The sequence below is a fragment of the Drosophila biarmipes genome, chromosome 2L, assembly GCF_025231255.1.
Source record: "Drosophila biarmipes strain raj3 chromosome 2L, RU_DBia_V1.1, whole genome shotgun sequence".
Lineage (NCBI taxonomy): Eukaryota > Metazoa > Arthropoda > Insecta > Diptera > Drosophilidae > Drosophila > Drosophila biarmipes.
In genome coordinates, this window is record NC_066612.1 from 23,118,182 (window position 1) to 23,683,231 (window position 565,050).

At 39.0% G+C, this 565,050-nt stretch overlaps 20 protein-coding genes, 4 long non-coding RNA genes, 3 other non-coding genes and 1 pseudogene across 43 annotated transcripts; 16 read left to right on the plus strand and 12 right to left on the minus strand.

The window, feature by feature from the left end:
- The first annotated feature begins 1,017 nt into the window (after window positions 1-1,017).
- Window positions 1,018-28,220, plus strand: LOC108036752 (uncharacterized). Of its 8 annotated transcripts, none has more exons than XM_017113075.3 (10): window positions 1,018-1,266; window positions 9,444-10,163; window positions 23,281-23,387; window positions 23,445-23,559; window positions 23,664-24,009; window positions 24,077-24,291; window positions 25,808-25,966; window positions 26,024-26,391; window positions 26,458-27,365; window positions 27,509-28,220. In XM_017113075.3, the coding sequence occupies exons 2-10, from the start codon at window positions 9,634-9,636 to the stop codon at window positions 27,662-27,664; spliced, it is 2,904 nt and encodes a 967-aa protein (XP_016968564.1). In that variant the 5' UTR covers window positions 1,018-1,266; window positions 9,444-9,633; the 3' UTR covers window positions 27,665-28,220. The 8 variants fall into 8 exon arrangements, with proteins under 8 accessions (XP_016968564.1, XP_016968567.1, XP_016968562.1 ...); XM_017113077.3 differs by lacking the exon at window positions 1,018-1,266 and adding an exon at window positions 8,972-9,017; XM_044094567.2 differs by lacking the exons at window positions 1,018-1,266; window positions 9,444-10,163 and adding exons at window positions 22,252-22,277; window positions 22,341-22,538.
- A 1,201-nt stretch (window positions 28,221-29,421) lies between these two features.
- On the plus strand, window positions 29,422-58,705 carry LOC108036756 (transcription factor HNF-4 homolog). 8 transcript variants are annotated; one of them, XM_017113086.2, is made up of 8 exons: window positions 29,422-29,557; window positions 35,649-35,815; window positions 53,568-54,009; window positions 56,205-56,701; window positions 56,763-56,900; window positions 56,962-57,198; window positions 57,269-57,925; window positions 58,117-58,705. In XM_017113086.2, the coding sequence occupies exons 2-8, from the start codon at window positions 35,722-35,724 to the stop codon at window positions 58,161-58,163; spliced, it is 2,112 nt and encodes a 703-aa protein (XP_016968575.1). In that variant the 5' UTR covers window positions 29,422-29,557; window positions 35,649-35,721; the 3' UTR covers window positions 58,164-58,705. The 8 variants fall into 8 exon arrangements, with proteins under 8 accessions (XP_016968575.1, XP_016968573.1, XP_016968574.1 ...); XM_017113084.3 differs by lacking the exon at window positions 29,422-29,557 and adding an exon at window positions 29,623-30,450; XM_017113085.3 differs by lacking the exon at window positions 29,422-29,557 and adding an exon at window positions 30,584-30,601.
- Window positions 30,676-33,079, minus strand: LOC108036758 (catalase). Of its 2 annotated transcripts, XR_007763577.1 has the most exons (3): window positions 32,145-33,079; window positions 31,072-31,939; window positions 30,676-30,996 (listed from the first exon to the last, which is right to left on the minus strand). XR_007763577.1 is itself a non-coding variant. In XM_017113087.3 (2 exons), exons 1-2 carry the CDS (start codon window positions 32,982-32,984, stop codon window positions 31,259-31,261), a joined length of 1,521 nt encoding a protein of 506 aa, XP_016968576.1. In that variant the 5' UTR covers window positions 32,985-33,079; the 3' UTR covers window positions 30,676-31,258. The 2 variants fall into 2 exon arrangements, 1 of the variants encoding a protein (XP_016968576.1); XM_017113087.3 differs by having other exon boundaries at window positions 30,676-31,939.
- A 1,577-nt stretch (window positions 58,706-60,282) lies between the features above and the next one.
- Window positions 60,283-61,106, minus strand: LOC108036708 (trafficking protein particle complex subunit 4). Its single transcript, XM_017113005.3, has 2 exons — window positions 60,855-61,106; window positions 60,283-60,794 (listed from the first exon to the last, which is right to left on the minus strand). The coding sequence occupies exons 1-2, from the start codon at window positions 61,027-61,029 to the stop codon at window positions 60,310-60,312; spliced, it is 660 nt and encodes a 219-aa protein (XP_016968494.1). The 5' UTR covers window positions 61,030-61,106; the 3' UTR covers window positions 60,283-60,309.
- Window positions 61,107-61,627: 521 nt separating this feature from the next.
- Window positions 61,628-62,457, plus strand: LOC108036798 (probable cGMP 3',5'-cyclic phosphodiesterase subunit delta). Its single transcript, XM_017113145.3, has one exon. The coding sequence runs from the start codon at window positions 61,806-61,808 to the stop codon at window positions 62,259-62,261; it is 456 nt and encodes a 151-aa protein (XP_016968634.1). The 5' UTR covers window positions 61,628-61,805; the 3' UTR covers window positions 62,262-62,457.
- A 454-nt stretch (window positions 62,458-62,911) lies between these two features.
- LOC108036797 (glutactin) lies at window positions 62,912-66,507 on the plus strand. Its single transcript, XM_017113144.3, has 5 exons — window positions 62,912-63,594; window positions 64,075-64,230; window positions 64,337-65,033; window positions 65,460-65,656; window positions 65,817-66,507. The coding sequence occupies exons 1-5, from the start codon at window positions 63,250-63,252 to the stop codon at window positions 66,438-66,440; spliced, it is 2,019 nt and encodes a 672-aa protein (XP_016968633.1). The 5' UTR covers window positions 62,912-63,249; the 3' UTR covers window positions 66,441-66,507.
- Trnad-guc (transfer RNA aspartic acid (anticodon GUC)) lies at window positions 63,794-63,865 on the minus strand. The gene has a single exon. It is a non-coding gene; the product is annotated as a tRNA-Asp (tRNA).
- Window positions 66,508-68,708: 2,201 nt separating the features above from the next.
- On the plus strand, window positions 68,709-73,837 carry LOC108036774 (glutactin). Its single transcript, XM_017113113.3, has 4 exons — window positions 68,709-68,939; window positions 71,003-71,674; window positions 71,837-72,202; window positions 73,235-73,837. The coding sequence occupies exons 1-4, from the start codon at window positions 68,709-68,711 to the stop codon at window positions 73,835-73,837; spliced, it is 1,872 nt and encodes a 623-aa protein (XP_016968602.1).
- Window positions 73,838-73,860: 23 nt separating this feature from the next.
- On the minus strand, window positions 73,861-82,610 carry LOC108036773 (glutactin). The gene is made up of 2 exons (XM_017113112.3): window positions 81,410-82,610; window positions 73,861-76,161 (listed from the first exon to the last, which is right to left on the minus strand). Exons 1-2 carry the CDS (start codon window positions 82,575-82,577, stop codon window positions 74,075-74,077), a joined length of 3,255 nt encoding a protein of 1,084 aa, XP_016968601.1. The 5' UTR covers window positions 82,578-82,610; the 3' UTR covers window positions 73,861-74,074.
- A 1,594-nt stretch (window positions 82,611-84,204) lies between these two features.
- On the minus strand, window positions 84,205-254,263 carry LOC108036724 (semaphorin-1A). Its single transcript, XM_017113023.3, is given in 21 exon segments — window positions 84,205-90,245; window positions 90,751-90,823; window positions 93,032-93,085; window positions 93,146-93,416; window positions 94,355-94,562; window positions 95,520-95,648; window positions 95,720-95,862; window positions 96,676-96,787; window positions 96,852-96,995; window positions 97,077-97,159; window positions 101,075-101,220; window positions 101,645-101,725; window positions 101,800-101,921; window positions 102,351-102,492; window positions 102,710-102,798; window positions 103,616-103,720; window positions 119,471-119,666; window positions 123,660-123,768; window positions 132,949-133,045; window positions 219,931-220,451; window positions 253,306-254,263. Coding segments are annotated over 20 exon segments (3,408 nt in total). The 5' UTR covers window positions 220,178-220,451; window positions 253,306-254,263; the 3' UTR covers window positions 84,205-89,388.
- LOC108036726 (bomanin Short 3) lies at window positions 176,635-177,024 on the plus strand. The gene is made up of 2 exons (XM_017113025.2): window positions 176,635-176,734; window positions 176,798-177,024. The coding sequence occupies exons 1-2, from the start codon at window positions 176,683-176,685 to the stop codon at window positions 176,869-176,871; spliced, it is 126 nt and encodes a 41-aa protein (XP_016968514.1). The 5' UTR covers window positions 176,635-176,682; the 3' UTR covers window positions 176,872-177,024.
- LOC108036728 (uncharacterized) lies at window positions 228,399-229,585 on the plus strand. Its single transcript, XR_001768857.3, has 3 exons — window positions 228,399-228,517; window positions 229,123-229,181; window positions 229,297-229,585. It is a non-coding gene; the product is annotated as an uncharacterized LOC108036728 (long non-coding RNA).
- Window positions 254,146-254,776, plus strand: LOC127010782 (uncharacterized). Its single transcript, XR_007763580.1, has 2 exons — window positions 254,146-254,286; window positions 254,328-254,776. It is a non-coding gene; the product is annotated as an uncharacterized LOC127010782 (long non-coding RNA).
- A 7,402-nt stretch (window positions 254,777-262,178) lies between these two features.
- Trnad-guc (transfer RNA aspartic acid (anticodon GUC)) lies at window positions 262,179-262,250 on the minus strand. The gene has a single exon. It is a non-coding gene; the product is annotated as a tRNA-Asp (tRNA).
- Window positions 262,251-262,357: 107 nt separating this feature from the next.
- On the plus strand, window positions 262,358-262,429 carry Trnad-guc (transfer RNA aspartic acid (anticodon GUC)). The gene has a single exon. It is a non-coding gene; the product is annotated as a tRNA-Asp (tRNA).
- Window positions 262,430-262,606: 177 nt separating this feature from the next.
- On the minus strand, window positions 262,607-269,947 carry LOC108036725 (uncharacterized). The gene is made up of 5 exons (XM_017113024.3): window positions 269,546-269,947; window positions 269,367-269,428; window positions 268,721-268,898; window positions 268,375-268,607; window positions 262,607-263,538 (listed from the first exon to the last, which is right to left on the minus strand). The coding sequence occupies exons 1-5, from the start codon at window positions 269,563-269,565 to the stop codon at window positions 262,778-262,780; spliced, it is 1,254 nt and encodes a 417-aa protein (XP_016968513.3). The 5' UTR covers window positions 269,566-269,947; the 3' UTR covers window positions 262,607-262,777.
- Window positions 269,948-271,134: 1,187 nt separating this feature from the next.
- LOC122818797 (uncharacterized) lies at window positions 271,135-279,425 on the minus strand. The gene is made up of 4 exons (XR_007763578.1): window positions 279,131-279,425; window positions 274,513-274,948; window positions 272,210-272,275; window positions 271,135-272,145 (listed from the first exon to the last, which is right to left on the minus strand). It is a non-coding gene; the product is annotated as an uncharacterized LOC122818797 (long non-coding RNA).
- Window positions 279,426-281,788: 2,363 nt separating this feature from the next.
- On the plus strand, window positions 281,789-282,242 carry LOC108036788 (anaphase-promoting complex subunit 11). The gene has a single exon (XM_017113133.2). The coding sequence runs from the start codon at window positions 281,985-281,987 to the stop codon at window positions 282,240-282,242; it is 258 nt and encodes an 85-aa protein (XP_016968622.1). The 5' UTR covers window positions 281,789-281,984.
- Window positions 282,243-282,319: 77 nt separating this feature from the next.
- LOC108036786 (uncharacterized) lies at window positions 282,320-284,370 on the plus strand. The gene has a single exon (XM_017113132.3). It carries the CDS (start codon window positions 282,320-282,322, stop codon window positions 283,364-283,366), a length of 1,047 nt encoding a protein of 348 aa, XP_016968621.1. The 3' UTR covers window positions 283,367-284,370.
- A 1,623-nt stretch (window positions 284,371-285,993) lies between these two features.
- LOC108036770 (angiotensin-converting enzyme-related protein) lies at window positions 285,994-288,640 on the minus strand. The gene is made up of 4 exons (XM_017113110.3): window positions 288,438-288,640; window positions 287,798-288,362; window positions 286,260-287,501; window positions 285,994-286,177 (listed from the first exon to the last, which is right to left on the minus strand). Exons 1-4 carry the CDS (start codon window positions 288,483-288,485, stop codon window positions 286,140-286,142), a joined length of 1,893 nt encoding a protein of 630 aa, XP_016968599.1. The 5' UTR covers window positions 288,486-288,640; the 3' UTR covers window positions 285,994-286,139.
- Window positions 288,641-294,267: 5,627 nt separating this feature from the next.
- Window positions 294,268-296,023, minus strand: LOC108036771 (adenylyltransferase and sulfurtransferase MOCS3). Of its 2 annotated transcripts, none has more exons than XM_017113111.3 (2): window positions 295,916-296,023; window positions 294,268-295,860 (listed from the first exon to the last, which is right to left on the minus strand). In XM_017113111.3, exon 2 carries the CDS (start codon window positions 295,795-295,797, stop codon window positions 294,463-294,465), a length of 1,335 nt encoding a protein of 444 aa, XP_016968600.1. In that variant the 5' UTR covers window positions 295,798-295,860; window positions 295,916-296,023; the 3' UTR covers window positions 294,268-294,462. The 2 variants fall into 2 exon arrangements, with proteins under 2 accessions (XP_016968600.1, XP_050741657.1); XM_050885700.1 differs by having other exon boundaries at window positions 294,268-295,853; window positions 295,916-295,982.
- Window positions 296,024-343,869: 47,846 nt separating this feature from the next.
- Window positions 343,870-374,330, minus strand: LOC122818791 (uncharacterized). Its single transcript, XR_007763579.1, has 6 exons — window positions 374,142-374,330; window positions 367,392-367,526; window positions 345,607-345,967; window positions 345,316-345,514; window positions 344,774-345,226; window positions 343,870-344,623 (listed from the first exon to the last, which is right to left on the minus strand). It is a non-coding gene; the product is annotated as an uncharacterized LOC122818791 (long non-coding RNA).
- Window positions 374,331-389,852: 15,522 nt separating this feature from the next.
- Window positions 389,853-397,158, minus strand: LOC127010656 (uncharacterized; annotated as a pseudogene).
- A 128,968-nt stretch (window positions 397,159-526,126) lies between these two features.
- LOC127010654 (histone H3-like) lies at window positions 526,127-526,922 on the plus strand. The gene has a single exon (XM_050885035.1). The coding sequence runs from the start codon at window positions 526,194-526,196 to the stop codon at window positions 526,602-526,604; it is 411 nt and encodes a 136-aa protein (XP_050740992.1). The 5' UTR covers window positions 526,127-526,193; the 3' UTR covers window positions 526,605-526,922.
- Window positions 526,923-531,279: 4,357 nt separating this feature from the next.
- Window positions 531,280-532,075, plus strand: LOC127010653 (histone H3-like). The gene has a single exon (XM_050885027.1). It carries the CDS (start codon window positions 531,347-531,349, stop codon window positions 531,755-531,757), a length of 411 nt encoding a protein of 136 aa, XP_050740984.1. The 5' UTR covers window positions 531,280-531,346; the 3' UTR covers window positions 531,758-532,075.
- Window positions 532,076-536,439: 4,364 nt separating this feature from the next.
- Window positions 536,440-542,135, plus strand: LOC127010658 (uncharacterized). The gene is given in 2 exon segments (XM_050885051.1): window positions 536,440-536,917; window positions 541,653-542,135. Coding segments are annotated over 2 exon segments (828 nt in total). The 5' UTR covers window positions 536,440-536,506; the 3' UTR covers window positions 542,070-542,135.
- A 4,522-nt stretch (window positions 542,136-546,657) lies between these two features.
- LOC127010659 (uncharacterized) lies at window positions 546,658-552,321 on the plus strand. Its single transcript, XM_050885052.1, is given in 2 exon segments — window positions 546,658-547,135; window positions 551,839-552,321. Coding segments are annotated over 2 exon segments (828 nt in total). The 5' UTR covers window positions 546,658-546,724; the 3' UTR covers window positions 552,256-552,321.
- Window positions 552,322-556,897: 4,576 nt separating this feature from the next.
- Window positions 556,898-562,508, plus strand: LOC122818061 (uncharacterized). The gene is given in 2 exon segments (XM_050885053.1): window positions 556,898-557,375; window positions 562,077-562,508. Coding segments are annotated over 2 exon segments (828 nt in total). The 5' UTR covers window positions 556,898-556,964; the 3' UTR covers window positions 562,494-562,508.
- The last annotated feature ends 2,542 nt before the right edge of the window (window positions 562,509-565,050 follow it).

A 565,050-nucleotide genomic window follows, 5' to 3' on the forward strand; every position in this document is an offset into this window, starting at 1 on the left:
ATCGAAATAACTCGATAAGCCTGGTATTTTTTCTGGTATTTCCCTAGCTTATCTGTGCTCGCTCGCTACTAAGGATGTGAGCACTAGGCTTTGAAATCAAATACTTGTAATTGTAACAAGTCATTTTCCGACAGCCGGTTTAATAAAAGTTTAAGAGGACTGCCTTGAAGAATATCATAAACCTGCTACTGTTTGTCAATGCTACGGTGCAGGTTTTGCAGGTATTGCGTTATTGCAGGTATTCCCTTCACAGCAAATACGGAAAGTGTTGGTCAGGGAATGGCACCCAATTGCCCTTGAATTTAGCATTTGCTTAAAAACATTGTGGGAATTCTTGTTTTCAAGTCCTTCCACACGTACTAGGGATCAATAACAAATTTGACTTCGATACCTTACTTAGCTTACCTAGTTTTTGAAATGTCGAATAGTCTGCCGAAAGTTATGTATTCTTCGGATGTGATTAATAAGTAGCATTCTTTTTTACTTGAAAGCATTGTTTACTTCAGCTCGTATAAGAAACGCATTTGCCAAGGGAAACCCCACGGCGTTGCCCACGAAAAATCGGAAGCACACAAAAATACCACCACCGCCAACGCGGGTTGCGTCCTTGCTAAATTATAGCAGGGCTGGCAACCACGGATTGCCTGCGCCATTGCGTAGAATACATACATCTTACATGCAAAAACGAAATATAAAAAATGCAGGGGACGACCCAAGCCCAGTGCAGATGAAAAGTGTGCGCCTTATTCCATTTTTAGGGAAGGGAAGGGAACATCAACTGATGTTTTCATTAATGTAATCTGTTAATTTAAAGCATTATTCCTGGTCATCTCGTTCTGCACACTAGCAGCATCCTAGGGCACATGCTGCTCCGACTCCCAATATGCCAACGAATTGCCAGGAACCTCGCTGTTGCAGCAGCACCCTCTGTCTGAGCAGACCATCAATACAAACATCGATTAATCGGTGGCAAACATCGATGCTGTTCCACCACTAGGTGTAAAAAAAACGAAGCCGAAGAGAATGCAACAGAGAAATTCTCGTAAACAGTTGGATGTTTAAGATGTGACAAAAGCAATTGAAATGTTTGCTAAATTATAAACCCAAAGTTGTTCTTTTATTCCCTAACACGCGTCAAGTGAAGCGGTTGCACAAGAGTCGAAGAGACAGGAAAAGGGGCAAAACAATGGAGCCGCGTGAAAATTGATTAAACAAAGCAACGGAGAGACAGCGCAAAATGCACAAAATGGTTAAACTATTCCTCAGGTAATTTTATACACAACAATGACAAGATTGCTCTTGTGCTCTCAGTGTTGTTGTTTCGTTCTGGGCTCTCTTTGCGCATTTATTATTATGAATGACGTAAGCGCGTCTCTCCGGTACCCCTACAAAGGCAGTAACAACAACTAGTTTTGTAGCTTTTGCAAAGGAAAATAACAGAATCGTTTCTTCATACAGCGTGTGTGAGCTCCCTCTGCACGCACACGCACACAAGTAAAAACGTGCTAGCTGCGTTAAGAGATATAAGAGAGCGGAACTCAGACTCTTTACAATATTATATCTTTTTTTGGTCAATGACCTAAGCTTTTTGGTCCGTTAGCTGGATTCGTTTCGTTTTTCGCCTATTTCCGCGCGTTTGCCATGCGCGAGTTAAAAATTATAGTTTATTTTCCTAAGTTTGCTTCACCTTGCGGAGGTGTGAATCAATTGTTAAATTTTGGATCCATTTGGATTGTGCTTGGAGATAAGCTGAACAGGACCTAACGGTCGCAGCCCTTACTTATCTTGGCAGTACTTGCGTCAAAGCTGAATTAATCTAGAAGTTTACTTCGGCTAGCTACCGTAGTATTTGTTTAAAAAGTACACGAGAATAGTATTATATGCATATATTTCAAAGAATATTGCAATAACAAACTAAAAGAGTACAAGAGGACATACAGCTGGCGCCAAAAAGCAAGGAAACTGTCGATTTTTGCGAGTAGGGTAACATATCGAGCAACCAAAACAAAGGTTGCCATGCCTGCAATGCGTACTGTTTTTACAACTGAGGTAAATTTATCGGAGAAGTAGTAAATTTAAGTTTAATTTTTACTAAAAAAACGAATTACGGAAATATTAACACAATGTTTTATTTTGATTTACTGTTTGCTAAAACCAAATATAAGGGTGTTTGCATTATTTTGACGTTAATTATTTGAGTTTGTGTTTAATACACTGTTGTACCTTTGCATAAACAAAAGATAAGCAGTTACGCAGCACTTACTTGTAACAACCAGGAAGCCAAGAAGGAAATTTGAAATGTACTTTCAAATGTCTCGTATACATTCGTATACACATATATGTATAAAATAAGTAATCGCGACATTTTGGCTAGGTAAACCAAAGGCATCCGTACTGAAGGTCGTTTTTGTTTGCAAGCGATAAACTTTTTTTGACTTAAGAGCAAATATCACAAATGGTAACTCGAATGCTTCCCAGTGTTTGCGATTTGAATTATCTGTAGCCTTTTGTTATCCAACCATTTCCTTATCTGGGCTTGGCTGTCAATGCGTGTGTCTGTGATGGTAGCTTGATTGAATTGTTGTCCGTATGTTAGCTCCAAAAACGATCGACTGAGGCTTATCAGAAGCGGAATCATAAACAAAAGTGAATACGGTTAAAGCGGAAAGACAGAGTTGATAAAGGGTCAACTTTTTATGTAGAGTAATGCGTTTGCTAAATATAAATACGTAGTGAAGAACAGGCGCAACACTTTATAAATATGCATATAACACAATATAAAGTATATGCGGACGTTGAAACAGAAGCCATTTTATTTCTAGTTGAATTCGTACTTCTGGTGTATTAGAAAAAAGTTGTATACCGAAATAGGAGCGAATAATTCGTATAATTTTCCCAATCATCATCAACGCAGCATGCAACGCAGTGAGGGACGTTGCCGATCCCAAAAGTATGTACATATTCTTATCGGCATCACTAGTCGATCTAGCTGTCCTGTCCGTTTTTTACGCTAACAAGTCTGTCAGTTTTAAGGATATCGGTATGAAAACTTCACAAAAGTTTAATTTTTATTGCGAATCGGACCACCATATTCTGTACCGCGCTTAGAAATGATCAAATACTTTTTTAGAATTACAAAAAATTATTATTTTGGTGCTCTTTGACATATTAGCTTCTACTCTTTAAAAAAAATTAGATGACTTTCTCATATGTAGCTGCCATAAGTAATATCAAAAATAGTTTTCGGTGAGGATAGACAGCCGCTAATTGATTACCTTTTTTTGTATAATATAAATTATTATTATTTCTATAATTAGTTTTTGTTTTACTAAAAAGCTCTGTGCATGCTCAATTATATTATCATGGCACAATTTCCTCAATTGTAAAAAGAATGTTGATTTTTGGAATTTTCAGTTTTCAAATAAAATAAATAAAACTATTAAACTTTCGTGGCCAATAAATATGAGCTAGCGCTGTGCATTTTTGTGACGCAAGAGATTTTTCCTAAAAACGTCTGCCAAATGTCAATGTGATCCCATAAGGATCCTCATCCTGACTCATATATTGATATTAATGACTTTTTTTGGGGGTACCTATGCAAATTCAAAGTTATCTGACTGAGACGTCTGCATAAATGCACCCAAAAGTGCAATTTCCCCTCCACAGCTTTCAATGAATGAGAGTAAATGTCAGTATTGGCGGGTAGTGCGCTCACTGTTCAGTTTATACACGGTTCAGTGAGTTATTAGTTTTTTTTAATGATTTCAGTCAGAAGTTTGCAGGGCAGTGAAGGAGACGTTTCCGACCCCAAGGAATACATATATTCTTGATCAGCGTCACTAGACGAGTCGATCTAGCAATGTCCGCCCGTCCGTTTCTACGCAAACTACAGGGTTGCCCATATTCGACGGACCCATGTTTTTTTTTTTTAAATCAAAGAAAAAAATAAAAATTTGGCGGTTGGCAATCTTAATCATTTAATTTGTTCCAAGTAGATTTGTTTACATCAATTTTTGAATATGATATCTTTCAAATGGCCGCCTCTGGCGTTGATGGCGTATTGTGCCCTTTTTGCAGCATTTTCCATCATTTTCGCCAACATTTCGGCCGGAATAGCGGCTATTTCTTCACGAATGTTGTCCTTGAGCTCTTCTAGGGTGCTTGGCTTGTTAACGTAAACCTTTGACTTCAAATATCCCCACAAGAAGAAGTCAGGCGGCGTCAAATCGGGCGAACGCGGTGGCCTGTCCAAATAGCCACTTTTCGACATCAAACGGCCCGGAAACAATTTCTTCCGAAAATCGATTGTTGCCACTTGTGTGCGGTGGAGCGCCGTCTTGTTGAAACCAGAACTGCCTCATACGCTTTCGACGAATAATTGGCATCTCAAAATTGGTCATCATGTCGCGATAACGCTCCTGGTTGATGGTAGCAGCATGGCCATTTTCATTTTGGAAGAAAAACGGCCCAATGACCGTTTTCGAACTAATGCCGCACCAAACTGTGACTTTTTCGTCGTGAAGAGGCACTTCTTGAATCTTCTCAGGATTTTCAGTGGCGTAAATACGGCAATTTTGCTTAATTACGGTCCCATTCAATGTGAAATGGGGTTCATCGGACATGATAATTTTGTTCCAAAATTGATCGTCATCTTCGGCCATTTCGATGACTCTTTGCGCCGATTCCAATCGACGAGGCTTGTTCGTAAGCAACAATCTTTGCGTCAATTGAATTTTGTACGGGAACAAATGCAAATCAACGCGAAAAATCCGTTGTAAAGTGGACCGAGCCATGCCCAACTGCTGAGAACGGCGTTTTTGGGATGTTCTTGGGGACATCTCAACACTGGCTCGTACGGCAGCGATATTCTCGTCCGATCGCCTTGGTCGACTTTTATTTGGCCTCTTCGGATTAGAAAGAGCCTCACCAGTCGTAAATTTTTCGTATAAACGCTTAATGGTGTTCTTAGAAGGCGCACTTTTCACATTTTTTAATTTTTTAAAAGCACGTTGAGTTTTCACAATTGACTTGTTCTGTTGAATGTAAATTTCAACTATTTAAGGGCGCTCGCGTGGAGTGTTTTGTTCCATGGTAAAAATCTGCTTGGAATGACGCTTCAAACGCGGTATGTCATTAAGCGATCTGACATCTCTTTCAAAAGTTATGGCGTCGTCAGATGGGTCCGTCGAATATGGGCAACCCTGTAGTATCTCAGTTGCAGGTAGTATATTAGTCGGAACCAGCCGGATCGGACAACTATAACTTATAGCTCCCATAAGAACTATCGGGGAAAAAAATTTAAAAAAAATATATATCTTTGGTGTTTTTTGACATATAATCCCTTACGCTTGGAAATAACATTTTATAATTGGTTTTGAATTTCGAATTAAATTTTGTCAAAATCGGACGACTATATCATATAGCTGTCACAGTAACGATCAGAAAATTGGTAAGAAAATAATATGAAACAAATTATAGCTTTGGTGCTTTTTAACATATAACCTTCTAAGCTGGGAAATAACAATTTTTCATTAGTTACGAATTTAAAATAAAATTTTATCAAAATCGGGCGACTATATCATGTAGCTGTCACAGGAACAATCAGAAAATTGGTGGAAAAATAATATGAAACAAATTATAGCTTTAGGGCTTTTTGACATAATATCTTATAATATTGGGAATATAATTTTGAATTCAATTTAATCAAAATCGCACTACTCTATCACTAAAGTCAGCAACAATCCTTTAAAATTTCACATGGTGTTACTACATTTGAATATTTCTTATAACTGCAAGGGTATACAAACGCCGTGTCCTTTTCCGTAGAAGCAGTTTGATAACTTGGTTGGCTACTAAAATCTGAAGGAACTCAAGTAAACGAGACATCTAATGGAACTTATTTTTGGAAAATACAACTTTCACTCGCAATAAAACTCAGTGAATACACCAAAATGTTGTACACTGCTCTTTAAATGAGAGCAGTCTAGTATGCAGGCTTCTTTTACAAATATATGTACCTAAGGGCCGGTTCTCGAATGCCGACTAACATTTAGCGAACAGAAAAAGTCCGTCCTAAGCGATTTCGGCTTTCTTGAGCTTTAATGTGAGAGTTAACTTTGACAGGGACCAGACTCTCTGTTAAGTCTTTTTCGACTCGATAAACTGAGGTGAAATTTTCCAATATTATCCATAACAAAGCCTTAACAGTTAATACAATAATCAAAGCTAACCATGTATTGCCACTTTATAGCTTCATTTTGTGACGTTCAGATAAGTCGAGAGTCGGGAGTCGAGAAAACCGATTTGCTTCTACGACCACTTTATAAGGTCTGCAAATTGTTCGGGTACATAGCTATCAGGGATATATCATTTTTATTTATTTAAAATAAGTTCGATTTATAATTCTAATTCTGTAAAGTGTTTTACAATAATTTAAACATACATTTAATATTTTGGACCAATTTCACCTTTACTGTTTTAGGTGTTCAGGTATTTATTTTCAACGCAATTCACAATTGTGGGATAACTAAATAATATTTTTTTATGTGCTTCGTGTAATCCGCGATTATCCGTAACCGAAAATTACATGTTTTCACCTTGTTTCAACCCACGGCGAATTAATTAGGCTTAGATGGATTTATGACCACTATATAACCCGAGATAACCCGAATGGCATCATAGCGAAATGCTCTTAAAAGGCGCGTCTATGACAACATCTTCGGTAATGCCGTGCAAATTCGAGTATTTTTGGCCAGCACAGGGGAACAATAATAACAAAAAGAAACCGAAATCGAACAAGAAAGGAAATTAACTTCGGCAAGCCGAAGTTTGTATACCCTTGCAGTTATAAGAAATAATGAACTTTAGTAACACCATGTGACATTTTTATATATTTTTTTCGTGTTTTCCGAAATTCACAACCAAATAAAAAATGTTATTTGAAATTAAAAACCAATTAAAAAATGTTATTCCCAAGCTTAGGACGTTACATGTTAAAAAACACCAAAGATATAATTTTTTTTAAATTTTTTCCCCATTAGTTCCTATGGCAGCTATAAGATATAGTTGTCCGATCCGGCTGGTTCCGACTTATATAGTACCTGCAATAGAAAGAAGATTTTTGGAAAAGTTTCAGCCCAATAGCTTTAAAACTGAGAGACTAGTTTGCGTAGAAACGGACGGACGGACAGACGGACAGACGGACATGGCTAGATCGACTCGTCTAGTGACGCTGATCAAGAATATATATACTTTGTGAGGTCGGAAACGTCTCCTTCACTGCGTTGCAAACTTCTGACTGAAATCAGTAAACACTCTGCAAGGGTATAAAAATGAAACAAACGTATTGGACATGTGCGCAAATCTTTTTGAACTTTCGCAATCGAAGCAAAACCAAGCAAGTGCCAAGAGCAAACTCTGACGTACATTATAATTTTTAGCAACGCCCTCTTTTTTCTAAAACTTTTTTTGAAAGATTTTGTACACCTTTTTAATATTTCGTACACCTACACGCGCTCCTAATCCCATTGCGGATTTTACATTAACCTGGTATCCCTTAAGACCTTTTATTGCCAAAGGAAGTGGGATTCCCATTATTAGTCACAATACTTTTGCTTCAGTACAATCTATGTCCACATTGTTTCGACCATGAGTAAGCGCAATAATTAGAAATTGGGAGCACATCGGTTTTAACAAGTCAAATTAGTCACTCGAGTGTACAGTCCGTTTGAGAAATCGTAAGGTTTTTAGCAAACTAATCGTTCCTTACCAAAGATGTATGAAAATATGGTATCCGAACCTAACCAAATTGATCTACTTTGCCCTGGAACTAATGTATGGTAATACAGTACAGATAGCAAAGCCACAGGAAGTCAAATACGCAAACGCCAAAAATAAAAAGAAGAAAGAGTCCGGTTTCCAAAATAATTGTCACATTTCTAAAGCTGTGGCTAAAATCTAAGATATGATAGTTCTAATAAAAAAATAAGGAAACACAAATACCTCTGTAGATAGGATAGATTAGGCCTTTTGGCTTTGAAAGGCTTGTGTACCACTTTATTCAAGCACAAAAATAAGGAAGAAAGCCAATGTCCAGTGCCTCGACCATCCGATATCGCTATAGAGAGCGGAGAGAAGAGGACAAGGGATGGAGATGTACAGGCAGCGAGATTGTAAAGCCCCACCAAAAAACGTTTTTTAGGCCAATCGATAGGTACTGACAAGAACAATCCATTTCAGTTAGGCTTTTTTTGCTCACACATGAGCAAAATTCAAGGATTTGGGCGTCAGAGTGGGAGAGGCATGTTTCAGTTCTATCCAGAGACGCACCCCATATCTGTTAGATACTTTTTACTAGAAGTGTAACTAATAGTACATTTACTATTATAAATTGGCTAGGCAAACCCAATTACTGGCACTTCATTTGGTGTAATCGATTTGGGTAGACTTTTTGCGCCGCGTGAGTTTGTTTTTTTTCCCCGGCCAAAACATTGTTGGACAATCGAGAGCTGCCCACGCGCAAGGTGAGTTTGGGGGATTCTTCCTACACGCAATAAAATCGTCATCAATATGCCCCTGTGTAGGTGTCAAGCTGACGCTATTTAGTGTGAAAAAACCCCTCACTAGTTGGTGCTTAGGTCAAATACTACGAAAGCCGATATACGGGGTCTTATAGGGCGTTTTAACCAATATACTCGTGAGACTTACTTGGGATCAAATCGATCCCAAGATTGGCTCTGATTTTTTCGGGTGTACTTCAGTGCGGTGCTGGTCAAGCTTTCGCCTTTTGATTGATAGATGTTTGCTTTCAGCGTGTGCTGAGCAGGAAGAGAGCGTTTCTCTTCGGCATTGTCTCTCGCTCGGCCTCTCAGACTCGGGGCGCTCTCCTCTCTTCGCAGAGGCGATCGGGGCTCGAAGTACTCGTGTGGACCGCAGGCTAGCGCCCCATTCGCTTGCGTTCATTCGCCGCGTCAACAACGTTGCGTATACGCCCCGTCGGCCGCGTTGCATGAGTGTTGGTGAGCGTCGCCTGCGTGTGTGCTCGTGTGAGGGCGCCGTTGAGTTCTCTTGAAGTACACGAATATTGTTTAGCCGACTTCCGTTCGACTGCCTATAAACCGCGCCTGTGCGCCGCATAAAATCATTTCTAAATTTATACGCACACTCGCCCGCGCCCTCTCGCCCGGAAGATCGTTTGATTTGTGCAGGGCGTAATGCCTCAAGATGTATGTTCTTGCATAAATATTCGCCAAAGAGCAGCCACCCGCAGCAGCAAGCAAAGGGAAAACAAAACGTCCGGACCTGTTTTGGCCAGACGAAAGTCGCCGTAGGAACTCACACAGACGCCTAGCAAACGCTGGTGCTGCATTTGAATTACATTTATTGTTTGCTTTTTCTTTCTATATGAGTTTTGAACATTGTTTATTTTCACATAAATTCTTCAGTGGAAAGTGAAAGCGGCGTCGCACCATCGTCGTGAAATGTGGTTGCCGGCGAGTCGACTGCGCGGAACGGACAAGTTATGCTGATGGCCAAGACATTTCGCGAAAAAACAGACTGTCGAATGCAAAAGCACGGGCGATATTCGAACGCTAAGCCTTGAACCAAGGGCTCCCAACACGAGGTCTACGCAAAATGCGCGTGCAACATCGCTATGCCAGAAATCCAGCCAGTACCAGTAATAACAGCTCGGTAAACCACGGGGGCAGCAGCACCGGAATCACCATTAAGCGGGCCAAGAAGCCAAGTGGCCAGAACACTACCGCACTGCGCTCTGCCAAGCAGTCGGTCCCCAGCCCCAAGCCAGCCACCACGATGCCGCCCGCAACCCCCCTCAGTCGGCACCACCGCCTAATGGTGGACAAGGAGACGGAACCGGAGTGCGACAAGGAGTCCGAGCCACTGTCCAGGGCGTCGTCGAGCCCGGGCCAGGGCGACGGAGTCGAGGAGTCCACTACGACCACCACTTCGGTGGAGCTGCGGTCCTCGGCCAGCTCGCATTACAGAGCGTACACCACCATCCGGAGCAACTCGACGTCGGCGATCCTCCATGAGGCCGTCCTGCCCCCCCTCACCCCCGCCGGAGTGCTGTACGCGCGCCCACGCACCCTCAACGTCCACAATGTCTGCCAGACGCCCGCGCAGATCACGCAAATGTTTTTTGGGTATGTTTTCCGTTTGCTTTCCTAAGTTCGGCTCGGGGCTTACTAACTGACTAACACACTTACTAACGAGCAACTAACTGTGTGAAAGTTCCAACTACGAAGGTGTACGCCTTCCTTCCATTGAAATAAGAAACGTGGTTTGTATTCATTTACGAAGTGCACTTCCATCACCAATAATGTAAGCCTCGATAGTAAGCAAGAATTTGCATTAAACTAGTAAACGCCATCCCTTGCAAGGTAAAGTGTTGATTTATGCTGTGGGTAAATATTTAGACGGGAGGAGAAACTAAAGGTCAAGGATACAAACAAAATTTTGTTTCGCTGTTTGCCCATTCATCATTCTCATCCATTGCTGACTAATTGAGGGGTCGAGCTGCCTGCACTTGCGCAAGGCCACCAAGAAGGCAATCCATCGGCATAAATATTATTGGCAGTTCAATAAGCTTACGGTCTGGGGCGATGCAGAGAAACCACGGCTAAGGCACAGGAAAACTTCAGGGAACAGTTTTTAGATTCGCTCTCCACCCGAGGCATTTGAACGCATTCCTCTTTCATGAACCAAGACACTAAGCCAGTTGGTTTCGCGTTTTAGGGTATTCACATTTTAGCCATTGTCCGGTAGGTTCAATACGCCGTTGGCAGAGATTTATGGGCGTCACGACCTGCCACGCCCCTTTGCCTGTGGGAACTGCGTTCCGTCCCGTTTGGCGCGCTCGTTCTTGAGAGATTTTGTCATCGTTATTTTAGACTGATGTATTTATATTTATATTGCGCGAGAAAAGCGCGAAAGCAGAGAACGAACAATATTCAATTAAATAAATTACCACCTCTCCCCGGAATTGTTTGGTCTCCGTGGCTGTCACTGTGTGAAAATTCATTGAACTTGATCTCTGTGCACTGCCTTGCGTTTTGTTTGCTTATTTTCGTTGTCTCCGTACACAGCAGCGCGTGTGTTGCACGTACTTAGTTGTTTTCTTTTCATCAATTGGAATTGGAAGTGGAATTCGAACTAATAACAGAGCGTTAAAATGCCAGGCGCGCTGCAAACACGATCTCGCCAGCACCGAGGATCCAGTGCGATTGCTGCTATCGGGTACATGCTGTAGATTGGATATTTGTCTCAATTTGCATATAATAAAGTCGTAAATAAGGCAGCAAACTGTCACTTTTATAACGTTTTTATTGAGCACATTGCCTCCAGCACTGGAAGTTTTAATAATTGGCATAGTGACGAACAAGCGATGCCCTGCAGGTGTAATATTGAAAATAGAGATAGAACTGGTTTTCATTTTGGAGATAGTTTTGCAACTTTTCAGTAAATTGCGGCTATCCTAAGGGCATCATTGTCTCCCACAATCCCACAGGCTTTGTTTTATTTGGAGACCGGTTATTTCGTTGCCCGCCAGGTAGTCGTCAAAATCGAGTCGAAGGAAAATAAAGAAAACTAGATCCTGCCACAAATTCGTCCCGAAGAACCGCACCCAGGCCCATCGAGTTACCTGCGGGGTGTGAGCAAAGTTCGATTCGGCGGATGCCTGGCTATGTGGCTATCGCCCTGCCGCTTCCCACCGTCTTCGTGGCCAATGATGTTATGGCTGAAACCTAATTTTAGCCATGATCTATTGTAGACTGACCTTCTTCGTGACACACTCAATTTACAGATCACTGTGTGCGACACACGTGCTGTCGATTTGCAGAGTATTGCACTGAAGGCTTGGCCATTTTTCGCCCCATTGAGATGGATAAAAAAGCGTCGACTAATTCCGACTCATAAATCATGGACCGCCGCGTTCATGAACGACTTTATGTGGTCGCAGAAAAATTCAATTAAAAGAGCTGCACGCTCTGGCTTTGCTTTTATTTCGCCTTAATTTAATATTATTGTTGCAACCATAATTCAGGCACTGACCGGGCAAAAGTCTCCATGATGAGTTTATCAAGGCACTTCAATTCAGCCAAATGCCGCATTCTTTGTCAATTATTCTAGTAGCATTATTTGTCTTGTTTAGGTGCCTTCTCCTTTATTGTTTTGTTATTTCGCTGGACGTGAAGTGCATTTATCATTTTTTCTTCATATACACATATATAAGTCTATTTCTTTGCTTTATTTATGACTTGACCAATATTAAACACAAATGGCAAAAGCCATTTATTCGGTAACATGTAAATAAAAAATATTAAATCAAAGTTATCCCCATTTCCGGTTGCTTGACAATATTTTCCATTTATGAGGAATGATAGTTTCTGTATTTTTAGAAATGTTTTAACTGTTTGCGCCCTAATCACTAACAATAAAAACGCATGTGACCGGGCTAAATCTCCAGTCAAGGGTTTTTCTTAGAATTAATGACACAGCTTACTATTATGTCATAAACAAGTTGCGAGGGAAGATTTTTTGTGTAGAGATGTTTTTAAAACTAACTAACGTTTTTAGTTATTTCTTACGTATTATATTTAATATCAGAAACTCTTAATCGAGCAGATGTATCTCTTTAACACTTTTCTGCAGAGCCATTCATCACAATTGCAATCGACGTAAGGTAAAAAATGCCGCCAATAGAAATCGGGAGAAGTCAATTAGGAAACTACCCTCACACCCAATTCTCACTCAATTCTCATTGCGGAACTGCGGCACGTTGGCAAATAAATAGCAATAAACGTGCTGGGAAGTGCATTTACAGGCTAAGCCAATGCTGGCATTAATTATTCAGTCGACATAATTAAGAAACGTGCTGTAAACAATTAATTGCAACTGAAAGACTGCAGAGAGCAGTGAGCTGTAAACACATCCAGTGCCAAACATAAATATCCCGTAGCTCTGAGCTAATCGCTTAAAAATAACAAGAAACTGGGCGGCAGAATGCAGATTGCAGATGGGTGAAATCAGAGACTAGTGCAGGCCGTCCCCTCCTAGAAGTCCGCAATGTAACAAAGTCTGAAAGGGTCGACAACCACGTTTTCCCTATTGATTTCCCGGTAATGCCAGAAGGGGATAGATGTAAGACCCATATCAAAACCATTGATGACACCATCAAAAGACTTTGTAGGCATTTCCTAAAGCCAAGTTTTCATTTATTTTGCTTGGCGGCGACCCAAGTGATGTGGCCACCCCTAAAGTGTTGTGTCTGACGCAGCCAACGAGCTGCATCAGCTTATGATGATCTTGGCTAAAGATCATTCACTTAGCACTTGCGGTATTTTCACGGTCAAACGAGCGGAGTTTGACTAGTTTCAGTGCCATGCCCCGGCCATTTTAAATTTCGATTTGCAAACTAAAAAGCACTTGAGCAAATTTTCTTTTGTTATGGTTTACGTACGCTTATTTACTCGGTTTGCAGTCGATATGTTTACGCGGGCATGTTCTAAAAATAGTATGCACCATCCAATGTCAAAAGTGTGCATTTTTGAGGGCCATTTAACTGGGGCCACTTCATAATTTATAAATCAAACACAACAAACAGCTAAAACGCAAAGAAAACACTTTGAAAAGCAAAAATATTTTGTAGAAATATATAGTCAAAAGCCTTCAAGTCTTAAGAGACCACAAAGAGGTAAGATGAAACGGCAAACAGGGTTCAACTTTTATACCGTTCTCGTAGAGTCAAAGGAAATATTGTTTTTGGAGAAAAGTATGTAATCGAAAAGGTTCTCCGATCACGAAAAGCATATATACTTTTGATCAGAGGGTTGAGTCCGTATAGCCATGTCTGTCTGCCCGAGTGAACGCTGTGATCTCGGAAATTATTAGGCTAGATGTTTGAGATTTAAGATATGTATGTTTCTTAGCTCCCTACGCTAGAAAAAAATGATAACTGATACATATATTGTTTTCTTCAAAACCTATGATTGACCCAAAAAAGTTTTCGCGCCCACTAACACCCACAAAGTTTAAATCTGTCTGCCGCCCACATAACTATATATTGGAATCGTGGGTAGTTGGCGCTTACAATCTCGCTTTGCTGCTTGACTATCTCTATCTCCCCTTTTTCTCCCTTTAGCAGACAGAGGGTATCTGATAGTCGATGGCGTTCTTCCTTGCTTAGAATTTAATTTTATGGCTTGGTTTCATTTTGTGTGGCTTAAATGTTTCAATTATAAATGAGATAGAATCAACTTTAAAACGGCTTCGTTGCATGTTTAGGACAATACATTTACAAGTACCTTACCAAGCAAGCTGATCAGAAGCATCTATTTTCGAAAGTAGTGTTTTAAATTTGCCCCTCGAACTGACTCACATTTCCCAACATTTGCCTTTTGTACTCACTTGTCATATGAACACAGATGTGTCTTTGCGCAAAAACCAATTTGTGTACTCGGTACCCTGGGTTTGTGTGCTTTTATCGACTCGATCTGGGCTATCGGTTCTTTGTTAGTCGACCGAAATATGTAACCTATTTATTTTTTAAATGTTGACCTCATACGCACTGTGCTCAAGTGGGAGTAAATCGATAGCGACTAAATGTGTCGATGACAACTTCATTCGGCGCAGCATGTGGACGGCTGATTGACACACTGACTGATTGAGGGACTGATGGGCTGACGAACTGACAGGGTGACAGTACGCAGCCTTTGCGGGGCTTTTGTTCTAGGCCGACACAGAGAGCCACGATGGTCGTCGGGTGTCGGCCCTATCTCGATACTTTCAATCAGAAAACGATAATTCATGACATCACCGTCGTCACCATCATCATTATTGCCATCGGCAACCGTCCGTAACAGTTTGCTCCCCAAGTTCCCCTTTCCGCTTGAGTGGCACGCTTAATTAGTAATTTAACACAATATTAAATAAATGTGGGTCCTCTGGCCCGCCGCCCCTACCCCGCGTTGTAATTCCTATTAATATAATCCACTCTGACTTTTGTTTCTTCATGACATCAAAAGTTCGTGAGCTCGGGCGGGCAATTTTCTCATAATGGGATTTTCATCGAGCGCTAAGTAAAGTTGCAGTCTGTAGGAGCGATTTAAAAGCTAAACTGAACGAAATGGAAGGCGGCAGCAAGAAGCATTTCACACGAAGAAAAGCAAATCAGTTGCCCATTTGTTCGTCCAATGAGCAGTCGTGTCGCCTGCATCTCGGCTTTATACTCGAACTTTAAAAACTTAAGTTTGTGGTGTGTAACACTACTCGCGGATATCGGATTTACCTCAAACCCATTGGAAGAAACATCGGTGTAAATAATATTTTCAAGCGAAAGCTCCTCGACATCATTTATTTTTGGTACACTTTATTTTTATTACTTAATGCCTTTTTGTGCAAAAGAAAATATACGCCTCCCTTGAACTCTGGGTACACAATTGTTTACCTCAGGGTATCCACATGTTTGTAAAGCGGAGAACCACAACTTTATCCGGAAATTGTGTACTTCAACAAAAAAGGAAGCTCTTGCAGCCCTTGCAGCTTAAATTGAGATAGCATTCCGAGCATTTCTATGGGAACTTTGAAGCGTTGATATGATGATAGCTTTGAAATTGAAAAACCATTTTGCGCAGAAATGGAAGAGGGACATGGCTAGATCGATTCGTTAATGATGCTGATCAAAAATAAATATAAGTAATGCGATCGGAGTCTTTCTTACTGTATTGCAATCTTCTTATGTAAGGGTATAAGAACAGTAACACGCTTGATAAAACCCTTTTGAGCAATTTAATTTATTTTAAAACAAGAAAGGAAGTTAACTTCGGCAAACCGAAGTTTGCATACCCTTGCAGTTATAAGAAATAATCAACTTTAGTAAATAAATTGTTTCCCGATCGTTCCTATGACAGCTATATAATATAGTCTTCCGATTTTAATAAAATTTATTTCGAAATTCAGAACAAATAAAAAATGCTATTTCCAAGCTTAGAAGGTTATATGTTAAAAAACACCGAAGATAACATTTTTTCATATTATTTTACCATTAATTTTCCGATCGTTCATATGGCAGCTATATGATATAGTCGTCAAATTTTGATAAGCTTTATTTCAAAATTCAAAACTAATCAAAAAATTTTATTTCCAAGCTTAGAAGGTACTATGTTAAAAAAGACCGAAGATATATTTTTTTTAAATTTTTTCCCCGATAGTTCTTATGGGAGCTATAAGATATAGTTGTCCCATCCGGCAGGTTCCGACTTATATACTACCTGCAATAGGAAGAAGACTTTTGAGAAAGTGTCAGCCCGATGACTTTAAACTGAGAGACTAGTTTGCGTAGAAGCGGACGGCCAGGCGGACGGACGCACAGATGGACATGGCTAGATCGACTCGTCTAGTGACGCTGATCAAGAATATATATACTTTATGGGGTCGGAAACGTCTCCTTCACTGCGTTGCAAACTTCTGACTGAAATCATTATACCCTCTGCAAGGGTTTAAAAATATATTTACTCTTACCCAAAATACACCCAGCAAAGCTTCTTGGTTTGATAAAACTTGCAACATATATTTTTTTTTTTTTTCTTAAAAAAATGTTTATGCTGAAAATGTAAAATCTTGTTATTGTTGAGTTATCACTCTTTTTATATTGCTAGTAAATATTTTTACCAGGGAAAGCCGAGCTCTAAATTTTCCTTGTTTCTTGGCGTATATACATGTTCTTTTTCTGGAGCATGATCGAATCTCGATCATTCGCCAGCCTGAATCGCTTTCCGTGCACACCGATCGACTGTTCTGAACGACTCCTCTCTGTTCAGCCATCAGAAGTTGCTTTTAGATTAGATTAGATGCCAGCCCGATAGTGAAAATCACATTGTACTCTCCAGAAATTCAAAAAGATTGGAAATCACACAGTTAGTTTAGCCAATACAGGGCAATACGTTTTTCGTCTGGCCTCCAACCATTTGGACGGAATTCCAGCCGATCACCGCGAAGTGTTTACTAAGGTAAACAAATTGCTCGCCAGTGATATCATGGCGCTCTACAAATAGGGTATTCAATCGAATAAATAATAAATAAATGCAAACATGGGGAGAGGGCGAAAAAAATATATAAATACGAAACACGAATGGTGAAGTGTGAAGCTATAAAAATAAACGTTGATGTCACAAGCCGAGCAGACGAGCAGAATAAAGCGAAAATGAAGGGTTATAGGACAACGACTCTGGACAAGAAAAGATATGAGGAGTACAACTTAAAAACTAAACAGATTCTTATACTCACGATGACGCTTTATCTTCTTCTGCAGGCGATGGTCTAACTGATTGCCCAGTCTCTTTAAATAGTCGCTGGTCAACAGAGGTAAAAACGTAGGCGAAAATCGTCAGAACCCGACAAAAACGACTCCTTTTAAAAACAGAAACCGCAGAATAATTAGACTTCTAAACTATTCTAGGATAATCCATAAAGAATAATGTACTTAATGGCAAACAATTTTTTTATTTTTTATGGCAGGGTTCTTAGTGGTTATTTGTAAAGGAAAAACGAATATTATGTAAACCACAAACAATATTTTGATCACTTTTATAGTTTCTTTGTTCAGCCATCCCAAAAAAGGTAAATGTAAGCTTACATTACTTTCCGTTAGTTTAAAAACCTTTCCTTCTTCCAACATTCGTATCTTTGGGCGATTGCCATCCCAACAAATTTGCACTGCCTACTCAAACACAATTAATTGTCCAAAAACCGGAACATCGGTGTAACTTATTTGGCGAACTTCAAGGAAGCAGGCGATAAAATTCCATACCCAATTATTATACCATTTTTCTTGACCAGGTCAGTGGTATAAGGCGTCTGATTTATTGACATGAGTTCTCTTGGTGATGCGGCGGTATCATTAGCGATAAATGTCAGTGAGCACGGATTTAGATAAACAGCGGAACATCTGCAGAAAGTTCAAAAGACTCTGCGATGACGCCAGGTAGTTCATTGATAAAGAAGCTACCAGATAACAGCAGATAACGCTTATTAAATAGATGAGATATGTATTGCAAAGATTGCTTTGGACTCGCATTGGCCGGCCCACCAAAAACAGCTGTTTGCTCTCTCTTTGCCATGTCTCTTCTTTGAGTGGCGCTCTTTGTTTGGATTTTTACTCTGGTGAGTAAGCGTCATTTTTATTATTAGTTATGACCTCATCATCGATTATTGCCGGGCGAAATGTGCCAGTGGTGGTGGTGCCTGTGTGATTGTATTGAAACGAGTCGTCGTCGAGCAAGCTGCACCTAACCCCCGCCCACCCCTCGGCTACCGACGCCCTCTCTTTCTCTGCCATCTCGCTCTACCTGTTACCAACAGAGAGGCAGAGAGCTAGTGTGTGTTGGTGTGCTTGTTAGGTCGCCAAGTCTTGTGCAAACATACACTGCAAAAAATGTACTACTTCGGCCTGCCACAAAATAAAATTCTTTTTGGACTCTTTAAGATCGGAAGCACTCCAAATTTTTCATGCTTCATGGATTTAACTTGTTGTATTAATCGCGAAGGCATTGTCCGATCTTGACATAACTTTTGTTTGTGAAGTTAAGTTCTTTGACTGAAAATAAGAAAATAAGTGCTGAAAAATGTATTCGTACTAAGCAATTAAAAACTGATAGATTACCAATTACCATTACCATATTTGGTTTTTAACGCTATAACCAAATACAGTGTTTAAGGAAGGCGATACAAAGTTGACTGTTAACTAATAGTTTTTTGTTGATTATTCTTTTCGTACATCAAATTGTTTGAGTGTACTATGGAACACACCTCTCTTTAAAAATGTCTCCAACTTTTCATAGATATCTGCTGATTAATCCGCGAGATCTTGACATGTGTTCTATTAACAAGTACGCAAATATTTTGCGCTTGATTTAGCTGTTAAATGCAAATACATATACGATTAGTCACTATAGTTTTTGTTGCCTTTTGCCATTACTGAGACATCGTAACAACTCTTCCTCGTTTATTTTACAAACTACCAAATGCAGGTAACGTGGGTATTATTGTTTTTTTCTGCCACTAGCAGCACTTAATCTTCCTTTCTCACTCACCGAGTTCAATGTACACTTTGTCACATTGTTCAATTGTGTTCGAAAATTGTTTATTACTCATGTATGAGGCACTTGACGAGAAGCGTGGGTCAATGAAATCATTTTCACAAATGCATTTCTTAATAGGTATCTGTAAGATCGAACATTGACCGCTACGTCATTCAGCTTGGGCCCAGGGCAACATTTTTGCAAGCGATGTGTTTGGAAAAGTCTATTTAATATTTGCGGAAATGGCGACTGACTGGAAAAAGTGGATTTCAAAAATCCTCCTATACTTCTTTTGCATTAAAGAAATCACTCGAAGTTTCATTGCAATATTTATATTATTTATAAAAATTTTATATAATATTCGGGGTGTATTTTTATTACACATTTTAAAAACGTTACAAATTTGTTTTCAAGTGTTTTTATATTATCTTGGTATATATTATACGTATATACATAATTTGGCAAAGTCTGTTCGTTTTTTATTTAATATGTTTATATATTTTATATAATATATAATTTGGATAAGAAAGGTTGGTTGAATAAAATAGGTATAGGCACTGTCGAATTTTTAAGCTAATAAGTACGTCAATAAATATTAATATAAAATTAACGTAGACAATTTTACACTTCAAAACTGATTGGCTTTTCTATAGAGCACTTCTAAAAGATTTAGGTCCGTTAATAAAATTACGCATAATTCATTCAAAATGTCATTCATAAACTGCAGTATATTTACAAAACAAATATATATAGAAAATTAATCAGCCATGATTAATTGCGCTGCTAGATGAATCACGGCTCTGGAAAGTGAACACAAACGAGGATTTTATTTAAGCAGTTTGGATTGGTAATCGACAGATAGGCTAGTTATAGATGGCGTTGTCTTGGTTCAAGTAGAATGTTATAATGCTATCTTCCCCACGTAGGCCATGTAGTAGAAGTGAGATAGGGTTTCCTACCTCGACCTTATCTGTTTCCTTTTGTTAATGGGTCAGTACGAATTTCCGGTAGCCCGGCGGCCCTCTTATAATCTTTTCGACAATTTTGCGTACCTTTTCTTCTGGCCCCTTCTCTTCCCTTAGCTGAAAATACATTGTTTATTTGTTATTCAACTCGGTTGGTCAGCATAAAAATGAGAACGCCAAACTTGTTTACCACTAAATTTCGTCGCAGTTTTAGGAGCTCATCACGCCGTGTTCTAAGAATCCATCTGGTTCCACAATTTCATCACAAAAGCTTGTGAATCACCCGAATATAACCTGTAACCTGTCTATCTTTGGATAGAATTACACAATTTTTCTTCTTCCTTTGAATAATGTCAATTTCAGTTGGCTTTACCATCTTTTCAAACGTTGAATAAAAACGCAGAGGTTTTACAGAGGTATTATCTTTTTTAGAAAAAATGTTTCACTTTATTGCAAAACGGTGTTAAAAGTGATGCGATGGGTACCAAAGAAATAACTTTGATGGTCCTATTAGCTGTTTAGGTTTTATTACAGATAAAATTAAAAAATGTCAGTAGGCTTTCTAAAATATGCCGTCACTTTATCGAATCGAAAAAGACCTCACAGGTAGTCTGAGCTCCTTTCAAAGTTATCTCTCATATTGGGGCTCGGGAAAGCCAAAATCGTTTAGCAGACTTTTAGAAATTGAATATTTAAAACTGGTCCTATAAGCGCATTCCAGTTTATGGTCAACACGAGTATCTGTCAGTTTTATTGGAGTTGCACTTCCTCGTGTGCCATATATGCTTCACATCTTCCGGAAATATTTCAACAGCCAAATTTGATTATTGACTGGCGGCCGTTCCTCTTTCTCTTTATGGATCGGAAATCGCTGGTTCTCTTCTGTTGTGGTAAACAAAGCATGAGTTCTGCGGCTGCTGCGTCTGTGTGCCATGAAAATTCCAAAAACACGAAAGCTTGGCAAATATGCCTCAACTTCACCCACACAGAGGGGCAGAGGCGAACAGAGGCAGAAGCTGGCCAAAAATAGAAGGCCAGACCAGATCAAAATATAACGAACAGAGAGGCCGGGCCAAATTTAGTGAATGATGTGAGGATGTGGGCGTGCCTAGTCGGTTGATGCAGTCATGTAATTGGCATCTAGACGAGTTTGGCCGCCGCCTGCACTTGGTCTTGTGTTGTCTCCTAGCCAAACGGTCTGCGTTGTCAGATATTGGGAGCATTTTGAGATGTTTTGGGAAAATAAGCAGCTTAGAATATAAAGGTAACTGCTTTAAACAACGTTAAAGTAAATCTAATTCAATTTGTCCGGTTATACTATGTATATTCGACGAAAGTATGTAACACGCAGAAGGAAGCGGTTCGGACTCCTTGAAGTGTATATATTCTTGAATCACTAGCCGAGTCGATCTAGCCAAGTCCGTCTGTCCGTATAAACTATAAAACTTAAAACGATCAAATGTACTGTAACATACATTTTCTCGAATACAATATACCCTTTTACTCTACGCGTAATGGGTATAAAAATCGCGCTGAACGCTTTTCTAAAGGAAAATACTAATTAGCATATTAGTAGCTAAATAAATTGTACTGTAATTTCGGATATCACCTTTTTTTTTTTAGATATTTTCTAGTTTTTCAGATATGATTAAAAGAACCTCATCTATCTTGTATTCATTGGAAGAAGCACTGATTATTCAACTAAAATAATTATATATATATAATAGTAAATTTAGGAATAGGAATTTTTAATAAAAAAAAGGTAACGAAACAAAATTCATTTACATATGAATTTTTTTTTGTGATTTTTGTATGGATTGAAGCACAGCTTTTTAATTGCTTTTATGACTTATATTTGTCACTTGATTTGACGTCATTTCCCAGAATACTGCATGTTTTTCTCTCTCTATCATTGATAAGCCATCCATTAAATACTGCCCAGCTCAAAACCAAATGTATTAAAATCTTGATCAGTCTCTATTCTGAATAGCATGTGTTAAAAGCGTAAAAAAATACGTATTTAAAGCAATTTACGCATAATATTACAATATTTTGTCTTTTCTGTGTGCTGTGCAAATTGTCAACGACGCAAAATATATATTAATAAATATAAGGAATATATTGCAGATGAATGGTATTCGCGCTTTCCATTACAAGCTCAAACCAAGTGAAATAAATAAGGACAAAAAATTTTACGAAATAAAATGGAAATAAAGTAACTGCGACGCAAAATTCTGTTCTGTTTTGTTCACATATATGATAAATATTATCCATATAGCTACTCGCCATCCCGTTCCGATTTGTTTTCCTCCCATTGTGGCTGGCATACGCTACGTATACGCGACATTCACATTTCCATTGCAAAAACAATGAAATTTTCAATGGCTTTGCTGCTTCTGCTGGCGTCATCATCGGCGGTTTCTTGTCGAGAGCCCGAAGACACAGAAGGAGCTGGCGCAGCTGCCTCAGAAATCTCGTAATAGTTTTACATTATAATATTTTTTAGATTTGTTTCTGCATTGCTTTTTCCTTTCCCCCTTCCATGACTTAAATTGGTGGCTTTAAAACATGTGTATGCCGAGAAACGTGACTGGCGTACTATTCTGATTTAAAGTGATTTCTATACATGTATACTTTATAAAGCTCAGAATATGTTCAGTAAATACGTCCCTGGACGTGTTCATTGCTGTAATCCCTCTATATAAGGATGCAAGTTATTGAAGTATCTTCCGGCTTGATGCATTTGGACCTTTTGTATAGTAATAAATTAACAGCAGCAGTGCCTTGCCGGTTTGTAAATAAATTCAAGAACGTAATGATCAATTTTGACAAACGCTGCTTTAAAATTTATAAAGTTTGCCAATTACTTGATTAATGTATATAATATTTTGTATGTATTATAAAATTAAGAATAGTCGTGTTAACGGCACAACGTGATCAATTAAATCAAGCAGTTTTTAACTTTATGCAATTGTGATTATTCAGTCTTTTTTGGAACACCTACGTATACTATATATTTTTTAAGAAAATTTACAATAATTTGAATTTAGTTATATGCTTAACAAATTTATTTAGTAGCCAATAAATTGATAAATTCTGTAAAAGGCCCATAAAGCGATCAATAAAGGATTACTTCAGGGCAGTTCTATTTTAAATCATCAACAAAGATACAATTTTTTAGCTCCCCGCTTACCTTTTTCCTCCTTTGGCTCTTACAGAGAAGTTCTGAATGCATGGCGAGCAAAGGCCAGGTGCAATGTGGTGCCCGACGAGCGAACACAGGAACTCTTCCACGAGCTAAGCTTCCATCCTAGCCAAAAGCAGAGTAAGTTACGAAAATAGTTATGTTCTCTTGATATCTATTTTATTTATTTTGTTACAGTTAGTGAAATGCTGCAGACTGCCAAGAAAGTGGCCCGAAAGGGAGGAAGTGGTCAGGCGAATGGCTTGACCTTCGGTCAGTTTTGTGTTCTAGCCGCGGATCTGAAACGCTTCAGGTAAGCTTTGAGAAAAAAATATATAATACAATGGTTTTATAAATATATATATATATAAATTGTATAACATAATATGTTTATCCTTGTTAATTTCTGATCCTTAGAGCTTCAACAATTTCGAATCAATCGTCCTACTGCGACTATCAGACTCTGTCCTCGGGTCTACTGCTCCCGGAACATGATGATCCTGCCATCACCTCCAAGCAACACCTGCAGTCCCCAGTTGCGACCACCACGTCACCTGCCTACAGCACCAAAAAGCCGGATAGCCATGGAACCGAATTAAGGAGTACCAAGTCCTTCAGCAGTGTGGATGATACCAAAAAAAAGAAGAATGCCAGCAATGAGCCCGTTGAGGTGTTCCTCGGCGGTTCTTGTAATCCAACCACCTGGAGAGCCGACGTTGCCATTCCAGCCCTCAAGGAGCTGGGAATTTCATTTTACAATCCAGTGAGTATGCCCTAGATCATACGATTTGTAAGAACCCTACTCAATTTCCGATTTCCCCGACCAACAGCAAGTATCCGATTGGACGCCCGATCTTATCGAGCTCGAGCATCGAGCTAAGGAAAAGGCCCGTGTATTATTCTTCGTTATGGATTCGGAAACACGCGCATCTGCTGGTGCCATCGAGGCGGCACACATAGCGGGTCAAAACTGCAAGCAGCTGGTGTTGGTTTTGCATCCGTATAAACCAAATCAGAAGATCCTTAATGAGCCTATTTCACAGCAGTAAGTACTGATTTATGTAAAGCATCAAGTTTTGCCATTCCTCATTGTTGATAGCCTAAAAAATAATTATTTAATTATTTTTCTGACCGGTTCTTTGAAACCGGTTAAATCAAAATTCCTAAAAATACAAAAAAGGCATCCCCAATAGTATAAGATAATATGTCAAAAAACACCGAAGTTATAATTTGTTTCACATTTTTTTCCAACCAATTATTCGATAGTTTCTATGGCAGCTATATAATATGGTAGTTATATTTTAATACAATCAAATTCAAAATTGAGAACTAATTAAAAAATGCTATTTCCAAGCGTAAAAAAATTATATTTTTTAAATTTGTGTTTCCGATTATTCCTATGGGACATATATATATATAACTATAAGATGTAGTTGTCTAATCTCGCTGGTTCCGACTTGTATATAAAAAAAGACGACTTTTGGGAAAGTTTCACCCCGGTAGCTTCAAAACTGAGAGACCAGTTTGCATAGAAACGGACGCACATACGGACATGGCTAGATTGACTCGGTTATATATACTTTATGGGGTCGGAAACGTCTCCTTCACTGCGTTGCAAACTTTAGACTGACATGATAATACCCTCTGCAAGGGTATAAAAAAGAATTGGAAAAAAACGTTCCGGTATTTGAAAAGATACATAAAATGTTAAGCATCTATCTGTTTAGTTGTGCACCTTGTTTCTTTGTTTTACCAATCAACATTTTACAAAGTTCATAAACTAAAAACTAATACATTCAAAAAGCAAACCGAAATCAACGGCTGGTTTCTTTTGAAATTTTCATATACTGCGTTTATACGATCATTTCACGCTTTCAGCCGACACCATTTCGTGAATTCGACAACACATGAAAGTTGACTATGATTTCAGCCTGAAAGCGTGAATTTGTGGTGCGCAACCAACTTAACGCTATGCAGACCAGGTGGCAACGCTCTTTGGCTCTTGCATTAGTGCCCAAAAAGCACTCAGTAACTTTGAAAATTAATTTTTCGGTTCTTATTTGACGATTGTAAATGAAGAATTTGTTGTTAATCCACCGCATTGTTTGGTTTGTTTACATTTTGTAAAGTGTGACCAGACTAAATACCAAATTTTACACGTGTGGCATCTCTACCGAAAGCAAATAACGAAATGACATGTGTCGTATAAACAGGGGTTATTTCTATATCACGCTTTTAAGAAATCGTGATTCCTGTCGTATAAACATAGTAATAGTAACAGACTCCAAATTATATCACCTTAAAAAATTATGTGTATTCCTGTAATTTAATACGTGCCCCACAATGCCTCCAATGTTTGTTGTTCAGTACGAGCAGAAGATGTGTCTCTTTTACCTGAAAGTAATTTGCCGAACTTAAATACGAGTATATGTAAATCAAATTTTGTGTCAGTATTCACGTGAAATGACTCAAGTAGCTTTACCTATTTGTGTAACGTTACCAATAAGAACTATTTATGATTATTAACTTTTAAAATTAAAATCTTCGTCGTTTCACCCTAGAGAATACCTCGATTTGAATCGCAACCAGCTGATACTTAAGGAGCTGGTCTCCCGTCGCGGTCTGCCCGTATTGGATAACATACCATTGGGTCTGCAGCGCACCAAGGATATCCTATCTGGCATCAGAGATCCACCGTCCAAAATATCTTCTATTTTAGAGTAAGTACGCCAGACTTAAAAGCCAATCGAATATATTAAGCAACATCTCCCTTTTAGTACCGTTCGCGGCGCCTTTGATCGCGTAAACCCGCAAAACGATCTGCTCACTGTGGAACAGTGCAAACGAGCTCTCTTATTTCTAGGCTATGCTCAGAGTTTAGTTAATTTAGACAATTTAACTAAGATCATAATCAACCAACGCGAATCGCTGAAATTGCTCCAAACGCACAGCACAGTAGCGGTGGATGTCGATGCTGGCAATTGTAGCCAGACCACCCTGCCTAGCCAGGAGCTCATTGACTTCGATCTGTTCTGTGTGATCTCGGCGTATCTGTCCGTCCTACAGCAGGAGATCCACGAAAGCGGATGCATTTCGCCCATTAAGGGCACCAATGTGCCGCCACCGCAGGTTTACTTCACCAATGGTTGGTATTTGCCCTGTGGTCCATTAATAATTAATTAATCAATTTTGTTTACCTTTGCTTATTCAGCTCCAGATGTGGATATTTACTACTCGGCCAGCAAGAATATTTCGCGCACGTCGAGCAACGCCAGTGTTCCGTCCAACAGCAGCAGTGGAATCGGTCCCGACTTGGAACGACATACTCTCTTTGAGCAACTGAGTCGCAGTAGGGACAGTGGAACTTCCTCTCCCCAGCCCACTGCATCGAGCAGTTTGGGTAAAAGCCTCCGACCACAGATCATGCTGAATGTGGAGTCTATCGAGACGACCGAGATAATCACCACAAAAACGGTAGAGACCAAGGCGAACACGTTGACTACATCCGTGGTTGTGCCTGCCGAAGAGGAGGAGAGTGACTCCAATGATTCAGTCTTCTCCAGTAGCAGTTCAATAGCTAGTGCCGGCGATGCGCTCTGCTGTGGTGGTGGTTTGGATATCCGGGATGTCTACCTAGGCGGAAGTTGTGTCCTCCGCACCAAATGGCGTCAAGATTTGGCTGTCCCCTATCTACAGTCCAAGAGTGTTAGTTTTCACACCCCGGCGCTGCATGAGAGTATCCAGCAGATGATTCAAAATCAGGATCAGGATGGTGCCACTCAGCAGCAAACAGCGCCACCGCAAGAACAGCTGCAGCATCAGAGGTCTTTTGTGCGCACTCGCAGAAAGTGCAAAGGGAATCAGTTGCAGCTGGTGGAGCAGGAGGAGCTGACGGTGGCAGAGGAGTCGCTCAGCTGGTCCTTGCCGCCGGTCGCCGTCCGCCAGAGCCTGTACAACCCATCGCTCCTGGACTCCAGTCGAGTCCTGCTCTTCGTAATCAGCAACGAGACCCGTTCCCTGGCACCCATGACCCTGGCCGCCCATTGCATTGGTCTTATGTACAACGTTGTTCTGGCGGTTCAGATGCTGCCCGAGGACTGTGTACTAGGTGGTGAAAAGGTATGTTATTAATAATTCATTTATAGTTCTTTTCAAAGGTGCAGCAGAATGTTAAAAAGTATTGCACACTCAGGGCGGTCTCTTCCACCATGAAAATGGTTAAACCAGATTTATCTGAATAGCTACTGGGTTCCCTCTTTCAGCTGACTGTAGCGGCCATCAAGGACTATAATCGCGGACGGTCGTACCTGATCGACCTGGCCAAAAGGCAAGGCGTGCCCGTTTTCACCGACATTCGGGCCGCCCTCGAGTGCACCGTGGCCAAGGTGAAGGCGTACAACAATCGCGACCGCTGCTAAATCGTACCTGTATTCAAGTTCCAGCTCGTGACAATTTAAGCTTATGTCTAAATCTAAGGCCTAGTGCAATTTACGTTCTATTTTTACACCCTCACTAACCCAAGTGGTGTCTTATCGTATTTTGAGAACACTCTTCTATCTAGTTAAAGCTATACGTAATGTTATATACTATTAAACATAAAATGAGTGTGAAACCACTAAAATGTCGTCGCCCAGAGAGCGCATTTCATAATCTTAGGGAGAAAGTCATGCAATCAGCTCCCCTTTACATTTTCAATAAGCCTTTTGCTTTATGCTAATTTATTATTTATTTAACACCACACTAGTGGTACATGTACTAATTTAAATGTAAATATTCGAACATGTACAATTCTGAGTGCATATATGTATGTACAATGCAAAATTAACTAAAACATACATATTCTATGATCATAGTAAGCAAAATATAAAATAATTAATTACCATATAAAAACCCCAATTATATATATGTATATCCATAGTGACACACTGTACCAGCGGGCAAAAAATATCTCAATAAAACAATTTTTCTAACATATGTATGATCTTCCGATTTGTTTGGTTTTTATTATGCTTAGAAAATATGAAGGTAAATTTTTTAAAAAGGTAAACTTGCATTGGACTACTTTAACAAGACGTATCTTTAAATTTCTAAATGATAATACATTTCAGGACTGAAGACCAGGAAATGTATATTTCAGTATTTATAATTTTTTAGAATATCTAAAAATCAACTGTCTAAACGAAAGTAAATTTTAAAAATAATATCTTTGGTGTATTTCTGAATTTCGTAGTTGATTTGACTATATCATATAGCCTTCATAGGTAAGATCGGAAAATTAATGGGATAATATGAAACTAATTTTATCTTCGGTGTTTTTTGACATATTATCTTATAAAATTGGGAATACCAAATTTTATATTTTTAAGAATTTGTCAAAGCTGTCAAAAAAATGGTCGGATTTTTTTTAAATGGATAATGGTTTGTTTTCAATTTAACTGAAATCAAAAAATTAAAAATCCAAAATTGTACATTGGGAAGTTTGGCGAGTCGAAGTTAATATCCTTTCTTGTTTTTAATGACTTTAATCAAACCGTTTCCCGTGACCTTTTTATACTGGATGCTAGAGTAAAAGTATGTAGATTCTAGGTGGCGCTTTACAATATCGCTTTGTTGCTTATATATCTAAATCCCTATTTTAAGTTTACAAAAAATGTGTTTTAAAGCTATCGTGTCTGCCGATTTCCGAAACACAGTTATGAGAAATGCGATGCTTGACCATCTTAAAAAACCCGTATATCCTAAGTTAAATTACGAATTTTGGGATCTAGCGTTATTAAAACAAAACGATTTTATTTTTAAAAGCTTCTTAACGACATCATATGAATATATCATATATCAAATTTAGATATTCTAAACTTATGGTTCCCAACAACCTTGAAATGCATGGAAACTGTTCATCTTAGATATGACTTTTTAATTTTTTACATTTGAAAGTTTTTATATGCAATTTTTTAGTATCCGTAAGTATCTCGGTAACCAAAGTCGTATTCAAAAAATGCTTGCTGAAACGTGAATTTGAATTTCGAGCCATCCTAAAAGCTTTTTAAGATGTCTAAAAGATGCTGAAAGCAATGCCACCGGACAGTCGCATTCTGGGACTTACTGGCAACGCTCTTCCGCGATCGCCAAAGGTTGACGTGATAGACGTCACACACACAAACACACGTACAATTGCACTCTCACTCTCTGCGAATCGCGTTGTTGCTATTTTTGCGTGGCTCCGCTTCAAACTCCGTCAATCAGAATATTAGCAACAAAATGTGATATTATCGCGTCGTGTTTTGCACACGCGTTTCCCACTTTATTCAACGGTGTGTATGCTTGTTGCTTTTATTTTTACTTTGTATCTTTTCGTTCGATTTAGCGATTTGATTTCAGTCGCCAGTCGTCAATCGGTGCGCCGGGTTCTCTTCTCCTCTCCAATCGGAACGTGGGTGTGCGTGTGTGAGAGAGAGCGGGTTCAATCAACTGCAGTTTGCAAGTCGAGCACATTCCACACCGCCCCCAGAATACCCCTTGAGAAACGCTACATTTATGCAATTAATGCACATTAAACTCATAAAATAAGAGGAATTTTTTTGCAAAAACAACTACGTAACGGCTGCGTTCTAGTGAGTGTGAGTGAGAAGAGAGGCGACAGAGCAGGCGGAGAGAGTGGGCCAGGCAGTGAGCGCGATAAGTGAGAGGCGCAAGAGCGCTTTGTAACGGAACTCAGAAGCCGTAGTTGAATTCCAGTGACGTTGGAAGAAACAACTGCAAAAGGCAAAAACAAAGACAGTGCTTATAGGCTGTATATTCCGCTTTGATATAAGTGAATATGCAGTGCGGGTAGTTACACAACTGGCTGGCAGTCACTCGTTAAAAACGCCCGAGATGAATTTCGCAGTGGCGGCAACAAGTGCAGAAATAATAAAACCCAAAGCCCAACAAAATCCCCCAAAGGCGGAGCAGTGTCTCGTAGTGCCGAAAAGAAAACAAAAATAAATGTGAATAAGAAAGAAGAGGCGTTAATTATAACGAGCCGCGGAATCGCGTAAGGAAATCAACAAGTGTGTGTCTGCCTTTCCCCATTCGCTTTCATTCATGCGGTCAACTCAACAACTACAGAAACCAAAGCAGTCGCTGATAGAAGCCCTGCGCAAGCAACAACAAAGGCCAGTTCGGCAAAGATAGTAACATCCAAATCGCCTGGCATCGGGCTTAAGTAAGTTTGTTGTGTTCTCAGATACTGCCTCCAAGTTGCCCAACCAGTTGCCAGCACTCACATCTGCCGCCGACTATTGGCCAACCATTCGAGTCGGGACAGGCTTTTCGGTTTTGTCTCGGGGTGCATAGCACAGTGCGGTACGTGTAAGGTACGTGTAAGGGTACATTTGCCTGAGAAAGAACAAATCTAATAAAAAGGCCCAAAAGGCCGCTGCACCGTCAATCCATTTGGACAAATCTATTCATTTGTAAACGCATTGAAAACACACAAACCGCTAGGTTCAAGGACGAGCTGGGGCGACTTCAATCCAGTAGAGAAACGCCCGGGCACGAGTGGCTGGCTAATGGCAGATTTCTGTGGGCGAATGAGGTTTCCGAAAGGGCATTATCATCCGGGTTGAAAATCACCGCCTTCAGATCTGTTGGGTAACCAGACCCTATGATTACTTGCTAGCAGCTAGGGCTAACCCCAACCTTGTGCCAGGGAACCCTCAAGACATACGAAGTGGCTGCATGATGATCTTAAAACTATGTAGGTTAGGAACTGAAAGCCAAAGTTATATAAGAGCATTTGAAAGTGGTAGCCCTGTTCCACCATTATACTCAGAAGACTTCGTACCTTCTAACTTTTTACTTCTCAATACTCGGGAGAAACCGAATTCTTCAGAATGTAGACCTAATTCCATCTTGACACCGCTTACGAATTTGTAAGTTCTGAGGTAGGGACCGACCACATTGCAACAGACTTGAAAAATGTTTCGAAAATCTTAGAGGCCACTGAACCACTAAAAAGTTCTGTGACAACCCTAGAACTTGGATATTCTGGCCGTGTTCAGGGCCTCCGTCATCAACCGTCCGAAATCGGAGTGTACCATGGTGAATAGTTTCACTGCCCGTTCCTGGAGGAACTGACTGGCCTCGGTAAGGTGTTCGGACAGATTGCGGACCAGTCGCTTCCGGCCGCAATTGTCCAGGGTGTAGGTCCAAAAGTCGGTCACCTGGCTGAAGTTGTCCTCCGTATCACCGCTCATAAATCGGTAGACATCCCCGGTCAGAGGGCAGCAGGTTTGCAGGCCCAACGCCCGGGGACTTTCCTTCGGGCCGCAGAAGGAGTTGGGGAAGTAGTTGGGGGCCCCGTTTTGATTGTCAGTCACCGTCATTTGACCATCCCGCTGGAAGTTCCTCACGTTCACTCTGTAGGGGCAGTTCACCGGGATCTGCATGTAGTTAACGCCCATGCGGTGGCGCTGCGAGTCCCCGTAGGCAAAGAGACGGCCCTGGAGCATCTTGTCCGGCGAGGGCTCGACCCCCGGAACCATGTGGGCCGGGCTGAAGGCCAGCTGCTCCACCTCCGTGAAGTAGTTGGTGGGGTTGCGATCGAGGACCAGCTTTCCGACGGGCAGAAGGGGAAAATCCTTTTGGGGCCACACTTTCGTCACATCGAAAGGGTTGAAACGACATTTTTTGGCCTCCTCGTTGAGCATTACCTGTTGGTTAGGTTTAGGGGAGTCTAATTAGCTAGAATGGAAAATATTGAAAATTTAAAGCTAAGACTTGGAGGATACTGTATATTTTCGAGCCGTCACTTCCAGCAAAAAGCTACGTAAGTGCTAATTGTAATTGTGAAGTAACCATAACCATTCAACGACATTTGAGGGTCACGGTTGTCCTTCTTGTTGGTCATATTCCTACCTGAATGTACATGGACCAGCTGGGATAGTTGCCCTTCTTTATGGAGTTATATAGATCTCTGATGGCGTAATCCGGATCGTGGGACATTAGCTCCTCGCATCGTCGGCTGTCCAGGTTTTTGACACCCTGATCCGTCTTGAAGTGGAATTTAACGTACTGCGTTTCCCCGGTCGCATTGATCATGCGATAGGTGTGAACTCCATAGCCGTGCAAGTGGCGATATCCGTCGGGCGTTCCCCGATCGCTAAAGTACATAAGCAGAGCATGCAGTGTTTCCGGACGTAGTGTCATGAAATCCCAGAACATATCAGGATCCCTTAAATGGGTCTGTGGATTGCGTTTTTGGGCGTGGATCAAGCTGGGGAACAGCGAGGGATCCCTCACATAGTACACGGGCATGTTGCAACCCACAATATCCCAGATACCGTCGTCAGTATAGAATTTGACCGCAAAACCACGTTGCTCGCGGACGGTATCCGCTGAACCCTGTTCTCCACAGGCAACGGAAAATCGCATAGCGATGGCACATCGTTTCTTAACCTTATCGAAAATTGTGGCTGCACAGAACTTGGAAATGTCGTGGGTGCACTCGAAATAGCCAAAGGCCCCCGCTCCCTTGGCATAGGCCACCCTCTCGGGAATCCGTTCGGAATCGAAGTGCATTAGCTCGTCGAGAAACTGAAAGTCCTGAAGTAAGGCTGGACCCCTTGGTCCCACCGTCTGTATGGCATCCTTTACGCCAACCGGTGATCCACTGGAGGTCGTGATCTCCTTTTGCACCTCGGAGTCATTATTCTTGTAGTCAATCAATTGATTTGTGGCCGGATCGCGTGAACACATTTTTAAATTTTGTAGTGAAAAAAAAAGTTGTAATACTTCTCACAATTGATTTGAACAGCGAACGAGGATGTTGTGAGTCTAGAAACGAACCAAAATTGAAGTCTAATTCTAGGTAGACCAGAAAAGGTGTCAAATACCCAATCAACATTTATATAGTTTAAAAAAATAAAATTTATTGTATGCAGACACTTTAAAAAAGCGCACGCTTATTCATTAATTCTATTCTTGTGACGCTATGATTGCTATATTATACTATTTATATATACTAATATATTTTGTTATGATGCTTTTCGTTTTGTATATATTGAGAGAGGAGAATTGCACAGTAGAACAATAAAGAACGCTATCATCGACAGCTGTTTCCGAGATTGCACCCCACCTAACGTCTAATTCTCTAATTAATGGTAGAATTTGACAATTTTTTGTGACCCTTATCAAGGATATATACACTTTATAGGGTGGGAACAGCTTCCTTTTACATTTTACATATACATGCGTTTATGCATAACGCTTATTAATACTGTAACTCGTTTCTTATTAGGATCAAACTGTTGTAAGGACCATATATGGGCCGTTCTTTTACAAACCAAACGAATTACGAGAAAATAATTTAATTTTTCACGTTTTTGATTTTCTTGAAACTTATTTTACGTAAACTTTCCGATAAATAAGTAAACATGTGTATCAGGATTTGGCCGAATAATTATTTAGCTTCCTAGAACTCTATTAAATTTGCATTTTACATTTAAAAGGCATTTTTTTGTGAATCACTTTTTTTTAATTTAGATGTCGTTTATTACCTACAATCGGTTTTTATACCCTTGCACAGGTCATTACGATCTTAGTCAGAAGTTTGCAACACAGAGAAGAAGAAGACGTTTATTAGTATATATGTAAGTCGGAACCTAAGTTCTGACTCACGAGAAGTATACGTTCTTGGTTGCTAAGGATAATGATGGAGACATTCTCCGAGATTTTTCGATTAGCTGGCCAATATACTTAGGCTGACATACATTTTTCAGTCTTAAACATTTTAAGCTGCCCTACTATAACGTATGTAGTCGGTTATTATTAAATTGTATTAAATGGTGCTTAATAATATTTAATATGTAATTAATATTAATATATTGTGAAAAAGAATAATACGCTGATGCAAATCATGTAAATGTGATTGAGAATTGGCAGCGAAAGTTTGTGTAATTATTTCACAACACGTGTTTACTTTGCGTGTAGTACTTATTGCAATTTCAAACTTTGCGATTATATAATAAGATATATTTCAGATGGTAAGCATAATATAATACTGTAATTACTTTTCTCAGGTTCTAGCTCCGGTTTATTGACAAAAAATACCGGTATGGTCGAAGGATTGTGTTTTGAAAGAAGCTGTTCGCGTGGCGATTACGTTACACATGTATCACTTGGAGAATTTTGTACAACTCCCCTTCATTTAAGTCTACTCAATAGGGCATCTGTAAGAATGAAATAAATGTCGATATAAATATTTTGTAATATTTAAAACATTAAAAAAAGTGCATTAAAATATTATAAAATAAAATAAGAAATGGAATCATTGCTTGTTTTTCCAAGAAGAAAGTATTATTGAATTCAGGCGCGCTTCTTACAGAAATCAAGCAAAAATGAACCTTGACGATCGTTTTCAAGGGTCATTTTTGCTTGATTTCAGTATTTTAAAAATTGTTTTTCAATCAAGATCACTTTCGTTTGGTTTCAGTGACAACGCGCCATGAGACTAAGGAGAAGGTTTTTTCGGTGTAGGTTTATCAGCTCAGCCCGAAGAGATATATATATTGTTGAGGCAGCCGAAGCGCTTGGTGTGGGTTCAGGGAATTTGATTTTTGGCGCCGTTTGAAACGGTTCGCGACCGTCACGAGGGTTCAAAGGTGGCAACTTGGCAATGCATCCGAGGGGGTCTGCGTCAGCAGCACCACGATAAGCGATAAGGAAGAAAATTCAAGGGAGATACGGGAGAAGCAGGGCGAGAGAACCCGTAGAGCCCATGGGGCTTATCGGCTGTTCTGAAACTCGAGCTAAAATCGCAATAAGTCGGGCGCAAACAACAAATTCACACAATGGTAAATGGCCAGAAGACACAATTGATGTCTGATAGTCAGAAACTCTGTTTTGAACGTTATCGGCAGTCGGTGAATTTTTTGCTCTGGTTTTTATATGGCCGCTAGGAGTGTTGTTATCTAGCCCTGGGTCAGTCAAAGAAGCATTGATGAATTTTATTTCAAGTATTTTTCGTTTTTTCGTGTCACCCCTTTTAGAGAGTGAAGATATTTGATTGGGGGAGTGTACACTTTGCTATGGAAGTCCCACAAGCACTATCCCCTTGTTCAGGTGCGTATGTCGCATTGCCGATATGGGAACGTAAAAAAGTGACTCCTCCTCCCTACCAAAAAATCCGATAGGGGCCATGTTATGTGAAGCGTTTTGTTGTCAGACACTCGAGTTGACGCAGACGTTGTGAGCACAAACGACAAATACAATATACTTATATTTTTGTAGATTTACAGGTGATCCTACTGTTCGATTAGCGAGCCATCACTTAAAACTTTATGTGTTCACCAGGCGATCTGTGGGCTTAGCCAGCAATAGATTGGTATACGACTTCTTATCGATTGCTTTTCCCTCTTACAGTTACCGGATATTATTTTACCTCTATGTGATTGGATCTCTTCGGCCGACCTGTAATAAAAATAGATCACTTAACATGAAGCATCCACAGGACCTAAGCGTTACGGACGGCCAGCAGCTACTGAAGGTGAACAAGGTGGAAAAAATGGATCAGGAGCTCCACGATGCCGGTATGTTTATAATTATTTTTAGATTCGAATTCCTTTATGGGTTAGAAAACGTCAGCATATTTTATGTTTTCGAGGTGTAATCGGTGGAAATGACTATTTGTGATTCTGAAGTCTGAAAGAACCACTTTCCTACATTTTTAAAAACCCAACAAAAGTATTCTGCTTTTAATTTTTATGGTTGCGATATTTTAATGACTTTTAAGCAGCCAGATCTACATATTTGTCTAGAACGATATGGACAATGTTTATTTGAACACTTGCCACGTGTGGCAGCAAAACACTGGCCAAATCTCTTAGGCAGTTGGAAGTATAATAAATAGAGCGAAATGGCCTTGATAAGACCGCCTTTTAACCGATAAGCCTGCAATCATTATTAAAGCTTACAGTTTGGTTATTGATCAGAAAAAGGAAGGCAGCCCCTGCCGCTTGCTGCAACCGCCTACGATGAATTCAAAGTTATAGTTGAGCCGGGAGCCAGATGGAAACGGAAGGCTAGGAATACGGCTATGAAAACAAAGGAAACACGCAAAAATGTAAGCGGTGTGAAACGTAATTGCAATGTTTAACTTAACCCCAAAGGGTTAAATATGCGCAATGGGAAGCCCACGGCGCGACTAAGTACACCCAGCAAACCCAGCTTTCAAGCCCCGTCTCATACTTGTTGAATATTTATAGAGACGATCAGCCTGACTGTCTAAAGCTTAGGCTGAGGCGTTGAATGGGGCTTGTGTCACCTTAGCCGATGTGCATTAACTTATTTCTGTACCTCTTTATGTCTCCTGTGAATCCGTTGTATTATGCATGGGAGAGGTTCAGGGGCCCAGGGCGCTATGTATTAAATGGCGTACATAGAGGCCCGAGGACCGACATACCAGCGACTCTCACACCCTGCTGATATGATATGGGGTTATCGCCCAGACGCAACCTCCATTGATTTGCATTCGCCTTCGGCTCGGTTTCGCGAACCTCCGTTGTTGCGGCTTTTATTTTGTTCTGGTCCGCTTTTGTTTTGGGTCGAGCGGCGTAATTAAAAAGACTGATTTCGCTATCTAAGATGGTAAAGTCGCATTGGCGACAAACTAACAAAAATAACCCACATTCATATTTTTTCTACTTCTTCGATATCCGCTTCAGACATTCATTTATCTTCAGATAACTCAAGAACCTTGCGTCACAAACGATAAAAAGAACCCATATGTCACTTTGCTTGAGGTCTAGAACTGTTTCGTAACTGTCAATCATATATGCCTTCATAGATATACATAAGAATAAATTTAAACTGAGCGATAATCCATATTGCTTATGCCCTCTTCAATGATGGTCATAAGCATTGCTTGGAACAGGGTTTCGCCAGATGCTTTTACTTATTAATTGTGTGAAATGTTGGATTGCATCAATATATTTAATATTCTTTGCTTTTTTTGTAAGATAATACAATTTATGGGTAATGCAACTACGATCATAAAAATAGTTGCCTAGCGTTACTTCCAGTTCTTCATAAATAGGACTCTGTACACATAGTACACTTGAGGTCGTGTATATAAGTATTTGGGGTAAATGAATTTTAGTCTCTTCGGCAGTGTCAAATTAGTACTAAGCTACGCATTTTCATGTTACATTTATTGCTGACCACGGCAGTAAGTGTATCTTTAAAACCCCAGTCATTTTACACCCAGGGGGCGAGGAAAAAGCTTTTTAGTCGAGTACCTGACTACTAGTAGTCTTTAGTGAACCCATTCCCGAGACTCGCTCCTTACACAATCCACTTGGCCGGACTATTCTCACACTTGAGCTAATTTTCCAATTAGTTTGAGCTGCGGGCCGCTTTATTCAATTGCGATTCTCATTATATCTTATTTTTTAACGCAGGAGAATCGCGACGCCGAGTATCCCACAGATACAGGAAAGCGAGCAAAGCACTCAGCCATGTGGACACATTTCACTTAAAGTTGTCGCCGCTAAATGAAGTGTAAATAGTAAATTGCAGTCAAACATTACGAATACCATAATCGTCATTATTGCGATCGTCATCACCGCATTGCATTCATATGTGCAGTCAGCCAACAGCGAGTGATCATGATCACGAAGGCAATGACGAACAGCACATGCAAATCACATGTGTATCCCATGGATACGGAGAGCTCGGGTTATTCTTCGGTGGGTTGTCTCTATAAAATTGTATGCAAATAAAATAATAAATATTGCACAGAAGTCATTTAGCGAAGCACCAGAAGATCGAGCGAAGACATCCAAGAAAGTACCAGCTTGGCTTGGCTAATTTTCATAATTCCCTGGAAATGGCAAGCCACCAAGGGTCGCCACATGTGGCCGGGAAAAGCGACAGCCATCAGCTCGAACATGACGTGCATTTTTTTCAATTATATCTCCTTTTCTGTTGCTTTCCACTCTTGCTGCTGTTTTTCTCCTACAAACATAAATACATTGTTTTCATCACCACCACACCCCAGCAAATATATCTCTTGGATAGCAACAGCTGGAGTTGCTGGATTCGAATTCGGATTCCCGATTGTGGGGACAACATTTGTGTGTGAGGCTGTGATTCATTCGTATTGGATCGAATAAAATAAGTTGAGCGCTTTTTTCAAACCAAAACATATGCGTCATTTCCTGATTGCACGGTTTACAAAGAGTCACACAGATTACAAATGGGTTTTCGTAAACATATTTTGTAATTGCACTCAAAGCCATCTCATAACCAAATTTTTAGGCATCATTTAGATCCATCTCTTGGTGAGGGAATTTGAGCACAGGGCTTAGCAGGAACTAAATCAGATCCAGATCATTACCCAAGGTATAGTTTTAAATTATAATCGCCATAATCGCTCTAAAATAGTACACTAAATTTTAGCAAAGGTGATGCAGACGATGTTTTACGATGACGCCAATCGGGCAGTGTTTGAAATGGAATGGAATGGAGCAAAGTGCACCATGAGTGGGCAACTAGGGCTAGCGTAGTGCTCCGTTTCGTCAGAGAAATTCCGCCGTATAAAGTACGGCTAACGACGTCCAGCTGACTGCGATTGTGAATGCGATGGTGTCGTATGACTGCAAATTGTATTCAATTGAATCAGAAGTATCAATCAGCGCCGAGGCCCAAAGCAACCGAAAACAAAACAAAACAATGTAAGATTGCTGTCACCGGTTTTCCACCCATAATCACTGAAAACTCGGAATTTTCCGACGGGTTTACATAATGTCACTGATAAACGACCGAGAAGCAAGTGCCCTGAACGGCTTAGCTTTCGGCACTTACTTATCGACTCAGCGAATACGACTATATCATCAGAAACAAAAACGACCTATTATATTCTTTCTATTATTTCTATAGAGGGGCCTCTATCAGCATCGCTTTCCGATGCTGTCTGCGGCGATGAGACTGCAGCTCCGGTTTTGATAAGCAACCATGAAGATAGCACCGACTGTTTGCCGAGTTAAAAATGAAGTGATCTACAAACAGAGAAATACTTTCGCACAGGGGTAAAAAGCTTTTTAAGTTTATAGCCACAAATAGGCTTTAATCAATTTTGCTAGCACTGTGAACGGCAGTCCACGTAGTGTCAAACGCACACCAGGGGAGAGTGCTATTTCTTGCAGAAGAATTGAAAAGCTGATGTGGTGGTCCGAACGGAGCGAATGATACACTAATCGAAAGGCAAAAAGCAAAAATTAAGAAGAAACGAAGAATGTGTAAAACCGGGACCGGATTAAAAGTTACTCCAATAACAATATTTTGGGGGACTTTCTTATGAATCTCTTTTTACTCCCGTTCCTAGTACTATAATAGGGTATACCAGATTTGTCAGAAAAGATGCAAAAGGTAGAAGGAAGCGTTTCGCACCCTCTAAAGTGTGAAGTGAAATAGCGATTAGGTGGCGCTTAACAATATCGCTTTCCTGCTTGCATATCACCGTTTCCCTTTTGCTTCATTCAGCTGAGTAATGGGTATCTGACAGTCAAGGCACTCGGCTATTGCGTTCTTCCTTGTTAGTTTTAGCGTCTTTGGGAATTTATATGTATTCAGTAGCTCGAGGTAGAAAACTTTTGTTCTTATGTACGATAAAACCTTTTAGCGGGGACTAAAAAAAAAGAAAACAAAAAATAATAATAATGAAATAAACACAATATGCTCATAAAATTGACCAAATAAAATATATTTAAACCTTTAGCAAACATTTTTTGAAACCATTTGTTTTTTGTCAAACTATGTAGCCCATGGCACTTTTAAACTTTTCATCCATAACACTTCTTGCCTTAGAAATTACGGTTTGAGCGATAAAAAGTGCAATCCGTGTTCCTTCAGTATGAAAAACGTAGGCTTACATACTTTACTGCCTAAAATTATGCAGAACTAAGTTGATAGGAGAAATTCGTATAAGATATTTACATCCTTGCAGAGGGTAAAATGATTTCAGCCACGTTTCCGATTCCATAAAGTATATATATATTCTTGATAAGCATCACTAGACGAGTCGATCTAGCCATGACCTTCTGTCCGTCCGTTTCTATGCAAACTAGTCTTTCAATTTTAAAGTACAGCGCTGAAACTTTCCGAAAAATGTATTCTTTTTTTTGCAGGTAGAATACCTGCAACCAGCCGGATCGAACAACTATATCTTATAGCTCTTACCGGAATAATCGGGAAAAAATTTTAAAAATTATTTTTTGGCGTTTTGTAACATATTACATCCTACTCTTAGAAATTCAATTTTTTAATTAATTCTTAGTTTTAAAATACATTTTTTCAAAATCGGACGACTATATCATATAGCTGCCATAAGAACGATAAGAAAATTGGTGGGAAAATAATATTAATCTAATTAAAGCTTCAAGGCTTGGGAGATATTATCTTATACTATTGGGAATGTCAATATTCTATTTTTAAACAAATTAAATTACATTTAATAAAAATCCGCAGAAAGAAAAGAAAGTTGTTTAACTCCCATTTTATTATGGATGTTTAAAATAAAAAATTTGAAATCAAGCGAAAACACCTCTTATCAGGAAAGGGATCGTGACGATCGCATAACCAACAAAAAAGTTCTGATATTAAATATATTTGAACATTCGACTTAATAATTACCCTTTCTAAAAAGTATTTTTGCAAGACGTTTTAATATAAATTACATCTTTTACTGATAGGATATAATTTCGATTGTACTGTATGTCAAGCTACGGAGCGAAGCATTTTATTGTGTTCGTCAAATTTCTTTTTTCTTTTTTTTTATATTTCGAAGCGATTTTAGTAGTAGATTAGTTATAGGCTACTTGGTCTCTTTCCTTTTTCGTGCATGCAAGCCCCTTTTACTTATGAAACTTTTTTTTTGAGTGTGTTATTAGTGTTTCACAAATGAAATAACGTTAACGTCATTGTGTGAAGCACGGAGTTGCAGTTTTTTTTATTAAATCGACAATGGTAATGTAATAGTAATATGGTATTTAATATAACTTATTTATAGTTTATTGAGCTCCGAATGGTCTTTGCCATCTTTCTTGATCAACGAGATAATTTCCGCCATTTAAGACCCTTGTTCGGAGAGCCGAACTTTCGGTAATCTTCGAATCTGTTGAAAATAAGCAGTATAAAACTATTTACTTAATGAAAGCTCAAAACACATAGCCCCAAACACGTAAACCGAGATATGGACACATAATATGTGCCATTAAACAATTTGAATTATATACTCGGTCACATTGCACTTGTGTGGGTGAAATCCGTTTAATCTAGTCTGATAAGACCGGTCGTAGCAGCGCCGTCGCTCTTCTGCGCATGCCCCAGAATCGAGCGATCGAATGCGATCCAAGCCGAACCGAGCGATCCGACCCGAACTGTTAACAATTTTGCCAAGACGGTTGCAATAATAATATTAATCACAGTGCCAACAACAACAGTCTGAACAGCTAGAATAGCCACTGCCGTAGTAATAATATTTATTAAAGTTTTTGACGTTGGGCTCGGTCAGCTCCGAGCCAGCCGAGCGATCCAAAGCTTTCGTTGTCGCTTCGTCGGGGCCGTCGGCTTCTATATCTACAACAAATAATATTAAGACAGTTAGTACGTGTTGAGAACATTATTTGAGGTTTAGTCAGTGTTTTGCACTAGGCGGTAATAATACAGTCAGCCGAGAGGGGCCGCAGGCTCACACCCCTTTACCTACACGAAAATCAAGCCGGCTTGAAAAATACTACTTGTCACTGAAAAAATCACCTGTGTACCTGTGCGGATAAAATAAAGGATTTTCCGCAAAAGGACTGTGATATTTTAACAAACTCACCTGCCGTCGTACTCGTTTTTATTTTTTATCGTAATCGTATGTAAATATATATATTGTATCAACCCGATTGCCGACGGTTCGGTTCGCTTCGGCTTTCAGCGGTGCTGTGTTTTCCATCGCTCCTTAACTTTCATCGCTTCAGCTATTTTCTGTTTTAATTTGTTTAAATATTTAACTTTACTTAAGTGTCTCTCTGGCCCCTCACCTTAGCTGGCTTCAAAAAATACAGCAAAAAAGCAATAGACTTATGTGCAAAAAAATGTACACCAACAATAACAACAAAGTCGGCAGCAGGGACAAAGGCATCAACCGTTTGTAAAAACTCAATTTGTCAAAGAGTGTGAGGGATTTTCAAATATTTACCCGATTTTGCCACTATCCCAGCCCCTCTTCTCCGGTTTTTATAAGAAAGTACCAGGAACTAGGTATTTGTCCACCCGCTTTTTAAAAACCCATTGCTACCAACCGGATCGGTTTTGAAAAATATATTATTTAAAAACGTGAACTATCAGCAGAGATTAACGCAATCTAAATGTATGCCTCAATGTTGCCCAGCTTGTTAAATATGAAAACGGAGAATCTGACTAACTCAAGCTATGACGATGCTTTTCTTCTGGAAGAAAATCTTCTGCACATTATGGGTGAGTAGTAAATCGACAAGAGGATAATTAATTTAAATAATATTAAAGGTAATGCAAGTCTTATTACTGTACATTTTTAAAATTAAAATAAATCGTTTTAGGCAGCATGTCTAAAATGAAATTTAGCTTTGTTTTGGCATCAACACTTTTGCTAGGTTCCTCTGTTGATTAATATAATAATATAATCAAATTAAAACGATTTTGACCTTTTGCTATTATCAGAATTGAAAAATATAACAACTATTTTAACAGAAATAAATAAGATATTATCAGCTGATATTGTATCCGTTTAAAGGTAATTGTTTGCAATGGTTTACAAAATAATATTTGAAACTGCCCAACAAAGGAAGATGGTAGAGTTAAACTCCTGATCACGGAAAAAAGTTTACAATATTTTAAAAGGTTCTTTTTAAGCCCCTTAGAGTAAAAGGGTATACTAGTATGTACTAGGTGTAATAAAGCGCTTTCGACCGCATAAAGTATATATATTCTTGATCCGGATCATCCGAATAGCCAAGTCTCTCCTTCCGTTTGTCCGTATGAACGTTGTGACCTCAAAAACTATAAGAGCTAGACTAGCTAGGACTAGATTCCTGATAGACCCAAACAGTTTAAATATTCTACATTTTTACTTTTACACATTCAGTGCTCCTTACCTTTAGCGATATATAGCTCTTGTCTGTAGCTTAGCTATGGGCTGGACAAATCTATATATTTTCCGCTATACGGGATCATAAGTATTCTATTTTTCTTAAATGAATTAGAAAGTCCTTAAACATTTAAGTACATTTCAGTGGGTATCTTCTTGCTCGGACTGGCCGCATTGGCAATATGTTTTGTTACCAAAGTTAAACTCTTCTGCGCTTAACTGCTTCTATGACAACATCGCACGCAACACAAAGGCAAAATCATGCGACACAATTCTTTCAGATCATTCCTCACTAAGAGCCCACCGATTTGCGATTTGTGGAACTAAACAAGCATGTGCACTGTAATTCGTTGCTCGATCCCGATACCGCCTTTATCTGGTACCAGATAAGTAGCTCCATCATGTACGAGCCATTCATAGGGGGTAGAGGATTTATCGCGGCATTCTGCTCTCATTATCACACAAAGCAGTACCATAAACTTTATTGCAATGCTTATCAGCGATTATGATTCTCTGCCCGTGTGCATCAAGGCGATAAGATTTTAAAAACAGGCAAGAAAAAGAGAAATTCACCCTAAGCCACAGGCAAATATAATTTCCATTTAAGTGGGAATTTAGGAATACTCTCTTTAAAGCGAACACGATCACTGCCGAGTCGATCTAGCCATGTCCGTCCGTCCGAATGAACGCTGAGTTCTCAAAAACTATAAAAGCAAGATGGGATGCAGATTCCTGGGCTTACCGCGCAGAGTCTCATCGATACCTATAAACCGCCCACAAACCGCACAAAACTGTGGCGGACCCATTTTTCATGCTAGACATTTTTTTTTACCAAAATGTATTGCCTTATAAATACCTATCGATCGACTTGAAAAATTTTGCAACGCCCACTATAACGCCCACAAATTTCGAATTAACTTTAATAAAAATCGGAATCAATAGCTGTCAAAGAAACGGTCAGAGAAATAATGAAATTATTATACCCGATAATCGTAGAGTAAAAGAGCCCACAATCCGTGAAAATCTGTAGCGCATACAGTTTTCAGTATAGTTTACAGTCTTCATTTTTATATGATAGAACAAAAATTTCAACCAAATTTTTTTTGCCTCGCCCACTCTAACGCCCACTAACCGCCCGAAACTGTGGTGGCCACAGCTTTCAGGCTAGAAATTTTTTTTTGCTAAAATGTATTTATCTCATTAAAACCTTTCGATTCACCTAAAAAAATTTGCCACCCCCACTCTAACGCCCCCGAACGGCTAAAACGCTTAAAACTGTCTGCCACCCACATAACAAAAACCAAAATAGACGGTAGGTGGCGCTTTAGACTATTTCTTTGCTACTTATATGTATATCTTCGTTTTATTTTTCTCCCTCAAGCTGAGTAACGGGTATCTGATAGTCGAGGCACTCGTATATAACGTTCTTCCTTGTTTTGTTTGAATATCACTGAAGCTAGCAACGATTCTTAAAAACTTAACATGTGTAATATGTTACATGTCACTAACTTGGAAAATTTCCTATAGTTGGAAGGGCATACAAACTTCGGCTTTCCGAAGTAAACTCCCTTTGTCGTTTTTTTGGTTTTTAACTTATTTGTTTGTAACCTATCAAAAGCGATGAGCAGTAGGCAACCTCAACAAATGCTGTGATCACAAGAAAAACAAATTTGACACTAGTACAGGAGCTATTTGTATTTAATTTCTTGCAATTATTCCTTATTGAACTAATCACTAGTTCTTTGATGGCAGTGATTTAACCGGAAATACTAGACTTGTTATGTGTGTACAAAGTATATGCATATGTAAGAGAGAAGGCCACTCGAGATGTATATCTACTAAATCCCGTGTTGAAAAGCTGAAATTGAGTGCAGACACTTAACAAAAGATAAGCTAAACATCGGATTGTTTATTTTGGCTACTAAAAAAATATTCAAGAGTGTTAAATAATTTTTTTTTGCATAGTACCTTCTAGATTATAATCCATGACACTTTGAAGTGAGCCACACATTAATATTTATTGTAGAAGCTGCCCTTTTATTCGTAATTTCTCCATCCGGGAGAACTAAAAACGAAATGCTGGCTTGGTACAATTGTCGAAATCAGTTATTTAATGATATTAATTTTTTGGGGTAGGTTACGTTCACAGCACAATTTTTGTTGGGTCATGCTGACCAGCTGCATTATCCGTTTAATACTTAACACACCATACCAAATGTGCTAATATAAACTTCGTTTGGGGATTTTTAATCACTGCTTTCACACGCTCTCAGTCACCGATAGAGTCACCGTGACTTGCAGTCAGCTTACCGCTGGAATAGATTAATAGAATGCTGAATTCTCGGCAACTGCCACTTCTTAGAATAGGGAATAGGGCAAAAAGGAAGATTGTCTTTTGTATATGACAAATGCAAAATGAGAAAGTGATCAAATAAAAGACGCTTAAGTTTAAGCTTGGGGTGAACTATAAAGCGTTGGCGCAGTCAAGTTTTAAATGTCATGATACGCGGTTCAAGGCGAGGATTGTTTTAATTGCTGTCGGCTATTTGCTATTTGGAGATACAAATGTATCTGAAACACGTTAGCGCCCAATTAAGAGGCCAGACGGACACGGCGACCATAACAAACATAGTTAATGGAAATTACACTTGACTCGATTCTGAGTACCAGTCGAGAAGTTTTACTTTCAGCAGCAGGCCTGGAGCTACATTTACGGAGATACTATAGTTTTAGCTGACGTTTTGCTATTTGATTGGTCCGCGTGCTGCTTGCCGCTTTGCCTTTTGGTTAATAACAATTTAATTGAGACGTTTTAAGTATTTTAATTATAGACAATATGGGCGCAATTATTAGTCATAAAACTAATGAAAATACCAATAAAAAAGTAAAAACGAGATGCCGTCTCTTTTAGCGAATCTGAGAACCAGGTTAAAAACTCAGGCTAGAAACTCTCTTCGGTTTTTCAATTGCGAACTTAGCCCAACGTAAACCTATGATCGCATTCGGTTAGCTGGAAAATCCACTAAATGATGACTCTGATTATATTTTCCGCGCAAATATGACCAAAGTATTTCACAACCGCATGGGAGGTTTTCCAGTTTTTATAATCCACTTCCTAAATCCACTTCCACTTCCTACTTTTAAAAAATAAAGAGGTACACAAGAATAACAATGTAGAACATTACTTCTTTTTACATTTTTCAAGTGGGATTTTCAGTTCGATATATTTTTTATGAAACGTTATTAAAATTTAAATGTATTCTATCGTATGGATCGTAGCAAGAATTTGTGGGATATACATTAATTAACCAATATTAGCACTTTATTGACAAATCCAACCGGCTTTGTAGATTTTCGCACAAACAATGAAACTTGGATATTTTCAATGTCCATAGTGAACATCCGCGGGGAGTCCAGCTCCAGTTAATGGCGAAGGAGTCGTTCCCCAAGTTCGCGGTTGGGTGTGAATGCAGTCATATAGAGATCACCACGGGCATTCCTGGAGATGATCTCAACGTTTGAGTTGATGTTAATATTTGCAGTGATTTCACAACCGTTTCCAACTCCAAGTGCTTATTCCATACAAACTCTGATTTTCAATTTCGCCCCTGTGTTTCCCATTATGATACAATGCAAATGTTGGGTTTTCGGCTTTCCGGTTAAGCCCATTCGATATTTATGGTCGGTTGTTTGTCGAATACGGAATTTAATTGCACTTTGCTAATCTTAGAAACAACCTTTTCACAGTTGGGTTAAAATCATTAGCTAAAATTACAGGAGTATCCGAAGAAAATCACTGTAGGCTTAACTTTTCCCTCTAACTACAAGTGCAATTAAGACGCGTAGAAAACTTAAATCTTGCAAGTTCAAGGATCTTTCGAAAACCCGACAATTATACTAATGTCATAGAACAAACAACCTTCAAAGTTGCATAATTTCTGGGCGTTGTCATGAGTTCAGATCGTGGGTGGGTGCATGCAGCTGCGCATGGTACTGATAATACCGTATAGGTACCCTTCCTAAAGGTTCGTTTTCTGAGACAGGTTTCAACCTTGCAGTTAGAAAAATTTTTTGCTGCGCCCATTTAACGCATGATTATTTAAAATTCGTTTTAAAATATTATTGTCCAAAAACAATTTTTTTTAATTTTATAGACATACAAATTTATAAATCTATGCAAATTTATAAAGCTTTTGAAAATCTCTAAAAGCAACGCAAAATACCGAAGCTTTAAAATATTGTGGGCAAACATTAGAAAATAAATATTCATCATACAAATGATATAAGGCTGCATTTTAAGTTTGGGCAATCTGGAACTGTTCATAAGAGTTTTATCATAACATTTAACATGAACTTATTCTTTAATATTTCTTTAACAAATCAAAGATTACAATTTTAATAAAAAATTGTCAGATTGCTAAATAAAAATCATACCCCCGAGCACAAACAAGTAAATTTTAGAGCCCCTGGCAACTTGCGCCATGCCCATTTTATTTTTTTTCGTGCCAATCAAAAAATATTTATGTTTTAAGGGACAAACATTTTTAAGTTAAATCCAAAACAATTTGGGGAAAGAAGGGTCGAAACATTTTAGAAACTAAAACGCTTCGTACAAATTTGAAAACAGACAGATTTTAGGAGTTTCGTACCAAATCGACCATAACGTTAAACCTCACTAGCGTCTACGTTTTCTGTTGTTCTAACGGTACTTTCTGCTGAACAAGGGGTATCTTATAGTCGATGCTGTCAACTAGTGAGTTCTTCAAATGGTTAATGATATATTAAATAAAGTACATTTCGGTATAAAAGAAAAAAATAACAACAACGAAACATATTCGATATAAATCCAATACCACATAAATGATATTTAATACATAATCTGAATATTAAAATACCCCCTATATCTTTAGGTTTCATTTCTGAACAAATGATTAGAAGATCGCCCGATTTGCTTTTGTCTTTTTTTTTAAAGCAGAGAATTGGAATATCAACAAAGTTCCGTTCACGACTCGCTGATTCACTTTAATTTTCCCTACCTTCGATTTATTCACAATTTCTGCTAATTGCTCTTGTCGCATGTGGACACCGTGTGTGCAGCTATTGTATAGGATTCGGTTTTGATTTGCAGTGTTTTCATTTCCCTTGCCTCTTTCAAATTGATCATACGCCAAGTGTGCTATCAGCGGCGGTCGGGAGCTTCGCTGCCATTAGGCACGTTATTGAGTCTCTGCCGCGGCGCAGAGACGACGATAAGAGTCTATATAAAGCTCGATTGGGGGCTATAAATGTGAGTGCGGCCAGATGGGGTTAAGGGGCTTTCAAATTATACACATATGTGGGCTAATGCTAGTCGTTCGCATTGCCGGTGAAACAAAACAATAATTACGGTCTTGCTAAATCGCTCTGCTCTATCGTGAATATTCTATTATAAGATGATTATTAGCAGCAAACTGTATATTCTCTATTCCTAGCCAAATCTCTAAAAAAAAATAGGTCCAAAAATGTTATGATAAAACCCATAATTTGTCACCTCGCCTTCTATGTGTCCGACAAAATACCGCCATAAATGTATAAAAATGAATTACTGATTGCTGGCGGGACGACGAAAGCGGTAGAATTTGCTCTGTTATGCTTTGATTATTTTGTACATTTACAATCCGTAATGTTAGAAATGTTGATGTTTTTATGCCCTTGCAGAGGGTATAGTGATTTCAGTTAGAAGTTTTCAACGCAGTGAAGAAGACGTTTCCGACCCCATAAAGATATACTCGTATATTCTTGATGAGCGTCACTGACGAGTCGATCTAGACATGTCCGTCTGTCCGTCCGATCTACGCAAACTAGTCTCTCAGTTTTAAAGCTATCGGGCTAAAACTTTCCCAAAAGTCTTTTTTCTATTGCAGGAAGTGTATAAGTCGGAACCAGCCGTGTCGGACAACTATATCTTATAGCTCCCATAGGAACTATCAGGGGAAAAAATTAAAAAAAAATTATATCTTTGGTGTTTTTTAACATTCAAATACAAATTTTTAATTATTCTTAATACGAAAATTAATTTTATGAAAATCGAACGACTATATCATTTAGCTGTCATAGGAAAGAACATAAAATTGGTGGGAAAATACTATGAAACAAATTATAGCTTCCGTGTTTTTTGACATATCATCCTATAATATTGGGAATATAATTTTTTTATATTTTTAAGATTTTCGAATTAAAATTAATAATTAATCGGACGGCTCTAACATAAAGCTGACAAAGAAACGTTCAGAGAAACAATTAAATAATTTTTTTAATATAACTGAATCTAATAACTATTCTTAAAAATTTTAACGTTGATTTTTTCTTATAACTGCAAGGGTATACAAACGTCGGGTTGCAGGAGCTAACTTTTTTCTTGTTTAACTGTATTCTTGTGTGACTAAAAACTAACTATTGCATGGCAAAAGGTCTTGTGCATATAAAAGCCGTCGGAAATGTAATTTAATCGACATTATTCAAATGATTCCTATTTTTCAGAATACTACTTAAGTTTATATAATTGACTTTTTTCAAACGTATAAAACAAATACAAAAGTTCCTATCCAATTCGTGTTCGCCAAAATATTCGTTTGGGAATGTAAATATTTATATACACAACATATTATATATTATTATTATTCTATTAGGAATCCGTTTTTAAAAGAAATAAGAAGGTACGGGACAGACTAATTAAATTATTCGTCGTTTTAAGTTTGTGAATGGTTTTGTCTACTGTGCTTGTAGCTTTATATTTGTGAACAAGAGTGCTATAAATATATGCTCCAAAACACTATGAGAAATAGAAGAATGTGATGTGCCGCAGATGTGCCGGTCAACACAAAAATTATCATTGAGGCGCGAAATGTATCTTTGTCGAAACCGCCCACTGCATATATTTATTTATAAAAACCGTTTTTCGTCGATTTTGGGGGCTCGCCGTACACCGCTCGCAGAAGTGGATTCGATTAAAAAAGTTTATTGAAAGACATTAATAGTCAAGAAACTGCGCTGGTTATTTAGGATTCTCAGGCCGCCACACTGTTTTTAGATTCTTATCAGGATCGGGGATCGAAGCCATGTATATGCCTTTGATTGCTGCTCGGCTCTTTCGTTTTATCAGGAACCATTATTTATTTTCCCAGCACCACGCATAGAAAGTATGTACTTCAAGTAATATTTTTGGCGAATCAAGAGTCTGAAATTTTCTAATCTCAGATTACGGGTAGCCCACTTCAGCAGGGGGCATCAGAAGCGCCAACAACAAATTTCAGTACTAACGATGACGCAGCTAAAAAAGTGAACTCTAACGATGACTTGACTAAAACATATATAAAACTTACACCGGGGCCTGTTTTCGCACCCGGGGAGTGTGCGAGCGAAACGCAGGTAGTGAGCGACAGGGATGGCGAGTGTGGGGCGAGAAAGTTTTATGCGCGAAATGATAGCAAACGAGTATTTTGCTTTTTGTGTACCCTTTTTAAGCGTTGGTGTTTCAGTGTATTTTGTTTTTCTTTGCCTTTGGACAGCAACAACATTGCCTGTGATAAAACAACAGAGCACACCCATACACAGAGAGATAAGAACTTTTGGCAACTTTATTATCAGCGCTGGTTTTTTACTTAAACTTCTCTTGGTCGAGTGCCTGCTCTTACTTCGAGTTGGATTTTCAAGCGGTGAGGATATACATTTGTTGGGTGTACGATCGTTGATCGGAATTGTCGCAGTGCCGTGATCAACTGTCTGAGAATCCGTAAGTCTATTAAAATTGTAAATGTTTGCCAGTCAATTAACTCAGAGAGAACCCCCGGGAGACGAAAACTTATAGGCTAAATGGTGGAAATCTTTGCAAGCAAACTCATCTCGACGCCTTGAGATAATCGCATTACCCGTCTGCTGTAATAGCGTTTGGTTAAATGCAATGCAAAGCGAGTTGTGTCTACAAAATGTGTATCTCCAATTTTGTAATGAACAACGTGCATGTTTATCCCTTAGTTACATGGGCGGGCCAGGTGTTTATATCAATTGTGTGTCCATGATGGCTTGGCTAGCTTAATTGGCATATAGTTCTGAACAGGTACACAAGCTAAAAAATATTGCTGAAAATGAAATGATCTGTCTGCCTATATCCAGGAAGCGCTCCGAGCAGTGTAGTCAGAAAAGGATTGTAATCCTTTTTCTAATTTACTAGAGGACAAACTGTTCCCACAAGTGTCCGTTACATTAACGCGTGTGTCCCACTGTATGAGCACTTTCATTGTGTTTGTTAAAGTCACTGCTATCTGCCGACTTTCCTCATCCGCGCCTCACTAGTATTTCTAGTTTCCCTCTTTCCCCGTCTCCCCAAGTGATTTTCTCATACCGATGTCCAAATTAAAGCCGGCTTTTTTCTACACACTTTATTTATTTATTTGTTTACTCGTTTGGCCGCAGTCGTAGTTGTTCCTGCTTTTTACCAAATGGATTTCTGACTCTGCGGCGGCTTGCCGTTGTGTGCGTGAGAGCCCCAAGTTGTCTTTTGGGCCCTCTCTCTGTCCCTCAAAGAGAGGGAGCACGATATGCAAACACAGTTGGATTGAACCAAGCGCCGATTAACACACACGTTGAAAACGCACAGTGGAAATCAACTCTGATAGCCCACTACAAAAACAAAAGCCGGCTAATCAGGTGTCTGAAATGGCATTTTATAATTTTTGAACACTACAACCCAACAGATTCCACCTCAGAATGCAAGTCGAAATTTGGCTCAAGAACTAAAAGTAGGTTGCTAACATTGTTAGTTTTACCCACTGTGCGTTGCCGGAGAGAGAGCGAGAGAGGTGCACAGACACCACGACACGCGGCTGAAAAGTTTCGAGTCGTGTTTTTCATTAATCAGTTGCATTAAAATGGTGCGCAAGTCCGGTAGAGTTAAAATTTCTAGTCGCGATCGCGTCGCCACCGGCAACGTTCTGCTGCGTGGCAAAGTGGGCAGTGGGCGGGTCGCTGGTGCAGCGGCAGAGGCAGCGGCAGCGGGACGACGTCGGCGCAGGCGCGACAGCAGCGCCAGCCGCACTGCCTCCAGTGACGGTGCGTTGTTCTTGTCACTAATGTGGTTGTCACTTCGTTTGATGCGCGATCTCATCTGTTCTTGAATCTCTAAAGTACCTTAAATTACTTGCTCTATAGGAGCAATAACTCTCTAAACCCACTTTCCACAAACTCGACCTATCCATGTCCGTCTGTCTGTTTTCGCAAACTAGTCCTTCAGATTTGCAGCTATCGGGACGAAGCCTTCCCAAAGCCGCTTTCTATTGCACGTGGTATGAAGATACATATGTAGTACAAACTACATATATACTGTAGCTCCCATATGAATGATCGAAACCATGAAAAAAAGCAGCAGTTTTCATACCCATGCAGGTTATGCCCGTTGTAAAAATGAAAACTTCGGTGTTTTTTGACATGATAAGTTAAACTTTTTAGGAAAATCATTCTATTAATACTTCCCAATTTCGAATAAAGTTAAAAAAATCGGATGCCTATCATCTAATATATATACGGTTAATAAGTTAACGGTTATGAATTCAAGTAAAACATTATCTTAATATTTCTGTATATACCCTGCTCCCACGGGAACAATCTGCAAGGGTGTAGAAACTTCGCCTTGCCGAATTAAGCTATTATACTGTTTATTCTCTTCCGCTTCGATCGCGATGTATTTCAAAAGCGTATCTAGTAAATATAAATCTGCAGAGGGGCATTCGAACAACGTTAAAACTGTGCGTGTGCCCAGCATCAAGGCTCCAAAAACGGTGATATCAGCATGACGGGACATTCAATGCGAATTATTTTACGTTTTAGGCTTTGGTAATTTTTACAACAATCAATGCGCTCAACAATCCAGACATTGTGGTCCTATGTTGTGAAAATGCACGTTCGATATCACTCTACTTAAACATACATCCAGACTAGTGATCTGTTTTTGAATTCATGTTGCTTAATGCTCTTGGTTAAACCACTGCAGCGGTCATCAAACAAATCTCTAAAACTTTATTTACCTTATAAAAAATGTTGTCAGAAGCAATGATGTTTTTTTCTTTAAGTAGTAGTAGGGAATCCTCTTAGGTCCTCTGATCCCCCTATTGACCTCGCTTACCTCGCGCTTTCAGAGTCGGAGAGCCACATAATGCACGCGGATGCCCTGGCCGCTGGCTACCCGGCTGCCTCCCAGCCTCATAGTCCGATCGGCCACGCCCTCAGCCCCAATGGCGTAGGGCTGGGATTGAGCAACAGCAGCAACCAAAGCAGTGAGAACTTTGCGCTCTGCAACGGAAACGGAAATGGCAATACGGGCAGCGTAGGAGCCGGAAGTGCCAGCAGTGGCAGCAACAACAACAACAGCATGTTCTCGCCCAACAACAACCTCGGCGGAAGCGGAAGTGCCAGCGTTAGCAGTCAGCAGCAATTGCAGCAGCAACACCAGCAATCGCCGACGGTTTGCGCCATTTGTGGGGATCGGGCGACGGGGAAACACTACGGCGCCTCGAGCTGCGACGGCTGTAAAGGATTCTTCAGGCGGAGTGTGAGAAAGAACCACCAGTATACGTGCAGGTACGAAAAAAATATACCACAATTTATTTTGCTAATTATTTTGCTAATAACGCAACATAAATCAAGGAAGACACTATAGTCGGGTGCCTCGACTATCAGATACCTGATATTCAGCAAAATAGAGATATATAAGCAACAGAGCGGTATTGTAAAGCGCCATCTATGAGGGCGGCAGTCTGATTTACGCGTTCTGGCCATTTGGGGGCGTTAGAGTGGGCGTGAAAAACTTTTTATAGGTCATTAAAAGGTCATGAAAAATATGACCGGCACAGTTTTGGGCGGTTTGTGGGTGTGGTAAAATGTTTTTTGGCTCAAACGATAAGTATTGGCGACACCATACAATTCAGTTAAAATTTTGTTTCTAGCATAAAAGCTGCAGGCTCTACAGTCTTTCGCGAAAAACTAACTTGCGCTGCGCAGGAAGGCCAGGAATCTGCATGCAAGTCTGACTCCTTTAGCTTTTGTACTTTCCGAGATCTCAGCGTTCATACGGACAGATAAACGGACGGAAATGGCTAGATAGACTCGTCTTGTGATACTGATCATGAATATATACACTTTATGGGACCGGAAACGCTTCCTTCTGCCTGTTACATATTTTCCAACGGATCTAGTATACCATTTTCCTCTACGAGTAACGGGTGTAACAAGCAAGCTCGCTATAGTCAAGAACCTTGACAACATCCCCGATGGGGATATGCAAGTAGCAAAGCGAGATCGTAAAGCGCCACCTAGCTGCGTTTAAGATTCTAGACTTATAGGGGTTTGTGTTTGCCATGCCCACCATAACGCCCGCAGACGGCAAAAACACTTAAGTCTATTTGACACATTACCATACATTATATTAGCGTAGGTAGGTGGCGCTTTACAATGTCGCTTCTCTGATTGTATATCTATATCTCATTTTTTTACCTTATGGGGTCAGCTACGCTTTCTTCCTAAAATACGAGGTGTATTCAAAAACAAAGGTGACTTTTCAAATTTCGGGGGCAACATATTTTCGACTATCGATTTTTTGTTTTGTTATGTTGGTACACTCTTCCCTAACATCTGTACCAAGTTTCAATTGAATCCCCTTTTTTGTTTAGTCTTTACGCCGAGTTGTTTTGCGTGCTCAGCGATTTTTTGCTATCGAAAAATATGGATCAAAGGATTTGGATAAAATTTTGTGTAAAAAATAAAATTAAGTGCTCCGAAACACTTAAAATGTTGACAGTGGCATACGGTGAAACTGTTCTGAGTAAAAAAATTGTTTACAAGTGGTACAAACTTTTCAAAGACGGCCGGGAAGATGCCAATGACAAACCTCGCTCTGGACGCCCAAGCACGTCAACAACTGATGAAAACGTTTAAGCAGTGAAAAAAATTGTTTTGGAAAATCGTCGAATCACTATCAGAGAAGTTGCTGAAGATGTCGGTATATGAAATTTTTTCAAACGTTTTGGGCGTGTGAAAGCGAAGCGAAAGCACGCCAAGTTCGATCAAATGTCAAAGTTTTGATCACTGTATTCTTCGATTACCATGGCGTGGTGCATCAGGAGTTCTTACCATATGGTCGTACGGTCAATAAACAGTATTATCTGGAAGTTATGCGCCGTTTGCGAGAAGCAATACGAAAGAAACTTCCAGAGTTGTGGAAAAACAATTCATGGCTTTTGCATTAAGATAATGCCCCTGCTCACTCATCTTTGCTTGTGAGAGATTTTTTGGCCAAAAACAACACCACAATAATGCCCAGACACTGTATTCACCGGATTTGTCCCCATGTGACTTTTTCTTGTTCCCAAAACTATAGACCCCTATGAAAGGACGGAGATTTGCAACGATTGAAGAGATAAAGACTGCATCGCTGGAAGAGCTCAAGGCCATACCGAAAAGTGCTTATGGGAAGTGCTTTGAGGATTGGAAAAACCGTTGGCATAAGTGTATTGTATCTGAGGGGGATTACTTTGAAGGGGACAACATTAATATTGATAAATAAATTAATAGTTTTTCTTGAAAATACAAAGTCACCTTACTTTTTGAACACAATTAATACAATTTTACCCCACCTACACATCGATCAAATACCTCTAAAATAAGCTTAATATTTTAAATTATCTTTTTAGTTTTGTGGGATAGTAAATAGTTTAGTGGGTTTCACACCCTCACCCTCAATAATGTACCCTTTAATGAAATCGAATTTCACTTGTCAGATTTTCGCGCAACTGTGTGGTGGATAAGGACAAGCGGAACCAGTGCCGCTACTGCCGGCTGAGGAAGTGCTTCAAGGCGGGCATGAAGAAGGAGGCTGTTCAGAACGAGCGGGACCGGATCAGCTGCCGGCGGACCTCGAACGACGACCCGGATCCGGGAAATGGGCTGTCGGTGATCTCATTGGTCAAGGCGGAGAATGAATCGCGCCAGTCAAAGGCAGGCGCTGCCATGGAGCCGAACATAAACGAGGATCTCTCCACGAAGCAGTTTGCCAGCATCAACGACGTCTGCGAGTCGATGAAGCAGCAGCTGCTGACCCTGGTGGAATGGGCGAAACAGATCCCGGCCTTCAACGAGTTGCAGCTTGACGACCAGGTAGCCTTGCTGCGAGCTCACGCAGGTGAGCACCTGCTCCTCGGTCTGTCGCGTCGCTCAATGCACCTCAAGGATGTCCTGCTGCTGAGCAACAATTGCGTTATTACCAGGCACTGTCCAGGTAATGTTCAAGGATCTGGTCTTGCGCCTTAATCTTTGTAACTATTTATTTTCCCTTGCAGACCCCCTAGTGTCACCCAATCTGGATATCTCAAGAATTGGCGCCCGCATCATTGACGAACTAGTGACGGTGATGAAGGATGTGGGCATCGACGAAACTGAATTCGCCTGTATCAAGGCCCTAGTCTTCTTTGATCCCAGTGAGTTTTCTCCGTGTTAACCATGAATATATTAAATATTTTATTAATTTAACCTCTGTAGATGCCAAAGGCCTAAATGAACCACACCGCATTAAATCGCTTCGGCATCAGATACTCAATAATCTCGAGGACTACATATCGGATAGGCAATACGAGTCACGCGGTCGGTTTGGCGAGATCCTGCTCATTTTGCCGGTTCTTCAGTCTATCACTTGGCAGATGATCGAGCAGATTCAGTTTGCCAAGATCTTTGGTGTGGCCCACATCGATTCACTACTTCAGGAAATGTTGCTGGGAGGTGCGTATATAGAAAAACGTTGATGTATTCGGTACAATAATTGATTTAATACTTATTTGTGGTTTCACAGGAGAGTTGGCCGACAATCCTCTGCCGCTGTCGCCGCCCAATCAGTCGAATGACTATCACAGCCCGACCCACCCAGGCAACATGGAGGGTAGCAGTCAGGTGAACTCCTCCCTAGCCTCGATGGCCACAACTGGTGGCCCAGGCTCGCATTCTTTGGAACTGGAGGTACAGCACATCCAGGCCTTGATCGAGGCGAACAGTGCTGAAGATTCCTTCCGAGCCTACACGGCCAATACGACAGCATCTGCTGCAGCCGTCTCGTCCACATCCTCTGCGCCCGCATCCGTCGCCCCGGCCGCTATCTCGCCTCCGCTCAACAGCCCCAAGTCACAACAGCAACACCAGCAACCAGCAACGCACCAGCAACCGCAGGAGAGCTCCTACATGGATATGCCCATCAAACAGTACAATAGCAGTCGGTCCGGACCACTGGCCTCGCAGCACAGTCCCCAGCGAATGCACCCCTACCAAAGACCAATAAACTCACCGGTCGAAGTGTCAGGCGGTGTGGGTGGCTTGGCTCTGCGCAATCCGGCCGACATCACGCTCAACGAGTACAACCGAAGCGAGGGCAGTAGTGCTGAGGAACTTCTGCGGCGCACTCCTCTGAAGATTCGTCCTTCTGAGCTCTTATCCGCATCTGGTGGCTTTGCAATGGGTAAGTAGTGTAGGGAAATCCAAAACCTTAAATTAGGTTTAGAATCGATGACTGTAATATTAAATATTATCGGGTAATAAGTACTTAAGAAAAGTCTAAACATCTTTAATTAATATTACAAACTGTCCATCGTTTATATGTAAGAGAACTTTTCCAAACGTAGTAAAATGTATGTGTTGTATCTATTTCAGAACCCTGTAGAATGACGTTAAAGCAGGAGCCAGAGACTGGTTACTGAAAATATAATAATCGGTACAATGTGCAGTTTGCGAAAGGACACCCATTAAGCACATGCCCCACACACATACAGGCCCTCTTTTGTACTCCCCCACCAGGTTCTATATAAGGAAGAAATCGAAAGTGAGGAACTTACTTAATTGTTATGCCTTGAATCATTTTGATACTTTTTATTAGTTTTTAAGTAGGTATCTTGGAAATTGTTGCTTAATTTTTAAATGTTAAACACAGTTAAAATCAATCTTGGGAGTCATATTATGCTCAAGACGTTTATTATATAGAACCATATATTACTATACACCATCTATAAGTTTGTTGGTTATTTGGTTATCTTATATTTGTGGGCGAATCACAAAGCATTCATATAGGCCATGCAATATATTGTTTTAGGTTAGGGTGTTGTTTAGATTATGCGCTGAAAGTGTAATATATATTTAATGCTAAGCAAAGAACTATTTTTATATGAGTATGTATAATATACAAACTATTTCTAGGATGGCTGAATGAATAAAAATCAAAAAGCAAATTGGAGATTGCAAATTATTTCCTACTGGTGCTTTAATTTTTTATGGTAGTAATAGCAAATTTAATTAGACGATTGGCACGCCGGTAGATATTGACAAATTATGGCCCGATTTCTTGAGGCCCTGACCAAGTGTCTGAAAGCTAGCTGTCTGTTAAAGTTGTCAAAAACGCAAATCGCGTTTCTTTACTCCTTTAATTTTTCAAAACGGGAAAGAGTGTTGTTACTCAGAAAAAAGCTATTTTCCATATTATATATTTCCATCTGCTGAACGCACATGATTACTAATCATGATGGAAAAATTCATGCATCTTGATCAAAACAAAGGAGCGTAAGTATAGTACCTTTTGTGATACATGATACATTGTATCGATAAGGGAAGTGTCGATAAGAATTAATAAAATTATAAGTGAATTACCACGTAGTAAGTTAAACCATTTACAACTGATTTGGGTTCCTTGATTTTCACGTGTCAACAATGGCTGTGCGCAAATGTGCTCCATTTCTTGGACCGATTTAAGAAAAACATTTTAATTGCATTGTGGAGTTTTCCAAGTAAAACGTTTTTATACCCTTGCAGATGGTATAATAATTTCAGTCAGAAGTTTGCAACGCAGTGAAGGAGACGTTTCCGACCCCATAATATATATATATATATATATATATATATATATATATATATATTCTTGATCAGCGTCACAGGACAAGTCAATCTAGCCATGTCCGTCCGTTTCTACGCAAACTAGTCTCTCAGTTTTAAAGCTATGGGGCTGAAACTTACCCAAAAGTCTTCTTTCTATTGCAGGTAGTATATAAGTCAGAACCAGCCGGATCGGACAACTATATCTTATAGCTTCCATAGGAACTATCGGGGAAAAAATTAAAATATATATATATATAAAAAATAAAATATATATATATATATATCTTTGGTGTTTTTTAACATATACCTTTCTGAGCTTGCATTTAACATTTTAAATTGGTTCTGAATTTCGATTTAAATTTTATCAAAATCGGACGACTATATCATATAGCCCCCATAAGGACAATCGGAAAATTAGTGGTAAAATAATATTGGAAAATTATATCTTCGGTGTTTTTTAACTTATAACCTCCTACGCTTGGAAATAACATTTTTTATTTGGTTTTGAATTTTGAATCAAATTTTATTAAAATCGGACGACTATATCATATAGCTGTCATAGGAACGATCGGATAATTGGTGGGAAATAATATAAAACAAATTATAGCTTTGGGGCTTTTTGACATATTATATTTTAATATTGGGAATATAAATTTTTATATTTTTAAAAATTTCGAATTCAATTTAATGAAATGATTAATTTTTATAACTGCAAGGGTATACAAACTTCGGCTTGCCGAAGTTAACTTCATTTCTTGTTTTTCTTTTATATCGATAGGTATCATAAGCGTTCAGCAGAACGAACTTGATCACTGATTACTAAATCATTCTAGTAAAGGGTAATGCCCATTGGGTATTATTATTTAATTTTCAACCCTTGAAAAGCTGTACAATTAAATTGCAAATAACGTTTAGCATCTGATAAGGCTCGCCCCCCTAACAAAAAAATCTTAGTAACAGAGTGTAAAGAACACTTAACATTTATTTATCGATATTACTAATGCCCGTTTTCTCGACCTGGGCGAGGAGCTCCTGGAGCTTATTGTCGAAAAGTTCGCATCGGATGGGCATCTCTAGCGAGTAGAATGGATTTTTTAGGACGTAGTCTGAGTACAGCTCGTAAACCTTTCGCAGCAGGAGGTCAATGCCATTAAGACCCGTTTCCGAGATGACAATGAACTTAATGCCAGTCAGCGTTTGGAAGCAGTGCAGCGTAAAGGTGTCGGCCTCCAAAAGCTCTATGCCGGAACTCTTGGGCTCCGGACTCAGTTGGCTCGCAATGGCGAACAGTGGATAGAACATGCTGGCGAGAAAGATCTTCTCGTTGGTGGTCATTTTGGGCCTGCTGAATTTTAAGTTAATAGGATAGTTCTCTGGTGCTTCCAGTGTCGTCCTCACATCGCGTCCATCATCCAGGACCACCCCATTAACGGCTATCCCGTTCACCGCGACCAGGACATGACCCACTAGACAGAGGGTTTTAAATTATCAGTTGAGCATAAAACGCAATTCCGAGACACTCCTACCGTTTATTCCATCCTTTCTGTTGAACGACACCGACACCTTTTTAGAGTCGTAGTCAAGCACCAGGTCCAGTGGGTATGTGAAGGTCTTCTCGTGCTCGATGCGTGGGACATTGTTGTCCAGGTTGAATATCAGGCCGCCCGATTTACTAACTATATAGACACCATAAATAATCATGGCTAACTTTGCGTGTTTTAGGAATGTTTATCTTTCTCAGCCAGCTGTTTGCTTCGGATCCAGTTCCAGTTCTCGTTCCCCAGATATGGTGCACTCAATACCGTGTTCCAACAGTGCCCATACGTGTGGTACAGTTGGGATTTTTAACATATGTTCGTTGGCTGAAGAAACCGCGGTATTAAGATTAATTAAGAAAATGCTAGAAAAAATACCTCCTGAATGAACTTGCATGAGCTAGCGAGCTCGTTTAAAAAACCAAGAAACGCCAAACACTAAAATCATCTAAGCTGATAAAAAATACAGAATAAAAAAACTGAGATATTGAATCGATCACAACAAAGCGAATCTGCAGAATCTCCAATCTCCGCCGTGCTCTCCGTTCCAACTCCGCTGCCATCCCGGCTCAAAACTCCCAAGGCCAATGTGGGCTCATTCGAAAAGTTTGCTTCAATTTTTCGCGGCTTGACAGTAAGGCCAGCTATATGAATTGCGTTGAACTTTAAAGTCTTCGGTCACATTATAAATAACTCGATTTTTCGACTAACATAAGGAACCAGTACAACTATCGAATTCTGGACAAATTAAACTGGTTCAAGCACGGAACCGGAGTAGTGGCCAAAAATCCGTGGTGAACTGGTTCTCAAGCGAACAGCTGGTCGGTATTAGGATTAAAAATAAACATAATTGATTTTCTGCCCGAAAGTATACGTAAACGCGTAGGCGCTCCCACCTGGTAGTGCACCCGATTGACCGACTTCCAATACTCACGGACAGCGATGGGTTCCGACGACCACAGTGCCGGGGAAAGTATCCAGAAGGGATTCCAGATCAACTATATGATTCTGCGGGACGCGGACAGTGGAAAGATTATTTGGCAGGAGAACAAGGACTTCTCGGCACCGGATCTGGAGCACGAAGCCCGGGTGCCTGTAAAGATACTGGATATGCGAGCTGTTTCCCGGGAGATCAACTTCAGCACCATTGAGCCCATGGAGAACTTCCGTCTCGACCAGAAGGTGCTCTTCAAGGGCCGCATAATGGAGGAGTGGTTCTTCGAAATGGGATTTGTGGGCTCCAATACCACCAACACCTGGCAGTCGACAATCGAGGCAGCACCCGAGTCCCAGATGATGCCCGCCAAGGTACTGAACGGCAATGTGACGATCCAAACCAGTTTCTATGACAACGAGACACTCATCACCAAGTCGGTTGTGCGCCTGTACTACATTTAGGCGGCTGTGAGTCATCTGCCCGCGTCCAGGTGTTCTCCCATCTGTTCACGCCTTCTGGATCTTCTATATACTTCTGCATTTCTATGCAATTGTTTGCGCGTCTTTGAACTAGTTGTAGTCTAATGCATTTTATCTAATTTTACATTTATCACATTAATTTATTAATAAACATATTATCAATTGTAATGCGCATAAATCAAGGAATGTGTTAGCACGAACGCAACTAGGCATGCTTATGAACAAACATTTGCAGAATGTCACAGGTGGATTAAAAATAGACACAACGCATTGGGTCATTTAAGAATATATGTTTCATAGATCTCTGTACCACTTGTAATCAATTCATAAGTCTAAATTCTGTTAAAGTGTGGTAAATATTTTAACGCAGAAAAAATTAGGGAAAAGTGATATCTAGAACTACCTACCGAAAAAGTACTTCAATCTGTCAAAGTTGTGTTAGATATAGCTTAGCCGTACGCCATTTGCCAGGAAATATAACAAAAATGATACAGGACATTTTACAATTATCTTTTTTTTTTAACAAAAACTTAAAGCGAATAAAATAGGCAAGCCAAAGAGTCTTTGGGAATCATTTTAGACTAGAAGCGCTTAACATTCTACACCTACTCATCTCATATATGCCCAATCATAGCAGTCAATCATAGAACAGGTTGTGTCCGGCTCTCTTTTACTTTCATGCCAATGATCATAATCCCATCCAGATCGCAGGCTTGTCTTTCGCCTTACATAGCTAAGGTTCGCATTTAGATTCGATGAATATTCAACGATTGGAATCGCAAAAAGCCGCGTTCAAGTTAAGAGGACAGAGTGCTGACTTGACCCCATTTGCTTTAAAAAAGTTCTCGTGCCCGGTCAAGAGTCACTCGAATATGCCGAGAAAGTCTTCTTGGTGGGGAAAGATTTCGGCTAGCCAACAGTTCGATTCCATCTGGCAAAACCAGCAGATTGAAATATAGCTACACGTAAAATGACTCGGTTTAGTGGAGTTTTACTGCTCCTGGCAATCGTCCTTTTAGCCATTATTGTGGCCGATGCCCTGGCGGAAAAGAGCACTAACAGACAGAAGCAGCTGAGTCCCGGTGTGGGAAAGCAAGGCTTGGGCAACCGCAGGAACAAGCGTCCTAAGCCCCAACAAGGCCAGAAACTGAAACCCAACAAGCAACAGGTGCAGAAATCCCAAGATCCCAAGGTTTTCACAGCAACGGTTCCCGCTTTGGGAAGGCTCCGAGGGCGAACGCTCACCACCGATTGGACTGGAAAGAAGATAATACAGTTCTTAGACATACCGTACGGAAAAGCGGAACGATTTAAGGTTAGTACATATAATAAACAGGTTATAGAATATTATTATATTATTCTCGGATCTTCGATAAGCAAGTGATGGTCTTGATTGGTAGTATAAGACAGATAATGTATAAATAAATATATAAAAAACCATGTTGCTTTCTATGTAGAAAGCAAGATTATGCAAAAAATATATTATTTTATTTGTTAAAAAGTGCGTTCAAACTCTCCCCGACGGGGAATTGAACCCCGGTCTCCCGCGTGACAGGCGGGGATACTAACCACTATACTATCGAGGATGGTGTGCGACGCTGGTCAAATGACGTTTAGGAAGCTCGCGCAGACTAAACTAAACTTTCTAAAATTAAAAACCTATAAATAGAAAAGTGGAATGTTAGTACATATATTGGCGCTGCCTGGGCAGGACTGATTGAATGCGAATAGTTCATTTTACAAAATATAGGCTTTGCTTAACACTATATCATTTGTTTAAACCTGTTCCCTGCAGCCAGCTGAACCAGCACCATCTTGGAGGGGTGTTCTTCCCGCCCACCGACCGCACGCCGGCTGTCCGTCCATTCAGGATCTGATCGCGTTCGCTAAGCTGGAAGAAAACGGCTTCGATGTGGAGGACTGTCTGCGGCTAACAGTAAACACCAAGGCGGTATGCAAATATACTTGTAACTTTTAACAATTATATTCAAAAGTAAACAGAGGCACTGAACAATCGATTTTAAATGAATCTAACGCAAGTCCTATTCTCTCTGCAGATGGAGGGCCAGTCCTCGCCGGTAATGGTGTACATCCACGGCGACTTCTTCTACGACGGAGACTCCGTGGAGGCGGCTCCAGGATATTTGCTGGAGCACGATGTCGTCCTAGTGTCCATCCGTTATCGCCTTGGTCCTTTTGGCTTCCTGTCCACGCTGACCGACGAGATGCCCGGCAATGCGGCGGTCACCGACATTATCCTGGCACTCAAGTGGGTTCAGCAGCACATTGCATCCTTCGGCGGCGATCCACAGCGAGTGACGCTCTTTGGCCAAGTGGGGGGCGCCGCGCTAGTCAACGTACTCACCCTGAGTCCGGCCGTTCCGGCAGGCCTCTTCCACCGCGTAATCTATCAGTCGGGAACGGCTCTGTCGCCCGCATTTATTACGGACGCGCCCCTGGGCTCCACCAAGGCCATCGGAAGGATTGCTGGTTGCAAACAGCCCGCCAAGGTAGATCAGCTCAACAAGTGCCTGACCCGCCTGAATGCCACCATGCTCCTGGCCGCCTTCAGTGTCCACGGCGAGGATCAGCCGTCGCTGACGGGTGGAGCGTACGGCGGAGTGCAGCTCGTAATTGGAGGTCCGTCTGGCATTCTGCCGGAACACCCTGGTCGCCTGCTGGCCGCCGAGAAGTTCCAGGCATATCCCACAATTGGGGGAAGCGTCAAGCACGGCGGCACCTTCATGCTCAGAGGTATGTTACGGGAAGGAAAGACTTTCATAACACAAAAAGGTGGATATGCGACTCCAAGAAACCTCTAGAAAAAAATGGGTTTGAATTGCCCATAGAGCCCGAATGGGTATTTTGTAAGTCTAAAAGAAGAAATGTTGCCAAAGGGCCAGGCCGGAAACAGAAGGTGGTAAAATTTTAAATACGAAAACAGGGGTTAAATATATAGTTTTAGGTTAAATATAGGTATATCATCTATATATATTCTGAGCAAATATTTATTTAACCGATACATTCTATAAGAGTTAAAAAACCCAAGTAATATATACAATGTCTCTTCACCTCGCTTCCAAGTTTTCAAATTTTATTTAAATCTGAATAATTTAGTATTAATGTTCGAACCTACAATGCGAAAGTACAAAAAGAGATTTTTGTTATTTTTCATTGCAGACATTTTTGCTGATATCTTTAACGAGACGATTCTGGATGACAAAATGACCGCTCGACAGTACATCGATACCATTATCGAACATGCCAATGGAGCGGATCCCACTGGATCGTGGAGGGAGTTTTCCGACGAGGAGATATTTACTGATGCTGATGTGAAGGACGGCAGCTTTAAGCGGCTGACCCCTGGTCTGATTGATGTAAGTGATATGCATTATTGGTTGCAACTCTTTTATGTCAATTAATAGCGGATCTCCCTTTCTTTAGCTTAGAAAGTTTTTTATTTATCTGACCTTTCCTTAGTGTCTTGGAAATGGGTTACCTTTTATTATTTATTAATCGACTAAGTTTCCCATCCAGCTTTGCAGTACGATTTCTCTAAAGAATCCAGTGTTGCTGGTCCTGCAGGCCAACGCAAAGAAGTTACCCAACAGTACATATTTGTACAGCTTTGACTACGAGGGTGAACAGAATCGCTATGCCACAGGTGAGAACGAGGCAAGCTTCGTGCCCTTTGACATGGGTGTTTCGCTCACGGACGACAACCTGTACCTGTTCCCCTGGCCTCGATTCCTGTCGCTCAACTCGAACCGCGATCTCAAGGTGGCCCGGCGCCTGGTGGCTTTGTGGACGTCCTTTGCAACAACGGGGGTTCCACAAGCACCCGGTCTGCCCACCTGGCCGACGATGAGCGACGAGACTGGGCCCTACCTGAGGATCGGCCGCACCGTCAGTTTCGGAGAAAATTACCTGGACGAGTACCGCATTGCCGTGGAGGAGGTGAAACAAGGATACAGCCTTGTCAACGAGGACTATTACGATCTGGAATCGGCTCTTTTGGCAACCAGCAAGCAAGGCCAGTGGTCCGGCTTTAACGAGGAGGATGAACAAGATGATGTCGAAGGCGAGAGGGCTGCTAATGAGGCTCGAGGTCAGAACTTGGTCTTCATTGCCAGGAAGTCTATGCACGCCCAGAAGCAGTAAAACCCCCCTCAGACCCAACTTTCGCTTTTACTTTGCTTGAAGAAGAGTCCTAATAAATTTGTTTGATCAACATAATCGTTTTTTTTATTTTACACACCCGTATCTAAAGTAACTGGTGAACAATCGCAAATGGCTATTTAAAGCACATTTAGGGTTCCACAAATTACAAATATTGAATCATTAATAATATCACCACAATAGTTAGAGATAAAAATATGCGTAAGATATGGGTATCAAAGAAATGGTTCATTACCGCAGGTATTTTTTATAAGTACCTGTTCCTGATGTAACTGTGAAATAGAGATCTAGAGCGGCGAATCTGCTTTGATATAAGATCGTACTCAAAGAATAATTTAGAGAATTGGCTTTCTTCATCGGCCCATAAATCATAGTTTGGCTATTCATGAGCCAGTTGAACAAAAGTCGGTCCTCGAGAAGCACTTAATTTAGATTTCATTAAGACGCTTAATGAAGGTTAAATGAAGTGTGACAACTCATTAGCGAAACCCAAATTGGCAGACATTGACGAGAAAAATAATCGTTTGTCTTTGATTAATATATTACTGTTAATAATAAGTTACAGAGAAGCTCACCCGAACAATTTTCTTCACAGTAGTCTGAAGTAACTAAATTATTATGTAAAATAATATATATACAAAAATATACTATATTAAAGGTGTGTATAGGTTCTTAACAAAAGTCGTCCACTTTCTAGTTTCCTTATATAGTTCCCTAGTTTGTATAAAGCTAAATACCCAAATAATGGAATTCTCTCGTCCGATCAGTGAGAAGCCGATGATCTTTTTTTGCGCCAAAGCGTCGCGAATGCTTTCTCCCTCAGCTCGATATGATGATGATTGATATTATACCTCGTACTGTGAATACCAGTAGCGAGGAGAATTTTTGCAATACATTAGGTTAAATTTAAAATTTAAAACAATTCCCCCATCTGTTTAAAAATTAATTTGGTCTGGCGCTACCCGCACTTTCATCGCCGTGAGAAAGGCAACCAAGATAATTGAGGATGTGTAATATTTGCAGGTAAATATTCACATCAGTCTGAGCGACTAATGACTGAACTATCCGAAAAATCCGAAGTCAGAGTCAGTTTTCGCTTTTTCTTACAGATGAGCAACAGAGCAGCTAAAATCAGAGCAGCGAAATCTGTTCTTGCACAGAGAGAAATCATTATAAGCAATATTTATTAAAAATGTTAATTCTTTTTAGAGAAACTTTAATGTGGTTTAAATTTGTGTTTATTGTGATTTACCAAAGAAATAATCTTTACTTTTGAGTATAGTGAGTTCTAAAAAATTAGTGATAAGTAAAAATGCTTGATTTAAAAAAGCCAAAAAAAGAAACTAGTTTTGGCAAAGCCAAAATTGTAGCATTGTACGTACAGAGCTTTTCGATTTTCAGAAATGTGTTTACAATAATTGTCCGATCGTTCTTTTAGCAACTAGATGCTAAATAAGTCATATATTTTTATTTTTATTTAAAATTTGGTAATATTAAAATATTGATGTTATGTAAAAAAATCCAAAAGAAAAAATTTTTACAAGAAAAAAACAAGAAAGGAAGTGAACTTCGGCAAGCCGACGTTTGTATACCCTTGCAGTTATAAGAAATAATCAACTTTAGTAAATAATTTTTATACCCTTACAGAGGGTGTAATGATTTCAGTCAGAAGTTTGCAACGCAGGAGACGTTTCCGACACCATAAAGTATATATATTCTTGATCAGCGTCACAAGACGAGTCGATCTAGCCATGTCCGTCTGAAACGTTTCATTCACTGCGTTGCAAACTTCTGACTGAAATCATTATACCTTCTGCAACGGTATAAAAACTATAGGATAAAGCTGTCCGTCGGACAGTGTCCGACCTGGCTCGTTTCGACTTATAGACTACCTGTTATAGAAATAAAATTTTTCGGAAGGAAGGTTTGCGTTGCAACCTTCTGAAATCATTGTAAAACATAAACAAATTAAACTCTGATAATTGTTGTGAGACTATTTGATAAATATGTTTAAATTTTTTTGCGTGTATATATTAGCATAAATCTGTAGCTCGAGCCTCGGGGACGCCGAATCATTTGCAGTTTTGTTTTAGCCAGTTTCCGTTTGCGAACTCTTCATTTGGCTTTTTCGGTCAGTCGTGGGGTGAAACTTCGGGTCAGAGCGGACTAAAAGCTAATGGTCCGGGCCAGTCATTGATCAGTTGCGCTCGGCGCGTTAAAGAGAGTTGGTATCTGTGGCATCCTCCGAAAATGGCGCTCGCGAGCTGGCTCATAGTTTCTCTGGTACTTGTAATCCAGCCTGGTGTGGAATCTAGGGTTCCTGGCAGGCAATATGATGAGGAGAAAGACACCATTGTCGAACTGCCCCAATTAGGCAGCATACAGGGAAAGATTCTCGAAACGGCGTGGACAAAACGCGAAGTGTTGCAGTTTGTGGATGTCAGATACGCAGAACCTCCGACAGGACTGAATCGGTTTAAGGTATACAAGTTCTTGGGACCTGAACTAAAAACTGGAGAACAGCTTAAGCAGAATCTCTGAAGTGTGTCAACAGAACAAAAGTGACTAAGCCATATGTTTTATGCAAAAAAAATAAAAGCGTCATTATGCAAAAGAGGGTAAACGCAGAAAAGATTCGCGAAGAATTCCAAATATAAATGTTTAATTTTATTGAATGTCTGGTTTCTCCAGTTTTAAAACTTTCATAATTATGTAAATGTTACTGGTGGCAATAAATAAGCAAACTGAAAAGATTTTAAATAAAAAATGAACGTTTGGAATCTTTCCTGCGGGGAATAAAGCCTCGGAAAAACAGAGATAATAGTTTTAAATATCGAAATCGATCTAAGGGTCTGTCCATCAAAGTGTTTCGATATGCGAAATACATTGTATAAACGTAAAGTTGTCGTTTATTTATCCTAACTTGGAAACAGTAAAGATCCCAAAACGAAACCGCGAAAAAATTACATCTGTCTAGCGCCAACATGCTCAAACATTATTTAAACGTGTTTTTAAACCGGACCATTTATTAAAACGTTATAAAAATAAAATTATAAAAAGACAAGAAAGTAAGTTAACTTAGGAAGCCGCAGTTTGAATACCCTCCCAGTTATAAGAAATAATCTACGTTAAGTGATTATTTCTCTGACCTTTTGTTTTACAGCAATATGTTAAAGTCGTCCGATGTTTTTTATGTATAATAGAAAATTCATAAAAATATAAATATCCAATCCAATATTATAAGATTATATATCAAAAAACACCGAAGGTTTTATATTGTTTTCCCACCAATTTTCGATCGTTCCAATGACAGCTATATGATATAGTCATTCGATTTTTCGATGAAATTAAATTCGAAATTTAGAACTAACTAAAATATGTTATTTCCAAAAATCGGAAAAATACCCGATTGATATAGTCTCCTCAATTTTCGCATATCACTTTTTTCATATTCAAATTTTGGAAAAACCTCTCAGAATGATACGAATTCATATTAATTACAATTGAACAAAAAATGAATATTGATCTCACAAAAACATCAATCTAAAAACCAGTTTAGTATGAAAGAATATCATGTGGACAAGAAAGCATATCAGTTCTTATATTGAAAAATACCAACTTGAATTTGTCATGTTAGAAAATATAAATATAATATGGCAACACAAGGGATCAAAGTTGATATGCTAAAATACCCGATTGATGAACACCTTTGGTATTTTATTTTCTCTGTGTGGAGGTTAAAAAAAACCAAAGAAATAATTAAAAAAGCTTTAATATATAGTTGTCCGATCCGGCTGTTTCCGACTTATTTGTTACCTGGAAAAGATAGAAGACTTTTGGGAAAGTTTCATCCCGATTAGCGCCGCTGAGTAAAGCAGTCGCTTTACTGTTTACATACCTAACTCCGATTCCCTTGCACTGCCTTTAGCTACGTGAAGGTATGAAGGTATCTGACAGTCGAGGCGTTCGACTGGAGCGCTTTCTTCTGTTGGTACAAATATTTTTAAATTACTAGATTCGTCGGAAAGTATGTAACAGGTAGAAGGAAGCGTTTCCGACCCCTTAAAGTATATATATTCTTGATCAGGATCACTAGCCGAGTCTATCTAGCCATTTCCGTCTGTCTGTCTGTCCCTATGAACGCTGGGATCTCGGAAACTATAAGAGCTACAACAGGCAGACTTGGCATGCAGATTCCTGGGCTTCCTGCACAGAGCAAGTTTGTTTCGGGGTGCTATGACCACTTTAACGCCCATAGTCCGGAAAAATCTGTAGCGCCTATAGTTTTTATGATAGGAACAAAATTTGAATTGCGTTTGTTTCATCAATACCTATCGACTTATCTAAAAAAATGTGCCACACAAACGGCTTAAACGCTGTCTGCCGCCCATATAACATCTACAGAAATAGCCGTTAGCTTTTGCTTATATATCTCCATTTCTCTTTTGCTCCCTTAAGCTGAGTAACGGGTATCTGAGTATAGCGTTCCTTGTTTTCAATAGCGATATTAGTTTTTCTGTGATTTTTGATTGTTTATTTAACAGGCTCCTCGGCCCGTCGAGCCTTGGGAGGACGTGATGGATGCCACTGCGGAAAAAATTGGCTGCCCCTCTGTTGTGTCGATGGACTCTCTTCGGAAGCTGGACGACGTTTTGGACGTAGAGGATTGTTTGACCATGACCATCACCACTCCGAATGTGACTTCACGACTCCCAGTTCTTGTTTACATCCACGGCGAGTATTTGTACGAAGGCAGCAACTCGGAGGCGCCGCCGGACTATCTGCTCGAGAAGGATGTGGTTTTGGTCACGCCGCAGTACAGGCTCGGGCCCTTTGGTTTTCTGTCCACAAAGACGGATGAGATTCCCGGAAACGCTGGCTTCCTGGATATTTTCCTCGCCCTGCAGTTCATAAAGCACTTTGTCAAGCATTTTGGAGGAGACCCATCTCGGGTTACGGTAGCTGGACAAGTGGGCGGAGCAGCCATCGCCCATTTGCTTACGCTGTCACCGATGGTGCAGCGCGGCCTATTCAGCCAAGTAATATACCACTCGGGGTCGGCCATAATGCCAATCTTTCTGGAGGAGGATCCGCGCAAGCACGCCCAGGAGATCGCCAAGAAGGCCGACTGTCAGATGGTGACGGTTCGGGACCTAAACACCTGTCTAATGGAGCTAACGGCTCTCGAGCTGCTTACTGCTTTCATGGAGCATGCTGTAAGTAGTAGGTTGCTGAAACACTAAATTGGGATTCTCGTTGTGCTACAAGAATCGTGAAACTGACGCTCGGTTTAATGGATACTTTTTCATTAAACTTTTTAGTTATGCTTTTGAAATAGAAAACGATAACATTGTTTAACTATCAAACCGCCCCTGCAGCTGGAAAAGTCTGACCTCGGCATTGGTCATACAGGCGGTATACAGTTCACCATCGGCGGGCCCAGTGGAGTGCTGCCCAAACATCCTTACGATCTTATGCTGGAGTCGAACTTCTCTTACCCGGCAATGGGGGGCTGTCCGAAAAACGCAGGAACTCGAGTCCTCAACGAGATTGTGGACAATGACTTTGGCGGGAAGATTCCGGACGACGATTACAACACGTACAACTACATAGACCACGTGATCCGCCAGGTGGTGGGCACCGACAAAACGATGCTCCTCACCAGCTTCGTCACACACGATTTCTTTAACCGTCAACTGTTGGAAAACGGAACCTTCGACACACTTATCCCTAGGCTAATCGATGTGAGTAGTTTTCCTAAAGCCCCTTATAGTACTTTTTAATTTTTGGGTATTACTCCGTTAGCCTCAATTAAGAAAGATTACCCAATACCAAACACAATTGTAAACACTTATTCTCCTACTGTCAGAGACCCCCTAGTACGATTCTCAGCATTTACATAGGTATTTAAACAGACTTACGCGTAATACACCCCTTAAATCTTACAAGCCCTTACAGTTCCCAAGATCTTACCGTTTATACGGACAGAGGGACGACAGACTTGCCCAGATGGATATGTGGGGGTTGGAAAAGCTTCTTTCTCCCTACTACATACTTTCCGAGTAGAGGGTATAAACTCCGTTTAAGGGTATTCGGAAAGTATGAAACAGGAAGAAGGAAGGTTTTCCTACCCATACGATATTTTTATTCTTATGTCCGTCTGTCCAGCTGTAAGTGCGTCCGTATGAACGCTGCGATATCGGAAAGTAGAAGCCAAAATTTTGGAATTTGGCATCCAGATTCTTGAGATTCTGCGCGGTCCAAGTTTTTTTTTTAACAAGAGTGCCTAGCCCACAAACGGAAATAACATATTCTAATTTGACATAAATCAATATTTTGAAAAGCTTTAAATTAGATTTGTTAATATTATTTTATACAATATTTATATTTATATAATATTTATTTAAATATTTTTTTTAATATTTATAATACAAATTGTGCGAAGTTAATTGAGATTGCACCCACATGCAGCAAATCAGCTAATACGCCACTAAGCCGCAAGGGGAGCCACTAGTTGATGGTATAGGGTTGGTAGCGCAATGATACGATAGGTGGCATACCTTTATACTCGCTTGCGCACTCATTTTAGCTGAGAAACAAGTATCCAATAGTATATATAGGGTATATTCTTATTGAACAACTACCGCTTAATATGGGTAGAAAATAATAAAATAATGCAAATTTATATGTTTACTGAATAACCACTGCCTAATATGGGTAGTACGTAAACTCATGATGCGAATGTTGTCATGGTTATAACAGGAGTTTCTTTTAAGGTGGCTGGCACTCTTAACCACAAACTGCCCGTTTTGATGGCCCTGAACATGAACAACAAACACAACCCCCACAGAACATTCCTTTACTCGTTCGACTACGAGGGTGAGTTTAATCGCTACAAGGAAATGGACGAGGAGACCAACATGCAGAGTCCCTTCAAGGCGGGGGTTTCGCTGACCGACGAGGCCCTCTACCTGTTCCCCTACCCCGAACACGTGACCCGCCTCAGTCCGCCGGACGTGACCATGGCCCACCGGATGGTAGAGCTCTGGACGAACTTCGTGATTAGTGGCAATCCTTTGGGATCCCACCGCGTCGGACTCTGGCCGCCAATGACCACGCTTTATGGCCCGTACATGAGGATCGACGACACGTTGACTATCGGGGGCGACTACTTCAGTGAGTTCTCGGCCACCGCCAACGACGAGCACAAAGGTCACAGTCTGATCCGGGAGGTATACTATCTGCGAAACCGCAGCCGAAAACGTGCGCAAAGTAAGCGCCGGAAGCAGCTGGTCGCCTCCAGTGCCAGTAAGTCGAAGAAGATCGGCGGTCGCAAGAGACTGGTGAAGCGGCCAAGTCGCAATAAGATACGTTTTTGAGCACTATAGTGATTGATGGAATGTTATTTTTACACAGATTATTTAAAAATTATTTATTCGAAAACGTAAGCGCTTAAAACATTGAATTCGAGAATCGAAAAATTAAACTGCTTATAAAACTCCGCAAGCCAAGCCTTTCAATTCTCAAGAATACACCAGAATATAACGCTGTTGATTTTGAAATTCATATATTTTGAAATTGAAAGATTATGGCCCATAACCTAATGGTATCATCTACTACTGCCTGGAAAAAAGCTTCATGTGCTGGGGACCGATGACAAGGCTTCTCAGCTGCGAAATTTGACGCGGAGGGTTACTTTGCCTCTCTGCCTGGACGCGGTCTTCCTCCTCCTGTTGGGCCCTATTACGTTCGTCTTCCAATCTCTCGGCTTCCTCCTGTTTCTCTCGAAGCCTCGTTTCTGCTTCCACGTAAGCCTCGTAGCTGGGGAAGTCCTCGACCTTGAGCCCTTCCTGTTCAGTTCCTTCTTCATGGGACCGTTCGTATTCCGCTCCTTGATCGTCGCCATGCTTTTGGTCTCTTTCCTGTTCCACCTGGTCCCTTCGCTGTTCCTCGCGTTCCTGCTTCCCGGCATTGTTTACATCGGGATCGTATGTGTCATACGTTGGATAAGCCTGGCGTTCATCTGGAAGACTTTCTTCCGGCCGCTCTTGCCTCTCTTGATGTAACTGTTCTTGCTGCTGTCGTTCGCGCTCTTGCTCCTCTGCGTAGTATCGCTCCGCATTTTTTGCTTCATGGGCTTTAATATACTCCTCATAGCTTGGGTAGTCTTCCGGTCTGTCTTCCGGCTGATAGTCCTGGGTACGCTCTTGCTGCTCCCGCTCCTGTTGCAAATGATATTCCCGCTCTGAGTGTTCCTGCTGCTCTCGACGCAGTTGCTCTTGCCGTTGTTGCTCGCGGTCTTCCTCCTCTTTGTAGTTGTGTGCGGAGTCCAATTCAGATGGGTTTTCATTGTCTTCGTGTTCAAAGTGTTCGTACGAGGGATACGGTTGGCGATCACCTTCCGGAATATTTTCTAGCTGTTGCTCACGTTCTTGTTGCTCGCGTTCCCGTTGCTCGCGATCTCGCTCTTGTTGGTCTTGTACTTTCTGCTCTCGTCGTTGTTGCTCTCGTTCCTGCTGTTCTCGCTGTTGCTGCTCATTGTTGTAAGTGGAATAGCCCCAACTGTTATTATCATCTACTGGTGGGGTATTGGCAGACTGTTGATCTTGTCCTTTTCCCTGACGTTCTCGATGCTCTCGTTCTTGCTGTTCTCGTTCTTGATGTTCTCGTTCTTGCTGCTCTCGTTCTCGCTGCTCTCTTTCTTCCTGTTCTCGTTCTCGCTGCCTTCTTTCTAGCTCCTCACGTTCCCTTTGCTGACGGACTCGCTCTGCCTGCTCCTGCTGCTGACGTTCTCGCTCTTGTTGCTCTCGCTGTTGGCCTTCTCGCCATTGCTGCTGATGGAATGGTACTTCTTCCTGCTGGCGGGACTCCTGCTGAGGGCGGCGCTGCTGCTGCTGACGCCAACGCTGCTCTCTTTCCAGGATAAACTGTTGCTGACGGGCTTCTTGAGCTCTGACGTATTCCGGATCGGCAGGATGCCAAGTCTGTTGCTGGGGCGGTCTAATTTGCCAATTGGCGTATGGGTTAATAGCGTACGGACGGTTGGTAGTTGTTGTGGTAGTCGAGGTTGTGGGAACTGTGGAGTTGATAGCTGGCTTAAATCTAACCAAGCTATTTTCGGGTACGTTGATGCCCTCGCCAAAGTGCTGGTCCAGCTCGAGCGGATTTTGGCGAGAGTTTGTAAAACGCAGGACGGGACCATACTCAGAAGAAGCCTGCGGCCATTCGCCTGGATTTGGATTGGGTACGCCAGTGGCAGCAAAGTTCACCCACATAGTGACCAAGTTGCGGGACAGGGACCTGTCCAAGGGATTCAGGTAACTGGCCTCTGGCGGATAGGGGAAAAGGTATACGCTGTCGTCGCTGAGGGAAGCGTCCACACCAAAGGGAAGAGGATTGGACAAGTGCCCGAACCGGTGGTACTGTCCGCGATAATCAAAAATGTATAGGTAGGCCGGGGTCCAGCGGTTACGAATGGTGTTTATCACGGGTGCACGGTACAGGATGTAGTTGCTTAGCTCCAGCAGACCATTGGCTACTGATTTTAGGCTGGCCGTGAATTGCTGCTCGGGACTGAATATTTCGCGAAGTGCCCACTGCTTCCATTTGGGGTGATCTCTGGAAGGAGCTGTGTGGCGAAGGACTACGTCGATAAAATCACTCACATTGTGGGACTGCAGACGAGCGATCTGATCGTAGATCCCTAAAACAAAAAGCATTAATTTCAGAAAGTGTACGAATACTTAAGTATTAATCTTGAGTTTTTTGTTCCTGGCAAATAAAACTATTGTGTAGTGTATCCTTTTTTAAATAACAAGTTTGAAACTTAGTAAGCAGGCAGTATTGAGGGAAAAGGAAAAGTGACGTACCGCAACGGGTTTTACAGAAGGAAGCTACTAAAAAGAGAAGTGTAGTCTATAGTGTATAGACAGATAAAAATGCGTCAAGATCAATTTGATATGCGCATGATAAGTTTGTATTTTTTCGACAAATATCAATTTTACCATGAATTAATGTCAAATTTATACCAAAAAATGTAATTTTCTCTGTTTTCGAAAATTTCTTGACCTCGAAAAAGAGAGGATAGAGCAATATGGCGGCGTTAATTACGTGAGTGGAAGCCAAATAGACCTATTCGAAAATCGACTTGGCTAACTTCAAACATGTTGTCTCGCTTCCACTTCATGGCTTTTGAACTTAACGCCCTCGGAAAACGTTGTGCGATAGACCAGCTGCTAAGGTGTCTGTCTCTGATGCTGAAGGTCCCAAGTTCAAGTACGTCCCAAGGCAGAGTATGCTTTAAGTGTTTAAGAATAATATCTGAAATGTCCTTATAATTGTTATAAAAAAGTTGCATTTAAATGATTTCAGATTTAAAAAACAACCAGAAAGGACGTTAACTTCGGCAAGCCGAAGTTTGTATACCCTTGCAATTATAAAAAATAATCAATAATTTGATTAAATCGAATTCGAAATTATAAAAATTTATATTCCCAATATTAAAAGATAATATGTCAAAAAGCCCCAAAGCCTTAATTTGTTTCATATTATTTCCCACCAATTATCCGATCGTTCCTATGACAGCTATGTGATTTTAATAAAATTTAATTCGAAATTCAGAACTAATTAAAAAATGTTATTTTCAAGCTTATATACCCTTAATATATTAAAAAACACAAAAGATATAATTTTTATTTCATGTTTTTCTACTAATTTTCCGATCGTTCCTATGCCAGCTACATGATATAGTCGTCCGATTTTGATAAACATTAGTTCGAAATTCAAAACCAAATAAAAAATGTTATTTGCAAGCGTAGGAGGTTATAAATTAAAAAACACGGAAGATATAATTTTTCAATATTATTTACCACTAATTTTCCGATTGTTCTTATGGGAACTATATGATATAGTCGTCCGATTTTGATAAAACTGAATTCGAAATTCAAAACTAATTTAAAAATGTAATATCCAAGCTTAGAAATTTATATGTTAAGAAACACGAAAGATATAATTTTTTTTTAATTTTTTCCCCGATAGTTCCTATGGGAGCTATAAGATATAAGTGTCTGATCCGGCTGGTTCCAACTTATATACTACCTGCAATAGAAAGAAGACTTTTGTAAAAGTTTCAGCCCGATAGCTTTAGAACTGAGAGACTAGTTTGCGTAGAAACGGACGGACAGACGGACATGGCTAGATCGACTCGTCTTGTGACGCTGATCAAGAATATTTATACTTTATGGGGTCGGAAACGTCTTCTTCACTGCGTTGCAAACTTCTGACTGTAATCATTATACCCTCTGCAAGAGTATACAAATAAAAAATAAATTTATCGCGGGGAGGACTCGATATGATGGTCAATTTGATGAAATCAAGTATCAATTCGGCCCTGATATGTCACATATCAATTTGATATGATCTAAATGTTAAAAACGATATTTCGGTAATATCATTTTTACATTAGCGGTATCACTTTTTTCTAGAAAAAAGCTTTGACAAAGCTATTTTGTCACAATCAAGCGTTGGCTCAGGGGGCTAGCGCTTTGTTTTTGATACACAGGCCTGAGAGTTAGAGATTCGAGTCCTCCCCGCGACAAAATTTATTTTTATTTTTTTATTAAATCTGAAATCATTTAAATGCAGCTTTGTTATAACAATAATAAGGCATTTCAGATATTATTCTTAAACACTTAAAGCATACTCTGCCTTGTGACGTACTTGAACCTGTGACCTTCAGCACCAGAGACAGACACCTTAGCAGCTGGGCGTTAAGTTCAAAAGCCATGAAAACCATGTTAGTGCACGCGAGTCAACATGGTTGAAGTTAGCCAAGTCGAGTTTCGAGTAGGTCTATTTCGCTTCCACTCAAGTAATTAACGCCGCCATATTGCTATATCCTCTCTTTTTTGATGTCAAGAAATATTCGAAAAGAAAAAATTCGTGAAAATTAAATTTTTTGGTATCAATTTGACATTAATTAAAATTGATAATTGTCGAAAAAACACAAACTTACCATACGCATATCAAATTGATCTTGACGCATTTTTTTCTGTGTAGGCTGGTACAGTTCTACGGCTAATAAGCCTTAACAAACTTTTAGTCGCTAGTCAGGTTGTACTCTCCGCATAAAATAGAACAATATTTGGGCATAGATTAAAAATCATTTTAAAACACGCAATTGTTTCTTGCCAGCCGACGAAAATAAATCGGGTACCCTTGAAACTAACTCAGATTAGTTGCTCTCAGCATAAGTGGAATGAGATTAAGCTGTACTTACTAGACCGTTCTAATTGCATTGAACCTAATCAGTATGACCCCGACAGCAACAACTTATCACCAACTGCTTCAATTTGACCCATACGTACCAGATCTGTTCATAGATGACAACATTGAAGTCTAATTTAGGATTATATTTAGGATGTATGTGTTCAATTTCAAATAGACGGCAAACGAATATAAGTATTTATTTGAATATTGAAACTTAGAGCTCACTGGGACAAGTCACAAATATATAATTTTAAAGTTTAATACGAATATTTATTTCCATGCAAAGCTATAATTTGTTTCATATTCTTTCCCACCAATTATCCGATCGTTCCTATGACAGCTATATGATATAGTCGTTAGATATTAATAAATTTAATTCGATATTCAAAACCAATTAAAAAATTTTATTTCCAAGCGTATGAGGTTATAAGTTAAAAAACACCGAAGATACAATTTTTCAATATTATTTTACCACTGATTTTCCGATTGTTCCTATGGGAGCTATATGATATAGTCGTCCGATTTTGATCAAATTTAATTCGAAACTCAGAACAAATTTAAAAATGGTATATCTAAGTTTAGAAAGATATATGTTAAAAAACACGAAAGATATAATTTTTTAATTTTTACCCCGAAAGTTCCTATGGGAGCTATAAGATATAGTTGTCCGACCGGCTGGTTCCGACTTATATACTACCTGGAATAGAAAGAAGACTTTTGGGAAAGTTTCAGCCCGATAGCTTTAAAACTGAGAGACTAGCTTGCGTAGAAACGGACGGACAGACGCGCATGGCTAGATGGACATGGAAAAGTCCGACAAAGATTCCAACTACACCACTGACATTATAGGACATTGTTATATATGGTTTTAAAATACTTGTAGCTTTAGAAGTTCACAAGTTACAAGTATACAAAAATTAGCTATTTCGAAAAGTGGTAGAACTAATGTTTCTTATATTGACCTGTTTAACATCATCTAAAATTTACAGGATCCTAAAACATCATTTTGGAACAAACTGACAAACAGCTTTTTTTTCATTTTTAGAAGTCCCCTCAAATCTTGTCTTGCATCTGATTTTGACAGCTGCGTTGTAATTTAAGTGAGATTAATAGCGAGGGTAAACATTCTTATCTGCCCAAGTAGATACAATTTTCGAAAAACGTTGTGCGATAGTCCAGCTAGTAAGGTCTGTCTCTGATGCTAAAGGTCCCAGGTTCAAGTACGCCCCACGGCAAAGTATGCTTAAAGTATTTAAGAATAATATCTAAAATTTCCTTGTAATTGTAATAACAAAGCTACATTTAAATAGTGCCAGATTTCAATCAAAAAATTAAAAATAAATTTGTCACGGGGAGAGGGACTCGAACCACTAACCCTCAGGCCTGTGTATCAAAAACGAAGCGCTAGTCCCCTGAGCCAACGCTTGATTGTGACAAAAAAGCTTTGTCAAAGCTTTTTTCTAGAAAAAGTGATACCGCTAATGTAAAAATGATATTACCGAAATATCGTTTTTAACATTTAGATCATATCAAATTGATATGTGGCATATCAGGGCCGAATTAATATTGGATTTCCTCAAATCGACCATCATATCATATCAATTTTTTTTTCTGTGTATCTGCAATAGAAAGAAGTCTTTTGTGAAAGTTTCAGCACGACAGCTTCAAAACTAAGAGACTAGTTTGCGTAGAAACGGACAGACAGACAGACAGACGGACGGACAGACGGACATGGCTAGATCGACTCGTCTTGTAACGCTGATCAAGAATATATATACATTATGGGGTCGAAAACGTCTCCTTTACTGCGTTGCAAACTTCTGACTGAAATTATTATACCATCTGCAAGGGTATAAAAATGGGTCAGTTTCTATACCATTTTCTCTTGGAGAATAGTCTACGACCCCATAAACCTGACTGACTGTCCGTCTGTCCATCTTTTCGTGTCAAGGCTGTGATCTCGGACAGTATAAGAGATAGAGGTTTGGGATTTCCGTTTCAGATTCCTTATCTTCGCACGCAGCGCAATTTGGTTAGGCGAAGCGACCAAATCTGAGACTCTACAGTTAAAGTGCTTGAAACATATCTTAACTGATATGTATTGTCCTTGCCCACAACCATCAAGAAATGGTACGTTTGATGCAAATATCTCGAAAACTATCACAGATGTATAATTGCTTTGTTCTAGTGCAAGTTTGTTACGCGAACATGCCATGCCCACTCCAACGCCCATAAGCCGACCAAGACTGCGACCACCAGTTTTCATGCTAGAATTGTAACTGAAATGTATTAGTCTTATCAATACCTTTCGACTGCCTTACACAAAGTTAGCCAAGCCCACTGTAACGCCCACAAAGGTCCATTAGATATTGCCGCTCACATAACGATATACTGAAATCGGGTGTAGATGCGATTTAAAGTCTCGCTCAGCTACTTGTATGCCTTCATCTCCCTCTTAGGGCAGTCAATTAAAGCGTTCTTCCTTGTTTTAGGTTTAAAAGGCCTACAAGCTTGGTCGATTGTACGGACACTGGCCGATACGGCAAGGTGCCTCGTTGGAACTAATGCAAAAGTCTGCTTTATGGTGTTGCTGAGAGTGTTAATAAGGATTTACGTGATTAAGGCCTTTTTCGCTCAACAATTATCCCTCTACCATCATTAGACAATAAAACTTGGGTACTTACGCGATATGACGAAGGAGCTGGCGTCTTTGGTGGCACCGAAAATAGTGGGCAGCGCAAGGCTACCGTTCGTGACCATGGAGACTGGGTGGCTGGGCAGGTAGCCCAGGGAGTCGCCGACGACCAGTTTGAAGCCACCCAAGTGGGCGAGGCCTAGCGGCTCGTTCTGCACGAGCAGTTTTTCGAAGGCGGCCACCAATTGGGAGGTGGACAACCGGCTGAGGCAGTCGTAAATGGACGCGAGTCCGTGGGAGGAAAGGTGGAAGGGTGGACAGCGGGCGAGACGTGCGAAAGTGTGCAGGGTTTCAAGGGGTTCCTCGTCAATCAGATAAGGATTCAGGGCGGTACCCGACTGCAGGATCAGCTGCTGGAACAGCTTGTTGGCCCGCCCACTGAGGCTCAAGGCGTGGGCCAATGTGGCGCCACCCGCCTGACCTACCAGGGTCACCTTGTCGGGATTGCCACCAAAGTAGGCCAGATTGCGCTGCAGCCATTCCAGGGCCAAGTGCAGATCGGAGAGGGCCACATTTCCGGGAAGCTCGTCGCTCAGCGCGCTCAGGAAGCCGAAGGGAGCCAGCCGATAGTTAATGGAGACCAAGAGCACATCCTTCTCGAGAACGTAGTCCGGTTGTGCCTCCTCGGAGCCGCCGTCGAAGAGCATTTCACCGTGCACGAAGACCAACACGGGCAGCTGACTGGCGCCATCCGGTGCGTAGATGTCCAATGTGAGGCAGTCGTCGACGTTTTCTCCCCTGGACTCGGAGTCCCTCAGACGGTCTAGCTCCGGGAACTGGGCGCAGTTCGGGCTCTTTTCGGTGGCACTAACCCTTCCCTGGAATCCTATTGGTTGCGCAGCCTGGAAGCGTGCCAAGCCGCCTCCCACTTTTGCGTACCGCAGACCCAGGAAAGCATTCACCGGACGATTAGCAATGGTCTTAAAGTTTTTGATCCCGGAAATGTGTCCGACTTCGGGAACTGTAACAATGGCTTCATGGGGCTGAGAATATTGTGGTTCCGACTGCCAGGGGGCTGGCTTCAGCGGTTCGGGCTGCCACGGGGGCTGCATCCCGGTATCCTCGTCGTAGCTGTCATTATAGTCTGCTGGAGAGCCCCCGAAGAGGGCATAAGTTTGCGCCACACAAAGGGCCAGCACCAGGAGCAACGGCTGCATGCTCGTTGCGTCGCGTTTAAACGAGAACTGATTTTCGAATCAGCTTCGACGACCTGAAAAGCTTTGGGCACTATCTGTAACTAAAGCCTTGGGTCGGCCGATCAGCGACGTTAGCTTGTTACTAAGTTCAACTTAAAACAAGAGAGCCGATACCAACGACTATCAAATACCCCTTACTCATCTAAGGGTAGTTCCAGGAACATCGAGATATACAGTCTGCTAAAATAAGCTTGCCCTGCTTCAGTATCTGAAGACATCCCCTATTAGGAAGGTTTGATAAATTACATTAACAAATTTAGATATTGCCAAAACCAGAAAAAAATGAAGTTCAAAATACTGGATTCCGTAACCAAAACCTTGAAAGATATCTTATGGTAAGAAGTGAAACATTTTTGGGTTCCTTAAACTAATATTGGGATCCCGGATTGGGGTTTTTTGGGCTCCTGTAATTGTATTCCTGGTTGGAACTACTGATAATGGTTGTACTTGTGCTATAAATAAACGCAATAAGTACAACATAAACATCACCAAGCGAACATTTTACGGATCCGCGCCAGCTTCTTCTGTAGATTGGGTTGGTTCAACGGACCTTATCTCATCCGCTTGCCTCCGACCGAGGCCTATCTCGTGGCACAGCTTTTTTTGTTGTCGAAGCGTGTTTCGCCATCTTAAATTGAGCTCACCCTACATAGATGCTATATTTACAAACATGTCTGTATCGCTTGGTACTTCACAAAAAAAAGAAAGGAAGTTAATTTCGGCAAGCCGAAGTTTGTGTACCCTGGCAGTTTTAAGAAATAATCAACGTTAATAACATCATGTTACATTTTTAAGGATTGTTGCCAGCTTCAGTGATATTAAAGAAATGATTTCATTGTTTCTCTGACCGTTTTTTTGACAGCTATATGTTACTCTTCAGATTTGTATTAAATTTAATTTGAAATTTTTAAAAATAAAAAAAATGATATTCCCAATGTTATGAGATAATATTTCAAAAACCACCGAAGCTATAGTTTTTATACCCTTGCAGAGGATATAATGATTTTAGTCAGAAGTTTGCAACGCAGTGAAGGAGACGTTTCCGATCCCATAAAGTATATATATTCTTGATCAGCGTCACAAGACGAGTCGATCTAGCCATGCCCGTTTGTCCGTTCATCCGTTTCTACGCAAGTGGGTCTCTCAGTTTTGAAGCTATCGGACTGAAACTTTCCAAAAAGTCTTATATAAAAATCATATAGCTCCCATAGGAACAATCGGAAAATTAGGGGTAAAATAATATTGAACAAGAAAGGAAGTTAACTTCGGCTTGCCGAAGTAAGCGTCAGAATGGGAACAACCTTGGGCTGCATTCGAAGGTAAAGAGTCAGCTTTCACTCGAGCAGAAGGACATGGCTAGATCGGATCGGCTGGTGATGCTGATCTGAAATATATGTACTTTAGAGGTCGGATACTCTTCCTCCTATCTATTATATACTCTTCTCCGAATGCAATATAACCTTTCACTCTACAAGTTAAGGGTATAAACACGTGATTACCTTTTAGGAATACTGCTCGCCTCATTTAGGAGAGAGAGTATACCATTATAAATAAGCCATCACCATCATTATAAAACGCATTGTACAAGTTCATAATATAATATTTTTCTCTATATTTTCCTTTTTAATTATTTTTCGATTTCATTCCCTCCGTTTTGTTTTTTTTTCTTGTTAAAGTTCAATATTCAATTTCTTGTTTTGTTTCGGCTTGTCCGGTATGTATTTATAATAATGTGTTATAATTAAGAATCGTCATTTCATCTAAATATTTCAGTTATAATAATACAATACAATAATCATTAATAATATGCTGGTTTTCTTTACTCTATTTCTCTTTTCGCCATGCTTGTTAAACTTGTGTGTGACTTTCTTCAAAATGAATTTCGATCCGTTTGGTTTGTCTCGAACCGAATTTGGGTTCGTGTCATTTTCATCAGATTGAGTTTAATTTTTTCGTGTCTGAGATTGGCTTTTTCCTATGACTCGCAGCTTACTGTACTTTCATGTATGGAAATCAGAGTTCTAGGAAAGCTAAAAGCAAGTTTATGCATATATACTTGTGTCTATATATGTATATAAGTGTTTATATATATTATTTCTATGTATTTTAATCTCGATTATGCTGTGGCAGTGGTCGAAAGGAAAACAGCCTCTTTACTCAAATCCAGATTCGAACTTAAAAATAATGTATCAAATTACGTATTTTGTTAGCTGCTTCCCTCCAACTAATTAATCCTTGTGAAGTGAGAAACAAACGCAGAAGTTCCTTAAAGTGGCGCGATTGCGTGTGGTGTACTTATCGGTTTGCCTGCGATTACCCTAGGAACTTCTAACGAAATTTAGGACATACGGAAATCATACGAATGGAAAGTCGTTTACCCAAAAAAGTACATTGATTAATTTGTCACTTAATCAAAGATTCACTGATTTGTTTTTTGCTTTTGTTTTCCTTCGTCTCCTTGGTTTTTGTTTTATATTTTTTGTAGCTCAGTCTTTTTACTAACAATTTTTAGTTGTTCGTGTTGTTTTTATTTTTCTTTTTTATGCCGTAGACCTTCGATTTGCAGTGCTGCTTTAATTTAAGATACCGCATATTTCTCGCGTCAATAGTAAAGAGTTAAAGTATTCATTTGTGAATCGTTTGCTTTGAGCCAAATCCAAAACTTGAGGAAATCCGAAAGGGAGTTCTATATGTAAAGAAGGTTTCTCTCGAGGAATGAGGAAATGAGGGAACCGTTTTGCACGAACCGCTACCAATCCGAACTTCTTTGGGAGATCAGGGTTTATTCTTTCGGTGCCTATAAGCGGAATTAGGGAACTCAATTCATAAAGTTTAGATTGCGTGTTTGTTCATACACTTAAATGGCTTGCTGTTAGCTTTATAGTTGCTTGGAAGTACCGTTTTGTGTCTAACTTTCGTAACTTATAGATTAAGCATTTGTTATACTCTCGGGGTTTTCGATAAGTTCGTTACTGAGTACGATCTTGCGCTACATTTTCAACAATTTAATTTATCCTTACGTATTTGTAACCGCTAAAGAATGGGTAACATACTTGCGGACCGTATGCTCAAGCATCTCTTAAGAACTGTGTGTGGGTGTGATGCCATTTGGGGAAAATTAAATGCTTCCGGCTCATATTGTTTCAGTTAGGGATCTGATGTTGTTTTTTTGATTTGAGGAATATTTATTTGGTTGATGAAGTATTTACAAAGTTTTGCATAATAATATTCATATAGGTAATGCATACGTTAGGCTTGTTGCGTTATAAAATCTTAACATAATTATATAAATTGAATTCGTGAACTCGCTTAACTTTGTTTTGTTTATGGCCTTCAAGTAAGTAAAATGCATCGATTACGTGTCAGTGTGTGTTTGTATTTATTCTATATGTAAGAGAGCTGGCTACTTAGAAATTATACAACCAAACGGAACAGGGTATCGTACAGAGTTATTACGCTTACTCTAAGTCCGCTCAGTAATCTGATTTCCATTATCTGTAATAGTTCGCTTGATTCCACAAAACATAATAATGCAGTTTTTATGTACTGATCAAGATTGTGGTAAATGTCTTAACCTAGTTAGTGGGTATTTATAATGCCTGCTCGCAATATATATCATTTAATCTTTTATAAGTTTTTCATATATTTTTATATTTATTTTATGTAAGAAGCACTTGAATATATATAGTTTTTAATGAAAAATTAAAATTTGGGTGTGTCGTATCTTGGGTTGTTTTTTTTTTTTGGTATTTGGGTTCTTGGTTTCTCTTCTAATTTTAAGTGTTGGCTGTTCTTTATAGTTTTATAGTTGCTAATTAGCAAATACGAATGCGCTCTCTACAATCTGTAGGTAATAATTGTTTTCGTCTTATACGGAGAAAGTTAAAAATCGTTTCCGTTTAGCTTATATTTATCTTTAAAGTTTCTTCAACGACGTCGCTTTATCAACTCTAATTTCTTCTAAAAAAGTGTCTGAGTTGACTTATCTCACAAAGGCATGCCCTTTTTCTGAAAGTTTTAAGAACGTTAGATGACTTTTTGCGCTTGACTCTGTTTTTTTTTATATTACGTGTTTTTAATAAAATATTTTTCTTAAATAAGTTGTTTTTGTGAGTTTATTACATCACTTTGTTCATTTTTTATTTTTTTTTTATTTTTATTTAAAAGCATTTCTAAAGAACCTTTCTTCTAAAGTTTTTAATAAGTGTATGTATATGGGTCATCTATTTTTATGTATGTATAAGTATATATTCATGGATTCTCTGATCTTCTTGTTGCTGATTTATGTTTGTAGGCATGCTTTACTGTAAAACCTTTCAATTGCAACCTGGCTTAATTTACATTTACATGTCCAACTTTGCCTTGTATATATATTGAATAATCGGTAATCGGCTTTCAGTTTGCTTGTATATATGTAAATGGTAAAGTGTATAAAAGTTAATGATCTGGTTCAGTTAATCTTGTGTGTACTTGTATAAGTAGATGACGTAGATCTAGAATTAGTTCAAAACTCTAGTGTATTCCTAGTTTTATCCATCTGCTGCTACTCTATGTGGCTGATTCTTTGCGTTTGTTTTTTGCTTAAACATTTTAAGTGTTTGTATTGCTTTCAAAGTACTCGACACGGGTATCTTAAAGTGGGAAAAAATCAATCAATTTAAAAACAAAGTAAGCATAAACAGACACTACCTTGCTACGTATATTGTTGCGCAATTACATACATACATTAAATTATAAATAAAAAGAAACCCAATAAATAAACTTAACGATAAATAACTTTGAAAAATAATCTTTTTATGGTTTGTGTCTTTGGCTTTTTCAATTTAATCGCATTTCTTCAACTTTGTGTTTTTACGCTCTTGATTTTTCGGTTGTATACATTTTGTCAAAAAGTAAATTTGCATATCAAAAGCACTAAATTGCAGCTTGATAAAGTATATATTAATTAATATATACGCTTGCGTTTGTATTTTTACTTTAAGTCTACTGTCTGTTATGGGGTTTCAGTTTATACATTTGCTTTGATTTAGATATTTCTACGCTTTTTACTCGTTTTGCAACGCAATTTCCAAGTTTGATCGGATGATGATTGATGTTTCTCATACAAAATATTGAGTACCGATTAGCTTAGCCTATTTCTAATATACTCTATTACGTGAACAACATTAGCAATGCCCCTAGTGAAAATATTTTCAAAAGTTTTGTTCTGCTCTCTGGCCCAATCTATAATACAAACCCTATGTGGTTAGGCTAAAGTTTACTTAAATGCTTTCACTAAATTTTGATCGATCACTGCACATGAAATTTGTGTGTCCCTTATCATGCATATTTAGGTATGTTTGTATATATACAAAGAGAGCGAGTTCGGTTCTCAGTACAGAACTATTCTGAATCATTGCAAACAATAACAACTAAACTCATGGTGGGCACATACCCAATTATGGCACATATCGCACATTCTGCTTTCTGTACAGATCGGTTAAATAATGCTTATAGTCCTGTACATAATTTACATTTTTCTACGGCAGACTGAAGCACTGGAGTCTGAAGAACTACTACAGCTTAAGGCTCTGAAACTTAAATTGACAATAGAAAAAGCACTCGATGGATTCGATTATGATAGAAAGCTGCATTGCAGTTGACAGTTACAGTTCCAGATCCAGTTCGGAATGAGTCCCGAATGCGATTCCCTTATACTTCCCCGGTTTTTGACGGCTTAATACTAATTTGTTTGCCTTTCTACTATTTCGGTAATTAATTTGTTTTGTGTAAATCAGTAATAAGCGTTTTGTTTTGTTTCATCATCTTCCGCAACTATTTATGCTTCTCAAATTTATTCTATTTTTACTTTCTCTGGGTTAAATGCAAAAAATCTTGTATGTCGTGTATACTCTATTCGAATAAGATTTGCTTAGATTACGTTACGTCTTGACAATCTTTAGGATTAATATATACAACTGTTCATTTTTTGCAGTGGTAACTAACAATATCATTTATCAGATCCGATTCAGCGTAACTTTCTTGAACCGTGTCTATGTAATCAAAAGGTATATAGTCATAAATATGTATGTTATGCTACGCTCGTGTATACTTAGCAGATCTGGGAATAGAATATGTAAAGGCTATATAACTATAAATCTCGTGTATAACTTCTCTGGCTTTTGTGTGTAAGTAAGTCCCGATCCACTTCCTATCGCTGATGAATGATTTCTTCGATTGCTACTTATCGTATAAGGGAGGGGGAGGGTTGGGGGAGAAGTGAATAAGCCACTTGTGAACTTGTGAAAATTTAAGGTAGTAAATGGTAACTTTTTAGTTAGGGAGATCACAGTTAATAGATTTTTTAATAAACTAAATATTTTTCACAAATAAATCAAACATTTAGTTTACGTCGAATGAATTTTGTTAGTTTCGACCTTATTCTTTTAAAAAAAATAAATTTTTAAAATTAAAAATGCATTAAATTGTAAAAAATCTAAACATTTGCTTAATAGGTGAAAGATTACAATTTATATAATTTACTCTCCTCATTTGAGACTAGCGCAATGTCGGTTACAATTTACTACCTTAATATCAAGCTCTGAATATCCTGCCTAAAAACACGTCTTTTATTAAATTTATAGTTCATTGTTCACTTTTTAGGAAACAGAAACCAGTTCCATTCTAGATAGCACAACTGATAGAACAACTGTCTGAAGATGTCTTAAAAAGTGAAATTGTAGTCTATTCATTTCGTGTGATAGTATTTTTGTTTCTGATCAGTGGCTTATTGCTAGTATATTTCGTTTTCGTCCCAGTCGACTGATTGCAGCACTAGCTTGTCCAGCTCCTTGGAATCGCCGGAGCTGCTGTTGCGCCTGCGCCGCCTCCTCTGGAGGTGTGCCCACTTCCGGTTGAGCTGGGTGGCCATTTGGGGGGCGGCAAACATCGCCGCTGCCGCTGCACTCAGCTTGGTGGGCGTTATGGCGCTGCTGCCGCGGTTGGTGGAGCTTCCCGAGGTCGTTGGCGTGGCTCCGCCTCCGGCAGGACTCATGCTAAACAGCTCCCTGTTGCCGAAGCGAAACCTACGGGGCGGCGGCAAGGGTGGCGAAGCGACCAGGTGAGGTGTGTCGTATGGCGGAGGCGGTGTGATCATGGCCAGCGATGAGGTGTCCTCCATCTCCTCATCCTCATCGTCGTCATCATTGAAATAGAACCTGGCGTTGGACTGGCGTTCGTAAAGCTCGTAGGAAGGCGTCTCCGCCAGCGGCGATTGCGGTTGAACTGGCGTCACCGGCATGGACTTGGCATATGTCCTGCCGACAATCGGACTCTCGGCGAGTGGCTGTGCTGGGGGCGTGGTCGGACCGAGGGGCGGATGCGGGTGCGGGTGCGGATGCGGATGTGGGTGGTGGTGTGGCTGGGTGTGCGTGGACTGCGCCTGGATGAGTGGCATCGATTTGGTGTTGCATATCAATCAATCACGGTAGATATAGCTGCAGTTCTTGGGGCTCTCCTGCGGACTGGGACTGCTGGATGGCGGGGCCGGACTGCTGCTGCTGTTGGACATTACGGGTGAGGAGCCGGAACTGGAGTGCGGCTGCTGTGACTGCTGTTGCTGCTGGGGGCTATTTGAACGGTGTTGAGTTACTGCAAGAGCCGGAAAACACTCGAATTAGTTGCGAAAATCAGACTTGGTTGGGTGCTTGGGCTTGGGTGCATGTTGCATCGATGCTTAGGTCTGGACACACTAATGGAAACGCATATTTCGAGACAACATTGAATCTGCTGCAACATGCACATAAACACTCGCACACACACAGAATCTACGGGTACACGTATCAAACAAAATAGCGATTGTGAAAGGGAAAATTAATACCACATAAAACAGGAAGAACACGTATTTTTTACTTAAGAAATAGTTAAAACAAAACATTTTGATTTTGTGACAGTCCCAAGTATCTAGTCACATATCGATCAGGGCGATTTAGAGAAGAAAGGCCTGCTGACAGAGGGATGGCAGTAGTAGGTCCTTCCAGAGGGAGTATCTGTGTCTGTGTCAGTGTCAGTGTCTGTGTCGGTGTCGGTGTCTGTGGGTGCTGTTGGCCAGTCAAGTCGTTAGTCTAACTTAATGAATCTCAGGTTTTAAACTTACCAATGCCATGACGGGGCGGCTGTCTTCTTGCGCGACCAAGACTTCTGTTTCGTGTGTTTGTGTTGCTTACAGCCTATGGGGTTGAAGTGTTTATCAATTTCTCTTCGTTTATATTCAAAATATTGTTTTGGAGGTTACTCATGTAATTGTTGAAGGAAATAAAACACAAGAAAGTATAAAATGCTAAATTGCTCCAATCTAGGGAAATACGTTCGCAATCAATGTTTGCTCTCAAATGTTGCAAGGCTAGCCAATTTCAAGAGGTATTTTTAAGGTGTGGTTCTATAAACCAACAGGGTTTTAAGTTTGTGTACCGTTTTCTTTTGGATTTCTCAGGTGTTAATGCAAAATCCTTCATTTACTTGTGGTCTGAAATTTTTAGTGGGCAAGCAAAAAAGGAAAATAAACGTGTAGCACATATAGAAAGGAAAGCAAAATAAGTTTGTGTATAATGTGGGTAGCAGTCTAATATTACCGGGTATTTTATATTTGGGTCTTAATTATCAAAAGTAGTTTGCAATGCACACACAGACACGCACTTTAATCCGTTCTTTTCGCGTATTTTACTGTAAGGAGTATGGTTAGGGATTGCGGTTCTTGGCGCCCATGCAGAAGAGATCAAGCGGTTCCAGTGGGTGAGGTTTGGGGAAATATGCTATCAGCAATGGGTAACTCGGGCAGCGTCCCATCCAATCAAGCAAGCACTCACACCCTATTATTCACGCCGAGGTCAAAGAAGGTTGAAGGAAGTGTTGGCGCTGGCGGTTGGCGAAGCGAGGTGGGCGCGGGATGGCTGACTGGCCTGACTGACCGATTGACTGATTGACCGATTGAACGATTAATTGACCGATAACCCTTTTAGCCATTCGAAAGTGTGTAGTGTTGAACCAAAGCAGTGGTGAGTGAAGAGAGAAGGAGATAGCAAGCAACAAAGCTTCTGCAACAGCGACCATACAACTATCAAAAATTAAAACCAAATTTGCAGCGGTGCTCCAAAATTCAAAAATAACTTATGGAAGAGATCGTGATATCGGGAAGATTTTGAAGATTACTTTTTGCCTATGGAATTGCGGTTTAGCTCGTTGTGAAGGGAGCTCCGTATTGCAGCTTTTGAGCAAAATATTTTCCATATTAAATATTACAGCAAACGCAAGCCGGCCAATGAAACGAATCAACAGAAGGTAAAATAAAAATAAAGTAAAAATAAAAGAAATTTATGTCAAACAAATTAACGGAAATGGCTTTAGTTATAAATAAGTATTTACCATATTTTGGGTAATTAGTCCCTGACTGGTTTCAGCCGCCCCACTCCCGTCTCAAAGGTAAACCTAATGTAAAAAGGGGAAGAAGAATAGAGAATAGATAGAGATAGATTTGTTGTGTAGTTTATGGTATGCAAAAGTTAGTATCGATAGAATGAGTTTTCCGCTGAGTTGAAGTTGAGTAAGTAGTGGGAACGGTACTGTACAAAATGCTTCGATAGAGGTGGGGTATATGAAAGCCCTGAAACGATCCAACCCCACTTAATTCGAGCGATTGGTGTATTTCCAGATGTAAATTAGACCCCCAAAACATAAACTATGGAATGGGGTGACTGAAGAATATGGCACCATTGCATGCGTTGGGGGAACTTGGGAATTTTGGGAGTAATAGCATATTAATTATATTAAGACATGTTATTTCGTGGCCACCGAACAAGCGGAAAGCCAGTTTATTTTGGGGAAATACAGCAATGTATTAAAAATGATTGTTTTAGGAGAGTTATCCTTAAAACGAACTCCCGCGGACCACTTTGTCCAGTCCAGGACTTTTATATAACGTAAAATAATAATGATTTATAAGTGGTAAAACAAAATGAAGGCATGCAATGAGTTTACAAATAAATTATATCAGAACAACGACATTATCTACAACGTTAAGAACAACATGTATGAGGGTTATGATTATAATTGTGATGCGAATTTGAGCTATATACTATATACACGACGTGGTGCCAGGAACTCGCGCACACTCCTACATACTAACACAAAGATTGAAAAGGTGAGACTATGAAATACACCAATCGACGATTGTGTAAGGAGAGTTCAATCAAACACAAGCGAGGCACAAAAACTCTCGATGGACGAGCAAGTTAGTAAACTAATGTCAATAAATATCGAACAACATCGATAAGAGCGCAAGGGTTACGGTTAAAGATTAGTTGTAGTACAATAGATAGTCGGGAAATAAAAACAAATCGGACGGCTCGACCAGTTCGTTGCGCAATGGTGGCCCAACTCACCTTCTTGACGCTGCGGGTGGTGGAAAATCCATCTCCGCGCCTATAGTTGTCGCCCTGGAGATAAAAATATATTGTACAGACCGGATTTAGAATCGTGCAGTCCGAAGTACTCACCATCACCTGGTGGGAACGTAGGGTTCCGAAGTTGTCGCGACCGCGATACGATTGCTGGGTATTGTAGCCGTCGGGCTGGAACTGGAAGAGGGTCTCCGAGTTGGGGCCCTGGTGCATCGGGTGCATGGGCGGCTTGCGCAACGTGTTCTTTGGCGAGTGCATCTTGTTTGGCGGCGGCGGCTGGGGTAGAAGCACCGGTTCCGCGTACGTTACCTCCTCCACCTGAGGCAGCAGCTTGGGCTCCTGCTGGATGCGGCAGGACGAAGGGAAGCTGAGGGGGGAAATTCGTTTTAAATACTCTTTGAAAACCTAAAACCAGTCAGAAAACCTTTAGTGCGAGGTAACGGACAAAATTAAGAAAGTCAGCCGTTTCAATAAAAACAAGAAAGTTATTTTTTATTCTCAAAATAGAGCTTCACCTAGAGAAGAACAGCATATGATAACAAAAAAAAAAAAAAAATAAAAGTTGGTTGGTAACCTTTGCTCTTACTTGTTTCACTAGTACCTTTATTAGCCCGATTTTGAAAGAACTTTACTTGAACGGACTATGATAAAAAATAACGAATAATTCGTATAAGGGACACACAATATATATAATATATACTACCTGCAGGGAAAATAACATTTTGAGAAAGCTTTATTCCGATAGTTCTAAAACTGAGACACTGGCTTAAGTAGAAACGGACGGACATAGTCATCGAAAACTAAACAAAAGGTAGCTGAAAACGTGTGATTATATGATTATATCATTGATCATAGAAAAATAAATGAACTCAAATTTATTGCAGTTAAAGTGAAACGAAGTTCAATATTAAGCATAACCTTTTTTCGAAACCATCATTGTTTCCTCATTTTTAAAACCATCGATAGTATCGATAGTGATATCGATAGTTTTATCAACCGTACTCTCCACAAGCCTGGACTGATTTTTAGCTGCCCATGTATTAAGATTTTAATTCGATACATAACGTCTATCCTCACTGCAGAAAACTTATCGTGCTGTTTTGCTGAACGCAAGAGAACGACGATGAAATGCTCATCGCAACATGCGCTTGAGTCGCATTCGACACAAGGCTACAGAACTCCTCAGGAATTTCTATTCGTGGTTTGCGGAATTCCTAACTTGGGGTGATCGGTCATGTAGACAAAACGCACTTCAATATAATCGCTCAAGGACTGGCAGGGGCTTTCAAGAGCTATAGCACTTACCTATTGACATTTTGCCGCTGCTCAAAATATTCGTACTCCGTATCGGGATACGGCAGATTATCGTCCTCGTCCTTATGACATCGGCGACCACAGAAGTATCCTGTAAAGAAGCCCACCAGCAGCGAGAAAATCGAGCCGGCCAAGACGGCCATCACAAGGGTCTCCACCGTGTACTGGGCGTTGATAATATCTGCAGAGATTTGGGGACCTTTGGTTAGTGCGTTATCATAAATAAAGAAGTGGTCATTGCGCATTGATACATTGTGCATTAGGCAAAATATTCAACAAACATTAAAAATCACAACAAATATGTAACCGGTTTTTCGGTTCAGGTGGGTAGGTTTTGTTTCAGTGTGGGGTAGAATGGAGATTGGTCCATTATTGTAACGACATCAATAAACATCCAAACATCGAATTTATAACGCACGGTAAGGTTGATGCACGGTAATCGTTTAAAAATCATAATGAAAAAACGAGAAAAACGTGAGTAAGAACAGTTAGTAAAGTTGAACAACAACGGGGTAACACTTATTTAGATAAAAGTATGTCTAAAAAGTTTAAGAGGGCAAAACTAACAGAGCTGCATCTGGTTAAAGAAATTTATATTTGTTTTCAATCATTTTACCAAATATTTTTTAATGTGGCAGGTAAGATCTTCTGACAATTGCTTACGTTTCCACTAACTGACTGGATAATTCACTTGTAGTCTTTTTGGTGAGGGTTGCTTTGAAATGTATTTATCTTCACAGAGTTTGTCGAAAGTTAAGCAGGTGTCATAACGCCAAGAAGAAATAAAACACTACAGTCGAAGCTTATCTCCATAGGTATAAAACCACAACCATATACATAGCATATAGGGCATCGCAGTATAAGGGGAGTCCGAGTACCGGGTCACCAATAAACTAAAGCTCATAACATCTAATTCGCTTAAAACAAAGTGCAAGGCTGCAGTTGGGGCGGGACTTAGACGGCCTGAAGTGCCAACTTCGGCAGTCGAAGATCAGGGAATCCCGGAGAAAGGAGAAGGTAATTTGCAAGGTAGGCACGCAGAAAGCAAGCAAGGTCGACTGCTGGGTAGGGACAAGCAGGTACGTGCATAATAGAAAGCGATCGAATGCAAAATAAAGATGATAAAAATGTGCAGGAGAGCGTTTCGCTAGGTCACCTTCAAAGTTCTTATCGATGTTGTCGATGATTTCCTGATCCTTGCTCTGGCGTCGCGAGTCCAATAAGTCCATATCATTGCGGAAGCCCTTCTGCTCCCCTGCGTTGGCATCCTTGGAATTGATTTTTCCTGTGCGGGAACGGAAAAGCGTTAGTCTTGGCTTCTGTGGCCAGTCCTGGCTGGCCAATCTTGGCAGTCACCTGAGGGGCAGGCCGCATGCTGGCCGGTGGCCACATTCTGGTAGAAGTAGTTCTCCTCCAGCCATCGGGGCGCTCCGTGGGATCGGCACTTGCCGGCAATTTTGTCCCATGCGCAGTAAGGATCCTGCAATGCGACGCACTCACTGCGGGCATACGAAAAATTGAGGATAAGTTCATGCACAGGGAAAAAGAATCCAAAAATTTATTGACTTCAGGGACCCGAATGCATTGTGTTCGGGGAACAGAAATTACGTAAACTAAATACTGTCATTTTGTTACAATTTGAGTTGGATATAATTAAGAAACATCCGTTAAAAATGTCAGAATATTTGAATATCATTTGGTTCAATTTTATCTAGATATCATTAAGAAGCATCCCTCGAACATTTAAAATGAGTTATCCTTCCGAGTACTTAATTAGCATTTGGTACATTTAAGTTAGATATAATTAAGGAACATCCGTTGAACATTTAAATGTATTTTCTCTTCGAATATTTGAATATCATTTAGTACATTTAAGTAAGATATATTTAAGAAACATCCGTTGAAAATTTAAAATTTATTTTCTTTCAGAATATTTGTATTTCATTTGGTTCAAATTTATCTAGATATAATTAAGAAACATCGGTTGAACGTTGTAATATATTTTCTTTCCCAATATTTGAATATCATTTGGTACATTTAAGTTAGATATAATTAAAAAACATCCGTTGAACATTTGTATTATCTTTCCGAATATTTAAATATCTTATGAACGAGGGAAAGAGGAAAACAAATGTGATCACGGTGTCGGATACACTTATGATTTTCAAGTCGAGTGAAAGCCCCACGATTACACTGCATATTGGAATGTCGTGTGCCTGACAAGTCACAGGGGAGTCCCGCAAATTGTTGCAACATAATAAAAATGCCATTGTCTGGATAGGCGGATGCAAGGACGGTGGCACGACACTTACCTGCAGCTGGTGATTTTGTCATTGTGACAGCGGTGCAATTGAATGGCTACCACCTGGCTGTCCGTCACAATGATTAATTTTCCATCGTCATAGCTGCCATCTTTGGGTTGATCTGCGGATCAAATAGGTAAAATGCAATCGCTCACATAACATTGTTGCCTCGCCGCCCAACTCACCGTATTGCATGGTTCTAACTATCTCCAGATTACGAATGGGCTCACTTCTGGTCAAGACATCGATTTCCTCGATGACCACGGAAGTCACTTTATCCGCGGCATCGGCGGATTCGGCATTGACCGACTTGATTATCTTCCCATGGTCTGTTAAAATGGGAATTGTTATTATAAATCTTGTTTCCAAATCGCATAGACTCGATGCACTATTGTGAGTTTGCTACACACCTGTGCCTACAAAAATAACATCATATGTCTTGCCGCCCGGAGTTTTGATCTGTGCATCTACAGCGATTTGGGTGAAGCGATATCTGCGAAGAAGGACAAGAAATTAGTAGGAGCCTTAAGAACAGCGTCTAAATAAACGTTTTCCATATTTTATCTGCTTCTTAATTGCTTTTTCAGTTCGATTTCAATTACATCTAATTCTTTCATCAACGGCCCTGGTGGCCAGCTCCTAAATGGAGGACATACTGTCAGAGCACTTTTTCCTTGTTTTGCGACATTGTGTTGGCCATTTTTCCTGACAATGGACGAACGTCAGTCATTTCGGTTAAATGTCCACTAACAATAGACGGACGCCGAAATGGTCGCCTCTCTCAGGATGTGAAGCCAAAGGATGTGGCCCGCTGGTTCAATGGCAGGACGGGTTAGTCGAGGACTGGCTAGGCGAACAACTACCACTTCCACTCGACTGCCAACATGAGGGGTATACATACATGCGGCGACGACTGCTGTAGCAGCAACCAACAGTTTGTGTTTTTGTAGGAAAAACATATTTCGAGCATCAACACAAGTAAATGAAATAAAAACGAAAATCTCCCTCTGATTACACCGCACAAACGACGCCCGTCCCCCCAAAACCCGAGCTGTTGCAACATTTGTGGCTGGTCCACGTCCATTGGCTGGCATGCCTTCTGCCTCGATTTAAATGCAAATGCCCGGCAGCCGGGGGGGAAGCTTCCAAATGGGAGCTGGGATCTAGGTTCCATTGCTCTGATTTTTTATTGTTAATTAACTAATCTTGTTTTCGGGACTCCGGTCTGCACGGAGCAACAATTTAGTGGCTCAACATTTGCGCGAATAATTCATTGGAGAAAGTTTTCATTTCAGACAAGTTAAGGATGGAATTTGTAAGGTTTTCATAAATTAAATTTTACCTCACTTTGCTGGCAAGCAAGAAACGTAGTTTCGGCTTCAAAAATGTTGGTATCTATACCCGTTACTCTTAGAGTAAAAGGGTATACTATGTTCGACAGAAAGTATGTAATAGGTAAAAGCAAGCGTTTCTGCCCCATAAAGTATATACATTCTTGATCAGGATCACAAGCCGAGTCGATTTAGCCACGTCCGTCTGTCCGTCCGTCTGTATAAACGCCACGCCCTCTCTAACGCCCACAATCCGCGAAATCTGTAGCGCCTACAGTTTTTATGATAGAAACAAAATGTATTTGTCTCATCAATTCCTATCGACTCACCACTTTAACGCCCACAAATGGCCAGAACGCTTAAATCTGTCTGCCGTCCACATAACATCTACTAAAAAAAAAAGGGTAGGCGGCGCCCTAAAATATCTATTTTCTGCTTATAAACCTTCATTATTGGTTTGCTCCCTTAAGCTGAGTATTTCTATTTGATAGTCGAGGCACTCTACTATAGCGTTCTTCCTTGTTTTAAAATTAATTGGAGCTGAAGGGAATACATAATTAATTACGTTGTAGGGGAGAGTGGGTGAAAGTGATACTACAACATATCCAACAAATTGTCTTGGACAGATTTATTTAATCTGACATTTCTATTCATAAATTCTTCAATTATAAATGTAGTGCATTTTTAGTGCAAACGATTAAAGCCATTAGAACTATCCTTAACCTACTCTCCCCTATTAAGAACATTTTAAATAACGTTTCTCCCATTAAAAAATATATAAACCAAAAGATTACGTGTTAGTTTAAAATACGTATTTAATAGATCCTCTTGATTCGAGTCAAAGTCAAAAGCCTGGCCTTAAAACTTGCAAAAATATTGCCAACTTTTTGTTCCGCTCCGACGAGTTCAAACGGCGACGATGACAGCCAAGACGGCAGGCAAATGGCAGGAACCGGAGGGAAGTTAGTCGTTATTTGTCCACCTCCTGCAGCCCAAGAGCTGACTGCTAAGCTGGTGGTGAAAACGATAAGAGCATGTTGGGGACAATGCTACCTTGGGTCAGGAAGAGGCGGGATATGGTCAGCCAGCTGGCTGAAATCGGTTGAATATGGGACGCTTCCGGTCTGCGTCAGGAAGCAATTTTTAACGTAGCCCAAACTGCCAACTAGCTGGGATATTGAACTTAAGTCGAGACAACAATTCGGGCCCCAAACGATATTATTATAAATTTATGTTTTGGCCAAGTCCCGTAAGTTCTCGAGAATCTTTGTCAACTACCATTTATTTGAATTTTAAAAACCAGAGAACCTTAGGATGTGTTGTTTGTGATTTTTATTTTGAGTGCCCTACTTTAATTAATTTTAACCAATTAGGCTTATTATCATACACCTTGTAGTTAAGGGTAAAGTATAGTTGCTGCCTGAACTGGCTGACGAGAGTACCACTGGAAGAATACTTTTGGGGTGCAGGGAAAAATTATTATTAAACTTTTAAAAATTAAATATTGACTGTTCTCCATTGCGTGGCTAAGTTTAGGACCTAGTTAACAAACTGATTTGTTGACTCTGGACAGTTAACAAAGATTTGAAATATAAAATCCCAATTTAAGGCAGGAGGATATAAATCAAGATAAAGTCATGATGCTGACGAGATGTCGCATGTGAAAAGCTGAGCCAAAAAATTGACATGGAGTAACTTTTGCGCATTTTAATGGCTTTCAAATGAGTGTCCTGGGGTCTTGATTAAATTCCGATGCACGACCAGATCCTCGGGCGGTGCATCCGTTGCTCCAGCCCCCAAAATGCAATGAGTCAGTTGCAGAAAATGGCGGCTCCACTTCACCCACTTCACATTTGTTGTGGTGTGCTCATGTGGCACACAAAAGTTAAGGGTACGTGGATGCGGACATGGAGGGGATGCGGATGCTGGAGCAGGTCCGCAGACTGCTTTGTTGCTACGTGTGCCATATTTCATTCTAATTTATTCAGTTGAGCATACATATTTTCGTTACGGGTTGCCTCCTCGGCGCATCCATGCATTTCCTTCTGGCTGGCTCGCTTCGTTTGCTTCAAACTATCGCACAGGCAACTGCAGCTACCCTACCTGAGTACCCGCACAGTGGCTTTCATCCATAGTTCCCCAAAGGCTTTTTGATATTGAGGCTTTCCACTCTGTAGCTTTTTGGTTGTGAATAATCCGAAAATAGAGATCTAATAGGCTCAATCCAAAGATAAGAGCACGAACTATCGTGGAATATGTAGTTTTCGGATTATTCTTTTTTGAAGCTAATGTACGAGTATAATATATTTTTCATTTAGTATGGTAATGCTTCTTGATTCAAAATAATCCAATTTTACGTTTATAGTTAAGAGGGATAGCAAAATTGAGTAATAAATAATACGGTAGGTATCAATTCATTAATTTGATTTCTTAGGCTTCTCTTTGTTTTTCAACGATTTACGGAAGCAAAATTTTTGGCTTGAACCGGATCAAGTTGGCCCACTGTGCACCACTACCTCTTCGTCGAAAGTGGTGCTCGGTGGCTCGCCTATGATTCAGACTTCTTTAAAGTTTCACCGCTTTGCCAGCTCACATCTTGGCGTATTTTGCCATAATTGTGGCTCAATTACACAGAAAAGTTACCAAATTGAATTTTTAAATTCACCCTTAGGGCAAGAGGGCGAAATCGCTGGCAAATAATTTACGCGAATAACTCACCCGTGCTTGCAGTTCAGGGTGCTTCGGTGTACGGTTATTCACGAACTAGCATCGGTCGAATTTTCATGTATTCGAGGGGTGCTGCCCCCCATTGAAGAGAAATGTATAGCAGTGCGTGATTACAGGACCTCGCATTATGATCGTCCCTCAGTAAACACTTTGACCACTACATGTAAGCCAAATCATTTTTAAACGTATGCTACGCACTTCAACCTCTAAACTAGGCGGATTTGGCCACTTGGCAGACTGTGGAGTTATTTACTGCTCACAGCTTACTGTCACATCTCGCCCACAGGAAACGGAAGTAACAAAGCAACGAAATAACGACCACGTGCATAAGCTGCAGTGCAGATACTCACATTGTGCTCGTCCGGACCAAAATCGGTTGACCAAAAAATGCCGGCACATTCTCGTCCATTAGCGAATGCGTTTTGATGAAGTTCAATGTGGGATCCGGAAGAGCTCTCGAATCGTTGTGACAGGAGCCAGGGCGAGGTTCGGGCACCTAGATAAAAAAGAGGCACAGGCGATTTATAACATTTTAAATGTACGTAAAGTAGACATTTTTTGCAGCAGATGCATGTCAGGGAATTTCAACAAAATTATCGACTTGGCATTCCGATTGACTACTAATAATTCGCCTAAAAAGCCTTTCATTTGCTTAAAAGTTTAATACAGTCTGTCATTAACCCTTTAAAGTTGCAAAACTTCATGCCAAATAAGGACGAAATACAAATCGATGGCGACATGTGCCGTCATGTGCTGGAAATTGGCAGAAGCATTCGAGATGTAAATTTTGTGGCAAGCAAGAAATACATTTTTATGGCAAGTCGGTTAAAAGTCATAAATTTTCCAGGCAACAGATGTGCTAGACTGCGGTCGCAAGGCATTCCTGATTTTGGACCTCAACGCTTAAGGACAGCACTTACCTTGGCATTGTTTACTGGGAGCCAGTTGGAGTTGATGCCGCTTTGCTCCTTGAACTGGCCCTCAAACGTATCGGCTATGTCCTGTGGGTGCGGAAAAGAACGACCAAAATTTAATTTTCCATTTCAGAAAACAATTCAATCGCAGACAAACTTACCTGAAGGGCAAATGCACAAACCGCTGAGCCAGGAATCGAGTTGCTCGGCGTGTTGAAGACTCCGTAGATCAGTTTCGAGCTCATAGAGCCATACTGTCCCTCCACTAAATTGCTGGCCGATTCTAAGTTTGTCAAATAAATACATTTTTTTTTTATTTATGATTACATTTTTGACGGTCCTTAATCTACCATGTAAAACGGTGAGAACAAGTTTTCATTTCTTAGACCACCCTAATCGACATGTTGTTCATAAAAAAGTTGCTGATTGTACCGGGTATTCGGCTAGTCGGTAGCATACACTATAGCGTTCGCACTTCTTAATTTTGCGGTTTCAATTAAAATAAAATTGAAGTTTGACAACCAAATCACATTGCTTCGGACGGTTAATTTAGTTTAAATAAAAACTGGTATGCATATCAGTTAATCGGACGACAACCAACTGTTTACAACTTTAATATTGTAGTGAATGAATTCGAAAACTAATTTTCTGTACATAACAACGACTGTGTTTTCACGCTGCAGATGCATTGCTTTATAGTCTGGAAACTTACGGATCTCGTTAAAGTAGAAGGGATAATCGCCAGGAATGGAGCAGTTGAGTCGGGACTTAAGGAAGGACGTCCAGCGGTTTCGGAATCGATGCGGGCCCCCCTTATCCCATTTGCAGACGCGGGCGACGCGCGAATAAATCGCCTGAAAGGACAATCGAAAGATAGGACATTAATTCTTCTCACCTTGGGGCTAGAAATTGTCTGGACAATCTGTGGAGCATAAATAAGCCCACGGAGAATGCCAAGCATCAGCAGTTATTTTGTGCAACTTTATTCGAGTTTTCCTTGCATTGGATTGCATTCTTTGCTTCGCCTTGAGTTGATTGCGAATCTCGTCTTCCTTTCGTATGTGCACTCACCTTGCCGCAGTTGATGAACTCCACAGCGGTTTCCCGAAAGAAGAAATAGACAAAGTCTCCCTGCGTAAATGAGCTCACGAAGTTCGGCGCTGCGAAAAAACAAGACAATGGTAAAAAGTTCGGTGATCAAATACATTTATGGTTTTCGATATTGTAAATATTTTTATGGCCGTCAATTTCCATGAACTTATGATGTACGCAAGTATTTTATGACATCAGTCAGTAAGGGTGCCTCTAGGTACGCTAACGCACAACATATTTTGGATGTAATGGGTTAATTACTTACAGTACAGTTCTAAATACCAGATTTAACTGAATGAGTGATTTAACAAAATCTTACGGAAATAATATTCAATATTGAGCTCAATTTCCTTACTGCAATATTTACAAAACCTTAATAAATAATACTAATTCAAAATGTAAGTGCGCAATAGCAGAAATTTAAAAAAAATCTTAAAAAATAATAATACAATTAAACAGCTTATGATCATTTCCGCTTTATTGTGTACCTATCCGGCAGACTCCTGCGAAACGTTCAAGAACCTCCCAAGTCGTGCTTTTCAATATCGGTCCTATCGGCTATTTATTATAAATTATGAAGTCTGTCGCACACCTCCGGTGGTAAATGACAATCGAACGTGCTACGTCGGTTCGGACTCAGATTCAGTTAATGGAAGCTGAACATGGCCGAGGCCCTTGAAATATGCAAAAGGCAATCGCGCGCCATCGTAAAGTGACATTCGACAGGACACCATAGACCATCATCGGCTGCGGAGGGAGTGAGGAGCTGGGGCCTAGGACTGGCACTGCGCTTAAGCGGAAGCGCTGTCCTGTCAGGGTCCATGACATTTTCAATTACCACAAGTGGCTACAATCGCACCCAGGAACCTGGAACTGGGAACTTACCGTTGAGACTAAGGCTATCGTACTGCTCGGTCTGCAGGGGTTCTCGGTAGATAATCGGATCGCTCCCACTGAAATCCGCCACGGTCCCGGAGTACAGTTCGTTGTCTGCAAAAAAGAGATAAGAAAAAAATGTAAACACAGAAGAGTAATTAACAATTATTTAAGGAACAATGTTTTCTCGTTCCTTTAAGTGGGCCTTAAGATTAACATTTCAAAGATAGCTCTCAATTGTGTAATTTACGTGCAAAATCAGAATATTTTCAATTCGACTTTCTTCATTAATGTCTAAAAGTGCAATTATTGTTCATCAAAGTATTTATCATTTCACGTTCTTCGGTCAAGTCAACATACGCCCTGTTGGCCGACTTAATGTTAGCGACAAATTCCATTAAGCTAAACGTCATCGTTGGGGGGAAATTTGACATGTCTTCTCGCTTGGCATTGAACTCGCCTGCGGCCACATTGCGAAGATAAATGAGATTTTCTTGTTTTTACTTTGTCGTTTTGATGTTGTTTGTGTAGTCTTTAGCTTTGGACTTCGTCCTGGCATAGCTCCGGCAGCAATAAAATAAAGACAGCCAGTGGAATGAATATGGAAAAACAGAATCAAGCCCGCACAATAGAAGCGGAAATTCCGAGCACCCTCTTATTGTCTGGCCGGAAATGGCTTTGCTTTCTCGGCATCGAAATCTCAGTACCTCCATCCAAACAATTTAGTAGAACAACAATCAGTGCTCCACGCGTTGGTTCTGAGCCCACACACACTTTAATAAATCTATCTTAAATCTGCTTCACTCAGTATACATATATTCTTTTTTTAATCTATATGTTTATACCCTTGCAGATAGAGGGTATACAAATTTCAGTCAGAAGTTTAAAACGGAGGCTTCTCCGACCTTATTACGTAGACGAGTCGATCTAGTCTTGTCTGTCTGTCCGTCTGTAAGCCTCTACGCAAACTAGTTTCTGAGCTTTAAAGTTTTCGGTATAAAACCTTCCTATTGCAGGTCTGAACGAGCTGTTTTTGTCTACTTTGTCTTCATGACAAGTCTGAATCTTCTTCTTCTTTTATAGTTTCCGAGATATTTTTATACGGACCGAAAGACGGTAAGACGTACCTTGTCTTATGTTTGTCGATCCGAGAAGCTAATCTTCCTTGTCCAGTCATTCATCTGTAACGACTCTACCTATTACAATTTAAGTTAAACAAAACCTGTTTGAATAAAAGCTGGATAAAGCTCAGAAATGGTTGAATTTAACAATTGAACAATAATTAATTACATGTTCGTGGTGCATTTTGTATAATACTTTTGTTATCAGAAGATTTGTGTCGTTATTTTAAACGAATATAATTCGGGAGCTTGAACATTGTCAGTTTTGGCCGAGGTTGAGTTCAGTTGCCCTTGTTGTGTCTTCTGGTGGGGTTTTGCGAGGAGTTCTTAATGGTCTTTAGTAGGACATTGCCACAAATGTTGGATCATCAAGCCCAGGAACTGAACCGATTCATATAAGAGCAGGGGCTCGATCAGGTGACAATGTATCGCAAGCTGAGGCGGAAGATCTATGGAACTATGAATGTTCCAAGCCCCCACATACCACAAAAATGTGTGCACATATTGGAGAAGGCGCTACTTCATAGACTACCTCCAAACTGCGACCTGGTCAGAAGCCGAAAGTATTTGCCGCCAAATGGGCGGTCACCTGGCCAGCTTGCAAAGCAATCAGGAGTGGCAAGCACTTGAGGAGATTGTCAACCATAGCGGATTCTTCTGGACAGACATCAATGACGCAAGGACCAAAGGTAAATACCTGTCCGAAACCACCGGCGAGAATGCCAGTTTTTTGAAGTGGGATCACAACGAACCGAATAATTGGATAGGAAATGAACGCTGTGTTCAACTAAAGGCTGTGACTTTCTTAATGAATGACGCCCCTTGCAGTGCGAACTGCAATTTTATCTGTGAACGGTAACAAAATAAAAAAAAACTCAGTTTGGCGTTGGGGTTTGAATTGGTTTCGACATACTCCTTTGATTTATTATTTACAAATACTGTGGGTAAAGGTACCGATGGTATATAGTGGGGGGTGAAACAGTTTTATGCAATTTGTGGGCGTTAGAATGGGCGGGACATGTTCGCGTAACAAACTTGCACTGCAAAGCTGGATAATCTGAATCTAAAATTCCTATTCTCTATCTTTAATAGTTTTGGAATAACAAACTTGCGCTGCAAGCAATCTAAATCTGAAATTTCAACTTAAAACACAGGCTTAATGAGTGATGATCGAAACTTCAATAAATTGGAACTCATTTTTCTATTTTTGGACCGGCTACCCCAAACGGCGGAATGGAAACCCGAATTACATGACGGGAACGCGAGCGGGAAGACATGAGCAGTAGTCGCACGACCAGCTAGAGAGGTGTACATTAATTGAAGAAAAAGCCACATTAAACGCGTCGGCTGCAACAAATTTAATTTCCATCACTATCCCCCAATAACATTCCTATTAGCCACCCATGCATCCCCTCTAATTCGCAGGCAGGCAGTGCTCCATTTAAGAGGCTGTAAGTCACACGATGAGCGAAAAGTGAAAGCAGGGGTAGTACCCAAAAGTCTTTCATTTTGGGGACGGGGTCCTGAAAACGGAATGCCGAAAGGAGGACACGTTGGGCTAACAGGCAATAAAAAAAATAGTAAAAGTGGAGTAAATGGCCAAGGAATCTTGACTCATCTCATTTATTCTTTATATGTTTACTTCAGGAGGAAAAGTCAATTAAATTTCATAAAGCCCAAAAGTGTTAATTTTAAAAAATTATTTAGCCGGGAGCTTTTTTTTATCTATGCAAATGAAAACTGCAGATGGATTTATTTGCCTTTTGTGTAGAAATCAAGGGATATTTGTTACCAGCTTGTGTCAATCAGATACTTAAAATAATGCTAATCTTCCCATTCACAAGTCAACATTGCACTATGGGTAATTTGACCACTTTTTTTGGTCAAAACCCATTTTTTAAAAGTCGTTAGAAATTGTTTTTTTTAATCACAATATATTAAGATAACATCAATCTCAAATGTTACTAACAGACAAATTTAACCGAGCGCACCACTGTTAAGTAATCAGCTGTGAAAGCCAGCCGTTGTTCGAACGTGGTGGTAGCGCTGGTAAAACGCCCTTTTTCCTTAAAACTTAAAAGCTAAAAAAAAGTGTGAAATTGATCAAATTAAGTGCTGTTTTTGAAATGCAGTCCATAAAGAGTGGTTTGTATTATGTGTTTGTGATCGTGATTTTTAGATTTTTATTGTGGTGTCCCTTTAATCTTGTGTAAGTTCTAACCTTAAAAAAACTTAAAACATGTAGTAAATTATAATCTTTAAATAGAGCTACAAAGTGAGTCCAGCTCTAAAACTTTTTTTATGTTGTAGAGTAGTCAATTCTTGTTATACTCAGTTAGTATAAAAGTATACTTATGCGCACTTTCTCTGATATTTAACTTTTTAGGTACCAAACTTACTTTCGGAAACAGCGCGCTGTTTCAAGGAAACTGCAATATTTAATTATATGAGATCGGCTATATGTGGACCTTTTACTAGTCACGAGCCAGAAGTAAAATCATTTATTATAAAATATGCGATTACTGGCTAAAGGCTAAAAGAAACTTAAAGATTCAAGCGATGTCATTCTTCTTGGCTAATCTCCCAAAAACATATATCCATTATACAACGACGTGGCCGATCAGAAAAAGAGTTGTCGGCGCACTGATTTACGATTTAGGTACCACTACAAAACCTTGTTGATCACACGGATGCGAAATCTGGGCACAGATTTCCTAGCGGCATATCTGATTCTAAGCTACGGGTTTAATGGTAGCTCTGGGCAGTCAAACTACAAACAAGAATACTCATCAGAGCAACCCTTCAATAGCGGCTGGAATAGTAACTACAGTAACACCTTTGAGACTTATAGATGTCTCTAGCAAAATATTGTGGAACAACAAGACACCGCAATCCATTCGTTTTTGCCGCCCATTGAAATTAGCTTTTATGAAAGAAAGTAAAGAGTTAATCCTTAATGAAAATGAATATTTAAAGGGGCAGATAGATAATTTAAAGTCATGTAAAATAACTTTAAGTGACGGAAAAATTATTTAGGTAAGGTTCCGTCTATACTTAACGGTTATCGACGGAAAAGTTCTGAAAGCCTTGAGGGGAACTAATTCTTCTTCTTCTTCTTCTAATTCTAACACCCAAGGACTTCCTAAACAATACAAATTTTAAATGCGAAAAGTTCCTCCCAGTAATGAAGAACCTCAATTACGGCTTAAGTCCATTGCACTGCAGGATTCGTCTTTTCGAGTTTGTGTTGCATGTCGGTTACAAGTGCCAAATACGAAAATGGAGGGTTACCAACGATGATGGCAAAAGAGAAGTTGCTTTGAGAAAATGGGTTATTCAAGATGCGTTTTGGAAGCAGTTGTCACTGAGAGTAGATCAACCAAAAGTTGGGCGCTTTGGCAGCACCAATGATGGAAACACCGCCCGCCGAACCTGAAACATTTTCGAAAATAGCTGGAATAGATCTCAGGCTCATTAAAAACCTGGGGACTATTTTTATTTGTCTGTCAAGTCAATTACCAATAGAGGTTACTAAATTTCAAAGCTTCTGCTACCAAACTGCGGATATTATAATAGACGTATATCCTTGGTTACCAATGACAGCAACTGTACACAAAATCCTTGTACACTCGGCCGAAGAAGGTGCCCAGTCCCGAAAGAAGATATACAAATCCGATCGATTGCATCATGCCAGAAAATGTAGCCGGAAATGAAATCTCACAGACGTCTTTCAGAGGGCAATGGATACGTCAGATCCGGTAATTTCAAGCGTCAACCTTAACAGACGATTACAAAAAAAGTTGAACCTTCCAAGTGAGGTTTTAAATAACCGACCACGCCCATTTTAGATACAATGAATAGATTTCAATATTATTAACTTAATTTAAAAAAAAGAGCCCAAAAATGTTGCTTCGTTTTCGAGTTATTAATTAATGCCACAAAAAGTGGTCAAATTACCCATAGTGCATTGGTAAAACAACACTTTAATTCACTAGGCAGTTTCCCACTTAAAATGGGAAACCAACTCCCGAATTTTAAACTTTTGATGTCTTCTAGAACGTGAAAACTTGTTAAATGCGCGTAACGAACAATGAGAGTGCAATTAGCAAAGTGACCAAAGGTTGTCACTATTGCACTTTTATTTGGAAGTCCGTCTTTTGTTGTACCGAATCAGTTTTCTTGGCCTTCGCTAACAAGGTACACAATAGGATAGGGCTTGCCCCAGACGACGACCCATCGACCCGTCGATCTGTCGCAACATCGACAGGACACAAAAAGTTGCAGCTGCCACCTTTGGCCTTCGCTGTCCTCGCTGCATCTAATTGGATTTTGTTTGTGTGTGTTTTTGCCCACGCCTCTTTCTTTTCCGCTCTGCCTTTCTCTTTCTCGTCATTGTTCCATGCAGCGACGTTTGCTTTTATTGTTTGCTTATTATAACGCCAGTTACCTGACGACCCACGTCCAACCGAGCAGTTCTCAGACTCAAAATAAGACTCGGGCTAAGGCTTTGGCAACTTTTCCGCATTGCAGCAATTGCCCGGGCTTAACTCATTTTAAATGACAATCTAGCGTGCAAAAATTTTGCACATTGGCCATGTCTTGTCCCATCCCTTTCGCAAGTTGGCCCTCTCTAGGCGCTTCTCATAAAGTCTTGGTCGCGTCCTCACAGTTTCAAAACGTTTTCGCTGTTTCTGACTTTGGCATAAAGTTCGATAAACTCTTTGAGTGATTTAATCGATTTTCTGGACTAGTCGAGAGAAGCGGAAAATGCTCTTTAGGGCGACGGGAACAAGGCGTAATGAAAGTTCATCGCGTTGAATGCGGCAATTTGCATATTTTTGCATGTTTTATTATGCGGCTGGCATACACACACGAGCACATGCTAATACATAAATTACACTCATTTTCATTGACAGGACGGGCAGGGTAGAGGGTGCACATAACGAGGGCACCGGCAATCGAGCTGGAACAGCCAAAGCTTTATTACCGGAACGTTGTGTTTTAAATATTTTATATTTAGCACATACACTCTGGTCCGAATACACTTATAATTGCCTTGTTCAGGGTCTTAGGACAAACATTGATTTCATACCTTGAATTAAGTTCATTTATGTCTGCGTATGTCGAGTACAAGGTCCCTAGTTAAATAGCCCACTTAAGAGTAATTACCCTCATCCACTTACATTGACATTATGGATATCAATGAATTTGAGCATATACACATAGAGTACATTCGTCAGCTGGGTTGCAATCCGGAAAATTCCTAAATTTGATGGAAATTACCGGAAATCTAAAGTGCTAAAAGATAATATTGTGTACATCAGTGCAAAATTTATCCGAAACTTTAATGTTTACTCGTTACTGGCAAAGTGTATATTTAATTCGGGGCAAATATGTATTAGGTTGAAGTAAGAGTCCCGTCTTTGATCAGCTTCACTAGCTGAGTTGGTCTAACGATATCCATCTTTTTTACTGACCGTTAGTCCTTACGTCCCTATAAACGGTATTTCGGAAATATAGGAGGTAGAGGGTTCGAATTTTGGATTTTGATTCCTTAAATTCGTAAGCAGCGCAATTTTGTAACGAACATGCCACACCCCCTCTGACGCCATCAAACCGCCGAGAACTTAGACTCTTACAGTTTCAGCGCCAGCAAACAAAATTTAACTGAAATGTATTAATATTTTCAATACCTATCGAAAGACCTAAACAAAACAACTCTAATCCTACAAACTTCAAAAAAACGTGGGTTTGAACGCTGATATCTTAGAAACTATCAAGGATAGAAATTTGGGTTTTTTTTAGTTTTAGAATCCTTGGTGTTGCTCGCAGCGCAAGTTTGATAAATTAATAGTTTGCTTCGCCCATTCCAACGCTCATAACGCCTAATTCCGTCTGGCGCCCACATACCCATATATTGAAATCGGGGTTAGACGGTGCTTTATCATTTTTTCAATCTTTACTGCTTGTTTATCTTTTTCTCTCTATAGTTGAGTAATGGGTATATGATAGTCGAGGCACTCGACTACGGTGTTCTTTTCGGATAAGCGATTACCTTGAGAACTGATAATTTATTATTAAAATCGGGGTAGATGGTGCTTAACAATTCTTTCAAGCTTTACTGCATGTTTTGCTCCATTTAGCTGAGTACCGGGTATCTGATTGTCGAGGCACTCGACAAAGGTGTTTCTTCTGATATTGATACTTTATTATTGAAATCCCCCATTAGGGGGAACTTTCTTTTCAAGCACTCGAGGCACTCCACTACGGCAGTTTTTCCAGATAAGCAATTACCTTGAGAACTAATACTTTGTTCTTGGTTTGGGAAACAGTGGACGCAAATATTACTTTCCCAAATTATTTGTTATCCACTTGGCTGTTGGCTTACCATAGGTTACCAATTTGGTTTCTATGTGTAAGCAAGTAGACACGATTCCGTTCGAAATTCGTATCAATAAGGTTGATTACACTTTACGGTTGACCTACTTTAGAAGGCAAGATATCCTCATCCTAAGCTCCAACAGCAGTAACACAATTTATGAGTCAAGGCTATAATTACACTCGTTGGCTGAGGGCCTAGTGAACACACTTTCTTAGAAATTTTTGCGTGTTATCAATTTTGGTTTGTAATTGCACTGCCCTTGTACGCTAATAGAAACGCAGACGTTAGGGAATAACGAGGGGCGGATGGAAAAGTTTTGGCAACATGTGCTCCTTTCTGTAGCAGTTTCACATTTGGTCCAATTTCATTTCTCTCTTTTTGCTTTTTGTTGCTTGCTTTCCATCTTTGTTCGTCTGCTGCTTTATATTCCTAATGTTTTTGTGGATTTTGAAAATGTGGCAATTAGCCTAATTCGCTTTTTATTGAAGCACACCAATTATCAGCTCTTGGTCCCTCCTTGGCCAGATTTGCATTTTCAGATGCATCTGAAGATGCTGCAAATCTGGAATTGCGCTTATAAATATATATGTATATATTTTTTTTAGTCCTGGGACGAATGTAAGGAAATGGTTTCCAGCGATTTTGCATCAAATTCAAATGCAGTATTCTAGAACATCGTAAATGTTCCTCTCTGCTTGTCAAATTTAAAAACTTGCACTAGTTTTCATTTGATTAACGAATTTAATTTAATAATTTGTCAAGCTTGATAACCTTGATCCTATGACTTTACCTTCTAAGGAAGTAACTTTTAATCCTCAAAACTTCCCCGCCCCAGGGAGATTATTTTGGTGATTAGATTTAACATAGAAAAGATGGGCTCTCCTGGTGCTTTTATTTCCAGGACCTAATTGTTTCTTGTACTGTTTTTTTGTCTTAGCACAAACAGAAGAAAAAACAAGAAATGTCCGCGCAGTGTCCGCTAAAAAGGGTCACAAGCTGTGCTTTGCTCCCTTTTTTTATTTTTTGCCAACGTTTTTTAGACTTTTCCGCCATTTGGTTTGTAGTTGGACTTTGTTTTCGAGTACAAATTTTACTGCAGATGCTTTTGCTCGCTTTTTTCAGGAGCACTTCAATTGCCCTTTTTGGGGGTGTGTGTGCTGGCTTCCTTTTATCCTTTGCAGTTGTTAGACGCTCATTTAAACTCTTGGCTCTTAGCAGATTTCATTGTTTTTAATGAAACTGAGAGTTGTTGCTGTCGCTGGTCTTGTTTTTGTTTTTGTTAAGTTGTCGTGCTCATTTTGCATTGCACCCGCACTTTGACCAGGACCCTTTCATCCTGCTTCGGTTTCCAGATAACGCGCCATTGGCCTTCTTCTGGTCATTCGCCTAAGCCAATTTAAGTTGGCTATAATAAATTAGCTCTCCTACTCATTTTAACGAGCCTGGCGAACGGTCCTCACGACCCAAATCATCAGCTAGTACGACCCAAGGAGGAGCACAATGCGAAAAAATGGTTCTTAATTATCAAAACATAAATTGGAGCGATTCAACGATTGGTTTGTTTCTGTTCTTTGGGATTCCACATTTCTCGGCGAAAGAGTGCTTAGATTAACCATTCATAACCATTCATCAGTTTCCTAAACGTAGTTTAGTATACTTTAAGCTATGCTATTGGGTTACTGACAGTTTGTGTGGTTTCAGAAATTTCTCCTTCTATAAAACGTCACTTCAAATAAAGACACTGTTACCATCGAGCCCACAAAAAGTGAATGTCCTCAAAATATACAGATCCTACAACCTAAGCCGACTTTAAATGCTTTAAAGCGGCATAGGAGATGAAAATGCCAACGTGGTGTGAAATTGAAGCGGCTTGTGCGATATGCAAATGCACCTTGGTTGGTGTCGTTTGGCATCTGTGTTCCCGGTTCACAGTCCACGCGATGTCCTGCCGAGTCCTTGACATTTTTCGGTGGCGACAATGGCCGGCTCGCAACACCCCGCCCTTGCTCCTTGGCCCCTGCCCCTGCCTCTTCCCCGATCATTCGTCAGCATTTTAATCGCGTTTGTGCATTTGCTCGGAAAAGTCTAATATTGAACGCAAGTGATGGCAATTTGTACGCTTCGCTGTGCCTGAGAATTTACGGACGTGCAGAGGGAAATTCGAAAGACATGGGGAGGGTTTGACCGGGGAGTGTGCCGAAATTAATATGCGTCGGCTTTTTGGGAAACGGGACTAACTTTGCCAGCAAGGGATTTCCAGCCTTTGGCCACTTTCCTCTTTTACATTCTGGCCGGGAGCAGGGCTGGCTCGAGATTAATGTGGCAAATGCGCAGTTATAAATTATTTATTATTATTATTATTATTTCGCATTGTTTCCCGAGGCGCATGCGAATTGGTAAGACATTTAAGCCATTGTTCAAAAATGGGATGAATTCCGCGTGGTGCCAGTTTCATATTCTGTGCACCGAATTGTCGCCAAGCTGGAGTGTTACCAGAAAATTATTTTGTAAAATACTGAAAAAAAACTTTTAAAAAGTACACTTTGAAATAAGCCACTTAGGTTTCTCTTGCTTAAATCTAAACTTAAAAATCTTTTAAAGCGACTTCAATTTAAAAGCCAGTTGCACTTGCATTTGCTTTATCTCTTACAGCGATTTCACCCCCAATATTATAATGAAATAAGATATTAAAATTACAGAACTCACTTTCATTTAGGGCGTTAAAAATCGAAAAATATACGTGTCCTTTCAATAGTTGGCCATATTTTGGGAGGGTATAATGATTTCAGTCAGAAGTTTGCAACGCAGTGAAGGAGACGTTTCCGACCCCATAAAGTATATATATTCTTGATCAGCGGCACAAGACGAGTCGATCTAGCTATGTCCGTATGTCCGTCCGTTTCTACGCAAACTAGTCTCTCAGTTTTAAAGCTATCGGGCTGAAACTTTTCCAAAAGTCTTCTTTCTATTGCAGGTAGTATATAAATATAAATATAATAAAAAAATTATATCTTTCGTGTTTTTGAACATATACGTTTCTAAGCTTGGGCATACAATTTTTTAATTAGTTCTGAATTTCGAATTAAATTTTATCGAAATCGGACAACTAAATCATATGGCTGCCATAGGAACAATCGGAAAATTAGTGGTAAAATAATATTGAAAAATTATATCTTCGGTTTTTTTTATAACACTTTTTATTGGGTTATGAATTTCGAATTAAATTGTATCAAAATCGGATAAGTATATCATATAGCTGCCATAAGAACGATCGGAAAATGAGTCGAAAAACATGAAATAATATTTGGTCTTTTTTGATGTATAACTTTATAAGCTTAAAATAACTTTTTTAATTAGTTCTGAATTTCGAATTAAATTTTATTAAAATCGGACGACTATATCATATAGCTGTCATAGGGACGATCGGATAATTGGTGGGAAATAATATGAAACAAATTATAGCTATGGGGCTTTTTGACGTATTATCTTATAATATTGGGAATATACATTTTTATATTTTTAAGAATTTCGAATTCAATTTAATAAAATTAATGATTATTTTTTATAACTGCAAGGGTATACAAACTTCGGCTTGCCTGAGATAACTTCCTTTCTTGCTTAAGTAGATCTTACTCCATCAGTGGTGATATCAGACCTTTTGTATGTCTTAATCTGTCTTTTCTAAAATAATTGTCTTGTTAATGTACAAATATTACTTCATTTGTCCATCTTAATGTTTTATGCAACAGATTAAACTACAGCCAGCTTAGCTAATGCGCTTTTCATTTTTTCTGGATTCTCTAAATTGGGACAGTTTTTTCGCCCTTCTCTTTTTTTTTGGGTGTTTAATTTTTTATTGGCAAAGTTTTGTACTGTAGCCAATGTCATGGGGTGACACTGTCAGCGATTGAAATTTATTTCGCATGCACTTTTTAAATCGAACAAAAACAGGTTCCTTCCGCCGTATTGAAGCACCAGAAAAGCGAACAGGATAAGGCGGCTGGGCTGGGTGGCTATATGTCGTTTATTGGTGGAAAAAGCAATTGAAAACTTCATCATGGTTACAACAATATTTTTACAACGAAATTGGCACAAAAATGTGTCCACGAACTTTTTGCGCAAAGCGTTAGAAAACTGCGGCCAAGCGGCGGTAGGAAAATGGTCAGGGGCGGGCAGGGAATGCTTTTGTGCCAGTTACCGACCACGCCCAAGCCAACCCATGACATCAACGCCCTGTCACGAATAAAAACTGAATTGATAACATTTTTCGGCTAGTTCTGCTTTTTCATCGACATTTTTCGACCGTGTTTTTTACTTTTTTTTTGAACAGAAACTTTTCTAGACTTCCTGCCATTGTTGTTGTTATTTAGTGCACCACCATGGTGGGGATTTTTTATGTGATGTCTCTGTCCTGGGCAATTTGTAATCTAAACAACATTGCCCGTCAAACCGGTCCCCAAATCCACGTCGCATATCCCTAAATGCCGGCAGGATGATCGCTGGAAAACTGACAACCATTAAACGACTAAAGACGCAGCTCGCTGGTTATATGTAAAACGTCGATTTAATATTAGCACAGGAAAATCAAAGTAGAATGAGAACAGAGTGGAAGGCACACGGAACCGGTAGGGAAAACAGAACAGACACGGATGGGTGGAGTTAATACCCCGTCGAAGAGTTCTTTGCGTTATACTTAGCTTTTGATCAAGGTCGAAAAATAGTAGTGAAGGATGTTGGAAAGTTGGATTAAGAGCTCAAGTTCGTTTCTGAAGAAACAAAGCCGATTTCGGCTAGGAACGTGCAAACCGACACAATGGCAATTAATTTGTTTAGCCTTGCAGGAAGAATTATAATTTTCATCAAAAACCTGGAACGCAGTAGAGGGGACATTTCAAGCTTGTTCAGTTTTCTTTGACCCTTTCTACACAGAAAAAAAGAAAACCTGCGCTAGACATACTGGATTGAATCATGTTAACAAGTCTTTTCCTTTTATTACATCGCTTTTTCTTCTATTTTTTACGATTTTATGTCCTTAATTTAATTTCTGCCTTATTGCCGAAGATTGCCTTCCTTCTTGATCTTGGTGTAACAGAGAATATGGACATCATTTTATCACGAATAGACTTTCCTATATTGAGTAACTTTTGTTGCTCTGACGAGTTGTGAATAGTTGTATTTTTTTCTCATAAGTTTGTGTGCAAGAGGGCCTTACCTACGTGTGTAATATTTGGTCGCTTTCGCGAACCAAATGACAGCACTATGCTCCCAGTCCAAGTGGAAATCCGATATACCCGCCGGCAAGATGGGAGGAAATGGGTGCAGAAATGGCTGCAAGCAATAAAGAAAATGGCGGCTGACAACAGCTTCAGGTCTGGCTGCTTCTTCTTGGCCAGGATGTGGCAGCTTGTTGGTGATAAACTCTTATGACCCACATTGGCGGGGTGTTGCGGGGTCGTGGGGTCACGGGCCTCGGGAAGGTGGCGAGGTGCCAACACACATGTGAGCATAGGTGTGTGTCGCACGAATACAAACGTGGACTCACACATATGGCCGCAGCTGCATCCGGCGGAAGTTTGTGGCAGCACTTGGTTGTGCCCTCTCATGCCGGTGGACCAATAAGCCCCCACCCACATCCAAGTTGTTCTAAACGTTTATCGATATTATCTATTCCCGACCCACTCCTCCCTGCTCTTGCCAAAGTTTTCGCTGGCTGCAGACAATGAAATGCAAACAAATCACTGCGCGAAAACTTCACAACATGGCGGCAAAGAATGTCGATTTATGGGTGCCAAGTGGAAATATTATCAAAACTATAATTTGCAGTAGGGGAATGTTGGTGCTGGGGGCTCCAAATTATTGCCATATCGGCTGCAGTGCCCAAATGCGCTTGTTCATTGGCAGAGTTTCTGGGTAGTGCACGTTGCGAAAAGTCTATATGCTGTGGAAAAGCTTAGGCAAAATCTTAATTTACTCTTGTAAATAGGAGTAATAGCGGACATAAAGAAAACATTTTGTTCGGTAATGTAAGCAAATGAGGGTCAAAAAACTTTTCTTGACATTGGTCGATATTTACTAGTGTAAAGTGTGCGTTTAAATGTTGTTATGTTGGGCTGCAAAAAGAACAACAGTAGCATACCGTCTTTGACGACTTTGGACTTCAAAATTATTCCTTGGGGCGTTCTCGTGTAAACCTACTTACCCTTTAAATAAGATTGTAAATATGGAAGAATATGACATTTTCTAGCACTAAGCACAACTCCCCACACAATATTGCAGCGTTTCGAATATACAAAATGAAAGTGTATTTATTTAGTAGATCGCATATTAGTGAATATCAGTGCTTGACCCACAATTTTTTAACGGTGGTACTAAGACAAATTGCGCTTAAGAGGCGTACATAGTATTTCGAGATACCTTTCTAGCGACATATAGCAGCTTTAGAAGTTAACATGCTACTGGTGTACAAAATTTAGCTATTTATAGCTGGTGGTAGAAAAAATGTTTCTTATATAGGACTCTTTAACATCGCCTAGAATGTTCAGGACCCTAAAATAATGGTTTGGGACACACTGACAAACAAAATAAAATTTTCATTTTGAGAAGTCCCCCAAAATCTTTTTTTGCGTACTACTTTAGAACGGAGCATTTTGAAAGTTGAGGTATCACTCGACGCGTTTGTCAAGTAAGAATACAACTAGGTGAACAGCGGGGGTGTATATATCCAACGGCCCAACAGATCAAATTTTTCGAATTTTCACTTTTCACTTTCACCACTCTTTCTTCCAAACCAATTGATTATCTTAAAGTCTTGGTGTGCAATCCTTTTGGTTTTGGAAATACCAATTACTGTAGATTTTAATTTCATCGTGTGTATATATTAGTGACTTTCGCACACCCTCCACAGTGACACCTTTACCTTATGATGTAGTTGTCCGATCCCGCTCGTTCCTACTTACATTCTGCAAGGCATATACAATTTATAAGGTCGCAAACGTCTTCTGCCTGCATTTCGAACTACTGACTGAAATCGTAATATCCGGTGCAAGCGTATAACAATTTATAATGCGAACCAGTTGACGAAGTCAAAGCTAAAAACAAGAGTGGAAGTTAACTTCGGTAAGCCGAAGCTTTTATACCCTTGCAGTTGTAAAAAATAATCAATAATTTTATTAAATTGAATTCGAAATTCTTCAAAATATAAAAATTTATATTCCCAATATTAAAAGATAATATGTCAAAAAGCCCCAAAGCTATGATTTGTTTCAATTATTTCCCATCAATTATCCGATCGTTCCTATGACATCTATATGATATAGTTCTCCGATTTTAATAAAATTTAATTCGAAATTCAGAACTAATTATAAAATGTTATTTTTAAGCTAATAAAGTTATACATTAAAAAACACCAAAGATATAATTTTCATTTCATATTTTCCGACTAATTTTCCGATCGTTCCTATGGCAACTATATGATATAGTCATCCGATTTTGATAAAATGTTATTCGAAATACAAAACCCAATTAAAATGTTATTTCCAAGCGTAGGAGATTATATGTTAAAAAACACCGAAGATATGATTTTTTTTTCAATATTATTTTACCACTCATTTTCCGATTGTTCCTATGGGAGCTCTATGATATATTTGTCCCATTTTGATAAAATTTAATTCGAAATTCAGAATTAATTTAAAAATGTTTTTTCTTTTTTTCCCCGATAGTTCCTATGGGAGCTATAAGATAAAAGTATTCCGATCCGGCTGCTTCCGACTTATATACTACCTCCAATAGAAAAAAGACTTTTGGGAAACGGATGGACGGACAGACGGACGGACAGACGGACATGGCTAGATCGCCTCGTCTTGTGACGCTGATCAAGAATATATACACTTTATGGGGACGGAAACGTCTCCTTCACTGCGTTGCAAACTTCTGTTTAAAATCATTATACCCTCTGCAAGGGTATAAAAACCTAAAACCGCAGGCCTTGCATGGTGAAGATAGGGCTTAATTCGACTTATGTATGTGGCAGAGGCAATGACTATGCAAAGAGTCGGCTCAAAGGCACATTACGGAGTTTTCTTTCCTTTTGCGAATGGCAATTACAGGCAGAACAAAAGGGGCAATCCAAGATTAGTGTTTGTGCTTAATCAGTCATAAAACCTATAACCTATCAAAGAAGTACTAAATATTCCGTTCACCTATTTCAGTTTCTCACTGCCTCTTTTCCCGGTTCACAATTCTTGGAGAACTCCTTTGTTATAGATAACTTTTTACTTTACCAACATTGGAAATATAAAATCTTAGAGCTAATTAGTTTTCGTTTTTTGGGTAGGATTACCCAGTGACTATGGGTAAACTTACCAGCCAGCACAGAAGTGGAGTTGTGCCGGGGGTCGTAGGGACACACCGCCTGTCCGTTCTTTGTTGCCTCCAGCGTGTAGTTGTTATCGCTGATCACGTAAGTGTTGCACATGGGGCGGAAGGAGTTGGTGCCGCAGACGAAGAGGCGACCCGGCGATGGCACCACCATGATGCGTATGTAGTTCTGACAGGCCTCCTGAAATCGAATAATTTTGGAATTTTAGCATAACGAATAAAATTTTATCTTTGCTTTATTTGACCCAAGAAAAGAAAGCCAGTCTCGGCAACCCGAGGTTGGTATACGTACCATGGAGTATATCAATAATACCAGAAACAAATGAAAGTCTCATCAAGATAAATATATACCATACGTATGGTTTATCATTATTCTAATTTGTTATTTTGAGTTGAGTAAAGTACACTTATCAAGAGTATAATATGAAAGCAAGGATCTATTTTTTGACTGGATATCTTCAAGGAAACTCTGACATGTATACATTTGTAAAAAGGTTTGCCTAGATACATACTTTTTATTTCGTTAATCGATTCCAGACCCAAAACTTGTTGGGGGTCTACAACTGTTTTGCATAAATGATTCGCAAATTTGTATATTTAAAGCGAAACTAAAGGACTGTGCAGTTAACAACGAATATCACCGGGGTGGTGCACCTGCAACTCAATAAATATTAAAAAGCAAATGCGTAACTTGGTCCCATTTAGAGGAGTCAGAGCGCACTTTTCCATAGTGGTTGCAATTGTTGGCTGACATTTCCGGCGCCATCACCCTCACCAGCCCAGTGTGTCACCATTACAGCCGGATGTTTTTGAACTGCAACATGACAAATCATTTGAAACAGTCCCAGACAGAGTTTTCATCGTACACCTTTCATCAGTCTGTAGCAGTTCCTGTGTGCTTTAAATATTATATATTAGGTTGCTTTGCTACTAGCATTATTTCCTGTATTTTGTCGGAATCAAAACGACAGCATGCCGGATTTTTTAAGGCACTTTAACCATAAATGCGCCTATCAATCGTACCGCTACTCAATGTTTTCTTAAATTTAAAGGCAACTAATGGTCATGCGTTTCTAATTAATAAATACATGAATACAGAAAATTGCACACATTATGGGCCAAAGAGAAACCCGATTACAGTTGAAGGAGAAATATTTCGCTTTAGGGTATGGATGGCTTGCATTCACACAAAGTTAATTTTCCAATTAATTTAGTTTATTGTCCAAAAATATTTAACATGTTCTGTACTTGTTTTGTGTGGCCAAACTGTTCGATCATAAATTAACAAAACAATAACATTAAGTCAGGAGTTGGCTCTAAAGTTTTAGCTTTGATTATTTCTCTTGTAATTAACAGACACAGACGAACAATGCAATCAACTGGGAAATTTATTAATTTGGTTTTGAAATGTAGAGGCAGCCATCGGCCATTTAGTTTTTGCAAGAACAATTTAAGTTAATTCTGTTTGTTTTAAAAATCATTTATTTTGGTCTTTTTGAGTTCCAAGGCTGTTACTCTGGCAAAAAAAGCAAATTATGAATTTCAATTATGTGAAATGAAGATTTGTGAGTGAGAGAAATTTAGAAAACTAATTCAGGGCTCGTTTTGGGTATTTTGGATCTGTCTGTCGTATTTTGATTTTCAAAATATATTACACTTTTCCAAAAAATGTAAGGCCTACATTAAAGCATTTTGCCAGCAGTCATATTTTTTTTTTTTTGGCAATTGGTTTCTTGTAAGGTTTCCATCAATTGCCAAGAACAATGGTTCCATTTTTTATGAACACAAGTTTTGTTTTTGCTCTGCCTTTTAAAATTATTTATTTTTGTATCATAAGTCTCGGTTATATTCCTACTTTTAATAAACTTTATGGGATTTTATTTGCCACGCCCACAAGGCCGAGCTAAAAAGGGTAACCGTGCTATCCGACTTTCCGCAAACCTTTGAACACGACCTCAGTGCAATTGGATTCATTTTAGGCCATCTTATGTGTGCCAACTTACTAGTAAGCCCCAGATGCATTGCGCGATAAAATATTGCAGAAGTTTCGCCGCTCTTGCTCCGACTGATTATCAACTTGATTAACTGGATTTTTTCGCATCCAAATTAGTGGCCAAATGAGGGTTAATTAAAATTGTAAATTTTGAACTTTTCTTTTCATTTATTTTCGCCAGCAAACCATTGCAATTTGTTTATGGGGAGGCAATGCAGCACGCCATGGCTGGAACCCCGAAGAAACATAGGTTCTTTCTTCCATTTTGGTGCCACAAATAACGCGACCCACCCAAGCACAGACATATAGAGGGACCGCACTCAGGTGGAGCCGGCAAGCAAATTGAGTTCAACAAATTACACCTGCTAATGCCCTGGCTCGCCTTACTTTTGTTGCTCCTGCTGGCTGGGCAGAGTACAATTGCTGGCACGACCGGCCAACAAGTGTTGGCTAATTACGTGAGCAAAAAGCCAAACTGGAAGTGTACTCGAGCATGCACAAAAAAGGCGTTTAAAATACCCGAAGCCGGATGGGCCCTTGAGCTGGAAAAATTATATAAGTTTTTTTTAACAAATATCACAGTGGGAAAGCACAAAGTCTTAAAGTTTTTCTACGAAGTCGGAAAATTGGTGTTTATCTTTGAGATGATGAAACATAACCTAAAAAATGACAGAAAATTTACATTTTTTTATATCTAACTACGTCGACCAAAGAGTTTATTCTTGTAAAATTTAATTTACTAATAAAGTAATTGAATGTTAAAGTACTGGTCTTTCTTGTCTGAGGAGTTGAATTTAGCCCAGTTGACCGGAAACCGAAGGCGAAGAAAAACCCCACCAGCAAAAACAATTTGGAAGGCAAAATATTTGCCATTTTCAATAGGCAAAAGTTAGCAGTGGAACTTTGATTTTCTTGCCCCCTCGGACTCAATTTACCCTCCTATGCGCATTTTTTTAATAGGTAAACTGCACTGGGAGTTTTCAATAAATTTTCCTGATTTCTTAGCCACAAGAAGAAAAACAAGGAAGAACGCTATAGTCGAGTGCCTCGACTATCAGATACCCGTTACCCAGCTTAAGGGAACAAAAGGATAATGAAGATATATAAGCAGCAAAGCTATATTTTGGGGCGCCCCCTACCGGCTATTTCAGTAGATGTAATGTGGGCGGCAGACAGATTTAAGCGTTTAAACCGTTTGTGGCCGCTGAATCAAACTTGCGCGGCGAAGGAAGCCCAGTAAACTGCATGCCAATTGGGCTATTCTAGCTTTTATAGTTTTCGAGATCTCGGCGTTCATACGGACAGGCGGACATGGCTAGATCGACTCCGCTTGTGATCCTGATCAAGAATATATATACTTTATGCGGTCGGAAATGCTTCCCTTTGCCTGTTACATACTTTCTGACGAATCTAGTATACCCTTTTACTCTACGAGTAACGGGTATAACAAGAACAGGGCAAGAACAGAAAAATTGCATAAATCAATTTCTCCTTGCGTGGCGTACTTTTTCTTCATAGTTTCCAGCGCGAAAAAAGTTAAGATTGATGGCGAGAAACCGAAAGGCACTTTATTGCTTTGTTTTTCATTTCTGTGGAAACGGAAGCAACAGCCAAAGTTGAAATCGAAATGGAAATAGAAATGGAAATTGCCAGGACATCAGGTCAAAAGTCTAAATGGTCTATAAACAGCAAGACCAAATGCTGAAACTGAAATAAAATGTCTTCTTTGGTTAATAGGTTACACGAAAATAATATTTCACGTTTATGTGATTCACATACTTGAGTTGCCTTGATTACATCAGATTTTTGGGTTTTATATATGTTCAAGATTATACAATTTTATCTTGGAAGGCTTTGTGCAAAAAGCTGTAGTTTTATCCCGCCAAAAAAAATATTTCTACCTGAGTATCGACCCGCGACTCTACCGTTTTACGTTATACGTTATATATACTGTCAATTTTCTGTGTACTCTGCATTTTACTTTTACAGGTTTTATAAAATATTTCAATCAAAAGAGAAATGGCAAAGCGATATTGTAAATATGGTACGGTTGACTGATTTAAGCGTCTGGGCATTTGTGGGCGTTTGAGTAGGCGTGGTAAAATTTTCTTACCTTAATCGTTAGGTATTTATAAGGCTTGTACATTTCAGTTAACTTTTTTTTACGTGTCTAGAACTCACCTCATCCTTGCCCTTGACGAGACACATTTTGGTATCATCCTCTGGCGACGTCCAGACCAAACGCTGCTGCTCGACGAGATCATGTATGCTTAAATTAAAAACCGTATTTCTGCAAAAGAAAAAGAAAGGACATGGAATAAGAAAGGGTCCGTCCCAAGTTGTGGTCGGCAAAGATGTGGAGATTCCCCGCAAATAAAATTTCTACGGTTTCCATTTCATCATCCTTATCACTTGAGTAAGGGCATCTGGCGGTTTCCAGAGAATTAATTAAAAAATTAATTAAAATTCATTTGGACTTTTCGGGGCCCGGCAATCAACACACAGCCTGTGACCAGAGCACCACAAAAAGCCTCTGGTCTATGTTTTGTTTTCCTTTTGACCTTTCAACCTTTTACCCTCCTGTCTGCTTGAATGCGATATTTGTGCAGAAATTCCAAAATTCTCGTTAATAAAATTTTACACACCCCCACCTGCGGTGCATGTTCGTGTGTCCAGTGCGACCCACAAAATGAAGTTGTGACAGGGTGGGCGTGACACATCCCGGAAGCCCGGTGGTAGAGGTGGAGCTGGAATTTCATAAAATCAACTCATTGATTATAGAAACCACAACTTCGTGTCAGTGCGAGTGTGTGTGTCGGTGTGGTTAGTGCACCTTGGCGTGGGCGCACTTTGGTTGCATACTCCATGGCTGCCGCATACGGGAATCAGACATCGCACTTCCCCGAACCAACCGAAAACCTGTAAGCCGCCTCCTTTCGAAACTTTTCAAATTTATCTCAAAAAGAGCGCAAAATTTTACACAAATACGTAGATACCATACTATATTTGTGAGTGAGGCCTCTGTCAAGAAACTAAGTGGACTGTAAACCTACATTTGAATACGAGTATGTTTGGGGGCTAGAAAAGCATATTCGTTTCACTGCTATTTTCCAATGGCCCAGTTTTCATCGTATGCCTAAAACATTGCATAATGCTGGGATGCAGCACTTCCGAACAGTCAGACAGTCTAACAAATTGCGTACCCTGGACAGACGATTTACAAACTGCGGTCGGAGAGGGGAAGGAACAGGACACAGCCTTTGTTTGGCAATTACGCAGCGCGCTTTAATTCTTGCAACGATGAGACTTCAAACGACCGAGCATCATCAGCAACATTAGGACCCCTGCTAAATCAGCGGGTAGCTGTCTGTCACCGCTAGCTGTTTGCAGTACCAATGCAGTCAGATATGCCCAGATACACATAAAATGCGCTGAACCAAATTAGCATGTGAAGGGGACAGCCGCCGCAACGGGTGTATGTTGGTCCCGGACTAGAAGCGGAGGTGATAGGCTAGGGAAATGTAACGACTCCTCTAATAATCTAAATCAAAGCCAGGAGCAGCGCAGATCGGATCGGGTATCACTCATTCCAAAGCCTAGTCGCTCTATACAGCACTTAAAACCATAATGGAGTGCCAACCAAAAAGTATATGCATAGCTGAGACTGTCAAGGTATCCATGCCGCAGCGACATCGTTTTATCGTTTCTGCCGAGACTTAAAGCTATTAAATGAGCTTCGACAGTACTCTTGGACCGAATATTGGAGTAAAACCGTTCTCGCGGCAGTTTGTTGTGCTGCTGTCGCTTGACGGCCTGCAACGCCCACGACACTCAAACACTTTAGCGCGTTGCTTGGCAATCATAGCCGAGCGTACACACAAGGTGCAACGAGCAATGCGAGCGTTGGTGAAAACGCCGCGGAAAGAGGCAAGGCGGGGTGAGAGCAAAGGGAAATTCGAAGTGGAAGAGGGAAATGCGCGACATACGCGTGTGCTCGGGGTGGAGCATTTTAAAGAACGCATTTGGCGTGAAAACCGAGCTCATAAATATTTTCCGCGCGGCGTAGAGTGTTAGTGTTGCAGTGCCAGTCGCCCCAGTTGTTGCATTTGTTGCTGCCCGCCAGCGGTGAACGCAACGATTACGCCAGGATTTCCACTGCTTTGGCTCGCATTATCCTGCGCATGTTGTCCTTGTTATTCTCCCCGTTGCAGTTGCACATTTAGCAATGCTCGTTGTTGCCGCCGCTTTGCAGTCTGTTGTTATGCAGCTTTTGGGAAATGCAAAGGGGAATATGTGCGGGGTGCCTCTGGGAAAACGCTTACATTTTACATTTTAGTGGAATGAAGCCCTGGCGATAATGAGGCGAACGATGCCAACGAGTTCGGAAATTTTAGGGGTTCACGGCATCATTCTAAAAAAAATCGAACTGACTCAGTCAAAACTCAAAGCGTTGCTCGTATTCCAGTCTACTAAACTCCAAGGCCAGGTGCCACTCAATCGGTATCTCAAACTTTTGATTGGGCTAACAAACAAATTAAATTTCAGTCTTCGTTTTAGCCTTTTTAAGTGTCGGAACTAATAAGGGGAGGAAATTTACAAGGGGAGTGCTACCAATAACTAGGCGAATCAGGTAAAACAACATTTTGCACGGTAACCAGGTAAGGGCAGGCTACGGGTTGTGAAATAATTACAGGTGAATATATATATATATATATATATATATATTCAAAATAATCAAAGTCAAACATACTTTAAAATTAAATATCATCAGAGGGCTATGAGCTTGATTTTCTTTCTACTCCCTTTTTAGTTAGTACTTCAAATTTCGGCGAAAAAATGCTTTACTAAAAACAGGGCAACGTTTTCTGTAACAAAAATAAGTTTAAATAAATTTTAAGCCGCCCAAGGACAACCAGTTAGAAAGATAAGCCCGCAGGCAACACCCTTTTCAAGTATTAGCAGAGCGCAATGAGGCAATACGAGATAGAGACCATCAGTAATAAAATAGATTAAAGCACCTCTAAATAGGCGAGGAAGTGCCGAAAAAATCGAAAATAGTAAGACTAGACCAAAATAAACAAAAACTGAGAGAAAAAAACCTATCAATTACTTTCTCACAACTTCACGGGCTTTTATCATGACCTTGGCTGGCCAGACAAGTAGTAAATCCATTTGTTATAAGTAATAACACCGCTAGAATGATTGATTTGATTTGGAAGATTCCATTCTTGGTGTTTTCTTTCTCCCACTCAACAATATTCAACGGCATGTAAGTATTTAGGAATTATGTAAATTATATACGCTTTGACATCCCAAGAAAACAGATTACTTCTGTGTTAAAACCAAAAATAATTGTTGAAAAATGAATTGTCCCTCGTCGGGCTTCATGGAATTGCACTTTCTATGAGAGAGTCCAGCTGGTGTGTACATATAAGACAAAAAACCTTTTTTTTGTTAAAAATTATTTACACAATAAACTAGTGGGGAAATGAACCCCCGATATTCTTCTCCGCAAGTTACATACCCTTTCACCCTGCTTCCTTTGCTTGTTTGGGTGAGTATCAGCAACGAAATCAATGTCTTAAAGTATAAAGTCTTGACAATTATGCTGTGCTGATAAATTGAAATATTCCTACCTAAGAACCCCTTTTAATATTTTCTCCACCCAAGTCTTTTCGAAGCTACTTTTAAAGGTTTCTTTTCCGTAAATCTATTCCCTATCTACACAAAGTTCCTTTGAATGGCCAATTGAGATCGCAAGTTGCAGGACTGAATTCACCAGGAAATGCCGCCAACGCTCAATGTCACACGTCATCGGCGCCCCAAAGGAATGCCCGAGGGCAATCAGAGATAGAAAGAACACTCAACTTCCGGAATGCATTGATCCGTTGATGCCGACTGCTCCGGGGGCGGTTCGGGGCGTGGCACACGGGTTGACATAACGGTAAATGGTTTTTCTGAATAGCTAAGCAAATCAGGCGAACTTCTCATGTTTCTGCGCTCTCGAGGCTTTTCGGGTTGGGTAAAATTTATGTTTGTCGGCGCCATTTGCATGCGCTCGGTGTCTCAATAGCAGCCGTTTCAAAAAGTGGTTGAAGCGCAGCGCAGAAATGGCAAATCCCCACACACCTACATACCCAACTGATACATCACCATTTCTCGTTGAGCTTTTGTCATTTTTCAATGACTTTGTGACTCTGCCAGGGATTCGACTTCGACCTCAACTTTATTCTGCATCAATCGCTGATGCTGACTAAGCCAATTCTGCATTTTGGGTGCCCCTATTTTACACTGAAAATTAAGAACAAATTATTTGAGCAACAGCGTAATTTGAAAAGGTTTCCCTTCCAAAACTCCTTCAGCGTCAAAAAATTAAAGATCAACAATATACATACAACCCTTATATACGCATAATCTCTATTGAAAGGGAAGTTTTGCCGAGGAAGTTCACTCAAGTCAAAGATGGCACCTCACAGTGTTTTTAAGTGCATTTCATAGGCAGGCTCCGGATAGACGGTTTGAATTTCAATGTTATTGAGCAAGGTTTTTCCATACGTTTGCAACCAGCCCAGCCCACACATGCCAAACCAACCTTCCAAACTCCCAAGCGTACCACGTTATATAGTGTGCCCTTCACTCGATGGAGGCAGAAAACGTCGAAACTGTCAAATGCCAAAAACCCCAATGTGAATTGACTGAGCCGAGCTGACCCACAACTTCATATCGTCGCATGTAGTGGCAACCAGCCATCCACCCACCAAACCAATCAGTCGAGTTAAGCAGGTGGTGGCGTTTGACTCTTGCCCTTTGGCCAAGTCAGGTAAGGAGCATTTGTTCCTGGCCACAGGCAACCTTGCCAAGGCGAATTCAATTCATCATTGCGGTCCCTTGCTCCTGAGTAAACTTCGATTCGCAGTCACAACTGGACGTTTTTGCCAGGCCACATACTATATTTAGTGCATTCTAGATCGCTTTCGTTATTACGATCTGGATGTCAAATCTTTAAACAAAAGATGTTCTGCAACGAAGAAATGCGGCTGAGTCAAATTTGGATGTATTCACAGAAGAAGTTTACTATGAGTAAGACTGCGAATAAACAACATTTTTATTTCATCTTTTCGTGGACACATTGAGTTCTCATTTATAGTCTTTTACTTTCCCAAACTACACATGCATGTGAAAGTGGTTTCACTTAATTTACAATTGATCAATATAAAGAATTTCATCTCATTTTGAGTTTTCATTAAACTCGATAGACTGTTGCTCTTTTAGAAACTGCCCGTTTATCCGAAGGCTCAAAACCCAAGGCAAACGGAAATAAATTTTCGGTGCAGAAATGAGTTCAGCGGTTGCACAAACCAAAAACTCATAAAAAATTAAGGACACAGCTGTAAAGATGTGCGTGTTTGTGAGTAAAGGAATTTTCAGACCTGTCCACAAAGAAAAATTGCCTAAAAATTGGATGCTCGAGTAAAAGCAAACAGTGAAGCAAAGGTAGGGAATTATACAAGAACTGAATTGCCCTAAATTAAGGAAAAGGTTTTTAAATTGTATTAAAAGTAAAGATGCTAATTATATTTAATTCGAAAATTTTTACTTAGGAACATTTATTTTTACATCCTTTTGAGTGCCCTGATTTTTATCATTTCTACGCTAGTCCTTAGTTGCTGAAAATTCGAAATACTGTGGGAGTAAAATAAAAAATCTAATTTACAATCCTCCCTATCAAAGTAATCTTCTCCCGAAAAAAAACACATGCCAACGTTTTTTTCAAGCCTCGAAACATGACAAGAGTCCGTTTCTGACGCCTTCTTCAATTTTGCCTTTAGCTTTGTTCCCCGTATTCGGAACACGTGTTTTGAATTCCCAGGAGTGGTCTCTTGAGTTTTGAGAATAGCCAAAAGTAAAAACCTCAATTAATAGTCGTTATTAACAGTTCAGTCGGGTGGATGAAATTCATATCGGAACAAGGAAGGAAGTTAACTTCGGCAAGCCGAAGTTTGTATACCCTTGCAGTTATAAGAAATAATCAACTTTAGGGATTGTTTCTGGCTTCAGTGATATTAAAAACCAATTATTTCTATCTTTTAATATTTAATTTAATATTTAATTCAAAAATTAGAACTAATTAAAAATTGTTATTTCTAAGCGCAGGAGGTTATATGTTACAAAATATCAAAGATATAATTTTTTATATTATTTTACCACTAATTTTCCAAACGTTCCTAAGGTAGCTATATGATATAGTCGTCCGACTTAAAAAAATTATCTCGAAATTCAGAATTAATTAAAAAATGTTATTTCCATGCTTAGAAGGTTATAATTTTAGTTTATTTTTTCCCCCGTTGGTTCCTATAAGAGCTATAAGATACAGTTTTCCGATCCGCCTGTTTCCGACTTTTATACTACCTGCAATAGAAAGAAGACTTTTGGGCAAGTTTCAGCCCGATAGCTGTAGATAGTTTGCGTAGAAACGGACAGACAGACGGACAGACGGACGGACAGACAGATGGCTAGATCTACTCGTCTAGTGACGCTGATCATGTATATTTATACTTTATGGGGTCGGAAACGTCTCCTCCATTGCGTTGCAAACTTCTGATTGAAATCATTATACCCTCTGCAAGGGTATAAAAAGCTCTATTTAAATAAAACATAAAGGGTTCTGGATATCAATGAATTTCCTTCTTTCTGTGAAAGTACATTCGATGCCATTGTGAATGGCACTAGAATGGCACCACGGGGACTCCTGCAGAAGTCCAGGCACTAAACCCATTTTTCGACTGCTTTACAGCAGAAATCGGCTGATAATGCTGCAATTTCACGATTAGTACGAATTCACGAAGTCGCGGATTCAGTTCTTGATGTAGGCTATTTCATCTCCATCCCCATCTGGTGCCTTTCTAATAGTGGAGGTACTCGTTGTTCGATTGTAAATATTTCCATAATGAAACCTTAAAAAAGGAAATAACCACAAGTAATGAGTCTATTATATGAGTTTCATTTCATTATGGCTAGCCTTCATTCCTGTTTATTTTTATTGAGTTGCTATTGCACAATAGGGTTCGAACTAAAATTTTTCTTATACCAACCACTATGCACCTCTCCAATTGCGTTAAAAACGACGTTAAAAGACGAAAGATAGGCTGGGAGAGACAAAGACAGAAAACGCACATATAGAGAGACGGCGAACGAATGAAGGCCCGTAGGGCAACGAAATGGATTTTTTCTTTGTTCGTTTAGCAATTCTATTTCCGCCTTTGTCGCGATTCATTCGGTTGCCTGCCAACCTGACACGGAGGGAATGGAAATGGAACGGAACTGCACGGGCGGAACGAAACGGAACGGGCGGGGCGGCTTGGCATGGAATGCGGCAATGACAGCAGGGAAAACCGTCGGCACATATTTTCTATCTTAATGTGCTAGCCCAATTTTCACGTCGAGCGCATTGCTCAGGAATATTTATAGATGGCAGCGATAGAATCTAAAAGTGAGGGCAACGCTTCACGAACAATTACTGCTGAGTTGCAAAGGTGTCCTGGTTTAGACAACCACTTCTTGACGAGTTCTGTAGATTAAAGTAGCATCTACATAGAGGGATTGAGGTAGGAACCGAAAAATCAACACTGGTACAAGTGACTAAGCACATAAGGGATGAACATTAGTAATCATTACCCTTAACCTACAAGATATTGAAAAATAGTAATTACACGACTTAAGGAAAATGAATTTTAAGGTAAATTCTTCTGAAACGGCTGACATCAGGTGAGGAACAACACAAAAAGCGGTCTTCCTGCTTTGTCACAGCAAAGTAAAGGTACAGCCATGCTCTGGAAAGCGGCCGATCGGGAGTACTGGGGTGCACTTCTCTTGAATAACTTTCCTTTCCACTCTCTCTTTTAAACTCTGTTCCTGGCGTTTCACATGCAAAACGCGTGCCACATTCGCATTTCCGCCTGTCATCCTAGTTTAGTTGGCTCACCCTGCCCACTAAAAAACACCTACCCGTACGCACACGACGAAATCCAAGCCCACGCACCCCAAGCGCACGTGGCGCTTTTCGGCTTTCACCGTCGCCGGAGAGGTTTCCTTTGGTTACATTGACTCCTCCGGAGTCTGATAAGTGGGGATGTGCGTGTGTGAATTCCTCGTCGCAATGCTAGAGTGCAACTTGTTAAAAATCCATTAATCACGTAAGTGGCAACGCTGGCAGCGACATCGCCGGCACACAAATTTGTTCATGCGTGCGAAAAACTGGAAAACCCTTACTCACAGTCCCTATATTAGCGATTTAATTTTCCGGCTTTAGATACTTGGTTATGCCTTCGCATTAACAGCCTTGTTACCTTCATATCGTATTTTATTCTGAGTTCGTCTTTTGTGAAGAGGCTGTGATTTTTGAAAAACGTGAAACTACTGTTATGATCTTTTGTTTGTAAGTCCGTTTAAAATTGAAGCATGGGATTCAAAAGATAAGGAGTGGCAATTTGCCGATGTTTTAAGAACTAACAAGCCAAGGATCGGTTCGCCTTCTGTTGTGGTTCAAAAGAAAAAATGCGAACATTTGAACCTATATGTAGATTTTCTTAAAGCCCTTTCGCAGGGGAATTTTGTGTTAAACAAAGTTAAAGCGAACAAGATACGCAATAGCAATATAAAATTTTGATGCTACATTGCACATTTACAGCTTTATATGTAATTAACAATTATCCTCCGGTGTTTGCTCAAGTAAATTGGAATGCAACGTTATTAATTATTATAATTTAATTTAATAAAATCGGAAAGCCCTGTTCGTAAATGGATTTTATAGAAGAGAGCTGCGTTCTTAAAGTTTGCTTATATGTCAGTGCGATGTCCTTGCGTGGATGCACATGTGGGTATTCCGAAGTGTTTATATGGTGGCGTTGGCTAGGCAAATTATAACAAGCACAATAAATGCGGTACAGTTCAGTATAGTACTAGGTACTAAAGGGTTTCCAGTAAGGGGTTCCCAATTTGGGAACCTTTTAAGTCGTCCGGTGTTATATCTCAAAGAGAAAGTTCTGAAAACTTTAGCACAGTTCCTCATATCTCTGGGCACCTGCTCCAAAACTTTCCGCTTCCCTTCATTCTTTCTGTTTCTCTTGCCAGCGTTGCAAAATCAAAGTTGCCGCGAGAACTAGGTAAGGGTAGGCTTTCTCCCCCGAAAACAACGCCATTTTTGGTCCTGTGAAGCTGTCATGTTTGTACGTATAGGGGAAGTTAACATGCTTGTAAATTCTAGTTGAATTAAATACAATGTCTGCAATAAGTAAATGGATGTTCGCTTTACGTGCGATTTCCATTAATTCCATTAAGATGGAACCCCAAAATAAGCCCTAAAAATGTGAAGCGTTGATAATTAACTAGTCTTTGCCCCATTAGGTAGTCAAAATTGCTAAAATCTTCAGTGCGGCATGTGTCAAATAATATTTGTTAAAAGCTTTTTTACCTGGCACCGATGAGCAGACTGTTGCCATCCTTTGTGACGAGCTTAAAGTGATCCACGACACTTTCGTTACCCACAAACTTCAGTACATCTTCGGGACCTGCAAAGGCAAAAAGAAATTAGGATTATAAATAAAATGCACGCGGCAACGGGGAAAAGAAAAATGACGGGGAGACAGATGAGTTGTCCGGATGGTTTTGGCTCGGCCAGCAAATGCCTAATTAGGCAATTAGGCAGCGTTAAAGGCCACAAAATAAGTGGAGAAGAAAGGAGGAAGGCAGGCGGATAATCTGGCGGGCGCAAAGTAAAAAGCAGCGCAAAAGTTGCAGGGAGGGAAATGGAAAAAGGGCAGGAAAAAAGGCAGCTGCATTAAGAATAGCCCTTTTAGCAACAGCAACATGATCAGCAGCTGCAAGTACATTTTTTGGCGTTTGTTTACTATAGCTATTTGCATCTACTTTTTGCAACCGCTCAGGAAAGTCTTTGTTGCCTGCTACTTGCCACAAAGTGCAACCCGTTCATCTATCTGACCGATAAAAAACCAGTTGCCCCGGGAAATAAGCCGCAAAGTGTACTATGAAGCTCTCGTAAATTATTGAGCTGATAAAATTAAATGATATCAAATTTCGTACATGGTTCACAAAATAAAAGTATTTTCTTTTGTAAGTATATTAACGGGAATACAGTTAGGACCGCGTAAGTCCATGTACATTTCTTAAATTTGAATATTTAAACTTAAATAACAAGTTATAACATATCTAAGGCAAATTAAAGAACAAAAGTTTTAGGGTACTTCCTTTCAATTCTCTTTAACCAATTTTGTAAAGAAAACCATTTTTTTATTTTGCTAGTATTCGGTCAATGATGTTTAAGAAGGTAAAAAATATTTTGTCTTACTAATCTCAACTTTTTTGCTATTTCAGCATGCTTTTAACTTTTAACTGCAAATGCTCGGTCACCACAAAAGAGCAAAAAGCTCTCCTCTTTTTCTCACTCAATGTCCTTTTCAACGCGAAAATGGGAGCCTTGAAGAGGACTGGGGCATGCCACCTGGTTATTGAATGCACATTTGGATGTTTTTCATGTTCGTCCAGTTTTCATTTCAACGAAAAGGCTTAAAACGAATGCTTAAATTAATGGGTAGAATGAATGCTTTTATGCACGAGACAAAAGAGCTTTTTGTTTGCCTGACATTTAACGTGACACGCGAGACATGAACACAACTGTGGGGCGGTGATTCAGGGGCAGGAGAAGTGTGCCAACTACATGAAAAGTTAAAACCTGGACCCGCAACAAAACCCTTCAAATGAAGCGACCATTTTTAATTTTGCTCTGCAATCAAAAGCAACAAAAGCGGAATGCGAAAGGAAACAAAGGCTGAGAAAGTCTGAAGGTATATATAACTGATTAAAACAAGAAGAAAGAACGCTGTAGTCGAGTACCTCGACTATCATATCGGTACTCAGCTAAAGGGAGCAAAAGGGAGATGGAAAAAGCAAAGCAGCAAAGCTTGAAAAGATTGTAAAGCGCCATCTAACCCCGATTTCAATAACAAAGTATCAGTATCAGAAGGAACGCCGTAGTCGAGTGCCTCGCCTATCAGATAGCCAGTACTCAGCTAAAGAGAGGAAGAAGGAGATGGAGAAATCCAAGCAGCAAAGCGTAACCTTAACAGAAAAAAACGAGTCACGATCAATTTGATATGCGCATGGTAAATTTATTTTTTTTTCGACACATATCATTATACCCTTGCAGAGGGTATACTAATTTCAGTCAGAAGTTTGCAACGCAGTGAAGGAGACGTTTCCGACCCCAAAAATATATATATATTCTTGATCAGCGTCACAAGACGAGTCGATCTAGCCATGTCCGTCCGCCTGTGCGTCCGTTTCTACGCAAACTAGTCTCTCAGTTTTAATGCTATCGGGCTTAAAGTGCTAAAGGAGCGATCGGAAAAGTAGTCGGAAAACATAACAAAAAATAAAATTTTTTTAATTAGTTCTGAATTTTGAATTAAATTTTATTAAAATCGGCTTGCCGAAGTTAACTTCCTTTCTTGTTTTCACCATGAAATAATGTCAAATTGATACCAAAAAATTTCATTTCGAAATTCGAATTCTCTCCAAATATTTCTTGTCATCGAAAAAGAAGATATAACAAAATGGCGACGTTTATTACGTAAGTGAATGCGAAACAGACCTATACAAAATTCTACTTGGCCTACTTCAAACACTTTGTCTCGCTTGCATAGCATGGTTTTCATGGCTATTGAACTTAAAGCCCTCGAAAAACGTTGTGCGATAGACCAGCTAATAAGGTCTGTCTCTGATGCTAAAGGTCCCAGGCTCAAGTACGCCCCAAGGCAGAGTATGCTTTAAGTATTTAAGAATAATATCTAAAATTTCCTTATAATTGTAATAACAAAGCTACATTTAAATAGTGCCAGATTTCAATCAAAAAAATAAGAATAAATTTGTCACGGGGAGGGAATCGAACCACTAACCCTCAGGCCTGTATATCAAAAACGAAGCGCTAGCCCTAGCCCTCTGAGCCAATGCTTGGTTTTGAAAAAAGCATTGACAAAACCTTTTTCCTAAAAAAAGTAATAACGGTATAATAAAAAAATGATATTACTGAAATATTGTTTTAAACATTTTCGATCATATCAATTCTTTTCTGTGTAGGCGGCAGAGAGGCTTAAGCGTTTTGGGCATTACAGCGAGCGGGACTTTTTTTTAGGTCATTTAATAGGTATTGAAGAGAGAAATACATTTTAGTTCAAATATTTTTCTAGCACGAAAACTGTGGGCGCCACAGTGTTGGGCGCTTTGTGGGTGCTAGAGTGGGTGGGGTAAGCTTTTTATGGGTCAATCGATTACTATTAACAAGACAAATTTGTTTATTCTATCATGAGAACTGTATGAGCTCCTTACGAAAATAAGGAATCTAAATCTGAAATCTGGAACCCTCTGGCTCATATAGTTTACGAGAACACAGCGTTTAGGCGGACACTCTACAAGAAACGAGTATAAATATTCTATTTATATTATTTAGTTTTGTTAATTTAGTTTTTTGCCAATAAGTTTTCTTATTTAAAATGCATAACAAAATAAGTAACTGGCAAGGCAGCAAGCTCTGTACCCTGTCAGCTAAACACATATCTACCTATTAGAAACTAGTATCTTATAGGAACAGTTTAAACCCTAAATAGTAGTCCGTGTTTTATATTGAAGGAGGTATGAAGATTTCAGTTAGAAGTTGGCAACGCAACTTTGGCTTCCCCAACTTAGTTTCCATTTTTGCTATTTGATACATCTTACTAGGCGCCCAGAAAAACTAGCAGAAAGCTCAAAGTCTTTTCATCAACTTGTTTTTCTCAAATTGCAAGGAATTTGCCTATCGGGGGTGGTAACGGTAAGATATAATATACTTACATTTTACACAAAAATCAGAACAAATACTTTATTAGATTGTGGAAATGTGTCATAGAACTATTGGTTTATTTGGGCGGTTGGCGGGCACCTCTGTCTTCCACATTTCTGACGAAAATAAAAATTTTCTTAGCTAGTTAACCGTTATTTAACTTCGATTTTAACAAAATTTTCGCTTTCCAGTCTTGGTTGCAGCTCCCATCCAGTCTCATTTGTATAATAATGATTTGTCCCTGAAGCTTTTCCTCACACACAAAAGGCCTGTGACAGCCCATCTCATTACTCAAGCTGATGCCCCAGGCACTTTTTGTACTAGGAATCCAAATTTTGCTCAATGCCGCCGCGGGCCTTTTGTCGACCTGGCTAAAAACTTTGTAAGCCCAAAATTGTAAGCTAATATTTGTCTTACCTACATCTGCACACAGTGCCGTTCGCACATGCAGGCACACGTTCATCTGCACAGAGGCCAAAGTGGAAGCGGAAAGGAGCGAGAAATTTCGCAACCAAAAATCTAATATTTGCCTTAACTTTGCAAAAAGCTAACTGAACACTAAAAAACAGAAAGTCCCCATTCCTATTCCTGTTCCCCATGAGCATAGTGTGTATATTTGCACAAAAGACCGGCCGACAGGAAAAGAAAAGGGAGCCCGGTGTCAGACTCTATCACTTTAATCAACTGGACCGCTCTGACTGCTCGAAATTATGCAAATTCTACGGAAAATAAAATAGAATTTCTGTGGAGTCCTTTGTGTTTGACATTGACTTGCGGACGTGACCGTGCAAGGACCAAGCAACTTAACGGTCAGCTTTTTGATGGTGCTTCCCCTCCTCGCCACACCTCCCTCACACCGATCACTGAAAAGTGTCGACCAATGGCTGATTACTAAATATTTTCTCAATGCATTTTCCATTCGCACTTGCGGATTTTCAGAGCAGCTTAGCAGTCCCCTGAGACCTAAATATGTCCACAAGATGACGCGCGATAACAAAGTGACGCAGAAAGGATTCGCAGGTAATAATAAATGCTTTCGGAATGGAATAGTTGATTATCTTTAAAAAAAACTATCGCTACGTAAAAAAGTATGCACAATACCTCAACAAATGTTCTCCAATCTGTTGTTTATAGTTCCCAATTGGGTCCATATATATAATATATTCTATCAACATACTTTCAAACTAGTCGGAAGTCACTTTTTAGAAGGGCAGTTTGAAAAATAAACGTATTTGCTAATTCTTAGAAATTAATCATTTTAAAATTAACTTAATATTTAAAATAAAATTTTATATCTAATTCTTAGAATTTAATCATTTTAAAAAATAAATTAATATTTATAATAAAATTGTAAATTTTTTGGGTTAGATAATTATAAAAATAAATGATTTAACAACAATACATGTTTTCTTATGGTAATCCCTTGAGGGATATTCGATGGTAACTTTATCTAGCACGACACCAACATGAGCCACTTTGCTGATTTATTATTTTCGATGCATTCCTAGAAATGTCATTTATTGACAGAAAGAAAAGATAACAAAAGAAAATATAATTAACAAATATAAAATTCATGACCAGGAAAAAGCATTACGAAAACTAAAATTTGGTAATCGCCAGTTCAAATTTGCATTTAATTGAAATGAACGCCATCGGTCGGCGGAGGGCACATCAAATGGCCAGACCAGACAAGACAGAATGTGACTCTGAATCCGAATCGGAATCCGAAAGGAATCGGACGCCCAAAAGGCATGCGGGATAAGAGCAAATGGTAAAAGCCCGAAATTCGGGAACCCGTCCTGGAGGTTATCCCTCTAGAGGCCCTCGAAATGAAATGACGGGACAGTTCCGCCACACAACTTTCGCATCGCCTTCGAATGCCAGCTTATGGGAGGACTGCCGACATACTCCTTTCACCCCCCTGTCGGCACGATTGCAACGTTCAATTCAAAAAGTTTTTACATTTTTCTCATGTTACTATTTAATTTTTTCACAGCATGCCCCACGAACACCCACCGCAAATCATCGAAAATGATCTTATTTAATATTCTGCACACCCAATGTAAGGGCAAAAGCCTTTCAAACATCCCTCAATCACATTTCATAAGCTCTTTTTTAAACCAAACCAAATTTATTAAACGCATTGGACGACACCCACGACTGAATGCTCGTATTTGCTTGACGCGAGGAAGCCCCATATGCATATTGCCTTGGGGCTAGGGATACTATTTTCTTGTCGTACTGAAATTGTCATTAATATTTCAAATCGTTTGCGTATTACATTCGAACGCATCGTCTATTTGTACATAAAAAACCACATTTAAAAATCAGAGCTCGTAACAAGAATGATGTACATGTTGTGGAATTTGATTGGCTGCAATTAAAATAAATAGAAGCAGAGCCCAAATGAATGTTTTTTCTATTGGCGATCAAAAAATTAAATAAATTATTGAGTAAACTTTATTTTAAGGGTTTTTAACTCCTCAAACATTTATATACTTTAAGGACCTTCATTGAACATTGGGGTTACTTAATTTTAAGGAAAACAAGAAAGGAAGTTAACTTCGGCTAGCCGAAGTTTGTATACCCTTGCAATTATAAAAAATAATTAATAATTTTATTAAATTGAATTCAAAATTCTTGAACACATAAAAATTATAAGATAATATTTCAAAAACCCCCTCAGAATTAATTAAAAAATGTTATTTTTAAGCTTATAGGGTTATATGTTAAAAAACACCAAAGATATAAGTTTTATTTCATGTTTTCCGACTAATTTTCCGATCGTTCCCATGGCAGCTATATGATATAGTCGTCCAATTTTGATAAAATTTAATTCGAAATTCAAAACCAAATAAAAGTGTTATTTCCAAGCGTAAGAGGTTATAAGATAAAAAACACCGAAGATATAATTTTTCAATATTATTTTAACACTAATTTTCCGATTGTTCCTATGGCTATATGATATAGTCATCCGATTTTGATAAAATTTAATTCGTTATATATATATATATGTTAAAAAACACGAAAGATATAATTTTTTTTTAATTTTTTTCCCCGAAAGTTCCTGTGCGAGCTATAAGATATAGTTGTCCGATCCGGCTGGTTCCGACTTATATACTACCTGCAATAGAAAGAAGACTTTTGGGAAAGTTTCAGCCCGATAGCTTCAAAACTGAAAGACTAGTACGCGTAGAAAGGGACGGACAGACGGACGGACAGACGGACGGACAGACGGACGGACAGACGGACGGACAGACGGACGGACAGACAGACGGACATGGCAAGATCGACTCGTCTCGTGACGCTGATCAAGAATATATATATATTTATGGGGTCGGAAACGTCTCCTTCACTGCGTTGCAAACTTCTGACTTAAATTATTTTACCCTCTGCAAGGGTATAAAAAACAATACATATACACGTCGTGCACTTTGTGCTGTAGCATGCGTGCTTCGAGCAAAATGAAATTAATCGGTAGACATTACAGGAAAGGCCGTAAAGGCCTGTAAATTCACTTAGGCCGAAAGAGTAAAGTTGCGTGGGTTGAGCTCCTTCTGCAACCGGCGGTTGCCACGAAATGTGACAGGATATGAACTTCATGCCATTTATGCAGCAATTAACAGCAGACACATGAGGTGCGTGATCCAGAGGACGTGAACCGGCTGCGTAGTCAGCCGTCGGTTTGAAACCTGTTTTAATGATTATTGTATTATATTACACTTATTTACGCACGTTGCACTTTTCCTTCAGATATTCTTTGTGAACTTACTGGACAAGTATGCATTTTTCCGAATCTCCCCGGCGCTGTTGGTGTATTTGTCCCTTAATGACAACAAGTTGTCGCAACAAATTACCAGGTGTTTCCGTAAAGGAAACCCGAGAATCCCAAGTGCGAAGCGACTTTATCTGAGAGTCTCAAATGGGTAAATATAGTCAATTGAAAGAGACGAAATAAAAGTGGAACAGCAGGAGCTTCAAGGCGTGCACCAATGTACACATTTTAAATATTAGTTATATTCAATAAAAATAAACTGTATGTTTTCCAAGTCGATAATAGTTGTGAAATAAATGTAAATAAAAATTAAATATTAAAAAAACTTCAACTTTCCTAAAAGTATGTATAATGGGCAAGTATAGAATACACCTTTGGGAATATGATATCTTATGCTAACAGGATCTAAACGGGTCCAAAGTTCCACACCCCATTCCGCCTTCTAATGTGTTTACTCGCCTAATCCTGGATCTTGGCTCCTGGCAACCAAACTCTCAGCGACATGACTGAGATAAGATGTGCTTTACATGTCCCTAAACAAACACAAAGTGGGAGTGATGAACAATTCCTGTGTGCCATTCAGTCAGGTGCAGGTTACCTTTCTCATACCCACACCCACATCCACTTTCAACTGGGGCATACGACAATGAACACAGTGAGTGCTGTCTTATGGAATGTAGCTTGATAGCTAAGTTGTGCATTAGAGTTATAGCAAATCTTAAAAATATCTCAAATAGCCCCTAAATATATACCGGCTCAGATTTAGGGTCTAAGGAATTTAAAATGGGGTTTTATCTGGTGATGATTGAGTCCCCTCGAGTGTAGCTTACTTTTTTATGTTTATCTACCCAATACCTATGTTAGTCTTCGCGTATTCCAAAGTATAATAAAAACAAATAATAGTTTAAGGGAGAGTAATAATACTGAATAAGTCTCCATCAGTGACCATAAAAAAGTACTTTATTCCTTTCTTAGAAATATTATTATATTTTAGCTGGCGGTTTCAGCTACCAAACAACTGAGTTCCCAGCACTAAAGAGGTCCAGAACCAGGTATGTGCACTGAGTACACGCGTCACTTATTACAGTGACAATGATATGCCGCTTGCACACAAGTATGGGCTCAAGCCGGAGGGGCCCGGGTCCAAGGACTTTGGGCTCTGGGCTCTGAGCCCTGAGCCGCAAACAAATATCGGCGGTGTAGTTGATCACGACTGACTTGGGCACGCACAACAATGACTTGCAGTTGCCCCATAAATCGGCTGCACTTAATGCGGCATGCTGCAGAAGAAGAACACATCAAAGAAATGCTCGGCACGAAATCCAAAATGTCAGAGCGGGCGAAAGGCAGATACAAACATGTATGTGATGCATTTCATGGAGGAAGAAAATTATGAAAACCGCGTGGGTTTCACAGCGATAGGACACGTCCGTTGGGAAAGGTGAGGTACGAGTATAAAATCTACTGAGGAGGACAAACCATTAGATGAGCCAACTTTGTCAGAGCTGAAATAGTTAATGTTTTCAAAACATAAATTATTACTACTACATTTAGACAAATCAATACTTAATTCAGATTAAAAATAGTCTCATTTGGCGTCTTCAGTTAGAAAAATTAGCTCTGGCAATATTTGGGAGATTTATTTCTTGGAAAAGTATCTTTTTTGTATTATCTTCTCTCCTCTCTTTTAAAGATACTTGTGCTGCGGGATAAATGTTTGACAGCTTCAAGTCCCCTACATCGCCAGCACGTGCTGAAGTTGATGTGTATTGCCACATGGCAATACATGACCCATCCTCAGTGGAATCGCCAACTGGTGCTCCGCGGGGATGATGATGAAGCTGATGACGGCGAGGACGAGGATGGGCACTTTGCTCCTGTTTAATGATGCCGTTTGGCTGTCGGTGGGGACATCTGCTCGGCTCATCTGAGCCGTCTCAGTGCCGTGACAGTCTCATGTAGGCTCTGTGCCTGCTGGCTTTTCATCAGTCCGGATCCGGAGCGGGGCACTCTGGAGTCGACGAGTCCCAGGTCTCTTTAGCCACCCGCCCCCCTGCCGACGAGCTGCACAACTGCAGAGCTGATGATCCAATGACCCATAAAACGGACGCTGGCACCGGGCGGAATCAGCTTGGCAGGGCTTTTGTGGTTCACGTGGCACGCGCTCTCTGGCATAACCGTCAACTGCAGTGATGGTAGGGGTAGACATTTTTATTGACCCAGATACTATATGTGGTTTTCAGGTTTTAAGACGTCTTTTTTAGGAAGTGTAACTAAATTAAATGAAAATTACGTGATCCGCTTAGAGCCCTGTACGTTCGATAGAATACATTTAATTTCTCTAAAGGTATTTTGTACAGTTGCACACTTTGCTTACTTTTAATTTTTCAATGAAAGGTCCTATTGAACAAGTTTTTGCCTGCAGAAAGGAATGTGGAGTGCTACACTTGTGCTGCGGAAGAAGATCTAGCATCTGCATGCCAAATATCAGCCTTATAGTTTCCGAGATCGTAGCGTTCACACGCTCAGACAGACAGACGGAGATGGCTATATCGACTCGGCTAGTGATTCTGATCAAGAATATATATACTTTAGAGGGTCGGACACGATTCCTTCTACGTGATACAAACATTCCGACTAGTCTTATCCGGATAGTTTGAACTGGGATCAAAACGTAAGGCTACCTTTCTACCAGAGTAGATTACAATCGCTTAATTTAACTACACTTGTAAATTGTGGAGCAATGCTTGATAATATTATTATACAAAACCTTATAAAAGATGATATGATTCTGCAGATCTTTAAAACCGCCTAACAATCAATGTTCCTGTTAGACTAACACGAAATTATTATTCTCCAAATTTGCCACGATGTACATCTAATTTTTGTCTGCACGAGCCCTTTCGCTATAACAACCTTTATCATTTAATTTGCATTTCAACTTCTATCCCGGTGCTAAAAACTAATATTTTAACTCATTTGCTTCTTAGTTGTGCCTTTTATTTTCATTTGTGTCCCGTCTCTATTTGTTTCCCCGCGAACTCGCATTTTTTGCCCAAATTAATAAAAGGGCCCCGGGCGTAGCAAGCCCGTGCTTGGTGTCGTTGGGCCACTTGTTAGTACTGTTCGAAGTGAATCAACGTCCATATATATATAATAAATAGTCGCCACAAACAAGTTTATTTAAATATATATATTAATCTTTGTTAAACCATACTGGGAACTTAGTTTTGGACTCTGCGGCTTCCAATGCTCATGCATTTGTTCTGCAGCAGACAAAAGAGACAAACAAACCCACAAAAAATGCGTTTGAGCATTCGAATCGTCAATGTCACTTCTGCGTGTTTTTCTGTCTGAGGCAAGTACACAGTTTATATATCCTCTTGTATAATTGCGTGTTGCCGAAGTCCTTGCAAAGAGTTTTCAGCCGGCTCAGCACTTCGCCGGGCTGAATCTTGCGCAGCGCTTTATTTATTTAAACGGAAAGCCGATGAAGCCGAGAGTCCCAAGTGCGGGGTGGGTTGGTAGCAGGTCTCTTGCTTTGAAATCGGCCAAGGAGGCCGGAGCTTTTTAATTTTTCGCTGCTGAAAAGGGAGCCAAGCGAACAGCACACGTACCAGAAGTACAAAAGACATAAAGAGTACAAAAGATATAAAGTAAACCGAAAGTAAAGATAAAAGCGCCACAGGCTCAGCAGAAGTGCAAAGACAATGATAAGAGTAAAGGATAAGGGCGGGCGCAGAAATGTCGAAATGAAAGAGAAAACAGGGAACTGCTGAAGTCGACTAAAAGGCTCTTTCTACTTGTCATGTCTGGGTCGGGACCTCTCAAAGGCAATCATTTTGCCTTGGCATTATCACCTTGGAAACTGGTAAATTAACAAGGAAGAACGCTGTAGTCCTCGACTATCTTATACTTGTTACGGGAGCAAAACGGAAATAGAGATATATAGGCAACAAAGACATATTTTATAGCGCCACTTACCGGCTTTTTCCCTAGATGTTTTGTGGGCGGTAGGACGGTTTAAGAGTTTAAACCGTTTGTGGGTGTTAGAGTGGGCTTGGAAGCCCAAGGATCTGCATACCAAGACATGGCTAGATCGACTCGGCTAGTGATCCTGATCAAGAATATACATACTTTATGGCTTCCTTTTACCTGTTACATACTTCCCGACGAATCTAGTATACCCTTTTACTCTTCGAGTAACGGGTAAAATTATATCTTTTGTGTTTTTTAACATACAACCTCCTGCGCGTGGAAAAATATATTTTAATTAGTTCTAAATTCCGAATTTAATTTGATTAAAATCGGTCATGGGAAACGTGCGAAAATGGGGGAAAAAAATATGAAACAAATTACAGCTTCCGTGTTTTTTGACATATAATTTTATAATATTGGGGTAATATAATTTTTTATATTTTTAAGAAGAAGAATAAATAAAGAAACGGTCAGAGACATAATGACATAATTTAATATCACTGAAGCCAGCAACATTCCTTAAAAATGTCATATAGTGTTACTAACGTTGATTATTTCTTAAAACTGCAAGGGTATACAAAGTTCGACTAGCTGAAGCTAACTCCCTTTCTTGTTTGACATGTTATCTTCTAATATTGGGAACATTATTTTTTTTATTTTCAAGAATTTTGAATTAAATTTAATAAAAATCGGACAACTCTAACTTATAGTTGTAAAAGAATCTGTCAGAAAAATATTAAAAAAATTATTTTAAAAAATCATTAAAAATTTAACATGGTGTTACTAACATTGTATATTTTCTATAGCTGCAAGGGCTTGCCGAAGTTAACTTTTTTCTTGTTAAGAAATAAAATAATAGTGTCAATAAAAAAAAAAAATTAAAATTAAAGGTTTTAATCGAAGTCAATCGAATGACTAGCATGTTTACTTATTTACCAAATAGTATACATAAGAAAAGTTTTGGGCAAATTAAAAATGCGACCCCAATAAAGGTTTGTAAAAAAAACGGGCCATAAAAAAGAAATAATCGTTTTAACGGTATAAGTTTAAAAAGGTGTTGCCCCTGCCATTTCTTTTCTAAAGTAATTTCTCATTTCGGATCTTCTAAGCCCAATAAGTTCAACACAATTCAACTCTTTTTCGTCGATTCAGCTTACGGCGTGCTTTCATTAGTTTGCAGCGATACACATTTTAATAGCACATACTCAGAGCAGTGATTTCCATTTGTCATACCCATTTTTTTTGCCAATTTATTCAATTTACTGATTAGTTTTCAATTGAAGCAACCATTAGGGCTCCATTTGAGTTTGAGTTCTGCAACTGTGTTGCTTGGCGACTGACGTTTAAAAGAATAATCAAATGGTGTTTGGAATTGGAAGCAGAATGGAGTCCTGTACAGAGTCCTGACCTTTGTGCATATTGCCTTTGGTACGCTGCTTGTTCGCTTCCGTTGCAGTTGAATTTCAGGGCTTTCCCCCTAAGGTTTTGTTTTAATTTTTGGGATTTTTTTGCACCACCAATTTTGTGTTATTTTGATTTTTTAAATTCTAGCATGTGTATGTATAGTATGCTATTATGCCCTTCTTTTGTGTTAATTAAGATACTTATCTCCATGTCGAAATTTTCCGTTAGCGGGGTAAAAATTATTTAATTTGGTTAATATTATGTTTTGTTTTTGCAAAAGATTAAGAAAAGATTTGCAAGGTCCACAATGCATAAATTACTTTGTTTGCATCAGATGGAAAAAAAACTTCAATACCTTTTGATCCATTTAGAACTATCCCTTCATACCGAAATTTTTCATTCCCTGGAGGAAACAACAGAGAACGCTATAGTCGAATTCATCTACTATTAGATACCCGTTACTCAGCTATCAGGAGTTCGACATAGTTTTTTGCTTTGTAGCACTATCTTGACTAGGCTAGCGTTCCTGATCACGGATTTAAATTCTTTATGGGCTGTTACAAACCTTTCGACGCATCTAGTATACTCTTTTACTCCACGAGTGGAGGTGATAACAAAGAAGAACGCTATAGTCGAGTGCCTTGACTATCAGATACCCGTTACTCAGCTTATGTGAGCAAATGGGAAATGGATATATAAGCAACAAAGCGATAATTTAGGGCGCCACCTACCGGCTATTTTAGTAGATGTTATGTTGGCGGCAGACAGATTTAAGCGTTTAAACCGTTTGTGGGCGTTAGAGTGGGCGTGGCACATCAGGTCAGTCTTTACGAAATGATGAGACAAACACATTTCAGTTACAATTTTGTTTCTATCATAAAAACTTTAGGCGCTACAGATTTTAGACAATTATAGGCGTTAGAGTGGGCGTGGCACCTCGCTGAAATTTGTGCTGCGCATGAAGCCCAGGAATCTGCATGCCAAGTTTGCCTGTTCTAGCATTTATAGTTTCCGAGATCTCAGCGTCATACGGACAGACAGACGGACACGGCTAGTGATCCTGATCAGAAATATATGTATATACTTTATGGGGTCGGAAACGCTTCCTTCTACGTGTTACATACTTTCCGACGAATATAGTATACCCTTACTCTACGAGTTACGGGTATAAAAATAGTCCTCATTCTTAACTGTAATGTAATATTTTTTGGGTTTGAAACAAGCCAAGCTCATGCTTTCTTTTTGAGTGTGGAAAATACAAATTTGGAAAAAATGCATATTTTAAATGTAATACCTTATTATTATTAGTTTGGGGATATATTGCCCTGGTATTCCTGTTCAACCCTGGATAATATCCTCCCTATTCCAATTTGGGGAAATGTTGTTTCTCGTTTCCGTTCTGTGGTCATCATATTACAGGACCTGTGAAAACTTTTCCGCTCAGCTGCTGTTTTTTCTATTTCTGTTTTTGTTTCATCTGCTACTTTTTTGGATTTCCTCAGATTCGCGTTGTCTGTCCCAAGCAGATACACACCCACACATGTCTTGGGGCAAATTTATTGAAATCGCACAGCAGCCGGGAAGGCAATTTTATTTTGAGGAGAAACTTTGTTAGGGCTCGCCATGTGCTTTAACAAACAGGAAGCAACCAAAATGGCCAGCCAAAACCCTCCCAGACTTATTCAAGTGTCTTTTGGTGGGCACTGAAGAAAGAGAAACAACAACAAACGATGCTAATGTGGGGATTTCTTGCTGTGTTTGCATTTTGTGAATTGTTTTAAGGTTATTACTTTACCCTAATTTCCTTAGTGGAGGGATGCAACTTTAGACGGGTATGCGAAAACGTTTTTTTAAGCAATTTCGAGACCAAACACAAGAAATTTGAATGGAAAATAAATTTCAGGAATGTTACCAAATGAGAATCACAATTTTTGTTAATTATTCTTATTATTATTCTTTTGTAGAACGGTTGAAAAAAAACAGAAACTTATGTTGAACATAACAGTTTATACGCCATCCCTACTGTTATGTACATTATAAAAATTACATTATAGAAATCACTACTTTTGAATATTCGGACACACTTATCTGTTCATCCTTCTCTTTCTGATCGTCGTGTACAAGGGCTGGTTGTGTGCAGAAAACAAGAAATATAAATCACTATATAAAACAACGATCATAAAACATATTCATCTAATAATCGTGTTCTTATTTAAACTGATAAAGGACTGAACAGATAAGCTGTATATTTCAACAGGTTATGGGCCCAGGCCACGTTCGTTTAAGAAATTAAAAGTGCATACAATTTTTTCTTTGATTTCTAAGAATTAGCATAACACGTGCTAATATACGAGGTGTGTTCAAAAAGTAAGGTGACTTTTCAAATTACGCGGGCAACATATTTTCGATTATCGATTTTTTTGTTTTGTTATGTTGGTACACTCTTCCCTAACATCTGTACCAAGTTTCAATTGAATCCCCTTTTTTGTTTAGCTGTGAGAGGCGTAAAGGTAACAAGTTGTTTTGCGTGCTCAGCGATTTTTTGCTATCGAAAAATATGGATCAAAGGATTTGCATAAAAATTTGTGTAAAAAATTAAGTGCCTCGAAACACTTGAAATGTTGACAGTGGCATACGGTGAAACTGTTCTGAGTAAAAAAATGTTTACAAGTGGTACAAACTCTTCCAAGATGGCCGGGAAGATGCCAATGACGAGCCTCGCTCTGGACGCCCAAGCACGTCAACAACTGATGAAAAAGTTCAAGCAGTGAAGAAAATTGTTTTGGAAAATCGTTGAATCACTATCAGAGAAGTTGCTGAAGATGTCGGTATATCGCTTGGCTCGTGCCATGAAATTTTTTCAAACGTTTTGGGCATGAGTCGTGTATTCAGCGAAGTTTGTTCCAAAATTGCTGAATTTTGACCAAAAGAACCGTCGCATGAGCATCGCTCAAGAGCTGTTGGATGACGTCAACGACGATCCAGATTTACTCAAAAGGGTCATAACTGGTGACGAATCATGGGTATATGGTTATGATATCGAAACCAAAGCCCAATCGTCACAATGGAAGAGCCCAGGTGAGCCAAGACCGTCAAAGTTTTGATCACTGTATTCTTCGATTACCATGGCGTGGTGCATCAGGAGTTCTTACCATATGGTCGTACGGTCAATAAACAGTATTATCTGGAAGTTATGCGCCGTTTGCGAGAAGCAATACGAAAGAAACGTCCAGAATTGTGGAAAAACAATTCATTGCTTTTGCATCACGATAATGCCCCTGCTCACTCATCTTTGCTTGTAAGAGATTGTTTGGCCAAAACACAACACCACAATAATGCCTCAACCACCATATTCACCGGATTTGGCCCCATGTGACTTTTTCTTGTTCCCAAAACTAAAGAGACCTATGAAAGGACGGAGATTTGCAACGATTAAAGAGATAAAGACTGCATCGCTGGAAGAGCTCAAGGCTATACCGAAAAGGGTATGGGAAGTGCTTTGAGGATTGGAAAAACCGTTGGCATAAGTGTATTTTATCTGAGGGGGATTACTTTGAAGGGGACAACATTATTGTTGATAAATAAATTAATAGTTTTTCTTGAAAATACAAAGTCACCTTACTTTTTGAACACACCTCGTACATTTATGTACAAAATGGACAAGTCAAAGCGAAACATTAAACCGTTTGACGGCGGGAAATATTCTGTGTGGAAGTTTGGAATTAGAGCACTTCTTGCTGAACAAGTGAAATTACGAACGACTTGGATGAAAATTGGGTAAAGGCAGAGAGGTGTGCTAAAAGAACACTGATAGAACATTTGAGTGAGTCCTTCTTGAGTTTCGCAACAATCAACAACACAGTTCGCGAAATTCTCAGAAGTCTGGATTCTGTGTATGAGCGGAAAAGTCTGACGTCACAGTTATCTGCACGCAAACGCTTGTTGTTGATAAAGTTTAAGAGTGAAATGGCATTAGTTACACATTTTGTGGTTTTTGACGAACTGGTTGGCGATTTGTTGGCCTCCGGTTGTAAATTAGACGAAATGGACAAAATTTTGCACTTGCTGCTTACATTGCCAGCCTCTTATGACGGGCTGATCACAGCTATAGAGAAACTTTCAGAGAAAAATATAACGCTAGCTTTTGTGAAGAGTCGCTTACTAGACCATAAAAATAAAAATGGTAGTAACGATACTAATAAAAAAGTTTTGCAGGCTGAGGCTAAAAATAATTTTAACAATAACTATAAAACAAATTATAAAAACAATAACAAATGTAAGTTAAATGCTAAAAATTATAACAAAAATAATAATACGCAAAAACCATATAATATAAAACAAAAACATAACAGCATAAAGTGCCACCATTGTGGAAAAAAGAGGCTGGAGAGACTGTCATGCTTGACGAAAAAGGCGTAAAATTGACGAAAAATGGAAAAACTATTGCTGAAAACTCTTACGTGCGTACAATGTTCCAGTTATTAAATTTAAAGCATATAAAGTAGATACCAAAAATAAAGATTTATGTAAACTATGGCATGAGAGACTGGGGCATATAAGTAAAGGAAAAATGTTAGAAATAAAAAAAATAATTTATTTAGTGATAATAGCCTCCTTAATAGTGTTAGTTCTACCGACAATATATACGAAGCTTGTTTGAATGGACAATAAGCCAGATTACGATTTAGAAAATTTAAAAATAAAGAGCATATAAATATACCTCTTTTTGTAAATCATTTTGATGTCTGTGGGCCAATACGTATTGATGATAAAAATGACAATGTAATTTTTGTGGATCAATTTACTCATTACTGTGTCACTTACCTAATAAAACATAAGTCGGATGTGCATAACATGTTTAAAGATTTTGTCTTAAAAAGTGAAAACCACTTTAATCTTAAAGTTGTTAATCTTTACATAGACAATGGTAGGGAATATTTATCTAACAATATGCGTGAGTTCTGTGTTTAGAAAGGAATTAGTTACCATTTGACTGTACCATATACTCCACAGTTAAATGGAGTTTCAGAGCTAATGATCAGAACAATAACTGAAAAGGCTCGAGCAATGGTAAATGGTGCAACACTAGACAAATCTTTTTGGGGTGAGGCTGTGTTGACGGCAACATATATTATAAACAGAATTCCAAGTAGGTCACTTGGAGATCGTCCAACAACGCCTTATGAGATGTGGCATAATAGGAAGCCGATTTTAAAATATTTAAAAATGTTTGGTTCGACTGTGTATGTTGTCGACAATAAAATAAGAAAACGTAAATTTGATAAAAAATCGTTTTAAACCATATTTCTTGGGTACGAACCAAATGGCTTTAAATAATGGAATACTGAAAATGATAAATTCATAGTTGCCAGAGACGTAGAAGTAGATAAGACAAATATGGTTAACTCTAGAGTTGCAAAAAACGAAGCCCTGAATGATAGTAAGGACAACAAAAATAATATATTCCCGAAAGAGAGTAAGGAAAGTAACTCCCTGAATGAAATTAATGATTGTGTTGAATATAATGTCCAAAATGAGAGTATGGAATAGATATAATAATAAAAATAATATTGAACTATGGAAATGTTTAAAAAGAGTTTTAAGATATCTTAAAGGAAATATTAATATGAAACTCATTTTTAAGAAAAATTTAAATTATGAAAATATATTTGTTGGCTATGTAGACTCAGACTGGGGTGGAATTCAGAATGACAGAAAAAGTACAACTGGTTATCTTTTTAAAATGTTGAACTCTAATTTAATTTGTTAAATACAAAGAGACAGAATTCAGTAGCAGCTTCATCCACAGAAGCAGAGTATATGGCCTTGTTTGAAGCTGTGAGGGAAACATTATGGCTTAAGTCCCTTTTAGAAAGCATTAATATTGACGTTGATGGTCCAATAAAAATATACGAAGATAACCAGGGTTGTATAAGCATAGCCAGTAATCCCTCTTATCATAAGAGGTCAAAGCATATAAATATTAAATATCATTTTTCCATAGAAAAAATTGAGAATAATGTTATTTCCATCGAGTATATTCCTGCAGAAAATCAGCTGGCGGACATTTTCACGAAACCATTACCATCCGGAAGATTTATGTAATTAGCAGGAAAAATGGGACTACACAAAATGACTAAATTTAACCACAAAAATGGAGAAACTATGAAAACTATTTTACATTTCTTATTTGATTTTTTTTTATTTTAATACTTTAAAAACTATGTTTAACGTACCTAATGAATTGAAAAGACTAAAGTCATGTCTATAGTTATGTAACTGAAGTTCCTTCTACATTTTAATTTAATTGATATTTTAACGTATTGTTAAGACCCTACATATATATATATAATGACCTGGTTGGGTTTTATCCTGGTTTTACCAATCCTCGCAACAAATGCTGGGTCATATTGTAATACCCCACAATACAATTCAGCCACTTTTAATGAAAGAACTAATATATTTTAAACGTATATTTTAAAATAATGTAATTTTTGAGGGGGCGTGTTGAACATACCAGTTTATACGCCTCCCTACTGTTATGTACATTATTTTTATTACATTATAGAAATCCCTATTTTTGAATATTTGGGCACACTTTTCTGTTCATCCTTCTCTTTCTGTTCCTCGTGTACAAGTGGCTGGTTGTGTGCAGAAATATGAATCAATATATAAAACAACGATCATAAAACGTATCCATCTAATAATCGTGTTCTTATTTAAACTGATAAAGGACTGAACAGATAAGCGGTATATTTCAACAACTTAAAACTAATAAAATGAAAAATAAGTGGAGATTTGGAAAACTCGATATGTTGGGGCCGGTAAGGATAAATGCCCGCTGCATTCATCTTGTCCAGATGAAAATTTTTTTTATTTGCCTCTTGTCCCAAACCGTTTTTTTAGGGTCCGTTAAACCGAAGACGATGTTTAAAAACTAGCTAGTTTGGCAAGAAAACTGTACATACTTAACTTATAAACTACTGAGGCTACAGGTCAGTCCTATGTGTCCTTAGAAGTATATATTTAGGTACTTTGTACGCCTTTTATATATTTTATCTAGATAATAGCGTTTGATAATTATTTTTTTTCTAGTTCGATTTCTTTGTTCTTTTCTGATTTGCCAAAAACAGCTTCAACGATTTCAAATACAATTTTAAGGTGTACATTCTTGTAAAAATAACAGTGTCAAAGTTTCTATTCAACAAAATGGGCCACATTTACCAGCTCAGAGAATCTTACACTGATATACATTAATGTACGATCTACTAAATAAATGCTCCTTCTTCAATACCGCTGCAATTCAATATGCCTTTGTTTAGTTGATTGCTATTGATGAAGCGGGTCGAATGTAAAAACTGTAGAATGTGCACTTATTGTGACAAAAGTTGATATCATAAGTTAAGTTTTCTTTGCTATACTATACCTTAAGTAAAATATATGTGTATGCGAAAGCTTTAAGGCCTTAAAGCAGACAAAGCAAAGTGGGCATGGTCGGAAAAAACACATGAGCGGACTACAATAAAGGGGCGTGCGAGCGGGATGGCAAATCAAAGCCAGAAGCGTAGCCAAATGGGGAAACATTGTTTTAAAACAATGAAATACAAGCTGGCGGCGGGTTGGCGCTGAGTAGCCAAGCTGAGCTACAAGCTGCAGGAACCGGCAACACGCAATAAAAGACAAAAGTGGAATATGTGCCACAACGCCGAACAGATGCCGACGACCAACATTCCCTGACCCCCTTTCAGACCCAAAGCCACTCCCCCACGACACCCACTACCCCTGCCTCAACATGCGAGACCACTTGAAACTTTTGCGCCATTGTACTTTCGCCTCCCTCCGCCCATATACTTTTACAGCCGCTTCCATCTGCAGACCTCTAGAATCTCAGTCCATCTAAGCCCAATCATTTCCTCAGGGAAACCAGAGTCCAAGCGCTTTAGCCGTTACGCAGTAGAACTAAAAAATAAGCTTAAACTAGCCGTTTTAGTTTGTCACTTTAAAATATGTTTCATCATAAGCAATTTGTTGGAAATATCTGTTAGGGCTTCAGTATACTTAGTACCAGTAAAAGTATTTAAAGCGAAATATTTTATTTATAGGCGCCAACCCAATCCAGCAGCAGGGTAGACTCGTACAAGCCAAAGCAAAAAACACACTGCTACCGCTACTGCCACTACTGATGGTAAAAAAGTTTAAAAACATAATTGCCGCGCTTCTTTGGCGAACTTTATTAAATGTATAAAGCGGCCAAAAGTTTTGTTCACGTGCTGCCACATTTTTTATCCGCCACTTCAGACTGTGCGAATGGGCATATACATAAGCACTATTGATTAATAGTTTTATGCATTCATGCAGACCCCAGTCATTAATTTTGCATGTTAAATAAAAGAGCACTCAATTATGTGGGTTGCGTTCGAGGCGGGTATTTGAGAAATGAAATATTCATGCACTTTATGCTGGACCTACCGCCAAACAATGCATATTTGATGTGGATTAAATCCTTTTCGGTCTCAGGGCTCAAATATTGATAGCTCCGTCCGGAAAACCTATTTAGACATCCTTGCAAACTCCAACATATTGGTTCTTTTCGGTTCATTTAAGCTCATGCGCTCAATCTCGATTACATGTACTATAATTTATGGCAAGCCTACACCGCTAATATTGGTCCGAATGGGCTCGATGGAAACCCTTCTTTTAAGCCCTTGTTGTTATTGACATTATAGGTTTAAATTTTAGGTAATCATTGCTACATACATACATATTATAAACTCAACTTTTAAATCTCGTTTTTTTATTGGCATATATAATAAAAAACAAGAAAGGAAATTAAGTTCTGCAAGCCGAAGTTTGTATACCCTTGCAGTTATAAGAAATAATCAACTTTATGCCCTTGCAGAGGGTATAATAATTTCAGTCAGAAGTTTGCAACGCAGTGGAGGAGACGTTTCCGACCCCATAAAGTGTATATATTCTTGATCAGCGTCACAAGACGAGTCGATCTATCCATATCCGTCTGGCGGTCAGTTTCTACGCAAACTAGTCTCTCAGCTATCGGGCTGAAACTTTCTTTCTTCTTTCTATTGCAGGTAGTATATAAGTCGGAACCAGCCGGATCGGACAACTATATCTTATAGCTCCAATAGGAACTATCGGGGAAAAAATTAAAAAAAAAAATTATATCTTTCGTTTTTATTAACATACATCTTTATAAGCTCGGATATAACATTTTTAAATTAGATCTGAATTTCGAATTAAATGTTATCAAAATCGGACGACTATATCATATAGCTCCTATAGGAACAATCGGAAAATTAGTCGTAAACTAATATTGTAAATTTCCTACGCTTGGAAATAACATTTTTTATTTGGTTTTGAATTTCGAATTAAATTTTATCAAAATCGGAGGACTATATCATATAGCTGCCATAGGAACTATCGGAAAATTAGTCGAAAAACATGAAATATAAATTATATCTTTTCTGTTTTTTAACATATAAACTTATAAGCTTGAAAATAACATTTTTTAATTAGTTCTGAATTTTGAATTAAATTTTATTAAAATCAGACGACTTATCATATAGCTGTCATAGGAACGATCAGATAATTGGTGGGAAATAATGTGAAACAAATTATAGCTTTGAGGCTTTTTGACATATTATCTTATAATATTGGGAATATAAATTTTTATATTTTTAAGAATTTCGAGTTCAGTTTAATAAAATTATTGATTATTTTTTATAACTGCAAGGGTATACAAACTTCGGCTTGCCGAAGTTAACTTCCTTTCTTGTTTTATTTTATTTTCCCACCAATTTTCCGATTGTTCCTATGACAGCTATATGATATAGTCGTCCGATTTTGATAAAATTTAATTTGAAATTCAGAACTAATTAAAAAATGTTATTTCCAAGCTGAGAAGGTTATATGTCAAAAAGCACCAAAGCTATAATTTGTTATATTTTCCCCTATAGTTCGATCCGGCTGGTTCCGACATATATACTAACTGCAATAGAAAGAAGAAAGAAAGTTTCAGCCCGATAGCTTCAAAACTGAGAGACTAGTTTGCGTAGAAACGGACAGACAGACGGATAGACGGACGGACGGACGAACATGGCTAGATCGACTCGTCTAGTAACGCTAATCAAGAATATATTATACTTTATGGGGTCGGAAACGTCTCCTACCCTGCGTTGCAAACTACTGTCTGAAATCAAGGGTATAAAAATGAAACCCCTTTACAAACTCTTGAAAAATGATAGCGTCAGGCATAGGGTTTTGTAAACGGTGAAAAAACACATGTCACATTGGAATAATAAACTTGCGCTGAGGCAGTGACTTAAAAGCCAGAATGTGAAATCGTATTTCTCTAGCTCTTACATTTTCCAAGTCCTCAGCGCTTATTTGGATAATCCCGGGTTTCCGAGCTTTCTTGCGGCCGTACCTGACTGTATCTCTTCTGGGTAGTTAGTTTATGCGTTCGAACAAGCTTTAACTGTCAAATAATTTTAGGCGGTTACAGAATAATCTATTACCCCACGCAAAACGGTTAAACAAGTGCCTAGCACATTTGCTTGTGAAATAAAAAATATCCGTTGCAGTGAAGGAAAAAGAAAACTTTCAACTAGTAAAAAAAATGAACAGGAAGCCAAACTGCCCAGAAGAGCTGTGGGAAGCATTTTTATTTCCCTTTCATTTTAATAAATTTGCCTTTTGGCAAGAATCTCACGCATTTGTAATTTTGTGAGGATTTTTCATTTCATTTACGTATGGCTCCATTCGAGACCGCAGTTGGTAAAGATTCCTCTATTGTTAATGTTTTTTCTGCTGTACATTTATGCGCAACCACGTTTCAAAAGCAATAAATTTTCCAGCCTTTCTCTGAAGTTGGGGAAACAAAAAACTGAAACAAACGAAACACAACAAGGTCGTGGAAGCTGTGAAAGAAAACTTTGCTCATTTGTGGCCACCGAATATTTTGATTTGCACTTTTATATTCACTCACCAAAGCTGTGGGTAAAATAAAAATGAATAGGTGTTTACACAGCAAGAAAACAAATTTTGATTTGAATTTTTTAATAAGTTGACATGAGCACCTACAACTCATTATTTCGTGTATTTAATTCCATGAAAAACGTTTACTATTTAATGATACAAACAAAATAAAATGCATATAAAAAAAATTAGGAGTATTTCGTTATTTAAAGTTCATGAAGGTACTGTTGTCAACTATCAATAATTATTGATCCAACATACGCGGAAAAAGAAAACAAATTAGTTATTCTCTTTGGTTTGTGAATAAATTTGTATCATTATTTAAAATTGTTGATTTTTATATTCATTATTTTTGAGTATTATAATAAACAGCAAAAGTAATCATTATTCCTGAGTGAAAATAAAAAAAATCAAATGTAATAATTATTTATAATTTTTATTTTTTTGATCAAAACAAAACTATCTTTGAAACCACTGCATTTTTTATATAGACGCATTGATGTCTCTACTGCAGAACTAAATTGTTATATTTGCATCCTTGCAGATAATATTTTTGCTTCAAGCAAAAACTAGGAAAAAATAAATAATTATTTGACACCCTTGTTTTATTGAAAATACTATTTTTTGATGTTTCGACAGATGTTTACTCTGCTGCCTTTCATAACTTGTTTTCATTTTTCCGTTGCCTCCATTCTAAGCAAAGTTTTGTGGACTTTTCGCCAGAGCCAAGAAGCTTGTTATTATAATTTTTTGCCCGGCAATGGCAAAACTTGTAGTAGGAAACAACACTTTACTCTGCTCAACCTTTGGTCCAAGTTCCTTTCGAGTTTTACCATAAAAATTGATTGCGCATTTATTTTGAGGGAGTTTTCGCGTCTTCCTCGACTTATAAACTAAAATTTATTGATACTAACTGAAAAAAGTATTTTTCAAAAATTATTTTGCTTATATGTTTTATAAAAAAACCGTAAAAAATATAAGCAAATGATTTTTTCCTTGATTTTTCCCCTTGCACTTTCTATTATAATACCCGTTCGTCGGAAAGTATGTGACAGGAAAAAGGAAGCGTTTCCGACCCCATAAAATATACATATTCTTGATGAGGATCACTAACCGAGACGATCTAGCCATGTCCGTCTGTCTGTCCTTATGAACGCTGAGATCTTGAAAACTGTAAAAGCTAGAACAGCCAAACTTGGCATACAGATTCCTAAGCTTCCTGCGCAGCGCAGGTTTGTTTCAGCGGGGTGCCAGGCCCTCTCTAACGCCCACAGTCCGTGAAAATCTGTAGCGCCTACAGTTTTTATGATAGAAACTGAAATGTGTTTGTCTTATCAATACCTATTGACTGACCTAAAGGTGGCGCCCTAAAATATCACTTTGCTGCTTATACATCTCCATTTCCCTTTTACTCCCTTAGGCTAAGTTACGGGTATCTGATAGTCGATTTTTTTTCGTCTAGTGATGCTGATTAAGAATATATGTTGTTTCTCCTTCACTACTTTGCAAACTTCTGACTGAAATCCTAATACCCTCTGCAAGGGTATACAAATCAGGCTGCAATTAAAATCAATCAATGAAACCGAACAAAATACAATCATTAAGAACCACGCGAAAGGCATAAACACCGAACTTATTTACCCTAAAGCCGGCTGCTCGTCTTCATCATTACGATACAATAACAATTCGAGTGCGTTTACTTGCAGGATACACGCATACCAACAAGAAATGGTTTTCGGACAGTCATGGTCCACGCAAATTACTTTAGGCGACTTTGATGTCGTCAGCAAATCAATCGATAGAGCAAACGCTCTGTAGAGCGTTATCCGATCTATTTTGGCATCATGAACTTAATAGGATTGCGAAATATTTGGCGAGCCTTTTATGAGTGCCACAGAATTCCGTAAGCTTCAAGACCATTTCGAATTGACGTCTATGGGTCATTGAATTAAATATGGTGACATGAATTAGTGCAAGTCAATACATTCAGGAGTATAGTATGTATGAGCATAGTGATTGAGTCGGGCTGTAAGTCTTCAGATAAATGTAAACGCACAAAATCAATGTCGAGGCTGCTTTTCCACTCCCTTATTTTATATGGCTGCAGTTGCCAGGACTGCGGCGACGCTAATCAGAATTAGTTCCCCCGATATCCATCCGGCAGGCAGTTTGCTGTCACTGCTTAGCTGTCCTTTGTGTCTACCATTTATTTCAGTCATTTTAATTGATTTTGTCGCTTCCCTCGCTCGGAGGTTTCAAACTCCACGGGTTGCCTGCATCCAGCGTACTCTGTTATTTGTACCAATTAATATCCAATATCTGGGTGCTGGCATCATTATTCTGTTTTTCCTTCTCTGCCAACTTTACTTTTTTCCAAATATATGTGTTGCAGATGTTTTTCTTGGTGGCTACATAAAATCTGCTGGTATCAGGGGAGAAAATTTTTAGGAAATGCACGGCCAACTTTAGTAGTGTTGTTAATTGCCAAGGGTGAATTTACGATTCAAAATTAGTAATTTATGTTGTGTTGTTACTCGAATCTTAAAAAATTGTTTTCTAAAAACCCAAATCCTAAGCTTACAACCATTTGTAAAATATAAAAGTTTTTAAGTTAATTGTATCATGTCAAATTTTTTTGTACAGATTTGCATAAAAAAAATTTTTTTAAGTAGAAGTGTTAAGGATGTCCATGCTTGACTGTTTTCTGCTTGGCTCCTGCTTCATGAAGCTGTATTTGACAGACCATTTATCATCCCACTAAAAGTGTATCATTAGAAAAAGTGGCGAGTGCGCATCCAGATCCGACATTGGCGCTGATGTTCTACCCAAAAGAGCAAGGGTAGGACAGGAAAACACAAAAACAAAACAGTCTCAGTTCCTTTTTTAGGTGTATGCCGCGGTATCGATGTTCGCTGACAATAGCAGACTATGACATGCAGCTCGGTTGGCCCGGTTGCTGACGACATCAACAGGGGGCAAGGTGGCAAGCAGATTAATCGTGTTCAGAGTCCGCCGGCAGGAGGGCAAACAGAAGGCGCTGACTTTGTAGGCTTCAGTCATTATTATCATCACTTTGCCACCCGCCGAATATAAGCAAACACCAAGAGTTCAGGAATCTGCTAATGACTTTGAAGATTTACGATTTTGAAATAAATAAAAAACGATGTCAACTATGATGATTTCCTTTGTCAGTTTAAAAAATACATAATTTTATTTTTATTTTATTTCGATTTTTAAATATATTTATATATTTTTATAATTTAATCTGGTTTTATATTTCAACGAATTAATAATTATGTTCGTTTTGTGAAAACACAAGAAACCTGGTTTCGAAGCAGAGGTGGCCGGGTTTTTCTATCCAATAAGTTAAAAACATCACCACTTATTTTAACCCTTTTCACCACAGTTTCAGAACGCGGTCAGCACTGTAATGGTGTGAGGGAAGCCAATCTAATGAGAAACGTGCGCCATGAGTTGCGATAAATGGTTAACTCAGCGGAATTGCTAAAAGTAAGCCATCCATCGCAGGTTCTGCCCCTCAACAGCCAAGGCAGCGGCCAAATACATAATAATCATAAAAATGCAAAGCTCCCTCAGCCCGAGAAATGGCATCGATGATGGATTACGATGTCAACTCGTTGGGGATGGTACTAAAATTGAGCCGGAGGCCTGATGAAAATGTTAATGTCGTTGCCAATCGCTTTGTTAATCCATCGAGGATGGGTTGGCTGATTTCCGATTTCCCAGTCCAGGTCACTCACATGGTGTGCTCGGAAAAAAATTATGACCAGCTTCCCCCTGAATTTCCCGTAACTGCTGGCCAAGTTGCTTTGGATCTCGGAACGGGCAAAAGTTGTCACGCAGTACATACTAATTAATATTGATATTTTCCGATAATGAACTTCGGACGGCGTGGACTTTGAGTTTCTGCTTAGTCAGAGGCATTTGGATAGGCCATAATCGGTATTCTACCCGAAGCTATTTTGCTCTTAGTCAGAGGGAACTGCTAATTGAAATAGAACAGATCGAAATGTCAAAGCGAAACTTGTTTGTAAGAGAGTTAGTGAAGGATGGGAGTGCACGGAGAATTTCAAAAAGTAGTGTACAAATATGGTGAAATTTTAATAGTATCAAAATATATTTAATGACTTTTGGTATTCAATTATATGTTCTATTCTAACTTTCAATGGATGCATCCATCCGGATGGTTCAAATTCGACCATTTTTTTATCAGTGCCCCACTTTGAGTTTCCTTTTTCAAGTTCTCAGAAAAAGACGAGTGACGGGCAAAAAATATTAAACGAAATCAGCAGCGGCACAGCAATGAACAGGGTAAAGCATAACAAATTGCAATTGTTGCATTATTAATTTATATTATGCGCAATTGTTGCAAACACAGCCCAGGTTCTGGCACACACCCCCATCGGCTCACAGATACACAGCCGCACACACACATGGCCGCGGTTCAGGCGGAAAATCGTGGCCCGAAGAGGGGGAAAATCTGAACAGACACAGGCCGCAAGATAAGCAGCATGTGAAGGTTGCTCGACTGAAACCGTAAAAGAAGCACAAACATACAAAAAAGTAACAAAATATTCGCCGAAGAATAACGACAGCAGGAGGAAGCAGAGCCAACCAATTTGCAACCGCTCTCGCAGCCTTTGTTTCTCGTCCGGAAAGGTGAAGGAAAATGTGGCAATAAAAACAACAATTGAACACAGTTATGATTGAAGTGGAAGCAAGCCAGCACAAAGGATGTCGGTAGCCAGGGTGGGAAGTTAAGGGATCTGGGGGCAACCGCCAGCACACCATCACCAACCACCACCAACCCTACCACCAACAGCGCCATCACCACCACCATCAGCACCATAGGTCCATCCCCCGCTGACTCTGGTTGTGCAATTCGTATCGATCGATTTGATGGTCGCCACCGCCAATGACAGACACAGCCTCTTTTAATCGCTCTTGGTACACTATGAAAGGCGGAAAGAACCGAAAAATGTGAGCCTTGGTGGGGAGAAACGGGAGTACCTCTGAATTCAAGGATAACAACGGTTTCGGACGATTTGGAAGCACTTAACCGAAGCTCATTTAACTAACTAAACGTTGTTCTCTTTTTATTATACTCTTATACTTAAAGAAAGGCAAAAATAGGTTTATTTAAGTAGCTGGTGTAAGTCTGCCTTAGTTCAACCAATGCTTTAGGAATTTTAAATCGTTCAAGTCTTGCCCCAAGCATTTCTCGTTATTGAAGGTAAAGAATTTATTTAACACAAAACAAAATATATATCGCAGAAAAGCTATTGATTTAAGATTTTGTGCGATTTTCGCAAATGAAATTGTGTTTGTTGGTATGAATCCCCCTTCGGTTTTACGACCTTTAGAACTCTATAAACTTTATAAAAGGCTCTTTGACCTTTTGAGAAACCAGCTTGTTTAGCCGGAAGTCCAAAAATAGGTAGACCTAAAGGGCTAGTTTCCATACAACTAATACTACAGATACGAGCTAATTGTCGCTGAACACGTAATTTAATATACTATCACTTTGCCTTTAGGGTTATAGCAAAAATTTAATTCTTAACCAAAATTTGCCTAATTTCCCGAAATAGGTTCAAACGAGTTCTCCAACTATATATTATTTACGTATTTCTTTATATTGCGCGTAAAAAGTTCAACCCGTTTCAGTATAAAAAACATTTCATGTTTACCTTGCCCAAAACTATGAAACATTAAATTAATTACGCACAATTTTTATAAAATCTTAAGTAAAAGGAAATCATTTATATAGAAAGTGCGAACGTCACGGTCCCTTAATTTATCCCATTGTTTTTGTTTGATCTAATCAGAGCTCGCCAAAAATGTATACATTTTATAAGCTTTGATTTTTTTTGCAAATCGAAATATACTGAAAAATTAAAACATTATACCTTTGGTTTTAAAAGTAAAAAAAAAAAGCTTTACAAGTAGTGTATCTGATTTGTTTTTGAAACTCCTAGAAAAGAAACAAGCTCAGAATGTTCCAATGTTTATATCAAGAATTTGAGTGTAAGTTCTTGATAGCTCTACTCTGGTTTTATGCTGAGGTAAGCCCCACCTCGATATTATGTCTCATTCTCAGTTGGCTAATTTGGTAACCGGGTTCTTGCGCATTATTTCCAGCTGAGTTCGTCAATTGATTGAACTAATCAAAGTTTCTGCCTGAGTGAAACTTTCTCGCCGTGTAGCCAAGACAGGAAATGGTAACTTTGCCAACAATTATGGTTCGTGCGCCACCCTCGCCGCTCATCCCGTGTGTGTTTGTGATCGATCTAAGCGCTGCTCCATTCACCGCTTTGGGGTTTGAGGGGTGAACGGTGGGCTGAGGCATTGATTTTGTTGTTGCCTCAACACTGTGGAGAAGCCAAGGGGCATCCCAAAGGTGGTTCAGGGACCGAATCTGTTCGTCCTCGGTTTATGGTTTGCGTTGCATTTTCAACTAGCTAGCAGCTCTGCTCGGCAGTCGAATTGCGGTTCACTATTCCAATGAGACATACACACCGCACTTGGGAAAAGTATACATAAAAACGGTGCCGGGCGTCAATGGAATCCTGTTTTGCTCACTCCAAACACTTCTCAAGAGCCGCTAGGTGGCGTTCTCTCTTGTTATTATTTTTATAACACCCTGTATAAGGACCTAAGTTGCTAGAAACAAATCTCTCTTTCACATTTAAGTGTACCCTGCACGTTCGGAATTGACAGTACAAAATTTCCCAGTGTAGTGAATTTCCGTATGTGTTGCCGAAATAATTATTATTGTTGCTTAAGTGGCAGGGGAGGCGTTTCCCAACATTATAACGTTTTGTGGCATTGTGATTAACATTTCGGCCAAGCCCATTGACCAAGTTGTCGACTTAGGACCGACCGGCAAAGTTATTAAACTCATATACATATGCGTCCCGGCATTGATTGGCGCCTGGTGGTGTGCGAGTGCGGCTGACCATGTCTGCGCGAGTGGGAAGGCAAGTGTATATGTAAAGGCGCTTGTGCCTCGCTGTTTGTCCAACGCCTCGTATACGTAATGAATTTGCATGTGCACTTTCAATAAAAATTCATTTCACAATCGCTTCAGTCGAGTGTGTACCGTGCTCGAGTAATTGCATTTTAAAAATTGCTTATTAAGGCAGAAAGACTACGCCCAGTACTCCTAGTAGCTTTCTATTCAACCTCCTTAAGGGCCATTAATTACAGTTTACAGTTGCAATTTCTGATTAGCCCACAATATTTTATTCACGTTAATATCTGCAGATTGCCCAAATTATTCTTGCTCAATTTAATCACATTATAAGTTCTGCAAGGGAGATTGCATCACGTAAGATTGATGATACGAACCTGCAATGAGAAGAAAGGTAACAAAATTATAATATTAATTTCGTGATCGATAATAGTCTAACTTAAGAAGTACTTAGTTACAAATACAGTTGGCTTTAAAATTAATATTCCTTTGAATGAGTGAATAGGAGCACCGACTTATACACGATAAAACTTATTAATATCAACCTCATTTAAAGGTTTCGAATCGAAAGTTATTTAACCACATTTTCGTACGAAACCGTTTTTCTCATTTTCATTTTCATTTTTATTCATTTCGTTTCATTTTTGATGTGCTTTTTTAGTTAGTTGTGTACTATTTTTCCTTCAGAAGAATACTCTATATTTTATTAAAATTGAGAACCTCTCAGCCGAGTGGGAAAAATATGGAAAACCTGAAAAACGAGAGAGGGAGGACGGATCCCATCCGTCAAATCAACGTGAAGTGCGCCGCAAAGTATGCAATTTACAAAAATAACGTGAAATATTCTCGCAACGCATCGTTGGTTGGCTCTCTGAAAATAAAAAACCCGAAACTCCATCCTTAACCCAACTTTAGCTTCGACACGAACTGATTTATAAAGTTTACAAATGCGTGGCAGAAACCTCGTGACTTGACTTGACGGACGGACTCGAGTATTTGGCTGGGTTTGGCTTGAGCTAGCTCAGTTTTTGGGGATTTCGGTTGAAAAACGTTTGCCACTTAACACGTACGCCGCATATTTTGTGCCACACCCTCTCCTTTCAGAGCGAACTGGTCGTCCTGCACTGTGTTTTTACACTCGGAAATTTTTGCTGATTTTGCTGAACGTTTCCAGCAAGCGAAATTTATGCCATGAGTGCAGAAGTTGCACCGCTGACTGCTGGCATGTGCTTTGTTTGTGTGGCTCTGATCCTTGAATAATCAACAACAGCAGCAGTATAGTACACTGCTGAAGCAGCCGGACTAGACTAACAGATAAACACACAAAAATAGGGAGGACCATTGTCAAGGATAGCGCATTGCAAGCAGCATACGTTACTGAAATATTAATGTTTGACTCGCCTGCTCGTCAACTGGAGCCAGAGCATGCGAATATACGAAAAGCGCACAGTCCCATAGATAGTGTGGCATATCACTATCAAAAATTAGATCGAAGCCGGCTTTAGCAGGTGTGGCGATATGACTCGACAGCCACGCCCAATCTAAAGCCCACAAAGCGCAGAAAGAAGTGTTTCTGTCGCCCACATTTTTAGAGCTAGACTCTTCTATCTTGAAGACCACCTCTGCCTCTGCGCCCATTCATCGCATAGATTGTGAGGTCCTGAACATTGAAGAATTTTCTTAAATAAAATTCGTTTTGATTTATCAATACTTATCGCAAATCACAATTCAATTCCTCGTATTTTACCGGAACTTAGGTGCAACTGTTACAATCGCAGCAGTTATTTATATCTTTGTTATTGTTTTTCCAGCATCTGACGCTACTAAGATTTTCCTGTCTGCGTTTGGCCATAGATGTGAAAAACTTGTACGAAGTCGCTTATCTTCCGCAATTTGGCTGGTTGATTTCGGCTTTGCCTTGCTGTGTTCTTGTTGTACTGGCTTCTCTGTGTTTTATAGATGCACCAAAGAAAAGCAAAATATTGTTTATGTTTGCAGGTTATTGTGCTCTTGTCTACACCACTGCATCCCTCTGCTGCCCTGTCCAATTTATCTATCTATGCTGTCGGCTATTTCAATCGGTATTCCGCTTAGTCTCAGTTCTCGTTTAATATGTATTTCATGTTTTAATATTTGACACGGTTGCACAACAGTTGCTCGCAGTATTTCTCAACATTTTTTGTTTCCAGTTGCGCAACCATCGAATTCTTGGCATTTTTAGAAACCAGCAAGCCAACAAAGTTTTTCCATTGCCGTCTGGCGCGAGACCTTCGACCCAACTCGGCCAGCGTTCCCTGCAAGCCTCCGCTAGCAATTGCGATTGAATAAGTTTCCCCCTTTGCTTGCCAAGATTCGGCAAGGAGAAGACGAAGAAGAATTAAAAATAAACAAGAACGGAAGTTAACTTCGGCAAGCCGAAGTTTGTATACCCTTGCACTTATAAAAAATAATGAACTTTAGTAATCAACTTTTGCTATATGATATAGTCGTCTGATTTTGATAAAATTTAATTCGAAATTCAGAACTAATTCAAAAGTGTTATTTCCCAGTGTTGGAAGTTATATGCTAAAAAACACCGAAGATATAATTTTTTCATCTTTCAACATCTTAAGTTTATTTGAAATATAGTTTTTTAGATTAGCCCAAGTTGAAGACCAAGTTTGTGTTTTCTCGTTGAGCTGACCATTTCATTTGGTATACTCATTTCCTTGACGCCACCCTAGTCCGCTTTGGGTCCACCAGCTGTTGACTTCATCTTATAGAAGCTCGGGATTTAAGTGTTATTGTGGGCAATTTGTACTTTCGATTGAGCAACAACATTTGCTTGCGCGTTCAACTGAAGCTTGCAATCCAGACAGTTCAGCCACATCCAAACGCACTCCCATCCCATCACTCAGAAGGCCGAAGTCCCCACATAATGCTAAGAAAACACGGAAAATAGCGCCTGCACACAACAAATAAGAATAATAAAAATCAATGTCAATATAATATTTAAATATATGCATTAAAAAGCACCTTTTTAAACAGGCATTACTTTGTAGTCATCGCAATATCTTGCATCATTTCGGAAAATAAATAAATACGCTTAAATACGCTCTGAAGTTATGTCAAATTGTGAACATAGAAGAAAACCCTTATTATATGTTTTCTTTTCAAGTGTACAAGACCCACACTTTATTTTCTGCAAAGTTCTCCAGACGCTCCGAAAACAAGTTGAATATAAATGATGTTGTGTGAATAGCAGCAGAATAAGAATGAGGGGAAAAGAACGAAGGATAGCAAGGACTCGGGACTAAGAAAGATATCTTCTCTGAATATGTGTATGCGGGTTGTTGTGCTGGTTATTTATTTGTATGCTAAGCTGAAACATTCAAAATATCCAATATAAATCGTTAGCGAACATCAGCCAATAATATACGCTTACAATATAAAATGCTAACAGGCATTTGTAAACTGCCTGAGGTTGAGACTGATACTCGTAGAATGGCCCGTTTTTGAATATAAAGAGCTAAATATGGCCGAATTTCAAGCACATTTGCCTAATAAATTAAATTTATACGGTCTAAATAGTTACCTTTGAGGCAAAGTCTTAAGCCCATACAAACATTGAGTATGTAATCCTGTTTCCCGAATCAAAGCAATATACACATAATGCAATTATCTTTTATGCTTAATGGTAAATGAAAGAGCAACAAAATCGTCCATCCACAGGTACGTTAAATCCCCTTTTGTTCCTTTGGTCGAACAATTCAGGCTTTGTTGGAAAACTGATTTGCCTTATAAATCGCTTACGGCTTTAATTACAAAAGGGCAAATGGAAATCTCAATCAACTCGGCACCACTGAGCTGCAGCAATTTGAACACCAGTTAACATTTTTAGCTTACTTTGAACCTGGCCAACAGGTTGCAAAGCTTGATTAACCAGGCTCACTACATAATTCATGGCACAGAGCTCCCTGATCCTCACCTGTTCGCTGCCCGCCCCTCAATTTCGTTTTTACTTTTCTATGACGATGCTGCACAAATTACACATCTGCACAAAGTTTTGCTACCAAAAACACAAAAAAACAAACCAACCCAATGTATGGAAACTTGAGCACTGTCAGTCGCACATTAATCCGACTCCAATCCAATTTGATTTTTAGAGCAATTTGAAGCCAGGAGGCCATGTCTCGCATTCATCACGGAGTACAACAGCTCTGGCGAATAGTCCTTAGTCCCAGTTTCCTGTCCACTTACACACTTTGCAGCAATCAGATTTCAGTCAGTCAGGAGGCATCGCAGCAAAGGGACGTTTTCGACCGATACTCCGCGGGCTAGTCCCTCAGTTTAAAAGCTATTGGGCAGAAACCTTCTCTTCAGTCTATTTCTACTGCATTCGCAACGAAGTGATCGAACAAGTAAAAGCAAGAAAGGAAGTTAACTTCGGCAAGCCGAAGTTTGTATACCCTTGCAGTTATATGTAATCAATGTTAGTAACACCTCTACACCGGTTTCATGGTATTCGTATCCTGACACTTCCTTCTACCTGTCACATACTTTCCGACGAATCTTGTATGCCCTTTTACTCTACGAGTAACGGGTATAAAAATTATACTCCAATAGTATATGATAAAATGTGAAATACACCGAGGCTATAATTTGTTTCATATTATTTTTCCACCAATTTTCCGATCGCTCCTATGGCAGCTATGGCAGACTGTCTCATGTTTTATTAATTAGATGAGGATAATAATATATCATGGGCATGTTCCGCAAAAACTGGAGAAACGCAAAGACGACTTCCTAGGAATATATAGAATCGAATCAGGATAAGGGGCTTCAAAAGCGAGACCACAGAGCGGTCGAGTAAGCAAAGAAAACAAAAATTTTATGACATTGCGAACCTTTAGCTTGTTCGAAGAAGAAGGGAAAACGGTGCAACAAAAGGAAAATGAGGACAACCTCTGAAAAACGCAAACACAATTATAACAAGTGGCAGTAGGAAAGTCCGTCCTCCCCTTCGACCCTGTTTGAGTGTGTTGACCAACAATGTTGGTCACAACATGTACACACAGGCCATTCCGCTCCGCCGTCTTCGGTCGTCCTTTCACTAACAAGAACTAATATTTGACAGCTGCCTCAGTCCCAAAAAGCAGCCCGAAAAAATGAAGGCAGGGTTCAACGACTTTTGGCTGATTTCGTAAAAGGTCAAACAGTGCTGGAAAAAAATGCTGCAGCAACAAGAGCCAAGTAGCCAGCCTGAAAAAAGGCACACAACGAATTCTTAAAAATGTAAGCAACAAAAAAGAAAGAATAATTTAGCATGCACAACACATGCTGCCGCTGCTCATTTTGCTGGAAACAAAGCGCACTTTGGAGGTCTCGCTTAGGTACCTAGCCAAAAATGATAAAAAATAAAAAGAAAACTCCAAAAAACAATAGGAAAGGGATATATATTTTCGCAAAAAAGCTTGGCGAAAAGCTATATTCAAACCCCTAGAAAAATGCACACAACAATGTTGCATGCCACAACAATGTTGCAGTTACTCTGGTGATTGCAGCTGAATTAGGCTACTGCTTGGGAGTTGTGACAATATGAATAAAATTTAAATAATCTTTTCAAGACTTTAATACACATATTTGTTTAATTGATGCACCTACACAATAATATTCTTTTAAGTAGATCCTTAAAATGCTTTCTGACTCTTGACAGAGGCTTCAAAACTTACAATAAATTCAAAGAAGCATTCGTAAAACTCAGAACCCAACAAGCGCCTTAAATAATTTATTTGTTTTCCCTTCTGATCCCACACATCAGCCACGGCCACATCCAGAAACAACTAACTTAATGAACCATTCAAACATGCCCAAGCAAACCTAACAAAAGCGAATGCTGGTAACCCAAGCGCACATCAAACAATCTCCAAAATTTAAGCGCAGTTTCTGTTATTGTTATTTGAACCCTTTTTAAACCGTACCCACAACCACACCCTCGCACATCAACAAGTACAGTAAAGGCGCCCCTGTCACGACCATTTTAATCAGCAAATGGAAAAAATTATCCCGTGTATGTTTCGTAATAGAATTCTTAAAAACTGTGCAGAAAGGGGGGAGCGTAAATGCTGAATAATTTGAAAATGTATGCAGAGTCCCCCAAATGAGCAGCCATCAGTGTCAGTTGTCCTTCTTATCAATGCTGACACTCGTCCTTGGCGAGAGTTTGAGCTCCTCGAACATCCTTCCCCATTCTCGGAGGCATTTCTTTTGTTGTCGCTCCAATAAAGAATCTAATTTGGAATAAATGAACTAAATATGCTTAACACGCCCGTGCACACACACAAACGTTCCCGTGAGCCACCCCTGCACTCAGAAAAATAGTCCAGAATATAAATAGATAACAAATTATTATATGACGTGTTATAGAACATGTTTTTTTTCGTAAACAGTCTAGTGAAGATCGCACCTACAGCAAACCTAAGTTAAACTTGTGAAGAAAATACATTTTCTAAATTTTTTACATGTAAAACGTTAATGCCGCTTTTGAAGAATTGGTAAAAAGTTTAAAAAAATAGGAACAAAAACACTTTCGGGCATAATCTTTAAACGATAATATTTAGACAATCCTTTTAGGGAAGCGTACAAAGTATTTCACACTACCTTTCTAAAGACATATAGCACAAGCCTGTAGATTTGGTAGTTCACAAGGCACCGATGTACAAAATGTATCTATTTATAGCTTTTTTCGCCAATTTAGCTAGTTTTTCAAAAAGTGGTAGAATTAATGTTTCGTATATTAAGGTGTTTAACATTGTCTAAAATTTGAAGTATCCTCAAACATAATTTTTGGACAAGCTGAAAAACAGAAATGTTTCTTTTCGACACTGCCGTCCACAGTGATAATATGCCAAAAAACACAGAAGCTATATTTTTTTCTTATTATTTTCTTACCAGTTTTCGGATCGTTCCTATGTCAGTTGATTTAATTAAATTCGAAATTCAGAACTAATTATTAAAAGTTATTTCGAAGCGTATTAGGTAACATGTTAAAGAACACCAAATATATCATTAAACAAAATTTTTTTCCGATTATTCCTATGGAAGCTATAAGGTATAGTTGTTCTACCAGGCTGGTCTCGACTTGTCTACTACCTGCGAAAGAAAGAAGACTTCTGGGAAAGTTTCACCCCGATAGCTTTAATACTGAGAGACTAGTTTGCGAAGAAACAGACGGAGAGACGGACAGACAGATTTAGTGCCACGCCCACTCTAACGCCCACAATTCGCGCCCAAATATATAGCACCTACAGTTTTCATGATAGAACCAAAATTTTTACAAAAATGTAATGGTGTTACCCTCACTCTAACGCCCACAAACGATTTAAATTCTTAAATCTGTCTGCCGCTCATGTAACATCTACTGAAAAAGCCTATAGGTGGCGCCTTAAAATATCGTTTTTCTGCTTATAAATCCTTATTATCTGTTTGCTCCCTTAAGCTGAGTAACGGGAATCTGATAGTCGAGGCAGTCGACTATAGCGTTCTTCCTTGTTTTTATTTAAAACGATTATTGATAAGTAGTTCTGATAATAGTTTAAGGACTTAATAGTTTTTTAAATATTACTCCCGTCGTTATTTTTTTTTTACATATTTCACGTCTTTCTTTTTCGACTCCCTCGTTTTAAGTGCTCATTCAAGACTTCCTTTAATAATGGTGCGGTTCATCTGTTGTGGGTTCGGATGACAATTAATTATTTCTTTGAGTGAACCAGGCCGTCCACAATCCTGTGTTGGGAAAAGTCCTTGGGTCGGATCGACTGGTAGGGTTGTTCCTCGTCTGCTTTGCATGGCGCATTAAAAGCTTTTCGTTAGGTTTTCATTTGTTTGCGTACATTTTTTGCTAGCAGTGGAAACAAAAAACACCTAAACGAATTTGCATAGAATTTTAATAAGGCCAGTAAAAAAGTTTGCATTCGTTTTTTTTTTTTGTTGGTCGCATTTATTTCATTATTTTTGTTCGCCAGATTGGCTGGTTTTAATCCTGTGCTCTTTATATGATGTGTCTTGAAAAAAAAATCTAAAAATCTAATTTTGATGCGCAATCAAAGAATTTATATTTGTTTTATTTGCTGCGATGTAAAATTATCATACAAGTTGTGAATCAGAAGCATTCACTACATAATTGCATTCTGACGATAATCGTTTTTGAATCAGAAGGAAGCATGTGTAGCTGAACCTCAGTCCAATAGCCACAGAAATAACAGTAGTCTGGGTAAATCAACAGCAAATCAAGGGCAGCACTTTGTTTAATTTTATAGAACCTTTGCCTTGCAGTTTTGCTCCCGCAACCGATTTCAAATGTATCTTAGAGGGCCCAAAATTGGTTCAGTTTTAAAGAAAGGAAGAACGATATAGTCGATTGTAATGACTATCAGATACCCATTACTCAGCTATAAGCATCTAGTAAGAGTGAGTAAGAAGCACTTGTATTGCATCGTGCATTCCTAAAAGAAATGGTTTTTGTTAAATGATCTATCTTTTAAAAAAGATCGATTGTAGCTGAAAACTTTCGTATAAATTAAAATATAGAAACCATTTTTTTGTAGCTGCTAGAACAAACATTTTTTTTAGTATCAGACAAATCAAAAGTATTCGGAGTGAACAAAACGGACGGTATATACTTTATGGGGTCGGAAACGCTTTCTTTCTGGCTATGGTACTGTTATAATATATAATCAATATAATTTACAATTTTACTCTACTACATTTTACATGTCATATTCTCGGTCCTAACGGATACAACCCCTGAATAATAAAGACGAATCAATCATTTATTTGTGGATGTTGAAATACTTTACACAGCAGATAGATTTTGATACCACACAGAAAGGATCGGGTGTAGCCCGCAGCCACCTACGAAACTTTTATATTTTTCCACTTTTCCAATATTGCCGTTTTCTTTCCATAAAAAACGCTTTTGGATAGAAACTTTTCAATGATGTTTCTTTCTGTGCATTATTTCCAGTCTTACGGATGAGGTTAGCTCGAGTGTAAAGCCAAAAAACTTGTTCTCTGCCGGCAGATGAGCACTACACAAGGTTCCTGTCGCATCGCCACCAGTGGGTCACCTAACAACTGCACCGCTCATCGAAGCCAGCATTCCGGCTAATAGTATTCATTTAGACACTGCAGTGCACATTGACCAAAGAACCAGAAACCACAGACCAAACCATTCACTTCTCGCATTTGTAATTCGCTATTTGGGCTCCCACTTGCACTGTCATATTTCACCAAAAAATGTTTGCCTGCTCAACTAGAATTCATTCTAATAGCCAAGTAAGTCTTGGGTAGTTACTCATAATTTTGCTGTCAATGTGTCATTCCTTTCGTGTCCATCTGCCATTGTATTGAGTGCCCTTATCATAGTTTATGAGTGCATGTGCTACTTTATAGTTGGAAATTTATCTGCAACAACGTCATCCTAATTATAGCCTTGCGGTCAGGATTTTGCAACGCAGTGTTTCTTAACATATACCTTGCTAAGCTTGGATTTAACAATTTTAAATTAGTTCTGAAATTCGAATTAATTTTTATCAAAATCGGACGACTATATCATATAGCTCCCATAGGAACAATCAGAAAATTAGTGGTAAAATAATATTGAAAAATTATATCTTCGGTGATTTTTAACATATATCCTCCTCGCTTGGAAATAACATTTTTTATTTGGATTTGAATTTTGAATTATGGGAAATAATATGAAACAAATTATAGCTTTGGGGCCTTTTGACATATTATCTTATAACAATGGGAATATAAGTTTTTATATTTTTAAGAATTTCGAATTCTATTTAATAAAATTATTGATTATTTTGGATAACTGCAAGGGTATACAAATTTCGGCTTGCCGAAGTTAACTTCATTTCTTGTTTAACATATAACCTCCTATGCTTGGAAATAACATTTTTTAATTGGTTTTGAATTTCGAATTAAATTTTATCAAAATCGGACGACTATATCATATACCTGTCATAGGAACAATCGGAAAATTGGTGGGAAAGAAATAGAAAACAAATGATAGCTTTGGGGCTTTTTGAAATATATTTATGTTTTTTAAGAATTCCGAATTCAATTTAATAAAAATCGGACTAATCTAACATATAGATGTCAAAAAAAGTCTAAAAAAAATAATGAAATTTTTTTTTTTTAATATCACTGAAGTCGTCAACAATCCTTAAAAATTTCACATGGTGTTACTAAAGTTGATTATTTCTTATAACTGCAAGGGTATGCAAACTTCGGCTCGTCGAAGTTAACTTCCTCTCTTGTTTCATTTGATGTCAGTATATTGTAAAGAGAGAAAAATGACATTTAAAAGTAAATAATAAACATTAAAATACCAGTTTCAAATGCCGCGAACTTAACAGCAACCATTTTATGTCATTGAAACTAAACATTGCCAAACTGTGAGCATTATCAACCAGCTTACACTAACTGATATAAGGAATAATTAAAAAAAAACATTTTTGAGGTGCTGTCGCTAGGGGTGTTATGCAAAAACGATTTATCATGAGCTTGGTTACAAAATTCCAGACGCAGTATAAACGTACAACAGATAAGGACTCAGTTGCATGCATAAAATAATATGGCAATATTATAATGGGAATACAACAAGGATCCCGTTTAGGCTACCATTTTTCACGCCAGGATATTGAGCTGCAGTTGTTACAAAAAATAGCTGCCGGCTACCGCTAACCCACCAACGGATTGTTGGCAGTCTTTAGGGTTCAGGGTTCAGGAAGAGTTATAACAAAGTTAGCAAAAATTGCGACATGAAAATGTCATGCGCTTATATTCAATGTAGAGTGTCGAGTAAATGTTTGAAAGAGCCTTTGTCACAATTGAACATTAACAGGGTTGGCTTTCATTTATGAATGGCACATGTGCTCGTAGACTGCCTTCAATTGAGTGGGTGGACTAAAAATGATAGGTTTATAACTTATAATAGAGTTTCGTTCGTGATTTGCATACTTGGCGTGTTCCTAAGCAGATGCCAAGATATGTAGGCCATCTGCCGTGGAGGGTGGCTAGGCCTGCAATTATCAACTGCACTTTGCGGGAGGGCCCGCCGAACCATTTTCCATTAAATTTAATTTACTGCCAAGACACCTCACCTCCAGAATCCTGACAGGTCCTCGTCGAAAGCCGAACGACATCCAAGTCCAAGTCCATGCACAGTAAATTAATTAACTTTATTGTCTGGGGCTGTCCGGTTGGTAATTTGATTAAATTGCTCTAACATGATGTGCATGTCTAAGAACATACATATATTCAGAACGTTATAGATGGGTTTATCAGTTTTAAGAGAGCATTTACATTCTTTGCATTTTTGAGTTAAAGCGCGACCACTTTACTTTGGTGGACTCAAACTAATGGACTCAGGAGCTGTCAAATTAGTTGTAGTCGACAAACACTGATTCGGAGTGCTGTTTCACCGTTCAAAGGTATGCTAAATTCTTATCAGAAATTAACTACTACTACTAACTACTAAAAAGTTTTGGTAAAAACTATTAACGATGAGCTTTTATAAATTAAAACCAATTTACCTTTTTTTTATTGACTCAGTTATTTTCCCTAGGTCGGCAAGGGCATCAGAAACAAATAGTCGGCAACACAAACTTTTCTTATTCAAGTTAAACAATCACAATAATCAAGGTTAGTAAAACCATGTGAAATTTTTAAGGATTGTTGCTAGCTTCAGTGACATAAAAAAAACATATTGTTTCATAATTTTTTCTGACCGCTTCTTTGACAGCTATACGATAGAGCCATCCAATTTTTATTATTTTAAATCGAAATTTTTATAAATATAAAAAAGTGTATTCCCAATAATTTAATATGTCAAGAAAACCAAAAAATTATCATACTATTTTCTTACCAATTTTTCGATCTTTTTTTATGGCAGCTGTATGATATAGTCGTCGGATTTTGATAAATTTTAATTCAAAACTAATTTAAAAATGTTCTTTCCAAGCGTAGGAGGTTATATATAAAAATATAAAAAACACCAAAGATATAATTAAAAAAAATGTTTTCCAAAACTTCCAATAGGATATATAAGATATTGTTAACCGATCCGGCTGGTTCCGACTTATATAAAACCTGCAATAGAAAGAAGGGTTTTCAGAAAGTTTCAGTCCGATAGCTTTAAAACTGAGAGACTAGTTTGCGTAGAAACGGACGGACATAGCTAGATCGACTCGTCTAGTGATGCTGATCAAGTATATACTTCATGGGGTCCGAAACAACTCCTTCACTGTGTTTCAAACTTCTGACTGAAATCATTATACCCTCAGCAAGGGTATAAAAATATGTCAAAATACAAATGGAAGAAAATGCTTGGAGCATGGGTATTGACTTGACAAACACATTTCATTTAAAATTTTGTTTCTATCATAAAAACTGTACGCTCCACAGATTTTCGCAGATTAGAGATTCGCGATAGAGTGGGCGTGGCACCCCAAACAAACTTGCGCTGCGCAGGGAGCCCAGGAATCTGCATGCCAGGTTTGGCTATTCAAGCTTTTATAGTTTCCAAGATCTCAGCGTAAATACGGACAGAAGGACATGGCTAGATCGACTCGACTAGTGATCCTGATTAAGAATGTACATATATACTTAATGGGGTCGGAAGGGCTTCCTTCTACCTGTTTCGAACTTCCCAACGAAGTAGTATAGGAATAGCGGGTATAAATAATAAAATAAATATATTAAGGACATCTAGTTAAACGATTTTTAATTGGAACAATCTGCTCCGTCTAAAAACATATTAAAAAACATTTGATATTAATAGTGACTTAACCTTATATTCAAACACCGTCAATCAAACGCGATTAGAAAAAACGAGTTTTACATTTCTTCAGAAGAGGCATATACAGCCAAGTTAAATTGCAATTAAGTGCAGCTAATTGAACCTGCAATCGAAGATACATACGTAGAACCGAGTCGGTGGGAATTTCACGTTCATCTCAGGGCAACACCGCACGTTAAGTCAATAATATGGTTTTGCCCGGTTCGCAAAAACAAAAACACTGATAGCAGCGATCGAGGCAGATTGGCGAAATATAAAAGCAGACGGCTTCGAGCGGTGAAGGCAAGTTGAGCTTGCACTTTGTTTGTATCTACTTTAAAGATGAAATTCTTTTCGGTTGCCTTCCTGTTCGGTGTTTTGGCTCTCGCCAGCGGTAAATATTTTCTTTATAAAACGGGCTATAACAGGCTAATAATAGTAATTAATTTTAATTTAGCCACCCCTCTGAACCCAGGCAATGTTATTATCAATGGAGATTGTCGGGTCTGCAATGTGCACGGCGGAAAATGAGATAAAAATACGCTATTGGCTGATCAAATGTGCATATAAACAGATCAATAAATAATTTCTTATCAATTTTCGATTGGACTTCTAGAAATATGAATTTCCATGCTAATCTATGTGACTGTTAAAATATAAATTCCGATTTAATCTCTGACCTAATTCCGTATACGAACTCACTTAAATGAACATCGGTCGACGGAACATTAACATATCATTTCATTAATTCCTGGAACTATTTGACGTTATTGCATTTGCATTCAAGGTCCAAATGGTAGGCTGATTTGGCACGGAATGCGGCCTCCGAACGCATTTCATTGATTTGTTGTAAAATTGTTGCTGTTACCGCATTGTTGTCTGTTTTATTGTCTGGATTAAGGAACATAATGTACACTTAATATGCACATTACTATTATGTTAATGCGCCAGTAACATCACACCCCGATTTAAATTTTCATCGGGACCGAATTCGTCTTTTTCCTCTGGTAATTGTATTGGTTGTTGTAATATACCGAATGAATGGCAATGAGTTAAAGAACGCTTTAGTCGTTTCTATTGACTATCAGTTACCCATTACGGTATTACGGCTTTAGAGGAAAACTTTCACTCCAAATGAAGCTTAAGAATCTACATGCCAAAGCCCGAATTTCTAGAATGCCTCACAATAAATGTGTCCATACTAAAGATTGTATGATATAATTAAAATATAAGTTCTTTAAAAGTCCATAACGCTTAAATTGAAGTTAAAAAGAAGTTTTCTGAACATTAATAAATTCCTTTAAATTTTTTCCATTTTAATACACATCGCCCAGTAGCGAATTTTTTCTCCTTTTGCCACAATCATGGTACTCAAGCTAGCCAAGGTGATGGGGGGAATCATCATAGAGGACGTAATAACTTCAGAACCAAAAGAAAACCAATGCGCATAATTTCATTGAATAGCTGTGATGCACTGATATCGAAATTTTACATTTTTGTAAACAATATTTTAGGTTTGGTACTAAAAGATTTTTTACGTGTAAAATTGTTTATACATTCTTTTCAGAAAGTTTTTATGAATTATCGTGTCATGGATTATTCGGTCTGCAAAAGTAAGCCATCTTTAAAAATTAGTTGGACAAGAAAGGCTTTTTTCACAGTGTAGTCTGCGGCAGTGTCGAAGTTAGGATGTTGACTGCATTACATTTTGAGTTTTCGACAGCCAACAAAATGTCAGCATGCTGCGTGGATGAAAGCCGCAGAAAAGCAAAAGGTTGTAGGGCGGAAGGAACAGGACGGGGGATATGGCTTGGCCATCTTAACTTCACTTCCCGCGGAGTGAGTGTGCAAGTGGGGGTGTGCTTTGTCGCATAAACTCGGTCCCTGGGCCTTGGCATCATTTTGGCGATTTTCCTCTGGTTTGTTGCCTTCTATGGCCCGATAATGATGTTGATGATGGGGACGCCCATGTGTTGCATACCTTTTGGCAGCCTGTGAAAACCGAATGGAAAGTATAGTAGCACACCTCAGAGGAAATGGTTCGTACTTTTGGACATGTGTTACAAAGCCTTCATCCCTACTACATTTTTTACTTGGATTCTATTTTTTTTAAGGCCAATAGAGTAGTATAAAGAAAACCGAAAGATCGCCTAGATTATGCTATAGATTTTTTTGTAACAACTCGTCTGTTGTCAAAGAAAAATCGCTAAAAGCGACAGCAGAAAAAGTCAAACCAAAAGTCAAAAAAGAAATATTTAGCAAATACTACCACAACCCTCTCTTTAATCAACCCGTTTTTCTTTTTCACATTGTTCCACTGCTGTTTACCATAAAATGTACAGCACCAAGAAGCATTTGAACCCATATACAGGCAAAACAACCGCAAGCTATTCGTCTACTTCTCTGTGTATAGCCCTCCGATCCACTTTCCTCTTCTTAACTTAGAAAATGCCTTGGCAATATGTATATTAAATTTAATTAGAGCGGCGGGTAAACATAAATATACACAGAACAACGGAGCGACCAGACTTCAAAGGCGCTTGAAACCTTAGCCAGGAAGTAAAAAGAATTTTGAGTGCACTTCCTTTATACCTACAAATAAATAAACACCCATATTTTATGAATTAATACATTAAATTAGTCAAGAAGGGCTTTCTTTTGTATAATCGTAATGTATAATAATAATTAAACAATATAATGTAAATAAGATACGCATAATATACAGAAATAGTTTTTTCTAAAAAGTTTTGTTTTATAAATGTATATTTCCCGACAACTTCATGGTATAGAGTCCGATTTTTACGTTAAAGTTTTGAAAGTTTATTGCGATAGTTTTGCTAAATGACTCATTCGCTTCGGCGCCAACTCCCGACTAAAATCCCAATAGGGGCTGTATATATTTTACTTAACGTATTAGGTTATAGGTAATAGTTCTGAAATTAATACCCAAAAATACCCAAGTGCTGATGGCTTTTGGCTAATTTTGATTAATTAGTACTACATTGGGAGTAAGGGGTTCTACGTTAACTGTCCTGCAGGCCCTTACTCTACACTCATATATACATAGCCAACAATTTGTACTGTGACCCAATTTAAATGGAGTTCGGCCTAAGTTTGGGGGTACTCTGACAGCTTTTTTGCTCATTTTATGCTCTTTGCGGAGTAGCCATGAATGTGACATTAATGAGCTCTCAGCTTATCCCACAGGCAAAAGGATCGGGAGCTCCTGGTCACACAAGCTTTATGGCTATAATTCGTCCTTAAATTCAAAAAGGGAGAGGAAGAGGCACATCCTGAGTATGTTCATAATTAAATTGTTAGTTGGCTAAAGGATGTGGTTCCAAAAATGCCTGTTCATTTGAAGGTTATATAAGGTCGCCTAAACTCCTGATATCAACACATAGGTGGGTCTCGATGGGTTGGATTTAAAAATTACGTTTACAGCCAAATAAAATCCCCTTTTTGTGTGTTGCCATGGCAACCTAGGTTTCCCACTATGTGGTGGTAATTTAAAGTGGCTTTCTAGCCAGCTTCGACGAAAATGGACTCGTGAAGGGTTCGAATTTTCCCTATAATAAATCCTGATTTATAATTTAACTCTAATGTCATTTATCTAAGTACTTTTTTAGAAATAGGTTTTACTTGAAAGTAAATAAGGCGCAAATATAACTTGTTTGCTTTTCTTAATGAAAGCATAGCAGTACATAACAAACCTACACAACTAACTTGAGAAAAATGTTCTTGTTTCTCACAAATTGTTTGTAAATACAAAAAAAGTTGATCATCGGTCATTAATTTCAGTTTTAGTTCAGTTCATTTCAAAACTGTGGTACCTGATGTCTTCACGTAAAAAAAAATTCAATGTTTATGCCGCCCACATAACTATATAATGCAAGAAGCTCCAGAATCTGCCTCACAAATCCAAACATTCAAGGTTTTATTTTTTGTTTTATATGACGCCGGATTTATGTACGCCCCAGCAATTGACATTCCGCCAGGGAGCAGAGCTCTCAGCTCACTCTGAGCACCTAGCAGCTTCTTTGGCCCACGCAAGGACTAGAAGATGACAGAAGCGATCTCTGAACAGGACGTCATGTCTCTCGAGCAGTAAATTTGTTTTTGGTCAATTATTATAAAAATTGTCAATCATCTTTTTCTTATTTATCCATGTTAACTTTTCTCTTTATGCACAAAGTTTTAGAGCCATTAGGTTGGTTTATCTAAATAACTAAAGAATAACCATATTTAAACGATCCAAGGACAAATGCAAAAATGTCAGAATTATTATATGAGCAAGTTATTGCAGCCCCAAATTCTATAATAGTCTTATTGCACAACCTGGACGCCCCCAGACCGGACGATTTGGATTGCCAGATTGAGATTTATTTGCCTTACGGAGTGCATCCCACATTCAAATGCTCGTTTGATTTCAACCCCAAATCTTGCGGGGAAAAGGAGGATGGGTGGCACAAACACCTAAATGTATCTATAATGAGCAGACATGGTACCAGTCGATGCCGCAATTGGGGCGGCATATGCAGTTGCATACACCAGGACGTTACGCAATCAACAAAAATATATTCACGCGACCCCAGTCACACGGTGATTTTATCTAAATCAATTCAATGAATGCAGGCAGCCAGAAATGCAGACTGGCAGAAGAAAGTAACGTCCCGCATGGATTTCTGGCTGATGATGCTGGCAAGCAAACAGAGCTACAAAGTACACAGAACACGAAGCTGGGAGCTGGGAGCTGGGAATTCGGAATACTAGAATACAAAATACAGAACCCTCCAAAGGCAAATACAAAAACAGAGTCAGACTGCGATAAGAGAAACAGAAACTCAAATTAAATTAAAATCTTTCAGTTTCAATTACGAGTTTTTGTGTGCGCCACTCCAGTTCCAGCATACAAAACACAAATTGCATTCAAAATGCATTAAAAGTAATTTGCAGGAAAATTTACATAAAATCCAGGAGGGAGACAGAAAAAGAGAAAGATACTGGGACTGGGACTGCAAAGGCGACAGTACAAAATTATATTGCTATCAATTATAATGGCAATGACAAAACGCAAATGCAACACAAGGTGAAGTTGAAGTAACTTTTCACAGGCCAAACGAAATGTGGGTACCATAAGGGATGATTTAAACAAAAAGGCAGCGAGATGCAGAACAAATGGCAACGTTGCCACGCGCAACAAAAAAACGAAATTCAACAGAGGGACATTGAACGAGAGAAGCGATCATCTGCTTACAAATATAGAAGCAGCAAGCAGTATAATTATTTACATGACGCAGAGAGCCAGAGGTGGCATTGTGAATTCGAGATTACAGTGATTTTTATACCCTTACTCGTAGAACGAAGGGGTAAACTAGATCTGTCCTTCCCTCTCGCACTTCTTCTAGCTAAGCAACGGGTATCTGATGGTCGATGAAAACGACTATATCCGTTTCTCTTGTTCATTTTAACACGGAAGAACGCTATATTCGAATACCTCGACTACCCGATACCCGTCACTCAGCTAAAGGGAGATGGAGGAGCTTCCGAGATCACAGCGCTTATACGGCCAGACGGACATGGGTAGATCGTCTAGTGATCTAGATAGTGTTGCTGATCCAGAATATATATATACGCTTTATTTTACCTGTTACATACTTTACCCAAAACGTTTAATTTTACTCTGGGCGAAAGGGGTAACATCGAAGTCCAGATCCACTCGCTTAGTTTGGCAAAAGCAGAAACTGGCAGGTCCCCTCGGTTCCCTCTGGTCTCGAAGAAAACAAAATAGTTCCGCGCCACATACAATTTTTAAACTCTTTTCTATTAAAATGAAATTATTGTTGGTTTCAACTATATGTGCTATTTGTTGAGAGTTCAAAGCAGAGGGCAATGGAAATATTTCATTCCTCCTGCAATAATAAGTTTTGCAATGTATCACTTAAACATTTTATTCATTTACCATTAATAATTTGACTGCAGTTGACCGAGCTACACAGACTCGCTTCAAAGGTGCAGCCGACTTCCATTGCTGCTGATGCATTTAAGAAGGAGGTAAGGGACTCCCACTACTCCTCATTCCGAGAATCCTTATAGGAGGAGGGTTGACGTTTTGCGTAGGATGAGGGGCAAGCTAAGGGACAGACTGGCGGCAGGGCAGATTGGCAGGCCAGACAGATTGCAGCTGCAAACAGCCGGCGCCTGCACCGCCGCGCCCTCCCAACCCCCTGCTGCTCCCAGCGACTTTGTCTAAGGTGTTGGAATATCCCAGCAATGAAAGCTGTTGTCCCCCCTTCGCCATCGTGGCTGTCCCATTCCCTGTATCAACCCCTCACATTGAATTATTGCATGCCGCATGCCACAAATCAGCCATAAAGTTGTTGTTTCAGTGTGCCACCAAATGGTTGCAAGGCTGCAACCCGCACGAAGAGCTATCACCTTGGATAAATATTGTTAAACTTGTTCAACTGAATTTCGATTGATCTTTAAATTAAATGCGCTTTCTGGTTTATAGTTGGTGTCCGCAGTGGTGGTATAAAAAAGGAGCCAGAGGTAATATTCAATTTTTAATCAAACAAGTTGGAAACAGAGGCAACATCGCTTTGCCAAATCGGTCATGATGTATACACATCCCTGCTAGCTTCATCCTAGGCAAAACCAAAATTCAACTCAGCACAACCAAACAAAAGTTCTTTAACTTTTTGTATCAGCATCCTCTAGTTCGTGGATATTGAAGGTATATTCGGCACATTAAAATGTGATTGAAAGAAGTAATTTAATAGTTTAACATCTGCAACAGTTTTGGTTATAAATTCGACAACTACTAATTTGAATTGTTGAAATTGTTATCTAAACAAAACTACTCGATAGAGCGTCCGATAGCCGATATTATAGTCTTTGGTACTTTCTTTTTTTGCTAAGTAATATGCATTTCGTTTTGGCATGTGCCGCAAACACTCCAAATGCATTTGCCATTCCTAGATTTTGCTCTTCCCTTATTTATGTTTGCTTGAGTATCGTTTTATTGAAATCCAGCATGGTGGTGCTTTTTGGGCGGGGTACAGACACTGGCAATGGTTGTTGCCTTCTGGGGGTAAACTCCTACCGGAAGCGTGGACTTTTAATGCATGCCGGCTTGCCTCTGTTGTGGGAAGTTTCCTTTTGGCACAGATGCGAACGTAGACACATGTTTCTATTTATCTTACGTTAGTTTGCTCCAAGAGCCATGGGCGTGGCAAAGATAGGGCGAGTTAAATAAACCATCACACTCGTCTTTTTTTGTGCCAATCATTTATCAATTACTGCGCAAGGTGAACACTTAAATTATAATATTATTTGACGGTGCAATGTGCTTTCTAAAAAAAGAAGGATGTCGCACAGTACTAGCTTAAAAATAAGGATGACCTTTTATTGAATTTTATAGATGTTTTCCCGAAAATGGTAATTACAATCGAAATAAAAGTAATGTTTAACTAAGTCCAAATATTTCCATGTACGTAATATTGAATGTTAGGGATGAATATTTCGCTGAACTAAGATTCAGGAAAACCGTATAAAAGGATGAACCGAGGGGTTTCGACATCTTGTGCCGTGCACTGACACTTTTACGGTTCGAGTGGACCTACTGGGGATAATCCGCGACTCAGGCGATTGAGATAGAAAAACTTAGCGCTGGCGCCGTAGGAGTGCCGTTACAAATAGTTTTCCCCGTTAGTTCACGACGATGCACATGTATCTATTACCGGCGATAAGGTTGTAGGTATAAAGATAAGCTGGGTCACGTAGCGGGGTGCGTTTTCGTCACCCGCACTGCTGCTCGACACGTTCGAATCGAATACATCTGCAGAGCCTCAGTCTCACCCATTGGAGTATCCACCAGACAGACATTGGAATTCTGTGTGGCGTGGGTTTTCCTATTCAGGAGAGCTCTAAAGATACAAATGTGTCTTCGGGATGCGACTGTTGCATGAGTGGCATGCAACGCCCCTGTAAACCCTTTGCACACTGAATAGAAGTTGTGTTCACACTAAAATATTTCTCTTATTATAACATTGTGGTTGCCGGGTTGGCCCACCTACGAAGTCCCATTTCCCCAAGTTCATCACTCCGTACCCTCGTCAAGATTGCCAGCGGTCGTCGTTAATATTTTAAGTGTAGTGTAATTATCTTTTCTGTGGCATGTTCTCTATGTTGTTCTCTATTTTCGTCGTTTTCCCATTTTACCTTTTCATTTTTTTGTGATTTTTTGAGGGGCGTTGGAGACTGTGTTTGAACTGTTTTGAAAATCCTTTGCGGTGAACACTAATTTGATTTTGGCTTTTGTTTTTACGTTCATTTTTCGAGCGTCGGTCAGAAGCCGAAATCACCATAATGGGAAAATAATTGTTGTGGAAATACATTTTGTTGGCCTGCGGGCAGTGGAGATGATGGGGTAAGCACCCTGATTGAAATAATTTGAAATTTAAACGAAAATCTTATGGCAAATTATTTATAATAACTGGCAGGTCAAACGTTATAGAAATAATTACATTGGCAGGCAAAATTCAAACGCATAAAATCTCAATTAAGATTGATACGTATATAAGGATAAATTAAATATATTAATTAGTACGAAAATGTACGTTGAATACAAGGGATAACAGTTCAAAAAATTTATAAGACGCTTAGCGGTATTGACCAAACTGAAAATCACATTTTAAAAAATAAAATATTTTCTTTTATTAAATTAAATATTAAATAGTACTTCGTGCACATGCATGTACATATATTTAAACACCCGTTACTCGTAAAGTGAAAGGGTTTCTTTTTCTATATAAAATCAACTGTCATTTAACCGGAAACAATAACCAATTTGTTGTGTTGGAAAGTTCAATCGATATTTGGCTTTTCACTTGAACTTAAGAGAAGTCGATGATGCTCACTGAAGATTCAATCGAATTCAATTACTTAACGAAACTGTGTCGAGCTCTGTACACAGGCAAAGACAAATATAGAAATAATTTGGTTCAGCCTCTCAATTGAAATTGGATCAATGCGTCTGAAGGGACGCAAAGAGGAATCTTCTTTGTGTATTGTAATATAAAACTTCGATGGCACTTATTTTCCAGAACAACACCCGCATGTATTTCATTGGCCATAAATTGAAAACTCCACACTCCTAAAAGAGAAAGAGCTGGTGCTAGATTGGTGTGAAAAATGGAAAGCATCCTTAACCTAATTTCATCTTTATCACAGCTTTCTGAGCTAAGTGACGTCACATGCTGAGTAGGTGAAATCAAAAGGGAAATTATTAGGACAACTCTAGGGGATTTGGAGTAAGCTATGGCAATAACTTGAGTAACAAATGTTAAAGTAATAAGTGAAAAGGTTTTTTTTTTGTCATCCAAAATGTTCCTTAAGGTAATTGAGTAAAGAGAAGTACATTTAATTTAGAGTTCTAATTTAGAAAAGGTTTAATCTTAAATTGAGAAAAAAAAGTTTTAATATGAACCCATTATCTTAAACATTGTACTCTAGACCGCCCGAGAAGAGTTGAATTAAGCTTCAACCTTGATTTTTCGAGTATGACTTCCGCGAATCATAGCTTTATAAAATCATCGAGTAACAGCTCCGAAAATGATTCTATGCTTCCCATGAACCCTGTTAAAAAAGATCAGCTCTAGAGTCTCAATAAATATCAGCTCACAATACTTGAACAGCTTCTTCTCATCGAGTGATTCGAGATGTGTCCATAAGACCAAAACCAAACACTTTTTCTTTGATCAAAGCAAATTCCTCTTTGTAATAGCTTTAGACCTGATCAATCGACAATTTTTGTCAGCTGACTTAACCTTTTTTGCTATTTTATTTTTAAGAAAATAGTGCACTGCTAGCAATTGGTAAGCTCCCCGACATCAGTTCCACTCGCATAACAATTATCTTACCTTCTGAACACTTAGCCAGAGGATATTTAAGTGGAGCCCTGTCAGCAAAATGGGAAAAGTGTATTATTGTGAGAGAAAAATCGCCCGGCACTTGACTTTGCCGACAGGAACGGCAAAACTGCAGCTATTTCATGCTACTGTCATGAGACTTTTGTTTTTGTCGCAACTCGCACACACTGAGAAAAATGAATGATGAACGGTGTGGAAAGGGTGACCATTCAGTAGCCTGCTTAGCTTCTCTCCGCTTGTGCTTGTGCCCCTGTGCTTATTGTGCAGCTCGGGTTTCCTGTGTCTGAAGTTAAGTGCAACTCTAACATTGTGCAGCAAAGAGATAGCAAGACATTCCATTGTTGTGTCCTGACTACTCCTTGAAAAGACTTAATTCACCCCACTCAGCCCGGAGCCAATTTAGGGATGCCCACATCCATCCTTCGATATATATATATGTTCCAGAAGGGGTGCCACTAAGCGACTCTATTACGCAGCGTGGTTTTTTTCTTTCTTGCAGCTGCCGTGGCATTCAGCCAGCAGCATTCACACTTTACAAAAATAGAGTAAAATAGATTCCAAGGAGCAGCAAGGTTAACCTTTCTCGCTGCCATGCTTAGTTTAATATTAAAAATATTTAAATCAAAGAAGAACATATTTAATTTAAACGGAGTACCCAATTGCTTAAGCGGTTGTTAAAAAGGTTAAGATTAGAATAAATGTTATTGTTATGCGTAAGGCCGAACCAAAAACACCATAGCCCTTCTTGGCATTGCATGACAAGAAGCACGTGTGGCCGAATGGTTAAAACGTCTAGCTATGGTGTGACCAGTAACCTTTATAGACTATATTCCCGTGTAATAATTGGTATACAAAAACAACCAAAATGTTTTCTTATCTTAAGAAAGTTTTCCTTAATTTCACGGGTTTTTATTTTTTTGATTTAACGGCGAATTTCTTGTGTGTATGTGTTTATTTTATAAAAGTTTTGATGAACATTTTTTTAAGCCAAAAATGAGTTTTAGTTTCAAATTTTTATTTTAACGGTTTGGTAATGTTAATTTCAAACTCAATATCAACATCTTTTGTGTTAGTTTTCGTTGCAAAAACTTGAAATATGGGCACATTTTTAAAAGATGTCCTAAAAACCGACGCATAAAACTTGTAAATCTTTTTACATACATACTGCGGTTTTTATCTTCTGTCTGCTGTGCTTGTGTTACATACCTAAAAATAATAAAGAAATTCATTGTTAATTAAAAAGAACTCAGTCGAGTTGTATGTTAACTTACGAAAATAAATACTTATATGAGAGAATATGAAAACATATATTAGAAGTTATATTTCAGTTTTTCAAATATGACTAAAAGGGACCTTTGGAGAACAAAATCGATGATAGGGCAATTAAGAAAGAGAACTGTCAAATTCTAGACCCAAAAAAGTCAATCATTGGGAAAAAAAAACTTTTTGGATCAATCCCCGTCTCGAACAATTAAAAAATCTTCCACTTGCACGTATCCAATTAAAAATGCCCAAACAACTCGTAAGCGGAAGCATTCACCAGCTCCAACACAGGTACTCACAAATGTCAGCAGTAATTACGAGTATACATACGTTGATCTTTTCTCAACGAGTTCGGTAAAGAGGTAAGAAATCCATTGTTAACACTGAGCAGACATTGCAACGTCAGTCAATGAACCACAGAAAGGGAATGACATGCAACATTAACAACTGTGACCTCGACCCTTCAAATTGAACGGCCCCGGCCAAGCTCCAGTAGTTCATGCTTCATTAAGCCAGAGAAGAAATTAAAGGAACAGCACACACCGACTGCACAAGAGTTAAACAATAATTGCAAAATTAATAATAGGAAGACCAATGTTATACCAGTCAAGATCAGTAATTAGTTCTATGAAGCGGTCAATGTGCGGACCAATAAACTGGAAATGATGACCAGATGACCCAATGGCTAGCGAGGAAGTGGTCTTTTATTTTGAATACCATGACTAAGCAAGTCTGTTCTTTGTCTAAATTAATACCAATGTCTATTCAATAGCACAACTAAAACACCAATAACTTTTTTTTATTTCCTTCTCGCATTCTATGTCAATAATATTTGTTAAAGTTATGTCAGACTCAACAATGTAAATTTAACTCCGAACGAAGTGTTCGAAGTGTTCAATCAATTTGTACATGTTTTGTAGCTGATGTTTTCAGGTATCGAAAAAAGGTATAAGGTATTGTCTTACCTACAAATATGCACACGTCAGTGCATCTGGTAAATGTTTACACAGCTAACTATGATTTATTTGAGCAATCCTTTTTCTCAGCTGCGCCTGGGTATTAAGCCGGTGATTGTATATAAAGTTATATACATATTTATAGGCGAAAGGGAAGTCCGGCAACTTCTAGGCCAAGCCACTTCCCCCTCCTCTACTTCCTTGCCTCCCTCGCTCACATCTTCCTATCCCTTCGTTTTGGGGTGGCGTGGGTGGACCCGGTAGAGCATAGTCGCACTTGCAAGCAAATATTGCTTTTGGCGTTTTTGTTTATCTAAGTTAATTACAGCAAAACATTTTTAGGGCCGCCCCTTTCAATTCCCCACTCTCACAAGTTCAACCTTCTCCATTGACCAGGGTGAATTTTGTGGGGACAGATGGGTAGTCACGCATGTTTTGGTGCGGACAGATCCGCTGATTAATTGCCGCTAAGCATACAAGCCGTCATTATTCACCCGCCATCCCACAGAAGACCAAATATACATGCCCAAATGCGGGGTTTTTTGAGGTTAGCTTCACCCTATGCGGATCACATTCATATAAATGTCTAAGTGAACAGAGAAGAATCTGGAAAACTTCGAAGATATCTATGGGAGTGATTCTGGGTGATTTATATAGTCCTAAACTATCAAATGTCAATTAAATATTTTCCGATTTTGTATTTTAATCAATATTTACATAGTCGTAAAACATGGGATGTGACTTCTACCTGATTAACAAACCAATAATCACCAAAGTTAACTCTTGAGAGTCGGCGTCGCACCCTGTGATGCCCAGGGACCTCTAGAATCTGCATGCCGAATCGCAACTTTTTAGCTAGGTATGTACAGTTCGACTCGGCTTGTGATAAAAACGCATTCCGATGGATGTAAGCCATTTGACTCAAAGAATAACGGATGATACATAGGCTGATTTTATTTTTATGTACCAAGACTTAATGGCACCAAACTGTTTCACGTAGAACTTGCAAGTGATGGATGATGATTATTTACCGATGATGATTAATTGTCGCGTGGCGTGGCCAAGCGGCTTCGTAGTGCCCGTTCAGATCCTGCCGCTTTTCGACCCCCTTTTACCCATCCTGGTCTCCTTGTCCTTCACTCAACGGATCCCGAATTTCTAGCTGGGTTAGCCTCTGTTTAGGCTCCCTGGAAAGGAAGTCGTCTACTTGCCCAATGAATAAAGAACAAACAAGAATTCTGTACGCTTGACTGCATGTATGTGTGTGACTGCATGAGTGAATGAGTGTGTGACTCGGCGGGTGAATGGTGCAAATGGCTGAATGAATTGTCGGTGGGTTGTATAAATCAACTTTTGCGTTTATCTCAAAGCAAATAAGTCAACAGTGCAGAAGGATAGCAAAATGCAATCTGAATGTGAATGAGCCAGCAGGAGTCGAAGGGAAATGGTGAGTGTCTAGTTGGTTTGTTAGAGGTCAATGAAAATTTTTCCCAGTTGTGTGTGTTGACGAAGATTATTTAGTTGCACATGCGTTTGCAGCTTCAAGACCTGACCTTATCAAGCTCGAGCTCCCACTGCTATCGAGATGTAAGACTTTGCACTTGACAGGTTCAGGATGAAATTAAAACACTATCCGATTGCTACGTTAAACTCACTAAAGCCGATGGAAATACACAATATGCAAGGAAAGTATTCTTTTATTAACAGTTCTACAGTTGTATTGCTAAAATAAACATTTCACAAAAAGGTAGCTCTCGTCAATATTGACCCAAATTGACCCAAAATATGGTTCCACGCCTAACTAACGTCCAACTTATTCGAAGTCCCCTCGGATTACTCTTGATCCTTATACTCATTTGTTGTATGGCCTGTCCCCTGCAAGGAAAACGTTTCAGAGAAATCCCTTCGAAAATTCTTGATTTTTTCATAAGTTTCACATGCAAGGGGAAATTTTCTTCGGAAATTCTTGATTTTTTGGATGCAGTTTAACCTGCAAGGGAAACGTCCCAGGGAAATCTCTTCGGAAATTCTTTGTTTTATCATGGAGTTTCACCTGCAATGGAAACGTCCCAGGGAAATTCCCTTCGGAAATTCTCAAGTTTCCATTGAGTTTCACACGCAAGGGAAACGTCCCAGGGAAATCCCTTCGGATATTCTTGATTTTTCCATTAAATTTCACCTTTCCAAATATTGAATTTAAAATACATACATTATTATTATTATTATTATTATTATTACGAAATTGCCAGCAATTGTAAAGTGCGGGTAATTTTTGTTTGTATTAAGCAATAGCTACAAAGGCCTTCTGCTTAAACTCGATGTGACATTTGACTTAAATATATATGTATATGCATATGTGTACTTAATCTAGGTTTGTATGTACATTCGAATTAAATTTAAATGTTATTATAGAGGTTAATGGATTTCAAAAATTGGATTGTTGTGGATATATTCATGGGGTCTACTATTTCTTCTAAAGATTGTTGGAGGAATTTATGTCTTTGCTCAATATATGATAGGGTGAGGTTTTGGCTACATTGTTGGCATGTGGGGGGAGGTGTTTTGTCAAATAGGTGGCAGTGAGTCAGTTTAGTGTGTCCAATTCGGAGTCTCATAAATTTAATGGTGTCTAATCGGGAGGTAGTTGGGTTTAATAGATCTAAATTGTTATGTTTTTTTGTGTTGATTAGTTTGTAGTGAACAGATGTGTTGTTCCAAATTAGGTCGTTTTGGGCTTTCATGTGGTTACTAATGTATTTAAGAGTATCGTGTATGTTGTAATTTTGTTCTGATATTAGTGGCAGTGAGGTTGCTTGCTTAGCAGCTTTGTCTGCGAGCTCGTAGCCTATTATGCCGCAGTGTCCTGGGACCCATATCAGTGTGTATTTGTATTTGTATTTTGACATTATTTTTCTAATTTCTAATATGTAGTACGTTGAGTTATTTGGGTTTTCCAGTGCTGTAAGGGCTGAGAGTGAGTCAGTGCAAATAGCAAATTTTCCTTTTTGCCTTTCCGCATATTTGCATGCGTGGAGAATGGCTGCTACTTCAGCGGTGAAAATGGATGAATAGGGAGGGAGTATTTTCTGAGTTATCACCTGTTGTGAGGAGGTTACGCTGTAAGCAACTCCCTTGTCGGATTTGGAACCGTCTGTGTATAAGAATGTGTGCTTTTTGAGAGTATATTTTATTTCTAGGAAGTTTTTATTGTAGACTATTGGTGGTGTATTTGGCTTTAATAAGGTGTGTAAGGATTTGTTTATTTTCGAAAAGTTGAAGGACCAAGTTGGCGTGGTTTTTTTTTTATTAGTTATGGGGGCAGGTTGAAGTTGTAGTGCTTTGCAGTGATCGATAGTGTCTTTTATTGCTGATGTCAGTTTTGGGATTCGTTTTGTTTTCGAAATTTTTTTTATAATTTGTTCTAGGGGTGTTTTTTTTGCGGTGGATATCATTTTAAAGTTTTTTAATGTAGCAAGTTTAATTCTTTGTTCTATAGGTTTTATGTTAGATTCGTATAGAAGGTTGTTTATTGGTGAGGAGCGAAAGGCCCCGAAGGCTATTCTAATAGCTGAATGGTACATTGTTTTTATTTTGTTAAGTTTTGATTTGTGTGCTTTTCCGTATAGAAATAACCCATAATCAATTTTTGACATGATAATTGAGTGTATTATATAGATAATAGTTTTAATGTGGCAGTTGAAACTAGTGCTAGATAGACATTTTATAATATTTAGTCTTTTATAAATTTGTGTTGTTAGTCGATCTATGTGAGCATCCCATTTATAATTATTGGTTATGGTAATACCAAGTATTTTTTGAGACTTTACATTTTTTAAGTTAAAGGTAGTAATCAATTTAAAGTTGCATTTTTTTTCGACAAATGTGTAGGAATTTAGATTTGGGTATAGAAAGACTGGCTCCAGAGTATTTACACCATTCTTGAATGTCAGTAAGCAGTGGGTTTACGTTTATTGTTTTGTCTGTTCTTTTGTGCCTATTTACCGTATGCTGTAAATTCAAATGATTTGTGAAGACCTATGATTCTATTAACTTTATTGTAGGCAATGGCAAACAGAATAACTGATAATGGTGATCCTTGGGGGATTCCATTTTCAAGTGGCAAGGGTTGAGATTGTATGTCTTGAATTTGAACGCAAATTTTTCGATTAGTTAGAAAGTTTATTATGTATTTCATAATTTTTGGTCCTAATTTCCAATATACGAGTTCGTCTAGGATTGTGTGAATTCCTATTTTGTCAAAAGCTTTTGAGAAGTCTAGTGAAATTATTGAAATGTGACTTTTTCTGGAGAGGGTGGTGGTAGTCAGATAGTCTAGCGTTGCTAGAGAGTCAGATACCGATTTACCCTTTCTGAAACCCATTTGACGACTATCGAGTAGCTGGCTGTTGTTGACTAGCCACCATAGTCGCTTAGATATTATTTTATCCATGACTTTAGATAGACAGCTATTCAGGGATATGGGTCTGTAGGAAGATATTTCGGTTTTGTTTGAGTCTGGTTTTAATATTGGTATTACGTTGCTTACTTTGAATTGCTGTGGAATATGTGCGTTGAGGATATTGTTATATAGTTTAAGTAGCCTTTGCATTACTGAATCTGGTAGATTTTTGATCATCGGGTAACTAATACGGTCTCTACCTGGTGTCTTGCCTTTTAATTGGTTTAAAGCGCTTTTTAATTCGATAATTGAAATATCGCATTCTAAGGATTGGGTTAGTGGAGATGTACTGTGGGAGAAATTGAAGCTAATGTTTTCTTTGTGTGATATAAAAGTAGGATGGAAATTATTGTTAAGTGATGCATTTGACCAGAATTCGCAAAGGGCTTTGGAAATGTCGTATTTGCTTGTATGGATGTCAGATGGGTTGTTCGGGTTAATGAGACAGTGTATCTGTGTGTTAGTTTTAAGGCCACAGAATCTGTTGATTCTTTTCCATATTGTTGGAATTGGGGTTTGTGGGTTTACGTCTGAGGTAAATTCGTATAGGGCTATGCGTTTTTTCTGTTTTATTTCTCGTTTAAGAATGGCGTTGGCTTTTTTGTAGGCTATTATGTTGGCTGTGTTTATATTACGACACATGTTTTTCCAGGCAATTTTTTTGTTGGTTTTTAGAATTTGTAGATCGGAGTCCCACCAGGGGACCTGATTAGATGAGTTAGGGTGATATTGTGGTATGGATAAATGGGCGCTATGCTTCATGATGGTGCAAAGGTGTGCTGTTTCTTGGTTTATTTGTTGGCTGAGTGGTCTATCATCGGAGAACTGTTTGCTAAGTTTTTGATAGAGAGGCCAGTTAGTTTTATTAAAATTGAATTTTGGTTTACTAATGGAGGAGTCAGTTGATTAATTTCCAAAAAGTTGGATTGAGATCGGGAAGTGGTCACTAGCTGAGAGTTGATTGTCAATTGTCCATTTAGCGTGTAGGAATAGTTCAGGGGAAGCTAAGGAGAGGTCAATATGTGTAAATGTGTGGTGTGTGGTGAAGTGGGTTGGGGAGCCATTATTGAGTGTGGTTATCAAGGATTGGTTTATAAATTTAAACAACAGGTTGCCTCGTGCGTTATTATTTTGTGATCCCCAACTTTTGTGCCAGCTGTTGAAATCGCCTGTTATTAAGCAAGGAGTGTTTATATTGTTATAAGTGTCTTGTAATTCTTGTAGGGTGAATGGTTTGTTGGGAGGTATATAACTAGAAATTATTGTAAATTTTACTTTAGATTGTACTGTTACGGCGACTGAGTCAAAGCTTATATTGCGGATTTGGGTTTGTTCTTGTTGCAAAGAGTATTTGTAGGTGATTATAATTATTGAGGTATCCATTTATATTTAATTGTAATACTTTAAGCATGAATAGGGCATAGTTTAAGGATAACTAGAACTAAAATAATTTTCTATTAATATGTTACATATCATTTCATAGGTCTAAATCTTCATCTGTGCTCATTATATTCATGTTATCAGATATCTTACATTTCTTACTAGTTTTCTTTTCGGGTTTAGTTTTTTGGTTGTTTTTGTCTTTTGATTTCAAGGTAGTTCCTAACTTATTTGATTTGTTTGTGAATATTTTTAATTTAAGTTCATCCGAAATTTCGGAGCGTGTGGAGTATAATGATGTTGATGCAGTGGTGTCCATGTGTTCTTCAGGGGAGTCTTCATAGGTGATAATTTGTCTAGTTATAGGATTTGGGGTTGGAGTTTTTGTTGTAGAGGTTGCGTGCGTTGTTGTTTCCGTAGTTGGTTTTTTGTGGGCAGTGATAGCTGCTTTTTGGGCGTAGGATATTGGTGGGTGGGTATGGCGTGTATTGTATATGAAGCGGGCTGTCTTGTGGTCTACTTTTTGCGTTATTTTGATGGCTGTTAATTCTTTTTGTTTGATAAAGGCGGGGCATGATTTGTCCATAGCGTTGTGGTGTTTCATTTGATCATCTTCGTATTTGCAGTTGATGCAGGTTGGGGTATTGGTGCATGGTTCGTTGTCTGTTGTGTGAATTTCTTTGGAGCAGTTGGCGCATGTTTACAGTGGGAGGAGGGGTGTCCAAATCTGAGACAGTTGAAGCATCTCATTGGAGGAGGAATGTATGGTCGTATGTTAACCACTTCGTATCCTATCCAGAGTTCGTCGGGTAGGGTAATTGTTGCAAAGGTAAGTATGATAAGGCCTGTTTCTGTCGTTTTATTGCTATCGTTTTTGTCTTTTTTTAATATTTTTCGGACGTCAATAACGTTTTGAGGTTTAAGTTCTTCGAAGATTTCGTTTTCATCAATATTCCTTAGATCGTTGGAGTATATAATGCCTTTGGTGGAGTTTAGAGTTTTGTGCTCTTCGGAGTGTACCGGGAAGGTGTGGAATAATTGCATTTTAAGTAATTTCTGAGCTTGAATATGGTTTTTTGTTTTGACGAGAAGGGTACCAGATCTAAGTTTTTTGCATGTATCGACTGGTCCATTACAGGTGTAGTCTATCACTTTTTTAATAATAAAAGGTGATATTTTTTCAAAATTCCCATTATCAGTTCTGGTAATAATTATGTACTTTGGTTCACTTTTTATTGTGTTAATCGTTGTCAGTGGTCGGTCGAGCGGTCGGTCGGGTGGACGAGACATTGTAGTTGTTTTGGGCTCGGGCCCTTGGTGCGCAAGTAAAGCAAGTTCACTTGTTTATAGGTTTCGTTTCTTTTCGGTTAATCGCGAAGAAGTTTTCGAATCGGATGATCGGTTGGTAGATTAAACTGATAAGCTGTAGCTTGGAGCTTAGGTTAGTTGCACGTCTTAACTCTTTGAAGCTCGGAGTGAAACTGAAAAAACATACATATTTACATACATATTTATTTACTTTGTACTATATTTTTTTTTAATTTTATCATTTAAATTTTCTGTAGAGTTAGAATAATTCGCAAATCTATGTGTTTTTTTTTTTGATAATTTATTTTTTATGTTTTTTATCACTTTTCTTATAGATTGGTCCGGGTCCTCGGAATCCCTGCCCAACGCACCTGAAAAATATAAAGGCATGTGCTTAAAAAAATGTGTTATACTTGTATACTTGTATGTTTACCTTTTCAAACTGTGTAAAATCCTTTGAGGGATTTCATGCTTCGGGTAACGGAACCAGAATTTTCTGGGTTATGTTATAAAACCTATACAAAATCTCAAAAAGAGACGTTCTTTAAACTTGAATCAATGAACAACATCTTTAACTTAAGAAAGCACTTACCTAACTTAATTTTATTCCAAAAATATCACTTTTATTAATATATTAAAAACTCAAAAAGAATGCACCAGGTCTTTTTCTTCTTTTGGTTTCTTTCTGAACATAACGGAGAGACGCAAAAAAAAGGACCGGCCGAAGGTTGTTTTTTTGAGAGCTGCGGTCAGGCAGGTTATAAGACACAGAAAAAGAGGGTTCTCTCCAAAGGTCTGCCTCTCTTTTTGCCGGACCGCATTTGTCGGAACTCTTCTACGCTGCTCCTTATTCCCTGCTAATGTCGACAGCAGCATACAGTTTTAGGCAGAAACAAAAAACAAAAAAGCTATTTGCGCTCGGACCTGTTCCGGCGGAACTGAAGGGCGCCCACATAACATATAATAAAATAGCGGGTAGATGGCGCTTTACAATATCGCTTTGCTGCTTATATATCGTCACACAAAAATGTAACAACAAACCCAAAGCATCTACTTTATTTTAGTCACAGTCTTTATCTCATGATTTCCTATCCCATCCATAAATAATTTTATATAATCCCAGCCCAACTCCAGGATTTTATGTTCCCAAGACAAATCTACCCAATTATTTGCCGGCACAAATGGAAATCCTAAAATGGTAATGTGATGATTCAGATGCATTCACGTCTGAGTGCCTCGTCAGCACACACATGAAATGTGCTAGTCCAAGCCAGACCACAAAATAAATACATATACATACGGACATTCAATGGGTATCGCAATGATGCATTCTGAGCATTGGGTTTGAGGGATTTTGGAGTGCAAGGGTAATTCATCAACCAACCTGTGCCTTTATAGAATTACCAATTACCATTCCACATCCGAAAGTCCACAAAAGCCAATGCAAGTCCCCTAAAAGATTTTAAATGGAATCTGCCGTTCTAAGCTCCTACCTCCGAACTCGTCTCAATTCTCTGGCAATGTTCGGCTTTTGCCCATTCGGCAGGCAACTAATCGGTGTCGAAACATTTGCCCAGACACAAAGCGAGCCTAATGCAAACTCCAAAACTCCAGGCCCATAGGGAGAGTCAGTTCAGTGTCGTTGTAAACTCATAAAAGATGCACATTGTAACTCATAGTGCAGAGTATCAGCGTCATCCGAGTCCGCCCACCCGCCGGTCCTAATACCCATTTGCCCCTGCAACGGTCAGGCGGACGGAAAAAGAGAACCTTTAGCCGGGCTTACAAATCACAAGGCACACTGATTGAAGGTTGTATAAATTTTGTCATTTAGCTTGCTAGAAAAATATATACTTTAAAGTCATTAAAAACTTTTTAGGTAGGAATGCCTTAAAAGTTGGTCTTTTTTACAAAGAATAAAGAATTAACACGAGTCCATAATTTTAATTTTCCTTGAATTGAACAGGTCTAAATGTAAATCAGAAAGGGTATGTGCCGTCAACTTAAGCATACATTTAAAATCATAAAGATTTGACAAAATGGTTATACTTAACTGTTCAACCACGGTTCATCTAAAATAGCTTACACTTCACAAGGAGTAAAAGGGGGAGGCGGACAGAGGTTGGTATTATTGTGAGAGACGTCTGAGCCGCATTGCTTATTTAATGAGATTAACGTCTAAGGACAATTGTCATGTGCATGCTAACAAGCCCATCGACCCTGGAAAACCATATATTTTGGAGTATTCTGGGGCTGCGGTCGGAGGACTGGCCGCCGATGGGGAGAAGTTACATTATAAATGTTAGAACAAGTTTTTAGCCTACCGCGCCAAAAGCTGCAGGAACACAACACGTCGGCCGAAGAAAGACATAACCAAAGCTTAAACGTCCGTAAAAATTGCTGATATATGTACAGTGTACATTATTACATGATTCGCTTAAAATAGGAGGTAACACGAATGTACTTCAGCACTAACTTCTGCTCTTTTCGGGATCGAGCAATATGTGCCAAAAAGGTACTTGTTACACTGGTACTCCCCTGCAAAGTAATACTAAATATAAAAACTTTGATTTGTATAGAAAACTTATTTATGTCAAATATTCAATTTAAAGTGCATTTTATTTAAAAACAAGTTTGTCACATTCAAATCTAGTGTAAAAAAGTTTAATTCATAGTATATTTGATAGTTTTTTGTATTCCTATTGTATACTTTTCAAATTTGTTCGGGATAGAAACTCCTTCACTTTGAATATAGAACGTTTTTAAAATGTTTGTTTCACCAAAAAATTCTAAGATAGAAATCAAATTACATATATTTATTTAATTTGAGACCCATATACACCACATAATTTAAACTATAAATAATTTCCAAAAGAAAAACAACTTTGAGTCAAAATCACCAAGTGCACCATTCCTTAGCCAATGGTTAGATTTTCATCAAACTCTTTTCTTTTCCAGTTCACAACAACAAAATAAAGCCCCAATAATTCTTGGTCGATTAGTGAAAAGATCATAAAGACATATTTAATCATTCCAAAGATATAGAATAATGCCGGTAAAACTAAAAATTTCGCCACACCGTTCAAATATAATTTTAATACTAGTCTGTTGAAATATTGCTTTTTCGATTTGGCAATATTTTAACACGGATGATATATGTTAGAATAAGGTCTAAGTTGGTTAGCTGGCGAAAATGACAAGTATGTAAAGTATAACAAATTTTTATATTGTTTTACAAAATTCGTTTAATACGTTTTCATCAAAAACTCTGATGAGGAAAGGATCAAATGGACGGGAACCTAATCTAGAAACACCCAGCAGAAAACCCGTCCAATCTACCATGTTTGTTTCTGAAGCGCTCGGTTTAAATTGAACATAGGATTTAAGCTCGGTTATATAATATTAACCAAAATGTAGAATTCTTTTACCGGGGATTATATTTAATTTAAATAAAATGTTTACATATATTAAAGCTTAACCCAGAATATTTTAAATACGAGAATTACTTAACGCAAATAAAAATATGCTGAGCTATAATAAGTTTAGCTATAAAAACATTTAAAATAAAATATTTCATGATAAATATTAAAATATTTAACATAATTATAAAATGTTGCATTCATTTAAAAAATAATCAACTATCTAAACCGCTTGGATAAATTGTTTGAAACGTTGTATTTTATTGGACTTGATAATGCGTTAATGCCTTTTCAAACACTTAAATGATACCTGCAAAATGTGTTCTTTCCCAAACAAAACCTTTAAGACTGTAGTCAACTTCATCAATCAAGACAATATATTACCTTTATAAGCCTTTTTGGACAATACCTGATTTACCAACCCACAGTGGACTGTTAGCGTACTTGAACTTCAAAGCGACCGAATCCCATAACGCTAACTGTAGGAACAGGGAACCACTCGCTGCAGAAGCCATGGGTGCAAGGAATAGGAGAATCGAAGGTCGTTGGAGCTGTCAGCCATTTCTGCCCCATTGTCCATTTATTTATATGGCAGGAATCAGCCAACTATAAAGAACTAACGAGCTGTAAACTACGAAAGAGCAAATTCTTTGGCGCATTATATAATTGCGGCTTTTATTCACCAATTTTCATCGCTTAAATTGAGCTAGAAGTTTATGTGTGCTAAAAAGAAAAATTATCCAAGAACACAATTAGGTCGAATCCTTAAATATTATAAAGCTAACGAAGACCGAGAGGTCTTCTCTTGACATGTCGTTTTATATTGACAAATTAATTAAAATGACATATAAAGTGAAAAACCAGTCGAGTGCTTTGACTACCGGATACCCTTTACTCAGGTAAGGTGCAAATTTTCCCTACCACAAAACGATAAAGATACATAACGATGCAATTAAAATGTTTTTTAAATGGGTAAAGATTATGTTTTTGAGATTAACGTTAAAAAGAAATGGTTTTTAACAAAATGTTGTTTACAAACACGAAATTTGTTGCCACCTCAACACCATTGCGCACATCCATTTTGATACCCTTGATTTCAGTCAAAAGTTTGCCACGCAGTGAAGGAGACGTTTCCGAACCCATAAAGTATATATATTCTTGATCAGCATCACTAGACGAGCCGATGTCCGTCTGTCCGTCCGTTGCTACGCAAACTAGTCTCTCAGTTTTAAATCTATCTGGCTAAAACTTTACCAAAAGGCTTCGTTCCATTGCAGGTAGTATATAAGTCGGAACCAACCAAATATAGTTGTCCAAACTATATTTTTTTAGCTCCTATAGGAAATATCAGGGTACAAATTAAAAATATATATATATATATCCTTGGTGCTTTTTAACATATAAACTCCTACGCTTGGAAATAACATTTTTGAATTGGTTTTGAATTTCGAATTAACTTTTATCAAAATCGGACGACAATATCATATAGCTGCCATAGGAACGATCGGAAAATTAGTCGGAAAATATGAAAAAATTATATCTTTGGTGTTTTTCAACGTATTACCTTCTAAGCTTGGAAATAACTTTTTTTAATTAGTTCTGAATTTCTAATTACATTTTATTAAAATCAGACGACTATATCATTTAGCTGTCATAGGAACGATCGGAAAATTGGTGGGAAAATAATATGAAACAAATTATAGCTTTGGTGGTCTTTGCCACATAACCTTTAAACCTTGGAAATAAAATTTTTCAATTAGTTCTGAATTTCGAATTAAATTTTATTAAAATCGGACGACTATATCATAAAGCTGACATAGGAACGATCGGAAAATTGGTAGGAAAATAATATGAGACAAATTATAGCTTTGGGGCTTTTTGACGTATTATCTTTTAATATTGGGAATATAATTTTTTATATTTTTAAGTATTTTGAATTCAATTTAATAAAAATCGGAATTTTTTTAATATCACTGAAGTCACAACAATCCTTAAAAATTGCACATGGTGTTACTAAAATTGATTATTTCTTATAATTTCAAGGGTATACAAACTTCGGCTTGCCGAAGTTAACTTTCTTTCTTGTTGACACGTAAAATTCAAAAAGACCAAAGCAGTTCTATATGATTTAACTTAATTCATGGTAATAATTATATTAATACTTATCGCTAATTGTCCCATTGATACACGAGAGCAGCAATGTATCATGTATCACACAAAGGTAGCGAAATATTTTTAAGCTTCTTTTTTAGATTTAATTAATTTTTTGACCATGAATAGTAATCATGTTAACTCGGCAAAACTATCATAAGAATATCATCAGTGATCAGGTATAATATTGTTTTGCTAAACGCAGCCCATGTTTCGCGTCCAGACAGTAACGTCACAAATTAATGTAATGACATAGACAAGCACACTAATAATAAAAGAGATCTCATACGTTCAAAATTCACTTGCGAAAACTATAGAAGCTTAGCGCAAAACTTCTAAGTGACCTTAGTTTCTAATCCATTTGAAAGGAATAGTGGCATGGTTTCATGGCTTTACTTATCACAGCACCGGATTTTTTCTTAGCACTGGTGAAGACAAGGACAAATTCACAAAAATACAGATAAAAACACAGGATACGAAGAACGGGTTCCAAAGCAAACCCATCCGATGGATTCCTAGATGATTTGCTGATTGCCAGATTGACATGCGTCTCAATAATTCATAATAGACATGGCGGCAATCTGCGTTGACGCGGTTGCACATTGTCATCGCAGAAAAATCGAGCAAAAAACTTAGGGAGCCAACCTCAATCTTTCAAGCCGGGTCCTCTCTGTGAAATTGATGTATAAAATGCGGTACATTCTGCCGAAAGGGAACGCAGGAAGCAGCAGGAGGTTTTCAATAATATACCGCAAATCATTGGAAAAGTGAATCCTTAAAAAATTTAGAAAGGTTTTTAAGTCTTAAAAAAATTTCATTTTCGGTGTACTAAAGTTAATACAAATTTTTCATACAAAAAGCTTCGAAAGATATTAGTTTTACTGTCAATTCCTGTCGCCGGCGGTGTTAATATGTAAAAAAAAATAATGTAAGCTCAACAGCTTCAAAGCCGTATGAGACCCGTGCAAAGAATTCTAATGGAACCGTTAAGGGTTGACAGGCGTACTTAAATAACGTCTGGATAATGATTGTCTGATGATGAAGAAACTTCTCATATATTATTGTACTAAAAGACTACAAGATTTCTTCCGATTCGTCCATTTGTACACCCAGGAAAAAAAGAACGAAAAACATCAATAAGATTTTTCATGATTTGATAAAGATCCGTTTGCAAGGTTGCCCTCATAAAAAGGAACAAATCATGAACGTTTATGTAAAATTATGAACGTGTCACTGAAAAATGCATTGACAGAGATAAGAAGATACTTAGACTTTAAACCACCGACCCCAACACACTTTGCTAAATTCTCACTTTTTAGCAACCATTTTTGCTTCCAAGCCAATTGATTTTCTTAAAGTCTTGGTATGCAATCCTTTTAGTTTTTGCAAAACTTTTTGATTGATGTATCACTTGTAACAATCAGACGATCACACTAGATTTTCATTTCTTCGTGTATATATAGTAGTCGTCTTCGCGCACCCTCCTCGTGCGCCTTGTCACTACGTGGACTGCCGTCCACAGTGATGAGTAGAGCTTGCACAGGCAAAAATCTTTTGTTTACCGTGTATCCAACTGTTGAGCAACTAATTTTCCTGTTAATTAAATTAATTACAGCAATGAGAGCAGCGAGATAGCGAAACATACACGTATAAAAAGGATGGGAACCAAGTTAAACTTCTTTAATTGCATTCGATGTAGCTGCCAACTAAGACGACAAGGGTAAAGCGGCTGCGAGGGATTAAACAGAATGAGAAGATGGCCTGGATGACGTTGATGAAAATGTCATTAGACGATGCCCAGGAATGCGCGCAACTACCAACTACATTCAGACAACTTGCTGAATGTAGTTGGTAGTTGCGCGCATTCCTGGGCATCGTCTAATGACATTTTCATCAAGAGCCCAACCCAACAGTCAAGAAAACGCCCCTCATTATCATTATAATTGTAAAGCAGATTCTGTGCCTCCTTTTTTCCTCATGCCAGTGCCCCGCAACATTTTCTGCGTTTGTATGGGGTAAAATTTTCGGCAAAAGTTCATTCGTATTGTGAATTGTGCGCAGTGGGCGAGATAGTTGTTGTCGGAATCAGCCTCGCTTCTTTAATCCTTGCCGCGACTTTATTTTGTAATGAACGCAGGGTAAGGAGGTTAATATGTCTGAAATAAAGTCGTCGAAATATGTCGGAAGTTCACAAAGGCGAATGACATTTGAACAAATCTGCTACGCCGAAAAACCTCTTAAGAGTATAGTGATTATATATACTTATTATATAGTGATTATATAGCTATACAAAAAAATATATTGCCTTACAAATAATTGTTGAAACCCGGGATTGAACCGGGGACCTTTAGATCTTGAGTCTAACCCTCTTACAAGTGAGCTATTTCGGAACATGAAAATCATGCCACAAAAGCTCAGCTCAGGCTGCAGGCGAAGCTATCAGTACAGAGAGTCAATGTCGTGAAGTATGCTGGCTATCGCTGTTTTTTGCGGTCGATTAGTTTGGCAATAATGAAGAAAAAAAGCCGGATCATGATACAGAATATTTCAGGAAGACCTAAAGTATGTAGCATCTCCACCAGCTCACAAATCTATCCTAGAAATCGTATACAAACTAGAAGGGCAAGCTAAAGTTTGTATACCTTTGCAGTCATTATTTCTCCGTTCCCTTGTCAACTGTATGATTTCGTCGTCTGATTTTTATTAATTTAATTTGAAACTCTACCCTCTTCCCAGTAGTATAAGATAATATGTCAAAAAAACAGCGAACCCAATTTTTGTTTTGGATTATTTTTCCACCAATTTTCCGATCATTCCTATGGCAGCTATGTGATTTAGTCGTCCGGTTTTGATAAAATGAAAGCCGTTGTTTTCCAGAGTAGAAGGTTAGTTGTTAAAAAACACCAAAGACATATTTTTTAAAACTTTGTTTCCTATGGGAGCTGTAAGATATAGTGGTCCGATCCTAATTCTGTACTACATGGAAAAGAAAGATGACTTTCGGGAACTAGAGAGACTAGTTTGCGTCGAAACGGACGGACATACGGACAAAGGGACATGCTAGTTCGACTTGTCTAGTGATGCTGATCAAGAATATATACATATATATACTTTATGCTGTCGGAAACGTCTCCTTCACTGCGTTGCAAAATCGTAATACCCTCTGTATAGAGATGTAATTAAAAAAATCATCTTTGAACAAGAAGGGATTAGACGTGGATTTTAAATATCATTGTTCTAAACTGTTTGTGTGGCGGCAGAGGTCGGGCAGACCAATTCCCTATTACCTTTTCTTATATGCATACATATACATACATATACGTACATATACATACATATACGTACATATACATACATATACATACATATACATACATATACATACATATACATACATATACATACATATACATACAATTACATACATATACATATATATACATATACATAAACAATATGTTAATTATATTAATTAAGAAAATGTATGTAAGGAAAAGTAAGGTAGGATAGGGAATTGGTCTGCCCGACCTCTGCCGCCACACCAACAGTGTAGAATAGCGGCTGACACAGACACAACTATAGGCTACATCGTGCAAATTACCCATACAAATGAAATGCCGATACCTGAATTATAACCTTTTAGCTAAAACTTTTCTTTTCTCTCTAAAAAGTGAAATTATTAAACTTTTAATCAATGTAACAATATTAACTTTTCACAAACTTTATTAGAGCCAGAAACTCTTTCTTCGTTTTTAGCCACCTCAAATGTATGTCCCATAGAGGGTAGAGCTATTTCACATTTTCATTAGAGCGGCGAGAAGGGAGATCCTCTTAAATTTGCGGTCGTTACGCCATTTCAATTACTGGCCAAGTGCCTATACTAGCCAGTCTAACAAAAGGGACCAGGGCGATCAGGGTCAAATTTATAGTCACAAAAAGCTGCACAACCAGAACAAAGGGAATAAGAAAATGTGTAAAAAAGGTGGAGGCAATGGCGACGACATCGACGCGGCTGCCATCGAGCTCATTTGTCGACAAATGCTGTGGGCCATGGGGCGGTGTTGGGTTAAAATGGGGAAAATGCGGGTGCGGTTGTAATGCTGCTGCACTAGTCGTATTACTAATTTCCCTGGCGACCAGTCCAAGCCACTGAACCTCTTATATACGCACAACCATACAAACATATCGCTTGTTCAATTCATTTGATACTTACTTTTCTTTAAATAGCTTAAAACACAATTATACCGACAAAAAATAAGTTATTTCTCCGAAATAATCAATTTTACCCACTACTCGTACAGGTAAAGGTACGAGTACATTGAGCCGAGCCGCTTGAACTCCTTTGTCTTGGAAACTATAATAGCTAGGGACTCAGATTTTAAAGTTTAGCTTTCTACACCAATAATTAACTGGAAAATTTGTAAAATAATGGCTGCGTGAGGTTAAAAGGACGACCAACCGTTAGCAATATAACTATATTTTACTAAATTATAGTTACATAACTATCTGCATCAACATTGGTCAATCTGGCCGAGAATATTTTTTTGTGTGTAAATACATGTTAAGCCGTTAAATGCTCAGTCGTTCAGCTGCCACTTGCTGCATCAGCCGAATTGCCTGGGCAACTTTTTAATAAACGCCATTATGAGGTGATTGTTCAGCTCAGGACCGTTCAGGAGAAGGATGGGACACGTTAAGACCGTTAAGCTTCGATTCGGACGACTGCATCCTGCGTCCTGAAGCGTCTGCCGCTACCAAATTGCACTCATGTGTGTAATTTATTATCTCGACATGAAAAACTTCCTAACCGGAAAATGAGGCACTTAATTAAGAAATCGTTTAATCCTTGAAATGTTCCAATTGCACAGACTCACTCCTACAAATCCAAGTGTTGTGTTGGGAGTCTGGTCTCGAATCCATTGGGCGGGTTTTCGGTGTGGCGGGACATGGACGGGTTATGGGAGGGGAGGGAACGACACTGCCCAGTGGGGCTGTAAAATTGCTGTCCATATAATTGATTGGGTGTGCCCTTAGAATCTACCCTTCCGCTTCGTTTTTCTCTCCCCAGAACACAGTGATTTGTAATTCCCATTTCAAATTACATGGCCGTCATGTGCCCAATTTAAATGTTAGTTGAGAGCGAAATATAAATCAAGTACTTGGATCTTTAAAATTGTAGTTATCGATTGGCAATTTTTCATCACTATAAGTGGACATTTTCTATTGTTTAAATGTTTGAATATATTAACTAATTTTAAATAATTCAAAAAGCATCATTCAAAACTCTTTGAGTGTAATATCCCTAGTTAATAATAACTCAAATGTTAAATGAAGGGAATTCACATTTCATCTGTTATTCCAACGACCATGGCTGTTCATAAATAATTCAAAAACTAAATATAAAAAAGGCAAGCGATGACAGGGGCGATTATCAGACCATAATCTATTAGACAAAAAAGTATAGATAAGATAAGGAAGAAAGTTGAGTGCTATGCTTAACAAAAAGAAAACGAAGATTATTATTGTAGTTGTCGCATTTCCGCTCTTTCGACGTTCGACGACTGCCAAAAATGCATTAGGCAAGGAAACGAAATGAAACGTGGGTAGATGAGGGGTAGCAGTGAACATTGTGGGGTCGACAATATTGCACACACGTTCGAGTTTTGCGGCACACAATTATGCGAGGCGCGTGTCAAGTGGCGCAGAACTACCAGAAAACTTTTCGCCAAGTCGGTGGTCGCATAGTGGTGGTGCTTAGTTGCCCCGAAACACAATACTAATGCAAATGCGCGTACCACCCTTTAATTTCCATTTCCATTCCCATTTCACTCAACGCTTGCAATTTCATTGAGAACTAAATTGTTATGAGGCACATGCGACGAAATGTGAATATGAGACCGAAGTGCCGGTGGAACAGTCAAACCGGAAAAGAGGCGTTTGCGGGAACTCGAACTTCGCGCACAAATGGCAATTAACGGTTATGTTTGCTGTTTTGACATGTTGTAGACAGTTTTAAAGACGGCCAGAAGAGCAGACAAATCGATGTCGGCGAGAGAACTATTATTGGGCGGCTTTTCATGGGGGACGCAGACGCTCTTTAAAAAGGAAAGAATAGCATAAAATCAGCAATAAATTTTACTTTAAAGTTTTCAAACGTGTTAAAAAATTTCATTGTTTTATTTTTTGTTCTCTGAATAAAACCAAATGTCCTAACACAGCCAAATTTGAAGATCAAATACAACGGTTTAACGGTTACAATTATCTCTAAAATAAATAATATTTCCTTTTCATTGAATCTGAAACTAACTTAATGAAAAACTAGGGGCTTTGACTCAGCCAGTTTAAGTTTAATAATCAAAAAATGTATTTTTTTTAAATGTTGATATTAACATTTAAAAAAAATAATTTTGTATTTGTTACTCGAGGAGTTCTAGTACTTTTATAGTACTTTTTAGTTTAGTTATAGTCATTTAGTCCGTTAAAATTTATTTAAATAATTTAAGAATCAACATTTTAAAAATGTATTGTGTATTATTTACTCTAGGTGTACTACATATATAGTCGGATATATTTCGCTGTTTTATAGGTTTTACAAAACCAAGAAAATTCTGGCATGATGAAATGTTTTGTGCCAATCAAAGTCCCCAAGGACTTGACACAGATCCAAAAGGTAAGTATACAAGGTGCGTTGGACAGGGACTCGTAGGACCCAGACAATTGTCCAAGAAAGGCAATCAGGAACTTTAAAAACAAGTTAACAAAATAGAATAACTAGGCTTACTAACAATAAATTATAATATTTAAACAGAAACCTTAAATAATACAATCTAATAAAAATTAATAATTTTCGAAGGGATTTCAATTGGGACGTGTCACTTGCAGATGATATCATAAGTTCAATATTCAGAATTTCCGAAGTCAGTTCACTTAGGACTTGTTACTTGCAGGTGACAGACCATACAGCAAATAAGTATAGGGAGCAAGTAAAATCCGGAGTTTGTCCGTTATTTTTCCAGTAGAGGTTTTATTGGAGTTTTGGTTCCCATTGGAAGTACATTATACGATACAGTATACAGTATATTTTTTTCTCATTCATTGGCTTTCTGTAATGAAACACACACAATTTTTACGCGTGCCACAATATAATCTAACGAAACATTTTAAAAAGTGTGGCGACGCGAAACTGCCGCAAAACGATCAGCATTAGCTTCCGCATCATGCAACCCACATGGTAGTCGTAATTTTACCGCAAATGTTTCACAAGTAGTAGAAAAGAAGCAACGACCACAAGAAAGAGAGTACATTTAAATGACCGTTTTGTCACAGGTCCTAATGATAACCACTTACGGCAGTCAAATGCACCTCTGGCCACGCAGTGCTGGCGCAAGCACCAACGAAGGAGGGAGATTGTGTAAAAAAGGGGGTGTTGGACTTTGTTATGCAAAGTTGGTATACAAGTGCGAAAATATTATGGATTTTAATAGGCACGAAATACTTATAGGCAAATGCTAGATTCAATCTAGTAGCATATATACTAACAATATACTCGTTTGTTTGTTTTCCAAGTTCCCAATAATTAAACTGAGACTATCTAATATTTATTAACTAATGCCTTTTTTTAAACTTGTCGAAAACTTCAAAAACTTCAGTTAAAAGTATTCGCCGCTCGCAAAGTAAAATGGTATACTAGATTCGTGGGAAAGAATGTAACAGATAGAAGAAAGCGTTTCCGACCCCATAAAGTATATATATTCTTGATCAGTATCACTAGCTGAATCTATCTAGCCATGTCCGTCTATCCGTTCGTATAAACGCTGAGATCTCATAAACTATAAAATCTAGAAGTCAGACCTAGCACGCATATTCCTGCACAGAGAAAAGAAAATACCAAAAACGGTCATCAATCGGGTATTTTTGCATATCAATTTTGATCCCTTTTATTGCCATATTCATATTTTCGAAAATGACGAATTGATATTTTAAAACATATCAACAAGGTATTTTTCAAGACAAATTGATATGTGCTCATATAAAATTGGTGACAAAATAATGGTATTTTTAATACCAGAATGTTATTCTTCAATACCAAACTGATATGCTTTCTTATCAACCTGATATGTTTTCTCAACCAACGGATATTCTTTCATATAAAACTGGTGTTTATAATAACTATTAGGAAAATAAATATTATTCAGTTATGTTTTTTATTTTTATGAATAACCCTGTAAGTTTTTTTTTAAATTGTATTTTATACATATTTCGGATTACATTTATAAATAATTGGAGGACTTTAAGCTTTACATCAGAGTAAGGAAGTCCTTCTCTGCATAGTGGCCAGCCATTTGACCATGCTTAGTATGTAGTCCAGCCAACGAAAAGCACGTTTAAGTGTACAAGAATTAAACAAATGAGAATCACGCAAAAATCAAGTGAATACAATTGAATATGAGATACTAACCATTTGCAAACCATAATAAACAACACAAATGTTTCAATTTTGTATAAAAAATTGTTCGTCTAATGTCAAAATAACAGCGGCAATTCAAATAAAAAATATATTTAATACTATAATTAATACCATGAATACACAAAAACGACGAGGGCACGGTCACACTTTTTTTCGAACACTTTTCAATAATACGTTTGAATTGAAAAACATATCAAATTGATAAGAGTTGAGGAGACAATATCAATCGGGAATTATTCCGTTTTTTCTCTGTGATAGGAATAATCCACAAAATATTCTTAAGAAATGTAAAACAAAAAATTATACTTTCTGTGTTTTTAACATAAAAACTTATTCCTTTGGGAATATCATTCATTTCGTATTTAAGAACTTCGAAAACAAATTAAAGAAGATCTGGTGACTTTAACATATAGCTGCTATAGGAACGCTTGGATAATAAAAGTCAAATAAGACTAACACCTTAGAAGAGTACTTACACTCTATCCTAATATATGAACTTTTTATACCCTTGCAGAGGTATTGCCTGTATTATGATTTCACTCAGAAGTTTGCAACGCATTGAAGGAGGCGTTTTTCAGTTTGTTGTTTCTTAACAAATAACCTCCTACGCTTGCAAATAACATTTTTGAATTAGTTCCGAATTTCGAATTTAGTTTTATCAAAAAATATTATTTTATTTGAAATAATATCTTATACTATTGATAATATAAATTTTTGTATTTTTAAGAATTTTGAATTAAATTTAATAAAAATCGGACGACTGTAACATATAGCTGTTAAAGAAACTGTCAGAGATATAAAAGAATGATTATTAAAAAAAATAATTTTTTATCTTATTGAAGCTAGTAACAATCCTTTTAAATTTAACATGGTGTTACTAACATTAATTTTTTCTTGCTCGTCTGCTTGCCGACGTTAACTTGCTTTCTTTCTAAGCCAAATATAATGAGGGCTGTATTTAGCAATGCTGGTTACAGGTGTATGCCACCGAGGATGAGAAAACGGCACACACTGCATCTTATAGTTTTTAATATTTTCCTTTAAATTATTTTAATCTAAGATCTAATTTAAATTATCCAAAGATAGTTCCTTGGGAATTCTTGAATTGTTTTTCAGGTAATGAAATGATTTTAATGAACATCTTTCAGACGTTTTGTAAAATATAAATGTATATAATAAATATAATAATATAATAATAATGCCCTTACTGTTTCTTTTGAAGACTCTCTGGGCAAAGAAGAAGAAGAATTGTCACCCCGCTTTTCTATGTCACCTATATCTTAATCCCTGATGGATTTTAAATGAACTTTAAATCGTGCAATGTCCCCTGACTGCGCGGAATGAAGGGAACAGGATCTAAGTAATTGGTTTAGCACTGCGCGAGTGGGATCAGAGCTCAGGCTTGCTTCAGTTTATCCCTTAGTTCGTTTTACAGATACACTTAAAACAAAAAGTGTTTATTTCAGTTGGCAACAGCAGCGAAGAAAATTAAGTTTTCTAATGAGATATTGAGCAAGAAGAAGTAGCAAAGGCATTGCAGGAAGTGACAGCATTTAGACAGGGCTTACAAAATATTTTTGTTTGTGATTTCAAAATATGGTTATTGGCCAATCTATTAAAAAATTAAAAACTATTTCTGCATAATAAAATCTTGTCTTATTGGAAGTCTAAACTGGTTTTCTAATAATTAATTAAACTACTTGATATCACTCGGCCGTGATTCATTAGGACTTTGCAGTGTAAACACATTTTGGATTTAAGCGTGTTAAATAATTAGTTTTTCTAATCTTATTAGTTAATCTAATTTTGGCAATGCGAAGTTTCTAGACACTTGCAAGTCACTACCGTGGCAACACTGTGTGAATTATGGGTAATTAATTTAAGTAATTATTTAATTTAATTTTATTTTATTTTAATTGAAGTTTTTTTTTTATGTAATTGTTGGTTAGAGTTTTATTATACGTTTTATTCTTGTTGACATTGACCTCGGAACTACGCTTAAAGTTAAAGCTTATAAAGAGGTACAGCATAATTGACTGGCGCCTCGTGTTAACATAACCGTTCATTCGATGCTTATCTTGAGCTTGAGCATGTTGATAAGATACACAACGTTATCTACATAAGCGAGCGAAAGAACGACGAGAGAAACTACCCAAGAATTACTACACTGTAAAGAGTGTTATATATAGAATAATATAGGTATATAACTTATGTACTGAGCTTTCCGATTTTTAGTAAACTTAAAACTAAATATTTTCTTTAACTTTCTGCAATAGAAAGAGGACTCTAGGGAAAGTTTTATGCCGATAGCTTTAAACTGAGAGTCTAGTTTGCCTAGAAACTGGTAGATGGGTTCGGCTGGTAAGGCGCCGTCTAGTTTCGAAGTAACTATAGAATGATCAAAATGACAATATTTAGGGTCAAATAGAATTTTTCATGCAATCTAGTATATATTTAACATTATTTAGAATCAAATTTATCCCAAAATCATTTTCAACCACACTTGTTTATTTGATACTCAAGGCTTTTTTTTTGGGTGCAGCCAAAAATTCTAGCATACAACATGAGCGCATTTATTTATTTTTATACTCTTGCAGAACAAAAGTAATTTCATTATATTTTAATTTATTTATTGATAACCCGTTTGGGCAGCTTGAGCTCTGTTTAGAAACTAAAAGTACAATTCAAAAAGAGACTGCAGCTCGCCGCTCCATCGCCCGGCTTAGATGCTGATTCCGCACTTTTGGGCAGCCGCTGCAGGCCGAACTTTGTTGACGCTGCGCCTCGTGACCATGACCACTCAGAGCTTGCATGGGCCGGATCGGATTTCGCCGGCTGGATTCCCGCTTACGCGTGCATCCAGTGCTGGCCCAAGATCGATGACCGTAGTCGGGTTAACTCCTCCCAGTTTTAAGTTAAGGCCGCCCTCGGTCTTTCCAACTATGTCAGCCAGCAGCTTGCTCCGGTTCTTCTTGCCATTTCGGTGACGGATAAGCAGGAAGAGGGCAAAGCATCCTAATAGTAGGGCTGTGGTAGCTCCACAGCTGAAGACGGAGCCATAGGTAATTTGGCCCCCAAGATCTCCGATTCGCTGCAGATTGCGCTGACTTTACTCGTGCAGAAACGGTAGACTGAGGAGTTGGTGGTGCTCAGAAATGTTGAATCTAGCCATGGCTGGCAATACCGGTGCTTTCCTCAGAACCCCATGATGATTGATGTAAGGGGTACCATTCAAGCTTATTTGATCGTTGAAGGTTACGAGGAACGTGCCGGCAATGTTTTGATGAGTACTGCCTCCTGTTATGTGTGCAGCAGCGTCGTTGATGATTAGCATGCCTTCGTCCACCATAACCAGCGAGAGCGCCGGTCATCAGCTGTTGAGCGCATGTTGAACTCTCCAAAGTTTTGCAGAAGGTTGTTCCTACGGCTATGTCGCAGTTAGAGACGGCCAGAATTCGCTCCCCGCAGTCGGCTATAGTGTTGTGTTGATCTAAATCTAATATTACAATATTGTGCTGAACGGGATAAATCATTAACTTTTTGCAAACTACTTTCGGTTTTGGGAACTTAACTAGAAAATACAAGAGGTTATTATGTTGAAATATTTATACTTTAGACACCGCCAGCACATCAGCCACACTGACATTTGTAAGGTTCGTTATCTCTTTCACATCAATGTTATCTAAAATAACCGGACTCAACAGATTTACTTTGGCTAGAGATATGGATGTTATTAAGTTTTCCAATTCAGTTATTATTGCTCTATTTTTTGCAAGAACTGTCTCTTACAGGTGGTCGGAGTCTAACTTATCTGACTTGCTAATGGAATTTACTTGCTGGGAGAGAAGATTAAATTGGGTTTGAATCTTGCTATTGATGTCTATCTGATTATTTTCACCCTGTATTAACTGCAATTGTCTAAATTTTTTTTGTTCCCAGTCTTCAAAGTCTGGAGTCCCTGCTATTACTTTTAATGCGGATCCTTGTTAATACTACGATCCTGTCTATGGTGTATTTTAATTGTGTCTACTAGTGTACGAATTTTTTCGACTTCGGACAGTACTACTAGTTCCATATGTTTTCTTGGAAACTTTGTCGTTAATGATGATGTTTCGTCCACATAAGTCTCGTAAAATGTTATATTAGCTGTGTGTCCAAGGTATCCGTACTCGTCCCAGATAGTCACATCCCCGTCGGTCACCGGTATGTAATCAGCGTGTGAATAGTCACTAAGTCGGAATGTCGCGTTCGTGGTCAGTATTGTCAGGAGGAATATGGCGACGTGGTTTAGCCTAAAAGGAACAAAAGGAAAATGGTTAATACTAGTTTATCTTAGGTCGTCCTTATGGACCACTCTCCCTTTTATTAAAAACGTTGTCCCCAGGTCCGCCTCAACGGTTTCCTCGAAATAAAGTGGTGATAATTTGTTTCCTAGCCTTTTATTTGTTTTTAATCAAACTCCATCCGCTGCCCTTTTTGTAAACCCTGTCTTTGCTTACGTGGTCTAGGGTCTTTTCCTGAGCTTTCTGTATTTTTTCTCTGAATTTGCAATACTAATTCCAAAGTTTCCTGTTAAGATTGATTTTATAGTCTCTGAATTAAGAGAGCGTTCGTTGTCGCAGTATAAGGTCTTTATTTTTGGGAACAGATTGACAAGTTAGAGTAAAGGTGTTTTAATGTTTATAATTGCTCGCGAGCCTATGGGTTGAACGGAGGCAAACTTAGAGAACTTAACCACAGCGGTTAAAAAATATTTCCCGTCTGTAGAAAAAATGTCGACATGAAAAATTTCCCCAACGTAGGTTGATACGGGTGTTTTAGCAATAGGCTGATTTTTACTACTTCAGTAACAATTATTGTCATTTTGGGAAAGAAGTAGTCTACAATTATTTGTTTAACGTTTTCTTGAGCAGCGCTTGGCGCTCTCTTGTGTTCAGTCACAGCTATTTCGAGTTGCTCTGATTTGTCGGTAACGTCAATTACAAGAGATTTTTAATATATATCTAACGACGGTCGAGGGGAATACCTGAAACAAAGCGTGTTGAATAAATTCAAGAACGGGGAGTTCGCAATGTATTGCGTTGGCGACTTCTGGCTTCACAACATCCCTAAGAAGATGTATTAGAGAGTCCTTGTCCCTGAATTGGATAATATGCCTCATTTTATTTTGGAACAGAACATAGTTTTTGGTTGCTGGATGCAGCGATTCATCAATCACAATTTGGTTTGCAAAGCAATTTATCGGTCTGTCCGTTGTTTCAATTGTGTATGTCAGGGACTCTTCACTGTGAATAGTGGCGGCGTCAGAGTCACCACTATCTATCTTACATTTTCACAGGAAAGAGCATCCGCCACTTGATTCTGTTTGCCAGGGTTATAAACGACGGTGGCATTGTGCTCGTCGACAAACGCCTTCCAACGTATTATTTTGTCGTTTGAGTTTTTTGGTGATACAGCTCTGACATCAGCTTGTGATCTGTGTAGATCGTCAAATTTTTTACCCCATATAAATAGTTTCTCAAACTCTTTAGTGCCCATACTATGGCTAAGAGTTCAATTATAATTTATCTCAATTTTTCTGGACTGATTTGCACCTACTTTACCATTGTCGCCCTTTAGAATATTTGTGAGCGGACGAGCGATGGTAGCAAACCCTTTTATAAAACATCCGTAATAACTAGCTAACCCTAAAAAGGATCTAAGGTTAAATAATGTTTTGGGGGCAAAATGTTTTTTATGGCTTGTACTTTTTCCGGGGAAGTTTTGATCCCCCCTCGCGATACTACAAATCCAAGATATTCCACGCTTCTTTAACAAATTTGAATTTTTCCTGGGACAAGCGCATACCTGCGGGGCATAAACGATATCATCAACATGTTTAATGGGATCCTCCTTTGTTTCGGAAAAAATTATCTCGTCATCTACGTAAACGTAACACATTTTCCCTATAACGTCCCTTAAAACGTCATCAATAGCCCTCTGAAAGATACTAGGGGCGTTTTTAGCCCAAAATGCAGTCTGCAGAACTCATACTTTCCATTCTTTACTGAAAAAGCTGTTTTCTTTCTATCTTTTTCCGCCAGCTCTATCTGGTGGAATTCCGATTTATAGTCCAACGTTGTGAAGTATTGTGCTTTTCCTAAATTTGACAGTATTGTCGATATGTTAGGAATTGGGTACTTATCATCCTCGGTTTTTTTTTGTATTTAGTTTCCTAAAGTCAATAACCAGCCTCTTTTTTTTGTGGCCATCCTTGTCAACACCTTTTTTTATCTGCAACCCAGATGGGATTATTGTAAGGTGATTTTGACGGTCGAATAATGCCATCACCAAGAAGTTGTTTAACTTCCGTGTTGACGAAAAGCGATACACCTTGAGGGTAGGGGTACATTTTTGAATAAATGGGTTCTTCATCCGTTGGGATTGTAGCAACCGTGTTTATATTATACGGCAGGGACTCGTTGGGGTCCGCGAATGCGGATCATTTGATCATTTTCTGTAAAGAATTTTTAATGACCATCGGTACGTCTTTATTATCAACTTTTACAAAATTTACATCTTTAAGTTCAGCGAACTGAAGGGCCTCTATACCGCTTTCGTATTCTATAATATTTTTTACTAAATTAATTTTAGCATTTACCTCCTTTAGGAAGTCCAGACCCGCAATACCATCAAATGCCTTTAGGCAATTTAAGATAAAGAAGGTGCTTTTTTTTTATTAAATAGACAAATAAAGCATTTTTGTCTTACGAATGTTCCACCATGAATGGAGTTTACTGTAAAGGTCTTCTCAACCGGAATTACATATTTTAACTCCGTTAGGGGCTGAATATAATTTTTTGAGGCGCCTTTATCTATTAAGAACCTTAAAGTACGCCTTGCTATCGTACGTGTTATGTACGGAAGCAGGGACTTACCCCTAAAAACATACAGTATTCCAGGTCTGAAGTCTCATCGTCTATAGCTGAGGCTTCTGTTCTTGCATAATTCTCATATTCAATATCTTTGCTTTGCTCGGTGAGGTTTAGTTTCTGAGTTCTCATCGAGACATCCTCATAAACCTTTTTGTTGTTTGCTTGCCACTTTGACCGGGAAGTAGGGTTTACTTCCATGGCCTCGGGCATTTGGTATTGGTTCTTTTGACCAAACGCTCTTTGTTTAGAACTACCGGGATTTTCTATCCGTTTCCCGTTTTCTGGCTGTGTTGACTGCCAGTTTTTTGGGGCTTTTCTTTGTCGATAGCGAATTTAGCCAAGCTTGCGGCGTAGGCGCACCTGTCATTAGCCGCTTCTGCTTCTTGTGCGAGTGCTAATGCGGAGGGCATATCTTTAGGTTGGGCTGGGAATACTGCAAGTCTCAAGGGCTTTCTTAGCCCGGAGACAAAGGTGTGGAGAGCGTCGCTCCTAAATTTCTGGTTCAACACGGCAGCAGCGGAAGGCTCGTGTGACATTAGTGTTTTGTTTGTAAGAAGCGTTAGCTTCTTTTCTATTTCGTCATAATACCTATTTAGAGAAAGTGCGCCTTATCTCATGGTATCTAATTCCTGCTGAATTACGCGTACCGGCGTTTTGTCGGCATATGTGACGTCAAGACGCGCTACAATGGCGTCGAAATTCAAAACTGTGCTAAAGGAGGCTAGCACGGCATCTGCATTGCCCCTTACCATTGACTTCCGTATTTGTTAAAGGAATAGAACCTATTTTACCCTCTTACTTTTGGAGCTTTTGTTCAAGAGCCTGGGCCTGTGTATTCAACGCTGCCTGAACTGCGGCGCGTACAATTTCGGAAATATCGCTATTCGACATACTGATACTGTTCCCAATATACCCTGCGGTTTCGTTAGTTTGTAATTTCTCAATTCTGAGGTTCCTATAACTTTCTAAAAGTTCTTCGTCACTACTGCCAGTGTTTCTTTCGTCTCCATAATTCATTTAATTTATTAAGAATAATCCGTGAACTGGAAAAAATCAAATTTTTCTTGTTTTTTCTTTTTTTTTAGATTGATTCACTGAAGAGATAATAAACAATCTCCTTACTTACATTTTGACCAGTGGGAACACAATATACTTTTTTAAATAAAAAAAAACTTGTATTGTTCTCCTGCGGGGGCGAAACGATGTGATGAATTCAGTTGTTGAATATTCGCAGCTTCTTTATCCTCCAATAGTTCGTTTTGAAATTTCGATGTATTTGCAGTTTTTATTTTATTTCACTCGAAAAAAAAATTGTTTTCGTTTTTATTTCTTTGCACTCGGTGCTCTATACTTTGCACATCAAAAAATTATTGAGTTAATTTTCTTTAAGTCGATTGCGTTTCTTTTTTTGAACGATTTTAAATGGTTTTTTCTTCACGAATTCGTTTTTTTGAATTCGGAGTCGCGGAACTTTCCACGGTTGGGCGCCAAATATAACAAAAGTAATATCATTATATGTTAATTTATTTATTGATAACCCGTTTGAGCTCTGTTTAGAAACTTAAAGTACAATTCAAAAAGAGACTGCAGCTCGCCGCTCCATCGCCCGGCTTAGATGCTGATTCCGCACTTTTGGGCAGCCGCTGCTGGCCGAATTTTGTTGACGCTGCGCCTCGTGACCATGACCACTCAGCGCTTGCATAGCCCGGATCGGATTTTACCGGCTGGATTCCTGCTTACGCGTGCATCCAGTGCTGGCCCAAGATCGATGACCGTAGTCGGGTTAACTTATCATGATTTTAGTCAGAAGTTTGCAGCGCAGTAAATGCTTCCGACCCCATAAAAAATACATATATTCTTGATCAGCATCACTAGACGAGTCGATCTATCTATGTATGTCCGTCTGTCTTATTTCTTTAGCAGGTAGTATAGAAGTCGGAACTAGCCGGATCGCAAAACTATATCTTATAGCTCCCATAGGAATGATCGCAAAAAATGTATGTCTTTGGTGTTTTTTAACATATATCCTCCTACGCTTCAGAATAACATTTTTTTATTGGTTCTGAATTTAGAAATTCATTTAAACAAAATTAGACGACTGTGTCATATGCTGCAATAGAAATGATAAAAAAAAATTGGTGGGAAAATAATATAAAAGAAATTATAGGAACCGAACTAATAATATAATACCAACAAGAAAGCACTACTCCTCCACACAGTTAAAACAATAATAATAATAAATAATAATAATAAATAATAATAATAATATTAAATATAATAATCTCCATACTCGCATGGCTTTTTTCCCTGCTGCTGGCAACTTTTTCTGCTTCATCTTGCACAACCAGAGAGCGCACATATGTATGTGTATGTATCTGAGATTTGCATATTACACCTTATAAATATAGTTGTACTTATAACTGTCTTAAACCTAAGTGAGCGCGATGAAGCAGTCGGCCAAATTGTTGGCCAAAAAATGGGTAAGGACTGAATTTGCATAAGCAACGCTACTCCTGGCAACGATCATGACGATGATGATGATGTCGCACACTGAGAAAACACACACACGGCCACTGCAAATAGCTTCTGGTAACACCTAACCAACCCAACTACTCCACTACTACTCCCTTCGCCCTATTCATTTCAGCACCAAAAGCTTCGCCACTTTTATGCAAATAATGTATTCCAGGAATTTTGTTATTTATAGCCAAGATAACACAACGTGTGGATGTCTGGGTATATCTCAAAAAGTGTGTGCGTTAGTCGATGTCTCTTCTGTTCGCACTTACGCTGTGTCCAAGTTATTGCTTCATTTCTTGAGCAAGCTTCTTCACCTGCCAAAAGTGGATACTTTCGAAGGATGGCAAAAAGGTTCCTGATGAGTTGGGCGGCGTTGAGATGCCAAACTTTAACGGAATATCTCCAACTACCTCCTAGCTTCTTATAATCTTCGCACGGCATGTGAGTCTGGTAGTCAAATTACATTTCGAGCTCATAAAAGCGTCATTCGCCTGCCATCCAACTCTGACTCTTTAGTACAAATAACGTTAATTGACATTTTATTTAGACTTTATTTGGTTACAATAAATAGAACGCGAATATTTCTCTTTACACTTTTCTTTAGTTGCATTAAACGAAGACGGATAAATTTGATTATGGTAGAAAAAAATCCGAGAGAATGTATGAAAATACTTTTGTGACAACGATTTTAACTATGCGAGCCTAAATTGACCAATTCTAAATGAATGCAGCTATAGGTCCATATTTGACAAAACTTAATTCTCCAAATAATAAATGAAATTTGCAGATTTTGTATAAGATTCTTTTGACGATTTACTCACCTAATTCAACGTAGAGTTTTGGTCGTATATTCTCCTGCCAGGCACTTTGATTACCAATCACGAGGACTGTTAGTAGTAGGAAGACTTGCATCCAACCATATTCGTAATATTTGCTTAACTTATGTTTCATTATTGTTGCTTTAGCCGCCGTTGCACTTTTGAAATGCATTTTATAGCCTTGGTTAAAGTTGTTGTTGTTTTTGCGGTTATTGTTATTATTGTGGTTTGTGTTGTGTGAATGTAACATTTCTAGTTTCCATACAATTGAGTTAAATTCCTTTTTGATTAATATGCATCATTTATTATTCTTGATTTTTTGTGTGTGCTTTTCCTCGAACTTAATCGTTTTTTTTGATGGTTTGGATTTGGTTTTTATTTTGGTTATCCGTGCTTTTAAGTTTCTTCATCTGAGCCTTCTTTAATCCATAAATTGTAATTTTTATCTTACCCGGTCGAAATTGTAATATTGTTTTTAATTACTTATCGGAAAACAAATAATTTTAGTGTAAGATCAGTAATTTCTGTAAAGATAGAAATATATTTGTTTAATTAAAGCGTAGACTAAGCATTCAGAAGATAGAAAACTAAAAAAAAACGTATAATCTGGATTTGTTTGATTAACAATACTAGAATGATCAGCTTAATAGCTAGCAACATGCAGGCCTGGCAGATCCAATCTATTCTATATTAAAGGTTAAATATTTACAGTATTTTGAATTGTACTAACAAAGTATGACTAACAGAATTTAAGATTTAAATAAAAATAAACTTGCCATGGGGAAGTCCGAACCCACCAAGCCTCAGCCCGCACATCAAAAGCGAAGCGCTAGCCTTGTGTGCCACATATACATTTTAATACCACTTGGTCGTAGAGTAAGAGGGAGTACTAGATTCGTCGGAAAGTATGTAACAGGTAGAAGGAAGCATTTTCAACCCCATAAAGCATATGTATATGTTCTTTATCAGGACCACTATCCAAGTCGCTCTAGCCGTGTCCGTCTGTCTGTCCTTTCGTATGAACGATCAGATCTCGGAAACTACAAAAGTAGTTTTTCTGCTAGAAAAAAATTTTAACTGAAGGGTATCGATTGAAAGTTTGCCAAGCTCAATATTACACCCAATCTTACACCCACAAAACGCTTTAATCTGTCTGCCGCCCACATTACCATATATTGAAATAGCTGGTAAGTGTCGCTATACAAAATCGCTTTGCTGCTTACACATCTCCATTTCCCTTGTGCTCTCTTAAAGTGAGTAACAGGTATCTAATAGTCGAGGCACTTGCCTTTTTTGTTTTAAATGTATATGTTATTTATTCTGCTCTTGCGGCTATCGTTTTTTTAATATTACAAAATTTCGATGAACTGTAAGGTGTACAAACTTTGGCTTGTTGAAGCTAGCTTTTTATCCTGTTTTTCTTTTCTTGTTGTCATGGAGAACTGGGAAAATATAAGATAATAAAGAAAATGAGGATAAAGAAAAGCGAAAAGAAACAATAACCAAGAGCCAGGACGGAATACATACATGGTGAATATAAACGGCATAGAAGGAAAACCAAGTGTGGATGGGAAGAGAAAAGGTGCCAAGTAGCGTGCACTGTTAATGAGTTCTTCAGCACAGACTCGCAGACACCCACTAACAAAACCACCCACTCCGGTGCAGAGATATTAGAATGTAGCACGAAAATGTAAAAATCTAGCACACGAAGAGTTGACAAGCTAAGGAGAATTGGGGGCCGAAAGCGCTTATTCATAAAGCTGTCAAAGATGAACATTGAGGTGGCTAGGTGGCCAGAGTGCAACAAAATTCGTATTTAAAAATCATGTGTATCTGAGACGGCTGTGTTCTACGTGAACAGATGCCGAAGGTGACAATAAAAAACTACAATATATAAAAAATAAACGATTTTGAAGATCTTTTTGTACTGCGATGCACACATTATTGAAAACCGTTACTCGTAGAAGCTGCCTTAATTTTACGTACAGAATCCGGATCACCAGACAAGTGGATCAAACATGTCCGTCCGTCTGTCTGTCCGTATGAACGCTGAGATCTTAGAAACTATAAAAGCTAGAAAGTTGAAAGTGGCAATGAAATTTTATTTTGATTATCAACATCATGTCAAAAAAGGTGGAAATCCGACAATTCAAATCCGTTAAAAAGTAATTAGAAAAAAATATAACGACGGTGTGCCAGTGGGAACAGTGGCTTTGTTTCTTCTTATCACTCATAGCTGAATCAAGGGTATTCGCTAGGCGATGTTATCGACTACAGCGATTTCTCTTGTTTATAATCAAATTTAGTTATATATCTATATACTTGAAACAGGTTGCACTTTTGCTCACTTCATACCTATCAAGGGATATAAAGTTTTAAATACAGAATTTCAAAAAAGGATAGCGTTGTTACCTTTTCAACGACATGTAATAATCAAAGTTTGTAAAATCTAGCTATTTCATTTATGCTTAAGTTGGAGAATATCACGATGGTTCGAATCAATTTTGAAAAAAAGAAGTAGTAAACAAGAAAGGAAGTTAACTTCGGCAAGCCGAAGTTTGCATACCCTTGCAGTTATAAGAAATAATCAAAGTTAGTAACACCATGTAAAATTTGTAAGGATTGTTGCTGGCTTCAGTGATATTAAAAACAAATTATATAATAATAATAATAACATAATAATATAATAATATAAAATTATAGCTTTGGTGTTTTTTAACTTATGACCACCTACGCTTGGAAATAACATTTTTTATTTGGTTTTGAATTTCGAATTAAATTTTATCAAAATCGGACGACTAAATCATATAGCTGCCACAGGAATGATCGGAAAATTAGTCGGAAAACATGAAATATAAATTATATCTTTTCTGTTTTTTAACATATAACCTTATAAGCTTGAAAATAACATTTTTTAATTAGTTCTGAATTGTGAATTAAATTTTATTAAAATCAGACGACTATATCATATAGCTGTCATAGGAACGATTGGATAATTGGTGGGAAATAATATGAAACAAATTATAGCTTTAGGGGTTTTTGACATATTATCTTATAATATTGGGAATATAATTTTTTATATTTTTAAGAATTTTGAATTCAGTTTAATAAAATTATTAATTATTTTTTATAACTGCAAGGGTATACAAACATCGGCTTGCCAAGGTTAACTTCCTTTCTTGTTTCATATTATTTTCCAACAATTTTCCGATCGTTCGTATGACAGCTATATGATATAGTCGTCCGATTTTTTAAAATTTAATTCTAAATTCAGAACCAATTAAAAAAATGTTATTTCCAAGCGTAGGAGGTTATATGTTAGAAAACAGCAAAGATATAATTTTTTTAATTTTTTCTTACGATAGTTCCTTTGGGAGCTATTAGATATAGTTGTCCGATCCGTCTGGTTCCGACTAATGTACTACCTGCATTAGAAATAAGACTTTTGGGAAAGTTGCAGCCCGATATCTTTAATACTGAGAGACTAGTTTGCGTAGAAACGGATGGACAGACGGACATGGCTATATCGACTCGTCTAGTGACGCTGATCAAGAATATATATATACTTTATGGGATCGGAAACGTCTCCTTTACTGCTTTGCAAACTTCTGGCTTTAATCATTATACCCTCTTCAAGGGTATATAAATAATGTTTACAGAATAAAAAAAAAAATTTTAACAAGATCAGCTAATTTTACAAATTGTACCTTTTTTCGATTTCCTGCTAAACTAGCGGATGCTTCCTAAAGTCGAAAAACACAAGTTACCTCTTAAAACCAAGACCCAATGACCCGAAAAAGAGATTCATACAAATTGTATATTGTATTGTCCGCCCTAGCACACTCTCCTAATACGCTTTGTACCCATCAACGTGCGAAAGAAGAAAATCCAAAGTTCTATTAATATGTTTATACGATAGGAATCACGATTTCTTAAAAGCGCGATATAGAAATAACCCGTGTTTATACGACACATATCATTTCGTGAATTCCTAAAGATGGCAGACGTGTAAAATTTGGTATTTTAGTCTGGTTACACTTTTACAAAATGTAAACAAACCAAAAAACGCGATGGATAAACTTAAATTCTTCATTTACAATCGGCAAATAAGAACCGGAAAATTAATTTCCAAAGTTACTGAGTGCTTTTTGGGCACTAATGCAAGACCCAAAGAGCGTTGCCACCTGGTCTGCATAGCGTTACTTTGGTTGTGAACCACAAATTCACTCTTTCAGGCTGAAATCATAGTCAACTTTCGTGCGTTGCCGAATTCACGAAATGGCGTTTATACACACACGAATCGGCTGAAAGCGTGAAATGATAGTGTGAATTCGGCATCGTATAAACACAGTATATATAGATGTCAAGTATCCACTTTGCAGCTTTTTCATGTTTAAGTGTGAAAAAGTGGTCTTATATTAGCTGAGTACCAGTACCAGTTCACGGAAAATTTAACTAAAAACACTCCCTTAACAGTGAAACAGTCAGCATCAAGAGCTGTCAAAAGCTGTTTTATGTCCACATAAAAGGAAGGCAGTCGAATAGTTGCTGCGGATGACTTGAAGAGTTCTAAGAAGAAGCAGATACAATTTTAGAGATCATTTATTGGATTACTGATCCATAGTCGCTACAAGATCGAATATGAAACAAACTACTCGCCACTATAAACAACGATTTGCAAACGTCAAAACTATTCTCAAAACAAAAATACCCTTGATTCAAGAAATTCCCCCCTCATTTTATTTTAAGTAAATAATTTATGGTTAGCCATTTCTGAAAATAATGAAATCGTTTTTTAAATGTGTGGTATAAGGTCCTAAAATAAGTAATAGTGTTCTTAAAATAAAAAAAAAGTTTAATATCTATTATTTAACATTTGATGAATTTGGTTGGTTTTCTGAATTGTAATATATATTTTCTTCTTAATAACATTATCTTATTAATTATTTACAATAACATATCAATTAGTATTACAAATACCGAAAAAACTTTTTATAAACCCATAAAAACTAAAACTAAAGTCCCGGGACTATTCACGTCATAACCAGACGTAACCATTCGGCTAGTCTAAACCTTTTTAACAACTATTGAAAAGAAAACTAAGAAACTAAAAAGAGTCAATATTAAATAAATTAAAAAAAGGTACAATTATTTATTGCCTGGAAGTCTCTGCCAGCTTGACCACCGTCCAAACTTATTAAAAACGAGGAAAAACGCTATAGTCGAGTCTCTAAAGTCGAGCTTAATGAAGCAAAAGGAAAGTGAATAAGGAGCAAAGCGATATTAAAGCGTTCCAATCGTCTGTAGGCGTTAGAGTGGTTGTGGCACATTTTTTTAGGTCAGTCGAATACATTTCAGTTAAAATTTTTATCTAACATAAAAACTTTAGGCTTCCCAGATTTTTGCGGATTGTGGGCGTATGAGTGAGAAAAATCAGAGAAATAAAAAAAAAAATAAGCAACTTACACCTTTTGAGAAAAATATACGTGGTCCTTGCGGGAATCGAACTCACGGCCGCTGTTGTCGCAATTTAAAGCACTTCCGCCACACAATAGACACAGCGCACAGACATATTCTCACGATTGAAAACAAATTATGTTTTATTTTACTCAAATAGACTAAAACTTTGATGTCTGACTGTTCTAGCTTTTAAAGTTTTCGAGATCTCAGCGTTCATACGGCTTGTGATCCTGATCAAGAAAATATATACTTTATAGGGAACGCTTCCTTCTACCTATTACATAAAGTACTTTCCGACGAATCTAGTATACTCTTTTACTTTATGAGTAACGGGTAAAAAATATAATAATAATAATATAACAATTTTGTTCTATAATCAAGAAAATATGTCCTAATTTAATGGCTTTTTAAATTCACGATAGAGTGTATGGACGCGAAAATCTCGAAAACTATAAAAGCTAGAACAGCATATTTGGTATGTTAATTTTCCACTTCTGGGAGAGCGGAAATTTATCTCAGCAGAATGCCACTCCCAATCTAACGCCCACTTTTCAAGATTAAAGGTGTAAATTCAATTTTGTTCGGATTATCAATATCAATCTTCATGCCAAATGGCGGTATTGCTTAGATATGTGCAGTTCCAAAAAATTCTAATTAAAACATTTTTTTTCGGCCAAATCCTGATACACGTGTTTACTTATTAACCAACTTATATAAATAAATGCCGCTATTCACGTTTTTATTTTATTTGTTTTCTTTTTGTATTTTTATGGCCACGTTTGTCTGCCATGCAAAATATTTATGTTGCAAATCTTTTGCGGGCCAACGGGTTTTTCTTTATTTGCAGTTGTGTTTAATCGCCCTTTTTCCTTTAGTTTTGGTCCTTGACTTGTTTGTCTTGTCTGCATATCCTGCAGCGATTTGTTAGGTCTCCCGTTTTTGGCCCCAATGGTAAAAAGGGAATTTGCTTCCGTTGACGCGCAAGTGTTCTCATTTATTATCTTTGTTTATGTCTGTCTGTTTGGATATATTTTACAATTTTTACCAGCATGTTTGTGGGCCTGTGTCTCCTGGCTCCAAAGCAATACAATTTATTCGCTTAGAAAACTTTGTGACCTTATCTTGGAGCATGCTTCTGTGACTTTGGTTCGGATTTTACGTTCATCTTCTGCTGGTAATGAACCCCATTCGACACTAGAGTAAATATCTTATAATTAAAATGTATTATTTTGAACATACAAAAACACACTGAACGCCCTAATTACTTATCCCCTCTGTAACCACCAGCCAGGTTTCATTAGGTTTCTCGGAGCAATTTATTTTTTATTGTTACACAAAAACTTGATTTTTATAACCGCCACTCGTAGAGTAGAAGAGTATACTAGATTCGTCGGAAAGTATGTAACAGGTAGAAGGAAGCGTTTCCGACCCCATAAAGTATATATAATATTGATCAGAATCACTAGCCATGTCCGTCTGTCTGTCTATCTGTCTGTCTGTCCGTATGAACGGTGAGATCTCGAAAACTATAAGAGCTCGAACGGCCAGACTTGGCATGGAAGTTTGTTTCAGCGGGGTGCCACGGCCACGCTAACGCGCACAATCCGCGAAAATATGTAGCGCCTACAGTTTATAAGATAGACACAAAATTGTAACTGAAATGTGTTTGTCTCACAAATACCTATCGAATGACAGAAAAAATGTGCCTCTCCCGATCTAACGCGCACAAACGGTTTAAACTCTTAAGTCTGTCTGCCACCCACATAACATCCACTAAAAGAGCCGGTGGGTGGCGCCCTAAAATATCAGTTTGCAGCTTATATCAGGTGTTTTTTATAGAAGTATAGAACTTTAAGTTAGCATCACTGGCGACCGATTTAACAGCTATCAAGTGATTTATTCTCAGTTTGGTTTAGCAACTCATAATGAATAGACTCACGCCTGAACAACCCTTACAAATAGTGCAATTTTATTTCTAAAGTAATGGTTCAGTGCGGATTACATATCGCACACTACGTCCATTTTATCGTCGACAAAATCGTCCATCAGAGCAGTTATTTCGATTAACCATGGAACGTTTTCGCACCACGTTTCCTCTTATTGATAACTCGCATCCCCAAAGACGCCGTACGGTGCTTACAGAAGAAGCTATTGCTACTGTAGAGCGTAGCATTGAGTAAGACCCGGATGAGTCCATCCGCCATCGAGCACAGGAATTGGATCTGTGTCCATCCACTTTATGGAAGATTTTGCGGAAGGATCTTGGCTTGCGTGCTTACAAAATCCAACTCGTGCAAGAATTGAAGCCAAACGATCATCATCAAAAAACTGCCGCATTTGGAGTGAAGCTAATCGTCAAGTGTATGTCGAAACACCGTTACATCCAGAAAAACTGACTGTTTGGTGCGCTTTATGGGCTGGTGGAATCATTGGTCCGTACTTCTTCAAAAACGATGATGGCCAGAACGTTACAGTCAATGGTGACCGGTATAGTGGCATGATTACTAACTTTATCATTCCTAAATTGAACAGACATGATGTCCAGGAGCTCTGGTTCCAACAAGGCGGCGTAACATGTCACACATCTCGTGTCACAATCGATTCGCCGATAGTTCCTATGGCAGCTATAAGATATAGTTGTCCGATCCGGCTGGTTCCGACTTATATACTACCTGCAATAGAAAGAAGACTAGACTTTGGTCTAGTGACGCTGATCAAGAATATGTCCGTTTTTAAGTACTGGAATATTTAAAAGAAATATTTTAATTTTAAGCTGCCTTCTTTTACAACAAGATTTATTTCATAATCTGTATACCCATTGCACAGTTTTAAAATTAAATTGGTATACATTAAAGTAAATTGACATATATACGTAAATAAGAAAGAAAACAAACGAAGGCGCTAAGACAATTTTTTGCGGTTTTTTTTTTGTTCTATGCTATACACACATTCATTCTTTCGCTCTTACTGTGATCAATGACTCCCTTCTTTACGACTTCACTACGCGTGCCATTTAAAAGTTTTAGCCGAAGAAGTTGGACGTGTTGGTCCTTTGGGCAGCAAAGCCAAAAAGGACAATTTATCGCGCTATCAAAAAATCGATGTGAAGTTTCTTTAATTATATGCATATGTAAGTGCAGCATTGAAAGCCAAAAAGGTCACATATCTCACGGCTTTTTCTTTGAACTTTACTCAGCCATACATATGGATGTATGTATGTACATACATATGTACAACTGATTCCGCTTCTTCAACACAGCCCGACGCTTGCGATTTCATAATTGATTAAATTAAAATTATTAAACTAAAATTATTACTTTGATTTCGTAGAATCCAACAAAATAGCACGCCCCGTCTCACGCATACATATATGTACATATCATACATATGCACGTAGGCGAGAAAATTAAGTCTGACTAAAGTGAAGTTTGTAGTAATTATTAAGTGGCTTACAGTTTTCGGTTCTCAGAAACGTGTATGTACATACATTGAAGTGCAGCTACACACACAAGCATATATCACAGTGCGTTTGCCGTTGCTTGGTCGCCAACAAAGTTGATCGTGCCCTAGCGAACATTCACAGGCGAAAAATTGAATAAAACTCATCTTCCTCCGCGTAAGGATGTAAAAACTCTGGATGGAGCTGAGTTTTTGAAAGCATGGCCAAAATATGCTGATTGGCAGGCGCCGGATTTGGCATTTTTTAATTTTATGTGATCATTTGTTTTCTTTCAGAATAAAAAGATTTTAAACTTTTGTTCCCCGGTAGAGAGGACGCATTGTCCAGTAAATGGGTAAATTTTACTATGAATCAAATATTCATAGCCCTATCTTAACATATTTTATTTTGACTACTCTGCTACCGTCGGTGCTACCATCGAATACCTGGGTTCCATCAAAAACTTCAAGGACGAGGACAAAATATACATTGCTCGACTCCCAAGAAAGTTTAGTCCTCCGCGTTATCTCTATCGTAGACTATCAGCAAAGAATGGCTGATATAATAAGTAAAAACTATTCAAATTTGGAAACGGTTCAACCTCTTGTGGCCGTAGAAGGCCAAAGTGCAATTTCTGTAAAATCTTTCTTTCCTAAAAAGTTAAGTTTTTAATGACGTAAATGCTAAAAAATATTTTGTATACAGAAATCTGTAAAATAAATATAAGTGTAACTGTATTATATGTATCCGTTATAACCGGCATTAAAAAAAAATATTTTAAAAAAATCGAAAAATCAAACATAAAATTTGTGTTTTAATTTTTTTCAGTGTTCCAAAAAAATTTGAATACTTATCATATTTAATATTACAATTAGCATATTAAAAATAAATATGTCTAGTATTAAATCTTAATATGACTTATATTAAATTTTAACATTTCGGTTATTCATTTCACTATTAAAATGTTAGAATTTAATATGGTTTCTGTTTATATTAAACACGTGTACTATTCATTTCAAATTTTTAAAATTATTTTATGTATTATTTAATTTAAATATGTGTTATATTTAACTTAAATATTTACTGTACTGAAATCTATTCTGAAAATATTTAAATTAATAAAAAAAAAAATTTAATTTGCGCATATTTAAAGTTAATAAAACCCGCAATGGATGAAAATCGAAGCGAAAAATATTTGGGTTGAATATGAAATATTTGGATTTACTACGCTTTTTTATCAGTGTAATTATTATTCCGATTCCGGGTCTCCCTGGTAGCTGCTGCTCAAGTCCCGACAAGAACTAATGCGCTCTTTTCAGGAACCTATCCTAAAAGGACCGGCCCAAGTAGCTTTTCTTTACTTTTGCCGCATTTTGTTTGGCCTGGATTAGCATATTGCTATTTGTTGTTTTTTTTGTTTTTGCCTGTACCCATTGTTGGTTTTCAGTTAATGTTGCCCGAGAAAGTTGAATTTCATTCTTTTGTGGCTGCTGAACTTTTCTTAACTCCCGTCCATTCCACTCCATTTTTGGCAACCTTTGTACATCCGCATCTTCTTGTATGATGCATTTTGCGCGTTTTGCTTGTTTACTTTTCTTGCTTGTTATGAATAAGTTTGATGCTGATTCCTCCAGTCGATTCATTATTAATTTCGTTTTTGCAGCTCACTCTTTGAAAACATGCAAATTGATGCTCTCAACTAGCAACGTTTCACGTCGCCAGAGAACTTGGCATTTTATGCAAAACTGCGTAAAATCTAATTTTGAAATTTGATTGAAGAGCCTGTAATATATAAAAAGGAAGATCTTGCTAGGAAAAAGTTCCTGAATTTGAGGGCCCAAATGAAAATTAGTTAGAATAATTCGTTAAACAGCTAATATTTTTAATAAACTGGACACGTCGCAAAATGATTGGATCAAATGCAAAAATACGCTAGTTTAAGGTAATTCCATACAAAATTCAAATTGGTAATTATTCAAAGCACTTAAGTTTCGTGGATATTCAGCCAGAAGTGACATTGGAATAATACATATATTTCTTCTATGATGGATAATTAATTCTCATTTCCGTTTGCTTCCTGTGTTTTTCCGTCAAAACCAGAAATTTCTTAACAAATATTTTTCTATAAATACTTTTCTCGTCACGTCTGCGCACTGTCACTTTGTTTGGCTACCCCCATCTACGTATTTCTGTTGACAAGCATTTAGTACGTGCTAAACCACGGCCAAAGGGCTTACCGCATACCCCACCCAAATCCAAAAACTCAGTCAAAAATGTGCCACTTTGATTCCATGATTTATGGGCTTCAAGAAGAACCAACGCGCACACTCTCGGCTCTTTTGCATTTGATAATCCCCTGAAATTTTGCGTATGTCCAAGCCACTGACAGCCCATTTGACTTGGCCTCTTGTCTGAGTGTTTACTTTCAGCAAAAGCTCGCTAATAAATAATTAAGCTCCTACTAGTAATAATATTGATATAAGAGGAATACAAAGGTTCATAAAACTCAAGATATTCAAAACAATATTCCTCATCTTCAACATTAAAACAAATGAGTAACTTTTTTTCTATAGCATATAGTTAATGCTATGCATTTCATTCATTATCAAAAACAATAAAGAACAAGAAAGAAACTTAACTTCGGCAAGCCGAAATTTGTGTACCCTTGCAGTTATAAAAAATAAATGACTTTAGCAAATAATTGTTATACCCTTGCAGAGGGTATAATGATTTCAGTCAGAAGTTTGCAACGCAGTGAAGGAGACGTTTCCGACCCCATAAATATATATATTTATATTCTTGATCAGCTTCACAAGCCATCTCCGTCTGTTTTCTAGTCTCTCAGTTTTTAAGCTATCAGACTGAAACTTTCCCAAAAGTCTTCTTTCTATTGCAGGTAGTATATAAGTCGGAACCTGCCGGTTCGGACAACTATATCTTCCCATAGGAACTATCGGGGAAAAAATTAAAAACAATTATATGTTTGGTGTTTTTTAACATATACCTTTCTAAGCTTGGATATAACATTTTTAAATTAGTTCTGAATTTCCAATTAAATTTTATCAAAATAGGACGACTGTATCATATAGCTTCCATAGGAACAATCGGAAAATTATTGGTAAAATAATATTAAAAAATTATATCTTCAGTGTTTTTTAACATATATCCTCCTACGCTTGAAAATAACATTTTTTATTTGGTTTTAAGTTTCGAATTAAATTTTATCAAAATCGGACTACATCATAACTTCGGCAAGCCGAAGTTTGTATACCCTTGCAGTTATAAAAAATAATCAATAATTTTATTAAATTGAATTCGAAATTGTTAAAAATATAAATTTATATTCCCAATATTATAAGACAATATGTCATATTATTTTCCACCAATTTTCCGTTCGTTCCTATGACAGCTATATAACTATATAACAGCTCAGAACTAATTAAAAAATGTTATTTCCAAGCTTAGAAAGTTATATGTTAAAAAACACCGAAGATTTAATCTTTTCATATTATTTTACCACCAATTTTTCGATTGTTACTGTGGCAGCTATATGATATAGTCGTCCGATTTTGATAAAATTTAATTCAAAATCAGAACTGAATAAAAAATGTTATTTTCAAGCTTAAAAGGTTATATATTTTAAAAAACAACGAAGATACTATTTTTCATATCATTTTACCACCAATTTTCCGATCGTTACTATGGCAGCATTCTAAATTCAGAACTAATTAAAAAATGTTATTTCCAAGAAGAGAAGGTTATGTGTCAAAAAGCACCAAAGCTATAATTTGTTTCATATTATTTTCCACCATTTTTCCGATCGTTCCTATTACAACTACTACTACAACTACTACTTACAATTCAGAACTAATTAAAAAATGTTATTTCCAAGATTAGAAGGTAATATGTTGAAAAACACAAAAGATAAAATTTTTTCATATTTCTTGACTAATTTTCCGATTGTTTCTATGGCAGTATGTGATATAGTCGTCCGATTTTAATAAAAGTTAATTCGTAATTCAAAACTAATTAAAAAATGCTATATTCAAGCGTAGGAGGAATATGTTATATACTACCTGCAACAGAAAGAAGACTTTTGATAAAGTTTGAGCCAGATAGCTTTAAAACTGAGAGACTAGTTTACGTAGAAACGGACGGACAGATGGCCAGACGGACGGACGGATGGATGGACATGGCTAGATCGTCTCGTCTAGTGACGCTGATCAAGAATATATATTCTTTTTGGGGTCGCTGGGTTGCAAACTTCTGACTGAAATCAACATACCCTCTTCAACGGTATAAAAATTTAACATGCTATTACTTACATTGATTTCTTATATATTTCTTATAGCTGCAATAATATACAAACTTCGGCTTGCCGACATTAACTTCCTTTTTTGTTTTACTTAATTTTCTTATTTCCCTTAATTAGTCACCTTCCGTTGATACACACAAAGTGTTTCCTCAATGCGTTTCTTCTTCTACAAATTGATTAAGCAAATCGTAAATACATTTAGTACGCTTCTTGAACTTCAAGCACTGCTTCCCGAGTTTCTTATTGCCCCTCCTTTCAGGTTAAGTATCCTAATAATTGAGCATACTATACGAGGTGTGTTCAAAAAGTAAGGTGACTTTGTATTTTCAAGAAAAACTATTAATTTATTTATCAACAATAATGTTGTCCCCTTCAAAGTAATCCCCCTCAGATAAAATACACTTATGCCAACGGTTTTTCCAATCCTCAAAGCACTTCCCATACCCTTTTCGGTATAGCCTTGAGCTCTTCCAGCGATGCAGTCTTTATCTCTTTAATCGTTGCAAATCTCCGTCCTTTCATAGGTCTCTTTAGTTTTGGGAACAAGAAAAAGTCACATGGGGCCAAATCCGGTCAATATGGTGGATGAGGCATTAATGTGGTGTTGTTTTTGGCCAAAAAATCTCTCACAAGCAAAGATGAGTGAGCAGGGGCATTGTCGTGATGCAAAAGCCATGAATTGTTTTTCCACAATTCTGGACGTTTATTTCGTATTGCTTCTCGCAAACGGTGAATAACTTTCAGATAATACTGTTTATTGACCGTACGACCATATGGTAAGAACTCCTGATGCACCACGTCATGGTAAACGAAGAATACAGTGATCAAAACTTTGACATTTGATCGAACTTGGCGTGCTTTTTTCGGTCTTGGCTCACCTGGGCTCTTCCATTGTGACGATTGGGCTTTGGTTTCGATATCATAACCATATACCCATGATTCGTCTCCAGTTATGACCCTTTTGAGTAAATCTGGGTCGTCGTTGACGTCATCCAACAGCTCTTGAGCGATGCTCATGCGACTGTTATTTTGGTCTAAATTCAGCAATTTTGGAACAAACTTCGCTGACACACGACTCATGCCCAAAACGTTTGAAAAAATTTTATGGCACGAGCCAAGCGATATACCGACATCTTCAGCAACTTCTCTGATAGTGATTCAACGATTTTCCAAAACAATTTTCTTCACTGCTTGAAAGTTTTCATCAGTTGTTGACGTGCTTGGGCGTCTAGAGAATGGCTCGCCATCGGCATCTTCCCGACCATCTTGGAAGAGTTTGTACCACTTGTAAGCATTTTTTTTACTCAGAACAGTTTCACCGTATGCCACTTTCAACATTTCAAGTGTTTCGGAGCACTTAATTTTATTTTTTACACAAAACTTGATGCAAATCCTTTGATCCATATTTTTCGATAGCAAAAAATCGCTGAGCACGCAAAACAACTTGTTATTTTGGATTCAATTGAAACTTGGTACAGATGTTAGGGAAGAGTGTACCAACATAACAAAACAAAAAAATCGATAATCGAAAATATGTTGCCCGCGAAATTTGAAAAGTCACCTTACTTTTTGAACACACCTCGTATGTGACAACATCAAAATTATTAAAGTTCAAATAGCCCAATAAATTACGTTTGCTTCAGTGAATTTCATTAAAGTTTTACGGCTTCTTCTTTCAATTTTTATGTTTGTCTTACGATAAGGTCAAAAAGTACCAACCCTTGAACTGGGGATGATTGATTGTGCTCCTCTGTTTTTGTTAATGGTTAACTTTTTAACGTTTTGTATATATGAACCTTTTTACGGGTCGGTTTCAAAATTTTTCATATATTCATCTTATATTCATCCGTTAAGTATATGGCCACATAAGGGATCAAAATTGATAAGCAAAAATACCCGATTGATGGCCAATAATAATATTTTTCTCTGTGTATGTTTCTAAAATAGTAAAAAGTGTACTAAGCAGTTCTTTTTTCTTTCCCTTTTTAGCATGAGTTCTGTATCATCGTTAATTCCTTCTCGCTTTATTCAGCCCTGGGGCTCGACAAATTTCAAGGCGGTTGAAGAAAGCGTACACGCATGCCTCGCACAAGCTATCTCCGTCTCCCTCTTTCACAATTTCCTTTCTGGTTCTCGATATCCTTCTCCTGTTAACAGTGTTTTTTTATTGCATCATAAATTTAATATTTTTATGTAATGTTTGTGTAACGGTATGCGCTCCCTCCTTGTGGCATGTCTCTGCCGCCGGTCTCCTCGATTTGCTCCCTGTATTTCTGTGCAATAAAACAGGAAAATTCACAACATGCAAGAAACGTGCGGCCTTGGCTTTTCCCACCCAGACCTAAAAAAAATGTTTGCTCTTTGAAAGTGTCGCGAGCGCGTGCCATGGGAATTATTTTTGCGTTGGGTTTGGAAAAATCTGAGGGGCAAGTAACAGGGGAGGTCATGTCTGTACTGCTCAAGTGTTAATTGCGTCTCCTCCAATACCTTATGAGTGTTCATCTAGGGGTTTAGCTATAGTTATTTTCATCTTTAAAAAAAAGTTGCAGTTCATTTAATTACCATTACAGGTAAAGTACATTCGTCGAAATGTATGTATGGTAAAAGAAAGCGGTTCTGACCCAATAAATTACATATATTCTTAATCTGGGATCACCCGCCGGGTTGATCTAGTTATGACTCTTTCTGCCTGTTCGTCCGTATGAACGCTGAGATCCCGGGAACTATACAAACTAGTAACTTGTTTTACGATTGACTTGTTTTGGTTCCTATTGGTTCTGCGAGAAAAAGTCTGTTACCGTGCAATTTTTTCAATAACCCCCCAAAAATTACCCATCATATTTACTTAAGATATACCGTGTAAGTGTAAGGAAGAGGAAAATCCATCAAAAAGGTTCGCCCTTTGCCGCACACAACTTGAATACGAAATTACATCCACAGGACAAAGCGAGTGTGTCTAACTCACTCACCAATCCATTAAAACAAACCGAACCCCACATCAAAACAAATGGAATAGAGCGGTTTTCGGAAAATAAAAACCTGGTTTTGGAGGTCAGTGTCGCTTTTTTGGTTAAGAAAACAAAGATGTTCTTTTTCTTAGTCCAAGACTTTTAATTAGTTCAACTTAATATCAACATGAGTTCCGAATTAGAGCACATTAATTGCATCATTAAAACTTAACTAACAAATCGTTATTGGTATGACAACTTTTTTTAGCATCCCAAGCTGTAGTTGACGAAAACGATTTGAAATGTTTTTACTTTAAAGTTTGAAATGTTTCAGCAGCAACCATGGGAAGAAATCAATCACTTGGAAAAGAAGAGAGTAAAAACCCGAGACGAATGCCGCCTGCCCAAATGACCAAGTGCAATGTCACAGAGTGTGAGGAGTTAAATAACACTACACAAATCCCAGCAGCAGATGGCAGGACGCTCACCAGGTACGCGGCGAATTCGCGTAGTGACGGCGCGGCGAAAAGCGATTGGAGAACGTGAGAGTTTGGAGATGGAGAACGTGAGAGTTGGAGAACGTGAGAGTTTGGAAAACGTGAGAGTTTGGAGAACGTGGAGAGCAACAGAGTTTGGAGACAAGGGATTTTGGCGGGCGGAGCGAGAAAAAGGGAGTAACAGGACGCCGCAGGACTTTGGACGCGGTCGTGAACTTTGGACCGAGAGAAAAGGTGCCACATCTCGGCATGCCATAAGCGTCACGGGAATCAACGGGACGGCAGCATCAGGCTGGACATCGGCGGGAAGCAGCGCATGAAGGACAAGTGGGTCAAACTGGAGCCATGGACTTTGGACCCGGTGTGGAGAGTTTCGGCGCCCGTGCGCAAAAGGGGAATAACGGTTCCCAAAGGCCCTATGTAAAGCCGCAGGGCGCTGGGAGCAGGACCAGTCGATAACAATCAGTCAGTCGATTACGTTCAGTCAGTCGATTACGTTCAGTCGAGCAGTATCAGTTGATCACGAGGATCGAAAACCAACCAAGTAAACTACGAGGGAGCCACCACAAGGCAAGTCGTCGAAAGCAGCGCCGTGGGAGCCTACGAGGAGCAAGATTGCCACGTCGAAACGTTCGGGACCGGGACTACAAGGAATCTTCGGACTGAGACACAACGAAGTCATGGCGTTAAGCCTGGAGGGTCTACCAGACTTGGAGCAGTGAAGGCCGGCGACAAGAAATCGTGAGCTCAGGGGTAAGCCTGTCGAGCCCCAGTGTACCTCGCCCCAAGCCCTACTTTGGCGTGTACCGGCGTGAGCCCCGTGCGCCACGTGGATTTGAGCAGGTCCTGGCGCGATCAGCCAGAAGGAAGAGAAGTCCCGGAGCGGCGCGACCGAACCCCGAGAGTAACGAGCCAGAAAGGAGAGAAGTCCCGGAGCGGCGCGACAGAACCCCGAGAATAACGAGCCAGAAGGGAGAGATGTCCCGGATCGGCGTAAGCCTACGGACCCAACACAGAAGTCACGCTACGCTTAGCCACCCAGTCAGGGGCAGTTCGCAGGACTCTGCCACCAGCAAGCAGGACACCACACCACAACAGCCACGCAAGGAGAATCGAGCGGAAGCCCCCGTGGGACCATCCGGGATAGAGCAAGAGACAGGCATTCGTGTGTCGAGAGGAGCGATCCTGGTGAGCTCGTCAGTGTGTTCACCCTAGTCTGAGAACGGTGACGCTTCCCTAAGCCCGCACGGCTGACCCCATAGCGAGTCTGAATCGTGGTCGAGCAGTCAGCGAGCCAAACGCGTCAGGAACAAGCAGCGACAAAACTGGAATACCGTGTCAACGAGGCGAGCGAACATCGAGACAACCCAAACCGTCGGAGACAGCGAGACAAGCTAATTATAAAGCCGACTGCAGTTATACCCGCAATAAACCCACTACGAACACGTGAATTCTGTGCTTTCTCACTGAACTACTGGGCGGTCATTTATATAAATTTGGTGGGACGAACACACACAATCTACTGAACTAGCCGCACAAATACCGTAGCGAGCAGAAAGCAAATAAATCAGTTCGTTACAGGAGTCAAAATGTTGATAAGAAAAAAGAGCGGAACGAAATCAAATTCAATTTTTCAGAAACCACAATGCTTGGAATAATTTGATCGAGGGTATGCGAGTGTTATCTGCACCAGCAGCTGGTTCAAGCAAAACGATTGGGTTAAGGGTAGGAGAATTGACCATTAAGTGCGTGACTCATACTTAGCTCTTCATTGTGGCAGCGCATTTTAAGACGTAGATAATTTATGCTGTAATAATTAAGCAGCAGCTCTAGACCGAAGCCAAGTAAAAGCCACCTTTCGGGGAAGAGATATGGGGGATAGAGATACCTCAACGGAAATGCGGCTAGTGGTCGCACTTACGTCTGAATATACATAATATTTGAACCCAAGCTGCAGATAGTTTTAAGCGTTTTAGCCGTTTGGGGGCGTTAGAGTTTTTCGTCAATCGAAAGGTTTTTATGAGAACAAAAAAGGAAGTTAACTTTGGCAAGCCGAAGTTTGTATACCCTTGCAGCTATAAGAAATAATCAACTTTAGTAACACTATGTAAACTTTTTAAGGATTGTTGCTATCTTCAGAGATATTAAAAAACATTATTTATCTTTTTTCTTCATCCCATTTTTTTTACGTCTATATGTAGAGTAGCCATGTTTTTATTAAATTGAATTCGAAATTCTTAAAAATATAAAAAGTTATATTTCCAATATTATAAGATAATATGTCAAAAAGCCCCAAAGCTATAGTTTGTTTCATATTACTTTCCCACCAATTTTCCGATCGTTCCAATGAGAGCAATATGATATAGTCGCCCGATTTTAATAAAATTTAATTCGAAATTAAGAACTAATAAAAAAATGTTATATCCAAGCTTACAAGGTAATATGTTAAAAAATACCGAAGATATAATTTTGTCATATTATTCTACCACTTATTTTCCGATCGTTCCTGTGGCAGCTGTATGATATAATCGTCCGATTTTGATAAAATTTAATTCGAAATTCGAAACCAATTAAAAAATGTTATTCTCATGCGTAGGAGATTATATGTTAAAAAACAACATAGATATATTTTTTTTTCATTTTTTCCCCGATAGTTTCTATAGGTGCTATATACTACCTGCAATAGAAATAAGGTTTTTGGCAAAGTTTCAGCCCGATAGCTTTTAAACTGAGAGACTAGCTTAGAAACGGACGGACAGAAGGACATGGATAGATCGACTCGTCTAATGACACTGATCAAGAATATATATACTTTATGAGGTCGGAAACGTCTCCTTCATTGCGTTGCAAACTTCTGTCTGAAATCAATATACCCTCAGCAAGGGTATAAAAATATGTTTTGTCAAAAAAAATTTTCTAGCTTGAAAACTGTGGCCACCACACTTTTGGGCGGTTTGTCGGCGTTAGAGTGGGTGTAGCACATTTTTTTTGGTCAATCGATAGATATTGATGAGACAAAGACGTTTTAGCAAAAACAATTTTCTGGCATAACAATTGTGGCCACCACAGCTTTGGGAGGATGGTGGGCATTAGAGTGGAAGTGGAACATTTTTTTTTGGGTCAATCGATAGGTATTAAAAAAAAAAATTACATTTCAGTTAAAATTTTTTTCTATCATAAAAACTGTAGGCGCTACAGAACCATCAAAAGTTCTTGATCACGATCAATAGTTGGGACAAGCTGGCCATGTCCGTTCTTAACAAAGTTTGGCATGCAGATTCCTGAAGCTCTTGCGCAGTTCATGTTTACTCCAGCAGGGTGCCACGCCCACAAACGTTCTTCTTTGTTATACCCGTTACTCGTAGAGTAAAAGGTTATAATAGACTCGTCGAAAAGTATCTAACGCCCACAAAAGCCCATAAAACTAAAAACCGTCACATTTTTTAATATTTTGGAAAGCTGTTACTAAGATTGCGATCTTTTTATCAATACCCATCTAAAAGCCAAACATGCTCGAAATCGGACGATTCATTTAAAGATTAGAGCCAAACCCAGAGCAGAGTTGAGTTGCAGGGTTAGATCGCACACCACATGCAGCAAATCAGTTTTCTCCACTAGTTGGTGCTTTAGGTTTAGTGTCGCCAGGTGGCGCTATACTTATGCTAGAAAAAAGAACTTATTTCCACCCCTCTCACACTCCGTTTGGCTGGGCAAGGGGCGATTAAATTGACTATAGCATTTGGAGGAGGCGATTCCAAGTCCGTAAAGTATATATATTCTTGGTCACCATCACTAGACGAGTCGATCTAGCCAAGTTCGTTTGTCCGTTTCTACGCGAGCCAGGATCCCAGTTTCAAAGCTTTGGGGCTGAAACTTTCACAAAAGTCCAAAAATATTATATCTTTGGTATTTTTAACAAATATTGAAATAATTTTTTTTTTATATATCACTGAAGCTAGCAACAATCCATAAAAACTTCACATGGTGTTACTAACGTTGATTATTTCTTATAACTGCAAGGGTATACCAACTTCGGCTTGCCGAAGTTAACTTCCTTTCTTGTCTTATTATCAAATTACTGTTGCATAGTTTTGAGCATTCAAGTTAGCAATGAAATACTTTTAGTACTGCAGAGAAATAGACTTTAAGAAGAAATCGTTACATTTAACTTTGAGAAAATAGTCAAAAAGTGGTTTTAAAATAAGCTTTTGGTAATAACTCAAAGTCTATTATATTCAGACAATTTTACTATAAGAAGAGTATAAAGAGTAGAAAAAATTTAATTATCTTTTCAGCGATATCACGTCTCTCTAGCATTAGTTGTATTGATATTATAAGCCTTTCAAATCTGGCTTTTTTATTTAACTCCCCGCTAAACAAGCAGATCTTTCCAAAAGTCGTAGAACAAAAGTTGTCTATCTCGAGCTACTTCATACACCCATAGGGTCCCTAAGAACCTTTAATTCAAACGATATGCCTACAAACCCATAAATAAAGGCACAAACATTTTTATTTTTGTACTGCCGTCTCCAGTGATAGATTATTAACTATTTACATCCCGAATAAAATTATATCGGGGTGATTTTTAAGAATCTTTAAATTTATTTATGTCAACGAAACGAGATAAATTAGAATATTTCGATTAATGGCAGCCAAAGAAAGTTAAATTTATGTGGCAAGAACGTTGACTTGATGCACTTAGTTCTTGTTCTTGTAATTGAAGCTGAGCAACAAGACGAAAACGTACCGAAACGGGTGTGGGGCAGCATTGTTTCTGGGAATTGAATTGAGCTGAGTGACTACATGAGTGACTTGAGTGTCAGATACCAGGGGTTTGATTGATAAAGATTAAGACATTTTTCGCTTAGTCAGAGACGAAGACAAAGACACAACTTGCTGAGCCCACGCTCTAAAGGGCACTTTCGCTAGAGAAATGTATCTACAGAAACTGCACTTGACCAGTGACCACCACCGTAGTATAAGTTTACAGCCCCGAGATTCGAGGATGGATACCGCCCCCATTCGGCCAGCGGAGTTGTCAAAGCTGTTGACCTCATCTCGATTGTTCGACTGCTTTGGGCCTCGAATTTCTCACTGACTTGGTCGAAATCTCGCATACACTGGCTTCAAATGGTGCAAGCTCTCCTTAAATTACTAACAAAATAGTTATTAGTAATTAATTAATCATCAAAAAGATGATTCGTTTAAAACTAAAAAAATAGCTTGTTTAGTAATTTTTTTTTTTCGAGGATATATATTATTAATATATGTAATATTAGGCCTGGCACAAGCATGTCGCCGAGGTGCCTCGAGTGTTTATATGGCCTGAGACAAGAAAGATACAGGTCCCAATTTTCATCCGAGACAAACAAAACAAAAAATGTTATTTTTTCAATAATGTAACTTCAGTTAAATTAAATAAAACCTGAGAATTGAAAAAATCGTGAAATTTAAAAACTGCAAATTTAAAATGGGACTTCATACACACCCGATTTTCTGTATCAATTCATATCTCCCTGCCTCTCGTACTTCATTAAATTATTTATTATTGTTTGAACATAACTTTTGATAAATAGTGCGACTTAAATACGATGTTTCCGAGACCTATGTGTTCATAAGGACGGACGGACATGGCTAGATCGTCAGCTACTGATCCTGATGAAAAATATAATCTTTACAATTTATAATCTAGACTTGCGTTGTCCCAGGACGTCAAGAATCTGCACGCCAAATACAAACCCCAAAACAAAAATATCAACAATTTTATTTAAAATAAAAGACTCGAATATATAACTTATTGCATTCTGTATTGATATGTATTTCTCTTCGTCTGATTAACATACGATTACAATTATTAATTAAGCAAATTTAACTAGAAACCTTTGACAAGAGCCGACATATACACTTTACGATCATTACCGGAGACCGACCCCAAGAAGGGCGGATGCATTTGATCGAAATTTCAAACATGTCAAGACGCTACCGCCCTTTATCACACTCATTACCCATGATACACTGTAACACATTAGGTAAATACTTGTGAAGAATATACATTTTTAAGAAATGTTATTTCCAAGCTTAGAAGGTAATATGTTGAAAAACACCAAAGATATAATTTTTTCATCTTTTTCGACTAATTTTCCGATTGTTTCTATGGCAGCCATGTGATATAGTCGTCCGATTTTGATAAAAGTTAATTCGAAATTCAAAACCAATTAAAAAATGTTATTCCCAAGTTAAAAAACATTAATTTTTTTTAATTTTTCCCCCGATAGTTCCTATGGGAGCTATAAGATATAGTTGTCCAATCCGGCTGGTTCCGACTTATATACTAGCTGCAATAGAAGAAAAGAAGACTTTTGGTAAAGTTTGAGCCAGATAGTTTAAAACCGAGAGACTAGTTTGCGTAGAAACGGACGGACAGACGGACGGACGGACATGGCTAGATCGACTTGTCTAGTGACGCTGATCAAGAATATATATACTTTATGGAGTCGGAACGTCTCCTTCGCTGCGTTGAAAACTTCTGACTGACATCATTATTCCCTTTGCAAGGGTATAATAAAATGTACACCAAATCAAAATCTTAAAAATGTGGGCTGAAGCAACATGTTACATCTTTGGTATAGTAGAATCTGAATGTCTTTTAACTGCTTAACCTCCCTGCCTTTTACTCGAACTGCTCATCATTTTGACAATGGCATGTAATAATTTTTCAAAAATACAAAAAATGTGGGTGTTAGCCGAGATTTAGCGTTATGAAAGTTTTTGCTCAAGGAGCTCAAGAATCTACATACCAAATCCCAACTTATACGGATAGACAGACCGACTTGGCTAGATCGAATCGCCTATTGGTCCTGAACAAGAATATAAATACTTGGTTTTTTTTCTACGAGTAACAGTAACAATTGGATTTATGTTGCAATTTCCAAGACTGTAAAAAATCATGTTTTCTGTGTAGCATTTGTACAAATTGAGGCAGCGAAAAATGTATTGGCTGGAGGACTTGAGAGAGGTGTTCTTGGAGTCCAGCACGAAATGACTCATCCCAAGTCAAAACAGCCGGGGCAGTCAATTGCTGCAAAATGTAAAAAAGTAAATAAGTTTTCGCTGGCGTTGCATTTCTAGTGTTTTCTTGCAACATCTGACCAGGGCTTCGCCAGCCCACCACCAACTTATTCCACCCTCCAGAAGTGTCATTGAGTGCGTAACTTTTTAAAAGAAAAGTTTTTCATTCGCCACGGCTTGTCGTCTTTTTCTTTGGCGTCTTCCTACTTTTCTGATTTTCCACCCATACCTTTCATTGCAGTTAGTCCTTTATTCTTTTTAAGTAGCTAGACCAAAAAAATTGGTGGTACTTGTTGTACAATTTGTTGAGTTATTTATTACTCTCTTCTGGCAAAGGAAAAATTTTGATATTAAACCATAAAGAGTTAGGTAGGTTAACGATATATTTTTACCGACGCCAGCTAGGTTGCGCTCTGTTATAGTCCTCGTAACAGTTTACACTCAAAATAAAACCAGAGAAAATGCTATAATCGATGGCATCGACTATCAAATACCCGTAGTCAATGAAGCGATGGAGATATGTAGCGAAGCAACTGTTCACAATTGCACACCCCAACGGAGCCACCCAGCGGCGATTTCTTTATTTGCTGATAACTTTTCAATGGTCCTGTTCCAACCATGTTTGGCATAAAGATATTTATTGATAACCCAAATGAAATTGCATTTACACTTTTTCAAAATTATAAAAAAATATGGGCGCGAGACGATTGGGCGTGAGGACGTTTATGGGCGTTGTGCGATGTCCCGGAACCTCAAGAATCTGCATGCAAAATCTCCAGAGAGATAAGCTCACAGCTTACGTTTGTTTAAGCAGGGTGCTAGGTTATATGTTATCTATATATATATATCTACTTATATATATTGGCATGTAAAATTACAATTATTCGATGTAATGCTTTACAGTTTCATATACTACCGAGCTATGATTATCGTTATTGGATTCCGCCAAGGCAACATTTGACCCTAATGATTTGTATATTGGCATAACATGTGCCACATCTAGATCTATCAGCCTATTCAGTCCCCACTTCTGAAGAGAAGGGGGACAAACATCTGGAAGCATTTATGTTTTTATATTTAAGCTTTTTCTCAAGAAATTGTCTAAGTTAAGCAATTGTGTAAGTCAAGCATAAGAACTACCCCAATGACCGGCATGCCACAAGACAGCATGTTGCTCGCCAAAGAAGAAATTTACATTTTCAATTTAAATTTGAATTTCAATTTTAATTGGGATGAAATAGAGCACATGAACCTGAGCTCCTTTCCCTCTTTTTGTATTATGCACACAACTTCTTCTCTTGGCGCTTTACTCTTCAATCTTAACCCAATTATGCCCAAATTAATAAGCGAATCTACTGCTCGTGGGTTAAATGCTGGTGCATTTTCCTGCAACGAGTCCAAAAAGATTAATTTGCAGCCGTCGTAACTGGATAGCCCAAATCAGACTTCCTTATAGGAGAAACTTACCGAAACTTCCCTTCCTTGAAACTGTCCTTGCATAGGTTATAACAGTTCATATTCATATTCTCAATCAGCATCAACAGCTGTTTCGATAAAGCCATCTAAACTATAAAACTCGAATTGTATCTTGTAACTCCCAAGAAATAATCGGAAAAGTAATAAAAAGTAGCGACGCTGAAGCCAACAACAATCCTAAAAATCAAAATTCTATTTACTAAGACTGACTCTTTGCACTGAAAGGGTATTTAAACTTCGGCCTTATTTAAAATTAAATAATTTAATAAACTAAAACCTTCAGCTGCAGTTGCTAACGTAATCGTATAAGTTTAAACGATTTTTCATTGTTCGCACAACCCATAATTTATAACATTCATAGAAAAACATTATTATCATAGAAAAAAAACGATAAGCCCTAGACAAACGCTATGAAAATTGTACGAGAATACAGGTGAAACCCAAAAAATATTCGTCCATTAATATAAATGTATGTACATACATATATTTATAGACAAAAAAATTGACACAACATTGAATTTGTAATTGCTGGACATTTTTGTTTTTATTGGTAAATTCTATATGTCGGTTTGTATTTGTACATTTGCATTTATTTATTTTCGCACGTTTTATTTTAGTTTTCACTGGAATTTAATTTTTTCGCACTCAAAATGTATACATGCTAACACTTGAATTCTTTCTAAACTTATCGGAGTCTGGGAATTAAATTTGAAGTAATTCGGTAGTCACTTTTGCTTAGCAAGCTTTTTATAAAATTAGAACTGTCAATAATAAAAAATGTCCATTTATTATAATTACAGCACAATGAAATTGTCTATCGTCGAAGTCATATAAAGGTACTAAATAAATAATTAAAAAACATTCCATCGAGTCAAAAAATCAATTTTAAACAGGCGCACACACTTAATGTGGTTTGCACTGTGACTGAGTTTCCTACGATCCCCCTTTTCACTCTTATCGCACTCATCCTTTCGACAGTTTCTTTACTACTGTGAACGATATTGAGTAAAATTTGCCAATTAAGGTAAGCCACTCAGTTAAAACAAACATGCTTCCTACATTTTCCTACTTTATAACGTTAAAGTCATTAAAATGAAAGTCATTATTGATGAAGTGGCTGGCATCGAATCTCATAATCTATATGTTTTCTAGCATTTAAAGTTTCCGAGATATCACCGACGATTTTTGAGATTTGCACGCCTCACCCTGCGAGTAAGGATTTAACTATAAAAGTACAGAAATATTTTTTTAAGATTCATATTTATCTGAGATTCATACTTCTATATACTTAGGGCTTTTTAGTAACCCAATAAATAAAGACAGAAATTCATACTATTTTGTGGTTTAATACAAATTACACTGCTAAAAAGTGCACATACAAATACTAGTATTACTTTTTAGTGAACGCAGCTTTTAGCAGTAAAGTCTGCCGTACAATCATAATAGCAAATATTGTGAAATAATTTCCATTGCTTTCACTGTTCGGAAACGCATGATAAAGTTTATCATTAAAAAGTATGAAAAAAACATGAGCTGCTTTTGATGTTTTGTTTTCAGGGAGGACGGGGATTTTTAGTGGGCTTAGGATGAAGGTAAATCTTTTTAACAAATACAACTTTAACAGTGGTTTAATTACAATATTAATTATATATTCATGGTTTTTATTACACAAGAGATTTTACCTATTTTTTTACCTATTTATTTTTTCTTTAAACAATTACCTATTTTGTCTATTTGCGCAGTGAACAAAAGGTATATATATTCGTATACATATTTATTTAGAACATTAGTTGTTAATAATTTCTTGTTAGTTTTGTCTCGTATCGCTTATTTTTCATAACGGAAAAGTTACTTGTAAATTTTTTAAGAAGAAAATGAGATTGCTTACATTGTCTACTATACTTTCTTCTTGCTAAATCACATAAGCTTAACAAATACAGTTTCAAACGTAATTGGTAAAATACAATTTTAGTTCAAAACGCCAACAAAACAGCTCTGCATAAAAACAAACTAAATGTTGTATTTTCGTTTATCCTCTTTCTAAACTGCACACCTGGAAAAAGTATCTCATGCTATGATTATTTTCTGTTTCCTGTACTGCCAAGTTGCAGTTTGGCCGAGAGAAACCGTAGAAATTTAATTTAACTGATTCAGAGCGAATGGCTAAATATATGCGTATGAATGGATAACAAAACGAGGCAAACATGCATCGACAAATGCAAATAGCAAAAATAGGTAACATTTGCATTACCTTGAAGGTAAGATTTAAATTGATAGTTCAATAAATTGTAAATCGTATATAAATCACGTAAATAATAATTTCTAAATCATCATCGTTTTAACTTTTTTTCAAACTGTGCATAAATGTTAAGATCTATGTATATTTGATTCATTGAGGAACACTAGGTGAAAGTTGGGAATAAGGATAATTTCTTTCACAAACAACGAATTGGCGTCCGTTTTGGGAGGGGATGGTAATTAATTTTTTTTTTGTTTTTTTATTTATGTACAACATTAAGATCTGGAGAAAAGTTAAGAAGATATGACTATGTGAACGAGGTCTTCCAGCGTGCAAAACTATAAATTGTTCTCCTGAAAAGAATGTTTTTTGACTACGGTTAGGACTGGCCTTCAAAATCTAATGTTCCGATCATTTTAAAATTTGTCACACTGTTTCTTTACTTAAATTAGCAGGTACTGACGTCCAGTTTTTTTTAATGATTTGTGTAAATTTATACTAACTAATATATTTATTCTTTTTTGCCTTTAAAGTATTATCAAAAATCTAAAAATTAAAAAGAAAATTTGACGCTGAATTCTTCATCTTAACATCTTAACTAATAAAAATTTTTTTCAGATGATTCAGTAATAAGTTATATTGTTCATCGCAAAACCTCTTTTTTCTTTGATATGCTCATCAAAACAATGTATCTGATATTAACCGTATCCTGTGAAAAAAAATTTGCTAAAATAAGTACCCCACTAGCCTGTCGAACAGCCATGTTGGTCCGTATGAACGCTGAGATCTCGGAAACTATTAGAGCTAGAATAATGGTATTTGGCATGCAGATTCCTGGGTTCCTGAAAAACGCAAAACTGTTTCAGCAGTTGCCACGCCCAAAACTTTGGCGGCCACAGTTTTCTTATTAGAAAAAAACGTTAACTGAAATGTATTTGTCTTGCCGACACCTATCGTTTGAGCCAAAAGTGCTTAAGTCTGTTGCAGCCCTCAATACCATGTATTGAAACAGCAGATAGGTGGCGCGATTCCATGACGCTTGGCTATTTATATGCCTTTAGGTGAGAAACGTATTTTATATTATATAGTATTACATTTTATAATATACAATTTTTAAATATTCAATATTATAAGAAAAAGAAATCGGTGCCGACCGTTCCTATAGGTACTGTAGGCACCGTTCCTGGATCTTAGCCTAGTGAGGTTCAGACTGCTGCTGCTCACCCCAGATACCACATCTGAGGATGTTCTGGAATTTATATGTGAAAAATTCCCATCCGAAGATATTGCAGTTGAACAATTTCGATTTTCATACGCTCGTAGGATATCATCTTTTAAAATATTTGCTCCGCCAGATTTTTTTAATGTTTTACTTTCTGAAAGCTTTTGGCTTAATGATGATTTAGTAATTAAAGAATTTTTTCCAAATAAACCTAGCCTAACATCTGAAAGAATTCTCATTCATATTCCCAATGAAATTACTAAGTGTGAAAGTTTCTCCTACATTTGTCGCTATGCATTTATCCGCCCATGATTTTGTAGATGGCCTTTTAGAATTATCGTTACAGCAAGTAAGCTTTATAAAAAATTGCTTAAGTAGACAATTAGATGTTGTGTTTGTTTCAGACCCGTCTGAAATCACAGTATGTAGAATTGACGCTCTTGTTGTACCTGAAGGCCGATATCATCCAACTATGGAACTGACAATTTGCCTCCCCTGCTCTGATACCCTCTCTCCTTTAGTTTCTCCAACTAAAATGAGATGTTTTCGTAAACGTGACTATAATAAACTTAACGATATGATTTCTCATTATAATTGGACAGACTTTTACAATTGTAAAGACATTGAAAGTGTTACTGAACTATTCTATACAGTCTTAAATACGTTTTTTAATGAATGCTTACCTAATGGGTTTCTTTCAAACCTAAACAGGCCCTCTTGGTTTCCCAGTGCGCTTCAAAGACTTAAAAACCTTAAATCTAACACTTATAAAAAGTATACAAAATCGGGTAAACCAGCAGATTTTTCGAAATATGTGGTGGCTCGAACAGATTTTAATGTTCTCAACAGTCATTGCTATTCTATGTATCTAAGTCGATGTAAATTTGAATTTTCAAACGATCCGAAACAGTTTTACAATTTTGTTAATGCCAAGCGTAAGGCATCGGCATTGCCTTCATCGCTACGTCTAAACTCCATCGAGGCATCGGCTGATTCTGAAATTGCTGATTTACTTCCTGAGTTTTTCCAAACTTCTTATAGTTCGACAGCTTGGTCAAATTCTAACTACCCCAATCCCTTAAATAGGGCAAATTGTATTTTTTCCCCTGTAATCTCCAAAAGTTCTCTCGTAAGAGATTTAGCAACAACATCGCCAACTTGTTCTCCCGGTCCAGATGGACTTCCTGGATGTGTAATTAAGTTTTGTGCGTCAACCATTTGTAAACCGACTCTTAAACTTTTTAATTTGTCTATTTCATCATCAGTTTTTCCTTCTATCTGGAAGGACTCTTTTATTATTCCACTCCATTAAAAAGGTGCGAAGGCAGATGCCCAAAATTATAGAGGTATTTCTAAATTGTCGGTAATTCCTAAAACATTTGAACGTATTATCACTTCTCATTTTCAACATTTAAGTTCCTCACTTCGTCCTTTGCTGTTTACTATGTTTATTAACGATCTTCCCTGAATCATAACACATTCTGGTGTACTTATGTATGCTGATGATGTTAGGCTTTGTTTATCATATAATGATACAGCGTCGGGATTTAACTTACAGTCGGATATTGATTGTTGGATGGTGTAAGTACCAACCTTTTAAATTTGAACTGCCTTAAATGCAACGTTATGACTTTTTTAGGGAACTCCTACGTTTATCAGTTACTTTCTTAAAAATACGCCACTTGACCGTATATATTCAGTTACCGAATTAGGTGTTCTTCTTGACCCTAAACTTAAATTTGACTGCCACATTATGTCCACTGTTAACAAAGCCGTGAGTGTTCTTGGGCTTAAAAAGCGTTGGTCAAAAGAATTTGATGACCCCTATACGACCAAATTATTTTTTACCTCCCTTGTCCCTCCTATTTTGGAATATTGTTCGTCGGTTTAGAGTCCACAATATCAAGTGCACATCGACCGCGTTGAGTCGGTACAAAAAAAATTTCTCTTATTTGCCCATCTTAGTTTGAACGGGAATCAAAACTTAAGGCTACTTTTCTACGAGAGTAGATTACAATTGCTTAATTTACCTACACTTGTAAATCGTAGAACAATGCTTGGTACTATTTTTATACAAAATCTTATAAGAGGTGACATTGATTCTGCAGATCTTTAAAACCGCCTAACATTCAACGTTCCCGTTAGACTAACATGAAATTATTATCCTCTAAATTTGCCACGATGTACATCAAATTTTTGTCTGCACGAGCCCTTTCGCGTTCTATGTAATAACTATAATAAACTTTACCATTTAATTTGCATTTCAACATCTATCCCGGTATTAAAAACTAATATTTTAAATTATTTGCTTAATTTTTAGTTGTGCCTTTTATTTTCAATTGTGTCCCGTCCCTATTTGATGAAAGGGTCCCGCGCGTAACAAGCACGTGCTTGGTGTCGTTGGGCCACTGGTTTGTACTGTACGAAGGGCATCAACGTCCAACGTCCATATATATAAAATTTTTGGATTCCTATTTTGTTTTAGCAACCGAATATTATTTTTCCGTTTCAGGAAACCAAAAATATTAATGAACTGTGTAGTTTCCAGCGTTTTATTTTATTATTTTGTGACATTATTCAAGTTTGTTTTTAATGTAATGTATTTATTTGTCAGTTGGATCGGATTTCATTTGAGGCTAAAGCTTACTTCACGACTTTGGCTTTTCATGGGGAAGAAGTGGATTTACCTCTTATTAGGTTCAACCCGCACATTTACCTAAAATTTAACTCTTCCTATATTTGTGTGTCTTTAACGTGTTTCGTTGTACATAGTTAAGACAGCTTAAATATTTGTGTAACATAATACAGGAAATACGGGCTTCTTCGGTAATACTTAAATACGGCTTGGATACGGTTTTCGGGAGGGAAGAACAGTCTGCAACCTACAGTCTGCCAAACCACAGATGATGTCGAACAGCCATTGCACACTGGAAAGCGAATAAGTTCATACTCTTAAAGCTCGGATAAATGAACACAGATTTAGTTTGAAAGCTATCGAGACAAGAAAAGAAGCAATTTAAAATTTAAAAGATCCATTCAATCGATTTTATCAGATACATATGTTTTTTTAAAAAAAAGGATCATGACATTACCATGTATGCACACGGTAACAAGAAACGAAAGAATCGAACACAAAATCTCGATGCGGCCAGCCCATGTCTTTAAGTCTGAATTTGAGAAAGTTTCAAATCAATTGCTTATGAAATAAGCTCCCAAACGATATTGAAAACGACGGACAAAAATATGGTACTAAAGATGATTACGAAGTTATTTTGTATATATAAGAGTAAGAACGAGAAGAAAACAGATGGGAAAGGACAGCTGAGAGAAAGGTAATTCTGACATTAAGAAGTCAACACTTAGACTTCTGCTTCTCTTTAGTAATAAATGCGCTTCACTCTTCTTTTTTAAAAATTTGGTGTTTTACCCTATTTTATCCTAATACTCTTTTTCTGGTAATATTTGGACGAGCTAAATAAAAAAGAACAACAGACAACATCTAACTATTATAGGCATAGGCAGTACTCGCAAACAAACACTGAGTGTAAATTTAAGAAGTGTGGGTGAAAGTGAAGAAAGGATCAATACGCCTAGGACCGATGCAAAGTACACTGTAAGATTTTAAACAATAATACCTAACTTATTTTTATCAATTATAAAAACAAAGTTTAATTTTGAAAAATTTGGAATAAAAACAAAACAAAATTTGTTACGAGCGGGAATTGAACCAATAACCCTCTAAGCCACGCCTACATTTTCTTCTCCTCTGCGGCAGAATGTTTTTTTTACCAAAAGCCTAGGAAACTTTTGCAAAGATTGAAATTTTTTCCACTAATTTCCCGATTTATCCTATGACAATGATTTTGATTTTTATAAAATTTATTTCGAAATTCAGAAATAATTTAAAAATATTATTTCCAAGCTTAGAAGGTTATATGTTAAAAAAACACCGAAGATATAATTTTTGTTTAATTTTTTCCCCGATAGTTCCTATGGGAGCTATATGATATACTACCTATATGATACTACCTGCAATAGAAAGAAGAAACTGAGAGACTACTTTGCGTAGAAACGGACGGACATACGGACAAGGCTAGATCGACTCGTCTAGTAACGCTGATCAAGAATATATATATATTATTTTACAGAGCCATCATGATTCTAGGAATTCATCGAGGTTATTAAATAAAGAGGAAGCTTTTTGGAAAACTAAAAAATATCAAAATTATTTTATTAAATATATATATATTAAATATCATTTAGAAATTTTTTTAAAACTGAAAATATCCTCGATAAGATATTTTAAAAATATTTGACATCCCTAATTTATAGGTACAAATCAAATAATTGAACAATTTTTGAAAAGAAGCTATATTGTTCTTAATCTTGGTTTTCGACTTAAAATTTTCAGATTTGAAGTAGGATTTTAGCAATTCTTCAGCTGCAAGCCATAACGCTTAAACTAGTCTAGTATGAGCGCTATTTTTTTTGCCTATTTTGTAAAAGTGAATCACAACCTTGAAGTGTGTTCACCAATGAGTTCGCCTACGTCGGACAAAGGCTGTTTCGGGCGATTCGGAACAGTTCAAGCTTACTTTGAAACCTCATTTTTTCTTATAAGCTTAAAAATAAGGGCAGACCAGATCAGGTACTCCATTTCAGTGGCAAGCTGGGTAGTACCCATGCTAAACGCAGTCCGCAGGTGATTACTCACCTTGCAAATAGTGTTGATTAAAACGGATTTCTTACAACATGAATTCTCCAGGACGAGTGGATCCAGAGCGCTTTGAAGACAAATACATTTAGTTGTTTGCCAATTTCAGATATTGGGGTTTGGTGGCGTCGATTGGTTTGGTAGTTCCAGTGGTTGCTTGATGGCGATATTGTGGGATTGCACACACAGACAGGTGACTTGGAACTTTTTGAGTCGCACCGATCGCTTGTCGTACTTAAACAAATTATAGACACTTACACGAGACAACACCGAAGAACACACTTTTGTTATGTTACTATTCGCAGGTTACTGCCAGCGGACGAAGATAAATAATTAGGATAACAGCGAGAACAACAACGATGCACGACGACGACAACGACAAGTATTGTACATATGTACAGAGGATATGGGGCTCACGCACACGGGGGCGGGTATGCGCGGTAGACGTTATTTGGATATTTTTAACTTGGTGGCGGGAGCGATCGGCGCAGAAGTCGAGCTATCGCGACGGCGAATTTTTTATACGTTGTGTGCGGTAAGTAGGTTATGGGTCCATGTTTGCCCCAGTTTTTTCTGCACTGTGTATATTTTCCTTCAGTTACTTTGCTTCTGGGTTACTGTGGGAGGCGAAGGAAACTAGATTAGACTTCAGTGTAGGTCCCAACTGGGGACCGCGACTACGCATTGCAAACTATTTAGGAGACTAAAAGCGTCAATAGCCCTGTATTTAGATTTAGATTCTAACATCTGCATATTTGCGCAGTTGGAATAGAAAGTTTTCGGGTATTCATACGTGGAACAATAAAGGTTAGTCATTGAAAAATATTTCAACTTTAGATACTTGTAATTGCCATTAGGATGGGCGTGAAAACTTGGTTTTCAAATGCCTTCACTTCGTTAAAAAAAATTGCTTCTTTTTCGTTAAGATAGATTATTTCCAAGGTTTCGAAATGGAATTTCATAGTTCCACAGTAGTTTTTGGTTTGTACTTCTGCCTTGTTCGTTTCTTATTATGACAACAGTACTTTATTTTTTTCGGTTGGCAACGCGCTGCGGACAAAGGACAACGACTGCAGAGAGATGCGAATGAGCAGCACAAGGCAGAGCTGGAAAAATGAATGCGAAGGGTGTTGGGATTGAGAGAGGTGAAGAGAGCGGCTGCTCTCTTTCTCTCTGACTCGGTGTGGGGCCAACTTGAAACGCCGCGAGATTGAAATGCAGCGAAACGAACGGCAAGCACAAGACGTGGCCAGGAAAATAGAGATAAACAAAATATAAAAAGGATAGTACAGGCAGGGACGGTTGGAAAGAGGTGGCGAGAGCGCGCGGGAGAGCGCGAGAGAACCGTTCCATTGTCAAACGTACACAAAACAGAACACAACGGCCTCGCTCTCACCCCTCTCTCACTCCCGCAGGAAGGGTGCGCGCCAGGCGAAAAATCAATGAAATATATGTGGAAAAGTTGCCAAAATGTTACTGTTAGTTTTTGGGATTGCCTTCTTTGCTGCGGCCTGCACTTTTTCACGCAGTTGTTCATCATTGTTTTTCTCGTTCTCCGTTCTGCACAGTTGTTGTGATTACAATTCGCGTTTCACCAACTTTCCGCCTTATTGTTGTGACACACCGCAGACGCACTCAACTTGCACATGTTTCTAAACCGAGCATTTACCATAAAACAGTGAGCACAGTGATACGACTTTTCACATCTGGGGAACAAATACGTTTCGGGCTTGGGTTGTATTTATGAACCCGAAAGATACAGATGTATTTCTTTGTCGAGTATAGCGAGTATACCTGATAAACCAATATATTTACTGGAAGCAGGTTTTTGGAATAGTTTTTCCGGCGTTAATCCAATCCGAATGGTACTTTCCGCTGTTTAATGATATCCAACCGAATTTCCTTTCCAACAATTTTTTCTACTTTTCACTAGCCTTTTTATCGCATCAGTGGGCCTCTTTTCCAGTCCTTGAATGTTTTTCAAATCATTTTCACTTGGACCATTAATGGTTTTTTCATTCGCTTTGGTCGCCGCTGCGAACTACCGAGCCCGTTTCCGAAAACGCTTCTGAAACGCGTTTTAAACGCGCCATTCGGTGGAGAAAGACCCGAGAAATTGGAAAAAGTTCCAGAAGAGAGGAGCTCTTAGTGCGGCGCTGGCCTCTCGCCGTTCGGCGGAGGAAAGCAGAGTCGGAGAATATCAAAGAGAGTTCCGAAAGAGGGCGGCTCTTAGTGTCGACCGTTAGCCTCGCAACCAGGTTGCCCAGAAGACATCTCGCGCCAACACGTCACCCTCGAGTTGCAGCGAGAGCGGCGCAGCCTAGCATTTCAGCTGGACGGAGAGAGGTAGACCGCGCTCCTGGTTGCAGACGCGAATGAAAAGAGAACCACGGGCATGTTCTCCGCCGCTAGGTCATTTTCCGGGGGCTAGTGATTTTTTCTGCATTTCTCTTTTCCCCGCTCTCTTTTGCAACCGGCAAACCCATTCTCTTAACCTGTTAACCTTGTCTTAAGGCTGTTAGTGTTAAATAACATTTGTATAGGCACTTACATAGGGTGGACATTTAATATGAATATAGAACTGTTTTTCCTCAATTCGTCAATTTTTAAATTCATAAATTAATCCCCTCGATGCAGCCTAGTCAATGACTGCGTAGGGCGCCTTAAATGCACATTGTATTTTTTCATGTTGAAGATGAAGGCCACTTCACAAGTAAGAAACGTATTAAGCGTTGGTGAAGGTTAGGCACAGTATTCGCTGTGATTTTAATGAATTACTTAGCTGTTGAGAACTTGAACTACCGCTTTTAGTGCTTTTAAAAGGTATAGTACTACTTATTAAACGGTAAGGTAAAATAGAGTTTACGGCATCTGTACGAATGTAATAGGTGCCTAAATATGATTACGATTATGTACATACACATATGATAAAGAAATGGTCGAAGCGACGGTGTAAACGGATTGGTTGTGAAAAGAACAGGCTCTAACAAACCACATAATTTAACGCATCATAACGTTTTAAAACGATAGTTCTTTGACAGTTATTTGAAATGCTTTCACGCTTTCAAGATAAATTTGTGAATTTGTTTTTAATACAAATGTACTAAATCTTCTCAAGCCAAACTTTGCCTAATTACTTGTTTAATTAATTTTAAAATATATTTTAAAATTTGTCTTCCTTTTCGTTTTGAAGCAAAAACGTAAAAAACAATTTAAATTCAAATTCGATATGGATTGATATTTATTGGGAAACATTCATATTTTGGAACTCATATTTAAGAGAATTTTTAGCGAGCGAAAAGCTAACTCCGTAATTTGTCTCCTATAGTTCTCTCGGTTGACGAAAAGTCGCTCACGTCCAATCTCCCTCTCTAACGGTAGTTTTTTTTTCCTCTAAATCTTAATCTTTTTCTAAGCGACCGTTTGAACACCGTTTCCAAAACCTGTTTTTAAACCACTTTAAACAATTTTGAAAAAGTCTTAAATTGGAAACATAAACAGTTAAGGAAACCCTAACCCCATGGAGAGGCCCGCTTTTACAGTACTCTCAGTGTGTGTGTGCGAGACTGCGCATGTCAGGGCCTCTGCGCACGCATTTCAGTGGCAAATGACTTTTCCGAGCACGTGCTAAACACATAAACAAAAAAGCAAATATTAAATTTCGAACAAATTATGTGTGATTTGAAAATATATCACTGCTTCAGCAAAAATTCTCAACGGTAACCATAGCCTTATCAAGTTTCATGCCGAGTATTACACTGAAATTATACCGGTTTTCAAAGTTGTACCTAAACAGAACATGACAACCCTACGCCTTGCGCTCTCTTCAAAAGAGACGCTCTTCTGATGGCCCTCTCTGTTTTTGCCGGCCATTTATTTATATGTATTGCGCTATTTATAAATTTAAATGGGAGTAATTGACTCTCACAAGCCACCATATAGGATTATAAAAATTCTATGAAGGTCTGTTGAAAATAGCAGCTTAGTTACACAATATATGGCTTATACTGCATATCTCACAATTTGGAACTGTCGCGCAAGCACACACAATATGTACGAAGGGAAACTTTTCGATTGGCGTTTTTCGATAAAGCAGACAAAGAATTCGACTTTTTTATACACTTTCTCTTGTTCGAAGGAGGGCGCTGACGTTTTTTGGCGGGTGGAATATTTATTTATGTGATACCCGAGCACAAAAATCTCAAAAATGAGCACAGATTCAGTGTTTTTTAAAGCACCCTTTTGTGCGCTTAATTAAGTAGACGAAAAAGCACAGATTCAGCACAGGTTGAGCGCTTATTTAAGCGGAAGAAAAAACACAGATTCAACAAAGGCTAAGCACTAAGCAGATACATACATACAAATTAAATATAATTTTTTTTTATTGATTTGATTTAATTTTTTTTTATTTACAGTGTGGGCTTGGTTTTCATTGGGATTGTTGGGTTCCTGGTTACCTTCCGCTAAAGGCAGCTCAAGTTCTTAACACACCTCATTGCCTTTTGCAGCGCTTTTTTTGGGGGCTCGGATGGCTCTATCTGAGAGATTGCACCTAGATAATAAAAACTTACTAAGTAGGATCGCGACAAAATTTGGGTAGGCCTTCAGCTTCTTTTTGCTGCCCCCCTCAAAGTTATGGGCCAAAACATATCTTATTGTACGGTTGGCATCACCTTGATCTAAAAATATATCAGAATATTAACAAAACGAAAAAGAAAGCTGTTGACGAAACTTTGATTGTCTTCCTTCCTAATAAGCAATTTAATATACTGAAAATTAAAGATGTTTAGGACTGCAGTCAATAAAATTTGAATATTTTTTCACAGAATTTTATTATTTACATTTACTAAAAATGTTGCATTGCTATATTGCAAGGGTGTACAAAAACTAGTCACTTTAATTCGGCCTCTTTGCCATCACCCGCGGTGATGGAAAGAGAGCGGAAAAAATTGTTTGTGCATTCTCTCCCTCAAAAGAGCGCGACTCTCATTTGGCTCTGCCCGAGTCACTGGCTGCTCTGCCGAGTCGGCAGTGGTGTCATTACCGCTTTTTTCCCGTCAGATTTGGCTTTGAAGTATGATTGCGGGAAAAATATGAAAACAGCGGGCAGCGGGAATTCTGGCTTTTTGAGAAAATTTAAGTTGAAATACCGGGATTCTGGCGGAAACTGCCGTTTTCATGAATTGGCTTCAGTTGCTCTGCAAATGCAGTCCCTGCCTTGGTCGAATGCCGACGTCGAGCGGGTCTTTAGTCAAGTGAATTTAATTAAAACAAAAATTCGAAATAGCAATAGCGTTGAAACATTAAACGCTATACTAAGTATAAGGCATTTAAATTTATTTCGATTTTTAAATTAGAAATTAATTTACTTATCATTTTAGGTATGAGCTGTTGAACTACAGTATACTACCCAGCTGCCTAAATAAAATTGAACAAAAGCATTTTTACTCAACCGATGATGCCGATAATGTTGACGACATCTTAAATATCCTATAAGTTTTAATTTTTGTACATTAATGTGTATTTTATATTTTATGTCAAGTATCAAAGTATTAGAAAACAATGACACCACTGCTGCCGACGTCGCAGTCGACTTTGTGCTGACTGAGCGCTGAATTGTGGAACTGCAGGCATGGTTCTGCGAGAGAGGCGAATACGCGGCTATCGCTTTTCGTTGAGTCTGTTTTCTGCGCGTTACTTAAATGAGCTATTGTAATACCAGAAAAATACCAGATACCAGAAAGATTTGATCTTTGGCTGTGTTCGTGCAGAATCCTCGTGGAACCCAAAATCTATTAAGAGAGAACGCTATAATCGACTGTCTCGACTATGAGACAACAGTTGCTCAGCTTAAAAAAAAATTGATAAAAGTCAAGTTAAAATGTTAAGAAGAAGACCGCTTAAAAATAGGAGTAAGTTTAAAAAATTCCCCAAAAAAAGCTTTCGGCACACAGTCCTCGCCCTACGAGTGTTAGTCATAAACTAATGGGAAAACTGAATGATATCCTTGCAGCATTGTAAAGTTATTTCCCGTCAATTTTACGGGTACCAACTTTCGGTCCTTTCACTGCCTTCTAGGGCTTCACAACAGTGGGTAAACGACCTTCCTCCTCTTTCTTTCCCATGTGTATGGATTGCAGATCAAAAGGGAGGAAGGGGTAATGCAAGGAGCGAGAATACCCCCACCCGCGATAATTTTCATATTTAAAGCTAACATTAACCAAAATAAATTAGATTATTAAAATGGTTTTTGAAAAGTAGTAGAGGGTTGAAGAAACAGAGAAATTCCTTAAATTGTTAATTATTTCATAAAATAAGTTAGCTAGCGATTTTTTTTCTAGCATGAAAAAAAAATATATGTATATAATATTTAGATATAATATTAAAACTATTATGATCCAAACAAAATCAGACCACACAAAAGTATAAAACTAATTTTAATTGCACCAGCAAAACGATAGATCCTAATGATGACAGCAATTGTGAAGAGCCATCTTTTCCATTAATATTTCATACGAATTTTTAGAAGAATATCTTAAAGTGGAAAGAAGACCTTTGGAAAATCAACCAACACCATGCCACAATCAAGAAACTGAACTAAGGAGACAGCTGATAAATCTTGTTTCTGAACGGCACACTAAAAAAAATCGGGACAGTGTCATGAGAGTTATCGAAGAGAGAAGATTTCTTCTACGAAAAGTAAGCATGATTTAAAACTTGTCGTGTTAGTCTATCAGTATCAGTATTTGAATGTCTAATTTGGTCTAAAACTGAGCGAAAAAATATGGAGAATTTAAAATATTATTATCAGAGGTGTCACACAAATCTCTTCCAACCAAGCACGGTTGGCTTAGTGCTTTTATGTATGTAGAAAACATGACGTATTTTGTTATACGGCTTTAAAATTAATAACAATTAAAAAATAACAATATAAAAAATCAAAATAAAAAATTAAACAAAAAACTTAAATAATTAATATAATTGAACAAAAATATTATTTAAATAAAATAGTCAGCAAAAGCCTTAAAAAAATATAAAATAAAATAAAATACGGCTGACAAAAACAATATAAATGGAATCCAGGCTAAGAGTTGAGTTGAACCTGAATGCGTTCGAATCAAATGCATTTTTATACCCTTCCAGAGGATATAATGATTTCAGTCAGAAGTTTGCAACGCAGTGAAGGAGACGTTTCCGACCCCATAAAGTATATTTATTCTTGATCAGCGTCACTAGATTTAGCCATGTCCGTCTGTCTGTCCGTTTCTACGCAAACTAGTCTCCCAGTTTTAAAGCTATCGGGCTGAAACTTTCCCAAAGGTCTTCTTTCTACTGCAGGTAGTATAAAAGTCGGAACCAGCCGGATCGGACAACTGTATCTTATAGCTCCCATAGGAACTATCGGGGAAATAATTTAAAAAAATTATATCTTCGGTGTTTTTTAACATATAACCTTCTAAGCTTGGAAATAAAATTTTTTATTTAGTTCTGAATTTCGCATTAAATTTGATCAAAATCGGACGACTATATCATATATCTGTCATCTGTCAAAGTAGCGATCTGAAAATTAGTGGTAAAATAATATGAAAAAATTATATCTTCGGTGTTTTTTAACATATAAACCTCTGAGCTTGGAAAGAACATTTTTTAATTAGTTCTTAATTTCGAAGTAAATTTTATCAAAATCGGAATACTATATCATATAGCTGTCATATGAACGATCAGAAAATTGGTGGGAAAATAATATATAACAAATTGTAGCTTTGGTGCTTTTTGACACATAACCTTTCTTAGCTTGGAAATTAGTGGGAAAATAATATGAAAAAATTATTTACTAAAGTTGATTATTTCTTATAACTGCAAGGGTATACAAACTTCGGCTTTCCGAAGTTAAATTCCTTTCTTGTTATTTCTTGACATCGAAAAAGAGAGGATAGAGCAATATGGCGGCGTTAACTACGTGAGTGGAAACGAAATAGACCTATTCGAAATTTGACTTGGCTTACTTCAAACATGTTGTCTCGCTTGCAATAACATGGTTTTCATGGCTTTGTGCGATAGAACAGCTGGTAAGGTGTCAGTGTATGCTTTAAGTGTTTAAGAATATTATCAAAAATGTCCTTATAATTGTTATACCAAAGCTGCAATGATTTCAGATTTCAATAAAAAAAATATAAATAAATTTGTCACGGGGAGGACTCGAATCACTAACCCTCAGGCCTTATGTATCAAAAACGGATCGCCTAACGCTTGATTGTGAAAAAAAAGCTTTGTCAAAGCTTTTTTCCAGAAAAAAGTTTTACCGCTAATGTAAAAATGATATTACCGAAATATCGTTTTTAACCTTTCGATCATATCAAATTGATATGTGACATATCAGGGCCAAATTGATACTGGTTTTTATCAAATTAACCATCATATATCAATTTTTTTTTCTGTGTGACAACAATCCTTAAAAATGAAATTCGGTGTTAGCAAGTGGCGCGCCTAGCTGCTAGACAACCTGTTACATACGACGAATCTAGTACACCTCGAGTGTCGGGTATAACAAAAATGCTGTATTGTTATTTTTTAGCGGATTTTACATGAAGTTTGAATATTCTTACCGTTTGTGGGACCCCAGAAATATTAAATCGGAGTTTTGAAGTTAACCCTGATTTTCAGTTAGTCATTGCCAACATTTTTTTTATTTTATTATTTTGTTTTGTTGAATAATTTCTTGATGTATTATTTTGAAGTTTCGTTTACCGAAAATAAATATTTTATTAATATGTTTATAATTTTTATTATAGTTTAAGTTATAATTATAAAGTTGTTATTATTTTTTGATTAAAAAAAATTCGTGTAGTCATTTATAAAAAATAACAAGTGCTCTCCCCGACGGGGAATTGAACCCCGGTCTCCCGCGTGACAGGCGGGGATACTAACCACTATACTATCGAGGACGTTGCCATGAGGCTGTCAAATCTTAATTTTCATTCGGCGCAGTGGAGCGAACGGAAATCGAACCAATGTTTGCTGAAATAGCGACTTTGACGCGCCAAGAACAACATCCTCGATAGTATAGTGGTTAGTATCCCCGCCTGTCACGCGGGAGACCGGGGTTCAATTCCCCGTCGGGGAGGTATGCAAGAGCTCGTTTTTCTTTTTATCAGGGCTAATGAAACTAATAATAATTTAAAGGACAAATGTCATAGATTTTCAGACACGTGAGAAAGACGGACCTTATTCTTTTTATTCGTTAACCGTAAAGAAATTCAGAAATAAGGCTTAAGCTCTTTTAAAAAAGTCGTAAGTGACATAGGCGTAAAATACAATTTATTTATAATATCAATTAAAACGTATAACATGCTTCATAAGAATACTGAGTGAATTAGTCGGTCAACAATTAGCTTACAATATGACAAAGTGAACGCGTCTAAGTTAACATGGACAAAGTGGTTATAAAAATGAACATATTTGGGAAACGCATCTACTGCACCTGCTTTCCATCGTCACGGTTGCGTTTGAAAGATACGGAATGTATGAGCAGGGGCGGCAGATTTCCGCGCAGCATCTGCAATCTCTTGCTCTTTTCCTTCTCGGGGCGCCGCAGTTCGTCTTTGGAGGATCCCGGGGAAGCAGAAGAAGAGGTAATCGACGGCGACATGGAGGCCAACGAACTGGAACCTGGCAGAACCTCTGAACTCTGGGTCAGAAGCATGGCCGACCGCCGGAAATAGCGTGGCATCGAGTAATCATCTTGGGTGGCCCTAGCTGCATTTGCCGTCTGAATGGAGTAAAGACTCTGGGACACCCTGTATTTTTCGATGGTGGGTGTGTCTTCGTAGTTCTTTGGCAGGTTGCTGAACGATATAAAGGGTACCTCGGGCGTCATGCTGATCTGGCTGCCTCCAGTCATGGTGCCGCTTATTGAGAAAATGTCTGTCTCACTGGCTGACGATCGCACATTCATGTGCGGAACGCTTTTAGCGGATCGAAGGATCCGTTTGGGCGTGTTGGCCAGACCACTGGGATTGGCCAGCAAGTGGGGATGCCTGTCGATCAGTCTAGGTCGCAGCACCACCTCCTCGTCGGCATTTCCGTCCTCCTTTTCCTCCTCGGCAATAGGCTCGAATTTCTTGGGAGTGAGGGTCGATTGGCTTCCTGAAGGAGAGCATTCGGCGGAACTGGGCGCCAACGTGAATGTGATCCGCTTCTCGGCCGATCCTGGTCTTGCATCTGTGTCATCGCCTGAAAAGTGAAACAGAATTTATCTTTAGACAATTTTGACATTCACAAGTTCCTGCTCAGAGGAGCTTCCTTTCTACGATTTTGCAAAAAACACTTACTAAAATTAACTGAATGAAAGTAAAGGGGACCAGATGACAAGTAAGTCGCATAAAAGGTTGACAAGAAAGATTAGGACTTAGACTCTGACGGATAGAAGAGATATGGGCAGATAAGAATAAGACTGAGGAGAAATTCATTCGAAAACTAAAGCTTTGACAGTAAATACATTATTGCCGTTCCAGTTAAATTAAATTAATAGTACTATGTTGTTAGACTAAATCCGAACTTACTTATCTCGGTGTATTTCAGGATGCAACCGCTACTTACTATATAAAAATAAATAAGACTAAGTGAATACTTACATTGCTCTATAATACCAATAAACTAGTAACAATATTTTGTATTTCTGGGTATATATTTTGTACATTCTCGTGTATATTCTCTCAACAGATGATTGTGACACAAAGTTAAGATATGCATCAACATATAGGTATAACACATGTTTTATAAGTTAATTGTTTTAAAAATTCCCCAAAACTCGGTTTAAACCAACGATTATTTTATACATTGCATTTCTAACTATTGTATTCAACACTATTTTTCAGTTTTAAAGTTTACCCAATAAAACCGTAAAAGGAGAGGTCCCTGATAAGAAAAAGGGACTGGATGGGGCTGTTGTTGGGCTTATTTTGTTCTTTATCTCAAGTTCTGTTGATCTGATTTCGGCCAAAGACACCGCCGTTATTTTCATTCATTCATTCATCCAGTCGTTAATACTGATGCTACCACCAACAAAGTTGATAAAAAAAATAGGAAGCTTAAGTATACTTTTCTTTTTTTTTTAATATACGAAAAAACTGAGATTTTTTATATTGCTTCATGTATTAGGAATGAGTAAAATATTAACAAGAACTTCTCTGGATCGTTTTTGTAAAACAATGAAAATAATCAATTTCTTGAACTTAATTAATTCTAAAATGTACAACAAATTCCCAAGTTTGACATTCCTTTTTTAGACTTTAACAGAAAACAAGAATGGAAGTTTGTCTACCCTTGCAGTTATAAAAAATAATCAATGTTACTTACTCCATGTGAAAGTTTTAAGGATTGTTGCTGGCTTCAGTGATATTAAAAAATATATATATTTAATTTTTTCTCTGACCGTTTCTTTTAGAGCTATATGTTCGAGTCTTCCGATTTTTATCAATTTTAATTCATAATTCTTAAAAATATGAACAATTATAGTCCCAATATTATAAGATAATATGTCAAAAAGCCCCAAAGCTATAATTTGTTTCATATTATTTTCCCACCAATTTTCGGATCGTTCGTGATATGACAGCTATATGATATAGTATTCCGATTTTGATAAAATTTATTTCGAAATTTAGAACTAATTAAAAAATGTTCTTTCCAAGCTCAGAAGTTCAAAAACACCGAAGATATAATTTTTTCATATTATTTTACCACTAATTTTCCGATTGCTACTATGACAGATATATGATATAGTCGACCGATTTTGATCAAATTTAATGCGAAATTCAGAACTAAATAAAAAATTTTATTTCCAAGCTTAGAAGGTTATATGTTAAAAAACACGAAAGATATAATTTTTTTTTAATTTGTTCCCCGATAGTTCCTATGGAAGCTATAAGATATAGTTGTCCGATCCGGCTGGTTCCGACTTTTATAATACCTGTAATAGAAAGAAGACCTTTGGGAAAGTTTCAGCCCGATAGCTTTAAAACTGGGTGACTAGTTTGCGTAGAAACGGACAGACAGACGGACAGACAGACGGACATGGCTAAATCGACTCGTCTAGTGACGCTGATCAAGAATATATATACGGGGTCGGAAACGTCTCCTTGACTGCGTTGCAAACTTCTGACTAAAACTATTATACCCTTTGCAAGGGTATAAAAACGTAACATTTTTTTAATTACCAGATAATCGTTACTCAGCTAAGCAACTTCAAAACAAGCAACCGAGATACCTTTGTTCACTATCTTTAAAGTAAAGTTGCAGGGAATGCCTTGAAAATATGCTGACCACGCAACGTTCCTGTTGTTACCTACTTTACATCACATCTTTATACCCTTGCAGAGGGTATAATGATTTCATTCAGAAGTTTGCAACGCAGTGAAGGAGACGTTTCCGACCCCATAAAGTATATATATTCTTGATCAGCGTCACAAGACGAGTCGACCTAGCCCTGTCCGTCCGTCCGTCCGTTTCTACGCAAACTTGTCTCTCAGTTTTTAAGCTATCACGCTGAAACTTTCCCAAAAGTCTTCTTTCTATTGCTGGTAGTATATAAGTCGGAACAAGCCAGATCGGACAACTATATCTTATAGCTCCCATAGGAACTATCGGGGAACAAATTTAAAAAAAATTATATCCTTCGTGATTTTTAACATATACCTTTCTAAGCTTGGATATAACATTTTTAAATAAGTTCTGAATTTCGAATTAAATTTTATCAAAATCGGACGACTATATAATATAGCTCCCATAGGAACAATCGGAAAATTAGTGGTAAAATAATATTAAAAAATTATATCTTCGGTGTTTTCCTAACTTATAACCTCCTATGCTTAGAAATAAAATTTTTTATTTGGTTTTGAATTTCGAATTAAATTTGATCAAAATCGGACGAAATCGAATTAGTAGGAAAACATGAAATAAAAATTATATCTTTTGTGTTTTTAAACATATAACCTTATAAGCTTGAAAATAACATTTTTTAATTAGTTCTGAATTTCGAATTAAATTTTATTAAAAGCTGACGACTATTATCATTTAGCTGTCATAGGAACGATCGGATAATTGGTGGGAAATAATAGTAAACAAATTATGGCTTGGGGCTTTTTGACTTATTATCTTATAATATTGGGAATATAAATTTTTATATTTTTAAGAATTTTGAATTCAATTTAATAAAATGATTGATTATTTTTTATAACTGCAAGGGTATACAAACTTCAGCTTGCCGAAGTTAACTTCCTTTCTTGTTTTTAATAGTATTGCAACTGATTTGATCATGCCAAGTCGATAGGGTTGTAAATTAAAATCAAATTTAATTTACAATGAAGACTTTAGAGCTATGGGCGTTTGTGAGAGTTAGAGTGGGTTACACACTGTCATAAGAACCTTTAGCTTAAGATACATAAAATACTTTAACGTTCATACGGACGGACAGGCGAATGGACGTGCAGGCAATTCAACTGATCAGCTAGTGTCCTGATCAAGGATAAATTGCTTCAATGGCCAAACTGACTTCATGGAACACATTTGACCTGCTCGACCCGAAATTTCTGCGGTCACGTTGGGTAGATAATATTAACCAGTGAACGGTTTTGGATTACCTGTCTGCTTGTCATAAAATTTTGTTTGGGTACCCAAAGGACCCACTTCGTACCAATGCGGGGATCTAGTCCGTAAGTAATTGATGTAAAATACTCATATGTTATCGCACACTCCCCTTGTGCGCTTTGTCACTTCGTATGAATACTGCTGTGCACAGCACAGTGAAAAATTGTAATACTCAATTTCAATATCCGTTGCAGTTTTTATTAACGTTTTTTTAAGATTTTATCCTATATTTAGCTTTTAAATGTTGAATATTTTATATTACCTTATCTTGGTCACACTATAATTTAAAAGCCTGCAATAGTTATATTCGGCTTGCCGAAGTTAGCTTCTGTTCTCACTTTTTCTGTCAAAAATTGTGCACTCTTCAGCTTTTTGCGTTCCCGATTTTTAGAATTGAAAAAATTTTTTAGACAACAATGCAACTCTTGGCAGTTGTTAATTTGTATATATATTTTGTCTTATGAACCATGAGCCTTATCGATTACTGTTGTTTGAATACGAATTAAAATGTATATTTTAAATTGTGAAGTATAGTATTGTTCAACTTATTCAGCTCAAAATCGTTTCAATGATTTTTATTTAAAAAAATTGTTTGCTAACATTTTAGTAAACGTCGTTCTTGGCGCACCGAAGTTTTATGTAAGTACTTATCTCGTGGGACTTTGATACCAAGTAATTTAATCATAGGTTGACTCGCTTTTTTGCGAAATCTAAAAACATTTGAAGTCAAAGCATACAATTTGACTAACAGATCATAGTCTCAGGCATTTAATGGAATCTGTTGAGTGATGCCAAGTTGACAAACAAAGCAATTGTTTAAAGGGCACAAACTACCTTGCTTAAACGCTGGCAAAAATGAGTCGAAGGCATGACGAAATTATATCTTTTTAAAATATATCACGACATTCACAATATTTAATATCTACATTGGGGTAAAATGGGTGGGCATATGTTAGGTAGTACGAATAAATAGGATTGTATCAGCATAGTAAAACCCAGGCGTGTTGTGCTTAAAAGACTTTATGAAAACGTTAACAACCAAAGCTTAATAATAATATGACTTCAGTTAGGCTGCTTAAAGCTCTATATAATACTAAGTGCCAGCGGCACTAGCCATGCTGTCTGTTTTGAATATTGTATATCGTTGTGTAAGTCCCTTATTGGCAATAATTACACCTAACTATTTAATATTAAGTCAAATATTTTATAATTGATGTGTGCGTTGCAATAGTTCCTTAATCATTGGAACAAATACTGCTAGTTCCGATTGAACGCGAAGACCCAATGGAGCTCAATTCAGATAGAACTTGACCTTGGGCACTCCGCTGGAAACGATGCTGCTGCTTCGGGTGCTCTTGCCACTGCTTTTACCATTACCAGAAAAACCCAAAAGTGCGGTGTGCGCACCACTGGGGCCATCATTACCTTCCAGACGTCGCAGCAATCTATCCTCATCACTGGGACGCGGAGTCGTTGGCATCTCGCGATTCGGCGAATGGATCCCTGCTAGATATGTCTTAGTACTGATCCGGTTTAGCTTGGTGGGCTGATGGTCCTGGAAAATCTGCGAATTGGAGAACACTGCCAATATCTCTGGTCCCAAATTGGGCACATTGATCTGAGTCTCCCTCCGATAGTCCTCTTCGTGTATCTTGGCGCTAAATGGTGAACAGAGGAAGATAGATATATATAAAACTCAAATTTATATTGTCAACAGTAAGCCAACACGATATTGCCAATTAATATTGGGTTTTGATCTATCTGTTAGTACCTCATTAGGCTCAGGCCCGGGCTCGAGTTGCCCTGTCTCATTTGCGGCTGATCGCAAATCGGCTGGGGCAACGTCAACAAATTATTATTATCCGCCGATGTAGGCTGAATGCGTCCGACAATCTGGCCATTCTTTCTGGAGGCCAAGTAGTCCTCGTCGTCCTCGGGAATGTAGTTGGCTACGGACGATAGTAGTAATGGGGAGAAAAGCAAGAGGAGTTCAGTGCACTTTTTAAGATTCTTAATAAATACAATTTTTTTAATTTATTTGAGTAATAAAGTAAAGGCCTTCTTAAGAAGTAATGTTCAAAAGTAATATTTACAAAATAGTGGAGCCAATGAGAGTTTGTTAATCAACGAAATTTATAACCTGGCCTGTGTCGATTACCCGAAAATTACTTTATTTTTTTCTCTGCCTTTTGATTTTCCTTTTTTGAACTCGATTTCAAATGCCAAACACGCTAAGTCGCGAAAATGGCGTCGTGGTGCTGTGCGTTTCGAGATCTACTTTTTTCTAGGTTTATGTGTGGGCCGAGGGAGGGAGCTACTCACAGAAGTAGTATTTAGAGCACTCATTTCAGCTAACCGTAACCGTCAACTGTCCGGTCTAAAGCTAGAAGCTAAGCCCGCGGGCTCGAAAAACTCACCGATCGATTCGTCGTAGCAAAAACGCTCCTCGAAGCAATTCCAGTAGAAATCTTCCCAACAGCTGGAAATAAAAATGTACGTAAGTAGAGGGCACTCGATTGTTAGCCAAGTAACTTGTCGGCCCGAACCCGAACGCGACGTAACTTGCTAAGCGAGAGGGAAAACAGCGTTTACTTACTTTTGACAGCAGCGGCACATTTTGTCGCCAACTTCCTCTGGCTTTCCAGACTGCTTGGCCCTCTCAGCGAAAAGCGAGAATTGGGTGCGAAAGTCGTCTATGTTGTAACAATGCCTTTGATTAATTTATGATTTCTGTTTGTGAAAATAAATGTTATTTGGATTTCCTCGAAGACGACTTGTTTTTGCTCCTTTTCCGCAGTGGGGCAACGTGCGTGTGACTCGTTCCAAAAATGTTGTTCAGTGACGAGCGGTGAGCGTGTGGAGAGCGTTTTATCGGCAATGAACGGGCCCACAAATCGTATCTCGCGCTCTGACGACCATTGTGTCTCTCCCATCCCAAGCGGCTCTCCCCCTCTCTCAAGTCTACACTGAGGCAATCAACGTAGCAACCACTTCCCCACAAATATCATCAAAATCGCTTCGTAGAATAACATTAGTGAGAAAAAAACAAAAAGTTTAATTTCCCCTTTTTGGCATTGGACAATAAAACTCGTTTTCTTGTTTTAATAACACTCAGTTCTGTAACATCTAATTTTTTCAGTATGTACGTGTGTGTGATAACAGAGTGATTTTGGTGAAGCTACGTTCACGTTCCCGAAGAAGACTCTCTCCCTCTCCACTTTATTAACTCATCTCTCTGGGAGTATGGCTGAGGGAGGGGGTGGTGGGCCGGTTGGCAAAGCCATTGATCGATCGTGCATGGGCAGTAGCCCAGAGAGTAACGGATTTACAACAATGTTCATCTATGTATTTTCTGCACTCTTTCACTATCCCGAAGAAACTTCGCCCACACTCTCTTTTGCACTGTGGGGTCAGGAGGCAAAGAGGTGTTCCCAACGTTATCAGATTAAAATTATAAGAATATTTATAACAATTTATGACAAACCGCGCACCTATCAAACTTTTTTTTGATTATACTTGTTTCGGGGTAATTAATGAAATTAATGAGTTCTTTGTAAGTAATCATTACGTTAGTATAGTATAGTATACAGTCTTTAGAAGACTGAAGTCAAATTTAAACAGGAAAGGAACTTAACTTCGGCAAGTCGAAGTTTGTATACACTTGCAGTTATAAGAAATAATCAACTTTAGTAAATAATTTTTTCATATTATTTTCCCACTAATTTCCAAGCTAAGAAAGGTTATATGTTAAAAAGCACCAAAGCTACAATTTGTTATATATTATTTTCACACCAATTTTCTGATCGTTCATATGACAGCTATATGATATAGTATTCCGATTTTGATAAAATTTACTTCGAAATTAAGAACTAATTAAAAAATGTTCTTTCCAAGCTCAGAGGTTTATATGTTAAAAAACACCGAAGATATAATTTTTTCATATTATTTTACCACTAATTTTCAGATCGCTACTTTGACAGATGACAGATATATGATATAGTCGTCCGATTTTGATCAAATTTAATGCGAAATTCAGAACTAAATAAAAAATTTTATTTCCAAGCTTAGAAGGTTATATGTTAAAAAACACCGAAGATATAATTTTTTTAAATTATTTCCCCGATAGTTCCTATGGGATACAGTTGTCCGATCCGGCTGGTTCCGACTTTTATACTACCTGCAGTAGAAAGAAGACCTTTGGGAAAGTTTCAGCCCGATAGCTTTAAAACTGGGAGACTAGTTTGCGTAGAAACGGACAGACAGACGGACATGCCTAGATCGACTCATTTAGTGACGCTGATCAAGAATAAATATACTTTATGGGGTCGGAAACGTTTCCATCACTGCGTTGCAAACTTCTGACTGAAATCATTATACCCTGTGCTAGGGTTTAAACAGTGTTACGGACGGAAAAAATAGTTTGCCTCCTCGTTTTGAATGCTTATATCTCAAGCTGCAGATATCCTATTAACTTTCCTTCTTTTTAATTTTCATTCGTAAACTCCCTTTTCAATAAAATTTTTAAAGACTCTACTTTTTGATTTCCAAAAAAAAACAAGAAAATGTTTTTTTTTGTTAAATAACTTTTTTTGAACAAAAAAACACATCTTAACGAGTTAAAAATATAGTGACTGTCGCACCTTCAGCAAACAAAATTTCTGTTATCAACTTTTTGGAGGAAAATGTACTTAAAGCTTCCTTCTTCCTGTTACCTAATTACCGACGATTGCAATTTATCGCTTACCCTATAGCCTGTGAGTAACTCTTATAAAAATGTCTGAAACAACATAAAAAATGTAAAAACATTTCATTCTTTTTTATTATTTTTATTGTATTTAATTGTATGTATTTTCTTTGTTCGGTAAGTCTTCTTTCTTTTTTACATCTGATCAAGCGTTGCTCCTTGTGCGATTAAGTGTTGGTGGAGTAACCAAATATTTTCGACTTGCACCGCGGACGCTATACCATCGCCACACACGAGCTCGAATTTGTCTGCCTGTGTGAGTTTACTTAACGCTTTGAACGATAAGCGCTTCTGCAAATTGAGGCCACATTCTTTTTGCTGGTTGATTGGCGTCCCGACTAAACATACTTTTAGGCTTTCAGAAAATGGGCTTAAATTCGTGATGCGTTCAGATAGCATTCACGCGGGGAAGCGCTGCGTCGCACCAAGACGCGCCGCGTCATTGTGCGCACCTTAAGGGCAAAACGGTAATGGAGATACATAAGCAGCAAAGCGATATTGTATAGCGCCACCTACCTGCTATTTCAATATATGGTAATGTAGGTTTTAGACAGATTTAAGCGTTATGTACGCTAGAATGGGCTTGCAAAAACAGAAATATTTTAGTAAACATTTTCTTTTCTAGAAATAAAACTATAAGACCCAAATTTTTGGTCGGTTTGTGGAAGTAGAAAACCGGATATAGAACCAGATTTCTAAAAATTTGACATTAACAGACTTACACTGGCTTTATTCAACACAAGAAAGGAAGTTATAGTATTTGGCAAGCCGAAGTTGAAAACCCTTGCAGTTATAAGAAATAGTCAATCTTAGTAAAGCCTTGTTAAATTATTAAGGATTGTTGCTAGCTTCAGTATATTTTTGACTTTTATATGTTAGTGTCGTCTGATTTTTATAAAGTTTAATTCAAAATTCTTAAAAATAAAAAAAAAATGATATTCGTATTATTTTTCAACATATTTTTCGTTTGTTCCTATGGAATCTATATGATATAGTCTACCGATTTTGATTAAATTAAATTCGAAATTTAGAACCAATTTAAAAATGTTATTTCCAAGCCTAGGAGGTTATATGTTAAATAACACCAATAATATAATTTTTTTGAATTATTTTTCTATCAATTTTTCGATTTTTTCTATGGCAGCTATATGATAAAGTCGTACGATTTTGAAAAAATTAAATTTAATTCGAATTTCAGAACTTAATATAATTGTTATTTCCAAGAGTAGGTATTTATTTTGATAAACATCAAAGAGATAATTTTTATACCCGTTACTCTCAGAGTAAAAGGGTATACTGGATTCGTCAGAAAGTGTGTAACAGGTAAAAGGAAGCGCTTCCGATCCCATAAAGTATATATATTCTTGATCAGGATCACAAGCCGAGTTGATCTAGCCCTGTCCGTCCGTCCGTATGAACGCTAAGATCTAGGAAACTATAAGAGCTAGAATATTCATAGTTGGCATCCAGATTCCTAGGCTTCCTAAGCCGCGCAAGTTTGTTTCAGCGAGGTGCCACACCCACTCTAACGCCCACAATCTGCGAAAATCTCTAGAAAATCTCTCTTTTATGATAGAAACATAATTTTAACTAAAATGTATTTATCTCATCAATACCTATCGACTCACCAAAAAAAGGTGCCACGCCCACTCTAACGCCGACAAATGGCCTAAACGCTTAAACCTGTCTGCCATACACATAAAATCTACTGAAATAGCCGGTAGGTGGCGTCCTAAAATATAGCTTTCCTGCTTATAAATCTCATTATCCTTTTGCTCCCTTAAGCTGGGTAACGGGTATCTGATAGTCGAGACACTCGACTATGCCATTCTTCCTTGTTTTAGATTTTGTTTTCTGATTATCCCTATGGCAGCTAAAATGTATAATTGTCCGACGTTTGTGAAAGTTTCAGACCGATAGCTTTAAGACTGAGAGACTAGTTCGGCTAGATCGACTCATCTAGTGATGCTGATCAAGAATGTACATACTTTATGGGGTCGGAAACGTATAATACATTTCGTTGCAAACTTCTGAGTTAAAAAAAGGGTATAAAAATGGTTTTGTCTTGGAAAAGGCTAGAAATGGAGCCCTCGGTATGACAACAGTCTCGACTTAAAGAGTATGTCTCCAAACCGATTTTAATTGTGGTAAATATTTAAGATACTGTGTGTGTGGATATTACCAAAATACAATCATTTTAATAAAACATACGTGGTTTTGTGGCAGTAAGGAAATACACATATTAATTCTATAGAACAAAATGAACACTTTCTAAAGCATCGCATTGGAAAATCACCAAACACTTAAAAGAGGTAAAAAAAATGTGTTTGTTTTTGCCTTGCAAGGGAAAACGTGTACTTTATCGACTTGATCTTTTTTATTATTCATTTTTCCAATTATCGTCAGGTTGCTAAGTATAAATTCAAATTGAATTCCCACTTGAGTTTCGCATTGCTTGGGGTATTAGCGAAGAGAATTTTAAATAATACACTGTAGGAAAAATAGGAAAAACAGGGCGGTAGCGTTTGTCTTCTAATGTTCTAACTAAAGATTCTTCACACTTTTTTCTTAAGTGTTAGGTGTATTTTTACTAACTAAAATTATAATGATTTTTTATTTTTGAAAGTATTAGTAAAATTATATTCAAAATACTGCGTACAATAAATATATAAACAATTTAAAAAGAATTGGGAATGGGGTCAAACCCGACAAAAATTTAGGATTTAAAAATTACATTTTTTATCATTTTGCTTAATAATATTGAGAAAGTATGTCGCGTCCCCGAATATAATATGTAATGTGTAAATTGTAGTACAAACCTCTGCCAGCTGTGATTCGCCTCCATAACCGCCCAAAAAGATCCAAATTCTGTGTCAGGCAGGCTTGCAGATTGGGCACATAAGAGTAATGCTTCGTTCGTTATGGAAAACTAAAAACAACAGACGACAAGTGGCGCGCATTGACCTCGTTTTGGTTTAAATGCTGTGACAGGCATCAGACATCAGCGACTGAGTTCATTCCGATCGAATTGGACCTGTATTGCCGTCCAGTTTCTCTTGGCAACCGAAACCCCTTTTAATCGTTTTAGTAACTGCGGACTCCTTCTCGAATGTTATACTTCAAATTTCAGTTTCCGGAGCTCGCTCGTCGTTTCTGTGTTGATCTCATAAATTAGTATCACGAGTGTAATGACATTCACAAATATTTTCCATTCATATCAGTTGGCTTGACTTTCTGTGGTTATATACTCGGCTTCTGAGATAAAAACAAGTTTTTTGTTTTAAATTAAGGATGATTACAAGGCGGAAGTAAATGTTAGGTACTAAATTTTGTGAATGGCTTGGATCTGTTAAACAAGCACAATTTATTATTTCAAAGTATTTATTGAGAAAAGCGCATTACATAGTTGCTCTACAACGTTTAGAGTAGTCATAAACTAATAACTCCCTTAATTCTTCTAATTAGGTAGAGGGCAAACCTGGAAAATACAATTTATTCCAGCGGAAATGGCTTAGCACGGATCCGGATATGTTTTCTAGAACTACGGATTCTGATTACATTACACTTTCTTTGCAAATACGCCTAGAATGTTTTAATTTTTTCTTTTCTCAAAAATCGGTTACATTATTTATTTTCATATTTATCATAGTTATCAGTGCTTTTTTCCCAAAGTAATTTCAACCTGAACCTCGTTTCCAAGATGCTTCCTTGAATATATGTCTGTATACCTGCAGTGTATATAAGTGTATGAAAATACACTTATCTCGGCCCAAGCCATTAGCCAAGTATTTTGTTTGCCTTTTATTTGCTTCAATTTTTATCAGTAATTACTTGCTTATGACTATATAGCGCGAGTGCTAAATGTTGGGTTCTAGTGAGTTGACTGATTGATAATACAAGTCCAAGACAGTTGTCTACCATGACCCAGTATCATAGCCAATGCAACGTCATATTTAATTTTAAAGCTAATGGCTTTAACATGATATGGGTACTTTTTTGGTTGTGCACAACATTTTTGCCATTTTAGCTTATTTCAAGCTAGATTTAGCGTATTTTAAAATGAAATAGCTTGAAAAATACTTGAAATGCATATAGCTTAATATCTGGCTTATTTCAAATTTAATTTAGCTAATTTTGTTTTGTTTTGTTTTTCGAGTGTATTATAATTGTATAAAATCGGAGAAGATTGTAAAAACTTCATCAATGCTTAATTATTCAACTAAGGGAGAGGTAAGCTTTAATTGGATTTAAAAAAATGATATGTATTTATCTGCAGCATGATTTCAGACTTCCTCATAACATTGAAGTTATAAAAAAATGCAAATAAAACGCCATATAAAATTATTTCGTTGTTGGAACATTTCAAATATGAAAATATTTAGTTCAATCATCCGTCAAATATATGGAATCTAATGATGAAGTTGATGAAATTATTTCTTTATTATAATAGGGGTATAAATATCATATCAATATCGTATCAATATCGTATCAATAAAAGTAAAAAATCAACTATTTTAATGTTTTCTATGGTTAGCTTACTTTTATCTTTTTTTTTAATTGGCAGCTTATTCTAGCTTATTTTTTTCTTCAATTTAGCTTATTTTATCTCTCAAAATCTGGCAGCATTGGTGCACAATAACAGATAAGATATGACGAATGGAAGAGTTTTGGCGCTGTATACATATAACTAATCAAAATTTCTGGATATGATGATATTCAGAAAGTTTTGTGTTGCCGATTTTTCGGTGTGCCTTGACTAATAATACTAATTTTAGTACTATTTAAATAATATTTTTACCCGTTACGCGTAGAGGAACGCTTCCTCTTACCTGTTACATAATTTCTGACGAATCTAGTATACCCTTTATAGGTAAGAGGAAGCGTTTCCGGCCCCATAAAGTATATATATTCTTGATCAGGATCACTAGCCAAGTCGATCTAGAAATGTCCGTCCGTCCGAATGAACGCTGAGATCTTGGAAACTATAAGAGTTAGAACAGTCAAACTTGGCATGCAGATTCCTGGGCTTCCTACGCAGCGCAAGTTTGTTTCAGCTCACACGTTACGCTCACTCTAACGCCCGTCCGCGAAAAACCGTTGGGCCTACCTTTTTTAAGATAGAACTAATAAGTATTTGTCTCATCAACTATCGATTGACCCAAAAAAAAATTTGCCACGCCCACTCAAACGCTCACAAACCGCCCAAAACTGTGGTAGCCACAGTTGTCATGCAAGAAATTTTTTTTTGCTAAAATTTATTTGTCTCAATAAAATCTTTCGATTTGAAAAAAAATGTTGTCTCGGTAGGTGGTACTATATAATATTTCTTTGCTGTTACATATTTTAATTCTTATTTTTCTTCCTCAAGCTGAATAACGGGTATCTGATAGTCGAGGCACTTGCTATAGCGTTCTTCCCTGTTTATTTTATTTTAATTATTTTGAAATGCTTATTACTGTGGGCTAGGGTTGTCAAATCATTAATAGTGGTCACTTTCAATGTTTTTGGCTAACGATTATAGTCAGTATCGATAGTATCGAAAATTTTTCCCAAATACCAGATTCTTGAGAAGAGTCCACACCTCTGTCGTACTTTATTTTTATACCCTTGCAGAGGGTAAAATGATTTCAGAAGTTTGCAACGCAGTGAACGAGACGTTTCCGAGTCGATCTAGCCATGTCCGTCAGTCCGTCCTTTCCTACGCAAACTAGGCTCTCAGTTTTAAAGCAATCGAGCTGAAACTTTCCCAAAAGTCTTATTTCTTTTGCAGGTAGTATATTAGTCGGAACCAGCTGGATGGGACAACTATATTTTATAGGAATAGGAATAATCGGAAAAATAATTGTTTAAAAATTATATCTTTGGTGTTTTTAACATATGTATAACCTCCTACGCTGGGAAATAACATTTTTTAATATGTTCTGAATTTCGAATTAAATCGATCAAAATCGGACGTCTATATCATATGACTGCCATAGAAAATTGGTGGGAAAATAAAATCAAAAAATTATATCTTTGGTGTTTTTCAACATATAATTTCTTACACTTGGAAATACCCTTTTTAATTGGTTTTGAATTTTGAATTTGGAAACGATCGGAATAATAAATTATTTTAAAGATAACACATCATTCTTGTCCATTTTTTATGTCGAACGAATGCCAACACTACTGAACTACTAATATAAAGCATTCAATTAGTGTGTCTTTAAAGTGAAAAATTCTAAGAGGCTCCGGAAAATATATCACACTATACGGTTTTGTTTTTCACATATACCATAATTTCTCAGAAAATACATTTTTTTTATGAAACGATCAATGGTGGGCTCTGATGGTCCGATCGTAATGATACACCTTTCAAAAGGTATCGCAAAATCTAAGAAGATTGCAGACTTAAGAAATTGCAATTGGTTAAAATGAAAAAGTGAAAGTGTAAAAGTGAAAAATTATAGCTATTGTGCTGTTGGGAAAAAAACTTGTTTTATTCAAACTGAGAATACGCATCAAATGACACCCAATTTATTAAAATCAAACTTTTAAAAGTTATTATAAAAGCAAGACTTTGAAAATGCTTCTGCATTTGTTTGTGGGTTACCTAAGAGATTTAAGTATAGATATGTAAGAAAGTGTATTAAGTAATTGTAATGTACAAGCATTTTTTGACACAAAAAATCATTTTATATTGTGCAATTTGAATAATGGGTACCGGATAGTCGAAACACTCGTCAGTTGCATTCTCCCTTGGTCTCTATAAAATGACCTATAATCCGATATCACTGCAAAGGTATCACTAAGTATAAATCAGACTTATCAAATTGGTAAAAATGCTTTTCTTTGTAAACGCTAAGAGTACCCGATTGAGGCGTAGAGGTTTAGCAAAATGACTTCCAAGAATTGATTTACAGTGAGTCACAACATGTACAGCTTTAAATTTGGATATGAATGTGAACAGTTTATTTGTATTCGTATCGAAGGCAATAAAGTGCAAAGTTGTTCACAATTGAGATTAGCAGCATTTTCTCCAAAATATATATAGAACAAATCGCACAAATCGAAATAAAATGTCACATTGCATTTTAGTCCAAACACACCACATTTTGATACGACTTTTAGTAATTCACAGAATTTGTGAAAAGCCCGGGCTGATCGAAAAATAGAAGAGTAAGGCAATTATTTACGTTATCTGTCAAGGCGCAAAATTAATTAAATTCAGAGTTTAATTATTAAGAAACAACAGAAATACATATGTATACATGCATGTGTTCTAAACATTTGCCAATAGCGAAATTTGTGTTACAAAAGGGGGCTTCACTTTTTCTTGGAAAATCACGAGGCAAGAGACAGGGGCAAGATCGTGTTTTAAGCTCTTATTACTTTTTTTTGTATTATTCTTGCCTGTGTGGGTATATTCATGTACGTTTTCAATTACAGGTTCCTTACACTTTTCTGTTGTAGCTTAGTTTTTTTTTATTTTTGCACACTTCTTTCGTCGAATTTAAATGTTCAATCCATTTTTTGATAGCCACCTTGTTTTCAGAAGTTTGTTTTATGCTGATCTTGATTGAAGTTCGACAGAACCGAACCAAAAAAACTACGCAACACAAACAAAACGAAAAAGCAATTTGATGACGCTCAAAGCGTTAAATTGTCAAACAACTAAAACTCGCGGATCAAGTCAGCTACGGTGCGAGCACGTCGGTCGGGTGCAACAATCAGCGGCTAACTGAATTCAGTGCGAAACAATTTTAGCAGGCCAACAACACAGCACCAGAGGGCTAACGGAGAGCTTCTTCTAACCCGGTGAAGCAGCACATAAGCTTTTGGAAGTTTTTTTTGCACGAGACGGAAATTTTGCTGATCAAAGATCTGACCCGGAATCAGGCCTATTATTATTTAATATTAGGTATAAGACTTAATAGTCTTAACTTGATGGTTCTTAGGTGCGAGAGAGTGTAGCAGTGTTGGGCTGGACATGAGTTAGGGAGGAAAAAAATTGTTTCACTAAACTGAAAAGGTGAACATGTTCCCTTTCATGTGTACTGTAGTGTTCGCCTTATCATTTTTGTCCGTTTGCTTCTTTTGTTCACTTGCTTAATTTGGTGCTCTAGCTTTATTTGTCTGTCCGTGTGAGCCGTGTAATCTCGGAAACTATAGGGTGCAGGTTTCATTTGGGTTCTCTATTTTTGAAATCAGCTCAAGTTTGAAAAGCGAACATGCCACGCCCACTCTGACCCCCCTTAACCGTCGAGAACGGTGGCTCCTTAGTGTTACCAAAATTGTTAGCTGAAATATTTAAGTCTCGTCAATACGTAACGATTAGACTAAAAGATGTACCCACTTCTTCTCTTACGCCCACAAACCGGCAAAAACGATAATCGTTTGTATTTCGAAAGCATTAAACGTTAAATATTCGGCTTAGGCTTAGAGTATTCAGCCCACCAAAAAATCGTGCAAAACTAAAAACTTCATTTAAAAAAGGCCCAACATTTTTGGTGGTAAGATATAATTTATTTACATATTTCTTTAGCTATCAAGCTGTTTGTCATCAACGAATCGGAATTTTTCAACCCTAATGTATTCTTAGATACAAATGGCGACACCGGGCAAGGGAAAATCGAAAAAATATATTTATAATGTAGACTGTTTTTGTTTTATTACATTTGTTGAAATTCTTCCTTTCTTAAGACGTTGGGCAAATACGGATAAACCCAACAAGATCTAGGTCGCTTTTTATTGTCTTCTTCCATGATAACTAATGATACAACAAAAGTAGCTATTTCAGCATTCGTTTCTATTTGTTAAAGAAGTGCAATATCCATTTTATTCGTTGTATACAATTTTGTTTCGTTTGTATTCAAGCCAGTGTGAACGTAAATTTATACGCAGATATTACCACATTTATATATACTGGAGCTCAATAAATAATGGTCTGAAAATAGTACATTTTTTTGGACCAGTTTTTGTTAGGTTGAGCACTAAGCCTTAAGCATGCAGATTCAATAGAGATGTAAAGATGTGTTAAGACTTAATCTCTTATGAGCGAGAGGTCTTTTAATTAAATATGGTTAGAAGCCTATTTTAAAACTTTTCTAGACCAACTACCAATATCCTGTTAATATGTTGTCTCGCTTTCTCTCTCCCTCTTCTGTGCAGATTTTTGTGCTGATTGGTAAGGGGAAAAATGACAAGGGGGCCATTACGCCAACAGCAATATCTTTAACAGCTCTCTATTATGGCTTGAATTTAATTTGGCTTTTAAACATAGAATGGCATTTTATCAAGCAAGTTAAGGCCAGTAATAGCACGGCTATCGCTTTTCGCCGGTTCTGTTATTTAGCGCGGTATTCAGATGAGCTATAGAAATAAAAGAAAAAATACCAGATTTAGCGGTTCGATGAGAACCGTTAGCCGCGGCCCAAAAATATAAAAATTTGATCTCCTTCCGGAGTTCAGTTCCCATTATTGGGAGACGACCCACAAAAAGTAATACCACAATAGGGCGAATGCGCAGAATAGTGGCAGTCCTAGCGATAATTCAACCGAGAAGCCCATTGAGAAGGAACATCCTGAAAAGCGTGTCTACGCAAGGAAAAGTAAATTCTGGACAAAAGAACCACCACACCACCACACTGTTCCACACTGTTTTCCATTGCGGAAACACTGGTCTCCATCACCACCAACTTCTTGGCGGCCAATGAGGAGCTGAAGGACGTGCTGGCTTCTTTGGAAAGTAAAAAAAAAGGCTGCCGACTAAGAGATGACTGGAGGGGCCAACAGGCAAGGCAATTTACGCTTGTGAAACTACAAAAAATTGATGTCTGGAACCCTAAAATAAGTTATATCAACTTTGCGTACATATATTAATTACATTTCTTTAATTTTAAACAATTTGGCTAATGGAGGATGAATCTAAATAAAAAATAAATACTCAATAAAAATAGAAATACAGAAATTATTTTATTTTTGTGGCTAAACAGACTCCGCTCTGTCGGAACTGACTTTTAATTACAAATAGACTCGCATTGCGCGTCATTACTATCGCTAAAGTTTTCCATTCCCAAGTCACACTAATTTATCGATAGCCCAGTGTCCGTTGAGACCACCAACAAGACATTTCGCGCAATCGATACTAAGACCAATCGACCTATTTTCAGCAGCCTAAAAGAAAAAAGGCAGTATTATTCGACAATTAATATAGAAAAACACCTGCTTCTTTGGCCAAAGGAAAATAACTGAATACAAAGCAAAGCGGGAGGGAACCAGACAATTACAGCGTAAGGCAAATGTGCACAAAATGAAAGTGACAATCAAGTCGTGGACGGGAGTTGCAACTTGGCGTTGGATAGCGAATGACGAGAACTGCGGTATCTGTCGCATGTCCTTTGAGAGCACCTGCCCGGAGTGCGCGCTGCCCGGTGACGACTGCCCCTTGGTGTGGGGTGTCTGCTCCCATTGTTTCCATATGCATTGCATAGTCAAGTGGTTGAACCTACAACCGTTGAATAAACAGTGCCCCATGTGTCGCCAGAGCTGGAAGTTCAACGTGCATTAAGATCGCGTTGTAATTCCACTTCAATCCCTAGAAAATCACCAGCCAAAAAAAAAACGTAGGGAGACAGACTTAATTGAATGATGGAGAACAGCAGCGATTCCCAGCCGCATTTGTCGGGCCTTCCACCACTGCCAAAAAGTCTTAGTGCCGCCTCTGCGGCTCCTGGGGCAACAGGACCACTTCCACGCACTTCCTCGCCGCCATCCAGTGTTTCCGCACTAGCGGTCGCCGCCGGAGAACTGTACCTAGGACCCTCCACATCCTTGTCGGCGGCGGCTTCCAGGAATCGACCCTATAACGGACATGGACATGGCCAGCGGCACGGGAGCCTTTCCTCTACGCAGGAATCACTCAGCGATCGAGAATCCGTACACAGTCGAGCATCTAGCACACACAGTGCTGGTCCGGGTCACACACCCACGAACAGCTCGAGTAGCACTGGTGCCACCTCGTCTACTATTGACAACCAACTGGCTATTTTGCGAAGGGAGATGTACGGCCTAAGACAATTGGATCTTTCACTGCTGTCACAACTGTGGGCACTTAACGAGTCGATACAAGGATTTCGGGTTTTTCTCCAGGAGCAAGATGCGCTGTCGCCGCCATCAAGGTCTCGCACGCCGTCAGACGCGAACTCTTTGAGCTCAGACGAAGAGGACGATGGCTCCTATGCGCCAGTGGCCCTTCCGAAAATTACAGATTCTGCAGGAGGTGGGAGTGTGATGAACCCCAGGGCCATGGTCTCTCCGGCAGCTAGCGGGGGACTGCCCACCAAATTGGCAACGGGTTCTACCACCTCCCACGCCTCGACGAGTTCCACATCGGGGGCCTCAGGGTCCTCATCGGCTGCCTCATCTATGGGAAAGCACCAACAAATGCAACAGGCGAATCTCTACCACCAAAGGCAGGCTCCACCACCCGCACCTCCTGCCCAGCACAAGGCGCATCCGCAATTACCTAGAATCCTGCAGCAGCGTATGAGACAGGCCCCGCCTCCGCCGCCACCCACGAGGCAAAAGGGTGGCGGCGGAGCCAGCACCAGCAGTAGTAACCACAGCATTAGCAGTGTCACCCAGCCGCATTCACATTCACACCAACATGCCCACCATTCGCGGCCTGCATGACAAAACCCGTTCTTGGACTAAGACAAGTTCAAGAACGAAAGCAAACACAAATAGCAGCCGCTGCCAACACTTCGGAAAAGGTCAATTAAGCGACATTTCCCCAAGAGTCAATTCTTATTTAAATGTAGGTGATCACAAGCTCTTGTTCTTCAACTCTTTTCTTATTATGCTTGCCGTAGTCGCTCGTTCTTGATATGAAAAACCAAACGTATTTATTACTGATTGTCGATAAAAGATGAACATGTCTTTGAGTGCAAGCCTACCACTTTTCACGTTAATTATTAAATAATAGACAAAAGAAATTTGTATTCAATAATTATCTCTAAGTAGTAAAGGATAAGATCCTTATATGCATCTACGCGTTACTCAAATTGTATAAACTTAAACTTAAAATGCTTGAAATTCCGCATTGAACGGTTTTGCTAGAATACATACTATCCAACAAAAACTAAATCAAATTATAAAAATTCATAAAGCACTAACCAAAACTAAACTCTTGGCATATACAAATGTATATCTGTTTTGACTTTATTGCCCAGTAAGGTCTTATAATGGCGAATCAAACGCTAACTTATATGTATCTACATCTTCGAGCATAACCTAGCTGATCTTACTGTTAGTCAAATAATCCTGTCAAGAAAACTACAAAATCTATGCATATATATAAAGCTCAAGCATTGAAGAAAGTCAACCAAGCAGTTGTACATTGCGTTTCAGTACTGAAAGTCGGTTACATGCACAGTTCTGAATGGCAGAAATCAAAGTTCTTACGATTGTGACATTCTTAATTGGTTCAAATATTTTTATTATAAAATTAATTGATAAATAAATGAAATACAACGCAACCATCTCATAGTTTTGGAATGCATATCCATGTACTACATACACAATCACAATCATAACAAGATAGAAAACGATAGTTGATAAAACGTACTAAATACTCATGAGTATGTACCATATCTCAAGCATAATATTGGATATTAATATATATTACATTACCGAAATTTAAACAATTGAAATATTTATTCTTAGTTTTTATGTCTCTTTCCCAAAATTAGGTCAAACATTCGGAATCCGAAGGATACAAATTCCTGTATCATTACTTTCATTTCAAACACACAACTCTAGAAAAGACTACCAATAAAACACTAAAGAAAATTTCTATCACTCTATATCGCTTTACACATATTTATAGGATTTCATTTAAATTATAAGTGGTTCAGATCAGGGACGTTAATTATCATTTTAATTTTTCAAATAATGATAATTTGTTGAATTGTAATTTCCGCTCTAAAAAAAAATAATTTTATACGTTTTATTCTCCGCTTAGCTTATTACGTTTAATAAAACTTATTTTTTAGTTTTCTTTTTAGCTAGAAAATAAAACATGAAATTTCATTTAATATATATATATAAATGGTAAGGAAATTATTCTTAAAGTGTTAGCCGTGGTTGCTATAGTATATTTCGACATTTACAAAGCCATTAATTTGAAATAAATTTCACCCAAGTAAAATAAAACTAAAGTGTTCATATTTTTTAGTCCTAACAAAAACTTGTCTTGTATTCTATCCTAAGGGTTACTTTGGAAAAAGATAAAACCTCCTGCCACATGAATCTGTTCTTCGAATTGTTGTAAATTTAGTAAAGAAAACGTAGTATGTATATAAAAAATAAAATCCCTTTTTTTCTAGATATTAATGCATAAGAACTTATTTTTTTAAATATTCAAAATGGATGCTAGTCTAAAATCATAATAGGTTGGTTTAAAATAATAACTCTTTCATCGGGTTGTTTTCTGCATCAGCTAGACAACAAACTGCCATCTTATGCCGAGAAACTGATCATAAATTAAAAACTTAGTCCTTTTTAATTGGTATGAAAATTAGAATATTTTGCTTTTCCAAGGAGATTTTTGAAGTTATAATTGTAAGTTTTACAATAACTTTACCAACAATAATTTTGTCTGCTTCCTGTTATTTCTCTTATATATAAAAGACATATCCGTTTGTCCCCGATCGATTACTAGTATTTATAAAAAGGTTTGTATATATATGTATGTATTTTGTACCATCTTGCTTCAAAGCATTTTATATTTAATAGAAAGAACATGCAGGTTCTAACAGGAATCTTAATACACATTAACCCTACCAAGCCATTAACGTATGATCAAGCTATACTATCAACCCAATTTGAGATTAACTTTTAATACTTGTTCTGTGTACAAACCTCTACGAGTAACAGGTATACATATTTATGCTTACCCAACGAAGTAACAGTATTTGATTGAAATAGAAACACAAAGAGATATACTTTTTTTTTTTAATTTAAGCTACAAGGTCGGCTTGGGTTTCAACTAAGATTGTTTATAAACTCACGATCTCGGTAAACTTCGACTTGTGAATGTTCTTAATGTGGGGTTAAGCTTTATGTTTTTTAACATAGCTCGATTTTTACCTCGTGTAGGCAAGAACTTATCATTTTAAAATATGAGTCGCAAAATAAGAAACCTTATAAAAAATTGGTACACTAATTCTACTGACCTTTCAGTTCTATTGATAATATCGTTTATAAAAATGTATGTATAATGTGGCAATTTATAAATAAAACTAAATAAAAGGTACGAATAAATCGATACAATAAATATATATTTAAATAGCATAGCTTGAATTTGGAATTAATTACAGTTCTTACAATTTCTCAGTTTTTTTTTTGTATATGTATATTTCTTGCGGGTCTAAGTAACCTTAAGTCCAAATATTAATAGCGCGGGCTATGTGCTAAATGTTCCACAGCAATCCGAAGGGATCTCTGCAAATATAAACGGATCAATATAAAAACCACTCTGTAACCTAAAACTCAGCACCAAAAAGCAACATTATCAAGCACTTACTGTTTGTAGGTCCCCAACCTATTGGGACGCCCAAACGGCTATTTTCCTGCTTGAGCCACTGGTAGAGCGGGTCAAAGTACTCTAAGAGTGCCGCTGGATCCATTTCGGTCTCGCCCGTGAACTCCTGGAGAACTTTCTTCCAGTGCCTGGAGTTTCCCTTGGAGAGGAACTGGCTTAGGGATCGTCCAGCGGCTTTGCTGCCAAATATATCACAGTTGTCTAAAGTAAGGCGACTGTCATTCGGAGCATATTGTCCGGCCTGACGGCATAGGGTTTTATGGAACTGGAACTGGAAGATGTGAGCGGCAAAATACCGAAGGTATTCGACATCCGCATCAATGTGGTATTTGGCTGGCGGATCGAAATCTTTTTCGTTGCGGAAAACTGGTGGCTCGACGCCGCCAAACTCGGATCGCATCTGCCAGAATCCGCAGTTCCATTGCAATTCATCAAGTTGGTTGCGAAAAACAGCATAGCGATACTTGTCCACGGCATAGCCGAAGGGCAGGAAAACAATCTTAGAAAGAGCCTGCTTAAACAACTGATTGATTCGACTTTTCTCGTCCAGTCTACCATTATCTATCAGTCCAATGGCTTTCAAGTGCTTTGGAGACATCACTGACAGGGCAATCAAGTCGCCAACGGCTTCGTGGAAGCCAGGATTAGGAGCTCCCCGGTAGACAGCTGGTTGATGTTCGTATTGCAGGTAATACTGGATGTGTCCTAACTCATGATGCACCACATAAAAGTAGTGGTTGTCAATTTCCGTGCACATCTTTATCCTCACATCGCTGTTTTGGTAAAAGTCCCAGGCGGAGGCATGGCAAACTACCTGGCGATCGTCGGGACGGGTGAGCACACTCAGATTCCAGAAACTGGTTGGCAGGGCGCGCATTCCGAGCGACTGAAAGAATTGATCCCCAAGCTCAAATAGCTTCTGCACCGTGTATCCCTGTCGTTCCATCTCAACCTTCACATCCAAAAAAGGCTTCTGCGGATAGGGAGCGAAGAGATCGAGCAGCTCGTTCCACGATTGACCCCACATGTTGCCCAGCAGGCTTATTGGAATGTTCCCCTCCGCTGGCATTACATCCGGACCGTAGTGCTGTCGCAGGCGGAAGCGAACGTAGCCGTGAAGCTGCTGGTAGAAGGGCAGCAGTTTCTTGAATGTAGCATCAAGTTGTCGTTCAAACTCCGGGTCCTCGTAAAACTGCACCCAATAATCAGCATAGGAACGGTGACCTACACAAATATTTAATGAACATTTACTTGAAAAGCATTTGAGACATAGTGTTCCAAATATTTTCCTTTGGATTAATTCGTATAAAGGAATTGTTGCTTGCCGATCCTAATAGCCTAATCTAGCCTGTTCATTTAAGAAATACATACATAGTAAAAACAAATTACGTTGATTACGTTGAAATAAATACCACATAATAAATACCATAAATGGATGATCCAATCAGAACTCATTTTCTCCCGGTGGCTAGACGATTTCCCCATTTTGGGTCAAGCAATGGGTTATCAACGCCACTCACCATTCAATTGGGAAGCCTTGCGCGTAAGACGAACATACTCGGCAAAGTGATCCCGCATGGGGGTTCCCGACTTATCGTACCACTCCCGCCAGTACCAGGACAGCTCCTCAGGATCCCGGCTGTGTGACAAGCGTTCCTGGATGTGTGGCTCCAGAGCAAGTGAGCAATCACTGCGGTTTGTATAGGAACATACTGTGACGGTGGCGTAATTCGTCTGCATCGAACTGATGGCATTTTGCAAGGCCAAGTAGTCTTCGGGACTCAGGGCGGAAGCTCCCAGTTTGGAGAGGTGCTCGGCCTGTCGTCGTATATCTGCATCCTCGGACTGAACGTAAGCGGAGGCCTTTATCTTTTCGGCCAAACGTTTATTAAGCTCCGCATTCCGAGCATAAATCTCGATCATAGCCTGACGATTTGCCTCCGAAACATTAGTGTTATACGTATAGCCGGACAAAAATTCCTCGTGAAAACGTCTACGCAATTGTTCATTCTCCAACTCGAAGAATCTGCGAGCCTCTAGATCTGAAGCCGAACAACTATTTCCAACCGATAGTCCACTGGGTAGCTGATAAAATATTATTGTTTAAATATAGTAACAAGCTGAGTTCGGTTGGATAGAAATATGTGCGTATGTACTTACCCACAGCATTAGAACAAGCCATAAGGCTGTTATATTGAATGTTCCCATGGCTTAGAGCCTTTTACAGGTCAAGCCGCGCTTATTAGCTAGCCGCCTGCTACTTTGCACTTTAAGTTACAGTAACACCGCTCCAAAACAATAACGAAACACTTCCGATTGCTTTGACTCTCGCCGTTCTTCTGGAATTCTGAGTTCTGAAATGAGCGGAGAACTGTTTTTATACGAGATAAAGCAGTTCTCAGTGCTGCCAGCCAAAAGTCTTAAAAATAGCTAAAATTGGAAATAGTTGGTAAGAGTCATTAAATATATGTATTTATATCCCATTTTAAACAGGTAAAGAGCCATTAAATTTGACATAAGTTTTAACTATTTTCAGCACTGTCTGTTTTTTATTATTAGTAAGGAAAACATAAATTGGTTGTTCAATTAGAAATCCGATTAGTTTATGTTACAATAGTTTCGCTTTCAAAATAAAAATACACACGTAATCATTTCTATTAAATATATTTGTCAGCTTAATCTAGCCATAAAATGGCTAAGTTGGTAGCCTAAGACATGATGCACTCTTAATGTCGATACAAAATTTAGAACTGCTTGCAGTCTTGCATTCATTCACAATCAAAAGAGTGTGCGTGTTCGGAAATTTTACACCTGCTCGCCAATCTACTCCTCATTATCCGTGGCTGGAACACCACACAGCTGTTGTGTTCATTAATAACGGCTTTCTGTACTTTGATACTAAGCCCATCTAAATTTTGTTCGTCTGATTATCGCCCTTTATTTAAAAAATCGGTGTTCTCCGTGAATAATCCGGTGAATCGCCTGTGACACGGCACGTACGCTGAACGTTATTTTTACTCGTGTCAGCTCATGTGAACGCTTTTCAAAGTCAGGCGTGTTTTCACACATGCATATACATATGTAGTTATTTGTCGTATATGAGAACATTTCCCTTCTGTTCTGCAGTAGGCTCGCAGTGACATGTCAGACGGCAAAAAGCTTTTTTGTTTCTTTTCTGCCGAAAACTATATGCCGCTGTCGCCATTAGCAGAGAAGCCGGCGCAGCGTAGGAGCCGAAAAAAGCAGTCGCGCAATAAGGTACGCCAGATCTTTGGAGATTTCTCTCTTTCTGTGTATAATGTGTGTATAATCTGCCTTCCCGCGCTCTCAGAGAGACAACCGGTTCGGCCGGTCCTTTTTTTGCGTCTCTCTGTTATGTTCAGAAAGAAACCAAAAGAAGAAGAAGACCTGGCGCAGGTGTTGTGCGCTGTGACACACTTTGATTTAATAATAAAAGTTATATTTTTTGAAAATAAGAAAGTCAGATAAGTGCTACCTTAAGTGCAAGATGTTGTGTGTTAATCTAAGTTTAAAGTACGTCCCTTTTTAAGATGTTTTATAGGTTTAACATATCCTAAAAAATCCTCGTTCTGTTAACCGAAGGTGGCGTTATAAAATGTTTTGTGCCAATAAAATTCCAGCAAAGGCTTCGAAAAGGTAAATGTACAAGTATATAAGTAAAACACATTATTTTGAACACATGCCAGGAGCGTTAGATAGGCTTTCGGAGCACCCAGCCCAATGTTTAAGGAAGGCGATGACAAAAGTTAGAAACAAATTAGCAAAACAAAAAACCAAGCTTACTAGCAATAATTGTAATTCAACAGAAACATTAAAACATTAAAATGAAGTAAAATGTAAATAAATATGTATGTAATTTAAATTCAGTATTATAATAGGTGAACACTCATTGAAAAAATTCAAAAAATGAACAAAACAAAAAACTAGGCTAACTAACAATAATTGTCAGTTAACAAAAGACCCAATTAGTAAAAAGAAAATAACAATTGACGTATTTCAAATTCAATGTTTTCATACGTAAAAACTAGATAATTAAATAGAGTTATTAGAGTTTAATTACCACTATATCACGTTTTGAGGTTGAATTCATAGTAAATTTTTGTGTACTTTCGAAATCATGAAACGGTGTTTATGCGCAGTCAAATCGGCCCACGCAGTAATATGCACAGAAAACAATGCGATTTTACGTTCTCAAATATTGCCCAAAAAATAATTTTGGATTGACCCAGAAATAGCCAAAGGTTTCTTTTACTTTAGTTTGAATTTTTCCTTGTTCTTTTTCTTGCCCTTCGAAAATATCAAAAGTCGAATTTTAGTAACTCTGATCAAGAAAATATGTATATTCTTTATGGTGTCAAAAACGGTTTCTTTTACCTGTTACTTTACGAGTAACCGGTATTACCAATCAGGTAATAAGCCATTTTCGTTTCTTAAGCCTAGTACCCAAATCGACGAAAACAGCGAGCTAACCATAGGAGTGAGCAAGAGGCAAATAGGCGTCTAACGCATTTCGTCAGTTTTTCTTTTAGCGCGTTACATGATTTTGCGATAAAAGCCTAGTACTCAACCTAACAAAAACAGGCAAAAAATACTATTTTCAGACCGTTTGAATAACGAGTGTCGTGTCAGCTTGCATAAGTGAAGAACACGTGACATATAGACAATTGTATGGGATGATGAAAACTTTTCGAAATTTGTTACTTATACTCATTTGTTGTATGGCCTGTCACCTGCAAGTGGCACGTCCCAACAAAATTCTGAATATTTCTATAAGTGAAAAACATAACTACATTTCGAATTTAAAAGACATTCAGTTTTATTTACTTTGTTTTAATTAGATTGTGTTTTAAAAGTTTTTTGTTGAATTAGCGTTATTGTTTATTTAATATTGATGCTCCCAATCCCTGTCCAACGTTCCTGAAAATTTAGGGGTATGTATTTAAAAAATGTTTTTTACTTGTACAATTATATATTTACCGTTTCGAACTGTGTAAAACTTCTTGCGGGTTTTCATTTCATCATGCCACTTTCGGGTAACGGATCCAGAATTTTTTAGGTTATGATGTAAAACCTATAAAAAGTTTCAAAAAGTGATGTAATACAAAATTGGATGAACGCACAACATTTTGCACTTTAAAAAACACTTTCCTGACTTTATTATTTTCAAAAAGAGGACTAATAAATGAAAACGTTTGGCATCGCACAATTAAAACAGTCTTATGCTTCTCTTTTTAAAACTTAAACATAATGCATAAAAAAACAGGCCGAACGCCGAGCGTAAACAGATTATAGACACAGAAAGAGAGAAAATCTCTGAAACCTGTCTTTGTTGTACTACCGCACAGAGTTCTAGACACAAAAAAAAACTTTTTTCATCTGACATGTCATTTCGCACCTACAGCAGAACTGAAGGGAAACGATCTTGTTAAGTTCATCCGTATTGAAAAGAGTATTTTATTGAAAAACAAAAATATACTAAATTACATATATGTATATTGTTGCGGTTTTCCCTTGCCCGGTGTCGCCTTTTGTTTCTAAGAATAGCTAGGCGTTCGGAACCCAACATTTAAAAATTGAAGAAAAACAAAGAAACCATGTGAAAGACCCCTTCACGCAAAAGTGGACGCCAAGATGTTCTTCCATTATTTTGACACTTGACCTACAGGAAGCAATACCACAACAGAACAAATCTGAAGAAGAGTAGAAATCCTGGAGATAATATAAGAAGGAGCATTACCAGTGGTACTTCGCACACTACATGGACATCCTGATGGGCTTTCCGCAAACTCCGCCCTGCTTTTCATTGGGGAAACATTGTTCTCACTAACACCAGCTACTTGGCAACTAATGCGGAGCTGCAGAACGCAATTATTAATATAGGATTGAGGAAATTAGGACCTCGCCAAGGGACAGCTGAAGAAGCCATTACAGACATTACCAGGTCTTAGCCGATCTGATTACTGACTTGGCTTTAAGCATCAGATCTTCTAAGATTTTTAATTTCGGAAAAGTGCCCTACCAAGAGAATATTTTTAAACGAAATTTCGGAAGTGGTTCTGCACGACACGTCTTCTGGTTGATGAATGCATTATTATTGATGCTCGTTGGGTATCCTAATTTCTGTAGACCGGCAATACCGAAAGCTTAAAACTTTTTTAAAAATGCCATTGTATACGTGGAACCGAGATAAAAACTTTATTTGAAAGGCAGATTTTCTGAAAAATTTCCCTTAAAGTCACGTTTGCCGGTATTAGTAAATAATTGTTCACTTAACATTTAGTCTAGGGTATGCAACTATGGTTTCTTTATGTTTGGTACTCTATTAATTTCCCTTAACTTCCTTTAACTTCTAAATTATTGTCTTTAGTAGCCACTAATATGGAATATGCAATTGAGCGTATAGGCGGATTTTCTTTACAGCTTCCTGTCGCTACCCAGTCGAAAACAGGTATTTATTGGGTTGGACACGATGTAATACCATTTGAAATCCAGTCAAGAAATATGGCAGTTGCTGCTGGTCGATTGCCTTAGTTCGGTTGTAAAATTATTAAACTACCTCTTCGAACGAGTTTAGTCGAGACTTCCTAAGACCAAACAATTTCGCCTCATGGCGGTATTGTATTATTTGCAAATGGTTTACAAAGTCCTACAAAATCAAATTAACCGTGACCCCGAGTCTATTAAAATTCAAGCGCACAGTTTGTTTCCTGACTGACCTCGACAGGACCGTTGCTATTAAGGCGTGAATCTATGAGGTTGACTAAGCGATGCAGTGACTGTTGGGTTACCTGATTTTTAAAAAGCGGTTACAATAAGATTGTTAGACGATAGAGGTGTCGAGGTTTACCGATGTTGAAGTGTACGATGGGCTTTCAAACAAATTCGACAACGAGATGATTGGCATGTTGAGACTTCATGCCCTCTGCCTAGACAATTGATAGCGTTTGCATTGTTGGGGTTTTAAACAGGCAAGACCATTTTAAAGTATATTAGGCACGCATAATCATAAACCCTAAACAGGGCATCTGGTTCTTTGCGTAATTGCTTCTATGATTTGGTAAGCCTCTACTCTTCCTAACGCTTCCTTTTCTAAACAGGGCAGCAAATGATATAATTTTTCGTCATTGGATAGCAACTTATCGTTGTATACATACCTATATTTTTTTTTTAACTCGGCGGAGTTACCGTCGATTTTTGGGAGTGTCATAACTGGTAGTATTCTACTGTAGCTTGCTAAAAAATTTAAACTTATATTATTTGCGAAGGTAGAGGGATTTCCTTCTCTTTCATAACGATTGCATTTTGACCTTACCTGATGCACATATTTTTCCTAACTCCTATCTGCATGGCAGGAAACAAACTTGCGCTGCGCAGGAAGCACAGGAATCTGCATGCCAAGTTTTATAGTAAGCTTTTATAGTGTCTGAGATCTCAGCGTTCATACGGACATGGCTAGATCTACTCGGCTAGTGATCCTGATCAAGAATATGTATACTTTATGAGAACGCTTTTTTATACCTGTTACATACTTTCCGACGAATTTAGTAAACCCTTTTTCTCTACGAGTAAAAAGTTCCTTTGAACATTCTATTTATTTTTATGTCTGTGAACTTTGAAATCTTTGGTCACACTATAAAGAATAAGATTTATTGACTAGTGAAACTCTTAGCCGACCTGAGTACTAGGCCTTAAAAACTAGTACCGATGAAAAATGATATGACAATATGTTTTAAATAAGTTTAAAGTTTTTGGCTTGTTTGACTTTTTGCCAGAAATTACTACATACTTGTTAGGGTCGGAAATTCTTCCTGTGTCATATCTTTGGACGAGCACAATGTATACTTTTTCTTTTCTTGTGATGTGTATACACAATATTTAAAAAGGTTAATATATAACAAATAATAATAACAGTACTTACCATAGTTAGTTATTAAATAATTTTCCCAAGTCCCATGAATTTACATTATGGGCCGTCTAAAACTTACGTTATATTTGGATGCATTTTTAAAACTCAAATAGCACTGAAGTACTACTCTACAATTATATATTGAAACCATTGTTTTCCCATATTTTAAAACCCATGACTAACTTTTTTGTTGGGTATGTTCTACCTGCCACATGCTTGGTGTTTTTGATTAAACATATAAAAATAACACTCGTTACTTTAGTATATCGGAAAACTGGGATCTACGTTGTTTGCCCAGGCTTGCAGTCCGCCAATTAGGTCCCGAACGAAGTGCATTGGGAATCGATTGCGCACATGCTGAACGGCGATCTGCGAGTCATTTCCACGCCGGCAAAGCATAACAATAGGTAGCTCCTTGTCCTCTAGTTGCTTGGTGAATCGATTCAAGTAGCCATCGCCCAGGATCTCGACCAACGGCACATTCACAGACTTGGGCAGTTGGCAAATCTCAAACTCGGCCGATGGCCTTACATCGATTAACAGATGGGGTTGCGCTTGGAGTTTCTCCCGATACTCCTCCACGGACAGGCGCTCACCCGCCGCCAGCAATTGCAAGGGATTGTTCTTGTCGGTGGCATGCATGCCACAGAACATTTCATAGTCAATTAACTCGGTAATTAGCGGCTGATCGGAGCACATATGACAGTTTGGTCGCTTGCTTCGGATGCGAATGTTTCGGAACAAGCTGCTGCTGCCATCGAAGATGAGCAGGCGACCGGCAAGGACATCGCCCATTCCCACAATAACCTTGATAGCCTCCAGAGCCTGCATTGCGCCAATCGTGCCAGTTACAGCGCCCATGACTCCACCATCGCCACAATTTGTAACCGCTTCCGGCGGCGGAGGCACTGGGTATATACACCTGTAACAAGGTCCATTTCCATAGTTGTAAACAGTGAGCTGACCATCCATTTTCAGGGCACTTCCGGAGACGAGAGGTTTTCTCAGCATCACGCAAGCATCGCTAAGTAGATAACGAGTAGGCAAATTGTCACTGCAATCTAGGACCACATCGTAGCCACGGAGGATGTGCATTGCGTTCTGACTACATAGTAGCCTCGTATGGCAACGGATCTCGCAGTTTGGATTTAGCTGCAGCAGGGCAATTCTTGCCGATTCCGCCTTAGACATACCACACCGAGCCTCAGAATGCAAAATTTGTCGGTGAAGGTTGCTCCGCTCTACATCATCGTAGTCTATGAGTCCTAAGTTTTCGCAACCAGCAGCCGCAAGATACTGTGCCGCCGGACATCCCAACCCGCCAAGACCCACAATCAGCACAGAACTGTTCTTCAGCTTCAGTTGTCCTTCGACCCCAAAGTCCGGCAGTATGAGTTGACGGCTATATCGGGCTATATTGTCTCTGGTCAACTTGGTGTGGACGGAGTGCCCGACTTGATTTTGTGCCTTTGCAGCGGATACCGTGGAGTTTAGATGCCTTAGACATTGCTCTTTCCTGTTGAGTGTTGCCCGCAGCTCGGCGATCTCCTTCTCCAGTTTGGTTCGTTCGGAATCTGAATCGGCTTTGATCATTGAAGTGTTGGGAAAGTTGGCTAACAAAGGATGATTTTGTGTTGGTATTGTTATTTCTGGTTTCTGTAACGATGGAACGAACAACGTCAGCGAATATGTGTGAGAAGTTTCCAGTTACCAGTTTCCAAAAATTTGTATTTAAAAATATAAGAATGAATTGTCGTGTTTTGTTTTGAAGACGATGAACCGATTATTGGCAGACGATAACTCGCGAAGATGTGTTCTCGAAATAATTTACACGATTACAACATTAATACTCAATTCACACTTTTCACTTCAACGTCCAAATTCCGCTTCAGCGAAAGTGTCTCATTCAGTATTTTTTTACAAGCTTCAGGCCTAGTACTCAATTTAACAAATCCTGGCCAAAATAAAATACTATATTCAGACCATTATTTTTTGAGGGGCCACTGTTGATTAATGCGGTTAATACAAGCTTGAGTACATGTAAAATATTGTAAGCAACATAAAAAAGTGATATTGAACTTTTAAAAAATATTATTAATATATATTGAAAAAAATTTTTTTTTATACTAGGTAGCAACAATATTTTCAAGATTACCGTTTGGTTGGCCTATGCTTGCTTCTATAACAGTACTCCTGGATGCACTATGTTGATTTATTAAATAATACAACCAGTTGGCAGCCAAAAGACTAGCACGCACATTTGTTAGGTAAAATTGCATGCTAGCTGATTTGCGTGACAAAAATACGACCCAGAACCATTGTATGGAGATTATATTGGTCTTTTGTTCGTCTGATACATCGCATACACATGCTCATATAGAGAGCGAAGCCCAGACTGTCCTCCTCTCCACTTCTCGATGGGATCACCTGCTGGTCTGCCACTATTTTGCGGATTCGCCCTGATGTGGCTTTGTTTCCGGTTGGTGAAGTCCCACAATAATGGACAACACTGCTTCTGCACGAAAACAGACATGATTAAATTTCTTATTCTTTGGACCGCGGATAACTACGACCATCGAAATTCACTCGCTACTTTTAGTATTTTTTCTCGCATATCAGTACCGGGCCGAATAAAAACACGACCAAAAACGTTTGCCGCCTTTTTGCTATTACACCGAAAAATCATCGCATAAGATCCGCCTAAGTGCACCATTTGTTTAACGGAAGGCCGATGGTGGATAAATCCCTTTGGGAACCAGTGGTGTTATTTACGCTTAAATAAAATTAATTAAATAAATAAAATTAAAATTAAATAAATCAAGGGACAGAAAACAAGTATTTGCAAATTTCGAAGCTGATAACTAATTAAAACCTTTTTTTTCTAATGCTAAATGCAGTCACTGCCTTCGGGAAAGGAGCTGCAGAAGGCGAAGTGATGAGTGAGAAAACTGAATTGCTTGAAGCAAAAGGCTACGCAGACCATCGGGAACCCCAGAGCCCACATTGTAAATTAAAAAGGAAATAAAATCAAAACAATGAAATAAAACCAAAAGTATATTTTATATTTGTATATCTGCTAAGCCATTTTCAAATAAATTGAGCACTGAATGAGCGCTCAGTGATGACCACTTCTTAGTGATTCGGTGCTCATTCAGTGCTGAATGGTACTGTAGGGTATGTACATCATAGGATGGGCCGATTATACTCGATGGAATGCGATTTTTTAAGAATAAGTGCATAAAGGACTTGACGGTCAGCTTTTTTCTTATAATAGAATTTTAAAGTTCCCACTTTTGCTATCAAACCCCTCACAACCCCTCTTAACAAGGTAAAAACTTAGGGATGACCACACCTACAGCAAACAAAAGTTCGTTACTCGTAGAGTAAAAGGGTATACTAGATTCGTCGGAAAGAATGTAACAGGTAGAAGGAAGCGTTTCCGATCCCATAAAGAATATATGTTCTTGATCAGGCCAGTCGATCTTGCCATGTCCGTATGAACCCTAAGACATCGGGAACTATAAGAGCTAGAGCAGTCAGACTTGGCATGCAGATTCAGCGGGGTGCCACGCCCACTTTAACGCTATTATTATAAAAAGAAATTTAAGCTGATCAAAAAAATGTGCCACACCCACTTTAACGCCCACAAACCGTCTAGTCACTCGACTAAAGCGTTCTTCCTTGTTTTGCATTCTGTTTAAGTTATTAAAGGAGCAGCAGGTTGTTTAAATTGTGCGCTGCGAAACATATTTGATTTATAAACAAACAACATAACCAAATGTTTTGTGCCAATTAAAATCTCTTAAAGGGTTTTACACAATTCGAAAAATATACCAGTAATATATACAAGTAAAACACATTTTTTTAAACACGTGCCCTTATATTTTTTTCAGGATTGTTGGCCAGGGATTTGGAGGGCCCAGACAAACGTAAGGTACAAATTAACAAAACAAAACACTGGGCTAACTAACAATATCTGTAATTCAACAGAAAACTTAAATAAAACAATCGTATTAAAATGAAGTAAAAATAATATAAATGAATGTAATATAAATTTAATATTTTGATATTTAAAATTATTTTTTAAATATTCAAAAAATCGGTAATGATTTCACTTGGTGATTCACGAGTGAAACTTTTTTTTTTGAACGAAAGGGTGTTCAATCAATTCTATGGACTTCTTCGTGTATATATAATAGTCGCCTTCGCACATTCTCCTGGTGCAATTCGTCACTACGTTGACTACCATCTACAGTGATGAAATTTCGCACCCATTTAACAAATTAATTAGTTTAGAGGAACGCATTAAAATGTTATTATTTTGAATCCAAATATAAGAAAAGAACACTTGTTCTGTTATCATTTGTTACATTTGGCACGCTTTATGAAAAAAAAACATTTTCGTCACAAAAGTTGATAGCAGAACTTTTGTTGTTTGTAGGAGCGATCGTCACTAGATTTTTACCTGGTTTAGAAGGGTTTTTGTTTGGTATCAGACGTTTTTGTGTTAAAAATCAATCATATAATTATACTACTTTTATAAAATAAATAGTATTCAAGTCCATTTTGTGGAACATTCACCCTAAACCGTATGGATACGCAATAATAAGTTTAACGCTCCGGCAGAGTTATAAACTAGTACATGTAGCCATTTTTGTTGAAAAAAATGTATATGTACGTTTAAACACTTGACTTTCTTTGTTTGTAGGAGCCGCTAGGATGGCTTCCTTTTGGTCCCTTAATTTGTCTTCTTCAAGCGCGCTTTTTCCTCTCTCAAGCCGGTCCCAAAAAAGTGACCATTTCCTCTTAAAATCGTAATTACATTTTTATGTGACCATTTACCAGGCTATTGATTACTTGCTATGAAATATATACAGTTCACCCTTATGTCTAATTATATTGACCAGATGCTTACATTATGAAATATATACAGTTGACACTTAAATATAATGATATTGACCAGATGTTTACATTCGGGCAACCTGACATTTTATCGGCCTCGATCATTACACGCACAATCTTATAGTTTTATTACACACTTGCATACACGGCTTAAGCCGTGCAGCTTCAAAAATTCCTTTATAAGGCAGTTGTGTGAGCTGACATCTTCTATATCGGTTACCTCGTAACGATCATTGGGAAGTACTCGATTAACTTTGAATGGCCCACGGTATTTAGGTGCCAATTTTTTTAGAATTTCCAGGCCTCACATCAACATTGCGAATAGCAACAAAGTCAAATATTATACTTCATAGGTGACCGTTTTATTGTATAGCTAGCTTCGTGTCTCTCACTTCTAAGGCAACGCGGCTTTTCGAAACTAAATTTTTCTTCAAGATACTCCATAAGCTCATCCACAACTGATCGCAACTGAAAAGCAGCCTGTACTATATTGAACAGAGTTATTTATTGCATATGTAACTTGTACCAGTCTGCTTGATTTTGGGGCTCAGAAACCTTCCCTTCGCTCGACTTGGCCGTTAGCCTGCTCGGCAGCAGTAGCTACCTTAATATGGTCAATATTTCTTGCTTTGAGGAAAGCAGAAAATTCAAGGGACGTAAAGCAAGTACCCTGTCCGATATAGTTCTGCGGGGACGACTGTAATACTCAAAGTATTTTTCTAAGGAAGAGTTTACTTCCCTAGTGCTGGTGGAGTTCACGGGGTATAACTTTAAATATTTTGTAAACGCATCAATGGTTATTAGTAAGTGCTTTCTCTTCGAATTTAAAGAAGGAAGGGAACCTAGTGTTCTATATGAATTGTATGAAACCGGACAGGTTTTTAGGTATGCTATGGATATTCCTATCATGAATACTCTTCGGCACAAAATGTAGAATACACGACAAAAAGTTCTTTATAAACAAATCACCTTTACTTCTCATTGCAGGAAACCAATATTTGTCTAATTATTTACTTACACATTTATCAGTAGCAAAATAATCCAAAACGGATTCAATCAAATCTTTAGGTTCACAAGGCGATATCTTAAGTGACTTCGGCGATATCGCATTCGGATCACGGCAGTCACTCCTGTCGGGAAGAAATGTGCCACTTCGGCGGCACTTCTTGTTGTCACTTCAGGAAGTCACTTCGGCGACTCTTCTTGAAGTGTCTTCATGTGTCCATTATGCAAAAAAAAACTAATGAAATTTGAAGTTTTTGTATTTTTTTTCTTGAAATAGATTTTTAAGCAAATCTAAGATTTCACAATTTTCTTTAACGCTTTATTTCTCGCTTTTTTTAATTTGCCGTACATATTTTTCGTGTAGGTTTTATAAGTGACAGCACTATCTGTGCCTGCGCTATCCATATCCATATCTATAATTAAGAAATAACTTTTTTTAAATTTATAAAAAGCTGATGTTTAAAAAAGTTTTGTTTTGACAAGATTCATCTGGCTGAAATCGCGCTCAACGTCCACATTAGACCACTGTAAGGACAGTAATTGAATTGCAAAAGGGGCAATAGGCTCAAAAGGTTTATTGTTTCCTGCGTCTGTATACGCTAAACTGGACGGTATTATTAATTTTCTCCCATTTAATGAGATGAATTTTGTCAATTTGCGATAAAAAAATCATCAATATTTGCGACCTTGAAAAATTCGAATGTTTTTATATATTCCAATGTATTTTTATAGACGCTGAGAATATTTAATTTTAAAATAAGCTATTTGCAAATTTTGTAAGCTAATATATCATTAACTTAGAATATAATTAAAATTTTGAATATAATTATCTGCCCTAGAATAGTGTTGTTAAGTCCCTTTTGGTAGTGTTACCAGACTTTGTAATGATAGAATAGTCGATAAGGAGTCGTACTCAAGAGCAGAACGTGGACAGAGCGCTTGAAGTTATAATTGAAAATGTAATATTATATCCAACCTCATTATCCATAATAAACCTATACCACTCGATAAAATCAGCCCCTTCTCAGTTCAGTGTGAAGCGGAGGAGGTGAAGCGGAGGAGGTTTGCCAAGAACTCTAAGAAAAGCAGCGAGAATCGTCGGCGTGGAAAGTTTGCAATAGGATGTGTTCCCAAAGGCCTATATGACAAAGGAAATTGCAGATTACGGATGTGTTCCAGTTCTACGTGGCAGGCGGATTCAAGCAAAACAGATCGGGAATGTTAGTGAACCCGAGGACTCAAGCAAAGGAGCAAGATCAGGATTCTTAGTGAGCCTGTGGCCGCAGAAGTCTCAAGAGCAGCAGAACTCTCAAGAGAAGCCAAGCACAAAGCAGTTGTGAGTATTGGTGAATTTCACAAGTCAATGCAAATAAGAATTCTTAAGAAGCCGGAGAACATACATACATACAAGGAGTTTGTGTGTATTCGTAGAGGGAACAAGCAGATGCAGAACTTTGTAAGGTACATATAGTTGTCTCGCTCGCAAAGAGGACTGCCAACCTAGTGTCAGAAAATCCCAGGGATTGCCTAAATGCCGAAGATAGCAGATCTTAAGGGCGATGAATTAAGATTCCTGCTAAGATCGAGAAACGTGTCAGTTTCAGAGACTCATAGAGTTTGAACAATCGGAGGACGTCGAGCTGCCAGCATCAGTGGAGCTCACCATGCAGCAAGAAGAAGCGATGTCAGCACAGTCAGCCAATTGCAAAATGAGATGAAGGAACTAAAGGACATGCTAGCTCAACTAGTTACCGTTCAAATGGGAAACGCAACACCTGCACAGGCAGGAAATCATCAGCAGCAATAACAGCCAATAATCGATTTGGATATCGACGATATCAACGAGAGGAGCATTCCTGTACAGGCTATCAATAACGTGAGGCAAGCTTCAGTTAAGAAAATTGCCAACACCTTGCCAGAGTATGATCCCAGCGACGACAACTCTATTTCAGTTAAACGGTTCATCGATCGTGTCAACAAAGTTGTTGATGCCTACCAGTGGGACGAGAAGTTCCTGTTACTCGCCATTTATACCAAGCTAAAAGGTCCAGCCAAGATGTGGCTAGATTCATCACCCATTCTACACACTACGTGGAAGCATTTCGCTGATGCTATTCAGGACGATTTCGGCGCAAATCAGGACGAAGCAGAAGTCCATTTCAACATGGTCAATGCAACCAGGCTATCAAAGGAGACGGTAAAAGAGTATTGTTTCAGGATGTAAGCCCTTGGGGTGCGGTACAAGCTCAGCGAGGCAGCGATTATTAGATATGTTCGCTCAGGTCTACAGCATCGAGAATTGCAAAACAGTATTGTAGCAATTCATTTCTCAACAATGAAGCAACTTCGTGATGCAGCCGAGTCTTATTTTGTCAACAGAGGTCGATCGAGCACGAGTAAGAAAGAATATTCAACGAAAGCCAGCAACTTCGAGCAGAAGCAGGACACCGATCTTAAGTCGCCAAGGTCAATGGAATCCTTGAAGTGTTACAATTGCGGAGAAGAGGGACACTTTGCTAATTCGTGTCCTAAGGAGAAGAAAAAGTCCCAAATGCAACAAGTTCCACGAGCCAAATGGAAGTTGCCAAGCCCAGAATGTCATGCGTTTAGGAGCCGCAAATCAGGACAATCTATTCACGAGAAAAATTTTCGTACACTCGCACGAATACAGCGCTTTCATCGACACAGGTAGTCAAGCCAGTCTCATCCGACAAAGAGTTGCCGAGCAAATTAACGCCAAGCGTCACAAGTGCTCTATGAAGATTAGAGGTATTTGCTGAGGATCGCGTATCCTCACTGAAGCGATGACTGTGGATATGAGAATCAATGGAAAGACGATCACAGCGAAGGGGTATGTGGCAGACGACGATATATTGGAGGAGGACTTTCTTTTGGGACAGGACGTCATCATCTCAGCTCATCTCGAGCTCAACTTTGAGTCAGGCGATTCAATAGTCAAACGAGCAGTCCATCAGCCGACAACCCCTGTAAGTGATACCAAGATCGAAAAGCTTCTAGACAATTTTCAGAGCGACAACGAAAGTGAGCAAATGCGCAGCTTACTGGAGAAGTTCGCCGATGTTTTCTCGACAGGATTGGAAGGCCTAACTAAGACAAGCGTGGTCAAATCATCACAGTCGAAAGCAGTCAGGTAGCACAAGCCCCATACCGAGTTTCCGAGCCAAAGAAGGAAATTGTTAGCAGAATGGTCGAAGAGCTGCTAAAGCAGGATTACATCACGTTGTCAACGTCAGAGTACGCCAGCCCGGTGGTGCTCATCAAGAAGCCCAATGGTAGCGATCGAATGTGCGTCGATTACCGCCGCCTGAATAAGCTGATCAAGAAGGAGAATTTCCCAGTGCCGTACATCGAGGAGCGTCTGCAGGAGGCGAAAAGATTTAAGTACTTTTCATCCCTGGACCTGAACAGTGGATACTATCAGATAGAAACTTACAGCATTCATCACCACAGATGGATTGTACGAGTTCAAGCGACTTCCGTTCGGATTGAAGAACTCACATGCGGTTTTCAATCGACTCATGGCAGAGTTATAAAGGAGAGTGCAGAAAGGCGACATGATTCACTACATTCCTTATTGGCAGCCAAACATTTGATGAGATGTACGAGAAGCTTGAGAGGATCCTGAAAGTTCTAAAGAAGTGCGGACTAACGTTAAACCTGGAAAAATGTGAGTTATATAAGCAGTCAATAACATTTCTTGGTCACCAGATAAACGCAGAAGGAATCAGCCCTGGAGAAATAAGGACGAACGCTATCAGAATGTTTCCGACACCAGCCAAAGTAACCGACGTGAGAAAGTTTTTGGGTCTCACTGGTTATTTCCGCAAGTTTGTTCGTGGTTATGCCATAATTTCAGCGCCATTGAGAATCCCATTGCTCAAGGATCATCCGTTTACATGGAAAACACCACAAGAAGAAGCCTTCGACGAGTTGAAGAAATTCCTAATCTCAAATCCAGTTGTCACCAGCTATCGCTTAGACGCAGAGCATGAACTACATACGGATGCCAGTGCCGTTGGTTTAGCCGGAGTTTTGCTACAACGTGACGAGGATCAGCTGAAACCAATGGCTTATTATAGCCGAGCTACTTCCAAACCGGAGAAAAACTATCACAGCTACGAACTTGAGGCTCTAGCTGTCGTGGAGTCCTTGGAGCGATTTAAATACTACATTTATGGCAAAAAGATAAAAGTTATTACCGACTGTAATGTTCTGAGGACATCGATGGAGAAGAGAGAACAGATACCCCGGATCGCAAGATGGTGGTTGCGTATTCAGGAATTCGACATAGACATCGTTCATCGAGCAGGAACACAGATGAACCACGTAGGCGCACTCAGTCGAGCTCCATTTAAGGACGCTCGAGAGATGGGTACCGCATGTCTGAAGATAGCAAAGACATTAATCAACGAAGAGGATTGGCTATTTTCTATACAGCTGCAGGACGAGAAGATTCAGAAAATTGTTGCAGACATGAAGATGAAAAAGAAAGCCGAAACCGACGAGTATGTGATCGAGTAAGATCGTTTGTTTCGAAAGCATAACAACAATTTCCTCAAATGCGAAACTATGTAAAAAGCTACATCAAGTCATGTGTAGGCTGTGCGTTTTATAAAACACCAGGTGGACGTCAGGAAGGTCAATACCACTACGACGACATCAAGCCGATTCCATTTTCCACGATACACATGGACCACCTGGCGCCATTTCCGAAGAGTTCCAAGAGAAACGAACATATTCTCGTAATAGCCGATGCATTTACCAAGTTCACCATCGTTTGAGCGGTGAAAAGTACAGCAACCAAACATGTCCTGAATGTTCTGCAAGAAGTTACCAGCTACCTGGGAATGCCAGACCCTATTGTTACCGATCGTGGAACAGCTTTTACATCCAAAGACTTCGAGAAGTACTGCAAACCAAATAATGTGAAACACATCTTTAATGCCGTAAGAACACCCAGAGCTAATGGTCACGCAGAGCGAACAAACCGAATCATCTTGTCAATGTTGTTGCCTTCAAATAACATTGATAAGCGTTGGGATGACAACATCCGATCAATCCAGTGGAGCATCAATACCATGGTAAATAGTACAACTAAATGCTCCCCATTTCAGCTCCTGTATGGGTATAAACCCAGAGATATCCTGAAGAACGTCAAACTCAACATCATCCAAAGCCAGGACCAAAAGATGCTAACAGACGTGGAATTGGAACAGCATAGAGCAAATGCTGCGACTACTGTCAACGATCACCGAGCTGCTGCCAAGAAACGCTACGATGCCAAACACACAAAGCCAACTGTTTACAACCTTGGAGACCTTGTTTTGGTCGAGAATGAGCCATTCAGCACGGGCACATCCCGCAAATTGGAGCCTCGCTATAAAGGTCCTTTCATAATCAACAAGGTCCTGCCGAATGACAGATATCTTGTTGAAGATATCCCCCACGCACAACGGAAGCAGAGACACTACAAGTCGGTGTATTCGTCCGACCAGGTGAAACGCTGGTGTGAGCTGCCACCAGAGGAGCCAGATGAAGACGACGATTTAGAAGATGATACACCCCACGAATCCTGCGAGGACGCAGAGATTTTGTCAGGAGAGGCCAACTGCGAACAGCGCCTAATTTAGAATATAATTAACTGCCCTAGAATAGTGTTGTTAAGTCCCTTTTGGTAGTGTTACCAGACTTTGTAATGATAGAATAGTCGAGAAAGATTCGTACTCAAGAGCAGAACGTGGACAGAGCGCTTGAAGTTATAATTGAAAATGTAATATTATATCCAACCTCATTATCCATAATAAACCTATACCACTCGATAAAGCCAGCCCCTTCTCACAAGCTAAAACGGCAACATCACAAGGCATTGCATTCATGATAAAAGAAGTACAGGGAAACCCGCCGGTAAATAAATGTGGATTTATTCTTGATTCCGGTGCAAGTGATCATCTCATAAATGATGAGTCGTTGTTCGTCGATTGTGTGAAATTGGTTCCGCCGCTGAAGATCGCTGTGACCAAGCAAGGCGAATACATTTACCCATCTAAGCGTGGTATTGTGCGTTTGCGCAATGACCACGAAATAACGCTGAAGCACGTGCTGTAATCAATCAATCAAATTTGACGAGGATGGTGTAACCATTTCCAAGAATGAAATGACGGTGGTCAAGAATTCAAGTATGTTTAACAAAATTCCTATTGTTCAATTTCAAGCATATAATATAAATGCGAAACATAAAAATAATTTTCGATTATGGCTTGATAGGCTTGGTCACATAATCAATGGCAGGTTATTAGAAATAACACGAAATAATATGTTTAGTGATAACCGTCATTTAAATAATTTAGAGTTGCCGAATGAAATTTTTGAAACATGTTTTAATAAAAAACAAGCAAGGTTACCCTTTAAATAATTTAAAGATAAGACCCATATTAAAAGAGCCCTATTCAGATGTTTGTGATCTTTGTCGATCAATTTACACACTGTTGTGTGTTTGATGACTTTGTAGAAAAATATGAAGCTCATTATACCTTTGCAGAGGGTATAATGATTTCAGTCAGAAGTTTGCAACGCAGTGACCCCATAAAGTATATCTATTCTTGATCAGCGTCACAAGACGAGTCGATCTAGCCATGTCCGTGTGTGTGTTTTTTAACATATACCTTTCTAAGCTTGGATATAACATTTTTAAATTAATTCTGAATTTCGAATTAAATTTTGTCAAAATCGGTCAATCGGTCTTTTGCTGACTCTCTTTGTGCGAGCGTTTCTCGTTCCGCTCTTCACGCACTGCTCATTAAACGACTAAAATAAAAAGGGCTCAACGAAAAGCGCTTAACAGAAAACAGAATTGAATACAGTAAAAGTCTCTTGCTCAGAGCGAGAGCGAGAGAGTATGAACTTTTTCGGTTGTGCTCGCAACGAGAGCGCAGGAAAAAAACGGTCGACGGTTATTTACAAGCTCTGATTATAAGATAATATGTCAAAAAGCCCCAAAGCTATAATTTGTTTCATATTATTTTTCACCAATTTTCGGATCGTTCCTATAACAGCTATATGAGATAGTCGTCCGATTTTAATAAAATTTAATTCGAAATTCAGAACTAATTAAAAAATGTTATTTTCAAGCTCATAAGGTTATATGTTAAAAACACGAACGATATAATTTTTATTTCATGTTTTCCTATTAATTTTCCGATTGTTCCTATGGCATAAGTTAAGTTAAGTTATAAGTTAAAAAACACCGAAGATATAATTTTTCAATATTATTTTCCCACCAATTTTCTGATCATTCCTACGACAGCTATATGATATAGTCGTCCGACTTTGATAAAATTTAATTCGAAATTTAAAACCTATTAAAAATGTAAAAAACACCAAAGGTACAATTTTTTTTATATTTTTTTCCCGATAGTTCCTATGGGAGCTATAAGATATAGTGGTCCGATCTGATTGGTTCCCACTTATACGAGGTGTGTTCAAAAAGTAAGGTGACTTTGTATTTTCAAAAAAAACCTAATAATTTATTTATCAATATTAATGTTGTCCCCTTCAAAGTAATCCCCCTCAGATACAATACACTTATGCCAAGGGTTTTTCCAATCCTCAAAGCACTTCCCATAAGCACTTTACCTCTTCAATCGTTGCAAATCTCCGTCCTTTCATAGGTCTCTTTAGTTTTGGGAACAAGAAAAAGTCACATGGGGCCAAATCCGGTCAATATGGTGGATGAGGCATTAATGTGGTGTTGTTTTTGGCCAAAAAATCTCTCACAAGCAAAGATGAGTGAGCAGGGGCATTGTCGTGATGCAAAAGCCATGAATTGTTTTTCCACAATTCTGGACGTTTATTTCGTATTGCTTCTCGCAAACGGTGAATAACTTTCAGATAATACTGTTTATTGACCGTACGACCATATGGTAAGAACTCCTGATGCACCACGTCATGGTAAACGAAGAATACAGTGATCAAAACTTTGACATTTGATCGAACTTGGCGTGCTTTTTTCGGTCTTGGCTCACCTGGGCTCTTCCATTGTGACGATTGGGCTTTGGTTTCGATATCATAACCATATACCCATGATTCGTCTCCAGTTATGACCCTTTTGAGTAAATCTGGGTCGTCGTTGACGTCATCCAACAGCTCTTGAGCGATGCTCATGCGACTGTTATTTTGGACAAAATTCAGCAATTTTGGAACAAACTTCGCTGACACACGACTCATGCCCAAAACGTTTGAAAAAATTTTATGGCACGAGCCAAGCGATATACCGACATCTTCAGCAACTTCTCTGATAGTGATTCGACGATTTTCCAAAACAATTTTCTTCACTGCTTGAACGTTTTCATCAGTTGTTGACGTGCTTGGGCGTCCAAAGAATGGCTCGCCATCGGCATCTTCCCGACCATCTTGGAAGAGTTTTTACCACTTGTAAGCATTTTTTTTACTCAGAACAGTTTTACCGTATGCCACTTTCATCATTTCAAGTGTTTCGGAGCACTTAATTTTATTTTTTACACAAAATTTGATGCAAATCCTTTGATCCATATTTTTCGATAGCAAAAAATCGCTGAGCACGCAAAACAACTTGTTACCTTTGCGCCTCTCACAACTAAACAAAAAAGGGGATTCCATTGAAACTTGGTACAGTTGTTAGGGAAGAGTGTACCAACATAATAAAACAAAAAAATCAATAATCGAAAATATGTTGCCCACGAAATTTGAAAAGTCACCTTACTTTTTGAACACACCTCGTATACTACCTGCAATAGAAAGAAGACTTTTGGTAAAGTTTCAGCCTAATAGCTTTAAAACTGAGAGACTAGTTTGCGTAGAAACGGACGGCTCGTCTAGTGACGCTGATCAAGAATATACATATATACTTCATTGAGTCGGAAACGTCTCCTTCATTGCGTTGCAAACTTCTGACTGAAATTATACCCTCTGCAAGGGTTTAAAAAATCAAAACAAAAAAGCTTTTGGTCATAATCGTTAAACGATAGTATTCGACAAATCACGTTAAGAAATCGAAAAATATTTTAAAATACCTTTCTAACGACATATAGCACAAGCATGTAGCACAAGCATGTAGCTTATGTAGTTCACAAAATACGGGTGTACAAAATTAAGCTATTTATAGCTATTTTCTCGCCAAACTAGCTAGTTTTTCCAAAAGTCGTATGACCAATGTTTCTTCTTCTTTGTTTAACATCATATTTAATTTATATAAACTTCAAATATAGTTTGGATACGCATACAAGGGGTTCAATGTATTAGGCTGTATAAAATGTTCTGAACCAGTTAATGTGGCCATTTTTGTTGATTAATAACTTTAAAACGGCTCGGTCAGAGAAATAATGAAATAGTTTTTTTTTAATATCTCTGAAGCTAGCAACAATCCTTAAACATTAAAAATGGTGTTACTTATGTTAATTTTTTCTTATAACTGCAAGAGTATATAAACTTCGGTTTGCCGAAGCTAACTTATTTTCTTGTTTTTATTAATAACTTTACGTCAAAAGTTGAGAAATCCTAAGAACTATAAAGCTTGAAATTTCATTTGAAATTGTTAAAGCCGTTTTTGAGGAAAAATTTTTAAATGGTGGTATTTGGAAATTATGTTTGAAGTATAGTAATAGTATTTCGAAATACCTTTTGAACGATGTGAAGCACAAGTTAAAGGTGTACAAATGTTTTTTAGCTGGTTTACCGCCAAGTTAGTTAGTTTTTCTAAAAGAGGTAGAACTAATGTTTCTTTTATTGAGCTGTTTAACATCATCTAAAATTTTCAGGCACTTAAAACTTCATTTTGTGAAAAAAGGAGATACTGGTAAACAGAATTCATTTCTTGTTTTTTGGCGCCAACAGATCAAATTTTCCTAGTTTTAACTTTTACACTTTACCCACTCTTTTTTCCCAAACTAATTGATTTTATTAAAGTCTTGGTATGCAATCCTCTTTGTTTTTGCAATACGATTACTGTAGATTTTCATTTTTTGTGTATATATAGTAGTCGCCTTCGCACTCCCCCCTGGTGCCCTTCGTCACTACGTAGACTGCCGTCCACAGTGATTTATATATTTTTATGTATAATGAATTTATTTGCTAAATTATTTATTTAATTATGTATTTTCTTGTTTAATATGTTTTTAATGAGTTAATTTATGTATGAATTTATATATTTATTTATTTATATGTAGAAGGCAGAGTAAAGAGATTCCGCGCTTAGGTCTCTGAAACTACAAGAGGTAGAAAATTGGTATTTTCACAACTGGGATGAATTCATGAATTTGGGGTGTGCAAATGTAGCTATTTTAAACTGTTTTCCGGTTAAGCTTGCGAGTTTTTCCAAAATTTTCAGGACTATCAAATAGAGTTTGCATACACACAAAAAAGTTCGATTCCCAGGTAATTATTTGAACCTGTAAATAGGGCTATTTCTTTATTAACAACTTTCAAACGGTACCCTTAACAACAATGTGTCGTGCGTCAAAAGTTGAGAAATCTTAAGAACTATACATCCTGAAATTTAATTTAAGATAAGATAATATTGGATTAAAAAAAGTTTCGTCCATAATTCTTAAACTGAGGTATTTAGAGAAATTATGTTTGAAATACGTAAATTGTATTTGGAAATACCTCTAACGACGTATATCCCAAGCCTAAAGCTTTAGAGCTTCACAAGTTAAGGGTGTCCGATTTTCCCGCCAAACTAGCTATTTTTTCCAAAAGTGGTAGAACTAAAGTTTCTTATATAAATTTGTTTAGCATCATATAAAACTTCCAGGATCGTTAAATAGAGTTTGGATACGCACAATAAAAGTTCAATGCTCAGGCAATGGTCTGAACTGGTAATGTGGCCATTTTTATACCCGTTACTCGTGGATCAAAAGCTTATACTACATTCGTCAGAAAGTATGCATGTATCTGTAGCACCTAAAGTTTTTATGATAAAAAAAAAATTTAAACTGAAATGTATTTGCCTTATCAATACCTACCGATTGACCCAAAAAAAAATGTGCCACGCCCACTCTAATGCCCACCAACCGCCCAACTCTGTGGTGGTCACAGTTGTCATGCTATAATTAAAACTATAAACTAAAACGCTTAAAACTGACTGCCGCCCACATAACATATACCAAAACATTCGGTAGGTGGCACTTTACAATATTTCTTTGCTGCTTGTATATTTCCATTTTTATTTTGCTCCCTCAAGCCGAGTAACGGGTATCTGATAGTCGAGGCACTCGATATTGCGTTCTTCCTTGTTTTTATACCCTTGCAGAGGGTATAATGATTTCAATCAGAAGATTGCAACGCAGGGAAGGAGACGTTTTCGACCCCATAAAGTACTTGATTAGCATCACTACACGAGTCGATCTAGCAATGCCCGCCGGGCCGTCCGTTTCTACGAAAACTTGTCTCTCAGTTTTAAAGCTATTGGGCTGAAACTATCCCAAAAGTCTTCTTTCTATGACAAGTAGTATATAAGTCGGAACCAGCCGGATCGGATTAGATTATACTTCGATTTTTTAGGTAGCCAAACGTCCGAATCAGGTATTTTAAGTGATATGGAGGACCAGAAAATTCTTTATCTTCTTTCTACGGGTCCCACTGCTCCTTGATTTCACTCGTTTAACTCGTATAGTAAAAGGGTATACTAGATTCATCGGAAGTATGTAACATGTAGAAGGAAGCGTTATCGCCATAAAGTATATATATTCTTGATCAGGATCACTAGCCGAGTCGATCTAGCCATGTCCGTCTGTCCGTATGAACGCTGAGATCTCGGAAACTATAAAACCTAAAAGAGTCAGACTTGGCATGCAGATTCCTGGTCTTCCTGTGCAGCACAAGCTTGTTTCAGCGGAGTGCTAGGCGCTCTCTAATGCCCCCAGCTGCGAAAATCTGTAGCTCCCACAGTTTTTATGCTAGAAAAAAATTAACTAAAATGTATTTGTCTCATCAATACCTATAAACTGACCTACAAAATGCCACGCCCACTCTAACGCCCACAATCAGCGAGAAACTGTTGCCCCTATAGTATTTATGGTAGAACAAAAAATTTAACTAAAATGTATTTGTGTCACAATACCTATCGATTGACCTAAAACAAAGTTTGCCACGCCCACTTTAACTCCATCCTCATGCCACCCTCGCAATGACGTCAGAGTCATGTAATGAAAAAGTGCAAGTTATCCAACCTGTGAAACCAGGCCCTTATGGCTTTTATAAACAATAATTTCAATAGCTGCATTTGCCTTCCTTGCTTTTGGCTTAAGTTAAACAAATCAAAATTAAAGTATACGTCAGCTCATTTTGACCCGAGCTGAGATCTGTTAAGTAAAACCTAAGAATTGTTTTGTGTTACAAATATTATCAGTAAAGATTTAACATTACAAAATATTTAAAAATAAAAAATATTTTTTTTCATACAAATTTCCGGAAGAAAATTAATTGGCGTCCAACGTGTGCCGCGTTATAAAAAAGTACCTAATCATTATTTAATAAAAAATAAGTTAAATAAAAACAGAGCTCGCGCGGCCAATAACCCAACATTTTTAGTGGAAAAGTTAAAAAATCCATCACCAATCGACACCTAAAATTGTGACAGTGTGAAAAATTAATAGAAATCAATTAATGATAATCCATTTAAACCCGAAAATATGTTAAAGGTGGACGGAAAGATTTATTATTAACACAAAATAAAAACCAAACAAAATATAAAGGGAATGAAATAAATAACAAAAAGAAAAACTCAAAGAGAATAAAACACAAAATAAAAAACACAACCAAACTAAAAATACGAAAAATAATAAATAAAGACAGAAAAATTTACCAGAGAACAACAAAGTGAATTAAGAGAATCTTCGAATAAATTATAAAAAAGGAAGGGCTGTAGTGCAATCCCCCGTCAAACTCAACACGATAACAAATAAGTAAACTTAGATGAAAGGGAGATCTGAAGGGCATTCCCTCGCCAAAATCAGCACGACGACAATCAAACAATCTAGGTAAGAAAGAGCGGGACAGTTTCGTGAGGAATTAATTTAAAATAATAGAATTGAGAAAAATATTATTATTGATAAAAACATAAAATAATTGAATTGAGAAAAATAAAATTATTGATAAAGACAATAAAATAGATTCGCGAATTAAAAAATATCATCGAGAAACAATCTGGATAATTAATAACTTGGTGGCCAAACAGTGGAATTAATTAATAGGTTAACAAATGTTCAGTTGAATGAAGTGAGAAGGAAAAGTAGTCACAGATGCAAACACTGTGGAGTATAAAATATAAACGATCGACCCAATTATGAAGTGCGATACAACACTTGAACTTTCAAGAAATCTTATGTAGATTGGATTTTATATATAACGATAAACGACCAGTACTTATTCTAGAGTACTTATTCTCAGGCAGGGGCGAATGCTGAATACTATAACGAAGTTAATAAAAAAATGACTGGTTAATAAACAAAACCATAATGACACACGGAAACGGAAACGGACAGCGTTATTACCAAGGAAACAAACAAAACAATAAGAAGCAACGCTCTACGAATATTTATATCCGGATTAAATTGATATATCTCAGAAACTTTTCCCATTACATCCACCAGATTTGCCGAATGCTTTGGCAAAGGTCCAGGAATTAAAATCAAACAATTTCCGTACTCAATTTTGAAACAGGTTTAATGGATTTAAAAATGAAAATAAATATCAGGGAAACAACATAAGATTTGTTTAAGTACGACAAAATAATAATAATAAAACGGGCACTCATTGAGGTAATAACCAAAATTATGACTGGTCACAAACGGCAAATTTTTGGCAAAACAATAACCAAAATAACACGCAAGAGTAACAAGCTGTCGAGCCAATGGATGTAGATCCATCGATTCAACTCCAGAAAAAACCTAATAACAATCGAAAGCCGAATAATAATTGGCAGCAAATAATAATCGAGGGAGATATAATAATAATTAGTAAATTACTATCGCCCAAACAAAATAGAGAGCAAACTCCAGCTCAAAAAGGGAACCAGATGGAACTGTAAATTAGTGATCAAATAAAGTAACTAACTTTTTTATGTACATAGGATATACAGAAAAACCAAGAAGCAGTTAAAGATTTTAATAGATACACAGCCACTGCTTGTTATATAAAAAATGTAATTTTTGAAAATAAGAATTAATAATCAATATATAAAAAGATAACTACAGTTAATGGCTATTCAATTATTAAGTATTACCATATTAAAAATATATTTGAAACATGACATATACGAGTATTTAATGAAAAAGAAGGATTAAAATTTGATCTTCTAATTGGATTCAATTTACTAAGAAAAATTGCAGCTATAATAAATATAGAAAAGAGAGTGTTGGAATATAAAGGGAAAACAGAAAAGTAAAAATATTATGATTGTTAAGTTGTGACGCCGTGCCGAATATGATATGTACGGCTGTAAGTAAGAGGGGCTCTTGGGAGTAGGTAAACGACTAAAGTTCAAAGATAACAGTTTAGCCTTTAATTCATTAGCTTATAATATGTACACTTCAATCTTGATCATTAATTAACTTTACAAAGCGACAAAGCTTGGAGATAAAACGTCTTTGACTGCCTGATTTTGTTTCAGTGTTACAACTCGAACGAGTGAATCCTCTCCAGGATGGAGACTGGTAATTCTACCGAGCGTCCATTGCGATAGAGGCAGTTGATCTTCCTTGATGAGTACTAATTCATTGATTTCAAAATTCTCCTTTTCCTGACACCGTTTTGGGCGAGTTTGAAGATGGGAAAGCCAATCTCGGCTCCATTGCGTCCAAAACTGACGGATCAAATTTTGGTGAGACAAAAATTGCTCACGGAATGACGAGTTTTGAGGGCGACAATGAGCAGGTGCGAGCAGTGTGGGACCAATAAGAAAATGTGGCGGCGTGAGAGTTTCTAAGTCGTCTGGATCAGCTGTTGGCGGACAATGTGGCCGAGAGTTTAGGCAAGCTTCAATCCTGATGAGCATCGTTGCGAGTTCCTCATAAGTTTGCTTGTGACTTTTGACAATCCTTTTTAGGAGATGCTTGACGGACTTGATCCCGGCCTCCTAAATTGGGGGAGTATGATATAGTGAAATGACATGTAGGGCACGTAGCGTAGACGCGATCCGCCTGTGGTGCGCTTGCTAATAACTTATTGGCGCCAACGAAATTCGTTTCGTCGTCGCTATACATATGTTGAACTGGTTCTCGGCGACCAGTAAAACGAGAAAATGCTAGTAGGAAGTGTTCCGAGGAGAGTCCGGTATCTGCTTTCAGGTGAACTCCTTCGTAGCCAAGCAGACGAAAATAGCGATGTATCCCTTGTAAGTATTTGTCCCACGAAGCCGTGCTGCCTTGATTTCTATTGCCCCGGTATAATCGACACCGGTCGCAATGAATGGGCGGTTTGGTGGGTTGACCCTGTGTACCGGCAGGTCGCCCATCAATTGACTTCCGATGCTAGGTGACGCGCCGAAGCACGTGATGCATTTTCGAAGGATTGTTCAGACGACTTGTCTTCCATTTAAAATCCAGAACTTGTACCTCGTGTAGGCTAGAGTAAGATGAGCGCCGCCATGCAGGGTAATCAGATCAGTAAAGAAATGACGCTGCGGTAAGATGTTTGAATGTTTGCGATCGAACGAAAGGTTGTAATGTTTGAAACGACCGCGAACGCGTAAGATGCAGTCGTCAAGAAAGGGAGTGAGATTTCTTAGGATGCTCTTCGGAGGCAGAGGATTTTCTGCGAGGATCGTTTGCATGTCGTATTGAAAGGTTTCGGCTTGTACTATTTTCGCGACGCAGCGAAGAGCATTGTCCAATTCCTCCGGCGACAGCTAACTGTAAGATCTGGTTTTCTCCGGTTGAGTGCTGTGACAAAGGCGCAGTATGTAGGCTATGACTCGAACGAGTTTGGTGTAAGTCGAAAACCGCTGAATGATACTAATGTCTACTTGGGTGGTGTGCAAACGAATCCAAAAAGATTTTGCTTCTAGGGACTGCTCATCAAACTTTATGTTCCGTACCTCTGTGTCCGGCCACTCACTGGAGTGTTGCCTCAACCATGATGGTCCGTGCCACCAGAGATCAAAGATTGAGTCCTCTCGTTAGATTATCCACCGTGGGAACATGTCTCCATTGGTTTGAATCGCCGTGGACCAGAATGTAGGCAACGCGATTGGCGACGGTTTCCATCTATTAACATCTCCTTTGATCCAGTGGAGAACGATCGCGGCGTCCATCCAGTATGTAACTGAGATTTGATCTTTTTTCCAACGATGGTTTGCTACTACCCATTTAGTTAGTTTGGTTGCCAGTACAGCGCCGCATAACTCGGTCCTCGGGATCGTGAGGGTATCGTTGGAGAGATTTTGGATATGCAGTGATGAGAGTGGTATAAAACAATAAATCCGGTTGGGGTATGCGCATTTAAAACGCCGCTGCGTAGGCGTGAGTGGACCCGTCGCAGAAAGCGTGCAACTGGATATCATGGCTAAAGTCTGGCGTATACCGTACGCTGCGAGGTATTCGGATTTTGCTGATGTCGTGATTGACACGGAACCTTTTTCATTTGCTAGCGATGGAACTGGGCACTGGGTCGTCCCACCCTAAGTGCTTGCGATCGTTCTCGGAATGTAGGTGCGCCATTGTGACTTCCTTTAGAATTAATTTTGCTGAAATGGGAAGAGGAGCGATTAATCCTAAGGGGTCGAAAAGTCTTGAGATGCTCGAAAGAATTTCTCTTTTTGTTGAACCAGTGGGAATGCTCGCTTGCAATTTGTAGGTGAAAAAGTTTTGGTTAGGTAACCAATGCATTCCTAAGGTTTCGACTGTATCAGAGCTGTCCCAGCTTCGTAAAGTTGTGTTGCATCGGTTTAATGAAGGAATGCTGTCTAGGAGCGCTATGTCGTTGCTAGACCTTTTTCTCAATTCCATATTTGCGGATTTTAGAGCGCTCTTGTAAGCTCTTGTTTTGTGCTGCTGAGATAGATGATCACCAGAGAGAATATCGTCGACGTAAATTTTGTGTTTTAGGACCTCTTCCGCGAGTGGATAATTTTCGCGTTCATCTTCTGCAAGTTGACGAACGACTCTGAAGGCGGTGAATGGTGCAGAAGCGGTACCGAAAGTTACAGTTGACAGACAATATTCCTTGATGTATCCATCCGCCGCCCGCCATAAAATCCGCTGGTACTGCGTGTCGGCGGTGAAAACATGTCGGTACTGTCTCCAATTTAGCAACACTGCAGGGAGATCATTTTCTAGAGTGGGTCCTACGGACAATACATCGTTTAGAGATCGACCGTTTGAGGTCTTTGCCGATGCGTGTATTATATATGTGGATTGAATATTAAATATGTGGATTGAATCCTGAAACTTGCCGAGTATCATCCAACTTAGGTGAGAATTTCGTGCAATAGGTTCGTCTGGATTTCCGATTCGGGTTTCCGGAAGGATAAGACTCGCATGAGGTCGGCTTCGATGATGAGATCTAGCGCTTTGAGCTATAGTTTAGAGGATCCGAGAGCTGGAGTCCGTTGATGTATTTCCAATTTGGAGTCGAGAACGATTGGTTTGGTAGAGGTGAGGTTAGCGAGTGCAGAACGTACGCAGAGTCGACCTCTAGATTAAACGTTGGGTTTAGCGAAGTTCGGATGCAGCATCTTGCCGTAAAGTTGCACCGTTGTCCAGTAGTTTGGCCAACGCCGGCGATCGAAGCGTGGATTTCGCATCGTGGAAGTTGAAGAGCTTGGACGGTATGCTCTGAGATTATTGTAGCTTCCGACCCCCGATGAGGGGATTTATTGATGCTTGAGCGCCGCTCTGTCGTGGCAGACAATAATCCGTGCGGTAGCCAACAGGATATTCTGTCGCGTTGCATGGGAAGCTGTGGAAGAATAACATTGGTGAGGTGTCGGTGTTCATAATCGAAGCGATATGTGGTTGACTGGATGATACGGTCGGCGAGTAAGGTTGGGATGCTTGAGTGATGCTTGGCGCCGCTGTCGGATGAAGTAGAGAATGGTGGCAATTTTTTACACTTGAACAGAGGGCAAGCATGTGCGATTTGCTCAGGCAGTTGAGGCATAGGTTTGACTTACTCACAACCTCCTTACGTTGCTAGCAATTCAAGCTTAGGAATCGGGGACATCGACGAAGGATATGATTACCATTGCAGTGTGGGCAACGAAGCACAGGGGGGCTTGGTTGCGCGTTGGTGTTATGAACTGAGATACGTTGTGTGGTGTGATGATACAGTGATGATCCAGATGGAACTGTTCGAGATCCTTGACTGCCGAGATGATGTTCCCAGGCGGAGTGCGTTTCTTTCGGTAATTTTGCAGTCAAATAATGCGCGAGCCAGTGATCCCCGTCCTGCAGCGACGCGTTAGGGCGGCTGCGCAGACGTTGACTGCACTGTTCATAGATCGAATATCATCGGGCTTCTCCAGTTGTGGCATGTGGACACGTGCGTCGGCAACCGTCGACACGGCGTAACAAAACCTGTCAGACATATTATGAGAATTTTTACTAAATTTGTTTTGAACCTAGCTAGCTTTGCTTGATAAATCAAAAAAAGCACCCGTACTCACGTGATCTTTCCCTTTTGCTTATGCCTGAATTTACGTAACGTTGACTATAGCGTAAGCGCAGGCTGTACTGTTTTCCGATTTCGCTTTGAGTAGGAGGTTTTCCTTGGTTGCGAATTATATCGGGCCTTCTTGCAGCACCCGTGTGTGTGTGTAGAAGCGCTGTCAGCTGACCGGGTGTGTTGGTATTGATGACTGTGCTCTGTCGGTGTGAGAGCACGTGTTGGGGGGCACAAACAGAGGCGATCGAAATTTGTGTTAGATAGAGTGATTGGTGTTATGCTTTATACTTACAATTGTAAGATTAAACTGAGATTTTCAACTTCAAGCAAGACGCCGTGCCGAAAATGCTATGTACGGCTGTCATATTAAGAGGCCCTCTTGGGAGTAGGTAAACGACTGAAGTTCAGAGATAACAGTTTAGCCTTTAATTCATTAGGTTATAATGTGTACACTTCACTCTTGATCATTAATTAACTTTACAAATAAAAGGGTCACAATAGACAGAAAGTAAAAGCAGACGATGTTGTTCCGGTCGCTGAAGAACGTAGTTCTTTTCTTCCTCTCGCAAGCTCTGTAGAGTTGCTAGACGTCCTGACCTTCGTCTTCAGTTCGCAGGGCTATCAGCTGTGTATATGAACTAAGTACCGTGGGACTGAACAATGAAATGAGGAAAAAATGAAATAAGTTTAATAAAATAAAAAAGAAATATATTTCTCCGTTAAAAGAATTTATTATAAAAAAATATTTTGTAATTAGTAATAAAGAAAAGTAACAAATTCATTATTCGGGATTCATTATTTGGGATTCGAAATCCTGAGAACGCCGACTTAGAAATATCCGTCAACAAAAATACAAATATCTTGGGAATTAAAAATCCTGAGAATGCTGACGATGAAAACACCGTCAAAAGTTGAATAAATGAAAATCGTTTGAAATGTAAAAATTTCAAGGACGCCGTCGTTGAGTTAGCCGACAAACAAGAGATAAATAATATAGGTACAGACCAATTAGAAGGACTAAAGGAAAAAAAAGTTCACTATATTGAAACAGAGCATTCAAAGATAAATATGCAAACTCCATAAAGGGCAAAATAAATCTTATTCACCACAGGCCAATATACGGGAAACAGTATGCTTTATCTGTCACCGACTTTGTTAAAAGAGAAATCAGTAGAATATTATTAGAAAAAATTATTAGGCCTAGCCGAAGCCCTTACAACTCATCACTTTGGTAGTCCCAAAAAAAGGAGAAAATCAAGACGGAAGCCATAAGTAAGATTGTTATTGACTATAAATAATAAAATGAAAGTACCATATGTCTACATGGACGAGATTATAATATTCTCAAATTCTATTAAACATTATAAAGACTTGAACAAAATTATATACCTATAATATATTATTATTTAGGGCAAACATGAATCTCTTGAGAAAAATCAATGGTTTTTAAACGCGAAACAAGTTTTCTAACGTCATTAAGACAGACCCAGGAAAAATTGACACAATTACTAAATATCCGCTTTCAAAAAATATTCGGGAACTAAGAAGTTTCCTCGGCCTTACGGGCTATTAATGAAAATTTTTTTAAACTACGCCTGTATAGCCAAACTTTTAAAAAAAAATATCATAAAGGCAAAATTTCGAAATGAATATCGCCCAAATTGTTAATTCACCTGGATGACCCAGCATTAAAGCTTTTAAGGAGCTGAAAGAAAATCTCATTGCTCAAGTAGAACTAGTACAACTCTGACCACCGACTCTTTGGACGTCGCAATTGGTGCAGTTTTATCTCAAGAAGGTAAACCAAATAATTTTATTTCAAAAACCTTATCTATGAAACTAATAAGAAAAAACATTTAGAAAGAATAGTAAATTACTTATACTGAGTGATTGGTACTAAAATTCATAAAAATACTAATATAGAAATGAAACGCTGGTATTCCTTCATAGAAAGTTTCTCTTCAAAAGTGATTCAAAACCAGGTACAACTAATGTAGTTGCAGACGCCTTATCAAGAACTCAGATTAACAACTTAACTGAAAGTAACGAATCGGTCCCAGATCAAACCACTTAGTATTCAGCAAGGAGAGTTTTGAGAATGTTATACAAGAAACTCGTAAACCCTTAAACCAGTAGGTATACAGTACATGAGTCGGTTAATATATCGAAAATACCAGACATATAGTAGAATTTGACACAGCCGAAAATTTGATACCAATCTTAAGAAAATACATTCCCCCTATTATAACAGTAGGTATTTATTGTACTTTAGAGGACTTTATAGAATTCAACCACTTAAAGAAAATTTTATAAATACATTTTTATATACAAGAATATTTGTCAAAGACGTGGAAAATTCTGAAGACAGAGCACGTATAATCGAAGAAACACACTGTAGAGCATACAGGGGACTTAATTCAACAATTTACACAAGCCAATGTAATAATGACCGATAATGAACCGAGCTAATAATAAGAAATTTATTATCAATTCCAAATTATTTAAAAAAAATAGAATTTTCTTCTGATGATTTTAAAAATGTTATTATTGATCAAGATTTACCCCTGCGAAAACATCGGGTACGATTATTAACACTTGATCTGAAAATTTTAATTGACACAAACACATTTGCAAGACATGACGTTTTTAATACCAACATTTTAAACAATGATGACATTATTGAAATATAAAAATAAATTATAAGTATAATTAAATAATAATTATAGCTGACTTAATGGACATCTCTATTTGTAAAATCGCACTTCATAAAGAACTATTAATAATTTATATAAAATACCCAATAATAAAAAACAGATGCGAAATATATCACGCCAGAGCGATTTCGATGGGAAACTAGTATTAAGCAATAAAGTCGCAAAATGCGCATATATGTTTTATGAAATGTCTAACTTTAAGAAAGAACTTTTTAATAATTATTGCACTTTAATTAAGGAAAAAACATCTTTTACCCAATTATTAAATGTTAAGAAATCAACTTGTAAAAAATATGAAAAAAAAGGACATCATACAAGATGGTGCCATTCTTATAAATGGTAACAATATTCTTAACAACTCCCATTTAAACTGGTCATATTTTAAAACATTTAATGGTACTACCAAAATAAATAATACCTCATATACATACCAATTTGGAAAACAAAATATTTGACTACGTAACTACGAACCACTTCAAAAATTATGAAATATCCGATTAAATTTTATTAAAGAACTCGGAACTAAAATATCACTTACATTTATATTATTAATTTTAATCATAATATATTTGATTTGTCTACTTGTTATAAAATACAAAAATGCTATATTATTTGTAAGCAAAAAACAACGGTCAGAAGCAGAAAAATACATTAACCAGCCCGTGAACGTAACCCGTGAAACCAGGCCGCTTATGGCTTTTATAAGCAATAATTTCAATCTCTGCTTCTGCCTTTGTCTTTGCTTTTGGCTTTGAGGTCCGATCTTGGTTCCCCAGCTAAGTTCAACAAATCAAAATTAAAGTAAACATCAGCTTCTGTTCGAAGCCCAATTAATTGCGCCGTTTGCGTTCCAAGCGTCTACCAAAATGCATTGGTCAGCATAATTGAATCTTATAATGAGATCTCGGCAAGAAAAAAAAAGAACAATAACCCCCAGCGCAGTTCCCTTTAAAAATGTTCTTGTGTTTGGTACGATGTGCTAGTTCTGTCGCTTGGGTTGTGTTGTTGCAAACTCAAGATCGCAGCGATGTCCTTGCTACCTGCGCCTAATGTCAGTGTCGCTGTTTTTGTAAATCTTCACGGTTCGCTGATCGCGAGCACGGAACATCTGGCACGACTTGCTGGCGCCTCTGAAAAAAGATAACGGTTTGAGCAGTGTGAGCAAATTGATCGTGCCCATCTCTGATCTAAACATAAATTAAAGTTCTAAAGTTCAAAAAGAAAAGCTCCTGGCCGGCGTTTGTTGGATTTCATTTAAGATGGGAGAGGGCCGTCCCATCTTGACCCTTGCCGAAATCAGTAAAGTAAAACCCAAGAATTGTTTTGTGTTAATAATATTATCAATAAAGGTTTAACATTATTAAATACTTCAAAATAAAGAATATATTTTTTTCTTAAAAACTTCCCCAATTTCAAAAAGGTTTGCGGAGGTGTCAAAAATGTTAATGGCAGCATACACCCAGATCATATAGTAAGAACCTTATAAAGACTATTTCGAAGCTAACCACGATTCCTCAACGCACCACCTCATGTGCGAAGCAACAGCAATAGTGGTGAGGATCAAATACAATAACAAAACATTGAGTTAGACCGGGGCAGGTATATAATATCCCATGAAACTCTCCGCGGGAAGGAATACAAGACCACTTGAGAAATTTGAACAACTAAGTACATTGCTCTTTTCGCCTGGGTGGCATAATTGGCAAAGTCTCCAAAGAGAGCGGCAGAGCAAATGGTGGGTCTATAAGTTTCTTACTCTCTGTCAGTGACTTTCGTTTCGTGCAGTGTGTTAACAGTAGAAAAGAAGTGAAATATGACTGGTCGTGGTAATGGAGGCAATGGCTTGGGAAAAGGGGGCGCCAAGCGTCACCGCAAAGTGCTGCGTGTAACATCCAGGGTATCACGAAGCCAGCTATCCGCCGTTGGGCTCGTCGTGGCGGTGTTAAGCGCATCTCCGGACTCATATAGAAGGAAACACGAGGCGTTCTGAAGGTGTTCTTGGAGAACGTTATCCGTGATGCCGTTACCTACACCGAACACACCAAGAGGAAGACCGTCACCGCCATGGACGTTGTGTACGCACTGAAGAGGCAAGGCCGCACCCTGTACGGTTTCGGCGGTTAAAAAAATAGTACAGCTTGTTCCTTTTCAGCAATCGGTCCTTTTCAGGACCACCATTTAAATTTCCAAAGGAGACAAATTTTTCAATAATGCTTTGAATCGAAAGTTGATGCTTCAGATATAAGTTAACAACAGCAATATTTCCGCATATTTTTCTCCGAAAATATTGCAACATTGTCAAGCACAAAGTTGCAGCCCAAGTTCAATAACATAAAGTTCAATAACATAAACACGAGCATACGGTCAGCCGCAACTAAGTACGGAATACGAATTCTGCAGACCCTGCAGATTCTGCAACCAAGCACTTTTGTCAACGCTACCAACGCCGCTGTCGCCAAAGCCGACGTCGCTGCCTCAACCCACAGCTTTAAATAGGGATCGCTATGTAGAGTAGGGCTAGTTCGGATTTGTATCTCGAATAAATTAGACATCTTAATCCAATTTTTGAAGTTTTAATTATTTGGAAATTAACTGGCGCCCGAACAGGGACCAGCGCGAGTAAATCCGATTAAGTTCGATCAGTGCTAATAAATCCGTGCAACTCCGTTGACTTTAAAGTGCAACGCGTGGGACATCTGATTAAGTTCGATCCGTGCGGAAAATTATTAAGTGCAATTCCGCTGGCCCACTCAGGTCAGAATCAGAGGAACTCCTTCATAATAAAATTGAAGCTGAGGACGACAACCCTCCGGCAAAATAATTGCTGATCCATCGGTGGACTACAAGTACTGTCAGGCAAGCCCGCAGGACATTCTCTATTCGTGTGCGTTGCAGGATCCTCAGAAGGCGACAAACAGGAAGACATCCGGTCCACCAGGAGAAGTAGCCACATCAAAGTTAAGTTAAGTGAAAATAGTGATTAAGTGAAACAAATAAGAAACCATACTAATTCAAAAAATTAAAAATTTTGCAACCAATTACAAATCAATAAAAGACGTAAAGTTAAACTTAAAATTTGAATATAAAATTATCAAACTCGAAATATTAAATTAAAATTAAATTTAAAAATTGAAATACAAATAAAATCAAACATAAATAATATTGCACAAAACTAAAATTAAATAATATTGCACCAAATTAAAATAAAAAAAAATATTCAAATTTTAAACTACAATTTAAGAAATTATATTAAGAATTTGAAAAATTCTACTTGAACAATTTTACCTTTACCATTTAATTTCACATTAATATTATTATATTTGAAATGGAAACTACTTTAATGCGTAAGACACACCCATGAATATTCCCTTTCTTTAAAAAAGCAAATGGCTAATCACCGAAATCTCATAAGACCCCCATTATCAATATTAAACAACAACGGCCAGCAGGACCAAGTAATCCAGAAGAACCCAACGCAGTTTTAGAACAGCAAGTAAATCCAAACCAAATTCATTTAGTTCAGCAACTTCAGAGACTACAAATTCAACAACAACACAGGAATAACATGGCAGCAGAAGAATTACAGGCAGCCGTTAGGCAAATACTTGCAGAGCAATTACCAGTTTTATTAAGACAAGCACAAAATCCATATCGCATATGCCCCAAATCAAAAAAATTTTCTAGAAAATAGAGGTAGTATCGAATGTCTAGGCAGGGTACCAGACATAGTAAAAAGTCTGCGAGAATTTTCAGGAAATCCAGCGGAATTTAGTTCTTGGAAAGAGGAGTCGATAGAGTGCTAAAAACATATGAAAACACTGTAGGAACGGCTAAATATTTTGGTATTTTACACACTAATCGTAACAAAATAACGGGAAATGCAGACACCGCATTGGAATCCTACAACATTCCATTAAATTGGAATGCTTTCTCGAAATGTCTAACCCTGCATTACGCAGATAAATAGGCTATAGGAGCCCTTGAGTACCAAATGACGACGATTAGCCAGGGCACTAATCAGACAGTAGAAGAGTTCCATCAGGCGGTCTACGAACATCTGTCCCTGATACTTAATAAAATTGCCTGTATGGAATTAGGACCTGAAGCAGAGCAACTGATGACCAAAATGTATAGGGAAAAAGCCTTAGACACTTTTGTACGCGGACTTCGTGGCGACTTATCTCGCCTACTTGGTATGAAAGAACCTGCTGACCTTCCGGCAGCATTGCACCTATGCTTAAAGCTTGAGAATCAGGCATTCCGCGCTAACCACGCTACCAACAGAGGGCAACAATCGTCCTTCAAGAATGCATTTTCACGGTTCGTGCCACAAATGCAACCAGCCGTACCAATTTCGCCACAATGGTCAATCCCTACAAGGAACGCCCAGTTCCAAACTCCCTTTGCACAACCCAACTCAAATAGACAACATTATAATCTACACCGACAACCATTCATGGCAACCAGAACTTACAAGTGGCCCCATATGTAATGGCAGGAAGCCAACCACCCCCTCGACCTTTGGCCGCAAAGCCACAACCACGACCTGAACCAATGGACATCTACAAACCAAACACATGAATAAACCAGGACGCTTTGACACTGGCAAAAGACCACCAAATCCAATTAACGAGACAGCAAAAAACTTTAATATTCAATCAGCTACGGGTACTTCCACGGAAGTAAAAGAAGAATCACTATCAATCGAAACTCTAAAAACTCAAGATGAAACCCCGACCGAATACCATGAAACTCTTTCCGATTATTGTGACACAATAGAGCAGGAGGACCAGGAATACCCATATGACTACAAACACCTTAATTTTTTTAGAATAACCAACCCCTCATTACCATATTTTGAAAGTAAATTGAAGAGTGGAGAAATACTTAAAATTCTTATTGATATTGATCATAAAAAATCCAGTAAAAAACATATCCTCATTCGATGCCATATCGGTTGGCGGAAAAATCATAATCACACGCCATAAAATAGCAAGCCTATTCGACGACACCGATACGAAAATCAATTGACGCCATATTGGGAAATGACAGTTTAAAAGAGTTAAGAGCAATAATCGATATCAACAATAAAACCATGTCATTAAAATCCGGCAGAGTCATAGCTATAAAAGAAGAAAAAATAGAAACAGTCAACCTAATTATTCCTCGGACAGACCATCTTAAAAAGACACAAAAAATAGAACTAAACCAACTCCTCCGAAAATACCCTAAACTCTTTGCTGAACCCGACGAAAAACTGACCTACACCACAAATGTGAAAGCTGAAATTCGTACAAACACTGACACTCCAGTTTACTCAAAATTTTACCAATATCCTATGGCACTTAAGGACGAAATAGACCGACAGATAGAAGAACTTTTAGAAAACAATATAATACGAACCTCAAGATCACCTTACAACTCACCAGTCTGGATAGTTCCAAAAAAACCAGATAGTTCCAACATAAAAAAATACAGAATGGTAATAGACTACAGGAAATTAAATAGTGTAACAATAGCAGACAGATACCCCATACCAGATATTAATGGAGTTTTAGCACAATTAGGAAATAATAAAATGTTTTCTGTGTTAGATTTTAAGAGCGGGTTTCATCAAATTCCTTTAAAGGAAAGTGTTGAAATTTGCATCTTCAAATATGCAAAAGTCACATTATTAATTATGCACACCAAAATGTGTTCGTTGTTGTCTTGACATCTATCACGCCTGTTTGTTGATCTCTTGACCTATCGATATTCTCGTTCACTAAATGGTAACGCTTTGATTGTTACAATATAAAAGTGTATAAAAGTGAAAAAAGTTTAAAAGTGTGTGTGTGCATACGAATATACAATTCTGCAAATGTACATACGGAATGTACATGAACAACAAGGAGTGATCCCTAAATAATAAAGGGAATCTTTAAAAGAATTAAATAATTTTTTTTATTTTATTATATATTTCCACAGCAAAAAGCACACATACATTTAACCAATTCGCCGAGATCGTTCTAGAGACGCTTCGACGAATTTGCCGCAAATCTCCGCGTGGTGGCAAGACGGAGTTACCAGACAGTGCTTCTGTTAAGAAAAATTGTGGCTGTGATAAAGTTGCTGGAAATTGTTGCTGTGAAAAGTTGCTGTAAGTTGTTGCTGTGAAAAGTTGCTAGAAATTGTTGCCTTAAAAGATTGCTGGAGACTGTTTCTGAGGAGTGTTGCTAGTTTTTTTTTGATTTGCTGTTGGGTTTTAGAATCACAATGGATAAAGGGAAAAGGAATATCAAACCGTTTGATGGTGATAAATATTCAATTTGGAAGTTTAGAATGAGAGCGTTGTTAGAAGAGCGTGATCTTCTGAAGGTTATAGATGAAACGCATGAAGAAATGACTGATGAGATAAAAAAGGCTGAACGAAATGCAAAAGGTTTAATAATAGAATACTTAAGTGATGCGTTTCTATCTTTCACTAATAGAGGGAGCACTGCTAAACAGATTTTTGCAAACTTATATGCAATTTACGAGAGAAGAAGCTTGGCATCACAACTATCTCTGCGAAAGAAACTTTTAGCCATGAAATTAAAAGGTGACACTTCACTCCTCAATCATTTTAATTCCTTCGACGATCTCATTACTGAACTTATCGCATCAGGAGCAAAATGGGATGACATGGATAAAATATCCCATTTACTTCTAACTCTTCCACCTAGTTATGATGGAGTTATAACGGCAATAGAGACTCTATCGGAAGATAATTTGACATTAGCCTTTGTTACAACACGACTTCTTGACCAAGAAATAAAGCTTAAGAATATTAGTAAGGATACTAGTATTAAAGTCTTGCAAGCAGTAGGTAAAAAGGAGTTCGAAGATATTAAATTTTAAAATAATCCAATGCAGAAGTTGAAGAAAAAAGTGTTCAAGCCAAGTTTAAAAACGAAACCAAAATGTTTTCATTGCGGTAAGCTAGGTCATTTTAAGAAGGATTGTTTCTTTTTGAAAAGGCAGCCAAATCAGAATCTGAATGAAAATAAAAGAAAGGAAGGGCAGGCTCAGATGGCAACAGCAGCAACAACCCAACCAGAGCATAGTTTTGCCTTTATGTTGAGAAGTGAAACTTCCAACTCAAAGACAAACGAGGCTGAGTTTATACTTGTCTCAGGAGCATCAGACCACCTAATAAATGACACAGCATTGTTCTCCGAATATGATCATTTGGAATCAAATGTGCCCATCGAAATTGCCAAACGCGGAGAGTTTATCCACGCTACAGCCAAAGGAGTTGTGAATATTACCAGCTGCGGAAACCAAATCACCTTGCAAAACGTTTTGTATTGCAAGGATATTCCACACAACCTACTATCAGTAAAGAAAATGCAGGGTGCAGGCATGACCATTGAATTTAATCCTGGAGGTGTTAAAGGTAACAAAGGATGGTAAATTGGCCTTTAATGGAATCTGTGAGTACAATGTACCTATTATAAAATTTTAATTGAACAGTAAAGTATTTTCGACTAAAATTTCAAATAGTACTGAGTATCGATTATGGTATGAAAGATTAGGTCACATAAGCGTAGGCAAATTTTTGGAAGTAAAGCGAAATAGTCTTTTTGAAGATACTAATATTTTAAGCAATATTGATTTAAACCATGAATTATGTGAGGCTTGTATAAATGGCAAGCAATCTAGATTAAAATATCAAAAATTTAAAAATAAGGAATATATTACACGACCTTTGTTTGTTGTCCATTCCGATGTTTGTGGCCCAATAACACACTCCACCATTGATAATAAAAACTACTATGTAGTTTTTATTGATCAGTATACACATTACTGTGTAACCTATTTAATAACTTATAAGTCGGATGTGTATTTCTGTTTTAAGGACTTTGTAGCGAAGAGCGAGGCTCACTTTAATTTAAAAATTGTGAATTTATATATCGATTATGGAAGGAAATATCTGTCTAATGACATGCGTGATTTCTGTATCGAAAAAGGCATCAGCTATCATTTAACGGTTCCTCATACTCCAGAGTTGAATGGTGTATCAGAACGGATGATCCGAACAATCACCGAAAAGGCTCGATCTATGATCAATGGTGCTAAACTCAATAAACATTTTTGGGGTGAGGCTGTTTTAACAGCAACTTATTTAATTAACAGGTCCCCAAGTAGAGCATTGCAAAAGATCAATAAAACACCATTTGAGATGTGGCATAACAAAAAGCCAACGTTAAAATATCTGAAGATTTTTGGTTCGACGGTATATGCATTGAATAAAGTACAAAAAAGAAAGTTTGACGAAAAGTCAATTAAAGCTATACTTGTTGGATATGAACCAAATGGTATAAACTATGGAATGAGGAATCGAGGAAATTTATGACAGCAAGAGATGTTGTGGTGGATGAAATAAACATGCTAAAACCAAGAGTTTTACATGGAAAAGAGTCGGATGTTCAAAGTAATACTGTTGAACAAAATAATGAATCTTTAACTAGAGAAAATGAAGAGTTTGATTTCCCTTTAGTGGAAAATAATGTATCTGTTGATTCTGAATTAAATGAACAACTCAATGAAAATTCCACATATCTTGAGAATGCCGATCCAGTCGTTGAAACTGGTGATAAATTAAAAGAAAATGAAGAGGAAGAAGAAATCAGACGTAGTGAAAGAATTAAAAGTAAACCCAAATTATCATATCGATTTTTAGAAAGATGTCTAATATGCTTAAATGATATTCCTAATACCTTTGATGAGATTAAGTTTCGTGAGGACAGATCTTTCTGGGAGAATGCTATACAAGATGAACTTAAGTCTCATTTTCAAAATAATACCTGGACTTTAGTGCATAAGCCAGATAATAAGATCATAGTTGATTGCAAATGGGTATTTAGTATTAAACAAGATGAATTTGAACTCAAGAATATATGACTGATTACGATGAGACATTTGCACCAAATGCACGAATATCCAGTTTTAGATTTTTGTTGGCACTTTCAAATCAACATGATTTAATTGTTCATCGTATGGATGTAAAAACTGCGATTTTAAATGGAACTCTAAAAGATGAAATCTACATGAATGTTCCAAAAGGCCTGAATCAGTCTTATGAGAATAAAGTATGTAAGCTTAATAAAGCTATATATGGCCTTAAGCAAGCTGCTAGATGTTTCAAAACTTAGGAGTTGATCGGTGTATTTATATTCTGGATAAGGGAGATATTTCGAGAAATATATATATCCTGTTATATGTGGATGAAATAGTAATTGCAACAAACAAATCAGATACAATGTCAGAATTTAAATCTTACCTTCATGATAAGTTTCAAATGACCGATTTACGGGAAATTAGACACTTTATTGGCATAAAAATTGACAGAACCGATGGAGAGATTTGTCTTAGTCAGTCGTCATATATTCAGAATGTATTGAGAAAATGTAATATGGAAGATTGTAATTCAGTTAGCACTCCCCTCCCAAACAAGTTGGACTATACGGCTCTGCAATCGGAAGAACTATGTGATGCACCTTGTAGAAATTTAATTGGTTGTTTGATGTACATAAGGTTATGTACACGGCCTGACTTAAGTACTTCAATAAGTATTCTAAGCAGATATACAAACAACAACAATAAGGAACTATGGCAAAACCTTAAAAGAGTTCTTAGATATCTGAAGGGAACTGTTAATCTCAAGCATAGATTCAAGAAAGAAACTAATTTTAATACTATTCTTACAGGATATGTAGATTCAGATTGGGCTGGGTGTGAAACTGATAGAAGAAGTACCACAGGGTATTTATTTAAAATGTTTGAAAGTTGTTTAATTTCCTGGAGTACCATGAAACAAAAGTCAGTTGCTGCTTCATCTACTGAAGCTGAATACATGGCCTTATTTGAAGGTGTAAGAGAAGCTCTTTGGCTTAAATCACTAATAAATGAGATTAACCTAAAATTAAATGGTCCTATAGAGATTTTTGAAGATAATCAAGGTTGTATAAGTATTGCAAATAACCCTACTTGCCATACTAGAACTAAGCAAATAGACATTAAATATCATTTTACAAGAGAGCAAATTGAAAAGAAACTAATTTGTGTAAAGTATATTCCCACAGATTTGCAACTAGCTGATATACTGACGAAGCCATTACCAACTGCGCGGTTTATTTCCCTGAGAAGCCAGCTGTGACTTTCAGAATAAATAAACTACGAACTATGGGAATGATTGCTGAAAATTCATCGCCTTTAGAAGCCATATGTGAAATGGATCTCTTTTTTTTATGTTATTAATTTCAATTTCTCATACCTACTAAGCCTTAAGTAATTGAATCGAATTCATATACTATATTATTTTTCCTAAATGGATCTCATGAAGTACTTGTCCTTAGTTTTATCTTAATTAATTGTATTAAGTTTATGAACTGTTTAATTTCATTTATGTAAAAACCCTACTAATGTTAATTTGATTTTTGATCTAGTTGGGTTTTACTGGGTTTTTCTCAACTCCAGTAGCAAATGCTAGATCTAAAAAGAATTGAACCCCCAGAATAAGAATATAAAAAAAATTAAGATATAAATAAAAATTAAAGCACAAACTCATGTCAAGAATCGAAGTGATAATCAATGTAACTTTTGAGGCGGCGTGTTGAAATTTGCATCTTCAAATATGCAAAAGTCACATTATTAATTATGCACACCAAAATGTGTTCGTTGTTGTCTTGACATCTATCACGCCTGTTCGTTGATCTCTTGACCTATCGATATTCTCGTTCACTTCCTTTCTGGCATTGAGAGCGTGTGGTACACCTAAAATCTAATTGGGCGTTATTATTTATTCATTGGATGTTGTCTGGTTAATACTTAATTGTATTACTTCTTTATTATTAAATTACAATAGAAAGTGATGTGGAAAAAACTGCCTTTTCCGTGAACAACGGAAAATATGAGTTCACAAGTCTTCCATTAGGGCCATTCATATTTCAAAGAGCATTAGACGACAATCTTAGGGAACACATAGGTAAAATCTGTTACATTTATATCGACGATATGATTGTATTTAGTCCGGACGCTGAAACCCATTCCAAAATTTAGAAAAAATATTTGAGACCTTAAATAATGCCAATATCAAATGACAACTAGACAAGTGCGAGTTCTATAATAATAAAGTTGAATTCATAGGTTTTGTAATATCAGATAAAGGAATAGAACCAAATCCCAAAAAGGTAGAAGAGATCGCCAACTACCCTTGTCCCAAAACTGTAAAAGAATTAAGAGCATTCCTTGGACTGTCTGGATATTATAGGAGATTTATTATGGGATACGTCACAGTAGCAAAGCTCCTCACGACTTTACTTAGAGGCGAGGACGGGCGTATTTCAAAAAGGGCTTCATCGAGAAAAACCATCCACCTCAACGATGAAGCTGTGCAAGCTTTTGATAAACTTAAAAGCACCCTAATATCAAACGACGTAATATTACAATACCCTAACTTTAATGAGGAATTCGTACTTACAACAGACGCTTCCGACCACGCAATAGGAGCAGTACTTTCACAGAAGGACAGACCAATAGCTTTCATATCCAGAACCTTATCACAAACAGAAGAAAACTACGAAACAGCTAAAAAAGAAATGTTAGCCATTTCTTGGGCAGTAAAATCGCTTAGAGGATACCTTTACGGTGGAACCAAAGTTAAAATTTACACCGATCACGAACCACTTACACACTGGAAAGGAGGAATCGCAATAAAGAGATGGAAATCATACCTTGACGAATACAACAAAGAAATACTTTACAAACCCGGAAAAGAAAACATAGTGGCTGATGCCTTATCCAGAATCCCAAAAACCAACGAAATTAATTCATTAACCATAACACAACATAGCGCTCAGAGTTCAGGCCACAATCTTATTTACAACGTAGAAGCACCCATAAATGCACATTATGACTCAACCAAACCTTCCAAAAAACACTCTTATAGAATTACTAAAAAAATATCTAAATCCTTCAGTCATAAATGGAATATTTACAACGGAAGAAATAATGGGAGAAATACAAAGAATTTATCCGGAACATTTTAGATCTTTTAAAATCAGGTTCACACAGAATAAAGTAGAAGACGTAACAAACGAAAGTGACCAAGAAAAAATAATATTAGAAACCCATAACAGAGCCCACAGAAATTCAGAAGAAAATAAAATTCAGCTTGCAGAAAAATATTGCTTTCCTAAAATGAAACAAAAAATAACAAATTTAGTTAAACAATGCAAAGTGTGTAAAGAAGGAAAATACGATACACACCCTCTAATCCAGAAATTACAGAAACTCCAATTCCTGAATACCCAGAACATGTAATTCACATTGACACTTTTTCCGCAGAAAGAAACTTAGTTTTGACCGCAATAGACAAATTTTCAAAATTAGCAAAGGCAAAAATTATCAAATCTAAATCAACAGAAGACATTAAAAAACAGCTACACCATATTCTATTTTACTACGGTGTACCGAAATACGTTGTAATGGATAATGAAAAATCTTTTAACTCAGCAACCATTAATTTTATGATGAAAGATCAATTAAATATTATCATTTTTAGAGCCCCACCTTATAAAAGTTCAGTTAACGGTCAGATAGAAAGGTTTCATTCCACTCTTTCTGAAATAATGCGATGCATTAAGAGAAAACAAATTTACAATACTTTTGAAGAACTATTAAATAGAGCCGTTTACAAATATAATTACACAATCCACTCCGTCACGACCGTTATAAATATTTTTTGGAAGAAACGTTACTACTGATCCAGAACAATATGAAAAAAGGAGACGCGATTATATAGAAAACCTCAAACAAAAACAAAAAATTGAACTCGAAAACCACAATAAAAATAGAAAAGAAATAAAAACTTATTTACCAGGGCAAGACATTTTTGTTAAACTAAATACAAGATTAGGATCAAAACTATCTCCACGCTTTAAAGAAGAAATTGTCAAAGAAAATAGAAATACAACCATACTTACTGAAGCGGGAAGGATTGTTCACAAAAGTAATATTAAAGGACATTAGGTCCGATACTTTGTAGTGAAATTTTTTGTCCATCTTTGTCCGAAATTAAAAAAAAAAACCCATTACCAATAACCCTAAAGATGTTGTTCGCTTGGGGTTATCAGTCCGTTCGTGAGGGTTCGGCCCATAACCCTTAAAAACCGATGATCAATGGAAATTTTTTTTATTACAGGATGCTGCTCCTAACAATATTATTACCATTGGTAACCGCGACCACCGACATAACAAACTATACTGACGATCATACCATAACAATCTACAAAGGAATAGGGAAACTACAAATATCATCAATAAAACGTAACCATTTAATTAATCTAAGCCACCTCGAAAATGAATTACTTCAAATAAGGGAACACACACAAACCAGATTAAAAAATAGCTATCACTACCATACTCTAACACACGAAATAATACAATCACTCACAGCACTTAGTACACTTACAATAGAACCAAAAAAACGCCAAACCAGATCAATAAATATGATCGGCTCAGACTGGAAATACATCGCAGGTAGTCCAGATAATGAAGATTAAGTAATGATAGCTTAATGAAAGTTTAAACAACCTAGCAATAAATAACAATGAGCAAATAATAATTAATAACCAAATTCAGGACAGAATTAATAACTTAACCACAATTTCGAACATGTTAGCAAACACTATTCAGAATGACAATCGTTTTAGTAATGAAATTGCACCAAATTTACAAAATCAAGTTAGACTAATAAAAGAAGAAATAGAAAACATTAAATTCGCAATACAATGGGCAAAAATTAAGGTAATAATTACCATATTATTAAATGAATTCGAGTTAATTGAAATAAACAAGATATTCCAAAAAAAATAATATCTCCTACTTTTCTGTTGAAGAAATATTAGAATTTGTTGATGTGTCTGTCTTACAAAATAAAACAACTATTATTTACATGATCGAAATTCCCGAACTTGAACCATGCAACTACGAAAATCTTGTAATTAAACCTGTTATTAAGAACCAATCAGTAGTACATTTAGATATCAACGAAATTTTTGTATCAAACAATAAAATATTATCCTTACCCAAAAATTGTAAAGCATGCAACCTCATAAAAATTTTTAAGCAAGAAAACACAATAGACCTAAGAGAATCGAAATGTATTTCTAAATTAGTTCAGGGAAAGGAATCGCTGTGTGGCTATAGAACCTCGGACCACATAGAGCCAATAAAGGAACTAGACGATGGCGTAATACTTCTCAACGAATTTGACGGAAATGTAATAGCAGACAACACTAATCGCAACCTTAAAGGCACCTTCGTAATTCATTTTTTCAACGATACCATAAATATAAACTGAAAGAAAAACAAAGGAAAAAACAATAACAAGATCTGAAATACCACGAATCAAGATAACACCAATAGAAGCCGAGTGTCTACAAATTCTGTCCTTAGCAGCCTTTAAAGCCCTACACATAAAAATAAGAGACACCTACAAATATTAGAAAGCGATACGACCCTAAACCGAATCACAATTATCACTTTAGCATGTGTCATTGTTCTTGTTTTAATCAAATTTAAAACCTGTTTCCAAAGAAGAGAAAAAGTAATCTTACAAGTTCAGGAAACACTTCCAAAAGTTCTAAGTAACAAGACCAACACCATATCAACCACTAAAACAATAGTACCTAAATTCAATAACATTTCATATTTCTGACTTCTCTTGAGGATAAGAGTTAACAGGAGGGAGAGTTAACAACAGCAATATTTCCGCATATTTTTCTCCGAAAATATTGCAACATTGTCAAGCACAAAGTTGCAGCCCAAGTTCAATAACATAAAGTTCAATAACATAAACACGAGCATCCGGTCAGCCGCAACTAAGTACGGAATACGAATTCTGCAGACCCTGCAGATTCTGCAACCAAGCAATTTTGTCAACGCTACCAACGCCGCTGTCGCCAAAGCCGACGTCGCTGCCTCAACCCACAGCTTTAAATAGGGATCGCTATGTAGAGTAGGGCTAGTTCCGATTTGTATCTCGAATAAATAAGACATCTTAATCCAATTTTTGAAGTTTTAATTATTTGGAAATTAACTTATATATTTATTGAACCAAAATGAAATGTCATATGAAAGTAGTTCAGGTAGATACACATCTGTTTTGTAGAAAGTGTATTAACTTAGTATATCGTATATTACATTTTCGTCAAAGAAGTTGATATTAGAACTTTTGTTTGTTGAAGGTGCGATCGTCACTATATTTTTACCTCCTTAAGAGGTGTTTTTGTTTGATATCAGATGTTTTTGTTTTGTATTCAAATAAATCATTTTAGAAAGGCGTACACATTTCAAAAAACCTTTACTGGTGTACAAAATTTAGCTACACCCAATAAAAATAGTATCAATATGCCAATGTAATATTATTGAGTGTCATTTTTGAAAATATCATTTTGACATTTTTTGGTGTCAAAAAGACACTACGGATTGGCATTTTTCAGTAAGAATTTGTGGTCACATTGACACTATTTCGTAGTAAAAAGGCAATTTCTAGGGTCAACTTCGTACGAATTATTGATTATACATCCATAACAAAAATAATTTCTTTTAATTTTTTTATTAAAAATTTTGTTTTTTTATTGTAGTTATATGTGTATTTTAGAATATTTTTAATTTTATAAATTTTCTGCCGTCGACCAGGTGTACGTGGATACGCGATTTAAATGTATACAATCTTTGGAGTCTAAAGAAGAGACTTTTGTATATTATTTTGTTTTATTGTGCAAAATACAACAGTCAATATATACTTACGCAAATCCATGTAGCAGCAAACGAACCAGGTAGATTTGGTGTACATCGTTCGTCCACATTAGTTTCTTTAATTTATTTTTAATTAAATTTAATTTAAGCAGCTTCTGCGTAGAATCATTGTCCTCCATAACAAACCTAAATGATACAAAAAAAATAGTGCATTAAAAATTGAAAGCGATGTTACCGTCAGTGCTTACATGCTTATGTGCAGTATGTGCTTTTTCCTTTTACGCACTTTGCCTAAACTTTTTTTTAATTGCACACTCACATTCAAAATACGAGTATGGGTCTATATTATATTGCATCTATATTATATTTTTATGAATTTATTACCTTATTCAATAAGCACTAGCGCCTTGCACTAAAATATTTGTCGTTTTCTACACAATATTAAGCTCACAATGATTTATCGATAACTATTGCTTGCACGATCGGCGCATTTAACATTTTAAAAATAGAAAGACCATTATTGGTATCGAAGAGTCCCTGGATTTGCTTAATCTAGGATCAAATTGATCCCAGGTGGTATACTAGATTCGTGGCTGATGCCTTATCCAGAATGCCAAAAACCAACGAAATTAATTTATTAACCATAACACAACATAGCGCTCAGAGTTCAGGCCACAATCTTATTTACAACGTAGAAGCACCCATAAATGCATTTAAAAATCAAATATTCATTCATAAAGAAAATCCCCCTAACTATAAATTCACTACTCCATTCCCAACATTTCATCGGCACATTATCACTTAACCAAACCTTCCAAAAAACACTCTTATAGAATTACTAAAAAATATCTAAATCCGTCATAAATGGAATATTTACAACGGAAGAAATAATGGGAGAAATACAAAGAATCTTTTAAAATCAGGTTCACACAGAATAAAGTAGAAGACGTAACAAACGAAAGTGACCAAGAAAAAATAATATTAGAAACCCATAACAGAGCCCACAGAAATTCAGAAGAAAATAAAATTCAGCTTGCAGAAAAATATTACTTTCCTAAAATGAAACAAAAAGTAACAAATTTAGTTAAACAATGCAAAGTGTGTAAAGAAGGAAAATACGATAGACACCCTCTAACCCAGAAATTACAGAAACTCCAATTCCTGAATACCCAGGACATGTAATTCACATTGACATTTTTTCCACAGAAAGAAACTTAGTTTTGACCGCAATAGACAAATTTTCAAAATTAGCAAAGGCAAAAATTATCAAATCTAAATCAACAGAAGACATTAAAAAACAGCTACACCATATTCTATTTTACTACGGTGTACCGAAATACGTTGTAATGGATAATGAAAAATCTTTTAACTCAGCAACCATTAATTTTATGATGAAAGATCAATTAAATATTATCATTTTTAGAGCCCCACCTTATAAAAGTTCAGTTAACGGTCAGATAGAAAGGTTTCATTCCACTCTTTCTGAAATAATGCGATGCATTAAGAGAAAACAAATTTACAATACTTTTGAAGAACTATTAAATAGAGCCGTTTACAAATATAATTACACAATCCACTCCGTCACGACCGTTATAAATATTTTTTGGAAGAAACGTTACTACTGATCCAGAACAATATGAAAAAAGGAGACGCGATTATATAGAAAACCTCAAACAAAAACAAAAAATTGAACTCGAAAACCACAATAAAAATAGAAAAGAAATAAAAACTTATTTACCAGGGCAAGACATTTTTGTTAAACAAAATACAAGATTAGGATCAAAACTATCTCCACGCTTTAAAAAAGAAATTGTCAAAGAAAATAGAAATACAACCATACTTACTGAAGCGGGAAGGATTGTTCACAAAAGTAATATTAAAGGACATTAGGTCCGACACTTCGTAGGGAAATTTTTTGTCCATCTTTGTCCATCTTTGTTATTACAGGATGCTGCTCCTAACAATATTATTACCATTGGTAACCGCGACCACCGACATAACAAACTATACTGACGATCATACCATAACAATCTACAAAGGAATAGGGAAACTACAAATATCATCAATAAAACGTATCCATTTAATTAATCTAAGCCACCTCGAAAATGAATTACTTCAAACAAGGGAACACACACAAACCAGATTAAAAAATAGCTATCACTACCATACTCTAACACACGAAATAATACAATCACTCACAGCACTTAGTACACTTACAATAGAACCAAAAAAACGCCAAACCAGATCAATAAATATGATCGGCTCAGACTGGAAATACATCGCAGGTAGTCCAGATAATGAAGATTAAGTAATGATAGCTTAATGAAAGTTTAAACAACCTAGCAATATATAACAATGAGCAATTAATAATTAATAACCAAATTCAGGACAGAATTAATAACTTAACCACAATTTCGAACATGTTAGCAAACACTATTCAGAATGACAATCGTTTTAGTAATGAAATTGCACCAAATTTACAAAATCAAGTTAGACTAATAAAAGAAGAAATAGAAAACATTAAATTCGCAATACAATGGGCAAAAATTAAGGTAATAATTACCATATTATTAAATGAATTCGAGTTAATTGAAATAAACAAGATATTCCAAAAAAAATAATATCTCCTCCTTTTCCGTGGAAGAAATATTAGAATTTGTTGATGTGTCTGTCTTACAAAATAAAACAACTATTATTTACATGATCGAAATTCCCGAACTTGAACCATGCAACTACGAAAATCTTGTAATTAAACCTGTTATTAAGAACCAATCAGTAGTACATTTAGATATCAACGAAATTTTTGTATCAAACAATAAAATATTATCCTTACCCAAAAATTGTAAAGCATGCAACCTCATAAAAATTTTTAAGCAAGAAAACACAATAGACCTAAGAGAATCGAAATGTATTTCTAAATTAGTTCAGGGAAAGGAATCGCTGTGTGGCTATAGTAACTCGGACCACATAGAGCCAATAAAGGAACTAGACGATGGCGTAATACTTCTCAACGAATTTGACGGAAATGTAATAGCAGACAACACTACTCGCAACCTTAAAGGCACCTTCGTAATTCATTTTTTCAACGATACCATAAATATAAACTGAAAGAAAAACAAATAAGGAAAAAACAATAACAAGATCTGAAATACCACGAATCAAGATAACACCAATAGAAGCCGAGTGTCTACAAATTCTGTCCTTAGCAGCCTTTAAAGCCCTACACATAAAAATAAGAGACACCTACAAATATTAGAAAGCGATACGACCCTAAACCGAATCACAATTATCACTTTAGCATGTGTCATTGTTCTTGTTTTAATCAAATTTAAAACCTGTTTCCAAAGAAGAGAAAAAGTAATCTTACAAGTTCAGGAAACACTTCCAAAAGTTCTAAGTAACAAGACCAACACCATATCAACCACTAAAACAATAGTACCTAAATTCAATAACATTTCATATTTCTGACTTCTCTTGAGGATAAGAGTTAACAGGAGGGAGAGTTAACAACAGCAATATTTCCGCATATTTTTCTCCGAAAATATTGCAACATTGTCAAGCACAAAGTTGCAGCCCAAGTTCAATAACATAAAGTTCAATAACATAAACACGAGCATCCGGTCAGCCGCAACTAAGTACGGAATACGAATTCTGCAGACCCTGCAGATTCTGCAACCAAGCAATTTTGTCAACGCTACCAACGCCGCTGTCGCCAAAGCCGACGTCGCTGCCTCAACCCACAGCTTTAAATAGGGATCGCTATGTAGAGTAGGGCTAGTTCCGATTTGTATCTCGAATAAATAAGACATCTTAATCCAATTTTTGAAGTTTTAATTATTTGGAAATTAACTTATATATTTATTGAACCAAAATGAAATGTCATATGAAAGTAGTTCAGGTAGATACACATCTGTTTTGTAGAAAGTGTATTAACTTAGTATATCGTATATTACATTTTCGTCAAAGAAGTTGATATTAGAACTTTTGTTTGTTGAAGGTGCGATCGTCACTATATTTTTACCTCCTTAAGAGGTGTTTTTGTTTGATATCAGATGTTTTTGTTTTGTATTCAAATAAATCATTTTAGAAAGGCGTACACATTTCAAAAAACCTTTACTGGTGTACAAAATTTAGCTACACCCAAAAAAAAATAGTATCAATATGCCAATGTAATATTATTGAGTGTCATTTTTGAAAATATCATTTTGACATTTTTTGGTGTCAAAAAGACACTACGGATTGGCATTTTTCAGTAAGAATTTGTGGTCACATTGACACTATTTCGTAGTAAAAAGGCAATTTCTAGGGTCAACTTCGTACGAATTATTGATTATACATCCATAACAAAAATAATTTCTTTTAATTTATTTATTAAAAATTTTGTTTTTTTATTGTAGTTATATGTGTATTTTATAATATTTTTAATTTTATAAATTTTCTGCCGTCGACCAGGTGTACGTGGATACGCGATTTAAATTTATACAATCCTTGGAGTCTAAAGAAGAGACTTTTGTATATTATTTTGTTTTATTGTGCAAAATACAACTGTCAATATGTACTTACCCAAATCCATGTAGCAGCAAACGAACCAGGTAGATTTGGTGTACATCGTTCGTCCACATTAGTTTCTTTAATTTATTTTTAATTTAATTTAATTTAAGCAGCTTCTGCGTAGAATCATTGTCCTCCATAACAAACCTAAATGATACAAAAAAAATAGTGCATTAAAAAATTGAAAGCGATGTTACCGTCAGTGCTTACATGCTTATGTGCAGTATGTGCTTTTTCCTTTTACGCACTTTGCCTAAACTTTTTTTTAATTGCACACTCACATTCAAAATACGAGTATGGGTCTATATTATATTGCGTCTATATTATATTTTTATGAATTTATTACCTTATTCAATAAGCACTAGCGCCTTGCACTAAAATTTTTGTCGTCTTCTACACAATATTAAGCTCACAATGATTTATCGATAACTATTGCTTGCACGATCGGCGCATTTAACATTTTAAAAATAGAAAGACCATTATTGGTATCGAAGAGACCCTGGATTTGCTTAGTCTAGGATCAAATTGATCCCAGGTGGTATACTAGATTCGTGGGAAATGTGTAACAGGTAAAAGGAGGCGTTTCCGACCCCATAAAGTATATATATTCTTGATCAGGATCACTAGCCGAGTCCATCTAGCCATATCTGTCTGAGGTCTCGAAAACTATAAGCTAGAACCATAGGACCTCGCATGAAAGTTTGTTTCAGCTGGGTGCCACGCCCACTCTAACGCCCACAATCCGTGAAAATCTGTAGCGCCTACAGTCTTTATGATAGAACAAATGAAATGCATTTGTCTCATCAATACCTATCGATTGACAATAAAATGTGCCACGCCCACTAACCTCCCAAAACTGTGGTGCCCACAATTGTCATTCCAGAAAATTTTGTTTTGCTAGAATGTATTTGTCTCATCAATACCTATTGATTGACCCAAAAAAAATATTTGCCACTCCTACTCTAACGCCCCCAAACGGGTAAAACGCTTAAAACTGTTGGCTGCCCACATAACATATACCAAAATAGCTGGTAGGTGGTATTTTAGAATATTTTTTTGCTGCTCAATAATATCCCAATTTTTATTTTTCTCTCTCAGGCTGAGTAACGGGTATCTGTATGTATGCATTCATTTATGTATGTGTGTAATTAGTTGCAGGCCGAGCTGCGCGACAAGAGAAAAGCGCTGCCGGCACTAAGAGAGGGCAGAGAGCGCGGCTAACTTAATAATTAAAACTTTAAATAAACAATTTGTTTTTTCTGTCTTCCCGTCTATTTCTTTAATAACCTCAATACCAATTTCAGTAATGTTTCGAATTACGATTACGATTAGTGTATTTGACACCTATAGATTGTCCTATTTGTTGGAATTTGGTTGAGTTGTATTTTTGCCTTCTTAAAGTTATTTACAATGTGATTTTTAAAGCTTAGCTTTTCATCATATGTTACACCTAGATATTTAAGGTTGCTACTTATCTTTATTTTACTGGAGGTGTTTATTAAAATCTTACGTTGAAATGAGCGTGCGTTCGGCTAAATACCACATGCTCTTTGACCTTTAAGAAGGAACCTTCACTCTTTAGTGGACTTAATTTTAAACGCCTGGCTCCTGAGGATAATAGAAGAATAATATCGTATGCATATATCAATGGCTGAATGCAAGCGGTCGATGTTGAGTTTGCTCTTCTCTGAAAATCAGGTGTATCGGCTAAATAAATGTTGTATAATATAGGAGCTAAAATAGAGCCCTGTGGAACCCCTGCTGTTATTTTTCGTATTATTGAGCGTTCTGTGCCATCAGGGCTACAGACGAAAAATTATCTCTGGGTATGATAGCTGTTAATTATGCGTGTAGTGTTTGAAGGAATATTAAAAATTTGAGACATCTTGTAAATTAGACCGTTTGTCTAAACAGGGTTAAGACCTTTTCAAAATCTATGACACACGCTATTGTGGCTCGTTTTTGGGAGAGATTTTTAAAAATAACTGCTAGAGAATAGCTAACTGAGATATTTTCCCTAAACCCAAACTGGTATGGTTTAAGAATATGATTTGCGTCAATATGTTTTTTTATTTGGAAAAACAACATCTTCTCAAAGAGCTGGGTTATAGCCGAGTGGATGGTTATTGGTCTATAAGCTTGGAGACTTTCAGGCTTTGCTTTGTTTTTGGGTATTGGTATTACCCGACCACACTCCCAGCTAGTGGAAAAGTATCCAATATTGTGACACTGGGTAAATAGTTTAGTTAGGTGACAAAGGACAAGTACGAGTATGTGGATTGAATCCTGGAACTTGCCGAGTATCATCCAACTTAGGTGAGAATTTCGTGCAATAGGTTCGTCTGGATTTCCGATTCGGGTTTCCGGAAGGATAAGACTCGCAATGAGGTCGGCTTCGATGATGAGATCTAGCGCTTCGAGCTATAGTTTAGAGGATCCGAGAGCTGGAGTCCGTTGATGTATTTCCAATTTGGAGTCGAGAACGATTGGTTTGGTAGAGGTGAGGTTAGCGAGTGCAGAACGTACGCAGAGTCGACCTCTAGATTAAACGTTGGGTTTGGCGAAGTTCGGATGCAGCATCTTGCCGTAAAGTTGCACCGTTGTCCAGTAGTTTGGCCAACGCCGGCGATCGAAGCGTGGATTTCGCATCGTGGAAGTTGAAGAGCTTGGACGGTATGCTCTGAGATTATTGTAGCTTCCGACCCCCGATGAGGGGATTTATTGATGCTTGAGCGCCGCTCTGTGGTGGCAGACAATAATCCGTGCGGTAGCCAACAGGATATTCTGTCGCGTTGCATGGGAAGCTGTGGAAGAATAACATTGGTGAGGTGTCGGTGTTCATAATCGAAGCGATATGTGGTAGACTGGATGATACGGTCGGCGAGTAAGGTTGGGATGCTTGAGTGATGCTTGGCGCCGCTGCTCAAGCATGTTGAGGCATAGGTTTGACTTACTCACAACCTCCTTACGTTGCTAGCAATTCAAGCTTAGGAATCGGGGACATCGACGAAGGATATGATTACCATTGCAGTGTGGACAACGAAGCACAGGGGGGCTTGGTTGCGCGTTGGTGTTATGAACTGAGATACGTTGTGTGGTGTGATGATACAGTGATGATCCAGATTTGCTGGTGCAACTTTTCAATGGCGTCCAGGGTGATTAACCGGTTGTTGAGAAACTGTTCGAGATCTTTGACTGCCGAGATGATGTTCCCAGGCGGAGTGCGTTTCTTTCGGTAATTTTGCAGTCAAATAATGCGCGAGCCAGTGATCCCCGTCCTGCAGCGACGCGTTAAGGCGGCTGCGCAGACGTTGACTGCACTGTTCATAGATCGAATATCATCGGGCTTCTCCAGTTGTGGCATGTGGACACGTGCGTCGGCAACCGTCGACACGGCGTAACAAAACCTGTCAGACATATTATGAGAATTTTTACTAAATTTGTTTTGAACCTAGCTAGCTTTGCTTGATAAATCAAAAAAAGCACCCGTACTCACGTGATCTTTCCCTTTTGCTTATGCCTGAATTTACGTAACGTTGACTATAGCGTAAGCGCAGGCTGTACTGTTTTCCGATTTCGCTTTGAGTAGGAGGTTTTCCTTGGTTGCGAATTATATCGGGCCTTCTTGCAGCACCCGTGTGTGTGTGTAGAAGCGCTGTCAGCTGACCGGGTGTGTTGGTATTGATGACTGTGCTCTGTCGGTGTGAGAGCACGTGTTGGGGGGCACAAACAGAGGCGATCGAAATTTGTGTTAGATAGAGTGATTGGTGTTATGCTTTATACTTACAATTGTAAGATTAAACTGAGATTTTCAACTTCAAGCAAGACGCCGTGCCGAAAATGCTATGTACGGCTGTCATATTAAGAGGCCCTCTTGGGAGTAGGTAAACGACTGAAGTTCAGAGATAACAGTTTAGCCTTTAATTCATTAGGTTATAATGTGTACACTTCACTCTTGATCATTAATTAACTTTACAAATAAAAGGGTCACAATAGACAGAAAGTAAAAGCAGACGATGTTGTTCCGGTCGCTGAAGAACGTAGTTCTTTTCTTCCTCTCGCAAGCTCTGTAGAGTTGCTAGACGTCCTGACCTTCGTCTTCAGTTCGCAGGGCTATCAGCTGTGTATATGAACTAAGTACCGTGGGACTGAACAATGAAATGAGGAAAAAATGAAATAAGTTTAATAAAATAAAAAAGAAATATATTTCTCCGTTAAAAGAATTTATTATAAAAAAATATTTTGTAATTAGTAATAAAGAAAAGTAACAAATTCATTATTCGGGATTCATTATTTGGGATTCGAAATCCTGAGAACGCCGACTTAGAAATATCCGTCAACAAAAATACAAATATCTTGGGAATTAAAAATCCTGAGAATGCTGACGATGAAAACACCGTCAAAAGTTGAATAAATGAAAATCGTTTGAAATGTAAAAATTTCAAGGACGCCGTCGTTGAGTTAGCCGACAAACAAGAGATAAATAATATAGGTACAGACCAATTAGAAGGACTAAAGGAAAAAAAAGTTCACTATATTGAAACAGAGCATTCAAAGATAAATATGCAAACTCCATAAAGGGCAAAATAAATCTTATTCACCACAGGCCAATATACGGGAAACAGTATGCTTTATCTGTCACCGACTTTGTTAAAAGAGAAATCAGTAGAATATTATTAGAAAAAATTATTAGGCCTAGCCGAAGCCCTTACAACTCATCACTTTGGTAGTCCCAAAAAAAGGAGAAAATCAAGACGGAAGCCATAAGTAAGATTGTTATTGACTATAAATAATAAAATGAAAGTACCATATGTCTACATGGACGAGATTATAATATTCTCAAATTCTATTAAACATTATAAAGACTTGAACAAAATTATATACCTATAATATATTATTATTTAGGGCAAACATGAATCTCTTGAGAAAAATCAATGGTTTTTAAACGCGAAACAAGTTTTCTAACGTCATTAAGACAGACCCAGGAAAAATTGACACAATTACTAAATATCCGCTTTCAAAAAATATTCGGGAACTAAGAAGTTTCCTCGGCCTTACGGGCTATTAATGAAAATTTTTTTAAACTACGCCTGTATAGCCAAACTTTTAAAAAAAAATATCATAAAGGCAAAATTTCGAAATGAATATCGCCCAAATTGTTAATTCACCTGGATGACCCAGCATTAAAGCTTTTAAGGAGCTGAAAGAAAATCTCATTGCTCAAGTAGAACTAGTACAACTCTGACCACCGACTCTTTGGACGTCGCAATTGGTGCAGTTTTATCTCAAGAAGGTAAACCAAATAATTTTATTTCAAAAACCTTATCTATGAAACTAATAAGAAAAAACATTTAGAAAGAATAGTAAATTACTTATACTGAGTGATTGGTACTAAAATTCATAAAAATACTAATATAGAAATGAAACGCTGGTATTCCTTCATAGAAAGTTTCTCTTCAAAAGTGATTCAAAACCAGGTACAACTAATGTAGTTGCAGACGCCTTATCAAGAACTCAGATTAACAACTTAACTGAAAGTAACGAATCGGTCCCAGATCAAACCACTTAGTATTCAGCAAGGAGAGTTTTGAGAATGTTATACAAGAAACTCGTAAACCCTTAAACCAGTAGGTATACAGTACATGAGTCGGTTAATATATCGAAAATACCAGACATATAGTAGAATTTGACACAGCCGAAAATTTGATACCAATCTTAAGAAAATACTTTCCCCCTATTATAACAGTAGGTATTTATTGTACTTTAGAGGACTTTATAGAATTCAAAAACCAATTAAAGAAAATTTTATAAATACATTTTTATATACAAGAATATTTGTCAAAGACGTGGAAAATTCTGAAGACAAAGCACGTATAATCGAAGAAACACACTGTAGAGCATACAGGGGACTTAATTCAACAATTTACACAAGCCAATGTAATAATGACCGATAATGAACCGAGCTAATAATAAGAAATTTATTATCAATTCCAAATTATTTAAAAAAAAATAGAATTTTCTTCTGATGATTTTAAAAATGTTATTATTGATCAAGATTTACCCCTGCGAAAACATCGGGTACGATTATTAACACTTGATCTGAAAATTTTAATTGACACAAACACATTTGCAAGACATGACGTTTTTAATACCAACATTTTAAACAATGATGACATTATTGAAATATTAAAATAAATTATAAGTATAATTAAATAATAATTATAGCTGACTTAATGGACATCTCTATTTGTAAAATCGCACTTCATAAAGAACTATTAATAATTTATATAAAATACCCAATAATAAAAAACAGATGCGAAATATATCACGCCAGAGCGATTTCGATGGGAAACTAGTATTAAGCAATAAAGTCGCAAAATGCGCATATATGTTTTATGAAATGTCTAACTTTAAGAAAGAACTTTTTAATAATTATTGCACTTTAATTAAGGAAAAAACATCTTTTACCCAATTATTAAATGTTAAGAAATCAACTTGTAAAAAATATGAAAAAAAAGGACATCATACAAGATGGTGCCATTCTTATAAATGGTAACAATATTCTTAACAACTCCCATTAAAACTGGTCATATTTTAAAACATTTAATGGTACTACCAAAATAAATAATACCTCATATACATACCAATTTGGAAAACAAAATATTTGACTACGTAACTACGAACCACTTCAAAAATTATGAAATATCCGATTAAATTTTATTAAAGAACTCGGAACTAAAATATCACTTACATTTATATTATTAATTTTAATCATAATATATTTGATTTGTCTACTTGTTATAAAATACAAAAATGCTATATTATTTGTAAGCAAAAAACAACGGTCAGAAGCAGAAAAATACATTAACCAGCCCGTGAACGTAACCCGTGAAACCAGGCCGCTTATGGCTTTTATAAGCAATAATTTCAATCTCTGCTTCTGCCTTTGTCTTTGCTTTTGGCTTTGAGGTCCGATCTTGGTTCCCCAGCTAAGTTCAACAAATCAAAATTAAAGTAAACATCAGCTTCTGTTCGAAGCCCAATTAATTGCGCCGTTTGCGTTCCAAGCGTCTACCAAAATGCATTGGTCAGCATAATTGAATCTTATAATGAGATCTCGGCAAGAAAAAAAAAGAACAATAACCCCCAGCGCAGTTCCCTTTAAAAATGTTCTTGTGTTTGGTACGATGTGCTAGTTCTGTCGCTTGGGTTGTGTTGTTGCAAACTCAAGATCGCAGCGATGTCCTTGCTACCTGCGCCTAATGTCAGTGTCGCTGTTTTTGTAAATCTTCACGGTTCGCTGATCGCGAGCACGGAACATCTGGCACGACTTGCTGGCGCCTCTGAAAAAAGATAACGGTTTGAGCAGTGTGAGCAAATTGATCGTGCCCATCTCTGATCTAAACATAAATTAAAGTTCTAAAGTTCAAAAAGAAAAGCTCCTGGCCGGCGTTTGTTGGATTTCATTTAAGATGGGAGAGGGCCGTCCCATCTTGACCCTTGCCGAAATCAGTAAAGTAAAACCCAAGAATTGTTTTGTGTTAATAATATTATCAATAAAGGTTTAACATTATTAAATACTTCAAAATAAAGAATATATTTTTTTCTTAAAAACTTCCCCAATTTCAAAAAGGTTTGCGGAGGTGTCAAAAATGTTAATGGCAGCATACACCCAGATCATATAGTAAGAACCTTATAAAGACTATTTCGAAGCTAACCACGATTCCTCAACGCACCACCTCATGTGCGAAGCAACAGCAATAGTGGTGAGGATCAAATACAATAACAAAACATTGAGTTAGACCGGGGCAGGTATATAATATCCCATGAAACTCTCCGCGGGAAGGAATACAAGACCACTTGAGAAATTTGAACAACTAAGTACATTGCTCTTTTCGCCTGGGTGGCATAATTGGCAAAGTCTCCAAAGAGAGCGGCAGAGCAAATGGTGGGTCTATAAGTTTCTTACTCTCTGTCAGTGACTTTCGTTTCGTGCAGTGTGTTAACAGTAGAAAAGAAGTGAAATATGACTGGTCGTGGTAATGGAGGCAATGGCTTGGGAAAAGGGGGCGCCAAGCGTCACCGCAAAGTGCTGCGTGTAACATCCAGGGTATCACGAAGCCAGCTATCCGCCGTTGGGCTCGTCGTGGCGGTGTTAAGCGCATCTCCGGACTCATATAGAAGGAAACACGAGGCGTTCTGAAGGTGTTCTTGGAGAACGTTATCCGTGATGCCGTTACCTACACCGAACACACCAAGAGGAAGACCGTCACCGCCATGGACGTTGTGTACGCACTGAAGAGGCAAGGCCGCACCCTGTACGGTTTCGGCGGTTAAAAAAATAGTACAGCTTGTTCCTTTTCAGCAATCGGTCCTTTTCAGGACCACCATTTAAATTTCCAAAGGAGACAAATTTTTCAATAATGCTTTGAATCGAAAGTTGATGCTTCATGTATAACTTAACAACAGCAATATTTCCGCATATTTTTCTCCGAAAATATTGCAACATTGTCAAGCACAAAGTTGCAGCCCAAGTTCAATAACATAAACACGAGCATCCGGTCAGCCGCAACTAAGTACGGAATACGAATTCTGCAGACCCTACAGTTTCTGAAACCAAGCACTTTTGTCAACGCTACCAACGCCGCTGCCGCCAAAGCCGACGTCGCTGCCCCAACCCACAGCTTTAAATAGGGATCGCTATGTAGAGTAGGGCTAGTTCCGATTTGTATCTCGAATAAATTAGACTTTGAAGTTTTAATTATTTGGAAATTAACTGGCGCCCGAACAGGGACCAGCGCGAGTAAATCCGATTAAGTTCGATCAGTGCTAATAAATGCGTGCAACTCCGTTGACTTTAAAGTGCAACGCGTGGGACATCTGATTAAGTTCGATCCGTGCGGAAAATTATTAAGTGCAACTCCGCTGGCCCACAAAGGTCAGAATCAGAGGAACTCCTTCATAATAAAATTGAAGCTGAGGACGACAACCCCCCGGCAAAATAATTGCTGATCCATCGGTGGACTACAAGTACTGTCAGGCAAGCCCGCAGGACATTCTCTATTCGTGTGCGTTGCAGGATCCTCAGTAGGCGACAAACAGGAAGACATCAAACTCGAAATATTAAATTAAAATTAAATTTAAAAATTGAAATACAAATAAAATCAAACATAAATAATATTGCACAAAACTAAAATTAAATAATATTGCACCAAATTAAAATAAAAAAAACATTCAAATTTTAAACTACAATTTAAGAAATTATATTAAGAATTTGAAAAATTCTCCTTGAACAATTTTACCTTTACCATTTAATTTCACATTAATATTATTATATTTGAAATGGAAACTACTTTAATGCGTAAGACACACCCATGAATATTCCCCTTCTTTAAAAAAGCAAATGGCTAATCACCGAAATCTCATAAGACCCCCATTATCAATATTAAACAACAACGGCCAGCAGGACCAAATAATCCAGAAGAACCCAACGCAGTTTTAGAACAGCAAGTAAATCCAAACCAAATTCATTTAGTTCAGCAACTTCAGAGACTACAAATTCAACAACAACCACACAGGAATAACATGGCAGCAGAAGAATTACAGGCAGCCGTTAGGCAAATACTTGCAGAGCAATTACCAGTTTTATTAAGACAAGCAAAAAATCTAGGGATTGATTTTTCATATGCCCCAAATCAAGAAATTTTTCTAGAAAATAGAGGTAGTCTCGAAGGTCTAGACAGGGAACCAGACATATTGAAAAGTCTGCGAGAATTTTCAGGAAATCCAGCGGAATTTAGTTCTTGGAAAAAGGAGTCGATAGAGTGCTAAAAACATATGAAAACACTGTAGGAACGGCGAAATACGAGGTGTGTTCAAAAAGTAAGGTGACTTTGTATTTTCAAGAAAAACTTTTAATTTATTTATCAATATTAATTTTGTCCCCTTCAAAGTAATCCCCCTCAGATATAATACACTTATGCCAACGGTTTTTCCAATCCTCAAAGCACTTCCCATACCCTTTTCGGTATAGCCTTGAGCTCTTCCAGCGAAGCACTCTTTATCTGTTCAATCGTTGCAAATCTCCGTCCTTTCATAGGTCTCTTTAGTTTTGGGAACAAGAAAAAGTCACATGGGGCCAAATCCGGTGAATATGGTGGCTGAGGCATTATTGTGGTGTTGTTTTTGGCCAAAAAATCTCTCACAAGCAAAGATGAGTGAGCAGGGGCATTATCGTGATGCAAAAGACATGAATTGTTTTTCCACAATTCTGGACGTTTCTTTCGTATTGCTTCTCGCAAACGGCGCATAACTTCCAGATAATACTGTTTATACGTACGGTACGACCATATGGTAAGAACTCCTGATGCACCACGCCATGTTAATCGAAGAATACAGTGATCAAAACTTTGACATTTGATCGAACTTGGCGTGTTTTTTTCGGTCTTGGCTCATCTGGGCTCTTCATTTGTGGCGATTGGGCTTTGGTTTCGATATCATAACCATATACCCATGATTCGTCACCAGTTATGACCCTTTTAAGTAAATCTGGGACGTCGTTGACGTCATCCAACAGCTCTTGAGCGATGCTCATGCGACTGTTATTTTGGTCTAAATTCAGCAATTTTGGAACAAACTTCGCTGACACACGACTCATGCCCAAAACGTTTGAAAAAATTTCATGGCACGAGCCAAGCGATATACCGACATCTTCAGCAACTTCTCTGATAGTGATTCGACGATTTTCGAAAACAATTTTCTTCACTGCTTGAACGTTTTCATCAGTTGTTGACGTGCATGGGCGTCCAGAGCGAGGCTCGTCATTGGCATCTTCCCGGCCATCTTGGAAGAGTTTGTACCACTTGTAAACATTTTTTTTTACTCAGAACAGTTTCACCGTATGCCACTGTCAACATTGCAAGTGTTTGTTACCTTTACGCCTCTCACAAGTAAACAAAAAAAGGGTTTCAATTAAAACTTAATACAGATGTTAGGAAAGAGTGTACCAACATAACAAAACAAAAAAATCGATAATCGAAAATATGTTGCCCGCGTAATTTGAAAAGTCACCTTACTTTTTGAACACAGCTCGTATTTTGGTATTTGACACACTATTCGTAACAAAATAACTGGAAATGCAGACACTGCATTGGAATCCTAAAACATTCCATTAAATTGGAATGCTATCTCGAAATGTCTAACCCTCCATTACGCAGATAAATAGGATATAGGAACCCTTGAGTACCAAATGACGACGATTAGCCAGGGCACTAATCAGACAGTAGAAGAGTTACATCAGGCGGTCTACAAACATCTGTCCCTGATACTTAATAAAATTGCCTGTATGGAATTAGGACCTGAAGCAGAGCAACTGATGACCAAAATGTATAGGGAAAAAGCCTTAGACACTTTTGTACGCGGACTTCGTGGCGACTTATCTCGCCTACTTGGTATGAAAGAACCTGCTGACCTTCCGGCAGCATTGCACCTATGCTTAAAGCTTGAGAATCAGGCATTCCGCACTAGCCACGCTACCAACAGAGAGCAACAATCGTCCTTCAAGAATGCACCTTCACGGTTCGTGCCACAAATGCAACCAGCCGAACCAATTTCGCCACAATGGTCAATCCCTACAAGGAACGCCCAGTTCCAAACTCCCTTTGCACAACCCAACTCAAATAGACAACATTATAATCTACACCGACAACCATTCATGGCAACCAGAACTTACAAGTGGCCCCATTTGTAATGGCAGGAAGCCAACCACCCCCTCGACCTTTGGCCCCAAAGCCACAACCACGACCTGAACCAATGGACATAGGCAGGACTCTACAAGCCAAACATATGAACCAGGACGCTTTGACACTGGCAAAAGACCACCAAATCCAATTAACGAGACAACAAAAAACTTTAATATTCAATAAGTTACGGGTACTTCCACGGAAGTAAAAGAAGAATCACTATCAATCGAAACTCTAAAAACTCAAGATGAAATCCCGACCGAACACCATGAAACTCTTTCCGATCATTTCCATATTGGGAAATGACTGAGTTAGGAGCAATAATCGATATCAACAATAAAACCATGTCATTAAAATCCGGCAGAGTAATAGCTATAAAAGAAGAAAAAATAGAAACAGTCAACCTAATTATTCCTCGGACAGACCATCTTAAAAAGACAAAAAAAATAAAACTAAACCAACTCCTCCGAAAATACCCAAAACTCTTTGCTGAACCCGAAGAAAAACTGACCTACACCACAAATGTGAAAGCTGAAATTCGTACAAGCACTGACACTCCAGTTTACTCAAAATTTTACCAATATCCTATGGCACTTAAAGACGAAATAGACCGACAGATAGAAGAACTTTTAGAAAACAATATAATACGAACCTCAAGATCACCTTACAACTCACCAGTCTGGATAGTTCCAAAAAAAAACAGATAGTTCCAACATAAAAAAATACAGAATGGTAATAGACTACAGGAAATTAAATAGTGTAACAATAGCAGACAGATACCCCATACCAGATATTAATGGAGTTTTAGCACAATTAATAATAATAAAATGTTTTCTGTGTTAGATTTTAAGAGCGGGTTCCATCAAGTTCCTTTAAAAGAAAGTGATGTGGAAAAAAATGCCTTTTCCGTGAACAACGGAAAATATGAGTTCACAAGTCTTCCATTAGGGCCATCCATATTTTAAAAAGCATTTGACGACAATCTTAGGGAACACATAGGTAAAATCTGTTACATTTATATCGACGACATAATTGTATTTAGTCCGGACGCTGAAACCCATTCCAAAAACTTAGAAAAAATATTTGAGACCTTAAATAATGCCAATATCAAATGACAACTAGACAAGTGCGAGTTCTATAAAAATAAAGTTGAATTCTCAAAAAGGTAGAAGCGATCGCCAACTACCCTTGTCCCAAAACTGTAAAAGAATTAAGAGCAGTCCTTGGACTGTCTGGATATAATAGGAGATTTATTATGGGATACGTCACACTAGCAACACTCCTCACTACTTTACTTAGAGGCAAGGACGGTCGTATTTTAAAAAGGGCTTCATCGAGGAAAACCACCCACCTCAACTATGAAACTATGCAAGCTTTTGATAAACTTAAAAGCACCCTAATATCAAATGACGTAATATTACAATACCCTAACTTTAATGAGGAATTCGTACTAACAACAGACGCTTCCGACCATGCAATAGGAGCAGTACTTTCACAGAAGGAGAGACCAATAGCTTTCATATCCAGAACCTTATCACAAACAGAAGAAAACTACGAAACAGCTAAAAAAGAAATGTTAGCCATTTCTTGGGCAGTAAAATCGCTTAGAGGATACATTTACGGTGCAACCAAAGTTAAAATTTACACCAGTTACAGTTACAGTTACAGTTACGATTGTAACTGGAAAGGAAGAATCGCAATAAAGAGATGGAAATCATACCTTGACGAATACAACAAAGAAATACTTTACAAACCCGGAAAAGAAAACATAGTGGCTGATGCCTTATCCAGAATGCCAAAAACCAACGAAATTAATTCATTAACCATAACACAACATAGCGCTCAGAGTTCAGGCCACAATCTTATTTACAACGTAGAAGCACCCATAAATGCATTTAAAAATCAAATATTCATTCATAAAGAAAATCCCCCTAACTATAAATTCACTACTCCATTCCCAACATTTCATCGGCACATTATCACTTAACCAAACCTTCCAAAAAACACTCTTATAGAATTACTAAAAAATATCTAAATCCGTCATAAATGAAATATTTACAACGGAAGAAATAATGGGAGAAATACAAAGAATCTTTTAAAATCAGGTTCACACAGAATAAAGTAGAAGACGTAACAAACGAAAGTGACCAAGAAAAAATAATATTAGAAACCCATAACAGAGCCCACAGAAATTCAGAAGAAAATAAAATTCAGCTTGCAGAAAAATATTACTTTCCTAAAATGAAACAAAAAGTAACAAATTTAGTTAAACAATGCAAAGTGTGTAAAGAAGGAAAATACGATAGACACCCTCTAACCCAGAAATTACAGAAACTCCAATTCCTGAATACCCAGGACATGTAATTCACATTGACATTTTTTCCACAGAAAGAAACTTAGTTTTGACCGCAATAGACAAATTTTCAAAATTAGCAAAGGCAAAAATTATCAAATCTAAATCAACAGAAGACATTAACAAACAGCTACACCATATTCTATTTTACTACGGTGTAGCGAAATACGTTGTAATGGATAATGAAAAATCTTTTAACTCAGCAACCAATAATTTTATGATGATAGATCAATTAAATATTATCATTTTTAGAGCCCCACCTTATAAAAGTTCAGTGACGGTCAGATAGAAAGGTTTCATTCCACTCTTTCTGAAATAAAGCGATTCATTAAAACAAATTTACAATACTTTTGAAGAACTATTAAATAGAGCCGTTTAAGAATATAATTACACAATCCACTCCGTCACGACCATTATAAATATTTTTTGGAAGAAACGTTACTACTGATCCAGAACAATATGAAAAAAGGAGACGCGATAATATAGAAAACCTCAAACAAAAACAAAAAATTGAACTCGAAAACCACAATAAAAATAGAAAAGAAATAAAAACTTATTTACCAGGGCAAGACATTTTTGTTAAACAAAATACAAGATTAGGATCAAAACTATCTCCACGCTTTAAAAAAGAAATTGTCAAAGAAAATAGAAATACAACCATACTTACTGAAGCGGGAAGGATTGTTCACAAAAGTAATATTAAAGGACATTAGGTCCGACACTTCGTAGGGAAATTTTTTGTCCATCTTTGTCCATCTTTGTTATTACAGGATGCTGCTCCTAACAATATTATTACCATTGGTAACCGCGACCACCGACATAACAAACTATACTGACGATCATACCATAACAATCTACAAAGGAATAGGGAAACTACAAATATCATCAATAAAACGTATCCATTTAATTAATCTAAGCCACCTCGAAAATGAATTACTTCAAATAAGGGAACACACACAAACCAGATTAAAAAATAGCTATCACTACCATACTCTAACACACGAAATAATACAATCACTCACAGCACTTAGTACACTTACAATAGAACCAAAAAAATGCCAAACCAGATCAATAAATATAATCGGCTCAGACTGGAAATACATCGCAGGTAGTCCAGATCATGAAGATTTAGTAATGATAGAAGAAAGTTTAAACAACCTAGCAATAAATAACAATGAACAAATAATAATTAATAACCAACTTCAGGACAGAATTAATAACTTAACCACAATTTCGAACATGTTAGCAAACACTATTCAGAATGACAATCGTTTTAGTAATGAAATTGCACCAAAATTTACAAAATCAAGTTAGACTAATAAAAGAAGAAATAGGAAACATTAAATTCGCAATAGAATGGGCAAAAATTAAGGTAATAATTACCATATTATTAAATGAATTCGAGTTAATTGAAATAAAAAAGATATTCCAAAAAAAATAATATCTCCTCCTTTTCCGTTAAAGAAATATTAGAATTTGTTGATGTGTCTGTCTTACAAAATAAAACAACTATTATTTACATGATCGAAATTCCCGAACTTGAACCATGCAACTACGAAAATCTTGTAATTAAACCTGTTATTAAGAACCAATCAGTAGTACATTTAGTTATCAACGAAATTCTTGTATCAAACAATAAAATATTATCCTTACCCAAAAATTGTAAAGCATGCAACCTCATAAAAATTTTTAAGCAAGAAAACACAATAGACCTAAGAGAATCGAAATGTATTTCTAAATTAGTTCAGGGAAAGGAATCGCTATAGTAACTCGGACCACATAGAGCCAATAAAGGAACTAGACGATGGCGTAATACTTCTCAACGAATTTGACGGAAATGTAATAGCAGACAACATTACTCGCAACCTTAAAGGCACCTTCGTAATTCATTTTTTCAACGATACCATAAATATAAACTGAAAGAACTACACAAATAAGGAAAAAACAATAACAAGATCTGAAATACCACGAATCAAGATAACACCAATAGAAGCCGAGTGTCTACAAATTCTGTCACCTACAAATAGACACCTACAAATATTAGAAAGCGATACGACCCTAAACCGAATCACAATTATCACTTTAGCATGTGTCATTGTTCTTGTTTTAATCAAATTTAAAACCTGTTTCCAAAGAAGAGAAAAAGTAATCTTACAAGTTCAGGAAACACTTCCAAAAGTTCTAAGTAACAAGACCAACACCATATCAACCACTAAAACAATAGTACCTAAATTCAATAACATTTCATATTTCTGACTTCTCTTGAGGATAAGAGTTAACAGGAGGGAGAGTTAACAACAGCAATATTTCCGCATATTTTTCTCCGAAAATATTGCAACATTGTCAAGCACAAAGTTGCAGCCCAAGTTCAATAACATAAAGTTCAATAACATAAACACGAGCATCCGGTCAGCCGCAACTAAGTACGGAATACGAATTCTGCAGACCCTGCAGATTCTGCAACCAAGCAATTTTGTCAACGCTACCAACGCCGCTGTCGCCAAAGCCGACGTCGCTGCCTCAACCCACAGCTTTAAATAGGGATCGCTATGTAGAGTAGGGCTAGTTCCGATTTTTATCTCGAATAAATAAGACATCTTAATCCAATTTTTGAAGTTTTAATTATTTGGAAATTAACTTATATATTTATTGAACCAAAATGAAATGTCATATGAAAGTAGTTCAGGTAGATACACATCTGTTTTGTAGAAAGTGTATTAACTTAGTATATCGTATATTACATTTTCGTCAAAGAAGTTGATATCAGAACTTTTGTTTGTTGAAGGTGCGATCGTCACTATATTTTTACCTCCTTAAGAGGTGTTTTTGTTTGATAGCAGATGTTTTTGTTTTGTATTCAAACAAATCATTTTAGAAAGGCGTACACATTTCAAAAAACCTTTACTGGTGTACAAAATTTAGCTACACCCAAAAAAAATAGTATCAATATGCCAATGTAATATTATTGAGTGTCATTTTTGAAAATATCATTTTGACATTTTTTGGTGTCAATAAGACACTACGGATTGGCATTTTTCAGTAAGAATTTGTGGTCACATTGACACTATTTCGTAGTAAAAAGGCAATTTCTAGGGTCAACTTCGTACGAATTATTGATTTTACATCCATAACAAAAATAATTTCTTTTAATTTATTTAGTAAAAATTTGGTTTTTTTTATTGTAGTTATATGTGTATTTTATAATATTTTTAATTTTATAAATTTTCTGCCGTCGACCAGGTGTACGTGGATACGCGATTTAAATGTATACAATCTTTGGAGTCTAAAGAAGAGACTTCGTATATTATTTTGTTTTATTGTGCAAAATACAACTGTCAATATATACTTACGCAAATCCATGTAGCAGCAAACGAACCAGGTAGATTTGGTGTACATCGTTCGTCCACATTAGTTTCTTTAATTTATTTTTAATTTAATTTAATTTAAGCAGCTTCTGCGTAGAATCATTGTCCTCCATAACAAACCTAAATGATACAAAAAAAAATAGTGCATTAAAAAATTGAAAGCGATGTTACCGTCAGTGCTTACATGCTTATGTGCAGTATGTGCTTTTTCCTTTTACGCACTTTGCCTAAACTTTTTTTTTAGTTGCACACTCACATTCAAAATACGAGTATGTATGGGTCTATATTATATTGCATCTATATTATATTTTTATGAATTTATTACCTTATTCAATAAGCACTAGCGCCTTGCACTAAAATATTTGTCGTTTTCTACACAATATTAAGCTCACAATGATTTATCGATAACTATTGCTTGCACGATCGGCGCATTTAACATTTTAAAAATAGAAAGACCATTATTGGTATCGAAGAGACCCTGGATTTGCTTAATCTAGGATCAAATTGATCCCAGGTGGTATACTAGATTCGTGGCTGATGCCTTATCCAGAATGCCAAAAACCAACGAAATTAATTCATTAACCATAACACAACATAGCGCTTAGAGTTCAGGCCACAATCTTATTTACAACGTAGAAGCACCCATAAATGCATTTAAAAATCAAATATTCATTCATAAAGAAAATCCCCCTAACTATAAATTCACTACTCCATTCCCAACATTTCATCGGCACATTATAAATTATAAATATTTTTTTGGAAGAAACGTTACTACTGATCCAGAACAATATGAAAAAAGCAGACGCGATAATATAGAAAACCTGAAACAAAAACAAAAAATTGAACTCGAAAACCACAATAAAAATAGAAAAGAAATAAAAACTTATTTACCAGGGCAAGACATTTTTGTTAAACAAAATACAAGATTAGGATCAAAACTATCTCCACGCTTTAAAAAAGAAATTGTCAAAGAAAATAGAAATACAACCATACTTACTGAAGCGGGAAGGATTGTTCACAAAAGTAATATTAAAGGACATTAGGTCCGACACTTCGTAGAGAAATTTTTTGTCCATCTTTGTCCGTCTTTGTTATTACAGGATGCTGCTCCTAACAATATTATTACCATTGGTAACCGCAACCACCGACATAACAAACTATACTGACGATCATACCATAACAATCTACAAAGGAATAGGGAAACTACAAATATCATCAATAAAACGTATCCATTTAATTAATCTAAGCCACCTCGAAAATGAATTACTTCAAATAAGGGAACACACACAAACCAGATTAAAAAATAGCTATCACTACCATACTCTAACACACGAAATAATACAATCACTCACAGCACTTAGTACACTTACAATAGAACCAAAAAAACGCCAAACCAGATCAATAAATATGATCGGCTCAGACTGGATATACATCGCAGGTAGTCCAGATCATGAAGATTTAGTAATGATAGAAGAAAGTTTAAACAACCTAGCAATAAATAACAATGAACAAATAATAATTAATAACCAACTTCAGGACAGAATTAATAACTTAACCACAATTTCGAACATGTTAGCAAACACTATTCAGAATGACAATCGTTTTAATAATGAAATTGCACCAAATTTACAAAATCAAGTTAGACTAATAAAAGAAGAAATAGGAAACATTAAATTCGCAATACAATGGGCAAAAATTAAGGTAATAATTACCATATTATTAAATGAATTCGAGTTAATTGAAATAAACAAGATATTCAAAAAAAAATAATATCTCCTCCTTTTCCGTTGAAGAAATATTAGAATTTGTTGATGTGTCTGTCTTACAAATTAAAACAACTATTATTTACATGATCGAACTTGAACCATGCAACTACGAAAATCTTGTAATTAAACCTGTTATTAAGAACCAATCAGTAGTACATTTAGATATCAACGAAATTCTTGTATCACACAATAAAATATTATCCTTACCCAAAAATTGTAAAGCATGCAACCTCATAAAAATTTTTAAGCAAGAAAACACAATAGACCTAAGAGAATCGAAATGTATTTCTAAATTAGTTCAGGGAAAGGAATCGCTGTGTGGCTATAGTAACTCGGACCACATAGAGCCAATAAAGGAACTAGACGATGGCGTAATACTTTTCAACGAATTTGACGGAAATGTAATAGCAGACAACATTACTCGCAACCTTAAAGGCACCTTCGTAATTCATTTTTTCAACGATACCATAAATATAAACTGAAAGAACTACACAAATAAGGAAAAAACAATAACAAGATCTGAAATACCACGAATCAAGATATCACCAATAGAAGCCGAGTGTCCACAAATTCTGTCACCTACAAATAGACACCTACAAATATTAGAAAGCGATACGACTCTAAACCGAATCACAATTATCACTTTAGCATGTGTCATTGTTCTTGTTTTAATCAAATTTAAAACCTGTTTCCAAAGAAGAGAAAAAGTAAACTTACAAGTTCAGGAAACACTTCCAAAAGTTCTAAGTAACAAGACCACCATATCAACCACTAAAACAATAGTACCTAAATTCAATAACATTTCATATTTCTGACTTCTCTTGAGGATAAGAGTTAACAGGAGGGAGAGTTAACAACAGCAATATTTCCGCATATTTTTCTCCGGAAATATTGCAACATTGTCAAGCACAAAATTGCAGCCCAAGTTCAATAACATAAAGTTCAATAACATAAACACGAGCATCCGGTCAGCCGCAACTAAGTACGGAATACGAATTCTGCAGACCCTGCAGATTCTGGAACCAAGCAATTTTGCCAACGCTACCAACGCCGCTGTCGCCAAAGCCGACGTCGCTACAGTTTTAAATAGGGATCGCTATGTAGAGTAGGGCTAGTTCCGATTTGTATCTCGAATAAATAAGACATCTTAATCCAATTTTTGAAGTTTTAATTATTTGGAAATTAACTTATATATTTATTGAACCAAAATGAAATGTCATATGAAAGTAGTTCAGGTAGATACACATCTGTTTTGTAGAAAGTGTATTAACTTAGTATATCGTATATTACATTTTCGTCAAAGAAGTTGATATCAGAACTTTTGTTTGTTGAAGGTGCGATCGTCACTATATTTTTAGCTCCTTAAGAGGTGTTTTTGTTTGATATCAGATGTTTTTGTTTTGTATTCAAACAAATCATTTTAGAAAGGCGTACACATTTCAAAAAACCTTTACTGGTGTACAAAATTTAGCTACACCCGAAAAAAATAGTATCAATATGCCAATGTAATATTATTGAGTGTGATTTTTGAAAATATCATTTTGACATTTTTTGGTGTCAAAAAGACACTACGGATTGGCATTTTTCAGTAAGAATTTGTGGTCACATTGACACTATTTCGTAGTAAAAAGGCAATTTCTAGGGTCAACTTCGTACGAATTATTGATTATACATCCATAACAAAAATAATTTCTTTTAATTTATTTATTAAAAATTTTGTTTTTTTATTGTAGTTATATGTGTATTTTATAATATTTTTAATTTTATAAATTTTCTGTCGTCGACCAGGTGTACGTGGATACGCGATTTAAATGTATACAATCTTTGGAGTCTAAAGAAGAGACTTTTGTATATTATTTTGTTTTATTGTGCAAAATACAACTGTCAATATATACTTACGCAAATCCATGTAGCAGCAAACGAACCAGGTAGATTTGGTGTACATCGTTCGTCCACATTAGTTTCTTTAATTTATTTTTAATTTAATTTAATTTAAGCAGCTTCTGCGTAGAATCATTGTCCTCCATAATAAACCTAAATGATACAAAAAAAATAGTGCATTAAAAAATTGAAAGATGTTACCGTCAGTGCTTACATGCTTATGTTCAGTATGTGCTTTTTCCTTTTACGCACTTTGCCTAAACTTTTTTTTAATTGCACACTCACATTCAAAATACGAGTATGGGTCTATATTATATTGCATCTATATTATATTTTTATGAATTTATTACCTTATTCAATAAGCACTAGCGCCTTGCACTAAAATATTTGTCGTTTTCTACACAATATTAAGCTCACAATGATTTATCGATAACTATTGCTTGCACGATCGGCGCATTTAACATTTTAAAAATAGAAAGACCATTATTGGTATCGAAGAGTCCCTGGATTTGCTTAATCTAGGATCAAATTGATCCCAGGTGGTATACTAGATTCGTGGCTGATGCCTTATCCAGAATGCCAAAAACCAACGAAATTAATTTATTAACCATAACACAACATAGCGCTCAGAGTTCAGGCCACAATCTTATTTACAACGTAGAAGCACCCATAAATGCATTTAAAAATCAAATATTCATTCATAAAGAAAATCCCCCTAACTATAAATTCACTACTCCATTCCCAACATTTCATCGGCACATTATCACTTAACCAAACCTTCCAAAAAACACTCTTATAGAATTACTAAAAAATATCTAAATCCGTCATAAATGAAATATTTACAACGGAAGAAATAATGGGAGAAATACAAAGAATCTTTTAAAATCAGGTTCACACAGAATAAAGTAGAAGACGTAACAAACGAAAGTGACCAAGAAAAAATAATAATCCCAACCCATAACGGAGCCCACAGAAATCTAGAAGAAAATAAAATTCAGCTTGCAGAAAAATATTACTTTCCTAAAATGAAACAAAAAGTAACAAATTTAGTTAAACAACGCAAAGTGTGTAAAGAAGGAAAATACGATAGACACCCTCTAACCCAGAAATTACAGAAACTCCAATTCCTGAATACCCAGGACATGTAATTCACATTGACATTTTTTCCACAGAAAGAAACTTAGTTTTGACCGCAATAGACAAATTTTCAAAATTAGCAAAGGCAAAAATTATCAAATCTAAATCAACAGAAGACATTAAAAAACCGCTACACCATATTCTATTTTACTACGGTGTACCGAAATACGTTGTAATGGATAATGAAAAATCTTTTAACTCAGCAACCATTAATTTTATGATGAAAGATCAATTAAATATTATCATTTTTAGAGCCCCACCTTATAAAAGTTCAGTGACGGTCAGATAGAAAGGTTTCATTCCACTCTTTCTGAAATAAAGCGATTCATTAAAACAAATTTACAATACTTTTGAAGAACTATTAAATAGAGCCGTTTAAGAATATAATTACACAATCCACTCCGTCACGACCGTTATAAATATTTTTTGGAAGAAACGATACTACTGATCCAGAACAATATGAAAAAAGCAGACGCGATAATATAGAAAACCTCAAACAAAAACAAAAAATTGAACTCGAAAACCACAATAAAAATAGAAAAGAAATAAAAACTTATTTACCAGGGCAAGACATTTTTGTTAAACAAAATACAAGATTAGGATCAAAACTATCTCCACGCTTTAAAAAAGAAATTGTCAAAGAAAATAGAAATACAACCATACTTACTGAAGCGGGAAGGATTGTTCACAAAAGTAATATTAAAGGACATTAGGTCCGACACTTCGTAGGGAAATTTTTTGTCCATCTTTGTTATTACAGGATGCTGCTCCTAACAATATTATTACCATTGGTAACCGCGACCACCGACATAACAAACTATACTGACGATCATACCATAACAATCTACAAAGGAATAGGGAAACTACAAATATCATCAATAAAACGTATCCATTTAATTAATCTAAGCCACCTCGAAAATGAATTACTTCAAATAAGGGAACACACACAAACCAGATTAAAAAATAGCTATCACTACCATACTCTAACACACGAAATAATACAATCACTCACAGCACTTAGTACACTTACAATAGAACCAAAAAAATGCCAAACCAGTTCAATAAATATGATCGGCTCAGACTGGAAATACATCGCAGGTAGTCCAGATTATGAAGATTTAGTAATGATAGAAGAAAGTTTAAACAACCTAGCAATAAATAACAATGAACAAATAATAATTAATAACCAACTTCAGGACAGAATTAATAACTTAACCACAATTTCGAACATGTTAGCAAACACTATTCAGAATGACAATCGTTTTAGTAATGAAATTGCACCAAATTTACAAAATCAAGTTGGACTAATAAAAGAAGAAATAGGAAACATTAAATTCGCAATACAATGGGCAATAATTACCATATTATTAAATGAATTCGAGTTAATTGAAATAAACAAGATATTCCAAAAAAAATAATATCTCCTCCTTTTCCGTTGAAGAAATATTAGAATTTGTTGATGTGTCTGTCTTACAAAATAAAACAACTATTATTTACATGATCGAAATTCCCAAACTTGAACCATGCAACTACGAAAATCTTGTAATTAAACCTGTTATTAAGAACCAATCAGTAGTACATTTAGATATCAACGAAATTCTTGTATCAAACAATAAAATATTATCCTTACCCAAAAATTGTAAAGCATGCAACCTCATAAAAATGTTTAAGCAAGAAAACACAATAGACCTAAGAGAATCGAAATGTATTTCTAAATTAGTTCAGGGAAAGGAATCGCTGTGTGGCTATAGTAACTCGGACCACATAGAGCCAATAAAGGAACTAGACGATGGCGTAATACTTCTCAACGAATTTGACGGAAATGTAATAGCAGACAACATTACTCGCAACCTTAAAGGCACCTTCGTAATTCATTTTTTCAACGATACCATAAAAATAAGCTGAAAGAACTACACAAATAAGGAAAAAACAATAACAAGATCTGAAATACCACCAATCAAGATAACACCAATAGAAGCCGACAAATTCTGTCACCTACAAATAGACACCTACAAATATTAGAAAGCGATACGACCCTAAACCGAATCACAATTATAACTTTAGCATGTGTCATTGTTCTTGTTTTAATCAAATTTAAAACCTGTTTCCAAAGAAGAGAAAAAGTAATCTTACAAGTTCAGGAAACACTTCCAAAAGTTCTAAGTAACAAGACCAACACCATATCAACCACTAAAACAATAGTACCTAAATTCAATAACATTTCATATTTCTGACTTCTCTTGAGGATAAGAGTTAACAGGAGGGAGAGTTAACAACAGCAATATTTCCGCATATTTTTCTCCGAAAATATTGCAACATTGTCAAGCACAAAGTTGCAGCCCAAGTTCAATAACATAAAGTTCAATAACATAAACACGAGCATACGGTCAGCCGCAACTAAGTACGGAATACGAATTCTGCAGACCCTGCAGATTCTTCAACCAAGCAATTTTGTCAACGCTACCAACGCCGCTGTCGCCAAAGCCGACGTCGCTGCCTCAACCCACAGCTTTAAATAGGGATCGCTATGTAGAGTAGGGCTAGTTCCGATTTGTATCTCGAATAAATAAGACATCTTAATCCAATTTTTGAAGTTTTAATTATTTGGAAATTAACTTATATATTTATTGAACCAAAATGAAATGTCATATGAAAGTAGTTCAGGTAGATACACATCTGTTTTGTAGAAAGTGTATTAACTTAGTATATCGTATATTACATTTTCGTCAAAGAAGTTGATATCAGAACTTTTGTTTGTTGAAGGTGCGATCGTCACTATATTTTTAGCTCCTTAAGAGGTGTTTTTGTTTGATATCAGATGTTTTTGTTTTGTATTCAAACAAATCATTTTAGAAAGGCGTACACATTTCAAAAAACCTTAACTGGTGTACAAAATTTAGCTACGCCCAAAAAAAATAGTATCAATATGCCAATGTAATATTATTGAGTGTCATTTTTGAAAATATCATTTTGACATTTTTTGGTGTCAAAAAGACACTACGGATTGGCATTTTTCAGTAAGAATTTGTGGTCACATTGACACTATTTCGTAGTAAAAAGGCAATTTCTAGGGTCAACTTCGTACGAATTATTGATTATACATCCATAACAAAAATAATTTCTTTTAATTTATTTAGTAAAAATTTGGTTTTTTTTATTGTAGTTATATGTGTATTTTATAATATTTTTAATTTTATAAATTTTCTGCCGTCGACCAGGTGTACGTGGATACGCGATTTAAATGTATACAATCTTTGGAGTCTAAAGAAGAGACTTTTGTATATTATTTTGTTTTATTGTGCAAAATACAACTGTCAATATATACTTACGCAAATCCATGTAGCAGCAAACGAACCAGGTAGATTTGGTGTACATCGTTCGTCCACATTAGTTTCTTTAATTTATTTTTAATTTAATTTAATTTAAGCAGCTTCTGCGTAGAATCATTGTCCTCCATAACAAACCTAAATGATACAAAAAAAATAGTGCATTAAAAAATTGAAAGATGTTACCGTCAGTGCTTACATGCTTATGTTCAGTATGTGCTTTTTCCTTTTACGCACTTTGCCTAAACTTTTTTTTAATTGCACACTCACATTCAAAATACGAGTATGGGTCTATATTATATTGCATCTATATTATATTTTTATGAATTTATTACCTTATTCAATAAGCACTAGCGCCTTGCACTAAAATATTTGTCGTTTTCTACACAATATTAAGCTCACAATGATTTATCGATAACTATTGCTTGCACGATCGGCGCATTTAACATTTTAAAAATAGAAAGACCATTATTGGTATCGAAGAGTCCCTGGATTTGCTTAATCTAGGATCAAATTGATCCCAGGTGGTATACTAGATTCGTGGCTGATGCCTTATCCAGAATGCCAAAAACCAACGAAATTAATTTATTAACCATAACACAACATAGCGCTCAGAGTTCAGGCCACAATCTTATTTACAACGTAGAAGCACCCATAAATGCATTTAAAAATCAAATATTCATTCATAAAGAAAATCCCCCTAACTATAAATTCACTACTCCATTCCCAACATTTCATCGGCACATTATCACTTAACCAAACCTTCCAAAAAACACTCTTATAGAATTACTAAAAAATATCTAAATCCGTCATAAATGAAATATTTACAACGGAAGAAATAATGGGAGAAATACAAAGAATCTTTTAAAATCAGGTTCACACAGAATAAAGTAGAAGACGTAACAAACGAAAGTGACCAAGAAAAAATAATAATCCCAACCCATAACGGAGCCCACAGAAATCTAGAAGAAAATAAAATTCAGCTTGCAGAAAAATATTACTTTCCTAAAATGAAACAAAAAGTAACAAATTTAGTTAAACAACGCAAAGTGTGTAAAGAAGGAAAATACGATAGACACCCTCTAACCCAGAAATTACAGAAACTCCAATTCCTGAATACCCAGGACATGTAATTCACATTGACATTTTTTCCACAGAAAGAAACTTAGTTTTGACCGCAATAGACAAATTTTCAAAATTAGCAAAGGCAAAAATTATCAAATCTAAATCAACAGAAGACATTAAAAAACAGCTACACCATATTCTATTTTACTACGGTGTAGCGAAATACGTTGTAATGGATAATGAAAAATCTTTTAACTCAGCAACCAATAATTTTATGATGATAGATCAATTAAATATTATCATTTTTAGAGCCCCACCTTATAAAAGTTCAGTGACGGTCAGATAGAAAGGTTTCATTCCACTCTTTCTGAAATAAAGCGATTCATTAAAACAAATTTACAATACTTTTGAAGAACTATTAAATAGAGCCGTTTAAGAATATAATTACACAATCCACTCCGTCACGACCATTATAAATATTTTTTGGAAGAAACGTTACTACTGATCCAGAACAATATGAAAAAAGGAGACGCGATAATATAGAAAACCTCAAACAAAAACAAAAAATTGAACTCGAAAACCACAATAAAAATAGAAAAGAAATAAAAACTTATTTACCAGGGCAAGACATTTTTGTTAAACAAAATACAAGATTAGGATCAAAACTATCTCCACGCTTTAAAAAAGAAATTGTCAAAGAAAATAGAAATACAACCATACTTACTGAAGCGGGAAGGATTGTTCACAAAAGTAATATTAAAGGACATTAGGTCCGACACTTCGTAGGGAAATTTTTTGTCCATCTTTGTTATTACAGGATGCTGCTCCTAACAATATTATTACCATTGGTAACCGCGACCACCGACATAACAAACTATACTGACGATCATACCATAACAATCTACAAAGGAATAGGGAAACTACAAATATCATCAATAAAACGTATCCATTTAATTAATCTAAGCCACCTCGAAAATGAATTACTTCAAACAAGGGAACACACACAAACCAGATTAAAAAATAGCTATCACTACCATACTCTAACACACGAAATAATACAATCACTCACAGCACTTAGTACACTTACAATAGAACCACAAAAATGCCAAACCAGATCAATAAATATGATCGGCTCAGACTGGAAATACATCGCAGGTAGTCCAGATCATGAAGATTTAGTAATGATAGAAGAAAGTTTAAACAACCTAGCAATAAATAACAATGAACAAATAATAATTAATAACCAACTTCAGGACAGAATTAATAACTTAACCACAATTTCGAACATGTTAGCAAACACTATTCAGAATGACAATCGTTTTAGTAATGAAATTGCACCAAATTTACAAAATCAAGTTAGACTAATAAAAGAAGAAATAGAAAACATTAAATTCGCAATACAATGGGCAAAAATTAAGGTAATAATTACCATATTATTAAATGAATTCGAGTTAATTGAAATAAACAAGATATTCCAAAAAAAATAATATCTCCTCCTTTTCCGTTGAAGAAATATTAGAATTTGTTGATGTGTCTGTCTTACAAAATAAAACAACTATTATTTACATGATCGAAATTCCCGAACTTGAACCATGCAACTACGAAAATCTTGTAATTAAACCTGTTATTAAGAACCAATCAGTAGTACATTTAGTTATCAACGAAATTCTTGTATCAAACAATAAAATATTATCCTTACCCAAAAATTGTAAAGCATGCAACCTCATAAAAATTTTTAAGCAAGAAAACACAATAGACCTAAGAGAATCGAAATGTATTTCTAAATTAGTTCAGGGAAAGGAATCGCTGTGTGGCTATAGTAACTCGGACCACATAGAGCCAATAAAGGAACTAGACGAAGGCGTAATACTTTTCAACGAATTTGACGGAAATGTAATAGCAGACAACATTACTCGCAACCTTAAAGGCACCTTCATAATTCATTTTTTCAACGATACCATAAATATAAACTGAAAGAACTACACAAATAAGGAAAAAACAATAACAAGATCTGAAATACCACGAATCAAGATAACACCAATAGAAGCCGAGTGTCCACAAATTCTGTCACCTACAAATAGACACCTACAAATATTAGAAAGCGATACGACTCTAAACCGAATCACAATTATCACTTTAGCATGTGTCATTGTTCTTGTTTTAATCAAATTTAAAACCTGTTTCCAAAGAAGAGAAAAAGTAAACTTACAAGTTCAGGAAACACTTCCAAAAGTTCTAAGTAACAAGACCACCATATCAACCACTAAAACAATAGTACCTAAATTCAATAACATTTCATATTTCTGACTTCTCTTGAGGATAAGAGTTAACAGGAGGGAGAGTTAACAACAGCAATATTTCCGCATATTTTTCTCCGGAAATATTGCAACATTGTCAAGCACAAAGTTGCAGCCCAAGTTCAATAACATAAAGTTCAATAACATAAACACGAGCATCCGGTCAGCCGCAACTAAGTACGGAATACGAATTCTGCAGACCCTGCAGATTCTTCAACCAAGCTATGTAGAGTAGGGCTAGTTCCGATTTGTATCTCGAATAAATAAGACATCTTAATCCAATTTTTGAAGTTTTAATTATTTGGAAATTAACTTATATATTTATTGAACCAAAATGAAATGTCATATGAAAGTAGTTCAGGTAGATACACATCTGTTTTGTAGAAAGTGTATTAACTTAGTATATCGTATATTACATTTTCGTCAAAGAAGTTGATATCAGAACTTTTGTTTGTTGAAGGTGCGATCGTCACTATATTTTTAGCTCCTTAAGAGGTGTTTTTGTTTGATATCAGATGTTTTTGTTTTGTATTCAAACAAATCATTTTAGAAAGGCGTACACATTTCAAAAAACCTTTACTGGTGTACAAAATTTAGCTACACCCAAAAAAAATAGTATCAATATGCCAATGTAATATTATTGAGTGTCATTTTTGAAAATATCATTTTGACATTTTTTGGTGTCAAAAAGACACTACGGATTGGCATTTTTCAGTAAGAATTTGTGGTCACATTGACACTATTTCGTAGTAAAAAGGCAATTTCTAGGGTCAACTTCGTACGAATTATTGATTTTACATCCATAACAAAAATAATTTCTTTTAATTTATTTAGTAAAAATTTGGTTTTTTTTATTGTAGTTATATGTGTATTTTATAATATTTTTAATTTTATAAATTTTCTGCCGTCGACCAGGTGTACGTGGATACGCGATTTAAATTTATACAATCCTTGGAGTCTAAAGAAGAGACTTTTGTATATTATTTTGTTTTATTGTGCAAAATACAACTGTCAATATGTACTTACCCAAATCCATGTAGCAGCAAACGAACCAGGTAGATTTGGTGTACATCGTTCGTCCACATTAGTTTCTTTAATTTATTTTTAATTTAATTTAATTTAAGCAGCTTCTGCGTAGAATCATTGTCCTCCATAACAAACCTAAATGATACAAAAAAAATAGTGCATTAAAAAATTGAAAGCGATGTTACCGTCAGTGCTTACATGCTTATGTGCAGTATGTGCTTTTTAAACTTTTTTTTAATTGCACACTCACATTCAAAATACGAGTATGGGTCTATATTATATTGCATCTATATTATATTTTTATGAATTTATTACCTTATTCAATAAGCACTAGCGCCTTGCACTAAAATTTTTGTCGTCTTCTACACAATATTAAGCTCACAATGATTTATCGATAACTATTGCTTGCACGATCGGCGCATTTAATATTTTAAAAATAGAAAGACCATTATTGGTATCGAAGAGACCCTGGATTTGCTTAATCTAGGATCAAATTGATCCCAGGTGGTATACTAGATTCGTGGGAAAATATGTAACAGGTAAAAGGAGGCGTTTCCGACCCCATAAAGTATATATATTATTGATCAGGATCACTAGCCGAGTCCATCTAGTCATATCTGTCTGAGATCTCAAAAACTATAAGCTAGAACCGTAGGACCTCGCATGAAAGTTTGTTTCAGCTGGGTGCCACGCCCACTCTAACGCCCACAATCCGAGAAAATCTGTAGCGCCTACAGTCTTTATGATAGAACAAATGAAATGCATTTGTCTCATCAATACCTATCGATTGACAATAAAATGTGCCACGCCCACTAACCGCCCAAAACTGTGGTGCCCACAATTGTCATTCCAGAAAATTTTGTTTTGCTAGAATGTATTTGTCTCATCAATACCTATTGATTGACCCAAAAAAAATTTGACACGCCAATAAACCGCCCAAAACTTTGGTGGCCACAGTTGTCATAATAGAAATTTTTTTTTGCTAAAATGTATTTGTCTCATTAAAATCTTTCGATTGACCTAAAAAAATATTTGCCACTCCTACTCTAACGCCCCCAAACGGGTAAAACGCTTAAAACTGTTGGCTGCCCACATAACATATACCAAAATAGCTGGTAGGTGGCATTTTAGAATATTTTTTTGCTGCTCAATAATATCCCAATTTTTATTTTTCTCTCTCAGGCTGAGTAACGGGTATCTGTATGTATGCATTCATTTATGTATGTGTGTAATTAGTTGCAGGCCGAGCTGCGCGACAAGAGAAAAGCGCTGCCGGCACTAAGAGAGGGCAGAGAGCGCGGCTAACTTAATAATTAAAACTTTAAATAAACAATTTGTTTTTTCTGTCTTCCCGTCTATTTCTTTAATAACCTCAATACCAATTTCAGTAATGTTTCGAATTACGATTACGATTAGTGTATTTGACACCTATAGATTGTCCTATTTGTTGGAATTTGGTTGAGTTGTATTTTTGCCTTCTTAAAGTTATTTACAATGTGATTTTTAAAGCTTAGCTTTTCATCATATGTTACACCTAGATATTTAAGGTTGCTACTTATCTTTATTTTACTGGAGGTGTTTATTAAAATCTTACGTTGAAATGAACGTGCGTTCGGCTAAATACCACATGCTCTTTGACCTTTAAGAAGGAACCTTCACTCTTTAGTGGACTTAATTTTAAACGCCTGGCTCCTGAGGATAATAGAAGAATAATATCGTATGCATATATCAATGGCTGAATGCAAGCGGTCGATGTTGAGTTTGCTCTTCTCTGAAAATCAGGTGTATCGGCTAAATAAATGTTGTATAATATAGGAGCTAAAATAGAGCCCTGTGGAACCCCTGCTGTTATTTTTTTTGTATTATTGAGCGTTCTGTGCCATCAGGGCTGCAGACGAAAAATGATCTCTGGGTATGATAGCTGTTAATTATGCGTGTAGTGTTTGAAGGAATATTAAAAATTTGAGACATCTTGTAAATTAGACCGTTTGTCTAAACAGGGTTAAGACCTTTTCAAAATCTATGACACACGCTATTGTGGCTCGTTTTTGGGAGAGATTTTTAAAAATAACTGCTAGAGAATAGCTAACTGAGATATTTTCCCTAAACCCAAACTGGTATGGTTTAAGAATATGATTTGCGTCAATATGTTTTTTTATTTGGAAAAACAACATCTTCTCAAAGAGCTGGGTTATAGCCGAGTGGATGGTTATTGGTCTATAAGCTTGGAGACTTTCAGGCTTTGCTTTGTTTTTGGGTATTGGTATTACCCGACCACTTTCCCAGCTAGTGGAAAAGTATCCAATATTGTGACACTGGGTAAATAGTTTACTTAGGTGACAAAGGACAAGTACGAGTATATTACATTTCTTTAAAAGAAAATTGGTAGGGCCATCTGGTCCTAGCGCCTTATCCCATTGCTGTTTATAATACAGTCTAGTAGTTGTCTGGCATTTGTGAGCCCTAGTTGATCGGCTTCTCTCCAGTTACCATCTGCACTTTGTTTTTGGTTTTCTGATGAGATGTTGTCATTTAGTTTTTGTATTTGTTCGAAAGACCAGGCAAAGAGTGTATGTACGTCAGGTGTTGGAAAATCAAAATTGTTTTTTCGACAGCAGTGAGATGGATGTCATGGCTTAAGTGTTCTATTGCTAATCCTGTGTTTGCTAAGGACGTTAAGCTAATGTTTTCGGGTTTAATGTTAAATTCGATCCAGTACCTAAGTTGGCGGGCAGTTCAGTTAAGCATATGAAGTAATCAATGGATGATATGGTTGCCTTAAGAGCCTGTTATAAAGTATTCTACCGTTTGCGTTGAAGTGGAAGGGACTGTATGTTGGGACATGCCAGGATTGGTGCTTGGCTTTCAGATCACATCCTATTATTATGTGGCTATTGGGAGATTGAATTGAAATGGAATCTACTATGCTTTGACAGGGTCCGCCTGATATTTTATAATTTATTTCAACAGCTACTGATTCTAAAGAACGTAACGGCCCCATTTCAACGCGTCTAAATTTGGTTTCGTTTTTTATGCATATAGCAACCGAGGACCCCTGTTTTCGAGTCGGTTAATCTGTCTTTGCTACATTCTTGTGTCCATCGCTCTAGTTAATTGGCGAACGAATTGATAATGGGTTAGCATAGTTGAGTGTCTACGGCCTATACGATGTTCTGCTATTAACATGGCATCCGGCATGTGTTTGTTTAAAAATAGACTTAAATCGTTTCTTTTCTGAAGAGCAACGAGGGAGTTGACATTTTGAAATATACATTTAAGGTTGGACATTAGTTTGTAGGAGTTATACCGTCAGGTTCGTCGGCCATTATGATCTACGGTTTTTCTTAGTGTATTCCGCGCAGCGAGTCGCAATGATTTTCTTTAACACCTGTTCGTCTATCCGCTCTGAAGGGTTAACTCGAACTGCCCTGCACTTTTTTTTCTCACTTTTCATTACTCATCATTGCGGCACCCTCAGCAGGGATTTCGCTCTTCTTCCCCGCCGCGCTCTTACACAAAAGCTCTCTCACTTTGCAAATCTCTTTTGATCCACATTTATCCTTATCTACTTTGCATAACTCATACACTGAGAAACCCACAATCAAAAATATATCATATATTCACTGATCATCAAAGGTTAGTTTAGCAGGCTATTCACATACTAATCAGAGTACTACGCTCCCTTCTGCATAAACTCAACTTCGCTCATACCACAGTATCGGACTCTTGCGGCACATTTGCGACGCTACGCACCACTGTGCCACTTAACATACGATTACAATGTATGAACTTAGTCACTGTGTATGGCTCCACCTTCACCTTTCTTAGGTCACAGATCTCTTGCTTCTACGTACGCCTCTTTCAGCGTCGTCAAGCTCTTCTATCATCTCACAAGTCGCTCGCTCATCAGGAAGACTGCGTACACTATCATGTGGGTACTTATACATTCGCTTGGTAGTTAATGACTTTAACATATAACGATAACCATCAAGCAGCTCAACAATAAAAAATGGTCCTTTGAATTCAGGGTCTAATTTTGTTTGGTGTCGTTCCTCGCTTTTCAGTAATACATGATCGCCTATCTTATACTTCACTTTTTGGGCATGCTTTTTATCTACTCTTGCCTTATCATACATCGCATTCTTATCAATGTTCTCTTTAGCCTTTTCTCTAGCTTTGTCCAAATCGACTCGCATTTCTTCATCGATGGTCAACATTCCCATGGGTCTCGTTTCTTTTCCTATCAACAATTCTAACGGACTATGTTGAGTCACCCGATTTGTGGTCCAGCTAAAATGGCCAATTGTATTTCTCCCTTAACATCCCTTTTAGCACACTCATGACACGCTCTACCTGTTGCTATCACATGTAAATCAATGCTATTCGTAGAGCAGAACTTGCGAAATTCAGTACTCGTGAAGCATCTTCCCTGATCCGCTATAATCCTGCTGGGGACGCCAAATATCGATATGGCAGACTTGACCGACTGAATGCAATTTACAGAGTCTTAACTCCAAATATGGTACAAATACACAAACTTTGTAACGGCATCAATTTGTACAATAATGTACTCTCGTCCTTCCCACTCGTCCTTGCCACTTATATCGACATGAATGGTATGCGATGGTATCTCGACTTTGGGTATGGGGTGTAACTCTGCCTGTTTTTTGCCTGACGCTGACTTCGACAATTTCCATGTCACACAGTTTTCTACGAACTTCCTGACGTACTTCGTCATGACCTCAAACCAATACTGCTCGTATACCTTATCTTACTTTTTTTTGCCAGACCATCTAAACGCCCTCGGAACAATGGGCAAGCATCGTGTCTTGCCATTCCTTTGAACAATTCCATGCAGCAAACTCTTCCTGATCTCATACGTGTTCGCCAGCTCTTTCTGCATTTCGTCACTATTTAAATCGGTTATGATCTTCGATATATTTTCATCGCGCTGCTGTTCGGATACTAGCCAGTTGGGAGTTATAGCTGCCAAGTCAACTCGTACTTCCTTAACTTTGCTTGTCTGCGCTACTATAGAGACAGGGTTTCTTGATAAACAATCAACATGAGCCATTTGGCTCCCCTTACGATATTCTACCTGGAATTCGAAAGGCTGCATGAATGACCACCACCGATGAACTCGCGGAGTTAATACCGATTTCTCTCGACTTGCCTTGATGGAATTACACTCCGTGTATACGGTAAACTTTCTTTCACTCAAATAATGGCGGAAGTGTATGATGGTATTGAACACAGCTAATGTTTCGAGCTCATACGAGTGGTACTTGGATTCTGCTAACGCAGTGCATTTGCTGTAATATTCAACTATCCTACGTTTGCCTTCTACCTTATATATCACATAGCGCCATAACCATTGGCGCTTGCATCCGTATGTAGCTCGATTGAAAATTTGGGATCGAAAATTGGTTAGAAATATATAAGATTTTGTTGTGTGGACTGTTTTAATTTTTATTCTTGCCAGTTTCGAAGCCTATTTGATACTAAGTTGAATTTCACCAAGAGACGCCATAGCAGCATTGCCAGAGGCGAAAAAAAGATATGTATATAGATATATGGCGGTTTTCTGTTACATAGATTGAATATATAGGATAGTGGTGGCCTAAAGATGAAAAGTTATTAGAGACTGCAACCGTTCACGAACATCCCGGCCCGCCCTGAAACACAGTTTCTGAATTGGGCAAAACTGCGACCTTCGTGATGGGTCTGGTCATCTCTCCTGTTGGTGTCTTCAATTTGACTGCTCGAACGAGGTTGTCCTTTCCTGGATAGGTTTCTATAACGCGTGCGATGTGCCAGGACGCTGGTGGCGTATTGGACTCCTTAACGAGAACTACATCATCGATCGAGAGGTTGGGTGTAGAAGCGGTCCATTTCGGACGTTGTTGCAGAGTAGTCAGATACTCCTGGTGCCATTTCTTCCAGAATCCTTGGATCATAGCCTGGATGCTCTGCCAATAACCTAATCGGCCCACGGGGATGTGGCTTAAGTCGGGATCTGGAACGGTGGTAAACGGTCGCCCAATTAAGAAGTGGGCGGGTGACAAATAGTTGGTTTCGGTATCCGGTTCATAGCATAAGGGGCGTGACTTTATCACAGCGCTGATTTGAGCAAGCAGGGTGCGCATCTGTTCGAAGGTGAGCGTTGAATTGCCGGTGATCCTGCGGAGATGCAGTTTTACACAACGAACTGCCGACTCCCATTTCCCTCCCCAATGAGGAGCTCGTGGAGGTATGAGTACCCATTGAATTCCATTAGCTGCCAGGGTGGATGTTACGATGTCCTGGTGCTCTTGTGATGAAAGCAATTCCTGCACTTCGTCAAAAGATCGTTTGGCTCCAATGAAGTTGGTTCCGTTGTCGCTGTATATTTTACTATATTTGCCACGCAGAGATATGAAGCGACGCAAGGCAGCCAAGAAGGTTTCGGTTGTCAGGTCTGTGGCAAGTTCCAGGTGTACGGCGGAGGTGCCCATACAAACAAACACGCAAATGTAGCCCTTGCTTATACGTGGCTTCCGAACTTTGGCGTCCTTAAGAAGAATTGGGCCTGCATAATCGCAACCAGTGTTTAAGAATGGAAGCGCTTGAGTGACACGAATGCTTGGTAAATCAGCCATCTGCTGTTGGGATGCGTGGTAGCGTTGACGAAAGCAGGACAAACAGTCGTGTGTTATTTTGCGAATGAGATTACGTGCTTCAATTATCCGAACAATTACAAACAGGGAGGAAACGCCAGGGTGAAGGTTTACTCGGTGCTCGTATTCCAGGATCAGCTTCGAGATTCGATGCGTTTTTGGTAGCAAAATTGGGTGTTTTGCCTCTCGTGTCAGTTGCGACTGTTGCAGTCGTCCGCCTACCCTCAGCAAATCGTTTTCGTCGATCATTGGCGCTAGCTTTACCAGCTGCGATCGGTTCTTGAGAGGTTTCTTGGCCAGGAGGTGCTGATAGTCCTGTTGAAAACAGCGTTGCGCGTGTTTTATACAAATAATTCTTGCTGTCTTAGCCTCGTCGAATGTAAGAGCTGTTGAAGCCTTGTTGTTCGTGTCCGTTGAATGAAGCGCTTCACATATGCGACAATGTGAATGAGCTTGAGCCATGAGGAAACTCGTGCGATCAGCTCATCAAGGGGATGAGCCTGAGTTGCATCAGCCATTGTAGCCAAACAGTTGGTCTTGACTTCTCCTTGAATGCGTAGGTCTGAAAGAGATAAGCCAAATAGTGAGTCATTTAACTTTACCAGGTACTGCTCCTTGTCCCGTAGCCATAAAGGTCCATTTCACCACAGTTGAAAGTCGATCTAATCTGCAGCTATCAGACCCCTGGAAGCGCAATCACCTGGGTTTCTTTTGGAGTCTACGTGACGCCAGGATTTTCTGGGAATAGTGTCAAGGATTTCCGAGGTTCTGTTTCCAACAAATGTTTTTAGTTGGGCTGGTGCGTACGATAACCAGGATAGCACGATTGATGAGTCTGACCAGGCAAAAACTGTTATGTTCTTGTGGCGTAGTCCAGACGAAATCGAACGAATAAGCTGGCTGAGAAGAAGTGCTGCGCAAAGTTCGAGGCGTTGCAATGATTGCTGTTTCAATGGAGCCACCCTTGTTTTCGCAGCCACCAGGGACACCGAGATGGAGCCATCGTCGTTAGTTACTCTGCTGTAGACCACAGCAGCATACGCCTTAGTTGAAGCATCCGACAATCCACGGAGCGTCGTTAGCAACGAAGCATTGTAGTTCGAACTTTTGTACAGTGTGTAGATCTTTCCTCCATTTCAGCCAGATGTCCGCTAGTTTAGTTGAGAGTGGATCATCCCAATCCAAGTTCAAGAGCCAAAGTTTTTGGAAAATAATCTTATACTGGATGACAACGGGTGGTAAGAGTCCGAGAGGATCAAATATCCTCGAGACGTCGGACAAGACTTGCCTCTTGGTGCATTCAGGATTTGCCACTAGGCATACGTTGTAAGTTAAAATGTCTTTGCCAGGATGCCAGTATAGTCCTAGAACCTTAACTGGCGACAATTGTGCGTCGGTATCATCTGTGTGTATGAAAGGGCTATTGGATACCCATTTCCCGAGTTCGAGATTTGCGCACGACATCAGCTGAATCAATTCGTTTCGGTTTAAAAGTAGCTCATCCTCACTGTTTGACCCAGTAAGAACGTCATCGACATAAAAATTTTCCAGTAGGATTTTTGAAGCGATAGTGTATTCATCCCGATGATCCACAGCGAGTTGTTCCAGAACTCGTACCGCCAGAAATGGTGCACATGATGTTCCGTAAGTTACAGTGCACAGTTGGAAATGCTTGATCGGATCGGATGGATCTTCTCTCCAAACGATTTTCTGGTAATTTCTGTGCCTTTCGTTGACCCATATTTGGAGGAACATTTGAACGATGTCCGCTGAGAATGCGTACTTCTACATACGAAAGCGTAGGCACACAGCAAAAAGATCACGCTGGATACTGGGCCCTGTGAAAAGAGTGTCATTTAACGCCTTACCATTAGCGTCGCGAAAGGATCCATCAAAAACCACTCGCAGCTTTCGGCCGAGCACCGGGTGGTGGGGGAGAAAGAATTGATTTCCAGCAGCAACGTCCTCTGACGGCACCCCACGCATGTGCCCCAGGTTGATATACTCTCGCATGAAATATACGTACTGTGTCCGCAGCTGCTCGTTTTGTTGTAGACGTCGCTCTAACGATTTAAAGCGCTTAAGAGCTCCATTAAGAGTGTCTCCGACTTCAGGATTTTCCGCGTTGAATGGAAGTTCCACGACATACTTCCCATTTTCATCGCGACTGTGAGTGGCGAGAAAGTGTTTCTCGACCTTTCCATCTTCCGGTTCTGCTTTTGTGCTGGATTGAACATTCTCCAGTTCCCAAAACTTTTGAAGAGTGCAGTCAATGTGAGGTGATAACCCATCCGAATACCAAAGAAATGGCGATAAGATCCTGTGAACACTGACCATACGTGCTCGCTTCCCAATAGTATATCAACTGGTGTGTTTGTGTAGAATTGTGTATCCGCCAACTGCAGATCTTTAAACACCTCGATTGTGCGTCGATGATTTGCCGTTCCAGAGAAGAGGTGATTCTGCCTAGCACGTGAGCATAGACAACCAAACGATCAACGGATATGCAAGACTTGATATGCAGCGTGGTGCATCCCCTTGTTGTGTCTGCTTTTACGGAAGAGATTCCCGTAACCAAGATGCGTGATGGCGATCGTGTCAGTCCGAGAGCTTGGATGCAACGCTCGGATACGTAAGACAGCTCCGATCCTGTGTCCAATAGAAGACGGCATGTTAGGAGGTTACCTTTTGCGTTTTTGACATAAACCATTGCAGTTGGTAGTATGCTCCGTTTTAATTCACTTAAATGTGTTGATTTTGCAGTGCCTTGCGCACATACAACCTTTTGTGTGTCCTCTCCTTGGGCAAGATGACTGAATATCGCTGTGTTGCTGTTAGACGCGCTTATGTTCTGCTCGTCCTGCTCTGCTATTTGGGCAAGATTCCCAATAGCCTGTGGATTGGGTTGGAGATGAAGAAGAGTATGATGATTACCTTTGCATTGCCTGCATTTGAATGTTGACTTGCACCTGTTGACCCCATGACCAGGTCGCATGCAATTGTAGCACAGTGAGTTCTCCTTCACAAATGATCGTCTCTGCACCCCGGAAATATCCAGAAACAGCTGACATCCATACAGAGTGTGTTCTGTAGAACTACATTTGGTGCAACCACTGCTTTTAACCGCAACCATCGAATGTGTGACCCTTTTCTGCTTTTCAGGATGTGTATTTGTCTTGCTTCCTGTCGCAAGCTCCCTCTTGCTCAGCTCCAGTTCTTCGCAGCGAGAATCCAGAAATTTGAAGAACTCCTCCAGGGTGGGTGAATCTGACTCCATGCTACGCTCAATCCACCTGCGCCGTGTGTCAGCGTCGAGTTTCTCTAGGGATAGGTAGATGATCCAACAGTCGCGTCCCGTTTGATTGACTGCATCCAACCCACGAACAATTTCGTTTGCTCCGTCTGAGACCTTCCGTAGGACTGTTGCATCGATCTTTGTAGTTATTGGCAGGCTCATAAACGGCTCCAAAAATGAGTTTACAATGTGCCGAGGACGATTGTACCTTTCCTTAAGACGTTCCCATGCAGTATTGTACGCCGTGTCAGTGATGGCCAAGTGTCGCACTAAGTTGGCAGCCTCATCAACGAGAAGTGTTTTCAAGTAATGGAATTTCTGGGTGTTGGACAAATGCTGTTTGTTTTGAATTGTGCTTTCATATATGTCTTAAAAGGAAGGTCACTCTGTGTAGTTTCCAGAGAACCGCTTGATTTGAATTTTCGGCAATTCGCTCAGAGTTGAATTCGCCGTGAGTACCGAGTTAGAATTCGGCGATGTGACGTCACCACCAACATGATCAGGCGTGTTCGGTGTGGTCTGACTTAGTGCAAGTCGCTCAAATAGTTGTTGGTTTTGCTGCAGCAAGTTCAGGATTGCTTCATTGGTTGAATGAAGCCCATTGCTGCCATTCCCACTGCCTTGAGATGTCTCCGGTTGTAGATCATTGCTTCGTTCCTTGAGTATAGCGTTCGCCCTTAGGTATTTTGTCTCGTAGACCGCGTTGTCAATCTCCGGATCTACATAACCCTCCACTCCCTCGTGAAGAGAAATGCAATCGCTGAACTGGTTAAACTCCTTCCAAACCTCGTTTAGAAGCTCCATACGTGTGACGATCTCTGTGTGTGTTGCACTTTCCGTTTGTTCAGCCCATGCCAAGACACGTGTGATATTGGCTTTGAGTCTGGCACGGCTTTTCACTAATGATTTTAATTGTTCCATAGCAAACAATTACCCTGAGAATCAAAACACTTCAAAAACTGTCCATGAATCCGGAACGATAGACCAGCAATATCGTGAAAAATATATAAGATTTTGTTGTGTGGACTGTATTAATTTTTACTCTTGCCAGTTTCGAAGCCTATTTGATACTATGTTGAATTTCACCAAGAGACGCCATAGCAGCATTGCCAGAGGCGGAAAAAAGATATGTATATAGATATATGGCGGTTTTCTGTTACATAGATTGAATATATAGGATAGTGTTGCCCTAAAGATGACAAGTTAATAGAGACTGCAACCGTTCACGAACAAAAATAATTAGAACAGGGTCACTTGTTAGTACTTTGATGATTTTTTGACGAACTTCCTCATGCTGTTCCTTCCACTCGAATTCATTTGATTTTGAAGTTAGTTGGTATAGCGGCTCCATTTCTTCTGAAAATCGAGGGACGAATTGCCTGAAATAGGACGCTAGGTTGAGAAAGTGCTAGGATTTTTCGGGGATTGGGCTTTATTTTACCCTCCTTTATGACAAAACCCAAGTACTCTATCTCTGTAAGTAGGAATTGGCATTTTTCACATTGAATGAAAACCCCGACTTTAACAGCACGCTTAACACCACTTCCAATCTCTCGTATGCTTCCTCTTTAGAATTTGCAACGATCAGCACGTCATCTATATAGACCACTGCGTAGGAATTGACCAAATCCCTCAAGGTTTGGACTATGGCACGTTGAAAAACTGATGAAGCGTTCTTCAACCCAAACAGCATTGCTAAAAATTCATATAACCCTCCGTGGTCACAAAAGCAGTCCTTTCAACTGAATCGGGGTGAATTCCAAGTGCCTACTTGGTAAAAACCACTGGCCATGCCTAAGCTGGAAAAATATTTTCCGCCTCGCAAGCGATCAATCTGGTCTGAGATTAATGGTAGGGGATACCTATCTGACACTGTATTTGAGTTTAGTTCCCGATAATCGATACAGAGCCTGTCACTACCGTCATTCTTTTTCACAAGTAACATTGGGCTAGCGAACGGAGAATTACTAGGTCTTATTACATTTGCTTCTAGCATTTGCTGAATTTTATCCCTCACTATCTGCTTCTCATTTTCGCTAAGGCGATAGGGTCGCCTTTGAACAGTTTTGTTGTTGTCAAGCAAGTGGATTTCCAGGGAACCCGTTGATACACGCCAATATGGCGTTTAACTTTGATTTATCACTATCAATTAAATCTGCCTTATTTAATATCTTATTATTAATTATCGATAATACATTTTGAGTTCTATAAATAGAGAAACTGTTACACTCTAGCATTACTCCAAAACCAAGTTGAAAAATGTCTTGTCCAATTATCATGTCATATTTTAGGCAATTGTTATCTACTACGTGAAACAGTAATTCAAAGTTAAATTCAGAAACTTGTACGTTGGACAGAATTTGCAAATTGCTTTTGACAATATTGTCGCCTATGCCTCTTAAAACTACCAGATAATGGCTCCTTTTGAAAAATGGAAACCGCTCACCAAATTGTAACGCATTCCCGTTTGGCTGAAAAACCGCACACATGTCCACTCTTCTCTCGTTGCTTCTATTCGTTGTTGCGGCTCCCTTTGTACACACTGATGCGATGTGTCCAGTGTTGCCACATTTGAAACAGGTTACCGTTGGTCTGCTGTTGCTATGCACTGGTTTCGTCTCGTTCCTCTCTTCTGCTTTTCTCTTTCGGCACTCTATTGCCTTGTGTCCGAGTTTTCCTATGGCATCTGATCGGCGTCTGCGTTTTGAATCTCTTTTTTTCGGGCCCTTGTTCTCCAGCGAATTCCGACTTTCTGACGAACGTGTGAGCTTTGAGTTGTTGTTGTAGCTCCGCACGTGTCTTTATGTCCGTTGTAAACACTAAACGCTGCAGTCTGGAATCAATTTGCGCTGTATGTGCCAGGACCAATGATACAGCAATTTCCTCGTCTGTCATTACTCTCCACTTGGTTAATAGAGAAGTAACCAACCGGCTGGAATACACCGAAAGGCATTCCTGGGAATTTGGGAGACCTTTTAGCATGTTTAGCAAAACTGCAGCCGGAGTCTCGTTACCTTCGTAGCGTTCCATAAATAATACCTTGAATTGCGCCCAGCTCGTTCCAGGAAAACAAATTTGAGATAGCCACTGCAATGCGCTTCCGAGAAGCGATTTGCTGAGCGTCATCACCAAAAATTCACCTTCTTGCGGATGTTCACCCAGAATCATGCTAACAGTTTTGTACCATGGTGCTGCGTCGGCGTTGGCACTTTCGGGATCAAATGTTGGGAGCACTGCGGAAACTGTACGCGTGCCTGGCTCTTGCGAGAACTATGCCGCTTTCAAACTTTTGCGTTTCTAAAAGCGCGCGCCAGTTATTCTCCGAATTGTCTTCCAGGGGTGGTGATCCCACTTCTGATGTAGGAGTTCGTCGGCCATTATGATCCACGGTTTTTCTTGGTGTATTCCGCGCAGCGAGTCGCAATGAAGGGTTAGCTCGAACTGCCCTGCTTTTTTTTTGCACACTTTTCATTACTCTTACACAAAAGCTCTCTCACTCTTTGCAAATCTCTTTTGATCCACATTTATCCTTACCTACTTTGCATAACTCATACACTGAGAGACCCACAATCAACAATCTGATCTGATATTTTGATGTAATCTCCGGCAAGCTCATAGGCATTTAATATAAAAAGTCTATGATGATCTATTGTTTTTGTCTTTTTTGTTCATCCCCGCTGAGGGTCGCTGTCCTTTAATACTTTTTCGTTACATTTTGCATGATTTTAAAGCATGATATAATCCTTACCAAACGCTCCGACCACACGTTCCTTCTTTTGAAGAATTCAAAGGATTTTGTTGGATTCAGTCTGTTGTCTATTATCTTGTTAAGTTCATGACTAGAAGAGGCCACTTTCTGCTGCGTTTGCACTGTTTTTGTTGTGGTTTTTTATCTTCTTTTGAGAAAAGCTTTTGAGTCAGTTTTTCTTTAGCTGCAATTCGTATTGGACAAACGGATGCATTTGCCGTGTGTCAGTTGACACATTTAGCTTCTGATTTATCGGACGAGTTACAGTCTTTTTTACTCGGCATTGTCCGGGACCATGGTTTCAGGTACCTTTCACACAACGGTATCGCATGCTACAGTTATTGGCTACATGCGTGTATCGCTGACATTTACTACATTGAATCAAATAGTTTGTATTTTTTTCGACTTTCTATCGTTATTTTACAATAAAGCAAGGTTTTAGTTGGAAATCTTGTTTTTTCTCATCAATGCTTGATACCTGCACTAACCAGAATTTATTTTAAAAAGGCTTTACTGATATACATTTTACAGTGGGTAGGCTTTCTTTAAGGGCAGTTAGTATGTCGTCCGCATGGAAGACTTCATGAGGGAGTTTTTTTTATGACTATTGAATCTGGTTTTAGCTCATTAGGGGTGTATGCAAAGAATTTGGATTGGCATTTTCTTGGCATTCTTTAGTTTGTAGGTACTGTTCGAAGAAAAGAAGAAAAAAAAAAAAGAAAACTTGTTGTCTTAATGAAGTTCCGCAACATACCTATTAATGTTTTCGGTTCAGTGTTTTGTACATATGTATATAATTATAAAAGTATACATATATATAATTAATCGCTGCTTTTGCTGTAGTCTGGATGCCTTTGGATCTTCCTGGTTGCAATGATTTGTTAATGTTGTTTCTAACGCTGACATCCTTCTGATATATTTTTGGTCCTTGCTTTTCATCTCATAGAGACGGGTATTGGTTATCGTAGATGCAGTTTTCGTTGGCTTTAGCTGATTTAATTCGTTTCAATGATCCAAGGGTGTGGTCTTTGTTGTCTTTGGTTGTCGGTGTAGGTATAGCTCCTTAAAATATTTGTTTTCTTGACGAAGGAGTTTAAGTTCATTCATTAACCCATTGAGTTGCGATTTGGTAATGCAAACATTTTCATCACTTTTCACTTCTTCTAGATCGGAAAGCTCATCGCTGCATTGACTATCATCGTCCGATGATCACGGTGTTGTCGCTTTCTAGATGCTTCTTCTAAATCCATTTTTGGGTTGCTGCTACTAATTGGATCGGGTGCATGTGCTGCGAGCACTGAAGAATCCATAATGTTGGCCACAGAGGTTGGTGTTTCGATGAAAGTACTTTCGATATCATTAAGGTTTTTGAATTTTACTGTATAGGGCTCATTTCGCACTTTTCGAGACTTTGCTGTAGACGTTAATTTAGCTATTTTGCTTAAAGCAACTGCATTTGCAGATTGCTGCTTATTGTCTGTAATCACAGAATGATCCACTTTGAATTGATTTTTGCAGTCACTATCTGTTTCGATGTTCTTTTTTCAGTCACTATCTGGAAATAAGCTTTTGATTCTGTGAATTTTCGATTTTTTGTGAGTTTAGAATTTTGTGAGTTTAGAATGTTTTCTGAAGTTGCATTGGATCGTCGAGCATTCGTTTTCAGTGTCTAAAATTAACTAGGTGAACCAAATAAATCAACCAAAATCGTTAGCAAAACATTAGCCCAAAACAAAATAATCCAAGAAAGAACCTTCTCATCTCTGTTTAACCATTCCCCCTCGACATCTTCTGTTTTAAATATGACAACAACAAACTCAGCCCTTAAACAGCATATGAATAATATAGCAATGACAAAACACATCCAAAATACAAAAACTTTAACGTTTGAAATAAGGACTCTGAAATGTTACTTGGAAAAGACATAGTGCGTTGCATCGAAATAATGCAAAACACAATAAAAAAGGACCCAAACACCAATGACGAAAGCTTAAAGAAGAAAATCTTATTAGACTTCATTCATCTCTTATCATATTAGCTATGCCCATAAAATGTATGTTCCTCAACGTAAATAGCATACGATTGTTATGAAAAAGAAATGCATTAAAAAATTTCCTAAACACACATCGACCAGAAGTAATTTTGATCGCTAAACATCACCTTTCCCTAAAAAATCATCCCTTGTTAAAAAACTACAATTTTATTAGGCAAAGTTCAGGTACAAGCCGGACCAATGTTGGATCTCAAGAACCCTGATTCTCGGTAGGAATATGAATAAAAAATGATGAAAAATGATGATGTAAAAACCAAATATACCTTAAGCCAATGATTTCAATTGAAGCAGCTGCGGTTCAATTGTCCTACAGGGATAGATAAAATAGAGAGAAAAACATAGTTTTTGCCTCACTCTATAATCGCCCCTAAGGTAAGCTCCAAACTCTGGATCTTAATGACCTTATAGAGTCATTCGATAAAATACCAAACTGCTCCGAAATTATCACATGCTGCGATCTTAATGCTAAAAACCCTTCCTGAAACAAAACGTTTTTCAATCCAATCTGGGACATCCCTTTACCATTCTTCCTCCAAATGAACCAACCAGACCCAATTCAAATCAAAAACCGGACGTTAAGCTAATGTTTTCGGGATTAATGTTTGATTCGATCCAGTACCTAAGTTGGCGGGCAGTTCAGTTAAGCATATGAAGTAATCAATGGATGATATGGTTGCCTTAAGAGCCTGTTATAAAGTATTCTACCGTTTGCGTTGAAGTGGAATGGGCTGAGTGTTGGGACATGCCAGGATTGGTGCTTGGCTTTCAGATCACATCCTATTATTATGTGGCTATTGGGAGATTGAATTGAAATGGAATCTTTAATTTTGTTCAGGTAGATTGTGATGATATAATTACTATGCTTTGACAGGGTCCGCCTGATATTTTATAATTTATTTCAACAGCTACTGATTCTAAAGAACGTAACGGCCCCATTTCAACGCGTCTAAATTTGGTTTCGTTTTTTATGCATATAGCAACTGAGGAACCCCTGTTTTCGAGTCGGTTAATCTGTCTTTGCTCCATTCTTGTGTCCATCGCTCTAGTTAATTGGCGAACGAATTGATAATGGGTTAGCGTAGTTGAGTGTCTACGGCCTATACGATGTTCTGCTATTAACATGGTATCCGGCCTGTGTTTGTTTAAAAATAGATTTAAATCGTTCCTTTTCTGAAGAGCAACAAGGGAGTTGACATTTTGAAATATACATTTAAGGTTGGACATTAGTTTGTAGGAGTTATACCGTCAGGTTCGTCGGCCATTATGATCTACGGTTTTTCTTAGCGTATTCCGCGCAGCGAGTCGCAATGATTTTCTTTACCACCTGTTCGTCTATCCGCTCTGAAGGGTTAACTCGAACTGCCCTGCACTCTTTTTTCTCACTTTTCATGCCGGGAAAATCATTCACAGTTTTCATTTACTAGAGTACATGCTCTCTTCCGCTCAAATACATCAACTTATCCACTAAACATTTCATCAGACGTTAACTTGGCAGGATAATCCTTTAACATAATATCATAGAGTACAAGCTTTCTTCCGTCCAAGCTCAATTGTCGGATATCTATTCACTGATCATCAAAGGTTAGTTTAGCAGGCTATCCCTTCTGCATAAACTCAACCATTTGGATACCACTTCGCTCATACCACAGTATCGGACTCTTGCGGCACATTTGCGACGCTACGCACCACTGTGCCGCTTAACATACGATAACAATGTATGAACTTAGTCACTGTGTATGGCTCCACCTTCACCTTTCTTAGGTCACAGATCTCTTGCTTCTACGTACGCCTCTTTCAGCGTCGTCAACCTCTTCTATCATCTCACCAGACGCTCGCTCATCAGGAAGACTGCGTACACTATCATGTGGGTACTTATACATTCGCTTGGTAGTTAATGACTTTAACATATAACGATAACCATCAAGCAGCTCAACAATAACAAATGGTCCTTTGAATTTAGGGTCTAATTTTGTTTGGTGTCGTTCCTCGCTTTTCAGTAATACATGATCGCCTATCTTATACTTAACTTTTTGGGCATGCTTTTTATCTACTCTTGCCTTATCATACATCGCATTCTTATCAATGTTCTCTTTAGCCTTTTCTCTAGCTTTGTCCAAATCGACTCGCATTTCTTCATCGATGGTCAACATTCCCATGGGTCTCGTTTCTTTTCCTATCAACAATTCTAACGGACTATGTTGAGTCACCCGATTTGTGGTGCAGCTTATGGCCAATTGTATTTCTCCCTTAACATCCCTTTTAGCACACTCATGACACGCTCTACATGTAAATCAATGCTATTCGTAGAGCAGAACTTGCGAAATTCAGTACTCGTGAAGCATCTTCCCTGATCCGCTATAATCCTGCTGGGGACGCCAAATATCGATATGGCAGACTTGACCGACTGAATGCAATTTACAGAGTCTAAACTCCAAGTATGGTACAGATACACAAACTTTGTAACGGCATCAATTTGTACTTGTATGTACTCTCGTCCTTCCCACCACTCAATTTGCCACTTATATCGACATGGTATGCGATGGTATCTCGACTTTGGGTATGGGGTGTAACTCTGCCTGTTTTTTGCCTGACGCTGACTTCGACAATTTCCATGTCACACAGTTTTCTACGAACTTCCTGACGTACTTCCTCATGCCCTCAAACCAATACTGCTCGTTTACCTTATCTTACGTTTTTTTGCCAGACCATCTAAACGCCCTCGGAACAATGGGCAAGCATCGTGTCTTACCATTCCTTTGAACAATTCCATGCAGTAAACTCTTCCTGATCTCATACGTGTTCGCCAGCTCTTTCTGCATTTCGTCACTATTTAAATCGGTTATTATCTTCGATATATTTTCATCGCGCTGCTGTTCGGATACTAGCCAGTTGGGAGTTATAGCTGCCAAGTCAACTCGTACTTCCTCAATTTTGCTTGTCTGCGCTACTATAGAGACAGGGTTTCTTGATAAACAATCAACATGCGCCATTTGGCTCCCCTTACGATATTCTACCTGGAATTCGAAAGGCTGCATGAATGACCACCACCGATGAACTCGCGGAGTTAATACCGATTTCTCTCGACTTGCCTTGATGGAATTACACTCCGTGTATACGGTAAACTTTCTTCCACTCAAATAATGGCGGAAGTGTTTGATGGCATTGAACACAGCTAATGTTTCGAGCTCATACGAGTGGTACTTGGATTCTGCTAACGCAGTGCATTTGCTGTAATATTCAACTATCCTACGTTTGCCTTCTACCTTATGTATCAGCATAGCGCCATAACCATTGGCGCTTGCATCCGTATGTAGCTCGATTGAAAATTTGGGATCGAAAATAATTAGTACAGGGTCACTTGTTAGTACTTCCTCATGCTGTTCCTTCCACTCGAATTCATTTGATTTTGAAGTTAGTTGGTATAGCGGCTTCATTTCTTCTGAAAATCGAGGGACGAATTGCCTGAAATAGGACGCTAGGCCTATAAACTTTCTGATCTGTGTGACTGAAGCTAGTTTAGAAAGTTGAGAAAGTGCTAGGATTTTTCGAGGATTGGGCTTTATTTCACCCTCCTTTATAACAAAACCCAAGTACTCTATCTCTGTAAGTAGGAATTGGCATTTTTTTACATTGAATGAAAACCCAGACTTTAACAGCACGCTTTACGATCAGCACGTCATCTATATAGACCACTGCGTAGGAATTGACCAAATCCCCCAAGGTATGTATGGCACGTTGAAAAACTGATGAAGTGTTCTTCAACCCAAATAGCATTGCTAAAAATTCAGATTAACCCTCTGTAGTCACAAAAGCAGTCCTTTCAACTGAATCGGAGTGAATTCCAAGTGCCTACTTGGTAAAAACCACTGGCCATGTCTAAGCTGGAAAAATATTTTCCGCCTCGCAAGCGATCAATCTGGTCTGAGATTAATAGTAGGGGATACCTATCTGACACTGTATTTGAGTTTAGTTCCCGATAATCGATACAGAGCCTGTCACTACCGTCATTCTTTTTCACAAGTAACATTGGGCTAGCGAACGGAGAATTACTAGGTCTTATTACATTTGCTTCTAGCATTTGCTGAATTTTATCCCTCACTATCTGCTTCTCATTTTCGCTAAGGCGATAGGGTCGCCTTTGAACAGTTTTGTTGTTGTCAAGCAAGTGGATTTCCAGGGAACCCGTTGATACACGCCAATATGGCGTTTAACTTTGATTTATCACTATCAATTAAATCTGCCTTATTTAATATCTTATTATTAATTATCGATAATACATTTTGAGTTCTATAAATAGAGAAACTGTTACACTCTAGCATTACTCCAAAACCAAGTTGAAAAATGTCTTGTCCAATTATCATGTTATATTTTAGGCAATTGTTATCTACTACGTGAAACAGTAATTCAAAGTTAAATTCAGAAACTTGTACGTTGGACAGAATTTGCAAATTGCTTTTGACAATATTGTCGCCTATGCCTCTTAAAACTACCAGATAATGGCTCCTTTTGAAAAATGGAAACCGCTCACCAAATTGTAACGCATTCCCGTTTGGCTGAAAAACCGCACACATGTCCACTCTTCTCTCGTTGCTTCTATTCGTTGTTGCGGCTCCCTTTGTACACACTGATGCGATGTGTCCAGTGTTGCCACATTTGAAACAGGTTACCGTTGGTCTGCTGTTGCTATGCACTGGTTTCGTCTCGTTCCTCTCTTCTGCTTTTCTCTTTCGGCACTCTATTGCCTTGTGTCCGAGTTTTCCTATGGCATCTTATCGGCGTCTGCGTTTTGAATCTCTTTTTTTCGGGCCCTTGTTCTCCAGCGAATTCCGACTTTCTGACGAACGTGTGAGCTTTGAGTTGTTGTTGTAGCTCCGCACGTGTCTTTATGTCCGTTGTAAACACTAAACGCTGCAGTCTGGAATCAATTTGCGCTGTATGTGCCAGGACCAATGATACAGCAATTTCCTCGTCTGTCATTACTCTCCACTTGGTTAATAGAGAAGTAACCAACCGGCTGGAATACACCGAAAGGCATACCAGGGAGCTTGGGAGACCCTTTAGCATGTTTAGCAAAACTGCAGCCGGAGTCTCGTTAATACCTTGAATTGCGCCCAGCTCGTTCCAGGAAAACAAATTTGAGATAGCCACTGCAATGCGCTTCCGAGAAGCGATTTGCTGAGCGTCATCACCAAAAATGCACCTTCTTGCGGATGTTCACCCAGAATCTTGATAACAGTTTTGTACCATGGTGCTGCGTCGGCGTTGGCACTTTCGGGATCAAATGTTGGGAGCACTGCGGAAACTGTACGCGTGCCTGGCTCTTGCGAGAACTGTGCCGCTTTCAAACTTTTGCGTTTCTAAAAGCGCGCGCCAGTTATTCTCCGAATTGTCTTCCAGGGGTGGTGATCCCACTTCTGATGTAGGAGTTATACCGTCACGGTGTATTCCGCGCAGCGAGTCGCAATGATTTTCTTTAACACCCGTTCGTCTATCCGCTCTGAAGGGTTAGCTCGAACTGCCCTGTTTTTTTTTGCTCACTTTTCATTACTCATCATTGCGCCACGCTCAGCAGGGATTTCGCTCTCCTTCCCCACCGCGCTCTTACACAAAAGCTCTCTCACTCTTTGTAAATCTCGTTTGATCCACATTTACTACTACTTTGCATAACTCATACACTGAGAGACCCACAATCAACAATCTGATCTGATATTTTGATGTAATCTCCGGCAAGCTCATAAGCATTTAATATAAAAAGTCTATGATGATCTATTGTTTTTGTCTTTTTTGTTCATCCCCGCTGAGGGTCGCTGTCCCTTAATACTTTTTCGTTACATTTTGCATGATTTTAAAGCATGATATAATATCCTTACCAAACGCTTTGACCACACGTTCCTTCTTTTGAAGAATTCAAAGGATTTTGATGGATTCAGTCTGTTGTCTATTATCTTGTTAAGTTCATGACTAGAAGTGGCCACTTTCTGCTGCGTTTGCACTGTTTTTGTTGTGGTTTTTATCTTCTTTTGAGAAAAGCTTTTGAGTCAGTTTTTCTTTAGCTGCAATTCGTATTGGACAAACGGATGCATTTGCCGTGTGTCAGTTGACACATTTAGCTTCTGATTTATCGGACGAGTTACAGTCGGCATTGTCCGGGACCATGGTTTCAGGTACCTTTCACACAACGGTATCGCATGCTACAGTTATTGGCTACATGCGTGTATCGCTGACATTTACGACATTGAATCAAATAGTTTGTATTTTTTTCGACTTTCTATTGTTATTTTACAATAAAGCAAGGTTTTAGTTGGAAATCTTGTTTTTTCTTATCAACGCCTGATACCTGCACTAACCAGAATTTATTTTAAAAAGGCTTTACTGATATACATTTTACAGTGGGTAGGCTTTCTTTAAGGGCAGTTAGTATGTCGTCCACATGGAAGACTTCATGAGGGAGTTTTTTTTATGACTATTGAATCTGGTTTTAGCTCATTAGGGGTGTATGCAAAGAATTTGGATTGGCATTTTCTTGGCATTCTTTAGTTTGTAGGTACAGTTTGAAGAAAAGAAGAAAAAAAAAAAAAGAAAACTTGTTGTCTTAATGAAGTTCCGCAACATACCTATTAATGTTTTCGGTTCAGTGTTTTGTACATATCTATATAATTATAAAAGTATACATATATATAATTAATCGCTGCTTTTGCTGTAGTCTGGATGCCTTTGGATCTTCCTGGTTGCAATGATTTGTTAATGTTGTTTCTAACGCTGACATCCTTCTGATATATTTTTGGTCCTTGCTTTTCATCTCATAGAGACGGGTATTGGTTATCGTAGATGCAGTTTTCGTTGGCTTTAGCTGATTTAATTCGTTTCAATGATCCAAGGGTGTGGTCTTTGTTGTCTTTGGTTGTCGGTGTAGGTATAGCTCCTTAAAATATTTGTTTTCTTGACGAAGGAGTTTAAGTTCATTCATTAACCCATTGAGTTGCGATTTGGTAATGCAAACATTTTCATCACTTTTCACTTCTTCTAGACCGGAAAGCTCATCGCTGCATTGACTATCATCGTCCGATGATCACGGTGTTGTCGCTTTCTAGATGCTTCTTCTAAATCCATTTTTGGGTTGCTGCTACTAATTGGATCGGGTGCATGTGCTGCGAGCACTGAAGAATCCATAATGTTGGCCACAGAGGTTGGTGTTTCGATGAAAGTACTTTCGATATCATTAAGGTTTTTGAATTTTACTGTATAGGGCTCATTTCGCACTTTTCGAGACTTTGCTGTAGACGTTAATTTAGCTATTTTGCTTAAAGCAACTGCATTTGCAGATTGCTGCTTATTGTCTGTAATCACAGAATGATCCACTTTGAATTGATTTTTGCAGTCACTATCTGTTTCGATGTTCTTTTTTCAGTCACCATCTGGAAATAAGCTTTTGATTCTGTGAATTTTCGATTTTTTGTGAGTTTAGAATTTTGTGAGTTTAGAATGTTTTCTGAAGTTGCATTGGATCGTCGAGCATTCGTTTTCAGTGTCTAAAATTAACTAGGTGAACCAAATAAATCAAACAAAGTCAAACAAAATAATCCAAGAAAGAACCTTCTCATCTCTGTTTAACCATTCCCCCTCGACATCTTCTGTTTTAAATATGACAACAACAAACTCAGCCCTTAAACAGCATATGAATAATATAGCAATGACAAAACACATCCAAAATACAAAAACTTTAACGTTTGAAATAAGGACTCTGAAATGTTACTTGGAAAAGACATAGTGCGTTGCATCGAAATAATGCAAAACACAATAAAAAAGGACCCAAACACCAATGACGAAAGCTTAAAAGAGGAGAATCTTATTAGACTTCATTCATCTCTTATCATATTAGCTATGCCCATAAAATGTATGTTCCTCAACGTAAATAGCATACGATTGTTATGAAAAAGAAATGCATTAAAAAATTTCCTAAACACACATCGACCAAAAGTAATTTTGATCGCTAAACATCACCTTTCCCTAAAAAATCATCCCTTGTTAAAAAAACTACAATTTTATTAGGCAAAGTTCAGGTACAAACCGGACCAATGTTGGATCTCAAGAACCCTGATTCTAGGTAGGAATATGAATAAAAAATGATGAAAAATGATGATGTAAAAACCAAATATACCTTAAGCCAATGATTTCAATTGAAGCAGCTGCGGTTCAATTGTCCTACAGGGATAGATAAAATAGAGAGAAAAACATAGTTTTTGCCTCACTCTATAATCGTCCCCAAGGTAAGCTCCAAACTCTGGATCTTAATGACCTTATAGAGTTATTCGATAAAATACCAAACTGCTCCGAAATTATCACATGCTGCGATCTTAATGCTAAAAACCCTTCCTGAAACAAAACGTTTTTCAATCCAATCTGGGACATCCCTTTACCATTCTTCCTCCAAATGAACCAACCAGACCCAATTCAAATCAAAAACCGGACGTTAAGCTAATGTTTTCGGGATTAATGTTTGATTCGATCCAGTACCTAAGTTGGCGGGCAGTTCAGTTAAGCATATGAAGTAATCAATGGATGATATGGTTGCCTTAAGAGCCTGTTATAAAGTATTCTACCGTTTGCGTTGAAGTGGAATGGGCTGAGTGTTGGGACATGCCAGGATTGGTGCTTGGCTTTCAGATCACATCCTATTATTATGTGGCTATTGGGAGATGGAATTGAAATGGAATCTTTAATTTTGTTCAGGTAGATTGTGATGATATAATTACTATGCTTTGACAGGGTCCGCCTGATATTTTATAATTTATTTCAACAGCTACTGATTCTAAAGAACGTAACGGCCCCATTTCAACGCGTCTAAATTTGGTTTCGTTTTTTATGCATATAGCAACTGAGGAACCCCTGTTTTCGAGTCGGTTAATCTGTCTTTGCTCCATTCTTGTGTCCATCGCTCTAGTTAATTGGCGAACGAATTGATAATGGGTTAGCGTAGTTGAGTGTCTACGGCCTATACGATGTTCTGCTATTAACATGGTATCCGGCCTGTGTTTGTTTAAAAATAGATTTAAATCGTTCCTTTTCTGAAGAGCAACAAGGGAGTTGACATTTTGAAATATACATTTAAGGTTGGACATTAGTTTGTAGGAGTTATACCGTCAGGTTCGTCGGCCATTATGATCTACGGTTTTTCTTAGCGTATTCCGCGCAGCGAGTCGCAATGATTTTCTTTACCACCTGTTCGTCTATCCGCTCTGAAGGGTTAACTCGAACTGCCCTGCACTCTTTTTTCTCACTTTTCATGCCGGGAAAATCATTCACAATTTTCATTCATTTTCATTGCCTCATACGCTTTCGACGAATAATTGGCATCACAAAATTGGTCATCATGTCGCGATAACGCTCCTGGTTGATGGTAACAGCATGGCCATTTTCATTTTGGAAGAAAAACGGCCCAATGACCGTTTTCGAACTAACGCCGCACCAAACTGTGACTTTTTCGTCTTGAAGAGGCACTTCTTGAATCTTCTCAGGATTTTCAGTGGCGTAAATACGGCAATTTTGCTTATTTACGGTCCCATTCAATGTGAAATGGGCTTCATCGGACATGATAATTTTGTTCCAAAATTGATCGTCATCTTCGGCCATTTCGATGACTCTTTGGGCCCATTCCAATCGACGAGGCTTGTCCGTAAGCAACAATCTTTGCGTCAATTGAATTTTGTATGGGAACAAATGCAAATCAACGCGAATAATCCGTTATAAAGTGGACCGAGCCATGCCCAACTGCTGAGAACGGCGTTTTTGGGATGTTCTTGGGGACATCTCAACACTGGCTCGTACGGCAGCGATATTCTCGTCCGATCGCCTTGGTCGACTTTTATTTGGCCTCTTCGGATTAGAAAGAGCCTCACCAGTCGTAAATTTTTCGTATAAACGCTTAATGGTGTTCTTAGAAGGCGCACTTTTCACATTTTTTAATTTTTTAAAAGCACGTTGAGTTTTCACAATTGACTTGTTCTGTTGAATGTAAATTTCAACTATTTCAGAGCGCTCGCGTGGCGTGTATTGTTCCATGGTAAAAATCTGCTTGGACTGACGCTTCAAACGCGGTATGTCATTAAGCGATCTGGCATCTCTGTCAAAAGTTATGGCATCGTCAGATGGGACCGTCGAATATGGGCAACCCTATACAAGCTCTCTTCCGCTTAAATACATCAACTTATCCACTAAACATTTCATCAGACGTTAACTTGGCAGGATAATCCTTTAACATAATATCATAGAGTACAAGCTTTCTTCCGCCAAAGCTCAATTGTCGGATATCTATTCACTGATCATCAAAGGTTAGTTTAGCAGGCTATCCCTTCTGCATAAACTCAACCATTTGGATACCACTTCGCTCATACCACAGTATCGGACTCTTGTGGTACATTTGCGACGCTACGCACCACTGTGCCACTTAACATACGATAACAATGTATGAACTTAGTCACTGTGTATGGCTCCACCTTCACCTTTCTTAGGTCACAGATCTCTTGCTTCTACGTACGCCTCTTTCAGCGTGGTCAAGCTCTTCTATCATCTCACAAGTCGCTCGCTCATCAGGAAGACTGCGTACACTATCATGTGGGTAATTATACATTCGCTTGGTAGTTAATGACTTTAACATATAACGATAACCATCAAGCAGCTCAACAATAACAAATGGTCCTTTGAATTTAGGGTCTAATTTTGTTTGGTGTCGTTACTCGCTTTTCAGTAATACATGATCGCCTATCTTATACTTAACTTTTTGGGCATGCTTTTTATCTACTCTTGCCTTATCATACATCGCATTCTTATCAATGTTCTCTTTAGCCTTTTCTCTAGCTTTGTCCAAATCGACTCGCATTTCTTCATCGATGGTCAACATTCCCATGGGTCTCGTTTCTTTTCCTATCAACAATTCTAACGGACTATGTTGAGTCACCCGATTTGTGGTGCAGCTTATGGCTAATTGTATTTCTCTCTTAAAATCCCTTTTAGCACACTCATGACACGCTCTACCTGTTGCTATCACATGTAAATCAATGCTATTCGTAGAGCAGAACTTGCGAAATTCAGTACTCGTGAAGCATCTTCCCTGATCCGCTATAATCCTGCTGGGGACGCCAAATATCGATATGGCAGACTTGACCGACGGTATCTCGACTTTGGGTATGGGGTGTAACTCTGCCTGTTTTTTGCCTGACGCTGACTTCGACAATTTCCATGTCACACAGTTTTCTACGAACTTCCTGACGTACTTCGTCATGACCTCAAACCAATACTGCTCGTATACCTTATCTTACTTTTTTTTGCCAGACCATCTAAACGCCCTCGGAACAATGGGCAAGCATCGTGTCTTGCCATTCCTTTGAACAATTCCATGCAGCAAACTCTTCCTGATCTCATACGTGTTCGCCAGCTCTTTCTGCATTTCGTCACTATTTAAATCGGTTATGATCTTCGATATATTTTCATCGCGCTGCTGTTCGGATACTAGCCAGTTGGGAGTTATAGCTGCCAAGTCAACTCGTACTTCCTTAACTTTGCTTGTCTGCGCTACTATAGAGACAGGGTTTCTTGATAAACAATCAACATGAGCCATTTGGCTCCCCTTACGATATTCTACCTGGAATTCGAAAGGCTGCATGAATGACCACCACCGATGAACTCGCGGAGTTAATACCGATTTCTCTCGACTTGCCTTGATGGAATTACACTCCGTGTATACGGTAAACTTTCTTCCACTCAAATAATGGCGGAAGTGTTTGATGGCATTGAACACAGCTAATGTTTCGAGCTCATACGAGTGGTACTTGGAATCTGCTAACGCAGTGCATTTGCTGCAATATTCAACTATCCTACGTTTGCCTTCTACCTTATGTATCAGCATAGCGCCATAACCATTGGCGCTTGCATCCGTATGTAGCTCGATTGAAAATTTGGGATCGAAAATAATTAGTACAGGGTCACTTGTTAGTACTTCCTCATGCTGTTCCTTCCACTCGAATTCATTTGATTTTGAAGTTAGTTGGTATAGCGGCTTCATTTCTTCTGAAAATCGAGGGATGAATTGCCTGAAATAGGATGCTAGGCCTATAAACTTTCTGATCTGTGTGACTGAAGCTAGTTTAGAAAGTTGAGAAAGTGCTAGGATTTTTCGAGGATTGGGCTTTATTTCACCCTCCTTTATAACAAAATCCAAGTACTCTATCTCTGTAAGTAGGAATTGGCATTTTTTTACATTGAATGAAAACCCAGACTTTAACAGCACGCTTTACGATCAGCACGTCATCTATATAGACCACTGCGTAGGAATTGACCAAATCCCCCAAGGTATGTGAAAGAACGTCCGAATAAATACGTCTTTCTTTGTTGAGTTGATATTTCAAACTGATTTTATTTAAGAATATGTTCTACTTAAATAGCTAACATGAGATTTACAACTATTCTTATCTTTAAGGGCGATAGAGGAGATAGCAATTACTCCGATCGCACTTATCCCTAAACATGTGGTGACCACTCGCAGGGGGTCATTTTACACCCTTTTTATCTCGTTGTTTTAGGTATGCACACATGTGAGACATTTGGTGCGGCTACAATTCCGCTACCTAAATATACATTTGTATATATGCGTGTTCATGTTTGAACATACTGCCAAAGGCCGGCAAGAATGATATATTTTTAATATATGAATAGTTATGTTTTAACGATTTAGTGGACTGTAATTATTTATTCAATTTTATTTTTTAAACTCAAATCTTGCTCTTTTTGTGCATATATATTTTTCAGCTTAGACATGTAATTCTCTTATAGCTTAACTCTAACATTGGTTTGATTTATTCTTTCTTAAATAATAAAATACTTCGTGTTCTGATGAACATTCTGCCAAAGGCCCGGCAAGCTTTACAATTATTTTTGACAATTGTGCAAACAACGGCTTAGTGGACTGTAAATTTATTATTTTTCAATACACATTTTTTTTTTTTTTTTAACTTAACTATTTTACTTTAAATTCCTTGCAACGGGCCTGCGAAAGTTATGGCTTGTAATCTTTGCCTAACAAAACATTTTTTCACAAGGTATATTATAAAAATTCCCAAAACTATTAATGACAATATAAGACCAGCATGTCCGGAAATATGATGGAAATGTAAATCCTTTAATTGTGGATGGTTTTCTTTAAGCTCTTTAATTTCTTTCTTTAATTTATCAATTTCAATTGTATGATTTAATGGCGTTAACTTTAACGGATCCCACATTATTTTCGGAACTTCACTAACCTCTCCTATGTATGGTGTTGACAGTGTCTCTTCACTTTCCGATTGAATATTATGATGGGCTATAAACATTTTGTCATCCGTTCTTGCTGTACAATACGGTGCAATACTTAAAATCCCTTGCTCAGGCAGTTCAGACAACTCCATTTGAGACCCAGAACATTTTACTCTTATTTTAGTACCTATCGGAACCTTAAACAACCAACTACTTTTCTTTTCTAACTCTACCCAGTAACTTGTGGCATCCACTACTGTTTTGTATACACAATTCGAAGCTCTATTTGGTTTTAACGGCTGAACTTCACATGCGTTGTCATTCGCGGAGTTCCAGGGCCAACTTCCTTGGCATATCCTTTTATTTTGTTGCCATTTTTGACATTGATTTAAAGTTGCTTCGCTCATTATGTGATACGAATCGATTTCAAAATTATAAATTAAAAATTCGGAAGTTATGTGTACCATTATTATTTTATCTACATTCCCAATAGGCAACGGAATTAGTCTAAACAATTTAGACGGATGCCTACTGAACAAAGGCACTTTTGCAGTGATGATTAATTTATTCTCTATAAACAATCCTCTCGCTGTTAATAAGGTATATACCTCCTTTAGTTCCGTTCCTGATCTTTTCCCTGGAATTATTAGATTTTCCGACAGATTTTCCTGAATCTTGGCAATCTCAATTTTTAGCTGATTTGGCCTAAGTATGTTTGTGTTTAGTCTGCCGTGATTAATATCAATTAAAAGGCTTATAATCCCTGATTGAACTTTTTCACCTTCTTCAATCAAGGAGTGAAGCTGTTTAGTTATCATAAAGAATTTTATCGATTCTTTGTAAACATAGTAACTCTCTTTAAGAACTTCTGTCATGTTTTCAATTCTTACTTGCATACTTTTAAAATTAGCGTTAACATCCTCGGTTGTTCTTTTTAATAAATTAGTAGTTGAATCAACAACTGACGTTTGCTTTTGAACCAATTTATCCATGTTCCTCTGATTATCTAATAAGTTTTTCATATCTTCCTCTAACTGTTCCCTGTCATCTTCATCCATTATACCAAATAAATCATAAATAATTTATTATTCTCTTCTAGTTCCATTAATTGGCTTTGCATATTATCCAAAACTAGATTGCATTGATCTTCGAAGCCATGAAGTTTTTCACAAACTCTTCTCATTTCCTTTATCAACGCTTTACCTTTATAAATCATTTTAAAATATGCCTCCATGTTATAATAAATCACCAAATTCCAAGACGTACTTACAATTTCTACATCTCCTAGGGGATCTAAATATATTGCCGCAGTGCTATTAATTCCTTGTACCTCAAACCCATCCTTTTTTGTTTTTATCGCTGCGGCACTTGACATCTGGCACAACAAAGCAAGCAAAACCAATATTACCATGCTACTAAGCTTAGATAACCTAGGGGAAACTCTTTTTATGGTCGGAGTTGCAGTTGCATCCTCTGCTTGCTGTACACCAATTAAAGGACAAATCTTGGTAATCGGTCTTGTAAATGATGCTTCTGAGGTTTTTACTTTGACAACCCTAACTTTATCGTCTCTACCTTTATGAACTTCCTCTACTTTTGCCATTGGCCATCTAGCTGGGTGACAATTTTCATCTTTTAAGAGCACTACCTGCCCCTTTTCTATATTTTGACTACCTTTTTTCCATTTATACCTCTGCTGCAACGTATATAAATAATCCTCCTTCCATTTGACCCAAAAATCTCTTCTCATTTTGCGAATTAACCTCCACCTATCCAGACTAGGAACCTTTTCATCATCATCTATTGACTCCACTATGTCCAACGTAGGTCGACCTATTAAGAAATGTCCGGGCGTTAGCACCTCATTATCATCGACATCTTCTCCCGTCGTATATAGCGGTCTAGAGTTTAGTACTGCTTCGATTTGGCATAATAAGGTTGACATTTCTTCGTATGTCAATATACTATCTCCAATGACTCTTTTTAAATGATATTTAACCGACTTAACACCTGCTTCCCAAATACCTCCAAAGTGAGGTCCTGCCGGCGGGATAAAATGCCATTGAATTTTTTCGGTTTCCTTTTCTGCAGCTACTCTGGAATTATATTGTATGGCTTTTAGTAATTCTTCATCTAATTTTCGTGCAGCTCCTACGAAATTAGTACCATTATCCGAATATATATTGGCACATTTTCCTCTTCTAGCTATAAATCTTTGTAATGCTGCTAGAAATGCATCAGAAGTTAAATCACTCACAACTTCTAAATGAATTGCCTTAGTTGCCATGCATACAAACACTGAAATATAACCTTTAAAAGTTTTTTGACCTCGATTTTTCGAACATTTTAGGTGATACGGCCCTGCATAGTCTATACCTGTATTTAAAAATGGGTATGCTACATTCACTCTGCACTTCGGCAGGTTACCCATTATTTGTTTACCTGTACATTGCCTATATCTCGCACAAGTGACACATTCTCTCAATACTTTCTTCAGAGAATCCCTTAACCTAAATATCCAATACTTCCTTTGGATTTGGTTTCTCATTAAATTGATTCCACCATGCATTGTCTCCTTATGAGCCTTTTCAATTAAAAGTCGTGACACGTGGCATTTATCTAATATTATCGGGTGCTTCACATCAAATCGTAACTTGCTATTTTGCAACCTACCACCTACCCTTAGAATACCATCTTTGTCTAAGAACGGATTCAGCCCTATAACCTTACTTTTCTGCTCTATTTCCTTATCGGCTCGTAAGCATAATATCTCTGCAATAAAATGTCGTTCCTGCTGTTTTTTAATAATTAATAATCGGGCCTTTTTTAATTCATTTATAGTCAGCCAATGTGGGTATGACATCTTCTTGACTTTCATGGCGATAAATCGTAATATCCAAGCTACGACCCGTTCCAACTTTTGAAAACTTGAATATTTATCCAGCAACTTAGAAATGGTGTCTTCGGATTTTACTATCACCGTATTTACTCTTACTTTATCATCTATTTGTAACTTGGGCCAGTTGTCCTCCGGTGTTGAGAGCCATTTGGGCCCATTCCACCACAGCGAACAATCTTTTAATTTTGTAGCACAGATGCCTCTTGAGGCAATATCTGCTGGGTTATCCTCAGATCTTACATGATTCCATGCTGTATCTTTTACTTTTAAAATTTCGTCAGTTCTACGTCTAATAAATTTATCCTTGCAGTTCTTATTTCGTATCCATCCTAATGTAATGGTAGAATCACTCCATGCAAAACTCGTTGTTATGCCAGGAATAGCTTCTTTCGTTCTACTCATCAATAGGCTCAAAAGATGGGCTGCGCAAAGTTCTAACTTAGGGATTGTCTTCCTATTTTTCTTAGGATTTACTTTACTTTTGCTTGCTATTAATGTAACGGATTCTCCTACTTTTGCATATACGACTGCTGCATACGCCTTTTCGGAAGCATCAGCGAATCCGTGTAGCTGAACCGTTATGCTAGTCTGCGTTTTTAACCACCTGGGAACCCTAATGTCTTCTAATGATTTTAAATTTTTCTCGTACAGATTCCACTCAGCTAAATCGTTAGTAGATAATTCTTTATCCCAATCGTTTTCTTCTAGCCAAAGCCTTTGCATAAATAATTTTCCCACTATAGTCACTGGCGACAACCATCCTAATGGATCATATATTCTTGCGAGGTTTGATAACACTAACCTCTTATTTATTTTTTTATTGTTTTTCAACTTAACTGCAAATTTAAACTCATCTTTAAAAGGTTCCCATTGAAGACCCAAAGTTTTAACTGATTCCGTTTCCTCTATGCTCAGTACTTTATTTTCACTCGCATTTTCAACTGTATCAATAATTTCTTTCTCATTGGAGATCCATTTTCTTAAATTCATTCCTACTTTCTCCAGCTCCATTGAAATCAGGCATACTATTTTCTTGGACTCTTCAATGCTGTCTGATCCAGTCATTAAATCATCCATATAGAAATCGTTTATAATCACATCTTTAATTGACTGATCCTGACATCGATTTCCTATCTCAGCTAACACCCTGGTTGCTAAATACGGAGCTGATGCCGTACCATATGTAACTGTGGTTAGCTTAAAATCTTTTATTTTGTTTTTGGGGGAATTTCTCCAAAGTATATGCAAATATTCTTGATCTTTTTCTGAAATATTAATTTGTCTGTACATTTTTTCAATGTCTGCTGAAACAACATACTGCCATTTACGCCATTTTAAAATGATATCGAAAATATCTTTTTGAACTCGAGGTCCAATCCACATAATGTCGTTAAGGCTTTTATTATTTGTTGTTTTTGCAGACGCATCAAAAACCACTCTTAATTTTGTTGTTAAGCTCTCATCCCTAATTACGGCTTGATGCGGCAAGTAATACTTTCCTTCAGACTTAGATTCGATCATATGACCTAAGTCTATATATTCAGTAATAAAGTTAGAATATTGTTGTTTTAGATTTTCATTTTTGCTTAATTTCTTCTCTAAATTTAAAAATCGTGCCATTGCTTGGTTTTTTGAGTCCCCTAAAACCTTATCGTCTTTAAAGGGCATTGATACTATATATCGACCTGATGAATCATTTTTTGTTGTTTTTATAAAATTTTCTTCGCATATCTGAAATTCTAAATCCTCTTTACTTTCTTCTTCTAATTCCCAAAACCTTTCCAAATCTGTACACTCGATCACAGTTGCCACTATTGTGTTACTGCCTTTTGATTTTGTGCAGCCTGACACTATCCACCCGAACTCAGTATTTTGACCTAGGAGTCCGTCTATTTTCTTAACTCCTCTTTTAAAAATGTGCGCGTTTAGATCTGCACCTATTATTAGGTCTACTCTACTTGGCTTATGAAATTCGGGATCAGCAAGTCGGTATTTGTCCCACTTTGTCGTGTCAATCTTAACCGCTTGTACTGGTAGTGCCTTCATTAATTTTGGAAGAATAATTGGATCTACTTTCAAATTATTTTTATTCTCTTGATTTGTTTTTATTTGCAAGCTAACTTTGTGCCTTGAACTGCATGTTTTTACTGAGGAAACTCCACTAATCTCCGTATAATTTTTAATTTTTGGTAATTGGAGAATTTGTGAAGCTTCCTCTGAAATTATAGTACTTTGAGACCCACTGTCAATCAAAGCCCTTAATTTTTCATAGCCTCCATTTTTTGATTTGACCTCAATTATGGCTGTGGCTAATAATACGTTCTCCGTTGTCCTGCATGTGTTCACTTTTTCTGGAACTTTAACATGAAGCAACGTATGGTGAGGTTTGTTGCAAGTCAAGCAAAGCTGCTCGCTTGTGCATCTCTTAAAACTCTTATGTTTTAAACATTTTGTACAAATTTGATTTTTTCTTGCCCAGTCAGTTCTCTCTGCTGGGTTCATTCTTTTAAATTTGAAGCACTGGACTAAATAATGTCCCGGTAATTTACAACACGCACAATTTTCGCTGTTATTATTCTGCGTTGTATTTACCACTTTCTTTACAGGTTTCTCTCCCTGTGACAATGATGATATGGAATTGAGCCTTTGCTCTAAAAATTCCACCACATCCGAAAGCGCTTGGATTTCTTTTGTCTTTTTGACATGACTTTCATATAAATTTAATGATTCTTTATTAAATTTCCGAAGGATTATGTGGGCGAAAATGGCATCCACCTCTTCGGACAATTGTGCCTTCAATTTCATAATATACATTGACTCATTAATTGAGTCAATGAACTTTTTAATCTGCCTATCCGATTCTAAATTTAAATTGGGCATATCCAAAAGCCTATTCATATGTTCCGAGAATATCTTTCTTTTATTCTCGAAACGCTTGGTTAAAAATTCCCAAGTGGCTTCATAATTTTCGCCCCCGCCTAACAATAAATGAATGACAACACTCCTGGCTTCACCTTTTAAGGCTGACTTTAAATAATTAAATTTAAGAGATGGACTTAAATCCTCTCTTGAGTGGATTAGCTCTGTGAAAAGTTCGTAAAACAGATCCCACTCTTTGGAATCACCAAAAAATGTGGGAATCTGTATTTTAGGCAGGGTTGGTAATTCCTCTGCCTTCACCACCATCGACACGTCAGCATGTCTATTGACTACGCTGGATCGATTTTTAATGGCCGTTAGTATATTTTGCGTATCAAACTCGATATCTCTTATTATGTCGTCAAACACAGAACTCTCGAAATAGGTATTACCCTGTTCAATTAGGTTCTGTATCTTACTCCATAGAAACTCAATTTTGTTTTTCCTTATCGTAAGGAAATCTGGACTATTGTCTATGAGAGTAGACGTCTCATCTAAGTATGCTTTCAAAATGCCTACCTGACTTCGAAATGTCTGCTCTATCCTGGACGCGTTTGAAGTGCCTGGCAACTCGATCTCTATTTCCATATTTTTGGTCTTTGAAACGTTTGCCGTGGGAATAACCTGTCCCTCTGGCTTATTTGTCTGAGACTCTTTTTCAACCCTTAATTTTATCTGAGCCAACACCATCATAATGATATCATACTGCTTGGTATTAAAATACTCATGATCGACAACGCCGATCTTTAAAAGGGCAGTATGGTTAGTAATAAAGAGTTTTTGAAGCTCTTCTAATCGTCCTACGTCTAGCTCCGTTAGCCCTATTTTTGCCTCTAAACGTCTTATTTCCAAAATAATCCCGGACTGCTTCTTTAGCAAATCTATCGTTTTTTCCGAAATCATTATTATTATTTTCTTAGGGATATATGTATATGTAAAAAAAAAAAAAATTTATTGTGACTTAGCTGCTTCCGTTGCCGTCGCCAGAGTAGTCGTTTTTTGCTGTTGCTGCTAAGGTCGCCGCCGCTTGTCCAGTCGCCGCTCTTCGTTGCAGCGGTATTTTTTGTTGCTGTTGTTGCTGCTGAAGTCGCCGCCGCTTGTCCTGTCGCCGCTCTGTCCTTGCAGTGGTATCTTTAGTTGCTGTTGTTGCTGCTGAAGTCGCCGCTGCTTGTCCTGTTACCGCTCTGTCCCTCTGGTGCAGCTGAAGGTGCTGCGTCGCTGGTTTTTTTTTTTTTTACTTTTCGTTTAAATGCTTAATTGCATTTATTTCCCGCACAATGTCGCTGATGTTTAAGGGCCTCAAGCACGCCTTACACGACACTGTTAATTTTTTAAGCTACCTTTAGTTTATTTCTACCAGAAGGTGCTTTTTTTTTTTGTTATATGTATCTCTGTTCCTTACCTCGGGTGGGGGGTAACAAGAGATTTTTTTTATTTTCGCTACCTTAAGCTGCGTGTGTCTAGCACTACATACAGACTTTCAGGTGCTGGTTGATCACTCTGAACCTCTTACCACAGGGGGGAAAGTTGCAGAGTTTCGAAGGATCAAAATGATCGGCTCGATTGACCAAAATGAAAGAACGTCCGAATAAATACGTCTTTCTTTGTTGAGTTGATATTTCAAACTGATTTTATTTAAGAATATGTTCTACTTAAATAGCTAACATGAGATTTACAACTATTCTTATCTTTAAGGGCGATAGAGGAGATAGCAATTACTCCGATCGCACTTATCCCTAAACATGTGGTGACCACTCGCAGGGGGTCATTTTACACCCTTTTTATCTCGTTGTTTTAGGTATGCACACATGTGAGACATTTGGTGCGGCTACAATTCCGCTACCTAAATATACATTTGTATATATGCGTGTTCATGTTTGAACAGTATGTATGGCACGTTGAAAAACTGATGAAGTGTTCTTCAACCCAAATAGCATTGCTAAAAATTCATATTAACCCTCTGTGGTCACAAAAGCAGTCCTTTCAACTGAATCGGAGTGAATTCCAAGTGCCTACTTGGTAAAAACCACTGGCCATGTCTAAGCTGGAAAAATATTTTCCGCCTCGCAAGCGATCAATCTGGTCTGAGATTAATGGTAGGGGATACCTATCTGACACTATATTTGAGTTTAGTTCCCGATAATCGATACAGAGCCTGTCCCTACCGTCATTCTTTTTCACAAGTAACATTGGGCTAGCGAACAGAGAATTACTAGGTCTTATTACATTTGCTTCTAGCATTTGCTGAATTTTATCCCTCACTATCTGCTTCTCATTTTCGCTAAGGCGATAGGGTCGCCTTTGAACAGTTTTGTTGTTGTCAAGCAAGTGGATTTCCAGGGAACCCGTTGATACACGCCAATATGGCGTTTAACTTTGATTTATCACTATCAATTAAATCTGCCTTATTTAATATCTTATTATTAATTATCGATAATACATTTTGAGTTCTATAAATAGAGAAACTGTTACACTCTAGCATTACTCCAAAACCAAGTTGAAAAATGTCTTGTCCAATTATCATGTTATATTTTAGGCAATTGTTATCTACTACGTGAAACAGTAATTCAAAGTTAAATTCAGAAACTTGTACGTTGGACAGAATTTGCAAATTGCTTTTGACAATATTGTCGCCTATGCCTCTTAAAACTACCAGATAATGGCTCCTTTTGAAAAATGGAAACCGCTCACCGAATTGTAACGCATTCCCGTTTGGCTGAAAAACCGCACACATGTCCACTCTTCTCTCGTTGCTTCTATTCGTTGTTGCGGCTCCCTTTGTACACACTGATGCGATGTGTCCAGCGTTGCCACATTTGAAACAGGTTACCGTTGGTCTGCTGTTGCTATGCACTGGTTTCGTCTCGTTCCTCTCTTCTGCTTTTCTCTTTCGGCACTCTATTGCCTTGTGTCCGAGTTTTCCGCAACTCTGGCATCTTATTGGCGTCTGCGTTTTGAATCTCTTTTTTTTCTGTACGCGTGCCTGGCTCTGGCGAGAACTGTGCCGCTTTGAAAAGTTCTTGAATCAATTTATTTTGCGTTTCTAAAAGCGCGCGCCAGTTATTCTCTGAATTGTCTTCCAGGGGTGATGATCCCACTTCTGATGTAGGAGTTATACCGTCACGTTCGTCGGCCATTATGATCCACGGTTTTTCTTGGTGTATTCCGCGCAGCGAGTCGCAATGATTTTCTTTAACACCCGTTCGTCTATCCGCTCTGAAGGGTTAGCTCGAACTGCCTGCTTTTTTTTGCTCACTTTTCATTACTCATCATTGCGCCACGCTCAGCTGGGATTTCTCTCTCCTTCCCCACCGCGCTCTTACACAAAAGCTCTCTCACTCTTTGCAAATCTCTTTTGATCCACATTTATCCTTACCTACTTTGCATAACTCATACACTGAGAGACCCACAATCAACAATCTGATCTGATATTTTGATGTAATCTCCGGCAAGCTCATAGGCATTTAATATAAAAAGTCTATGATGATCTATTGTTTTTGTCTTTTTTGTTCATCCCCGCTGAGGGTCGCTGTCCTTTAATACTTTTTCGTTACATTTTGCATGATTTTAAAGCATGATATAATCCTTACCAAACGCTCCGACCACACGTTCCTTCTTTTGAAGAATTCAAAGGATTTTGTTGGATTCAGTCTGTTGTCTATTATCTTGTTAAGTTCATGACTAGAAGAGGCCACTTTCTGCTGCGTTTGCACTGTTTTTGTTGTGGTTTTTTATCTTCTTTTGAGAAAAGCAATTCGTATTGGACAAACGGATGCATTTGCCGTGTGTAAGTTGACACATTTAGCTTCTGATTTATCGGACGAGTTACAGTCTTTTTTACTCGGCATTGTCCGGGACCATGGTTTCAGGTACCTTTCACACAACGATATCGCATGCTACAGTTATTGGCTACATGCGTGTATCGCTGACATTTACGACATTGAATCAAATAGTTTGTATTTTTTTCGACTTTCTATTGTTATTTTACAATAAAGCAAGGTTTTAGTTGGAAATCTTGTTTTTTCTTATCAACGCCTGATACCTGCACTAACCAGAATTTATTTTAAAAAGGCTTTACTGATATACATTTTACAGTGGGTAGGCTTTCTTTAAGGGCAGTTAGTAAATCGTCCACATGGAAGACTTCATGAGGGAGTTTTTTTTATGACTATTGAATCTGGTTTTAGCTCATTAGGGGTGTATGCAAAGAATTTGGATTGGCATTTTCTTGGCATTCTTTAGTTTGTAGGTACTGTTCGAAGAAAAGAAGAAAAAAAAAAAGAAAACTTGTTGTCTTAATGAAGTTCCGCAACATACCTATTAATGTTTTCGGTTCAGTGTTTTGTAAATATGTATATAATTATAAAAGTATACATATATATAATTAATGGAGGAATCGCTGCTTTTGCTGTATTCTGGATGCCTTTGGATCTTCCTGGTTGCAATGATTTGTTAATGTTGTTTCTAACGCTGACATCCTTCTGATATATTTTTGGTCCTTGCTTTTCATCTCATAGAGACGGGTATTGGTTATCGTAGATGCAGTTTTCGTTGGCTTTGGCTGATTTAATTCGTTTCAATGATCCAAGGGTGTGGTCTTTGTTGCCTTTGGTTGTCGGTGTTGGTATAGCTCCTTAAAATATTTGTTTTCTTGACGAAGGAGTTTAAGTTCATTCATTAACCCATTGAGTTGCGATTTGGTAATGCTAACATTTTCATCACTTTTCACTTCTTCTAGATCGGAAAGCTCATCGCTGCTTTGACTATCAACGTCCGATGATCACGGTGTTGTCGCTTTTTAGATGCTTCTTCTAAATCCATTATTGGGTTTCTGCTACTAATTGGATCGGAATTTTACTGTATAGGGCTCATTTCGCACTTTTCGAGACTTTGCTGTAGACGTTAATTTAGCTATTTTGCTTAAAGCAACTGCATTTGCAGATTTCTGCTTATTGTCTGTAATCACAGAATGATCCACTTTGAATTGATTTTTGCAGTCACTATCTGTTTCGATGTTCTTTTTTCAGTCACTATCTGGAAATAAGCTTTTGATTCTGTGAATTTTCGCTTTTTTGTGAGTTTAGAATTTTGTGAGTTTAGAATGTTTTCTGAAGTTGCATTGGATCGTCGAGCATTCGTTTTCAGTGTCTAAAATTAACTAGGTGAACCAAATAAATCAAACAAAGTCAAACAAAATAATCCAAGAAAGAACCTTCTCATCTCTGTTTAACCATTCCCCCTCGACATCTTCTGTTTTAAATATGACAACAACAAACTCAGCCCTTAAACAGCATATGAATAATATAGCAATGACAAAACACATCTAAAATACAAAAACTTTAACGTTTGAAATAAGGACTCTGAAATGTTACTTGGAAAAGACATAGTGCGTTGCATCGAAATAATGCAAAACACAATAAAAAAGGACCCAAACACCAATGACGAAAGCTTAAAAGAGGAGAATCTTATTAGACTTCATTCATCTCTTATCATATTAGCTATGCCCATAAAATGTATGTTCCTCAACGTAAATAGCATACGATTGTTATGAAAAAGAAATGCATTAAAAAATTTCCTAAACACACATCGACCAAAAGTAATTTTGATCGCTAAACATCACCTTTCCCTAAAAAATCATCCCTTGTTAAAAAAACTACAATTTTATTAGGCAAAGTTCAGGTACAAACCGGACCAATGTTGGATCTCAAGAACTCTGATTCTAGGTAGGAATATGAATAAAAAATGATGAAAAATGATGATGTAAAAACCAAATATACCTTAAGCCAATGATTTCAATTGAAGCAGCTGCGGTTCAATTGTCCTACAGGGATAGATAAAATAGAGAGAAAAACATAGTTTTTGCCTCACTCTATAATCGCCCCCAAGGTAAGCTCCAAACTCTGGATCTTAATGACCTTATAGAGTCATTCGATAAAATACCAAACTGCTCCGAAATTATCACATGCTGCGATCTTAATGCTAAAAACCCTTCCTGAAACTAAACGTTTTTCAATCCAATCTGGGACATCCCTTTACCATTCTTCCTCCAAATGAACCAACCAGACCCAATTCAAATCAAAAACCGGACGTTAAGCTAATGTTTTCGGGATTAATGTTTGATTCGATCCAGTACCTAAGTTGGCGGGCAGTTCAGTTAAGCATATGAAGTAATCAATGGATGATATGGTTGCCTTAAGAGCCTGTTATAAAGTATTCTACCGTTTGCGTTGAAGTGGAATGGGCTGTGTGTTGGGACATGCCAGGATTGGTCCTTGGCTTTCAGATCACATCCTATTATTATGTGGCTATTGGGAGATTGAATTGAAATGGAATCTTTAATTTTGTTCAGGTAGATTGTATGGTGATATAATTACTATACTTTGACAGGGTCCACCTGATATTTTGTAATTTATTTCAACAGCTACTGATTCTAAAGAATGTAACGGCCCCATTTCAACGCATCTAAATTTGGTTTCGTTTTTTATGCATATAGCAACTGAGGAACCCCTGTTTTCGAGTCGGTTAATCTGTCTTTGCTCCATTCTTGTGTCCATCGCTCTAGTTAATTGGCGAACGAATTGATAATGGGTTAGCGTAGTTGAGTGTCTACGGCCTATACGATGTTCTGCTATTAACATGGTATCCGGCCTGTGTTTGTTTAAAAATAGATTTAAATCGTTCCTTTTCTGAAGAGCAACAAGGGAGTTGACATTTTGAAATATACATTTAAGGTTGGACATTAGTTTGTAGGAGTTATACCGTCAGGTTCGTCGGCCATTATGATCTACGGTTTTTCTTAGCGTATTCCGCGCAGCGAGTCGCAATGATTTTCTTTACCACCTGTTCGTCTATCCGCTCTGAAGGGTTAACTCGAACTGCCCTGCACTCTTTTTTCTCACTTTTCATGCCGGGAAAATCATTCACAATTTTCATTCATTTTCATTGCCTCATACGCTTTCGACGAATAATTGGCATCACAAAATTGGTCATCATGTCGCGATAACGCTCCTGGTTGATGGTAACAGCATGGCCATTTTCATTTTGGAAGAAAAACGGCCCAATGACCGTTTTCGAACTAACGCCGCACCAAACTGTGACTTTTTCGTCTTGAAGAGGCACTTCTTGAATCTTCTCAGGATTTTCAGTGGCGTAAATACGGCAATTTTGCTTATTTACGGTCCCATTCAATGTGAAATGGGCTTCATCGGACATGATAATTTTGTTCCAAAATTGATCGTCATCTTCGGCCATTTCGATGACTCTTTGGGCCCATTCCAATCGACGAGGCTTGTCCGTAAGCAACAATCTTTGCGTCAATTGAATTTTGTATGGGAACAAATGCAAATCAACGCGAATAATCCGTTGTAAAGTGGACCGAGCCATGCCCAACTGCTGAGAACGGCGTTTTTGGGATGTTCTTGGGGACATCTCAACACTGGCTCGTACGGCAGCGATATTCTCGTCCGATCGCCTTGGTCGACTTTTATTTGGCCTCTTCGGATTAGAAAGAGCCTCACCAGTCGTAAATTTTTCGTATAAACGCTTAATGGTGTTCTTAGAAGGCGCACTTTTCACATTTTTTAATTTTTTAAAAGCACGTTGAGTTTTCACAATTGACTTGTTCTGTTGAATGTAAATTTCAACTATTTCAGAGCGCTCGCGTGGCGTGTATTGTTCCATGGTAAAAATCTGCTTGGACTGACGCTTCAAACGCGGTATGTCATTAAGCGATCTGGCATCTCTGTCAAAAGTTATGGCATCGTCAGATGGGACCGTCGAATATGGGCAACCCTATACAAGCTCTCTTCTGCTTAAATACATCAACTTATCCACTAAACATTTCATCAGACGTTAACTTGGCAGGATAATCCTTTAACATAATATCATAGAGTACAAGCTTTCTTCCGCCCAAGCTCAATTGTCGGATATCTATTCACTGATCATCAAAGGTTAGTTTAGCAGGCTATCCCTTCTGCATAAACTCAACCATTTGGATACCACTTCGCTTATACCACAGTATCGGACTCTTGCACATTTGCGACGCTACGTACCACTGTGCCACTTAACATACGATAACAATGTATGAACTTAGTCACTGTGTATGGCTCCACCTTCACCTTTCTTAGGTCACAGATCTCTTGCTTCTACGTACGCCTCTTTCAGCGTGGTCAAGCTCTTCTATCATCTCACAAGTCGCTCGCTCATCAGGAAGACTGCGTACACTATCATGTGGGTACTTATACATTCGCTTGGTAGTTAATGACTTTAACATATAACGATAACCATCAAGCAGCTCAACAATAACAAATGGTCCTTTGAATTTAGGGTCTAATTTTGTTTGGTGTCGTTCCTCGCTTTTCAGTAATACATGATCGCCTATCTTATACTTAACTTTTTGGGCATGCTTTTTATCTACTCTTGCCTTATCATACATCGCATTCTTATCAATGTTCTCTTTAGCCTTTTCTCTAGCTTTGTACAAATCGACTCGCATTTCTTCATCGATGGTCAACATTCCCATGGGTCTCGTTTCTTTTCCTATCAACAATTCTAACGGACTATGTTGAGTCACCCGATTTGTGGTGCAGCTTATGGCTAATTGTATTTCTCTCTTAAAATCCCTTTTAGCACACTCATGACACGCTCTACCTGTTGCTATCACATGTAAATCAATGCTATTCGTAGAGCAGAACTTGCGAAATTCAGTACTCGTGAAGCATCTTCCCTGATCCGCTATAATCCTGCTGGGGACGCCAAATATCGATATGGCAGACTTGACCGACGGTATCTCGACTTTGGGTATGGGGTGTAACTCTGCCTGTTTTTTGCCTGACGCTGACTTCGACAATTTCCATGTCACACAGTTTTCTACGAACTTCCTGACGTACTTCGTCATGACCTCAAACCAATACTGCTCGTATACCTTATCTTACTTTTTTTTGCCAGACCATCTAAACGCCCTCGGAACAATGGGCAAGCATCGTGTCTTGCCATTCCTTTGAACAATTCCATGCAGCAAACTCTTCCTGATCTCATACGTGTTCGCCAGCTCTTTCTGCATTTCGTCACTATTTAAATCGGTTATGATCTTCGATATATTTTCATCGCGCTGCTGTTCGGATACTAGCCAGTTGGGAGTTATAGCTGCCAAGTCAACTCGTACTTCCTTAACTTTGCTTGTCTGCGCTACTATAGAGACAGGGTTTCTTGATAAACAATCAACATGAGCCATTTGGCTCCCCTTACGATATTCTACCTGGAATTCGAAAGGCTGCATGAATGACCACCACCGATGAACTCGCGGAGTTAATACCGATTTCTCTCGACTTGCCTTGATGGAATTACACTCCGTGTATACGGTAAACTTTCTTCCACTCAAATAATGGCGGAAGTGTTTGATGGCATTGAACACAGCTAATGTTTCGAGCTCATACGAGTGGTACTTGGAATCTGCTAACGCAGTGCATTTGCTGCAATATTCAACTATCCTACGTTTGCCTTCTACCTTATGTATCAGCATAGCGCCATAACCATTGGCGCTTGCATCCGTATGTAGCTCGATTGAAAATTTGGGATCGAAAATAATTAGTACAGGGTCACTTGTTAGTACTTCCTCATGCTGTTCCTTCCACTCGAATTCATTTGATTTTGAAGTTAGTTGGTATAGCGGCTTCATTTCTTCTGAAAATCGAGGGATGAATTGCCTGAAATAGGACGCTAGGCCTATAAACTTTCTGATCTGTGTGACTGAAGCTAGTTTAGAAAGTTGAGAAAGTGCTAGGATTTTTCGAGGATTGGGCTTTATTTCACCCTCCTTTATAACAAAATCCAAGTACTCTATCTCTGTAAGTAGGAATTGGCATTTTTTTACATTGAATGAAAACCCAGACTTTAACAGCACGCTTTACGATCAGCACGTCATCTATATAGACCACTGCGTAGGAATTGACCAAATCCCCCAAGGTATGTATGGCACGTTGAAAAACTGATGAAGTGTTCTTCAACCCAAATAGCATTGCTAAAAATTCATATTAACCCTCTGTGGTCACAAAAGCAGTCCTTTCAACTGAATCGGAGTGAATTCCAAGTGCCTACTTGGTAAAAACCACTGGCCATGTCTAAGCTGGAAAAATATTTTCCGCCTCGCAAGCGATCAATCTGGTCTGAGATTAATGGTAGGGGATACCTATCTGACACTATATTTGAGTTTAGTTCCCGATAATCGATACAGAGCCTGTCCCTACCGTCATTCTTTTTCACAAGTAACATTGGGCTAGCGAACGGAGAATTACTAGGTCTTATTACATTTGCTTCTAGCATTTGCTGAATTTTATCCCTCACTATCTGCTTCTCATTTTCGCTAAGGCGATAGGGTCGCCTTTGAACAGTTTTGTTGTTGTCAAGCAAGTGGATTTCCAGGGAACCCGTTGATACACGCCAATATGGCGTTTAACTTTGAGTAAGTAAGTAAGTAAGAAACCGGCTGGAATACACCGAAAGGCATTCTTGGGAATTTGGGAGACCCTTTAGCATGTTGATTGCGCCCAGCTCGTTCCAGGAAAACATATTTGAGATAGCCACTGCAATGCGCTTCCGAGAAGCGATTTGCTGAGCGTCATCACCAAAAATTCACCTTCTTGCGGATGTTCACCCAGAATCATGCTAACAGTTTTGTACCATGGTGCTGCGTCGGCGTTGGCACTTTCGGGATCAAATGTTGGGAGCACTGCGGAAACTGTACGCGTGCGTGGCTCTTGCGAGAACTGTGCCGCTTTCAAAAGTTCTTGAATCACTTTATTTTGCGTTTCTAAAAGCGCGCGCCAGTTATTCTCCGAATTGTCTTCCAGGGGTGGTGATCCCACTTCTGATGTAGGAGTTATACCGTCACGTTCGTCGGCCATTATGATCCACGGTTTTTCTTGGTGTATTCCGCGCAGCGAGTCGCAATGAAGGGTTAGCTCAAACTGCCCTGCTGCCCTCACTTTTCATTACTCATCATTGCGCCATGCTCAGCAGGGATTTCGCTCTTCTTCCCCACCGCGCTCTTACACAAAAGCTCTCTCACTCTTTGCAAATCTCTTTTGATCCACATTTATCCTTACCTACTTTGCATAACTCATACACTGAGAGACCCACAATCAACAATCTGATCTGATATTTTGATGTAATCTCCGGCAAGCTCATAGGCATTTAATATAAAAAGTCTATGATGATCTATTGTTTTTGTCTTTTTTGTTCATCCCCGCTGAGGGTCGCTGTCCTTTAATACTTTTTCGTTACATTTTGCATGATTTTAAAGCATGATATAATCCTTACCAAACGCTCCGACCACACGTTCCTTCTTTTGAAGAATTCAAAGGATTTTGTTGGATTCAGTCTGTTGTCTATTATCTTGTTAAGTTCATGACTAGAAGAGGCCACTTTCTGCTGCGTTTGCACTGATTTTGTTGTGGTTTTTTATCTTCTTTTGAGAAAAGCTTTTGAGTCAGTTTTTCTTTAGCTGCAATTCGTATTGGACGGATGCATTTGCCGTGTGTCAGTTGACACATTTAGCTTCTGATATATCGGACGAGTAACAGTCTTTTTTACTCGGCATTGTCCGGGACCATGGTTTCAGGTACCTTTCACACAACGGTATCGCATGCTACAGTTATTGGCTACATGCGTGTATCGCTGACATTTACTACATTGAATCAAATAGTTTGTATTTTTTTCGACTTTCTATCGTTATTTTATAATAAAGCAAGGTTTTAAGTTGGAAATCTTGTTTTTTCTCTTCAATGCTTGATACCTGCACTAACCAGATTTTATTTTAAAATGGCTTTACTGATATACATTTTACAGTGGGTAGGCTTTCTTTAAGGGCAGTTAGTATGTCGTCCACATGGAAGACTTCATGAGGGAGTTTTTTTTATGACTATTGAATCTGGTTTTAGCTCATTAGGGGTGTATGCAAAGAATTTGGATTGGCATTTTCTTGGCATTCTTTAGTTTGTAGGTACTGTTCGAAGAAAAGAAGAAAAAAAAAAAAAGAAAACTTGTTGTCTTAATGAAGTTCCGCAACATACCTATTAATGTTTTCGGTTCAGTGTTTTGTACATATGTATATAATTATAAAAGTTTACATATATATAATTAATGGAGGAATCGCTGCTTTTGCTGTAGTCTGGATGCCTTTGGATCTTCCTGGTTCCAATGATTTGTTAATGTTGTTTTTAACGCTGACATCCTTCTGATATATTTTTGGTCCTTGCTTTCCATCTCATAGAGACGGGTATTGGTTATCGTAGATGCAGTTTTCGTTGGCTTTAGCTGATTTAATTCGTTTCAATGATCCAAGGGTGTGGGCTTTGTTGCCTTTGGTTGTCGGAGTAGGTATAGCTCCTTAAAATATTTGTTTTCTTGACGAAGGAGTTTAAGTTCATTCATTAACCCATTGAGTTGCGATTTGGTAATGCTAACATTTTCATCACTTTTCACTTCTTCTAGATCGGAAAGCTCATCGCTGCTTTGACTATCATCGTCCGACGATCACGGTGTTGTCGCTTTCTAGATGCTTCTTCTAAATCCATTTTTGGGTTGCTGCTTGGTAGCATTGGATCGGGTGCATGTGCTGTGAGCACTGAAGAATCCATAATGTTGGCCATAGAGGTTGGTGTTTCGATGAAAGCACTTTCGATATCATTAAGGTTTTTGAATTTTACTGTATAGAGCTCATTTCGCACTTTTCGAGACTATGCTGTAGACTTTAATTTAGCTTTTTTGCTTAAAGCAACTGCATTTGCAGATTGCTGCTTATTGTCTGTAATCACAGAATGATCCACTTTGAATTGATTTTTGCAGACACTATCTGTTTCGATGTTCTTTTTTCAGTCACTATCTGGAAATAAGCTTTTGATTCTGTGAATTTTCGCTTTTTGTGAGTTTAGAATGTTTTCTGAAGTTGCCTTGGATCGTCGAGCATTCGTTTTCAGTGTCTAAAATTAACTAAGTGAACCAAATAAATCAACCAAAATCGATAGCAAAACATTAGCCCAAAACAAAATAATCCAAGAAAGAACCTTCTCATCTCTGTTTAACCATTCCCCCTCGACATCTTCTGTTTTAAATATGACAACTACAAAATCAGCCCTTAAACAGCATATGAATAATATAGCAAAGACAAAACACAACCAAAATACAAAAACTTTAACGTTTGAAACAAGGAGGCTGAAATGTTATTTGGAAAAGATATAGTGCGTTGCATCGAAATAATGCAAAACACAATAAAAAAGGACCCAAACACCAATGACGAAAGCTTAAAGAAGAAAATCTTATTAGACTTCATTCATCTCTTATCAACATTCATTACCTCTTATTAGCTATGCCCATAAAATGTATGTTCCTCAACGTAAATAGCATACGATTGTTATGAAAAATAAATGCATTAAAAAATGTCCTAAACACACATCGACCAGAAGTAATTTTGATCGCTAAACATCACCTTTCCCTAAAAAATCATCCCTTGTTAAAAAACTACAATTTTATTAGGCAAAGTTCAGGTACAAACCGGACCAATGTTGGATCTCAAGAACCCTGATTCTCGGTAGGAATATGAATAAAAAATGATGAAAAATGATGATGTAAAAACCAAAAATACCTTAAGCCAATGATTTCAATTGAAGCAGTTGCGGTTCAGGGATAGATAAAATAGAGAGAAAAACATAGTTTTTGCCTCACTCTATAATCGTCCCCAAGGTAAGCTCCAAACTCTGGATCTTAATGACCTTATAGAGTTATTCGATAAAATACCAAACTGCTCCGAAATTATCACATGCTGCGATCTTAATGCTAAAAACCCTTCCTGAAACAAAACGTTTTTCAATCCCCGCCATAAAATCCAATCTGGGACATCCCTTTACCATTCTTCCTCCAAATGAACCAACCAGACCCAATTCAAATCAAAAACCGGACGTTAAGCTAATGTTTTCGGGATTAATGTTTGATTCGATCCAGTACCTAAGTTGGCGGGCAGTTCAGTTAAGCATATGAAGTAATCAATGGATGATATGGTTGCCTTAAGAGCCTGTTATAAAGTATTCTACCGTTTGCGTTGAAGTGGAATGGGCTGTGTGTTGGGACATGCCAGGATTGGTAATTGGCTTTCAGATCACATCCTATTATTATGTGGCTATTGGAAGATTGAATTGAAATGGAATCTTTAATTTTGTTCAGGTAGATTGTATGGTGATATAATTACTATACTTTGACAGGGTCCGCCTGATATTTTGTAATTTATTTCAACAGCTACTGATTCTAAAGAACGTAACGGCCCCATTTCAACGCGTCTAAATTTGGTTTCGTTTTCGTTTCGGGAAAATCATTTACAGTTTTCATTTACTAGAGTACAACCAAATACATCTCTTCCACTCAAATACATCAACTTATCCACTAAACATTTCATCAGACGTTAACTTGGCAGGATAATCCTTTAACATAATATCATAGAGTACACGCTCTCTTCCGCCCAAGCTCAATTGTCGGATATCTATTCACTGATCATCAAAGGTTAGTTTAGCAGGCTATCCCTTCTGCATAAACTCAACCATTTGGGTACCACTTCGCTCATACCACAGTATCGGACTCTTGCGGCACATTTGCGACGCTACGCACCACTGTGCCACTTAACATACGATAGCAATGTATGAATTTAGTCACTGTGTATGGCTCCACGTTCACCTTTCTTAGGTCACAGATCTCTTGCTTCTACGTACGCCTCTTTCAGCGTGGTCAAGCTCTTCTATCATCTCACAAGTCGCTCGCTCATCAGGAAGACTGCGTACACTATCATGTGGGTACTTATACATTCGCTTGGTAGTTAATGACTTTAACATATAACGATAACCATCAAGCAGCTCAACAATAACAAATGGTCCTTTGAATTTAGGGTCTAATTTTGTTTGGTGTCGTTTCTCGCTTTTCAGTAATACATGATTGCCTATCTTGTACTTAACTTTTTGGGCATGCTTTTGATCTACTCTTGCCTTACTATATATCGCATTCTTATCAATGTTCTCTTTAGCCTTTTCTCTAGCTTTGTGCAAATCGACTCGCATTTCTTCATCGATGGTCAACATTCCCATGGGTCTCGTTTCTTTTCCTATCAACAATTCTAACGGACTATGTTGAGTCACCCGATTTGTGGTGCAGCTTATGGCCAATTGTATTTCTCCCTTAACATCCCTTTTAGCACACTCATGACACGCTCTACCTGTTGCTATCACATGTAAATCAATGCTATTCGTAGAGCGAAATTCAGTACTCGTGAAGCATCTTCCCTGATCCGCTTTAATCCTGCTGGGGACGCCAAATATCGATATGGCAGACTTCACCGACTGAATGCAATTTACAGAGTCTAAACTCCAAGTATGGTACAGATACACAAACTTTGTAACGGCATCAATTTGTACAATAATGTACTCTCGTCCTTCCCACCACTCAATTTGCCACTTATATCGACATGAATGGTATGCGATGGTATCTCGACTTTGGGTATGGGGTGTAACTCTGCCTGTTTTTTGCCTGTCGCTGACTTCGACAATTTCCATGTCACACAGTTTTCTACGAACTTCCTGACGTACTTCGTCATGCCCTCAAACCAATACTGCTCGTATACCTTATCTTACGTTTTTTTGCCAGACCATCTAAACGCCCTCGGAACAATGGGCAAGCATCGTGTCTTGCCATTCCTTTGAACAATTCCATGCAGCAAACTCTTCCTGATCTCATACGTGTTCGCCAGCTCTTTCTGCATTTCGTCACTATTTAAATCGGTTATGATCTTCGATATATTTTCATCGCGCTGCTGTTCGGATACTAGCCAGCTGGGAGTTATAGCTGCCAAGTCAACTCGTACTTCCTCAACTTTGCTTGTCTGCGCTACTATAGAGACAGGGTTTCTTGATAAACAATCAACATGAGCCATTTGGCTCCCCTAACGATATTCTACCTGGAATTCGAAAGGCTGCATGAATGACCACCACCGATGAACTCGCGGAGTTAATACCGATTTCTCTCGACTCGCCTTGATGGAATTAAACTCCGTGTATACGGTAAACTTTCTTCCACTCAAATAATGGCGGAAGTGTTTGATGGCATTGAACACAGCTAATGTTTCGAGCTCATACGAGTGGTACTTGGATTCTGCTAACGCAGTGCATTTGCTGTAATATTCAACTATCCTACGTTTGCTTTCTACCTTATGTATCAGCATAGCGCCATAACCATTGGCGCTTGCATCCGTATGTAGCTCGATTGAAAATTTGGGATCGAAAATAATTAGTACAGGGTCACTTGTTAGTACTTTGATGATTTTTTGACAAACTTCCTCATGCTGTTCCTTCCACTCGAATTCATTTGATTTTGAAGTTAGTTGGTATAGCGGCTTCATTTCTTCTGAAAATCGAGGGACGAATTGCCTGAAATAGGACGCTAGGCCTATAAACTTTCTGATCTGTGTGACTGAAGCTAGTTTAGAAAGTTGAGAAAGTGCTAGGATTTTTCGAGGATTGGGCTTTATTTCACCCTCCTTTATAACAAAATCCAAGTACTCTATCTCTGTAAGTAGGAATTGGCATTTTTTTACATTGAATGAAAACCCAGACTTTAACAGCACGCTTTACGATCAGCACGTCATCTATATAGACCACTGCGTAGGAATTGACCAAATCCCCAAGGTTTGGACTATGGCACGTTGAAAAACTGATGAAGTGTTCTTCAACCCAAATAGCATTGCTAAAAATTCATATTAACCCTCTGTGGTCACAAAAGCAGTCCTTTCAACTGAATCGGAGTGAATTCCAAGTGCCTACTTGGTAAAAACCACTGGCCATGTCTAAGCTGGAAAAATATTTTCCGCCTCGCAAGCGATCAATCTGGTCTGAGATTAATGGTAGGGGATACCTATCTGACACTATATTTGAGTTTAGTTCCCGATAATCGATACAGAGCCTGTCCCTACCGTCATTCTTTTTCACAAGTAACATTGGGCTAGCGAACGGAGAATTACTAGGTCTTATTACATTTGCTTCTAGCATTTGCTGAATTTTATCCCTCACTATCTGCTTCTCATTTTCGCTAAGGCGATAGGGTCGCCTTTGAACAGTTTTGTTGTTGTCAAGCAAGTGGATTTCCAGGGAACCCGTTGATACACGCCAATATGGCGTTTAACTTTGAGTAAGTAAGTAAGTAAGAAACCGGCTGGAATACACCGAAAGGCATTCCTGGGAATTTGGGAGACCCTTTAGCATGTTGATTGCGCCCAGCTCGTTCCAGGAAAACATATTTGAGATAGCCACTGCAATGCGCTTCCGAGAAGCGATTTGCTGAGCGTCATCACCAAAAATTCACCTTCTTGCGGATGTTCACCCAGAATCATGCTAACAGTTTTGTACCATGGTGCTGCGTCGGCGTTGGCACTTTCGGGATCAAATGTTGGGAGCACTGCGGAAACTGTACGCGTGCGTGGCTCTTGCGAGAACTGTGCCGCTTTCAAAAGTTCTTGAATCACTTTATTTTGCGTTTCTAAAAGCGCGCGCCAGTTGTTCTCCGAATTGTCTTCCAGGGGTGGTGATCCCACTTCTGATGTAGGAGTTATACCGTCACGTTCGTCGGCCATTATGATCCACGGTTTTTCTTGGTGTATTCCGCGCAGCGAGTCGCAATGAAGGGTTAGCTCAAACTGCCCTGCTGCCCTCACTTTTCATTACTCATCATTGCGCCATGCTCAGCAGGGATTTCGCTCTCCTTCCCCACCGCGCTCTTACACAAAAGCTCTCTCACTCTTTGCAAATCTCTTTTGATCCACATTTATCCTTACCTACTTTGCATAACTCATACACTGAGAGACCCACAATCAACAATCTGATCTGATATTTTGATGTAATCTCCGGCAAGCTCATAGGCATTTAATATAAAAAGTCTATGATGATCTATTGTTTTTGTCTTTTTTGTTCATCCCCGCTGAGGGTCGCTGTCCTTTAATACTTTTTCGTTACATTTTGCATGATTTTAAAGCATGATATAATCCTTACCAAACGCTCCGACCACACGTTCCTTCTTTTGAAGAATTCAAAGGATTTTGTTGGATTCAGTCTGTTGTCTATTATCTTGTTAAGTTCATGACTAGAAGAGGCCACTTTCTGCTGCGTTTGCACTGATTTTGTTGTGGTTTTTTATCTTCTTTTGAGAAAAGCTTTTGAGTCAGTTTTTCTTTAGCTGCAATTCGTATTGGACGGATGCATTTGCCGTGTGTCAGTTGACACATTTAGCTTCTGATATATCGGACGAGTTACAGTCTTTTTTACTCGGCATTGTCCGGGACCATGGTTTCAGGTACCTTTCACACAACGGTATCGCATGCTACAGTTATTGGCTACATGCGTGTATCGCTGACATTTACTACATTGAATCAAATAGTTTGTATTTTTTTCGACTTTCTATCGTTATTTTATAATAAAGCAAGGTTTTAAGTTGGAAATCTTGTTTTTTCTCTTCAATGCTTGATACCTGCACTAACCAGATTTTATTTTAAAATGGCTTTACTGATATACATTTTACAGTGGGTAGGCTTTCTTTAAGGGCAGTTAGTATGTCGTCCACATGGAAGACTTCATGAGGGAGTTTTTTTTATGACTATTGAATCTGGTTTTAGCTCATTAGGGGTGTATGCAAAGAATTTGGATTGGCATTTTCTTGGCATTCTTTAGTTTGTAGGTACTGTTCGAAGAAAAGAAGAAAAAAAAAAAAAGAAAACTTGTTGTCTTAATGAAGTTCCGCAACATACCTATTAATGTTTTCGGTTCAGTGTTTTGTACATATGTATATAATTATAAAAGTTTACATATATATAATTAATGGAGGAATCGCTGCTTTTGCTGTAGTCTGGATGCCTTTGGATCTTCCTGGTTCCAATGATTTGTTAATGTTGTTTTTAACGCTGACATCCTTCTGATATATTTTTGGTCCTTGCTTTCCATCTCATAGAGACGGGTATTGGTTATCGTAGATGTAGTTTTCGTTGGCTTTAGCTGATTTAATTCGTTTCAATGATCCAAGGGTGTGGGCTTTGTTGCCTTTGGTTGTCGGAGTAGGTATAGCTCCTTAAAATATTTGTTTTCTTGACGAAGGAGTTTAAGTTCATTCATTAACCCATTGAGTTGCGATTTGGTAATGCTAACATTTTCATCACTTTTCACTTCTTCTAGATCGGAAAGCTCATCGCTGCTTTGACTATCAACGTCCGATGATCACGGTGTTGTCGCTTTCTAGATGCTTCTTCTAAATCCATTTTTGGGTTGCTGCTTGGTAGCATTGGATCGGGTGCATGTGCTGTGAGCACTGAAGAATCCATAATGTTGGCCATAGAGGTTGGTGTTTCGATGAAAGCACTTTCGATATCATTAAGGTTTTTGAATTTTACTGTATAGAGCTCATTTCGCACTTTTCGAGACTTTGCTGTAGACTTTAATTTAGCTATTTTGCTTAAAGCAACTGCATTTGCAGATTGCTGCTTATTGTCTGTAATCACAGAATGATCCACTTTGAATTGATTTTTGCAGACACTATCTGTTACGATATTCTTTTTTCAGTCACTATCTGGAAATAAGCTTTTGATTCTATGAATTTTCGCTTTTTTGTGAGTTTAGAATGTTTTCTGAAGTTGCCTAGGATCGTCAAGCATTCGTTTTCAGTGTCTAAAATTAACTAAGTGAACCAAATAAATCAACCAAAATCGTTAGCAAAACATTAGCCCAAAACAAAATAATCCAAGAAAGAACCTTCTCATCTCTGTTTAACCATTCCCCCTCGACATCTTCTGTTTTAAATATGACAACAACAAACTCAGCCCTTAAACAGCATATGAATAATATAGCAATGACAAAACACATCCAAAATACAAAAACTTTAACGTTTGAAATAAGGACTCTGAAATGTTACTTGGAAAAGACATAGTGCGTTGCATCGAAATAATGCAAAACACAATAAAAAAGGACCCAAACACCAATGACGAAAGCTTAAAGAAGAAAATCTTATTAGACTTCATTCATCTCTTATCAACATTCATTACCTCTTATTAGCTATGCCCATAAAATGTATGTTCCTCAACGTAAATAGCATACGATTGTTATGAAAAATAAATGCATTAAAAAATGTCCTAAACACACATCGACCAGAAGTAATTTTGATCGCTAAACATCACCTTTCCCTAAAAAATCATCCCTTGTTAAAAAACTACAATTTTATTAGGCAAAGTTCAGGTACAAACCGGACCAATGTTGGATCTCAAGAACCCTGATTCTCGGTAGGAATATGAATAAAAAATGATGAAAAATGATGATGTAAAAACCAAAACTACCTTAAGCCAATGATTTCAATTGAAGCAGTTGCGGTTCAGGGATAGATAAAATAGAGAGAAAAACATAGTTTTTGCCTCACTCTATAATCGTCCCCAAGGTAAGCTCCAAACTCTGGATCTTAATGACCTTATAGAGTTATTCGATAAAATACCAAACTGCTCCGAAATTATCACATGCTGCGATCTTAATGCTAAAAACCCTTCCTGAAACAAAACGTTTTTCAATCCCCGCCATAAAATCCAATCTGGGACATCCCTTTACCATTCTTCCTCCAAATGAACCAACCAGACCCAATTCAAATCAAAAACCGGACGTTAAGCTAATGTTTTCGGGATTAATGTTTGATTCGATCCAGTACCTAAGTTGGCGGGCAGTTCAGTTAAGCATATGAAGTAATCAATGGATGATATGGTTGCCTTAAGAGCCTGTTATAAAGTATTCTACCGTTTGCGTTGAAGTGGAATGGGCTGTGTGTTGGGACATGCCAGGATTGGTAATTGACTTTCAGATCACATCCTATTATTATGTGGCTATTGGAAGATTGAATTGAAATGGAATCTTTAATTTTGTTCAGGTAGATTGTATGGTGATATAATTACTATACTTTGACAGGGTCCGCCTGATATTTTGTAATTTATTTCAACAGCTACTGATTCTAAAGAACGTAACGGCCCCATTTCAACGCGTCTAAATTTGGTTTCGTTTTCGTTTCGGGAAAATCATTTACAGTTTTCATTTACTAGAGTACAACCAAATACATCTCTTCCACTCAAATACATCAACTTATCCACTAAACATTTCATCAGACGTTAACTTGGCAGGATAATCCTTTAACATAATATCATAGAGTACACGCTCTCTTCCGCCCAAGCTCAATTGTCGGATATCTATTCACTGATCATCAAAGGTTAGTTTAGCAGGCTATCCCTTCTGCATAAACTCAACCATTTGGGTACCACTTCGCTCATACCACAGTATCGGACTCTTGCGGCACATTTGCGACGCTACGCACCACTGTGCCACTTAACATACGATAGCAATGTATGAATTTAGTCACTGTGTATGGCTCCACGTTCACCTTTCTTAGGTCACAGATCTCTTGCTTCTACGTACGCCTCTTTCAGCGTGGTCAAGCTCTTCTATCATCTCACAAGTCGCTCGCTCATCAGGAAGACTGCGTACACTATCATGTGGGTACTTATACATTCGCTTGGTAGTTAATGACTTTAACATATAACGATAACCATCAAGCAGCTCAACAATAACAAATGGTCCTTTGAATTTAGGGTCTAATTTTGTTTGGTGTCGTTTCTCGCTTTTCAGTAATACATGATTGCCTATCTTGTACTTAACTTTTTGGGCATGCTTTTGATCTACTCTTGCCTTATCATATATCGCATTCTTATCAATGTTCTCTTTAGCCTTTTCTCTAGCTTTGTGCAAATCGACTCGCATTTCTTCATCGATGGTCAACATTCCCATGGGTCTCGTTTCTTTTCCTATCAACAATTCTAACGGACTATGTTGAGTCACCCGATTTGTGGTGCAGCTTATGGCCAATTGTATTTCTCCCTTAACATCCCTTTTAGCACACTCATGACACGCTCTACCTGTTGCTATCACATGTAAATCAATGCTATTCGTAGAGCAGAACTTGCGAAATTCAGTACTCGTGAAGCATCTTCCCTGATCCGCTATTATCCTGCTGGAGACGCCAAATATCGATATGGCAGACTTGAACGGCTGAATGCAATTCACAGAGTCTAAACTCCAAGTATGGTACAGATACACAAACTTTGTAACGGCATCAATTTGTACAATAATGTACTCTCGTCCTTCCCACCACTCAATTTGCCACTTATATCGACATGAATGGTATGCGATGGTATCTCGACTTTGGGTATGGGGTGTAACTCTGCCTGTTTTTTGCCTGTCGCTGACTTCGACAATTTCCATGTCACACAGTTTTCTACGAACTTCCTGACGTACTTCGTCATGCCCTCAAACCAATACTGCTCGTATACCTTATCTTACGTTTTTTTGCCAGACCATCTAAACGCCCTCGGAACAATGGGCAAGCATTCCTTTGAACAATTCCATGCAGCAAACTCTTCCTGATCTCATACGTGTTCGCCAGCTCTTTCTGCATTTCGTCACTATTTAAATCGGTTATGATCTTCGATATATTTTCATCGCGCTGCTGTTCGGATACTAGCCAGTTGGGAGTTATAGCTGCCAAGTCAACTCGTACTTCCTCAACTTTGCTTGTCTGCGCTACTATAGAGACAGGGTTTCTTGATAAACAATCAACATGAGCCATTTGGCTCCCCTAACGATATTCTACCTGGAATTCGAAAGGCTGCATGAATGACCACCACCGATGAACTCGCGGAGTTAATACCGATTTCTCTCGACTCGCCTTGATGGAATTAAACTCCGTGTATACGGTAAACTTTCTTCCACTCAAATAATGGCGGAAGTGTTTGATGGCATTGAACACAGCTAATGTTTCGAGCTCATACGAGTGGTACTTGGATTCTGCTAACGCAGTGCATTTGCTGTAATATTCAACTATCCTACGTATGCTTTCTACCTTATGTATCAGCATAGCGCCATAACCATTGGCGCTTGCATCCGTATGTAGCTCGATTGAAAATTTGGGATCGAAAATAATTAGTACAGGGTCACTTGTTAGTACTTTGATGATTTTTTGACAAACTTCCTCATGCTGTTCCTTCCACTCGAATTCATTTGATTTTGAAGTTAGTTGGTATAGCGGCTTCATTTCTTCTGGAAGGCTAGGCCTATAAACTTTCTGATCTGTGTGACTGAAGCTAGTTTAGAAAGTTGAGAAAGTGCTAGGATTTTTCGAGGATTGGGCTTTATTTCACCCTCCTTTATAACAAAACCCAAGTACTCTATCTCTGTAAGTAGGAATTGGCATTTTTTTACATTGAATGAAAACCCAGACTTTAACAGCACGCTTTACGATCAGCACGTCATCTATATAGACCACTGCGTAGGAATTGACCAAATCCCCAAGGTTTGGACTATGGCACGTTGAAAAACTGATGAAGTGTTCTTCAACCCAAATAGCATTGCTAAAAATTCATATTAACCCTCTGTGGTCACAAAAGCAGTCCTTTCAACTGAATCGGAGTGAATTCCAAGTACCTACTTGGTAAAAACCACTGGCCATGTCTAAGCTGGAAAAATATTTTCCGCCTCGCAAGCGATCAATCTGGTCTGAGATTAATGGTAGGGGATACCTATCTGACACTATATTTGAGTTTAGTTCCGGATAATCGATACAGAGCCTGTCACTACCGTCATTCTTTTTTACAAGTAACATTGGGCTAGCGAACGGAGAATTACTAGGTCTTATTACATTTGCTTCTAGCATTTGCTGAATTTTATCCCTCACTATCTGCTTCTCATTTTCGCTAAGGCGAAAGGATCGCCTTTGAACAGTTTTGTTGTTGTCAAGCAAGTGGATTTCCAGGGAACCCGTTGATACACGCCAATATGGCGTTTAACTTTGATTTATCACTATCAATTCAATCTGCCTTATTTAATATCTTATTATTAATTATCGATAATACATTTTGAGTTCTATAAATAGTGAAACTGTTACACTCTAGCATTACTCCAAAACCAAGTTGTCTTGTCCAATTATCATGTCATATTTTAGGCAATTGTTATCTACTACGTTAAACAGTAATTCAAAGTTAAATTCAGAAACTTGTACGTTGGACAGAATTTGCAAATTGCTTTTGACAATATTGTCGCCTATGCCTCTTAAAACTACCAGATAATGGCTCCTTTTGAAAAATGGAAACCGCTCACCAAATTGTAACGCATTCCCGTTTGGCTGAAAAACCGCACACATGTCCACTCTTCTCTCGTTGCTTCTATTCGTTGTTGCGGCTCCCTTTGTACACACTGATGCGATGTGTCCAGCGTTGCCACATTTGAAACAGGTTACCGTTGGTCTGCTGTTGCTATGCACTGGTTTCGTCTCGTTCCTCTCTTCTGCTTTTCTCTTTCGGCACTCTATTGCCTTGTGTCCGAGTTTTCCGGACTATGGCATCTTATCGGCGTCTGCGTTTTGAATCTCTTTTTTTCGGGCCCTTGTTCTCCAGCGAATTCCGACTTTCTGACGAACGTGTGAGCTTTGAGTTGTTGTTGTAGCTCCGCACGTGTCTTTATGTCCGTTGTAAACACTAAACGCTGCAGTCTGGAATCAATTTGCGCTGTATGTGCCAGGACCAATGATACAGCAATTTCCTCGTCTGTCATTACTCTCCACTTGGTTAATAGAGAAGTAACCAACCGGCTGGAATACACCGAAAGGCATACCAGGGAGCTTGGGAGACCCTTTAGCATGTTTAGCAAAACTGCAGCCGGAGTCTCGTTAATACCTTGAATTGCGCCCAGCTCGTTCCAGGAAAACAAATTTGAGATAGCCACTGCAATGCGCTTCCGAGAAGCGATTTGCTGAGCGTCATCACCAAAAATTCACCTTCTTGCGGATGTTCACCCAGAATCATGCTAACAGTTTTGTACCATGGTGCTGCGTCGGCGTTGGCACTTTCGGGATCAAATGTTGGGAGCACTGCGGAAACTGTACGCGTGCGTGGCTCTTGCGAGAACTGTGCCGCTTTCAAAAGTTCTTGAATCACTTTATTTTGCGTTTCTAAAAGCGCGCGCCAGTTATTCTCCGAATTGTCTTCCAGGGGTGGTGATCCCACTTCTGATGTAGGAGTTATACCGTCACGTTCGTCGGCCATTTTAATCCACGGTTTTTCTTGGTGTATTCCGCGCAGCGAGTCGCAATGAAGGGTTAGCTCAAACTGCCCTGCTGCCCTCACTTTTCATTACTCATCATTACGCCATGCTCAGCAGGGATTTCGCTCTCCTTCCCCACCGCGCTCTTACACAAAAGCTCTCTCACTCTTTGCAAATCTCTTTTGATCCACATTTATCCTTACCTACTTTGCATAACTCATACACTGAGAGACCCACAATCAACAATCTGATCTGATATTTTGATGTAATCTCCGGCAAGCTCATAGGCATTTAATATAAAAAGTCTATGATGATCTATTGTTTTTGTCTTTTTTGTTCATCCCCGCTGAGGGTCGCTGTCCTTTAATACTTTTTCGTTACATTTTGCATGATTTTAAAGCATGATATAATCCTTACCAAACGCTCCGACCACACGTTCCATCTTTTGAAGAATTCAAAGGATTTTGTTGGATTCAGTCTGTTGTCTATTATCTTGTTAAGTTCATGACTAGAAGAGGCCACTTTCTGCTGCGTTTGCACTGATTTTGTTGTGGTTTTTTATCTTCTTTTGAGAAAAGCTTTTGAGTCAGTTTTTCTTTAGCTGCAATTCGTATTGGACGGATGCATTTGCCGTGTGTCAGTTGACACATTTAGCTTCTGATATATCGGACGAGTTACAGTCTTTTTTACTCGGCATTGTCCGGGACCATGGTTTCAGGTACCTTTCACACAACGGTATCGCATGCTACAGTTATTGGCTACATGCGTGTATCGCTGACATTTACTACATTGAATCAAATAGTTTGTATTTTTTTCGACTTTCTATCGTTATTTTATAATAAAGCAAGGTTTTAAGTTGGAAATCTTGTTTTTTCTCTTCAATGCTTGATACCTGCACTAACCAGATTTTATTTTAAAATGGCTTTACTGATATACATTTTACAGTGGGTAGGCTTTCTTTAAGGGCAGTTAGTATGTCGTCCACATGGAAGACTTCATGAGGGAGTTTTTTTTATGACTATTGAATCTGGTTTTAGCTCATTAGGGGTGTATGCAAAGAATTTGGATTGGCATTTTCTTGGCATTCTTTAGTTTGTAGGTACTGTTCGAAGAAAAGAAGAAAAAAAAAAAAAGAAAACTTGTTGTCTTAATGAAGTTCCGCAACATACCTATTAATGTTTTCGGTTCAGTGTTTTGTACATATGTATATAATTATAAAAGTTTACATATATATAATTAATGGAGGAATCGCTGCTTTTGCTGTAGTCTGGATGCCTTTGGATCTTCCTGGTTCCAATGATTTGTTAATGTTGTTTTTAACGCTGACATCCTTCTGATATATTTTTGGTCCTTGCTTTCCATCTCATAGAGACGGGTATTGGTTATCGTAGATGTAGTTTTCGTTGGCTTTAGCTGATTTAATTCGTTTCAATGATCCAAGGGTGTGGGCTTTGTTGCCTTTGGTTGTCGGAGTAGGTATAGCTCCTTAAAATATTTGTTTTCTTGACGAAGGAGTTTAAGTTCATTCATTAACCCATTGAGTTGCGATTTGGTAATGCTAACATTTTCATCACTTTTCACTTCTTCTAGATCGGAAAGCTCATCGCTGCTTTGACTATCATCGTCCGACGATCACGGTGTTGTCGCTTTCTAGATGCTTCTTCTAAATCCATTTTTGGGTTGCTGCTTGGTAGCATTGGATCGGGTGCATGTGCTGTGAGCACTGAAGAATCCATAATGTTGGCCATAGAGGTTGGTGTTTCGATGAAAGCACTTTCGATATCATTAAGGTTTTTGAATTTTACTGTATAGAGCTCATTTCGCACTTTTCGAGACTTTGCTGTAGACTTTAATTTAGCTATTTTGCTTAAAGCAACTGCATTTGCAGATTGCTGCTTATTGTCTGTAATCACAGAATGATCCACTTTGAATTGATTTTTGCAGACACTATCTGTTACGATATTCTTTTTTCAGTCACTATCTGGAAATAAGCTTTTGATTCTATGAATTTTCGCTTTTTTGTGAGTTTAGAATGTTTTCTGAAGTTGCCTAGGATCGTCAAGCATTCGTTTTCAGTGTCTAAAATTAACTAAGTGAACCAAATAAATCAACCAAAATCGTTAGCAAAACATTAGCCCAAAACAAAATAATCCAAGAAAGAACCTTCTCATCTCTGTTTAACCATTCCCCCTCGACATCTTCTATTTTAAATATGACAACAACAAACTCAGCCCTTAAACAGCATATGAATAATATAGTAAAGACAAAACACATCCAAAATACAAAAACTTTAACGTTTGAAATAAGGACTCCGAAATGTTACTTGGAAAAGACATAGTGCGTTGCATCGAAATAATGCAAAACACAATAAAAAAGGACCCAAACAACAATGACGAAAGCTTAAAGAAGAAAATCATATTAGACTTCATTCATCTCTTATCATCATTCATTACCTCTTCCCTTCCCTTCTATCTTCCCTTGTTAAAAAACTACAATTTTATTAGGCAAAGTTCAGGTACAAAGTTCAGGACCAATGTTGGATCTCAAGAGCCCTGATTCGCGGTAGGAAAATTAATAAAAAAATGATGAAAAATGATGATGCAAAAACCAAATATACCTCAAGCCAATGATTTCAAAAGAAGCAGTTGCGGTTTAATTGTCCTACAGGGATAGATAACATAGAGAGAAAAACATAGTTTTTGCCTCACTCTATAATCGCCCCCAAGGTAAGCTCCAAACTCTGGATCTTAATGACCTTATAGAGTCATTCGATAAAATACCAAACTGCTCCGAAATTATCACATGCTGCGATCTTAATGCTAAAAACCCTTCCTGAAACAAAACGTTTTTCAATCCCCGCCATAAAATCCAATCTGGGACATCCCTTTACCATTCTTCCTCCAAATGAACCAACCAGACCCAATTCAAATCAAAAACCGGACGTTAAGCTAATGTTTTCGGGATTAATGTTTGATTCGATCCAGTACCTAAGTTGGCGGGCAGTTCAGTTAAGCATATGAAGTAATCAATGGATGATATGGTTGCCTTAAGAGCCTGTTATAAAGTATTCTACCGTTTGCGTTGAAGTGGAATGGGCTGAGTGTTGGGACATGCCAGGATTGGTGCTTGGCTTTCAGATCACATCCTATTATTATGTGGCTATTGGGAGATTGAATTGAAATGGAATCTTTAATTTTGTTCAGGTAGATTGTGATGATATAATTACTATGCTTTGACAGGGTCCGCCTGATATTTTATAATTTATTTCAACAGCTACTGATTCTAAAGAACGTAACGGCCCCATTTCAACGCGTCTAAATTTGGTTTCGTTTTTTATGCATATAGCAACTGAGGAACCCCTGTTTTCGAGTCGGTTAATCTGTCTTTGCTCCATTCTTGTGTCCATCGCTCTAGTTAATTGGCGAACGAATTGATAATGGGTTAGCGTAGTTGAGTGTCTACGGCCTATACGATGTTCTGCTATTAACATGGTATCCGGCCTGTGTTTGTTTAAAAATAGATTTAAATCGTTCCTTTTCTGAAGAGCAACAAGGGAGTTGACATTTTGAAATATACATTTAAGGTTGGACATTAGTTTGTAGGAGTTATACCGTCAGGTTCGTCGGCCATTATGATCTACGGTTTTTCTTAGCGTATTCCGCGCAGCGAGTCGCAATGATTTTCTTTACCACCTGTTCGTCTATCCGCTCTGAAGGGTTAACTCGAACTGCCCTGCACTCTTTTTTCTCACTTTTCATGCCGGGAAAATCATTCACAGTTTTCATTTACTAGAATACAAGCTCTCTTCCGCTCAAATACATCAACTTATCCACTAAACATTTCATCAGACGTTAACTTGGCAGGATAATCCTTTAACATAATATCATAGAGTACAAGCTTTCTTCCGCCCAAGCTCAATTGTCGGATATCTATTCACTGATCATCAAAGGTTAGTTTAGCAGGCTATCCCTTCTGCATAAACTCAACCATTTGGATACCACTTCGCTCATACCACAGTATCGGACTCTTGCGGCACATTTGCGACGCTACGCACCACTGTGCCACTTAACATACGATTACAATGTATGAACTTTGTCCCTGTGTATGGCTCCACCTTCACCTTTCTTAGGTCACAGATCTCTTGCTTCTACGTACGCCTCTTTCAGCGTCGTCAAGCTCTTCTATCATCTCACAAGTCGCTCGCTCATCAGGAAGACTGCGTACACTATCATGTGGGTACTTATACATTCGCTTGGTAGTTAATGACTTTAACATATAACGATAACCATCAAGCAGCTCAACAATAACAAATGGTCCTTTGAATTTAGGGTCTAATTTTGTTTGGTGTCGTTTCTCGCTTTTCAGTAATACATGATTGCCTATCTTGTACTTAACTTTTTGGGCATGCTTTTGATCTACTCTTGCCTTATCATATATCGCATTCTTATCAATGTTCTCTTTAGCCTTTTCTCTAGCTTTGTCCAAATCGACTCGCATTTCTTCATCGATGGTCAACATTCCCATGGGTCTCGTTTCTTTCTATGTTGAGTCACCCGATTTGTGGTGCAGCTTATGGCCAATTGTATTTCTCCCTTAACATCCCTTTTAGCACACTCATGACACGCTCTACCTGTTGCTATCACATGTAAATCAATGCTATTCGTAGAGCGAAATTCAGTACTCGTGAAGCATCTTCCCTGATCCGCTTTAATCCTGCTGGGGACGCCAAATATCGATATGGCAGACTTCACCGACTGAATGCAATTTACAGAGTCTAAACTCCAAGTATGGTACAGATACACAAACTTTGTAACGGCATCAATTTGTACAATAATGTACTCTCGTCCTTCCCACCACTCAATTTGCCACTTATATCGACATGAATGGTATGCGATGGTATCTCGACTTTGGGTATGGGGTGTAACTCTGCCTGTTTTTTGCCTGACGCTGACTTCGACAATTTCCATGTCACACAGTTTTCTACGAACTTCCTGACGTACTTCGTCATGCCCTCAAACCAATACTGCTCGTATACCTTATCTTACGTTTTTTTGCCAGACCATCTAAACGCCCTCGGAACAATGGGCAAGCATCGTGTCTTGCCATTCCTTTGAACAATTCCATGCAGCAAACTCTTCCTGATCTCATACGTGTTCGCCAGCTCTTTCTGCATTTCGTCACTATTTAAATCGGTTATGATCTTCGATATATTTTCATCGCGCTGCTGTTCGGATACTAGCCAGCTGGGAGTTATAGCTGCCAAGTCAACTCGTACTTCCTCAACTTTGCTTGTCTGCGCTACTATAGAGACAGGGTTTCTTGATAAACAATCAACATGAGCCATTTGGCTCCCCTAACGATATTCTACCTGGAATTCGAAAGGCTGCATGAATGACCACCACCGATGAACTCGCGGAGTTAATACCGATTTCTCTCGACTCGCCTTTATGGAATTACACTCCGTGTATACGGTAAACTTTCTTCCACTCAAATAATGGCGGAAGTGTTTGATGGCATTGAACACAGCTAATGTTTCGAGCTCATACGAGTGGTACTTGGATTCTGCTAACGCAGTGCATTTGCTGTAATATTCAACTATCCTACGTTTGCCTTCTACCTTATGTATCAGCATAACGCCATAACCATTGGCGCTTGCATCCGTATGTAGCTCGATTGAAAATTTGGGATCGAAAATAATTAGTACAGGGTCACTTGTTAGTACTTTGATGATTTTTTGACAAACTTCCTCATGCTGTTCCTTCCACTCGAATTCATTTGATTTTGAAGTTAGTTGGTATAGCGGCTTCATTTCTTCTGAAAATCGAGGGACGAATTGCCTGAAATAGGACGCTAGGCCTATAAACTTTCTGATCTGTGTGACTGAAGCTAGTTTAGAAAGTTGAGAAAGTGCTAGGATTTTTCGAGGATTGGGCTTTATTTCACCCTCCTTTATAACAAAACCCAAGTACTCTATCTCTGTAAGTAGGAATTGGCATTTTTTTACATTGAATGAAAACCCAGACTTTAACAGCACGCTTTACGATCAGCACGTCATCTATATAGACCACTGCGTAGGAATTGACCAAATCCCCAAGGTTTGGACTATGGCACGTTGAAAAACTGATGAAGTGTTCTTCAACCCAAATAGCATTGCTAAAAATTCATATTAACCCTCTGTGGTCACAAAAGCAGTCCTTTCAACTGAATCGGAGTGAATTCCAAGTGCCTACTTAGTAAAAACCACTGGCCATGTCTAAGCTGGAAAAATATTTTCCGCCTCGCAAGCGATCAATCTGGTCTGAGATTAATGGTAGGGGATACCTATCTGACACTATATTTGAGTTTAGTTCCCGATAATCGATACAGAGCCTGTCCCTACCGTCATTCTTTTTCACAAGTAACATTGGGCTAGCGAACGGAGACTTACTAGGTCTTATTACATTTGCTTCTAGCATTTGCTGATTTTTATCCCTCACTATCTGCTTCTCATTTTCGCTAAGGCGATAGGGTCGCCTTTGAACAGTTTTGTTGTTGTCAAGCAAGTGGATTTCCAGGGAACCCGTTGATACACGCCAATATGGCGTTTAACTTTGAGTAAGTAAGTAAGTAAGAAACCGGCTGGAATACACCGAAAGGCATTCCTGGGAATTTGGGAGACCCTTTAGCATGTTGATTGCGCCCAGCTCGTTCCAGGAAAACATATTTGAGATAGCCACTGCAATGCGCTTCCGAGAAGCGATTTGCTGAGCGTCATCACCAAAAATTCACCTTCTTGCGGATGTTCACCCAGAATCATGCTAACAGTTTTGTACCATGGTGCTGCGTCGGCGTTGGCACTTTCGGGATCAAATGTTGGGAGCACTGCGGAAACTGTACGCGTGCGTGGCTCTTGCGAGAACTGTGCCGCTTTCAAAAGTTCTTGAATCACTTTATTTTGCGTTTCTAAAAGCGCGCGCCAGTTGTTCTCCGAATTGTCTTCCAGGGGTGGTGATCCCACTTCTGATGTAGGAGTTATACCGTCACGTTCGTCGGCCATTATGATCCACGGTTTTTCTTGGTGTATTCCGCGCAGCGAGTCGCAATGAAGGGTTAGCTCAAACTGCCCTGCTGCCCTCACTTTTCATTACTCATCATTGCGCCATGCTCAGCAGGGATTTCGCTCTCCTTCCCCACCGCGCTCTTACACAAAAGCTCTCTCACTCTTTGCAAATCTCTTTTGATCCACATTTATCCTTACCTACTTTGCATAACTCATACACTGAGAGACCCACAATCAACAATCTGATCTGATATTTTGATGTAATCTCCGGCAAGCTCATAGGCATTTAATATAAAAAGTCTATGATGATCTATTGTTTTTGTCTTTTTTGTTCATCCCCGCTGAGGGTCGCTGTCCTTTAATACTTTTTCGTTACATTTTGCATGATTTTAAAGCATGATATAATCCTTACCAAACGCTCCGACCACACGTTCCTTCTTTTGAAGAATTCAAAGGATTTTGTTGGATTCAGTCTGTTGTCTATTATCTTGTTAAGTTCATGACTAGAAGAGGCCACTTTCTGCTGCGTTTGCACTGATTTTGTTGTGGTTTTTTATCTTCTTTTGAGAAAAGCTTTTGAGTCAGTTTTTCTTTAGCTGCAATTCGTATTGGACGGATGCATTTGCCGTGTGTCAGTTGACACATTTAGCTTCTGATATATCGGACGAGTTACAGTCTTTTTGTCCGGGACCATGGTTTCAGGTACCTTTCACACAACGGTATCGCAAGCTACAGTTATTGGCTACATGCGTGTATCGCTGACATTTACTACATTGAATCAAATAGTTTGTATTTTTTTTGACTTTCTATCGTTATTTTACAATAAAGCAAGGTTTTAAGTTGGAAATCTTGTTTTTTCTCTTCAATGCTTGATACCTGCACTAACCAGATTTTATTTTAAAATGGCTTTACTGATATACATTTTACAGTGGGTAGGCTGTCTTTAAGGGCAGTTAGTATGTCGTCCGCATGGAAGACTTCATGAGGGAGTTTTTTTTATGACTAATAAATCTGGCTTTAGCTCATTAGGGGTGTATGAAAAGAATTTGAATTGGCATTTTCTTGGCATTCTTTAGTTTGTAGGTACTGTTCGAAGAAAAGAAGAAAAAAAAAAGAAAACTTGTTGTCTTAATGAAGTTCAGCAACATACCTATTAATGTTTTCGGTTCAGTGTTGTGTACATATGTATATAATTATAAAAGTATACATATATATAATTAATGGAGGAATCGCTGCATTTGCTGTAGTCTGGTTGCCTTTGGATCTTCATGGTTGCAATGATTGGTTAATGTTGTTTTTAACGTTGACATCCTTCTGATATATTTTTGGTCCTTGCTTTCCATCTCATAGAGACGGGTATTGGTTATCGTAGATGCAGTTTTCGTTGGCTTAAGCTGATTTAATTCGTTTCAATGATCCAAGGGTGTGGTCTTTGTTGCCTTTAGTTGTCGGAGTAGGTATAGCTCCTTAAAATAGTTGTTTTCTTGACGAAGGAGTTTAAGTTCATTCATTAACCCATTGAGTTGCGATTTGGTAATGCTAACATTTTCATCACTTTTCACTTCTTCTAGATCGGAAAGCTCATCGCTGCTTTGACTATCATCGTCCGATGATCACGGTGTTGTCGCTTTCTAGATGCTTCTTCTAAATCCATTTTTGGGTTGCTGCTACTAATTGGATCGGGTGCATGTGCTGTGAGCACTGAAGAATCCATAATGTTGGCCATAGAGGTTGGTGTTTCGATGAAAGCACTTTCGATATCATTAAGGTTTTTGAATTTTACTGTATAGAGCTCATTTCGCACTTTTCGAGACTATGCTGTAGACTTTAATTTAGCTTTTTTGCTTAAAGCAACTGCATTTGCAGATTGCTGCTTATTGTCTGTAATCACAGAATGATCCACTTTGAATTGATTTTTGCAGACACTATCTGTTTCGATGTTCTTTTTTCAGTCACTATCTGGAAATAAGCTTTTGATTCTGTGAATTTTCGCTTTTTGTGAGTTTAGAATGTTTTCTGAAGTTGCCTTGGATCGTCGAGCATTCGTTTTCAGTGTCTAAAATTAACTAAGTGAACCAAATAAATCAACCAAAATCGATAGCAAAACATTAGCCCAAAACAAAATAATCCAAGAAAGAACCTTCTCATCTCTGTTTAACCATTCCCCCTCGACATCTTCTGTTTTAAATATGACAACTACAAAATCAGCCCTTAAACAGCATATGAATAATATAGCAAAGACAAAACACAACCAAAATACAAAAACTTTAACGTTTGAAACAAGGAGGCTGAAATGTTATTTGGAAAAGATATAGTGCGTTGCATCGAAAAGCAACAAACTTAAGTCCAATACCTGTCCGACGCTATCAGTAAAGCAATAGAAAACGCTCAAATCTATAAGCATATATACGTCGATTTAGCGTCGCTTGTTAACTGCTATGTTTACTTTTGTGCTCCGAGTTTTTGTTATTTTTTAGTGATTTTGTGCGTGTATTGTAGCCTTTTTTGGAGCTATTTTCTGCAACTCTCTCTCTCTCTCTCTTTCTCTCTCTCTCTCTTTCCCCCTTTATTTTTTGCTGGCTCTCCGATTCGATGATGCACGTCAAATGTGCAGGATTCCCCGCAGAGTTAAAGATTTTATTGATCTTAACTCTGGTCTTATGTAGATATGTGGTTCCTGCAAGGAAATAATGGTTGAGATGAGCGGCTTTATGTAGCCACTGGCAGCAGGTAGTCCTAGCCCCAGGATCAGGATCACCCGGATAAAGAGTGATGAGCTCGAGCAGCTTGGTTGCTTGAATACAATTTTGCGAGTGATATTTATTCCGGGCTAGTAAGACTCTTACTGCGGCCCATGCGCCGGCTGATATGGCTATTTCTAATCACTTCGGGGGAGCTCTCTTGCCTGCAGCAGTCACGCTCTATCTGGCACCCCTCTAAACCCGGCCCTAATATACAGGGTATCCGGCTGGTCTAACCCATTCGCGTGCTGTTTCTACCTGTTTGTTGATATCTCCGTAAAGTGCGATAGCAAACAAATGTGTTCAATGACCGATACAGCAGCCAAATTAGATTCAATGCCATTCATGATGGGGAATGTCCGTTGCGATGACGCTGACTACTACAGATCACCTATTAACTTTTTATCAATTCTCCGTGTTTAATTGCAGCATCACGAAAGCAGTGGATTCCATCTTTAGAAGTGCGGCCTGGGAACTCCCAAAACCCATTGACAATTGGACCAATTGCGTCAGTTTGTTTTATAAATTTCCGGGGGGCTTTTATGCAACACAATTGCTGTTACCTTTAGCCTAACATCTGAAAGAATTCTCATTCATATTCCCAATGAAATTGAATTTCTAAGTGCAAAAGTTTCTTTGCAATCTTTATCTGTTTTTGTTACATTTTGTTATATTCCACCTGGCTCTGACCTAGTAATTTATGAGCACCATCTGTCTGCAATAAAATCTGTATTATCCCTTCTTTCTAACAGAGACCTTTTGAGTGTTTTAGCTGACTTTAATCCACCTGATATTTCTTGGTCTCCTCCTACTGACTCATTTGTCGCTATGCCGTTATCCGCCCATGATTTTGTGGATGGCCTTTTGAATTATCGTTACAGAATATAAGCTTTATAAAAAATTCCTTAAGTAGACAATTAGATCTTGTGTTTGTTTCAGACCCGTCACAGTATGTAGAATTGACGCTCTTGTTGTACCTGAAGACCTATATCATCCAACTATGGAACTGACAATTTGCCACTCCTGCTCTGATACCCTCTCTTCTTTAGTTTCTCCAACTAAAATTAGATGTTTTCGTAAATGTGACTATAATATACTTAACGATATGATTTCTCATTATAATTGAACAGACTTGTACTTGTACTTGGTTTCCCAGTGCGTTTCAAAGACTTAAAAACCTTAAATAATAAAAAGTATAAAATATCGGGTAATCCAGTAAATTTTCAAACGATCCGAAACAGTTTTACAATATTGTTAATGCCAAGCGCGAGTCATCGGCATTGCCTTCATCGCTACGTCTAAACTCCATGGAGGCATCGGCGGATTCTGTAATCGCTGATTTATTTGCTGAGTTTTTCCAAACTTCTTATAGTTCGACAGCTTGGTCAAATTCTAACTACCCCAATCCCTTAAATAGGGCAAATTGTATTTTTTTCCTCACCGAAAGCTCTCTCGTAAGAGATTTAGCAACAACAACGCTAACTTGTTCTCCCGGTCCAGATGGACTTCCTGGATGTGTGCTTAAGTTTTGTGCGTCGATTTAAACTTTTTAATTTGTCTATTTCATCATCAATTTTTCTTTCTATCTGGAAGGACTCTTTTATTATTCCACTCCATTAAAAAGGTGCGAAGGCAGATGCCCAAAATTAAAGAGGTATTTCTAAATTGTCGGCAATTCCTAAAGCATTTGAACGTATTATCACTTCCCATTTGAAACATTTATGTTTCTCGCTTTTATCACAGTGTCAGCATGATTTTGTTAAGCAAAGATCGACCACCACCAACCTTCTTGAATTGTCATCTATTGTAATAAATGGGTTTAAGAAAACAATGCAGACTGACATTGTATATACAGATTTAGTAAGGCCTTTGACTCCGTTAACCACTCACTTCTTTTATTTAAATTTGATCAGCTTGTGTTTCCTGATAATCTATCATCTTGGATTTCATGTTACTTGAATGGTAGGACTCAGAGGGTTATATTCAAGAATGCTGTTTCAAAATTGATCTACGTAACATCTGGAGTGCCTCAGGGTAGTCATTTGGGTCCTTTGCTGTTTACTTTGTTTATTAACGATCTTCCCTCAATCATAACACATTCTCGTGTACTTATGTATGCTGATGATGTTAGGCTTTGTTTATCATATAATGATATAGCGAATTTAAGTTACAGTCGGATATTGATTGTTGGTGTGAGTACAACCTTTTAAATTGAACTGCCTTAAATGCAACGTTATGACTTTTTATAGGGGTACTTCTACGTTTATAAGTTACTTTCTTAAAAATACGCCACTTTACCGTATACATTCAGTTAACGATTAAGGTGTTCTTCTTGACCCTAAACTTAAATTTTACAGCCTCATTATGTCCACTGTTAACAAAGCCATGAGTGTTCTTGGTCAAAAGAATTTATTGACCCTTATACGACCAAATTATTTCCTCCCTTGTGCGTCCTATTTTGGAATATTGTTCGTCGGTTTGGAGTCCACAATATCAAGTGCACATCGACCGTATTGAGTCGGTACAAAAAAAATTTCTCTTATTTGCCCTGCGTAGTTTGAACTGTGATGAAAACGTAAGGCTTCCTTCCTACGAGATTACAATTGCTTAATTTACCTACACTTGTAATGCTTTGTACTATTTTTATACAAAATCTTATAAAAGGTGACATTGATTCCGCAGATCTTTTAAACCGCCTAACATTCAACGTTGTGCCTTTTATTTTCAATTGTGTCCCGTTTCTATTTGTTTTATGTATGTATCTTTTTCGCGAACTCGCATTTTTTGCCCAAATTGATAAAAGGACCCCGCCCGTAACAAGCACGTGCTTGGTGTCGTTGGGCCACTTGCTTGTACTGTTCGAAATGCATCAACGTCCATATAAAAAAAAAAAAAATTCTATAAAACTACTAAAAAGATTAATCCTCAAAATTTCAAAAATGAACAGTTAAAAGGACTCCATAGATATATCCATAGATGAAAACACATTTCCGACACTCACAACAGATTTTGCTAAAGTCAACGCGTTTGAGCAAACACACAAACAAAACTTCAATATGACTCTAAGAACTGAACAAATCAGAACTCATAGATCACAATTAGAATCTGCAATTACTTAACTTACCTCTACCCCACCGAATCACATAATCAGTTGTAATATCCTAAACACAGTTGAAGGAAAATGGGAAGGTTCAAAAGAGCTTGTCTTCACCAAGGTTGAAGAACTTCTCAAAATTCTTAAATGCCAAAATAACAAAAAAATATGATATGACCAGCAATTTTACATAGATTCCTATATTACATATACCTCTGCTTAGGCACTTAAGCACTATTTTCAACCACTGCTTTAATTATAGTTTCTTTCCATTATACAGGAAACACTACAAAATCATTCCGATCCTAAAGCCAAATTCTAACCCAAACCACCTGCGTAGTTACAGACCAATAGCTATTCTCTCTGCAATCAGTATGCTATTTGAAAAAGGTATAATGAATAACCTAATAAGGCAAATAATACTAAAAAAAATATGGATTCCGAGGGAATATAACCATAAACCCCGCTTTGATGTCTGCAAACAAGTTCATTTTCGCTTGACTTCGAAAAAGCCTTTGACACAGTTTGAATACAGGGCCTGATATTCAATATATAGCTACTTAGCTGATAGATCATTTACCGTGACCAGTCCAGACAACGTGCCCCAAGGTTCAATACTCTACTCTACAACTTATGCCTAGCTGGAGACTCTATCGAGTTGCCACCATGGCTGGTCCGGGGGAAGGGGTGAAGACGTAGTTGCCCCCGTGGCTGGCTGCTGTTATGTATGGGCGGTTGCCACTAACTCTGCTTTCTCTTCTTATGAAGATTATGACGGGAGTAACTAACTCCGTTGCTTACGGCCCTTAAGGCTCGATAACCAATTTGAATTAATAAAATAAATGCTGACGGCCAATGCCGAAGTTTTAATATTGGAGCCAATGCTTTTTATTCAATGTCAAAGTAAAACTGAAAACTTATATGATTTTACGCAAGCTATGCGCAGCCGGGAAGCCGACCGCTCGTGTAGCAAAGTGCTGACACTAGCAAAACCAACATAACTCACCATACAGTGCACCAATAAGAACCAGGCACGGCCCCTAAAGATGTTTATGCTGATTTTGCAACTAAATACTAGGGTGATCTAATAACCACCTAAGATCTGTATAGACTTATGATTACCCATTAAAAGTGTTAACATATACCTTATGATTACTCATTAACAGTGTTAACAACTCTCCCCTTAGGAATATGACCGTCCTCGGTCATCTGGAATTTATCAACGAATTGTTGGATCTCCCGTGCATCTCGTCTCCTCCTCAGCATCATGATGAGTAGGAAGGAGCAGCTGATGAGAAGACTGGCTCCCAAGCCGACCGCGAACCAGATGTCGATAGTTCCAGCCGATTTCATTTCTTCCTTAAGCACTTGGATGATTTCCAAGTTTTGGTTGTTCATTCTTTGGAGAAGTGGCATGCTTAGTGTGGCCGATGATGTTGAGTAACGGGGATGTCGCCATGCCCAGAGTTTTTCTAATGGCTTCACGTTGGTTTGAGTATTTGGTGCCATTGATGAAAGCCACTCTCTCAAGCGTAATGGGGTGTGTAACGTTGGTGGCTGTTTCAGGGCCATCGACAGTGCTGACCTTAGCTGGGCACTCGTTGATTATTATTACTCCGTCATCTATTAAAGTGATAGGGTTTAGGTGGCTGGCTTGCGTCTCGCATAGTGCGGTACTCCCCGCGTGTAGGCCTCGAACACAAGTATCATGGGTCGCCAGCGTGCAAAACGACGAGTAAGTTGTTGTTGACTGCTGAGAAGCCGCTATTGCATTCGGCTACTGTGTTCTCCTTGAATTGCAGGATGGTATGTTGGTGTGATACAGGGAAGATCGTGACCTTTTTACAAATAGTTTTAATCTTAGGGTATGCGACTAGCACATGGAGTATACTATCGGACTGAAGGACTCTAATGTTAGACGCCTCTAGGCTAATGATGGGGACTTCTGTGGGGTGATCAACAAAAACAGACTTCAAATCATTTTGATTAAAAATTGCTGGGTTTATGATGTTGGCTTTTGCAAGTGTGACTGTAAGCATAACGTTTTGAATTTCGGTTAATAGTATTCTATTTCTGGCCAAAAGTACCTCGTACAGGAGGGAAGTATCAACTATATTATTTTGTTTTGCCTTGATAATTTTATTAACGGCCTCTGTTAATTCATTGATTTTATTCTGCGTCTGCGTATTTATTATAGCCTGCCGGTTATTTGAGTCAATTAAACGTGCCTCGGACACTTTTAGCATATCAAAGTCGGCCGCATCAGGTGTGCCCGCACTTACTTTGAGTGCGGTGCCTAGGAAGTCTAGGCTCCTGGCCATCCTATGGTGTATTTTTAAGACAGACAATAAACTTCTAACATGTTCGGTATCGACGTCTAACAATTTTTTCATATGAGACTGTGGGAATAAATCGGACAACCTAGTAGTTTCTTCTACTATAATTAAAAATTAGGACAAATTACTTGAATGTCGAAGCAAGTTTCTCTGTTCCCATACCGAAGATATTCCGTCCGTAATTGGGATATACTGAGCATCCGAATAATCCGTCACTCTAGCGTTAACTACAGTTAACGTTATCAATAAAATTCCCGCGATCCTGTAAGAAGGCGAAAGATAAATCTACTGTGTATAAAATGGAGTAGGTATGCTTAGGTGTAATTTATATAAAAATAAAGTAAAAAAAACGTAAAAAGGGATGAGGAGTGTTTTTATCTACGGTTGTCCTTGTGGACCACCCTCCCTCCAATAAGAACAGACGTTCCCATGTCTGCTTATACACGCTCTTCTGTGTACAGTGCGGTTAGTTTATTTCCTAACCTTTTGTTATTTTTGAGGTATACTTTTTCTACTACCTCAAAAATACTGTTTTGCCTAGTAGGGTTGCACCTAACTAGGTTGGCCTGTTGTGCCTTTCCAATGTTACTTATAATTGCCAATTTCTGCTCGGCATTAGCGGAGAGCAAGGCCTGCTTAGGTGGCAGTCCTGTCACCGAATGTATTGTCTTGTTATATTCAACCGTGGCTCTCATAATAAGCTCAACGGTATCAACCTTCTGATCGATTTTCATGCACCTAGCTATCTCAGTTAGGGTACTATGGAACCGCTCCACTTGTCCGTTTGAGTTGCTGTGTAGAGGAGGTGCATTAACAATGTTAATGTCATATTGATTTTTTAATATTGAGGTTATAGTCTCCGAGTTGAAAGACGCCTCATTTTCACAATATACTCGTATTGTTTTAATGTTTGGGAAAAAATTTATTAGTTGTAATATGGGGCTGCGCACATCGACTATGGTCCTAGAAAGTAATGGCTGTACTACAGCGAACTTATCTACGCAGGTTAAAAAAATCTTTTATCCGTAGAGTATATGTCAATATGCAGCATTTCGCCAGCATATAAGGGGGTTGGTGTGATACCCAACTCTTGCTTCTTGGGTTGTCAGTTGTACTTCCCTTGGTTCATGTCTTGCAGTTTACAACCACTTCATTGGCGAGTTTGGACATATTTAGAAAGTAGTAATCCTGAAGGACTTGCTTAACATTTTCCTGAGCTGCCCTGTGAGCACGATTGTGTTCACAGATAATTATTTTTTTGTTTATTTTTGCATCCGTGGTGTCATTCACGAATTTTTTGCAATGCCAGAACTTGGTTGCTGGGAATTCGGTCACCAAGGAATGTTGGATGCATGCTTATGCGGAGAGGTTGCAGTAAATGGCGTTAACCACGTCTACGTTTACTACCTCTTTGACCAATCCGAACAGCGAGTCTCTGTTACTGAATTGGATTATGTGCCGGTTTTTTTTTTTTTGTGTTTTCCTATAGCCCAAACAATTGTCAATAATTCTCTTTCGTTGGTTGCGTAATGGAGCTCACAGTCTTTCAACGTGCGAGATATCATTGAGATTGGCCTGCCTCTTTGAGACAGTACCGCACCGATACCGCTTGCTGAGGCATCGGTGGTCAAATAGAAAGGAAGTTTGAAATCTGAATACGTTAGTATCACATATTCCGATGACAAAATGTCTCGCAGGCGTTCGAACGCTCTGCGTTGGGACTCATCAAATTCGATAGCCACCTTTTTTGACATGTGTTTATTAACCGTGCCATTCTCTCCCTTTAGTATGGAGGTAACTGGTCTGGCTATGGTAGCAAAGTTCTTGACAAAACTTCTTTAGTAACTGGCCAACTCTAAAAAAGACCTGAGGCTGAACAACTTTTTTGTTTCGGTGTACTCCTTAATGGTTTTTGCCTCTTTGTCCCTTTTTGTCAACAACAAACACCTTTTCCTCTTAAGGATCATTTTTTTAAATGCAGCTTTCACTGCATTTGGAACTATAAAGTCATCGATATTCGTGAAGTTCACGTTATCGCACTCGTGGTATTTGAGCTGCTCAGATATGTTTCCATACCTGATTACGCTGTTATGTAAATCGAATGCCGCTCCGGCCTGCGTTTGTAAGTCGAAACCTATTATGGCATCAAAAGTGTTGATAGTATCGAGTAAAAAAAGTTGAACCTTTAGGCCGAATATGTGCATAAAGCATTACTGGAGCCATGAATGGAACTCACAGTGAACGGGGAGTCGACAGGCATTATGTTCTTCAGCTCCTTTAGGGACTTTACATAACTTTTTGCCGCTCCAGTGTCTATGAAAATTTTTATAGGTCTCCCCGCCAGCCCTCGCTCAATGAAGGGCAAGCGAGACCTTCCTCTAAAAAATTGACTAGGTCGTTACCGTCAAACGAGTCATTGTCATCATCAATTGCATTTAGTGCGGCTATGGCCGCGTTTTCATAATCTAGGGTTACTTCCGCGTTTGCAGTTTGCTTAACGTGGTTAACCCGCTGGCGCCTTTGGCCATTCATTCTCTCCGAAGAGTTTTGTCTTTTTGGGCCCTGCAAATGTTGGTATTGAGTATTGTTTAGAAGATGATGGATCAATATCCATAGGTTCCGGGGATTGATTTTGTCGCGATGGATCGCTTTTCTGATACTTGTTTGGCTTTCTTCCCTTGTTTCTCGGGCGCTCGGTGCTGGCCCTTGTGAAAATCAGTATTCTGATTTCTTTGCTCAGTTACTTTGGCATATGTGGCCGCGAACATACTTCGTTCGATACTGGCCTCTGCCTCTCTAGCTAATGCCAGTGCTGCTGGCAGGTCTTTTGGCTGTGCTGGAAATACAACAGACCTTAGTGATTTTTTTAAACCGGAAATGAATATGTGTAGGGCGTCAGCCCTAACTTCTGTATTGAGTTATGAAGCCCTTTCAATTTTCATTCGACCTCATCGTTGTACTGCATAAGTGTTTGGTCGCCCTGACGGACCGACTCAAGTTCCTGCCGTAATAGGCGCAAAGATGTTTTATCTGCGTAGGAGCAGTCTAATCTAGCTAGTATGGCTTTAAAATTAAGCATGGTATTATGAGAAACTAGCAGCGCGCGCTGGTCCCTTAATTTTGTTTCTAATAATAGTGAAGGCTTGGTAAAGCGCGGAACTGCCCTCATAAGACTCGAATAATTCACAGGCATCGGTGGCCTCCATGCCACGTACTCATCTTGTACTCCAGTAAAATCTGGAATTGACTTCACTTTATGTAATGGTATATCGCACTGCGGTGCTCCCGGTATTACCTTTACCCTCTGGTAAGATTCTACCTCTGGCGCTTCTATACGCAAGCTCTGAAGCTGTTGATTAACGGCATTGATCTGACCCGCGAATTCTGCTCTGAGCCTCTGTTCTTGGCTTGCTAATGCGGCCTGAATTAACGCCTCTATTTGTGACGCGTTCATGGTTTCTGCGTTATTTATTTGTTGTGCCCGTGCTGGTTGATATCTACGGGTATCTCAGATTAATTCTTCTTCACTGTCACTGTCAAGCTCGCGTCTAGTTTCCCTATATGGGCCTGGAAAACTCATAGGCCACTAATTAGTTGACACTAAACACAAGTTATTGGGAGGCCGAATGTTTTAATTCGACATAATTAATTTTGTATGTTATAATTTCATATTAAAACCGGGTGCTTGGCGTCCGAAATAAAATTTTATTTAGGGACGGCCGATATTAATTTACTTTATTTGTAAGTCACCTTTACAATTGCTTTATTTAAACTGTACATTTTTTAATTTCTTATTTATTTTTTCCCTGTATGTGTATTTGAAGTTTGACTGTTTTTGATCAGCCCACCCACATATTTTTGTGTCGTGAATTCGTATAAAGTTGGGTGCCAATTATAAATTAATTGTTGAGCCACACGCTGTCCCTCGCCGCTGTCCGTGAGGGTGGAGAGACTCTATCCAGTTGCCACCGTGGCTGGTCCGGGGGAAGGGGTGGCTGGCTGCTGTTATGTATGAGCCGGGCGGTTGCACTTACTCTGCTTTCTCTTCTTATGAAGATTATGACGGGAGTAACTAACTCCGTTGCTAGCGGCCCTTAAGGCTCGATAACCAAGTTAAATTAATAAAATAAGTGCTGACAGCCAATTGTTGAGCCACACGCTGTCCCTCGCCGCTGTCCGTGAGGGTGGAGAGACTCTATCCAGTTGCCACCGTGGCTGGTCCGGGGGAAGGGGTGGCTGGCTGCTGTTATGTATGAGCCGGGCGGTTGCACTTACTCTGCATTCTCTTCTTATGAAGATTATGACGGGAGTAACTAACTCCGTTGCTTACGGCCCTTAAGGCTCGATAACCAATTTGAATTAATAAAATAAATGCTGACGGCCAATGCCGGTGTTTTAATATTGGAGCCAATGCTCTTTATTGAATGTCAAAGTAAAACTGAAAACTTAAATACTTAAATACTAAGGTGATCCAATAACCACCCAAGATCGGTATAGACTTATGATTACTCATTAAAAGTGTTAACATATAGACTTACGATTACTCATTAACATCTCCCCTTAGGAATATGACCGACCTCGGTCATCTGGAATTTATCAACGAATTGTTGGATCTCCCGTGCATCTCGTCTCCTCCTCAGCATCATGATGAGTAGGAAGGAGCAGCTGATGAGACTGGCTCCCAAGCCCACCGCGAACAAGATGTCGATAGTTTCAGCCGATTTCATTTCTTCCTTAAGCACTTGGATGACCTCCAAGTTTTGGTTGTTCATTCTTTGGAGAAGTAGCATGCTTAGTGTGGCCGATGATGTTGAGTAACGGGGATGTCGCCATGCCCAGAGTTTTTCTTATGGCTTCACGTTGGTTTGAGTATTTGGTGCCATTGATGAAAGCCACTCTCTCAAGCGTAATGAGGTGTGTAACGTTGGTGGCTGTTTCAGGGCCATCGTCAGTGCTGACCTTAGCTGGGCACTCGTTGATTATTATTACTTCGTCATCTATTAAAGTGATAGGGTTTAGGTGGCTGGCTTGCGTCTCGCGTAGTGCGGTACTCCCCGCGTGTAGGCCTCGAGCACAAGTATCATGGGTCGCCAGCGTGCAAAACGACGAGTATGTTGTTGTTACGCAATCGGTGACTGCTGAGAAGCCACTATTGCATTCGGCTACTGTGTTCTCCTTCAATTGCAGGATGGTATGTTGGTGTGATACAGGGAAGATCGTGACTTTTTTACAAGTAGTTTCAATCTTAGAGTATGCGACTAGCACATGGAGTATACTATCGCACTGAAGGACTCTAATGTTAGACGCCTCTAGGCTAATGATGGGGACTTCTGTGGGGTGATCAACAAAAACAGACTTCAAATCATTTTGATTAAAAATTGCTGGGTTTATGATGTTGGCTTTTGCAAGTGTGACTGTAAGCATAACGTTTTGAATTTCGGTTATTAGTATTCTTTTTCTGGCCAAAAGTACCTCGTACAGGTGGGAAGTATCAACTACATTATTTTGTTTTGCCTTGATAATTTTATTAACGGCCTCTGTTAATTCATTAATTTTATTCTGCGTCTGCGTATTTATTATAGCCTGCCGGTTATTTGAGTCAATTAAACGTGCCTCGGACACTTTTAGCATATCGAAGTCGGTCGCATCAGGTGTGCCCGGACTTACATTGAGTGCGGTGCCTAGGAGGTCTAGGCTCCTGGCCATCCTATGGTGTGTTTTTAAGACAGACAATAAACTTCTAACATGTTCGGTATCGACGTCTAAAAATTTTTTCATATGAGACTGTGGGAATACATCGGACAACCTAGTAGTCTCTTCTACTATAATTGAAAATTCGGACAAATTACTTGAATGTCGAAGCAAGTTTCTCTGTTCCCATACCAAAGATATTCCGTCCGTAATTGGGATATACTGAGCATCCGAATAATCCGTCACTCTAGCGTTAACTACAGTTAACGTTATCAATAAAATTCCCGCGATCCTGTAAGAAGGCGAAAGATAAATCTACTGTGTATAAAATGGAGTAGGTATGCTTAGGTGTAATGTATATAAAAATAAAGTAAAAAAAACGTAAAAAGGGATGAGGGGTGTTTTTATCTACGGTTGTTTTTGTGGACCACCCTCCCTCCAATAAGAACAGACGTTCCCATGTCTGCTTATACACGCCCTTCTGTGTAGAGTGCGGTTAGTTTAATTCCTAACCTTTTGTTATTTTGAGGTATACTTTTTCTACTACCTCAAAAATTCTGTTTTGCCTAGTAGGGTTACTTATAATTGCCAATTTCTGCTCGGCATTAGCTGAGAGCAAGGCCTGCTTAGGTGGCAGTCTTGTCACCGAATGTATTGTCTTGTTATATTCAACCGTGGCTCTCATAATAAGCTCAACGGTATCAACCTGCTGATCGATTTTCATGCACCTAGCTATCTCAGTTAGGGTACTATGGAACCGCTCCACTTGTCCGTTTGAGTTGCTGTGTAGAGGAGGTGCATTAACAATGTTAATGTCATATTGATTTTTTAATATTGAGGTTATAGTCTCTGAGTTGAAAGACGCCGGCTGTACTACAGCGAACTTATCTACGCTGGTTAAAAAAATCTTTTATCCGTAGAGTATATGTCAATATGCAGCATTTCGCCAGCATATAAGGGGGTTGGTGTGATACCCAACTCTTGCTTCTTGGGGTGTCAGTTGTACTTCCCTTGGTGCATGTCTTGCAGTTTACAACCACTTCATTGGCGAGTTTCGACATATTTGGAAAGTAGTAATCCTGAAGGACTTGCTTAACATTTTCCTGAGCTGCCCTGTGAGCGCGATTGTGTTCACAGATAATTATTTTTTTTGTTCATTTGCATCCGTGGTGTCATTCACGAATTTTTTGCAATGCCAGAACTTGGTTGCTGGGAATTCGGTCACCAAGGAATGTTGGATGCATGCTAATGCGGAGAGGTTGCAGTAAATGGCGTTAACCACGTCTACGTTTACTACCTCTTTGACCAATCCGAACAGCGAGTCTCTGTTACTGAATTGGATTATGTGCCGGTTTTTTAGTTTTGTAGTTTTCCTATAGCCCAAACAATTGACAATAATTCTCTTTCGTTGGTTGCGTAATGGAGCTCACAGTCTTTCAACGTGCGAGATATCATTGAGATTGGCCTGCCTTTTTGAGACAGTACCGCACCGATACCGCTTGCTGAGGCATCGGTGGTCAAATAGAAAGGAAGTTTGAAATCTGAATACGTTAGTATCACATCTTCCGATGACAAAATGTCTCGCAGGCGTTCGAACGCTCTGCGTTGGGACTCATCAAATTCGATAGCCACCTTTTTTGACATGTGTTTATTAACCGTGCCATTCTCTCCCTTTAGTATGGAGGTAACTGGTCTGGCTATGGTAGCAAAGTTCTTGACAAAACTTCTTTAGTAAGTGGCCAACTCTAAAAAAGACCTGAGGCTGAACAAATTTTTTGTTTCGGTGTACTCCTTAATGGTTTTTGCCTTTTCCGGGTCCGTTTTGGCTCCGTTTGATGTAACAATGAAACCTAAAAATTCAACACTTTGAAGAATTTGGTTTTCTCTGGTGACACTCTCATGTTGGCTTCGCACAGGCATTTAAGAACTGTGTCAATGTGTATGGCGTGGTCGGTAGCGTTTTCGGAGAAAATTATCACGTCGTCTACATAGACGTAACAAATTTTCCCAACCTGCTCACGTAGTACGTCATCGATCGCCCTTTGAAGGATGCTTCCCGCATTTTTCAGTCCAAAGGGTAGACGGCAAAATTCATACTTTCCTCCGTTTATGGAGAAAGCAGTTTCTTCGCGGTCTTTTTCAGCTAAATAAATCTGGTGGTACCCCGATTTTAAGTCCAGGGTAGTACAAAATGTTGCCTTTCCTAGGTTCGCTAGAATCATAGAAAAACTTGGCATAGGGTAACGGTCGGCGATAGTTCGTTCATTCAGTTTCCTGAAATCGATCACCAGCCGTTTTTTCTTGTTGCCATCTGCATCAAGTCCCTTTTTGTCAACAACCCATGTTGGGCTGTTAAATGGCGACCTAGAAGGCCGGATAATGCCATCCTTTAACAGCTGTTTGATTTCTGTGTTAACGAAGTCTGCTGCTCCCATGGGGTAAGGATTTAGCTTGGAATATACGGGTTCGTTAGTCTCCGTACGTATTGTGGCAATGATCAAGGTGTTAAAAGGTAGCGCCTCGTTAGAGTGCGAAAACACTTTCTTCCTCTTAAGGATCATTTTTTTAAATGCAGCTTTCACTGCATTGCACACTGCACACTGGCATCAAAAGTGTTGATAGTATCGAGTAAAAAAAATTGAGCCTTAAGGCCGAATATGTGCATAAAGCATTTTTCTTTAATATTACTGGAGCCATGAATGGAACTCACAGTGAACGGGGAGTCGACAGGCATTATGTTCTTCAGCTCCTTTAGGGACTTTACATAACTTTTTGCCGCTCCAGTGTCTATGAGGATTTTTATAGGTCTCCCCGCCAGCCCTCGCTCAATGAAGGGCAAGCGAGACCTTCCTCTAAAAAATTGACTAGGTCGTTACCGTCAAACGAGTCATTGTCATCATCAATTGCATTTAGTGCGGCTATGGCCGCGTTTTCATAATCTAGGGTTACTTCCGCGTTTGCAGTTTGCTTAACGTGGTTAACCCGCTGGCGCCTTTGGCCATTCATTCTCTCCGAAGAGTTTTGTCTTTTTGGGCCCTGCAAATGTTGGTATTGAGTATTGTTTAGAAGATGATGGATCAATATCCATAGGTTCCGGGGATTGATTTTGTCGCGATGAATCGTTTTTCTGATAATTGTTTGGCTTTCTTCCCTTGTTTCTCGGGCGCTCGGTGCTGGCCCTTGTGAAAATCAGTATTCTGATTTCTTTGCTCAGTTACTTTGGCATATGTGGCCGCGAACATACTTCGTTCGATACTGGCCTCTGCCTCTCTAGCTAATGCCAGTGCTGCTGGCAGGTCTTTTGGCTGTGCTGGAAATACAACAGACCTTAGTGATTTTTTTAAACCGGAAATGAATATGTGTAGGGCGTCAGCCCTAACTTCTGTATTGAGTTATGAAGCCCTTTCAATTTTCATTCGACCTCATCGTTGTACTGCATAAGTGTTTGGTCGCCCTGACGGACCGACTCAAGTTCCTGCCGTAATAGGCGCAAAGATGTTTTATCTGCGTAGGAGCAGTCTAATCTAGCTAGTATGGCTTTAAAATTAAGCATGGTATTATGAGAAACTAGCAGCGCGCGCTGGTCCCTTAATTTTGTTTCTAATAATAGTGAAGGCTTGGTAAAGCGCGGAACTGCCCTCATAAGACTCGAATAATTCACAGGCATCGGTGGCCTCCATGCCACGTACTCATCTTGTACTCCAGTAAAATCTGGAATTGACTTCACTTTATGTAATGGTATATCGCACTGCTGTGCTCCCGGTATTACCTTTACCCTCTGGTAAGATTCTACCTCTGGCGCTTCTATACGCAAGCTCTGAAGCTGTTGATTAACGGCATTGATCTGACCCGCGAATTCTGCTCTGAGCCTCTGTTCTTGGCTTGCTAATGCGGCCTGAATTAACGCCTCTATTTGTGACGCGTTCATGGTTTCTGCGTTATTTATTTGTTGTGCCCGTGCTGGTTGATATCTACGGGTATCTCAGATTAATTCTTCTTCACTGTCACTGTCAAGCTCGCGTCTAGTTTCCCTATATGGGCCTGGAAAACTCATAGGCCACTAATTAGTTGACACTAAACACAAGTTATTGGGAGGCCGAATGTTTTAATTCGACATAATTAATTTTGTATGTTATAATTTCATATTAAAACCGGGTGCTTGGCGTCCGAAATAAAATTTTATTTAGGGACGGCCGATATTAATTCACTTTATTTGTAAGTCACCTTTACAATTGCTTTATTTAAACTGTACATTTTTTAATTTCTTATTTATTTTTTCCCTGTATGTGTATTTGAAGTTTGACTGTTTTTGATCAGCCCACCCACATATTTTTGTGTCGTGAATTCGTATAAAGTTGGGTGCCAATTATAAATTAATTGTTGAGCCACACGCTGTCCCTCGCCGCTGTCCGTGAGGGTGGAGAGACTCTATCCAGTTGCCACCGTGGCTGGTCCGGGGGAAGGGGTGGCTGGCTGCTGTTATGTATGAGCCGGGCGGTTGCACTTACTCTGCATTCTCTTCTTATGAAGATTATGACGGGAGTAACTAACTCCGTTGCTTACGGCCCTTAAGGCTCGATAACCAATTTGAATTAATAAAATAAATGCTGACGGCCAATGCCGGTGTTTTAATATTGGAGCCAATGCTCTTTATTGAATGTCAAAGTAAAACTGAAAACTTAAATGATTTTACGCAAGCTATGCGCAGCCGGGAAGTCGACCGCTCGTGTAGCAAAGTGCTGACACTAGCAAAACCAATATAACTCACCATACAGTGCACCAATAAGAACCAGGCACGGCCCCTAAAGATGTTTATGCTGATTTTGCAACTAAATACTAAGGTGATCCAATAACCACCCAAGATCGGTATAGACTTATGATTACTCATTAAAAGTGTTAACATATAGACTTACGATTACTCATTAACATCTCCCCTTAGGAATATGACCGTCCTCGGTCATCTGGAATTTATCAACGAATTGTTGGATCTCCCGTGCATCTCGTCTCCTCCTCAGCATCATGATGAGTAGGAAGGAGCAGCTGATGAGACTGGCTCCCAAGCCCACCGCGAACAAGATGTCGATAGTTTCAGCCGATTTCATTTCTTCCTTAAGCACTTGGATGACCTCCAAGTTTTGGTTGTTCATTCTTTGGAGAAGTAGCATGCTTAGTGTGGCCGATGATGTTGAGTAACGGGGATGTCGCCATGCCCAGAGTTTTTCTTACGGCTTCACGTTGGTTTGAGTATTTGGTGCCATTGATGAAAGCCACTCTCTCAAGCGTAATGAGGTGTGTAACGTTGGTGGCTGTTTCAGGGCCATCGTCAGTGCTGACCTTAGCTGGGCACTCGTTGATTATTATTACTTCGTCATCTATTAAAGTGATAGGGTTTAGGTGGCTGGCTTGCGTCTCGCATAGTGCGGTACTCCCCGCGTGTAGGCCTCGAGCACAAGTATCATGGGTCGCCAGCGTGCAAAACGACGAGTATGTTGTTGTTACGCAATCGGTGACTGCTGAGAAGCCACTATTGCATTCGGCTACTGTGTTCTCCTTCAATTGCAGGATGGTATGTTGGTGTGATACAGGGAAGATCGTGACTTTTTTACAAGTAGTTTCAATCTTAGAGTATGCGACTAGCACATGGAGTATACTATCGCACTGAAGGACTCTAATGTTAGACGCCTCTAGGCTAATGATGGGGACTTCTGTGGGGTGATCAACAAAAACAGACTTCAAATCATTTTGATTAAAAATTGCTGGGTTTATGATGTTGGCTTTTGCAAGTGTGACTGTAAGCATAACGTTTTGAATTTCGGTTATTAGTATTCTTTTTCTGGCCAAAAGTACCTCGTACAGGTGGGAAGTATCAACTACATTATTTTGTTTTGCCTTGATAATTTTATTAACGGCCTCTGTTAATTCATTAATTTTATTCTGCGTCTGCGTATTTATTATAGCCTGCCGGTTATTTGAGTCAATTAAACGTGCCTCGGACACTTTTAGCATATCGAAGTCGGCCGCATCAGGTGTGCCCGGACTTACATTGAGTGCGGTGCCTAGGAGGTCTAGGCTCCTGGCCATCCTATGGTGTGTTTTTAAGACAGACAATAAACTTCTAACATGTTCGGTATCGACGTCTAACAATTTTTTCATATGAGACTGTGGGAATACATCGGACAACCTAGTAGTCTCTTCTACTATAATTGAAAATTCGGACAAATTACTTGAATGTCGAAGCAAGTTTCTCTGTTCCCATACCAAAGATATTCCGTCCGTAATTGGGATATACTGAGCATCCGAATAATCCGTCACTCTAGCGTTAACTACAGTTAACGTTATCAATAAAATTCCCGCGATCCTGTAAGAAGGCGAAAGATAAATCTACTGTGTATAAAATGGAGTAGGTATGCTTAGGTGTAATGTATATAAAAATAAAGTAAAAAAAACGTAAAAAGGGATGAGGGGTGTTTTTATCTACGGTTGTTTTTGTGGACCACCCTCCCTCCAATAAGAACAGACGTTCCCATGTCTGCTTATACACGCCCTTCTGTGTAGAGTGCGGTTAGTTTAATTCCTAACCTTTTGTTATTTTGAGGTATACTTTTTCTACTACCTCAAAAATTCTGTTTTGCCTAGTAGGGTTACTTATAATTGCCAATTTCTGCTCGGCATTAGCTGAGAGCAAGGCCTGCTTAGGTGGCAGTCTTGTCACCGAATGTATTGTCTTGTTATATTCAACCGTGGCTCTCATAATAAGCTCAACGGTATCAACCTGCTGATCGATTTTCATGCACCTAGCTATCTCAGTTAGGGTACTATGGAACCGCTCCACTTGTCCGTTTGAGTTGCTGTGTAGAGGAGGTGCATTAACAATGTTAATGTCATATTGATTTTTTAATATTGAGGTTATAGTCTCTGAGTTGAAAGACGCCTCATTTTCACAATATACTCGTATTGTTTTAATGTTTGGGAAAAAATTTATTAGTTGTAATATGGGGCTGCGCACATCGACTATGGCCCTAGAAAGTAATGGCTGTACTACAGCGAACTTATCTACGCAGGTTAAAAAAATCTTTTATCCGTAGAGTATATGTCAATATGCAGCATTTCGTCAGCATATAAGGGGGTTGGTGTGATACCCAACTCTTGCTTCTTGGGTTGTCAGTTGTACTTCCCTTGGTGCATGTCTTGCAGTTTAGAACCACTTCATTGGCGAGTTTGGACATATTTGGAAAGTAGTAATCCTGAAGGACTTGCTTAACATTTTCCTGAGCTGCCCTGTGAGCGCGATTGTGTTCACAGATAATTATTTTTTTTGTTCATTTGCATCCGTGGTGTCATTCACGAATTTTTTGCAATGCCAGAACTTGGTTGCTGGGAATTCGGTCACCAAGGAATGTTGGATGCATGCTTATGCGGAGAAGTTGCAGTAAATGGCGTTAACCACGTCTACGTTTACTACCTCTTTGACCAATCCGAACAGCGAGTCTCTGTTACTGAATTGGATTATGTGCCGGTTTTTTAGTTTTGTAGTTTTCCTATAGCCCAAACAATTGACAATAATTCTCTTTCGTTGGTTGCGTAATGGAGCTCACAGTCTTTCAACGTGCGAGATATCATTGAGATTGGCCTGCCTTTTTGAGACAGTACCGCACCGATACCGCTTGCTGAGGCATCGGTGGTCAAATAGAAAGGAAGTTTGAAATCTGAATACGTTAGTATCACATCTTCCGATGACAAAATGTCTCGCAGGCGTTCGAACGCTCTGCGTTGGGACTCATCAAATTCGATAGCCACCTTTTTTGACATGTGTTTATTAACCGTGCCATTCTCTCCCTTTAGTATGGAGGTAACTGGTCTGGCTATGGTAGCAAAGTTCTTGACAAAACTTCTTTAGTAACTGGCCAACTCTAAAAAAGACCTGAGGCTGAACAAATTTTTTGTTTCGGTGTACTCCTTAATGGTTTTTGCCTTTTCCGGGTCCGTTTTGGCTCCGTTTGATGTAACAATGAAACCTAAAAATTCAACACTTTGAAGAATTTGGTTTTCTCTGGTGACACTCTCATGTTGGCTTCGCACAGGCATTTAAGAACTGTGTCAATGTGTATGACGTGGTCGGTAGCGTTTTCGGAGAAAATTATCACGTCGTCTACATAGACGTAACAAATTTTCCCAACCTGCTCACGTAGTACGTCATCGATCGCCCTTTGAAGGATGCTTCCCGCATTTTTCAGTCCAAAGGGTAGACGGCAAAATTCATACTTTCCTCCGTTTATGGAGAAAGCAGTTTTTTCGCGGTCTTTTTCAGCTAAATAAATCTGGTGGTACCCCGATTTTAAGTCCAGGGTAGTACAAAATTTTGCCTTTCCTAGGTTCGCTAGAATCATAGAAAAACTTGGCATAGGGTAACGGTCGGCGATAGTTCGTTCATTCAGTTTCCTGAAATCGATCACCAGCCGTTTTTTCTTGTTGCCATCTGCATCAAGTCCCTTTTTGTCAACAACCCATGTTGGGCTGTTAAATGGCGACCTAGAAGGCCGGATAATGCCATCCTTTAACAGCTGTTTGATTTCTGTGTTAACGAAGTCTGCTGCTCCCATGGGGTAAGGATTTAGCTTGGAATATACGGGTTCGTTAGTCTCCGTACGTATTGTGGCAATGATCAAGGTGTTAAAAGGTAGCGCCTCGTTAGAGTGCGAAAACACTTTTTTCCTCTTAAGGATCATTTTTTTAAATGCAGCTTTCACTGCATTGCACACTGCACACTGGCATCAAAAGTGTTGATAGTATCGAGTAAAAAAAATTGAGCCTTAAGGCCGAATATGTGCATAAAGCATTTTTCTTTAATATTACTGGAGCCATGAATGGAACTCACAGTGAACGGGGAGTCGACAGGCATTATGTTCTTCAGCTCCTTTAGGGACTTTACATAACTTTTTGCCGCTCCAGTGTCTATGAGGATTTTTATAGGTCTCCCCGCCAGCCCTCGCTCAATGAAGGGCAAGCGAGACCTTCCTCTAAAAAATTGACTAGGTCGTTACCGTCAAACGAGTCATTGTCATCATCAATTGCATTTAGTGCGGCTATGGCCGCGTTTTCATAATCTAGGGTTACTTCCGCGTTTGCAGTTTGCTTAACGTGGTTAACCCGCTGGCGCCTTTGGCCATTCATTCTCTCCGAAGAGTTTTGTCTTTTTGGGCCCTGCAAATGTTGGTATTGAGTATTGTTTAGAAGATGATGGATCAATATCCATAGGTTCCGGGGATTGATTTTGTCGCGATGGATCGTTTTTCTGATACTTGTTTGGCTTTCTTCCCTTGTTTCTCGGGCGCTCGGTGCTGGCCCTTGTGAAAATCAGTATTCTGATTTCTTTGCTCAGTTACTTTGGCATATGTGGCCGCGAACATACTTCGTTCGATACTGGCCTCTGCCTCTCTAGCTAATGCCAGTGCTGCTGGCAGGTCTTTTGGCTGTGCTGGAAATACAACAGACCTTAGTGATTTTTTTAAACCGGAAATGAATATGTGTAGGGCGTCAGCCCTAACTTCTGTATTGAGTTATGAAGCCCTTTCAATTTTCATTCGACCTCATCGTTGTACTGCATAAGTGTTTGGTCGCCCTGACGGACCGACTCAAGTTCCTGCCGTAATAGGCGCAAAGATGTTTTATCTGCGTAGGAGCAGTCTAATCTAGCTAGTATGGCTTTAAAATTAAGCATGGTATTATGAGAAACTAGCAGCGCGCGCTGGTCCCTTAATTTTGTTTCTAATAATAGTGAAGGCTTGGTAAAGCGCGGAACTGCCCTCATAAGACTCGAATATATCATAGGCATCGGTGGCCTCCATGCCACGTTTCTGCGTTATTTATTTGTTGTGCCCGTGCTGGTTGATATCTACGGGTATCTCAGATTAATTCTTCTTCACTGTCACTGTCAAGTTCGCGTCTAGTTTCCCTATATGGGCCTGGAAAACTCATAGGCCACTAATTAGTTGACACTAAACACAAGTTATTGGGAGGCCGAATGTTTTAATTCGACATAATTAATTTTGTATGTTATAATTTCATATTAAAACCGGGTGCTTGGCGTCCGAAATAAAATTTTATTTAGGGACGGCCGATATTAATTTACTTTATTTGTAAGTCACCTTTACAATTGCTTTATTTAAACTGTACATTTTTTAATTTCTTATTTATTTTTTCCCTGTATGTGTATTTGAAGTTTGACTGTTTTTGATCAGCCCACCCACATATTTTTGTGTCGTGAATTCGTATAAAGTTGGGTGCCAATTATAAATTAATTGTTGAGCCACACGCTGTCCCTCGCCGCTGTCCGTGAGGGTGGAGAGACTCTATCCAGTTGCCACCGTGGCTGGTCCGGGGGAAGGGGTGGCTGGCTGCTGTTATGTATGAGCCGGGCGGTTGCACTTACTCTGCATTCTCTTCTTATGAAGATTATGACGGGAGTAACTAACTCCGTTGCTTACGGCCCTTAAGGCTCGATAACCAATTTGAATTAATAAAATAAATGCTGACGGCCAATGCCGGTGTTTTAATATTGGAGCCAATGCTCTTTATTGAATGTCAAAGTAAAACTGAAAACTTAAATGATTTTACGCAAGCTATGCGCAGCCGGGAAGTCGACCGCTCGTGTAGCAAAGTGCTGACACTAGCAAAACCAATATAACTCACCATACAGTGCACCAATAAGAACCAGGCACGGCCCCTAAAGATGTTTATGCTGATTTTGCAACTAAATACTAAGGTGATCCAATAACCACCCAAGATCGGTATAGACTTATGATTACTCATTAAAAGTGTTAACATATAGACTTACGATTACTCATTAACATCTCCCCTTAGGAATATGACCGTCCTCGGTCATCTGGAATTTATCAACGAATTGTTGGATCTCCCGTGCATCTCGTCTCCTCCTCAGCATCATGATGAGTAGGAAGGAGCAGCTGATGAGACTGGCTCCCAAGCCCACCGCGAACAAGATGTCCATAGTTTCAGCCGATTTCATTTCTTCCTTAAGCACTTGGATGACCTCCAAGTTTTGGTTGTTCATTCTTTGGAGAAGTAGCATGCTTAGTGTGGCCGATGATGTTGAGTAACGGGGATGTCGCCATGCCCAGAGTTTTTCTTATGGCTTCACGTTGGTTTGAGTATTTGGTGCCATTGATGAAAGCCACTCTCTCAAGCGTAATGAGGTGTGTAACGTTGGTGGCTGTTTCAGGGCCATCGTCAGTGCTGACCTTAGCTGGGCACTCGTTGATTATTATTACTTCGTCATCTATTAAAGTGATAGGGTTTAGGTGGCTGGCTTGCGTCTCGCGTAGTGCGGTACTCCCCGCGTGTAGGCCTCGAGCACAAGTATCATGGGTCGCCAGCGTGCAAAACGACGAGTATGTTGTTGTTACGCAATCGGTGACTGCTGAGAAGCCACTATTGCATTCGGCTACTGTGTTCTCCTTCAATTGCAGGATGGTATGTTGGTGTGATACAGGGAAGATCGTGACTTTTTTACAAGTAGTTTCAATCTTAGAGTATGCGACTAGCACATGGAGTATACTATCGCACTGAAGGACTCTAATGTTAGACGCCTCTAGGCTAATGATGGGGACTTCTGTGGGGTGATCAACAAAAACAGACTTCAAATCATTTTGATTAAAAATTGCTGGGTTTATGATGTTGGCTTTTGCAAGTGTGACTGTAAGCATAACGTTTTGAATTTCGGTTATTAGTATTCTTTTTCTGGCCAAAAGTACCTCGTACAGGTGGGAAGTATCAACTACATTATTTTGTTTTGCCTTGATAATTTTATTAACGGCCTCTGTTAATTCATTAATTTTATTCTGCGTCTGCGTATTTATTATAGCCTGCCGGTTATTTGAGTCAATTAAACGTGCCTCGGACACTTTTAGCATATCGAAGTCGGCCGCATCAGGTGTGCCCGGACTTACATTGAGTGCGGTGCCTAGGAGGTCTAGGCTCCTGGCCATCCTATGGTGTGTTTTTAAGACAGACAATAAACTTCTAACATGTTCGGTATCGACGTCTAACAATTTTTTCATATGAGACTGTGGGAATACATCGGACAACCTAGTAGTCTCTTCTACTATAATTGAAAATTCGGACAAATTACTTGAATGTCGAAGCAAGTTTCTCTGTTCCCATACCAAAGATATTCCGTCCGTAATTGGGATATACTGAGCATCCGAATAATCCGTCACTCTAGCGTTAACTACAGTTAACGTTATCAATAAAATTCCCGCGATCCTGTAAGAAGGCGAAAGATAAATCTACTGTGTATAAAATGGAGTAGGTATGCTTAGGTGTAATTTATATAAAAATAAAGTAAAAAAAACGTAAAAAGGGATGAGGAGTGTTTTTATCTACGGTTGTCCTTGTGGACCACCCTCCCTCCAATAAGAACAGACGTTCCCATGTCTGCTTATACACGCTCTTCTGTGTACAGTGCGGTTAGTTTATTTCCTAACCTTTTGTTATTTTTGAGGTATACTTTTTCTACTACCTCAAAAATACTGTTTTGCCTAGTAGGGTTGCACCTAACTAGGTTGGCCTGTTGTGCCTTTCCAATGTTACTTATAATTGCCAATTTCTGCTCGGCATTAGCGGAGAGCAAGGCCTGCTTAGGTGGCAGTCCTGTCACCGAATGTATTGTCTTGTTATATTCAACCGTGGCTCTCATAATAAGCTCAACGGTATCAACCTTCTGATCGATTTTCATGCACCTAGCTATCTCAGTTAGGGTACTATGGAACCGCTCCACTTGTCCGTTTGAGTTGCTGTGTAGAGGAGGTGCATTAACAATGTTAATGTCATATTGATTTTTTAATATTGAGGTTATAGTCTCCGAGTTGAAAGACGCCTCATTTTCACAATATACTCGTATTGTTTTAATGTTTGGGAAAAAATTTATTAGTTGTAATATGGGGCTGCGCACATCGACTATGGTCCTAGAAAGTAATGGCTGTACTACAGCGAACTTATCTACGCAGGTTAAAAAAATCTTTTATCCGTAGAGTATATGTCAATATGCAGCATTTCGCCAGCATATAAGGGGGTTGGTGTGATACCCAACTCTTGCTTCTTGGGTTGTCAGTTGTACTTCCCTTGGTGCATGTCTTGCAGTTTAGAACCACTTCATTGGCGAGTTTGGACATATTTGGAAAGTAGTAATCCTGAAGGACTTGCTTAACATTTTCCTGAGCTTCCCTGTGAGCGCGATTGTGTTCACAGATAATTATTTTTTTTGTTCATTTGCATCCGTGGTGTCATTCACGAATTTTTTGCAATGCCAGAACTTGGTTGCTGGGAATTCGGTCACCAAGGAATGTTGGATGCATGCTTATGCGGAGAGGTTGCAGTAAATGGCGTTAACCACGTCTACGTTTACTACCTCTTTGACCAATCCGAACAGCGAGTCTCTGTTACTGAATTGGATTATGTGCCGGTTTTTTAGTTTTGTAGTTTTCCTATAGCCCAAACAATTGACAATAATTCTCTTTCGTTGGTTGCGTAATGGAGCTCACAGTCTTTCAACGTGCGAGATATCATTGAGATTGGCCTGCCTTTTTGAGACAGTACCGCACCGATACCGCTTACTGAGGCATCGGTGGTCAAATAGAAAGGAAGTTTGAAATCTGAATACGTTAGTATCACATCTTCCGATGACAAAATGTCTCGCAGGCGTTCGAACGCTCTGCGTTGGGACTCATCAAATTCGATAGCCACCTTTTTTGACATGTGTTTATTAACCGTGCCATTCTCTCCCTTTAGTATGGAGGTAACTGGTCTGGCTATGGTAGCAAAGTTCTTGACAAAACTTCTTTAGTAACTGGCCAACTCTAAAAAAGACCTGAGGCTGAACAAATTTTTTGTTTCGGTGTACTCCTTAATGGTTTTTGCCTTTTCCGGGTCCGTTTTGGCTCCGTTTGATGTAACAATGAAACCTAAAAATTCAACACTTTGAAGAATTTGGTTTTCTCTGGTGACACTCTCATGTTGGCTTCGCACAGGCATTTAAGAACTGTGTCAATGTGTATGACGTGGTCGGTAGCGTTTTCGGAGAAAATTATCACGTCGTCTACATAGACGTAACAAATTTTCCCAACCTGCTCACGTAGTACGTCATCGATCGCCCTTTGAAGGATGCTTCCCGCATTTTTCAGTCCAAAGGGTAGACGGCAAAATTCATACTTTCCTCCGTTTATGGAGAAAGCAGTTTTTTCGCGGTCTTTTTCAGCTAAATAAATCTGGTGGTACCCCGATTTTAAGTCCAGGGTAGTACAAAATTTTGCCTTTCCTAGGTTCGCTAGAATCATAGAAAAACTTGGCATAGGGTAACGGTCGGCGATAGTTCGTTCATTCAGTTTCCTGAAATCGATCACCAGCCGTTTTTTCTTGTTGCCATCTGCATCAAGTCCCTTTTTGTCAACAACCCATGTTGGGCTGTTAAATGGCGACCTAGAAGGCCGGATAATGCCATCCTTTAACAGCTGTTTGATTTCTGTGTTAACGAAGTCTGCTGCTCCCATGGGGTAAGGATTTAGCTTGGAATATACGGGTTCGTTAGTCTCCGTACGTATTGTGGCAATGATCAAGGTGTTAAAAGGTAGCGCCTCGTTAGAGTGCGAAAACACTTTTTTCCTCTTAAGGATCATTTTTTTAAATGCAGCTTTCACTGCATTGCACACTGCACACTGGCATCAAAAGTGTTGATAGTATCGAGTAAAAAAAATTTAGCCTTAAGGCCGAATATGTGCATAAAGCATTTTTCTTTAATATTACTGGAGCCATGAATGGAACTCACAGTGAACGGGGAGTCGACAGGCATTATGTTCTTCAGCTCCTTTAGGGACTTTACATAACTTTTTGCCGCTCCAGTGTCTATGAGGATTTTTATAGGTCTCCCCGCCAGCCCTCGCTCAATGAAGGGCAAGCGAGACCTTCCTCTAAAAAATTGACTAGGTCGTTACCGTCAAACGAGTCATTGTCATCATCAATTGCATTTAGTGCGGCTATGGCCGCGTTTTCATAATCTAGGGTTACTTCCGCGTTTGCAGTTTGCTTAACGTGGTTAACCCGCTGGCGCCTTTGGCCATTCATTCTCTCCGAAGAGTTTTGTCTTTTTGGGCCCTGCAAATGTTGGTATTGAGTATTGTTTAGAAGATGATGGATCAATATCCATAGGTTCCGGGGATTGATTTTGTCGCGATGGATCGTTTTTCTGATACTTGTTTGGCTTTCTTCCCTTGTTTCTCGGGCGCTCGGTGCTGGCCCTTGTGAAAATCAGTATTCTGATTTCTTTGCTCAGTTACTTTGGCATATGTGGCCGCGAACATACTTCGTTCGATACTGGCCTCTGCCTCTCTAGCTAATGCCAGTGCTGCTGGCAGGTCTTTTGGCTGTGCTGGAAATACAACAGACCTTAGTGATTTTTTTAAACCGGAAATGAATATGTGTAGGGCGTCAGCCCTAACTTCTGTATTGAGTTATGAAGCCCTTTCAATTTTCATTCGACCTCATCGTTGTACTGCATAAGTGTTTGGTCGCCCTGACGGACCGACTCAAGTTCCTGCCGTAATAGGCGCAAAGATGTTTTATCTGCGTAGGAGCAGTCTAATCTAGCTAGTATGGCTTTAAAATTAAGCATGGTATTATGAGAAACTAGCAGCGCGCGCTGGTCCCTTAATTTTGTTTCTAATAATAGTGAAGGCTTGGTAAAGCGCGGAACTGCCCTCATAAGACTCGAATAATTCACAGGCATCGGTGGCCTCCATGCCACGTACTCATCTTGTACTCCAGTAAAATCTGGAATTGACTTCACTTTATGTAATGGTATATCGCACTGCTGTGCTCCCGGTATTACCTTTACCCTCTGGTAAGATTCTACCTCTGGCGCTTCTATACGCAAGCTCTGAAGCTGTTGATTAACGGCATTGATCTGACCCGCGAATTCTGCTCTGAGCCTCTGTTCTTGGCTTGCTAATGCGGCCTGAATTAACGCCTCTATTTGTGACGCGTTCATGGTTTCTGCGTTATTTATTTGTTGTGCCCGTGCTGGTTGATATCTACGGGTATCTCAGATTAATTCTTCTTCACTGTCACTGTCAAGCTCGCGTCTAGTTTCCCTATATGGGCCTGGAAAACTCATAGGCCACTAATTAGTTGACACTAAACACAAGTTATTGGGAGGCCGAATGTTTTAATTCGACATAATTAATTTTGTATGTTATAATTTCATATTAAAACCGGGTGCTTGGCGTCCGAAATAAAATTTTATTTAGGGACGGCCGATATTAATTCACTTTATTTGTAAGTCACCTTTACAATTGCTTTATTTAAACTGTACATTTTTTAATTTCTTATTTATCTTTTCTCTGTATGTGTATTTGAAGTTTGACTGTATTTGATCAGCCCACCTACATATTTTTGTGTCGTGAATTCGTATAAAGTTGGGTGCCAATTATAAATTAATTGTTGAGCCACACGCTGTCCCTCGCCGCTGTCCGTGAGGGTGGAGAGACTCTATCCAGTTGCCACCGTGGCTGGTCCGGGGGAAGGGGTGGCTGGCTGCTGTTATGTATGAGCCGGGCGGTTGCACTTACTCTGCTTTCTCTTCTTATGAAGATTATGACGGGAGTAACTAACTCCGTTGCTAGCGGCCCTTAAGGCTCGATAACCAAGTTAAATTAATAAAATAAGTGCTGACGGCCAATTGTTGAGCCACACGCTGTCCCTCGCCGCTGTCCGTGAGGGTGGAGAGACTCTATCCAGTTGCCACCGTGGCTGGTCCGGGGGAAGGGGTGGCTGGCTGCTGTTATGTATGAGCCGGGCGGTTGCACTTACTCTGCATTCTCTTCTTATGAAGATTATGACGGGAGTAACTAACTCCGTTGCTTACGGCCCTTAAGGCTCGATAACCAATTTGAATTAATAAAATAAATGCTGACGGCCAATGCCGGTGTTTTAATATTGGAGCCAATGCTCTTTATTGAATGTCAAAGTAAAACTGAAAACTTAAATGATTTTACGCAAGCTATGCGCAGCCGGGAAGTCGACCGCTCGTGTAGCAAAGTGCTGACACTAGCAAAACCAATATAACTCACCATACAGTGCACCAATAAGAACCAGGCACGGCCCCTAAAGATGTTTATGCTGATTTTGCAACTAAATACTAAGGTGATCCAATAACCACCCAAGATCGGTATAGACTTATGATTACTCATTAAAAGTGTTAACATATAGACTTACGATTACTCATTAACATCTCCCCTTAGGAATATGACCGTCCTCGGTCATCTGGAATTTATCAACGAATTGTTGGATCTCCCGTGCATCTCGTCTCCTCCTCAGCATCATGATGAGTAGGAAGGAGCAGCTGATGAGACTGGCTCCCAAGCCCACCGCGAACAAGATGTCGATAGTTTCAGCCGATTTCATTTCTTCCTTAAGCACTTGGATGACCTCCAAGTTTTGGTTGTTCATTCTTTGGAGAAGTAGCATGCTTAGTGTGGCCGATGATGTTGAGTAACGGGGATGTCGCCATGCCCAGAGTTTTTCTTATGGCTTCACGTTGGTTTGAGTATTTGGTGCCATTGATGAAAGCCACTCTCTCAAGCGTAATGAGGTGTGTAACGTTGGTGGCTGTTTCAGGGCCATCGTCAGTGCTGACCTTAGCTGGGCACTCGTTGATTATTATTACTTCGTCATCTATTAAAGTGATAGGGTTTAGGTGGCTGGCTTGCGTCTCGCATAGTGCGGTACTCCCCGCGTGTAGGCCTCGAGCACAAGTATCATGGGTCGCCAGCGTGCAAAACGACGAGTATGTTGTTGTTACGCAATCGGTGACTGCTGAGAAGCCACTATTGCATTCGGCTACTGTGTTCTCCTTCAATTGCAGGATGGTATGTTGGTGTGATACAGGGAAGATCGTGACTTTTTTACAAGTAGTTTCAATCTTAGAGTATGCGACTAGCACATGGAGTATACTATCGCACTGAAGGACTCTAATGTTAGACGCCTCTAGGCTAATGATGGGGACTTCTGTGGGGTGATCAACAAAAACAGACTTCAAATCATTTTGATTAAAAATTGCTGGGTTTATGATGTTGGCTTTTGCAAGTGTGACTGTAAGCATAACGTTTTGAATTTCGGTTATTAGTATTCTTTTTCTGGCCAAAAGTACCTCGTACAGGTGGGAAGTATCAACTACATTATTTTGTTTTGCCTTGATAATTTTATTAACGGCCTCTGTTAATTCATTAATTTTATTCTGCGTCTGCGTATTTATTATAGCCTGCCGGTTATTTGAGTCAATTAAACGTGCCTCGGACACTTTTAGCATATCGAAGTCGGCCGCATCAGGTGTGCCCGGACTTACATTGAGTGCGGTGCCTAGGAGGTCTAGGCTCCTGGCCATCCTATGGTGTGTTTTTAAGACAGACAATAAACTTCTAACATGTTCGGTATCGACGTCTAACAATTTTTTCATATGAGACTGTGGGAATACATCGGCAACCTAGTAGTCTCTTCTACTATAATTGAAAATTCGGACAAATTACTTGAATGTCGAAGCAAGTTTCTCTGTTCCCATACCAAAGATATTCCGTCCGTAATTGGGATATACTGAGCATCCGAATAATCCGTCACTCTAGCGTTAACTACAGTTAACGTTATCAATAAAATTCCCGCGATCCTGTAAGAAGGCGAAAGATAAATCTACTGTGTATAAAATGGAGTAGGTATGCTTAGGTGTAATGTATATAAAAATAAAGTAAAAAAAACGTAAAAAGGGATGAGGGGTGTTTTTATCTACGGTTGTTTTTGTGGACCACCCTCCCTCCAATAAGAACAGACGTTCCCATGTCTGCTTATACACGCCCTTCTGTGTAGAGTGCGGTTAGTTTAATTCCTAACCTTTTGTTATTTTGAGGTATACTTTTTCTACTACCTCAAAAATTCTGTTTTGCCTTACTAGGCACCCTACTGGGTTACTTATAATTGCCAATTTCTGCTCGGCATTAGCTGAGAGCAAGGCCTGCTTAGGTGGCAGTCTTGTCACCGAATGTATTGTCTTGTTATATTCAACCGTGGCTCTCATAATAAGCTCAACGGTATCAACCTGCTGATCGATTTTCATGCACTTAGCTATCTCAGTTAGGGTACTATGGAACCGCTCCACTTGTCCGTTTGAGTTGCTGTGTAGAGGAGGTGCATTAACAATGTTAATGTCATATTGATTTTTTAATATTGAGGTTATAGTCTCTGAGTTGAAAGACGCCTCATTTTCACAATATACTCGTATTGTTTTAATGTTTGGGAAAAAATTTATTAGTTGTAATATGGGGCTGCGCACATCGACTATGGCCCTAGAAAGTAATGGCTGTACTACAGCGAACTTATCTACGCAGGTTAAAAAAATCTTTTATCCGTAGAGTATATGTCAATATGCAGCATTTCGTCAGCATATAAGGGGGTTGGTGTGATACCCAACTCTTGCTTCTTGGGTTGTCAGTTGTACTTCCCTTGGTGCATGTCTTGCAGTTTACAACCACTTCATTGGCGAGTTTGGACATATTTGGAAAGTAGTAATCCTGAAGGACTTGCTTAACATTTTCCTGAGCTGCCCTGTGAGCGCGATTGTGTTCACAGATAATTATTTTTTTTGTTCATTTGCATCCGTGGTGTCATTCACGAATTTTTTGCAATGCCAGAACTTGGTTGCTGGGAATTCGGTCACCAAGGAATGTTGGATGCATGCTTATGCGGAGAAGTTGCAGTAAATGGCGTTAACCACGTCTACGTTTACTACCTCTTTGACCAATCCGAACAGCGAGTCTCTGTTACTGAATTGGATTATGTGCCGGTTTTTTAGTTTTGTAGTTTTCCTATAGCCCAAACAATTGACAATAATTCTCTTTCGTTGGTTGCGTAATGGAGCTCACAGTCTTTCAACGTGCGAGATATCATTGAGATTGGCCTGCCTTTTTGAGACAGTACCGCACCGATACCGCTTGCTGAGGCATCGGTGGTCAAATAGAAAGGAAGTTTGAAATCTGAATACGTTAGTATCACATCTTCCGATGACAAAATGTCTCGCAGGCGTTCGAACGCTCTGCGTTGGGACTCATCAAATTCGATAGCCACCTTTTTTGACATGTGTTTATTAACCGTGCCATTCTCTCCCTTTAGTATGGAGGTAACTGGTCTGGCTATGGTAGCAAAGTTCTTGACAAAACTTCTTTAGTAACTGGCCAACTCTAAAAAAGACCTGAGGCTGAACAAATTTTTTGTTTCGGTGTACTCCTTAATGGTTTTTGCCTTTTCCGGGTCCGTTTTGGCTCCGTTTGATGTAACAATGAAACCTAAAAATTCAACACTTTGAAGAATTTGGTTTTCTCTGGTGACACTCTCATGTTGGCTTCGCACAGGCATTTAAGAACTGTGTCAATGTGTATGACGTGGTCGGTAGCGTTTTCGGAGAAAATTATCACGTCGTCTACATAGACGTAACAAATTTTCCCAACCTGCTCACGTAGTACGTCATCGATCGCCCTTTGAAGGATGCTTCCCGCATTTTTCAGTCCAAAGGGTAGACGGCAAAATTCATACTTTCCTCCGTTTATGGAGAAAGCAGTTTTTTCGCGGTCTTTTTCAGCTAAATAAATCTGGTGGTACCCCGATTTTAAGTCCAGGGTAGTACAAAATTTTGCCTTTCCTAGGTTCGCTAGAATCATAGAAAAACTTGGCATAGGGTAACGGTCGGCGATAGTTCGTTCATTCAGTTTCCTGAAATCGATCACCAGCCGTTTTTTCTTGTTGCCATCTGCATCAAGTCCCTTTTTGTCAACAACCCATGTTGGGCTGTTAAATGGCGACCTAGAAGGCCGGATAATGCCATCCTTTAACAGCTGTTTTATTTCTGTGTTAACGAAGTCTGCTGCTCCCATGGGGTAAGGATTTAGCTTGGAATATACGGGTTCGTTAGTCTCCGTACGTATTGTGGCAATGATCAAGGTGTTAAAAGGTAGCGCCTCGTTAGAGTGCGAAAACACTTTTTTCCTCTTAAGGATCATTTTTTTAAATGCAGCTTTCACTGCATTGCACACTGCACACTGGCATCAAAAGTGTTGATAGTATCGAGTAAAAAAAATTGAGCCTTAAGGCCGAATATGTGCATAAAGCATTTTTCTTTAATATTACTGGAGCCATGAATGGAACTCACAGTGAACGGGGAGTCGACAGGCATTATGTTCTTCAGCTCCTTTAGGGACTTTACATAACTTTTTGCCGCTCCAGTGTCTATGAGGATTTTTATAGGTCTCCCCGCCAGCCCTCGCTCAATGAAGGGCAAGCGAGACCTTCCTCTAAAAAATTGACTAGGTCGTTACCGTCAAACGAGTCATTGTCATCATCAATTGCATTTAGTGCGGCTATGGCCGCGTTTTCATAATCTAGGGTTACTTCCGCGTTTGCAGTTTGCTTAACGTGGTTAACCCGCTGGCGCCTTTGGCCATTCATTCTCTCCGAAGAGTTTTGTCTTTTTGGGCCCTGCAAATGTTGGTATTGAGTATTGTTTAGAAGATGATGGATCAATATCCATAGGTTCCGGGGATTGATTTTGTCGCGATGGATCGTTTTTCTGATACTTGTTTGGCTTTCTTCCCTTGTTTCTCGGGCGCTCGGTGCTGGCCCTTGTGAAAATCAGTATTCTGATTTCTTTGCTCAGTTACTTTGGCATATGTGGCCGCGAACATACTTCGTTCGATACTGGCCTCTGCCTCTCTAGCTAATGCCAGTGCTGCTGGCAGGTCTTTTGGCTGTGCTGGAAATACAACAGACCTTAGTGATTTTTTTAAACCGGAAATGAATATGTGTAGGGCGTCAGCCCTAACTTCTGTATTGAGTTATGAAGCCCTTTCAATTTCCATTCGACCTCATCGTTGTACTGCATAAGTGTTTGGTCGCCCTGACGGACCGACTCAAGTTCTTGCCGTAATAGGCGCAAAGATGTTTTATCTGCGTAGGAGCAGTCTAATCTAGCTAGTATGGCTTTAAAATTAAGCACGGTATTATGAGAAACTAGCAGCGCGCGCTGGTCCCTTAATTTTGTTTCTAATAATAGTGAAGGCTTGGTAATGCGCGGAACTGCACTCATAAGACTCGAATATATCATAGGCATCGGTGGCCTCCATGCCACGTTTCTGCGTTATTTATTTGTTGTGCCCGTGCTGGTTGATATCTACGGGTATCTCAGATTAATTCTTCTTCACTGTCACTGTCAAGTTCGCGTCTAGTTTCCCTATATGGGCCTGGAAAACTCATAGGCCACTAATTAGTTGACACTAAACACAAGTTATTGGGAGGCCGAATGTTTTAATTCGACATATTTAATTTTGTATGTTATAATTTTATATTAAAACCGGGTGCTTGGCGTCCGAAATAAAATTTTATTTAGGGACGGCCGATATTAATTCACTTTATTTGTAAGTCACCTTTACAATTGCTTTATTTAAACTGTACATTTTTTAATTTCTTATTTATCTTTTCTCTGTATGTGTATTTGAAGTTTGACTGTATTTGATCAGCCCACCTACATATTTTTGTGTCGTGAATTCGTATAAAGTTGGGTGCCAATTATAAATTAATTGTTGAGCCACACGCTGTCCCTCGCCGCTGTCCGTGAGGGTGGAGAGACTCTATCCAGTTGCCACCGTGGCTGGTCCGGGGGAAGGGGTGGCTGGCTGCTGTTATGTATGAGCCGGGCGGTTGCACTTACTCTGCTTTCTCTTCTTATGAAGATTATGACGGGAGTAACTAACTCCGTTGCTAGCGGCCCTTAAGGCTCGATAACCAATTTGAATTAATAAAATAAATGCTGACGGCCAATTGTTGAGCCACACGCTGTCCCTAGCCGCTGTCCGTGAGGGTGGAGAGACTCTATCCAGTTGCCACCGTGGCTGGTCCGGGGGAAGGGGTGGCTGGCTGCTGTTATGTATGAGCCGGGCGGTTGCACTTACTCTGCATTCTCTTCTTATGAAGATTATGACGGGAGTAACTAACTCCGTTGCTTACGGCCCTTAAGGCTCGATAACCAATTTGAATTAATAAAATAAATGCTGACGGCCAATGCCGGTGTTTTAATATTGGAGCCAATGCTCTTTATTGAATGTCAAAGTAAAACTGAAAACTTAAATGATTTTACGCAAGCTATGCGCAGCCGGGAAGTCGACCGCTCGTGTAGCAAAGTGCTGACACTAGCAAAACCAATATAACTCACCATACAGTGCACCAATAAGAACCAGGCACGGCCCCTAAAGATGTTTATGCTGATTTTGCAACTAAATACTAAGGTGATCCAATAACCACCCAAGATCGGTATAGACTTATGATTACTCATTAAAAGTGTTAACATATAGACTTACGATTACTCATTAACATCTCCCCTTAGGAATATGACCGTCCTCGGTCATCTGGAATTTATCAACGAATTGTTGGATCTCCCGTGCATCTCGTCTCCTCCTCAGCATCATGATGAGTAGGAAGGAGCAGCTGATGAGACTGGCTCCCAAGCCCACCGCGAACAAGATGTCGATAGTTTCAGCCGATTTCATTTCTTCCTTAAGCACTTGGATGACCTCCAAGTTTTGGTTGTTCATTCTTTGGAGAAGTAGCATGCTTAGTGTGGCCGATGATGTTGAGTAACGGGGATGTCGCCATGCCCAGAGTTTTTCTTATGGCTTCACGTTGGTTTGAGTATTTGGTGCCATTGATGAAAGCCACTCTCTCAAGCGTAATGAGGTGTGTAACGTTGGTGGCTGTTTCAGGGCCATCGTCAGTGCTGACCTTAGCTGGGCACTCGTTGATTATTATTACTTCGTCATCTATTAAAGTGATAGGGTTTAGGTGGCTGGCTTGCGTCTCGCATAGTGCGGTACTCCCCGCGTGTAGGCCTCGAGCACAAGTATCATGGGTCGCCAGCGTGCAAAACGACGAGTATGTTGTTGTTACGCAATCGGTGACTGCTGAGAAGCCAATATTGCATTCGGCTACTGTGTTCTCCTTCAATTGCAGGATGGTATGTTGGTGTGATACAGGGAAGATCGTGACTTTTTTACAAGTAGTTTCAATCTTAGAGTATGCGACTAGCACATGGAGTATACTATCGCACTGAAGGACTCTAATGTTAGACGCCTCTAGGCTAATGATGGGGACTTCTGTGGGGTGATCAACAAAAACAGACTTCAAATCATTTTGATTAAAAATTGCTGGGTTTATGATGTTGGCTTTTGCAAGTGTGACTGTAAGCATAACGTTTTGAATTTCGGTTATTAGTATTCTTTTTCTGGCCAAAAGTACCTCGTACAGGTGGGAAGTATCAACTACATTATTTTGTTTTGCCTTGATAATTTTATTAACGGCCTCTGTTAATTCATTAATTTTATTCTGCGTCTGCGTATTTATTATAGCCTGCCGGTTATTTGAGTCAATTAAACGTGCCTCGGACACTTTTAGCATATCGAAGTCGGCCGCATCAGGTGTGCCCGGACTTACATTGAGTGCGGTGCCTAGGAGGTCTAGGCTCCTGGCCATCCTATGGTGTGTTTTTAAGACAGACAATAAACTTCTAACATGTTCGGTATCGACGTCTAACAATTTTTTCATATGAGACTGTGGGAATACATCGGACAACCTAGTAGTCTCTTCTACTATAATTGAAAATTCGGACAAATTACTTGAATGTCGAAGCAAGTTTCTCTGTTCCCATACCAAAGATATTCCGTCCGTAATTGGGATATACTGAGCATCCGAATAATCCGTCACTCTAGCGTTAACTACAGTTAACGTTATCAATAAAATTCCCGCGATCCTGTAAGAAGGCGAAAGATAAATCTACTGTGTATAAAATGGAGTAGGTATGCTTAGGTGTAATGTATATAAAAATAAAGTAAAAAAAACGTAAAAAGGGATGAGGGGTGTTTTTATCTACGGTTGTTTTTGTGGACCACCCTCCCTCCAATAAGAACAGACGTTCCCATGTCTGCTTATACACGCCCTTCTGTGTAGAGTGCGGTTAGTTTAATTCCTAACCTTTTGTTATTTTGAGGTATACTTTTTCTACTACCTCAAAAATTCTGTTTTGCCTAGTAGGGTTACTTATAATTGCCAATTTCTGCTCGGCATTAGCTGAGAGCAAGGCCTGCTTAGGTGGCAGTCTTGTCACCGAATGTATTGTCTTGTTATATTCAACCGTGGCTCTCATAATAAGCTCAACGGTATCAACCTTCTGATCGATTTTCATGCACCTAGCTATCTCAGTTAGGGTACTATGGAACCGCTCCACTTGTCCGTTTGAGTTGCTGTGTAGAGGAGGTGCATTAACAATGTTAATGTCATATTGATTTTTTAATATTGAGGTTATAGTCTCTGAGTTGAAAGACGCCTCATTTTCACAATATACTCGTATTGTTTTAATGTTTGGGAAAAAATTTATTAGTTGTAATATGGGGCTGCGCACATCGACTATGGTCCTAGAAAGTAATGGCTGTACTACAGCGAACTTATCTACGCAGGTTAAAAAAATCTTTTATCCGTAGAGTATATGTCAATATGCAGCATTTCGCCAGCATATAAGGGGGTTGGTGTGATACCCAACTCTTGCTTCTTGGGTTGTCAGTTGTACTTCCCTTGGTGCATGTCTTGCAGTTTAGAACCACTTCATTGGCGAGTTTGGACATATTTGGAAAGTAGTAATCCTGAAGGACTTGCTTAACATTTTCCTGAGCTTCCCTGTGAGCGCGATTGTGTTCACAGATAATTATTTTTTTTGTTCATTTGCATCCGTGGTGTCATTCACGAATTTTTTGCAATGCCAGAACTTGGTTGCTGGGAATTCGGTCACCAAGGAATGTTGGATGCATGCTTATGCGGAGAGGTTGCAGTAAATGGCGTTAACCACGTCTACGTTTACTACCTCTTTGACCAATCCGAACAGCGAGTCTCTGTTACTGAATTGGATTATGTGCCGGTTTTTTTTTTTTTGTGTTTTCCTATAGCCCAAACAATTGACAATAATTCTCTTTCGTTGGTTGCGTAATGGAGCTCACAGTCTTTCAACGTGCGAGATATCATTGAGATTGGCCTGCCTTTTTGAGACAGTACCGCACCGATACCGCTTGCTGAGGCATCGGTGGTCAAATAGAAAGGAAGTTTGAAATCTGAATACGTTAGTATCACATCTTCCGATGACAAAATGTCTCGCAGGCGTTCGAACGCTCTGCGTTGGGACTCATCAAATTCGATAGCCACCTTTTTTGACATGTGTTTATTAACCGTGCCATTCTCTCCCTTTAGTATGGAGGTAACTGGTCTGGCTATGGTAGCAAAGTTCTTGACAAAACTTCTTTAGTAACTGGCCAACTCTAAAAAAGACCTGAGGCTGAACAAATTTTTTGTTTCGGTGTACTCCTTAATGGTTTTTGCCTTTTCCGGGTCCGTTTTGGCTCCGTTTGATGTAACAATGAAACCTAAAAATTCAACACTTTGAAGAATTTGGTTTTCTCTGGTGACACTCTCATGTTGGCTTCGCACAGGCATTTAAGAACTGTGTCAATGTGTATGACGTGGTCGGTAGCGTTTTCGGAGAAAATTATCACGTCGTCTACATAGACGTAACAAATTTTCCCAACCTGCTCACGTAGTACGTCATCGATCGCCCTTTGAAGGATGCTTCCCGCATTTTTCAGTCCAAAGGGTAGACGGCAAAATTCATACTTTCCTCCGTTTATGGAGAAAGCAGTTTTTTCGCGGTCTTTTTCAGCTAAATAAATCTGGTGGTACCCCGATTTTAAGTCCAGGGTAGTACAAAATTTTGCCTTTCCTAGGTTCGCTAGAATCATAGAAAAACTTGGCATAGGGTAACGGTCGGCGATAGTTCGTTCATTCAGTTTCCTGAAATCGATCACCAGCCGTTTTTTCTTGTTGCCATCTGCATCAAGTCCCTTTTTGTCAACAACCCATGTTGGGCTGTTAAATGGCGACCTAGAAGGCCGGATAATGCCATCCTTTAACAGCTGTTTGATTTCTGTGTTAACGAAGTCTGCTGCTCCCATGGGGTAAGGATTTAGCTTGGAATATACGGGTTCGTTAGTCTCCGTACGTATTGTGGCAATGATCAAGGTGTTAAAAGGTAGCGCCTCGTTAGAGTGCGAAAACACTTTTTTCCTCTTAAGGATCATTTTTTTAAATGCAGCTTTCACTGCATTGCACACTGCCCACTGGCATCAAAAGTGTTGATAGTATCGAGTAAAAAAAATTGAGCCTTAAGGCCGAATATGTGCATAAAGCATTTTTCTTTAATATTACTGGAGCCATGAATGGAACTCACAGTGAACGGGGAGTCGACAGGCATTATGTTCTTCAGCTCCTTTAGGGACTTTACATAACTTTTTGCCGCTCCAGTGTCTATGAGGATTTTTATAGGTCTCCCCGCCAGCCCTCGCTCAATGAAGGGCAAGCGAGACCTTCCTCTAAAAAATTGACTAGGTCGTTAGTTTTGTCTTTTTGGGCCCTGCAAATGTTGGTATTGAGTGTTGTTTAGAAGATGATGGATCAATATCCATAGGTTCCGGGGATTGATTTTGTCGCGATGGATCGTTTTTCTGATACATGTTTGGCTTTCTTCCCTTGTTTCTCGGGCGCTCGGTGCTGGCCCTTGTGAAAATCAGTATTCTGATTTCTTTGCTCAGTTACTTTGGCATATGTGGCCGCGAACATACTTCGTTCGATACTGGCCTCTGCCTCTCTAGCTAATGCCAGTGCTGCTGGCAGGTCTTTTGGCTGTGCTGGAAATACAACAGACCTTAGTGCTTTTTTTGAAACCGAAAATGAATACGTGTAGGGCGTCAGCCCTAACTTCTGTATTGAGTAATGAAGCCCTTTCAATTTTCGTTCGACCTCATCGTTGTACTGCATAAGTGCTTGGTCGCCCTGACGGACGGACTCAAGTTCCTGCCGTAATAGGCGCAAAGATGTTTTATGACGGACCGACTCAAGTTCCTGCCGTAATTGGCGCAAAGATGTTTTATCTGCATAGGAGCAGTCTAATCTAGCTAGTATGGCTTTAAAATTAAGCACGGTATTATGAGAAACTAGCAGCGCGCGCTGGTCCCTTAATTTTTTTCTAATAGTAGTGAAGGCTTGGTAATGCGCGAAACTGCCCTTATAAGACTCGAATAATTCATAGGCATCGGTGGCGGATTGCCTCCATGCCACGTACTCATTTTGTACGCCAGTAAAATCTGGAATTGACTTCACTTTATGTAATGGTATATCGCACTGCGGTGCTCCCGGTATTACCTTTACCCTCTGGTAAGATTCTACCTCTGGCGCTTCTATACGCAAGCTCTGAAGCTGTTGATTAACGGCATTGATCTGACCCGCGAATTCTGCTCTGAGCCTCTGTTCTTGGCTTGCTAATGCGGCTTGAATTAACGCCTATATTTGTGACGCGTTCATGGTTTCTGCGTTATCTAGTTTCCCTATATGGGCCTGGAAAACTCATAGGCCACTAATTAGTTGACACTAAACACAAGTTATTGGGAGGCCGAATGTTTTAATTCGACATAATTAATTTTGTATGTAATAATTTTATATTAAAACCGGGTGCTTGGCGTCCGAAATAAAATTTTATTTAGGGACGGCCGATATTAATTCACTTTATTTGTAAGTCACCTTTACAATTGCTTTATTTAAACTGTACATTTTTTAATTTCTTATTTATCTTTTCTCTGTATGTGTATTTGAAGTTTGACTGTATTTGATCAGCCCACCTTTTTGTGTCGTGAATTCGTATAAAGTTGGGTGCCAATTATAAATTAATTGTTGAGCCACACGCTGTCCCTCGCCGCTGTCCGTGAGGGTGGAGAGACTCTATCCAGTTGCCACCGTGGCTGGTCCGGGGGAAAGGGTGGCTGGCTGCTGTTATGTATGAGCCGGGCGGTTGCACTTACTCTGCATTCTCTTCTTATGAAGATTATGACGGGAGTAACTAACTCCGTTGCTTACGGCCCTTAAGGCTCGATAACCAATTTGAATTAATAAAATAAATGCTGACGGCCAATGCCGGTGTTTTAATATTGGAGCCGGGAAGTCGACCGCTCGTGTAGCAAAGTGCTGACACTAGCAAAACCAATATAACTCACCATACAGTGCACCAATAAGAACCAGGCACGGCCCCTAAAGATGTTTATGCTGATTTTGCAACTAAATACTAAGGTGATCCAATAACCACCCAAGATCTGTTTAGACTTATGATTACTCATTAAAAGTGTTAACATATAGACTTACGATTACTCATTAACATCTCCCCTTAGGAATATGACCGTCCTCGGTCATCTGGAATTTATCAACGAATTGTTGGATCTCCCGTGCATCTCGTCTCCTCCTCAGCATCATGATGAGTAGGAAGGAGCAGCTGATGAGACTGGCTCCCAAGCCCACCGCGAACAAGATGTCGATAGTTTCAGCCGAGTTCATTTCTTCCTTAAGCACTTGGATGACCTCCAAGTTTTGGTTGTTCATTCTTTGGAGAAGTAGCATGCTTAGTGTGGCCGATGATGTTGAGTAACGGGGATGTCGCCATGCCCAGAGTTTTTCTTATGGCTTCACGTTGGTTTGAGTATTTGGTGCCATTGATGAAAGCCACTCTCTCAAGCGTAATGAGGTGTGTAACGTTGGTGGCTGTTTCAGGGCCATCGTCAGTGCTGACCTTAGCTGGGCACTCGTTGATTATTATTACTTCGTCATCTATTAAAGTGATAGGGTTTAGGTGGCTGGCTTGCGTCTCGCATAGTGCGGTACTCCCCGCGTGTAGGCCTCGAGCACAAGTATCATGGGTCGCCAGCGTGCAAAACGACGAGTATGTTGTTGTTACGCAATCGGTGACTGCTGAGAAGCCACTATTGCATTCGGCTACTGTGTTCTCCTTCAATTGCAGGATGGTATGTTGGTGTGATACAGGGAAGATCGTGACTTTTTTACAAGTAGTTTTAATCTTACGGTATGCGACTAGCACATAGAGTATACTATCGGACTGAAGGACTCTAATGTTAGACGCCTCTAGGCTAATGATGGGGACTTCTGTGGGGTGATCAACAAAAACAGACTTCAAATCATTTTGATTAAAAATTGCTGGGTTTATGATGTTGGCTTTTGCAAGTGTGACTGTAAGCATAACGTTTAGAATTTCGGTTATAAGTATTCTTTTTCTGGCCAAAAGTACCTCGTACAGGTGGGAAGTATCAACTATATTATTTTGTTTTGCCTTGATAATTTTATTAACGGCCTCTGTTAATTCATTAATTTTATTCTGCGTCTGGGTATTTATTATAGCCTGCCGGTTATTTGAGTCAATTAAACGTGCCTCGGACACTTTTAGCATATCGAAGTCGGCCGCATCAGGTGTGCCCGGACTTACATTGAGTGCGGTGCCTAGGAGGTCTAGGTTCCTGGCCATCCTATGGTGTGTTTTTAAGGCAGACAATAAACTTCTAACATGTTCGGTATCGACGTCTAACAATTTTTTCATATGAGACTGTGGGAATACATCGGACAACCTAGTAGTTTCTTCTACTGTAATTGAAAATTCGGACAAATTACTTGAATCTCGAAGCAAGTTTCTCTGTTCCCATACCAAAGATATTCCGTCCGTAATTGGGATATACTGAGCATCCGAATAATCCGTCACTCTAGCGTTAACTACAGTTAACGTTATCAATAAAATTCCCGCGATCCTGTAAGAAGGCGAAAGATAAATCTACTGTGTATAAAATGGAGTAGGTATGCTTAGGTGTAATGTATATAAAAATAAAGTAAAAGAAACGTAAAAAGGGATGAGGGGTGTTTTTATCTACGGTTGTTTTTGTGGACCACCCTCCCTCCAATAAGAACAGACGTTCCAATGTCTGCTTATACACGCCCTTCTGTGTAGAGTGCGGTTAGTTTAATTCCTAACCTTTTGTTATTTTGAGGTATACTTTTTCTACTACCTCAAAAATTCTGTTTTGCCTAGTAGGGTTACTTATAATTGCCAATTTCTGCTCGGCATTAGCTGAGAGCAAGGCCTGCTTAGGTGGCAGTCTTGTCACCGAATGTATTGTCTTGTTATATTCAACCGTGGCTCTCATAATAAGCTCAACGGTATCAACCTTCTGATCGATTTTCATGCACCTAGCTATCTCAGTTAGGGTACTATGGAACCGCTCCACTTGTCCGTTTGAGCTGCTGTGTAGAGGAGGTGCATTAACAATGTTAATGTCATATTGATTTTTTAATATTGAGGTTATAGTCTCCGAGTTGAAAGACGCCTCATTTTCACAATATACTCGTATTGTTTTAATGTTTGGGAAAAAATTTATTAGTTGTAATATGGGGCTGCGCACATCGACTATGGCCCTAGAAAGTAATGGCTGTACTACAGCGAACTTATCTACGCAGGTTAAAAAAATCTTGTATCCGTAGAGTATATGTCAATATGCAGCATTTCGCCAGCATATAAGGGGGTTGGTGTGATACCCAACTCTTGCTTCTTGGGGTGTCAGTTGTACTTCCCTTGGTTCATGTCTTGCAGTTTACAACCACTTCATTGGCGAGTTTGGACATATTTGGAAAGTAGTAATCCTGAAGGACTTGCTTAACATTTTCCTGAGCTGCCCTGTGAGCGCGATTGTGTTCACAGATAATTATTTTTTTTGTTCATTTGCATCCGTGGTGTCATTCACGAATTTTTTGCAATGCCAGAACTTTGTTGCTGGGAATTCGGTCACCAAGGAATGTTGGATGCATGCTAGTGCGGAGAGGTCACAGTAAATGGCGTTAACCACGTCTACGTTTACTACCTCTTTGACTAATCCGAACAGCGAGTCTCTGTTACTGAATTGGATTATGTGCCGGTTTTTTTTTTTTTTGTGTTTTCCTATAGCCCAAACAATTGTCAATAATTCTCTTTCGTTGGTTGCGTAATGGAGCTCACAGTCTTTCAACGTGCGAGATATCATTGAGATTGGCCTGCCTCTTTGAGACAGTACCGCACCGATACCGCTTGCTGAGGCATCGGTGGTCAAATAGAAAGGAAGTTTGAAATCTGAATACGTTAGTATCACATATTCCGATGACAAAATGTCTCGCAGGCGTTCGAACGCTCTGCGTTGGGACTCATCAAATTCGATAGCCACCTTTTTTGACATGTGTTTATTAACCGTGCCATTCTCTCCCTTTAGTATGGAGGTAACTGGTCTGGCTGTGGTAGCAAAGTTCTTGACAAAACTTCTTTAGTAACTGGCCAACTCTAAAAAAGACCTGAGGCTGAACAAATTTTTTGTTTCGGTGTACTCCTTAATGGTTTTTGCCTTTTCCGGGTCCGTTTTGGCTCCGTTTGATGTAACAATGAAACCTAAAAATTCAACACTTTGAAGAATTTGGTTTTCTCTGGTGACACTCTCATGTTGGCTTCGCACAGGCATTTAAGAACTGTGTCAATGTGTCTGACGTGGTCGGTAGCGTTTTCGGAGAAAATTATCACGTCGTCTACATAGACGTAACAAATTTTCCCAACCTGCTCACGTAGTACGTCATCGATCGCCCTTTGAAGGATGCTTCCCGCATTTTTCAGTCCAAAGGGTAGACGGCAAAATTCATACTTTCCTCCGTTTATGGAGAAAGCAGTTTTTTCGCGGTCTTTTTCAGCTAAATAAATCTGGTGGTACCCCGATTTTAAGTCCAGGGTAGTACAAAATTTTGCCTTTCCTAGGTTCGCTAGAATCATAGAAAAACTTCGCATAGGGTAACGGTCGGCGATAGTTCGTTCATTCAGTTTCCTGAAATCGATCACCAGCCGTTTTTTCTTGTTGCCATCTGCATCAAGTCCCTTTTTGTCAACAACCCATGTTGGGCTGTTAGAATACGAAAACACCTTTTTCCTCTTAAGGATCATTTTTTTAAATGCAGCTTTCACTGCATTTGGAACTATAACGTCATCGATATTCGTGAAGTTCACGTTATCGCACTCGTGGTATTTGAGCTGCTCAGATATGTTTCCATACCTGATTACGCTGTTATGTAAATCGAATGCCGCTCCGCCCTGCGTTTGTAAGTCGAAGCCTATTATGGCATCAAAAGTGTTGATAGTATCGAGTAAAAAAAATTGAGCCTTAAGGCCGAATATGTGCATAAAGCATTTTTCTTTAATATTACTGGAGCCAATAATGGAACTCACAGTGAACGGGGAGTCGACAGGCATTATGTTCTTCAGCTCCTTTAGGGACTTTACATAACTTTTTGCCGCTCCAGTGTCTATGAGGATTTTTATAGGTCTCCCCGCCAGCCCTCGCTCAATGAAGGGCAAGCGAGACCTTCCTCTAAAAAATTGACTAGGTCGTTACCGTCAAACGAGTCATTGTCATCATCAATTGCATTTAGTGCGGCTATGGCCGCGTTTTCATAATCTAGGGTTACTTCCGCGTTTGCAGTTTGCTTAACGTTGTTAACCCGCTGGCGCCTTTGGCCAGTCATTCTCTCCGAAGAGTTTTGTCTTTTTGGGCCCTGCAAATGTTGGTATTGAGTGTTGTTGAAGATGATGGATCAATATCCATAGGTTGCGCGGATTGATTTTGTCGCGATGGATCGTTTTTCTGATACATATTTGGCTTTCTTCCCTTGTTTCTCGGGCGCTCGGTGCTGGCCCTTGTGAAAATCAGTATTCTGATTTCTTTGCTCAGTTACTTTGGCATATGTGGCCGCGAACATACTTCGTTCGATACTGGCCTCTGCCTCTCTAGCTAATGCCAGTGCTGCTGGCAGGTCTTTTGGCTGTGCTGGAAATACAACAGACCTTAGTGATTTTTTTAAACCGGAAATGAATATGTGTAGGGCGTCAGCCCTAACTTCTGTATTGAGTTATGAAGCCCTTTCAATTTTCATTCGACCTCATCGTTGTACTGCATAAGTGTTTGGTCGCCCTGACGGACCGACTCAAGTTCCTGCCGTAATAGGCGCAAAGATGTTTTATCTCCGTAGGAGCAGTCTAATCTAGCTAGTATGGCTTTAAAATAAAGCATGGTATTATGAGAAACTAGCAGCGCGCGCTGGTCCCTTAATTTGTTTCTAATAATAGTGAAGGCTTGGTAAAGCGCGGAACTGCCCTCATAAGACTCGAATAATTCACAGGCATCGGTGGCCTCCATGCCACGTACTCATCTTGTACTCCAGTAAAATCTGGAATTGACTTCACTTTATGTAATGGTATATCGCACTGCGGTGCTCCCGGTATTACCTTTACCCTCTGGTAAGATTCTACCTCTGGCGCTTCTATACGCAAGCTCTGAAGCTGTTGATTAACGGCATTGATCTGACCCGCGAATTCTGCTCTGAGCCTCTGTTCTTGGCTTGCTAATGCGGCTTGAATTAACGCCTATATTTGTGACGCGTTCATGGTTTCTGCGTTATCTAGTTTCCCTATATGGGCCTGGAAAACTCATAGGCCACTAATTAGTTGACACTAAACACAAGTTATTGGGAGGCCGAATGTTTTAATTCGACATAATTAATTTTGTATGTTATAATTTTATATTAAAACCGGGTGCTTGGCGTCCGAAATAAAATTTTATTTAGGGACGGCCGATATTAATTCACTTTATTTGTAAGTCACCTTTACAATGGCTTTATTTAAACTGTACATTTTTTAATTTCTTATTTTTTTTTCCTGTATGTGTATTTGAAGTTTGACTGTTTTTGATCAGCCCACCATATTTTTGTGTCGTGAATTCGAATAAAGTTGGGTGCCAATTATAAATTAATTGTTGAGCCACACGCTGTCCCTCGCCGCTGTCCGTGAGGGTGGAGAGACTCTATCCAGTTGCCACCGTGGCTGGTCCGGGGGAAGGGGTGGCTGGCTGCTGTTATGTATGAGCCGGGCGGTTGCACTTACTCTGCTTTCTCTTCTTATGAAGATTATAACGGGAGTAACTAACTCCGTTGCTAGCGGCCCTTAAGGCTCGATAACCAATTTGAATTAATAAAATAAATGCTGACGGCCAATGCCGGTGTTTTAATATTGGAGCCAATGCTCTTTATTCAATGTCAAAGTAAAACTGAAAACTTAAATGATTTTACGCAAGCTATGCGCAGCCGGGAAGTCGACCGCTCGTGTAGCAAAGTGCTGACACTAGCAAAACCAATATAACTCACCATACAGTGCACCAATAAGAACCAGGCACGGCCCCTAAAGATGTTTATGCTGATTTTGCAACTAAATACTAAGGTGATCCAATAACCACCCAAGATCTGTATAGACATAAGATTACTCATTAAAAGTGTTAACATATAGACTTTCGATTACTCATTAACATCTCCCCTTAGGAATATGACCGTCCTCGGTCATCTGGAATTTATCAACGAATTGTTGGATCTCCCGTGCATCTCGTCTCCTCCTCAGCATCATGATGAGTAGGAAGGAGCAGCTGATGAGAAGACTGGCTCCCAAGCCGACCGCGAACCAGATGTCGATAGTTTCAGCCGATTTCATTTCTTCCTTAAGCACTTGGATGACCTCCAAGTTTTGGTTGTTCATTCTTTGGAGAAGTAGCATGCTTAGTGTGGCCGATGATGTTGAGTAACGGGGATGTCGCCATGCCCAGAGTTTTTCTTATGGCTTCACGTTGGCTTGAGTATTTGGTGCCATTGATGAAAGCCACTCTCTCAAGCATAATGAGGTGTGTAACGTTGGTGGCTGTTTCAGGGACATCGTCAGTGCTGACCTTAGCTGGGCACTCGTTGATTATTATTACTCCGTCATCTATTAAAGTGATAGGGTTTAGGTGGCTGGCTTGCATCTCGCATAGTGCGGTACTCCCCGCGTGTAGGCCTCGAGCACAAGTATCATGGGTCGCCAGCGTGCAAAACGACGAGTATGTTGTTGTTACGCAATCGGTGACTGCTGAGAAGCCACTATTGCATTCGGCTACTGTGTTCTCCTTCAATTGCAGGATGGTATGTTGGTGTGATACAGGGAAGATCGTGACTTTTTTACAAGTAGTTTTAATCTTACGGTATGCGACTAGCACATGGAGTATACTATCGGACTGAAGGACTCTAATGTTAGACGCCTCTAGGCTAATGATGGGGACTTCTGTGGGGTGATCAACAAAAACAGACTTCAAATCATTTTGATTAAAAATTGCTGGGCTTATGATGTTGGCTTTTGCAAGTGTGACTGTAAGCATAACGTTTTGAATTTCGGTTATTAGTATTCTTTTTCTGGCCAAAAGTACCTCGTACAGGTGGGAAGTATCAACTATATTATTTTGTTTTGCTTTGATAATTTTATTAACGGCCTCTGTTAATTCATTAATTTTATTCTGCGTCTGCGTATTTATTATAGCCTGCCGGTTATTTGAGTCAATGCCTCGTGCCACGTGCCTCGGACACTTTTAGCATATCGAAGTCGGCCGCATCAGGTGTGCCCGCACTTACTTTGAGTGCGGTGCCTAGGAAGTCTAGGCTCCTGGCCATCCTATGGTGTATTTTTAAGACAGACAATAAACTTCTAACATGTTCGGTATCGACGTCTAACAATTTTTTCATTTGAGACTGTGGGAATAAATCGGACAACCTAGTAGTTTCTTCTACTATAATTAAAAATTCGGACAAATTACTTGAATGTCGAAGCAAGTTTCTCTGTTCCCATACTAAAGATATTCCGTCCGTAATTGGGATATACTGAGCATGCGAATAATCCGTCACCCTAGCGTTAACTACAGTTAACGTTATCAATAAAATTCCCGCAATCCTGTAAGAAGGCGAAAGATAAATCTACTGTGTATAAAATGGAGTAGGTATGCTTAGGTGTAATTTATATAAAAATAAAGTAAAAATAACGTAAAAAGGGATGAGGGGTGTTTTTATCTACGGTTGTCCGGTGGGAAAAAATTTATTAGTTGTAATATGGGGCTGCGCACATCGACTATGGCCCTAGAAAGTAATGGCTGTACTACAGCGAACTTATCTGTGCTGGTTAAAAAAATCTTTTATCCGTAGAGTATATGTCAATATGCAGCATTTCGCCAGCATATAAGGGGGTTGGTGTGATACCCAACTCTTGCTTCTTGGGGTGTCAGTTGTACTTCCCTTGGTGCATGCCTTGCAGTTTACAACCATTTCATTGGCGAGTTTGGACATATTTGGAAAGTAGTAATCCTGAAGGACTTGCTTAACATTTTCCTGAGCTGCCCTGTGAGCGCGATTGTGTTCACAGATAATTATTTTTTTTGTTCATTTGCATCCGTGGTGTCATTCACGAATTTTTTGCAATGCCAGAACTTTGTGGCTGGGAATTCGGTCACCAAGGAATGTTGGATGCATGCTAGTGCGGAGAGGTTGCAGTAAATGGCGTTAACCACGTCTACGTTTACTACCTCTTTGACCAATCCGAACAGCGAGTCTCTGTTACTGAATTGGATTATGTGCCGGTTTTTTAGTTTTGTAGTTTTCCTATAGCCCAAACAATTGACAATAATTCTCTTTCGTTGGTTGCGTAATGGAGCTCACAGTCTTTCAACGTGCGAGATATCATTGAGATTGGCCTGCCTTTTTGAGACAGTACCGCACCGATACCGCTTGCTGAGGCATCGGTGGTCAAATAGAAAGGAAGTTTGAAATCTGAATACGTTAGCATCACATCTTCCGATGACAAAATGTCTCGCAGGCGTTCGAACGCTCTGCGTTGGGACTCATCAAATTCGATAGACACCTTTTTTGACATGTGTTTATTAACCGTGCCATTCTCTCCCTTTAGTATGGAGGTAACTGGTCTGGCTATGGTAGCAAAGTTCTTGACAAAACTTCTTTAGTAACTGGCCAACTCTAAAAAAGACCTGAGGCTGAACAAATTTTTTGTTTCGGTGTACTCCTTAATGGTTTTTGCCTTTTCCGGGCCCGTTTTGGATCCGTTTGATGTAACAATGAAAGCTAAAAATTCAACACTTTGAAGAATTTGGTTTTCTCTGGTGACACTCTCATGTTGGCTTCGCACAGGCATTTAAGAACTGTGTCAATGTGTATGACGTGGTCGGTAGCGTTTTCGGAGAAAATTATCACGTCGTCTAGATAGACGTAACAAATTTTTCCAACCTGCTCACGTAGTACGTCATCGATCGCCCTTTGAAGGATGCTTCCCGCATTTTTCAGTCCAAAGGGTAGACGGCAAAATGCATACTTTCCTCCGTTTATGGAGAAAGCAGTTTTTCGCGGTCTTTTTCAGCTAAATAAATCTGGTGGTACCCCGATTTTAAGTCCAGGGTAGTACAAAATTTTGCCTTTCCTAGGTTCGCTAGAATCATAGAAAAACTTGGCATAGGGTAACGGTCGGCGATAGTTCGTTCATTCAGTTTCCTGAAATCGATCACCAGCCGTTTTTTCTTGTTGCCATTTGCATCAAGTCCCTTTTTGTCAACAACCCATGTTGGGCTGTTAAATGGCGACCTAGAAGGCCGGATAATGCCATCCTTTAACAGCTGTTTGATTTCTGTGTTAACGAAGTCTGCTGCTCCCATGGGGTAAGGATTTAGCTTGGAATATACGGGTTCGTTAGTCTCCGTACGTATTGTGGCAATGATCAAGGTGTTAAAAGGTAGCGCCTCGTTAGAGTGCGAAAACACTATTTTCCTCTTAAGGATCATTTTTTTAAATGCAGCTTTCACTGCATTTGGAACTATAACGTCATCGATATTCGTGAAGTTCACGTTATCGCACTCGTGGTATTTGAGCTGCTCAGATATGTTTCCATACCTGATTACGCTGTTATGTAAATCGAATGCCGCTCCGGCCTGCGTTTGTAAGTCGAAACCTATTATGGCATCAAAAGTGTTGATAGTATCGAGTAAAAAAAATTGAGCCTTAAGGCCGAATATGTGCATAAAGCATTTTTCTTTAATATTATTGGAGCTATGAATGGAACTCACAGTGAACGGGGAGTCGACAGGCATTATGTTCTTCAGCTCCTTTAGGGACTTTACATAACTTTTTGCCGCTCCAGTGTCTATGAAGATTTTTATAGGTCTCCCCGCCAGCCCTCGCTCAATGAAGGGCAAGCGAGACCTTCCTCTAAAAAATTGACTAGGTCGTTACCGTCAAACGAGTCATTGTCATCATCAATTGCATTTAGTGCGGCTATGGCCGCGTTTTCATAATCTAGGGTTACTTCCGCGTTTGCAGTTTGCTTAACGTTGTTAACCCGCTGGCGCCTTTGGCCAGTCATTCTCTCCGAAGAGTTTTGTCTTTTTGGGCCCTGCAAATGTTGGTATTGAGTGTTGTTGAAGATGATGGATCAATATCCATAGGTTGCGGGGATTGATTTTGTCGAAATGGATCGTTTTTCTGATACATGTTTGGCTTTCTTCCCTTGTTTCTCGGGCGCTTGGTGCTGGCCCTTGTGAAAATCAGTATTCTGATTTCTTTGCTCAGTTACTTTGGCATATGTGGCCGCGAACATACTTCGTTCGATACTGGCCTCTGCCTCTCTAGCTAATGCCAGTGCTGCTGGCAGGTCTTTTGGCTGTGCTGGAAATACAACAGACCTTAGTGCTTTTTTTAAACCGGAAATGAATACGTGTAGGGCGTCAGCCCTAACTTCTGTATTGAGTAATGAAGCCCTTTCAATTTTCGTTCGACCTCATCGTTGTACTGCATAAGTGCTTGGTCGCCCTGACGGACCGACTCAAGTTCCTGCCGTAATAGGCGCAAAGATGTTTTATGACGGACCGACTCAAGTTCCTGCCGTAATTGGCGCAAAGATGTTTTATCTGCATAGGAGCAGTCTAATCTAGCTAGTATGGCTTTAAAATTAAGCACGGTATTATGAGAAACTAGCAGCGCGCGCTGGTCCTTTAATTTTTTTCTAATAGTAGTGAAGGCTTGGTAATGCGCGGAACTGCCCTTATAAGACTCGAATAATTCATAGGCATCGGTGGCGGATTGCCTCCATGCCACGTACTCATCTTGTACGCCAGTAAAATCTGGAATTGACTTCACTTTATGTAATGGTATATCGCACTGCGGTGCTCCCGGTATTACCTTTACCCTCTGGTAAGATTCTACCTCTGGCGCTTCTATACGCAAGCTCTGAAGCTGTTGATTAACGGCATTGATCTGACCCGCGAATTCTGCTCTGAGCCTCTGTTCTTGGCTTGCTAATGCGGCCTGAGCTAACGCCTCTATTTATGACGCGTTCATGGTTTCTGCGTTATTTATTTGTTGTGCCCGTGCTGGTTGATATCTACGGGTATCTCAGATTAATTCTTCTTCACTGTCACTGTCAAGTTCGCGTCTAGTTTCCCTATATGGGCCTGGAAAACTCATAGGCCACTAATTAGTTGACACTAAACACAAGTTATTGGGAGTCCGAATGTTTTAATTCGACATATTTAATTTTGTATGTTATAATTTTATATTAAAACCGGGTGCTTGGCGTCCGAAATAAAATTTTATTTAGGGACGGCCGATATTAATTCACTTTATTTGTAAGTCATCTTTACAATTGCTTTATTTAAACTGTACATTTTTTAATTTCTTATTTATTTTTTCTCTGTATGTGTATTTGAAGTTTGACTGTATTTGATCAGCCCACCTACATATTTTTGTGTCGTGAATTCGTATAAAGTTGGGTTCCAATTATAAATTAATTGTTGAGCCACACGCTGTCCCTCGCCGCTGTCCGTGAGGGTGGAGAGACTCTATCCAGTTGCCACCGTGGCTGGTCCGGGGGAAGGGGTGGCTGGCTGCTGTTATGTATGAGCCGGGCGGTTGCACTTACTCTGCTTTCTCTTCTTATGAAGATTGTGACGGGAGTAACTAACTCCGTTGCTAGCGGCCCTTAAGGCTCGATAACCAATTTGAATTAATAAAATAAATGCTGACGGCCAATTGTTGAGCCACACGCTGTCCCTCGCCGCTGTCCGTGAGGGTAGAGAGGCTCTATCCAGTTGCCACCGTGGCTGGTCCGGGGGAAGGGGTGGCTGGCTGCTGTTATGTATGAGCCGGGCGGTTGCACTTACTCTGCTTTCTCTTCTTATGAAGATTATGACGGGAGTAACTAACTCCGTTGCTTACGGCCCTTAAGGCTCGATAACCAATTTGAAATAATAAAATAAATGCTGACGGCCAATGCCGGTGTTTTAATATTGGAGCTAATGCTCTTTATTGAATGTCAAAGTAAAACTGAAAACTTATATAATTTTACGCAAGCTATGCGCAGCCGGGAAGCCGACCGCTCGTGTAGCAAAGTGCTGACACCAGCAACACCAACATAACTCACCATACAGTGCACCAATAAGAACCAGGCACGGCCCCTAAAGATGTTTATGCTGATTTTGCAACTAAATACTAGGGTGATCCAATAACCACCCAAGATCTGTATAGACTTATGATTACTCATTAAAAGTGTTAACATATAGACTTATGATTACTCATTAACAGTGTTAACAACTCTCCCCTTAGGAATATGACCGTCCTCGGTCATCTGGAATTTGTCAACGAATTGTTGGATCTCCCGTGCATCTCGTCTCCTCCTCAGCATCATGATGAGTAGGAAGGAGCAGCTGATGAGAAGACTGGCTCCCAAGCCGACCGCGAACCAGATGTCGATAGTTTTAGCCGATTTCATTTCTTCCTTAAGCACTTGGATGACCTCCAAGTTTTGGTTGTTCATTCTTTGGAGAAGTAGCATGCTTAGTGTGGCCGATGATGTTGAGTAACGGGGATGTCGCCATGCCCAGAGTTTTTCTTATGGCTTCACGTTGGTTTGAGTATTTGGTGCCATTGATGAAAGCCACTCTCTCAAGCGTAATGAGGTGTGTAACGTTGGTGGCTGTTTCAGGGCCATCGTCAGTGCTGACCTTAGCTGGGCACTCGTCGATTATTATTACTCCGTCATCTATTAAAGTGATAGGGTTTAGGTGGCTGGCTTGCGTCTCGCATAGTGCGGTACTCCCCGCGTGTAAGCCTCGAGCACAAGTATCATGGGTCGCCAGCGTGCAAAACGACGAGTAAGTTGTTGTTACGCAATCGGTGACTGCTGAGAAGCCACTATTGCATTCGGCTACTGTGTTCTCCTTCAATTGCAGGATGGTATGTTGGTGTGATACAGGGAAGATCGTGACTTTTTTACAAGTAGTTTTAATCTTACGGTATGCGACTAGCACATAGAGTATACTATCGGACTGAAGGACTCTAATGTTAGACGCCTCTAGGCTAATGATGGGGACTTCTGTGGGGTGATCAACAAAAACAGACTTCAAATCATTTTGATTAAAAATTGCTGGGTTTATGATGTTGGCTTTTGCAAGTGTGACTGTAAGCATAACGTTTTGAATTTCGGTTATTAGTATTCTTTTTCTGGCCAAAAGTACCTCGTACAGGTTGGAAGTAGCAACTACATTATTTTGTTTTGCCTTGATAATTTTATTAACGGCCTCTGTTAATTCATTAATTTTATTCTGCGTCTGCGTATTTATTATAGCCTGCCGGTTATTTGAGTCAATGCCTCGTGCCACGTGCCTCGGACACTTTTAGCATATCGAAGTCGGCCGCATCAGGTGTGCCCGCACTTACTTTGAGTGCGGTGCCTAGGAAGTCTAGGCTCCTGGCCATCCTATGGTGTATTTTTAAGACAGACAATAAACTTCTAACATGTTCGGTATCGACGTCTAACAATTTTTTCATATGAGACTGTGGGAATAAATCGGACAACCTAGTAGTTTCTTCTACTATAATTAAAAATTCGGACAAATTACTTGAATGTCGAAGCAAGTTTCTCTGTTCCCATACCAAAGATATTCCGTCCGTAATTGGGATATACTGAGCATGCGAATAATCCGTCACCCTAGCGTTAACTACAGTTAACGTTATCAATAAAATTCCCGCGATCCTGTAAGAAGGCGAAAGATAAATCTACTGTGTATAAAATGGAGTAGGTATGCTTAGGTGTAATTTATATAAAAATAAAGTAAAAATAACGTAAAAAGGGATGAGGGGTGTTTTTATCTACGGTTGTCCGGTGGGAAAAAATTTATTAGTTGTAACATGGGGCTGCGCACATCGACTATGGCTCTAGAAAGTAATGGTTGGATGCATGCTTATGCGGAGAGGTTGCAGTAAATGGCGTTAACCACGTCTACGTTTACTACCTCTTTGACCAATCCGAACAGCGAGTCTCTGTTACTGAATTGGATTATGTGCCGGTTTTTTAGTTTTGTAGTTTTCCTATAGCCCAAACAATTGACAATAATTCTCTTTCGTTGGTTGCGTAATGGAGCTCACAGTCTTTCAACGTGCGAGATATCATTGAGATTGGCCTGCCTTTTTGAGACAGTACCGCACCGATACCGCTTGCTGAGGCATCGGTGGTCAAATAGAAAGCAAGTTTGAAATCTGAATACGTTAGTATCACATCTTCCGATGACAAAATGTCTCGCAGGCGTTTGAACGCTCTGCGTTGGGACTCATCAAATTCGATAGCCACCTTTTTTGACATGTGTTTATTAACCGTGCCATTCTCTCCCTTTAGTATGGAGGTAACTGGTCTGGCTATGGTAGCAAAGTTCTTGACAAAACTTCTTTAGTAACTGGCCAACTCTAAAAAAGACCTGAGGCTGAACAAATTTTTTGTTTCGGTGTACTCCTTAATGGTTTTTGCCTTTTCCGGGTCCGTTTTGGCTCCGTTTGATGTAACAATGAAACCTAAAAATTCAACACTTTGAAGAATTTGGTTTTCTCTGGTGACACTCTCATCTTGGCTTTGCACAGGCATTTAAGAACTGTGTCAATGTGTATGACGTGGTCGGTAGCGTTTTCGGAGAAAATTATCACGTCGTCTACATAGACGTAACAAATTTTCCCAACCTGCTCACGTAGTACGTCATCGATCGCCCTTTGAAGGATGGTTCCCGCATTTTTCAGTCCAAAGGGTAGACGGCAAAATTCATACTTTCCTCCGTTTATGGAGAAAGCAGTTTTTTCGCGGTCTTTTTCAGCTAAATAAATCTGGTGGTACCCCGATATTAAGTCCAGGGTAGTACAAAATTTTGCCTTTCCTAGGTTCGCTAGAATCATAGAAAAACTTGGCATAGGGTAACGGTCGGCGATAGTTCGTTCATTCAGTTTCCTGAAATCGATCACCAGCCGTTTTTTCTTGTTGCCATCTGCATCAAGTCCCTTTTTGTCAACAACCCATGTTGGGCTGTTAAATGGCGACCTAGAAGGCCGGATAATGCCATCCTTTAACAGCTGTTTGATTTCTGTGTTAACGAAGTCTGCTGCTCCCATGGGGTAAGGATTTAGCTTGGAATATACGGGTTCGTTAGTCTCCGTACGTATTGTGGCAATGATCAAGGTGTTAAAAGGTAGCGCCTCGTTAGAGTGCGAAAACACTTTTTTCCTCTTAAGGATCATTTTTTTAAATGCAGCTTTCACTGCATTTGGAACTATAACGTCATCGATATTCGTGAAGTTCACGTTATCGCACTCGTGGTATTTGAGCTGCTCAGATATGTTTCCATACCTGATTACGAAGTTATGTAAATCAAATGCCGCTCCGGCCTGCGTTTGTAAGTCGAAACCTATTATGGCATCAAAAGTGTTGATAGTATCGAGTAAAATAAATTGAGCCTTAAGGCCGAATATGTGCATTAAGCATTTTTCTTTAATATTACTGGAGCCAATAATGGAACTCACAGTGAACGGGGAGTCGACAGGCATTATGTTCTATGTTCTTCAGCTCCTTTAGGGACTTTACATAACTTTTTGCCGCTCCAGGGTCTTTTTCAGCTAAATAAATCTGGTGGTACCCCGATTTTAAGTCCAGGGTAGTACAAAATTTTGCCTTTCCTAGGTTCGCTAGAATCATAGAAAAACTTGGCATAGGGTAACGGTCGGCGATAGTTCGTTCATTCAGTTTCCTGAAATCGATCACCAGCCGTTTTTTCTTGTTGCCATCTGCATCAAGTCCCTTTTTGTCAACAACCCATGTTGTGCTGTTAAATGGCGACCTAGAAGGCCGGATAATGCCATCCTTTAACAGCTGTTTGATTTCTGTGTTAACGAAGTCTGCTGCTCCCATGGGGTAAGGATTTAGCTTGGAATATACGGGTTCGTTAGTCTCCGTACGTATTGTGGCAATGATCAAGGTGTTAAAAGGTAGCGCCTCGTTAGAGTGCGAAAACACTATTTTCCTCTTAAGGATCATTTTTTTAAATGCAGCTTTCACTGCATTTGGAACTATAACGTCATCGATATTCGTGAAGTTCACGTTATCGCACTCGTGGTATTTGAGCTGCTCAGATATGTTTCCATACCTGATTACGCTGTTATGTAAATCGAATGCCGCTCCGGCCTGCGTTTGTAAGTCGAAACCTATTATGGCATCAAAAGTGTTGATAGTATCGAGTAAAAAAAATTGAGCCTTAAGGCCGAATATGTGCATAAAGCATTTTTCTTTAATATTATTGGAGCTATGAATGGAACTCACAGTGAACGGGGAGTCGACAGGCATTATGTTCTTCAGCTCCTTTAGGGACTTTACATAACTTTTTGCCGCTCCAGTGTCTATGAAGATTTTTATAGGTCTCCCCGCCAGCCCTTGCTCAATGAAGGGCAAGCGAGACCTTCCTCTAAAAAATTGACTAGGTCGTTACCGTCAAACGAGTCATTGTCATCATCAATTGCATTTAGTGCGGCTATGGCCGCGTTTTCATAATCTAGGGTTACTTCCGCGTTTGCAGTTTGCTTAACGTTGTTAACCCGCTGGCGCCTTTGGCCAGTCATTCTCTCCGAAGAGTTTTGTCTTTTTGGGCCCTGCAAATGTTGGTATTGAGTGTTGTTGAAGATGATGGATCAATATCCATAGGTTGCGGGGATTGATTTTGTCGAAATGGATCGTTTTTCTGATACATGTTTGGCTTTCTTCCCTTGTTTCTCGGGCGCTTGGTGCTGGCCCTTGTGAAAATCAGTATTCTGATTTCTTTGCTCAGTTACTTTGGCATATGTGGCCGCGAACATACTTCGTTCGATACTGGCCTCTGCCTCTCTAGCTAATGCCAGTGCTGCTGGCAGGTCTTTTGGCTGTGCTGGAAATACAACAGACCTTAGTGCTTTTTTTAAACCGGAAATGAATACGTGTAGGGCGTCAGCCCTAACTTCTGTATTGAGTAATGAAGCCCTTTCAATTTTCGTTCGACCTCATCGTTGTACTGCATAAGTGCTTGGTCACCCTGACGGACCGACTCAAGTTCCTGCCGTAATAGGCGCAAAGATGTTTTATGACGGACCGACTCAAGTTCCTACCGTAATTGGCGCAAAGATGTTTTATCTGCATAGGAGCAGTCTAATCTAGCTAGTATGGCTTTAAAATTAAGCACGGTATTATGAGAAACTAGCAGCGCGCGCTGGTCCTTTAATTTTTTTCTAATAGTAGTGAAGGCTTGGTAATGCGCGGAACTGCCCTTATAAGACTCGAATAATTCATAGGCATCGGTGGCGGATTGCCTCCATGCCACGTACTCATCTTGTACGCCAGTAAAATCTTGAATTGACTTCACTTTATGTAATGGTATATCGCACTGCGGTGCTCCCGGTATTACCTTTACCCTCTGGTAAGATTCTACCTCTGGCGCTTCTATACGCAAGCTCTGAAGCTGTTGATTAACGGCATTGATCTGACCCGCGAATTCTGCTCTGAGCCTCTGTTCTTGGCTTGCTAATGCGGCCTGAGCTAACGCCTCTATTTATGACGCGTTCATGGTTTCTGCGTTATTTATTTGTTGTGCCCGTGCTGGTTGATATCTACGGGTATCTCAGATTAATTCTTCTTCACTGTCACTGTCAAGTTCGCGTCTAGTTTCCCTATATGGGCCTGGAAAACTCATAGGCCACTAATTAGTTGACACTAAACACAAGTTATTGGGAGGCCGAATGTTTTAATTCGACATATTTAATTTTGTATGTTATAATTTTATATTAAAACCGGGTGCTTGGCGTCCGAAATAAAATTTTATTTAGGGACGGCCGATATTAATTCACTTTATTTGTAAGTCACCTTTACAATTGCTTCATTTAAACTGTACATTTTTTAATTTCTTATTTATTTTTTCTCTGTATGTGTATTTGAAGTTTGACTGTATTTGATCAGCCCACCTACATATTTTTGTGTCGTGAATTCGTATAAAGTTGGGTGCCAATTATAAATTAATTGTTGAGCCACACGCTGTCCCTCGCCGCTGTCCGTGAGGGTGGAGAGACTCTATCCAGTTGCCACCGTGGCTGGTCCGGGGGAAGGGGTGGCTGGCTGCTGTTATGTATGAGCCGGGCGGTTGCACTTACTCTGCTTTCTCTTCTTATGAAGATTGTGACGGGAGTAACTAACTCCGTTGCTAGCGGCCCTTAAGGCTCGATAACCAATTTATATTAATAAAATAAATGCTGACGGCCAATTGTTGAGCCACACGCTGTCCCTCGCCGCTGTCCGTGAGGGTAGAGAGGCTCTATCCAGTTGCCACCGTGGCTGGTCCGGGGGAAGGGGTGGCTGGCTGCTGTTATGTATGAGCCGGGCGGTTGCACTTACTCTGCTTTCTCTTCTTATGAAGATTATGACGGGAGTAACTAACTCCGTTGCTTACGGCCCTTAAGGCTCGATAACCAATTTGAATTAATAAAATAAATGCTGACGGCCAATGCCGGTGTTTTAATATTGGAGCTAATGCTCTTTATTGAATGTCAAAGTAAAACTGAAAACTTATATAATTTTACGCAAGCTATGCGCAGCCGGGAAGCCGACCGTTCGTGTAGCAAAGTGCTGACACCAGCAACACCAACATAACTCACCATACAGTGCACCAATAAGAACCTGGCACGGCCCCTAAAGATGTTTATGCTGATTTTGCAACTAAATACTAGGGTGATCCAATAACCACCCAAGATCTGTATAGACTTATGATTACTCATTAAAAGTGTTAACATATAGACTTATGATTACTCATTAACAGTGTTAACAACTCTCCCCTTAGGAATATGACCGTCCTCGGTCATCTGGAATTTGTCAACGAATTGTTGGATCTCCCGTGCATCTCGTCTCCTCCTCAGCATCATGATGAGTAGGAAGGAGCAGCTGATGAGAAGACTGGCTCCCAAGCCGACCGCGAACCAGATGTCGATAGTTTCAGCCGATTTCATTTCTTCCTTAAGCACTTGGATGACCTCCAAGTTTTGGTTGTTCATTCTTTGGAGAAGTAGCATGCTTAGTGTGGCCGATGATGTTGAGTAACGGGGATGTCGCCATGCCCAGAGTTTTTCTTATGGCTTCACGTTGGTTTGAGTATTTGGTGCCATTGATGAAAGCCACTCTCTCAAGCGTAATGAGGTGTGTAACGTTGGTGGCTGTTTCAGGGCCATCGTCAGTGCTGACCTTAGCTGGGCACTCGTCGATTATTATTACTCCGTCATCTATTAAAGTAATAGGGTTTAGGTGGCTGGCTTGCGTCTCGCATAGTGCGGTACTCCCCGCGTGTAAGCCTCGAGCACAAGTATCATGGGTCGCCAGCGTGCAAAACGACGAGTAAGTTGTTGTTACGCAATCGGTGACTGCTGAGAAGCCACTATTGCATTCGGCTACTGTGTTCTCCTTCAATTGCAGGATGGTATGTTGGTGTGATACAGGGAAGATCGTGACTTTTTTACAAGTAGTTTTAATCTTACGGTATGCGACTAGCACATAGAGTATACTATCGGACTGAAGGACTCTAATGTTAGACGCCTCTAGGCTAATGATGGGGACTTCTGTGGGGTGATCAACAAAAACAGACTTCAAATCATTTTGATTAAAAATTGCTGGGTTTATGATGTTGGCTTTTGCAAGTGTGACTGTAAGCATAACGTTTTGAATTTCGGTTATTAGTATTCTTTTTCTGGCCAAAAGTACCTCGTACAGGTGGGAAGTAGCAACTACATTATTTTGTTTTGCCTTGATAATTTTATTAACGGCCTCTGTTAATTCATTAATTTTATTCTGCGTCTGCGTATTTATTATAGCCTGCCGGTTATTTGAGTCAATGCCTCGTGCCACGTGCCTCGGACACTTTTAGCATATCGAAGTCGGCCGCATCAGGTGTGCCCGCACTTACTTTGAGTGCGGTGCCTAGCAAGTCTAGGCTCCTGGCCATCCTATGGTGTATTTTTAAGACAGACAATAAACTTCGGTATCGACGTCTAACAATTTTTTCATATGAGACTGTGGGAATAAATCGGACAACCTAGTAGTTTCTTCTACTATAATTAAAAATTCGGACAAATTACTTGAATGTCGAAGCAAGTTTCTCTGTTCCCATACCAAAGATATTCCGTCCGTAATTGGGATATACTGAGCATGCGAATAATCCGTCACCCTAGCGTTAACTACAGTTAACGTTATCAATAAAATTCCCGCGATCCTGTAAGAAGGCGAAAGATAAATCTACTGTGTATAAAATGGAGTAGGTATGCTTAGGTGTAATTTATATAAAAATAAAGTAAAAATAACGTAAAAAGGGATGAGGGGTGTTTTTATCTACGGTTGTCCGGTGGGAAAAAATTTATTAGTTGTAACATGGGGCTGCGCACATCGACTATGGCTCTAGAAAGTAATGGTTGGATGCATGCTTATGCGGAGAGGTTGCAGTAAATGGCGTTAACCACGTCTACGTTTACTACCTCTTTGACCAATCCGAACAGCGAGTCTCTGTTACTGAATTGGATTATGTGCCGGTTTTTTAGTTTTGTAGTTTTCCTATAGCCCAAACAATTGACAATAATTCTCTTTCGTTGGTTGCGTAATGGAGCTCACAGTCTTTCAACGTGCGAGATATCATTGAGATTGGCCTGCCTTTTTGAGACAGTACCGCACCGATACCGCTTGCTGAGGCATCGGTGGTCAAATAGAAAGGAAGTTTGAAATCTGAATACGTTAGTATCACATCTTCCGATGACAAAATGTCTCGCAGGCGTTCGAACGCTCTGCGTTGGGACTCATCAAATTCGATAGCCACCTTTTTTGACATGTGTTTATTAACCGTGCCATTCTCTCCCTTTAGTATGGAGGTAACTGGTCTGGCTATGGTAGCAAAGTTCTTGACAAAACTTCTTTAGTAACTGGCCAACTCTAAAAAAGACCTGAGGCTGAACAAATTTTTTGTTTCGGTGTACTCCTTAATGGTTTTTGCCTTTTCCGGGTCCGTTTTGGCTCCGTTTGATGTAACAATGAAACCTAAAAATTCAACACTTTGAAGAATTTGGTTTTCTCTGGTGACACTCTCATCTTGGCTTTGCACAGGCATTTAAGAACTGTGTCAATGTGTATGACGTGGTCGGTAGCGTTTTCGGAGAAAATTATCACGTCGTCTAGATAGACGTAACAAATTTTTCCAACCTGCTCACGTAGTACGTCATCGATCGCCCTTTGAAGGATGCTTCCCGCATTTTTCAGTCCAAAGGGTAGACGGCAAAATTCATACTTTCCTCCGTTTATGGAGAAAGCAGTTTTTTCGCGGTCTTTTTCAGCTAAATAAATCTGGTGGTACCCCGATATTAAGTCCAGGGTAGTACAAAATTTTGCCTTTCCTAGGTTCGCTAGAATCATAGAAAAACTTGGCATAGGGTAACGGTCGGCGATAGTTCGTTCATTCAGTTTCCTGAAATCGATCACCAGCCGTTTTTTCTTGTTGCCATCTGCATCAAGTCCCTTTTTGTCAACAACCCATGTTGGGCTGTTAAATGGCGACCTAGAAGGCCGGATAATGCCATCCTTTAACAGCTGTTTGATTTCTGTGTTAACGAAGTCTGCTGCTCCCATGGGGTAAGGATTTAGCTTGGAATATACGGGTTCGTTAGTCTCCGTACGTATTGTGGCAATGATAAATTTTGTTTCTAATAATAGTGAAGGCTTGGTAATGCGCGGAACTGTACTCATAAGACTCGAATATATCATAGGCATCGGTGGCCTCCAAGTCACGTTTCTGCGTTATTTATTTGTTGTGCCCGTGCTGGTTGATATCTACGGGTATCTCAGATTAATTCTTCTTCACTGTCACTGTCAAGTTCGCGTCTAGTTTCCCTATATGGGCCTGGAAAACTCATAGGCCACTAATTAGTTGACACTAAACACAAGTTATTGGGAGGCCGAATGTTTTAATTCGACATAATTAATTTTGTATGTTATAATTTCATATTAAAACCGGGTGCTTGGCGTCCGAAATAAAATTTTATTTAGGGACGGCCGATATTAATTCACTTTATTTGTAAGTCACCTTTACAATTGCTTTATTTAAACTGTACATTTTTTAATTTCTTATTTATTTTTTCTCTGTATGTGTATTTGAAGTTTGACTGTATTTGATCAGCCCACCTACACATTTTTGTGTCGTGAATTCGTATAAAGTTGGGTGCCAATTATAAATTAATTGTTGAGCCACACGCTGTCCCTCGCCGCTGTCCGTGAGGGTGGAGAGACTCTATCCAGTTGCCACCGTGGCTGGTCCGGGGGAAGGGGTGGCTGGCTGCTGTTATGTATGAGCCGGGCGGTTGCACTTACTCTGCTTTCTCTTCTTATGAAGATTATGACGGGAGTAACTAACTCCGTTGCTAGCGGCCCTTAAGGCTCGATAACCAATTTGAATTAATAAAATAAATGCTGACGGCCAATTGTTGAGCCACACGCTGTCCCTCGCCGCTGTCCGTGAGGGTGGAGAGACTCTATCCAGTTGCCACCGTGGCTGGTCCGGGGGAAGGGGTGGCTGGCTGCTGTTATGTATGAGCCGGGCGGTTGCACTTACTCTGCTTTCTCTTCTTATGAAGATTATGACGGGAGTAACTAACTCCGTTGCTAGCGGCCCTTAAGGCTCGATAACCAATTTGAATTAATAAAATAAATGCTGACGGCCAATTGTTGAGCCACACGCTGTCCCTCGCCGCTGTCCGTGAGGGTGGAGAGACTCTATCCAGTTGCCACCGTGGCTGGTCCGGGGGAAGGGGTGGCTGGCTGCTGTTATGTATGAGCCGGGCGGTTGCACTTACTCTGCTTTCTCTTCTTATGAAGATTATGACGGGAGTAACTAACTCCGTTGCTTACGGCCCTTAAGGCTCGATAACCAATTTGAATTAATAAAATAAATGCTGACGGCCAATGCCGGTGTTTTAATATTGGAGCCAATGCTCTTTATTCAATGTCAAAGTAAAATTGAAAACTTATATAATTTTACGCAAGCTATGCGCAGCCGGGAAGCCGACCGCTCGTGTAGCAAAGTGCTGACACCAGCAACACCAACATAACTCACCATACAGTGCACCAATAAGAACCAGGCACGGCCCCTAAAGATGTTTATGATGATTTTGCAACTAAATACTAGGGTGATCCAATAACCACCCAAGATCTGTATAGACTTATGATTACTCATTAAAAGTGTTAACATATAGACTTATGATTACTCATTAACAGTGTTAACAACTCTCCCCTTAGGAATATGACCGTCCTCGGTCATCTGGAATTTGTCAACGAATTGTTGGATCTCCCGTGCATCTCGTCTCCTCCTCAGCATCATGATGAGTAGGAAGGAGCAGCTGATGAGAAGACTGGCTCCCAAGCCGACCGCGAACCAGATGTCGATAGTTTCAGCCGATTTCATTTCTTCCTTAAGCACTTGGATGACCTCCAAGTTTTGGTTGGTCATTCTTTGGAGAAGTAGCATGCTTAGTGTGGCCGATGATGTTGAGTAACGGGGATGTCGCCATGCCCAGAGTTTTTCTTATGGCTTCACGTTGGTTTGAGTATTTGGTGCCATTGATCAAAGCCACTCTCTCAAGCGTAATGAGGTGTGTAACGTTGGTGGCTGTTTCAGGGCCATCGTCAGTGCTGCCTTAGCTGGGCACTCGTTGATTATTATTACTCCGCCATCTATTAAAGTGATAGGGCTTAGGTGGCTGGCTTGCATCTCGCATAGTGCGGTACTCCCCGCGTGTAGGCCTCGAGCACAAGTATCATGGGTCGCCAGCGTGCAAAACGACGAGTATGTTGTTGTTACGCAATCGGTGACTGCTGAGAAGCCACTATTGCATTCGGCTACTGTTTTCTCCTTCAATTGCAGGATGGTATGTTGGTGTGATACAGGGAAGATCGTGACTTTTTTACAAGTAGTTTCAATCTTAGAGTATGCGACTAGCACATGGAGTATACTATCGGACTGAAGGACTCTAATGTTAGACGCCTCTAGGCTAATGATGGGGACTTCTGTGGGGTGATCAACAAAAACAGACTTCAAATCATTTTGATTAAAAATTGCTGGGTTTATGATGTTGGCTTTTGCAAGTGTGACTGTAAGCATAACGTTTTGAATTTCGGTTATTAGTATTCTTTTTCTGGCCAAAAGTACCTCGTACAGGTTGGAAGTATCAACTATATTATTTTGTTTTGCCTTGATAATTTTATTAACGGCCTCTGTTAATTCATTAATTTTATTCTGCGTCTGCGTATTTATTATAGCCTGCCGGTTATTTGAGTCAATGCCTCGTGCCACGTGCCTCGGACACTTTTAGCATATCGAAGTCGGCCGCATCAGGTGTGCCCGCACTTACTTTGAGTGCGGTGCCTAGGAAGTCTAGGCTCCTGGCCATCCTATGGTGTATTTTTAAGACAGACAATAAACTTCTAACATGTTCGGTATCGACGTCTAACAATTTTTTCATTTGAGACTGTGGGAATAAATCGGACAACCTAGTAGTTTCTTCTACTATAATTAAAAATTCGGACAAATTACTTGAATGTCGAAGCAAGTTTCTCTGTTCCCATACCAAAGATATTCCGTGCGTAATTGGGATATACTGAGCATGCGAATAATCCGTCACCCTAGCGTTAACTACAGTTAACGTTATCAATAAAATTCCCGCGATCCTGTAAGAAGGCGAAAGATAAATCTACTGTGTATAAAATGGAGTAGGTATGCTTAGGTGTAATTTATATAAAAATAAAGTAAAAATAACGTAAAAAGGGATGAGGGGTGTTTTTATCTACGGTTGTCCGGTGGGAAAAAATTTATTAGTTGTAATATGGGGCTGCGCACATCGACTATGGCCCTAGAAAGTAATGGCTGTACTACAGCGAACTTATCTACGCTGGTTAAAAAAATCTTTTATCCGTAGAGTATATGTCAATATGCAGCATTTCGCCAGCATATAAGGGGGTTGGTGTGATACCCAACTCTTGCTTCTTGGGGTGTCAGTTGTACTTCCCTTGGTGCATGTCTTGCAGTTTACAACCACTTCATTGGCGAGTTTCGACATATTTGGAAAGTAGTAATCCTGAAGGACTTGCTTAACATTTTCCTGAGCTGCCCTGTGAGCGCGATTGTGTTCACAGATAATTATTTTTTTTGTTCATTTGCATCCGTGGTGTCATTCACGAATTTTTTGCAATGCCAGAACTTGGTTGCTGGGAATTCGGTCACCAAGGAATGTTGGATGCATGCTAATGCGGAGAGGTTGCAGTAAATGGCGTTAACCACGTCTACGTTTACTACCTCTTTGACCAATCCGAACAGCGAGTCTCTGTTACTGAATTGGATTATGTGCCGGTTTTTTAGTTTTGTAGTTTTCCTATAGCCCAAACAATTGACAATAATTCTCTTTCGTTGGTTGCGTAATGGAGCTCACAGTCTTTCAACGTGCGAGATATCATTGAGATTGGCCTGCCTTTTTGAGACAGTACCGCACCGATACCGCTTGCTGAGGCATCGGTGGTCAAATAGAAAGGAAGTTTGAAATCTGAATACGTTAGTATCACATCTTCCGATGACAAAATGTCTCGCAGGCGTTCGAACGCTCTGCGTTGGGACTCATCAAATTCGATAGCCACCTTTTTTGACATGTGTTTATTAACCGTGCCATTCTCTCCCTTTAGTATGGAGGTAACTGGTCTGGCTATGGTAGCAAAGTTCTTGACAAAACTTCTTTAGTAACTGGCCAACTCTAAAAAAGACCTGAGGCTGAATAAATTTTTTGTTTCGGTGTACTCCTTAATGGTTTTTGCCTTTTCCGGGTCCGTTTTGGCTCCGTTTGATGTAACAATGAAACCTAAAAATTCAACACTTTGAAGAATTTGGTTTTCTCTGGTGACACTCTCATGTTGGCTTCGCACAGGCATTTAAGAACTGTGTCAATGTGTATGACGTGGTCGGTAGCGTTTTCGGAGAAAATTATCACGTCGTCTACATAGACGTAACAAATTTTCCCAACCTGCTCACGTAGTACGTCATCGATCGCCTTTTGAAGGATGCTTCCCGCATTTTTCAGTCCAAAGGGTAGACGGCAAAATTCATACTTTCCTCCGTTTATGGAGAAAGCAGTTTTTTCGCGGTCTTTTTCAGCTAAATAAATCTGGTGGTACCCCGATTTTAAGTCCAGGGTAGTACAAAATTTTGCCTTTCCTAGGTTCGCTAGAATCATAGAAAAACTTGGCATAGGGTAACGGTCGGCGATAGTTCGTTCATTCAGTTTCCTGAAATCGATCACCAGCCGTTTTTTCTTGTTGCCACCTGCATCAAGTCCCTTTTTGTCAACAACCCATGTTGGGCTGTTAAATGGCGACCTAGAAGGCCGGATAATGCCATCCTTTAACAGCTGTTTGATTTCTGTGTTAACGAAGTCTGCTGCTCCCATGGGGTAAGGATTTAGCTTGGAATATACGGGTTCGTTAGTCTCCGTACGTATTGTGGCAATGATCAAGGTGTTAAAAGGTAGCGCCTCGTTAGAGTGCGAAAACACTTTTTTCCTCTTAAGGATCATTTTTTTAAATGCAGCTTTCACTGCATTTGGAACTATAACGTCATCGATATTCGTGAAGTTCACGTTATCGCACTCGTGGTATTTGAGCTGCTCAGATATGTTTCCATACCTGATTACGCTGTTATGTAAATCGAATGCCGCTCCGGCCTGCGTTTGTAAGTCGAAACCTATTATGGCATCAAAAGTGTTGATAGTATCAAGTAAAATAAATTGAGCCTTAAGGCCGAATATGTGCATAAAGCATTTTTCTTTAATATTATTGGAGCTATGAATGGAACTCACAGTGAACGGGGAGTCGACAGGCATTATGTTCTATGTTCTTCAGCTCCTTTAGGGACTTTACATAACTTTTTGCCGCTCCAGTGTCTATGAAGATTTTTATAGGTCTCCCCGCCAGCCCTCGCTCAATGAAGGGCAAGCGAGACCTTCCTCTAAAAAATTGACTAGGTCGTTACCGTCAAACGAGTCATTGTCATCATCAATTGCATTTAGTGCGGCTATGGCCGCGTTTTCATAATCTAGGGTTACTTCCGCGTTTGCAGTTTGCTTAACGTGGTTAACCCGCTGGCGCCTTTGGCCAGTCATTCTCTCCGAAGAGTTTTGTCTTTTTGGGCCCTGCAAATGTTGGTATTGAGTGTTGTTTCCCTGCTTAAAACCCGTAGGATGTCGGAATTTAGAAGATGATGGATCAATATCCATAGGTTCCGGGGATTGATTTTGTCACGATGGATCGTTTTTCTGATACTTGTTTGGCTTTCTTCCCTTGTTTCTCGGGCGCTCGGTGCTGGCCCTTGTGAATGTCAGTATTCTGATTTCTTTGCTCAGTTACTTTGGCATATGTGGCCGCGAACATACTTCGTTCGATACTGGCCTCTGCCTCTCTAGCTAATGCCAGTGCTGCTGGCAGGTCTTTTGGCTGTGCTGGAAATACAACAGACCTTAGTGCTTTTTTTAAACCGGAAATGAATACGTGTAGGGCGTCAGCCCTAACTTCTGTATTGAGTAATGAAGCCCTTTCAATTTTCGTTCGACCTCATCGTTGTACTGCATAAGTGCTTGGTCGCCCTGACGGACCGACTCAAGTTCCTGCCGTAATAGGCGCAAAGATGTTTTATCTGCGTAGGAGCAGTCTAATCTAGCTAGTATGGCTTTAAAACTAAGCACGGTATTATGAGAAACTAGCAGCGCGCGCTGGTCCCTTAATTTTGTTTCTAATAATAGTGAAGGCTTGGTAATGCGCGGAACTGCACTCATAAGACTCGAATATATCATAGGCATCGGTGGCCTCCATGCCACGTTTCTGCGTTATTTATTTGTTGTGCCCGTGCTGGTTGATATCTACGGGTATCTCAGATTAATTCTTCTTCACTGTCACTGTCAAGTTCGCGTCTAGTTTCCCTATATGGGCCTGGAAAACTCATAGGCCACTAATTAGTTGACACTAAACACAAGTTATTGGGAGGCCGAATGTTTTAATTCGACATAATTAATTTTGTATGTTATAATTTTATATTAAAACCGGGTGCTTGGCGTCCGAAATAAAATTTTATTTAGGGACGGCCGATATTAATTCACTTTATTTGTAAGTCACCTTTACAATTGCTTTATTTAAACTGTACATTTTTTAATTTCTTATTTATTTTTTCCCTGTATGTGTATTTGAAGTTTGACTGTTTTTGATCAGCCCACCCACATATTTTTGTGTCGTGAATTCGTATAAAGTTGGGTGCCAATTATAAATTAATTGTTGAGCCACACGCTGTCCCTCGCCGCTGTCCGTGAGGGTGGAGAGACTCTATCCAGTTGCCACCGTGGCTGGTCCGGGGGAAGGGGTGGCTGGCTGCTGTTATGTATGAGCCGGGCGGTTGCACTTACTCTGCTTTCTCTTCTTATGAAGATTATGACGGGAGTAACTAACTCCGTTGCTTACGGCCCTTAAGGCTCGATAACCAATTTGAATTAATAAAATAAATGCTGACGGCCAATGCCGGTGTTTTAATATTGGAGCCAATGCTCTTTATTCAATGTCAAAAACTGAAAACTTATATGATTTTACGCAAGCTATGCGCAGCCGGGAAGCCGACCGCTCGTGTAGCAAAGTGCTGACACTAGCAAAACCAACATAACTCACCATACAGTGCACCAATAAGAACCAGGCACGGCCCCTAAAGATGTTTATGCTGATTTTGCAACTATATACTAAGGTGATCCAATAACCACCCAAGATCTGTATAGACTTATGATTACTCATTAAAAGTGTTAACATATAGACTTATGATTACTCATTAACAGTGTTAACAACTCTCCCCTTAGGAATATGACCGTCCTCGGTCATCTGGAATTTGTCAACGAATTGTTGGATCTCCCGTGCATCTCGTCTCCTCCTCAGCATCATGATGAGTAGGAAGGAGCAGCTGATGAGAAGACTGGCTCCCAAGCCGACCGCGAACCAGATGTCGATAGTTCCAGCCGATTTCATTTCTTCCTTAAGCACTTGGATGACCTCCAAGTTTTGGTTGTTCATTCTTTGGAGAAGTAGCATGCTTAGTGTGGCCGATGATGTTGAGTAACGGGGATGTCGCCATGCCCAGAGTTTTTCTTATGGCTTCACGTTGGTTTGAGTATTTGGTGCCATTGATGAAAGCCACTCTCTCAAGCGTAATGAGGTGTGTAACGTTGGTGGCTGTTTCAGGGCCATCGTCAGTGCTGACCTTAGCTGGGCACTCGTTGATTATTATTACTCCGTCATCTATTAAAGTGATAGGGTTTAGGTGGCGTGTAGGCCTCGAGCACAAGTATCATGGGTCGCCAGCGTGCAAAACGACGAGTAAGTTGTTGTTACGCAATCGGTGACTGCTGAGAAGCCGCTATTGCATTCGGCTACTATGTTCTCCTTCAATTGCAGGATGGTATGTTGGTGTGATACAGGGAAGATCGTGACTTTTTTACAAGTAGTTTTAATCTTACGGTATGCGACTAGCACATGGAGTATACTATCGGACTGAAGGACTCTAATGTTAGACGCCTCTAGGCTAATTATGGACTTCTGTGGGGTGATCAACAAAAACAGACTTCAAATCATTTTGATTAAAAATTGCTGGGTTTATGATGTGGGCTTTTGCAAGTGTGACTGTAAGCATAACGTTTTGAATTACGGTTATTAGTATTCTATTTCTGGCCAAAAGTACCTCGTACAAGTGGGAAGTATCAACTATATTATTTGGTTTTGCCTTGATAATTTTATTAACGGCCTCTGTTAATTCATTAATTTTATTCTGCGTCTGCGTATTTATTATAGCTTGCCGGTTATTTGAGTCAATCAACCGTGCCTCGGACACTTTTAGCATATCGAAGTCGGCCGCATCAGGTGTGCCCGCACTTACTTTGAGTGCGGTGCCTAGGAAGTCTAGGCTCCTGGCCATCCTATGGTGTATTTTTAAGACAGACAATAAACTTCTAACATGTTCGGTATCGACGTCTAACAATTTTTTCATTTGAGACTGTGGGAATAAATCGGACAACCTAGTAGTTTCTTCTACTATAATTAAAAATTCGGACAAATTACTTGAATGTCGAAGCAAGTTTCTCTGTTCCCATACCAAAGATATTCCGTGCGTAATTGGGATATACTGAGCATGCGAATAATCCGTCACCCTAGCGTTAACTACAGTTAACGTTATCAATAAAATTCCCGCGATCCTGTAAGAAGGCGAAAGATAAATCTACTGTGTATAAAATGGAGTAGGTATGCTTAGGTGTAATTTATATAAAAATAAAGTAAAAATAACGTAAAAAGGGATGAGGGGTGTTTTTATCTACGGTTGTCCGGTGGGAAAAAATTTATTAGTTGTAATATGGGGCTGCGCACATCGACTATGGCCCTAGAAAGTAATGGCTGTACTACAGCGAACTTATCTACGCTGGTTAAAAAAATCTTTTATCCGTAGAGTATATGTCAATATGCAGCATTTCGCCAGCATATAAGGGGGTTGGTGTGATACCCAACTCTTGCTTCTTGGGGTGTCAGTTGTACTTCCCTTGGTGCATGTCTTGCAGTTTACAACCACTTCATTGGCGAGTTTCGACATATTTGGAAAGTAGTAATCCTGAAGGACTTGCTTAACATTTTCCTGAGCTGCCCTGTGAGCGCGATTGTGTTCACAGATAATTATTTTTTTTGTTCATTTGCATCCGTGGTGTCATTCACGAATTTTTTGCAATGCCAGAACTTGGTTGCTGGGAATTCGGTCACCAAGGAATGTTGGATGCATGCTAATGCGGAGAGGTTGCAGTAAATGGCGTTAACCACGTCTACGTTTACTACCTCTTTGACCAATCCGAACAGCGAGTCTCTGTTACTGAATTGGATTATGTGCCGGTTTTTTAGTTTTGTAGTTTTCCTATAGCCCAAACAATTGACAATAATTCTCTTTCGTTGGTTGCGTAATGGAGCTCACAGTCTTTCAACGTGCGAGATATCATTGAGATTGGCCTGCCTTTTTGAGACAGTACCGCACCGATACCGCTTGCTGAGGCATCGGTGGTCAAATAGAAAGGAAGTTTGAAATCTGAATACGTTAGTATCACATCTTCCGATGACAAAATGTCTCGCAGGCGTTCGAACGCTCTGCGTTGGGACTCATCAAATTCGATAGCCACCTTTTTTGACATGTGTTTATTAACCGTGCCATTCTCTCCCTTTAGTATGGAGGTAACTGGTCTGGCTATGGTAGCAAAGTTCTTGACAAAACTTCTTTAGTAAGTGGCCAACTCTAAAAAAGACCTGAGGCTGAACAAATTTTTTGTTTCGGTGTACTCCTTAATGGTTTTTGCCTTTTCCGGGTCCGTTTTGGCTCCGTTTGATGTAACAATGAAACCTAAAAATTCAACACTTTGAAGAATTTGGTTTTCTCTGGTGACACTCTCATGTTGGCTTCGCACAGGCATTTAAGAACTGTGTCAATGTGTATGACGTGGTCGGTAGCGTTTTCGGAGAAAATTATCACGTCGTCTACATAGACGTAACAAATTTTCCCAACCTGCTCACGTAGTACGTCATCGATCGCCCTTTGAAGGATGCTTCCCGCATTTTTCAGTCCAAAGGGTAGACGGCAAAATTCATACTTTCCTCCGTTTATGGAGAAAGCAGTTTTTTCGCGGTCTTTTTCAGCTAAATAAATCTGGTGGTACCCCGATTTTAAGTAAGGGTAGTAAGGGTAGTACAAAATTTTGCCTTTCCTAGGTTCGCTAGAATCATAGAAAAACTTGGCATAGGGTAACGGTCGGCGATAGTTCGTTCATTCAGTTTCCTGAAATCGATCACCAGCCGTTTTTTCTTGTTGCCACCTGCATCAAGTCCCTTTTTGTCAACAACCCATGTTGGGCTGTTAAATGGCGACCTAGAAGGCCGGATAATGCCATCCTTTAACAGCTGTTTGATTTCTGTGTTAACGAAGTCTGCTGCTCCCATGGGGTAAGGATTTAGCTTGGAATATACGGGTTCGTTAGTCTCCGTACGTATTGTGGCAATGATCAAGGTGTTAAAAGGTAGCGCCTCGTTAGAGTGCGAAAACACTTTTTTCCTCTTAAGGATCATTTTTTTAAATGCAGCTTTCACTGCATTGCACACTGCACACTGGCATCAAAAGTGTTGATAGTATCGAGTAAAAAAAATTGAGCCTTAAGGCCGAATATGTGCATAAAGCATTTTTCTTTAATATTATTGGAGCTATGAATGGAAATCACAGTGAACGGGGAGTCGACAGGCATTATGTTCTATGTTCTTCAGCTCCTTTAGGGACTTTACATAACTTTTTGCCGCTCCAGTGTCTATGAAGATTTTTATAGGTCTCCCCGCCAGCCCTCGCTCAATGAAGGGCAAGCGAGACCTTCCTCTAAAAAATTGACTAGGTCGTTACCGTCAAACGAGTCATTGTCATCATCAATTGCATTTAGTGCGGCTATGGCCGCGTTTTCATAATCTAGGGTTACTTCCGCGTTTGCAGTTTGCTTAACGTGGTTAACCCGCTGGCGCCTTTGGCCAGTCATTCTCTCCGAAGAGTTTTGTCTTTTTGGGCCCTGCAAATGTTGGTATTGAGTGTTGTTTAGAAGATGATGGATCAATATCCATAGGTTCCGGGGATTGATTTTGTCGAAATGGATTGTTTTTCTGATACTTGTTTGGCTTTCTTCCCTTGTTTCTCGGGCGCTCGGTGCTGACCCTTGTGAAAATCAGTATTCTGATTTCTTTGCTCAGTTACTTTGGCATATGTGGCCGCGAACATACTTCGTTCGATACTGGTCTCTGCCTCTCTAGCTAATGCCAGTGCTGCTGGCAGGTCTTTTGGCTGTGCTGGAAATACAACAGACCTTAGTGATTTTTTTAAACCGGAAATGAATATGTGTAGGGCGTCAGCCCTAACTTCTGTATTGAGTTATGAAGCCCTTTCAATTTTCATTCGACCTCATCGTTGTACTGCATAAGTGTTTGGTCGCCCTGACGGACCGACTCAAGTTCCTGCCGTAATAGGCGCAAAGATGTTTTATGACGGACCGACTCAAGTTCCTACCGTAATTGGCGCAAAGATGTTTTATCTGCGTAGGAGCAGTCTAATCTAGCTAGTATGGCTTTAAAATTAAGCATGGTATTATGAGAAACTAGCAGTGCGCTCTGGTCCCTTAATTTTGTTTCTAATAATAGTGAAGGCTTGGTAAAGCGCGGAACTGCCCTCATAAGACTCGAATAATTCACAGGCATCGGTGGCCTCCATGCCACGTACTCATCTTGTACTCCAGTAAAATCTGGAATTGACTTCACTTTATGTAATGGTATATCGCACTGCGGTGCTCCCGGTATTACCTTTACCCTCTGGTAAGATTCTACTTCTGGCGCTTCTATACGCAAGCTCTGAAGCTGTTGATTAACGGCATTGATCTGACCCGCGAATTCTGCTCTGAGCCTCTATTCTTGGCTTGCTAATGCGGCCTGAATTAACGCCTCTACTTGTGACGCGTTCATGGTTTCTGCGTTATTTATTTGTTGTGCCCGTGCTGGTTGATATCTACGGGTATCTCATATTAATTCTTCTTCACTGTCACTGTCAAGTTCGCGTCTAGTTTCCCTATATGGGCCTGGAAAACTCATAGGCCACTAATTAGTTGACACTAAACACAAGTTATTGGGAGGCCGAATGTTTTAATTCGACATAATTAATTTTGTATGTTATAATTTTATATTAAAACCGGGTGCTTGGCGTCCGAAATAAAATTTTATTTAGGGACGGCCGATATTAATTCACTTTATTTGTAAGTCACCTTTACAATTGCTTTATTTAAACTGTACATTTTTTAATTTCTTATTTATTTTTTCCCTGTATGTGTATTTGAAGTTTGACTGTTTTTGATCAGCCCACCCACATATTTTTGTGCAGTGAATTCGTATAAAGTTGGGTGCCAATTATAAATTAATTGTTGAGCCACACGCTGTCCCTCGCCGCTGTCCGTGAGGGTGGAGAGACTCTATCCAGTTGCCACCGTGGCTGGTCCGGGGGAAGGGGTGGCTGGCTGCTGTTATGTATGAGCCGGGCGGTTGCACTTACTCTGCTTTCTCTTCTTATGAAGATTATGACGGGAGTAACTAACTCCGTTGCTAGCGGCCCTTAAGGCTCGATAACCAATTTGAATTAATAAAATAAATGCTGACGGCCAATTGTTGAGCCACACGCTGTCCCTCGCCGCTGTCCGTGAGGGTGGAGAGACTCTATCCAGTTGCCACCGTGGCTGGTCCGGGGGAAGGGGTGGCTGGCTGCTGTTATGTATGAGCCGGGCGGTTGCACTTACTCTGCTTTCTCTTCTTATGAAGATTATGACGGGAGTAACTAACTCCGTTGCTAACGGCCCTTAAGGCTCGATAACCAATTTGAATTAATAAAATAAATGCTGACGGCCAATTGTTGAGCCACACGCTGTCCCTCGCCGCTGTCCGTGAGGGTGGAGAGACTCTATCCAGTTGCCACCGTGGCTGGTCCGGGGGAAGGGGTGGCTGGCTGCTGTTATGTATGAGCCGGGCGGTTGCACTTACTCTGCTTTCTCTTCTTATGAAGATTATGACGGGAGTAACTAACTCCGTTGCTTACGGCCCTTAAGGCTCGATAATCAATTTGAATTAATAAAATAAATGCTGACGGCCAATGCCGGTGTTTTAATATTGGAGCCAATGCTCTTTATTCAATGTCAAAGTAAAACTGAAAACTTATATAATTTTACGCAAGCTATGCGCAGCCGGGAAGCCGACCGCTCGTGTAGCAAAGTGCTGACACCAGCAACACCAACATAACTCACCATACAGTGCACTAAGAACCAGGCACGGCCCCTAAAGATGTTTATGATGATTTTGCAACTAAATACTAGGGTGATCCAATAACCACCCAAGATCTGTATAGACTTATGATTACTCATTAAAAGTGTTAACATATAGACTTATGATTACTCATTAACAGTGTTAACAACTCTCCCCTTAGGAATATGACCGTCCTCGTCCTGTATGTGTATTTGAAGTTTGACTGTTTTTGATCAGCCCACCCACATATTTTTGTGCCGTGAATTCGTATAAAGTTGGGTGCCAATTATAAATTAATTGTTGAGCCACACGCTGTCCCTCGCCGCTGTCCGTGAGGGTGGAGAGACTCTATCCAGTTGCCACCGTGGCTGGTCCGGGGGAAGGGGTGGCTGGCTGCTGTTATGTATGAGCCGGGCGGTTGCACTTACTCTGCTTTTTCTTCTTATGAAGATTATGACGGGAGTAACTAACTCCGTTGCTAGCGGCCCTTAAGGCTCGATAACCAATTTGAATTAATAAAATAAATGCTGACGGCCAATTGTTGAGCCACACGCTGTCCCTCGCCGCTGTCCGTGAGGGTGGAGAGACTCTATCCAGTTGCCACCGTGGCTGGTCCGGGGGAAGGGGTGGCTGGCTGCTGTTATGTATGAGCCGGGCGGTTGCACTTACTCTGCTTTCTCTTCTTATGAAGATTATGACGGGAGTAACTAACTCCGTTGCTAACGGCCCTTAAGGCTCGATAACCAATTTGAATTAATAAAATAAATGCTGACGGCCAATTGTTGAGCCACACGCTGTCCCTCGCCGCTGTCCGTGAGGGTGGAGAGACTCTATCCAGTTGCCACCGTGGCTGGTCCGGGGGAAGGGGTGGCTGGCTGCTGTTATGTATGAGCCGGGCGGTTGCACTTACTCTGCTTTCTCTTCTTATGAAGATTATGACGGGAGTAACTAACTCCGTTGCTTACGGCCCTTAAGGCTCGATAATCAATTTGAATTAATAAAATAAATGCTGACGGCCAATGCCGGTGTTTTAATATTGGAGCCAATGCTCTTTATTCAATGTCAAAGTAAAACTGAAAACTTATATAATTTTACGCAAGCTATGCGCAGCCGGGAAGCCGACCGCTCGTGTAGCAAAGTGCTGACACCAGCAACACCAACATAACTCACCATACAGTGCACTAAGAACCAGGCACGGCCCCTAAAGATGTTTATGATGATTTTGCAACTAAATACTAGGGTGATCCAATAACCACCCAAGATCTGTATAGACTTATGATTACTCATTAAAAGTGTTAACATATAGACTTATGATTACTCATTAACAGTGTTAACAACTCTCCCCTTAGGAATATGACCGTCCTCGGTCATCTGGAATTTGTCAACGAATTGTTGGATCTCCCGTGCATCTCGTCTCCTCCTCAGCATCATGATGAGTAGGAAGGAGCAGCTGATGAGAAGACTGGCTCCCAAGCCGACCGCGAACCAGATGTCGATAGTTCCAGCCGATTTCATTTCTTCCTTAAGCACTTGGATGACCTCCAAGTTTTGGTTGTTCATTCTTTGGAGAAGTAGCATGCTTAGTGTGGCCGATGATGTTGAGTAACGGGGATGTCGCCATGCCCAGAGTTTTTCTTATGGCTTCACGTTGGTTTGAGTATTTGGTGCCATTGATGAAAGCCACTCTCTCAAGCGTAATGAGGTGTGTAACGTTGGTGGCTATTTCAGGGCCATCGTCAGTGCTGACCTTAGCTGGGCACTCGTTGATTATTATTACTCCGTCATCTATTAAAGTGATAGGGTTTAGGTGGCGTGTAGGCCTCGAGCACAAGTATCATGGGTCGCCAGCGTGCAAAACGACGAGTATGTTGTTGTTACGCAATCGGTGACTGCTGAGAAGCCGCTATTGCATTCGGCTACTATGTTCTCCTTCAATTGCAGGATGGTATGTTGGTGTGATACAGGGAAGATCGTGACTTTTTTACAAGTAGTTTTAATCTTACGGTATGCGACTAGCACATGGAGTATACTATCGGACTGAAGGACTCTAATGTTAGACGCCTCTAGGCTAATTATGGGGACTTCTGTGGGGTGATCAACAAAAACAGACTTCAAATCATTTTGATTAAAAATTGCTGGGTTTATGATGTGGGCTTTTGCAAGTGTGACTGTAAGCATAACGTTTTGAATTTCGGTTATTAGTATTCTATTTCTGGCCAAAAGTACCTCGTACAAGTGGGAAGTATCAACTATATTATTTTGTTTTGCCTTGATAATTTTATTAACGGCCTCTGTTAATTCATTAATTTTATTCTGCGTCTGCGTATTTATTATAGCTTGCCGGTTATTTGAGTCAATCAACCGTGCCTCGGACACTTTTAGCATATCGAAGTCGGCCGCATCAGGTGTGCCCGCACTTACATTGAGTGCGGTGCCTAGGAAGTCTAGGCTCCTGGCCATCCTATGGTGTGTTTTTAAGACAGACAATAAACTTCTAACATGTTCGGTATCGACGTCAAACAATTTTTTCATATGAGACTGTGGGAATACATCGGACAACCTAGTAGTTTCTTCTACTATAATTGAAAATTCGGACAAATTACTTGAATGTCGAAGCAAGTTTCTCTGTTCCCATACCAAAGATATTCTGTCCGTAATTGGGATATACTGAGCATGCGAATAATCCGTCACCCTAGCGTTAACTACAGTTAACGTTATCAATAAAATTCCCGCGATCCTGTAAGAAGGCGAAAGATAAATCTACTGTGTATAAAATGGAGTAGGTATGCTTAGGTGTAATTTATATAAAAATAAAGTAAAAAAAACGTAAAAAGGGATGAGGGGTGTTTTTATCTACGGTTGTCCTTGTGGACCACCCTCCCTCCAATAAGAACAGACGTTTCCATGTCTGCTTATACACGCCCTTCTGTGTAGAGTGCGGTTAGTTTATTTCCTAACCTTTTGTTATTATACTTTTTCTACTACGTCAAAAATTCTGTTTTGCCTAGTAGGGTTGCACCTAACTAGGTTGGCCTGTTGTGCCTTTCCAATGTTACTTATAATTGCCAATTTCTGCTCGGCATTAGCTGAGTGCAAGGCCTGCTTAGGTGGCAGTCTTGTCACTGAATGTATTGTGTTGTTATATTCAACCGTGGCTCTCAGAATAAGCTCAACGGAATCAACCTTCTGATCGATTTTCATGCACCTAGCTATCTCAGTTAGGGTACTATGGAATCGCTCCACTTGTCCGTTGCTGCTGTGTAGAGGTGGTGCATTAACAATGTCAATGTCATATTGATTTTTTAATATTGAGGTTATAGTCTCCGAGTTGAAAGACGCCCCATTTTCACAATATACTCGTATTGTTTTAATGTTTGGGAAAAAATTTATTAGTTGTAATATGGGGCTGCGCACATCGACTATGGCCCTAGAAAGTAATGGCTGTACTACAGCGAACTTATCTACGCAGGTTAAAAAAATCTTGTATCCGTAGAGTATATGTCAATATGCAGCATTTCGCCAGCATATAAGGGGGTTGGTGTGATACCCAACTCTTGCTTCTTGGGGTGTCAGTTGTACTTCCCTTGGTGCATGTCTTGCAGTTTACAACCACTTCATTGGCGAGTTTCGACATATTTGGAAAGTAGTAATCCTGAAGGATAATTATAATAATAATAATCACAGATAATTATTTTTTTTGTTCATTTGCATTCGTGGTGTCATTCACGAATTTTTTGCAATGCCAGAACTTGGTTGCTGGGAATTCGGTCACCAAGGAATGTTGGATGCATGCTAGTGCGGAGAGGTCACAGTAAATGGCGTTAACCACGTCTACGTTTACTACCTCTTTGACTAATCCGAACAGCGAGTCTCTGTTACTGAATTGGATTATGTGTCGGTTTTTTTTTTTTTGTGTTTTCCTATAGCCCAAACAATTGTCAATAATTCTCTTTCGTTGGTTGCGTAATGGAGCTCACAGTCTTTCAACGTGCGAGATATCTTTGAGATTGGCCTGCCTCTTTGAGACAGTACCGCACCGATACCGCTTGCTGAGGCATCGGTGCTCAAATAGAAAGGAAGTTTGAAATCTGAATACGTTAGTATCACATCTTCCGATGACAAAATGTCTCGCAGGCGTTCGAACGCTCTGCGTTGGGACTCATCAAATTCGATAGCCACCTTTTTTGACATGTGTTTATTAACCGTGCCATTCTCTCCCTTTAGTATGGAGGTAACTGGTCTGGCTATGGTAGCAAAGTTCTTGAAAAAACTTCTTTAGTAACTGGCCAACTCTAAAAAAGACCTGAGGCTGAACAAATTTTTTGTTTCGGTGTACTCCTTAATGGTTTTTGCCTTTTCCGGGTCCGTTTTGGCTCTGTTTGATGTAACAATGAAACCTAAAAATTCAACACTTTGAAGAATTTGGTTTTCTCTGGTGACACTCTCATGTTGGCTTCGCACAGGCATTTAAGAACTGTGTCAATGTGTATGACGTGGTCGGTAGCGTTTTCGGAGAAAATTATCACGTCGTCTACATAGACGTAACAAATTTTCCCAACCTGCTCACGTAGTACGTCATCGATCGCCCTTTGAAGGATGCTTCCCGCATTTTTCAGTCCAAAGGGTAGACGGCAAAATTCATACTTTCCTCCGTTTATGGAGAAAGCAGTTTTTTCGCGGTCTTTTTCAGCTAAATAAATCTGGTGGTACCCCGATTTTAAGTCCAGGGTAGTACAAAATTTTGCCTTTCCTAGGTTCGCTAGAATCATAGAAAAACTTGGCATAGGGTAACGGTCGGCGATAGTTCGTTCATTCAGTTTCCTGAAATCGATCACCAGCCGTTTTTTCTTGTTGCCATCTGCATCAAGTCCCTTTTTGTCAACAACCCATGTTGGGCTGTTAAATGGCGACCTAGAAGGCCGGATAATGCCATCCTTTAACAGCTGTTTGATTTCTGTGTTAACGAAGTCTGCTGCTCCCATGGGGTAAGGATTTAGCTTGGAATATACGGGTTCGTTAGTCTCCGTACGTATTGTGGCAATGATCAAGGTGTTAAAAGGTAGCGCCTCGTTAGAGTGCGAAAACACTTTTTTCCTCTTAAGGATCATTTTTTTAAATGCAGCTTTCACTGCATTGCACACTGCACACTGGCATCAAAAGTGTTGATAGTATCGAGTAAAAAAAATTGAGCCTTAAGGCCGAAAATGTGCATAAAGCATTTTTCTTTACTATTAGTGGAGCCATGAATGGAACTCACAGTGAACGGGGAGTCGACAGGCATTATGTTCTTCAGCTCCTTTAGGGACTTTACATAACTTTTTGCCGCTCCAGTGTCTATGAGGATTTTTATAGGTCTCCCCTGTGGCATATGTGGCCGCGAACATACTTCGTTCGATACTGGTCTCTGCCTCTCTAGCTAATGCCAGTGCTGCTGGCAGGTCTTTTGGCTGTGCTGGAAATACAACAGACCTTAGTGATTTTTTTAAACCGGAAATGAATATGTGTAGGGCGTCAGCCCTAACTTCTGTATTGAGTTATGAAGCCCTTTCAATTTTCATTCGACCTCATCGTTGTACTGCATAAGTGTTTGGTCGCCCTGACGGACCGACTCAAGTTCCTGCCGTAATAGGCGCAAAGATGTTTTATCTGCGTAGGAGCAGTCTAATCTAGCTAGTATGGCTTTAAAATTAAGCATGGTATTATGAGAAACTAGCAGCGCGCTCTGGTCCCTTAATTTTGTTTCTAATAATAGTGAAGGCTTGGTAAAGCGCGGAACTGCCCTCATAAGACTCGAATAATTCACAGGCATCGGTGGCCTCCATGCCACGTACTCATCTTGTACTCCAGTAAAATCTGGAATTGACTTCACTTTATGTAATGGTATATCGCACTGCGGTGCTCCCGGTATTACCTTTACCCTCTGGTAAGATTCTACCTCTGGCGCTTCTATACGCAAGCTCTGAAGCTGTTGATTAACGGCATTGATCTGACCCGCGAATTCTGCTCTGAGCCTCTATTCTTGGCTTGCTAATGCGGCCTGAATTAACGCCTCTATTTGTGAAGCGTTCATGGTTTCTGCGTTATTTATTTGTTGTGCCCGTGCTGGTTGATATCTACGGGTATCTCAGATTAATTCTTCTTCACTGTCACTGTCAAGTTCGCGTCTAGTTTCCCTATATGGGCCTGGAAAACTCATAGGCCACTAATTAGTTGACACTAAACACAAGTTATTGGGAGGCCGAATGTTTTAATTCGACATAATTAATTTTGTATGTTATAATTTTATATTAAAACCGGGTGCTTGGCGTCCGAAATAAAATTTTATTTAGGGACGGCCGATATTAATTCACTTTATTTGTAAGTCACCTTTACAATTGCTTTATTTAAACTGTACATTTTTTAATTTCCTATTTATTTTTTCTCTGTATGTGTATTTGAAGTTTGACTGTATTCGATCAGCCCACCTACATATTTTTGTGTCGTGAATTCGTATAAAGTTGGGTGCCAATTATAAATTAATTGTTGAGCCACACGCTGTCCCTCGCCGCTGTCCGTGAGGGTGGAGAGACTCTATCCAGTTGCCACCGTGGCTGGTCCGGGGAAAGAGGTGGCTGGCTGCTGTTATGTATGAGCCGGGCGGTTGCACTTACTCTGCTTTCTCTTCTTATGAAGATTATGACGGGAGTAACTAACTCCGTTGCTAGCGGCCCTTAAAACTCCATAACCATTTTGAATTAATAAAATAAATGCTGACGGCCAATTGTTGAGCCACACGCTGTCCCTCGCCGCTGTCCGTGAGGGTGGAGAGACTCTATCCAGTTGCCACCGTGGCTGGTCCGGGGGAAGGGGTGGCTAGCTGCTGTTATGTATGAGCCGGGCGGTTGCACTTACTCTGCTCTCTCTTCTTATGAAGATTATGACGGGAGTAACTAACTCCGTTGCTAACGGCCCTCAAGGCTCGATAACCAATTTGAATTAATAAAATAAATGCTGACGGCCAATTGTTGAGCTACACGCTGTCCCTCGCCGCTGTCCGTGAGGATGGAGAGACTCTATCCAGTTGCCACCGTGGCTGGTCCGGGGGAAGGGGTGGCTGGCTGCTGTTATGTATGAGCCGGGCGGTTGCACTTACTCTGCTTTCTCTTCTTATGAAGATTATGACGGGAGTAACTAACTCCGTTGCTAACGGCCCTTAAGGCTCGATAACCAATTTGAATTAATAAAATAAATGCTGACGGCCAATGCCGGAGTTTTAATATTGGAGCCAATGCTCTTTATTCAATGTCAATGTAAAACTGAAAACTTATATAATTTTACGCAAGCTATGCGCAGCCGGGAAGCCGACCGCTCGTGAAGCAAAGTGCTGACACCAGCAAAACCAATATAACTCACCATACAGTGCACCAATAAGAACCAGGCACGGCCCCTAAAGATGTTTATGCTGATTTTGCATCTAAATAATAGGGTGATCCAATAACCACCCAAGATCTGTATAGACTTATGATTACTCATTAAAAGTGTTAACATATAGAAAGAAGCAAGAAAAAACTAAAATAAATAAATGACAAAACTCGTGTTTTAATTGAAGCATTATATCAATTATATCAATATATTATGCTTCAATTAAAACACTAAATTTTTTCATTCCTGTATTACTTTATGGATATCATTACTATGTAATTGAACCTATTGAAATTGACAATAAAGACTTAAAGCTCGTAAAGCTCATCGAGCATTCGTTTTCAGTGTGTAAAGTGAACTAAGTGAAATACTCGTAAAGCAAAATGTCTGGTCGTGGAAAAGGTGGCAAAGTGAAGGGAAAGGCAAAGTCCCGCTCCAACCGTGCCGGTCTTCAGTTCCCAGTGGGCCGTATTCACCGTCTCCTCCGCAAGGGCAAGCCGAGCGGGTTGGTGCCGGCGCTCCAGTTTACCTGGCTGCTGTGATGGAATATCTGGCCGCTGAGGTTCTCGAGTTGGCTGGCAATGCTGCTCGTGACAACAAGAAGACTAGGATTATCTCGCGTCATCTGCAGCTGGCCATCCGCAACGACGAGGAGTTGAACAAGCTGCTCTACGGACTCACCATTGCCCAGGGTGGAGTGATGCCCAACATACAGGCTGTTCTGTTGCCCAAAAAGACCGAGAAGAAGGCTTAAACGTTTGAGATGCGGAGCCAATTGCATACTTGTACATAAAAAACAAACCCAACCGTCTTTTCCAGGACGACCAATGTGTTACCAAAGAATTGAAGAATTTTCAATACTAATACCATATTATTAAAACAATAAGTATAAGGACGTGTGGGAAACAGATGTAGGTTTTGTATAAGCGTTGGTCCTATAGCAGTTGGCCAGAAATCTGAAGTATTCTAAGAGGTTCATCGCAAAATGTCGAATTTCCGTTAATGCTGTATCTGCGGCACAGCCTGTACAAAATAGATGTGTATCTACCTGAACTACTTTCATTTCAAATTTCATTTTGGTTCAATAAACATATATTATTTATGAAGCATCAACTTTCGAATCAAAGCATTATTGGAAAATGTGTCTCCTTTGGAAATTTAAATGGTGGTCCTGAAAAGGACCGATTGCTGAAAAAGTACAAGGTGTACTAGTTTTTTAACAGCCGAAGTCGTACAGGGTGCGGCCTTGCCTCTTCAGTGCGTACACAACGTCCATGGCGGTGACGGTCTTCCTCTTGGCGTGTTCGGTGTAGGTGACGGCATCACGGATAACGTTCTCCAAGAACACCTTCAGAACGCCTCGTGTTTCCTCGTATATAAGTCCGGAGATGCGTTTTACACCGCCACGACGAGCCAAACGGCGGATAGCTGGCTTCGTGATACCCTGGATGTTGTCACGCAGCACTTTGCGGTGACGCTTGGCGCCTCCTTTTCCCAAGCCTTTGCCTCCTTTACCACGACCAGTCATATTTCACTTCTCTTCTCTACTGTTAACACACTGCACGGTACGAAAGTCACTGAAGAACTATTTCCAAATTTTCGACGAGCTCATATTTATACCTAAACCCCCAGAAACACGAGCGAGTCCGAAAGATATGTTCGTCTCGCTCTCCGCTCGACAACTGAGATGGACTCTGCTTCCCTCTCTTTTCAACCCTCCCCGTTTTGCTATATAAGGAGGTAGCAAATGCGGCTATCGTTTATTGTGTTTTGAAACGTGAAGTGAACGTGAACAGCAGTGAATTCGAAAATGGCCCGTACCAAGCAAACCGCTCGCAAATCGACTGGTGGCAAGGCGCCACGTAAGCAACTGGCTACTAAGGCCGCTCGCAAGAGCGCTCCCGCCACCGGAGGCGTGAAGAAGCCTCATCGGTACCGCCCTGGAACTGTTGCCCTGCGTGAGATCCGTCGATACCAGAAGAGTACCGAGCTGCTGATCCGCAAGCTGCCTTTCCAGCGTCTGGTGCGTGAAATCGCTCAGGACTTCAAGACTGACCTGCGATTCCAGAGCTCGGCGGTGATGGCTCTGCAGGAAGCTAGCGAGGCCTATCTAGTAGGCCTCTTTGAAGATACCAACTTGTGTGCCATTCATGCCAAGCGTGTCACCATCATGCCCAAGCACATCCAGTTGGCCCGTCGCATTCGCGGCGAGCGTGCTTAAGTCGAGACGGCTTCAACTGGCTGCCAGTGCGCTTACATAATTTGTACAAATCGGTCCTTTTCAGGACCACAAATTACATTCAATGGGATACTAATTTGGAGGCTTTAACATAAAATTAAAGAAAATTATTTTCCGTCCCGTTTTTTTAAGCGAATTGAATAATTGTTAATTCATTTTTCCAATTTGTACTGCCTTGATAAAATTTAATAGTAGTCGGAAATTGTCTTTTGATTTGAGTTCCCGGGGTTTTTTATGTGACAGCTGCTGTGCGGTACCGATGGTCAAGACTTTCAAACAGAAAAAATAAAAAAAAATACTAAATGCAGCATAAAAAAATATTAACTGGGCTAATGAATCTGTTGGTTGCTTAATAAACAAAATTTCATATATTTTCTTTATAATTTTAACTGCAGTGCAACCTCCAAGATATTTTTTAATAGGGACGCAAAATAAACAGTTTGTAGCTATATGTAAATATTTCTGAAAATTGTTTATAGTATATTGAAATATTAGATAAAGCTAATATATAATATTAGTTTTTTACAATATATTTTATTTTTTTTTTTTATCAAATGTTTTTTAACAAATTTCGTTTTGAATGTCGGCATGTATTGAGAAAGGGTAGCGTTATATGGAACAACCACGATCAACATAAGACATTCAAACATCAACAAAAAATATAAAAACTTTTAAGCGCTATTTATAAATTAGACATAGCTGCTAAGGAATGCATAACGTCTTATAAAAAACAAGAAAAATATTAAAACATGTACTTTTTATATTTTTTCTTTAATATTAACTTAAGTGTGGTCTCAGGCCTCAATGGAATTTATATATGGGACGGATATTAGCAAAATGTAGTGAAAACTATTAATAATAATGCCCCAAAAGCTGGACTGCGCTAAGCAAAGACATAATAAATATAAGAAAACATCGAACAAATACCACATTTTAAGTTAACTATATTTTTAACAATCAGAAAACTATTGCCGAGTGTGTTCTCACAGCCAATTTTGCATGTAGCCAAGGGACAACTTGAAACAAATAAAAAAATACCTCAAGTAATAATAAGTATAAAGACTTGTAGTATTACTTAAAGTAAAATGTTCAAACTTCATTTTTCCTTAGCAAGTTACAAAATATTTCTAGAAATCTTATTTTAAAATGTTTTTTTAAAGTAATTATTCATGTTACGAATGTCAATCTTGAAGTTGATACGGCTATAAAAGGTTACAAAAACAAGAACATAACATTTCTAGCACATTACCTTCTTAATTTATCGTTTTTGAATGTAAAACGATAAAAAAATTATTTAGTTTTAGTATCTTAAGCCCTGAAAATAAGAAAATAAGTTTGCACTTCAAGCAAAAATTAGCAGAGCAAATGACTGATGCCAGACTCACAGTTGAAGTGCTCTCCTCCTCGATTCTCATTCGAACGAAGGAGGTTGGTCACAAGCGCGCGCTCCGTTTTCTATACAAAAAAGTGTAGTTTAGTGAAAAAAAATGTCTGATTCTGCAGTTGCAACGTCCGCTTCCCCAGTGGCTGCTCCCCCAGCGCCAGTTGAGAAGAAGCTGGCCACCAAAAAGGCATCTAGTTCCGCTGCCTTAAAAGCAAAGAAGGCCGCTGCCCCGCCATCGCATCCGCCAACTCAACAAATGGTGGACGCTTCTATCAAGAATTTGAAGGAACGAGGTGGCTCATCTCTTCTGGCAATCAAGAAATACATCACCGCCACCTACAAATGCGATGCCCAGAAGCTGGCTCCATTCATAAAGAAATACTTGAAATCTGCCGTGGTCAATGGAAAGTTGATCCAAACAAAGGGAAAAGGCGCGTCTGGTTCATTCAAACTGTCGGCCTCCGCCAAGAAGGATCCGAAGCCGAAGCCTGCGTCTGCTGAGAAGAAGGTGAAAAGCAAGAAGGTAGCCGTCAAAAAGACCGGAGCCACCGCCAAGAAAGTTGCCGCCGCAGCTACCGACAAGAAGCCCAAGGCTAAGAAGGCTGTGGCCACCAAAAAGACCGCAGAGAAGAAGAAAACAGAGAAGGCGAAGGCCAAGGATGCAAAGAAAACTGGAACCGTGAAGGCGAAGCCAGCAGCAGCGAAGGCCAAGTCGACCGCAGTGAAGCCGAAGGCAGCAAAAGCAGCAAAGGCCAAGCCAGCGGCCTCTGCTAAGCCCAAAAAGGCGGTGAAGAAAGCAGCGGCGCCTGCTACCGCTAAGAAACCGAAAGCCAAGACTACGGCTGCCTAGAACTAAATTGTGAAAAAGTACAGTACCTGGTACATGCTCGCAATCGTAATTTTAGATTTTGAAATCTGAAATTTAAACAAGCCCTTTTCAGGGCTACAACGTTCGTTTACAGGAGAAAGAAACTTTCAATTCACTTATCCGATTATTTTATGGCCATTCGCATTTTTCCACATTTGATTGGACTCGATTAGTTTATGATTAAAAAAGAAATATGTAATAAGAATATGTCATAACTTGTGTCTTAATACAAATAATTATAAGTGTACCCTTGTAGCCGCATTAATTTTAGCTGCTTTACCAGAGTATCTAAATGGAAAGTATATATGGCTCCAAAGTTCTTCAGAAAAAAACATAAATTGAATTTTTATCACGCATTTTATTGGCAAACGGCAAGCTGAAAATTTAGTTTCTTTGGTTAAATATGTTGTGGCCCTGAAAAGGGCCTTTTTGGATCTTCCTCCCCATACGCAGCAGGAGAAAATTACTTGGAGCTGGTGTACTTGGTGACAGCCTTGGTTCCCTCACTGACGGCGTGCTTCGCCAACTCTCCGGGCAGAAGTAGGCGAACAGCCGTTTGGATCTCCCGACTGGTGATAGTCGAGCGCTTGTTGTAGTGAGCCAGACGAGAAGCCTCGGCAGCAATGCGTTCGAAGATATCATTCACAAAGCTGTTCATGATGCTCATCGCCTTCGACGAAATGCCCGTGTCGGGGTGGACCTGCTTCAGGACCTTGTAAATGTAGATGGCGTAGCTCTCCTTCCTCTTGCGCTTCTTCTTCTTGTCGCTCTTGGTGATGTTCTTCTGGGCTTTGCCAGCCTTCTTGGCTGCCTTTCCACTAGTTTTCGGCGGCATTATTCACTTCACTTATGATTTCACAAACACAACTCACTGATCATAATGGTGCCCAAGCGCGTTCAACTTTATACTTTTTCTCGAGCCATGTTTTCAGGTCTGGGGCACCCACCCCTAACTGAACGCGCAGGCAGACGGAAAAGTATAAATATGTGGCTACCCGGGGCTCGTCGAGCATTCGTTTTTAGTGTGTAAAGTGAACTAAGTGAAATACCCGTAAAGCAAAATGTCTGGTCGTGGAAAAGGTGGCAAAGTGAAGGGAAAGGCGAAGTCCCGCTCCAACCGTGCCGGTCTTCAGTTCCCAGTGGGCCGTATTCACCGTCTGCTCCGCAAGGGCAACTATGCCGAGCGAGTTGGTGCCGGCGCTCCAGTTTACCTGGCTGCTGTGATGGAATATCTGGCCGCTGAGGTTCTCGAGTTGGCTGGCAATGCTGCTCGTGACAACAAGAAGACTAGGATTATCCCGCGTCATCTGCAGCTGGCCATCCGCAACGACGAGGAGTTGAACAAGCTGCTCTCCGGCGTCACCATTGCCCAGGGTGGAGTGTTGCCCAACATACAGGCTGTTCTGTTGCCCAAAAAGACCGAGAAGAAGGCTTAAACGTTTGATACATACTTGTACATAAAAAACAAACCCAACCGTCCTTTTCAGGACGACCAAGGTGTTACCAAAGAATTGAAGAATTTTCAATACTAATACCATATTATTAAAACAATAAGTATAAGGACGTGTGGGAAACAGATGTCGATTTTGTATAAGCGTTGGTCCTATAGCAGTCGGCCAGAAATAAGACGTAAGAGGTTCATCGCAAAATGGCGAATTTCCGTCAATGCTGTATCTGAGGCACAGCCTGTACAAAATAGATGTGTATCTACCTGAACCACTTTCATTTCAAATTTCATTTTGGTTCAATAAACATATATTATTTATGAAGCATCAACTTTCGAATCAAAGCATTATTGGAAAATGTGTCTCTTTGGAAATTTAAATGGTGGTCCTGAAAAGGACCGATTGCTGAAAAAGTACAAGCTGTACTAGTTTTTTAACCGCCGAAGCCGTACAGGGTGCGGCCTTGCCTCTTCAGTGCGTACACAACGTCCATGGCGGTGACGGTCTTCCTCTTGGCGTGTTCGGTGTAGGTGACGGCATCACGGATAACGTTCTCCAAGAACACCTTCAGAACGCCTCGTGTTTCCTCGTATATAAGTCCGGAGATGCGTTTTACACCGCCACGACGAGCCAAACGGCGGATAGCTGGCTTCGTGATACCCTGGATGTTGTCACGCAGCACTTTGCGGTGACGCTTGGCGCCTCCTTTTCCCAAGCCTTTGCCTCCTTTACCACGACCAGTCATATTTCACTTCTCTTCTCTACTGTTAACACACTGCACGGTACGAAAGTCACTGAAGAACTATTTCCAAATTTTCGACGAGCTCATATTTATACCTAAACCCCCAGAAACACGAGCGAGTCCGAAAGATATGTTCGTCTCGCTCTCCGCTCGACAACTGAGATGGACTCTGCTTCCCTCTCTTTTCAACCCTCCCCGTTTTGCTATATAAGGAGGTAGCAAATGCGGCTATCGTTTATTGTGTTTTGAAACGTGAAGTGAACGTGAACAGCAGTGAATTCGAAAATGGCCCGTACCAAGCAAACCGCTCGCAAATCGACTGGTGGCAAGGCGCCACGTAAGCAACTGGCTACTAAGGCCGCTCGCAAGAGCGCTCCCGCCACCGGAGGCGTGAAGAAGCCTCATCGGTACCGCCCTGGAACTGTTGCCCTGCGTGAGATCCGTCGATACCAGAAGAGTACCGAGCTGCTGATCCGCAAGCTGCCTTTCCAGCGTCTGGTGCGTGAAATCGCTCAGGACTTCAAGACTGACCTGCGATTCCAGAGCTCGGCGGTGATGGCTCTGCAGGAAGCTAGCGAGGCCTATCTAGTAGGCCTCTTTGAAGATACCAACTTGTGTGCCATTCATGCCAAGCGTGTCACCATCATGCCCAAGCACATCCAGTTGGCCCGTCGCATTCGCGGCGAGCGTGCTTAAGTCGAGACGGCTTCAACTGGCTGCCAGTGCGCTTACATAATTTGTACAAATCGGTCCTTTTCAGGACCACAAATTACATTCAATGGGATACTAATTTGGAGGCTTTAACATAAAATTAAAGAAAATTATTTTCCGTCCCGTTTTTTTAAGCGAATTGAATAATTGTTAATTCATTTTTCCAATTTGTACTGCCTTGATAAAATTTAATAGTAGTCGGAAATTGTCTTTTGATTTGAGTTCCCGGGGTTTTTTATGTGACAGCTGCTGTGCGGTACCGATGGTCAAGACTTTCAAACAGAAAAAATAAAAAAAAATACTAAATGCAGCATAAAAAAATATTAACTGGGCTAATGAATCTGTTGGTTGCTTAATAAACAAAATTTCATATATTTTCTTTATAATTTTAACTGCAGTGCAACCTCCAAGATATTTTTTAATAGGGACGCAAAATAAACAGTTTGTAGCTATATGTAAATATTTCTGAAAATTGTTTATAGTATATTGAAATATTAGATAAAGCTAATATATAATATTAGTTTTTTACAATATATTTTATTTTTTTTTTTTATCAAATGTTTTTTAACAAATTTCGTTTTGAATGTCGGCATGTATTGAGAAAGGGTAGCGTTATATGGAACAACCACGATCAACATAAGACATTCAAACATCAACAAAAAATATAAAAACTTTTAAGCGCTATTTATAAATTAGACATAGCTGCTAAGGAATGCATAACGTCTTATAAAAAACAAGAAAAATATTAAAACATGTACTTTTTATATTTTTTCTTTAATATTAACTTAAGTGTGGTCTCAGGCCTCAATGGAATTTATATATGGGACGGATATTAGCAAAATGTAGTGAAAACTATTAATAATAATGCCCCAAAAGCTGGACTGCGCTAAGCAAAGACATAATAAATATAAGAAAACATCGAACAAATACCACATTTTAAGTTAACTATATTTTTAACAATCAGAAAACTATTGCCGAGTGTGTTCTCACAGCCAATTTTGCATGTAGCCAAGGGACAACTTGAAACAAATAAAAAAATACCTCAAGTAATAATAAGTATAAAGACTTGTAGTATTACTTAAAGTAAAATGTTCAAACTTCATTTTTCCTTAGCAAGTTACAAAATATTTCTAGAAATCTTATTTTAAAATGTTTTTTTAAAGTAATTATTCATGTTACGAATGTCAATCTTGAAGTTGATACGGCTATAAAAGGTTACAAAAACAAGAACATAACATTTCTAGCACATTACCTTCTTAATTTATCGTTTTTGAATGTAAAACGATAAAAAAATTATTTAGTTTTAGTATCTTAAGCCCTGAAAATAAGAAAATAAGTTTGCACTTCAAGCAAAAATTAGCAGAGCAAATGACTGATGCCAGACTCACAGTTGAAGTGCTCTCCTCCTCGATTCTCATTCGAACGAAGGAGGTTGGTCACAAGCGCGCGCTCCGTTTTCTATACAAAAAAGTGTAGTTTAGTGAAAAAAAATGTCTGATTCTGCAGTTGCAACGTCCGCTTCCCCAGTGGCTGCTCCCCCAGCGCCAGTTGAGAAGAAGCTGGCCACCAAAAAGGCATCTAGTTCCGCTGCCTTAAAAGCAAAGAAGGCCGCTGCCCCGCCATCGCATCCGCCAACTCAACAAATGGTGGACGCTTCTATCAAGAATTTGAAGGAACGAGGTGGCTCATCTCTTCTGGCAATCAAGAAATACATCACCGCCACCTACAAATGCGATGCCCAGAAGCTGGCTCCATTCATAAAGAAATACTTGAAATCTGCCGTGGTCAATGGAAAGTTGATCCAAACAAAGGGAAAAGGCGCGTCTGGTTCATTCAAACTGTCGGCCTCCGCCAAGAAGGATCCGAAGCCGAAGCCTGCGTCTGCTGAGAAGAAGGTGAAAAGCAAGAAGGTAGCCGTCAAAAAGACCGGAGCCACCGCCAAGAAAGTTGCCGCCGCAGCTACCGACAAGAAGCCCAAGGCTAAGAAGGCTGTGGCCACCAAAAAGACCGCAGAGAAGAAGAAAACAGAGAAGGCGAAGGCCAAGGATGCAAAGAAAACTGGAACCGTGAAGGCGAAGCCAGCAGCAGCGAAGGCCAAGTCGACCGCAGTGAAGCCGAAGGCAGCAAAAGCAGCAAAGGCCAAGCCAGCGGCCTCTGCTATGCCCAAAAAGGCGGTGAAGAAAGCAGCGGCGCCTGCTACCGCTAAGAAACCGAAAGCCAAGACTACGGCTGCCAAGAAGTAAATTGTGAAAAAGTACAGTACCTGGTACATGCTCGCAATCGTAATTTTAGATTTTGAAATCTGAAATTTAAACAAGCCCTTTTCAGGGCTACAACGTTCGTTTACAGGAGAAAGAAACTTTCAATTCACTTATCCGATTATTTTATGGCCATTCGCATTTTTCCACATTTGATTGGACTCGATTAGTTTATGATTAAAAAAGAAATATGTAATAAGAATATGTCATAACTTGTGTCTTAATACAAATAATTATAAGTGTACCCTTGTAGCCGCATTAATTTTAGCTGCTTTACCAGAGTATCTAAATGGAAAGTATATATGGCTCCAAAGTTCTTCAGAAAAAAACATAAATTGAATTTTTATCACGCATTTTATTGGCAAACGGCAAGCTGAAAATTTAGTTTCTTTGGTTAAATATGTTGTGGCCCTGAAAAGGGCCTTTTTGGATCTTCCTCCCCATACGCAGCAGGAGAAAATTACTTGGAGCTGGTGTACTTGGTGACAGCCTTGGTTCCCTCACTGACGGCGTGCTTCGCCAACTCTCCGGGCAGAAGTAGGCGAACAGCCGTTTGGATCTCCCGACTGGTGATAGTCGAGCGCTTGTTGTAGTGAGCCAGACGAGAAGCCTCGGCAGCAATGCGTTCGAAGATATCATTCACAAAGCTGTTCATGATGCTCATCGCCTTCGACGAAATGCCCGTGTCGGGGTGGACCTGCTTCAGGACCTTGTAAATGTAGATGGCGTAGCTCTCCTTCCTCTTGCGCTTCTTCTTCTTGTCGCTCTTGGTGATGTTCTTCTGGGCTTTGCCAGCCTTCTTGGCTGCCTTTCCACTAGTTTTCGGCGGCATTATTCACTTCACTTATGATTTCACAAACACAACTCACTGATCATAATGGTGCCCAAGCGCGTTCAACTTTATACTTTTTCTCGAGCCATGTTTTCAGGTCTGGGGCACCCACCCCTAACTGAACGCGCAGGCAGACGGAAAAGTATAAATATGTGGCTACCCGGGGCTCGTCGAGCATTCGTTTTTAGTGTGTAAAGTGAACTAAGTGAAATACCCGTAAAGCAAAATGTCTGGTCGTGGAAAAGGTGGCAAAGTGAAGGGAAAGGCGAAGTCCCGCTCCAACCGTGCCGGTCTTCAGTTCCCAGTGGGCCGTATTCACCGTCTGCTCCGCAAGGGCAACTATGCCGAGCGAGTTGGTGCCGGCGCTCCAGTTTACCTGGCTGCTGTGATGGAATATCTGGCCGCTGAGGTTCTCGAGTTGGCTGGCAATGCTGCTCGTGACAACAAGAAGACTAGGATTATCCCGCGTCATCTGCAGCTGGCCATCCGCAACGACGAGGAGTTGAACAAGCTGCTCTCCGGCGTCACCATTGCCCAGGGTGGAGTGTTGCCCAACATACAGGCTGTTCTGTTGCCCAAAAAGACCGAGAAGAAGGCTTAAACGTTTGATACATACTTGTACATAAACAAACATAAACAAACCCAACCGTCCTTTTCAGGACGACCAAGGTGTTACCAAAGAATTGAAGAATTTTCAATACTAATACCATATTATTAAAACAATAAGTATAAGGACGTGTGGGAAACAGATGTCGATTTTGTATAAGCGTTGGTCCTATAGCAGTCGGCCAGAAATAAGACGTAAGAGGTTCATCGCAAAATGGCGAATTTCCGTCAATGCTGTATCTGAGGCACAGCCTGTACAAAATAGATGTGTATCTACCTGAACCACTTTCATTTCAAATTTCATTTTGGTTCAATAAACATATATTATTTATGAAGCATCAACTTTCGAATCAAAGCATTATTGGAAAATGTGTCTCTTTGGAAATTTAAATGGTGGTCCTGAAAAGGACCGATTGCTGAAAAAGTACAAGCTGTACTAGTTTTTTAACCGCCGAAGCCGTACAGGGTGCGGCCTTGCCTCTTCAGTGCGTACACAACGTCCATGGCGGTGACGGTCTTCCTCTTGGCGTGTTCGGTGTAGGTGACGGCATCACGGATTACGTTCTCCAAGAACACCTTCAGAACGCCTCGTGTTTCCTCGTATATAAGTCCGGAGATGCGTTTTACACCGCCACGACGAGCCAAACGGCGGATAGCTGGCTTCGTGATACCCTGGATGTTGTCACGCAGCACTTTGCGGTGACGCTTGGCGCCTCCTTTTCCCAAGCCTTTGCCTCCTTTACCACGACCAGTCATATTTCACTTCTCTTCTCTACTGTTAACACACTGCACGGTACGAAAGTCACTGAAGAACTATTTCCAAATTTTCGACGAGCTCATATTTATACCTAAACCCCCAGAAACACGAGCGAGTCCGAAAGATATGTTCGTCTCGCTCTCCGCTCGACAACTGAGATGGACTCTGCTTCCCTCTCTTTTCAACCCTCCCCGTTTTGCTATATAAGGAGGTAGCAAATGCGGCTATCGTTTATTGTGTTTTGAAACGTGAAGTGAACGTGAACAGCAGTGAATTCGAAAATGGCCCGTACCAAGCAAACCGCTCGCAAATCGACTGGTGGCAAGGCGCCACGTAAGCAACTGGCTACTAAGGCCGCTCGCAAGAGCGCTCCCGCCACCGGAGGCGTGAAGAAGCCTCATCGGTACCGCCCTGGAACTGTTGCCCTGCGTGAGATCCGTCGATACCAGAAGAGTACCGAGCTGCTGATCCGCAAGCTGCCTTTCCAGCGTCTGGTGCGTGAAATCGCTCAGGACTTCAAGACTGACCTGCGATTCCAGAGCTCGGCGGTGATGGCTCTGCAGGAAGCTAGCGAGGCCTATCTAGTAGGCCTCTTTGAAGATACCAACTTGTGTGCCATTCATGCCAAGCGTGTCACCATCATGCCCAAGGACATCCAGTTGGCCCGTCGCATTCGCGGCGAGCGTGCTTAAGTCGAGACGGCTTCAACTGGCTGCCAGTGCGCTTACATAATTTGTACAAATCGGTCCTTTTCAGGACCACAAATTACATTCAATGGGATACTAATTTGGAGGCTTTAACATAAAATTAAAGAAAATTATTTTCCGTCCCGTTTTTTTAAGCGAATTGAATAATTGTTAATTCATTTTTCCAATTTGTACTGCCTTGATAAAATTTAATAGTAGTCGGAAATTGTCTTTTGATTTGAGTTCCCGGGGTTTTTTATGTGACAGCTGCTGTGCGGTACCGATGGTCAAGACTTTCAAACAGAAAAAATAAAAAAAAATACTAAATGCAGCATAAAAAAATATTAACTGGGCTAATGAATCTGTTGGTTGCTTAATAAACAAAATTTCATATATTTTCTTTATAATTTTAACTGCAGTGCAACCTCCAAGATATTTTTTAATAGGGACGCAAAATAAACAGTTTGTAGCTATATGTAAATATTTCTGAAAATTGTTTATAGTATATTGAAATATTAGATAAAGCTAATATATAATATTAGTTTTTTACAATATATTTTATTTTTTTTTTTATCAAATGTTTTTTAACAAATTTCGTTTTGAATGTCGGCATGTATTGAGAAAGGGTAGCGTTATATGGAACAACCACGATCAACATAAGACATTCAAACATCAACAAAAAATATAAAAACTTTTAAGCGCTATTTATAAATTAGACATAGCTGCTAAGGAATGCATAACGTCTTATAAAAAACAAGAAAAATATTAAAACATGTACTTTTTATATTTTTTCTTTAATATTAACTTAAGTGTGGTCTCAGGCCTCAATGGAATTTATATATGGGACGGATATTAGCAAAATGTAGTGAAAACTATTAATAATAATGCCCCAAAAGCTGGACTGCGCTAAGCAAAGACATAATAAATATAAGAAAACATCGAACAAATACCACATTTTAAGTTAACTATATTTTTAACAATCAGAAAACTATTGCCGAGTGTGTTCTCACAGCCAATTTTGCATGTAGCCAAGGGACAACTTGAAACAAATAAAAAAATACCTCAAGTAATAATAAGTATAAAGACTTGTAGTATTACTTAAAGTAAAATGTTCAAACTTCATTTTTCCTTAGCAAGTTACAAAATATTTCTAGAAATCTTATTTTAAAATGTTTTTTTAAAGTAATTATTCATGTTACGAATGTCAATCTTGAAGTTGATACGGCTATAAAAGGTTACAAAAACAAGAACATAACATTTCTAGCACATTACCTTCTTAATTTATCGTTTTTGAATGTAAAACGATAAAAAAATTATTTAGTTTTAGTATCTTAAGCCCTGAAAATAAGAAAATAAGTTTGCACTTCAAGCAAAAATTAGCAGAGCAAATGACTGATGCCAGACTCACAGTTGAAGTGCTCTCCTCCTCGATTCTCATTCGAACGAAGGAGGTTGGTCACAAGCGCGCGCTCCGTTTTCTATACAAAAAAGTGTAGTTTAGTGAAAAAAAATGTCTGATTCTGCAGTTGCAACGTCCGCTTCCCCAGTGGCTGCTCCCCCAGCGCCAGTTGAGAAGAAGCTGGCCACCAAAAAGGCATCTAGTTCCGCTGCCTTAAAAGCAAAGAAGGCCGCTGCCCCGCCATCGCATCCGCCAACTCAACAAATGGTGGACGCTTCTATCAAGAATTTGAAGGAACGAGGTGGCTCATCTCTTCTGGCAATCAAGAAATACATCACCGCCACCTACAAATGCGATGCCCAGAAGCTGGCTCCATTCATAAAGAAATACTTGAAATCTGCCGTGGTCAATGGAAAGTTGATCCAAACAAAGGGAAAAGGCGCGTCTGGTTCATTCAAACTGTCGGCCTCCGCCAAGAAGGATCCGAAGCCGAAGCCTGCGTCTGCTGAGAAGAAGGTGAAAAGCAAGAAGGTAGCCGTCAAAAAGACCGGAGCCACCGCCAAGAAAGTTGCCGCCGCAGCTACCGACAAGAAGCCCAAGGCTAAGAAGGCTGTGGCCACCAAAAAGACCGCAGAGAAGAAGAAAACAGAGAAGGCGAAGGCCAAGGATGCAAAGAAAACTGGAACCGTGAAGGCGAAGCCAGCAGCAGCGAAGGCCAAGTCGACCGCAGTGAAGCCGAAGGCAGCAAAAGCAGCAAAGGCCAAGCCAGCGGCCTCTGCTAAGCCCAAAAAGGCGGTGAAGAAAGCAGCGGCGCCTGCTACCGCTAAGAAACCGAAAGCCAAGACTACGGCTGCCAAGAAGTAAATTGTGAAAAAGTACAGTACCTGGTACATGCTCGCAATCGTAATTTTAGATTTTGAAATCTGAAATTTAAACAAGCCCTTTTCAGGGCTACAACGTTCGTTTACAGGAGAAAGAAACTTTCAATTCACTTATCCGATTATTTTATGGCCATTCGCATTTTTCCACATTTGATTGGACTCGATTAGTTTATGATTAAAAAAGAAATATGTAATAAGAATATGTCATAACTTGTGTCTTAATACAAATAATTATAAGTGTACCCTTGTAGCCGCATTAATTTTAGCTGCTTTACCAGAGTATCTAAATGGAAAGTATATATGGCTCCAAAGTTCTTCAGAAAAAAACATAAATTGAATTTTTATCACGCATTTTATTGGCAAACGGCAAGCTGAAAATTTAGTTTCTTTGGTTAAATATGTTGTGGCCCTGAAAAGGGCCTTTTTGGATCTTCCTCCCCATACGCAGCAGGAGAAAATTACTTGGAGCTGGTGTACTTGGTGACAGCCTTGGTTCCCTCACTGACGGCGTGCTTCGCCAACTCTCCGGGCAGAAGTAGGCGAACAGCCGTTTGGATCTCCCGACTGGTGATAGTCGAGCGCTTGTTGTAGTGAGCCAGACGAGAAGCCTCGGCAGCAATGCGTTCGAAGATATCATTCACAAAGCTGTTCATGATGCTCATCGCCTTCGACGAAATGCCCGTGTCGGGGTGGACCTGCTTCAGGACCTTGTAAATGTAGATGGCGTAGCTCTCCTTCCTCTTGCGCTTCTTCTTCTTGTCGCTCTTGGTGATGTTCTTCTGGGCTTTGCCAGCCTTCTTGGCTGCCTTTCCACTAGTTTTCGGCGGCATTATTCACTTCACTTATGATTTCACAAACACAACTCACTGATCATAATGGTGCCCAAGCGCGTTCAACTTTATACTTTTTCTCGAGCCATGTTTTCAGGTCTGGGGCACCCACCCCTAACTGAACGCGCAGGCAGACGGAAAAGTATAAATATGTGGCTACCCGGGGCTCGTCGAGCATTCGTTTTTAGTGTGTAAAGTGAACTAAGTGAAATACCCGTAAAGCAAAATGTCTGGTCGTGGAAAAGGTGGCAAAGTGAAGGGAAAGGCGAAGTCCCGCTCCAACCGTGCCGGTCTTCAGTTCCCAGTGGGCCGTATTCACCGTCTGCTCCGCAAGGGCAACTATGCCGAGCGAGTTGGTGCCGGCGCTCCAGTTTACCTGGCTGCTGTGATGGAATATCTGGCCGCTGAGGTTCTCGAGTTGGCTGGCAATGCTGCTCGTGACAACAAGAAGACTAGGATTATCCCGCGTCATCTGCAGCTGGCCATCCGCAACGACGAGGAGTTGAACAAGCTGCTCTCCGGCGTCACCATTGCCCAGGGTGGAGTGTTGCCCAACATACAGGCTGTTCTGTTGCCCAAAAAGACCGAGAAGAAGGCTTAAACGTTTGATACATACTTGTACATAAAAAACAAACCCAACCGTCCTTTTCAGGACGACCAAGGTGTTACCAAAGAATTGAAGAATTTTCAATACTAATACCATATTATTAAAACAATAAGTATAAGGACGTGTGGGAAACAGATGTCGATTTTGTATAAGCGTTGGTCCTATAGCAGTCGGCCAGAAATAAGACGTAAGAGGTTCATCGCAAAATGGCGAATTTCCGTCAATGCTGTATCTGAGGCACAGCCTGTACAAAATAGATGTGTATCTACCTGAACCACTTTCATTTCAAATTTCATTTTGGTTCAATAAACATATATTATTTATGAAGCATCAACTTTCGAATCAAAGCATTATTGGAAAATGTGTCTCTTTGAAAATTTAAATGGTGGTCCTGAAAAGGACCGATTGCTGAAAAAGTACAAGCTGTACTAGTTTTTTAACCGCCGAAGCCGTACAGGGTGCGGCCTTGCCTCTTCAGTGCGTACACAACGTCCATGGCGGTGACGGTCTTCCTCTTGGCGTGTTCGGTGTAGGTGACGGCATCACGGATAACGTTCTCCAAGAACACCTTCAGAACGCCTCGTGTTTCCTCGTATATAAGTCCGGAGATGCGTTTTACACCGCCACGACGAGCCAAACGGCGGATAGCTGGCTTCGTGATACCCTGGATGTTGTCACGCAGCACTTTGCGGTGACGCTTGGCGCCTCCTTTTCCCAAGCCTTTGCCTCCTTTACCACGACCAGTCATATTTCACTTCTCTTCTCTACTGTTAACACACTGCACGGTACGAAAGTCACTGAAGAACTATTTCCAAATTTTCGACGAGCTCATATTTATACCTAAACCCCCAGAAACACGAGCGAGTCCGAAAGATATGTTCGTCTCGCTCTCCGCTCGACAACTGAGATGGACTCTGCTTCCCTCTCTTTTCAACCCTCCCCGTTTTGCTATATAAGGAGGTAGCAAATGCGGCTATCGTTTATTGTGTTTTGAAACGTGAAGTGAACGTGAACAGCAGTGAATTCGAAAATGGCCCGTACCAAGCAAACCGCTCGCAAATCGACTGGTGGCAAGGCGCCACGTAAGCAACTGGCTACTAAGGCCGCTCGCAAGAGCGCTCCCGCCACCGGAGGCGTGAAGAAGCCTCATCGGTACCGCCCTGGAACTGTTGCCCTGCGTGAGATCCGTCGATACCAGAAGAGTACCGAGCTGCTGATCCGCAAGCTGCCTTTCCAGCGTCTGGTGCGTGAAATCGCTCAGGACTTCAAGACTGACCTGCGATTCCAGAGCTCGGCGGTGATGGCTCTGCAGGAAGCTAGCGAGGCCTATCTAGTAGGCCTCTTTGAAGATACCAACTTGTGTGCCATTCATGCCAAGCGTGTCACCATCATGCCCAAGGACATCCAGTTGGCCCGTCGCATTCGCGGCGAGCGTGCTTAAGTCGAGACGGCTTCAACTGGCTGCCAGTGCGCTTACATAATTTGTACAAATCGGTCCTTTTCAGGACCACAAATTACATTCAATGGGATACTAATTTGGAGGCTTTAACATAAAATTAAAGAAAATTATTTTCCGTCCCGTTTTTTTAAGCGAATTGAATAATTGTTAATTCATTTTTCCAATTTGTACTGCCTTGATAAAATTTAATAGTAGTCGGAAATTGTCTTTTGATTTGAGTTCCCGGGGTTTTTTATGTGACAGCTGCTGTGCGGTACCGATGGTCAAGACTTTCAAACAGAAAAAATAAAAAAAATACTAAATGCAGCATAAAAAAATATTAACTGGGCTAATGAATCTGTTGGTTGTTTAATAAACAAAATTTCATATATTTTCTTTATAATTTTAACTGCAGTGCAACCTCCAAGATATTTTTTAATAGGGACGCAAAATAAACAGTTTGTAGCTATATGTAAATATTTCTGAAAATTGTTTATAGTATATTGAAATATTAGATAAAGCTAATATATAATATTAGTTTTTTACAATATATTTTATTTTTTTTTTTTATCAAATGTTTTTTAACAAATTTCGTTTTGAATGTCGGCATGTATTGAGAAAGGGTAGCGTTATATGGAACAACCACGATCAACATAAGACATTCAAACATCAACAAAAAATATAAAAACTTTTGAGCGCTATTTATAAATTAGACATAGCTGCTAAGGAATGCATATGTCTTATAAAAAACAAGAAAAATATTAAAACATGTACTTTTTATATTTTTTCTTTAATATTAACTTAAGTGTGGTCTCAGGCCTCAATGGAATTTATATATGGGACGGATATTAGCAAAATGTAGTGAAAACTATTAATAATAATGCCCCAAAAGCTGGACTGCGCTAAGCAAAGACATAATAAATATAAGAAAACATCGAACAAATACCACATTTTAAGTTAACTATATTTTTAACAATCAGAAAACTATTGCCGAGTGTGTTCTCACAGCCAATTTTGCATGTAGCCAAGGGACAACTTGAAACAAATAAAAAAATACCTCAAGTAATAATAAGTATAAAGACTTGTAGTATTACTTAAAGTAAAATGTTCAAACTTCATTTTTCCTTAGCAAGTTACAAAATATTTCTAGAAATCTTATTTTAAAATGTTTTTTTAAAGTAATTATTCATGTTACGAATGTCAATCTTGAAGTTGATACGGCTATAAAAGGTTACAAAAACAAGAACATAACATTTCTAGCACATTACCTTCTTAATTTATCGTTTTTGAATGTAAAACGATAAAAAAATTATTTAGTTTTAGTATCTTAAGCCCTGAAAATAAGAAAATAAGTTTGCACTTCAAGCAAAAATTAGCAGAGCAAATGACTGATGCCAGACTCACAGTTGAAGTGCTCTCCTCCTCGATTCTCATTCGAATGAAGGAGGTTGGTCACAAGCGCGCGCTCCGTTTTCTATACAAAAAAGTGTAGTTTAGTGAAAAAAAATGTCTGATTCTGCAGTTGCAACGTCCGCTTCCCCAGTGGCTGCTCCCCCAGCGCCAGTTGAGAAGAAGCTGGCCACCAAAAAGGCATCTGGTTCCGCTGCCTTAAAAGCAAAGAAGGCCGCTGCCCCGCCATCGCATCCGCCAACTCAACAAATGGTGGACGCTTCTATTAAGAATTTGAAGGAACGAGGTGGCTCATCTCTTCTGGCAATCAAGAAATACATCACCGCCACCTACAAATGCGATGCCCAGAAGCTGGCTCCATTCATAAAGAAATACTTGAAATCTGCCGTGGTCAATGGAAAGTTGATCCAAACAAAGGGAAAAGGCGCGTCTGGTTCATTCAAACTGTCGGCCTCCGCCAAGAAGGATCCGAAGCCGAAGCCTGCGTCTGCTGAGAAGAAGGTGAAAAGCAAGAAGGTAGCCGTCAAAAAGACCGGAGCCACCGCCAAGAAAGTTGCCGCCGCAGCTACCGACAAGAAGCCCAAGGCTAAGAAGGCTGTGGCCACCAAAAAGACCGCAGAGAAGAAGAAAACAGAGAAGGCGAAGGCCAAGGATGCAAAGAAAACTGGAACCGTGAAGGCGAAGCCAGCAGCAGCGAAGGCCAAGTCGACCGCAGTGAAGCCGAAGGCAGCAAAAGCAGCAAAGGCCAAGCCAGCGGCCTCTGCTAAGCCCAAAAAGGCGGTGAAGAAAGCAGCGGCGCCTGCTACCGCTAAGAAACCGAAAGCCAAGACTACGGCTGCCAAGAAGTAAATTGTGAAAAAGTACAGTACCTGGTACATGCTCGCAATCGTAATTTTAGATTTTGAAATCTGAAATTTAAACAAGCCCTTTTCAGGGCTACAACGTTCGTTTACAGAAGAAAGAAACTTTCAATTCACTTATCCGATTATTTTATGGCCATTCGCATTTTTCCACATTTGATTGGACTCGATTAGTTTATGATTAAAAAAGAAATATGTAATAAGAATATGTCATAACTTGTGTCTTAATACAAATAATTATAAGTGTACCCTTGTAGCCGCATTAATTTTAGCTGCTTTACCAGAGTATCTAAATGGAAAGTATATATGGCTCCAAAGTTCTTCAGAAAAAAACATAAATTGAATTTTTATCACGCATTTTATTGGCAAACGGCAAGCTGAAAATTTAGTTTCTTTGGTTAAATATGTTGTGGCCCTGAAAAGGGCCTTTTTGGATCTTCCTCCCCATACGCAGCAGGAGAAAATTACTTGGAGCTGGTGTACTTGGTGACAGCCTTGGTTCCCTCACTGACGGCGTGCTTCGCCAACTCTCCGGGCAGAAGTAGGCGAACAGCCGTTTGGATCTCCCGACTGGTGATAGTCGAGCGCTTGTTGTAGTGAGCCAGACGAGAAGCCTCGGCAGCAATGCGTTCGAAGATATCATTCACAAAGCTGTTCATGATGCTCATCGCCTTCGACGAAATGCCCGTGTCGGGGTGGACCTGCTTCAGGACCTTGTAAATGTAGATGGCGTAGCTCTCCTTCCTCTTGCGCTTCTTCTTCTTGTCGCTCTTGGTGATGTTCTTCTGGGCTTTGCCAGCCTTCTTGGCTGCCTTTCCACTAGTTTTCGGCGGCATTATTCACTTCACTTATGATTTCACAAACACAACTCACTGATCATAATGGTGCCCAAGCGCGTTCAACTTCCGGGGCTCGTCGAGCATTCGTTTTTAGTGTGTAAAGTGAACTAAGTGAAATACTCGTAAAGCAAAATGCCTGGTCGTGGAAAAGGTGGCAAAGTGAAGGGAAAGGCGAAGTCCCGCTCCAACCGTGCCGGTCTTCAGTTCCCAGTAGGCCGTATTCACCGTCTGCTCCGCAAGGGCAACTATGCCGAGCGAGTTGGTGCCGGCGCTCCAGTTTACCTGGCTGCTGTGATGGAATATCTGGCCGCTGAGGTTCTCGAGTTGGCTGGAAATGCTGCTCGTGACAACAAGAAGACTAGGATTATCCCGCGTCATCTGCAGCTGGCCATCCGCAACGACGAGGAGTTGAACAAGCTGCTCTCCGGCGTCACCATTGCCCAGGGTGGAGTGTTGCCCAACATACAGGCTGTTCTGTTGCCCAAAAAGACCGAGAAGAAGGCTTAAACGTTTGATACATACTTGTACATAAACAAACATAAACAAACCCAACCGTCCTTTTCAGGACGACCAAGGTGTTACCAAAGAATTGAAGAATTTTCAATACTAATACCATATTATTAAAACAATAAGTATAAGGACGTGTGGGAAACTGATGTCGATTTTGTATAAGCGTTGGTCCTATAGCAGTCGGACAGAATAAGACCTAAGAGGTTCATCGCAAAATGGCGAATTTCCGTCAATGCTGTATCTGCGGCACAGCCTGTACAAAATAGATGTGTATCTACCTGAACCACTTTCATTTCAAATTTCATTTTGGTTCAATAAACATATATTATTTATGAAGCATCAACTTTCGAATCAAAGCATTATTGGAAAATGTGTCTCTTTGGAAATTTAAATGGTGGTCCTGAAAAGGACCGATTGCTGAAAAAGTACAAGCTGTACTAGTTTTTTAACCGCCGAAGCCGTACAGGGTGCGGCCTTGCCTCTTCAGTGCGTACACAACGTCCATGGCGGTGACGGTCTTCCTCTTGGCGTGTTCGGTGTAGGTGACGGCATCACGGATAACGTTCTCCAAGAACACCTTCAGAACGCCTCGTGTTTCCTCGTATATAAGTCCGGAGATGCGTTTTACACCGCCACGACGAGCCAAACGGCGGATAGCTGGCTTCGTGATACCCTGGATGTTGTCACGCAGCACTTTGCGATGACGCTTGGCGCCTCCTTTTCCCAAGCCTTTGCCTCCTTTACCACGACCAGTCATATTTCACTTCTCTTCTCTACTGTTAACACACTGCACGGTACGAAAGTCACTGAAGAACTATTTCCAAATTTTCGACGAGCTCATATTTATACCTAAACCCCCAGAAACACGAGCGAGTCCGAAAGATATGTTCGTCTCGCTCTCCGCTCGACAACTGAGATGGACTCTGCTTCCCTCTCTTTTCAACCCTCCCCGTTTTGCTATATAAGGAGGTAGCAAATGCGGCTATCGTTTATTGTGTTTTGAAACGTGAAGTGAACGTGAACAGCAGTGAATTCGAAAATGGCCCGTACCAAGCAAACCGCTCGCAAATCGACTGGTGGCAAGGCGCCACGTAAGCAACTGGCTACTAAGGCCGCTCGCAAGAGCGCTCCCGCCACCGGAGGCGTGAAGAAGCCTCATCGGTACCGCCCTGGAACTGTTGCCCTGCGTGAGATCCGTCGATACCAGAAGAGTACCGAGCTGCTGATCCGCAAGCTGCCTTTCCAGCGTCTGGTGCGTGAAATCGCTCAGGACTTCAAGACTGACCTGCGATTCCAGAGCTCGGCGGTGATGGCTCTGCAGGAAGCTAGCGAGGCCTATCTAGTAGGCCTCTTTGAAGATACCAACTTGTGTGCCATTCATGCCAAGCGTGTCACCATCATGCCCAAGGACATCCAGTTGGCCCGTCGCATTCGCGGCGAGCGTGCTTAAGTCGAGACGGCTTCAACTGGCTGCCAGTGCGCTTACATAATTTGTACAAATCGGTCCTTTTCAGGACCACAAATTACATTCAATGGGATACTAATTTTATCTGGAGGCTTTAACATAAAATTAAAGAAAATTATTTTCCGTCCCGTTTTTTTAAGCGAATTGAATAATTGTTAATTCATTTTTCCAATTTGTACTGCCTTGATAAAATGTAATAGTAGTCGGAAATTGTCTTTTGATTTGAGTTCCCGGGGTTTTTTATGTGACAGCTGCTGTGCGGTACCGATGGTCAAGACTTTCAAACAGAAAAAATAAAAAAAAATACTAAATGCAGCATAAAAAAATATTAACTGGGCTAATGAATCTGTTGGTTGCTTAATAAACAAAATTTCATATATTTTCTTTATAATTTTAACTGCAGTGCAACCTCCAAGATATTTTTTAATAGGGACGCAAAATAAACAGTTTGTAGCTATATGTAAATATTTCTGAAAATTGTTTATAGTATATTGAAATATTAGATAAAGCTAATATATAATATTAGTTTTTTACAATATATTTTATTTTTTTTTTTATCAAATGTTTTTTAACAAATTTCGTTTTGAATGTCGGCATGTATTGAGAAAGGGTAGCGTTATATGGAACAACCACGATCAACATAAGACATTCAAACATCAACAAAAAATATAAAAACTTTTAAGCGCTATTTATAAATTAGACATAGCTGCTAAGGAATGCATAACGTCTTATAAAAAACAAGAAAAATATTAAAACATGTACTTTTTATATTTTTTCTTTAATATTAACTTAAGTGTGGTCTCAGGCCTCAATGGAATTTATATATGGGACGGATATTAGCAAAATGTAGTGAAAACTATTAATAATAATGCCCCAAAAGCTGGACTGCGCTAAGCAAAGACATAATAAATATAAGAAAACATCGAACAAATACCACATTTTAAGTTAACTATATTTTTAACAATCAGAAAACTATTGCCGAGTGTGTTCTCACAGCCAATTTTGCATGTAGCCAAGGGACAACTTGAAACAAATAAAAAAATACCTAAAGTAATAATAAGTATAAAGACTTGTAGTATTACTTAAAGTAAAATGTTCAAACTTCATTTTTCCTTAGCAAGTTACAAAATATTTCTAGAAATCTTATTTTAAAATGTTTTTTTAAAGTAATTATTCATGCTACGAATGTCAATCTTGAAGTTGATACGGCTATAAAAGGTTACAAAAACAAGAACATAACATTTCTAGCACATTACCTTCTTAATTTATCGTTTTTGAATGTAAAACGATAAAAAAAATTATTTAGTTTTAGTATCTTAAGCCCTGAAAATAAGAAAATAAGTTTGCACTTCAAGCAAAAATTAGCAGAGCAAATGACTGATGCCAGACTCACAGTTGAAGTGCTCTCCTCCTCGATTCTCATTCGAACGAAGGAGGTTGGTCACAAGCGCGCGCTCCGTTTTCTATACAAAAAAGTGTAGTTTAGTGAAAAAAAAAATGTCTGATTCTGCAGTTGCAACGTCCGCTTCCCCAGTGGCTGCTCCCCCAGCGCCAGTTGAGAAGAAGCTGGCCACCAAAAAGGCATCTGGTTCCGCTGCCTTAAAAGCAAAGAAGGCCGCTGCCCCGCCATCGCATCCGCCAACTCAACAAATGGTGGACGCTTCTATCAAGAATTTGAAGGAACGAGGTGGCTCATCTCTTCTGGCAATCAAGAAATACATCACCGCCACCTACAAATGCGATGCCCAGAAGCTGGCTCCATTCATAAAGAAATACTTGAAATCTGCCGTGGTCAATGGAAAGTTGATCCAAACAAAGGGAAAAGGCGCGTCTGGTTCATTCAAACTGTCGGCCTCCGCCAAGAAGGATCCGAAGCCGAAGCCTGCGTCTGCTGAGAAGAAGGTGAAAAGCAAGAAGGTAGCCGTCAAAAAGACCGGAGCCACCGCCAAGAAAGTTGCCGCCGCAGCTACCGACAAGAAGCCCAAGGCTAAGAAGGCTGTGGCCACCAAAAAGACCGCAGAGAAGAAGAAAACAGAGAAGGCGAAGGCCAAGGATGCAAAGAAAACTGGAACCGTGAAGGCGAAGCCAGCAGCAGCGAAGGCCAAGTCGACCGCAGTGAAGCCGAAGGCAGCAAAAGCAGCAAAGGCCAAGCCAGCGGCCTCTGCTAAGCCCAAAAAGGCGGTGAAGAAAGCAGCGGCGCCTGCTACCGCTAAGAAACCGAAAGCCAAGACTACGGCTGCCAAGAAGTAAATTGTGAAAAAGTACAGTACCTGGTACATGCTCGCAATCGTAATTTTAGATTTTGAAATCTGAAATTTAAACAAGCCCTTTTCAGGGCTACAACGTTCGTTTACATTCGCATTTTTCCACATTTAATTGGACTCGATTAGTTTATGATTAAAAAAGAAATATGTAATAAGAATATGTCATAACTTGTGTCTTAATACAAATAATTATAAGTGTACCCTTGTAGCCGCATTAATTTTAGCTGCTTTACCAGAGTATCTAAATGGAAAGTATATATGGCTCCAAAGTTCTTCAGAAAAAAACATAAATTGAATTTTTATCACGCATTTTATTGGCAAACGGCAAGCTGAAAATTTAGTTTCTTTGGTTAAATATGTTGTGGCCCTGAAAAGGGCCTTTTTGGATCTTCCTCCCCATACGCAGCAGGAGAAAATTACTTGGAGCTGGTGTACTTGGTGACAGCCTTGGTTCCCTCACTGACGGCGTGCTTCGCCAACTCTCCGGGCAGAAGTAGGCGAACAGCCGTTTGGATCTCCCGACTGGTGATAGTCGAGCGCTTGTTGTAGTGAGCCAGACGAGAAGCCTCGGCAGCAATGCGTTCGAAGATATCATTCACAAAGCTGTTCATGATGCTCATCGCCTTCGACGAAATGCCCGTGTCGGGGTGGACCTGCTTCAGGACCTTGTAAATGTAGATGGCGTAGCTCTCCTTCCTCTTGCGCTTCTTCTTCTTGTCGCTCTTGGTGATGTTCTTCTGGGCTTTGCCAGCCTTCTTGGCTGCCTTTCCACTAGTTTTCGGCGGCATTATTCACTTCACTTATGATTTCACAAACACAACTCACTGATCATAATGGTGCCCAAGCGCGTTCAACTTTATACTTTTTCTCGAGCCATGTTTTCAGGTCTGGGGCACCCACCCCTAACTGAACGCGCAGGCAGACGGAAAAGTATAAATAGTGGCTACCCGGGGCTCGTCGAGCATTCGTTTTCAGTGTGTAAAGTGAACTAAGTGAAATACTCGTAAAGCAAAATGTCTGGTCGTGGAAAAGGTGGCAAAGTGAAGGGAAAGGCGAAGTCCCGCTCCAACCGTGCCGGTCTTCAGTTCCCAGTAGGCCGTATTCACCGTCTGCTCCGCAAGGGCAACTATGCCGAGCGAGTTGGTGCCGGCGTCCAGTTTACCTGGCTGCTGTGATAGAATATCTGGCCGCTGAGGTTCTCGAGTTGGCTGGAAATGCTGCTCGTGACAACAAGAAGACTAGGATTATCCCGCGTCATCTGCAGCTGGCCATCCGCAACGACGAGGAGTTGAACAAGCTGCTCTCCGGCGTCACCATTGCCCAGGGTGGAGTGTTGCCCAACATACAGGCTGTTCTGTTGCCCAAAAAGACCGAGAAGAAGGCTTAAACGTTTGATACATACTTGTACATAAACAAACATAAACAAACCCAACCGTCCTTTTCAGGACGACCAAGGTGTTACCAAAGAATTGAAGAATTTTCAATACTAATACCATATTATTAAAACAATAAGTATAAGGACGTGTGGGAAACTGATGTCGATTTTGTATAAGCGTTGGTCCTATAGCAGTCGGACAGAATAAGACCTAAGAGGTTCATCGCAAAATGGCGAATTTCCGTCAATGCTGTATCTGCGGCACAGCCTGTACAAAATAGATGTGTATCTATCTGAACTACTTTCATTTCAAATTTCATTTTGGTTCAATAAACATATATTATTTATGAAGCATCAACTTTCAAATCAAAGCATTATTGGAAAATGTGTCTCCTTTGGAAATTTAAATGGTGGTCCTGAAAAGGACCGATTGCTGAAAAAGTACAAGCTGTACTAGTTTTTTAACCGCCGAAGCCGTACAGGGTGCGGCCTTGCCTCTTCAGTGCGTACACAACGTCCATGGCGGTGACGGTCTTCCTCTTGGCGTGTTCGGTGTAGGTGACGGCATCACGGATAACGTTCTCCAAGAACACCTTCAGAACGCCTCGTGTTTCCTCGTATATAAGTCCGGAGATGCGTTTTACACCGCCACGACGAGCCAAACGGCGGATAGCTGGCTTCGTGATACCCTGGATGTTGTCACGCAGCACTTTGCGATGACGCTTGGCGCCTCCTTTTCCCAAGCCTTTGCCTCCTTTACCACGACCAGTCATATTTCACTTCTCTTCTCTACTGTTAACACACTGCACGGTACGAAAGTCACTGAAGAACTATTTCCAAATTTTCGACGAGCTCATATTTATACCTAAACCCCCAGAAACACGAGCGAGTCCGAAAGATATGTTCGTCTCGCTCTCCGCTCGACAACTGAGATGGACTCTGCTTCCCTCTCTTTTCAACCCTCCCCGTTTTGCTATATAAGGAGGTAGCAAATGCGGCTATCGTTTATTGTGTTTTGAAACGTGAAGTGAACGTGAACAGCAGTGAATTCGAAAATGGCCCGTACCAAGCAAACCGCTCGCAAATCGACTGGTGGCAAGGCGCCACGTAAGCAACTGGCTACTAAGGCCGCTCGCAAGAGCGCTCCCGCCACCGGAGGCGTGAAGAAGCCTCATCGGTACCGCCCTGGAACTGTTGCCCTGCGTGAGATCCGTCGATACCAGAAGAGTACCGAGCTGCTGATCCGCAAGCTGCCTTTCCAGCGTCTGGTGCGTGAAATCGCTCAGGACTTCAAGACTGACCTGCGATTCCAGAGCTCGGCGGTGATGGCTCTGCAGGAAGCTAGCGAGGCCTATCTAGTAGGCCTCTTTGAAGATACCAACTTGTGTGCCATTCATGCCAAGCGTGTCACCATCATGCCCAAGGACATCCAGTTGGCCCGTCGCATTCGCGGCGAGCGTGCTTAAGTCGAGACGGCTTCAACTGGCTGCCAGTGCGCTTACATAATTTGTACAAATCGGTCCTTTTCAGGACCACAAATTACATTCAATGGGATACTAATTTTATCTGGAGGCTTTAACATAAAATTAAAGAAAATTATTTTCCGTCCCGTTTTTTTAAGCGAATTGAATAATTGTTAATTCATTTTTCCAATTTGTACTGCCTTGATAAAATGTAATAGTAGTCGGAAATTGTCTTTTGATTTGAGTTCCCGGGGTTTTTTATGTGACAGCTGCTGTGCGGTACCGATGGTCAAGACTTTCAAACAGAAAAAATAAAAAAAAATACTAAATGCAGCATAAAAAAATATTAACTGGGCTAATGAATCTGTTGGTTGCTTAATAAACAAAATTTCATATATTTTCTTTATAATTTTAACTGCAGTGCAACCTCCAAGATATTTTTTAATAGGGACGCAAAATAAACAGTTTGTAGCTATATGTAAATATTTCTGAAAATTGTTTATAGTATATTGAAATATTAGATAAAGCTAATATATAATATTAGTTTTTTACAATATATTTTATTTTTTTTTTTATCAAATGTTTTTTAACAAATTTCGTTTTGAATGTCGGCATGTATTGAGAAAGGGTAGCGTTATATGGAACAACCACGATCAACATAAGACATTCAAACATCAACAAAAAATATAAAAACTTTTAAGCGCTATTTATAAATTAGACATAGCTGCTAAGGAATGCATAACGTCTTATAAAAAACAAGAAAAATATTAAAACATGTACTTTTTATATTTTTTCTTTAATATTAACTTAAGTGTGGTCTCAGGCCTCAATGGAATTTATATATGGGACGGATATTAGCAAAATGTAGTGAAAACTATTAATAATAATGCCCCAAAAGCTGGACTGCGCTAAGCAAAGACATAATAAATATAAGAAAACATCGAACAAATACCACATTTTAAGTTAACTATATTTTTAACAATCAGAAAACTATTGCCGAGTGTGTTCTCACAGCCAATTTTGCATGTAGCCAAGGGACAACTTGAAACAAATAAAAAAATACCTAAAGTAATAATAAGTATAAAGACTTGTAGTATTACTTAAAGTAAAATGTTCAAACTTCATTTTTCCTTAGCAAGTTACAAAATATTTCTAGAAATCTTATTTTAAAATGTTTTTTTAAAGTAATTATTCATGCTACGAATGTCAATCTTGAAGTTGATACGGCTATAAAAGGTTACAAAAACAAGAACATAACATTTCTAGCACATTACCTTCTTAATTTATCGTTTTTGAATGTAAAACGATAAAAAAAATTATTTAGTTTTAGTATCTTAAGCCCTGAAAATAAGAAAATAAGTTTGCACTTCAAGCAAAAATTAGCAGAGCAAATGACTGATGCCAGACTCACAGTTGAAGTGCTCTCCTCCTCGATTCTCATTCGAACGAAGGAGGTTGGTCACAAGCGCGCGCTCCGTTTTCTATACAAAAAAGTGTAGTTTAGTGAAAAAAAAAATGTCTGATTCTGCAGTTGCAACGTCCGCTTCCCCAGTGGCTGCTCCCCCAGCGCCAGTTGAGAAGAAGCTGGCCACCAAAAAGGCATCTGGTTCCGCTGCCTTAAAAGCAAAGAAGGCCGCTGCCCCGCCATCGCATCCGCCAACTCAACAAATGGTGGACGCTTCTATCAAGAATTTGAAGGAACGAGGTGGCTCATCTCTTCTGGCAATCAAGAAATACATCACCGCCACCTACAAATGCGATGCCCAGAAGCTGGCTCCATTCATAAAGAAATACTTGAAATCTGCCGTGGTCAATGGAAAGTTGATCCAAACAAAGGGAAAAGGCGCGTCTGGTTCATTCAAACTGTCGGCCTCCGCCAAGAAGGATCCGAAGCCGAAGCCTGCGTCTGCTGAGAAGAAGGTGAAAAGCAAGAAGGTAGCCGTCAAAAAGACCGGAGCCACCGCCAAGAAAGTTGCCGCCGCAGCTACCGACAAGAAGCCCAAGGCTAAGAAGGCTGTGGCCACCAAAAAGACCGCAGAGAAGAAGAAAACAGAGAAGGCGAAGGCCAAGGATGCAAAGAAAACTGGAACCGTGAAGGCGAAGCCAGCAGCAGCGAAGGCCAAGTCGACCGCAGTGAAGCCGAAGGCAGCAAAAGCAGCAAAGGCCAAGCCAGCGGCCTCTGCTAAGCCCAAAAAGGCGGTGAAGAAAGCAGCGGCGCCTGCTACCGCTAAGAAACCGAAAGCCAAGACTACGGCTGCCAAGAAGTAAATTGTGAAAAAGTACAGTACCTGGTACATGCTCGCAATCGTAATTTTAGATTTTGAAATCTGAAATTTAAACAAGCCCTTTTCAGGGCTACAACGTTCGTTTACATTCGCATTTTTCCACATTTAATTGGACTCGATTAGTTTATGATTAAAAAAGAAATATGTAATAAGAATATGTCATAACTTGTGTCTTAATACAAATAATTATAAGTGTACCCTTGTAGCCGCATTAATTTTAGCTGCTTTACCAGAGTATCTAAATGGAAAGTATATATGGCTCCAAAGTTCTTCAGAAAAAAACATAAATTGAATTTTTATCACGCATTTTATTGGCAAACGGCAAGCTGAAAATTTAGTTTCTTTGGTTAAATATGTTGTGGCCCTGAAAAGGGCCTTTTTGGATCTTCCTCCCCATACGCAGCAGGAGAAAATTACTTGGAGCTGGTGTACTTGGTGACAGCCTTGGTTCCCTCACTGACGGCGTGCTTCGCCAACTCTCCGGGCAGAAGTAGGCGAACAGCCGTTTGGATCTCCCGACTGGTGATAGTCGAGCGCTTGTTGTAGTGAGCCAGACGAGAAGCCTCGGCAGCAATGCGTTCGAAGATATCATTCACAAAGCTGTTCATGATGCTCATCGCCTTCGACGAAATGCCCGTGTCGGGGTGGACCTGCTTCAGGACCTTGTAAATGTAGATGGCGTAGCTCTCCTTCCTCTTGCGCTTCTTCTTCTTGTCGCTCTTGGTGATGTTCTTCTGGGCTTTGCCAGCCTTCTTGGCTGCCTTTCCACTAGTTTTCGGCGGCATTATTCACTTCACTTATGATTTCACAAACACAACTCACTGATCATAATGGTGCCCAAGCGCGTTCAACTTTATACTTTTTCTCGAGCCATGTTTTCAGGTCTGGGGCACCCACCCCTAACTGAACGCGCAGGCAGACGGAAAAGTATAAATAGTGGCTACCCGGGGCTCGTCGAGCATTCGTTTTCAGTGTGTAAAGTGAACTAAGTGAAATACTCGTAAAGCAAAATGTCTGGTCGTGGAAAAGGTGGCAAAGTGAAGGGAAAGGCGAAGTCCCGCTCCAACCGTGCCGGTCTTCAGTTCCCAGTAGGCCGTATTCACCGTCTGCTCCGCAAGGGCAACTATGCCGAGCGAGTTGGTGCCGGCGTCCAGTTTACCTGGCTGCTGTGATAGAATATCTGGCCGCTGAGGTTCTCGAGTTGGCTGGAAATGCTGCTCGTGACAACAAGAAGACTAGGATTATCCCGCGTCATCTGCAGCTGGCCATCCGCAACGACGAGGAGTTGAACAAGCTGCTCTCCGGCGTCACCATTGCCCAGGGTGGAGTGTTGCCCAACATACAGGCTGTTCTGTTGCCCAAAAAGACCGAGAAGAAGGCTTAAACGTTTGATACATACTTGTACATAAACAAACATAAACAAACCCAACCGTCCTTTTCAGGACGACCAAGGTGTTACCAAAGAATTGAAGAATTTTCAATACTAATACCATATTATTAAAACAATAAGTATAAGGACGTGTGGGAAACTGATGTCGATTTTGTATAAGCGTTGGTCCTATAGCAGTCGGACAGAATAAGACCTAAGAGGTTCATCGCAAAATGGCGAATTTCCGTCAATGCTGTATCTGCGGCACAGCCTGTACAAAATAGATGTGTATCTATCTGAACTACTTTCATTTCAAATTTCATTTTGGTTCAATAAACATATATTATTTATGAAGCATCAACTTTCAAATCAAAGCATTATTGGAAAATGTGTCTCCTTTGGAAATTTAAATGGTGGTCCTGAAAAGGACCGATTGCTGAAAAAGTACAAGCTGTACTAGTTTTTTAACCGCCGAAGCCGTACAGGGTGCGGCCTTGCCTCTTCAGTGCGTACACAACGTCCATGGCGGTGACGGTCTTCCTCTTGGCGTGTTCGGTGTAGGTGACGGCATCACGGATAACGTTCTCCAAGAACACCTTCAGAACGCCTCGTGTTTCCTCGTATATAAGTCCGGAGATGCGTTTTACACCGCCACGACGAGCCAAACGGCGGATAGCTGGCTTCGTGATACCCTGGATGTTGTCACGCAGCACTTTGCGATGACGCTTGGCGCCTCCTTTTCCCAAGCCTTTGCCTCCTTTACCACGACCAGTCATATTTCACTTCTCTTCTCTACTGTTAACACACTGCACGGTACGAAAGTCACTGAAGAACTATTTCCAAATTTTCGACGAGCTCATATTTATACCTAAACCCCCAGAAACACGAGCGAGTCCGAAAGATATGTTCGTCTCGCTCTCCGCTCGACAACTGAGATGGACTCTGCTTCCCTCTCTTTTCAACCCTCCCCGTTTTGCTATATAAGGAGGTAGCAAATGCGGCTATCGTTTATTGTGTTTTGAAACGTGAAGTGAACGTGAACAGCAGTGAATTCGAAAATGGCCCGTACCAAGCAAACCGCTCGCAAATCGACTGGTGGCAAGGCGCCACGTAAGCAACTGGCTACTAAGGCCGCTCGCAAGAGCGCTCCCGCCACCGGAGGCGTGAAGAAGCCTCATCGGTACCGCCCTGGAACTGTTGCCCTGCGTGAGATCCGTCGATACCAGAAGAGTACCGAGCTGCTGATCCGCAAGCTGCCTTTCCAGCGTCTGGTGCGTGAAATCGCTCAGGACTTCAAGACTGACCTGCGATTCCAGAGCTCGGCGGTGATGGCTCTGCAGGAAGCTAGCGAGGCCTATCTAGTAGGCCTCTTTGAAGATACCAACTTGTGTGCCATTCATGCCAAGCGTGTCACCATCATGCCCAAGGACATCCAGTTGGCCCGTCGCATTCGCGGCGAGCGTGCTTAAGTCGAGACGGCTTCAACTGGCTGCCAGTGCGCTTACATAATTTGTACAAATCGGTCCTTTTCAGGACCACAAATTACATTCAATGGGATACTAATTTTATCTGGAGGCTTTAACATAAAATTAAAGAAAATTATTTTCCGTCCCGTTTTTTTAAGCGAATTGAATAATTGTTAATTCATTTTTCCAATTTGTACTGCCTTGATAAAATGTAATAGTAGTCGGAAATTGTCTTTTGATTTGAGTTCCCGGGGTTTTTTATGTGACAGCTGCTGTGCGGTACCGATGGTCAAGACTTTCAAACAGAAAAAATAAAAAAAAATACTAAATGCAGCATAAAAAAATATTAACTGGGCTAATGAATCTGTTGGTTGCTTAATAAACAAAATTTCATATATTTTCTTTATAATTTTAACTGCAGTGCAACCTCCAAGATATTTTTTAATAGGGACGCAAAATAAACAGTTTGTAGCTATATGTAAATATTTCTGAAAATTGTTTATAGTATATTGAAATATTAGATAAAGCTAATATATAATATTAGTTTTTTACAATATATTTTATTTTTTTTTTTTATCAAATGTTTTTTAACAAATTTCGTTTTGAATGTCGGCATGTATTGAGAAAGGGTAGCGTTATATGGAACAACCACGATCAACATAAGACATTCAAACATCAACAAAAAATATAAAAACTTTTAAGCGCTATTTATAAATTAGACATAGCTGCTAAGGAATGCATAACGTCTTATAAAAAACAAGAAAAATATTAAAACATGTACTTTTTATATTTTTTCTTTAATATTAACTTAAGTGTGGTCTCAGGCCTCAATGGAATTTATATATGGGACGGATATTAGCAAAATGTAGTGAAAACTATTAATAATAATGCCCCAAAAGCTGGACTGCGCTAAGCAAAGACATAATAAATATAAGAAAACATCGAACAAATACCACATTTTAAGTTAACTATATTTTTAACAATCAGAAAACTATTGCCGAGTGTGTTCTCACAGCCAATTTTGCATGTAGCCAAGGGACAACTTGAAACAAATAAAAAAATACCTAAAGTAATAATAAGTATAAAGACTTGTAGTATTACTTAAAGTAAAATGTTCAAACTTCATTTTTCCTTAGCAAGTTACAAAATATTTCTAGAAATCTTATTTTAAAATGTTTTTTTAAAGTAATTATTCATGTTACGAATGTCAATCTTGAAGTTGATACGGCTATAAAAGGTTACAAAAACAAGAACATAACATTTCTAGCACATTACCTTCTTAATTTATCGTTTTTGAATGTAAAACGATAAAAAAATTATTTAGTTTTAGTATCTTAAGCCCTGAAAATAAGAAAATAAGTTTGCACTTCAAGCAAAAATTAGCAGAGCAAATGACTGATGCCAGACTCACAGTTGAAGTGCTCTCCTCCTCGATTCTCATTCGAACGAAGGAGGTTGGTCACAAGCGCGCGCTCCGTTTTCTATACAAAAAAGTGTAGTTTAGTGAAAAAAAATGTCTGATTCTGCAGTTGCAACGTCCGCTTCCCCAGTGGCTGCTCCCCCAGCGCCAGTTGAGAAGAAGCTGGCCACCAAAAAGGCATCTGGTTCCGCTGCCTTAAAAGCAAAGAAGGCCGCTGCCCCGCCATCGCATCCGCAAACTCAACAAATGGTGGACGCTTCTATCAAGAATTTGAAGGAACGAGGTGGCTCATCTCTTCTGGCAATCAAGAAATACATCACCGCCACCTACAAATGCGATGCCCAGAAGCTGGCTCCATTCATAAAGAAATACTTGAAATCTGCCGTGGTCAATGGAAAGTTGATCCAAACAAAGGGAAAAGGCGCGTCTGGTTCATTCAAACTGTCGGCCTCCGCCAAGAAGGATCCGAAGCCGAAGCCTGCGTCTGCTGAGAAGAAGGTGAAAAGCAAGAAGGTAGCCGTCAAAAAGACCGGAGCCACCGCCAAGAAAGTTGCCGCCGCAGCTACCGACAAGAAGCCCAAGGCTAAGAAGGCTGTGGCCACCAAAAAGACCGCAGAGAAGAAGAAAACAGAGAAGGCGAAGGCCAAGGATGCAAAGAAAACTGGAACCGTGAAGGCGAAGCCAGCAGCAGCGAAGGCCAAGTCGACCGCAGTGAAGCCGAAGGCAGCAAAAGCAGCAAAGGCCAAGCCAGCGGCCTCTGCTAAGCCCAAAAAGGCGGTGAAGAAAGCAGCGGCGCCTGCTACCGCTAAGAAACCGAAAGCCAAGACTACGGCTGCCAAGAAGTAAATTGTGAAAAAGTACAGTACCTGGTACATGCTCGCAATCGTAATTTTAGATTTTGAAATCTGAAATTTAAACAAGCCCTTTTCAGGGCTACAACGTTCGTTTACATTCGCATTTTTCCACATTTAATTGGACTCGATTAGTTTATGATTAAAAAAGAAATATGTAATAAGAATATGTCATAACTTGTGTCTTAATACAAATAATTATAAGTGTACCCTTGTAGCCGCATTAATTTTAGCTGCTTTACCAGAGTATCTAAATGGAAAGTATATATGGCTCCAAAGTTCTTCAGAAAAAAACACAAATTGAACTTTTATCACGCATTTTATTGGCAAACGGCAAGCTGAAAATTTAGTTTCTTTGGTTAAATATGTTGTGGCCCTGAAAAGGGCCTTTTTGGATCTTCCTCCCCATACGCAGCAGGAGAAAATTACTTGGAGCTGGTGTACTTGGTGACAGCCTTGGTTCCCTCACTGACGGCGTGCTTCGCCAACTCTCCGGGCAGAAGTAGGCGAACAGCCGTTTGGATCTCCCGACTGGTGATAGTCGAGCGCTTGTTGTAGTGAGCCAGGCGAGAAGCCTCGGCAGCAATGCGTTCGAAGATATCATTCACAAAGCTGTTCATGATGCTCATCGCCTTCGACGAAATGCCCGTGTCGGGGTGGACCTGCTTCAGGACCTTGTAAATGTAGATGGCGTAGCTCTCCTTCCTCTTGCGCTTCTTCTTCTTGTCGCTCTTGGTGATGTTCTTCTGGGCTTTGCCAGCCTTCTTGGCTGCCTTTCCACTAGTTTTCGGCGGCATTATTCACTTCACTTATGATTTCACAAACACAACTCACTGATCATAATGGTGCCCAAGCGCGTTCAACTTTATACTTTTTCTCGAGCCATGTTTTCAGGTCTGGGGCACCCACCCCTAACTGAACGCGCAGGCAGACGGAAAAGTATAAATAGTGGCTACCCGGGGCTCGTCGAGCATTCGTTTTCAGTGTGTAAAGTGAACTAAGTGAAATACTCGTAAAGCAAAATGTCTGGTCGTGGAAAAGGTGGCAAAGTGAAGGGAAAGGCGAAGTCCCGCTCCAACCGTGCCGGTCTTCAGTTCCCAGTAGGCCGTATTCACCGTCTGCTCCGCAAGGGCAACTATGCCGAGCGAGTTGGTGCCGGCGTCCAGTTTACCTGGCTGCTGTGATGGAATATCTGGCCGCTGAGGTTCTCGAGTTGGCTGGAAATGCTGCTCGTGACAACAGGAAGACTAGGATTATCCCGCGTCATCTGCAGCTGGCCATCCGCAACGACGAGGAGTTGAACAAGCTGCTCTCCGGCGTCACCATTGCCCAGGGTGGAGTGTTGCCCAACATACAGGCTGTTCTGTTGCCCAAAAAGACCGAGAAGAAGGCTTAAACGTTTGATACATACTTGTACATAAACAAACATAAACAAACCCAACCGTCCTTTTCAGGACGACCAAGGTGTTACCAAAGAATTGAAGAATTTTCAATACTAATACCATATTATTAAAACAATAAGTATAAGGACGTGTGGGAAACTGATGTCGATTTTGTATAAGCGTTGGTCCTATAGCAGTCGGACAGAATAAGACCTAAGAGGTTCATCGCAAAATGGCGAATTTCCGTCAATGCTGTATCTGCGGCACAGCCTGTACAAAATAGATGTGTATCTACCTGAACTACTTTCATTTCAAATTTCATTTTGGTTCAATAAACATATATTATTTATGAAGCATCAACTTTCAAATCAAAGCATTATTGGAAAATGTGTCTCCTTTGGAAATTTAAATGGTGGTCCTGAAAAGGACCGATTGCTGAAAAAGTACAAGCTGTACTAGTTTTTTAACCGCCGAAGCCGTACAGGGTGCGGCCTTGCCTCTTCAGTGCGTACACAACGTCCATGGCGGTGACGGTCTTCCTCTTGGCGTGTTCGGTGTAGGTGACGGCATCACGGATAACGTTCTCCAAGAACACCTTCAGAACGCCTCGTGTTTCCTCGTATATAAGTCCGGAGATGCGTTTTACACCGCCACGACGAGCCAAACGGCGGATAGCTGGCTTCGTGATACCCTGGATGTTGTCACGCAGCACTTTGCGATGACGCTTGGCGCCTCCTTTTCCCAAGCCTTTGCCTCCTTTACCACGACCAGTCATATTTCACTTCTCTTCTCTACTGTTAACACACTGCACGGTACGAAAGTCACTGAAGAACTATTTCCAAATTTTCGACGAGCTCATATTTATACCTAAACCCCCAGAAACACGAGCGAGTCCGAAAGATATGTTCGTCTCGCTCTCCGCTCGACAACTGAGATGGACTCTGCTTCCCTCTCTTTTCAACCCTCCCCGTTTTGCTATATAAGGAGGTAGCAAATGCGGCTATCGTTTATTGTGTTTTGAAACGTGAAGTGAACGTGAACAGCAGTGAATTCGAAAATGGCCCGTACCAAGCAAACCGCTCGCAAATCGACTGGTGGCAAGGCGCCACGTAAGCAACTGGCTACTAAGGCCGCTCGCAAGAGCGCTCCCGCCACCGGAGGCGTGAAGAAGCCTCATCGGTACCGCCCTGGAACTGTTGCCCTGCGTGAGATCCGTCGATACCAGAAGAGTACCGAGCTGCTGATCCGCAAGCTGCCTTTCCAGCGTCTGGTGCGTGAAATCGCTCAGGACTTCAAGACTGACCTGCGATTCCAGAGCTCGGCGGTGATGGCTCTGCAGGAAGCTAGCGAGGCCTATCTAGTAGGCCTCTTTGAAGATACCAACTTGTGTGCCATTCATGCCAAGCGTGTCACCATCATGCCCAAGGACATCCAGTTGGCCCGTCGCATTCGCGGCGAGCGTGCTTAGGTCGAGACGGCTTCAACTGGCTGCCAGTGCGCTAACATAATTTGTACAAATCGGTCCTTTTCAGGACCACAAATTAATTCAATGAAATACTAATTTTATCTGGAGGCTTTAACATAAAAATAAAGAAAAATTATTTTCCGTCCCGTTTTTTTAAGTGAATTGAATAATTGTTAATTCATTTTTTCCAATTTGTACTGCCTTGATGAATTTAATAGTAGTCGGAAATTGTCTTTTGATTTGAGTTCCCGGGGTTTTTTATGTGACAGCTGCTGTGCGGTACCGATGGTCAAGACTTTCAAACAGAAAAAATAAAAAAAAATACTAAATGCAGCATAAAAAAATATTAACTGGGCTAATGAATCTGTTGGTTGTTTAATAAACAAAATTTCATATATTTTCTTTATAATTTTAACTGCAGTGCAACCTCCAAGATATTTTTTAATAGGGACGCAAAATAAACAGTTTGTAGCTATATGTATATATTTCTGAAAATTGTTTAGAGTATTTTGAAATATTAGATAAAGCTAATATATAATATTAGTTTTTTACAATATATTTTATTTTTTTTTTATCAAATGTTTTTTAACAAATTTCGTTTTGAATGTCGGCATGTATTGAGAAAGAGTAGCGTTATATGGAACAACCACGATCAACATAAGACATTCAAACATCAACAAAAAATATAAAAACTTTTAAGCGCTATTTATAAATTAGACATAGCTGCTAAGGAATGCATAACGTCTTATAAAAAACAAGAAAAATATTAAAACATGTACTTTTTATATTTTTTCTTTAATATTAACTTAAGTGTGGTCTCAGGCCTCAATGGAATTTATATATGGGACGGATATTAGCAAAATGTAGTGAAAACTATTAATAACAATGCCCCAAAAGCTGGACTGCGCTAAGCAAAGACATAATAAATATAAGAAAACATCGAACAAATACCACATTTTAAGTTAATTATATTTTTAACAATCAGAAAACTATTGCCGAGTGTGTTCTCACAGCCAATTTTGCATGTAGCCAAGGGACAACTTGAAACAAATAAAAAAATACCTAAAGTAATAATAAGTATAAAGACTTGTAGTATTACTTAAAGTAAAATGTTCAAACTTCATTTTTCCTTAGCAAGTTACAAAATATTTCTAGAAATCTTATTTTAAAATGTTTTTTTAAAGTAATTATTCATGTTACGAATGTCAATCTTGAAGTTGATACGGCTATAAAAGGTTACAAAAACAAGAACATAACATTTCTAGCACATTACCTTCTTAATTTATCGTTTTTGAATGTAAAACGATAAAAAAATTATTTAGTTTTAGTATCTTAAGCCCTGAAAATAAGAAAATAAGTTTGCACTTCAAGCAAAAATTAGCAGAGCAAATGACTGATGCCAGACTCACAGTTGAAGTGCTCTCCTCCTCGATTCTCATTCGAACGAAGGAGGTTGGTCACAAGCGCGCGCTCCGTTTTCTATACAAAAAAGTGTAGTTTAGTGAAAAAAAATGTCTGATTCTGCAGTTGCAACGTCCGCTTCCCCAGTGGCTGCTCCCCCAGCGCCAGTTGAGAAGAAGCTGGCCACCAAAAAGGCATCTGGTTCCGCTGCCTTAAAAGCAAAGAAGGCCGCTGCCCCGCCATCGCATCCGCAAACTCAACAAATGGTGGACGCTTCTATCAAGAATTTGAAGGAACGAGGTGGCTCATCTCTTCTGGCAATCAAGAAATACATCACCGCCACCTACAAATGCGATGCCCAGAAGCTGGCTCCATTCATAAAGAAATACTTGAAATCTGCCGTGGTCAATGGAAAGTTGATCCAAACAAAGGGAAAAGGCGCGTCTGGTTCATTCAAACTGTCGGCCTCCGCCAAGAAGGATCCGAAGCCGAAGCCTGCGTCTGCTGAGAAGAAGGTGAAAAGCAAGAAGGTAGCCGTCAAAAAGACCGGAGCCACCGCCAAGAAAGTTGCCGCCGCAGCTACCGACAAGAAGCCCAAGGCTAAGAAGGCTGTGGCCACCAAAAAGACCGCAGAGAAGAAGAAAACAGAGAAGGCGAAGGCCAAGGATGCAAAGAAAACTGGAACCGTGAAGGCGAAGCCAGCAGCAGCGAAGGCCAAGTCGACCGCAGTGAAGCCGAAGGCAGCAAAATCAGGAAAGGCCAAGCCAGCGGCCTCTGCTAAGCCCAAAAAGGCGGTGAAGAAAGCAGCGGCGCCTGCTACCGCTAAGAAACCGAAAGCTAAGACTACGGCTGCCAAGAAGTAAATTGTGAAAAAGTACAGTACCTGGTACATGCTCGCAATCGTAATTTTAGATTTTGAAATCTGAAATTTAAACAAGCCCTTTTCAGGGCTACAACGTTCGTTTACAGGAGAAAGAAACTTTCAATTCACTTATCCGATTATTTTATGGCCATTCGCATTTTTCCACATTTAATTGGACTCGATTAGTTTATGATTAAAAAAGAAATATGTAATAAGAATATGTCATAACTTGTGTCTTAATACAAATAATTATAAGTGTACCCTTGTAGCCGCATTAATTTTAGCTGCTTTACCAGA

Coding starts and splice junctions, on each gene's coding strand:
- LOC108036752 (XM_017113075.3), top strand. CDS start 9,634: ATGCGCGTGCAACATCGCTATGCCAGAAATCCAGCCAGTACCAGTAAT. Junction 23,388..23,444: donor CCATCCTAGCCAAAAGCAGA/GTAAGTTACGAA, acceptor ATTTTGTTACAG/TTAGTGAAATGCTGCAGACT. Junction 24,010..24,076: donor GAATTTCATTTTACAATCCA/GTGAGTATGCCC, acceptor CCCGACCAACAG/CAAGTATCCGATTGGACGCC.
- LOC108036758 (XM_017113087.3), bottom strand. CDS start 32,984: ATGTGTTCACGCGATCCGGCCACAAATCAATTGATTGACTACAAGAAT. Junction 31,940..32,144: donor GCTGGTCCATGTACATTCAG/GTAGGAATATGA, acceptor CCTAACCAACAG/GTAATGCTCAACGAGGAGGC.
- LOC108036756 (XM_017113082.2), top strand. CDS start 52,305: ATGGTGCGCAAGTCCGGTAGAGTTAAAATTTCTAGTCGCGATCGCGTC. Junction 56,702..56,762: donor TATTACCAGGCACTGTCCAG/GTAATGTTCAAG, acceptor TTTCCCTTGCAG/ACCCCCTAGTGTCACCCAAT. Junction 57,926..58,116: donor ATCTGGTGGCTTTGCAATGG/GTAAGTAGTGTA, acceptor TATCTATTTCAG/AACCCTGTAGAATGACGTTA.
- LOC108036708 (XM_017113005.3), bottom strand. CDS start 61,029: ATGATTATTTATGGTGTCTATATAGTTAGTAAATCGGGCGGCCTGATA. Junction 60,795..60,854: donor CAGAAAGGATGGAATAAACG/GTAGGAGTGTCT, acceptor CCCTCTGTCTAG/TGGGTCATGTCCTGGTCGCG.
- LOC108036798 (XM_017113145.3), top strand. CDS start 61,806: ATGGGTTCCGACGACCACAGTGCCGGGGAAAGTATCCAGAAGGGATTC.
- LOC108036797 (XM_017113144.3), top strand. CDS start 63,250: ATGACTCGGTTTAGTGGAGTTTTACTGCTCCTGGCAATCGTCCTTTTA. Junction 64,231..64,336: donor TAACAGTAAACACCAAGGCG/GTATGCAAATAT, acceptor TTCTCTCTGCAG/ATGGAGGGCCAGTCCTCGCC. Junction 65,657..65,816: donor TGACCCCTGGTCTGATTGAT/GTAAGTGATATG, acceptor TTTCCCATCCAG/CTTTGCAGTACGATTTCTCT.
- LOC108036774 (XM_017113113.3), top strand. CDS start 68,709: ATGGCGCTCGCGAGCTGGCTCATAGTTTCTCTGGTACTTGTAATCCAG. Junction 71,675..71,836: donor CTGCTTTCATGGAGCATGCT/GTAAGTAGTAGG, acceptor CCGCCCCTGCAG/CTGGAAAAGTCTGACCTCGG. Junction 72,203..73,234: donor TTATCCCTAGGCTAATCGAT/GTGAGTAGTTTT, acceptor GTTTCTTTTAAG/GTGGCTGGCACTCTTAACCA.
- LOC108036773 (XM_017113112.3), bottom strand. CDS start 82,577: ATGCAGCCGTTGCTCCTGGTGCTGGCCCTTTGTGTGGCGCAAACTTAT. Junction 76,162..81,409: donor CAGCTCCTTCGTCATATCGC/GTAAGTACCCAA, acceptor TTTTTGTTTTAG/GGATCTACGATCAGATCGCT.
- LOC108036726 (XM_017113025.2), top strand. CDS start 176,683: ATGAAATTCTTTTCGGTTGCCTTCCTGTTCGGTGTTTTGGCTCTCGCC. Junction 176,735..176,797: donor TGTTTTGGCTCTCGCCAGCG/GTAAATATTTTC, acceptor ATTTTAATTTAG/CCACCCCTCTGAACCCAGGC.
- LOC108036725 (XM_017113024.3), bottom strand. CDS start 269,565: ATGTGCCGCTGCTGTCAAAA. Junction 268,899..269,366: donor TTGCTACGACGAATCGATCG/GTGAGTTTTTCG, acceptor TATCGTCCGTAG/CCAACTACATTCCCGAGGAC. Junction 268,608..268,720: donor CCGGGCCTGAGCCTAATGAG/GTACTAACAGAT, acceptor TTCACCATTTAG/CGCCAAGATACACGAAGAGG.
- LOC108036788 (XM_017113133.2), top strand. CDS start 281,985: ATGAAAGTGACAATCAAGTCGTGGACGGGAGTTGCAACTTGGCGTTGG.
- LOC108036786 (XM_017113132.3), top strand. CDS start 282,320: ATGATGGAGAACAGCAGCGATTCCCAGCCGCATTTGTCGGGCCTTCCA.
- LOC108036770 (XM_017113110.3), bottom strand. CDS start 288,485: ATGGGAACATTCAATATAACAGCCTTATGGCTTGTTCTAATGCTGTGG. Junction 288,363..288,437: donor GGCTTGTTCTAATGCTGTGG/GTAAGTACATAC, acceptor ATATTTTATCAG/CTACCCAGTGGACTATCGGT. Junction 287,502..287,797: donor CAAGGCTTCCCAATTGAATG/GTGAGTGGCGTT, acceptor ATATTTGTGTAG/GTCACCGTTCCTATGCTGAT.
- LOC108036771 (XM_017113111.3), bottom strand. CDS start 295,797: ATGATCAAAGCCGATTCAGATTCCGAACGAACCAAACTGGAGAAGGAG.
- LOC127010654 (XM_050885035.1), top strand. CDS start 526,194: ATGGCCCGTACCAAGCAAACCGCTCGCAAATCGACTGGTGGCAAGGCG.
- LOC127010653 (XM_050885027.1), top strand. CDS start 531,347: ATGGCCCGTACCAAGCAAACCGCTCGCAAATCGACTGGTGGCAAGGCG.